This window comes from Copidosoma floridanum, unplaced genomic scaffold, assembly GCF_036245765.1.
Source record: "Copidosoma floridanum isolate Cflo_tuat_1 unplaced genomic scaffold, Cflo_Japanese_pri ptg000017l, whole genome shotgun sequence".
Taxonomy (NCBI): domain Eukaryota; kingdom Metazoa; phylum Arthropoda; class Insecta; order Hymenoptera; family Encyrtidae; genus Copidosoma; species Copidosoma floridanum.
In genome coordinates, this window is record NW_028321894.1 from 7,244,433 (window position 1) to 7,821,148 (window position 576,716).

Sequence of the window (576,716 nt, forward strand, 5' to 3'; positions counted from 1 at the left end):
CACTTGGCGGGTACTTCCCGGGAACTTCTGGGTACCTTCTCAGGCACTTGGCAGGTACTTTCCGGGCACTTTCTCAGGTACATCCCAGGCAATTGGCGTAAACTTCTCGGGCACTTTCTGGGCACTTCTCAAGCACTTTCTCGGGTACTTCCTGGGTCATTCCTCGGGTACTTGGCGGGTACATCCAGGCACTTGGTGGATACTTCCTCAGGTTCTTCCCGAGCACTTGTTGGGTACTCCTCGGGCACTTGCCGGGCACTTCCCGAGAACTTGCCGAGTACTTTCTCAAGTACTTCCTCGGGAACTTGGCAGGAACTTCCCATGCACTTGGCGGTTACTCCCCGGGCACCTGCTGGGCACTTAGCAGGTACTTTCCAGGCACTTCCAGGGTTATTCTCGGGTGATTGGCGGGTACTTTCTGGGCACTTGGCGGGTACTTCTCAGGCACTTAGCGAGTATTTTCCAGGCACTTGGTGGAGACTCAAATTTATTTTCTGTATGTTGTAAGCTATTTTTTATTCTTATTGTGTCAGTTTATAGTGATGGTCATGTTTTAACTAAATAAAGATTTACATAAAATAAACGTTTTTTTTACGTGACATTTTGAAATTATTGTTTAATGAACTGTAAAGTTTATGATTTTTCTTAAAAGATGTTCTATAATTTTTTTTGAAATTATTAGATAGTAGCATTTTTTTAAAGTATGTAATTTTGTATAGTAAATAAATAATCTTTATGAGCATCATTAACTGTAATATACTTAAATTATTGCAATTCATAAATAGATTCGTTCTTAATCGTGTACAGACGACATACCCAGAAACGTAAGCAAAACATATCTAACAATAATATATTTGACTAAGAGGTCGACCATTTTTGCAAAAATACTATCCTGTAGAGTGAAGAAATTTCTACTGATATAGCATTTTACTTTAATTTGAGGTAACATTGCTTAAGTATAAGAATTTAAAGATGTTTTTGTCCAACATGAAAGTTAGCGCGTGGAGAAACAACTGACAACATAAGGAGCAGACAAAATTTACCTTAAGAAAAAATTTTTACATCCAACCTTCAAGTTACCAGCAGTAACTGACGCTCTTGCGTGCGCACATGGATATAGTTCTCACTGCTTATCGACTAAGCTCCAATAACAATGTGGCAACGTTGCGAGCTCATGCGGGCGCGCTATAGCCTTCCAACCCTATTTAGGGGTAGTTTAGAACGTATTTTTAATCGGCTCCCATCTAAAAGCCATTTGCCCTAAAAAACTAATTCCAACGGGGCTCGCATCAGAAAAAATCGCTCTACATGTGGTTCTCGGGAAATGCCACCGTTACGTATTATACTGTTTATATATATATCTTCCTATATTATATAGTTGTAAGAGTTAGAGCGAGAATTTGCTTCCCCCCGCTCCCCCCGACTCCCTTTGCTCCCCCCCAGCTCTAACTCAAATAAGGTAGTTATTCTAATATTTTCTTGCATTTTTCGAGTAATCCTACTTTTTTGTAAGCTGCCCTCCCGCTTCCCCCCCCCCCCCCGCTACCCCCAGCTCCTTCCCATTTTTCCATATATAATGTAAATATATTAGTAAAGCCTTGTTTATCAACTAATACAAGTCGTCTAATTTTCACACATAATGTCATTTGACCATAACAAAAAGTTTTGTTACAATTATATTACTTACGATGTTTATTTTGATTACATACTCTTAATTGTCTTTTTTGGTTCTCTGCTCTTACATAACCTTTTCCGCAATTTTTAAAATATTTTTTTAACATTGTTTTTATGACTTTTCAAATGTCTCTGTGAGTGATGATTTCTTTTTAAACTTTTTTCGCATTTAATATTCTTAACACTTTTTTCAATGTTTTGGCATTTCTTTGTGTGACGCAAATAGGTTTTCTTGTCTAATATTAAATTGCTACACAGATCACATACAAAAAATTTTTTTTTATGAATTTTTTTGTGCGATGATAGATACTCTTGATTTGAAAATTTTGAGTGACATTTATCACACTGATAAAATTTTGCATCCATCATGGTGTATCTGAAAATATATAACAAAAAACGAATTGTTTATGATTACAGGAATCTTAGTACTAGACGGTACTGAAATTTGCTTTTTTGATGAAAGATAAAATTAGCAAGATAGTATAAAAAAAGTAATGAACTATAGAATAGTTTTTTTGTTACTCTGAAATTTCATTCCAAACAATATTTTTAATTTTAAATTTTTTTTCTGATTCAATTGAAATACAAATTTTTTTCTAGTTTTAGCATTTAGACAGTGCAATATATAATTACCCATTAGGAAATAATGGATTTCTAAAGTACAACCCTAAGGCATCAAAACTTTGACCTTCAGATTTATTGATAGCCATAGAAAGAGTTAAGATAAATAGAAATCGTTTTTGTGCAATATAAACGGTAGTGAAGAAGAATTGTTTGTATTGAGTGTTATACTTAGACTAAAGACTTAATTTCCTTTTTTTTCATCTGAGATCAGTCCAGCTCTGATGTTGTATTTAAATGATTTTGTTATTCATAATCTTGTACCATTGCAAAGTCCTTCAGATATGTTCAAGTTTCAAATTAACATAACAATAGCGTTGACTTTTATATCTAATTCGTGTGAAAAAAGACCTTTTTACTTCTATTTAAATATTTTGTAGAGAAATTAGTATAAATATTATCGTCTGATTTCTCTACTTCTTTGTGAGTTGCTTTATCAATACTACGTTACTAATATTCCTACCATATTATTTAAAATTTTTTTGTTCAAAAAGTATGTGTATTCATTGTAAGATGTTAATATAGCTTTACTTATGGAAGAATTTTCATCATTATTAAAAATTTAAGAACATATATCATTTGTCTTTAATGTCTAAGGAATTATGAAAGTTTTAATTTTGCCTTCTCCTATATCCAGTAGCAATGAAGACAATTTTTTATCAATTAAACGTATATAATTTTTTAAATTAAAAATATTAAATAAAGGCCGAAAACTAGAAAATTCATGGTTGCTAAAACAATAGTAATTTTCCTTTTGTTTCTTACTACTGGAAGAATTTGACGAAAGTCTTCACCTAAAATTAGTATTTTATTTCCAAATGGTTTTATACTACAGGATAAATCTTTTAAAGTCCTATCAACGATTTTTAACGATTTTTTCGGTACCATGGAAGCTTCATCTTAAATAATTACTTTTACATTACGTGCTTTTTGATTATCCGGCTCAAACTAGAAGAATGCACTTTTTATAGTGCTGTGAATTGAACCATGAATAAATGTTTTTGAATCTTTGATTTATTATTTCAAAACAGTTGTAAGCAATGTTTGCTAAAAACTTTGTGGAGTACAGTTTAGATTTAGAGATTCTAAATGTTCTTATGGGAGCAACTTTTGTTCTAACCATTTCAAAAATAGTGGATAGTTATTTTAATAAGGTTGACGTGTACGTACATATCTACATCCTTTTATATTATACAGCAAAATGTGTGGGGCCTTTTTCATAATCCAGTTATTGGCCTTTCACCATCCCCCAAAAGCCCCCTTACTCTTTTTCCACTGTCACTTCACAAATTCAGGATGAATTTTTGTTGTTTCTGCGTTATTTAAGCCAAATAAATATTGAGTCAAGCCTCCCACAGCTCATCCACTGTCCCTTCGGTGCCCCCCACTGCCCCTTCTCTGTCCCTCCACACAATTCTTCTTCCCTCCCTAACACCACCTACCACCTCCCTATTGCCCCCCACACAATTTATAATTGTTTTCGTGCACTTTTACTGTTTGTATTGAAGATGATGGTTATTTTCATGTGAAAACATTTTATACGTGGTTGGGATTTCCACTTGGGCAGTGAAAATTTTCAAAGTGTAACGCTATTTCTGTCACGCCTATATGGATGTACTTATACCGTTTCCTTTCTCTGTCTACTAAGTAGAGCTGAGTTAACGCTGCTGCCAGCCAAAATATATAGAAATACTATATCATATTCGTCAGCAAACAGTTTAGTATGCATGTGTCGCGCGCACACTCACACATGCTGTGCACCGCTGCTGGCCAACAAGTGACCAGTGCTGCATGTTAACGCTGCCACCTTCAAGAATATTGGTCTGTCTCATTCAGAGGTGAGGCGAGTGGTCTAAAAGCCACAGGGAGACACTGTGAGGTATCACAGTTGCCATCCATCTATGCAAGTGTTATAGTTTGCGTCCGTTAATTACAATTGTCACGCTTATAAACCTCCTTCCTAAGAACGTTGCTGTTTATATTTTACCAAATACTAACGTCGATTAAATCGTTCACTTTTTGTAGTTTTAATATGCTGTTATATTTAAATACTAGTTCAATTGCATTGCAAAAAAAGTTACAACTCTCTGCGTATGATTTTTTCTTGCAATTTTAGTGTTAATTTTAATAATAAAAGTTCAACTTTTATACTGTTTCTTCACGTTTTTTAACATTTAAATATTATTAATAATCGACATTTATCTACTACCATAGATAGTACGACTATAAACGACATTTTTTTGAGATTTTTAAAGAAAATTGCATCTACAACGTTTATTTCTTACTGTAGCTACTACAAACTAATGGTTACTATTGTACAGAGCGATAAAACAACACACTTTGCAATCAATAATCAAGTTGATATTTTTGAGTCTGTTTTTTTTTGGTATTTTTTCTACACTATTAATATTTTTTATAAATAAAAAATATGATGTGCGATTTCGCTATTTTTATTTACTGACAAAAGAACTACTATTTATAATGTCAACTTTTTCGAAATTTCAAAGCTAAAACTTTTTTGTGCTGAATGTTTCAGAACGCTGTTAAAATAAGCACTACATATCCATATCCAAGTTTTAATATCTTTCTAGGGTTAAATGCGATACCACGACTGGTTTTTATTTAAAAATTTTTAAGGGTTAAAATTAACAAACAGGGGGCCAGCCCCTAAAGCCCGCAAGGGTATGGAGCCCTACGAGAATAAATTTATTTTACTGCTGCGTACGCTTTTTTAGATGCATCATTATATCCATGCCACTTAACAGACTATAAGATAAGAGTGATATAATTGTCGTGAGAAATAAAACCATAATTAATTCGATGGCAATCGTTAAGCCATTTAAGCCAAGCCCTTAAAGTATTTGTAGGTTACTGTGTGTGACAGTCTTATTTTAATAAACATCTTAATTGCATTATTGTTTTGGAAATTATTATTAAAGGTGCCAGCATACTTAAGAAATTTACAACCAAGCAAACTTAAACAAAACAAATCATTTTGTCCAGACAGCCATTTTCTAAGTAGATTTATTTTTAAAGCCAAATAATTATTTTATGTCATAAAAGAGGTCACCAAGATGAAGTTCAGATGCATTTGTAAGATTAAACTTTAGCAGTACCGTTAAAAACATTGCACTATTCAAAGCTAGGGCTCTTGGTTTTACTCACGTCATAGTTAAAAAGAAAAAAAAGTCTGAATTCTTCTTTTCTTTTGTAAGCTTCATGTGCTTTAAATTTATATACTAAGCCACAAGATGCCCGTAATCTTTATATAATTATACATTGTTCTAAAACATTTTATTAAGGGATCTTATCGTGGAGGTCGAAAGAAACTTAAAGTCAATATGAGACTTATTTACATGCCTAGAGTCTGACTAGAAAAATTGTACGAAGCAGTACCCTGATTAATCTTAAATGTTAGTAAAATTAAAATTGCTCTACATTTTATAATTAAAACATATACAATTTTTTGGTTGCAAAGAAGGTTTCTATTGCCTCTAAATTCTTAGCAAGAGTGGCAGAACAATGTTCGATAGAAAATACTGCTCTTATAAAGACTGAACTTATTAAATCAAATATAACAAGTGTAGTAGTAATAAATTAACTATTCATTACCCTTTTGCTTGACCCTTTCACTAAATGACCGTGCACATTGGCTTCTAAGATCGTGTCTCTATAGTTAAGATAAATGTACAGAGGGTTTAATAATTTTAAGCGATATCAAAAAGCTAATATCTACGTTTAACCGTCAAATAGATAGTTTTCAAGTTCAGATTCGAGATAATGCCTTGACTTTAACTGTCATCATGAGTTATAAAGAAAATTTTATATGTGACGTGTTAATAACTCTACTCCAGGTTTCTTGGACTGTTACATCATCAAAACCGCTTATTAAAATATTTGGCTTCTGATGTTTAAGCTTAAGGAGCATGCAAAGAGACTTAAAAACAAGTGAGCACTATCAGTACTAATCTACTAAAGCTCTAATCATCGAATAAATACATTTTTGACTAAATAAATTATCAAAACTGGTAGATAAAAAGATATAATAGTAAACTTAAAATTCACTAGATGTCCACAATAATGAGAAACTATCTACGAAAATATGCCTATACCTTTTTTTTCTCGAGATTTGACTTGAACTTTTGTCCGATAAAGCCTTATGAATGTTAAGCAGAGACTGGCACATTCTCTTAAAAATATTTTAAAAGTACTAGGACTAAAAATATTTTAAAATATCTCTTTAACCTTTTGTTATATAGCCCTCTGTGAGAAACAAGATCCTTTGTTGACTCTTTTGATAATTTGATCGCACTTACTAATTAAACAATGCTGACTAATAACTAAACGTTAACATAAGCTTACTCTATTTGTCTGAGTATTTCTGCAGTACGTCAAATTGGTAAGATCCAAGGTTGAGTCCATTTTCAGAATGTTGTTTGTTTGTCAAGACGTCTCGATTTATGATACGTCTCGATGACATTCACAATGCTTGCTAATACACTCTTAGTTATGCAAAAGATATACAATATTTATTCTTAGATGTATAAGCTGGTAACCAAACCTCGTACACGAAAAAGAACGTGGTAGGCTTTCCTTTGGCACAGTGATAGCGCAGGCTTGTCCAACATTTACTTGTCCTGGCGCGGCAGCCCCTCCCTTCTATATTATAGATAATATTTTTACTACTTTTTTCAGTCTTTATTTGAATGAGCAATAAGCTTACTAAGAATTAATAATGTACACAGATCTCCTATACCCAGGCCACGTCTGAACGCTGACCAAGGGCTCTATGAATTTAACGCTCCCCTCAAATTCGTTAAAGCCTTGCAACAATATTATACATTATTTATATTATAACTTAATACACCATGGAAAAAACTACTTGTTGTATAGCGTCAGCAATCCAAATGATTTAGTAAACTGCCAAGCTGCTGTGGAATATTCCTGAGTTAGTTTTATATGTTTAATTAAGTTATAAGCTTGTTTAGTTAAACAAGTTTGGTGCTCATGTAATTCTATGAAATTATAAACATCATCCTTTCTGTGGAAAAACGTTAAAAAAATGTTTCAAGAGCCTATTACGAAAACTTGTCAGTAAAATAAGAAGTTCAACTCGAAAAATGTGAGACTGACTATTTTCATAAATCACAACGTAAGCTAAAGAAGGGTTGTTACCTTTCTTAGTGTTTTAATTGTGATTAACAGTGGCCGAACGACTTCAAAATTTTCTAAAACCATCATACATTAAGAACACTAAATAATAATCATAAATGATTGTCTTCAAACTATCAGTAGTAAAATAAAAGCAATTCTTATCGTCACCTGTTGCTACTAGTATCTTCTTATGGTTACTACAAAATTTATTTAAATTGTCGTTAACTGCTGCTATTAATGTTTATATATTTTACAATTACTAGTTTTATCTTGACCCTATTCATTGAAGTTACCATGGCAGTTGGTCATTTTGGTATAGAGTTAAACGTAACAAAGAAACGAAAAATAGTTACAAAGCATGATGAACTAATCCAGCTTAGTTAAAAATAACACTGAACTTAACCTTAAAATCTCTATATAGTTGCTATCACGCAGGTACAAGAACTTAGTACACTGAAAGTGAAGTAGTAGTAAAAATTTCTTATCTGGAAGATGGAGAGCAAACATAAAGAATGCCATGATAACATCATATATCGCGTGACTGGCAATCATAAGTGGACTCTAATGAAGGGAGCATGCGAGAGAAACCTAAATTAAGAACATCAGGTAGAAGCAACCTGAATCTTGGACAGCAAAAAACGTTGGCCTATAACAAGAAAAGAAGCTATGGCTAGTCCAAGCCATTGAAAGAAAGTGAAGTAGGCCCGCGACAAAAAGAGTTGACGCGAATGGTGTGTACCAAGGACAGTAAAGACGTATTTTGTGAAGGCATTTTCACTTTATAAACGAATAGTATATCTATTTGAGTGCCACAATGCTTTGTTTTAAAATAACACATGTGATGGTAAGAACCAAAGTGTTTAAAAAATGATGTAGATGTATATGTAAGAATGTATATGTAACAATTAATAAAACTAGTAATTGTAAAATATATAAACATTAATAGCAGCAGTTAACGACAATTTAAATAAATTTTGTAGTAACCATAATGAGATGATAGAAGCAACAGGTAACGATAAAAATTGCTTTTATTTTAATACTGATAGTTTAAAGACAATCATTTATGATTATTATTTAGTGTACTTAATGTATGATGGTTTTGGAAAATTTCGAAGTCGTTTGACCACTGTTAATCAAAATTGAAACACTAAGATAGGTAACAACCCTTCTTAAGCTTATGTTGTGATTTATGAAAATAGTCAGTCTGACATTTTTCGAGTTAGACTTCTTATTTTACTGACAAGTTTTCGTAATAGGCTCTTAAAACATTTTTTTAACGTTTTTCCACAGAAAGAATGATGTTTATAATTTCATAGAATTACATGAGCACCAAACTTGTTTAACTAAACAAGCTTATAACTTAATTAAACATATAAAACTAACTCAGGAATATTCCACAGCAGCTTGGCAGTTATTTAATCATTAGGATCGCTAACGCTATACAACAAGCAATTTTTTCCATTGTGTATTAAGTTATAATATAAATAATGTATAATATTGTTGCAAGGCTTCAACGAATTTAAGGGAAGCGTTAAATTTCATAGAGCCCTTGGTCAGCATCCAGACGTGGCCCGGCTATAGGAGATCTGTGTACATTATTGATTCTTAGTAAGCTTATTGCTCATTCAAATAAAGACTGGAAAAAGTATAAAAAATATTATTTATAATATAGGGAGAAGGGGCTGCTGCGCCAGGACAAGTAAATGTTGGACAAGCCTGAGCTATCACTGTGCCAAAGGAAAGCCTACCACGTTCTTTTTCGTGTACGAGGTTTGGTTACCAGCTTATATATCTAGGAATAAATATTGTATATCTTTTGCATAACTTAGAATGTATGAGCAAGCATTGTAAATGTCAAGATGATTCGAGACGTCTTGACAAACAAACAACCTTCTGAGAATGGACTTAACCTTGGATCCTACCAATTTGGCGTACTGCAGAAAGATAAATAGAGTAAGCTTATGTTAACGATTAGTTATCAGTCAGCATTGTTTAATTAGTAAGTGCGATCAAATTATCAAAAGAGTCAACGAAGGCTCTTGTTTCTCACAGAGGGCTATATAACAAAAGTTTAAAGAGATATTTCAAAAGATTCTAAGTCCTAGTACTTTCAAAATATTTTTAAGAAAACGTGCCAGTCTCTGCTAAACATTCATAAGGCTTTACCGGACAAAAGTTTAAGTCAAATCTCAAGGAAAAAGGGTATAGGCATATTTTTAAAGCTAGTTTCTCATTATAGTAAACATCCCGTTAATTTTAAGTTCACTATTATATCTTTAAATCTACTAGTTTTAATAATTTATTCAGTCAAAAATGTATTTATTCGATGATTAGAGCTTTAGTAGATTAGTGCTGATAGTGCTCACTTGTTTCCAAGTCTCTTCGCATGCTTCTTAAGCTTAAACATCAGAAGCCAAATATTTTAATAAGCGGTTTTGTTACTGTAACAGTCCAAGAAACCTGCAGTAGAGTTATTTACACGTCACATATACAATTTTCTTTATAACTCATGATGACAGTTGAAGTCAAGGCATTATCTCGAATTTAAACTTTAAAACTATCTATTTGACAGTTAAACGTAGAGATTAGCTTTTTAATATCGCTCAAAATTATTAAACCCTCTGTACATTTATCTTAACTATAGAGACACGATCTTAAAAGCCAATGTGCACGGTCATTTATTGAAAGGGTCAACCAAAAGGGTAATAAATAGTTAACCCATTACTACTACACTTGTTACATTTGATTTAATAATTATAGTCTTTATAAGAGCAGTATTTTCTATCGAACATTGTTCTGCCGCTCTTGCTAAGAATTTAAAGGCAATGGAAACCTTCTTTGCAATTAAAAAATTGTATATGTTTTAATTATAAAATAAAGAGCTATTTTAATTTGACTAACATTTAAGATTAATCAGGGTACTGCTTCGTACAACTTTTCTAGTCAGACTCTATGCATGTAAATAAGTCTCATATTGACTAAAAGTTTCTTTCGACCTCCACGATAAGATCCCTTGATGATATGGTTTAGAACAATGTATAATTATAAAGGGATTACGGGCATCTTGTGGCTTAGTATATGAAATTAAAGCACATAGAGCTTACAAAAGAAAAGAAGAATTCAGACTTTTTCTTTTTTTTAACTATGACGTGTGTAAAACCTAGAGCCCTGGCTTTGAAAAGGGCAATCTTTCTAACGGTACTGCTAAAGTTTAATTTTACGACTGCAGCTGTACTTTGTCTTGTTGACCATTTTTATGACATAAAATAATTATTTGGCTTTAAAAATAAATCTACTTAGAAAATTGCTGTCTGGACAAAATAATTTGTTTTGTTTAAGTTTGCTTGGTTGTAAAATTTTTTAAGCATGCTGACACCTTTAATAATGTTTTTCAAAACAATAACGCAATTAAGATTTTTATTAAAATAATACTGTCACACACAATAACCTAGAAATACTTTAAGAACTTGGCTTAAATAGGTTAACGATTGCCATCGAATTAATTATGTTTTTATTTCTCACTACAATTATATCACTCTTATCTTATAGTCTGTTAAGTGGCATGGATATATTGATGCATCTAAAAAAGCGTACGCAGCAGTAAAATAAATTTATTCTCGTAGGGCTCCATACCCTTGCGGGCTTTAGGGGCTGGCCCCCTGTTTGTTAATTTTAACCCTTAAAAATTTTTAAATAAAAACCAGTCGTGGTATCGCATTTAACCCTAGAAAGATATTAAAACTTGGATATGGATATGTAGTGCTTTTTTTACAGCGTTCTGAAACATTCAGCACAAAAAAGTTTTAGATTTGAAATTTCGAAAAAGTTGACATTATAAATAGTAGTTCTTTAGCAGTAAATAAAAATAGCGAAATTGCACATAATATTTTTTATTTATAAAAAATATTAATTGTGTAAAAAAAATAAAAAAAAAAAACAGACTCAAAAATATCAACTTGATTATTGATTGCAAAGTGTGTTGTTTCATCGCTCTGTACAATAGTAGCCATTGGTTTGTAGTAGCTATAGTAAGAAATAAATGTTGTAGATGCAATTTTCTTTAAAAATTAAAAAAAAAATGTCGTTTATAGTCGTAAAATCTATGGTATTAGATTGGTGTCGATTATTAATAATATTTAAATGTTAAAAAACGTGAAGAAAAAGTGTAAAAGGTGAACTTTTATTATTAAAATAAACACTAAAATTGCCAGAAAAAATCATACGCAGAGAGTTGTAATTTTTTTTGCAATGCAATTGAACCAGTATTTAAATATAACAGCATATTAAACCACAAAAAGGAAACAATTTAATCGATGTTAGTATTTGGTAAAATATAAACAGCAACGTTCTTAGGAAGGAGGTTTATAAGCGTGACAATTGTAATTAACGGACGCAAACTATAACACTTGCATGGATGGATGGCAACTGTAATACCTCTCAGTGTCTCCCTGTGGCTTTTAGACCACTCGCCTCACCTCTGAATGAGACAGACCAATATTCTTGAAGGTGGCAGCGTCAACATGCAGCACTGGTCACTTGTTGGCCAGCAGCGGTGCACAGCATGTGTGAGTGTGCGCGCGACGCATGCATACTAAACTGTTTGCTGACGAATATGATATAGTATTTCTATATATTTTGGCTGGCAGCAGCGTTAACTCAGCTCTACTTAGTAGACAGAGAAAGGAAACGGTATAAGTACATCCATATAGGCGTGACAGAAATAGCGTTACACTTTGAAAATTTTCACTGCCCAAGTGGAAATCCCAACCACGTATAAAATGTTTTCACATGAAAATAACCATCATCTTCAATACAAACAGTAAAAGTGCACGAAAACAATTATAAATTGTGTGGGGGGCAATAGGGAGGTGGTAGGTGGTGTTAGGGAGGGAAGAAGAATTGTGTGGAGGGACAGAGGAGGGGCAGTGGGGGGCACTGAAGGGACAGTGGATGAGCTGTGGGAGGCTTGACTCAATACTTATTTGGCTTAAATAACGCAGAAACAACAGAAATTCATCCTTAATTTGTGAAGTGACAGTGGAAAAAGAGTAAGGGGGCTTTTGGGGGATGGTGAAAGGCCAATAACTGGATTATGAAAAAGGCCCCACATATTTTGCTGTATAATATAGAAGGATGTACATATGTACGTACACGTCAACCTTATTAAAATAACTATCCACTATTTTTGAAATGGTTAGAACAAAAGTTGCTCCCATAAGAACATTTAGAATCTCTAAATCTAAACTGTACTCCACAAAGTTTTTAGCAAACATTGCTTACAACTGTATTGAAATAATAAATCAAAGATTCAAAAACATTTATTCATGGTTCAATTCACAGCACTATAAAAAGTGCATTCTTCTAGTTTGAGCCGGATAATCAAAAAGCACGTAATGTGAAAGTAATTATTTAAGATGAAGCTTCCATGGTACCGAAAAAATCGTTAAAAATCGTTGATAGGACTTCAAAAGATTTATCCTGTAGTATAAAACCATTTGGAAATAAAATACTAATATAAGGTGAAGACTTTCGTCAAATTCTTCCAGTTGTAAGAAACAAAAGGAAAATTACTATTGTTTCAGCAACCATGAATTTTCTAGTTTTCGGCCTTTATTTAATATTTTTAATTTAAAAAATTATATACGTTTAATTGATAAAAAATTGTCTTCATTGCTACTGGATATAGGAGAAGGCAAAATTAAAACTTTCATAATTCCTTAGACATTAAAGACAAATGATATTTGTTCTTAAATTTTTAATAATGATGATCATTCTTTAATAAGTAAAGCTATATTAACATTTCACAATGAATACACTTACTTTTTGAACAAAAAAATTTTAAATAATTTGGTAGGAATATTAGTAACGTAGTATTGATAAAGCAACTCACAAAGAAGTAGAGAAATCAGACGATAATATTAATACTTATTTCTCTACAAAATATTTAAATAGAAGTAAAAAGGTCGTTTTTCACACAAATAAGATATAAAAATCAACGCTATTGTTAAGTTAATATGAAACTTAAACATATCTGAAGGACTTTGCAATAATACAAGCTTATGAATTACAAAATCATATAAATACAACATCAAAGCTAGAATGATCTCAGGTAAAAAAAAAGGAAATGAAGTCTTTAGTCTAAGTATAACACTCAATACAAACAATTCTTCTTAACAACCATTTATATTGCACGAAGAACGACTTTCATTTATCTTAGCTCTCTCTTTGGCTATAAATAAATCTGAAATTTCAAGTTTTGATGCCTTAGGGTTGTACTTTAGAAAGCCATTATTTCCGAATGGGTAATTATATATTGCACCGTCTAAATGTTAAAACCAGAACAAAATTCTTATTATAATTGAATCAGAAAAAAAATTTGAAATTAAAAATATTGTTTGGAATAGAATTTTAGAGTAACAAAAAAACTATTCTATAGTTCATTACTATTTTTATACTCTCTTGCCAATTTTATCTTTCATCAAAAAAGCAAATTTCAGTACCGTCTAGGACCCAGATTTCTGTAATCACAAACAATTCGTTTTTTGTAATATGTTTTCAGATACACCATCATGGATGCAAAATTTTATCAGTGTGATAAATGTCACTCAAAATTTTTAAATTAAGAGTATCTATCATGGCACAAAAAAATTCATAAAAAAAAATTGTTTGTATGTGATCTGTGTAGCATTATAATATTAGACAAGAAAACCTATTTGCGTCACACAAAGGAATGCCAGAACATTGAAAAAAATTTTAAGAGTATTAAATGCGAAAAAAGTTTAAAAAGAAATCATCACTTACAGAGACATTTGAAAAGTCATAAAAAAAACGTTAAAAAAAATATTTTAAAAATTGTGGAAAAGGTTATGTAAGAGCAGAGAACCAGAAAAGACTATTAAGAGTATGTAATCAAAATAAACATCGTAAGTAAGATAATTGTAACAAAACTTTTTGTTATGGTCAAATGAAATTATGTGTGAAAATTAGACCACTTGTATTAGTTGATAAACAAGGCTTTACTAATATCTTTACATTATATATGGAAAAAATGGGAAGGAGCTGGGGGAAGCGGGGGGGGGGAAAGCGGGGGGGCAGCTTACAAAAAAGTAGGATTACTCGAAAAATGCAAGAAAATATTAGAATAACTACCTCATTTGAGTTAGAGCTGGGGGGGAGCAAAGGGAGTCGGGGGGAGCGGGGGGAAGCAAATTCTCGCTCTAACTCTTACAACTTTATTATATAGGAAGATATATATATAAATAGTATGATATGTAACGGTGGCATTTCCCGAGAACCACATGTAGAGCGATTTTTTCTGATGCGAGCCCCGTTGGAATTAGTTTTTTAGGGAAAATGGCTTTTAGATGGGAGCCGATTAAAAATACGTTCCAAACTACCCCTAAATAGGGTTGGAAGGCTATAGCGCACCCGCATGAGTTTGCAACGTTGCCACATTGTTATTGGAGCTTAGTCGATAAGCAGTGAGAACTATATCCATGTGCGCACGCAAGAGCGTCAGTTACTGCTGGTAACTTGAAGGTTGGATGTAAAAATTTTTACCTTAAGGTAAATATTGTCTGCTCCTTATGTTGTCAGTTGTTTATTCACGCGCTAACTGTCTTTCTTACTCTTATGTTGGAGAGAAACATCTTTAAATTTTTATGTTATACAGTAATGAATCCAAAGAAAATCTAGTTATAAAAAAATGTAAAAAATTTAAAAAAAGAAAAAGTAGAGAGTTTTAAGCGAACTATCACGCCTGCTGATACATCTGAACTGCAAATTGAACAGCAAAAACGCAGAAAAACTATGAAAACTTCCAGAAGCAAAAGGAGAGTTGTTATTCAGCAGCTACATTAACACTTGATACTAAATACACTTTTACTTTAAGACAGAGTTCAAGGTTTGCGTTAAATTCAAGAATTTATTGTCAATACTGATGAATCTTCATAACGTGTTGATTAAAATATTAAAAATCATATTTATTATTAAAATAAGTAGACTGATTTTCTCATTTAAAAATTTGATCAAATAAACACAATCAATCAAATCAACAAAAAGTATTAAAAGTACTTAGTAGTATTATTAAAAATTGTGATCAAAAAAATAATTAATATCTTATGTTAATTTATATTTTAATTAAAATAATTACTAAATTTTAAATTATATGTGAATGAATATTTACTAAAATTTAATTTTAAAAAATGCCATTTTTTCATTAATTTAACATGGTTAATTCATCGTTTTTTAAATTTTTTTTATAAAAATCGAACTTAAAAAATAAGAGCCCTTCTGTACTCAGTGTTCAGCTATATAAGCTGTATGCACGATTTCTGGACTAAGACCGTGTTACACCCGACCCATGGGGTGCCACAGTCTGTCCTCTCGTGAGGTTAAGCCTGGCACCTTTCAGCTTTTTCTTTACAATTTATTTTAATAAAAATTATATTTTGCTAAGAAACTGTATCCATTACTTAATTTTTTTTTTATAGGATAACGTATCCATTCCGATTTTTTTCCACTACTGTACTATTTTTTGTTTTATTGTAATTATCAATTAAACTTGAGGTGCCACGGCTGCCCCACTGTCCCCTACTTATTTTTATTACTATCAGTATAGTCATTCTAACAATAAATATAGTTATTACTAGTGGGGTCACCATTATTACTACTAACATTAACTTTATGATAAAAGATATTATTATCTACAATAATGACATTATTACTATCATTATTGTTATTAGTATCATTGTCAATATTATTATTACTATCGTAACCATAATAATCATCATCATTGCCATTATCGTTATATCTTTTCTCTTAACCATCATGAAACATTTTTTTCTTTATCACTATTATTAATATTATGATCGTCATTTTTATTATCATCATTATCATCGTCACTGTTATCAACATTATGACCAACAGTCTTACCATCATGGATATCGTCATTCTCACAATAAGGTATTTTCACTTGTGACGTCATTCCAAGATGGCGCGATCACTGGGTTTTTTTTTCAAATTTGCACCAAATGTGCAAAACCAGCTGTGAAATTCACGAGGATGTCCCAACTAATGATAATGCGTTTAAAAACTTCAGGTTTTAATAAGCTATCGAATGAACACTAAACTTTTTACATCTTCACTTGGTAAGCAATGCAAAAAAATGAATGAAATTATCGCGGGCATAAAGTTGATTAGAAAAACATTTTATTTTTTGTGCTTACCATGATCCAGTTATAACGAATTTGAAATATAGTCAATAGCGATTCCCGATGCATTAGAGGAAATTTTTCGTTTGTTTGCCAAAAGTGTAGTTTTAATGAAAATCAGTACAGAAAAAAAAGTACTGCAATCAGGTGGATTGTACCCGTCTAGTATACATATATATGGTTGCAAGCCTCCTCGCCTCCGCGATCATAACAAAGTCCCATAACCTCTGACGAGCTGTCAAAATTGAAGCAGTGTGTGGCAAAAACATGAATATAAGTTGTTGTGTAAGTGGTTGTCACGATAAATCTGCGAAATGTTGTTGTCTTTTCAATTTTGACAGCTCGTCAGAGGTTATGGGACTTTGTTATGATCGTGGAGGCGAGGAGACTTGCAACCATATATATGTATACTAGACGGGTACAATCCGCCTGATTGCAGTACTTTTTTTTCTGTACTGATTTTCATTAAAACTACACTTTTGGCGAACAAACGAAAAATTTCCTCTAATGCATCGGGAATCGCTATTGACTATATTTCAAATTCGTTATAACTGGATCATGGTAAGCACAAAAAATAAAATGTTTTTCTAATTAACTTTATGCCCGCGATAATTTCATTCATTTTTTTGCATTGCTTACCAAGTGAAGATGTAAAAAGTTTAGTGTTCATTCGATAGCTTATTAAAACCTGAAGTTTTTAAACGCATTATCATTAGTTGGGACATCCTCGTGAATTTCACAGCTGGTTTTGCACATTTGGTGCAAATTTGAAAAAAAAATCCAGTGATCGCGCCATCTTGGAATGACGTCACAAGTGAAAATACCTTATACTGAAGTCATAACAACAAGAAAACAAACAAAAATTAAAACAATAGGTAGAACTTTTACAGCGATAGCAATGATAATAAAAAAAGGTGATATTTATGCAGATGCTAGTAATAGTAACAACAAAAATGATGAAAAAATAATGACAATACTAATAAATAATCATATTTTAAAGATAACATTAATAAAATAAATAATGATAACAGTATTAACGATCATGACAAGATTTATAATTATAGAGATGATAATAATAGTGACACCGAAACTGTATTATAATAACGATGAAAATTATGATGACGTTATTGGTTATTATATAGGTTATTTTAATAATGCCAATGATAAAAGGAATAACAATACCGGTTCTGAAAATAGTCAATATAATAATGGTCATGATAAATACTATGAGAATTATCATCACCATTATTATCATTATTGTTATTATTATTATTATTATCGTAGTCATAGACTTTATTATAATGACAATAATAGTCATCATTATCATTATCGTACTATTATTATTATGATCGTGATAACACGAGATATTTTTTTATTTTTGTTTTTTTTATTAGAATTAACATTTTAATTATCATTGTCATTACAAATATCATAATCATAAGCATAATCGTTTTTTTTATTATCATTATCATTATTATAACCGTCATCATTATTATTATCATCATTTAAATTATTATTATCATTATTACTGTTATAATTATTATTGTCATTGTTATAATCACCAATGTCATTATCATTATCATAATTTATATCATCATCATTATCATCATCATTATTATCATCATAATTATTATTTATATTAACATTATCATTGACATCATTATTATAACTACGCTTATTACTATTATTTACGTACTCATTATCCTAATCATTCGTACTATTAGTATATGATTACTGTAACAGTCATCGACACTACTGCAATAAACATAATTATTTATACAAGTATAATTATTATTATTGTATTTAACTAGATCATTATAATTGACACACTCAATGCTATCTAAATTGACATCATACTTTTTAAAAATTTTATTATGGTTATCATTTAAAACATTATTATTACTGCTATTGTCAGGGACAACATGATTAGCATTGTTATTAATTTAATTACCATCAAGTTTATTCTTCTAATTGTCATAGTTGTTATTATCTTTATTTTCTTTGTTATTAAAATTATTGTTACTGTAATTTTGTTTAGTAAAATTACCATTGTTACTGTCATCGTTATTAAAATCTGAGCTATTATTTTTATAATTAGTACCATCATTATTGTTAGCAGTATAGGCTTATAAGTAGGCAATTAGGCGAATGTATGTACAACACTCTCATTTTTATTATTAAACACAGACACTTTTATAGTTACTGTCTTTAGTATGTACTATCGTTAGTCCTAACTATCTTAAGTACAGCAGCAAAACGAGAAGAAACGACAGGATCGAATAAAAGGTTATACGATGAGTAATAGTGCTTGTAGGAACAGACAGACTGACCGCGCAAGAGTGAGCAAACTGTAATTTTTTGACGCTAAAGTGCATCGTCATGGCGTCTTGTCTTCTTACTGTTGCGCATGCGTGATAATTCAGTTACAAGTGCCAAAAGTACATCTTACACTTCTTCCCGTTCATATCTGAATTCAATAAGACTATATAAAGTAAAAAGAAAAAACATATTCGAATATTAACACTGAGTATAAATGAATAAGTTATCAGCTGAAAAAGTGTAGCACGTCGGCTTCTTGATCACGCATTAACGTTGGTTGCGACGAGCTAGAACATATGCTAAGAGATACATTAATCGGCATGTCTACTATCATTTTCCGTCTATTATCAATTTATTAATTTAACTATCTCAAGTTCAAGTTTAGTTATCATGCAATTGACACTAATTAACATTCAAAATTTCTTTCGCTAGTCTTTCATGCGGTTCAAACGGTAGAGGTTTTGTAAAAATAACTGCTAGTTGTTCCTTGGATGAAATCCATTAACGATTACTTTTCCTCTGGATACACATTCGTTAATGTAGTAAGCCTTGATCTCGATCATGTGTCTCAGTCTTTTGCCACCATCTATCTTAGCACTTGCTCCAGCGGCTTTGTTGTCACACCAAACGTCCGCAAGTAACAGAGTATATGACAGTATTCAGCTGATTAAGTGTTTCAATCCTTTCAGCTCCTTACTTGCATTATACATCGCCACGTATTCTGCCTCGCAGGTTAAGATTTCAGCGTAATTCTATTTTCTCGTCTTACAAGCAACTGTATCGCCATACAATCTTATGAGGTATCCACCTGTCGTAATTGAGCCCTTACAGTCTGCCAAATTCGCATCTGAAAAGGCTTCCAGTCTATTTTTCTGGCCTCTGTAGGTTGATCCTAGAGTTCTGGTGTGTTGCAGATATCGAAAGACTTGTTTGACCATCCTCCAGTCATCTTCAGTTGAGCAGATTTAGTGTCTGCCTAATACATTTACAGAGTACAAGTTGTCTAATCTGACTGTGTTAGCTAGATACAGCAGGCTTTTAATTGTGTTTCTGTAAGGTACATTATCTTTAGTTTTAGTTTTGTTCAGTTCTCCAGTTCCTTCCGATTCTTCTCTGTTTTTTTCTTTGCCAATTTAGGGCTTGATTTGTCACCATTGGTGCTCTTTGTGGTTGTGAGTCAGTAAATCCAAACCTTTCCAGAACTTTGTCAATGTATGGTGTTTGTGTAAGTGAAATTGAATTATGTTTTCTATCTCTTTCCACTTTGATGCCTAGAAATGTGCCAACCTCGCCAAGGTTTGACATCTCAAACTCAGATTGCAGACGAGTCTGAATTTCGTTTATTATGTTTACACAATTGCTAGCTATCATTATATTATCCACGTATAAGATCAGGACCAAAAAATTATCTGCTTTTCTCTATGTATAGACACAAGGCTCGCTTGTATGTGACTGCAGTCCCCATTTAACGCAGTCTCGCAAAATCGCTCATTCTATCTTTTTGGGCTAATCTTAAGTCCATAAAGGGCTTTCTCTAATTTGCAAACCTTAGCTGTCTTAAAGCTGTCACCATCAAGCAGGCCTTCAGAAATCTCCATGTGTATCTCTTCTTTGATAGAAACGTTTAGAAAAGCTGTCTTAACATAAAGTTGGCAGGTCTCCAGATAATGTCTATTAATTATTGATTTCTCTTATCTTACAAGAGCTAGCCCAGATACCAGGACGTGGATTTCTTGCAGATCGTACTTGTTCCTATCTTTAAAACCACAAATTACCAACCTCGCTTTAAATTTCGTGTTAGCATCTTTGTATATCTTTCTCTTTGAAATCCATTTAGAGTCAATGATGTTTGACTTGCCTCCTTCAGCGTTCATAGTTGGTTTTTCTACAAGTTTCCACACTTAGTTCTTGCGCATTGATTCCAGTTCTCCGTCAATTTCTCTGAGCCATCAATCGTGATCTGAAGATATGTCAGCTTCTCTGTAGTTTGCGGGATCTTTGTTTAGTCCAGCAATCAAGGCATGTGTCATTTCGTCTTCGACTTCTGCAATTAAACAGTCAACATCGCTCTTTGATTAAAGCAGTTTATCATACTTGTTAGTGTCAATGGCTCCTGCAAAGCTCGTATTATTTATTCTAGTGGGTTGCTTGGGGTTTTCTTGAACAAGCTCTCTAACTTTTTTGGGCCAACGGCGCTTTCTCTTGACTACTGGTTCTCCCTCCGTTTCCAATGACTCTTTAGGACAAGTCTTATCAAACTTTACGAACCATTCATCTTGTTTAATATCTGTCTTGTGGTTCCCCCAGTTTGGTATTTTGTCTTTTTTCCAGATATCTCTGAATACGAGTCTTTCTTGGAATTTTACGTTTAAACTCTCACAGAATTTTCCATCTTCAGGTCCTAAGGAAGAGTAGCCAGTGGTGGTATAACCAACCAGCACGGCTCGTATCCCTTGTAGACCAAATTTGGTTTCAGTGTTTCTTTGTATCTTGATAAAAGCGACGCAGCCAAGTCTTCTGATTTGGGTTATGTCTATCTTCAGATTGGGCGAAAACTTTTTTAAGGGGGCTATCATATCGTTAGACCAGTGAGGTGTCCCATTGTAAGCATATACTGCACTGCCCAGAGCTACATTTCACATGTTCTCCCTGAGCCTGGAGTCGTACATGCAGGCTTGCACCCTGTTTTGTAAGGTACGATTAATTCGTTCTTAAACTTCATTGTGCTGAGGAGTGTCTGGACAGGCAACTGAAGTTCTGCTCTCAACCTCTAGAAAACTTTTACCGTTTGGCTTTCTGTAAACTCCGTGCCTTGATTGGTTCGAAGATAGCATATCTTTGCATCAAAACCCAGCAGGTTTCGTGCGCTTGCCACAAAGTTGTCCAAACAACGTCCTGCTTCACATTTTGATTTTTCTGGGTATGCCATAGTCAATCTTAAGTAGTCATCTGTGTAGACAGTAACAAATTTACATCCTTAAGGATAAGTGGCTGGACTGATTGGTCCCATTGCATTAGCATGAACTATCTTGAGTGGTTTGGTTGCCCTATCTCTTCTAGTACTAAAAGGCAATCTCTTGATTTAAGCAACTAGGCACACCTTGCATGTTGTAATGAAGCTGTCGAAGACGGCCTTATTTAAGTCTTCACTGTCCAGATACTTTCTTTGCAACGCCTTGAGATATTCTGCTGAGGCATGTCCAAATCTAACATGCCAGAGCAAAGCTCTGTTATTTCTTTCAAATGTTCTATATTTCACTGTAAACGGGCTTTGAGCTTCTGGAATCTCACGAATCATAAGGTCATCACAATTATTAATTGTTCTATGTTTAACAGTTATTTTAAGCTTACTTCAATGAGAGCTGCGTAGACTAGCTCTTTCCGATTCATTGTTTGAGATTCCAGGGTAGCTCCTATCATTAGTGCCGACTTGCTGAACCTTGTCGGTCTTTGCTTTTGGGTGATTTTCTACCATTAAACAGTCTATAATTTTTTTACATTTCTTATCGTCACTTGTGCTATGGCCATCTTGTAGTAGTTCTACTATCCAGTAAGGACTCTTATAGACATAAAAAATTAAAGTCTCATTAGAACGCAGATAAAATATATCTAGTTTTGTGTTATCAAGGCATATACTCATGTCCCTCCAAGCAAAATGGTGAACTGACAGCAAGTTTTCAGCAAGTGCCCTAGCGCATACAACTCTATTAAGGACTATCTTGGTTTGGTTATTTTTACCCGAAATACACTCTTCTCCCTCCACTCTCAAGTCTGTGGAGGAATCTTTGTTTACGCATTTAATAATTCTTTTTTTACAGTCATCAAAATTTTTGAAGTAGAGTTTGAAATTAGCAGAATGATTTGTAGCGCCTGAATCTGCTATGAACTCAACTTTATGGCAACCATTGTCTCGTGTTTTCTTCATGCGCGTAGAGAGCCAAGTTTTGGGGTTAACAGCAAACAAACCACTACATGCATTAGACCTAGGTTTTTCTACATTATTTTTACCTTCTTCGCATTGTTTTTTGTTATCGACCTTGGCTTTCTTGTTGTTATGATTTGTATGTTGTTCTTCAGGTTTCTATTCACGACAATCATTAATATTACTGTTATTCTCATTGTTACCACCACCAGTGCTGCGTTCAAAATCCTAATCGTTACTTTTGTTAGAATTACCCCTGCTTCTTTCTATGTGCTCTCGCAGGTTTTGCACGAACCGTTGGCAGGCACAGCACCGTATGAGGTTCTGCATTTTTTTTGGGCAGTTCCTCGAAGAGTGCCCATTGTTATTGAACTCGTAGCATAGGGTGCTAGTGGTGGCCGCGTTAGCAGCAGTTACGTTGGTAGCTGGTCGAAAGCCTGCCCCATCTTGGCTTGGCCCATCGCTGGTTTTACCTCGGTCCAGCATTTCTCCACCTTGGCTTCCACGGACACTCGTTGTTGGTAGTGGAAGTGATTTTTCTGCCTCCTGTTTCAGGATATATTGTCTCAGGTACTTAAAAGATAAGCCATCCTCGCTTCCAAACAGCCTGTTAAAATCAGCTTTTTTCACGTCCGGTACTCTATCGACAATTATAATAGACACTATCTCTTTTCTTATCTTCAGGAAAACTGTTGGTTTTACTATCTCGTTTAAAGTTTCTTACCAGTTTATCACAAAATTCACAAAATTTCGTAGCACTTTGCTTTTTGGGGTAGAATCTAACGGAATGAATTTTGTTTTGTATTTGATATGCACTCATTTTAGTGTCACTTTTTTTCATATCTTTAATTTTTGTATCATTATTGATGGATCAGTAATGTGATATACTTTGTTTTGGTAATCTAGGGACAACCTTCCTAGTACTACGTTTAGGGCCCGTTCTTTTTTTTTTTATTTTTTCTTAAGTAATGTTTATAGTGGCTTTCAATATTAAATTAATTGTGTGAAGCAATTTTTTACTTTTCAGTTCTGACCGTGATTGTTTTAAGAACAATTCTAGTGTAGTTGCATTAGTGAGGAAATAATTGAAGCAACCTAGGCTATCTTTATTGTCAACTTCTATCTTTAGACTATCATTAGGCACAGAGCATTCAAACATCAGCGAACTATCAATGGAGTTGGAGTTTAAGTTAATCAATTGCTTACATAATTTAGGTCTTGGAGTAAATGTGGTAAATAAATTTACCTTTTGTCTTTAGCTCCTGGCTAGTTCTCGCTCAAGAGCCTCCATTTTCTTTTGTTGAGCAGCTAAAAGCTGCTAAAACTTAGTTCGGATTGCCTCCTGGGCCCTCATATCTTCCTCCCTTTCTCTTTCCAAGGCCTTTTTGTGTTGGAAGGCAACAGCTTCAATCCTCATAGACATCCAGGAGATCTGCTGGTACCTATCTTGTTTCATAAATTTCTCGATTTTTTCAATATCTGCCTTTCAGGCTTCTAAAATTTTGTTTCGTGAGTTCACAAGGTTTTTAGACTAAGTATTTTGACCAGTTTATTTTATAAGTTTTTTCGTGAGTTTATGATTTGCATGTGCCATTTCTTTATGTAAACTATCTAGCTTTCTCTTTAGGTTATCTTTTCTGTTTTTCAAGTCTTTAAATTGGCTATAAAATGAATATAAATTTTCGCTTTTTAAATCTTTAGGCTTGTTGTGAATTGAGGTATCGATGAAATTTATCTTTCTATCTCTCAAATCTTTATTTTTGTCTTTCAATACAGTATCAGTCCAATTAATTTTTTCATCTTTCAAATTTTTTTTCTTATTTTTAGATGAGGTATCAATCAAATTTATTTTTTGATCTCTCGAATCTTTATTCTTGTCTTTAAATGAGGTATCAATTAAATTTATTTTTTTATCTCTCAAATCTTTATTCTTGTCTTTTGATGAGGTATCAACCAAATTTTTTCTTTTATCTTGAGGGCCTCTCCTTTGGATGTGCTATTGTTTAGGAACGAGTCGAATTTGACCAGCACATTTTTTTATTAAATCAAACAGGTCTAACATATTTTGATTGTGATGTTCATTTCCTCCCATGTATGCAACAGTCTTATTATTTATGGAAAAAAGGGCCAGGTTGTTTTTACGAGTTACGACCACCTTGTCTAGTTTTCTTAGATCGTCTTCAATATTTTTGTATGCATCATTTATCATATTCATAGCACTTTGACCTAAAAGTAGCGGGGAATGAATAGGCAAAAGTACTCTACTTTTATGTTTGCGTGCGCATAAGGCTACTGGTTTCTTTGTAGGAGTAATGCGGAGATCAAGCGTGAGTAAATCCAAAGGAAAATGGCGTCAGCATTGTATACGACAGGCATAGAGAGAGAGAGAGAAAAAGATGTCCGGTTAACAGCATTTATTCTTTTACGTGTTCCACCAACCGTAGCATCAGTAGACGTGCACGCTCAGTTTGTCTGAACGCAAGCCATAACTGAAATAAGCACCTTTCTTCCTTACCTCGAGGTATCTCCCTTGGCTGATTGATGATGGCTGACTGGTTTAGCGAAAAACGCGTCTCTTTTGTTACGATGCGGGACCATCCCTCACATAAACAAACGCGTTCCGGCTCTTGAATTCCACGAATCTCCCAACAAAGAAAGCCTTCTCATGAAAGAAAGCTTAATCATGCAATCTCAAGTGAACTGCCTTGTTCCATTTTAAGGCAATACACAAATGTTTTAAGGGGAACGATAAACGATCATGAGTAAAAACAACAACGCTTCACGTAAATACCTTGTCTTTAAGCCAGTATATATATCTAGTACTTACTGCTCCTCACTTTCTTCTACATAGCGTCCTTTCTTATTGCTCTACCCAGACAAAGAGCTCCCGGTTGCTTCTGCCATTATGATAAAACGTAATCGTAAAAAAAACACAGAGAACATGCGATGAGCTCGAGCATGGAGCGGAAAGAAGAGGGTGTGGAAAGCAAAACGCTAGATAAATCAAACAATTACGCACCCACACTACAAATTAGGGCCCATAATTAGTTAGCAGTATGGGTTTATGAGTAGGCAATTGGGCAAATAAATGTACAACACTCTCACTTTTACTGGTAAGCTCAGACACGTTTATTGTCACTATCTTTAGTATGTGCTACCTTTAGTCTTTAGTATCTTAAGTACAGCAGCAAAAGAAACAGAAATGGCAGGATCAAATAAAAGGTTATACGAAGACAGAAAGTGCGTGTACAAACAGACAGACTGACCGCGCGAGAGTGAGCAAACTGTCGTTATTTAACGCTAAAGTGCAGCGTCATGGCGTCTCGTCTTTTTGCTGTTGCGCATACGTGATAATTTAGTTACAAGTGCCAAAAAAACATCTTACAGTTATGGTGTAATCCATGATTATTATCAGTGTCACAGTCCGTGTTATCATCACTGTCACTAACGTTTTCATCATCATTGTAGTAATGATTATTTCAACATAATTGTTATGATTATTATTGTTGTTAACATTATTATCGTTATTATTATGATGATAATCATTAATATTACAATTTTTCTTGTTGAAGTTGTTATTATTTGCGTTTACTTTAGTATTACATTGATAATAACCGTTAAAAATATGATTATAATAATAGTGACTGTCATTGTCATCGCCATTACCACGTTTAAGATAATTATTATAATCAGTATCATAATAATTATAATATTTTTTATTATTGTTATTAGAGTCACTCTTAATAGGATTTATATCGTTGCCATTCTTACCATTGTCATTCTTAGGATAATTATTTTTTGCATTACGATCATTATTATTAACACAGTAAACAATATTCTCGTTGTAACTATGGTAATTATTATTACTGTTGTGATATTTCATCACATATACCTAATATTTATAACTTCAAAACACGGAGATTTATTTTTGAATTATAAAAAACCAAAAGCTCAGAGATCTCGAACTATCAAGTGGCTTACCTAATTCTGCAATCGCGTGACATATAACCTATTTCTTTTAAATCAAGTGTTCGTCGTAAAACTTAAACTACGCACGCAACCTTAAAAGATCGTATAAAACGCTAATCTTACAAAATCAATTCGCATCAGTACACCAAATGATGTGATTAATCAACAATTTTAAAATTTTTTACTGTGGATGTACTCAATAAACATCATACACAATTTTGACAGCAACTTGTTCTTAATGTAAGATCCGAGACATCAGCAGTTGAAACCATCAATTATTGTGAAATTATTGCACGATGACTGTGCTTGTGTCAGTCAAGGGTAATAAGGTTAAGCTCTGATGAGTCATTTGGATCCCCAACTTGACGTGTCCTTCGTAATCGCAAGAGTATAAAAATTTCTTACACATTACAATATTTGCCTTTTCTCTTTCATCGAGTGCTCCAAAGTAACTATAAAGCTCAAAAAGTAGTTCTGTTTTGTCTTTTAAGCGGATGTAAAACTTAGTTCAGTGATTAAGCTACGTGCTTAAACTCATGCATTTTAAGCAAACGTAAGACTCAGTTCGATGACTAAGCTGTGTAAGAAAAGCCTAAGCAAACTAAGCCACTGTAAACTTACCTAAAAAGTAAATCAAGAAGAAACAAAAAAGAAAAGGCTGTTGACTTAGGTTCTGACGTTAAAAGAAGAAGCCTAGTTATTGTCATCGCCACGAGTGCTCTCGTGTTGGATTAAGAACATCGTTGCTGTCAACCGTGTAAGATCTTGCGACTGCGTGTGAGCAAGCAGCGGCTAACAAACTATCGTAGAAGTAAGTTAAGTTAAGGAAACTATAAATTGTATGACATTGTCAATACGAATTCGAAGCTTTATTTTTTTTACTATTTGTGAAATGAACTATTGCTGGCTCTTCTAAGTTTATTAAATAATCAGATAAGATATAACTTGGTTGTTAATTGAATTAATTTTCTAAATCCAAAAACATTACAATTGCTAAAATATACGAAACATTTCTAGATCTAATAATTCTAATCGATTGACACATAATTTTTACCTAAATCAATAAATTGAATATCAACGAACAATAAAATACACACTGTATGACAAAGACCCTTACAGGGAAGTGAGATGAAAAAGCCAATAAGATACGCTACTACCATACGACATAGGACATAAACTCTCACTGTAAGCCAACGCTAGCTGAGCGTGCACCACTCCATACATATCGCTTGGTGAAACCTTACACCACAACGCCGAGTCAACGATTTCAAAGAAAATAATACTGTAATTAAAAGCAAACAAGGCTTTTGGGCTGATGTCTGGTTTCTGACGAATAAAAATTAAATTTATTCGTTCGTAGAACAAATCTACGAGTTTCGCCCTTCACTCATAGAAATTTGGACGTAACACTGTCATTATTTTAATTGTTATCGTTATTTTAATTTTGAGCCCCTTCAACGTTTGCATTATAAGCAGTAGCATTTCTATTACTATAATGAGTATTATCAAGAGTTTTATTATAATTAGCATGACCATCTCTGTATACATTAATAATATCTTCATAATCAACATTACGCATATTGGTGACATTCTAGTTTCTACTGTCTTCGTTTTTGTTATTATTGTCTTATTGACTGTGATACTTCAGAAGAAATTTATCGTTTTCCTTGTTATTGTCTTTGTTCTAACCTTTTTCGTCAATAATATTGCCATAATTACCAGTTTTGTTGTTGTTACACTGTCACTGTAATCGTCATTAGCATTATTCTGATTATTATGAGGATTTGGTTTCGTTCAATATCGTTATTGTTACCACTATTTTTGTAGTAGTCATAATTTTCACCAACATCACAATGGCATCATTTTTATTTTTGATGTTTTTTTTTTGTTTTTGTATTCATTACTATTGTTGCCATTAGTATTACTATCATTATTATCTTCTTTTGTTATTAACCTCATTCTTTTTATTGACAAATCTGTTTTCGTCTTTCGAATTTGATTTTCTTATCATCACAACTCTTATCTTCGTCATAATGTTAACCGTACTTATTCTGATTATTATTGCTATAATTGTCATTCTTATAAAAGTGATTTTAATTTTGTTGTTTTTTTTGTAGTAATTATTATTAAAATTGTCGTTTGTATTCTAATAATTATTATTGTTATTTTTTAAATTATGATTGTCATTATTTATAAAATTATTAAGACTATTATTTTTATGTTTTCTGTTGTTTAAATTAACGTTATTATGTACATTGATATCATTATTATTATTTATACAATTATTCAAGCTTTTTTGTCACTTTCATTATTTCCATAAATACAATTTTAATTATTACTATTTGTATTTTCATCACTATTAATATTCGTACAAGAGTAATAATCATTGACATGTTTTTATTACCATAATTATCGTTTCTGTTAATACTGTCAAATGCATTATTAACATAATAAATATAAATTTTGTAACTATCGTCATTTTTTTTGTTATCAACGACGTCAATATTGTTGTTGTCGTTATTTCTTTTTTTTTTACTATCATTTTCTACTATTATTTTCTACTATTATTATTCTTATCGTTATTATTAACGTGATTGCAGGTGTGTTTGTTGCTGTTATTTAGCTTACTTTATCTGTTAATAGAGTTGTATTAATTATTATAATTTACACTGCTTAAACTATCATTATCATAACCTTTATTATTATTTTTTAAACTTTTTTCACCATCATCACAACTGTTTAAATTATTACTATTTTTATTGTCATTATAGTATTATTTTAAAATTATCATCATCATTGTCATAATGATAATAGACGTCATTATTATCACAATTTTAATTATTACTTGTATCATTTATATTTAAATTATATCTATCATCATGATTATTGTCATTGACATAATTATTATCAGTATTATTCACATTATTATTATGACTATCTTTATTACCGTTTTTTTATTATTATTACTATCGCTGTCAATGTTATATCTATCGTTACAATTTTTTTCAGTGTCCTTAACATGATGATCTTTGCTTTTTGTTTTATTTTTAATATTATTCTCGTTAACGTTATCATTATCGTAAGCATGTAACATTATTACCGTTTTTATTTAAATTGGTTTCGTTGTTATTATTTTCATAGTTTTAATCATAAGCATTAGAGGTAAAAGCAATTTATTATCATAATTAACATGTAAGTCATGATAATAATCAGCTTGAACAACACCACTGTTATTTTTGACATCTTTATAACAAGCAATTCTTACATTTGCATGTTTTTAGTCATTACTGTCAATATCTTCGTTGTTGCCGTAATAATTTTCGATCAACTTTTTTATGACACTAACATCATTTTTGTCATTGTGATTGTCCTTGTCATTGCCGTTATTGACATCGATATTAAAGTTATTTTCAGCGTTATTGCATTTTAATTGCTATCGTTGTCACTATTATCGTTATCATCATGAATAACTTTTTTTTAAATTGTTTTAATCGTCACTAATACTGTCGTAGTTATCGTTTTTTTTTTCTGTCATCACAACGTTATAACATTCATATTCGTCGCTAGTCTCGTTATTGTTACATTAATTAATTTACTTGTAATCGTTGTCGACATATGTACTACCCTTTACGTTGTTATCTTTATTTTGATTATTAAAACAATGACCTTTTTTATCCTTAATATTATAATTTTTGTTTTCATCATCTTTACTGGTCTAAACATAATTTTTTTTGTATTTTTTGCTATCGTCATTGTCACAATTCTTACTTTGGTTTTAAATATAACGTTTACTATTATATTTATACTTAAAATAATCTTTATTTTCATTATTATAATTATTACTATTATTGTTATTATTACTGTTATTATTGTTATTATTGTTAATATTGTTGTTATTATGATTACTATTATTATTATTATCATGTTCTTATAACTTTTATTTTAATGGAGATTATTGTTTCTATTTTTATTATTGTAATCGTTATTGTTTTTATCATTTTTTTTTGTATTGCTTCAGTAGACATTATTATTGTTAATATCATTAGATCATTAGATTTAGTATGACTATTGTAATTTCCGATCAAATACTCTTTTTCCTTATTGTTATTATTACTTACATTTTTATCCTTATGTTATTAATAGTAGTGATAAGATCACCATCCGTGACTATATTCTTAATACCATTATAATTATTTAAATGAAGACTGTCTTGCATTTAACTGATTTGTAAAACATCGTTTAAGTAGCTATCGTCATTATTATTGTTAGTAACGACATAATGATCGTTATCATTACTTTTTCTGTCATCGTTATTTATATCATCAATAACGTTATTGCTTTTTTCATTTTTTCACAGCCATCGTTCTTACCATCAATGTTTTAGTGTTATTTGTGTTAATTTTATTATTTTAGTTATCACAATTTTAGTGATTTTCGTTTTTATTCATGGCACTGTTGCTATAATGTAATTGTTATCGTTGTTATTGACGCTATGATTTTCGTCTTTCATATTAATGTTAGTAGTTTTTTATTATTGCCAGTTTCGCTGTTACTATCATCATAATTAGTATCATAGTCTTGCTATCATTGTCAGTGTCCTTATTGTTGTCGTTGTCATCATTATGATCATTGTCGATATGGTTATCTGTATTATTCTTATGAAAATCGTTATTATTTCTATCTTTGTCGTGTTAAAGACCATTTAAATTTTCATTATAATAATCATTATTATCATTATTATAAACATCATTATTATTGTTATTATTATTATTATGATTAACACTATTGTCATAATTTTTCTCGTTGTTAGCGTAATTAATATAGTACTGATTGCAGTCGTCATGGTTATCGTTGCCTTTGTTATTATTATGGTAAGTATCATCATTAGTATAGACATTCTTATTGTTACTATTGCCATGATCGTTTCCATCTGTATCATAACTATCGATCTTCATTTTAATGTAACAAGAACTGTCAGAAATGTAATTCTTATCTTAATCGTTATCAACAACATTGTTTTCTTATAATTATTGTTTTTATTACTATTGTAAGATTTATAAGCATAATTGTCACTGTCCCCGTTACTATTGTTATTGTCAGCTTTATTGTTTTCATCGTTATTGTTATTATCATTATCACTATGATAAGAATTATTACGCTATTGTACGATTGAGGAAATCAGTAAATATGGTTTTGTTATTAGTATTGTCATTGGAACGAAATTCTCCCCCCTTAGCGGTGGCTAGATCGCGGCTTCGATGGCACTTAAGAAGCGTTTCTGGCTCTCTCGCCTTTGAGACTTTGACCTGTTAACATTGCTTGAGTGAATTGAGATCGTTGTATAAGTTAACTAATTGCTCGTTTTTTGATGTCGTTTTTCTAATAAAGTCCTTTGGAAAATTATAATCGTCTTGGTTGGCTTCTATATGATCATAGGTGTTTTATGTTGACTCTTATTTTTGTTCGTTCTCGCTCGCTGTACATAAGACAGTACTTATTCGTTTTTAGTTTTTACGAGTATCTATTGTTCATTGAATCTAAATTATATTTAAATTGCTCAGTAAATATTGTAAATAGCCGTTGATTCAATAAATATTCATTAACACTAAAACAATTTGCTTCCACTGCTGATTTCGTTTGATTATTAAATTTATTAGTTTAGTGCAACGTCTCAATGAATTTTTTGTCAACAAAAAATTGGTCAAGATGCCACTAAAATTTTGGTAGCAGAGCGTGGTTTGGTTGCACACATTGCACCTTATGTATTGTTGTTACATGTTATTTCTCTTAAATTCACGTTTCTGCCTCATTTTCGTACAATTTGCTTTTAGTATCAAGTGTTGCTCGAGGAAGGGAGAGGTAGCTGAAACCATCGAGAAGTTGGTGTTTACATCGCGAGCCACTGTCACGCAGCCTTGACAAAGCGGCTCCCACTCTCGACGCTCGGACGACGGTTTTGGACTTTTCTTCTGCCGCTTTCCTGCCGAGCGGAGAGGGGTGTGGAGTCATGTGTTGATAGCCTTTTCTTCGTTTTTTCACTGTAACGCACAGCTTGCGTTCATCAACAGCTAAAAAGCTGAGCGGGAGGTGAGAAGGAGGCTTACGACGGTGACTAAAAACCAGGTATACACAGTCTAAAGGTATCAGCTTATCTTTCTCGTTGAATCGTGGAACTTTGCAAGGTGATATTGGTATTTGTCTGGTTTGCCTTGATTTTTCTGTGACTGTTGAAATAATTTCGAAGAGAATGTCGGAAAAAAGGTACACTGATTAGGTCACGCTTGAAAAAAAGATAAAAAATGCCTTCGCAAATTTCAAAAAGAAAGGGAGAGCCAATATGACGTTGGGGCAAACTTGTGCACGCGTCACACAGTTAGATATGGATCTTGCCGATTTAAAAAAGAAACACGCAATTATAAAAGCAGATGAAAAAATCTTGCTTTCTCATGAGTGTTATGAAAATCAAGTAGCTGAACAAGTGTTTGAAGCATATACTGATGCGTTGGGTGAGTTCAATAAACACAGAATTGATTTAGAAAGTTTACCTCGTGTTAATCATAGATTGAGTAATACCCAAAAAGTAAGTTTTCCTCCTCTGTCGCTACCAACGTTTTCTGGTAAACACGTGGAGATGGAATCGTTTAAGCAGCTGTTAATCTCGCTCGTAATAAAACGCGAAACGCCCAAGGCTGTCAAATTGCAACACTTGTTATCAATAGTACAGGGCTCAGCGCAGCAAAGATTTAAAGGCATTGATATAACGGATTTAAATTTTGACATCGCATGAGAAAAATTAGTACGTAGATTCGACAATATTCAAATACGTAAATTAATTATCTTTAAAGTTTAATAAATTTACCTGTTGTTAAACCCGGAAATTTGCCTGATTTGATTCAAATTTTGGATGAAACTGAAGAATCAGTTCGTGCATTAAAAGATCTCGAATGTCCAGTTATTCATTACGATAATTGGATTTTAGATTGCGTAATTCGGAAGTTGGATCCATTGAGTCAAGAAGGTTAGGAGTTATCGCGTGAGAGCAGGGCTGCGAGCCCTACCTACGTGGAACTCATTGCTTTAATTGAGAGGCGCACTCAGTCTTTAGAACAGGCTCACGTATCGATTGACTGTGCTCTGGCTCGCAGGGGCAAAAAAAGTGTTCAACCTTCAAAAGGACAAAATAAACAAATATTGGCGGATAGATCTACTGAAAAGGTCGGAAAGTGTCAAAGCGAATCGAAAACAAAAAAACGATTGGTAGTATCGTGTGTTCTTTGTAAAGAGAGCCACTTATTGCATAAGTGTCCTCAATTTGAGAGACTGTCTCAGCCGGTAAGATTTAATGTCTGCAATAGGTCAAGATTATGTTTGAATGTTCTTTATGACTCACATTTTATTTAAAACTGTCCTTCTGAGAAAAGATGCTTGTCTTGTGGAGTGAAGCATAATACACTGCTGTTTTGGGAAAAATAAAACAAAACCAATAGGTGAATCGATGGTAGTGATTCGTCCAGTCACAACTAGAGCCTTTTTCGATGTTCGCATGCTAGTTATGAGGTCGCTAACTCGACACAGTCCTGGTAGATGTACTGTGCGAGCTGAGTGGCCACATGTAAAAGGGCTCGTGTTGGTGGATCCGTATTTTTATAAACAACAAAGGATAGATTGTATAATTGGGGCAGACATATATGCGTCAATAATGTTGAATGGATTGATAAAGGGACCTCGAGGTACACCACTAGCACAAAACACTATATTCGGTTGGATTTTGACCAGTGAATCATCGGGGCTGCTCTCTGTTAGCAAAGAAACTGTGCGCGTGCTAAACGTTTCAGTAGAGCACAGCCTGTCGAGTTTGTTATCCAAGTTTAAGGAGATCGAAGAGATTGACGCGCCTAAACCGTTGTCTCCTGAAAATCTTTACTGTGAGGAATTTTTTGTGTCTACTCACACTCGAAACATAGAGGGTCGATATATTGTTCGATTGCCTTTTTCGAAAAAACCAATTTCGTTGAACTCTCGTGATATTGCAATTGCGTGCTTGGCTTGATCCGAGGTCAGACGTGACAAAAATTCTTGTCTCGCGAAAGCATATCGCAAATTCATTGGCGAATACATTAGTTTAGGGCATATGGAGCCAGTTCCAAAGCATGATAGTAATAAATCGTCGTACTACATGCCACACCATGCCGTTTTTTGCTAAGGGAACCCGGATAAAATTCATGCAGTTTTTAACGCCTCACAGCGGGCATCTTCGGGTCAGTCTTTAAATGACTTTCTCTTGCCAGGGCCCAAGCTCCAATTGGATATAACAGTCGTCATCAGTAACTGGAGATTTTTTAAATGTGTTTTTGTTACTGATATAACAAAAATGTATTGTCAAATTTTAGTGCATCATGATGATATCGATTAGCAGCGAATTGTTTGGAGGCCAGATCGCTCTCAACCTATGTAAGACTACAGGGCAACAACCGTGACGTATGGCACCACTTCGGCACCGTATTTGGCTCTCAGAGTTCTCTAGCAGCTGGCTCATGACGAGGGTGGTGCATATCCGGAAGCGGCAATGATCCTGTGTCATCAGATGTGTGTCGACGATGCATTCGGTGGAGCTGACAACATGGGGTCTGCTCTACGCTGCAAGGATCAACTCATCGTGGTTTTGAAATTGGCTGGCATGTTGTTGAGTAAGTGGGCGGCAAACGATGCTGCGCTGTTGGGAGGCTTGGACTCACTGGCTGACACTGAAATTGCGTTCAAAGTCGAGGAGAGTGTATCTGCGCTGGGACTTTTGTGGCAGCCAAGGGATGACGTCTTTGGTTTAAGAATTGAATGGGAATCAGCTGGATCAGAGCTGACCAAAAGAGAAATTCTTTCAGATATTTCACGATTATTTGATCCTATGGGTTGGCTGGCCCCTGTATTGATTGCAGCGAAAATTGTGTTACAGAATGTTTGGCTTTTAGGGGTCAATTGGGACGAGCACGTGCCTGGAGAGCTGAGTAAAAAATGGTCTGGTTTTCGATAGTTGCTTGGAGATCTTACTAAGATCAAAATGCAGAGGTGGATTGGAGGGGCCGAAACAGATGGATGGACTTTGCATGGCTTTGTGGAAGCTTCCAAGCGTGCATATGCGGCAGCAATCTATGCTGTACTACCCGAATGCTCGTCTACTTTATTAATAGCAAAGACAAAGATTGCACCAGTCAAGGTGCAATCACTTCCAAGGCTTGAATTATGTGGTGCTCATCTGCTGGCTCGCTTAATTAGAGGTACCCTGGCCCGGTTGAGAAGGCCGCCGGATGAAGTTCACTTATGGACAGATTCAAGGGATCCGTCTCGCTGGCAGACATTTGTTGCCAACCATGATAGCGAGATAGTATCATCGCTTCCCCAGGCACAATGGCATCACGTCCGTTCTGCTCAGAATCCTGCAGACTGCGCTACTTGAGGAGTCATGCTGGCTCAGCTCTCAACGCATGATCTCTGGTGGAGGGGACCTGCTTGGTTAGTTCTATCAAGTTCAGAATGGCCAATGCTCAACGTCAGTGATCGTGCAAAATCGTTATTGGTGGAGCAGAGAGAGGCTGAAGTTGCTGTATGTGTGGCGCACTCCAATGAGGGGTTGAATGTGGTAACCAAGCTTGAGGAATATGCAAGTTTCTCATGAATACTTAGAATTTTGGGGTATTGTGAACGTTGGTTACATGCCGGGGGGAAAAGAGGCCTTGGTAAGCTAATAGCTGGGGTGTATACTTGGGCTCGTCTTGCTTGTTATCGCGCAATTCAATCGTACTAGTTTGCTTATGAGAAAAAAATTTTGTTGCGGAATCAGGTGCTTCCGAGATCGTTACCCTTGGCATGTCTGACACCCTTTGTATGTGATCAGGGCCTCATTAGAGTCAGGGGCAGGCTCCAGGAATCGTCACTATCATTTCAAGAGAAGCATCCAGTGATCTTGCCAGGCAGAAGTTTATTAGTGAGACGACTCATCGAAGAGGTCCACGCTCTTACACTTGATGGAGGCACTCAACTGATGTTGTCTCATATTGGCCGTTCACTGTGGATAATTCAGGGTTGACGGGTGGAATCCGGCGTTTTTCATCGCTGTGTGAGGTGTCTGCGGTTTTCTCAGCAACGCTCTCAGCAGCAGATGGCCCCTTTGCCAGCAACACGACTGGAGCCGCAGCGTCCTTTTGCATCTGCAGGCGCAGATTACGCAGGCCCTGTACTGGTGTTATTTTTGAGAGGTCGAGGAGCAAAAGCTACAAAGGGCTATATAGCAATTTTTGTTTGTCTTGTGACTAGAGCGGTCCACATCGAGATTGTGTCGGATCTATCAACGAAGGCATTTTTGGCAGCCTATTCAAGGTTCGTGGCTCGTAGAGGATGCTGTTCTGTGATCTACTCCGACAACGCTACGAATTTTCGAGGGGTGGCGGTGGAGCTCAATAGAATGTTTTCAGTTCCTTCAAAGTTCATCGGAGAAGTCGCAAGTCATCTGGCACTGAAAGGCACGTCATGGAAATTCATCCCTCCCCGCGCCCCGTATTTAGGGGGCTTGTGGGAAGCTGCAGTGCGCAGCTTCAAATTTTATCTTCGACGTGCAATGGGAAGTGCCACTTTGACCTTCGAGGAGCTATCAACGCTTGCGGCTCGTATAGAGGCGTGTTTGAATTCACGTCCTTTCTGTACTCTTAGTGAAGATGCTTTGCATCATCTGACGTTGACTCCTGGACATTTTTTGGTCGGATCTGCCTTGCTGTCGTATCCTGAGCCGTACGATGAGTCACATTGTTCCACTAGTTTGAATCATTGCTGGAAGCAGATTGTTAATATCCAAAACTCATTTTGGTCTTGTTGGCGAAAAGAGGTGTTGAATCAGCTTCAACAGCGCAATAAGTGGCTTAAACAGGCTCCAAACATCGAACAGGGGGACGTCGTGTTGGTTAAGGACGAGCTTGCTCCACCATCTCAGTGGCCGTTGGCACAAGTACTGCAGGTTCTTCCAGAAAAAGATGGTTTGGTACAAGTGGTTACCTTAAAGACATCAAAATCGGTTTTTGTGCGCCCCGTGGTCGAGCTTATTCGATTACCTACCGAGTCGCAGGCTGAAGAATGTTTAAGTAAAATTAGATCAGGACAAGGAGAGTGATGGTGAAGTGAATTGATGGATAAGGCATTATGGACTGTAAAATCAAGAACTGTAGTGACTCATATACTGCGAGTATTAGATTTATTGTTATGTTGTATATGGACCTATTTAGGATTGAATTATATGATAAGATTTTTATTAAAAATTTTAGTTAAGTCAAAAATGAAAATACATTGTTTTTATATTGCTCGTTTCGATTGTAATTGTGGCTCAGAGCAACTACCTGTTTGGTTTTGGTGTTTGATGAATTTATTTTTTTTTTTTTATAAATTTTGCTTACAAATTTCATTAATCAATTTGGATTGTTTCAAAAAAAAAAAAAAAAAAATGGGGATTTCAATCTAATTCAATGTGAATTTAAATAGAAATTCTGATGTAAAGGCTCTTAATGTAAAGCGAGTTTAAGTTAAAATTTTTGTAATAAAGCATTGTAATTTGCTGACTGAGAGACAGCAAGGTGGGCAGTATCTTTAGATTCGTGTTTGCCTTGTTAAAATTTTAATTGCGTGACATGTAGGCTGCTATTGTACAATTGAGAGAATAAGTACATATAGTTTTGTTATAAGTATTGTCATTGGAATGAAATTCTCCCCCCTTCGCCGTGGCAAGATCGTGGCTTCGATGGCACTTACAAAGCGTTGCTGGTTCTCTTGCCTTTGAGACTTCGACCTGTTAATATCGCTTGAGTAAATTGAGATCGTTGTATAAGTTAACTAATTGCTCGTTTTTCGATGTCGTTTTTCTAATAAAGTCCTTTGGAAAATTCTAATCGTCTTGGTTGGCTTCTATATGGTCACAGGTATTTTGTGTCAACTCTTATTTTTGTTCGTTCTCGCTCGCTTTACATAAGACAGAACTTATTCGTTTTTACTTTTCACGTTTATTTATTGTTTTTTAAATCTAAATTATATTTAAATTGCTCTGTAAATATTGTGAATAGCCATCGATTTAATAAATATTTGTTAACAGTAAAACAATTCGTTTTTACTGCTGATTTCATTTGATTATTTAATTTATTAGTTTAGTGCAAAGTCTTAATGACCTTTTTGTCAATAAAAAATTGGTCGAGATGCCACTAACACCATTATTATTACTGTTATAACAATTGACATTCTGATAACTATTATAATTGTTATATTTACAACGTATATCACGATTATTACCGTTATAACAGTTATATTTCCCATTGTTATCATAATAATCATCGACATTGCCGTTGTTATTGCCATTATTAGCATAGTTATTCATAATGTTATTGTTATTACTAATACGGGGATTATTACCTTAATTATAATTATTATAATAATGATTATTATATTTCTTATCATTATTTCAATTATCTTTATTTTTTTTTTTTTTTCGTGATTATTTTTATTATAATTATTATTGTTACTGTTTTTGTTTTTTTTAGCCAAAGTTTTCTAGAATGCGTTGATGTATGATAGAGTAAAATACGAGCTCAGTTTTCGTACTAAAATAGCAGTGAGTCTATCAATGTTTATTTAAAGTTTCGATGCTCTATGCCATATTAACTGAGTACCTTCTGAATTAGCAAGAGCTATCTCCCTGGACACCTAGCTAAAAATACTGCTGTTTTGCAAGAACATTGATATCGGTTGCTTTCCCTTGCTGATAACTCGAGTGAGTAAGTGCAGCTAAGGTCTGCAAGCTTTTTTAGGGCCTCTCTGAATGCTAGGCAGCTTGTACAATATGCTTGGTGTTTGGCAACTTCTGTTTTGCAAGCAAGTCATAAGGCCTTCTTCTTGCAATCTGTCTAGCAGTGATTGCAACTGCCACATTAGAAGCCTTACTTCGATTTGTCCTTTTTTGTTGCAGTTTTTGGTTATGTGCCCATACGCTAGTCTTTGATAGTATCTGAGGACTTCAACTCATCTTTTCACTCGGCATCTTGGGAAGCATATTAACAACCTCCTTGTTTTTTCTTTAGATCTTGCTTTAGTCTCTCCAGTGCTCACCAAAGCTACCCTCTGCCCTTTCTAATTTGCTTCTAGCAGCGCTACTGTTCTAATATGTAAGGAGCAACTTGAAATTGTACTCAATGCAAGTGTGACGTCAGATTTCTGGGTAATTGAATCTAGATTCCGGATTTCAAGCATTATCCTTTTCTCATCTGCTCTAACGGATCTTTGCCCATTAACAATCTTAGCTAGACAGCTCACTGGGGCTTTTTTGTTTTAAAACAAGTTTTTATCTTTTTTAAAGCTTTGGCAAAGCTCTGCCCTTTCACGACCTTAACGAAAATTTTTTCTTCCTTCTCACCAGCATTGCTTTGTCGGTGGCTGTCACTGCCATTGATTCCTATTTTGGAGATAAGATCTTGATTTTTCCGGGTCTTTTGTAAAGAAAAAACATTTCATACAAGGTTTGGACTCTCCCCTTAAGCAGTGAAAACTCTTAAAGCGTAACACTTTTACTGTCACGCCTATATAAATATACTAATACTGTTCTATCTCTCTCTACTGAGAAGTACTGAGTTTACGCTGCTGCCAGTCAGAATATATAGATGTAGTATATCATACTCATCTACAAGCAGCTAAATATACATGTGCACGCTCGCACGCACGCACGCACGCACACACACTTGCATGCTGCACACGACGCCTGTTAGTTAGGTAAAGACTATGGAGAGTGGGTAGCACGGCGTGTATATGCATATCAGTGCAGAGCAGAAGCAGCTGACTGCAGGATAATAGAGAAAAAGCAAGATTGTGTGTACGTGTGTGTATGTGCGTGCGTGTAGTGCAGTACAGCAGTCGACAGTCAACAGTGTTAAGACTCGACATATTGGTAAAAGTATAACAATAGATAGTGCTTCATGTTCGCCTTGATAGCATCAGCACTAGCGCCACCATCGGCCGGAAAAGTTAACATAGGTGCCAGTACAAAACGTAAAGAAGTATGAGGTAAACATAGTAAGATAATATTCTTTATTAAAATTTAATTGTGTAATAGAATCAATCGGTAAAAATATCCGATCGTATAAAGAAGGTGAATGTGTATACAAAGTATAGCACATACTTGAGTGTGGTATCGTAAATCAGAGCTTAAATACAACTGAATTTCTTGCTCTGTATTTTCAGTCCTCAGCCTTAACCATAGTATGCCACACAAAGCGAGAGTTGTCATTGTAAGAAACAAAAGGTCGTGTTATACAAAGTGTCACGGCTCTTGCGTTTCAGGTACTCTTGGAAAGTACAAGTATTGCATTGTGGTGTTATTGTTCATAACAAGGTTTAAATAATACAAGATTTGCAATTATTTTTGGTACAAATATTTAAATGCTGTAAGCTCACTTATTTTGTTATATGTAGTTACAACCTCGTCAATTGATGTTGAATAGACATTTTTTACTGATGTCAAAGAGCAGTAGAGACAATAAAAAAGTTTAGTTAAAAAAATGTAAAAACTAGTGCTTTAAATAAAAAATAACTGGCTGGTTATTATTTTTGTTATAATGTTTGTATTTAAGACATGTACGATTAATTAATACAGTTAGATAATCTAGTTTTTAGTCAAGATTTTCGTATGCCACATCCTTAACTTTCTTTTGAAGGTAGCAAAATTAGGAAATGGGCATTTACTTATGCATTTTATGAACTTTACATTTTTAAAATCTCTATTGCAGTTGGACATGAGTGCGAGATGCTTTTTTTATATCAATTTATGGGGCTTTAAATCCAAGTTACAGAAACGATAAAGTTAATTACATTAAAATACTTATTCCTAAGAAAATAGCTGATGCTTCCACTTTTCAAGAGTACCATTAAGACAAGAGCAGTGACACTTTATATCATACGACTTTTTATTCCTTACAATTACTACTCTAAATTTATGTGGCATACTCTGATTAAGGCTGAGGAGTGCAAGTACAGAGCAAAGAATTTAGTTGTATTTAGACTTTGCTTCACGATACCACACATCAGTATGTGCTTCACTTTCTTTATACGGTTAGATATTTATTCTAAATAATTATAGTTCATTATTAAATTTAATAAAAGATCGTGATCTTACTATGTCTACCTTATACTTGTTTACGTTTAGTACTGCAACCTGTGTTCACCCTTGTGGCTGGTGGTGCTATCACTGATGCTTCCAAGGCATATAGGTATAACCTTAAAATTTGTGTACTTGCTTGTTACATTTGCTACATAGTTAATATTGTGTTCAGCATGGATAAAAAAAATGGTAATAACTCCTTGAGTGAAATAACAGCCACAGCAGCGGTTAGAAGTACATCGCAAAGCAATAGTGAAAGATTATTGTGTCTTAAACATCTACTTAAAGTTAATATAATTATTAACGATTTACAAAATATCAGTACTGCATTGAGTATCTTTTTACATCTTAATATTTTCCAAGAGTTGCTTGCAACACTCCCAACTAATTTAATTTTTAGACTTTTTTCGAAGGGGTTCTTCAACTCCTGTTCCACTTGTCTGTCCGTATGCTTTTTATAAATATTGATATAATAAAGTGTGTGATTTCTTCTCTTTTATCTAATAAAAATATTTTTTCCATCAGATTATGATCGGCTTGTTGTAGAAAATTTTTCATTTTCTTTCTGGTTCCTTCGCAGCTATCCTCAAACTTGTACAAAAGGCTTAACTTGCACACCTTTTTTTACGGGCATTGCTGTTCTTATGAACTTTATTTCTGCTGCTTTCACTACATCTTTACCTATTTTTTTAAACTCTGTAAATACAAGATATTTTTTGTCTGAGGTTGTCGTCTGCGGTACTAAGTTCTCAATAGCGTCACCCGTTGTAGGTTTTATTCGTGAACCTACACAAGATTTCTTACAAGATGTTCTTCTTGGCACTTTGTTCCACGAGAACTATTTTATTTTGTTTTAACTATCCACTGGTACTAGTTTTAATTACCACAGCTATCCAGAAACATACACCTCTAGAATAACTCCTACATTTGTTACCTGGAGAAACACGCCCCATAGGCTGACTACCTTACCCTAGGAATAATCATCATGATTATTGTTATCATTATTATTATTATTATTATTATTATTTGTATTGTTATTATTGTTGTTTTTGTTGTTGTTGTTGTTGTTATTATTACTTCTATTCTTATTATTACTATCATAACTCATATTACTATCATTGTTATCAGTGTTCTTATTCTTATGTTTATACTAATTGTTGTTAGTATCACTTCTAAAATTATTACTACTATCATTCTTATGATTATTATCATTATTATTATTATTATTATTATTATCATCATTATTATTATGATTACTGTTAGCATTATAATTTTTATCACTATTTATATTATAATAATAATAATAATTATCGTTACTAATATTATTGTTATTATCATTTTTTACTTTTCACTTGGCGTCAACGTTATTATTACTGGTTGTTTTTTTGTCCTAATTGTCATTTTTTTTTTGTTATTATTATCTTATCTATCTTATCAAGAAAGCTACTTTTTTGTCTCCGAAAATAAAAACTTTACATAAGATGCCACTTTCTGCGATTAATAATTAAAACACACTTCTGCATTTTGTCCTTATTCCAATGATTGCAGTGTAAATCTGCAACAAAAAAAATTTGCAAGTGGAGAGCACATTATAAGCACTAATTGGAAAATTTAGATACTTATGACTTATAAAGTGTACACTAGAAATACAAGACTTTATGTTGCTGACCGTAAGTTTCAGTAATAGAATGTTGGAACTAAATAAAATATCATGAAAAATGTATATGTAATTGTTGAAGCTATAATTTGTTGTTTTATTTTTGTTCCTAAAGATTGCACACATTAAAAAATATAATAATAAATACGACGTCAATTTTTTCGTAAAAGTTCTGCCAGCAATTGTAAACAAACATATTATGACAATGCTTTATATTTCATATTGTTTAGCAGAAAGCTTGCAGAAATAGGTTCTTATTTTAATTAACAGTTTTTTAACATTATTAAAAGGAAACAATGAGAGAGCAAATATATTTATAATAGATTGACATAAAATTATTATTTAATGACTAGGCCATAGGCTTTTTTGTTAAGAAGATGGGTGGCATAGATGTTTAAAATCCTGCTGAGAAAAATTGATAAGTTAAACAAAATTGTAAGAAGCTCTCTCTTAGTCTTTTAGGTATACGTTTCTTAGAAACATATGTTGTCTTCAATATTTATTTTATAAGTCAATTTAAGTTAATTGGGATTGACGGTAAAATTATTGGTTTTTTTTAAATTTATTTTTGTTAAATTCATCATGGTAAGTTTATTATTGTCGTATTGACTAAGGTGTATTTAGGGGTAATAAGATCTACTCAGATAGTCATTTGCATAATCTGTTACAATTTTATTCACAATTTCAGAAGAAACAGGACTACTTATGGCTTTACCTTAAATTTACTGATAAAAAAAATCGTCACATGGAAAAAGATTTCTGGTCATTTTTATGGCAACAACTTTTTGTAGGTCTAGGAGTAGAATATTGCGAGATCTAACATTATTATTATATTTTATTTTAATAGCATTTTTTATAAGTTCAATTAGAGTTCTGCTGAGTAATAAGTAAGCATATAAGCTAATTGTAATAAAGGTATTGAGAATGTGTAACTTCTCTCTAAATTTGGTTTCTAGCTCCAGTTTATTAAAGTATTTTTCATAAAAAAATTTATCTGATTCATCGTAGAGTTTCAAGAATGATATTTTTTTAATCACATGGCTATTTTCAAATAATGATAAAGGAAAGACCTACAAACCATGTTAAATTGTCTTATTGTAAATGTTAAGAAAAAACAGCATGAAAAAAGTTATTTTTAAGAATAGTATATAATTAATCACTAATTTTTTTATATGTTATTTTCTAAAAACTCGTTTCCTACAAATGCAATGAGCAATCGCAGATCCGTACATATATTTATACTAACGTGGTTTTATCACTTTACATGCTGCGATGCTAGGAGTTTAATCTAAATATGAAAATTTATCAAGTATCTTTTGTTCAGTCATGTCAATTGTCTGCTTTTTGCCGTAAGGTGACAGAAGTAACTGTGATTTTAAATTTTTTTTTACAAATTTGAAACTTTAGTCTTGTGTTTTATACTTATGGTTATTGTTTTATTATTATGTGTTAAAATATTTAGCTTCTCACTGTATGATAAAAACAATGTAGTCTTTTTATAGATTAGTCATAAGTTTATGCTCTGCATACATGGTTTCTCTAATAACTGATATTATGCCTTATTGTTGTAAAATAGACCTAGTTTTATAAGGGTTCTGAGGATGGTACGTTATAAGTATTACCAAATACAAACTATATTGTCTCCTGCATATGTAGTAAGTTAAGTTAGATGCACATCAGCTGTTTCGTAATAGAGATCAATTTGTGAAAGTTCGTGTACATACATCTTTTCTTTGTGAATTAGTTCAGACACCAATCAAGGTAGAGAGAAGCCACTAGAACATTACTCATCTGTCACTATATTAAATATTGACTTGCGACTACCACCATAATGTTTTAACTAATGTCTTTTTTTAGTATTTTATTTTTACATTTCTTCTTACTTTTAAACAGTACTCTTATACTTTTATGAGTTATAAAATTGTATGAGCGAACAACCCCTTAGAGCTCTTAACTAACTAACACAACATTAAATACATGCTTGTTTCTAATGTTTTGGATAGGCACTTTCATTTCTCCATTAGTCCAAAAATGTTTGATAATTTATATGCAGTTATAGTGTAACGTCGATAAACTAAAATTACTAATAATTCTTTTTCACCCACTCGCTTCTTCGGAATTTTTCATGTTGACTTAAAAGTATTTTTGAACCAGGACCAACGTGCATTTGAAAAGAGATGAATCACCTTAAAACTCTATTCGTAGCTGCAGCACATCGACCAACTATGATTCATGCAAACGCACGTTGGCCCGTGCTGACTAGAAACGAAAAGCAAATAATGTAATAAAATACTTTCCAATACAGAGAAATGAAATAACTTTAAAAATGAAGAGAGGCGAAAGGTCCATCTGGTAACAGCTGAACTAGGGTGCAATACTAAATACTGGAACAACTTGATATGATGTTGAAAGTTAGGATAACGTAAAGATAATACGTATAGACAACTGATAATACATACTACACTCCTAGTAAAACAACATTATTCCCCTTTCGTTTGGTTTTTATAGGCGCACATCATGCCGAGCTACCCTTTTTCCTATTACATTACCGAATATTTTCATACACCTTTCGCAATAGGCTTAATTTTTTAATTCTTTTAACATGTAAAAAAGAACAGAAAAGCCAAGTTAATCATTAACAATAGCTCTTTTTCGTTTTCTTGACTCATATGTATTGGGAGAGAGTCCGTGTGGCTGCTTTAATATAAGTAACGGGATGTCCAAATCCCCAGAGCACCACGTGCCAACTCCCTCTTCAACAACTAGAAGCGAAAAACGTATAAACTTAAATTCTACCGAAATTCCGAATTATCTTTGCAATTAGTCAAAACTACCCACAAGTCTAATTATGTTAACTCGCAAATGGCAAGGTACTTCTATTGTTACCGCTACCCTTACTTTCATAATTAAAACTACTTTTATTATGATTACAATTATTATTATCATTATTGTTATTATTATTATACTATTACACTAATGTTTTCATTATAAGTTGTTATAACAACGGCCAACGGTATTTCTGTTAAAGTATTAGTTGATGCTCCGTAGCACACCGATCGTTTATTTACCCAAGCACTAATTAAAATATTAAGCGATCTTCTCCGCCTGTTCTTCAACAAGTTTAGTTGAATCACTCAACAGTGTCTAGTATTAGTCAATATTAACGATATTCTATCTTAACATTAATATTGAGTAAAGTTAAAGTTTTGTAAAATTTGGATATAAAGGAGAAAGGAAGAGCTTGAGTAACTGAATCACCTTTCCTTCTCTTTACGCATGAAGGAGAATAAGCCAGATGTAAGATGTGCCAATTTTTGAGTGGCTGAACAAGAGCATCTCTAGCCAACTAGATCTTTGGCTACTGTCTTTTCCCTTCAAGATTTTTCTGGCAAATTTTTCTGCGTCGTCTTGAACTAGCGCGTCGCAGAGGTCCGCTACTTCTTATAAGAGGCCTAGAAGCCTAGAGAAAGCAGCTCGACGATAGCCCTTCAAGGGAGACTGAGTAGTGAAAGTTTACCTCTGCTAGAACACAGTCTACCACAAAGAAAGAGAGAGAGATAGCTAATTTTTGACCCTTGAACGGTTGACTGGGTTGTTAGAGTCCACCTTTGCTACCATACAGTCCTCCATGAGTGTGGTTTTAACCTTCTTCATTTATCACCTCGAGCTGGTTCCTCGCATGTAAAATTTTTTTAAAAGTAAAACTAAAATATTTAACATTTAAAGTGAGTTACACAAAAGTAACTAAGTGTTTAACTGTGTCACTTCTTTTCTCTTCTTTTCTTCGCGAACGTGCTTCCAGAGCTAACATCATTTACTAAACACGGTATTCGATAAGCTCTACGCAAAGAAAATGTATAGTCGAGTTGTGTTGCACGTAAGCTCTAGAGTAATTACCTCTACTTGAAATGGTATTGGTGGCTCCTAGATGGAACGCAAATTTAAACCATAATTTATCCCCTGCGTAACCTCTAAAGTAACATCCTATACTTGGTGTGGTACTGGCAACCTCTATATCACGAACGGCAATAAATCCAGAATACGTCACGAATAAGTGCAACGGGAAATTGCACAACGATCGCTTCAAGTTATCTTAATCGGTTGTGTCGTTCGGTTGCAAATACTTATACCGCCCCCTAGTCCCCCGTTCCACCTTCTAGCCCAGCGTGATCCCGAGCTATTAAGCGAAAGCTTAGGCTCGAACAAATTATGGGGCTGACGTAACAATAAGAAGCTATGTCACTTCATACGTAAATACTCCAATAACCTTATGACAGGTTGTATCCATGTAAACAAGGATACAACCTATACTATAAATAGTAGTAGAGTGCTTGACGTTATAATGTACGACAGATTTTTCAAATTGCTACGCTTACGTGTCACTTACTTAAGGGCGCATTTATATCTTCTAATGATACTTATTAGCTCAGGCTCAGAATTAAGTCCTACAAATATTTGAAGGTTACGTTTTATTTGATACCCGTGATAGTATAAAAAGTGATGTAGTATTTTTGTTTTGACTAAAAAAAAGACAACTAAACAATTCAGAAGATTATTAAAAAACTCCTTTACTTATAAGGGTGGGATAAAATTACAAGTCACCACAATCTGTTTTAAACTGATACGTTAAATAGTTTTAGCAGTTTGGTAGCGTTTCGATCCCTTAGTATATTTTTCTAATAATTCTTTAAAAAATTTACTTTAACTAAATGCATTGAACGAGTTGATCTATTTTTTTATTAAAATAGTATTTAAAATTCGGTGTTTTATTTTTATTTTGTGGAATGAGGAATATCTATCTCTAAAAGGAATTTAAATGTTACAGGTATATTATACAAATATTTCAAGTCAGTTTAAAAGAGGGAAAATAGTGGTCCAAACCTGTGTAAAAGATTTCTTTACAATATTTTTAAGGCTAAGAAATAAAAATACTATACTCCGTCTTTAAACGCTAGATAGACGCCTTATTATGAGTTAAACTTTTAGCTTTAACACTTACAAAAAAAAAAACATATTTTTTTTTTCAATTATATTTCAGCCCTTAAATATTGATGTACGCAAAAAAAAACTATTACTTTTTTTTGGCAAATAACTTGGAGAGCATGCACTTTTCCGGCTTAAAAGTAATGTGAATTGATATAACGCAAAATAAAACATTTATTTTATGTATTATAAAACTATACAAATACTAACGCATGCAAGAGAAATGCATTTAAACTGAAAAAATAGATATTCTTCAAAAAAGGTCCTGCAGCTTAAAAATCGTAAATGCAAAGCTAAAAACTTTTTTCTATCTGGAAAACTGAAAATTCTTATTTAGTTTTTAATTTAAGTACATGTATGTTATGTCAAACATTTAAAATTTTGTATTATACAGTTCATGTCAGTGAGGCATAATAATGTCAATTTCTTTGTTACTTTATGCAACAAAATTCTTCGCTTTTGAAAAAACGCTCTCTCCTGCTGACATTTAATTTGTTTTTTTATTTATACTTTCTGTTTTGTATAATTATTTTGTACAAATTACTTTATCAAAAAAAAGTATGTATAAACGAAAACCATTCGTTATTCCACATATATGCTTATAAACATTCTGATCTGGAATTGCACGTGGGTCCTTAATACCCAGGCAAAAATTTAGCTTGTTTTGGTATACCATGTAACTGCATCCTTGTACTTTTGAATCATGCTCCTCTCATGAGTTTTCTATTTAGCTTTAGTATAAAAAGTTCTCTAAGAGGGTATGATACGTTGTACAGTGATCGTTGTTTAAGTAATAGAATTCTACTTGAAGCCAGGATTACTGACACTGTCTGTTACATCTGATATTTATCATGTCTATGTGTGCAGCAGCTTAAAAACTTACTTGAAGCCCATGTGATACGTATGTTTATTATACGTCTACCAGTTTATTAGCTAGCCATAGCTCTAATTGATAAAGTATTGTGTGAAACAATAGTCTAACTTTTTACCTTTTTACGTAAACGAGCCTTGTAACCCATTGTTATGTCTGTTGTGACTGTTATAATACATAGCCCTTTAACTATTTATTTTTAAGATTCTGAATGTGAAAGTAACCAAGAATCAAGAGATACATAAACCAAGTTTTTTGTGTTAATAAGTTTCTCTGATATTAAGTGGTAGTTAACTTGAGCTTGTTGCTGCACAAAAATTTTTCAAGTATATAACTTAAACAGTATTATTTATATTACTTCCACGTTTATTTGTTATACTGTGCATTACGACAGTTATATTATAGGAAGTCAGTTTTCTTTGCAAATGATGTACTTTTATGAGAATTGCAAGAAAAGAATACTAATATTGGGTGTAAGAAAAAAAAAATTAATAACTATATTAATTGTATACAGTGTCATGACTTAAAAAGGAAATGTATTTTTAACAACTGCAATTTGAAAAGATGCGTTTTTTTAAATGCTAGTATTGTTTGTGGAGAATAAAAGTGCAAGCAACAGTATGTTATTTTCATGCAACGTTTGTATAATAGTTTTAAAAGTAGTAACGATGTACTGACAATGTGCAAATTGAATGATTGAAATACAGTGAGTGCGTTATTGATGTTAATTCTTTGTAAACAGGTAATAAAGATAGATAGAATGTCTGAATTACTGTACTTTATATACTTTAATTATTAAAATAGTCCAAACAAACTTGGAATATAGTATAAAAATGACTTTATTTTAGCAGAACAACAGATTTTCTTAAAACCAATAGATTTTGTAAGATACAGTAAAAGAGAAATCAACTTTTTGCTACTTCCTCCAATAAAAAGTTGAAGTATGATACTCTAAAAATGGGACCAAAAAAGCCGTTGGAACTTGATATTAATTAAGACTAACTGAATAATCTTAGGAGTGCATTTAAATGCGTTAAAAAAAGTGAAATAAAACGTTCATACCAACTTAATCCAAATCGGGAACAAAATCTTTCACAAAAAAAACTGTGACAACTATAACGATGCGTCATTCTAAGAAGACAGGTATGAAATTTTACTACAGTGTAAATAAGCAAATTCCAAAGAGCTATATGCTCCACTATGTGACTGGACATGTTAATCCCCTGTATAACGCATCAGTAAAACTAATAATAGTTTTTTTCCTGTAGGTTATAATGATAAATGCACGTAAAAAAAAAAATTAATACATGGATCGCTTAAGTTGTCTCTATTTCTGGGCTGAAGTGTGAGCTATGGGCTTTTAATTTAAATACTTAATTGTAAGACCATAATACGCTGGAACAGGAAATACTTTCCTGTTAATAAGTACCAATGATTATTTCCTGGCCAAAACTGCATAAAGTTGCACAAAAGCACAATCTTTTTACCAAAGAAAGTGAAAGGTATTAGGTCCACGAACAAGAACTCTACATTCTGCCACCGTTGATACGTTACCCTCATGTACTTGATTCCCTAAAAGAAGAGGTGGTCATAATGTCTGTGAATGTCATCTCTCCTTTCTGCTTGCGCATGTTTTGTCTAAGTTCAACACATTGGTACTTTGAACAGACTATATAATGTAGAGCCACCTTCTAGTAGTGCTGCAACCCCAGTTGGAGTGCCAATTTGTATAACCTATTTTCCGTACCATATCTTAACTTGATTTCTCAGCAAGTTTTACAGAAATTGTTTCCTGTTCTAGCGCCCTAAGCTTTTAGAATCAAATATCATAAATAAAGCACATAGCTCATACTACAGCTCAGAAATAGAGACAACTTGAACGATTCATAAATTATTTTTTGGTTTTCACTTGCATTTATAAAAGCGTGTTTTTCTATTCTTTTTTAGTTTCTTGATTTATCTTAAACTTTCTGGTCTCTGATAATAAAATATTAAAAACATTTAAATATTTCTTTTAAGTAGGTAACTAAGCCCACATCCTCTCTATTTTTGCGAGTGAGTATGTATTGCATATTGTTTTATCCATTAGCTTAGAACAATCCAGTTCTTGAATCTGGGGACCGCTAAGTTATTTTTCTCTTCTTAGAATTAGATACGCCTGTCCAGCCGTGAAAGTACAGGACCCCAAGTATACCACTGCGTGGTTTACCGTATAGCTTTGCATCTTGTAAATGGTAGATTGATTTTTTGGCCTTTATTACGTGGCCTTTCTCACAAGTGCAAAAAACGACTATGTTACGATATTACCCTTTAAAATTCCTGTCCTTATCTTCCAGCTTTATTACCAGACCTTGAATTCTAATCGTCGTCAAAGTTTATTACAAGATTTTTCTAAGAAATCCAAAACAGTTATTATATGACCTCCCGTTATGGAGTTCCAGCTCGTTTCTTCTGGCTCCGTTACCAGATCAATTCTACAGGACCATAGTATTGAACTGTCATCAGAACTACATATAGCTGACAACTTTTATTTCGCTATGACCCGTGGGAAATGGTTAAATTGCTTATCTCAGATCTTATTACATAGTTAGTAATCTACCTGTTAACTAACTAAAAGCGTGTTGAAAAAAAAAGTTGATGTTTATATATGACAACAGAAGCTACTTAACATACTCAACTAAAAAAAGTTAAAATGCGCAGCTTGATTGTTAGCTTAAACGACCAGTAAGCCAGCTGATAAAATTCTGACAGCTAGATACTGCACAGAAACTCTTCCAGAGCCAAGTCGTACGACCATTTTGCTTCTACACTCATCGATAGGGCTTGAAAACCAAATCTTTGTAAGGAACAAATTTTAATATGTTGATGTATCTATACAGCACCTTAAATAGTAGTGCTCTGTAGTTTTCTTTGTAAGAGCCAACGATACAGATTATGAAATCAACACATCTTGCAGTAAATATTTTTTAAAATGTTTTACAAAATTTCCTAATACAGAGATCATGATACATAAAAAAAATTTTTCACCCTTAATTATAACATAAGAAGTATGAAATAGTTGTATAAGTAGGAGCTTACAGTAATACAATAAAAATAGTGCAAAAAATGCAAAATAAGAACGACAAACATTAATAATCATAGTTCTATCGTTAACAATCCTTTTATACTAAAAAAAACTCCTCACAAGAATCTTTACGTTCATACTACCTAGGTCTTAAAAAGTATAATACAAATTAAAAAAGTATGATCAGGAAAAAAAACTCATATAAAGACCAAAAATGTAAAAAACACTTGGCACTTTTAACAAGTACAGTACAGACATAACACCATCTGGTAAGTTAACTATGAATCTAAAAACAATCGACAAATATCACTGTATAACTAATAATGCACTTAAACAGGACTACCTAAGATGATTACTCTATAACTAAGGTAACTAACACAGTAAAATAATAACAGTTAAATCTATGTACATATAAATGTGAGAGAAAAAAAGAGAGAAAAATTGGAAAAAAGTACAATCGAAGTAAAAAAAAACTACATCTTATGCATGATAAATAAAGCTTATATCTAGAGCAATAATCGATATAAATTCGATGTGTTTTTTTGTATTAGTATTGAGATAAATATATAAAAATAAGTTCGCAAATTTTTTGTATCTTTTTACATTGTACTGGCCTCTAAACAAGTAAAGTGTTACCTGTGGAGAGTTTGTGTTGCAATTTTATTACTATTGCTGTTAATTGTATGCTCTGGTCACACAAAAAAAAAACTGATGAATAGATTAAAAAGCTGATAAATATAAAAACTATTTCATAAGACTTTGGGAAATATGTTACGGGGTTTAGTGGTAGATAAGCTTGACACGTGACTATTATTATTTAATTCTATTCAGAAGTTATTGTCAGCTTTATTTCGAAGATTTAATAATACAAAAGGAGAAGAGGCACACATGGCAGAGCTCAAGGCAAATATGCAACGAGAAAATAAACTTGCTATCAAATTTTTTACTAGAAAACGAATTAAGTACTCAATTAAAGATAATCACACAAAATTGATGTTAACTTCAAAAATTTTATTGAAAGTCACTTAAAGATATTATTATACAGGCAGAATCAGAAGCAAAGATAAATTTTATCACAAGAACTAATTCATTGCAAATAAACATACGTATGAAAAGGAAAAATTTGGGAAAAGGAGTAAAAATAACCAACGTGCTATGTATGAAGCAATACACACAACAATTTAACCGTCGCAAAACTCGTGTAAGGTAACTAAAAGCTTTGCACAGGTACCTTTTAAACTATTCAGTAACATAACAAATAGAAAGTATCTCGAAAGAAATTATTTTAGCGAATTGTAACACACCATTGTCTACGTATGGGAAACCCGAGCTCGTAAGACAATAGAGATTTTAACTAAATAAATCAAGTCTTCTAGGCGAAAAATGTTAAGAGAAAATACAAACGTCAAATAAAACTAGATATTGTAAAAGTCAATACAAATTAAAGTAGATTCTAGGGTCCTCAGCTAGCATAGGCAGACTTGGCAGTAAAAGCAGACAAAAACAAAGACTCAATTCTCGACTCTACAGATTTCGTGAAGAAAATGAGATCTGTTACCGGTATATAGATCGAAAATGAAAGTTAAAGGGATAGGAAGAATGATAAAGAGGCACAGGTTTACTCACAAGGTATATATTAGTAAAATAACGAAGAGTAACTGAGTATACTAAATACGATCAAATTTTTAACACCAACCCCAAAGAAATAGAAAGAGAGCAGACCATCTCAGAAAAGCTTTAGTAAATAAAAATAAGTAAGACAATGTATAAAAGCAAAAAAAAAAAAAAAAAAAAAAGTGCCAGGTATAAAAAAAGATTGCCGTAGTACTTAAACATTTAAAAGACGACTTCCAAGCAAAAGTTACACAAGATGTTAAGCACCCAAAGTTTTAAATGTAAGTTGAGCATTACAATATATGCTAAGGAACCTGATACTTACATAAATCGTCTAAGAAACAACCTGCCGCAAAGAACATAAAATGCTATAGATGTGTCTGGGCATCCTTTTAAAAAATGGGTAAGTTTGCAACAATCAAATGACTAATTAAGCTTGAAAAACACTGCGTGCATAACAGTAAGCGAAAAAAAGGATCTACTAATAATAAAAAATCTAAAAAATTAAATAAACACCCACTAATCATTTATATCTGTTTATTTACAGACAGTACTATATATAAGAGCGTTGCCATACGTAGCACACACAAAATTGCGTGAAGTCTTATGCAACCTTAGAGTTAACTAAGGAGCTCCCAGTAAAAATACAAGAAAACTTTCTGTTTTTTTTTTATTACGTTTTAGTTTCTCTGCAACTATTAGTTGTTACCACGTTAGCTCTGTAATCATTTACTATATTATAGGTCAAGAAGCCTGTATATTAACCTTTAGAAAGTGACAAAATATTTGAAGTCGAATAGGAAACGTGATAATGATAACGGTATGCTCTTATTTGCACCAATACTAAAAAAAACAAGATCATACTCTTACAAGGCACCGAAAGCAGATCAAAGTGTCAAAAGTAAATGGTTTGAAGTATTTATTTAAACATAATATCTGTACATACTTATTTTAGGAGTACACTTGTGCATTTAAGCTAAGCACCTTAAACCGCTGAACAAAATGATCTATGGCGACAAAATATTTTTGGATTAAATGACTCTTTATATGAAATTTAAAGTCGTAAAGCTGAAAGCAAGTGATTTATGAAAAAAAAAAAATTTAATTTATTGTTACTTATAATGTGTTTTGAAAAAATATTACATTGTATTAAGAACAGTATAATAAAATACTTTAAGTCTACAATTAAACTTTCAATGTCAAACTTAGCGTTCATACTAACAATTCGTGTTTTATAAGCCAAACGTTGTATGACGTAAAGTGTAAAGTTAAAAATATTAACTTACTACCTTACAACGAATTTTAAAGAGTTTTTTACGTGTTTATCTAAGTTGTCAAATGGAAAATTGTTAATATACGTTTATTATTACTATGTTATGTACAATGAAAGCTATTTAGAAGCGTGAGGATGGCTTATAACAATAGCCAAAAAAAGCATTTATTTTCTGAAAAGTTCAAACGAAAACTTTTTCTACTCTTGTATTTAATGTCACAGTGAAATATATTCACTTTTACGGGTAAAATATTTTGTCAACACTTAAATTCAACTCTAACGAAAATAAAAAAAAAAGACTTTTATGTTCCTTAGTATGCATTTTGTTTTAAAACAAAATTTCAATGTCACGCCTACAGCAACTTCGTAACTACAATCAAAAGTATACATAAACATTTAATGCGTTAATTGTACACCTCTTCTAAATGCAATTGAATCCTTTAAAACAAGTTTGATAATTTAAATGTAGCAGGTTTTCTTCTACATACGGTGTTAATTCTATTCGTTACCTTCTTAAGAAATTAAATAACAAAGTAACGGCTGAAACGTTAGCTATGACTTTCATCCCAAACTTAATGTCACTTACCTATGCTTTTTTCACAGAATATTAAAGGTTTTTTGTCCAAAGTGTGTATATATATACTATTGGGGCTAACGCTACCCTGCTCGTTCCGCGCACCAACCCCCCACTAACAGATTGAGTAGACAAAATAACGACATTACTCGTGTATTTATCAATGCAGGCTAAAAATTAGTTCACAACAGCAGAATAAGTGACTCACAAATCAGTTGATAAAACATGTGATTGACTTAACCTGATTAAATTAACATAAATATTAGTTTTCCAATAGTATTTTTAAATAACATTAGAAAGGGTCTTCCACCACACGAATTGAAATTAAAAATAAATGCTATAGTAGTGTCAATAAGAATTTGAAGTATATTAGATGGCCTCTGTAGAGGCACAAGATTAAAAATAACAAAATTATTTAAGTATAATATAGAAAAATAAATAATTATGTAAAAAAAAAGCAAAGCTTATATTCCTAGAATAACATTAAATTCTGGCACCTTATTATCATTACCTTTTGTCTTTTATAGAAAGCAGTCTCCCTTTCTATTAGCATGTTTTATATTTATTAACAAATCAGAAGAATAGAGTTTTGATTCTTTAGGATTATACATTAAAAAACCTTTATTCACTTACGGACAATTATACGTTGCTTTATTAAGATGTAAGAATCCAAAAAAAATTTTGATATAAATTGCATCCAAGAATAAATCAGAAATTAGAAATATTGTTTAGCTAGAAATTTTTCAGTAATTTAAAAATATGTAACTTTGAAGATCGTCACATTTAAGCAGATGTATGTTAATTCATAAAAACATGAAAAACAAATATGTAAAAAATGTGGAAAGGGTTTTAAAAGAACAAATGGGTTAAAACGACACATGAAATGTCACAACATTAAGCTAACAAAATAAATTATTGTTCAAAAAGCTTAATTGTGTTTGTCTATTTAATTATACCTCCTCCTGAATTCTGTATTTTTGTTAATAAAGTCCTTAGGTAATCAAGAATTTTATATAAGGGTAAAGTAAACATGGACCAGAAAGAGATTTGAAATGTAAAAGTTCAATCAAGTTAAATAAATAATGGTACTTCAGAGACATATAGTGAGTGAGGGGAAGCGAATGGACAAAGAAAGATCTATGATCAGTGACTTAAAAAACTCTAAAAACGAGGTATGACTTCGGTACTAAATTGCGTATTCTTTTTAACATTTATGATGGTAAAATATTTAATAAATAAGTATTTTATGGGGGGAGTTGGAGGGGGAGCTGGGGGAAGCGGGAAGGCTGAGACTTACTTTCGTCAATTCAACTATATATTATAGGGAGGAAATGACGTTAAAACGAGCAAATAACTACGTAAATTGAGGGGGAGCTAAGGGGGAGCGGGAGGGCTGAGACTCACTTTCGTCAATACAACTATATAATACATATATATATATATATATATATATATATATATATATATATATATATATATATATAAAACTACAGACGTAGCAAATGACACACTATACCCAATTCATATATTCATATGAATTATCGAAAACTACGAATAAGTTTTAACTGCGAACATTTTACTTCACAATCTGCTTCAAAAACATGGTCTTAGCCCAAATTTCTTAAGAACCCACTGATTAGCTTTGCAGTGCCACTTGATGAGCCACACTATAAGACCGATAGTCAATCGATGATTGCTTTTTTTGTACTTTCAAAACCCTAATCCTTAAATATTTTTTTTCTAGAAACGCACACACACGTACCCACTCACACATACAGACGCGTGTGCGCACAAACATACACACACACTATATTTTTTTTAGGAAAAAATAAATTGAGTACTTAGGTTTTGAAACTATAAAGAAACGATTCATTCAACGATTGTCTGCTTTTATCTAGACATACATATATACATACGAACGTACATACATACATGCGTACGAACGTACATACATACATACATACATACATTTGTACATACACACATGTATGCATTTATATATACATTGTCATGGACATGGTTTGCTTCAGTCAAGCCAGCGCCCACGTGTTGGCACACTGGCGTACAACTGACGACACAATAGGGTGCATCCAAGAGTGCAATTAATACAGCCGCTTATGGTGATGGTCGTGGCTGAGTGGTCATCGTAAAGTTTCACGAATCCTTAGTTGACGGGTTTGAGCCCCTGCTCCGCCTTTTTGGCGGAGCATTTCACTACAATATTTCGGACTCTTTAATCTATTTGATTAATAAATCGGAATAACCTGCTTCCCTTTTACACGAAAATCCTCAAAGCTTGTTCCGTAACGATTTATATATATATATATATATATATATATATATTCAAGGCTACTGTTTTTCCCTCTTGATACAGTTTTTATACCTTTTGTAGCATTCTCACATACACACACATTCGATAACACACATGCACACATACACAGAGAAAGAGAGAAAGTGCTTGGGTATCGAAGTAAGAATTATATTTCTATAAAACTATATGGCAGGTAATAAAATTATAAATACAAATATACCGTCGGTAAAACGATATTTTGTAAGAAGGTTATGCAACTATCGTTAGAATAAGTGAACCTACGGTAGTTGGGTGTGATTAAATGAATATTTTAATATTTAATAACAACAACTGTAAACAATATACAATTACTTTATACAATATAAACAATATAGAGGCTGGACAATACAAGGCTGTGCACTTTAATTAAGTCTTCCAGTGATATTAAAACAACTGACTACTGCCTACGATGATTACATCTCTAACGTCCCGTCACATGTGTAACAAACGCTTACACACTGGTTATTAGTCCATTTTAAAGGCCTTAATTAATTTTTGTATTTAAGAAATTAAGGCAAACCATGTTGTAGAACCACTTACTCAAAAAAGCATTGTAGTATTTGCCTGTAAACCTCCTTTTAGAAGGTTCATTACACATAGGTTATTTTTTGACTGATATGTTTCAAGCATTAAAAGTATACCAAAAATACCATAAGAAATATTTTTTTTTAATTGCAGATAGTTCAACTGTACGTTTTTTGACATGTTGAGTTTTAAAAATTTGTAATTTAACATGTATTCTTATAAAATAATCACTTGAAATTGCATTCCTGAGATCTGTGTATATCTCCTAATTATTGATCGTATGAAGCGTTGTTTCTACATGAACCTGTTTTATTTTTAAATAGATCTTAATTTTTTTTTTTAATAACACAAAAAAAAGTTAAGTATGCGTGGCAGCGTATATAAAAGTATATTCACATAAGCGAAAGAATTGCCATCGTTGCTACATATATTTGTAATCCTTTTTTTTTCTCTGCATTTTCTGCTACTAACAATGCGAAGATCATCCTTTCGCAAAAAAATCGCTTCAATCACAAGGAAAAAAAATTGTGAAAAAAAAAACTGCAATGGAAATTGATTATTGTATTCATACAGTACAAATATAATTTTTTTTTTTAATGTGAAAATTTTGAAAAATTAGGAAAAAATTTTAAATCAATTATATTGTTTCTTTTTTAAGTAACAAACTAACGATAAGTGAGTAAATTTTTATGTGTATATATGAAAGCTTCGCTGCTAGTACACAATAATTTCCGAATTTTTCACAAAATATGTACCAAAAAAATATATTTTAATAAATAAATAATTCATTTGTTTAATGTGTAATATAACTGAATACATTAATACAGTAACTGAAAGTTAACATTAAACATAAGTGACAAACTGTAAGACAAGATAAAATAATCAAGACTCCGTATAGGTACCTCTCCTAGCAAAGTGGGTGAAAGCATCGGCTAGTGTGCAAGAGATTTAAGGGGGTCAAAATCTATTCGGAAACTTTTTTATTTATTTATTTTTTTTTTTTTTCATGTAAATTAGTTGAAAAAAAAAGAAAAAGAATAAAAATGTGTGCTGTAGTCTGTTGTCAAAACGTTGTGTGGTATGGTGTACTGTGGTTGCATTGTGTGGTGTGCAGGGGATATAAATTACGTAAAGAAGGATGGAGAGTTAAGCAAAATCCTCTTCCACAACATTTTTTCACTCTGATTAACGTCACCAACCTGAAACCGTTGATCTACTTGTAGGACAAAGCGCGCCTGTATGAATAAAACTTGAAACATTATATTGGATGTATTTTTACCTCTCGTAGTACACACACACACGTAATATTTCAGTAAACTTGAGGTAGTAATTAATCTTTTAATATTTATTGTGATTGATGAGGCTTTTTTAGTTGTACTTGAGGAGAAAAGTTAACCTTTTACAAAGATAAAGAACAAATTCAAGAAAATTATGATGATACGACCGCGAATACTATTAAGACAATAAGTAAATCTAAGACAGTGACTTTGCAATATAGTTTAGAAGTTGATTCTGACTAAGGCTTAACATATTCATTTAAATAACTGTCCATTTTTACTTTTTTGTACTCAAGTTTTATTTAAAAATTAAATGATTCCATCAAATGTTAAATACTTGGAACTTGGATAACTCAATTACAATTTGTTTACCATTATATTTTCAAACATTATTAAAATGTTCGTGATACAGCACAATTTGAAAATTTTGAATTTGTTTTAGTAAATCTTTCTTGTATACTTATATAGTGGTCCTATTTAAGCTTTAATTCTTAAGCTATTTATTTTTAACTATTTTAAACAAAAACATTAGTTTATTTTAAATTCACTTTTTGTTAATACATAGATCTTCACATAAATGTATTAAGTAACTAAGGCAAATTCGCTGAAAATAGTTTTTAAAATGTAGTATTTTGGCCCTGTAGATTAGTTTTAACCACCCACCCTCCCTTGAAATAAAAAGTTCTGTATAACTTTTAATACTAGTGTTTTGTGGCGAATATATTTTTGGTCGTTGCTGAGGATATTTTAGTGAGCAATAAAAAGATATAAAAAATTAGAAAGTTTAACTTGATATAATATGTATAAAGTAGCAGCAGACTTACATACGTGTTGGTTCTTTGCACGTTAAGACATATCTGATTTAAATAATATGATCAGCAGACCATTATTTATAGTTTACTATGTGCAAACTTAAAAAGGCAATTATTATCAAAAATACTTATATTGTATCTATTTAAAAAATAATATTATAATAACATGATTGATAGTACACATCTTTTCTTCTAATTACTGCTTGTGTAAAGCATCTAAGATGGGTAAGGGTAGTATGGTTTATAATTTACACAAAAGTTAATGTAACTATTAGTATGTGAAAATATTTAATTCTTTCCAACAGACTATACATGTGTTAACTTTTTTTCAAACAAGCAAATCAATAAGGTTTACCATCCAAGGAAGATTGATTTTTTGAACACTTTAATGTTGGTTGTCGATCTACTTCTAGACTTAGAGTGTGCAAAATGATGTCATTCTTTGTGGACATTAAGGCCTCAACTGCTTCTTCGTGAGTAACATTTTCAAAATCTCTGTATCCCTGTAATAATAATATAAATGAATTTAGTTGGCGTATTCATGCTTAAAACAAATAAAACAAATTAATCATACAATTTAATAAAAAGGGATTTTCAAATTAACGTTCATAAAACGGAAGAAATAACCGTATTAAACAACTTTAAAATTGCATCGTAATTAGAAAATGTCAGTGTTTTTTATTCTGATTGTGATTCTAATCTTAACATCACTAACAAAATCAACGATTCTGAAGAGAATCATTAGCTCATTTATGTGTAGTATCCTGACATTAGCTTAGCTAACACTTATGTTACAAATAGTTTGTAAGTTAATAAACAATTCATCATTGAAAAGTACCATTTTAATTAACTAAAATGTACACTGAAAAAAAAGTTTGGTTTTTTCAAATAAAGTTCATTTGAATTAATTAAATTATTCAGAAGAATACGCTTGAAAACATGATATATTTTATTAAGTTAAATAAATATATTTATTTGGATTAAACAAAACTGTATTTGGGTCAAATCAATGTTTATTGAAAGTATATGCACTTGTGTTTCAAACTACTAAATATTTATTATCACATAGTAGATATTTGTTAAAATCTAAAAAAATTTTATTTTTTTTCTAAATTATATATAATGTTAGTGAAGAAATACTTATTAATTATAAGGAAAGAGTTTCAAGACCTTAACAAATATTCATTCAGTTTAAATAAATAGTTTAAAAATTAACAAGTACACTTTTTTGGATTAAACAAAACTTTGTTTTCGTTAAATAAATACATATTTCAATTAAAAGTGCTTGTGTTTAAAAGTATGAAATGTGTTTAACCCTTTAATAAATATTTCTTAAAGGTTAAAAACAATTATTTGTTTCGAGAGCAAATAAAATATGAATAGATTAATATTTATTTCTCCTGAAAAAAAATTTATTTAATTTCAAGAAATAATTATCACTATTAAATAAATATATTATAATGCTGAGAAATATATTTATATGGTTCACATATAACTGTATCTGTGATAAAGAAATATTTATTAAAAAAAAAAATCGGGTACTGTTGAAACTACTCAACATTTATAACTCTGTCATAAATATTTGTTACAGTTTAAAGAATATTTACTTGATTTGAAGCCATACTACAATTCAATCAATAAATATCTGATAATCCCAAATAAATAATAATTAAATTTGAATAAATGTTTGTTTATTTTAAACAAATAATCATAAAATTGAAAAGTATATTTATCAGAAGTAAATACATAGTTCACTGATATAGAATAAAACTTCAATTGTTTTAAATAAATAAATATTTAAATCCAATTGATTATAGATACAACACATAGTAAATATTTATTACTCTCTAATAAAAATTTCTTTAAGTTAATTAAATATTTTTTTAACCTAACACCAGCAGCACATAATTTAAGAAAAATTTATTTGTATGCTAATGAAGTGGATTTATTTAAAATTAGAAGATATTTTTATAATATGTACATATGTATACATATATATACATATTATGTTCGAATATTTTTCCACACATTTTCTATTAAGCGCATGTGTATAAGAATATGGACTATATTAAATGACATATTATTAGAAAGAGGAAATATTTTATTTGATTACCGCAGAATACGCATCTTATAAACTACTTTTTATTCGTTTTAAGTATATATATATATGTACGTGAGTATATATTTCTACTGATAGATCATACATATGTACGTGAGTATACTGTATATTACAATATGATATTATATAATATATTTAAGGAACATTTAATTTAATATTTATATTGTATACTCATTATAAGGAAACTAAAAATTCGATAAAAAACTCAGTGCACTCACCGGGGATCGAACCCCTGTCTCCCGCGTGAGTAGTGAGGGTACTATTTTTCCAGACCCTCTCATAGATATATGTCATACGGCTGGCGGCGAGAGTGGGGGCATGGCCAGGGTCCTATTTTGGCAGGCCACGAGATCCTGCGTGGGTATCCAGTATGCGCGGAAGAGGGCGCGTGGTAGCCCCGCGTAATTTAAACATTATTACTGACGCTGTTTGGCCGGTAACAATTTTTTTTATTTTTTTTTTTTATTTTATTTTTTTTTTTATTTTATTTTTTTTATTTATTTTTTATTTTTTTTTTATAATTTTTTTTATTTATTTATTTATTTTTTTATTTTTTTTTTTTAATTTTTTTTTTTTTTTTCTCTTTTTTGTTTTTTTTTTTGGAGGGGGGAAAATAAAGGCGTTTAAGTTCTAACTGTGCCGATTGGTAAGCCTCACAGGGTTTGATAGTTGCAAAATTTAAAAATTTGTTCTAATTCTTGACCGCTCTTCGTAAGGGTTAGTATAAGGAGCGGCTGGTGGGTGGGGTTTTTTAAATAAATTAAAAAATATATTTCATACATATATTATATTACATTGATACAACATTATTAATCCCATTTAATTTAATATTTTATGTCATTTAAAAAATCTCTAGCCAGTACGTTGTTAACTTTAATGAAAACTGCAACAAAAGCTCGAAACACTGACGATGTATATTATAGTGAAGTCTAACGACGATTTCTACGATACATGACGAGCTTACGAGGTTTGGTAAATCGTCCCTGTATCTCACGACACCCTTCTTCACATTCCTCGTCGTCACAATTTATTTCTTGAATAAATCCGTTTTGAAGACGGAAGTGGCGACTCCGTTTCTTTAATTCAAGTTCCCATGTTTGATGACCTACGTCCGATTCTAAATTAAATTTATAAGCGTATTGCTTACGTAGCAACAGCTCAAAAAATGCCACCATACCCATATGATCTGCAGGTACGTCGGCTTCTACAGCTTTTGTAGTGACGTGATATGCTGCACATAGTGGTCTTCTTATGGTCTTATGTTTCGAGCATATTGCTTCCGATCTATAACTCAAGTTATTACAATATCAATAATTACCATATCGATCTTCATACGGAAAATTCACTCTCACATCACACCTCTTTATCTCCTTGAACTTGAGCCACTTGAAAACAAAATTATTCCACTATGTTTTCCTTTCGATCACTTCGATTGACATTTCCAGGCAGCGACTATAATCCTGTACGTCCTAATACTCTAAATATTCCTTTATTTTTGCTTCGAAATATTTAGCTATATTAATCAACAACCAATTAAAATCATGTTGTATTGAATAAATAGCATAATCTATTGTCTCATGACAATAGAACACGATTTTTGCACCAAACGTAAAGTAAAGTAACACCAAATCAAAAAACATTTTGACCGATTGTTCGACCACTGGCTGATAGTTTTGAAAGTAGACAAAAACCGATAGTGTAGAGTAAGTAGGGTCAGAGAAATCCAAGAGCTATGGAATACTTATACATTTCGAGCAAATATTCATTACTCATAAGTCTACAGGGATTGGAAAAATTCGTCAGCTTAAAGTCGAACATCGGTTAAAGTCAAGGAAGTCTACTTGATGCTTACGTTTCTCAATAACATTTTGTGTGAAAATCTTAAAAATTAAAAATATAATTCGAAGTTATTCATTTTCATGAAAGTATATTGTAAAACAATTATTAGGAGTGGGTGGTTCGGCGGGTTTTTACAATAAAAACTATCTTAAAATGTATCATATACGTGTATTTTTTAAGAAACTCACATTATCGAATTAAGCTTACATATAAATTTTAATAATGTACTTTTCTATGGTTGCACTTAGATTTACTAGTTTGAGTACATGTATTGCTAACAATACGATTATTTCTATAATTTCTACGTCTAGTTATACGATTAAAAAAAGTTACAGCTATTTTATCATTTATAAGAGTATTTGTTGAAAAAAATGAACAAAACATTCCTAAAGAATAGTTGTTACACATAAAAAATAAAAAATCAATACAGTAATTCCCGCAAACGGTGGAAATAATATTTTAAAGCTGTTGTACATTCGAATGGTAAGTAATGCTGTTTGTTTTGAGTCTATCAATATGATAAGAGATCGTGGGTGGAAGACCATAGCTGTCAAAGTACACTCCATCACCTTTAATATCAACATATATAGCTACCCAATGCGAGCCAGGTTTGGAACTTTCGTCAGTATTAACTATGAGAGCGCACGGTCTCGTCCAAACAAAAGGTAACTGGTCAGCGGGGAATACGCCAACCGTCGCTGCAGGTATACTGCAAAGAGCTCTACGCAGTTTCAACGAGTCCATAATAACAGATGTATGAATTCTTATGAGTTGAAATCTACAACTACTTGACGATTTGAATCTATTTCCAATATGTTGTCAAATTCAGCATACAAAATGCAATTTATAGTTTTCGTGAGAGCTGTCTCGAAACGCGCCTCTATTCGTACTGTACCATTTTTTACTAAATTCCAATGACCTGCAAAATGTGATGAGAGATCAGGTGTAAGATCGAATGCAAACAGGCAATACCCATTGGGATAGTTTTTTCTGTGAATACTGCTTTCCTCGTTTATGTAGTAGATCCCGGTGCCCAAAAATAAAGTATGGTATGCTTCCACGTACATAGGTGTGTTACCTGTAAAAGTTGGTTGCAGCGGTTTACTAGGGACTTGTACACCATCAACGTATAACGACAAAAAATTGATAGAATAATTTTGAAAGTTGAATGGATTCATCTTTTGATCCCCGTTGAAGGCTTTGTTGTCAATAAAACCTAAAATGATTATTTTCGGAAGTTGTTCAAGGATAACGTTATCCAGACAGTCACCGCTTATACCACCATGTAAGGTAAAAGATTTAAATTCGACGCGCGTAATTGGATACTTTGCCGTAGTGTTAGCCAAAGTTTTTGCGTGTGCGATCAAAACTGTAGGGCTAACTTTCACTCGCCGAACGAGAAACGTATCCTCGGTAATGCTGATAGAATAATTTTTCGTTGAAGCATCCATGAGACAAAAAGCATCTTTTGAGCGTATTAGACGTAAACGAACTTTGACGCCGTTTAGTAATAATTTATCCTGATTGAATACGTCACAGTGTAAATGACCCATTAAGTCTATGGTCTTTTCGTCTTTTAAATATTCTTGACGTTTAGTAAGAGCTGAATTTTTTTTCGAGCCGGGTAATTCGTCCATTTTACCAGCGACATCTGTTTCCCAAAGATTTGTTGACAAATGTGATGATTTTGCTGCACGGCCGTAATTTAAAAGCGTTTCAATGTAGGCTCTGTAAGGGTAAGCATTATTTGGGGGAGTCACGAGTTTTTGATTAAAATATACGTCAACTTGGTTGAATATCGAGTGTAAAAAATTGTGTACTGGAGCTACAAGCGCATCCCCATCCTTGTCGTAAGGTGTTAATTTGACATTCTCTCTGAGCATCGTATGGGCCAAGTCGATGTTATCCTTGTTTTGAGAACTGATAACGAACTCTATTGGACTCTCGTCGCTTAACGACGAAACAGGTTTGTAATGCACCCATCGGTTAGCTTCTAATGCCGTCTGCGTGAGAGGAACGGAAAATAAGTCCAATTCGCTCTTCAAGCAAGGGTCTGTGTGACTATGCAGGAAAGACATGATTATCCAAAAATATCTACTGGTTTTGATTCTTTATTTTTTACTGCCTTTCTCTTAGTTTTGCGAACAACTCTTTTTTTTACCTTTCTGTTTGATTTTTTTCTCTTACTATTTTTTTTATTTTTCTTACGCGTACCTATTTTTTGCTTGACTTTTCTCGAACGACTTTTTTTCTTTTTTTCTGCAGCGTTTAACGAGTTGTTTACACTACCGCTTCTACGTCGAGACTGTGCTCTTTTCTTATATGGTAAAGCATTATATCCCGATCCTTCCATTAGCTTCACAATTTTTTTTGTAGCTTTACGTTTTAAATTTTTACCAGATTCGTTTATCCGATTCTTGAATGCGTGTTTAAATGGAATATTGCTTTCTCCTATATCGTCAATTATATTCACTTCCGCTCGTAAAGCTTATTTTCCAAGGGCACGAGCACCTCTGACTATGTAGGGCATAGCACTCCGAAATAGTCCAGTGAAAAAAGAGCCTAATCCATGTCCTCTCTGTCTATATGACCTCGCAAACACATGCTTGACTCCTCTTCCGCCCCCGTGCTGTGTGTGATACCCCTCGTAAAAAACCATTTTGTAATGATTCGCTTAAAAGAAAACTTTCCTGAAATGTAACACCACGGTCAGTGTCCCAAACTCAAATGATATTGGTGTACCAAATTGATCCCTTATATCTATATCAATTGTATAAAATCTATTATTGAGGAGGGGTACGTAGGCTGGTGAAGTATATCTCTTGACAATTGTGCTTCCGAAATTAATTTCTTGAGCGGCTAAATTTACTATTTTTAGCAGGGGTGCAAATGTATCACCAACTATACTTGATTCACGTATATTAGAATAGATGAAAAGTTAATCGGGTACCGCTCTTGATAAGCTTGCTGGTTGTTTACCGTGGAACAATAGCCTGTAATCCTCTCTTATTTCGGCACGGTCACGCTCAGTCTCGGTTAGTCCATCCTCAAACCCAATAACGCGTTTTACTACAGCTGATACAGCCGGAGTTTTTCCGCATGTTCTTGTACGTCCTGGTCCTATTATTGGAAATCCAATAAATACAAATCCACCTTAATGATCATAAATTAGCTGCTGACATTTCTTATCTTTATGATAGTATTCCAACCATTTTCTATTTATTCCCTCGCATAAACTATGTACAGAGTCGTAGGTGCCGTGCTGAATAAAACACTTTTTTCTTCACCAGGATAGTATTGTTCGGAAAATTATTCATACTACTATTGCTAGGTAGAGTTACAGTAAACTCGTTATGATGCATTGATTTTTAAATCGCTTGAATTTATCCACGAGTTAAATTTTTCAGGGTATCCTGCCCAACTAACAAAGTGTTGTTTGTTTTTCCCTTTTCCTCTTGTTTTCAAGATCTTGTCAATTTTATGGTCTTGCTCCGAGACACGCTTTTTGCAAACAAGGTTAAGTTATTGAGAGTAAAAAAATTCTTCAATTTTTTCATCATCTAAATCACTGAGCTCATATACATGTCAATTTTGTCTTTTCAAAATTCGAGTAATTTTAAATATCTCTTCACTCCATGTTTTTACTGCACCTTTTTCAAACACATTTTTATCACGACTTATGCGTATACAATCACCTACTTTATAATTATATTTACTTTGACTGTGCCATTGTTTTGTTCGAGGTTGTCTCGAATGGACTAAATTTTGTTGTGCTATATGTGCGTTATATATTGTTTAACTGCTTGGTGCTAACTTTGTTGTAGAGTGGGGGATATTATTGTAACCACTAATTAAATCTTGTAAAACGTCTACGTAACGGTATGTATTTTTGTATGTAAAATATCTGTACATACGCTCTTTAAACGTTTGAATGACGCGCTCTACTACGGCTGCTTTAACATCAGGATTTTTGGCAACTCGAAATTTTATAGCATTGTCTTTCAAAAAGCGTTAAAATTCACTGCCTAAAAATTCAGTTCCTCGATCCGTTTGTAATATAAAGGGCGAGCGAGATTTACTATTTTCAAGAATTTTTTTAAAACCTGCTGTTACATTACGGCAACTTTTATCTTTTAAAGGTTGCACCCATACAAATTTGCTTAATACATTAATTACAATTAAAATAAAAGACACTCCGTCGTTGTAGTTTTTTAATAACGTCAGTTGAATGAGATCTGCTTCCCACAATTCATCTCTAGCATTAACATCGTTAAACAACCGTGGAAACTTTCGCCGAATAGATTTATGTAAAGTATGAGCATTATGTTTTTGCAGCCACTCTTTGATTTTCTCGGGGGAGATTTTGTTTTTATTTACTCTTATCAAATTGCGGACCCCAGAAAATGCTGCTTCATGGTTAGGGGTAAAATATTGTTTCTCTAGCACATTCATTATTTATTAATATCGTAACCAGATTTTAACACCGCTTGATTTTGGTGTAGATGAACCGTGTACAGTTTTTTCCAAAGGTGATGAAAAAGTCTCGTGTTCAAACGTTTCTTCGTCTTCTTCGAGCGACTTTATATTACTGGTCCCATCCAACAGCAAGCTTGAACTGTCGCGATCTACGATTTTCAAGAGGTCTGTATTTCCCACGAGTTCTTGAGGAGTGTTTATCTCCCGAAGTACTTTAGCAAAAATGTTTCTCCCCACCGATTTAACATTTTTTCTTTGCCTTGCAGCATCATTAATTAAATCGATAATATTTGACCCATCAATTTTTTTACCTTTATAAATTACTGTACCTGTACTATCCCACTTAAAGTTATTTTTGTATCCTTTTAAATGATTTAAAAGCAGCATAGATTTTTGTTGATACACTTTAGGTACAGTACTAAAAATCGTTTCTTCGCTTATTCCATAATCATCTGTATTAGTAGTGATATTCTTAACTTCGTTTTCAGCAATCTGCATTGGCTCACGCTTTTCATCGATAAAGTATAAATACCTGTGTAAAACTCTCAAGTATTCCTTCAATTTATCGTATTCATTGCTATACGAATTTGAATCTAGAATTTTTTTCATCGAGTCGTCTAATCGACTCAAGTTATCTCTGGCTGTCTGTGTGGTTTGTAAAATAGAATGTGTGAAAAAATTATTTGCGGCTGTAGGAGTAGAAGGACCAGGGTTTCCTCCTACGGTAGTGCTTTCTCTTTTTGTTCTTTCAAATTGGTCTTTAGACAGCAAAATTATTTTTTTCTCTCTTTTCATTTTATTATTTTTACAATATTCTTGATAATATTTTAATTAGAATAGGTTGTAATATTAACGGTAAAAAACAGTTACCTTTTTGAACTACAATTTTCCTCTTTTTTTTCCACGAATTTTTACCTTGACTTTTCGCAATCAATTGTCTTAAAACACTTTTAAACTTTTTTAAATTTTTTTTTTGACTGTTTTTTCAGAGAAACAACACCTTTGAAAATGTTAAAAACACACTCGCACAAGCAGTCGATTAATTTTTTGTCTCCTTTTTTTAATAATGCAACTCTCTGTTCTCTATTGAGATGAGCGAGAGCTTCTAATATTGCAATGTACTTTCTTTCAAAAGGAGCTTTACGAGCCTCGTCTACACGACGAGGGGGTTGTTTGAAACGTCCGTTTTTCGGTGTCGATAGCTTCATTGTCAAAAGAAAACTGAGAGCTATGCGTTACTACAAACTATTTTATCTGTTAATTTAAGCCAAATGCGCGAAAGCACTCGTTGCATATTTTGGCAGGTAAACATATTGATACTCGTCGTCGGGGAATATACACGCACGAAATCTTAACTTATCCAAAGTGTCCTGTTTGCAATAAATCATAAGGTAACCATGACCTTTAGCCGTTGCATCTTGATAGGCCTCTTGCACAAATTTCGGATCTTCAGGATATATCTGTCTCGCTAAATGATGTATCTGCGCGCGATCGCGAGGATTTTTAAATACGACAATATACGATGCGTTCAGACTTATGTCTCGCGAATGAGTTGACTTGTGAAAAATATTTTGCGTTATAAACATTACACTAATATTTTTATGGTGACTCCTTTTTGTAAAAAGATTTACCACAATATGATTCGACGATTCGCGCATCAGATCGTCGATGATTAAAAGTTTTTTAAGATGAGGATCGTTTGAATGATCAGAAGGTTTTGGCAACCCCTCGTGAAATTTAATTTGTCGTCCGTTTTTCAAAAAATTCTCACTTTTATAGCCATCCTGATACTCTGCATAATAAAATAAAATACGGTCAAATATAATGCTTGCCATTTTTTCTATATTATTTAGAAATCTTTTAACAAAAACTGTTTTTCCACAACCAGTTCGACCGCAAATCATGCTTGTCCACGGATGTTGCCAACGGGTATCCATTATGACAATATTTTTTATACTAATTATATTTTGAAAAGCTAGTACGTTAAATACTTTACCGAAAAGCATACCTCCTTTGTGGTGGTGGGTGCAACAGTACGATTTTGTAGCTAATACTTAAGTGTATATATGTATATTCATATATATATATATATATATATATATATATATATATATATATATATATATATATATATATATATATATATGCATCTTACGCATGGGTCGGTTCGATGTGTGAGCGTCAGCTGATTTGTCTCTACGTACACATCAGACGCTACTCTCTTCTTCTCTCAACTACTCCCTTGGATAGATGGAAGGAGCATGCACCGGAAAAATATTACCTGCATTGGTATCTAACTACGCAAATGAACGACTCGTATACTTTTATTACTCACAGAGTAGTTGTAGTACCTTATTCTGATTTTGAAAGATGCAAGTCCTGAATAGCTCAGTTGGTTAATGGTTTCATCGACATGAAACCGTTGATTCAATTTGATCTCTTTAGGGCTTGCATATTATTTATTTTTTTTTTTTTTTTTTTGTATATTTTATTATACCTAATATTTATAAAGAATGGGATTTTTTAAAATAAAATTTTGGATGAGGTACCACTCTAAAAAAAGCTAAAATATTAGTTTGACGATTTTATTTTGCAATAACTTTTTTCAAAAACGTACAGTAACAAATAATTGCTTTATTTTTTATTATCACCGACGCAATCCACGACGTCAGGATATCCAGGGGATGGTCGTAGCGACCTTTGACGTTTAAGCTTCTCGAATACTATAACTATAATATGCATCACTATCCAACACTGATGCTTTTTTTAGAGATTCAGTCTTGATGATCCATTCTTTTAACATGCACGCTCTATACAATGCACAAAATGACTGCTTGTCTTCGAAATGTTTTTGCGCATGCGTTAGACAAATTGGTAAACCAATTTTTTTATTTTCATACATTTTGAATGAGGTATGAATTTGCGATAAGTCGTGAGCCTCACGTGATAGTATTAAACTTATAAACTCAGCTCCATCGTTACCATACATGTAAATTCTCTTGAAATTTTTAGTAAGCGTAATAAGACAATATTTTAAATAATTTATTGTGATATCTCCGTCAAACCACTCTATACCGTGAACTTCTAGCGGGCGGTGATTATTATACTTTTTTACATCGTAAGGTAAATCGTTGTATGGGCGGGGTGGTTTAATTAACCAATGACCGATGACATTTGCTTGTATCGACACAACGGCAACTTCTTTTGGTATAAAACGCCTGTCAGAGTCATAAAAACCTTGTATATCTACAACCAAATCCATGATGGTGAACTACTACACTCTCTTATAATATTTATTCTCTGGACAAGATTTTTGGTTGCTGGAGAATCGATCGGTCGTGAATTTTTTAACCGACGAAAATAACGATTTCTTTTTTTTCTCCTCGTTCTTTCTGGTAAGTAGAGGGGTCTTCTCTTCTATAGTACCCTTTTCCTTCTTACTACTTGCAGACATTATAAAATACTAAGTAAAAAACATATTATAACGTGCTCTTATAATATATTTTCTACAGAATGTAGCGACATCTTTTTTTTCTCTATCTCGCTCTCTCTCCTTTATCTTAACAAGCCCCTTTGAAAAATATCATAAAAATGATCATGCTATGAGTAAAAGAGATGAGTAAAATAGATGAAACAAGCAAGTGACTCACCTTTCGCAACTATAACCATCATCATTTTTCTTCCACAGCGTTAGTATATAATATATATTGAATATCAAAAGTTTATAAGAAAATATATGATCAGGGAAACATAAAAAAAGTTTTACATTCATGTTGGGAAGAACTCTATTTATTAAAAATTGAAAAAAAATCATTATTACAATATATTTTGTATTTGTGTTTTACAAGTGCATACCAACAGACGCACACCAATCATTTTGACAATTGTCATCTTGTATTGCTATTACGTCAATATCTGTTATTTTTTTTGTATTTGTTATAAATAAAATTTCAGCAATTTTAATGTTCTCAAATTTTTGAATATTGTCGTTCTTTTCTGTAGAGCCATGATAATTTATAATACTCGATGATTGAAAATAGCCTATAAATTTTACATAAAAATGATATCCCAAACTGTTTTCATGATGTACATTTTTTGATACAATTGTCTATAAGCGGATATCTGTTTTTTATTTTTTTAATCTATCAACGTATGGAATAATGAGTGCCACGATAAGCCTTGCAACGTCTGGCGAAAAGTTGGAAAACGAATACATTCAGGAAATTTACAAACATTTTCAAAACATGAACATTTCGATGAAGAGCAGTATGTTTGAATAGTACGCATGAGATCTATAACAAACAAATCAAAGTATCAAATTAGTTTAATCAAGTAATTTTCGTATACATAGAAACAATTTTAAGAATTCATTTTCCAATAATCTAAGTCTACGTCTATGTTTAACTACGTCAGTCTATCGGTTATAATATGTTTTTTTTATCAAATGACCATTGCAACATTTATAAATCACACCGTCATCACGTTGCTTTTCATCCAAACGTCTAACTTTATGAAAATGAATTCTTATAATTCAATTTGTATCGATTCGATGTAAGAGTTCTATTGTTCCAATATTTAAAAAAATATGCTCATCTAATAGTCTATTGTACGGTATAGTATTTAACTGATCGTTGAGTTCCAAATTTTCAACGGGTTTTTGAAGCCTCCATATGACGCTTGACTCGTTAAAATACCCCAACACTCTTACATATTCAAAGGTCATCTCAATAAAATCAAGCTTTAATAGATTTTCGTACATTGCGTGATACGCTTTACCTTCTCCATCTGCTTTGAGTTTAACAAGCGTATGTAAAAGGGAGTGCCATGCTAATCCTTTTAAAGAGGATTTATAGGGTGGATAATACTTGCACGTTGGCACACGACAACAGTACCGATGGCAATCACAATTTCCGTCAGCACAGACTTTTTTGATTGCGCGTACTGTATCTATAACAAAAATAATTTATTCATTTTATTTTATTTTTTCTGATAACCAAAAGGATACGATAAGGTTTCCGGAATAAACCGCCGCTTTTGTAAAACCATCGCACATGTTTTTTCTTTATTACGCGTTACCACTTTATGTATGTCGGACTTTCTAATCATCGTATTTTTAATTTTTATTGTGTTATCTGATTCGACATTATTTTCATTCCATCGATCCACCATAGTTACAATAGAATCGAAATTTATTTTTAATGAATTTTCGTAATTTAATTTAATACCCTTGACTTTGCTTACATCATAAAACCCCCCAGCAGCTGTACCCACACGGTACGCATAAAATTTAGGACCTCCTGAAACAAAGGTCTCTATATACGATTCCTCACCATACACCTCTAATTCATCTGTTAACTGTCCTAATAACGAACCGGTAGGTGGTTGATATTCACTGACATTTTCATTATTACTTGTAAATATTACTGAGTCTGTATCACAATACAAAACTCTTCTATCGAATTTTTTCAAGTATGAGTAAAGTTTTAAACGTGCTTGAGCTGTAGTATATGCAGCTACAGCAACGTTTGTACGTGGAGAGGAAAGCGCCACTTCCTCTTTATATCGCCACGTTACATACATAACACTATCATTCGCCGGTAGACAATTTTCTACATACTTCTCAGTATCGCATTATATCTTTAGTAACTCTTTATAATCATTAACTATACTAGTTTGAAGTAAATTTCCCCTCTGACCGAATTTCCCCCAAAACGAATTTAAACATAATTTTGCTACAGAACGCAGACCCGAATTTTTTTTAATGTTACAGATATTTAATTTAATACCTTCTTTATGTTCATAATTATTGATATATTCTAATTTATCTTCTTCCGTCTTAACCGTACTGGGCCACCCACTTGCTTCTTGCTTAGTTTTTAAAAAAGTGTCTATGTACTCTGTAAATAAATCACCACTTCCAGAAGTCTGATCGTATTTAGCAACTTCATATTGCCAAGTGACATTAATTTTTGATAATTTATACCCTAGTTCGAGAGCTTTCTTTATTTCGACGGATACCCATGTACCGGATAAAGCCCTATCTGACACTGAATCGTGTTTACATTCTTCCTGAGAGGATGTTACCATACACGTGCGACACAATCCAAAAAGTAAACGACTATTCATTTTTGTTGGAAGTATAGGGTGAAATAAATTTTGCAGCGGTAAAATTGTGCATTTTACTAAGCCTTCAACTTTTTCTTGAAAATTTTCAAAGTTTTTCCTGATAATTCTAAACAGTCATTCCCGGTATAAATTTTCGGATGTTTAAGTGAAAACGTGCCTGTCTTACAAATGTAAGGGTATAGTGAGCAAACGTCCGAATATTTTATCCTTTCATTATTTTTAATCGTATAATGTGTGACAATATTCCCTGTACGACCACCGTAAAAAGCATCTTGAGGGTTTATAGTGCAGATTTCCGCAATTGGGTGATTTTTTACATAGTCTAAAAACTCGTTCTTATTTTTTATAAATTTGTCAAAATCATGCTCCCACATCTTAATCACTTCGTAACCCTATTCTTTTATTTTAAAACTTGTTTTCATAGTATTTTCATATCGTTTGGTAAAAGTTTCATTATTGTTCAATTTTTGATATCAATCGTTAGGAAAACAGCGAATACAACCATGAAAATAACACCCATGAAACTGAAACATGGTTCCTTTCGGATTCATTGTTTCTACTTAAGGTTTTAAATAACCATCAACGAGAAGACCTGCTATTAAACGATATTCTCACGATCTACCTGTATGGATGATCTCTACATTCCTTACTTTTTCTTTCCACAAAAGCCAGTGGATGCATTTTTTAGAAAACTGCCCTGCGTGTGTAAACCCAGTTGCTCGAATAATCCCAATTGTATCTTTTTTTAAAAAGTTTTTTCTGTATAGTACGGAACACGCACTTGCTATTGTCACGCTTTCAACAAAGGGGTCTACTTTTCTGACTTGTATAAAAATTTTTCGAAAAGCCGTGCAAGCTTCACGTACTATTTTAACATCTTGCACACAATACTCAACAAGTTCTTTTTTAAAGTCAAACTGCGCGTTTACGTCTGAAGTTACTTTATAGTACCATTCTAAAAACTTTTCACGATCGCTGGTGTTCATAGAATCTGGCGCGTAGGAGCGAGAATCTGGATAAGGACCTTTATAATTTTTATCGCTCGTAACGAATAAATGTGGAAAATACCCTTTTTTTATATTTTCTGCAAGACTAAACGTTTTGGGTAAATCAGCTAATTTCATGGGTAAGTAATTTAAACTATCTATAAACTTAGTTTTTCCTAACGACATAAGAATAATATTACGCCCATTAAGAATAATTTCGGGAGTACCTTTTTTATTATCTACAATATATTTTAATATAAATTGACTATCAAAAGCCTTAGAGTTATGAGACATACAGATAAATGAAGCGAAAGTTTTACTTTCAAATCTTACTGCAAAATCAACAAAATTTTTTAGACACTCTTCACCCTCGAACATAATCTGTTTAATACCACAGAAGGGACAAATTGCATGAGGATTTTCTTCTATCTCGTCTATACACGCATCGCATCGTACTTGCAGCACGCAAAGAATCGGTATGTGTACACACGTGTTGGCTGTATCATGTAATTCTTTATCTTGTCGCGTTTCAAAGTCGTAAAAAATGAAACAATTTTTTTTAGCATTTAAATTATTCTTTAACGTAATAGGTTGCATACTACAAAGCGTGTTAAGCTTATGAACGCTTTTACACTCTTTGCAATATTTTTTTCCGCATTCATGCTTACCTTTAGCTAAGTTTATGAGCTTAGCACATGAATTACAAATTTTAACGACATCGCATATGCTTCTTGTCGCTCTTTTGTGATTTTTTGTACGCGCAAATGACCCTTTTATCTTATGATTATTATAACATTGATCTCCGTAAAATTTCCTCCTACAATCAGTGCAAGATTTTTTTAACGTATCGTAGGTGTTATTACAATTTGGCGACCCATTGCATGCAGGGCAAACCGATTACAAACATGCTCACCCACACGCTTGTAATTTTTATTGCATGTTGCACAAAAATACATTGATCTTACGGTTAATAAATTTTAAATTAAATTATAATGCCCTATGTCCTTATAATACATGATGTTTATAAATGATGTGCAATATACTGCTCCGTCATTAGCACCATTGTATATAAGAGCTGTGTCATCACCAAAAGACTCATATTCAAATATCCGAATACATATATTATGTTGTTCAAAATATCGCTGAAATTTCGAAAACTCTACATATCCATACCCTTGTTCGTTATTTATTTCAATGTCACACTCTTGCATTAATTTAATAGCTTCCAACTTTTGTTCATTTTCGGTTTTAATTTTTTTCCATTGTTGGGACCAATCTGACGAACAATTTTTCGCAGTCAAAACTTTACCAATTACAAGAGCCCTAGCTAAACATAGATCATCTCTATTATTCATCACTAAGACGCCTTTTTTTCTCAAACTATTTAAAATATCTTCCTATGCACCCCACCCTTGAGGGAGTTTGACGTATGTAACCTTAACTACTAAAGTTTTCGCAATGTCGATTATTCGTTTGCTTTGTTCAATTTTTTCGCATAGATCCCAGATGTCTTAAAAATTTATTTGATCAATAAGTTTGTAATAGATACCCGCCGATCCCTCAGTCAACGCGTCTGAGTGCAAATCTATCCCTACAAGATAATTACTAGAGTAATTTTTTTTAATAACAGTTATAAGTTCTTGAAAAGCGTTCTTGATCCAATCTAAAGTATTCTCTGCACCGGCAGGGTTGGTAATTTTAAATTTTATCGCGCGACAAGTGGTTTTAAAAGATTTTACAAATTTTTTTTATCGCTTTCCAAAGTAATATATTTTGTACCTATTGACGTGTCCGGTTCATCCTCTGTTTGCACGGCGACGCTTGCAACACCTCTTCCTTGTTGATGATAAGGGGGTTGCTCCTGTAATACTCCTATTAATTCGTTAACGGAGTATGTAGGTAGCACGTTACTAAACCACTTGTCAGTGTACACCTTACGCGCCTCTTCCGACACGATGGTCGCGTATCGCACACACGAACGGACAACCTCGAATAAAGCACTGACCATAGATGCTTCCATTTTTTTTTTTTTACTTTTTTATCAACGCAAAAAAACTAAGAAAAATTTCTGTAGCTAACCAAAAAAACTAAAGCAATGCCACAATAAAAACACACCATTACAAAAATTTAAACAAGTTTAAATAAATGCAAGAAATACACAGTATTTAAGTTTCAAGTCAATTGAGAAAGACCTCGAACGAATTGTAACTCAGAAAGTTATTGTAACGTATCAGCAAGATGTGATTCGGCTTAGAGTGTCGGATAAGGACTGATTTTCTTTTACGTTTTCTTCTCTTCCTTAGTTACTTCTATACTTGACCCTCTTTGGTGAAAATTTTAGCGAGATTATGATAAAAGTAAAATGTATACACAGTCAGATAGGTCTATCACTCAAGTCATAGCCTGGGAAACTCTACAGGTATGACGTTAAATATTACTACCGGGGGGACAATCACGCACTTTCACCTCTGTTTTTTATAGTTCTTCATGTTTTGAAAAAGATTAAAATTATTGTAGCTGAGGGACAATAAATATGTTGCAACTGAGGGACAATTGCATATTTTTCACCGTCGTCACTTCCTCTCTTTCATATTTTGAAAAAGAGTGAGGAAAAACCCTACATTTGTTCGCGAATATTTCTCAGATGACTTAAAGAAAGACAAAATATAGGTTTGAGCTCGCGTTCAAGCATGTTTAAGCAGGTTTTTCCGTAGCAGTGTACGTGATGAACATAAATGGTGTACTATTTATAGGACATCCGTATGAATCATGTATTGACAAAAAATTTGAGAGGGAGAGTGCAGCAGAAATGAAAAATTTTAGCATTAGAGTATTACCTTTCTATTAGACTGTCAGTCATCTTCACGGCATCGATAACGACGGTTGCATAGGTAACGTTCACCCTGTTCGCAAACGTGTATTTCTTCAAATTTTTAAGTGAAGTAAGACAACACGAGTGATTCAAATTTTACTACGTTACATCGATCTGTTAAATGGATCTATTTAAACAGAAACAAAAATATTTTTTAACGCGTGATAGTGACAAGCCAGGATCCGATTTCATAAATTTTGATGAAAATACAAGAGACAGTGAAAGTGCTATCATATCAACTGCAAAGGTATTACTGCATTCGTATCCACTTAACAAGACGGCTACGAAAAAAATCGTCGTTGGGCTTCACTATAATATACATCGTCAGTGTTTCGAGCCTTTGTTGCAGTTTTCAAAATGTCAGTTTACAGGAGGTGTAATTATAAATGCATATGTATGGAGCAAACTTAAAGATCATTTTGCTTTTATAAATGATTACTTTACTGATAAAAATACCTGTCAGAAGGATCGCATACAAATAGGGAATATCAAGTTGGTATTCACATCATCTTACGGAAAGAAATCAGTTATTTTTGATAAAAATAGATTCAGTGACGGAGAAGATGCTAATAGGAAAAAAAAACGTGCGATTCAACTATCGTTATGCAGCACTGTACATTGTTAGGACTCGCTCAATCTGTCATAAGTGTGGATGAAAGACTTCGCCAAATCGAAAGTGTAGCAACGTTAGTTACTAAGTGTAAGGAATTTATAGTGAACGAGTTAATTGTTTTATTAGACAGTATGACTAAAACGAATAAAACCACTGTATCAAATTTGAAAAAGCTGATAAGTGAACACTTTACATATTTACGAAAAAATGTCAAAGGAAATCTTTACTTTACGATCGATAATTTCTTTTAAGAAAATAATTTCGACATGGTATTTTTAGAGTTAACAACGTATTGTCTAGAGATTTTTTTAAATGACATAAATATTAAATTAAATAGGATAAATAATGTTGTATCATTGTAAAATAATATATGAATAAAATATATTTTTTAATTTATTTAAAAAACCCCACCCACCACCCGCTCCTTATACTAACCCTTACAAAGAGTGGTCAAGAATTTTGCAACTATCAAACCCCGTCACGCTTACCAATCGGCACAGTTGGAACTTGGACGCCTTAATTTTTCCTCTCCCAAAAAAAAAAAAAAATAAAAAAAACTAAAAAAAAAATAAAAAAAAAAAAAAATAACAATAAAGAAAAAAAAAAATTGTTACCGGCAAAGCAGAGTCGGTAATAATGTTTTAATTACGCGGGGCCACCTCGCGCCCTCTTCCACGCATACTGGCTACCCACGCAGGATCACGTGGCCTGTCAAAATAGGACCCCGGCCACGCCCCCGCTCTCGCCACCAGCCGTATGACACATATCTATGAGAGTGTCTGGAAAAATAGTACCCTTACTACTTGCGTGTTACGCTTATACGTAGACCGCTGACCTAAAACCTGTTATGCACCGCTCAAAAAAAGAAGTGATACAGTAGCTGTGGAAGTACGAGTGAAAGAACGAATAAAAGGTTATAATGGTATATACAGGCATACTTATAACCTCTATATATCTGTCGTTAATGTATGGAAGCCTGGTCACGTCATTTACTTTGATACAAGAATGCATGAAAGCAGACGAGTTTAAATTCAAGGTAGCAAGTTTAAAGTCAAGTTACACAAGTTGTGTTTGTATACACGACGTAACCAACACTTTTGTTAAACTTTTGTTTACATTAACCAGTATTTACACTGCATTGCAACAACAGCAGCTAAAAGGTAATTAATGTAATTATATTTACGCAGATAGTGTCCAATGGTAAAAAATAAGGTTTTCATTTATTTATAAACATAAAATACACTTTCTTACTCTTATAATTTTTAATAGACACAACAAATTTTACGGTCACTTATTTAACTAGGTACAATAATGACTGGTTTAAGCAGTGTGAGTTTAAATAAAATAAACTGATTCAAAAAAAAATTATTTTAACACATGTAAGATTTCCTATAATAAATAAATTTTTTTATTAATTCCAACATTTCGATATTTTTTTTAAGTACGACATTCTTTTTTTTTACATAACAGTATAACACAACCTTTCCTACATAACAGTACAACACAAGATGAAATATTTATCATCTAATACTTCTTTCATTTATTACAGTCTCATAAAATATTCTCCATTTAAAAATAACACTGTATTGATATCTATTTACTAATAAAGAGTGAGTTACTATGTTCTTTGCATTATTATGTTTTTAGCTTCAGAACTTTCATCAGTCTAAAAAATTTGAGTCCTAAAATAAGTTTATAACTTAAATATAGTGTTAACATAAGAATAAACTTCTTATTTGTTAATAGATATTACTGCAGTGTTATTTTATAATGTAAAGTACTAAAAAACACTGTAATAAATAGAGAAATTATTGAATGATCAGTATTTTATCTTGTGCTGTATCAAGTCAAAGAAAAAAATTTTAATCATTAAAAAAAAGTTCTAATGTTGAAATTTCATGAAAAATTTTATTTTTTATGAGAAATCTTACATGTGTTAAAATAATGTAAGAAATTGTTATATTTTGTTTAAACTCACACTACTTATATCAGTCATTAATTTACTTAGTTAAATAAGTCACCAGCCAATTTATTATGTTTAACAAAATTTAAACAAAAAATTTGGTTATGTCAAGTATACGAACACAACTTAAGTAATTCCACTTACAACTCAATTTTAAATTCGCTAAGAGATCATTTACAGTGAGCAGTCAGAGTTGCTGCTAGCCACCGTTGGCTGCAGCTAGCAGCAGCAAGCGTCAGCCAGCAGCGTTGGGTTGAGAGGATTCCCGTTGGAAAAGCGAATAAGCAGAGAAGGAGGGGGCATTCCAGAGGTTCTCATCAGTGCTCCCAAATGTGACTAGCAAACATGTAAGAAATACTACAAGTGCCTATCCCCGCCCAACCCAGGACGCTAACTGGTTATTGTGCTATTTGATAAAATTTATTAATTAATTCTGCAAGTACCAATTACCTCACAACCTAAAGCACTTGCTGGTCACTTTGTTGATTAACAAAATAACACAAGCTCCAATCCCAACACAATCCGGGGCCCTTACTGGTCCCTTTATTAACTTAAAATGAATAAAGTAATAAGACAAGCACCAATTCCCACACAACCCGGAGCGCTTACTGGTCCCTTTATTCATTTAAAGTAAATTAAATAATAACGCAAGCGACAATTCCCACACAACCCAGAGCGCTTACTGGTCGCTTTAGTTATTTATGATAAATATAATGATAAGACAAGCGCTAATCCCCACATAACCCGGTGCGCTTACTGGACCCCTGAATTATTGATAGTAATTAATATAGCACAAGTGCCAATCACCACACAACTCAGAGTGCTTACTGGTCGCCTTTTTCATTTATAATAATTAAAATAGCACAAGTGCCAATCACCACATAACCCAGAGCGATTACTGGTCGCTTAAGTTATTTATAATAAAAACAGTGTTAAGACAAGCGCTAATCCACACATAACCCGGTGCGCTTACTGGTCCCCTGAATTATTGATAATAATTAATATAGCACAAGTGCCAATCACCACACAACCCAGAGTGCTTACTGGTCACTTTATTTATTTATAATAATTAAAATAGCACAAGTGCGAATCACCACACAACCTGGAGTGCTTACTGGTTCCTTCATTTATTTATAATAGTTAAAATAGCACAAGCACCAATTGCTACACAACCCAGAGTGCTTACCGGTCCCTATATTTATTAATAATAATTAAAACAGCACAAGTGCCAATTCCCACACAACCCGGAGCACTAACTGGTCGCTTTTATTATTTATAATAAATATAATGATAAGACAAGCGCCAATCCTAACATAACCCAGAGTGCTTACTGGTCACTGTAATAATTCATAAAATTTATTAAGTAACAACGCAAGTGCTTACCACCTGATTATCCAGGATACTTACTGGTCACCACTGGTTGCGCTTAATTTGCGCTTGAACTATTATTTAATGCTTTTTTATAATAACTAATGCTACTAGTATGCACCCTGACTTATGTGGTGATTGTTTTTTGCCTTATTACTCTATTTATTGTAAAATAATCATGCGACCAGTAAGCACTCCGGGTTGTGTAGTGATTAGCGCTTGAGCTATTTTAATTATTTTAAACAAATGAAGGGACCAGTAAGCGCACCGGGTTGTGTGGTGATTGGCACTTGTGCTATTATTATTATTATAAATCAATAAAGGGACCAGTAAGGGTCCCGGGGTGTGTGGGGATTGTCGCTTGCGTAATCATTTAATATATTTTAAATAAATAAAGGGACAAGTAAGCGCTCCAGGTTGTGTGGTAATTGGCACTTGTCTTATCATTATATTTACTATAAATAATTAAAGTGACCAGTAAGCGCTTCAGATTGTGTGGTGATTGGCACTTGTCTTATCATTATTTTTACTATAAATAATTAAAGTGACTAGTAGGCGCTTCAGATTGTGTGGGGATTGGTGCTTGCGTTATTATTTGATTTATTTTAAATTACTAAAGGGACCAGTAAGCGTCCTGGGTTGTGTGGGGATTGGCGCTTGCGTAATCATTTAATATATTTTAAATAAATAAAGGGACAAGTAAGCACTTCAGGTTGTGTGGTAATTGGCACTTGTCTTATCATTATATTAACTATAAATAATTAAAGTGACCAGTAAGCGCTTCAGATTGTGTGGTGATTGGCACTTGTCTTATAATTTTTTTTACTATAAATAATTAAAGTGACCAGTAAGCGCTTCAGATTGTGTGGGGATTGGTGCTTGCGTTATTATTTAATTTATTTTAAATTACTAAAGGGACCAGTAAGCGTCCTGGGTTGTGTGGGGATTGGCGCTTGTCTTATTATTATGTTTATTATAAATAACTAAAGCGACCAGTATGCACTCTGCGTTGTGTGGTGATTGGTGCTTGTGCTATTTTAATTATTATGAATAAATAAAGGGACAAGTAAGCACTCCGGGTTGTGTGGTAATTGGTGCTTGTGCTATTTCAATTATTATTAATAAATAAAGGGACCAGTAAGCGCTACAGGTTGTGTGGGGATTGGCGCTTGTGTTATTTTGTTAATCAACAAAGTGATTAGCAAGTGCCTCAGGTTGTGTGGTGATTGGCACTTGCAGAATTAATTAATAAATTTTATCAAATAGCACAATGACGAGTAAGCGTCGCGGGTTGGGCGGGAATAGGCGCACGTGTTATTTCTTACATGTTTGCTAGTCACATTTGGGAGCACCAGTGAGAACCTCTGGAATGCCCCGTCCTTCTCAGCCCATTCGCTTCTCCAACACTCTATGGATTGGTATGTTTGTGACAGTAACTTTTATGTTACTGACCGTAATTTTCACTGCGGGAATCTTCTTAACCCAACGCTGTCAGCCAGTCACAGGAGGCAGTGGCTGCTAGCCGCAGTCTCAAGTATAGTTTGTGTATACAACTGACCTATAGATGAACTGTAGACTGAGCTGCAGCCAGCCCATGCCTCGTGTCTCCTGTGATTGGCTACCTCTAGCTGTTGCTGGTAGTAGCTAGCGACAGCTTCAACTGCTCATTATAACGTGCTTTAGTAGTCACCTGCGTCGAGCAACCTTCGCTTTCATCATTCGTTATTGAACGAGCAGTAGAAAGGGACGTATCGTGTTCCTTAAACAGTCGACACTGCTTTGTTTTTTTGTATGGCTCGCTTGTTTCTAACTAGAGGGCCAAATTGTCTCTAACTACTAGTTCATAGGAGCAAGTTTGTGTCTGCGGATCAATTTCTATCCTTGCTTAGCACCTATGAGAGATTAAAGTTTGCAGGAGAACGATAACATCTACGATTAACATCAAAGTGGCGGATGATTTTAACAAAATTTTAAGAGATCTGGGTTTGCATGATCTGGTCAAGATTTTCGAAGGTAAGTTCTCATATTCATATCTCTTAAAATATTGTTTCGTAAGAAACTCAGGTGTTATACGGTGCAGTCATGTGTAAATGATATAGTCTTTGTAATACAGCCGTACTTTTGTTACAGAGAAATAGGGTTCGTATGCATCGTGCCACTGTTGAAATTGCAATACACATTCCATCCAGAAAAAATATTAGTTAACCGATTAGACTCGTGTGACTTGTTAAGTTTAACTCGCTTAAGAAAGCGATAAAAAGGTCCGAGCCGAGGGTATTTTCCCTTTTGCATTCGTACAAGAGTCGCGCGAGTAAATAAGTGTCAAGAGGCAGGAAAGTCAGCACACACGTGCGTGTTTTCCGATATTGTCCACGCTTGCATGAAAATACGCATGATGTGCTTTCTACGAATGCCGCGTTTGCTGCTCATGTTCCGTTGCCTGCCTTTTTTGTTTTCTTTATGATTTGTATAGTTATAGCTCTATGGTTTTTTGTACGGTGGGTCGCTGTGGTCTGGCGCGCATTTTCGTTTTTTTAAAACGAGCTTGACTTGGTAGTGTATTTCGCATAATCTCAGAAAAAATATTTTCACGAAGCAACGTGCCCATACTCATACAATGACAATAATACGATGTGCAATAAGACACATGTGTACGTAGTTACTTGACAATTTACGAGAGTTGGTTTTGGTATTGTTGTTGTAAATACAAATGTAAATTATGGCTACCAGGAACAAGGAGAAGCTTCGCGATTATTTACTTCAAATACTGGGTAGCAAGAGAGCAGTCGTTCTCCGTTTGTCTCTTTTCAAATTTTTTCTCCCATTTTACTCATAATATAAGCGATGGCACTTAAAAAAAATAGAGGTTTGATAGCTGTTATATTTTAAAGTGAAACTTTTGTAGGCGCACTATATGTATATATACATACATGTGTTGATCTGTGAAACAAGTGAGCAAGCGAGTGAAGGCGATATGGACATACACTCGTACCACTGCTCCATATCTATAAATATAGACGGCTTCTGCTCAGTTTATCTTTACAGATAAGCGGCCACAGTGGCTCAGTCGGATATTCCGCGTCTCGGCTGAGTGACGCTCGTAAAGACATCAGCTAGGTTCGATTCCCGACAGTCCCAACACCTCTGTTTAACCATCACGTATTGTGCTTATGGCAACTGCGGATATAAGCTATTAAAATGCATGGCACTTTTTTACTTTATTATTAAAATAATACCGTTTCTTCGCAAATAAATGGAATTATAAATTTTTTCAGAAAACAATATAACTTCAACAACCCTTTCATGATTAAATAAAATTTTGTTATCTGAATTAATAACTAATTTTGGAAAAAGAGCAATTTTTTTACGTTACTGAAAAATGAACTGTAAAACTACAGATGATCGTCCTAAATCCAAGACAAGAGTAATTATTATTTATTAAAAAATTATTGTACATGTCAACGAATAAATTTCATAACATGATTTAATATTTTGTGTTATTTTCTACAACTTAGTTGACAAAGGTACTATGGAGCAGCCATTATCTGTAAATTTTGAATCAAATACTGCAAATGCAATAAGTACTGAAACAATAAGCTCTCATGCTTTTAAGGTCACTTTGAGACCGCTGGCAGAAGTACTTGATAGTAAGGAAGGGAAAACTATTCAGTTGATTTACAAAAAAGAGAACATTTTGCACTCTTATATTGAGTGATCTTGAAAATAGAGAGAAGAGGTAAAAACTAAGTTCTACATACCTTATTGACGTAAATATGATTAAAAAATTGACAAAAATATATATTTATGAAGTATTATAAACGTTGTACATAAAAAACAAAAACGTTTATAAATGTTTACAAAATTACAGTCTCAATAATCAATCTTTTGAGATAATTGCTACGATAATTGTGAAAATGTTTCCCACAGAAGTTACTACTCCTTTTTTTACACCAGCAATTAAAAAAAAAAATTCTTCCAAGAATAAATCTAAAAAAGCTCGTGAAAAGTTATTATCCATGTGAAAAAACAGAAGATCACGCATAAAAAATTTGAAAAGACAGTTGCTTTCTGAAAATCAAAAAAGTATTACTGCTGGTAAGTGAAGCTAAGATTCACGAAATTAACTTACGATTTCACTTACTTCTCAATCGACTAGTACTTGAATGAGTTATTTATAAAAAATATTTTTTTAGAGAATTTGAAGTGGATGAAAAAATTTAACGTAATATTAAGTGGCTAAAAAACAATCAACAACCATGGAGCCTAGTTACACCGCACTGGAAAATCACATCAGAGGCCAGAAAAATGTGAATCCACAATCTCGACGAAAGAACCATTTCTAAAATTTTTATCGAATAGCCACTTTAGCAACATCCACGAGAAATACACGGAACAATTATTCTTTTACAGACTCGTATTTTATGAATAGTATTATATCACTGTTACCCTTTTTTCTTCCAAAAAGGGTTCTGAAGTTATCAAAAAATGAGTCATATGAACCATCTATAGTTTCTGAAAAATCAAGTATATTCAAAGTTGTTACTGTAAGTTTAAAAGTATATTTAGTCAATCCTATTTTTTATTACTTGCTAGGCTAAAAAAGTCTCATCAAACAAAAAAAATTTTTTGTCCTAAATATATATTATTTATTATATTACGTAATGTTTTGTGTTGTATAATATGTTTCTGCATTCAATGTGTATTGCAATTTTAAGTGAATTTCATTTAATTTATTACAAGAAGTATATGTTCTGGGATTGGTTAAATTTCTTTTACAATATGAAGTTGCTGTTTATTCATCTATATCATTACAATATTATGTTTTTTTTTTTTTACTCTATGCATCATCATAATATTACTAACTGTTACTTAAATTTTAATTTTTAGAATTCTGGTAATATTAAACAACTTTTAATAGAAACTGCGGATGCAAAAAAAAACAAAGAAACTCAGTTCAACCACACGTGATCGTTGTTGAAGATGTACAACTCCCCAACGAAGGAAATTCATTGATTCCCGTACCTAACGTCAACCAAGCCAGTAAGAGGACCTTCGCAGAATTTTACGTATGCATCGATAACAAACTATACAAGACTACCAGTGCCTTACAAGCAATCGATATTTATTTTAAAAGTTTTTATGTATTTGAATTAGAATTGCCCGTTGATAGTAAACACATTTGGTTATTGCTGCAAAAAGGTCTATATACAAGAAGTACACAGCACGACAAAGTTATTTCTTCTATGGCAAATATTAATAATACAGTAGAAAAATTTTTTATAAATGGAAAAGGAAGTGAAAATTTGAATATTAATAATAGAAATAATGAGTCCAACCATAAGATTTAAAGGTAATTTGAATTTACTTCAATGTTCAATCTGAGGTGCTTTAAAAAAACTGTATTGCTAAGAATTTTAGAATAAAATGTTTACTATTTCGTGACAAGTTTTTTTGATAGCTAAATCTAATTTGGTTCCTTTCTGTGACTATAGATTAATATGATCGACGAATAATAATAAATAAGCAAATTATTATTGCAAAAAGATTTAGTACGCGTTAAAAATGATTTAACGATTTTTTTGTGTAATAATATTCCAATGATTAAAAGTATTGTGGCAACATATTAAATTAAAACACTCATCGTTCATGCAAAATGAAATCCAGTGTAAATTTTTAAACTATCGAAATGGATATAAAAATGTGTATGGATTAATAATTCATATCAAAAGAAAACATAAGTTCAAAGAAAATATTAACGTGGGGAATACTAGTGTAGTTAAAACCAATAGTAATAGAATATTAGAAACAAGTGAAAAAATAAACGACGATGTATTACGTTACAATTTGTATGTACAACCTGTACCAATTAATTTTCCACCTAACGAAACTACAAATGAGCTAACAATTTCTAAAGTTAGAGACTCTGTTTTTCGATATGCCTTGGGAGTTGTAACTAGTTTGTATGCAAAAGGTGAACTATGTAGAAAAACTGTGCACGCAATGTTAAGTATTTTTAACGAGCAGTATATTATAAAATATATTGGATTATTAGAAAATCAATTCGAAAACATTACAGATTTTTTTGAAATAGTAGACATTATAAAACAAGGCCTTGGTGTTTTTAAATCAGAGTACAAAACATTCCAGAATTTACAAGAAATTAATTGCTTGTTTTTGCCAAAAAAAGTTACTATACACTTCGTATTGACATCAGAAAAGCGTAAGCGACATGTTCAGTGTATATCATATAAAAAAAACTATAAGTATAGTTCCCATCAAAGCAGTTTTACAGAAATTTTTAGAAATGCTTGGAGTATTTAATTCTATCATTAAAAATATATGAAACAATATAATGTCAAAACACATTAGTTTTTTCAATAGCCATTACTGGAATGAAATTAAAAAATGTTATCGAAATAAAATCATTCTTCCAATAGTTGTTTATTTTGATAATGTAGAAACTACCAACCCCTTGGGATCTAGAAAAACAAAAATAAAGTTGCTGCCACATATTTGTATATCTTAGGTTTACCAGATATTTTTGCAAGTATGTTGGAATACATTTTTATTTTACAAATGCACAATTACGTTAATCACAAAATTCTAGGACATACGAAGATATTTTATCATGCCCTTAATAAATTACAAAATTGAATAAATAATGATGTAACGATTAACATAGGGGAAAATATTTCTACTAAATTTGATTTGCTGTATATAATTGAGGACAATTTAGGTATAAAAACAATTTTGGGATATGATATGAGTTTTACTTCTCATTATTGCTGTAAGATTTGTTTGATGGATGAAATAAATGTGCAAATAAGTATTAAAGAAGAAACAAATTTAATAACTCGAGACAATTACATTGAGAACTGCAAGAATAGATCCCATGGAATCAAAGAGAACTGCATATTTAATACAATTTCAGACTGCCACGTTGTTAATAATATTTCTTGTGATTCGATGCATGACCTTTTCGAAGTTATTTGCAGACAACATATGTGGAAGTTTTTAAATTATTTTGTCAAGGCGAAATACTTAACTTTAGATATTTTGAATCAGCGACTAAAATCTCTCTATGCGTCATCTAAGCAAAATGAGCCTACAATTCCCACAGATTTTTATAAAAATAATACTCTAACAATATCTTCCAGTAAAATGTTATTCTTAGTTTTAAATCTTAATTCACTTAATGGAGATCTGATTCCTAGTCGAGAAAAAATTTGGGCAATGTTTTTTAAATTACGAAAAATAGTTATAATAGTTTTGGATTTATTCATTACATCTGAAAAAATGGACGTTTTCGAAAAATTGGTACAACAATACTCGGAATCTTATAAAACATATTGTACCTCTTACCTCTTACTTTTAAGCATCATACGTTGTTACATAATGGCAAAATTATAAGACAATTCGGATCATTAAAAAATATGATATGTGTAAGGCCTGAAGCTAAGCACAAGGAGACATAAGAAATTGTTACAGTAACAACTTCTCAAAAGAATGTATCTTACACCATATGCTTAAGAAATCAATTGAAAATGTGCCGTAGATTTATTATAAACGAAAGATTTCAATCTAGAATTGAACATGGGCCAACTTTATTCCAGTTACAATTTTCCACTAATTTCACGGAATTTAAAGATGTCATACTATCAGATTCTTTCGATTGCGAATGTATTTCGTGAGTGTCCGTAAACGGTACAGTGTATAGTACCAATAGCGTTATGAATAGCGGTGAATATGAATCAGTTACTTTACAAATTATTGAGTACATTTTTCTTAGCAGGTCGGGTGACATACATTTTTTATGCAGAAACTTAATTCATACGTATAATAAACATTACGATGCGTTTTTGATAAAAAAAAAAAAAAGAAATTGAGGCATAGTAAAACAAAAAAAATTGATTCTGTATCAGTGTAATGACATACACATCCAATGTGATCGATCAATGTCCATTTTTTGTAACATAATTCCAAATCAAAAACTAAAATAAATTGATTTTTATTGGAAAATTATGTCTCCGTTAATAAATACTTTTTTAGCCATTTCCAATAATATTAACTTTATGAAATTAGTTAATACTCGCAAAATTATTGCCTTTCCGGTTATTACGCATCATAACACACTGTCAGTAATTATTATTGTTTTTTTTCTTAAATGTTTGTTGAACTAACAAATACAGTTTTTATCAGGATTTCATTGTTTAGAATTAAAAAAAAAATTTTTTTATAAGTGTAAATATTATTTCCTTTTCAATACCATTCAATTTAAATAAAATAAGTCATTTTTTTAAGTACACAGAAATAATTTATTCATTTAGAATAAATCATGTACTTCTTTGGATTCAAATAAAACGTTTATTTGTATGTACATAGTGTTTTAATAGAATTAATAAAATAACTTTAATTTATATCATTTATTTAGAAAAATAAATATATTTTTATAAATATTTATTTTCTCGCCAATCTTACTAATATATGAAGCAAATTTGCTAAAACCGTTGTAATCGCTAACCGCGAAAGCTACTGGACCGATTTTGCTGAAATTTTGCACACTGATTCATGATACTCCCTAGATGGTTTTAGTATAGTTTTTATCTCAAAAAATTTAATAACAATAGCAATAAATAAGCTCAAAGTTTTGCAAAAATACGCCAGCTTTTCACTTTAGTTCAGTAAAATCCGCTAGGTGGCGTCGACATAAAATCAAAGCTACCTGCAACATAATTAAATAAGTGTGGTTATAATGCGCCGGAGCGTCTCAACAGTGACGTAGTTGAGCTTCGGCAGTTCAACGAGCTGTATAGAGAATTCTGATGAAAGTCTTGCAGCTGGATATCTCGGTTACGAACGACACTCTTCTCTAAGGGGGAAGGGACCTAGGTGTCTATTCACCCTGAATCTCGACGAGTGCGATAAAAAAAAAAAATTAATTCCAACCGATGCCATCTCTGCCACAATACCAGGAGACATATCTAGCCATAGCACAATCTGTACCAACTCTTCAGAGTTGTGTGACAATCCCACCATCTCACCTGGTGCCGTTAGAGAATTTGTGGCTAAAAATGTAAGCAAGGGAAAACAGCTCTGAGAGGCACGGGCAGCCATAACGGCTCCCTTCTTGGTCGTCCGGTCCCCAACGCGCTTACCCACATGTTCCCAACGATGAGCGGTTGGTTATCCGGTGAACGACCCAAGACGAGATATTCTTTGGTCAGCTGCGTACCTTTCCCCATCACAGTCTTCGTATATCGAGACTCCCAGGGTAAGAATCAAGCAACCCGTAGCCAGCTCTTCATAATCAGGAATAATAATAAAGAAAAGCCTGGAAGTTCCACCACTGGCGCTTTTTAGGGCCATTATAAGTATTTACGCTCCCTACTTAACCATCAATTTCATCGGTTCTTTTTAGGGTCTACCTAAGTGTAAGCTACCTTGCCAACAAATACATTTTTATTACCATTTCCGGAAGCAATTCGTCGACTAAAAGACAATATTAACTAAAGACGGGCATTATTAAACCAAGTCAGCCATTCACTAGCAGACGTCACCTGTGGAATTGTTCTTCGCAAGGCTGGAAAACCCAGTGACTAACGACCCTATACTACCCTCTTGACTCTAAGCATTCAACCAGGAATCACTGATCCTCTTCAAGGTCTGCGTTGGGCAAACCTATAATAGCTATGAAGAAAAAAAACCTTGAGCTAATGGGACAGCCTCCACTGGACAAGTATCACTAACCAATCTCCCCATCTAAGATCACAAAAACAACTGAATCTGCAAATAAATAAGGTGCTTTCGACACCAACGTCTTCGATATTATACCAGGAGACGTTGGGAAAGAGCACTACAACTAGCCCCAAAGCTTCGGACTTTCTAATTTTTTTCCCAATCAGTCTGGGTCTTCAACAGCAAGCCAGAGAAGATCACCCTGAGGTATCCAGGCAGTCAAAATTGCTGTTAACTGCAGTCAAGAAAGAGTTAACTCAAGAAGCTTACCAGTCTTTTTTAGGGCCATCGGACGTTGAACTACCTTGCCAACAAATATATTAGAACTTAACAAAGTTGACAGAAAACAGCTTTTAGGGGTCACGAAAATTTTAAGCATGCAAAAAGTCTCAAGAGGGTGAATTGGAAGAAAAACTTCAAATGTATCTTATAAATACAATTTTATTTAGGCATCAAAAAACTGACGCAGAAAATTTATCGAGATTAAAACAGCAGCGTCAAAATCGACAACCAAAAAGTCCATTACGTGAGGGATCAGCTTTTCGTTATACCCTCACAGCAATCTTTGAAATCTTTAAAGATTTTACTTCAGATTAATTAATAAGTAGAAAATGTATTAGTGTTTTTGTGGCAATAAAAATGTAGGGTTTAAGGTCCAGGACTTTGTTGCTCTGGTAATAAAGTTGTGAGATATGAGAAAAAAAAATTTTTTTTTTAAATAAATTTTTTGGGGGTTTAAAATCTTAACAGCTTTAAAAAATAGCTGTTTTTGTGAATTACACGGGAGAAACTGTAAATCAACGGCTTCTTATGGCCACTGATTATTTTATGGCACAAAGAACGCACCGTACTTTCCAACATAATTATTTTTTTTAACTTTTACACCTTATTATTTGACCAAATAAATTATATGGATTCTGAAAAAATACGATTTTAATAAGAAGATTTTTGTTCTGAGATGTATCAGTAATATGTGTAAAATTTCTCACATTACACTAGTTCTTAGTCTCATTTCTTATATAAAAACCTCACTCATGTAAGACAAATAAAAAATTCTTTTAAATTAATTCTTATTTATGATAAAGTCGTTGCGAACGAATCATGTTATCCTCTAAAATGGGATAAATCGATGACTTGTCTTTAATGTGTCGCACTTAAATAAACGAAATTACATTAATAAATTCTGTTTACTGGACCAAATAAAAATTTATTAACTTTAAATAAATAACAACTTTTCCGGAAACGTGAGGTCCCTGAAATACCAAACATTTATTGGATTTAAATAAATATTAATTTGTTTCTACAATGTCTCTTACTCAAAACAAAAAAATTTCTGTTTTAAACATATTTTTAGATTTGATTTACATGTTTCGTTCAAATCATATCATCCTTTGAACTGAAATAAATTATTTACTTGGCTTTACTATAATTAATTTAAATTAATTAAATTATCTTAACAGGTATCATTTACCTGATAAAATAAGTATTTATTAATTTTTGATAAATATTTATTCTCCTGCAAAATTGAAGTCCCTGAAATACCAAACATTTATTGTATCGAATAAAAAATTTTTATATTCTAGAGCGTTTCTTACTTGAAACAAAAAAATCGTTTTTTCAAACCTATTCTCATAAATGATTTACTAGTTTTGAATCAATTACACAATCCCTTGAATTAGAATAAATCGTTTACTTGTTTTTAATATGTCTCACCCAAGTTAGCAAAATTATCTCAATAAATATCGTTTACTTAAAGAAATAAATTTTTATTATTTTCTGATGAATATTTATTTTCCTGCAAATATGAGGTCCCTGAAATACCAAACATTTATTGGATTCAAATAAATATTACTCTCTTTCTAGAACGTTTCTTACTTGAAATAAAAAAATCATTTTTTTAAACGTATTCTTATAAACGATTTACATGTTTCAAAGAAATCATATTATCCTTTAAATTTATATAAATTTTTTACTCGGCTTTAATATGTTTTACTCAAATGAACAAAATTATCTTTATAAATGTCGTTTACTTGATAAAATAAATTTGTATTAATTTTTTATAAATATTTGTTTTTCCGCAAATATGTAATACTTAAAATACCAAACATTTGTTGAATTTAAATAAACGTCACTTCCATTTTAGAACGTCTCTTAATTGAAACGAAAAAAAAAATTTTTTTGAACGTATTGTTTTAAATGCTTTATTTGTCGTGAATTAATCGTGTATGTCTTGTGTATTAATAAATATTTTGCATTTTCAATTTAATTTGTTTTTAATTGAAATATATCTGTGACTTAATATTTAATTTTACTAATTTAAGTAAATATTTAGTTTAATCAGCAAACGATTATGTTAATTTAAATAAGACAAATTCAAACAAATGCATTTATTTGAATTCAGAAATTTTTTTTTTCAGTGTAGCATGCCTACGTTGGTCAGCAATAATTGGTCATTTTCCTACAGAATGTGGCCAGAAATTTGGAAAAAATAATTTTGTCTAAATCAGAAGCTGATTTCGTAGATTCATTGAAAAATTTAAAAACAATTACTAACTTTTTATTTAGCTGTTTGCTTTTATCTCTGCATCTATGATGCATCGACAAATTTTACAACTATCAATCTTTTTGTCACAAAGTTTTCTAAACAATATAAACTCTTAAAGATTTATAAATTGTCGTTTGGAATACACTAATAACAACAAAAAGCAAACAAAAATTTTTGGTATCAAAAAACTCTTGATTGGTGTAGCAAAAGAACCATCATGTCAACTTGAAATGAACTGTCAGAAAACATAGATTCAACGTTTCGTTATAAGAAGCTGTTGTGTAAAATTACCAACACATGTACTATATTAAGACAAACATAACTTGCTACTGTGCACGAACCTAATATATTCTGAAAATTCTTATAGTAGTACATTTTAATAATATGTAACGGTATATATGTAGAAGACAAGGGTATGTTGCGATTCAAATAATATCAAGATATATTATAAACATACAAGAGACATAAGTTTTTTTTTTTTTGCCTTTTAACAAAAAAGATGCTTAAAAAAAACGAACCTTTATCAGGCATTTAAAAAAAAAAATAACCAATGACAGTCGTACTGTTTAAAGTGGGCAGAGTAAGAGAGGAGGACAGTAAAAGAGGTACATCGGGGTGGACTAGGGAGACCCCTTGTTTTTCGCTTTTCTACATGATACTTTGTAATTATTAAAACAGTTTTAATTTCATAAATCAGTTCTACAAATTTAACTGATTTCATGAATAGTGCATTTATAGATCAATTTTTGAAATCTGCACATTTGTCCTTCATTTAGAGAATTTCAAATTTTCTACTTCATTGGTTACACATTCCTATATCTTTAGAGTCTTAAGTTGAGTTAGTAAATTGTAAGATAAATAAATGAGCTATAGTTGTTAAAGGAATAATAAAAGAGTCATAAAAAGAGTTTTTCTTAAAGTCATAAGCTGCATATTTCTATCTTAACGTGAATTTAAAGGTGACATTGCTTTATACTTTTTAATATTGGAATAAAAATAACCATTCGCTTACTAACACAATAAAGCTACAATTTTTAAGTAAGAAACTCATGTGATGATATCTAAATTATTAATATAAAATGAATCAATAAATTTTTACAAGCAAGTTCCTATATTGTTTTTTTTCATCTTGTATATGTTTCAAGTAGCTTGGTAAGCATGAAATATTTAATAAAATTTCCTTGATCTTATAAAATTATAATAGTGACTTTGAAAAATCATAGCGTCACGTAACTAAACATGGAGAAGGACCATAGAGCAAAGGTCTGTGCTTTATTTTATATTCTACTATATTTTATCCCAGATATATGTATGCACATATTGGCCGAGTGCAAGTTGTTTGAGGGAACGGCTGATTTCAGAAACGGGGTAATTTCACTAGCAATGTATTATTATAACTATCCACTATTAAAATTAATATGCTCAGCATAGGTAACAGTGAGACCTATGCTCAGCATATCAATTTTATTAGCTGCATGATAAATACAATCAGCTATTAAAATTACAAGACAATGAAGATTTTACGTTCTGATAATGAAAATACGTACAATATCCCTCGAAAAAATCCGAGATAATAGTAATATTGCGCTCGGATGGTAGAAGTACAGTGATCCAAATAACACGAGATAGTAAAAGTTATATTTAGTCTTAAAGTTACATGCAGCTATTACTCTTGATGGGGTAAGGGAATCTCGCATTAACTACATTAGTAGGTAAACCATGGCGGTTCTGGAACCCCCCCAGCTACCCCCCTGAGGTAGTGGTGGGGGAAGAGGCTCTAGCTATAGCTGTGGGTGCAGAAGAGGCGGTGGAGTAGAGGCGGGGGTGGGGGGAGAGGCTGATCGGGTGGTAGAAGAGAGATGGTGGTGGGGGAGAGGCTGATTGGGTGGTGGAAGGAGGGGCACGGGCGGTATAGGTAGTAGGGGCGGTGGGTAGTGTGGACTCCTCGGATGGTAACGTCAGGGGAAGGGGGCCTCTTCCAGATGCTGTGACGTCGGATGGTACTGACAGCCCCCTTCCTTTCTGACCGCGAATCAAGCTCTGACGTCATCAGGATAGGTCCGAAAGATGTAGGTGACAAGCCCAACGTACAGCGCGAGAGAAAGATGATCAAGCATGAACGTGTATTTCTTATCAGTGGATGTAGTAGATCGCGTATCCCGTTTAGCTGCGACCAACGTTGGCTTACTTGACGCAGTACCTTGCCAAGTAATGGAGCTATTATTTCTTATCCATACTGATGTGTTAACCGTGGCCTATGACTTTTCGCTTCTTATTTAGGCGTATAATGTACCAGTGTAATATTTTTTCTTAGCAAGAGCGGGTGCAACGAGTCATGCTAGGATACACGGATGTGTAAGCCGTGGCCGATAACTCTTTGCTTCTTATTTTGGCGTATAATGTACAAGCATCATATTTTTTTCTCAAGGGCGGGCGTATCGAGTGATGCGTGTTGCCAGAGAACATGTATACTATTTCATAACCAGAAGCGTATCCCAACATTGCTTGGCTTACTTCTCTTCACCGCAGTACCTCGCCAACGAAAAGAGTCAGTTAATACGATAAAGTAATTTTAAGCGGCGCAGTAATAAGGGGGCGTAAAAGAAAAAGATCGACATAGATTTAAGAAGAACTAATTTATTGCATAAGTATTGTGTATCAGGTGTACATTGATTAAAATATATTGTTATGTCGTTGCTGCTCTTTTAAAATCCATTTTTTTAAAGCTGCAGCATTCTTCACAGCACAATGAGCTAAATTGAATTGGTGATTTATGCATTCGATATTGATGCATCCACACTAATTTTTTTTAAAGCTAGACATTGCTTAATACCATAAATGTACCTAAAAAAATAATTATATTGTGCAAATATTTAGTAAAGCGTATAATCATAGTAGGAGTAATGTACCTATTAAATAGCACACGGTGCAACCATTCGATTTTTTAAGACCTTTTACGTAAATAGCATCATCTTTTTTAATAATGGCTCGTAAGGTTGTAGCTAGATCCTTGTAGGGAACTTCTCCTGAGCTACAACGAAGACCATGGTAATAAAACTCCAACCATTGATTTTCTCATTTGTTCTTAGGTAAGAGCTGTGCCCAAGAATAGGGGGGCTTAAAGACAAAAACTGACGGTGTAGCATTTTCTTGTAGATGTATAATAGTGACCTCTTTAAAAAAAAATTTGTTGTGCATGATTTTAAAGCCTTGAACATCAACCACGTACTTCGTCATCTTAACGTTGTGACGATTATTAGTTAACTAACCCCTCTATCGATGTGTCATCGCTTTATATACAACTGCTAGTCAACGCTAGTTATCACTTGTATCGCTTTTGCAGGGGCAAATCAGTATAAAAGAAAAGTTCAAGCAGCTTGTCATTCATTTGAGAACGTTAACGCGAGCTGTGAGTATAATGGAGCAACTCTGCGACAATTTTGCTGACGATAACGCCATGGAGCGTTACGTGATTTTCTGTGAAATAGCGCGAATAGAATATCAACTGATAATATGACCAAGATACGAGATTGAATTGATAATAGTGAAAAAGTGCTTTAAAGTATTTCCGACTATAAGCTGTCTGTAAAATTGTCATTGCCAGTGGAAAATAAGTTGTTGAATATTGAGTGTCTTTTATTAACGTTTTTAGCAGCATTTTATAAAATTCTAGAAGTGCAATGGTCAGGGCTCAATGAAAAATTAGACAATCAAGATGATTATAATTTTGTGACATGGAAAGATCCTAATAGTGCTTTAAGAAATCGCATTAGAACAGCTGTGTTAACAAATAGTAGGCATTTAGATATAAAAAAATTTCTTAAGTCTGCGGAAAAAATATTTATTTTAAAAGTGCGAGAAATTCTCGACGAGCAAAATGCTTTAAAAATTAATACAGTATTAGCAGCAGAGTTTTTGACAGTAAAAAATGATACAGAGACTGTTGCAGTTAAATATTTTAATACTAAATCTGATTCCATTTTTAATATGACAAACCTACATGAATGGTTTAAAACAAATGTCCAGAAGCCTATTTCTACAGATATAGAAGAGTTATAGTAGCGCGATTCTAGCTGGACTTTACGCTCAATTTTAAATTTGGTAGTAAATGTAAATAAGAAAAACGCAATGAGTGATAGTTCTTACATAGAACTCCCTACTACTATCGAGAAAAAAAAAGCTTGCGTGAATCTCAGAACACAGATCAGCAATGCTTCAGATGGGCCATTTTGTCAGCTTTACATCCAGTGAATAAAAATGCACAACAAGTGTTAAATTATACTCAATACGAAAACAGTTATAGTTTCAAGGGGATCACCTTTCCAGTGCAGCCCAAGCAAGTCACAAAATTTGAAAAACAGAATGATGTGTCTATTAACGTGTATTTTTTGGAGAAAAGTAAAAATAGTTATCAAACTTTACCCCTTCACTTGACAGCAGAGAAAAAGGATAAACATATAAATTTGCTGATTGTACAAAATTATTACATTGACACGTATAGTGAGGGAAAATCAAAGGAACAAAAAAATATTGACGGAGAACGTGATGATTTCGTTAATGCTGAGGCAAGGGATGAAGATGAGGTAGAAGAAGATAGAGAAGGTTTTTTTAATGCTGAGGCAGTGGACGAAGATAAGGTAGAAGAAGATAGAGAAGAATATTTAGAAGAAATCCAAGATAGTGAAAATAGTGCTGATAATGATACAAAATCCGAGTACGTATATATTAAAGACTTATCTACGTTGGTTAGAAGTTCATTAAAAAATCATTAACATAAAATATATATTTGCGACCGCTGTCTTCATTACTTTACAACTGATGAAATGGTAAAAAACACATACGGTGGAGTGCGTTAAAGTAAATAAGTGTAAAATAAGCTTGCTGAGATATGATGATAAAATTTTAAAATTTAAAAATCACATAAATAAAAAATCGTATACCATTTATAGTATACGCAGAATTTGAGTGTTTATTAAGACCTGTGCATAATAGTGAGCGAGCAATACAACACCATGAAGCATTAAGTGTTAGATATTATGTAAAGTGCAGTTTTGAAAACGCGAAATCACGATACATTTTCTACAGAAAAAAACTGAAAGCAGTGAGAATCTAGCTACGTGGTCTGTAGAAGAAATGCAAGATCTTGCCTTAGATTTACATAGAATGTACAACAATCCAGTGCCAATGAGATCATTAACTGAAGAAGAGGACTTTGATTTTTTTAATGCTGATATATGACACATATGTAAGAAGTCTATTAAAAATGATGAAAAAGCTTACGATCATTGCCATTTTACTGGAGAGTAAGTATTTTATTTATGAGTTTGTAATTGAGAAAATTTTTTCCTTTAAACTAAAATTCACTTTTTTTTACTCAGATATCGAGGCCCAGCTCACAATGTATGTAATCTCAAGTATCAGGACTCGCGAGCAGTACCAATAGTTTTCTATAATCTCAGCAATTATGATGCCCACTTATTTATACAAGAACTTGTAACTTGCTTTCCCGGAAGAGTACAAGTTATCCCTCAAACTAAAGAAAAATACATTTCTTTCAAGAAGTATGTTAAAGGGACCCGCATAAACTTACGCTTCCTTGACTCGTATAGATTTTTGCCGTCGTTGCTTGATAAGTTGGAATCTTACTTAGAGCAGTATGATACTCTAGAAAAGGTTTTCAGTCGAGATAATAAATACTCTTTCGAGCAAATCAATATGCTATAGAGGAAGGGTGTATTTCCATACGATTATGTAGCATCATTCGAAAAACTTGAAGAAATCGGGCTCCCATCTAAAGATGATTTTTATAGTAAATTATATAAATCACATATAAGTAGTGAAGATTATTAACATGCTGAAACAGTATGAAAAACTTTTGATATTATAACTCTTGGACAGTATTCAGATCTTTATCTCAAAACTGATGTACTTCTGTTAACAGAAGTATTTGGAAACTTTAGAAATAATTGCCTCAAGGTTTATAAATTAGATTCTACTCACTATTTTACTACTCCAGGCTTCACTTGGGATGCCATTATGAAAAAAACGAAGGTCAGTATTATGTTTAAGAATATAATGTCAGTTGTGCTTTAGTTATTAATTGAGAATTTTTTTCAGATTTCACTAGAACTCATTACTGATATAGATATGTTTATGTTCATTGAAAAATACACACGAGGTGGAATAAGCTAGTAATGTAACAGATATGCAGAAGCTCATAATCACTATATGGAAAATTATAAAAAAGATTAAACTGAAAGATATATAGCATATTTTGACGTAAATAATTTTTATGGTTGGGCAATGACTCAAAAACTTCCTTACGGTGGATTTCAGTGGGTCGGAAATGTAAAGCAACAGCCTTATGATTTTTATAATATTGGAAATGGAAGTGCTTACGGATATATTTTAGAAGTGGATTTGGAGTATCCAGAGGAGCTCCACGATTCTCATAAAAATTTGCCATTTTGTTCTGAACACATTTCAGCACTAAGTTTGAAGCAACCTAAATTAATGACAACATTAAGTAACATGCATAAATATGTACTTTATTATAAAGCTTTCAAGCAAGCCACAAATCATGGATTACGACTGACAAAAATATATCGAGCCTCAAAATTCTGGCAATGTGCATGGCTTAAAGAATATATTGATCCTAATAGCATTGAGAGAAAAAAGGCTAAAAATGAGTTTAAAAAATGCTTTTCAAACTATTCAATAATGCTAATTTTGGAAAAACGATGAAAAATGAGAGAAAGCGTATCAATTTCAAACTTCTCGACCATTGGGATGGACGCTATGGTGCAACATCGTACATTGCAAAGCCAAATTTTCACAGCTGTGATACTTTTGATGAGAATTTCGTAGCCATACAGCTACAACATGCAGAAGTGATAATGAAAAGCCGATATACATTAGACTTTGTGTCTTAGATTTATCGAAGACACTTGTGTATCATTTTTACTACGATTATGTGCTCTTTAAACTCAAAAACGATCGTAAACTCTTATACACTGATACAGACAGTCTGATGTATGAGGTAACAAACCATGATATTTATAAAATGATGAAATTGGATATGAATGAATTTGACACATCAGATTATTCAGAAAATAATAAATTTACGATGCCGTTAAACAATAAAAAAATTGTTGGACTTATGAAAGATGAGTGCAATGGAAATATTATATTAAAATTTGTTGGGCTCAGAAGTAAGATGTATAGTATTCTTCTTGAAAATTAAAATGTGATTAAAAAAGCAAATGGTGTTAAGAGTAACGTCGTTAAAGCAACTATTAATTTCAACGACTATACTAAGTGCCTACGTGACCAAATTATAAACATTAATCAAGAGCAAATTAATATAAGATCACGTCATTATAAGCTCTACACTGAGAGGCAAAATAAAATTGCTCTTTGTTCCCGAGATGATAAACGATATATTCTGTCAAACACTAAAGATACGCTGCTTTGGGGCCATTATAGGATTAAAGTAATAGAAGTACAAAGAACTGGAGAGTGTGTAGGAAATCATAGCAGACCAGCAGCCAATGAAAAAGTGGCCAATGTAGAGGGAGAGATTTCTCCAGTAGTGGGAGAGTCCCTATATCATCGGCAGCATCAACCAGCAGAGCTCAGTCAAAGCTGTAGTGAGCAGATAAAAGTATCGACTGCTTCATTATCTAACGCAAGCAGCTCAGGTCAACAACAAGCTCTCAAAAGAACAGGTTTGGAGTTGAAAAATTTCTACAGAGATAAGCAGATCTGTTTGGTACAGCAAAGCTTAGAAATAAAGGTTTGTAACGTGTTTTATTATCCATATATTTTTCTTAAACTATTTATAAAACTCTTATGATTTTCTTATGTTTTCGATGGCTGATTTAGCAGCACTTAATCGGCTGGCCTGTGGAAGATTCCTTCCAACAAAGAAGATCAACGAAATGGTCAAGGGGCAAAGTCATGTAGTGTCGAAGCTGAGAAAAGCTAACACCAAATTTGGCACGAAAGCTATCGCTGAACTAGACGATTACTTTTAAATATTTTTACCTAATGAAGTATCTGAGTATCTTGTGAGTAACGAACTATCATTTAATAGTTTATTGGAATCTATTGATAGCAAGAAGCTGTCAGTTCGCTATAATGGTGATAGTGTTGAATTTTTTAACCAATAAATGTTTAATTATACAAATACAAGAAGAAGAAAGTTACTTTTGTAAAACAAGTTTAACGTGAAAAAAAATTAATGATACAATCAATGATGATACAATAAATTATATAAATATTACATGTTCAGAGTTTTGATTTAATTCAATAAATCTTATGTAAGATATAACATTACCATGTATGGTAAAAAAATTTCATTTGCACACATAACTGATAACATTAAAAGACCACAACAAGTTTTATACAAATTTTTTTACAACTTCTGAATTATAATAATTTTTTAAAGTACATATCACTTTTATTCTTTGTTATTATCAATCTAACTGTTATGGGTATTGTCAAAGCTCAACCACTAGACGAATATTTGATTTCCTCGTCGACGAAGAATTTTTTCAACAAGATAAGTATCAGGATACTTGGTTTTCTGCAGTTCCTGCTCGTAGAAGCCTTCAGAAATTGGCTGATTTTGGTAATCTTTCAAATGGTAAGTTGGTAGATTGCTTAGAGCTACTCGTGTTATAGTGAATACCTCAGTTGACCAGTTAGGTGTGTATCCTTTCTGAAATACTTATTTAGCATTACTTATTAGCACTTCACCTCCCACTTTAAATTTTGGTTGTTTTCTCATCCCCATTGTTCTTGATGAAATTTTTTTAAAAATTTTATTTTTACTAGCAGCTGACACATCCTTTGGTTTCATACCTATTGTCCGATGTTTCCGATTATTATAGGCCGTCAGTAACTTAGGTAAGATGTCAATCGACTTAAATCTGCCACAAAAGCTAAAATTTTTCCACATATCATGCTTTAGTGTACGATTAAATCGCTCACATATAGATGCTTTAAGGTTACTATAAGTCAAGTACAAGTTAATTTTGTTCTTTTGCATGAGACTTTGAAAATTCACATTGTAAAACTCTTTGGGATGACCTGTTTGCAAATTAGTTGGAACTCTTCCCTCTGTTAATATCGACTTCATAGCTGCAGTCACATCTTTACCGGTTTTATTCTTCATAGGCACAGCCCATGCATACTTGGAGAATACATCTGTAACTGTAAGCAAATACCTATAACCTTTTTTCTCATAAGCATAAGGTATCATCTTCACAAGATCAGCTTGCCATGTTTCATCCAATCCTTGAATATCAAACTTTTGGCGAAGGTAGTTGCATCTCACAGGTTTATGAAGCTCTTCCACTACTGCTTTCATTTCTCTTAACTGTCTTCTGGAGTTATACTAGATATACGTGCTACAATCTTCTAAAGTGTATTTATTTCACAATGCGAATTTAGTGTTGTTTCTGAGAATACATCACTTAAATTTCTCAATAGTAGATATATTTTCTCTTGTTCATCCAAAATAAAGCTTTTTTCTTTCCGTAAAGAAAAGAGATTTACAGCATCGTGAGGTTTTATAGCTGGTGCAACATTGCACAACCTTTTATTTTTCAAGTCAAATTGACCATCTGTAGTTAGATTATATCCAATTCCTCGAGGACCTTGACTACCACCTTTCGACTTAGCTGATCTACGTCCGAACACGTCAATGCTCATTTTTACACTGAAGTCGAATTGATAACGATGCTCAATACATGATATTAGCTTCACGAAGCTCCTCAACGATTGAATTTATTTCATAAGTGTGACTAGGATTACCGGCTGATTTTTCTGCCACTAGTAATCTTAGCCGATTGACCAGCTCGTTAGGATCGTCCCAGTAAACGTAGTCCATTTTCATGTTCAGCCTAGCAATTTTAAATGAAGGTATGGAGCAGCCTTTCTTCTTAATTTTAAAGAGATTAAATAATGGTGCAATAACATTATTAAATTAATTACTATTGTATGGACAAATCGTCTTATTTTTGTCAAATTTTCTTCTATGCGCACTTGACGTTTTCAAGATTTGTTTGTATTTAACTAAATTATCTGGTATCATATGATTTTTATCAGGATGCTTTTTTGTAAGTAACTCTAATAGTCCATCAGTCATTGGATATCTTAGATCCTTTATTTGAATTTAATTATTTTTGAAATATATAGGCAAATCACCAAGTATATGTTGTCCGTTTTTTTCCTTTCTTATCCCATAAATTCGATCCAGTTCTGACTCTTTTCTATCAAGCATTAGTAAGTATGGATTCATAGGTTCATTTTTATCGATGTCATGCGCTGAATTATCATCGTCACTTTTTTCTACAATGGTATCATAGTCTTTGATAGTATCATTTGACGAAAAAGTATCTTCTTCATCATCACTGTTACTATCAGCTGATTGGAACATTAATGCGTCGGTATTATGAATTTTTGACTTAAAAGGCTTGAAACGTTTTTAAAGTAAGGATTCTGAGCTGAGTGGCACGTTTTTAACTTTGTTTGCGTCAACGATAATTTTAAGAAGTGGATCAGTAATAGGCTTAAAAGTCTTTCCAATCTGCTTTTCAAAATTTTCTCTTCCTGACTTTAACAATCGATGCTTACGTCGAACAGCTTCTCTAGCTTTTTCAACTTGCCGAAAAACGTCTTTTTTCTCACGAAAAGTGTATATGTTGATTGCTTGATGGTTAACAAGAGACTAAGACGCACCTAATAAGCATGAGTAATATTTATAGCAAAATAATCAAATCCTCTCCTATATCTACCATTATCAACATCTCTTTCCTTGTCAATTACGACAAATCCATGTTTTCTAACTCTTCAATAGTTTACACATAATTTTTTAAATAAATTGTACGTCATATCAGTATTAACATAATTATTATAGATGTGCTTTAAATTCATGTCATCTTGTCGAAATATTACTAAAAGGTTTAAATTATCTCTGACTAAGTGCTTTGGAACTTGAGAATTGGATTGGCATAGATATAAGCAATCAACGCTTTTGTGATGTCCCATGCAGAAAAAGGCTTTCACATTATCTTGTTTTTCACAGGCAATGTCGTCAAATATCATTATGAAGTTGGGTAGTGCCTTATCCAGAGATATAACTGATTCATGATCACTATATAAAAAATACTTAACACCATCTATGGGCTTCAACAGTTGTTCTAGAAACGTATACTTTGGCTGATTCAGCGACTTTGAGTATAGATAAACAGTCTTAAATCTTAATCTGTTAGGGTAAGTAATTAAAGCCAGCAAGCTGTTTGTTTTTCCACAGTTTGACGGACCACAAAAAACAGCTCTTATCGTATCGGGTAGCAAATCACCAAGGCGTTGGATTTTCTTATCTTGCTTAACAATTCCATCGAAATTCACGACAGAAAGTTTTATATTCTGATCTACGAAGCTTATGTTTACTGTATACTGACTAAACTGAGACTGAAACATGATACTGTAAATGGTTTGTCTATTTATTCTGAAACTTATCTGTCATCGAATTTCCTAATCTTGCTTATCAGTTTGTTGAAATTTATAACAGGAAGTTAAATATTCTGTTTCTCGGAGCTCTTGGTAACTGCATGCTGAAATATAAAACTATAAATAGTGCTTTACATATATTTTTTAACTTATTAATCGTTAAGCACTTGAAAAGTAATGATTATTTATTATCGCAGAGGCTGTGGAATTATAAACACACTTATTAATAAACTGCCTATAGAGCTGCACGTACCAGAATATCAATATTGTGTACTGGGCACTAAACTAGCCAGAGATTAGCTCACGGAGATCCGGGTATCAATCCATTGGATCAGGCGTGCCAGCAACACGATATAGCCTATTCTCAGGATCGAAAAAATATTACAGCAAGAAACACCGCTGACAAAATTCTTGCTGAAAAGGCGTGGCAAAGATTCAAAGTCACAGACGCTAGTTTAGGGAAAAAAGCCGCTGCTTTTACTATTACCAGTGCCATGAAATTTAAATCCAAACTCGGCATGGGAGCAATCCCTAGTACGAATTTTAGTAAAGTGAGTAAGAACAAAATGAAGCCAAAAAAAACCACTTTAAAAGCTTGATTCAAAGTGCTTCAAAGTCCATGATTCCTAATCGTAGTGCTCGACAAGCTATAAGTTTGGCGTTAAAGGGAGCTCAGGATGCTGTGAAAAAAGCTGGTGGTAGGAAAAATTTTGTAATACCTTAAGTTTTGCCTATCCCGCAGAAAACTGGAGGATTCCTACCATACCTTATTCCTGCATTTGCTGGCCTAAGTGTTATAGGCACTATCACAAATGGTGTAACTGGAGTTGTCAAGGCTATCAATGTTGCTAAAGTTGCTCGAAAACAACAAGAGGAGAGTAAGAGGCATAATAAAGAAATGGAAGCACTCTTACTTGGAAAGGGGCTGTTTTTAAAACCGTATAAGAACGGCTAAGGTCTACATTTAAGGTTTGGAAAAGGCTTAAAAGATGGAAAAAAAAAATTTTTACGTAAAACTGCCTTATTGAGCTCTCACAGACTATGACCTCATAAAGTATGCAAAAGTTTTGAAAATACTGCATTTTCGTGGAGTTTTCATAAGAAATGCTTTGCCAGCCGATGGCCCACATTTTTCGAATCAGCAATAGTCAATCTCGATGATAAGGATGGTCCTGGTACTCACTGGGTTTCCTATAGAAAGCGAGGCAATAACGTGACGTACTTCAACAGTTTTGGTGCCCTACAGCCACAGATAAATCTACTGCTATATCTTGCTGTTAGATGTGTTAAATATAATTACGAAAGGTTCCAAGACTTTCGTTAATACAACTGCGGACATCTTTGCTTAAGCTTTCTTTGTAAAAAACTCCATTTTCAGCCAATATAAATGTATACTAATACTTGAGTAACATTAGTGATTAACAAACCGTCATGGAAGAATCAATGACATCAAGTTTATCAGGAACATCATCTAATCTTTAAGCACATTATTTTTCACCTATCGAGTTATCAACAGCACATAACTACGTTATTGGTCTAGTAGAACTCCTAACTCTCAATTTAATTTCAAATATCGATGAAGGTAATAATAAATTTTACGTAGGCGATCAAGTGGTTGTTTTTCCAACTGGCAGCTATGAAATTCAAGATATTAAGTCATTTCTGATCGACGTGTTACAACCCGACGATATAGCTATTAGCATCAAACCAAATAATAAAACTCTCAGCAGTGTGATAAAGTGTAGTCATACTATTGACTTCAGGCCAAAAGATTCTATAGGCCGTCTTTTAGGCTTTACTAAACGAATTCTTAGAGTATACCAGTACTTACATCTCAGATTTACTTGTTGCTATTTTTAAGGTTAAAACATTGAGAGTTGAGTGTAATATCACTACTGGAGCCTATATAAATGGAAAAAAAGTTGATACCATCCACGAGTTTTTCCCTGCTCTACCACCGGGATACAAGATTGTCGAAGTTCCATCGAAAACCATTTATTTACCTATTGCTGTTAAAATTGTAGATCATCTTCAAGTACGCATTGTTGATCAGGAAGGTAGCTTGATTAATTTTCGTGGAGAAGTTATAAATAGAAGACTACTCTTAAAGCAACTGAACTGAAATGGGCAAAGTGTACAACAATAATAAAGTTGGACGAGGCTATAAAAACAAATTAACGAGGGTGAGGACAAATTGTCATCCACGAGATAACAAAATTGGACAAAGCTATAAGACAAAGAATAAATAAAAATGGATGAGACGGAACAGTCGTCGACAAACGCTCAAAGCGTTAACAAGTCACAACGTGTAGTTCTTAAAAAACCTAGGCCTAAAAGTTAGAGCTTTTGGTGGCAAATAACTTATGCTTTTTTTTGTGCCTGTGAATGAGAAAAAGTTGTGATGGAAGAGATTCTTGAGATTCAGTCAGGTGTCATGTTCGACGAGTCGGTTGCACACTACGAAATTCATGCCCATTGACCCCACATTGCATCAGCATTTAATAGCAGTGATGAAATTCGCATCTTAATTTAACTTCAAGATTTATGTCTTTTACCCTCTCAAAGTTCCCTACGTATTTCTGGACGTATTACAACTGGAGATGATAAATCTCTTGAAAAAACAAAACTAGTTAATAACTAAAAACAACGTTACGATTTTACATCCCTTTCGTAATAGTCAGAGGAGATTTTTGTACCTGATGAGGGCCGAGACGTTGTCCAAACGGCCGAAACATCGTTTTGTTTTTTAATAAATTCAAAATATGACAATACCACCATTGGACGTTGTTTTTAATTATTTACCAACTGTCATTTAACGTTTTATTTGAATACTAGTTAATAACGCCATCTGCCATCTGTTTAAAGTAACACGATATGAACTAAATGGTATAGAAATTGATAGGTGTAAGAATAATGAATTGACAACTTTAATGAAAGGATGGATATCTTTCTCTCCCAGTCAGAGTTTAATGCTTGAAAATGCTGGTTGGATAGACATTGAAGAGAAAAAATCTATTATCAGTGATCATTCTTATTTTAAAGTGTCAATACCTTTGAGGATGATATTTGGTTTCGCTGAAGACTATCGCAAAGTTGTGGTTAATGCAAAACATGAATTAATTCTCACAAGATCAAGAGATGATGTTAGTGCCGTTATACATGTACCTGAAAATCAAATTTTCGAAAAGTATAAGCTTAAATTGACTCAGATTAAGTGGCTTGTGCCTTACATAACTGCATCAGACAGACGAAAAATTCGTTTGCTTGATGTTATTGCAAAAGACAAGCCTATTTCTATGAGTTTCCGCAATTGGGAGTTGTATGAGTATCCTCTTTTGCCAAAAACTTCTAGGCATGTGTGGACTGTCAAAACTTTCAATCAGTTGGAAAAGCCTCGTTTTGTTATTTTGAGCTTCCAGAATAAGCGAAAAAATGATCCTGGTTTTAGTGCCAGTCTCTTTGATAACTGTAATATCAGCAATTTGAAGCTTTTCTTAAACTCACAGTACTATCCTTATGGAAATTTTAATCTTGATATTAATAAAAATCAGTTTTTAACATTATATGATATGTATAAGAATTTTTTAGCCACCTATTATGAGAAAGAACCAGAACCTATGCTGAATAAAAAAGATTTCATCACACACATGCTTTTTATGGTAATTGACTGCTCTAAGCAGAACTAAGCTTGGAAAAGCACGCCAGTGGACGTGCGCTTGGGGTTTGAAGCACAAGAGAATTTCCCGGAAATTGTATCTGCTTACTGTCTTATTCTACACGATCGCATCGTAGAGTACAATCCCATTAATGGTGACGTAAGAAAACTTGTTTAAGCACGTATATAGAATAAAAAAAAAAAATACTAGCAGTAAAGTCAGTCTTTGTCATAATGAAGTACATAGTGGACATTCAGGGCTTTAAGAAGCCTGGCAACAATTATGTTCTTAGAGAGTTGGCGATTTTTCCACTCCATGGAGATGATGAGCCTCAAGTATTTCTCTTCAAGCTGCTATCTTCTTGGTGCAAACTAAATGATAAATACAAACGTAAAAATTTATGGCTTGAGATATCCTATCATGAATTAGATTGGCAATCAGGTGTTATTGACTACACAGAAATTGGTAATGTTCTTCAGGAGAATCTCAAAGATGCTAAGAAGATTTTTGTAATTGGAGAAGTGAAGGAAAGGTGGCTCAAAAAGTTTAATTTTCAAGTTAATGATATGGTTGATTATCCAGAGTTTAAACTCCCAACATTAGCTACTGCATGTCCTTACCCATAATGGTGCGTATAGATCTATGTGTGCCACCAACAATGTCAAACAAATGAAAAAATTCTACTCTTAAATGGAATAGGAGGATGTTACTGATTCTAAAGAAGATGTATAATAAAAAAAAAAAATTAAAACAAGAAACAAAAAAAAAATAAAACAAGAAATTAAAAACAAACCAGGGGGTATAAATAGGTCATGGGACCCACGGTAAGAACGAAGTTCTTTAAACATGACATGAGTATAAAAACACAATTTCTCAGGTAACAAGGGGGTCGCCAGACCCGTAGAAAGAACCAAGCTCTATAAACGTTAGTACTGCATTCATGTAGTTCACTAAACAAAAACTTGAAAAACGAATTAAAGAAAAAAATTTTAAAAATAGTTCAGTACTCACGATGGTTGAACTTCGTGAGAACGGCGTGCATAAATACAGTACTCACGAAGTTTAACCATCGTGAGTACTGAACTATTTTTTAAATTTTTTTCTTTAATTCGTTTTTCAAGTTTTTGTTTAGTGAACTACATGAATGCAGTACTAACGTTTATAGAGCTTGGTTCTTTCTACGGGTCTGGCGACCCCCTTGTTACCTGAGAAATTGTGTTTTTATACTCATGTCATGTTTAAAGAACTTCGTTCTTACCGTGGGTCCCATGACCTATTTATACCCCCTGGTTTGTTTTTAATTTCTTGTTTTATTTTATTTTTGTTTCTTGTTTTAATTTTTTTTTTTTATTTTTTGTTTTAATTTTTTTTGATATTTTATTTTAATACATTTTTCTTATTTTTTTGTATTTCCTTCATTTAATTCCTTTTTTTATTTTCATATTTAATCTTTTTTTTTCATTCCCTTTTTTATTTTTTTTTTTTTTTATTCCGTTGTATTTATTTATGTCTTTTGTTAATTTATTTCATTTTATTTTCATATTTCATTTCATTAATTTTTTTTGAAATTTTTTTTTTCACTTATTTTTTTGCGATTATATAGCTTATTAATGCAATTTTTATTTTATTTTCATATAATTACTCAATGACATTGTGCCATTATTTGTTAATCAAATTCAAAATAAGAACCCTTAAAAACCATGAAAATGATATAAAACTCGAATTATATTTATATAATAATCTTACATAATTCTTTTATAATTGATTCAATTTGAATTACTTTATTTATATAATTATGTGATAATGTAACATAATTTGTTTATCGAATTCGAAATAAGCGCCTTTAAAAACCATTGATACATTCTTCAACTCTATTCCACATGTTTTTTTTTTTTTTTTTTTTTTTTTTTTTTTTTTTTTTTTTTTTTTTTTTTAATCAAGTATTTAAAAAACAAATACAAATATAATTTATCATGATTCGAATGTATTATCAGTAAATGCATGTAAAAATGGAATGTTATAGTTACGAACCACACCATAAGTACAAGAAATCGAGTTTCCCCAGACGGCAGCGCTCGTAGCAGAGTAGGTAAGGTACTGGACTCACATGCAGAAGGTCGAGGGTTCAAAACTCTTTATTGGAAAATTTTTTTTTTTTTTTTTTTTTTTTTTCTTTTTTTCAAGAACTGTAAGAGAAAAAAAATTCAAAGTAAAATGAAAATTATGGTGAGAAAATAAAATTGGAAGTGTGAGGGGGAATGGTAGGCAAAGGTGTGTGGAAGAGTAACACGGCACGGTTGGCCGATATACATATATAGTGGGGAGAGGGAAAGTGTATAGAGAATAGTCGGTGAGGGGGACGGGGTAAGGGGGGGAAACTTGAGAGGAAAAGTAAACCACTTCCGTTTCAAAAAAAAAAATCTGTCGGTTTTAAAATTCCAGCCCCCCGAGTAACGCGACATAAAGAACTTCGTTCTAAAAACTTAATGAAACTGTATTTTTTTTTGAAATCATGTCATAAATAAATGTATTGAATTATATTGTTGTTATTATTTATGTCGCCTTTCCCTCAAAACTAGTTTAAGATTAAAATATTAAGAACCGATAATTTATTCTGATAAAACACACACTTGCGCAGTGCCTACACTAACGTGTATATAAACTAATTTTGGTGCAGAGTGCTGCTTAGTTCATCACGCAGCATCAAACGCGACGGATACGCGTTTATATCGCAGTTAGTACGACGATTTTGAGCTGCAAAAATAAAAATGAAGTTTTACGAGGATTGTGTTATTGAGATTATAGGTTTTCTGGACGCTTCTCGACAGTTTTTACTAAAAGAAGTGGCTGTGGTGTCGCTTATGAGACCATCGATTAGTCATTGGATTGTGCGGCCCCCGTGCAATTTTTCCACCTTACCTATGGATGTGCGCCAAAACAACGACTTTCAGTTGAAGCGAGTGCATGGACTTCGCTGGTTCGAGGGTGATTGTTCCATTAGGAAGTTACAGCTACATTTGTACACTGTAGCAAAAATTGCACATCGAATTTACGCTTATAAAGATAATACAGCCACTTATTTGGAATCGACCATAGGGTGTACTGTGATTAACATTTAGCAGTATATAATGCCATCGTGTCACATTCTTAATATGGGATATTTAACAAAGGCGTTAATGTGTGGTTCTCATGATGTACAAAAAAGTCTCCGTAGAAAGCAATATTGCGCACTTAGGTAGGCTCATGAAATAAAATTGTGGCTTTGCTCTTTAGTGAAAAGTAGCATTGAACCAGACTCAGAATGTTTTAAAAACGCGCTTAATAGTTATAAGAAGAAATTTTCTAAAACGCTTCCTAGTTGGGACACTGTTGATGGCATTAATGCTAATAATACTGATACTGATACTGATAGTGACTCTGAAACTGATACTAATGTTGGTGTCAAAAACGATGACTGTGTGTAGGCAGAAAAAAAAAGAGTAATGTAAGCATAAATTTTAAGATCAAAAAATTAAAGTACATCTGGCCGTGTGGTCGTACAAGGAAATTAGCGCCGTCTTGTAAGCTAATAAGAATTTGCGTATTGCTTCAGTTATCCTGTGACGATAGATCAGGCAACATCAACAACATGGGTCCGATTTTTAGCAAACTGAAATATAAGAGTCTCAGTAAGGAGAAGGAGGAGGAAAATAAAAATTGCTGAAAACCTCTTTTAGAAAAGCACGTTGAGGCATCTCAATAAAGAGTAAAGGGAAATGATTATTCCGAAAATATTCGCTCTTATTCACATGAAGATGGATATGATATATTGAAAAAAAAAATCAATAACCATGAAATTCTTGTGTATTTTTTTTTTGAAGCTACCAAAGATATGTGTGTATTAAATTTAAAGTTTTGTTCTTATTAAAGCCCATTTACATACTACCCTAAGAATCTAAAACTCAAATTCATAAGCTGGCTAAATTCCTTGGCAAGGCACTGCGTCGAGTAAGCCAACGTTGGTCGCAGCTAAACGGGATACGCGATCCGCTACATCCACTGATCAGAAATACACGTTCATGCTTGATCATCTCTCTCTCACATTGTACGTTGGGCTTGTCACCTACACCTTTCAGACCCATCCTGATGATGTTGGAGCTTGATTCGCGGTCAGTAAGGAAGGGAGCTGTCAGTACCATCCGACGTCACAGCATCTGGAAGAGGCCCCCTTTCCCTGACGTTACCATCTGAGTAGTCCACACCACCCTTCGCCCCTACTACCTATACCACCCGTGCCCCTATTCCTACTGCCCGATCAGACTCTCCCCCACCACTGCCTCTTCTCCACCGCCTCTCTTTCACCACAGGTATAGCTAGAGCCTCTCCCCCACTACTACCTCAGTAGGGAACTGGGGGGGGGGTGCCAGAACTGCCATGGCTTACCTGCTTACATTAATGTACATATATATTTCTACCTAATTTACGATTCGTGTTTCGCGCTTTCGCACTATAATCAATAATTGTGATAAGGATTAAAAGTAAATTTATCATCAGTGCTCTTACAAGTTCGTAATCAGTAAGTATTAGGAATATTGTATATATAGCGAAAGCATTCTGGAAAGCGAACACTTTTTAGGTTATGTATTATTTAATGACATCATGGGTGTACGCCTTAGTAGACTAATAGTTAAATATTTCGGATCTTTACAAATCATCACGTTTCTCACTTGTGCGTGAAGATGTGTCTGTAATGTAAAGAAATAATAACACAATCCTTTTAGTGAAAATGGAACTATAAACAGTACGGTAGTGCTTCTTATATCCAAGATATGACTTTTATGCTTGGGATAGTAAAATTACTACGCGATCGCAAAAAGTTTCTGAAGATTTCGGCTTTGCTGAAAATTACTATCTTGACATTTAATTTTACTATCCGGGAAAAATATATTACGGGTAGATAGTAAAATTACCACGCTAAGCATAGGTCTTTACTTTACCTATGCTGAGCATAGTGATGTTACTACAGCATTTTTTACAGTGTAGTCATTTTTATCCAGCTGTTTTATGGAAATGGGGAACTAAGTTCGCCTGTGGCACCCACCGAACTAATTTTTCCTCCATAAGAATTAACGTGGGCTTGAGGACCTAGGTGAGGACAGCACCTTACTTGCATCTGGCCAATACACATAAATACAAGCGCACTGTTTATTCCATATTAAAGTAGTTGCTGCCCATAATAGCTGTTATATTGTGATACGTTGTGTATATAGGTGAACGTGTATATATTTTGATTTTTATATTGCAATGTTAACACATGTGTAATAATATTAGATACGGAGAAAGACAGAGAGATAGATAGCTATTTACTAAGGACCTTTAATGTTCTCGTAGCTTGGCTACAATAGGGGCCATGTAACAATGTTTAATTATTCACAGCAGCAGCACATTATCGACAGAAAAGTATTAAGGAAGTTTAACTATTTTTGATCACCAACCCATTTTTCTTACCCATTAACAAAATTATATCTTATATTCTTAATCCTATCATGCTTTTATTATTTTATTTCATAGAAAATTAAGGATACAGTTCTAGTAAATCAAAAACCACTCAAATTAGTGTGAAAAATCAACTATGTCACAACATTATTCGTACGAACTGTCTAAGATATCATATTAAACAAACTTTTAATTCATTATTCAACGGGGTATGGTTAACAAAAATAGTGTTTACTTATTTAACATAAAAATTCAACATAACCATCAAAATTATTTGGGATACAAAAAAAAACTTAAGAAGAAAGTGTTATTAAGATTCATTCGATGTAATTGTTAGTCACAAGTTAATTATTTTAAAGAATTTTAAAACATGGGGTGAGTGCAGAAATCTTTATATACCTCTGTAGACATACATTAGAAGTCTAAGATATATGCAAAAATATTTTTTAAATGCAATATCTATAAAAAAAATATGATAGACCAGCTTTATGTACAACACTTACATGTTACCCTATATTAAAAAATTACTGTTAATTTTATTAAAATTTTCTAAGAATACAAGACCAAACGATTTGTTTAACAAATTTGTTAGAATATCTCACTTTAAATTATTACCAGTTGCTAATGGCATTGTTAAAAATGATATATTAAGTATTATATTAGCAAACGTCTGTATCATAGAATTCCTATAACGTCCTGGTTATCAAATTATTACACTTTAACGAATTACTGCAATTATATCCACTGACACTTTTTTTGGTAATACAAAACTTACTAAATTAATAATGAAACTTGTTTAACGGACCTTATGCTTAACAAAATTCTTGTATAATTGATCAAGAATGTAAAAAAAAACTTTCCAAAATATTTTACAAACGTAATTTTAATTTAAACAATTAATTACCACAAATGAAAAATATTTCTGCTTACTAACATACTTATAAACCTCAGAGGAAAGATAAAATTAAAGTTCATCATCTAATGGTTGTACCTTATATCTAATTTTTATTTAGATCATGTACATGTCTTATAAACTTTTAATTCCATGCATGTACAAGAAACAAAATATACTCATGACTACACAAAGTAAGGTATAGTGACAAAGTTAACACTAAAACAAAAGAATTAGCAGATCAAGACAAACCAATATTTGACAAAATAAATAGTGACGTTAATTATAGATATGTGGGTTCGATATAAAAAGCTCAAAGATTAAAAGAATTCCTAATTTGTAGTAGAAGTCATATAGTTGTAAATTTCACTATTTATCTTGCAAAGAAACAAAGAACTTTTATTGAGAAGACATACTATTGGTTGTGTTGAAAATCTACGAAACACAGTTAACAGCAAGGTTTTATTTAAAAAAACAAAGTGACTTTCTTAAATTTTTAGGTATGTGAGAATTTTAGATTACTTTATTTTTAATAATATTTGAATAAGACGTCCGATAACAGTTGATAAATAATTAAAAACAATGTTCAATTATGGTACTGTCATATTTGGTATTGATTTAATAATAAAACGACGTTTCCGCCGTCTAAACAATGTCCCAGCCCTCATCAGGTACAAAAATCTATGAGTAACAAGAATTCTTTACAATACAAGTTTTAGTGAAATGCAATAAACGTGAATTAAGTTAAGTTTATAACATACCTCTGACTCTCACGAAAGGGATGTAAAATCGTTATTTAATTAGAGTTTTAAGTTTCGTTGCTTTTATATCCTGCACATACACAAATGACATAGGGCACGCACGTAATACAATGAAATAAAAACGACAAGCAGCTCCAAGTGAGATGCTTATAAGCAGTTAATCTTTTCTTAATACTATGAATGAAAGGGTCCTGAAATCGTATACATTAAGTAAGTCCCCTTTCGTTATTGACTAACCAAGAGACTTATAACAACTTTCTTATTTCTCTGCATCCTGTTGTCTATTAATATTATTATTGAAGTAATGTGTATTTAACATTTTTAAAAAAATGCCCTTCTTATAATTTTTTTTCTGTTTCTAAAATTTTTATTTTATTAAAATTGAAGTTATGTGTAATTTCAATGCTATGTTGTGATAGTACAGATGGTTTTTTTTCTCTACGTCTATTTTGTGTTCTGCCATTCTTACTTTTACAGCTCTCTATAATTAATTGACAGAACAGAAGTTGCAATTCATACATGGTATGTGGTGAACGACATTATTTCAATCGAGTGGCTCAGTTACATCTTTTTCAAGTAAAAAGATGGAATTCAATTTATTGTTTAACTTGTATACAAGACCAATGTGAAGCTTCTTACAATAATATTTAATAGGACTGTGGAAGTACAGAATATACAGCATTGATAAAATTAGTTTATGATTATCATCATTGCTATTGCGATTGTTAATCATCGAACTAATTCTTTTATTAAAAAATTTATTAATAAACCATTGAGGATAGTTGTTAGCTAGTAAGAATTTATTGATCAATTTCAAATTATCATTATAAAATTGAGCGTTTGCTAATTTAATGAAAAAAATTACTAATAGACAAAGGACCTGCTTACAATTCTTATTTGATTGTACTACGTGCGTGTACTATGTCATTTGTGTATGTGCAGGGTATAATAGCAACTAAACCTGAAACTCTGACATTGCGATCTTACATTTCTTTCGTAAGAGTCGGAGGTACGTTATAAACTAAACTTAATTTGTGTTTATTGTATTTCACCAAAATTTGTATTGTAAAAAATTTTTTTTACTCATAGATTCTTGTACCTGATGAAGGCTAGGACATTGTTTAAACGGCCGAAACGTCGTTTTGTTGTTTTTTATTAAATACAAAATATAACAGTACCACTATTAGAGGTTGTTTTTTATTTCTCATTATATATATATTAAAAATCTAGAAAATAACAAAAAAAAGTATTAAAAAAACCCGTAATAGGTTGTTTTAACGTTGTATCCCTAAAAGATAATGAAAGATTCTTTTCATTTTGTTTTAAGTGAAGTAACCGATTTGGCATTGTTAAAAAATATTGGAGTGAATTAAAAAATAGTACATGAAACGTTTAAATGGATGCAATATCAATGAGCTTAATAGATAAGTGCAATAGCTTACATACACCAATAAAAAAGGAGATAAAACAATCATCTAGTTTAAGAAATAAGTTCCAGTCAAAAAAATTCAACTTAATTCATATTAGCTGAAATCATAATGAAAAAAAAAATTTAATCGTTTTCATTAAAAAAAATTATATTTTTTCTCTATAAATGGTCCAGAAGAGCAAAGAAAAACTAACTCCTACGAGACGTTCATTAATTATTTTTTTATCAAAATAACAAAGTTTTGTGAATGGTATGGACTAATTTAGCATTCATTTTGCTTTAAAAAAGAATGACAAGTCACAGAGCTTTCAGACTTCTTATAGATCTTCATAATATAGAAAGTGCCTTCTCTTAATTCTAGTACGTAAAAAAAAAGATAAGAAGTTAATTTAATTATTTAGGATAAGACTTTAATAGTCCTAAAAACAAAAATTTGGAAATAATAGACAGGACATTAAGAAATTTATGTTTTACTAAAAGACATTGTTACAATAAACTAATTGAAATTAATTATTTAAGAAGGTAATTCTCGTTAAACTCTCCCAACTCTCTCAGTAATATAAAATACTTACTTAAAAATTATAATGGAACATACTATTCGATCCTACTTGTTATAGAACTCAGTTTCAACTTCAATATAAAAAGTTGATGTTAGTTTGATTGATAAAGCATTTTTTAAATTATTATTTAAAATTATGAAAAAAACAACAAAAACTTTTAATATTTTTTAAAATAAGATATTAAATATTGCATGTTCTAAGATACTTTCTAACATCTTTAAGTTTTTGATAGTGTTCTACTTACATTACATAATAAGAACATTCGTCATTTATCTGATAGAACTATTAAAAAATAAGCTAAAGAAACTTGAATTCACTATAGTATGTATGTATATATATATATATATATATATATATATATATATATATATATATATATATATATATATATATATATTTAAATGAGGCAACTCATGAAGGAGTTGGTAAGTCAAGCGATAATATTTAAATACGTTTTCTGGTGTGAATGATGCACAACATTTGTAAACAGTAGCCACCTTATAAGCTAAACCTAGTAATTGGTACAATTGTGATGTAACTTAAGAATTTATGTATACTGGATAGACTGGGTAACAGAACGCGATTAAGAATAGTAGGTACAGTGTAATGAGGATTAGTATTATAAAAAAGAAAAAAAAACGATTATAGAAATAAGGAATAGGGTCTTTGATTAAAGTAACTATTAACACAGAAACTATCGTAACAATAATTTTCTTTATGTATTATTAGCAATTTTTGATGTGGCACTTGCAATAACAATACGTAAATCTCAACCTAAAAATTTCAATGATGTAGATTTTTTTCAGCTTAATCATAGGTGGTTTTAAAAAATTTTTATTCATTTTAGAAGAAAGAGAAAAAATAAAAAATTAGAGAATAATATTTGGAAAGAAATTTCTCCATGATAAATTGACTTTAGCTTATTATTCTATTAAACAAATTGACAAGATTTATGAAATTCAGTTAAAATTCATTGTATTTATGCATGTTTTATCCTTTCATTATAATACACGACATAATGTTTTTTTTTCTTAAAATGATATTTTTTTGTTAAAGAGTTCAATCATGAATTGAGAATTAGGATTGTGGAACTGAATTTCAATTAATCAATTCATAGGGTTAGTATACTTTAATAGTTGTGTCAAAACAAGTAGTCATCGAAGAAATAGGTAAGAGAGAGACAAGCTTTTTAAATAAGGACAGATATTTCATTCGTAACAAATTTTTTTTAATTATCAACTCACGATGTCAAATAGATTTTTTCTAATATTCTTAAATAAACAAATGCTTATTTTCCATTTTAATAATATCCACGAGTTCATGTGTTTGCCTCTTTGGCGGTGTGGAAAAATGGATGTAGAGAATAATCTTTTCAATGAAGTAAAAATTATTGGTACTTAGTATGTTCGGGGTTGGCAAGGGGGTTGCTGAAGTTGGTGGCTGTAAGAAGATGTAGAGATTTGCGCATTATCTATGCAATCGCCTATACGCCATCTGTATGCGATGTCGAAAGCACGCATCTTTTCACATAAAAGTTGCATGGATGCGAGCAAACAAGCTAGCATGCATGCACTGCAAGGTACTGCACTGCACAAGCTGTAAAGTCCAAAAACTATTATTGTTAGTCATGGCAAGTTAAAAAATAATAAGCTTGGACGTACTATAAACGTTAAATAATACTAAGTCTATTCTAATAATTTAATACGAATATAAACATTAATGAAGTAACTTTAAGGTTTCTAAAAGTCATCATAATTGACTAGGAGGTTACATTTACAATTAAAATACCAGGTTTCTCTGCCTTTTGCTGTCGTGTAATGAATAATTAAAAATTATTAAAAACAAAACAGAACAAAAATATTTTTTAATTTTACAGTTGGTGCAGTGCAGTACCTTGCCATGCATGCATGTTGTACTATCAAACTTGAAAACAATGTACTTAGTATTACTACAAACGTTAAGCACACTGGGTTAAGTATTGAATTAAGTACCAATATGAACTTTATTAAAGTAAATGTAAGGTTAGTACACGTAGTGATACTGACTTTATACGTTATTTTTAATGAAAATTAAGTAAAGACTATTGAAAAAAGCAAATGCAACATTTTATGTATAAACTTATTTTAGTACATTGACATTAATATGTATTTCTAGTTTTATATTCTCAAATGTTTTCTATTTTTTAAGCGCCAAGTTTCTTATTTGTACATATTTTACCAGAAAAAAAAATTTGTCTTTTTTTATAGTTTAATGATTTTGAATTATTTATTACACGACAGCAAAGGCAGAAAAACCTGATATTTTGATTTGAAACATAACCTTTTAGTCAATTATGATGACTTTTACAAACCTTAAAGTTACTTCATTAATGTTTATATTCGTATTAAATTATTTGAATAGACTAAGTATTATTTAGCGTTTATAGTACGTCCAAGTTTATTATTTTTTAACTTGCCATGACTAACAATAACAGTTTTTGGATTTTACAGCTTATGCAGTGCAGTATCTTGCAGTGCATGCATGCTAACTTGCTTACTAGCAACCATGCAACTTTTATGTGAAAAGATGCGTGCTTTCGACATCGCATACAGATGGCGTATAGGCGCTTCCGTAATTATCTTCTTACAAATAGCTATGTAATACGGGTGTATACATGTATGTAAATGTTTTTATAGATATATCAATACTCTGCATGTTTATTGATAAAAGTTATTAACGTAAATGATGATAATTTAAATAATACAATACGTTAATATTATAATTATGTTAATATTTATAGTATGCACGTGTACACACATAAACATATGTACGTATGTATGCATATGTTTGTATATATATATGTGTACAAACACTGGAAGGGCTTCCCTTTTCGGTGTTAAACATTTTTTAAATGTTACGTAATAGAGTCTTTCCTTGAAAAACATTTGACAATTATTTTTGGCCGATTTAAAGCAAATATTCCTTTTATCTAAAATATGTATCTTTTTGAGGAATTGTGAATGTGTTTTTGTCAAAAAACTTTTTGTCAAAAGTTATACAACTAATAATCTAACGACTCTTCAATTTTTTTGTACAACACATATAATATGTCGATAACGTTTTAATTTTATGATGATATTCGAAATATTACGTCGATAATATTGATGTAAACGTTTCTAATTATCAATTTTCAGTCCATCGTCATGACGAAAAATATAAATGCAAAGTTGACTCTCGAGGCAACGCTTCTTCCTGATAAATATAACCACACAACTTTTTAAATTAGTTGTTAAATGAAGATTTTGGCAGTCTATAAATTATTATCAAAAATATCTTACGTAAGGCTTTGTTGTAATGTGAGAGAATGGATGCGCATGTGAATGTCGACGAACATTATTCGTTTGACATATACATACACAGTATTTACGCATGGTGCTTCCACATTTGAACTCATACATATTTTTTCGTCATTTCTGACGGTAAAGTTTGTTGTTTACGTCTACTTAGTAAGACCTTAAGCAACAAATATACAGCCACGGGACTTCTTTACATCTGCTAAGCAAGGCGCTTCGAGGAGGTTCATGCTCTCAAATGCACTACGAATATCTATCTATACTGTATATGTGATTTTTAACGAATATATGCATCTATTTATATATGGTGGCCTAGTGTTGTTTTTTTTTGATCGCCAGGTGCATGTGCGCATCGTCTTTTCAGTGCCTTCGGCTGTTCACCTTCGTCGTTGTGTCAAGTCAATTCACGGATATGTAAACTATAAAGTTGCCTGGTTTTTCACATTATCTCACTTATCTTTCACCGTTTAATCTTTTTTTGTCTCTTGTATACTTGTACTTAAAATTATTACTACGTACTTTCTTTTATACACTTTCTTTCAAGCTCAGAGTTACTCGTAGGTAACGGTGATTAAATTTTTATGGCAATTGAAATGCTATCTTACAAATCTCGCGCTCTTTGAATAAAAACAGATATTTAATACATCGGCTGGAAAATCAAAAATAAAGCATCGTTTTATTAGAGGACTCTTTTAGCGTACTTTAAAAACTATTAAAAAAATTATGTATTTTTTTAGACTTCACTTTTCAACTATGGAAACGTTTTTTTTGTGGTCAAATAATCAGTCCAAATCCTGAAAAAAGTATATCAAAATTTACTATGTACATAGATGTACATGCTGCAAAAATTGGGACGACCGAAAGATCGATCACAAACAATTACCCATTATTAGGCACGTTCTATTATTCATCGCTCGTTTGTTCGCACTCCATTAGAACCAATGCATAAGGAACGAACGGTTTATCAAATAATTTTTACTTTCCTACTTGAACCTATATTAACGTATTCAATATAAAATTGAACAAACTTTTCTATATGGTATCGTGAAAAGTCATACACATCGCTCGGCCGTACGTAAGCCAATTTTTGGCCTTGTAAAGTAATATAGTTATAATATTAGAATATAATCACATCAGACCTCACGAATTCTGGAACTCTCTGGCCTTAGCTGTACACTATACATTACTTATTAGTACACCATTCAAATTGTAGAATATAAGAGTACATCAATAAACATATTAAAAAATAACTTACTTTTACCATTATAACTAATGAATAATAATTTTTGTCAGCAACTTGAAGTATATAAAGTAGAAAATGTAAATTTTAATCTTGCTTACAAATAACTGAAATTTACATTAACTTACTCCAAATTTATTCAGAATCGATAAACCTCCAAACTTTTTTAATGTATACTTTTCAAAAATTACAAAAACTTTTCAGTACAGAATCTTTTTAAATCACAATTTAATAATTTAGAAAATAAGTTATTAAAACTTGATGTTCACTAAACCTTTGAAATAATAAGACGACTGAAAAGATAAGTGTATGTAAATAGTTATTATATTTAATGTCTATACCTTAACTTTAATTAAATGACAATCCTTATAACTACTTTCATAGTTCCTATCGGTTAATAATAATAAAAGTTTTTTTATTCGTTTATCAACGTTTATCATGCCGTATTCATACAAAAATTGAACAATAAACTTTATTTGTTATGTCATAATATTAACAACAAAATGTTTGATGCAATGAGAACTTTATACGTATTTATAGATTAAATTGTTTTTTGCATTCCTGAAGTACTATTATCATTATATATGTTAGTACCAAAGAAGTCTCAACAATTGTATAGCATTTTTGTTTAAATAAGCATAATGCGTGTTTAAAAGTATACAAATCAAACTTCATCATTCAATATAAAGCCCATGTATTTTCCTCATGGGCAGCTTCGAAAAATAGATTTGAAAATTTCTTACTTTATAGTATGTTTTAGGAAATTTAGAGCCACAAATAATTATAAATAAATTTTAAACTTTAACGAATAATTATGTTTATTGCATAATATTAAGCTTTCAATATTATGTACTTAAATAAGGAGCTAACCTTAAGAGCACCATGGGTGGCACTGCTAACATAATCCACATATAACTAAATAAAACTAAAAAACTTAAAAAAAATAATCATCCGAAAAAACAGCTACTTGTTTTTGCTTCACTACTGTCTCTTTCAACTTACACATTCAGCAGTTAGGTGATTAGTCTAGTTTGTGACCTAATCTAGCTCCATAGTAGTCAACGCATTTTTACTAAGCTGTGTGTTTGTACAGTCAGCCTTATGTCATGCTTACGGCCCTCTCCTTACGTTAGCGTGTTTACCCTTTTCAAGTTTCGAAGTAGATCAGCGTACCGTGGTTTTTTTGGTATACGTTGTGAAAACTTTAACCCTGAGGATTTCAATAGGTATTAAAAATGCTAAAACAAGAAGAAAATGACTCTTTGTGTAAACTAAACAATAGTGACTATAATTTTTCTGTATGAAGAACTATATCTTAAATAGAATCTTTATGAGTTAGTTATCATTCTAGTATTATTTCTGCATTTATATTTTGTATAAGTGCTTCAGTTACTTTTTTATTTACTACCATTACTACAATTAAATGGTTTACTCAAATCAGAAGCGTACACAAAGCTTTTTAAAACCGTTAACACACGGACTACATTTAAAACAACGTTTGAAATAAATGGTTACCCACAACATATAAAAAATAAAATTGTGGTGGATATATAAACATGGTTGCACCTTATAATGAATTGATATAAAAAAAATACAATTTTTACGAAAATTAAATTTTGTGCGTTAATCTGAATCATATTATATTTTTATGACTATATTAATAGATTTATAGATTTTATAATAGAGCATTCACTTAAATTTAAAAATTAAAAGACAAAGTAACAAAAATATTAAAAAAAATAAGTTATAATTATGCTAGATATATGAATGAGTCTTCTAAAAGCATCTTGGGAGATACAAGAATTTTTAATTAGTGCTAAAAGCCATATCATTTGTAAATGTAGATTCTTATTTTAAAGACAAACAAATACTTTTATACAATAAAAATAGTTTTTATAATGGTATTTAACTATTTAACCTACCTGACAGCCTAAATGTGACTAAAAAAATATAATTATGTTGCAAAATAAATAAAGTAAGGGAACATTTTGAAAAGTATTATTTTTAATAAAAGACTTTAAATTTAGGAGAAGAAAGAAAATGTAACGAAGACACTGCAGTGGTCAGAAATAATAAAATGTTTTTAAGAGATCTTGAATTGTCTTTTTAACCCTTTTTTTATTGACTTTATGCTGTAATACCCTTTGTAAACATTAAAACATATTAAGAAATTGAATACCAGACGTTTAAAGATTAAGGTTTGTTAACTTTTTGGTTTTGTAATAAATTGAGACAATTGGTTGCGAGGTTATTAATTCTAAAAAATATTAAAGACAATAAAATACAAAAAATACAAAAAATGATACTAGGGAAGATTTTGTTATTAATAGAGATAATTGCAATATTTTACATACAAACCAAATATTAGAAATTAATAATAAAATAAAGCAGTTTTTTTAATACAACTTCTCTAAAGCAAATTAAGGATACACAATATCTTATGGATCAATTAATATCTTCTAATAACGAAACGATTGACTCATTAAATATAAGTCTGAACGATATTAAAAAGAAACACTTAATGCAATTTGCGTTAAAGAAATACATTTGTTATTTATGGTTCCTTAAATTTTGTTACTGATGGTTTCTGAAATTTAAGAAAAAATAAGATCATTAGTAATAATACGGTAATCATTGTATTTATCGAGGCAAAAGAACTTTTTAATTTTATGGACGGGCATAGCTTCAGTATTTCTCCTAAAATATATTACAACTCGTAGAAAATTCAGAGTTTTAATGGTTTAGTTCAACTGAAACAATATACAAAGAGTATTGTTTGAATCTTAAAATTATAAAAAAAAATTACGAGATAACAATAAGATAATTTTAAAAGGAGCTTAAATAATTCGAAAAATTCTCAGGAATAGTCAACAAAAATCTCAGAACTGTATTTTCAACGTCAACATGTCTTGTAAGCAAATTCATTATTCTAGACCCAAACTTATGCTGGATTCTCCTATTTTTAAGAAACAGTGTTAGAAGTATTATTATTTAAAAAACTATGAAATAATTACTTTTATTGATATTTGGAATTTTATGATTATAAATCTGGACTTCTTATAATAAAGAATGGATGTACAAAAATGTATGTTCTTACATATTTAGTAAATAAACTAGTTGTTTGGTAAATAGTGTTTTATTTACGTCACATGAGAAGTATAGTACAAGTTTATTCAATAAATAAATTTTTTTTAAATATACTAGAGAACCTAAGCATGTTACAGTAAAGTTAACACACCGTATAAAAGGGTTAGTTGGTCAGGCAACAATATTTAAATTATTTTTTAATGAGCACGTTCAAAAGTATGCGTTAAGGCTTAAAACCTTACGAACTAAGTTAACCATAAGTATCGTAGTGATGCTAATTAAGAAGTTGAGTGTATCAGACGGCTTAGGTATTAATACATTATAAGGAATTACTTAATCATTTAAATTCATTATAAAAAGGAAGTTATAACTAGAAAAAAAACTTAACAAATCGTTTTTATCTTCAGAATGACTTAAAAAACTGAAACACGTCTTCACTATTTTATATTATAAGCAATTTTTAATAGTTGCAGAGTTTGCTATGAGCATCAACAAATCTTGCCGTTAAAGTTAATTGTTATGGTTTACAATAAAATAATTCAGTATTTTCTTATGTTACTTCAATAAGTTGGAAAAATAAAATTAAAGAATTTAACAAAGCCTAAAGAAGATGATAGTTAGTCCAAAATATTGTTTGAAAAGAAATTTAAAAAAAAAAATCATGAATTATGACAAAAAATTTTAATACGCACATGCAGACACGACTTTTTCATTTACTTCAAAGTTCTTCCCTTGATCATCACTTAGTTACATCATAATAATACATGACAAAATGTACTTTTATTTTATACTAAGATATTTTGTTCAAAAAATTTCTTAAAACATTTCAGAGCATCTGTGTTTACTTAAACTTTTTAAACAAATTTCATTGTTAATATAAAAGCTGTGTATTGTGACAAACGTGGCTTGCTTTTGTCAAGCCACAGCCCATGTATTGGCACATTGGCCTTAAACTAACGACACAATAGAGTGCATCTAAAAGTGCAATTAATACAACAGCTTTCAGCAGCGGTCATGGCTAAGCAGTCAGCGTAAAGTTTCACAAATCTTTAATTGACGGGTTTGAGCCCCTGCTTCACCTTTTAGGTGACGCTATTTACTACAATATTTGAGACTTCTTAATTCATTTTCTTTAATTAATTAAGATTACCTGCTTCCTGTCTATACCAGAATTCCCGAAACTTGCTCCGTAGCAAGCCTAATTTGGTGCTAGAAGGTGGAATGCAGAATTGAAATATCGCCTAAAGTGGTCAAGTGGATAGTTTGTGAAAAAATCAACTCGGATGTATTATCTATTACTAGGACATCTATTACTGACTCAGAAGAAATCTGCATTACCTTCAGCGGCCAATAAAAAACAACGTCTCCTGGTCAGTTACCACAACAAAGATACAATAAAGTAAACGAAAAACTCTTGGACCATTTCAGTAAGCCACACAGCACGTGGTGAAGTCAATACAGAAAAAAGATCAAAGAGCAACAGAAAAAACATAACATAACCTTGGACTGTTGTAGTAAGCCACAAAGCACACAGTAAGGTTGACACAGGAAAAAGGTAAAGTTGCAAACAAAAGAAATACATAACAAAAACCTAGGGCACGGGCATAGTATCAAAAATGCCCATCATCGTTTCTGACAGTATTGGTAACTTCTAGAACTTGCAGTCCAATAAACAATTCTTCCAGACAAAAAATAAAGAGCAATTAACTTAACTTGTAACTGTATCCGTAGCTTCTAAGCCGGTTGCCAACTAAATCTCGAATTCTCCCTCATGTAAACTCTAGAACAATTATCTTTACTCGTGACGGTAAAGGTAGCTTCTAGATCGTGAACAGGACACCTTAGATACGCCTTTTAAAGTAGTATTGACAACTTCAAGGCATAATGTAAGTAAGTACATCGCAATATAGCACAACAACCGTTCCAAGACCTCACAACTTAATTCCCTTCACTCTAAAGCATTTGTACACCCTTTTCAAGTACCTTACCGCGTGTTCCAACTTATCTTTACCCCTGCATTCCACTGGTGTTTCGAGTGTAAGTTCTGGGTTGTTAAATGCATGCTTAGACTAAAATAATTTGTCGCATCGATGTAATACAAGTAGGCCAAGCACCGTGGGGATACGCTTATGGTGAAAAACTGGTATAATGATGACGTCCACTCTTACTATAAGAAAGTATTTTACTGGTATATTTGCCTACCTACATAAGAGGTATTTTATTATCAGTTACTTTTAATGCATGCATGTAATTGTAAAATGTTAGCTTCATTCATTTGTAAGGTATAGCGTTAAAAACTAGGTAATTCGGCACTAAAAATTGAAAAGAAGCATGCGATCTTTTTTTTGGTACTAAAATAGCATGTATCTTTTTTTTACATGTTGATAGACCACCTTATGAGATGAAAAAAGATATCGTCAGTATACTATTCACAGTAGTTATGAGAGAATGTGTCTTAAGAGGTGAAAACCAACACATGTGTGTGTGAGCTTACACACGCACGTATTCGTGTGTGACTAAGAAACTCTCGCTGTACTCAATGACAAGGTCCTTTGTTAAAGATGCGTTAATTGACGCTAATATACACTTTTAGTTTTGTATAGTACATGAGTGGTCTGAGGTAATTCCTATCAATCAGTGCTCCTATTCTGGAGAGACAAAGAATATTTTGCTGGTAAATTATGTGACTAAATAAAAAGTATTAAATAAGCATTCACAACTACTGCAAGTATGTAGAAAGAAATTGATAGTTATGTTTATTGGCATGGTAATACGTTAGGAACAAGTATGTTAGTGTTAAATGATTTTAAAAAATGTGAGATCTACTGGCCATGGCTAGCGCATTCTTTTTATAAGAAATGATAGCTTAATCATCTGGCAAGGTCTTGAGTAAATTGAAATAGTGTTGATCGTTTCAAGGGGATAAGTTACTCGCTTTTCGTAATAAAGAAGCATGTTATCTCTTTAAAAACTTGACATATCAACTTTTGAAAATAAAAGAAACAAATAACGTTTGGACTTTTAAAGATTTAGCAAAAGAGGGAACATTTTCGGATAAGAAATTCATCCTTATGTTCAATCATTTTTCTCTTGTCTTAAGCAGACCTCGTGGAAGTCATAGTTACGAGCATCGTGTAGGTTTTAACTTTTACACGTTGGCATCGTTAGCCCGCTCCATCTATGTAACCAAACCAATTTACAATCGCACTCTGCCTTTATGCATTACAAAACGACATACGTCAATATTATGTGCCCCTGGTAAAGCAGTTACCTCGAAGCGTCCAAGGACTCAATAGACGTCACTATGACTTCAGATTGTACTAGGATCTTTCTCTAGGAGGAAGCAAGACAGAATTCCCTACCTTTTATAGTAGTATATTCATTTTGCCACCTGAATTGACTCTCGGTTTCCAGTGCATGCATTCATCAGCAGATGCCCTCATTATTAACCAACGCTTTTACAGCACACTGCCTTCTAGAGGCTGACACAAAATAGGAGAGGGTATCAGAGCCCACTTGATAGGGCTTTTCTACACTAGCTGCTTATGTCAATTAGATTTTCCTAATCACCTAGGTGAGTTATGGTCACGAGCTTTTACAATGCATCGCTACTTCAGTACATCGCTGCGCTTTCAACCTTATGCAGCAGTACTTTACTCCCCATTTATCACCCAGTCTCACTGAGATTAAGTGGAAGAGCAAAGTTTTCAAAGGCAATGCTCCCAAAATACAAACATAACCCCACCAAGTGCTTTTTGCCTGCAGAATTTCTTTTCAGGTCCTCTGCATTTCCCGCTAATGTCACTCAACAGCAAACAGTCCCGACTAGGCAAGAGGATTTTTTACAGCTTATAGGCTGCACTTTATCTTCTCACCCTCCCCTGGATATGATACTGCGTGTGTATGCCCGGTCCACAACGCACGCTAGTACGATGTCTTCCCAATGCTTAAGCATAAGTTGCAATTCAAGATTATTGACAAGGTCCTGAGTAAATAAAGATAGTGTTGGTCATTTTAAGAAGATACGTTATTCGCTTTTCGTTATATAGAAGCATGCTGTCTCTTCAAAAACCTGACGCATCCACTCTCGGAAATAGAAAAAACAGATTACATTTTGACTTCTCAATAATAAGTAGAAGAGAAACCATTTGCTAATAAGAACTTCTCCCTTGTATTTGATCATGTTCCTTTTATTACAAGCAGACCTTAAGCGGTCCTAGAGCACGACTTATGCCCCTCCACTTACTGCACAAACTATTCTAGCACGAAAAATAAGTAGCCCCATTCTTCCAACTACCGCCTTTCCTTAATTTACCACCCAATCGTGCGTTAGTTTCAGCCTGTTCCTCCACCACCACACATCAACTTTCCCTCACTTATCACCAAATTGTGCTGCAGCTTAAATATCTCCTTCAACTACAACCTTTCCCCTATCTACGGTCCGATCAATCTCTTTACCTCTGCTACCTTAGTAGTGGAAGCGAGTCTGTCAGTCTGCAGACTGCTAGACTCCATATAATTTCACCCCAGCAGCAGTAGCAACAGCTATTTATATGTATACGCACGTCCCACTATAGCAGTATTGAAGAGAGTGGGGGAAGCATGTTGGTCGTTTTAAATCTGTCACTTTTTGCTAGCTCACTCCCAGCCCCAGAATGCCCAATAAGAAGTTTCGCTTTAAAAATGGACTTTAGATGACCTTATAGATTAAGAAGTAAGAATAACGCTGTGTCTATTCGCACCTTATATCCAGTGTTGGCTTCAAGATGGCGAAAAGTGGTCCCCCCACCACTCTCCCGTCTAAGAAAAAAGGTAGGGGGACTGCTTTTTGGTCGCGGCTGCTCGACAGCCAAAAGCGTCGTCTGTTACGACAGCGGTTCTCAAATACTAGTCACTAGTCATGTATGATGTAGCTATATATATACATGTGTGTATATAATATGGGCCAGCTGATTGTTGCGCTATATAGTGGTTAAGTGCACTGTTGTCTGTTCTGTCATTCCTGTCTCCTGTACCGGTGCTGATAACTGAGATACCAAGAGCCAAGCCAACGTTAATGCTGGTACTTATAACTACTGACCAATGGCTTGACCTTGACTTCTCTTCAACCAACTGTGGCCTTTTTCACCAAGTCAAACGATGAGGTGAGCAAAGATACTACTGTTAGTGCTAGCAGTTTGACAAGTAGCTGCTAAGCAGATCTGACAAGTAAACTGCATATTTCAGTTATAAGCCCAACAGTGTTTGGTGAGTTGCAGTGCTTGTTTTTTTATTCTCTTTTTGTATATTTTTTTGTCTCTCTTAAATTTGTATATAAATCAAGCAGGACTTTAACGTGGGATTGCTGACAAATGAGTAATTCCCACAAGTTTCCAATCATAAAGTTGTGATTTACTTTTCCTGCAATCAAATCAACCAAAACAAAAAAAAAACTTATCAAGAAGCAAGAGGTTAAAATTTGGTTTTATCCAGCACAATTTTGGAGGATAATAAGAAAAATCAAGGGCTGATGAAGTTTAACAAGAAAATGTACCTGAATCTCTGAAATCATCGAATGGCTGTGAATTCCAGTTGCTCCAGAGGCTGTAGTAAAGAGTTTTTTAATAATTATTGTTCACAATAGAGGTACAGAGAAAAGTCACTTAACGCTCTCATGAAAACTTGGTGCCATGTGATGCTAATCACACAGTTAATAATAAAAATGAAGTTCAGACTTGCTTAAACTTAACAAGTGCGCAGCTCATCATATTCCAAACATATAGTACAGTTGTGGCAGATGGTCTTTACAATTATTCAAATGAAGTAAATTATGAAGGTTAAGAAATTTCATGAAGCTGTAGATGTGACCTGGTCACCTCCAGTCCAGCAGCATACCAACTTTCCAATTTTGCTGGCTGCAGTAACAGTTGCTCAGCAGTTGGATATCAGTTTAAGTATCGTAATGCCAGTTTGGATTTGTATTCTCTCAACCTGGAGCAGCCAGGCTGTATGATACGTACATCAAGATCAGTGTGCCAAGTGATCGAAGGTTTTGTCCTTTTTTTTATTCATGTGTACCTAAAATATTCGTAGTGTTGAGAAATTTAGTATGATAATTATAATTACCATCAAGATATTACAAAATAATTTGGGGAGCTGGCGGAACGAATCCAGCTGGCATTATTGTGAGTTGCTATGATTGTGGAAAAATAATAATTCACTTTGCTGACAAGATGTTTAAGAACGACAGCAACTGTTTGATTAGCAGCCCGACAAACACAAAGGTCCTGTGAGAGCACTGGACTTTAATCCATTTCAGTCTCATTTTCTAGCTACTGGTGCGACAGATAGTGACATTTATACTTTGTATATTAATTGGACAAATGAGCCTATGTCTCCTAGTTCCAAAAAAATTTACCACCTGAGGATGTACTAGATAAATCATGGAATACACGAGGTACGTTACTTGGCAACATTTTTTTTACACATTCATAATTGACATTAGAGAATTTTGTTGTTTACAGTGCAACACATTCTTGCTTCAACATTTTCACAGCGTTGTGTCATTTGAAGAAGAATTAAGCCATGGTAATACTCACCGATGCCAATTCAAGAGCCTCTATAAGCATTATCATCAGGAATTTTAACATAATAATTCTTCATCATTATTGAAATATAAGTGAGATGGAAATCAGTACACTGACATCCTGATATATAGTCACACAGCTGTCTCTTGCTTCAGAAGAAGATTAAAATCCAATTATTGAACTGTGGGATTGGAGATTTGCAACCACACCGTAAAAACATTCCAAAACCATCGAAGGAAAGTAATATCAATTGCCTGGAATCCTTATTACTCTGATCTTCTCAGTTATGCAAAAGACAATAGAATTCTCTCTTGGAATCCTAATTTCGATATTCCAGTACGTAGCAGTTAAATTTTTCTCGCAACTCTGTTTTTTATTGTGTGATGCTTATTTTTTATTACAAATCTTATTCTAGGGTGGTGATATTGTTGGCTAATTGGCTCAAACAAATCATGGAAACTTAAATGTATCTTAGTGTCCTAGATGACCTTGCTTGGTTGTGAGTACTACTTCATATGGCCAGGCAATAGTATACTCTCTGTAAGGTGGAGCTGACCATTGATCTGCTGAAACGTTTAATAAAATGTTGATTTATTTCCTGGCATGGACCCATTCCCACAAGTCTCACCGATGATGCAAACAGAACTATATTATGAAAATAATGCTGTAGAGTCCCCAGTCTCTGGTTCAATGATAGCTAACTATGCGAATAATACCATAGTTAAAGTTATACCTTTTATTCAACTAACAATGAGAGTTGGAAACAAAAATAAATTAGTACCCGAACACAATAATATACCAATTAAGTCAGACTATACAGCTGAAATTGATGATCAAACTGCTCAATTCCAACCACTCCAATAATTGTAATTAAAACGCTTCCAACTAGTGTTCTCGTAATTTATGTAGCTCCACAAGCTTCCAAAGTAATATTTTGTAGCTTGCTATACATGCCAATATATTTAAAGTTCCAGCAATCAATACAGTTATTGCGCCAAAATTGTTAAATTACTTGAAAAAAGGAAACATTTGCAATTGACAAAATTGTTTAAAGAGATGCTACTTTTAAAAATTTAAGTATTAGTTACATTTCAACATTTTTACAAATTAAAGCTAATTTTTTTTTAGAAATAACAAATATTTTATTACACCTGGATCTGTCCTTATTTTTTTTTTCCATTATCCTTTTTTCACGATACTCTCTATTGGATTTAATTTTCCTTTGAGCTCATCAATAGAGAAAACATTAATCATACACAACGTTAAATATCAAAAGAAAATTGCAAAATTAACACCTATAGAAATGATGTTAAGACAAAGACAAGATTATTTAAAGAGTAAATAAAAAATAGAGAGGTAAATATAGAGATGAATAAGTCGGTAAGTCGAGTTATTAAATTGTATATTCGTTCATTTACCATAAATCAGTTATTAATCAATTTTTTTTAAATTTATTTTATTTTTTTTTTTTTTCTATTAAATGATTTTAATTTAGTAAACGATTTTTTTTTCGTCACATTTTTCACACTAAATCTTTCTTTGTTAAAATTGCACCTGATAATGAATATGCAAAAGTTGGACTCCACAATAGCTTAATAAAGAATCAGGTAACTGTTAAATGAATATTATGTATACACCGGGTAAGCCTTGCTGTTTCGGAGATTTTAACAGTAAGTAGAATAATTCTTATGTAAGCAAGCGGTGGTGATAACTAGCCCAGTCATTTATCAATTCATTTAATGAATAAATTATTCCTTCGGCGAGCAAGTGACGGCGATAAGTAGCTTTACCATTTATTAATTTACTTTATAAATATATTATTTCATTGGCAAGCAAGCGGTACCAACAATAAGTTTGGCGATTTATTAGTTTATTTGATAGATAAACTTTTTTTTTGACAAGCAAGTGACGACAACGAGTAGCTCAGCTTTTTGATAGATTATTGAGTTAATAAATTTATTCCTTGGTGAGCAAGTAGTGTCAATAAGTAAATTAGCTGTTAATTAGTTTATTTCATAAATTTATAACTTCTTTGGCGAGCAAGCAATGGCAGTTCATAGCTCAGCTATCCATCAGTTCAGTTACGAAATAAATTATTTATTTTTGGAGCGAGTGACGCCAATGAAAAGCCCAGCTTTTGATGAGTTTATTTGATAAATAATCTTTATTTTTGGCAAGAAAGTGATGGCAATGAGTAACTTATCCATTTATTAGTTTATTTCATAATCAAATTAATTTTTTGGTGAGCAAGTGACGGCAATGAGTAGCTCAGCTTTTTATTAGATTATTCAGTAAATAAATTCATTCCTCGGCGAGCAAGTGGTAGCAGTAAGTAGCTCAGATTTTTATTACATTATTTGATAAATGGATTATTTATTTGATGAGCAAGCGGTAAAACTAAGTAGCTTAGCTTTTTTATTAGTTGAATTGATTAATAAAAAATTTTTTTTGGTGACAAACCGATGGCAAGAAGTAACTTATCTATATCTTAAATTTATCAAACAGATACATAATTTCTTCAGCGAGCAAGTACCGGAAATAAGAAGTTTAGCTATTTGTTAATTTATTTAATGAGTAATACATTCGTTTGGCAAGCGAGCGATGGCCTTACATAAAATCATTCATACAATAGTTTATTTGTCAAATAAATTAATTTTATGGTGTGCAAGTGGCACCAATAAATAGCTGAACTATCTCTTAGTTTACTTGATAAATGATCTATTTTAGTAGCGAGCAAAAGACGCCCTAAAGTCATCTGCTATCTATTGATTCTTTTAATAAATATACTACTTTTATGTACGACCATGAAATGGCAATAATTTGGTTAGCTGTTAGTTACTTTTCTGCTATGTTTATTTCTTTTTCAGCCAGTAAGCGAATTTAACAAGTAAATTAGCAAATTATAAGTTTACTTAATAAATAAAATATTGTTTTGGTAAGCAAGCAACGGAAATAAGTATTTTAGCCCTTGACTAAAATGTTTGATTAATAAGATACTTTTTTGGCGAGGAACTGATGGCAAGGAGTAGCTTAGCTTCATTTTCAGTTTGTTTAAAAGTGAGATTTTTTTTTTAGGGAGCAAGTGGCGGCAATGAATAGCTGAGTTTTTTTTAATTTTATTTGATGCTCTTATTATGTATTTTGCGGGCAAGCCGTGGCAATAAGTAAATCCTATAATTAATTTATTTAATATGTAAAATATTTTTTTTGCCACAAAGTGCCGGCAATAAGAAGCTCAGCTATTTATAAGTTTATTCAACAATTAAAATTTTATTCTGATGAGAGCAAAGGACGGCGATGAGCAGCTCAACTTTTTATGAGTTTCTTTGATAAATAAACTTAATTTTTTGCAAGAAAGTAATGGCAATGAGTAGCTTAGTTATTTATATAAGCTTGAGAAACAAATTAATTCATGGGCGATCAAGCGGTTGCAAAAAGTAACTCAGCTCTTTATTAGTTTATTTCACAAATAAATTACTTTTTGGCGAGAAAAAACGATCTTATTTTTTGGCAATAAGTAAATTAGCTATTTAGTAGTTTAATAAATCAATTCATTCTTTGACAAACAAGAAACAGCAAAGAGAAGCTTAGCTATTTAATATTTTAATTCAAAAATAAATTATTTTTGGGGCGAACAAGTGATGTGCAAAGAGTGGCTTAGCTACTTATTAGTTTAATAAAAAAAATTAATTTTTTGGCAAGAAAGTGATGGAAATAAGGAGCTTAGCTATTTATTAGTGTAATAAATAAATTTATTCTTTGGTGAACAGGCAGTGGCCATAAGGCAATTATCTATTAATTAGTTCATTTAATAAATATGTAACTTCTTTGGCGAGAAAGCAATGGCAGTAAGTAGCTAAGCTATTAATCAGTTCAGTTAGTAAATAAATTATTTATTTTTGGAGCGAGTGACGCCAATAAAAAGCCCAGCTTTTGATGAGTTTATTTGATAAACAATATTTATTTTTGGCAAGAAAGTGATGACAATAAGTAACTTAGCTGTATATAAATTTATTTTATAAATAAACTATTCCTTTGGCGAGCAAACAGTGGCAATAAATAGTTCAGTTATTTATTAGTTTATATATTAACTAAGATGATTCTTCGGCAGGCAAGCGATGGCAAGAATGAGCTTAGCAATTATTAAGTTTATTTAATAGTTAAAATATTTATTTGATCAGCAAGAGACGGCAAGAAGTCACTCAGCTTTTTAATACATTATTTAATAAACGAAATATTTTTTGGTAATCAGCCGACAGAAATAAGTATTTCAGCTCTTTATTAGTTTGTTCGATTAATAAGATATTTTCTTGGCGAGAAACTGACAGCAAGGACCAGTTTCGCTTTTTTTCAGTTCATTCAATACTTAAATTATTTCTTCTGCGAGCAAGTGGTGGCAACGCGTTGCTTAGCTATTTTTTATTTTATTTGATAAATAAATTATTTTTTTGGCGAGCAAAAGCGGTGGCAATAAGTAAATTAGCTATTTATTAGTTTAATAAGTAAATATGATTCTCTGGTGAGCAAGTGGCATCAAAATGTAGCTTATCTATTAATCAGTTTAGTTCATAAATAAATTAATTATTTATTTAGGGCGCAAGAGGTGCCAATAATATTCTCAGCTGATTATTTGTTTAATAAATAATTTTTTTTGGTCGGCAAGCAAGTATTGGCAAGGAGTGACTCAGCTATTTAATTATTTATTTATTAAGTAAATTCTTCTTTTGGCGACCGAGTGATGGCAATGAATAGCCTAGCTATTTATAAGTTTATTTAAGAAATGAATCATTTCTTTAGTGAGCAAGCAGTGGCAATAAATAGCTCAGCTATTTATTTGTATATTCGATAATTGAATAATTTATTTGGCAATCAGGTAACGGCAATTAGTTAATCAGCTTTTTATTCATTTATTTAATAAATTAATTATCTCAATAGCTAACAAGGAACGGCAATAAGTAGCTCAGCTATTTATTAGTTCATACAACAAATCAATTTTTACTTTGCTGAGAGAGTAACGGCAAAAAGTTGCATAGCTGTTTTTCAGTTCCCATCATGGACAATCTATGCTATTTATCAGTTTATTTAATAAAGAACTTGTTTTTATGATGATTAGGTGACAGCAAAGATTACCTCACTTTTTTATTAGTTCATTAATTAAATAAGTTATTTGTTTTTGAGCATGCGTTGGAATTAAGTCAATCACCCACTTTTCATTCTATTTAAAAAAAATTTAACTGTTTTTCCTTGGCTCGGTGGTAATCGTGCTCGTTATGGATTTAATGCTGTTCTCGGGGTCTTGGGTTCAATTTCCTATGAATACAGATTTTTGGAGTAACTTTTTTGACTGGAAAAAGTTTCTATGAATTACGGTCTGTTTTAGGGAAGGTTTTTCCGTAAAATTTTATGTCAAAATAATTTTCTTGTTGAGTTTTTTCCTTGTTGAACGGGTCTTTGAGCCTGGATGAATGCGAAACAGTATTAGTGATACAGGTAGAGATTAGCCTGGATTCGATGCTTAGACTGTCGCGGTACTTAACCAGGTAAAACATAAAAGAAAGAAAAATTAATTATATCTCTGGCAAAGCAAGTATCAGCAAGCAGAATCTAATCGATTCTCAGTATTGTGAAAAACAAAGTGCCAGTAGGCAATCAAACATTGCTGCTAAACAACATTACAGTTTTGATATATTATTTATAGATAAAATAGTAACATAGGCACTTGCTCGCAAATGAAATAATTTAAGTATTGAATGAACTGAAAAAAAGCGAAACTGTTCCTTGCTGTCAGTTTCTCGCCAAGAAAATATCTTATTAATCGAACAAACAAATAAATAGCCGAGCTGCTCATTGTCACCACTTGCTCACAAAAAAAATAATTTATCCATTCAACAAACGAAAAGTAAGGTAAGCTACTAGTTGCTGACAGTTGCTCATCAAATAAATAATCCATTTATCAAATAATGTAATAAAAATCTGAGCTACTTACTGCTACCACTTTCTCGCCAAAGAATAAATTTATTTACTGAATAATCTAATAAAAAGCTGAGCTACTCGTTGCCGTCACTTGCTCACCAAAAAATTAATTTGATTATGAAATAAACTAATAAATAGATAAGTTACTCATTACCATCACTTTTTTGTCAAAAATTATTTATCAAATAAACTCATCAAAAGCTGGGCTTTTTATTGGCGTCACTCGCTCCAAAAATAAATAATTTATTTCGTAACTGAACTGATGAATAGCTGAGCTATGAACTGCCATTGCTTGCTCGCCAAAGAAGTTATAAATTTATGAAATAAACTAATTAACAGCTAATTTACTTATTGCCACTACTTGCTCACCAAGGAATAAATTTATTAACTCAATAATCTATCAAAAAGCTGAGCTACTCGTTGTCGTCACTTGCTTGTCAAAGAAAAAGTTTATCTATAGGCTAGCAGTAAAAAAGCATTATAAGCGTAGCGTTATTGGCTGACTCATGATTCCCTGGTCGAATACGCACCGGGTGAAACCCGATTTTTCTTAACAAATAAATTGCTGAATTTCTCATTACCGACACTTGCTTGCCATAAAAATAATTCATTTGACGAATAAACTATTATATAGCTAACTTACGTATTGCCACCGCTTTTACTCGCCTAAGAAATAATTTATTTAATGCATGAATTAATAAAAAGCTGGGCTATTTACCACCGACGATTGCTTACCAAAGAATAAGTTTAACAATAAAAGGAATTCATAAAAAGCTGAGCTATTTATTGCTACCGCTTGCTCGCCAAAGAAATATTATATTTATTAAATAATCCATTAAAAATCAGAGTTACTCATTGCCGTCGCTTTCTTGCAAAAAAAATGCTTTATTTAATAAATAAATTAATAAATAGCTAATCAAGTAGTTGCTGTCACTCACTCACCGAAGAACAAATGTAGTTTTCAAATAAAATAATGATAAGCTCAGCTTTTTGTTTGCAGCTGCTTGCTTGCTAGAAAAATGATTTATTGAATAAATAAATTAAAGAATAGCTGAGCTTCTCATTAACGTCGCATTCTCGCTATAGAGATATATCTATTTTTAGATTTTGTTTTATCTATTTAATAAATTAATAAGTAGCTAAGCTACTTTTTGCCGTTTCTTGCTGATCAAATAAATGTTTTATCTATTTAATGAACTTATAACTAATAAACAACTAATGAACATATCAACTAATAAATCGCTGAATTTCTTACTGCCGTGGTTTGCTTGCCAAAGAAATAATATATTCATTAAGTAAATTAATAAATAGTAGAGCTACTCATCGCCGTCGCTTACTCGCCGAAGAAAGAATTAATTCATTTAAAAAATTAATAAATAGCTGAGCTACTCCTTGCTGTCGCTTGCTCACTAAAAAGTTAATTAGTTTATTAAACTAATAAACAGCTGAGCTTCTTGTTGCCATCACTTGCTTGCTAAAGAAATTATATATTTATTAAACAAATTAATAAATAGCTGAGCTACTCTTTGCTTTTGCTTGCTCAGCAAAAAAATAATTTATTCATTAAACTGAGAAATAGCTGGGCTTGTTATTGGCATTTCTTGCTCCCCAACTAAATAATTTATTTCTTAACTGAACTGACGAATAGCTGAGCTATGAACTGCCATCGCTTGCTCGCCAAAGAAGTTATAAATTTATTAAATAAACTAATTAACAGCTAATTTACTTATTGCCACTACTTGCTCACCAAGGAATAAATTTATTAACTCAATAATCCATCAAAAAGCTGAGCTACTTGTTGTTGTCACTTGCTTGTCAAAAAAAAAGTTTATCTATCAAATAAACTAATAAATCGCCAAACTTATTGTTGGTACCGCTTGCTTGCCAATGAAATAATATATTTATTAAGTAAATTAATAAATGGTAGAGCTACTTATCGCCGTCACTAGCTCGCCGAAGGAATAATTTATTCATTAAATGGATTAATAAATGACTGGGCTAGTTATCACCACCGCTTGCTTACATAAGAATTATTCAACTTACTGTTAAAATCTCCGAAACATCAAGGCTTTTTTAACTGGCGCTTTCTTTCCCAGTAATTAATTTAATTATTATTTAGAATGTTCTTGTAATTTTAGATTAATATATTTATGTAAATCTTGAGCAAATCTTACCCGGTGTATACAGAATATTCATTTAAAAGTTACCTGATTTTTTATTAAGCTATTATTGAGTCCAACTTTTGCAAATTCATTACCAGGTGCAATTTTAATAGAGAAAGATTTACTGTGAAAAATGTGACGAAAAAAAAAAATTGTTTCCTAAATTAAAATCATTAAATAGAAGAAAAAAAAAAAAAAAAAAAAAAAAAATTGATTAATAACTGATTTATGGTAAATAAACGAATATACAATTTAATAACTCGACTAACCCTCTTATTCATCTCTACATTTACCTCTCTATTTTTTATTTACTCTTTAAATAATCTTGTCTTTGTCTTTACATCATTTCTATAGGTGTAGATTTTGCAATTTTCTTTTGATATTTAACGTCGTGTATGATTAATGTTTTCTCTATTGATGAGCTCAAAGAAAAATTTAATCCAATAGAGAGTATCGTGAAAAAAGGATAATGGAAAAAAAAAATAAGGACAGATCCAGGTGTAATAAAATGTTTGTTATTTCTGAAAAAAAATTAGCTTTAATTTGTAAAAATGTTCAAATGTAACTAATGCTTAAATTTTTAAAAGTAGCATCTCCTTAAACAATTTTGTCAATTGCAAATGTTTACTTTTTTCTAGTAGAGCTACATAAATTACGAGAACAGTAGTTGAAAGCGTTTTAATTACAATTATTGGAGTGGTTGGAATTGAGCAGTTTGATCATCAATTTCAGCTGTATAGTCTGACTTAATTTGTATATTATTGTGTTCGGGTACTAATTTATTTTTGTTTCCAACTCTCATTGTTAGTTGAATAAAAGGTATAACTTCAACTATGGTATTATTCGCATAGTTAGCTATCATTAAACCAGAGACTGGGGACTCTACAGCATTATTTTCATAATATAGTTCTGTTTGCATCATCGGTGAGACTTGTGGGAATGGGTCCATGCCAGGAAATAAATCAACATTTTATTCAACGTTTCAGCAGATCAATGGTCAGCTCCACCTTACAGAGAGTATACTATTGCCTGGCCATATGAAGTAGTACTCACAACCAAGCAAGCTCATCTAGGACACTAAGATACATTTAAGTTTCCATGATTTGTTTGAGCCAATTAGCCAACAATATCACCACCCTAGAATAAGATTTGTAATAAAAAATAAGCATCACACAATAAAAAACAGAGTTGCGAGAAAAATTTAACTGCTACGTACTGGAATATCGAAATTAGGATTCCAAGAGAGAATTCTATTGTCTTTTGCATAACTGAGAAGATCAGAGTAATAAGGATTCCAGGCAATTAATATTACTTTCCTTCGATGGTTTTGGAATGTTTTTGCGGTGTGGTTGCAAATCTCCAATCCCACAGTTCAATAATTGGATTTTAATCTTCTTCTGAAGCAAGAGACAGCTGTGTGACTATATATCAGGATGTCAGTGTACTGATTTCCATCTCACTTATATTTCAATAATGATGAAGAATTATTATGCTAAAATTCCTGATGATAATGCTTATAGAGGCTCTTGAATTGGCATCGGTGAGTATTACCATGGCTTAATTCTTCTTCAAATGACACAACGCTGTGTAAATATTGAAGCAAGAATGTGTTGCACTATAAACAACAAAATTCTCTAATGTCAATTATGAATGTGTAAAAAAAATGTTGCCAAGTAACGTACCTCGTGTATTCCATGATTTATCTAGTACATCCTCAGGTGGTAAATCTTTTTTGGAACTAGGAGACATAGGCTCATTTGTCCAATTAATATACAAAGTATAAATGTCACTATCTGTCGCACCAGTAGCTAGAAAATGAGACTGAAATGGATTAAAGTCCAGTGCTCTCACAGGACCTTTGTGATTGTCGGGACTGCTAATCAAACAGTTGCTGTCGTTCTCAAACATCTTGTCAGCAAAGTGAATTATTATTTTTCCACAATCATAGCAACTCACAATAATGCCAGCTGGATTCGTTCCACCAGCTCCCCAAATTATTTTGTAAAATCTTGATGGTAATTATAATTATCATACTAAATTTCTCAACACTACGAATATTTGAGGTACACATGAATAAAAAAAAGGACAAAACCTTCGATCACTTGGCACACTGATCTTGATGTACGTATCATACAGCCTGGCTGCTCCAGGTTGAGAGAATACAAATCCAAACTGGCATTACGATACTAAAACTAATATCCAACTGCTGAGCAACTGTTACTGTAGCCAGCAAAATTGGAAAGTTGGTGGGCTGCTGGACTGGAGGTGACCAGGTCACATCTACAGCTTCATGAAATTTTTCAACCTTTATAATTTACTTCATTTGAATAATTGTAAAGACCATCTACCACAACTGTACTATATGTTTGGAATATGATGAGCTGCGCACTTGTTAACTTTGAGCAAGTCTGAACTTCATTTTTATTATTAACTGTGTGATTAGCATCACATGGCACCAAGTTTTCATGAGAGCGTTGAGTGACTTTTCTCTGTACCTCTATTGTGAACAATAATTATTAAAAAACTCTTTACTACAGCCTCTGGAGCAACTGGAATTCACAGCCATTCGATGATTTCAGAGATTTAGGTACATTTTCTTGTCAAACTTCATCAGCCCTTGATTTTTCTTATTATCTTCCAAAATTGTGCCATGATAAAACCAATAATTGAAATTTTAACCTCTTGCCTCTTGATCAGGTTCTTTTTTCGTTTTGGTTGATTTGATTGCAGGAAAAGTAAATCACAACTTTATGATTGGAAACTTGTGGGAATCACTCATTTGTTAGTAATCCCACGTTAAAGTCCTGCTTGATTTATATACAAATTTAAGAGGGACAATCTACTATACAAAAAGAGAATAAAAAAACAAGCACTGCAACTCACCAAACACTGTTGGGCTTATAACTGAAATATGCAGTTTACTTGTCAGATCTGCTTAGCAGCTACTTGTTAAACTGCTAGCACTAACAGTAGTATCTTTGCTCACCTCATCGTTTGACTTGGTGAGAAAGGCCAGACTTGTCAGCTCGACCAAGATGTAAAAAAAAGGAGTCGAAGCTTCTTCGTTATCAGCACCGGCACAGGACAACACTGGGCACTTATGCAACGATCAGCTGACAAAATACGTCGGTCAAGTACCCGAGACTATAATATATGTATATGCATGCATTCGGCGACACAATATATATGTGCATACACATAATCGTGCAGAGCTGCAATTTGAGAACCGTTGTCGTAGCAGACGACGCTTTTGGCTGTCTCGCAGCCGCGACCAAAAAGCAGTCCCCCCACCACTCTTCTTAGACGGGAGAGTGGTGGGGGGACCACTTTTCGCCATCTTGAAGCCAACACTGCTTATATCCACGTACACGCATGCGCCTCACTCGTGTTGCTCGTTCGGAAAAAGAAAACTTAGACCCTATAAGTACTGGACAGTACAGTTGCCCACTGCGCATGCGTATCCTCTATATCCACGTGATAACGTAGATATACGGTGCGTTTTGGTGCGAATATACACTATGTAAAAATAAAATTTTATTTTTAATAAATTACTTTTCCCACTATTGAGGCATTAGTTATCTGGGACGTCCAGAGCCTAGATGTGCAAAAGCAAATCGTAAAGCCACTGATCAGTAGATGCTTGGATACCCAACTGTGAAGTTATACTTCTATGACAGACAATATATAAACAGAAATACCTTTTATTATTTAATGTTGTAGGTTAATTACTGCAATGTATTTAAGATGGTGCAGTTATCCTATAAATAATATGATTTGATGACTGGGTATAAATTTAACAAACGTTTAAATGATAAATAAATAAGCAATTATAAACAATATATACTTTGTTTACAAAAAAAGTTTAGAGTAAATTTTAGGCAAAACTTGATGCTAAGCTAGATACTGAAAGATTCTGTCTTTTTGTTTCATCATCCGATGACTTGGAAACTACTTTCTACTGCCGATGCTAAGTACATTCTTACCGTCAATACTTGGTAAACAGAAATGCACTTTAACCCAACAAATTACTTTATTTACTAATAAGAAATTGTAAGGAATAGAATTTTATAATAAAATAAGAACTGATTCATATAATCTATGTTAAAAGAGGTTAGCTTCGTTAAGAAAATTATTGAATTGGTGGATAATTTATTCACAGAGCAGATATAGTATATAATCAGACAAATTTTATCAGCTATCAATGAATAAATATTAAAATAAATGATAAGTAACGAACAACATTGAAAAAAGTAAGAGATTGATGTTGAGCAAGTCAGTTCATTGCAATGTGGGTAGAATACTAGGCTTACGTGCCGAAGGTCATCGGTTTGATTGTCATACGCAGATTTTTTTATTTTTTATTTTTTTTTGCTTATTTCTTCAGAGGTATAAGGTAAAAATTAGACATTATTTGTATAGTTAAGATGACAATTCGTTAGAATCACTTTCTTGAGCAAAGTCTAAAGGTGGCTCATTCCGAAATTGAACTACCTTAACGACTAAAACTTGGAGAATTCGTTCTTCGACATAAAATGAATCACTTCTCAAAATTGTAAATCACATTACTAGGCTAAATTTTGTAAACAAGTTGATAGAACATTAATGTTCAACATGCATGTGCATTAAGACCATTGAACTTTAATCAATTATGTTCTGACATCTTTCTAGTAATACCTTAACTCTTACTACCAAACAAAGTACAAATAGAATTAATTATAAGCTTTAGAATGACGCAAAAAATACTAGGGCTTATCAGGCAATATTATTTAATAACAACCAAGAAAATAACCGTGTTTGCGATGAACAAGAATGAATGGTCTGCCATAAACGAGCAGACGCTTGACACATGCGCACGAAATTCAAATGATGTGGTGGACATTAAATATGGACAGCAATAAGTTAATTAAGGTGTATCGAGACACTTTTGACAGTGTAAAATTATTATCCTCAGTTTTTCAAAAACTATACCACAATTATACGTAAAATCGTTTTTAACCATTAGCGCACATTTTTTTCTATCAATTAAAAAAAAAAGTATTGATTCGTTGCTGTATAAGTGCTTCGACATTAAATTTTTAAACTTATGTCTAATGTAGCAATAACGGCATACACTTAATTTGTATTAAGGTAATTCGGGACATTGACTAAGCTAATTCTGGACAAATGCCTAATTTCCAATTTAAATACATGTAATCCACTCTAAATTGCTGTTACAGTAATTTGTCCTAGATAAATCAACTATTTGTAGAGAAAATAATAAGAACTGAAGCTTATTTTAGCCTACAAACTGATAAAAGTTGTTTAAAATGAAAAAAGCGTATCCTCACTCACGTTATGTATTGTTACGTTCTGAATCAAAATTTTAGTGATAGGTAGTCGAAAAATGTGAGATTTAATTTTTTAAATAATTTTTATGTTACAAATCTATACTTTCTCTACTACTACATAGACGACAATCGTGCATGAAAGATTTTAGTTTATGATTTAAATTCTCCGTATGATAGATAACTTGTATTATAATTCTACCAAACTATAATGATTGTGATATCTCTAACTCCAGTAACATTAGAAAGAACGAGAAAACGTTAATATTTATAGAATTATTTAAAAAGTACCTGCTTAATTTTGTCCCACTAAAAATGAAGTAATTAGGCTTTCATAGTAAAGTGGGACACATATGATTTAATCACCACATAAGAATAATTAATGTTTATTCATTTAGTACTTTAACTAATAAAATATTTTGTTGTTTTTCTTATAAACGGTCTAGTAAAATGAAGAGAAATTTTTTTTTTTCAAATAATAATTTGTTAAACACTGTTTTCAACGCTGTCCCGAGTTACCTTGAGCATCTTTTATGTCTCAAATTACCTGAATTTACCAAATTTTTTTTCTTGATTACTTTTTTTTTTTTATCTACTAAATAAGTGTATGAATTGTCAAAAAAGGTATGTCGTATTTTATGAACAATGAAGGGTTTAAATAAAAATTGTTAGAAACATGAGTCATCAAAAACAGGAGTTCTGTAGAAACTTCAATAAATAAAAACTAAATTAAATCTAAAGGTTTGTTAAATATAAGCTACGGCTATGTCGGACACGTAACAAATAAATTAGTTTACCGACGTACCCAAACATATTGTTATGAACCAGATCCGAATACAGTCTGTGAGGATAGTAACGTATGTATAATTTTGAGTACTTTAAGCAAAGAAAAATTTGTTTATTTAACGAAATTCTACTGTCTTCTTTATTTTACCCTACATACACGACAACGTACTTAATGTTAAGAGCATCTTGACAAAAATTTAATCAAAAAATATCAATTCGATTCAGACCCCCAACAGGGCCCCTACTTAATACGGCACCATCGCGATGAGCCCCTTTAAGTTGGTATCAACTATAATTATCGAAAACCAATAGTTCTATATCTGATAATGAAATTTCGAAATGGCAAATTCAATATAGCTACAAACAAATACCGAAATTTTACAATCTTCCTCTTTGTTTAAGGTTTCTCAAAGTTTTTCTAAATTCTAATTACTTCTACAATTTTAAATTTTAAATAATTTTAATGCGATGTCCTAACCTTATACGTAAAAATTAATAAACAACCACATTTTTACTTCCGTTACTAATATTTCTATTTTTTTTCGTAAAGAAAAGTAAAATGCGTTTATGCACTTCGCATATACAGTGGTTGTGTGAGACTTACTCAATTCCTAGGTATGTGACTTTAATGCTTGTAGGTAAACTAAGAATTTAATACGACGAATAGGTAACCAAGCTAATGTTGATACATCTCAGTCATTGTATCCAAAGGCGTATATGTATAGATAGCGACACTTTTTAAACAAGCACTTGAAATTCTCCGTCCGTGCCCTTTTCCTTATACTAAAGATATATAATACTTAACAACATTATTTATTCTTCAAGCAATTTTCTTAAAAAGTAAATGAGAATGAGAAAAATATCCTTCCCAAGTGCGGATCTATTGAACTACCTCCTGTTTACTAGGAAGTAGCTCAACCATTTGAGCTTCCAAGGAGCCGTACACTTACTTACGCCGTGAGTTAAGATAAGTTCTAATTCTTAATTTTCTAAGCCGACTTCAACCTTGGCTCGATATAGTAGGTAAATGACTCTAATGCTTGTAGGCAACTTAGTAATTTAACATTACTTATAGGTGTACAAGTAAATGTTGATACATCTTTATCATTGTATCAAGAGTCACATATGTATAGATGGCAGCACTTTCTATACAATCACTTGGTTTTCTTCAGACATGCCCTTTATTTGATATCTAATATACTATAAAATAATAATTCTTAATCACATTGTTCTTTTTTTTTTTAGAAACTTTCTCAAGAAATAAATATAAAGTAGAAAAAAATTATCTCGGAGTCTGAAGCAAACACACAAAATTCTGTACACTAGACGGTTGCTTTAAAACTTGAGCTACTGAGAAACCGTACATTTACTTGTACCGTAAGTTTACATTAGTTTTTATCATTAATTTTCAAAGCTTATTTTAACCTAATTCCTATAAAGTACATATATAACTTTAATGCTTAAAGATAAGCTAGAAATTTAGTACGATCAACCATAGAGATATTATAAACAGAGGAGGCAAGTCAGCTTCAATAGCGTCCGCTCGGCAGAGAAAGAAAGAAAACTGTACAGGTCTTGCATCTCTCTCGTACCTCCCTTTTGATTAGCTCTAATGCACAGTCCCCACTTACACTGTTATGTATACAGAGTAAGAGTATATATAGACAGCTAGCAAAAGAGCAGGCAGTCAGGCAGACTCTTTTATGGTTTCACATAACCACAGTTATTTTTTTTTTTGTATATTTATTATTGTGTTTCATTGATAACACTAAATCTTATGAACGATTATAATCACTAGTGTAGCCTGCAAAAGGTTTTTAATATCTGGTGAAACCAATCTTAGTTGTCACAAGCAAGTGTGTATATACAAAATTGTATTTTGACAGCGAGAAACTTTTCTTTAATATTTTAATAAAGTATACTAAATTTTATAGCACGATGTGATTGCTTTCATGTATATTATTTAATATTGGTAAACAAATTTTAAAAAAGTATTAACACATTTATGACTATAATCAATAAAAAATGAGTAACAGCAATAAAATTGATGTATATTAAAGAAAGCTTATTTTTTTTTTTTATTTAACATTCATCGCATGACTTATCATACATAAAACGTTCAATTTATAACATACATTGCACGAAACTAGAGATAATGGTTTTTATCGAACATTTGACAACTAATAATTATAAATAGCGTTTATTTACTATTAAATGTTGTTATTTTATTGTTATGCATGCAGACCCTATGTTTTAAGTCACATAATTTTTCCCTTTCGTGCTTAAGGCGCTTATCTTAATAGTTCTGAATAACGAGGTAAATTAACTGTTGACGATCATCGTACAAGGGTTCCTGTTCAAAACTATGTTTATCGTTATTAAAAATGTTGAAAGGTAAAATTTGCAAAGTTTCAGACATAATTGTTAAAAAAGATTTTTGGATAATAAATCATTCTTAAAACGATGCAATATTTTTTCAGTTGCAGAACAGATTGTAAAAATGTCATTTGATGCATGGTGGAAGCTCCCTCTATTTTTTACAATTTTCAGACTTGATTGAATTGTGGCAGAGCCTTGCAATATATTTTTACATTCTGTGCAGTAAATTTGTTGTTTGATAGAATACGTTATAGCTCCAGCAGTATGCCAAATTATATCTTTTAAATATCTGGACTGTAATCACCTGCTTTCAGTTAAGTAGTCATGTTCTACCAAGACATGTTTTTTATTTAAAAATGATGCGACTGAAAAATCTTTACTTTTTGATGAACGTAAATGAGTAACTTTTGTACTTTCTTTTGTATTAAATGTACCATTTTCAGAAACTAAAGATTGTATAGAAGATGTGTCAGTTGTATTTGATATAATTAGAGTTGTATCCTATGGAGTACAATTGGCAGATGCGGGCACTTCAACATTTATATTATTTAGTAACAGTTTTTTAATGTCTGTTTTCTACTTTTTTGGAAGTACGGAAGTTCTTTTTCCTGGTTTTGTCCTGTTGCTTATCTCTACAAACTTTCTATCTGAGAAAACACTGCCATGCTTCATCTGATACGCAGTCAGCATGGCTGAAGTACTTGGTTTCAAATCAATCAATGAACCTTATTTTCTTTGTTACAACTTAATTCGATTTATTGTTACCAAGGAAACTTTTCCTAAAAGATTAACAGTAGTTTTATTTTTGAGCACTTTTTCTTTTAATTTCAATCGTATTACCTTTTCCTACTGTTGGAACCACCATCAGGATCAGTAAGCATCACCGATTTACATGAGTGGTCACTTTCGGTGGATTAACTGTTAGCACACTCAGTAACACCATCGATTAGTCGGGTGACATTTTGCAGTTCATTGGTAAACAAAGCTTACCAGATTATCTGCTGACATCAACACAGGACCTTTTGATTGGCAATTTTGTGTTGCTGCTGGTGCATTCTTAATTAGACTGGTAAAACCACCACTTTTTTTGTTTACTTGCGTTTCTCATAGCCATAGAGACTGCATCAGGTAATAAACGTTTTAAAAAAGTATATCCGTCTGTTTGGCGAAAATCATGATGATAAAAATGATCACTACATATCGTTGCACTCTTGTCACTGCTCATAGTTAAAGTGCTATAATCCATCTTTGTCTCAAGGTACAATTATTAGGAAACCTGCAACATTAATCATGCAGGGCCTGTTGTATGATTTTTATTGATTCTAATTATAAATATTTTTTTTTAAATCTGTTTATAAATATTAATAAAAAAATAAATATATATATATATGTGTGTGTGTGTGTGTGTGTGTGTGTGTGTGTGTGAAATCAAACATAATATTTAGATTAATTTCTCTGTGTTAACAATTTTTTACTAAAACATACGATTTTTCTTAAACTTATACTTACTTGTTCAAACTACGACTGTTGTCGCCAGCTATTGAAGACTTTTTGCAGACTGTACAAGTTCTCATGATTATAACATTAATTTTAATATAATCCACAAAATAAATATAAAAATGAAAAACAACTGTAGTTATGTGAGACCATCAAAGAGTCTGCCTGACTGCCTGCTCTTCTGCTACCCCTGTGGAAATGGTTTTCTTGACAAATTGTGCCATACTGTGCCAAACAGTGCCAAATTGTGCTGATGTGTACCAAGCTATAACCATTTCGAACATCTGGCACAGTTTGGCACAGTTTGACTCAGTTTGGCACAGTTCGACATAGTTGGGCACAGTTTTGTGGACAATTAGACGTAGACGTATTGATTATGTTAAGTATTGATTCTGGCAATTCAACACAGTTTAGTGCAGTTTGACGTAGTACGGCGCAGCTTAGCATAGTTTCTTTATGGAAAAAAGGCATGTATTTATTGTATGGTATTGTCATAAAAAATGTGGTTTTTTATGCCTTTACCATATGGGAAATCCATGGGATTTCTTTCTTATAGTTTTTCGCAATTCAATTCATATTGTGGTTTTAAAAACAAATTTAACAATTTTCAAATAATGAACAGTGGAATTAGAGTGTTTCAGCATATTTGAGGTGAGACATGACTACTAGCGCTGAGGATCTTGTACAAAAATAAATGAAGAGGCCAAAGTTAAAACTAAAGCCTGTCTTATTTGGCGTGTTCAAAAAAAACAGCGCCAATTTAGCGTCATTTCATAATATAAAAAAGCATTATACGGCAATAACTAATACTCAAATCTATCCTACGAGTCTTACTTCGAATACATGTATGAATAATAATTTTTGAAAGGTGTAGTTAAAGTAAAACACTACATGAAGTACTTTTGTCATATGTTTATTGACAAATAAGATTTTGTTGATTTCTTAATACTGATGTTACACTTTAAATATCAAAAGATGAAATAAATGAGAGACTCCACAATGATTTACAGCTTTTTTGGTTTTGATCACAGTTAAAGCTTAGTTTTAACGAAATATGACCTATGAGCTGAATTCAAATTAAATGCTAGATCTTTCTTTGAATCAATTTCTTAGTTTAATGTAATACATGTATAATTATTGTCTTTTAAAGAAGTATTAGTGTCTACATCTTCATCATTTTGAGTATCAATATTTGCATGTTATCTAATATGGCGTTTTCTTGCAGCAGATATTGCATTATGATGATAAGAATTACATTTACTCAATTTATCTGATATTCTTTGTGCTGTGAAACCTCTTAATTTCAAATACTTTACAAACTCATCTTCGATGACTTCTTTTTTTGTTGGAGACACGGGGGTACAGCTTGTTCTGTTTGTAGATTTGACGGTTCGATTCATGAGATCTTCCACACCAAAGACACCTATATCCATGGTTGTACGAAATTATTGACAAATCTTGGTTTTAAACGCATTTTTGTATCATAAAGAATTGCACATGACTCCTTTACTCAATTCTCGCAAATTAGGCTCAGCACTTCTCGAGTTTTCGTGCTCAGACGCCTCAAAGACTCGATTATAGATCTTAAGCTGCTCTTCTACAAGGTAAACAATAGTAAAAATTACTTACATACACAAATGTTCGTATAACTGCTGTAGCTTTAAATTAGATAAACACTTACCAGAATTATTTGAACTTCATTGGCAATCTCTACTTCTTTCAGCAAGTGACTTCCAGTACTCAAACTCTGTTTTTTTTTCTTTAGATTTATTTTCGAAACATTCTGCTTATTCCTTATAAGCACGATATTCCACTTTAAGTGACTTAAACAGTTTAATATACATGTGTTTATGGGTGTTTTAACAATTTTTTTCCTTATTATTAATCGGGTATCATAGCTCTAAACACGGGATTTTTAAGTGCATGATTGCAAAAAAAGCTAAAATTTTAACAAAACTTAGCTTTTATATTAATTACTATCAAACACTTACATGACGTGAATATGTGACTTATTTATTTCGAATACTTACTGCAATTTTTCTGTCTCGTTTGGTGACCGAAGACTCATGCATCCTCCGCGCATCGTTGTTAATGTCACTGGTGTCATTAAAGTTCTGAGCTGACTGTGAATTTTCTTTAGGAGAATTTGGAGTAGACATAACAGGCATTGATGACTGAAGGTGATTGTCAAGTTCGTCATTATTTTTCTGAAACAAAATGTTTATTAAGTATCAGATTCTCACACGTACGTGTAGTCAACACTGAATCATTGGAACTTACTTGATCAGCATTCATCAATTGGCTAATAATTATTTTAGGCGTATTACTCTTACTTTTTTTTTGGCAGCAGCTTGAATCTGTTAAAAAAATTTTCTTATAACGATTTTAGTTCATGCTATTATAGTTGAAAAATTCTTTTTTTTTACTTTTGCATCAGATTTTTCAGTTGCAATATCGTTTATAATGTCATTAGCGTTATTTAATTGATAATTGTCATTTTCTACATTTGAATTTGAAACACTTGACAAATTAAATTTTGGTATTCTCCTTGTAATTTCTAGATTTTAAGTCAAAAACAATTCAACTTCCTCTAGAGATTCTACAAATGGGGCAAAAATAGTTTATAAGTGATACTAAGAATAAGTTATAGAATATTTTAGGTGATCTTAACTACTCACATAATAATGAACTTAAATTACAGAATTTTTGACAAAATAATAATAATAAAATGTTGTATACCTTCTATATGAAAAATCGCACATATTTGAGAGCTCTTGCTACCCTCTTCTGTATACTTCATACATTTATTATGGTAAAATAAGGGATCTGAATAATGTTCTTAAATATTACATTTTTTTATGCATTTTGTAGGTACAATCTTTTTTAAAGGCTTTGCACCAACTCCTGATGGTGGTATATATATGTACGCATGGTAATCCGTCGTTTTTGCATAAAATACTCCAAGAATCACTTGTTTGTTTCTATATACCCACACTGCACAGACTTAACAAATGTAGATATTATCTTCTACACATTTCAACAGTTTTATAGTACTTTAACCTACGTTTCATCAATATTGTATGAATAGTAATGATTATGTTATATAAACAATGATATAAACGTAGTGATATCATAATACATGTTCTAATGTTTCTATATATATTATAAAGATGAATGATAAAGGTTCACAATACTAGAGTAAGGGTTGGCTTCAAACCATAGAGGGTGTCTATATAAATGCAACAGAGCTACACATTACCATCAGTTCTACATGGGACTGTCAGAGACTGTCGTGCCTATGTAAACAGCCTCACTTATTCATTCGGTTATGGCGGTCAAAGGGGTCCGAGCGTTCAAAGCAGTCGGAGAGCTCGGTCCACTCGGACCCACATGCGCACTCACTTATGATAGTCGAAGCGCTCTGACCGCCATAAGAAAATGAATCTAGTATTTTGGTTAAAAAAATACGTCTACGATGGACAAACAACAATAAGTGTGTTGTTACATCGTAAACTGTATGAAAACTCAGTTCAGTACGTATGTTTTTATTTTGTAGTCTGCTGGCCAGTCAATCGGTAGGGATGTTAGTTATACCTAAGTAAATATACATCGGTTGTCTTATACGTATAAATGACCACTCTGGGTATAACTGAATTATACCTAGGTACCTCGATATAACTGAATTACTATCATGACGCTGCCCATCGATTCCGTTTCATGTGCACGATGGACTATTCCTCCAGTGGAAACTTCACGGCGTCACTGGTAAAATGGTAGTAGAGAAACTCTCTTGTATTTCCACTATGACGTTCTGCTGGCTATTTCCAGCCTATGTAACATGCATTCACCGTTGCTGCTCTAGCAATTGTCGATGCATCGAATGATCAATGCATCAAATGGTTAGCCCTAGCTCAATCACATTATATATTGTTCGTGACATGAAGATCGGGAAAGTGTCATTAGGATACATCAAAGTCTTCACTTTTGAAACAAGAATAATATTTGTTAACAAATATTGTATATAACTGATCATCTCTTAAAGATAAACATTTTTGTAAGTTGCTATATTTTTGTGATTATATACAGATAGCAACATTGTAGAGCCTTTAAAGTGTCTCATAATAGTATTGTTTTTCTTAACTGAAATTTTATTTTTCAAGGGGAAATATTACTGTATTACATTAAATAAATGTTCGAGTCCCTTACAAACTGTATACGTACTGTTTTTGAGGTAAAACTGTACCTAGGAGCACTCTACGTACGAAAAGTAGAAGGGATTGCAATGTACTTCATTTCAAGACTAAACTGTACAGTTGTTCCCAATTATTAAGTACATTCTTTTTATTATATCAACTGTATAGTTATGAAAATACCTGTTATGACTGACAAATAAGGCAGATGAATACAAAACAATGTATGCAAATCACGATAACATGTATCTTTTTACTTGAAGTCAGAATATATTTGATCTTGACATTGAATAGCTCATTTTTAAAATGTTTTTAAGTATATTATAATGATCGACACTATTACTTTATGTTACATTTTTAGAATAATGCTATTGTTGTGTATAAGAAACTGAAGATGCCTACAACTAGCAACATTGTGAAGAATAATTTCTTACACATTCCTGCATAGGCTGGTGTCCATTGATATTTTCTAGATACTCCTAGTTGTCAAGTAAGTACTGTTATAAGTACTGGGGTGTTTGAACAAGCTCATTATTCAATTATAATGGTGTCTATCATATCTTAGATGCTTTTTTTTTATTGATTGTAATTTTATTCTGATGCAATCATTATGACGCAAAATATTGTTAATGTATGCAGGATTCACAAGAAGCAAGAGCCATAATGAATCATCAACTTGGAAAACGTGTGTGCAGTTGTTCTGATAGAAGCATTGCTGTAGTTTTAGTGATGTGTTTAAAGTTGGTCAAGAAGTATTCTTTGTCAAGATCAGCATTGGATATTTTTGATATGTCCAACATTATTTTCACGAACAATAATTTTCCGCGATCCAAGTACATGCTACATAAAATGTTGAATATTGACAAAAGTTCCGTGATATATCAAATTATTTGTAGTGCATGCCACACATACCTAGGACCTAAAGATACAAAAAACGCTACAATTGTTTGTAATTGTCGTAATGCAGTCAATTCTACATCTTTAGGCTCTTATTTTGTAGAACTTAGTAAAGAAGATCAGATAAATCTTTTTTTTTTAAATCAGCGTAACAAAGTGAATGATGATGGACTTGAAGATATTTACGATGGGCGCATGAATAAGCTGTTTAAGCGTGATGATCAATTATTGGGAAATAAATTTAACTTTTTCTACACTGTTAACACTAGTGGATGCCAAGCTGCAGATGCTTCTAAGATTATTGTGTGGCCAATACATATTATGATAAACGAGCTTCTACAGAATATTTGAAAAAACTTCCTGTTATTAGCTGGTTTGTGGGTGTCAAAAACCGAACCAGAAGTGAATATTTTCTTGCAACCCTTAATTGACCAAGCAAATAAACTCTCATCGTCAGGATTAAAGAAGACTTATAATAATAAACAGATGACAACGAAATCGTTTCCTTTGGGGTAACTGCATTTTCAGTTTTTTCATCCAATGAATAAGATCATTTTTGACGTATAATCATCGACATATTTGTAAACGTCTACTTCATAAAATACGTTATATCATGTAGTAATAAAATTGATAATTTTTATGTCTTAGTATTTGCGTGGATTCGGTGGCAAAGTGCGCTATGCTTCAAGGACTAATGCATCAATAGAAAATCAAATGGTTATTGCATATCAAAGTCCAGATCAAGACGTCAAAGGCGTCAAGGACCCATTATGCTTAATGAATTGATGGTATTTTGATTTAGTAAATGGTATAATCTTAGACTTTTGACACTGCTATTTGTTGGGTGTAGCGGAGTTATATACCAACAAAATTTGTACAGATGCGTCTGACGAGTATTATGTTGGCTCTCCAGCAAAAATCGCTATCATTAATAAAAGGTTATTATCTTTTAAGACTCCTTGTTTAGCAAAAATAAGTAGAAGTCGTAAATAAAGAAATTTGTAGGAAGGTTCTGAGTGGCTTGCGTGGATAGTATTTTATGCTCCATTGTGTTTACGAAATATACTGAAGAAATTGTATTACAATAATTTAGCAATGTTGTCGATAGCCATAGAAATATTATTAAAAGATTCAATAACTTCCACAAAGTTGGAAAAAGCTATCCAAATGCTCATAACTTTTTGTGTTGAATTTGAAAGTATATATGATAAAAAGTACACTCACAACAACGTTCACTTGCTCTTACACTTATGCCAAACAGTTAAAAACTGGGGGCCCCTGCATTCTGTCAACACATTTGCCTTCGGAAATAAAAATAAATATTTACTGTTAATAAAACGTAATAATCATAAGATTATTCAACAAATTGTTAACAGACTGTTCATATATCAGCAAATACCGTTCTTGGAAAGCTCTCGACTTGTACGTAATTATACAGAGAACTTTTGTAACAAATTCAAAAGAAATAATTAAAAATATTATGATAAAGTAAATGACTGTATCTTGATTGGTAACGAAAAAAAGCTTTGTTTTCTAATATCAAACATGAATGTGCGGGAAACGTTGTAGATGTACATAATACTAAAGATATTGAAAAATTCTCCAAAATCATATGTAACGACCTGAGCTATACAACTATATTGTACTTAAGGAATAAAAAAAAAATGATTCGATTATACAAACTACAGATGGCAGATTTGGTCTTATAAAAAGCATTTATGAAATCAGAGTTGATTACGATGAAAAGGTTTTAATATTTTTTTTTAATATTGGCATCAGCAAAAATCTTACTGTTGATAAAACGTATATGAAGTATATAAAATGCGTCAATATTCAGCAAAAACATAACTTATCTGTTATCAATTATTCTGATTTGTACAGGCCATGTATTTTAAGTAAAATAAAAAGTGAAATCTTTATTTCAGTAATCCCGTGAGGCGCATAAGGCTGGTAGTTTAATTAGTGTTAACAGCCACCTGTCTAAATATTCTTCATAAAAATGAATAAAAAAATGTTTTATAAGTACTGTTGTAACTATCAATAAAAGTTTTAATCATTTACATTCTAAAATGGACAAAAAAATTTTTTTAATGGTTAACTGTGTCATACAATGCCAAACTGTGCCGTACGATATCGAACTGTGCCCTAACGTGCCAAACTGTGCCCTAGCGGAACAAACTATGCCCTTACATGCCATACTGTGCCTTTACGTGCTAAACTAAGCCCTACAGTGCCATACTGTGCCAAACTGTGCTGAATGTTCGAAATAGCCATCGTTTGGCAAAATTTAGCACTTTTTGGCCCAGTTTAGCTCAATTTAACGCACTTTGCCACAGTTTGGAACAGTTTTTCTATATTTTAAATGTCTCTCTGCGATCAACATGTATACAAGTGAATGTCGATACTTCTTAACCTTGGTATTAAGAGGCGCGTATGTATAGATGGCACCACTCTTCATACAAGTACTCGGTAATCTCTATACATGCACATTCCTCATTATCTAATTTACTAAAGATTCATAACGCTAAATAACACAATTTTTTTTTTTTTAAATAAATAAGAATGGGATACATATACTTTCTGAGTGTGGATCAAACACAAAACTTTCTGTTCACTAGACAGTTGCTCTACCACTTGAGCTACCAAGAAGTTGTACATTCACTTGCACCGTAAGTTTGGATAAATCTTTTATTCCTAATTTCAAGAGCTGCCTTTCACCTAAGGTTGATAAAGTGTGTATATGAATCTCATGCTTGTAAGTTAACTAAAAATTTAATACCACTAATAGGTATACAAGCGAGTGTTAATACATCTTAGTCAGTATGTCAAGAGGTACATATTTACAGATGGTGGCACTTTTTATGCAAGCACTCTGTATCCTCTACACATGTGTTTTTTTTTATATCTAATATACTAAAGATTTTTAATACTTAGCTACATAATATATATTTTAAGAAACTTTCTGAAGAAATACATATGAATGGGAAAATTATCTTTCCTGGGTGCGTATCAAACACAAAACCTTTTGTTCACGAGATAGTTGCTCTCCTACTTAAGCTCCTAAGAAAAAAAATGTATGTGGCTTAGTATTCTGAATCGTTAGTATATTAGGTACTGAGAAAAGGGCATGTATAGGGGATACATAGTGCCTGTATGAAAAGTGCCGCCATCTATACATGTGCGCCTCTTGATACAATGGCTTAGATGTATCAACATTCGCTTGTTTACCTATTGGTCGTATTAAATTTCTAGTTTATCGACTAGCATTAGAGTTATATATCTTCCTCATTGACCTGAGGTAAAAGGCAGCTTAAAAAATTTAGAATGAGAATTTTTTTCAACTCACGGTGCGAGTGAATGTACGGCTCTTTGGTAGCTTAAGTGGTAAAGCAACTGTCTAGTAAACATTAAGTTGTGTGCTCGATCCACACCAGGAGAGAATATTTTTTAAATTTTTTAAAGAAACTTTCTTGTAAAAAAAATTATGTGGTTAAGTGTAATGAATCTTTAGTATATTGGATATTCAAAAAAGGGCATGTGTGGAGTTTATGAAGTGCTTGTATAAAAAGTGCTGCCATCTATATATATGCACTTCTTTACACAATGATTAAGATGTTTTTACATTCGCTCGTGTACCTATTGATCGTTTTAAATTTTTACTTAATTTTCTTTTATCGAACCACTTATATCCACTAAAACACCCCCTCATGCCACTTGGCTCTATTTTTCTTGAACTTTGTTATTATAACTTCAGGGTAGAGTTACCAGAAAGATCATCGTATCTCACACCATTAGTGAGCAATATTGCCAATAGTAGCTAGAAATGCCAATGCTCTTGAGTTCTGAAAGAAATTTGGAGCTTATGAGAACAATCATCTGTTTCTAGTATTCCGTTGTAAGCTACATTCTTCGCAAGCACCACTAAATGCTTCATGCTTTTCTTAGCTGATGAGTAGGTGTTCATAGCATGGCGTAAGTCTGCCCTCAACTGTTTTACATTTAGAAGCCTCACTATCTCACTTGCACTATGCGTTGATCGTCTTTTTGGCCTCTTCTAATGCTTGTTTAAAAACTAGGCAGCCTGCTGGCTTTGTATTTTATGTCCTATGTGTTGCAAAGAAATACCATGCTTTATTACTGCAATATTATTTGCAATGGCTTCAGCTCCTGCATCTTAAGTACAGCTTCAATTGGTACTCTTCTTTTGGATGTCCATATCGCAGATATTTAAATCACCTTGCTACCACAAGCTTATTCTAAATACGACATAAGACGAATTTAACGTTGGCCTAACCTGCATGTTCATCTTTTTTTTTGACTATTTTGTCCCGGGTTACTAACGACATTCTTCCTCTCTTAGCGTTTGCTTTGAGAAGTTGGACTTCTGTACCTTCTGCTTGCAAGAAGCTTTTTAAATGACTGCCTTATTCATGCTTTTTCGAGGATGCTGTTCGATTTGCAGACATTATGCATAACTTTTCGTGCAGTGGTGATTATGTTGTCCTGGCTAGCTACTAACTTTTCTATATTTTAACGGAAACTTACAATATCTTCTACTCCTTCGGCTTTTAAGAACAAATTTCTTTTCTTAGTAGTTCCGACATTTTTAGTAATTGCTTCCGTTTTATCTGTTTTAAAACTTGCTTCTATTGACTCAAGTACTCCAGCAAAAGTTTATCCCTTGGCTACCTGTATTAAAACTATCTTATTAGAATTTCTTTCAGGGTTGTTTCTGTAACTAGAAGGGACCTTGTGATGCTTGCTATAAGTTGTCTTTAGGTTTGTCAGGTCTTTAATGTTAAGCCTTTCCCAGGACTGTTAAGAGGGCTCCTCTTTTCCTCTAATCTGTCTATTCCCTTGAGGGCACAGAGCTGAGTTTTCCTCTAAACCTGTTGATAAAACATGTCTTTCTTTTGTTATCTGTAATGCAACGAGTCAAGAGCTCTTTTCGATCTTGTATACATAATCTTTTGACAGGAAAGAACTTAACCTTGTTGTTCTTCTGCTTTTCCGAAAAACTTTAAGGCGTTTTGGAGTCTATCTTTTATAACTCTCACCACATTATTGTGCTTGACCTTGAAAGCATTAAGCGTCTATTAAGTTTCTCTCTTGGAGTTGTTTATACTATAAACTTCCGGTATTTGCCTCTCCACAACCTCTTTCTTGAATCTGGCAAGAAAAAAGACGTATCTTATCCTTGATTTGCTGAATATACTTACATTGCTTCTTTCACTGATGTTGTTGTGCATAGCTGCACACCTTAATCTTCTGTAACTTGTAATGTATCGAGTTAGAGATCAAATAGTCCCAATGGTCTAACATAAGCGTCGTCGTGCCCCCATCCCTTGAAAGTTCGTGAGGCCTGTGACAGCTAGATGGGCTTTTACCAAGTTGGACCTGCCAGTGGACTCTTTCTGAAAGATAATCGCCTGGGAAACATGTTTTGCTTTATATTTATCACTGTTGAGTCTTTCTTGTGTTGTACTAACCAGCCATAGTCAGAAATACTCTTTTTTTTAAAAAAAAAATTAGGAAAGGGTTAAATCTTGCTTTTTTTGGCCCTCTTTGTTAACAAAGAATGGTGCTACATGCTTAGGATGGCTGAAAGCCACCACTTTCCCTCAAGCCCACCAGCGCAGACATTCCTGCCACTGTGTACAAAGAGTGAAAGTAGTGATTGTGTAAGGTAATTGCTTATGTTGGCAAACCACAAGTATTCCAGAAAGACAAGAAACAGGCATACAAACCCTTGACCTGAGCTGAAGACCCACAAAAGCGAGCTGCCGTAAGCACTGTACTTACAAGTCCCAGAATGTGGCCTTCTCAGTGGTAGTGAGCCCAGATTAGTCAGGCCATTAATTTTTTTTTGTTTACGAAGCGTGTAGCCATATCAGATTCGGTTACTCGGTATAAACTGAGCCTCATCGACCAGCTTTAAACATTGGTTTGCTAGTGTTTCTGTGTACGTGTGATGTTAGTGTAATGCCTGTATCTAAGAAGAATGTTATTACTGCTGCTTATTTCCGTATACGACAGGATACTAGTTTTTTTAGCCCGTTTGAAGAATTTGAATTTCCTAGGTTCCATCATATCTGAAAAACGTACTTCTATTCGTCAACTGGGAAGCGCCCAGTATGGGAAAACTAAAAAAATCCTTTCTAAGTGCAACAATAAGTGTCAAAATACTTTCTTTAGCACAGTATTGGATAAAACATTGATGGTTATTAGTTTGAATAATTACGAACATTCATTAATTTTTTCTTCGAATAGCGATTCTAGGAATTTTTTTCAAATTTAAATACTCGCACAATCTGACATTTAAAGTAGTTTTATACAATATCCTAAATGTACCTTCCGAAGAAAATATCTAATGTCTTGAACTTTTTTTGATGAATGCAGTTGCCAGAAAGTTTTCTAAATTTTAATTACTTATACATTTGTTAACTTTAAATAATTTGTCTGCGATATCGTAAGAGTACCGTTACAACCTGGGAATCAAATGGTAACTAAAAATGACTATATTATTTGTGTTACTAACAATAAAATTACTTTTCTGAGCACAAAATGAGACAGATCATTGGTGTTTTTTATTTAATAGAGTTGCCAGTAACCGCCCTGGGTCACTGAGTTATAGGCGCTTGTGTTATTTATTAATAATGTTTTATTTAACAGAGTAGCCAGTAATCGCCCTAGGTCATTGGGTGATCCACGCTTCTGTTATTTATTAATAATTATTTGTTTAACTGAGTAGCCAGTAAGCGCCCCTGGTCATTGGGTGGTTTAACTCTGTTAAATACATTGAAATTATGAATCAAATTTATTAGCTTAAATATTCTTAATACTGTTGTATGAAAATCTTGATTTAACCTTTAAGGGACCAATCCGATAATAATGTTTTGTATAAAAGGTGGCTTTTTTGTTGAGGCTTACGAGAAATTTTTTAAAATATTGGTATGTATGATTTGTATCTCCAAACTTAGTAAAAAAGCTAATAACATTTATTACTTTAATGATTTGAAAGTCTTTTATGAGAAAATAGATCTTTAAAAATAAGACAATATTTATGTAACGTACTTTTTAAGCGTAGAATACAGATATTTACGTAAAGAAAATCAATGAGTTGTTTAATGAAAACAATAAAAATTGTTATAGCAAAAACAAATAATAAACTATTTTTTTTTATATTGTTATTTTTTCTTGAATGTTACTTATACAGCGAAGAAAGGTGATCATGCTATTTTATTGTTCACTGCTTAAACATAAAGATTTAAATTATTGAATCATATTATTAAGCTATTCTCTTGTAATTTCCAAGAGCTCCTCATTTAGAAATTCTACTTTCTCCCGAATCACATGTCGTCTCATTTTTAAAGTGTACTTATAACCTGACAAGTTCAGAGACCATACATTTGTATCTTATTTTTGCTTTGCAGCCATTCATGTAAATAAAAAAATAGTTTTAATTTTAATTGTTCTATGACTTATTACAAAGAAATGATAATTTATGTATACTGAAACGATGTAAATAGTTTTCTTTGTCTTATTAGCAAATCATTGTAATTACTAGAAAACTTCTAATAAATCAAAGGTTTGTAAATATTAAGTATTATTTTGTTTCTGCTCGCTTTTTCTATACCATCATTAATAATTTTTCACATTTATTGCTCCGTAAAACTTTCTCTAAGAATTTTTACTATGTAAACATGAATTAAAACATGTGTCTGATGCACTGTTACACGTAGATAAATTAACATTTTTAAACTATAATTTGGTACAAAATTCCAGCAATTTACAAATAATCTTTAAACCGCCGTTTTTTATATATTTTTTTATGCAACAACACAACGACAGCCCTTACTAACTTAACCAATACTTATTTTCTATATATGCTTGAGTGTTTGTTACTTGCACTTGTGCCGTACATAACTAACAGCATGAAATTAGTACTATAGTATGTTAATTGATTTTCTTATGATTTTCAATAGTTCTAATTAATATTTAACAACAAAAATTTTTAACATTCATAAGGGTTTTAATTCAATGTGCAATTAGTTTGGCTGGAACAACATATTATATAAAAATTGAATTGTGACCTACAAAACCTTATTTAAGAACACTTATAATACAAGGTTTCAAATACTGCTTGATTGTAATCTTTTGTAAGTAAAAAAATTTTTACTCAGATTAGTATTCTATAATATAACTAAATGGTTTAAACTTACTGTGACAACTTTTTACGTATCAATAAGAAATACTTGCCTCAACTGCAATTCGGAAATAGCGACCCCCAGTTTACAAATGTAAAAATGTTTGGCGTAACTAGATAAGGACTGATCTCTATGCATATGCTTCTAAATATAGTTACCAGGTGACAAGCATAAAAAGCTGCTTTTCCACAAGCATATTTAAATCAATTTAGAGTGGTAATTCAAAGTGATCAGTGATCCGTTGGGGGCGAAATGTAAGAAAATAAATAAATACAAGAAAAGTGTATTTATATTTTCTGCGTTAATTTATTTATGCGCAACGTTTCACTGACAATATGCGTCAGCCTCATCAGGCTACAAAATTAAAATTAAAAACACACAATGAGTGATCTGGAAGGCTCAAACACAAAAATACAATAAATTTTTTATAAATTGTTACCGCAGGTACGCGAGAATTCGTAAGTTTGGTTGACTTACTCGTCACCTGTCGTGCTGTCGACTGACAATAAATTACAACCACAAGCCAGCGCTTATATAGGCGGAGCCGCAAAGGTAGACGGTAAAGGGCGATGAACTCGATCGGGACATTTAAACTTTCGTAGTAAAGGAAGGTATGCTCTATTAAAGGAAAGCACATCCTCCTTTCTATTGATGTTGTGTTTGTCGAGTATTATATAAAGCATTTCGGAAATAATTCTTTTTTTATAATTGACAATAATTTTATTGTTGTCAATAATTTAAAAAAAATATATTGACAATAATTTTGAAAAAATTTCAACCATGTTAAAACCCTACAATATTCACACTTACCCTCTTATTAACAATAAACTGCAGCATATCGTCCGCTTAGGAAAAGATACAACGAATAAACATAAACAGACAAATGTAGTATATAGGTTTTATTGTAAAAATTGTCCTGCGTCATATGTGGGTGAAACAAAGCGAGCGGCGGAGGTCCGCATCAGTGAACATATGAAAAGTAAAAACTCCGATTCCGTTGTTTGTGCACACCAAATCAATTTTGACCATGAATTCGATTGGGATAACTTTAAAATCCTTGACAAAGAATCCAATTATAAAAAAAGAATTATTTCCGAAATGCTTTATATAAAACTCGACAAACACAACATCAATAGAAAGGAGGATGTGCTTTCCTTTAATAGAGCATAACTTCCTTTACTACGAAAGTTTAAATGTCCCGATCGAGTTCATCGCCCTTTACCGTCTACCTTTGCGGCTCTGCCTATATAAGCGCTGGCTTGTGGTTGTAATTTATTGTCAGTCGACAGCACGACAGGTGACGAGTAAGTCAACCAAACTTACGAATTCTCGCGTACCTGCGGTAACAATTTATAAAAATTTTATTGTATTTTTGTGTTTGAGCCTTCCAGATCACTCATTGTGTGTTTTTAATTTTAATTTTGTAGCCTGATGAGGCTGACGCATATTGTCAGCGAAACGTTGCGCATCAATAAATTAACGCAGAGAATATAAATACACTTTTCTTGTATTTATTTATTTTCTTACATTTCGCCCCCAACGGATCACTGATCACTTTGAATTTCCAAATTCACCGGAGGGCACTGATATATACTAGCAAATCAATTTAGAGTGGTGTTTGTATGTAGTCTGAGTTACTGTTTGAAAGTAGCTTGATGGGGGTGCGCTGTTACTACTAATTACTAACTAAAATTACTAATTATCTGATATCATGACAGTAGATGTTGCAACACTTTGGCCAGTCAAAACAAACCCCCACCACACAGGTAGGGATCTGCTTTGACGAAGTCAAAGTGTTGCATGTAAGTATTTGTGAGGTGGGAGTATAAAAAACTGTCAAGTGGAGGGAAGAGCATGCGAAATCTAAACGTCGCAGGAAAAGAGAAAGAGAGAGACGCAGAAAGAGAGGGAGAGAAAGAGAGAGGGAGACATACAAAATCTTGGAGACGCGGAGAGCGACGCGGTGTAATAATATACGAGATATCCTATCACATGCGAAGAATGATAATATAAGATTATTGTACAGTGTGTATAAGGAGAGTGTGACCGAAGACGCTTTTTTTGGGGACTGCATGATTGATGGAAGTGGTAAAGAGGAAAACACAGATTTACTTACCACTGCTTGGATTGCAATTTTCCCAACTAGTCTTCGAAAATGGTGGAGCCAATCAGTGACTTTCGGACACTTCACCCACACTTTTCTTATGATCACTTTATTAATTAACGGAACCAGAGAACTACCTCTCCGTGACTTGTTACCACACCGTTAGGTAAGTTGCGCGTGGATCGCCAAAACAAATTGATCAAGCGTACGAGCCGCTTTTCTGTATATTACTTGTCCAAAACGATCGTGATGTCACGAGCGGTTTGCGGAGACTTAACTGCGGACGTTTAGTTGAATTATTGGATTATCTCAAGTCAGTACACTCTTGAAAATGTTACAATCGACTTGTAGCTGCGACAATGAAAATGCTGGGTATGAAAATAATCATACCTAGCAATATAGTACACTACAGATATGAGATTAGAGGTGGATTGCACGAGTAATTTGATCGTTTTTTAGCGAGCCACGCGTCAACATAGCACATCAATACTCTATGAACAAACGTCAGCACATTCCTGAAAGTCAGACGTCGAATACCCACTATGTAATATAAGGTAACGATAGTTTTATAACTGTTCTTCTCAAATTCTTGAGAAATCAAGGTGATGGATACTGTATACAAAATACTCAGCACATTCCTAAATAAATAAGGAGGCGATTAATTATTATGTGATATAGAATAACTTTTGTTTTATAATTATAAAAACGAAGTGATTTGTTTATTATATATAAGAGTCAGCACATCCCTTAAAGTAAAGTAACGACTCATGGGGGAAAAAGTCGACTAATCACAATTTCTTGCAAAAATATTAATAGCAGAAGGAAGACGCTCAGCCCTCAGTATCGTTTCTACGTTAACAATGAGGCCTATTACGAAACCTCATTTAATAAGCGTGATTAGATGTTTGCTACGCGTTGCACTCGTTCGTAAACTATACATTCGTACTATGTGTGGTAGCGCCTGGAGTAGTAATTTTCAATGATTATCGATCAATATATTACTCAAAACATTGTACTTTCTTGTCTTACATTGTTGAATAAAAACCGTAAGTGACATGTTTAAACGTGGTCTTTTTAACAATACAGCCGCTCACGAAACTGTTGTAAAAGCTATTCAAAAACTTGTCAATCGTAATCATCCATTGGCAGAAAACATCGTGTGCTGTTACCGTAAGTATACCTTAAAATTTTTGCTTTTGTTTACTTTCAGTCATTAAAAATTTAGATATACCTAGTGATAAGGCGAATGCATAATGATACACTTGGGAACGAATTACTTTTCAATGTTTATACAATCACGGAATGTACACTGACCACTATGAGTGGTAAGCAGACTGTATTAGTATATTAATTAATCAGGTATAATTCTTACATTTTTACTTGCAGAGAAGAGTCCACAACCATTGACTAGTGGTCTAAATCGACCCATATATGAAGATATTAGTGGTGTTGATGAAAAACATTCAAATACGGAAGAAGCAAGCGAAAAAGAAGATTGTAGTAGTAGTAGTAGTACTAGCAGCAGTAGTAGTAGTATCAGCAATAGTTGCGAGGATGATGGTAAATATTATGAGATGCAACTTTTTTACTTGTTATTTTTAAATATTCAAATTTTTTTTTTAAGAATTACCTTTGCAGAATGGTGAAGGGGATCGTCCACGTTTTATCATTGAAAACGTAACAACTATCGTCGATGTAATCATGAAGGACGAGAAATTCAAGGTAGATTGGCGAGACCACCCCTAAATGTTAATTTATACGCATGGCTTGAGGATCTTATGAATGATTTACATAATCATTCAGTCGAAAAAAGTAATCCTAAAAACTTTATAGGTGTCACTATAAATTCTCAAATGTTTTATCACGGGCCGTTGTGAATATCTTTTAGGCCTACTCGAAATTTTACTGTTATAGATTTATGGGATGTTTTGTTAAATGCCGTCCAGGGCTCAAGTGACTTTGAAATCGATGACAGTTTGTCAATTAATTGTGCCATTATAACTGGCATCAGCGGAAAAGGACGTGTAGCCTTGACTGAGAACAACGTACGGAAGAAATTAATATTAACCATTAATAACAATAATAATCATTGTTTACCACGAGCTCTAGCAGCAGCTTACGCTTTCGTTGTCTGGAGAAAAATACGCACAGATAGGCTACATAATTATTGGAACCTTATAAGACGCGATTACGGGCCCACTCAAAAGAGAGCTGCCAAAGAGCTTTTACGATTGACAAAAATTTGTGTGCCTAATACAGGGTTTGGCCTCACAGAAGTTCACGAGTTTCAAAATTCTTTTTCTCCTTACAAGACAGCAATTGTCGTTTATTCGTTTCGAAATTTGGGGCGTGATCATCGTCTCCTGTACGATGGTACTTGTTTAGTTTTAGAGACTCAAGGACAAATCGTTTATACGTTACGATTAATCTACTATGAAAACGCTGAGCATTACGAGCCTATACTGAATTTGATCGGTGCAAGCGGTAGTTGCGAATACTGTATACCATGCAAGAAGAGTTATTGGCGTATCGAGGATCACAGATGTTCCAACAAATGCTACAAGTGTATGCAATCCCCTCTTTGCGATGTTGCGGGTCCATGAAAAAAGTGTGATTCGTGCCACAAATTATTTTTTTACTTTACTTGTTTTGAAAATCATCAAAAAAAAAGTTCGTATAATAAATCTTCTACCGTTTGCAAAAAAATAAAAATTTGCCTGTTATGTTGCAAAACTGTGCGAATATCAAACAAAAAACATCAACATCAATGCGGTATTTCTTTTTTTTGGTAATTGTAAAGAGTATTTATCTGTAAATTATTAATGTTACATTTAACTGTTTAAGTTGAACAGCAAAAAACATAATTTTTTAATAATGTTCTACGGTTTTGAAACGCAACAGATGACACTTATCGTGGGTGATAAGGAAAAAAAATCCACGAAGTAAATCTGCGTATTGTTCAACAAGTTTGTAATGCTTGCAGCAACGAACAAGATATTTTGATAAGCTGCGATCATTGCGGGATTTGAGAATATATTTTTCAAACTCATTCAATCAAACAGTTGGTAGATCTTGCTTTGGATCATCAAAAATATTTTGACAAGATCATTTGCATAGCTCACAATGCACAAGGATTCGATGCTCAATTCCTTTTTAAGTATATTGTGAAAAAACACGGCAAGCGCGTAGCTCCATCCGTTATCATGAACGGATCAAAAATTATATTGATGGAATTTATGAAAATAAAGTTTATTAATAGTCTTAATTACTTTCATATGCCTTTAAGTGGCTCCCCCAAGTTGTAAGGTCTGTCGGAAATTGAAAAAGATATTTTTCCACATTTTTTCAACAAGCCCGAAAATCAACTGTATATAGGTCCTCTACCACCGTTTGATGTACATTCACCCGATAGCATGCATACGAAAGATCAAGATCAGTTTTTAAAATGTTACAATAAGCAAGTAGAAAATAATTATACTTTTGACTTTATAACTGAAATTATAAGATACTTTAGGCAAGACGTGAAAATTTTAAGATTAGCTCGCTTAGCTTCCCTAAAAATCTTTGAAAAATTCGAGGTGGACCCTTCAGGGGAATGAACAACGATCGCTTTGACCAGCATGCGTGGGTATAGAAAAAAGTTTCTAAAAAAAAATCAAATTGGTATAATACCACAAAAAGGTTACAGAATGGCTAACGATCAATCTTAAATAGCATTAAAATGGCTTTATTGGATGGAAAAACACGTTCTCCTGCGATTTATCAAACACGTTGGACACTGCCAAGAGATACGCTTACCAGACGGTGTCCTCGTCGATGGATACTGTACTTCTCTAGATGGTGTGCATGATCATCGTGTAATGGTATTACAATTCCAAGGTCGCTTTTTGCATGGCTGCATATGGTGTTACGAAAAACGGAAATACCATTTTGACGACCAGAGATACAATGTATGATAGATATGAGAAAACTTTCAGAATTAACGAAAAGATAAGAATGTCAAATTATGAGTTAATAGAAAAATTGGAATGCGATTTTAATTGAGAAATACGTGAAAATGAAGAACTTTCAAATTTTGTTCTAGAAAATAAAAATTATTGGAGTAGAAAACCATTGAATCCACGTGATGCATTTTTTGGTGGTTGAACAGTTAGAACTGTAAAAATGTACGATTGTCAGAATGGAGAAAAAATTAAATACGTTAACGTTTGCTCTTTGTATCCATATATCCATATAGTTGCAATTGATTTCTATTCCCCGTTGGTTATCCAACGTTTCACTCTAACGAAGGAGAGTGTAAAAAAATAATAGGTGACAATAACAATATTTCCCGAGTGAATGGATTAATTATGTGTGATGTGCTACCACCTACAAATTTTTATCATCTTGTATTACTGGTGAAAATGCACGATAAGCTTACTTTCCCTAGGTGCCGTACATGTTGTGAGAATACACTTCAAGAGCACTGTACCCACGGCAATGAAAGAGACCGTATTCTAAGAGGTACATGGGTATCCAAAAAAGTCAAGGTGGCTGCTTTCGTAGGTTACATCGTTAAAAATGTTTATGAAATATATCAATATCAGGTAACACAGTACAATCAAGAAACGGACAAAGGAGGATTATTTTCACATTATATTAACAAGTTTTTCAAACAAAGAATACTAGCTTCGGGTTACCCACTTATCCGTATATCTAATGAGCAAAAGCAGTTCCATATTGACGAGATCTGTAGAACTGAAGGAATGAATCTTGACAAAAATGAGGTAAATTTTAATGCTGTCTTAAGATCCATTGCAAAATTATTACTCAATTCTTTGTGGGGTAGATTTGGTTAACGTAAAAATTTGACAAAGACTGAGGTGGTGACGGTCCCAGGAAAATTAATGGAATAACTTATGAGTGCAGAAATCGCTGTAAATGGTGTTTCACCTGTCAACGATGATTTATTGTACGGTTACTGAAGTTATAAGACTGAGGGCTTAAAGTCAATACCGTCAAGTAACGTTGTGGTAGCCACTAGTGTGACAGCATAAGCATGCTTAGACTATACGATAATCTGTATTTTCTACGAGAACGTGCTTTATATTACGACACAGATTCCGTTTTTATTTTTTCTGAGAAAAACTTAACGATTTACCCATTGGCACGACATTAGGCAGTCCCACTGACGAGTTAGCCGATAATAGAGTTGACGCTTACATTTCTTCGTTTTTATTCGGTGGACCAAAGTTTTACGCGTACAAGATTAAAAAACCTGACGGTAGTGAAGATTATACTTACAAAGTGAAAGGTATCAAATTAAATTACAGCACTAGTCAAAAGATAAATTTTGATACGAATTGTGAGCTTGTTATGACCAATATTAAAAAATAAAATTGTCGAATTTTTCCATTCGTCGTATAATTTTTCACGATGTAGTGACTCAACCGGAAATAAAAACATGTCAACCAGTCTATAGTAAAAGATATTTCGACAGTATGACCACGAGTAATCTGTATATTTACCAACGTGATGTTACATGAGAAGGAATATAATACATCAGAGTAGGAGAAAACACTCAATTGGTCGAGGGACAACAAAGCTGTTGGTAGGTTTCTTTACCTTTTCACACCCGATGCATTAACAAGAAAACGACAAGATGCGTTCGAAACATAGCAAAGCAAACGCTACATTGACGAGCTTTAGGAACGATGATTAGAACACATAACTCATTTACACTAGGTAAAAATGTGATTGATTACCTGATACTCGTATCGGTGTTGTGTCAGATGTTTAATGAAATACGATACATATTCCAAAGAAGATGACCTCAGCCCATTCTTCACAATGAAACTTAAATTATGAATATAAAAATCATCCTTACGTACCGAAAAATGTATTTGATCACTTTGTACTCGCGTCAGCGCATTCTTGAAACCGCTGCGACGAATGTTTGATGAAACTTGATACATACTTCTAAAACTCTGACATCAGCACATTCTCTACCATGAATCTTTAACCTTGAAAAAAAAGAAATCAATTTGATGTCAGTTACTCGTGTGATTTCAACCTCAAAACTGCCACGAATAAGGAGGGAACTTTGTAATAAGGTAATCTTAATCATCCGTAATAGGTGCTCCAACCGCTACGACGTTACAAGCCGATTGGTCGCCATTCAAGAGCAAAGGTGGGGTGTGGCGGCGGCATTGGCGATGGCAGCGAAAAGAGCTTGATTGTCAGTTGACCCAAGGAAACGAGCTGATTGGTCGCAAAAGCCGCCTTTGCGCTAGCCTTCCAAAAGTGCTTGTGGTTTTGCGAGTGGTCTGCAAAGGCCCCTGCCGCGGTCAATCAGCTTTTCGACAGAGTTTAGTTGGGCAGTATGGATATGCGATGGCAACACTCAGTGACGTGTACACTGAATGGACCTACAGGTTGCGGTAAGACCGTGTTTGTCAGACGGTTTTAACAACACATTGACCGTTTGAGTGATACTTGATTCGAGCGGGTCATTTTTTACTACGGTGAGTGGCAGCCAGGTTACCACGATCTCATGAGTAATATTGCGTTTCACGAGAGATTACCACAAAACAGCGATTGGGTTGGTGATCATAGATCAAAACTGGTTATTATTGACAATTTGATGCGCGGATCATCCGGTAGTAGCAGTATCGTCTACTTATTTACTAAAGGTAGTCATCATAACAATTTGAGCGTAATTTTTATCACGCAAAATATATTTTATCTAGGTAAGGGTCAATGCGATGTATCGCTAAACTCGCAATACATTGTCATTTTTAGAAATTTACGAGATCGCGCGCAAATACAACATCTTTCGAAACAAGTGTGTCTAGTAAATCCTTGGTTTCTGCAAGAAGCTAATTGGGACATTACTTCCCGGCCATTTGGTTACATTTTCTTGGATCTCAAACAAAATACACCGGACCATTGTAATGGCACCAAAGTAACATTCCCCGTTTGGTCAAAAGCACGTCACTAGTTTGAAAGCTTTTTATAATCTCGTCATCGAACATCAGAAAGCTCTGTTGCGCAAAGTAGATAAGACGCTAATCAAGCACTTTTGCGAGTGTACACTGGATATTCTTAAAGAAAATGTTTTACTAACTGTGGCACACAAACAACGCTTGCGTAGACACGCCAGCGTCCTCAGAAAGCTCGCGAATGCAAAAATTCATCGGTTGTCAAAGAAAAAAATCATCGTACAACAGAGAGAAAGTTTCTTACCTGCTTTGTTGGGTCCGCTCCTCGGAATGGTGTTGTCGATGCTGTAGCAAACATGGAACAGGCAAAAAAAAATGATTCTTCTGCCTCAAGAAAGCGAGGATCGATTGCGAAGCACATTCCTAAAGGATAATCTGGAGTCTGTGCAAACGGTGGGCACAACAATGAGTCGGCTCAACGCAGAAATAAACGACATCTTGAATTTACCGTATACCGATGAGCGAAAAAAATGGAAGAAATACCAACAAGTTCTGCAACGATATTTGCACCTTAGGGAATTGGACAGCAAAGGAAAACGACATGCTGACACAATCACGGAGAACACCAAGTTATTGCAAGATAACGATCCCTCTGACGACGACGTCGACGAGGATCAAGAGAAGCGTAAAGAGGAGAAAAAGCAGGATAATGAAGTTATCAAAAGCATACCTAAAAAGTTTCGTCAAAAAGCTGCACTTATCATACGACAATTGCGCGCTACTGGTAACTTTGAGTGAAGCAATGAACATACCGTCATTGTAAGTGGCGTTCGCATACCACAGTCGAACATTGTCGATCTGGTGAACGATGCCTTGAGGAACAAGAAAAAACGCATACCGGTGGGCCATGATCAGTTTGCAGTGGCACTTTGTATGGCAAACATTCCGCAAGAGTGTGTCGGAAACGCTCAAGTATTAAAATGACTGATTGACGACGACAACGAGGACAACGACGACGATAAATCAGAATCGCCAAAAAAGAATCCGAGATCTACGTCGAATAGTGGAAGTTTTCTTGATAAAAGTGGTACTGAGTAGATGACGTCACTGAGAAATAAGAAAAAATTTTAAGAAGTTGTGCCTTCGTTGAATTAAGTACGAACATGGCGTCAATTTAGCGGAAAAGTTACCAAGGCGAAGAAATAGGAGTGAAGCTCGAGGAAAAGGAAAAAAATAGTACTTTTGACGCTTCAACTGACTTGCTACCGTTTGAGATGCATGAACCTGGATACAAATTTTGCGGTCCTGGAACGAAGCTATCGAAGCATATTGAGCACGGTGATGTGGGTATAAGTCCCATGGACGAAGCATGTCATCAGCATGATCTTGCCTACGCTACGGAGAAGAAGGATCAATGTCTAAAAGCCAATCGGGCGTTGGCTGAATTTGCTTTTTTGCGTATGCTTGCCGGAGATACACCGCCGGATTACCAAACAGTCACTTTATTGACAGCATGCTGCATGTGTATTAAGATTACATTTGATAAGTTTCCTTCGCGCATCAAGAGAGCCATTGGCTCTAAGACTAAAAAAAAGAAGGAGAAAAACAAAGAATAATGCATAAGACTTTGCAAACACTAAACTACGAAGGGGGGTGACCAACTGCATACGCTGGTGGTAACAAACTTGTAAGTGCTGTGAAAAATAAATTTTTGCGATCGAACGTTATTAGTTAGCTAGAGTGTCAAGATACCTATAATTTACATAGGCCTTTAAGAAATCACTTTCCCAGAAGAAGCTATAACGTGCGTAACTTTGACGACGTGTGGGAAGCTGATTTAATGGACTTGAGAACCTTAAAAATCTACAATGATGGCTACGCTTATGTTCTCGTTATCATCGATGTCATCAGCAAATATGCTTGGGTGGTACTTATTAAGGATAAAACATCGAAAAACGTTTCCAAAGCATTTCAACATATTTTATCAAGAAACGACGATCGTACATCAATGTGTATCCAAACGGATAAAGGCAAAGAATTTGTAGGTCATGAAATGCAATCCGTTTTACAAGAAAATAAAATTAAATATAGAGTAGCACGTAGTCCACAGATAAAGGCTGCAATAGCCGAACGTTTTATAAAAACTATTAAAAAAAGAATGTGGCGATACTTTACACACACAAAAAATCGACGCTTCGTAGACATTCTTACAAGTATAATAGAGTCATACAACCACTCGAAGCATTCGTCAACAAAGATAACACCAGCTGACGTGACTTTGCACAATGTTGCACGAAATCTAAAGTACAACGTTGGAGATTTAGTTCGTATCAGTAAGATGAGAAATGTCTTTGCCAAAGGTTACGAAAGCGGTTAGACTTAAGAGTTGTTTAGAATTGTGCGTATCTCCAGCACGCGACAACCTCCAGTTTATTTTCTCAGAGATTGGGCTGACGAAGACATTGACGGTTTATTTTACGAGGAAGAGTTAAGCAGAGTACAAAAGGAATTGGGCGAGAGCTTCTTCGAGGTTGACAAGATATTTAAAAGTCGAGGTAAAGGACGTTGTAAAGAATTTTTTGCCAGCTGAATGGGATATTTTGAAAAATTTAATTCTTGGGTGAAAGGTAATTATTTAAAAGATATAAAATGAAGGACGACTTTCACGTTGTGTTGCCAAGCAACAGTAGCATGCAGTCTTATCCTGATAATACAACTACGCCTTACATGACAAGATTACCTAAGCAAATTAGTTTGCAAGGTCAATGGAGTGTTGGTATGATAGAGATTTAATTACCATTGACGTTTCAACATGCGATAAAAAATAACAAACAAAAACTTGCCCTACAATATGTACCAAGACTACACAATAATGTACACACAGAACGTCCTGTGATTCATGTAGATAATTACATACGACTAGGTCTATACACAAATATCGAAGAAATAATACTAGGAATCAATAGTTTCGATACCACACGAGATCACGTGGTTTTCAGTTTGTAAGGGGGTGGTTACGTAGTGGCTATGTTAGTCTGTCCGGAAACAGCGCGCAGTGAATACATGAATCGCTATTTAATATTGTCCAAAAAATTACGTAAAATCTTGGGCTTTGAAAGTGCAACGGGTCTTTTCTTGGAAAATAATGAAATTAGTCAATGCTCATGATTTACAGCGACATCTGTGAACCATGCATTGTAGGAGACGTTCAATCGCATTTGTTGCGGGTGGTGTCTTTGGATTTTCAAGGTTACGTGTAGGATTGTGTTCCAAATAAAATTCTCTCACCATCTATATCCATACTATTATTGTTTAACTCCTTTCACAACATTGAAATCGATATAAGGGACACGATTGGTGCCCCCATACCATTCGACTTTGGGACGCCAATGGAAGCGTTTTACTGTAAACGAATTGATTTAAAATTATGGATCCTTACGAGAAATACTTTATTCCACAAAGTGGTGGTGGTGGTGGAAGTCTGACCACAATTTATGGAAACAGTGGAGGAGGTGTTGGATGCATTTACGTTGGGACCCCCTATCAACGAGGACACGGAGGTATTGGATCGTTTCTTGCTGGAGTATTTCGATGAGTTTTACCACTCATTAAACGAGTTGCCAAAGCTGTTGGCAAAGAAGCTGTTCGTGCAGGTATGAATATTATGTCTGACGTCACCGCTAAAAAAATACCTTCCAAAGAGACATTCTGCACTCGTGTGATGAAGTCTGGTAATACGCTGAAGAGAAAAGCCGAGGAAAAATTGGACAAGCTAATGGAAGGTTCGGAATATAAACTTGGACAAGTCGACGAACCATTTCAGTTGCAATTGCTTCATAGAGCTGTGCAGTCAAGGCGTGGTCAGCGTAAGAGTAAAAAGAAAAGAACTAAGAAAACGCGTAAGTAAGATAAAAAGAAGAAAAAGAGAAAAATAAAAAGAAAAAAGAACAAGGGACAAAGAACTGTAAGAGATATTTTTGAAAGTTAAATTTTAAAAAAATGGCTTTTTTACACAGTCACTCATGCGAGTGCTTAAAGTCTGAGCTTCTTTTGCTTGATACTCCATCGACTCAAACAACTGTAGAGCGAACGCACTGGATTTAATAGAAGCCTATATCATCGCTCATGGATGATTCACCGATTGAATTTGTCGTACCATGTAATGGTGACAAATACATCGATCTCGCGCACACGATGCTCAGTCTTCGTGTCAAGTTGGCCGTCAATAAAGATGAAGAATTAAATACTGACGAAGCATCTAAAATCTCAAAGACGGGACCAATCAATAGTTTTATGCATTCGTTGTTTAATCAAGTCGATGTAATTTTTAATTAGAAACCTGTATCACCTCCTATCAATGCGTACGTTTACGAAGCGTATTTGGAAACCTTATTGAATTATGGCCCTGCGGCAAAATCATCCCATTTAACGAGTGCATTACGGTGCGACGATACGGTGACAAATATGGACGATATTTTGGATGCCAACGCGGGCCTCGTCAAGCGACGTACACTACTACCATCAAAGAAATCGATTGATCTGAATGGTTATCTTCATTGCAATGTGTGCAATCAGGAAAAATTACTTATCAATGGCGTCGAGATGAGAATGTGATTAGTAAGATCTCGCGATGCATTTTGTCTCATAGACACTTCAAACTTGGTTTCTGTTCGTATCGAAGAAGCAAATCTTTTAGTGAGACGCGTTCAAATAAGCCCATCTGTTTTATTAACCCATACTAAAGCTCTGTCAAAGAGTCCAGCAAAATATCTGGTCATGCGTGTCGAAGTGAAAACTGTGACGATGCATAGTGGTATTCATGGCGAAACTTTAGACAATATTATTTTGTGCCAGTTACCTAAGGATAATCGTCGGTTGCGTAAAAAGTTAAGCTTATAATGGCGATCGTACTATGAATTCGTTTAATTTTTATCATTTCAATATAAATTTTCTTTGTTTGTACATTGACGGTGTTCAAGTTCCTTTTAAATCATTACAGCTAGACTTTAAACTGAATAATTTATACGTAGATGCTTATCATACCTGGTTTTCAGGCACGGGCGTTCACTTTCTAAATGAAGGAAACCACATTGATGGCGAATCTTATCCCAATGGTTACTGTCTCTTTGCTTTCGATTAAACACCGGATTCATCGGCCAACGAATGTTCTCATTGGAACCTAAGTAAACACGGCAGTGTTAGATTGGACGTTGGATTTGCCAACGCTCTAACTTCGACTGTTAATTGTATAGTTTATGCTGAGTACATGAATATTCTTAAAATCGATGCATCACGTCAAATCATTGTCGACTTTAGTGGTTAGATGGCGCCACTAACTGCATATATTCTACTTACACTTACTACTTGGACATGCCAATCGTCTCTCGGGTTAGTTGCTGCTGGTACGCTCAATCATACATAAATCGCAATAGAGCTCGTAGTCGACATTCAGTATTTCAAGGTGAAGAAAGACGAAATGGTGCCAAAAGAAGTTGCTATCGTTGCTTTGAACAATGACTTTTCCGCACATTGGGTAGTGACACCTCCTTGTCGTTTGCAACAATTGAGTAAGGAGGCGCAACGACAAAATATTTGGTTGTCCCGACGTTATCATGCACTTGATTTTTTTGAGGGTGAAGTACCTTTAAAAGCAATTTTTAAAATTTTGAATGATATTGGAAGAAGTGCGAGAAAAACTTGCATCAAAGGTTGCGAAAACTGGTGCGAATTACATAAAATAGCTCTTTGTCAAGTAATAAGTTTAGAATACGATACTGACTGTCCACCTTTAAAAGATTTATCATCGGTTGTGTATTGTATGCATCACGTATTAAAATCAAATCATGAAAAATATCGGTGTGCCTTAAATAACGCTCATAAACTAAAATCTTGGCTCTTTTAACGTAATGGACAGCCTACAGATACTGCAGATCCTGTCGCAAATCACAACGCATACCACTGGTGTGTTCCCAGCTGATCAGATCCCACGGGTGTGGACGAAACCAAAAGCACTCGTCATTAACACTGTCGATCACACAAAACCAGGTATGCATTGGGTTGCTATATACTTTGATGCACTTTTCAATGGTTTATATTTCGATAGCTATGGTATTTGACCTTATGTACCGCAGCACATTAATCGATTTCGTAAAAATTGTAAGAAACTGCGTTAAAATGTCAAACAGTTACAAAGCATATTTTCAATCGTATGTGGTCAGTTTTGTTTGATGTTTTTGTTTTACATGAGCAACAGCTTAGGTTTTCAAAAATCTCTCGACAATTTTTCCGCTGATTTAAAAAAGAATAATGAAATTGCCAGACGTCTTATGTCATTGAGAAGTAGCAAAAAAAATTTGAATGGCTTGGTGTCGGTCAGCAGCGGTTGTCTAGTAAAACGTTTACAAAAAAAATGCAGTGAAATGTCTTTAATATAAGTTTATCCATGAATATACTTGTAGTTTGCGCATTCTTGAACATCTAGTGACAGATGCTAATGTTACATTATTATGAATTCCAAAAGTAAATGATGTCAGCGTTTTGCGATCCTACCTCTAAATATTTATAGTTTGTAAAAAATTTCATATGCAGCGTTTTTTTGTTAGCACGCGATACGCGATCATACTTGCTTTAATTAACGTTATGCTGAATGTGCTGTCAACGCAATTTTTCACGCTGAAACGTGACTTACCACCTCTAAACGCTTCTTACACTGTCTCTTTCGAGCTTTAACTAGTATAAAAAGTCGGACTAGTCGTCAGTCTCTGCCTGCTCGTCATATCGTCAATACAATTAAACAGAAAAATGGAGTTCCAGAAAAAGAGGGTCGGGGCGTCGGTAGCAATCGATCCCTCAAGCGCAAAGCAGTTTCAACAGTCACCTCCACAGATTTTTTGCAAGCTTCATGGATTGAATAAATCATTTGGCAAAGAAGTCATAGTTGGTCTGGAATACAAGAAATTACTTTACGATTGAAAACCTGTAATTCGTCTATTAGGTACAGATTTCGGAAGGATTCTTTTCAAAATTTTGGATTGGAACGAATTTAAATTGGCGTTTACAGACATTGAGAAGTATTTTACCACTGACGACAGCAACTTGCAGGACATTTAAATTTATGGCTTTAACTGGTCTCTAAAGTTTACTGTAAGTTACAACGACAAGGCTATTGAGCTTGAAGAAGGACGAAAACAAGGTGTGAGTGGTAGTGTCGCGAAGCAACATCGTCGTAGCTTAGTTATAAAAAAGGTGACCTTTGATCATTTAAGCGATCTTATTGTCAAATGAATTGATTGTAATTTACGTGTATTGAGTGATTTGTCGGATTTGATGCCTACTGTTGTGCAGAAATTTGTGGATTATATTTCAGAAAAAGGTAGTAATACGTGTGAAGCGCAAATCAATTATTATAAATCCTATATTGTAAAAAAAATTGTGAGAGATATGAATAATTCAGACTTAGAGAGTGTGTATGACAAAGTCGTGTCTACAGATACGACGTAATGCGAATATTTAACAAAAAAATGTGTGTGCAATTTTATATACAATATTGTTTCATTTAATACAATTGCACTTGTAGAGGCTTTGAATTCCAAAATAAATTAATAAACCTATGTACCTTTGTTGTTACTTACCTAAAATTCACACCATATCTTTATAAATCATATTTTATTTTGATGTCATGAAAAAAACTTAAAAATATGTTGGAAAGGGCCCTAACTGTGGTGGGGTCATGTCCCCCACCCCGCATGCCTCATCTTTCTTCATCATAGAAAGCTCCTACGTAGGTGGTAGGAGTTTTTTGTGATGGGCCAAAGTGTTGCAACGACTACTTTCGTTGTTTTCCAAAAAATGCACGTTGCACTGTCAAAGCCAAAGATCTAACGTAATTTTTCGGATAATCGTAAGCGATACGTGTATTTACTGCGCGATGTTTCGGAACAGACCAATTCAGCCAGTACTTAACCACTTCTTTCCAAACTAGAATCCACGTGATCTCGCATAGTATAAAAACTTTGTGATTTCTTGTATCATTTGTTCAATATCTGTGTGCAGCCTGGGGTGTATATTATAATCTTAAGGATCACAGGACGCTCTCTGCGTACATTATTATGTAAACATGGTATACATTTTACAGTAATTTTTTTTCTTTATTTTTTATTGCATATTTGAACGTCAATGGTATTTAAATCTCTATTTTACCAGCACTCCATCGACCTTGCATACTTATTTGCTGAGGTAATCTTGTCACGTAGTGCGCAGTAGTTTTATCAGGGTAATACTGCATGCTGCTGTTACTACGCATCACAATGTAAACTTTGCCCTCTATCTATTATCTTTTAAATAATAACCCGTCACTCAGAAATAACTTTTTTTCAGGATACCCCTTCCAGCTATCGAAATATTTTTTGAAACGTCCTTTACCTCGACTTTTTAAATATTTCGTCAATCTTTAAAGAGCTCTCGTTCAATTTCTTTAGCAATCTGCTAAACTCTTCCTTGTAAAAAAACTGTCAATGTTTTCGTCAGCCAAATTTCTGAGGAAATATACTGGAGGTTGTCGCGTCCAAGAGATACGTTCAATTCTAAACAACTTTAAAGTCCAACCACTTTGGTAACCTTTGGCAAAAACACGTCTTGTCTTACTGATGCGAACTAAATTCTCAAAGTTGCACTTTTGATTCTTTTAAGTATGTCTGCATATCACAGTGAAGATCTTACAAGTTACAATGCATTATTTGTTCAGTTATTTTTTTTTTTAACTTAGATCTTATGACTCTTTTTGTACAAAAAAAACGTCTTGAATGTAATCTTACTACACATGTAGCATGCTGGTAATAAAGCGACTGTTCCCTTATCTGGTGGTGTCTCTTGGGTCAACATACGTGAAGATACAAATTTAGCTTACGCCCGATCGGCTATTAAAAGTTTTTTTTTCTTCTCCGTAGCATTGAGAAGTTCGTAATGATGATAAGCTTCGTCCAAGGTATTTCTACTCACATCACCGTGCTCAATGCGCTTCGATAGCATCGTACCAAGACCACAAAATTTAATTCCAGGTACATGCATCTTAGACGGTAGCAAGTCAATGAAAGCGTTGAGAGCTGCCTTTTTTCTCCTCCTTGATTTTTACTTCTGTAAGTTTGCCTTGGTTACTTTTCCACTTGACCAACGCCATGATTGCACTTGTTTTGACCAAGGCGCAACTTTAAAAATTTTTTTCCATTTTTCGGCGACCCCGTTGATTCAGTATCACTTTCATCAAGAAAACTCCCACTATTTGACGTAGATCTTAGATTCTTATTTGGCAGTCTTGATTTATCATCATCATCATCGTTGATAAGTAATCTTAATACTTAGGCGTTTTCGACACACTCTTGCAAGATGTTTGCCATACGAAGTGCCACTGCAAAGTTATGAACAATGTTTAACTGTGTTATGTGAACGCTACTAATAATGAGGGTATATGTTCATTGCTCCACTCAAATTCATCCGTAGCGCGCAATTGTCGTGTAACAACTGCAGTTTTTGACGAAACTTTTTTGGTAAGCTTTTAATAATTTTAGCATCCTGTTTTTCGTCCTCGCTAAGCTTTTCTTCGTCTTTATCCGTGTCATTGTCAGAGAAATCGTTATCTTTTAATGCGTTGGTATTCCCAAAGATTGAGTCAGCATGTCATTTTTTTTTCTGTCAAATTTCTTGAGGTGTAAATAGCGTTGCAAAGTTTATTGGTATCTCTTTCATTTTTCCCGCTTATCAGTATACGGTGAATTTAATATGTCGTTCATTTCTGCGTCAAGCCAGCTCATCATTGTCCCCAATATTTTTACAGATTTGAGAACATCGTCGAGGAATGTGCTTCACAATTGATCCACACTTTTTTAAGGCAGAAAAATAGTTTTTTTTGCGTGCACCATGTTTGCCACAGTATTGGCAACACGATGCCGAGAAGTGGACCCAACAAAGCAGGTAAGAAACTTCCTATCTGTTGTACGATGAGTTTTTTCTTCGACATTAGAAAAGTTTTTGCATTTGTGAGTGCAGCAGTAAGCAAAATGATTCCTTCAAGAATGGTCATAGCGCACTCCCAAATATACTGAATAAGCATTTAATCAGCTTTGGGCAACAGAGCCCTTTGTTGTTCAGTGTCGAGATAATAAACAGCTTTAAAAATGGTGACGTGTCTTTGATCAAATGGTTAGCGTGACTTTGATGATATTACAACGGTACGATTCGAACTCTTTTTTTCGTGTCGCTTCCTTTCGTCTATTTTTTAGCCAAGTATACGTAGAGATACTCGTCATCTAGAAAAATCCAAGTTCAAAATCGACAATTCTTTAAGTTATTTTGATTGAGATCCAAGAAAAGGTGACCAAACGGTTGGGAAGAAGCGTCTTAGTATGCTTCTTGCAAGAGCTAAGGATTTTCTGGTAACATGTATTAAAAGATGTTGTATTTGTACGCAATCTCGTCAATTTCTAAAGATAACAATGTATTGCGAGTTCAACAATGCATCATGCTGGCCCTTACTTTGATAAAATGTATTCCGCAAAAAAAATTACGCTTAAATTGCATAGAGATAATATAATAAAGGAAGCGAACAAGCCGTGACCGCATACAGATGGTAGACAGAGAAAGAAGATTGTGTTGGTCTTGCATCTCTCTCTGCTCTTATCCTGATTGGCGATTTTAAATGCCCTCTTCTGCCTCTAATTCAATATATATACCTACTTTTCTACTATAACAACTACTATATACACTGTCAAGCAGCAGCCAATCAATGCAGAGAGTAGAGAGAGATGCAAGACCAAAATAGTCGTCCTCCTCTGTCTACTGACCGTACGCTTCTACTTGCAGAAGAATATACAGTTCGCTTCCTCTATTATATTATCTCTATGTTAAATTGTAATGATGACTGGCTTAAGTAAAGAAGTCCACAATACTACCACTACCAGATAATTCAACCATAAAATCATCAATAATGCTTAGTTTCGTCTATGGTCGACCGCCTAATCGCTATTTTGTACTTATGCTTTGTGAAACTCAATGTCTGTCCCAAAGTCTCGGTAACCAGACTACCACTCACCGTGACAAAAAATGATTTACTCAAAACGAGTTTTACTTATACGGTCAATGTGTCGCGAAAATCGTCTGACAAACATGGTCTTGCCAAAACTAGTAGGTCCCCTTAGTGTGAACGTCCACGGATGGTGCCATTGAGTATCCATACTGTCAAACTATACTCCGTCATAAAGCTGATTAATCATGGTTGGGACTTCCGTGGACCACTGCTGGGACCGCAAGCGGTTTTGAAAAGATATCACAAAGGCAGCTTACGCGTCGAATCAGCTCGTTTTATCGAGCCAATAACCAATCGAGCTTTTTTTGCCCCCACCGATGCTCAGACTTACAGCTAAGATTATCTCCTGGATAAGTTTTTCTGAAAAGTTTGTAACTACAGTTACTCCACTTTAATGTTTATGCTGACGTTGAATATAAACCATCTACCGTAACGGATCCAAGAATTTTCAGACAGGTAGTAATTAAATAGATTCATTTAACTAAAATTGCAGGACATTCTAGCTTGAGATCTCCTTCTTTCAATTAGTCATGTATTGGCTCTGAAAAGGGCCGTTATTATTCTGTTACGTATTTTTTAAAAGTTTGTATCTTTTTTTTTTAATCGTGAAAAACATTTTTAAAATATATCATTCATTTTTTTTTTAATGATTTTTCTGAAAGTAAAATTCGACAGTCATCATCATTGCTTCTTAGATGAGTTGCAATAGAGCTTGATTCACTCTGTTATGAACCCATTTTATCGGTTGGTTGTTAAAACGTTCCCTGGTTCAAGGTAAATGATCTAGCCAAAGGCGCTGGTTGTACTTTGGATAAGATCGCATTTCCTTTTTTTACTTTATCCTTATATTGTTAATTAATCAGGTCATCACAGTGCAAAAATCATCTGTACATTTACGTCTCAATCGTGTGTTAGAATCGCATGGGTAACTTGCATCTCCAGTTACAAATCTCCATTTCCCGTATACTGGTTTGAAAGCTTTTGTTTCACGTTGAGTTATTAGGTTATAAAAAGTTTTTCACCGTATTGCATTATTTGACACGGTAATTTCTGATACATCCGATGTAATCAATTTTTGTAGTGTGTCAAAATTTATCTTTTGACTGTTTATACACTTTTATTGAATACCCTTCATCTTGCAAACGTTCTCTTAATCACCATTAGGCTTTTATTATTTAAACGCATAAGACCTTGGCCCACCGGATATAAACTATGTTATGTATGTACTAATACTTTTATTGAACAATTCGTCTGTAAGACAGCCAAGTGTTGCACCGAGAGATAAATCGGATTCTTCTCTTTAACTCACGTAATAATAGAATCCGTGTCATAGTATAGTGCATGTGGACTTAATAAGTGTAAGTAGTTGATCAATTTTAACCAAGCTTGAGTCGTAACAAAAGCAACTATAACTACGTTAGTTGACGCAGTTAGTGTTGAAGCCTCGATTTCATAGCTCCAGTTTATGTACAACGTGTCGTCGTTTACAGCCAAAATACCATTAACATCCATTTCTGTACTGGTGATTCTATCAACCTTCAGTGGTCGTTACGACTTCTTGTTTTTTTTAATTCTTGAGTTGGCCAAATTAACCCCACAGAGAATTTAGACACAGTTAAGTAACAGATCCTTATTCAGTTTTCAAATTCTTTTCACCTTTAACGAGGTCTTATTTTTCCTAAACAGTCGTGTTTCATAAAAACTTGGCAAAGAACCCAGAGGCCTGTTTTCTTTTGCGTTTAAAACTCGTCGATAAAACTCACGAGTAAGCCTTCTTCTTTAGTTTCTTGATTATATTGTGCCATTCTATACTGCCATATTTCATTAACACTTTTTACTACATTACCTACTTAAATAGCCATCTTGACTTCGTCAGTTATCCGTGTACCTTTCAAAATACTGTTATTCGGATATTCGTGCGCACAATTTTTTTTAATCGTAATTTTGCAACATGGACGACACATTGGAGAAAGTAAGTTGTTGTACATTTTTACTAGTGACACAGGATGGTATAAATTTAGCGATGGTATTCCATCACACATGATTAAACCGCTTACAAGGTATAAGTCATTTTTGTCTCCAATAATGCTTTGACACTGTATTAGTTCTACATGTATCAATTAGTAACCTATGAGAAAGTTACTGCGTGTGCATATATACGCTAGTAATTGCATGCCGTAATTTTTTCACTGATGGCACACGATCTTTCGTATCTTTCGAATATTGTTTTACCAGTTGGTAAAGAAATATGTCGGTTTATTATTAAAGATCGTGAACACCGATCACAAAAACGACTGTAAAACTCTAAAATGATACCATGATAATTATTCACACCAATTTTTAGAGCGTCATAGCCATCGACAACGATACCTTCTGATAATTGTTTCTCTTTGCATCGTCTAGCATGATCGAGAACACGCTTCTTTATCCAACACATCCACTCCAGCCCTACTTCAGACTGATTATTTACTAATTTGTAAGCTCTTAATGGTACCACACCGATTTCGGTTATGCTTAAGAATTTTTTCTTGTAGACACGCATAGACGTTGAGTATTAAACGATTTTCCGTTCAAAATTCAATACGTAATTGTTGGCTACTTGTTCGTTATACCTTTTCAAAAAATTCTTTTTTTTTTGTGCAGACATACTATCAGGTGATTATTTATCTAATGGTAGTAGAGGATCAACGTATTACTGATTTTGAGTGTGTTGAAAAAATGTGGGAAAAAACCTTTTGCAATATGAGTTAGACCACACGCTTTGGGTAGATAACTCAAAGGCGTATAAAAATAATTAAGACTATCAATAAATTTTGTCCTCGTGAATTCCAACAAAATAATTTTAGACCCATTTACAATGACGAACGGTGTCACTCGCCCACTGTGTATTTCAGCGAAATACTTAAAAATGCATGATGCGTTAAATGCTTCGGTATAGTAGGCAATTTTTTTACATCATCACCCAACACAGATACTGACTGTCTCGTTTCCAACTCAAAATACAGTACTATGAACGGTGATTTGTTATCAGATGTCTTAAAGGGCTGTATACAACAGAGATTACTAGTAGATTATCGTTTTTTTACGTATTGCAGAAAAAAACTCCACAAATGTGTATTTGTCTTTTGTTTGTTCACACGATTTGACACTATATTCGACAAAATTTTTCTTTCAGCAAACGGTGAACGACTTTTAAAATAACCCTTCATCCAAGTGATATTGAAAACAGTTGTTACTAATAAACCGTTGATTGCATGAGTCATATTTTTCAGAGTTATTTTGCACTGTGGTAATTAATAACATCTGTAACATTTATTAGAGCATCTATGATCTTCCTCGTGACAAAATGTTTTGTTACAAGATATACAGTAACCGATACTTTCACTTGCCCGTAATAAATTCAGAATCAGCTCAAAATGCTTTTGATCTTCGTAATACATTAATCCTAGTATGTTACTTATACTTCCGTATGTATCTACGACAATACGTATACCATTAAACAGGGGGGGATGACCGCAACCAAAATTTCGTAAGGACAATGCAACAATGACTGTCCCACGAGTGGCAAAAAATAATTAAAAATCATGAATTTCGTTAAGACTGCATCACGTTTCCGATATCCTGACCCATGCCTCTGTAACAAAATCATTAGCTGCTTTTTTTGCGTTGGTCCGTTATTGCGTCTGATAAGATTCCAAAATTCATGCAATCTACCTGTGCATCTGCGCTCAGTCGTACACAGCCACGCCTGCTAGTACCATCAACAACTGAGCATGTGATCAACAGTGTATCGTCAATTTCAAAGTAATTTGAAATTCGTACATCACCGAACAACTCTTTTCACAAATCTTTGACACGAAAATCGTGAACTTATCTGAACGACAACCATAAAGGTCCGTGATCGAAGATTTCTATATTTTTTTTTACACCACTTAAGTCGTTGGTTCCACTTTAAACAATGAGCTGTCTATAGAGATCATTCATATACTCTTCTAGTGAGGTATATACATTAACTTTTGGTGGTGTTCTTAACAAGCGTGCACACCCCTCTCGTCCTCCATAGTGAGAGCTACGATAACGATTACCAATCTCAGACTTGAAAATAAAGAGGAGACGCTCTCTTTCTCCGTATAGTAAATAGAAATGTTTAATAATGCTTACAAAAATAAATACAAGTAATAATAATACTTCATTTTTTGTAACGTACCAGTATCGTTACTGCTAATGGTGTCAGTGCTTCTGCTGCTACTAGGACTACTAGCGCTACTGCTATTGCTAGTACTAATTGTAAAATCATTACTATTCACTCAATCTAAGAAAAAAGTTTTTACATACGTTTTTAATGTAACATTCCACATACTTAACATTTAATATTATAAAACACAGAGTCTCGTTTTTGAATTACAAAAAGGCAAAGCTCAGTGATCTCGAAACGTCCAGTGATAGACCTGCTTCTAGAATCGCGTGACGTATAACTTACTTCTATTGAACCAGTGGACAGTAGGTTCTTGGGTACCCAAGTATGAAGTTACACTTCTATAAAATTATATGGCAAACAAGATAATTTTAAGTATAAAAATACCTTCTATAAAAGAATATTGTGTACTAAGGTGGTATTATCGTGGGAATGAATATACTTACATTGATTAGGTGTGATTTTAATTAATATTTAATGAGTTAACGATTATTAACTATATATTACGGTGATTTAATAACAATATTTAACTGCCTACGCTGATGACATCCATAACTTCACGCCTACATCTATCACGTGCAATCCCACACTTATTTCTCGTCCATATTTAATACCTGAAATATAATTGTATCTAGAAAATCAGGAAAAATCATCCTATAGTATAGTTTTCTACAATAGGGTTATACTACATTTCAGTGAATGTTCCTTGAGGACGTTCATTACAAATAGGTTTTTTGAGAGATATTATTTAAACGTCAATCGTATATTGAAATAGCATAAAAAATACCTAAGAACATTGCTGCTCGCTTAACAGTACCATTATTTGACACATAATACATTTAAAAAAATTGATATTTAACATGTAACCGTACGAAAAAATAAGATCAAATATCATTTATATGATTTGTAGGAATCTCCTAACTTTTGGGTACAAAAGATGTCTTTCAGAAAAACCTATCGAGTTTTTAAATAGATCCACAAGTTAAATTGTAAATCAATTAAGAAAAAGGGGATAAGGTGTGCGTGAAAGCACGTATGTGAGTACATTTACATAAGAAAAAGAATTGCTATCTTTACGGTACATATTATCGTTCCTGTCATTTTCTTTAAGTTTTTTTCCACGAACTATATGTAGAATAATATTATATGTTTATTAATGAATTGGAAGGGTGCTCTGCTAAAATATACTAGTTGCCGAGTTTTTTTTTAAAACTTTTTGTAAAAAATTATCTTATTTAGTAACTTGCTTATTTATTTTATTTAGAACTGAACTAAATAAATTAATGTACATTAAACAAAAATTTCTATGAAAAATAAGTTACAAGCTGTAAGATAATATGCCGTAATTGATTCTCTTACGTTGGGCCTCCTCATATGAGAGTAGGTAAGGGCTGTGGTCAGAAAGTAAAAGGTCAGGGGGCTCAAATCTCTTTGAAAACTGTTCGTTTTTTCTTTTTCTCAGAATTGTTTTAAAAAAAAATAAAATTTAAAATAGGTGTCATAGTGATGTGATGTGGCATCATATGGTGTACAGAAAACCGGAAGTACGTCACGAGAAGCGGGGCAAAGGAGGAAAATAAAGCAAAATCTTTTTCCGTCACAATTTTTCTCACGGTCAAAATCTGAAATCGTTAATGGACCCCTACTCATAATGCGACTATAGATATAAGACTTCAAAAAGCTACAGTCGTAAAACTCGAACTACGCATACAACCTCAAACAACCTGATAAAGGGCTCATCTTACAACATCAATTTGCAGTAGTACATATAAGAATGTGCATTATCAACAATTTTAATGTTCTTTACTGCGTATGTACACAAAAAAAATCATACATAATTTTGACAGTAACTTCTACTTCTTAAAAGATCAGCAGTTTTAACAATCAATTACTATAAAATTATTGCACTATGACTGTGCTTGTGTCAGTCAAGGCTGATTGGGTTAAGCTCTGATTGGTCATTCAGATCCCTGACTTAACTCGTCTTTCTTAAACGCATAAGTATACACACTCCTGGCACGTAACTATTTTTTCACTTTCTCTTTAATAAAGTGCTCCAAATTTTTCCTTAAGGCTGGAGAGTGAGTACTATGGCGTCTTTTAAGTGGATGTAAGACATAGTTCAGTGATTAAGCTACGTGTTAAAAGCCTGCATTTCAAGCAAATGTAAGACTTAGTTCATTGACTGAGCTGTGTGAGAAAAACTCGAGCAAACCAGATCACCATAGACTCGCCTTAAAAGTAAATTAAGAAGGAACAAGAAAGAAAAGACTGTCAACTTGGGTTTCAACGTTTAAAGCGGCAGCTTTATTATTGTTATCGCGACGAGTACTCTGGTGTAGGATTAGGATCATCAATGCAGTCAACCTTATAAGACCTTGTGACTGGGTGCGCGCAAGCAGTGGCTAACCAACGATGATAGAAGTAAGTTTAGTTAAGGAAACTATAGATTGTATAAACATTGTGAATACGAATCTAAAACTTTACTATTTATACTATTTGTACAATCAACTGTTTTCGGTTTTTTAAAATTTATTAAATCATCAGAGAAGACATAACTTGGTTGTTCATTAAATTTACTTTTTTAATTCAAGAACATTTGAATTACTCAATCATATAAAACATTTTAAAATTCAAAATTCTACTTAATAGAAACATTATTTTTACTTAATTGATAAATTAAACATTGATAAGAAATAAAGAAGACAATGTATGACAAAAACCTTCATAAGGAAATGGAATAAAAAGACGAACAAGATACGCTACTACCATATGACATAAGACACAAACTCAAACAGTTGGCCAACGCCTGCTTGGCGTCCACCACTCCGTACATATCGCTTGGTGAAATTTAACACAACAACGCTGAGCCAATTATTTAAAAGAAGAATATACTGCAAGAAATAGCAAATAAGTTATTCATGCCGACAGCTGGTTCTTGACGAACAAAAATTGAATTTACTTGTTTTTAGGACGAATATATAAGTTCTGCCTTTCACTTATAAAAGTTTGGACTTAACAGTTAGATGACAAAAATTAGGAATTTTGTTACTTTTGATTATATCTGACGTCTCTATGTGTAGTTTTGATGACTCTGCTCATCGATAGTTTTTGTATATCCACTCAAAACTAACCAGAGCTACAATCAATTTTTATTTAAATAAAATACATCATATATTCTGTTTACCTTCTTTTGTAACTTGTAGCTGCACTGACGCATTGCATTATACGCTCATCTCCAGATGTATCATCATATATACGTCTAAGATCTATAACAAGTACTTTTATGAAAACATAAAAACATAAAAAACGATTAATACGGGTAAAAATAAAAAGCTAGGACTTACTTTGTCTTTAATCTTTTGCCAGCGGATCCTTAATGTTGACTCTATGTTTCAGTGCTTTTAGAATTATTTTGAGAATCACTGTGTTATTAAAAAGTCCGCATTTGAACCCATTACTAAGGTAAAATGGGGTATAGTGGGACAATGCGGAAATTGCAGGGTATAGTGGGACAGGAGGAGAAAATCATAACTGGTAAATTCATTTGTCAAAAAATATCCTTGAAAAAATTTTCTAATATCCCCTTATCTTTTAGCTAGATAAAAATTTCAAAGTTAATTGTGGTAAACGTTCAAGGAAGAATAAAAAAAATATGTTATTAGGCTGTCCAAGCAGTCGTTTAATGAATACGTCTTTAACGAGGCATTTTTCTCATTTTAGATGTGACACTAAAGTTGACTATCAAGATGATATACCGAAAATAAAATTTTTTTCGTACATTCAAACTATTTATACGTAATAATATGACACTCAAAAACAAGTAATATTAATTAGATCTTAAAAATAATTACTTCGTCATAAAATATAGCCTGTCCTAGTATAACCTTATTTCCTGCAAACACCATGTAGAAGTGGGACGAGGCTTATCATTGCTGTCCCACTACGGCATCCTTTTTTTTTAAAACTAAGTAGTGGTGTAACAAGTACTTGACAAGACCAAATTCCATTTTTAATGCCTGTGATTTCATGCTTTTTACTATAGTAATCGTGCGAGTGCCATTAGTCTAATCTTTAATAGTAAAATTAAACTCATATATATTTATAGAATGAGTAATTAAGTGAATGAGAGCATTGTTACCTGGTAAATAGACATAATCTGAGACCTAACCTCAATGCAATTTGTATTAATCCATCCTACTCAATGTAAAAAAATCAACTTTGCAGAAAATGATATGGACATTCAATATTTAATTTTCATCATACTAATATTTTTTAAAAAACTGAACAAAATCATTACCTCTGAAAATTGTCATCAGAAAAATACAGGTATAAGTTTACTCACATTATATTTTCATTTGGTACTTTAGCCTTGAAAACTTGCTTCTTATCTTCATAGGAAAATATAATAATAATTCTCCTTTAAAAAATATATTTTCTGTAACCAATCTTAATTTTAAGATCAAGAAAGAAGCAGCTAAGGAAAAACGATCCGTGGCGGTTGTTAATAATTTGATTCATTACTTAAAAAAAAAGAAAAAAAAAAAAAACATTGAAAAAGCAGTATGTTTTAGTTAATAAACAGGAAAATGAAAAAACAAAAACGCTAAAAAGTACAAAAAAAATTGAAAAAACAAGTTTGAAGAGAGTAAAAAAACTGTTAGAAACAAAAAAAAAATTAACTTTAAAATTAAAAATTAAAAATAAACTTTTAAATAAGAAAACTGGAATGCGAATAATGACTCAATAAAAATAGTACAGGAAATAAAAAAATGCTTATCTTAACTAGAAGACAATAAAAAAGCATTAATTGCATGTGGAGTTCACTTATTGCAGAGCAAAATAAAATGAAAAAATGAAAAATCTTAAAACCTTAGAAACTTATGTTTATTTTAAACTTGTGTTTACTCTTATTATTTTCGTAGTTTGTATTATTAATAATGATATTATTTATTTTATGTTGTATTAGACAAAATTTTTTCCTTTATTATTAACGGACATAGTAAGCAGGGATTCTGTGATATCGTTGAAAAAAATATATACAAAACAGAAATCCCTATTAATCTATCATTTTTAATATTTATGTACTCTCAAAAGTGATAATTCACCTCTTATAAATAAAAAATTGTCTTCTTACATATGCAAATAACATTGTCAAATACTGTCCCACTACTACCACATACGTTGTACTAATACTGCCGTTATCCTCAAAGACTAAGTCTCACTACTGCAGATTTCACGACTTATATTTCCTAGATACAAGACCTATATTTTAAATTATTAAAAAAATTTAGGTGAATTAGCATAGGTGGAACTTCAAACGTAAGTGATACATATTTTTTGGTTAAAAAAGTGTCCCACAATACCCCATTTGACCTTATCGTTTTTATCTGAGAATGCATTTTAAGAAAGTACAACTTTTTAACTAATACATTTATTGATAAGTGTTCCAAATCGCAACTTTACTCACTACCGCACATCGTATGAATGTGTAATTCGTAAGCATTCTTAATACGTAACAAACGTCTTATAATGCTAATTAAATGCGTTTTGGTAATATCCTTCTCAACGATTAATATTATATGAGGAGAAAAAAATACTGCAGATTATTAGCTAACAGAGTATCATATTTACATCACGTCTGTATGACAAGTGGCATATCCACTGAGAATTGTTTTTTACATTTTATGTATGCGATGAAGAAAAAAAAGTGCGGATTTTGTATTCTATACGAATAATCAAATACCTCACATGGAAATTTTACACAGTATGTATTATAAACGCGCACACGCATAAACGTTTCACAAATGTTTATTATTCACAAGACCATACTTGCAGAAAATTGATCAGTGTAGTTAATGAATCTTAAAAAGGAGTCTTCGTCATAGTAAGGAATATACCTGATCGAAAAAAGGTTACGGCTGCCTTAGAGGAATATATGGCCCGTTTACACTAACCCTATAAAAATCGTCACGGACCGTATGGTTTGTGTTACCAGGCGCGTGTATGGACTCTTTATGGCTACCATATATTCCTGTTGTTATGAACGGCCCATACGCTGCCCATACAGAGCCCGTACATATAATAAATGTATTATATTAGCAAAATACAATCTAATCTAGTTTTGATGCCAAACTGCAATCCAAATTGTTGCTAAAGTCATTTATATTTAATTATAGACCGAACAACGCAAAGACAGTTGTATTATACAAAATATCAAATGACCTGTGTAAGAAAGAGGATAAAAAAACAAATAGAGAAAAAACCAGAAATCTGAAATCTAAGAATAATGAAAAAGAACTGTTGATTGAAAATAAAAGTGAGGGGATGAATGCGTTACATAATTTAAATAATTAAATGGAAGTTGAGATAAAAGAAACAGGAGAAAAAGATAAGTGTTCTATCTGGATTGATTCAGAGTGCAATTTTGAATATGAAATAATGAATGATAGTCATAATAATAAGTGTGAAACTAATTATTATGATAAAAATACTGATGAATCCTTTATTGCACAGATGTTAAGACGGTACGAAACAGAATGCAAGCCACTATCTGGACATATTAATTTTTATTACGTGAATCTAAAGAATTTGAAGGCAACCTACCTTTATCACATAAAACTCTACTTAAAAAAAGAACTAAAATACCAGGTTGACAAATTTAATCAAAATGATCCCACTGATGCAGCACAGTTTATATATTATGGTATTGCACAAGCTCTGCAATGTACAGTAAATTCCACTATACTCAAAGGAAAAATTTTGAGGATTCAGATTAACATCGATGGTGTATCACCGTTCGAATCTAGTACCCTTGAGTTCTGGCCAATACTTAGAAGAGTTAATACAAACTTTTGTGTGCACAAGCCTTTTGTCATTGCAGTATGTTGTGGCAAAGAAAAGCCAAAATCAATAGATTTATACTTGGAAAAGTTTATTTCAGAAATTAACACTGTGATAAAAAGTGGAGTTATCATTAAAGGACGTTTATTTGCAGTGGAGTTAATGTGCTTAAGCTGTGATAGGTCAGCCCAGTCTTTTATCAAGTGTATGAAAGGCCACACTGGCTATAGCAGTTGTGAAAGGTGCACAGATACTGGGTACAGAAAAAATAATAGAACTTTATTTTCTGCCAGTTTCACAAAAGAAACTAAAAGGACTGTTGCATCATTTCGACAAAAAAAAATCCTAAGCACCATATTGGAAATTCGCTTTTGTTTTTTTACAACCCCAAATTAATATGGTTAATTATTTTCCACTAGATGTCGTGCATCTTAGTTCTCTTGGTGTTATGAAAAAACTTATGGAGTATTGGACATCAATTACTGGTATGAAACTTGTTAATACTACTCAACTGCGGCTTTTAGTTAGATTGATGCATTTATCAAGTCAAGAGCCATGCGAGTTTCAAAGAGGAACTCGTTCTCTTGGTGACTTATCTCAATGGAAAGCTACAGAGTACAGATTTTCCTACTATACGCTGGACCTTTCGTATTAAATAATATATTGCCATCAGAGAAACTTCATCATTTAACTTTATTAAGTTTTGCTACGAGAATCTTATCAAGCTAGTAATTGTGTATTTAAAAAATTGTATTTAAAAAATTGTAAATACAATTAAATTATTTATTATTTTATAAGTTACATAAAATACAAAAACAAAATTATTTTTATTTACTTTAATTACTTTAGTGATAGTAAAAAGTATTTAAAAAATACTATTTTATACACACGATGAACTTTGCTTCAATGAGAGTAATTAATAATCATTTAAATACTACATATTTGTTTCAAAAACTGAAAGTATGATGTGCAGTGTTGTGTTCAACGTATTATGTACGATCAGGAGACAATACACTTGTGTGGTAACATGCATGGTAAGAAAACATTGTAACGTTAAACGATATGTAATTACCACAACACAATGCAAATAATAATGTAACAGGTACCTATTGCAGATAAAGCTATAGGGAGAAAAGCCGATCGGTACAGGTCACATTATCTTCAAAATTGAAAGATTTCAACTTTTGTCAAAAAATTTACACTAAAAAGATGGTAAGGCTTAACTACATGCCTAATTATTTTAAGTATATTGTTAAAGAAGCTCGCTTAAATTGTAATCATTACTACACCTTCATGTAACCATGCAGTTCTTAGTTTGCGAATATATCTATATATATAGGTGACAGTGGCTGATAACGATTATTTAGTATTAAATATTAAAGAATCCCAATTCCGAGAATTAACTAATACATATATTGTGGCACCAGTTTCTTACACAACATACGTTCCTAGGACTCAAGAATGTTTGGTAAGTCGTTAGAATCCACCCAATTCATCAGAGGATAAAATTTTAATATTGGATATTGTCAAAAACAGATTACCAGCTCTAGAGTCATGGAGTGTTCACAAATGTGTAGTTGTTGGACATATTAGAACGTAAAAAATTTTCTGCACTGATTAGTTGTTTGGTAATCAACTTAATACTTACCATGTTTTGTTTGGCAGGTTCTTTCCAAGACGCTTTCAATACTTTACGAATGATGGTAGATAGCCGACCAATTTTAAGGTCTCAAACAATCAATCAAAAAATATGTGATGTTTCGGAGCTAAGCACGCAAGTTAACACTGAAACTGTCAATGGTACTCCAAAAAGACAGGGTACAGATTAATTATGTTCATACTATATCATGAATACTGCTGCACTCTTAGATGCATATATCATTAATTTACAGGCAAGACTGATACACCGACGAACTCAATGATGGAAACATTACTTAATGGTGAGATGTGAACATGAACTTACTTTCTCATTCTCAATGTATTAATTACAATACTTTTCATTTTAGATACTATGCTCACCACTTATGCTCAAATGACTAATGGACCAATTTTGTATCCCAAAGTCATTAAACAAGCTTTGGGTAACATTAAAAATCATTGCAAGGATTGATCGGTGGTCGCGCTGAAAGAACTATCAATAAATTTTGAGTACAAAACGACACAAATGGGAATAAAGATAGTGATACATGATTGAAAGTAGCTAATAAGTTGATATTTATGTACTTTTTTCGATGTTTGTATTTATTTACTACATATTCTATTATTAATAAAGTTTACAACGAAGCAAATATTCGTAATACTTTCATTTACACTCAACGTTTTAACTATTTTTTTTAACAGTAATAGTCAAAAATAAATCGTTTTTAAATTGGCATTCACTTTGTTGAAGCTTACTTAATGATCAGAACACAGAATAAACAATACCTGCCAAGCAGATGAAATGTAACCAAATTCTGAAAAATGAGGTTAAATTTTAATCTTTATGGCCCAAGTATGGGCAGTGTACTCACCGTTATACTTTTTTTGCAGTTTATGGTTAAAGTATACTGCCCATATAATCGCCTGGTAGCACGTCTTAATGGCACCACGTTGCCATAGGAGGCCCGTATGTTGACATTATGGAAAAGTACATGGCCCATTGTTGTCTACGCCATTCAGTACCTTCCTGATCAGGTAATAGTGTACAAAGTTAACCATCGATATTTAGACAGTTAGATAAGGATGAAGGTACCAAACATTTCTTGTTTGTTTGTTAGTGTTGAAATTCAAAGCGAAAGCTAAAGTTTTGTAGAAAAAGTTGTTTAAAAATATAAATTTATCTACGATGAACAGTGCATCAGCCACATGGTATAATTCATGTCTACATGGTTAATATTCTTGAAAAAAGTCTTACTAAGTAACAAATGTTAAAAAAAAAAAGAAAAAACAAAGTTGGTATAAGAACATCCAAAACAAAATAAGACTCGAAATTAACAAAACTTTAATCTGTTCAAAGTTTTCTTGTTATTCTAATGTTTTGCTGAAAAGACCCAAAATTCTTCCTTATAATCTCAATACAATGAAGTTTTTTTTAACAATGCATGAAACAAGTTAGGTTATAATTTATGGTTTACTTATAAAAATGGCTGCCAAAAAACAAAAAGATAAGAACATGTTCGAACCTAGCTAATAAAAGATACGCTTTAAAAATGACATGACTTATTAGTTATAAGATTAAATCCTTAAATAAGGAGCTCTCAATAATAAGGTCAGAATGGCTCAGTAATATTAAATAAAATATTAGAAGTTTGATTTCAAAAATTTAATAATGAAATGATATGACCACTTTTTTTCTCTACGTAAGTTAAGTTATTGTAGTAAGGATAATCTCCAAACAATTTCTTTCTTATTTGTATTTGTATAAAAGATTTTCTTGTTGTAATAAAACAACTTCTAAACTATTTTTACTAATAAAACTACATCTTTTGCTAAAAAATACGATAGAATAACATTAGTTTATTTTCAGACATTTAATTAAGCATAAAAAACTGCTACGTAACTAAAGAAATATGATTTATTAGCAATTCTCACTTAATTTGTAGGTTAAAATAATAAATACCAATATTTTCTAAAATTTTTCATAAGCCTCAGTAAAAAAGCTTCATTTTAACAAGATTTTGTGGTTGATTTGGTTGTTTTTAAATTAGCATATTGTTTTAAAACAATAATATTAAAACTACTGAATCTGATAGACCTTATTTTTTATTGACATATACAAGAGAAAATTTACAAATTCATTTAAAAAAAAAAGATTATTAATATAAGTATCTGAACGTAGCCATAATGAATCTTTTATTGGAAAATATTATTATTATAGATATTTTCTTGTTTTGCTTCTTGTTTTAAAATTTAAGCTTATTATTACAAATTGTATGTACTAAACTGTGCTAAAAAAGTATTCTTAATATAAGTAAAACAAAAAATAAGGTCATTCGCTATTCACCTATTACTTTAAAGTTACGATGGTATTTTAAAAAACATTATGAAAACTGTTTAAAGTTTGAAATTGCAACAGTAATGAAAATTAAAAAAAAATCTTAGAAACCTTATCTTAACAAAGAAAGAAAGAGTTTTTTATAATTAAAATAAATAACCATAATCATTTTATCTAATACTTTTCTAAAGATACTTATTTTACTATGAGTAAAACTTTGTTAAAGTGAAAAATTGCAGAATTTAGATTTTTTCTGACAAATATCCTACATTCGCCTTTTCCAATTTTCATTACTGGATAAAAAACCATTTTTCCTTAAAATTTAAACAAACACCGATCAAAAATTTGTTTTCTTCTTTTTAAAAGATAGTGATTTTACTATAAGTAGAACAAAAAATAAAGTTTTTCATGATTTATTTCTAATTTTTAGGTTACGCTGGTATTTTTGAAATGACACGTAGAAATTATTAAAAACATAAGATTGTTCTGTAAAGTAAAATTTAAAAAAACTTGTAGAAAGTCTAGTTATAGAAAAAAAATCGAGATTTGAGATATTTAATGGCGGCTATCTTGAATTTGCCATTCAAAACCTCTATTTTTTTAATAATGAAACATATGTCTTTAATAATTTTAACTTATAGCTATCAATAGTTCATCTGATACTGTGCCAAAGATAGTGATTTTATTATTAGTAACGCAAGACATGAAGAAATTCGTAATAAGGGTCATTCACTGTCAGTCAGCAGTAGTGTGCCCATGTAAGAAAGTGCGCCAGTATTCAAAGTAAATTTTAAAACCACGCAACTATTGTGTTTATTATTTCTTAAAAGCCATAAGAATCTAGCTAATAAAAAAACAACAAAAAAAATACATGGAAAACTGATTAAAGCAACGTGTTGAAATACTACTTGTTAACTGAAATACTAACAAATATGTAAGTAACATACTACTGTTAAAGCGCAAGCTACAGACAACCAGCTTTTGCGAAAGTGAGCAGTTTGTAAAAAACAGCCTGTACTTCGAGTACACTTCGAGTTTACTGCAGTATTCTTAAGTGTTATAGTACAACAGTCTATAGACACTATTTTCTAAAAATTACGGGAACTCGTTGAAATTGTCTCAAAGCTATGAAACTTTCACGTTGGACTGCAAAATAGCACAGCCAAATCTAATGTCACCAATTTTTAATAAAAAATTACGTTGCTGCAATCTTATTAAGTATTTAAGGTGGCTCCAGTGCCTAGTGCCGTATCAAAATGGGGTGACTAAAAATTAATCATTATTTTCTTTAAAATATGGTATAAAATTATTGTAGAGACTGTTGTTAGCCATATTCTACATTTTATCTGTTACTTTAGTGAGTTAATATACAACAACAGAAAGGTTTTATGGTGCCCTAATTGATGAACTGTTACGGTACGCTCCTAAGTTGAAGAGTAGTTATACCTATATATATGTGTTCAGTTTTGTACCTGAATATTTGCCGACAAACCTTTTCTAAATTCAAATTGCGTCACGTTCGTTATTCTTATATTAAAGTTGAAGTAATTTTCCGATCATACGCCTTTATCATCGTGTACATTTGCAATGCCCAAGAGACCGTTTTACATTTACTCTTGTACCTTTATTTATTAATGTACTAGAATTTCTACTTTAACTTGTGTCTCTATAAATATTGCTCTGCGAGCATAGTATGTTAGTTAGCGCGCCGCGGCGGCAGAGAAAGCTTCTCTCCGCTTGCCCTTACTTGAGCACATTTTCATAATTTAAGCACTGTAAATATATTGTATATATTTTTATTGCACATTTGCGTTACATTTATTTTGCCGTAAACCACTTCCATCTCCACACGACTGAACTGGATTGGGAGCAGCATAAAACCCCTTCCCTCGTGAACATTTTTGGTAGCAGAGCGTAGTTCCAGGGAACGACGGTCAGTGCAGGAGTGGATATGTGATAGTGCTCAGTGAAGCCTTGAATTTTGCCTTGACCATTTGATGCCGTGTAGGTGAACGCGCTCTCGCGAAGCTACAGTAGTTAGTCATTCAAGGAATCAGAGTGTGTGCATGCTCTCCGTGCTTGAATTTGCCAAGGCGGGCGGTCGTTAGCTGCCAACACTCAGCCCTATTATCAAGCGCTTCATCGCGAAATCGACTGCGTCATGGCAGACGTCAAGGAACTCAAAATTTTACTTAAGCGTCAACAGGAGTTGTACAAAAGCATTAGCAATGCTTACGAAAACCTCAAGAAGCGCGGCAAGGATAAGTTCACTCGTGCAATCATCGAGAGCCGTATACAGCAACTACGAATAAACTGGGATGACTTCAAGGACACTCATCTCAGGATTCTCAACATTGCTCCAGACGATACTAAGGACATCGGCTATTTCAATGAAGACAGCTACGAAATCGCCGAAGAAGCTTACCTCGATTTGGCAGCTAATTTGGCTGAACAGCTCGGAAAACTTCCTGCATCGCCCGCATCAGACCCAGCTCCTGTTTCACCAGCTAACTCTCGCAACCTGCCGTCCATTGCTGTGCCCACATTTTCCGGACATTTTAACGACTGGCTCGAGTTTAAGGATCTGTTCTCTGCGATCATAGTCAACGATTCTCGACTTTCCAACGTCGAGAAGCTTCAGCACCTCAAGACGCATGTGCAAGCCGAGGCGGCTGAATTGTTGAGGACGATCTAGGTAATCGACGCCAACTTCGAGGCTGCATGAAAAAGGTTGGAGGATCATTATGCAAACAAGCGGCGCTTGGTTGCCGCGCTAACTCGCGATTTGCTAGCCGCGCCGGCTGTAAGCAACGAATCGCCGCTTGAACTCAAGGCATTGCTCAGTGGCACTGTAAATGCCTTGGCTGCACTTAAACAGCTTAAGCGTCCGACGGACCAGTGGGATGACTTGGTGGTCGCTGTTACAGCTCGGAAACTCGACGCTCGAACTTTCCGAGAATGGGAGTCATCGCTCAGCAGTACCCACGAGCCTCCTGCACTTAAAACGCTCGTGCGTTTCATTGAACAACGCATCTCGATGCTCGAGATCGTCGCGTCTTCTACAGAGAAGGCAACACGGAAGAAGGACAAGACGGCGTCTTTTACTTCGCACGCATATGCCGCCTTTACGGAGAAATGCCGCTTTTGCCAAGGTGAGCATTTCATACTACGCTGTGCCGATTTCAAAGCAAAATCGCCACACGAACGCAAACGGTTTGTTGAGGCCAAGAACATGTGCTATAATTGCCTTGGTGCTCACAAACTCGCAAGCAGCAAATCAAGCAAACGATGCCTAACTTGCAACGGGCATCACCATACGCTGCTGCACGAGAATTCTGCCACTACAGTGCATCTTGCATCTTCTGCATGGCCTGCTACACTCACGAAAGGGAGTCGCGTATCCTGTCATTGGATGGCATCGCCAGACTCTTCAAACACTACGCTGTTGCCTATTGCGCTCGTCCGAATTCAAGGCCCGGACGGACGCACACTCATCGCTCGTGCCATGCTCAACAACTGTTCTCAGCGATCCTTTGTTGCAAAGAGCCTGCTAAGTAAACTTCGCCAGGAATATGAAGAGGCCAGCATGGAGGTCATTGGCATCGGTGGCATCAAGACTCCGCGAGTTCATGGAAAAACTTACCTTACTCTCGCCTCCATGGTTAGCGACGGGAAGCTCACGTGCGAAGCTCTAGTGCTCTTGCTCATATCCAGCTACAGGTCAGGAAACTTCAAGCTTCCAGGCGACTGGAAGTATCTACAGGGTTTGGAGCTTGCATACGACTTTCGAGCTGATCTGACGAAAATCGAGTTGCTGCTAGGAGCTGATGTGCTTCCACGAGTTCTTCAAGAGGGCTTACGCATCGGACTACCTGGGACACCCATTACCCAGCGCACCATATTCGGCTGGACGCTTTCCGGTCCATTACATTATTGACATTTTCAAAATACAGACTCTAAGTTTGTTTTACATAAGTGCAGTGCTAATTGTTAATACTCCGTTTACCCCGAACCGTAGTATGGCGGGCGGTATGTTCAGTTTTTTACCTGAATATTTGCCGACAAACCTTTTCTAAATTCAAATTGCGTCACGTTCGTTATTCTTATATTAAAGTTGAAGTAATTTTCCGATCATACGCCTTTATCATCGCGTACATTTGCAATGCCCAAGAGACCGTTTTACCTTTACTCTTGTACCTTTATTTATCAATGTACTAGAATTTCTACTTTAACTTTTGTCTCTATAAATATTGCTCTGCGAGCATAGTATGTTAGTTAGCGCGCCGCGGCGGCAGAGAAAGCTTCTCTCCGCTTGCCTTTACTTGAGCACATTTTCATAATTTAAGCACTGTAAATATATTGTATGTATTTTTATTGCACATTTGCGTTACATTTATTTTGCCGTAAACCACTTTCACCTCCACACGACTGAACTGGATTGGGAGCAGCATAAAACCCCTTCCCTCGTGAACAATATGTACTCTGCAGAATGCAGACAGCTGAGAGCTGACTTGCACTCGCAACTGTATACTTAGTCTCCGATTATTTAAAGATTTTGTTCGATAACAAGACACTTTTCTCATGTCATCGAAAACTGCGTGATAATATACACAAGATAGTATATTTTTTACACCTTACGGGTTATTTATATAAGTGCAGCAGTAGGTTGTATATCGCGTAAGCTTGCATTTCCTATCCAACCCGTCTTAAAACTACGATTTTGTAAGCATGATTTCTTACAATTTTCATCGTCAACCTTAATTTTTTTTATACGAATAGAAAGATGGGAATTCAAAGAATATAATTTAATTTTATTAACCTCGGTTGGGTTATTTATAATTTTAACATTGAGGCCACTGGAGCCACCTTAAGAAGGCTTGAGCATTTGGTGTCGTATCAACTGAGGGGCCCCTGTGGGGTACTTATCATGTAAATGATTATTGGCATTTTCTTTTCACAATTATAGTTATCGTATTGTTGTTTTAACGAAATATCAATAATATGCGAAAAAGACACCGGGAGATAGATGTTAAAAAAACTATGAGTTTTAACGAGATACCGTGTGTAAAGATGACGTTCCTGCCACGATAAGACTGACAACACTGTACTCTTTTGCTGTTATCTGTTATTATATACCTATACTTATGTTGCACTAATTAAAATTATACGTACCAACTTGACTTCTGGGCCCACAGCTTTTTATTGCAGTAAGAAAGTCAATTTAATTTTAGATTCCATAAGGTGACGTGTTAAAATGACGAAATTTCACAAGCGATTTTCTCAAAAATAAATGTGTTGACCTACCTATTTTCTAAATATAAAAAAATCTAGCGTACTTTATTGACATAACCTCTGAATTTCAGAACTAGCCAGCATTTTATTTAAAATCGCCCTAGCCTCTTTAGTTTTTTAAAATATCACTTTCTGGTAAAACGTCTGTACATTAAAATTTTGTTATTATGTAAAAGGTAAAAAAATAAAAGAAAGGCGTTTAAAAAATAGTACTGTATCATTCGTTTTTCCCTAAAATGCAAAAAAACTAGAAAAAAATGCTTAAAAAAAAGCATGCAGCTAAAAAAGTCTATTATTTAACCAGTAGACAGTGGATGCTTGGATACCCAAGTATAAAGTTGTACTTCTATAAAATAATATTGCAAGTAATATAATTTTAAGTATAAAAATACCTTCTATGAAACAAAATTTTGTACTAAGGAGGTGCGATTATCGTGGGAATGAGTATACCTTCGTTGATTGAGTGTTATTTTCACTATTATCTAATAAGTTTACGATTATAAACAATATTCAACAGCACAATGTAATAAAAATAATGTATAGGCTGGCCAGTCCAAGGCTGTGAACTTTCATTGAATCTTCCGGTTATTTGAAAACAACATTTTACTGCCTACACTAATTCCATCTGTAACGTCACGCTCACATCTATCACGTACGATCCTACACTTATTTCTCTTTTACATTTATTACCCAGAATATAAATATGTATGGAAAATTAAGAAAACCCATCCTACAGTATAATTTTCTTCAATAAAATAGTGTTACATTTTAGTGAATGTCCCTTGAGGATGTTTATCGCAAATAGGTTGTTTTGACAGATATTACTTAAACGTCAAACGTATATTGAAATAGCATAGAAAATACCCACGAATGTTGTAGCTCGTTTGACTGTACCATTATCTTATGCATGATACATTAAAAAAGTGGATATAACTATATAACTATTTAAAAGAATGACATAAAATGTTATTTATACGATTTGTAGGAACCTTCTCATTTTTTGGGTACAAAAGATTACTTTTAGAAAAACCTATTAAATTCATAAATAGACCCATAAGTTAAATTTTAAATTAATTAAGAAAGAGAAGATGAGGTGTGCGTTAGATCATGTATGTAAGTACATCCACATAAGGAAAAGAATCGCTAGCTTTACTGTATACGCATTAGTGTTCCTCTCACTTCTCTGAACTTCTTCCCACAAAGCATGTGAAGAACGTTCATAAGTGAAAAAATAACTTTAATCATAAATGAAAAATATGAAAAGTATAAAATAAAATAAAAATTAATTATCTTATTTGTACATTACAAAAAAAAATATCTTGTAATTTTTAAAAATTTGAAATTGTATGAAAAATTATTTATTTAGTGTAAAAGTAACAAATTAAATACGTAGGAATAAACAGCCATTAATGGACTGTAAGAGTGCTCTGCTAAAATATACTAATTGCAAGGTTTTTTCTAGAAACATTTAAAAAAAAGTTATTTTATTAAGTAAATTGTTCATTCATTTAATTTATAACCGAACTAAATAAATTATCGTACATTAAATACAAATTTTTATTAAAAAAAAGTGACGAACATTAAGATAAAATGAAGTAATTGATTTTTTGGGCCTGCTTATAGCAGAGTAGGCAAAGGCAGTAGTCAGAAAGTCTGACGTCGGACATTGGGGGTTTGAATCCCTTTGGAAACTGTTTTTTTTTTTTTTTTTTTTTTTAGAATTGGTTAAAAAGAAATAAAATTCAAAATAAGTGGCATGGCGATGTGACGTGGCATCATGTTGTGTAGAGAAAACTGAAAGTACGTCACGAGAGGTGGGGCGACAGGGGAGAATCGAGCAAAGTCCACTTCCATCCCACTTTTTATTCAATAAAAAATCCAAAATCGTTGATTTACCCTCGTGCATAACGCGCCTATAGATGTATAACTTCCATAAATGTTAACAAAAATGTTTTTGAAGCTTAGGAAATCAATTAAGTAGATCCGATGGATTACCAATGTATTAGTTATCGTAATGAAGGAAAGAGCGATCATAGTTGTACCTAACACATTGATGAATCGGTTACCCTTGTGGACCATGAAGTAAAAGTGAGTAGTATAATAGAGGAAAAAGAAAAGTGTATGAATGAATTTAAGTATAATAATAGTGCAAATAGTAAATTCAAGAACAGATATCAGCAGAATTTACTTGAAAACCCTAGAACTGTTTATTTATTTGTTTATGATTCAGCCAACATCAATGAAGCGTTCGCTTTTATACTGGCCTAGAGAATTATAAGAAACTTCCGTTTGTACTTTTCAGTCTTGAATACATTGTTTTTTTGCTTAGTTATTTTTATGAAACAGAGCCAATCTTAGTTGTTTCAAGTAAGTTTTCTTAACTTACATTTTTTTAAGGCAAAACCAATTTTACTTGAAACTAGGCTTGTTATTGAAAACTTCTGAAAGAACGTAGTTGATATATTTTTAACGTTGGTCAAATTTATGAAGTTGCAGTGCTCAGTAACTTAGCAATGGCCTTTAAAAGAGTTGGTACGTTTCTTTACCTTACTAGATTTTTGGGATAATTTTTCTGGAACAAGATCTTTAACTGATGAGGCAGAAGTACTTGTTCAGAAGCCAAATGTACCTACATCTCATCAAAGCAGTTTTTCTTTGTATAAAAATGAAAAAAATAATGAGACTATTGTTACTGCTACTCTTAGTGGCTTGGTATCTTACATTCCATCTACCTATGGTGGCTCGACTAGTTATTGACAGATGATTAAAAAGTTCGATTCAATTTTAAAGTGTGATCCAGAAGATAGTATTAGAGCTGCTAAAGGCGAGACATCTAGGATATTTTGGTTGCGTATAGAATAAAGATAAACATTCCAATATTCTTCAAGAAGAAAAGTAAAATGTTACGCCAAACTGGGTCAGTGATAAGAAAATATTGAGTTAACGAGTTCATATTGTACATATCATTCAGTTAGGTCAAACGTATGAAGTATAACATGGCTTTTTAAGTAAATTTAAGATTTCTGTAGCGTATAATCTAACTTTTACATTGTTTCATGTCATGTAATTTGAGAAAAACTATTATTAGTCCTGAGGCCTAATTTTTGATACAGTTGCCATGCTCACAAATGATTTATGTCAAAAAAGTATATAGAAATTTTTTTCCGCCGTAGTAAAAGTATGTATACTCGTAATTCAAAACTGTACTTTAAAGATATTTAACAATAAGTAAAAACTTTTGGTTACTTATAGTAAAATAAACAACTTATTAACATCAATAATCTCTATACAAAAACTTACTTCAAAGTGCTGGTTCATAATGTTTGTTATTAAAATAACCTAATTTGACAACATATCAGAAATAAGATTATAATCTCTGTGAATTCTTATAACTTAAATTCCTTTGAATTTAAAATCAATAAGAAGATATCCTTTTTCTTTCATCTGTGTTTTAAAAATCCATCTTTATTATTATAATATATGTAGCTACTGAATCAGGAGTAATTTTACTATCGTGTTCATCGAACAAACATTTTACTTTAATAAAAACATAATCTGTGGTAATAACACCAGGTAAAGCAGCCAATAAAGGATACTGCTGTTATACTAAAAGTCTACACATTTGGCAATTTATTTTTGTATTTTTATCAAAAATTTTTATCGCATGTATTTCATATCTTTTCCCATGTTGAATAAATTCAATGGTAGGAAGATCTTTTACATTTATCAGTCTATTAACTAACATCTAATGATCATTTCTTTGACAAATATCACTAAAATTATAGCTTGTCCAGCATAGATTTCTATGAAACAGCCAGTTTTTATTACTTAACTGTCTATGTGTTACCATCTTAATTCAAATTATCGTTTCTCTACATTTATAAATCATATTTATGTTTAAAAACAATTTTTTACAGCATGCAGTTCTAATCGTCGTGATTATTGTATAGATCCCTTAAATTTGTGCACGGAAATAATTGTAACTCAGAAAAAGGTTATAATGAAATCCCACCCAAATTAATACAAGCATTTCTAAAGTAATCATAATACCTTTTTAAATTTCAGCTTTTCAGTGGACGAGAATCAAAGTTATTCAATTTCTTTTCCAGTTTTTCTGATTGAGATGGATTAAAGTTTTTTTGCCTTGATAGGGGATAAGGTATGTTTTCTTCGTTTTATAAAATGTTTGCAAGGTATCTGTTATGTTAGCCTGATTTTAAGAGATTTATTACTGACAAAATCTTCCATTCTTTTCAAGCAACACGAATGTGTTTACAGTATGCTGTGGTCCTATTATCCGCAGCATATTAACAATCAGTATCAGAAATGCACCTGTTTAGAGTTATCTTCATATTTACAGTGTGAATAACTAATTTTCTATTATCCAAAGCCACTTGTCCACGAACAAAAATGTCACATCTTAGCTTTGATTTCCTCAAGCTTAGAAAATATTTATCTTCATACAATTTTTTCCTTTGTTTTTAAAGTAGTTGTTTCCTAAATTAAAAGTATCTAAAATATACGGATGTGTTTATGTGCGTATAAGTATATGCAAAGGCATTCACATTTGTCTCTGATATTTTGAATATGGGATGATACATGAAAAAAACCTTAGTATTGTCTATCTATACGTATGGTTGACGTATGCATTGAAAAACAACTACCTTAACTGTAGCTTGAATAGACTATAAATATTCTTGATCAAAACTTGGATCAAGAGGCAATGAGAGCGATGTATTTAAATCTCTGTAAGTTTAGGTATCAGGTAAAACTAAGTTGTAATGATTTTTTTTCTATTACTAAGTTAAAAAATATTTTGTCATTATCATATAACCTACTAAAACCACAGGTATGAGCAATTTTTGTCAGGGGAGTTTCGCAAACTTTTGCACTAAAGCAGATTTTTTCTAGAGTTTTAGCTTTTCTTTATCTTAACTCACTAACCAGTTGCTTCAAATTTCGTTTTCCATTATAAATTTTTGATTTTAAATTTGTTTTTACAGTAAATAGTTGCCCAGCAGACTTTATTTATTAAAAACTGACCTTACTTCATATTCATTATAACGTATGTACTTTAAATTATAACGCACTTTTCTACATAGCCACACTACCGCCATCTGACGGTAGAATAACACTCATTATTTTTCAATTTTGAGATTAAGATGATACTTTTAAGATACTGTTCAAAAATTATTGGAAAGTTAAAATTGTACACTAAGTACAATCTAGAAATACTTCTAAAAAGTTTATATAATGGAAAATTTGAAAAATTCAAGATATTTGCTGACACACTATGAAAAGTAGTGTCAAGAAAAGTATTATAACTGTACTAAAAATTACTATACTTTTAGAAAAGTGGAGCTATACTTATCTGATGACGCCAAATTATTATGTTTGAAATAATTTTTATTATATTTTTAATAAATTTTATCATGCAGTAGGTCTACAAAAATAATTTCACTGCATAATAAAAATAACTATGTCTAACATAGTAGAAATTGCCATAATACAATTTTTGCTACACAACATAGTAAATTTTATTGAAATCTTTTCAAAACGTACCACAGTGTAAAGTAGAATTGGCTATGTGACATAGTTATATTTCTCATTCCACTGCATTGCTATTTAGTATAGTATAAATTACTATGTATGAAAGTAATTTCGTACGAAGTCTATAGGCATATACGCTTACTAAGTTTTAAATTTAAAGTTACATGAATGTAAATATCAAGAGAAACATATAATTTTATTTATCGTGGTAAAAAACTGATACGTGCTGACATTAAGTTTTGACTCGACTAATTATCCGTCATTGACACCTTGGTCTACAGGAAACCCATGGACTTTCAACTTTATTGTGTGTATGATAAACAGTACACGTGCCCACCTGTACTTTATTCGTACTAGCGTGGACATCATGTCCCGTGGTCTAATGGTTGTGGAGTATCTACGTACTATAAAAGAAAAAGATGTAGTTATTTTATTAATCTTCTGTTTAATGAATACCTTCTCTGGACAACATATATGAGTCTATATTTTTTTTGTCTTACTTACTAGTATAAAAATTCTTTCTGAGCAAAGTAAAAATTACTATGTTGAAATAGCAAATTTTAATATAAGCTGGTTTTACTATGAGGCATCGTAATTTTCAGAATATAGCAAGTATGTCTCAACTTTCATATAAAATATATTAATATTAATAATAGTTGCAGCACTTTTTTTAACATTACTTTTCTCAGAGCAGATATATTAAATTCACCATTCTGAAAATTTATTATTAGATACTAAACTATTCGTTTCTGATAATTTAAACTAAAACCATTTATGGTTCATCTGATACTGTGCTAAAGATACTAATTTTACTTTGAGTAACGCCAGAATTAGAGGAATTTTTGGTTAACCTGTAATTAATTGGTTAGGACGATACTTTTAAAATATTATTTTACGAATATTTAGAATTTAAAACTGCAGGAAAAAGAATAAGCCAGAAAAACTCTTAGAAACTCTACTTAAAGAAAAAAAGTAAAAAGTTTTTAATATTTTCTAGTGGTCACTTTAAATTTGTTACTTTATAATTCTAATTGTTAATAATTAACTAAATTTTTTCAATAGACAAAAGTAACTTTAAAAGTGAGACTGATAACTATCAATGCTTTTTCTAACACTAAGCTGGAAATAAGGATTTTACTTTGAATAACGTAACATATAAAGATACCGATGATAAATTTTTAAATTTAAGAATAGGACAATAATGTGAAGATGTAATATAAAAATTGTTTGAAACATAAAGTTGTATTAGTTAGTAAAATGTAGAAAAACCAAGGTAGTTATCTATTTGCTGGTAACTATATTAAATAACCTATACTTTAATTCTTTTATGAAATTATGAACAAGTCGTATCCAAGAATTTAAACTAATAATCACTCATAACTTATTAAATACTTTGCTACAGATAGTAATTCTACCATAAGTAAGTTAAGAAATATGAATAGTCGCAATTACTTTTTAGTTTGAGAATAAAGACGATAGTTTAAGAGTATTATATGAAGACTTCTTAAAGTTTAGGATTGTATAAGTAAGGGGGATCCAGAAAATTTTCTAGAAACTACATTTAATAAAAAAAATTTAAGAGTTTAGTTAATATCTAGTGGCTACCAGTTTAAAATTTAAGAATTAGATTTCATACTATGTGCTTTTGATAATTGAAAGCTATAACCACCAATAGTTAATCGAATACTGTGCTTAAGATAGTAATTTCAGTCTTAGCAGCACAAAAAATAAGTAAAGTTTTAATTAACCGCTAATTCAAAAATCAGAGCAATTTTTTTGAAATATCGTACTACAGTTATTTAAAATTCAAGATTGTATTAATAATCAGAAGACACGAGGACTTCCAGAAACTCCATATGTACATTAAAATTAAGAAATTTAGATATTTACTAGCAGCTATCGTAAAATTACCGTTTTACAATTATATGTTAAAATGGTGATCCTTATTCTTTTATTAATTAAAACTAAAAACTATTAATGGTGTACCTCATACTATGCTTGAAAAAATTATTTTACTATCAGTAATGCGAAAGATGAGGAAATGCGTGAATAACATTTAATTTTGAAGTGAAGACCGTAGTGACAAGTCAAAGTAAAATAAGTAATAAGTACATTTTAAAAATTATCTCAGTAGCTCAAATGTACAAAGACTCCTACAAATGCTATTCGATAAAAAAAAATAAAACTGTATTTGGTGGCAACCATCTTGAATTCAACATTTTAATATTTTACTACAAGATAGTTATCGTTTGTTTTTGATAATTTAAGCTAATTACCCTTAATAAATAATATAGTATATTTCTGATGACAGTGATTTTATACAAGTAAGGCAAGAAATGCAGAAATGCTTAGTTAATTATAATGTATGTTGTTATTAATTATTCATTTTGAGGTAAAGATAGTAGTCTCAAGATACTATATAAGAAATATTGGAAATTTTAGGTTGTATAAGTAATTAAAATTTTTAGAAATTCCAAGAAACTTCATTTAAAGAAAAAAATAAAAGAATTGAGATATTTTCTGGCAGCCGTGCATCTTCAATTCACCATTTCGAAAATCCATAGTTAGACATTCTAATATCTTACTTTGATGATTTAATCTGATAATTATCTATAGTGTATCTAATACTGTGTGAAGGATAGTAATTTAACTTTTGGTAACGCAATAAATAATAAAATTACTGGTTTTTCATAATTTTGAGGATAGGACGGTATTTTTAAGTTAGCACATAAGTATTTTTTATAATGTAAGATCATGTACATAAGTAATAAAAAGTCACAAAAACTCCTAGAAGGTTTATTCAAAGGGAAAACTAAAAGAAATAAGATTGATTATGGCCATCTTGAACCATTTTTTCATTTTATACTTGAATATTAAATTTATTTTTTTAATAGATAGAACTAATAACTATTAGTAGTTTATCTGGTATTCTACTGCAGATAAGGATTTTACTATAAGTAACGCAAGAAATAAAGAATTTCGTGACTTATTTCTAATTTTAAGGTCAGGACGGTACTTTTAAGATAGTATATATGAAATTTAAAAAAACTTAAGGTTATGTTAGTAAGTTAAATTAAAAAAACAAATTTAGAAACTTTATTCACAGTGACAAACTACACAACTCACATATTGGCTGTTAGCCAACTAGAAGTCTATACTTTAAAATTTTGGCATCTAATAGTAAACTATTTTTTTTTTATTTATTAATATACTTATCATCCATGACTTTTTCTGATACTGTACAATAAATAGTGTTTTTACTGTTTGTAACGCAAGTAATAAGAAAATTCGTGACTAATTTTCAATTTTTAGGTTAAGCTGGTGATATTCATACATCTCATGAAATATACTTTAAATTTAAAATTGTATAAGTAACTACATTGTACGCAAGCTCTTGAGAACTTCATTTTATGAGAAAAATAAGAGAAATAAGATATTTGTTTTCAGCCATCTTGAATTAAGCATTCTAAATTACTATTATTAGGTAACTACATGTTTTTTCTTATGATTAAAACTAATCACCATTAACGGCTTATCTCATACAGTGCTAAAATTAGTAATTGTACTATAAGAAACGACAGACATCAAGAAGTTCATAATGAATTTTTGATTTCAAGGTAAGAATGGTACTTGTAGCATATCGTATACAATTTATTCGAAATTTGAGATAATAAAAGTAATTAGAACTAAGAAAAACTTCTAGATGCTCTACTTAAAGAAAAAAATTTAAAATTCTTTTATTTTCTGACCGACATCTTAACTTTGCAGATTTAGTTTCTATTATTGGATTATTAGTTTTTTTTTTAACAACAATTTGTTTTTAATTATTGGAACCCAGAATCCACAAACGTTTATTCATAACTCTGCAAATAATAGCGATCCTTCTATTTGTAACGCAAAAATGAAGAAATTCGTCATCAAGCTTTAGTTTTTAAGGTAAGGCAGCATCTTATCACTTTTTAATAGTTTTATATTTATGGGCATATTAAATAAGCCTTAAAAAAAAAAAAAAAAAAAAAAAAAAAAAACTATGTTATCTAACCCACCATTCGGAAGATACATAATTTTGTAAGGATTTACCCATTTTAAAACACTGTGGGCATGGCTAGGCAGAGTAGGGTGTGGCATCGTAATATGGCTGGGTAAGATGGGATCGCATGAAGTATGATAGGGCAAGGGAAATGTTTAATAAAAAAACCTTTTCTGTTACACGTTTTTTGAAGGTCACAATTTTAAAATTGTTGACTTAGTTTGTACTACAATATGTGCTTGTACAAGTATAACTTAAAAAAAACGATGAATGATGACATCTTTTATGAGTTGTTAAAAGTTGTTTTATAAGAATTTTTATAAAGACAAAGTATAAGCTGTAACAATATGTGCCACAGCAAAAAGAAGCAAGGTTTTTCAAGATATGAAGCAAAAAAATGCTTCTGTTTAAAATGTTGGTTTAAGGTTATTTTTTCCATTGTGTTATTAATTATCACTCTGACATAAGTTTTAATAAATAATACACTTAAGTTAATTCATAAAACTTACTTGTGAATTTTCGATTGCTGTTACTTTAAATCCAACTTTCAATCGACCGTCTAACTCAGCAGCACCTCCATTCATTATTTTTGTAATATAAATGCCATTATCTCCTGGTGTGTGTTGATTACCTATTCCTCCAGCAATACTAAATCCAAAACTGTTCATTTTTCTCGATAATTCTATTTTACTCTTAAGAGCCAAATGTTTTCTTCGCCTTATACTCTGAAAAATACATTTTTTTGCAACTTCTTAATAAATGACCGTTTAAATGCCGTTAACTCTATCAATAACTCTATTGTACAATTAATTTTAAAGTGCAGGCTTGCAAAAATATACAAAGCAAACAAGATTTAATGAAAGTTTCTTTTAATTAAATAAAGAGGGAGCCTTAACACATGATGTGTTATTATTCAGTTCTCTTTTTTTTATTTAAGGTCTCTTTCTTTTTATTTAAAATTCATGTCATGTAAGATAAATTTTGCTTCGGTTAAAAAATTTTTTATAATTGCAGAACAGTTAACCTAAAAGTGAACGTCAAGAATTATTTAATTGAAACATGTAATATAATGATGGTTTTTTTACATTCATGTTAAATAAAGCATTTTAATAACATGCACTGCACAACCTCATTAGATCATTGTTTACTCAATTAAACCGGTTCAGACACTTTTTTTCATTAAAAACAAGAAACCTTTGATTTTCCCATTTCTTTTAAAATTGTGTTATTTTGACGTGTACCAGTAATATTTCGCAAGAAACTCTAATAATATACATAAATCATTGAATAGCATGTGTTATTTTTAATTTATAGTATTTTTTTATTCCTGGCTTAAGCAGTAAATTCAACCTATCAAAATTACTTTAAATTAAATTAAGAAATTCACTAATAATACCTTTTACGTAAAAAAAATATTTAAATTTTAAGAAATGTTTTAAGCAAGGTAAACAAGCAGGCAATGAATGCATGGCAGTTTGCTACGAATAATAATTCATAATGTAACATCCAACTATTTTTAAGACTTATAGAATTATATCTTGCTTTTATTTTTATCGAGTAAGATACTGACACTTAATTTATTTTATTTACTAGCCATTAAAAAATTTTTAACTTCTATCTAAAATATTTAACAAATGACTAATAAGCTTTTTTGTACCAATTTCCATTACCATCTTATAGGAGTACTAGCATAATTTCAATCCTTATTTCTGTAACTCTGTAAAAATAACAACTCTAAATTTGGTCTTTCTCTTAAATTTATCTTAGATTTACCTTTTGAACCAGAGCTTTAAGTTACCTTATTAAAATTAAGTAGAAGAGTGAGAATATAATCTAATAACACGCTTAGTGCCTATAACTTTTTTTTAAAACTCACATGAAGTCTTTTTAACATTTTAGCATGATACCAAAAACTTTCTTTAAGCATATTTTTTAAATAAGTTGGAGAATAAAAAGTATTTAAAAGTTATGGCAACTTTGGACCTTTAATGGCTTACTGAAGCCATGTTCTCTCCTGTTTTTATAGCATTGAATTTTAGACAGGGAAGCAGCAGCACCAAGATTATGGTTAAGAAAAGGGTACAGATTTTAGAGAATTCATAATCATAACACACTATATAAGGATTTTTAAGAGGGTTTTCTTTAGCTAACATACACTTATTGCGTAACTGTACTGGTATTAGTAGTATATATAAGTGTCCAGGATATTTTGATAAAAATTGGTAAATTATAGTAAGAAATTAAGGTTACACTTTCTTCATAATATAGTATTTTATAAGCTTTTTCTATCCTACATCTTTTTGTGGGAATTTACATGCCATGTTGAAATAACTTTTTATGTTTTAGGCTACACATACATTGATCCAATTTTCAGCATTTCCAAAAAAAGTTGATAGCTGCTTAAACAGGTCGTTTATATTAAAATATAAAAGGTAACGTACATGAATATTTAACCGCACTAAATGATTTCAGACACCATATATGATTATTCAATATATGAACATTAAACAAAAAAAAATAACAGCACTCGAATTATGAAAATAGTAAATTATATTAAGCACTCATTGACACTAAGTCAAATGACTTATTTTTTAGGCGGGAAAAAACACAACTTAACGTTGTTATCAATACTATCTCTTCATTTGACTTGTATGAAAGTTATTTTATTGTCTATATTGGCAAGTAAATTGTTTTTCGAGGAAGGACCGTTTTTAGAAATTTTAAGACGCCTATTCCGCATCTCAGTCTTTTAATTATTAAATCTAATACTTTGCAAAAAAATGTGTTTTAAAGTATAAGGGTCTTCTTTGCATTTAAACCTAACTGTGTTCACATTATTAAATCTATGTAATGCACAGTTCAAATTGGTATGCTGACTTCTGCTTTTAACTATTAATACAATTGTAATTAGACATACTTGCTTTTCTTGAGGTTTCGGACTAACGGAGGTTTATAGTTAAAGCCTGTATGTTTATTCAGTTCTTTGAATACGCCAAGTAAGATTGTAAACTTCTTCAATGAATATAATCAGATGAAGATATGTTGGTAAGAAAGTTAAGAAAAAGAGGGGCAGAGAGTTTGAAAAAATACATCTGTTTGTATAATGAGGTATTCCAGGGACCAAATATCTTTATCACAGCTTCTTATCAAAGACTTTGAATAATTCATTTAGAGTTTGTCAGTAACTTTCGATGAATTAATAAATTAAGGTGATCGCTGATTTTTTGGGGGTGAGATACAAGAAATAAATCTTCTTATGTTGAATTATTAATGCAAGATTTTGCTGACCCTTTTTGTCAGCCTTATCAGGCGCAGATATGCGAGAATATTTAAGTATATTGACATACTCGTCACAAGTTAAACAATGGAGTGACAATTTTAGTCTATAGTTCGAGCAGTGACGAGTAAGTCAATATACTTACGAATTCTTGCGTACCTGCGCCTGATGAGACAGACAGAAATGGTCAGCGAAATGTTGCATTAATAAACCAATGGAAGAAAATTCAAATACACCTTGTATTTATTTATTTCTTGTAACTCGCCGAACAGATCACTGATTATCTTAATTTCTAAGGACTTTAAATAATTATGGAAATGGTAAGTATGTTTTGATACCAAAAAAAATCTACTGTCATTTTGAAAATTGTTTTTTATGAATTGAAGATAAGCTTGAGTTCAAATGAGTATGCTTAATATTCCTACCTTTGTTTTAGTAAAGAAATATTCGATTCTACAGTGAGGACACTTATCACTGTAGTTTAACTGTAACTTTTATCTTACCTTATAGTTTTATTTTAAATTTCTTGAAGTTAATGTAAGTAACTATCTGAGTAGGGTGAGACTAAAAACCACAATTGATCAGGATAGATCTCAGCATTGATTCGTATAATGTAAAAAAGAACATCTGGGTCACCTCCCCACTAAGTATGACGTCATCGTGCAAGAATTTAAAGGAAAGCACTACTCCTGGGCACTAGATAGTACACTTTCTTATAAAAGTTTAGATACGTGTTTTGGTATACAACCAAGTATTTAAGAAAATCTGATGAAGACAAAGTGGTATTTAAGAGTCTTATTAAGTATTAGTCTTCTTCATTTCTTCTTTTATTCAAAACTGTGAGTGTACACTTGTCTGCAGGTAAATTCTAGACACTTTTGACTGAAAAAGTAAATAATAATTTTAATAACAATCAAGCTGTAGTCGTTTCCCGGTTTTAAAGGATACAAACACAACTTTTTTTATCCGCGAATCTTAAAAGAAGCTCTTAGTTATCAATAAGTTAGTTAAGGCCTGACGTATATAAAGCATTCAGAATAAGACTAAAGTAGAGACCTTTATGAAGTCTTATGTTAGCTCTCAATTTTTTATCCACACTAGAGTTTATTGGAATGTCGTATATAAGATTGTCAATAAAAGAAATAATCGATATAGTACTATCAAAACTGTTAGGTTTTTAAGCAGAATACCTACATTCACATTATAAAAGGCTGCTTAGATATCCAGAAAAATTGCAACTTTTAATTTTAATGTTGAAGGATCTTAGTATGTTTAACCTTATTCTCATCAGGTTATTTGAACATGAGTGTCCTTTTTGGATCCACTTTGGTAATTGGGCAACATTTCTTTTTTTTCGAAGCCACCATACCAATCTATTATTTTCTATATTTTCTATGACTTCTAGAGCAAATGACTTTATAGTAGTCAATTTGATAGTCGATCCTATTTATCCATGGTGATGAACCAAGCTTTGAGTTATCTAGAACATACAAAAGTTTACTATTTAAAAAGAGAGAGAATAGAGCATGTGCAGGATCTTTGATGAGCGGTCCAAAGTAAACAAGTCAAACGCATCGCTGGTAAATTTTTTGGGTAGTATTAGTTCATGGAGACAAGATACTTTTTTGTTTAAAGATTTTTTTTCTGGTCTCCTATAGTAGCCAATTATACTTAGAAGACCCAAGATAATGTCCACCCAAATGGCAACCACCTTAAATCCGGGCTCATGGACTGAAAAATCAGCACATCATATATTAGGCCACTCCTAACAAAAAAACGACTCCTTCACCTCTCTCTCTCTACTATTTATGTCCAATCTTATGTCATAACATTCTTTTATAATGAATTATTCGTTGTTGAAGCCAGGTGTCTACTACTATAACAACATCAAATTAAGTATATTATGATTGAGCTTGTTATTGATAGTTCTTGCATTTTCTGATAGTAGCTTGACGATGGCTGAAATCAGTTGTGCAGTACATCAAACAAATAAAAAAACAAAGATTTTCAAGTTAAACCTAATAAATCGTCAATTTAACAGATTTTAATTCGAGCAAATGTGACTTAAGGTTTTTCGTTAAGCTTCTTTTTTTTCTTAAAGATTATTTTTAAAATTATTCTTGATGTCACTAAGTCTAGTATTCTCTTGTATGAATAATGGTTAATAGTTTTATTGTAAGCTTACTTATTCTTGTTACAGTTCCTGTTGCTTATTTTTTTTGTTTTACTTTTGTCTAAGGTCTATTACTGGCTTCATCCACTTTGTTAGAATATTTAAATTTTGATTGTTGACTTATTTTTTCCTTCTTGTTTGTAGTGGGTGCTTGATTAGGCAGTCTGTTACATCACTTATAAGGCTTCATTATGCTTCTTATTTTTTTTCGTCTTTTTCTTTTAGTATAGAAAAGTCATTTGCATATAGTCTGAGCTCCCCAAATAGTTTATTGACTTGTCATCTGGCACAATCGTAGGGCAGATTGTCAAAGACTATGATGATCTCAATGGCCTTTGGATGTTTATACTCCCTGCAAACTCATACGCGTGTATATTTGTACGAGGCTTGGAAGTGTAGGCACGAACGGGTATTTCTGAAGCATGTCTAACTTTTATGTTCTTTTTATGACACTTTATGCAGGGTTCCTTGCCTCTACAATGTTAACTTGTCCTACGGTAACGCGAAGATATATAGCAGAGTAAAAGGTTCCTTACATGAGGGGTAATTTTTGTAAAAAAACAGGAAATTAGCACACTGTTTGGTAGAGATTAGCCTTTAAAGTAGATCTGAATAGTTTTGCTATGCACGTAACTGTCACTATCTTTTTTATTATACTTATATTAACTTGCTTATCTTATAACTTCTTGGACTTTTATTTAAATCAGAACAACTAACTAAATTAGGTCCTTACTTATATTAATTAGAAAGCCTGTGATAAGTCTCTTTCTTGTTTGTCTATTGACAGGAATAAGGGATTTTTAATGATGTTGTTCAAGCGTAGTATCAAATAGAAGATTATTTGCTTCTCTTCTGTCATGAAACAAAAAGTAAACTTATTGAACACTCTTGTTGTTTTTGTTAATAAGCTTTGTTCTAGTACTTATTGCAGAGAATACTATTTTTTTTTATTTATTCTGCACTGAACTGACAAAATGTCTACTTGTGACTTGAATCTAAGCGTGTTTTTTAGTTTTTTAAACTATTATTATTATTTTACACTTTTCAGCCTTATAGATTGTCAACGCTCCCAGAGGTACATGTAGGGAGGCAAGGCAAATCACAACAGGGTTTCACCCAGTGCCCTAAAGTGACGCTAGTGACATAATATTTTTATCACCCTCATACCATTCAGCCCTCAGCACGTATCCTACCTTGGCTAAGGTAGGATCTCATGGGCTTAAAGTCCAATTTCCATATTTCTCTCGTCAAACGTTGTTGATGATATCCATGATGTGATAATTTGGTAAGAAAATGGCATTTTGCATTACTTATAGCAAACTCTTCCATTTTATACCTAAATCTTAATAAGGCTGCATTTTGAATAGCCAATCCACCACCTTGGGACAGCCACTATATTGGATGTTGGTCACGTCATTTTTTTTCGTATTTACTCAGCAAACTCTTTCAGTTAATACCCATAGCATGGGGGTGCATTTAAAATAGCTAATCTACCACCTTAGATGTCCGCATTGTCGGATTCATGTCACGTGACTAATTTTTCGTATATCTGACAGCAAACCCGTTCATTTGATACCTATATCATGGGGATGAATTTCAAATAGTCTGTTTGCCATCTTGGCCGTCCTTAATATGGGATTTAAGTCACGTGACTATTTTTTTCATATTCCTGACAGCAAACCCTTTCATGTAATACCCATATCATGGAGGTAGATTTCAAATAGCCAGTCCACCATCTTGAGGAGGCCACAATGTTAGATTTTTAATAATGTTTCCTAGCTCGTCATGTATTGTTATCAGAACTCAGAGCAAGTGCAAAATTTCATTCTAATCGAAGACCTAGAAGAGGGTCACATTAATATTCCAAGATTTTCTTACATACGTAGTTAGTTACAAGTGAAGCTATTAAAAGAGTGTTAATAATATTTATGAAGCTTACAAAATCGTAATTAAGAGGGTTCTTGCCTTTTACTGTTGAGGTTTGTGCTACAAGATATTTATCGCTGTCTAACACAATCCAAGCATTTTTTAAGAACAGTTTTAATCTAGATTCTCTGCAGCTAGCACTCTTTTTTTTTGCTTTTGACGTTATTTGATAAAAAGAGTTCATTGCTGTAACCTTTGTAAAAAAAATATTATGGCTTACCTTATTTATTTTAAAACTTATTGTGAATTGGAGTGATTGAGCATGTTCGTGAAACAAGACAACAGACTAACAAAACTGATAAATATATAGGAGAGATGGAAAAGATACACACATGATACAATTAGTTTGCTATTGATCGTTTTAAAGTGTACATCTTTACAATAACTCATGTAAAATAATACCTTTTAATGTCGTTGCTTGTCTTACAGGTAAGCGTATAATGTTAAACGATGGAAATATGTGAATAAAGTAAAAAATAAATAAATTGTTTTACAGTGAAACTCAGTATGGTTATTATTTTCCTAGTATATTAAGATTAGAAAAACCAAACATATTATAAAATGACGTTAATTAAAGTTATTAAAACAGCACAATAAAAAAGTTGTGTTATAATCTTGAAGTGATAGAAAAACGAGAAGACTTAAAAACAAGCATTTATGCGATAACATTCATTACTACTCCAAACAATCAAACTTTTATCATAACTTACGAATTACAGCCTGTAGAAAATTACAAAGAGATTATGAAATGCAAGATTCTTAAAAAGTAAAAACATCTTTAAAAAAATTTATGAGAAAAAAAAGTTTGGGTTACTCTATTCAAAGGATGAAAAGAAACTTGCATTAACGAAGGTAATATTAAATTTAAGGAATTTTTTTTAGAAAAGGTTGAAGAAACTAAGGAAAATAAAAATACAGAAGAAAATTCGACAAAATTAACAAAAACATTAAAGAACAATGAAAAAGAAGACAGACAATAACATTACAATGGCTCAATGATTCTAAAATGGAATATTATAGGTTAGTTATAAGTACAGACATATATAAGATTAAAATAGTAAGATTGTTAATAGAAGACTCTGCCATAGACTGCTATAATTCTATGATGACAAGAAGTTCAATATATTCTGATTGGAGAATTTGGAAAACCAGTTTATTCAAAACGATTTAAAATAAAGGATGGTCGCCAGTTAGATATGCATTTAATTGCAGATACAAACAAGGATTGATACTGGAGTATGCTTTGGAGAAAGAAAGATTATGGCTAGAAATTAATAAATCTATGGATACACAACCATTTATTTACCTTATTATTTATATTATTTGCCAAAGAATTACGAAATCACATAGCAGATAAAATACATAGAGAAAAATTATAAAAAATAAGTGTTTTATTAAATAATATCAGAACTTTAAAACATTTAATAAGAAAAAGAAACCCAACGAAAAACTATAGTAATAACATTAATTCCAAAAACAACTATGAAAAAAACAAACAACAATTTTAAGTATGTAAAAAAGAGAACAAATGGTTAAGATTCCACGCTGAACATACATGTTGCTTTAAAGACAAACAAGAGATTACTCAACATGAAATGCATAACAACCTGATTGAAACAAAATGTATTGACATGGATCCAAAAAATTAGTTTTGCCGCCTCAATTCAATGTAATTATCAATAACTCATTAAAAGTTCTAAGAATCTATGATCTGGGTACAAATATATCAATAATTAACTCAAAGTCGTAACACTTAAAAGAAATTGAAAAAAATATGATAATAAGGTGGAGACGATTTATGGTGTAAAAGAAACTTTAGGCATTTATTATACGAAATGAAAATATTTAATAAAGAAAAGATAAGTAATATATTCGTTATAAGTGGAGAAAGATTCAAACACTATTCTTCAATAGGATTAGATTGTGTAAAACGATTTTAATAAAGACAATACAAAAACTTAGAGAGTACTCAAAAAATCGATCAAATAAATAAGGATACGTTTAAAAATTAAATTAAATTTCTTGATGATATAAATACAATGCCAAAGGGTATAAATAGAAACATTAATGAAAAAACTGAGATAAACTTTTATTAAAACATAAGACCTCAAAACTTTGATATTGTTTTCAAGCACTTAAATTTACAACAAAAAAACCAAATTCATAAACTAATAAAGAAATGTAAACATACTTTTGCAAAACACAAGTATGACGTAATACACTAAAAGACTGTTACGTCGGCGCAACGTATTATTCGAGCCTAAGCTTTCGCTCAATAGCTCGGGATTCACACTGGCTGCGTAGGTGGGACGCAGGGTTAAAGGGGTAATTTAGCTTAACGACGTGGTACTCGAAAAAGGGCTACGACTGCTTTCCCGTGACTAAGACTGACTGCTGTGCAATATTCCGATGCACTTGCTCGCGGCTTTCTTTTACCAAGAGCGGTGTATACCTCGTTCACGATCTAAAAACTGTTAACACCGTAACGAGTAAGGATATCGTACGTAATTTGACCTTAACACACTAATATCGTGTTGAGTATTTGCCTTAATCCGATCGTTCCTTGTTATTCTAATAGTATTATTACTGCGGAGAGCAACGGTGTGTGCGTGGCTAATTTGCTATTCCCGGTGACCGACGGGTGTCAATACTGGCATAGTAATGGCATTCGCGAAAAACGCTTTATATTTCCCGGTGATCCACAGGTACCAATACCATGGCGAGTAATGGCATTCGCGCAAAAACACTTTATGTTTCCCGGTGATCCGCGGGTACTAATACTATAGTAAGTAATGGCGTTCGCGTAAACAAAACACTTTATACCTCCCGGTGGTCCACGGGTACCAATACTATGGCGAGTAATGGCATTCGCGCAAACAGAACACTTTATGTTTCCCGGTGATCCGCGGGTACTAATATTATAGCAGGTAATGGCGTTCGCGCAAACAAAACACTTTATACTTCCCGGTGATCCACGGGTACTAATATGTCGTTCGCGCGAACAAAAACACTTTATACTCCCCGGTGATCCGCAGGTACTAATATGGCGTTTACGCAAACAAAAACACTTTATTCTTCCCGGTGATCCACGGGTACCAATACTATGGCGAGTAATGGCATTCACGCAAAAGGAAGCACTTGATAAGAAGAAAGAATCTTTAGAAATATGATACTTGGTCACTTACTGTTATTTAAAAGTGAAAGTTGCTACAGGCGTTGAACCAGCGTAGTCGGAAACCGCGCTTAAAGAAGATCAAGAGGCAGTAGAGACGGACTCTGGTAACCAGTTGATCGTTCGAGGGTGATAACAAAATTCGACTGTGTCCTCGCTTCGTAGTAGACTAGGTTGAAGCAGAGTTGGGCTCTCACTACTCAGTCTACTTTGGAGGGTATCGTCAAATTTCGCGTGCTGAACTGAATTGAACATACCTCGCCTCGCAGTAGACTGGGGTGTATCAGAGGTGGACTCTTACTACTCAGTCCACTTTAAAGGGCTATTGTCGAGCCGAGTCGAGTCGAGTCGAACTGCGAACTACGAACTGCGAACTGCGAACTGCCAACTGATTTTTCTCTGGGCCTACGGGCCTTTTTATTGCGAAAAGCGGACCTTGGTCACGCGCTGGCTTGAAAAACGCAGGAAAACTTGCCAGGGGAAAATTTTAAAAAAAAGACAATAGCTGAAAATCTAATTGGCTAGAACTGCTCTAGTTAAGCCACTCAGAAATTGGCACATCCCACATCCAGCTTGTTCTCCTCTGTGCGTCAAGAGAAGGAAAGGTGATTCACTTACTCATGCCCTTCCTTTCTCTTTTACATCAAAATTTGACAGAATTTCAATATATTTTAATCTCAACATTACGACCAGATATTTTTAATATTTACCAATGCTACACATCGGTTGTTCGTTCAGCTAAGCTCATTGCAAAAAGAGTGGTGAAAATCGCTTAACAACTTGGTTGATGCTAGGGTGAATAAACGATCGGTGAGTTGTTAGTTAATACTACTACTTAAGCACCAAAATGGTGGCTGTGGCTGTACTAACTTATAACTAGCGGTGGTATTTATAATAATAGTAATAACAATAATAATGATGATATTAATAATAATAATAATCATAATAATGATAATAAGAATAGCAGTTGTTAGAATACTAGTGCTTTGCTTGTTGTGAGTTAACATAATTTGTTTTATCAGTAGTTTGAATTTTCATAATGTTACGAAAATAATACGGAATTTTGGTATAATTTTGGTAAACATGTTTTTCTGCTGCTAGTAGTTGGAGAGAGAGTCGTGTCGTGGTACCCTGGGGAATCAGAACTCTGTTACCCCTATTGGAGGCAGGCATACGGACTCTCTCTCCGAGTCAAGAAAAAGGGAAGGGTTATTTTCCATTTTTTCTTCACATTCGGGAAAAAGTGTTAGCAATCAACTAGATTACAAATTAGATTATTGCAGTATGTTTATAAAATTATTAATTCGATGAAAAAAATGGTTACTCTGTAAATTATGAGTTTGCTAACTTGAATGGTAAAAATCGGATAGTTTTTTGAAGGTTACTAATGTTGTGTACCAAATTTGTTATAGTTAATATGTAATATAGTTGTTTGCTAGTGGTGTAGTACGTCCTGGTTGTTTGTGACGATTCTGGCTTGTAATAATATTTTCGCTTATTTCTATGTGTTACTTCTAAGCTATCCTAATTTTTAACCTTATGTTTATCTAACATTATATCTGTAGTTAATACTTCAGTTTAACTGTTCCCAGTTAAACTTTTGTATCTACGGTTGTAAAAAAATATTTTATTTTGCATTTCTGGTCAGCGTGGGCCAGCGTGCATGTATGTGAGTCATGCATGGTCGTAGTACCTTAGCTTTGAGCATTCTTGTAGGTGATTCACCTTTTAGCAGATGCACATTGGCCGCTGCGTTTTGTATTTTAAAATTGGCACGGAAAGTTTTGAAGCAAGGAAAAAAAAATTTATGTAGATACACCGATGTTACAAGACTATAAAGTTTAAATCGACTTAATAATCGATACATATTGTTACAAAAGTACATACAGATATACGATAGAAGATAGAAAAGGAATAGAATCGTAAATATCGATTTTATTAGAAAAAAAATAAACAGAAGAGTCTTATAGCCCGTTTGCTGCTCCAGTAACGTTAGCTTTTTATAAAGTTGATAATAAAAGATCAAGATTTTGTATAAACTTTTGCACTTTCGATTAAATAATAATCCCACAATTACAACCTTTTTCTAGAATTAAGGAATTCATAATCAAAACAAGAGGATGTCAATATTTTACAACATTAGATATAAATTTAGCATTCTGGTCAATACCACTTCAGACAGAATATAAAAGCAAAACAGCATTTGTAACAAAAGAACGGCATTATCAATGAATTTTTCTACCTTTTTGTTTAAAAACATTGCCTGCTACTTTCCAAATAATTTTCAGGAGTATTGTTAAAAAATGTGGACTAAATGATTTTACAGTAAACTATATCGATTATAAACTTATATTTTCTAAGCCATTCAAAGTACATTTTAGCCAGTCGAAGTCATTATTAAATGCAATACTATACGAAGGATTTGAATTAAAATTATCACAATGCAACTTTGCACAAGACTTAATTAAATATTAGGGTTATTGTATTAAACATTATTTAATCACGTTCTTAAAAGAGAATCTAATAGCAATAAGATATTTCCCGACACCAAAACACAAAAACAAATTAGAAAATTTATTGGAAAAGTCAACTTTTATAACAAACACACCCCTAACTTTCTTATGTAGGTTATAGTTATGTAACTTAAATACAACAAGCAGAAGCTCAGCAATCTCGAACATTGAGCAGTATATCTGCTTCTGCGATTGCGTGACATCTACCTTACTTCATTGAAAACAAGCTACGATCGCAAAACTCAAAGTATGCATGCAACCTTAACCAATCTTATAAAACGCTCATCTTACAAAGTTAATTTGCACAGTCAAGTACACCAAAAAATGTGATTAAACAACAATTTTAACATTTATTACTGAGTATACACACAAGAAACATTATTCACGATTTTGACAACAACTTGTACTTTCCAAGAGATCAACAGTTTTTACCATCAATTACTGTAAAATTATTGCACCACAACTGTGCTCGTGTCAGTCGAGGGTAATTAGATTGAGCTGTAATTGGTCGTTCTGATCCCTGACTTGACGCGTACTTTTTAAACACAAGATTATAAACACTCCTCACACATAACAACTATTGGCTTTTTTCTTCCATCAAGTGCTCTGAATTGACTATGAAAAATAAAGAGTAGGTTCTGTTGCGTTTTTTAAGCAGATGTAAAACTAAATTTAATGATTAAGCTACGAGTAGGGAGCGTATATTTTGAGTAAATGTAAGGCTTAGTTCAGTGCTCAAGATGTGTGAGAACAGCTCGAGAAAACCAGACAACTGTAGACTTGCCTTAAAAATCAATTAAGGAGAAACAAGAAAAAAAAAACTGTCGACTAAAATTCTGACGTTAAAAGCAGCAGCCTAACTATTGTCATCACTAAGAGAACTCTCAGGTAGGATTAGGATCATCGTTGCGGCAAACCTTGTAAGATCTTGTGACTGCGTGCACGCAAGCAGTAGTTAACTAACGATCAAAGAAGTAAGTTGAGATAAGAAAACTATAAATTTCAGAAACATTGTCAATGTGAATCTAAGACCTTATAATTAATATTATTTGTAAGATTAATTGTCTCCGACTTTTTAAAATTTGTTAAATCATCAGATAAGACATAATTTAGTTGTACATAAAATTTTTTTTCTTAACTTAAGAAAATTTTAATTACTAAATTATATGTAACATTTAAGGATATATAATTCTAATTAATGACGCATCACAATGTATGACAAAGATTTTACAAGGATGTGAGAATAAAAGATAAACAATATACACTACTACTGTATGACATAAAAGATAAGCTTTAACAGTAGGTCAATGTCACCCCAGCGTACAGTACTCCATACATATCGCTCGGTGAAAACTATCACCACAACGCTGAGTCAACGATTTAAAAGAAAAGTGTAGTTTTAATAAAAGCAAATAAGGCCTTTGGGCTGATGGCTGGCTTATAATTAAGAAGAACTAAATTTACTTATTCGTAAAACGAATTTACGCGCTCCTTTATTCACTTACAGAAGTTTGGACGTAACAAATTAGCGTAATTTGTGTGGAACTGAGGCTTTTTATTTTACTTAGAGTATGCTTCAACCAAATTAAAGTTTTTATTATTATTTTTCAAATCTTTCCATTTTGTTTTAATTCTTTACCCTTACCTATTTTTAACAATTTTTTTTTTTTTTTATAATGCATCAGATACTTAAGGACATCAAGCAATATAGCAGATGTAGCTACTAGAGTACAGTTACTCAAACAGTTCCACAAAGAAATGGACGCCAAAATATTACTTGAATTCCTTGAATTATTATTGAACCTATCCCGAAATAATTCAGCTTTACGTATAACTCAAGCGGCCTTACACACACCCACGTACAGAGGTCAGATCACACCACTTAGAAATTTCTTGCAAGATCTTGGAAATGGTTAATTTTATACCTTAAATGCAGCAGAACCTATGTTTTTACGAACATTCACTTCAAGGCTCAATGGTAGATCCAGAAGTTGCCTGGATGGATTAACAATATATACATTAAAGTATCGTATAAGCTATTCAAACGCATACTTTGCTCCATCTAAAACTTACGTTTAATGTATTACTGACATTATTGATTCCCAAATAAAATGGGTAGAAAATCTTCATGATAATTACGAGATAATCTCCCAACTCATTAATTAAGGCGCTAGAGCAGCAAAAATAGAGGCTACTTCTAACAACGTTTCTGAACAGCAACAAACTGTATTCAAGTTGTATTTAGAAATGGTTGGCCGTGAAGCATTTATTCAAGGCCTACCCGATGCATTTCAGGCCAATATGATGGCAATATGACGTTCCCAAAACGTAAGCTGGTACTATACAGGTAGCTTTAGAAGCTGAAGAAGTTAGAAAAATTGTATACACCATCACTTACGCTAACATGTATCATCAGAGCTTACATATGTACATTGCTCAGCAGTTACACCCAACAGCAAAACACAATCGATCAGTACACCAACAGAACAGACAAGAAAATTTGTCATATTTTTAGCCTAATTAAAACAATGTACAACAAGTTGACTATAATAATCGTAACATGTACACTCGCGATAATATATGTTATTATTACGACCCTTATGACGAAAAATTTTTCTTGACTACGTTTAATTTAGACGGAAAAATAGTATTACACACAGCTCTTCAATATTGGAGTTATGACTCCAATGATCAGTCTGTAAAATTGCTGCAAAAACCGAATAAAACGCTATCTTACCAGCCTGTGAACGACTCGTGGAATAATCATCGATATCTTGGCCCAACATAATCTGTACAACACCAAAATCAACTACTAGCCAATTAAAACTGTTTTTTTTTCTACACAAACTTACTGCAGTGTATTTTTAGTCACTTGTCTACTTTTTCGATGAGAAATTACTCCTGCACTTTCAAAAACGTTCAGATACCACAAAAATTGCGGAACAACACTAGCTTTTACTCAAGGTCGAATTCTTCCAATAATCAGCATAATTTCAGACCAAATTTTTCTAAACCGGGCCATCCTTTAAGCAAGAACGGTGTTCGTTGCTCAGATGCAAAGGCTAGCAAAGACGTAAATCAGCATCTACTGACTAACCAATTTGTACAATTGCCCGGGGGCTCGCTGCAAAAAACATTGGTAATGCACCGACAGTATAATTAAAAATTTTACAGTTAAATAAAAGCAAAAACGCTTCTATCATAGATACAGAAGCTAACGTCAATGCTATTGAAATATTTTTATTACTATCAAAGGTTCTTATAAATACGGATACAAAAATTATTCTTATTGAGTTAACTTCTTAAAATATCATAACATAAGAAACGTTAAACGTATTTGATAAAAATCATGTTTTTCACGTCTTATTACAAGAAGCACCTCTCAGTAAGACAGAAATATTATAAAACTTATTTCTAGCTTAAGAACGGGCCAGGATTTGTTGTAACATAAGATTCTTGAAATGAAAAAAAAGACCTATAAGTCTTATTTTACTTATAGTAAGAATTGCGAAAATAAGCGACAAAGAACAGAGACTTAAATTGCTTTACTTGATGACAAAATATATAAGTAAAGATAATAGTTTTCACTAAGTTATAGATAATAATAGCATGTATAAAGAAAACTTTAAACCTTGGCCAACTTCTCAACATTTTAAACCTACAGGAGTAACCTTTACTCAAAATCGTGTATACAAAATATCAGCTGGAATGAAAGTTTCCATGAAAATTTCTGTAACGCAAACTAACAGCCACGGACAAGCGTACCTGAGCTCAATAATAACTACTACTAGTATATTTATAGGCAAAGCAGAAGTATTATATTAAGCAATGAGATCTGTTGTCTCTCAATGGATGTGAACACTAGAGTAAAGATAACGCAAATTGTAATTCCCACGCAAAATCTTGTAACTTTTGTTTAGATAATTTAAAAAATGTTCTTGACTCAGATTTTAGTGATGATGTTTCCAACACAACAAAAAATAGAAGAATTAAATATATTATGGAAAAACTTGGCTGTCATTATTATGGTAACACAAGTTATAATAAGCAACTTTGCCAAATAGTAAAAGAGTATTCACATTTATTTTACATCAAAGGTGTTGCTTCTCCACGTACATCCTACGTACAACATAATATAGCAATAACTGACAATAAACCTGTTTTCACTCATCAATAAAGATATCCTCCTGCTCTACACAAGAAACTTAGATATCCAATCAATAAATTTTCACAAAAAAAAACCACTAGTCACTCTTCTAACATATACAGTAGTCCACTGTGGACTTTTTCTTGAAAGCTAGGACCCAATGGAGAAAAAAGGTATTGTTTCGTAATGGTTCACAGAAAATTAAATGCTCAAACTATCCCTGAGGCTTACCAGTTGTCTTAAATGACAGAAATAGTAAAGCAAGTTTGTGGGTCTACATTTTTTCCAGTATTTGATTTAGCTAACGGATTTTATCAAATTAAAGTATCTTCAGAAGATTGCCATACAATAGCTTTGACCACTTTGTACGGATAATACAAGTATGCAGGTATGCCGTTTGAATTATTCAATTTACCAGCTACATTTTAAAGACTCATAGATTCTGTCTTATTGGGATAACAAGGCACAGGACTATTCATATTTTAAAATGATATTATATTATGTGCCAAAACTTTAGAAGAAGATTAAATAACAGTAAGAAAACTATTTGAGAGACTATCAGATGTTGGTTCAAAATTACAGATAGATAACTGCAAATTTTTAAATTTTGAAGTGACATATTTAGGACATGATGAGGTAATATGGTTAGGCTGGTTATGAAGTAAAATTTGATCCCAAAAATCTTAAAGTAGTTTAAAATTTCCCAACACCAACAAATTTTACAAAAATTAAAAAATTTTGAGGACTCGTAGCATTCTATAGACCATTTATTGAAAATCATGCTGACATTGCAGAACCTTAAACCCTATTATTATGGAAAAAACAAAAACTCGATTGGACTAAGACACAGAAAAAGGGCTTTAAAAAATTAAAATCAGCCCTGAGTGAAGCCCTAGTACTTGCATGTGTCAATCTCAACAAACCATTTATTCTAACTACCGACACATTAAACTTATCTCATGGTGCTGTTTTAAGTAAAAAAAACCAGAAGAAGATCACGCTGTAGCCTACATGTCTCGCACTCTTAATACACTTGAAGAAATTTACTTCACTACTCAAAGAAGTGATTAGTAGTTATAGTGGCTGGACAACATTTTCGACACTATTTATATGGACAAAAATTTACAGTTTACAAAGAACAAGAGCCCTTGACATGACTTAAATCAATAAAAGAACACATGAGTCGCCTAAAATAATAAGGAGCGAGACTCTGTGGTACAAATACATCTATAAGTATAAATTCTAGTGATTCAATTTAAATGCTGATGCTTTATCACGTAACCCCACAGTTTCTCATAAAATGAATACTGCTAAGAATTTTAACATTCAGCAGTAATATTAGGATAAGTCGCTATAATAGCTCAAGCTTCGACAACGAGTTTAATAATTATAAATCTTTACCGTTTCGTATGCTTCCTTTAAAACCTACTCTTAAAATTTCCCGATAAACAAAAACATCTATTGTATATGCTCATATAACCAGTTATATACATTATTAAAGCTCAAATAAGCTCAAATCCACTACTACGGTGAAGTAGGCAACAACAGAAAAAAAAAGAACTCTAAAAATTCTCTTTCCATTATACCACAAGGAATAGAAGTAGAAAGGCTAGGAGATCTCACTGGACTATTGATAGCTCAAAGGTTACTTAAATGCCAAGCTCAAGAAAAACGAAGTTTACCTTCTTCTGACAGACCCACAACCACTTTAGACTCTGATGACTCAGACATTCTAGATACATCGGAAGATAATAAAAATCAGTAAGCACTGATACCTTAAAAAAATAAATTTCTCCTTCCAAGTCTCTTGAACACTAAAGCAGATTCATTTCTAATTTTAACCACAATTGATAATGAGTCACGACAAGAAGTTATTACTGGGGCCAGTGACTAACAAGAAGTATTTAACCCATCAGCACAACCATTAACTGCTAGGACTTTAACAAATAAAAAAATCGAAACTGCACCTCAAAAATAAGTAGGACTTAAGTTTGACAATGACTCATCAATTACATTGGAAGATAAAATGGTTGCTAGAATAAAACAAAATTCAAATCTGCAATTTACTGCTCGCAGCTTAACCCATGAAGATAATTCGGAAAACAGTCCCGATAAAAATAATAATAAAGGATATTCTTTAACGAATATTTTGTAAAATTCGAATCATGCTTATACATCCTTAAGTTGAAATAATTATATACCGCCAGAACCGGAGAATACAATAGTAAATAACAGACCAGAGTCTTTTTACTCTTAAGTCTCAAGAAAATTTTAAAATTTAAAAACGTCATCTAATGTTTGACTAGACTATTTCGATGACTCTGAAAGTTGTATAGAAAAAGAAAGCTTCCCAAAAAGTTTAAAATCACTTATGAGACGCTTTGAAGTTACATCTACAGTAATAGAAGACAGTGTCAACACTGTATGGATAAAGCCCAATGATTCTACTATTGAACACGAGGATAGTGAAGAAGCCAGAGAGAAAGAAAAGAGGCGAAGTTGTATGCCCAATACACCTTCTCGTTTAAGTGCTAAGCAGCAAGACACATTTGTGAAACAACATTACAACCCAAAGCAGAGTAACTTGATACTATCTTCTTGTTCTACAGCCACATTCGAAATGTTAGGACAGCAATAAAATGCTGACCACGATGACCCAGATAATCGTAAAGAAAGCACTATAATTAGACCTCTGATAACAGCAGAAATAGATCACCTCAAAATGTTGAGCACACTAGAATGTTTAACATATGCAAAAGACAACATTGCAACGTCTATTTTGGTTGACTTAAGACTTACTTCTACTAACAATAAATTATGATTAGGTTTTAATTACATTTTTGAATACGAATTAAATAAAATGCAACCATAAGTTGCTGACGCAATAACAACAACTTGCAAAAATAAATTAGTACTTTGCTTCACTGCACTCGTGTTTAGCAGGATCGCCAAAAGCAATACAAAACAAAAATATATAAATGTTAAGAATGTCCAGAAAGTGTGAAATAACCAATCTTATGCTCAGACGAATATTGCCTACGGCAATTCATAAACATTACAGTCATGTGAGCAGTGCATTCGATGTTACATTAAAATAACTGTATGTTTCGGCAAATGTGCTCATTGATCAAGCGGAATGAGACAAAAAAAAATTAGTAGAATACCACTACAGACTCTAGGGCGGGCATATGAGCATGACTACAACTTATAGAGAAAAACGAGATTTGTACTAATGGGAAGGTACGAGAAAGCACATTGAAAATTTTGTACGGAAATGCAGAATTAGCCATGAATAAAAACTAACACTGATAAGAACTAAGGAACCTATGATAATAAGTGATACTCCAGCTTAAGTTCTCTAAAAAAAAGCCATCAATAGTGTAGGACCGTTAACAACAACAACGTTTAGTAATAAACATATATTTACTATACATTGTTTGTTTTCAAAATACTGTGTAGCAGATTCTATACCCGACATCTGAGCTATCGCTGTTGCAGACACTCTGGCAAGACACTTCATAGCGTTGTATGGAGTGCCTAAAATAGTTCTCAGCGATAATGAAAAGAGCTCTCGAAATGGAATACTCACAAACTTAGCCCAAATTTTTAATTTTAACCTTAAGATAATATTTCATCATAAGCCTTGCTCATAATCAATTTCAAGATATTTTTTTTAAATTTTCATTAATTCGAAAATGAAAAAAGAAATTCGTCATCATTTTAAGTTAGATTTTCTTTGTAACTCTTACATTATATAATAAATTGTACGGTTCGATTTTTCCATACAACTTACAGGAGAAAAATAGAGAATTTCTAACTGTTCCTTGTCGAAACTAAAGAAAGTCGTTTTGTTTACGTTTATTGACCCACTGTCGATGTATAGTAAGTTTGTAGTAGTCTGCGATATTGCATCCAACATTTTAAACTTTTAAATTGTAACCATGGATTCGTAATCAGAGACCCCAATGACCCCCGAATGTAAATATTTGTCGGGATTCGGGAACTTAATAATATGTTAGTTCGCTATATTAGATCTGCCGTCTTAGATTTACTAATCATGATCCCCGATACGTTTCAGTGACCTCAAATACCCCTTAGTAGGAATCTTGGTTTAGATCTAAGCACTTGATCAGATTTTTGTCCGCCATTTTGTATCCGCCATCTTGAATTCAATTACAATGATAATGCATTGGTCATAAAATTTGTTAAAGTATGATATAGAATCATGATTGCCCAACTTCACTCCCTAAAGTGAGACTTATCCATTGAATTATTTGTGTTTTTTAGAAGTTTTTGCTCATTTTTAACATTTGAGGTTAGGCGAATCAAATTGGAAGTTGGAAGTTTGAAATTGGCCTTGACAGACATTTTGTTAATTGTTCCACCTTAAAAATAAATAAAAATTATTTTAATAGATTAAAAATTGTGGTCTCTAGATAATTTTGAACAAAAAAAGTCAGTTTGGGCTCACTGTAAAACAGTTTATCAGAACGTAGCCACGCCATGTTTGCAAGCTTCTTAAGAACAAAAGCTACAACAAAACAGGACTGGGACAACATATAACCTTTCCCTGCACATGAATATCATTAATCACCGCATACAGCTATTTAATTTACACTATGTAAGTTAGTGTACGGCAAAAAAGTACGTCCACCAAGTCCATATATAGCCAAGCATCAAATGTAGTCTTATAATACGTACACTTATCATATTGATTTGATTCGTTGTTCAAGAGACATGCATAAAAAGGTCTTAATAAGCTAACTAAATTTTAATATAGAAGTGAACAAAATTATAATAAACAGGCAAGACCTATGACGGGGTCATTTTTCATTTTGAGCCGAAAAATATCAAAACTCTACTCTATGTAAAATTTGATGTTTTAGGCTTGTAAAGAGAAGCGCGAGCAGGAAAAGCGAGAATACTAAGAAGAAATATGTAAGTAAAGGACTCTAAATAGTGTTAACGTTAATACTGTGTTCGCAGATATATCTACGTGTACATTGCAGTATGAATCTGTAAGTTAGTTGGAAAATAGATGGGTTGTCAATTTGTCGTGATTATTGTCATTATTAATTGAATTCTTACTATGTCTTTGGTAAAATTGTAATGCGCCGGGAATATACGGAGCGTGTATACATACATTAGTTAAGGGGAAAACGAGACGTGTGCGAGCTAAGCCGTATGAGAGAAGTAGAGAAAAGGAAGAGATAGAAGAGATTTACAGCAGTACGACGCAAGCAGCGAGACGAAGAAGACTGCTTGACGGGCCTTCGAGAGGGAAAAATGTAGAGCGTGTGCGCCATCGAGACATCGTCAAACCTACGTCCGTTACCAGCTCTTGGTGACCTATGGGAAGCATTATCTGCAGCCTGGCTAAAGACTACGCAATTACGAGAACCAGGATGGCAGTGGGCGACATCACGAGGACATGATGCCGGCATCTACCCTGGAGATGGTGGTCTAGAGGTATTTCGTGTAGTGCGTGGTAAGGTTAGCAACTAGTGGGGAAGTGAGGAAGAGGGACATAGTATGTGGCTCCAAGGTGAGTTTGTGCCAGTGTAGGATGTGTTGAGGATAAGAATAAAAAGTAGGCCTGTGGATGAGCGTGTATGGTTGCCAGTACTGTAGCTTTCGTCGTGGTTGAGGAGAAGATTGAGAAATATACGTGAGGAGGGGGGGCAAGGTTGCTAAATTAGTGAGAGAGCAAGAATTAGTTTGTTTGAGAGGAAGACGTTCGGGTCGGGAAAGAGAGCTTGGTGGGCATGATCGCTTGAATCGTGGGAAAGTAGATGCATTCGAGATTACGGCAAACTGTAGCACTGCGTGAGAGAGTATCTCTGTGTGTGTATCCAAAGTGAAGCGTTGTCCGAATCTTGGCAGTTGGCAAGGGGCCGGCTGACCGTTGTGATAAGACATCGTAGTGTGTGTGTGTGTGTGTGTGTGTGTGTGTGTGTGTGTGTGTGTGTAAGAGTTCGCACCGTTGTCTGAGACTCAGTAAACCAGCTGGTAAAGCTGCTGGTAGGACACTCTGTGGACCAAGAGAAGATATGTGGTGTGTATCCTCGTCATCGAGTTGATGCGTAAGGTAGCTCATGATCAAAGGCGTTTTGTTATGGCCAAGTGCTTTCATGATCGGACTGGGTTGTCGTGACCTTGGAGCGAGCCATTTTCTAGGTCCAGTGCGGGAATTTTTGGTGTATGCGTGTATGTGTAGGTGTAGGTTGCCATCAGCTGCTATGTTAAATACAGTGATGACAGGGAGTCGTACCTCGCCCATTTGAACAAGGTGCTTTGAAAACTAAAAGGAAAGCGCATGAGGGAGGAAGCGGAGATCCTTATAGAAACGGAAGACGCCCCTGCCTTCTCTGCTTAAAAGCTCAGATTTGCCGCAAAAGGTTTGAAAAATGGCAAGGCACCAGGGGCTGATTAGGTGGAGGTTCAAATTTTTAAACGAGCAACGAGACTCCTCCCAGATGAGTTTCTGAGGTTAATGAACACCTGCTTGGAAAAGAGTCACTTTCCACGAGAATGGAAAAAAGGACTGCTTACGGTTCTATTGAAAAATTTCGATAAAGACCTCGCAGACTCTGGCTCATACCGCCTTATAAATCTTCTTTCCGTCAACGGCAAACTCTTGGAAAAGCTCATAGTCAGTAAACTGAACAGCGAAATACTGAACTCCAGGGGCATATCATCTTACCAATTTGATTTTAGACCCCAGATGTCGACCGAAGTCGCCATTGTGAAACTAAGACGGATAGTGGATGAATCGACGTATTGATACACGTTTGGGGTCCTGTTCAATATAAAAGGCTCATTCGATAATGTGCAGCACTCTGCAGTCCTTTCAGTTTTAAAGGAAAGGGGGTGCCCTAAGAACATCTACCAGCTTATAAAAAGCTACTTTGAAAACCGACAAGTCTCCCTTGAATGGGCGGGCTGGTTTGCTTCCAAAGTCGTACCAAGAGGGGGCCCGCAGGGCTCAGTGCTTGGTCCCAGCTGTTGGAACCTCACATTTAACCGACTGCTGAAAAGACTGTAGGCTAGACCGGTCATTGAGTTCCTGGCATACGCTGACGATCTCATCGCAGTTGTGAGGGGAAGCTCTCAAAAATAAATTAAAATTAAAACCCAGGAAATCGTTGACGAGCTCATCAAGTGGAGCAAAAGCGTAAAACTTGAAATTTTAGATAAAAAAACCGAAGGCATATACCTTAAATCAATGAATTTTAAAATAATGGATCCAAGTTAAAACGCAGGCCTGATAGGCCTAGGAGATCAAGGAAAAAAAAGGCAGCTCTGATGCTATGGATGCCGATCATCAAGATCAAAGGCAAAAGTCTGATTGGCTAACAGCACTTGGGGAATGAAGTTCCCTACGTGCATGCGAATCCATCAAGGAGTGTTCGCCGCCACGGTCGCTTCGCAGCCGTGGCATGGACGGACAAGTGCTCAGTGGATGACATTCGAACGTTGTCAAGCGGACAGCATACGACTCTAGTAGCAGCTACTCAAGCGTACAAAACCGTCTCGACAGACGCGCTATATGTCCTTGCGGGCACACTTCCAGTTGATCTTCGTCTAGAAAGCAGAATCGCCCTGTACAACTTGAGGAAAGGAAAACTAGTTTCCTTTGGAAACCTTAGAAAAGTCAGGGCGGAAGAAGTTAGCGAAAAGGAGATGAAAAAAGAAGCCCTGAACGCATGGCAAAAAAGATGGGACAGCTCAAAGAATGGACGAGTGACATACTCGTTCATTAAGAACGTTAAAGACCGACTTGACACGAGGTGGATGGAGTTGAATCATGAAAACGTTCAGGTACTTACAGTTCATGGAAGTTTTAAGGGAAACCTGTACTGGCTTAGCTTAAAGGACAGTGATGCCTGCGTTTGTGGGGAGAAGAACACCTCTGACCAGAAACTTACGAGCTGCTCCAGAACGCATGAAAATTGAAAGCAATTCATGTGAAAGGTAGGACTTGAAAAGTGGCCAGAGAACAACGAATAGTTCATGTCAAGTCAAGAAATCTTTGCCGCTTCCTCGGAGCTTTGCAAGTCTATTGTGAAGGATGCGAACCCTGGGTGAGTGGAGAGAGAAAAACAATTATAAAGGAAAATATTGAAAGACAAGTATGGAGACCAAATAATAGTTGGACTTAAGGATTTGCGCCCCTGCTCGGCTCATAGCAAAAACTACGCGGCTCCAGGCGGGAGCTGGCAGGCACGCTGCCTCAAGGTGTCCCCGTGGATGTGGCCATCGTCAAAGCTGTCTGTGAATGGTTAGATCTGGAACGACTTATTAAGAGTCAGGGCAGCAGATGTCCATAACAAAAGTGTCTGTCCCGAACTCCAGCTGTATCGATCATAGAGATTTGATAAAGTTTACCTTCGGGTCTCCTTGGGGATACAACTGGTACAACCAACGGGCATATAGATTTTATTAAGTAAGACCTAAGGCGGGTTTCTGCACGATCGTAGATGGGTAATTTCAGATTCCCTGAGTACCTCTCAAGAGGCTATGAGCCCCGATTAGAGGCAACCAGCTGGAAAAAGGGAGCAGCACCAGCCAATTATTCGGAGAACATCGCTGTGCACTACTTCGTGCTTCGCTAATTCTTCTGTGAGTGTAGGTAGGTGTTCGAATGCGGGGTACGAGAGCAAAAGTGTGTGTGTACTGCGAATTGCGAGTTAGCGCTGGAGGTGGCGTCGATTCTTTAGAAGTGTTCATCTATGGTAAATGAAATAAAAATTAGTCTAAAGGTGAAATTCGTGTTAGTGTGTATATTTGTATGAGTTTGAAATATTCACATCCAGGTAATTTCCCTCGGGAACTGTCCGCATCTCGACGGGCAATCCATGGCGGGACCTCCTCTTAATTAGAAGTCTACATCGGGAGAGCAGAGCTAAGCCAAGCCAAGGCGTTCGAGACAGTATTGAGTCACAGAGCTTTGTTGTTTTAGGTGTCGTATGCGATCGAAGGTGTTTTAGTGCGCTGTATCGGGATGGCTTTGCGTTGACGTAAAAACGTTGATTCAGGGCCGAAAATGCAATGTTATGGACTTAAGAATTTACAAGTTAGTGAAAACGTTCATGCAATAAAAGAACCTCAGAAAAAAAATTAGATAAATACTGCAACGAAATTTTTGATACCATTAATATAAATAAAAATAATAATAACAAAACACTTAAAGCAGAGAATAAAGAAATAGTAATCAAACATTTAGATAAGATAAAGCACTGTTACGCATAATACTTCTTCAACAAAATTTACCTCAATTTTAGTACGCATAAGACAAAAAAAAAAAAATTTATCTTTTAATTTTTGCTATTGGCTATTTAAAATCAAACCTACTGCCAAGTCTAGACAATATTATTCACTAGTAGTTGTTTCTTCATTGTGATCTTTGTTAAAAATGTTTATTTGCTTATACGTTCATAACATATAAATATTTAAAAACTGAATTAACAATGAGATCTAATCATAACAATTTTGTTAGAAAATAGTCTCAGTAGTTACAATATACATAAACACATTTTTACCGATTGATTTCCAAAACTAAAATTCTTTCCTTAACAGTTTAATATAAAAAATGTCCGAGATTCATAACTAATAACATCTTTATTTCAGTCCCTAGAAAAAAAGAGGGGGGTCATTATAATCAAATAAAAATTCACGAAATTTTTTTTTGTAAATACGTATGCTACTGGTTTTAATTATACTGTGTTACGTACAACTCGTATACACATAATAAGTTATGCGTACGTGTGAAGCCATCAACGAAAAATTTTAACTTCGTAAGACGTATTTCCAACCACTAAATTCCAGCAACATTTAGTTTAACACCAGTACAGTGTAAAGTTGTGACGATAATCTACGGTAAGAGTAATGTCTTATAGTTTGCAAAAAGTTTTTTAAACATTCAAAACATCAATGACAATGAACCTTATAGTGTTATAACACAATTTTTCGCAGTGTAAAGAGCAACATCATAAAGGCGTGATAGCAACACTGCAGTACCTCCTTTCACTTCATTTAAATAAAGTATTACGGATCCCGCAGAAATGTCGCATAAAACATCAACACCATTAAAACACTTTGTGAAATGCAAAACACTCACGCCTACTGCATGACACTACCAATCAAAACTACAATAAAGTAACCGACAACTTCCTAGTGACTTCAATCAACACGCCCAGCGACCAATTAGTTGCAGTTAGCTCCAGATAAAATATACATGTCAATCTTATAATATACTGGAGTGACAATAAAGGCGTACCACTATAACTTGTAATACCTTAAGCAAAGAGAAAAAAAAAAAAAAGAGGTGACCAACAACTTCAAACCACCTTGCTCATAAATCACGATAGAGTACAGCACTAACAACATTCTAACTGAGCTCAGTAAAAGTGGTAACCATTAAGCTGCCATTTATAAATTGCAAACTGTACAATCATTTCTATAGTACTACATCACCTACAAAAAATTAAACATCGAAGACTTGCAACAGCAACACCTTAAAAAATAATAATTTATAAGATAAATTGTATTCATTAATATGTTAAGCATAGTTTTATTTTTTTTTAGTTTAATACTACATGTTACTAGGAATATTTACGGGTGGTTCTGCTATAACTCACTCAGATCAAGTCCAGTACTCATACTCACGTGCCGTAATAAAATCTAAAACTGTAAAAACGTTTAATAGTGTTAGATGTTGTTAATTTTACCTAAGATATTATCTTATACCAATACATCAATCCCTTTATTGAAATAATGGATCATTTGCAGTCAAATTTTCCATTCCAACCCATGTCCACATTTCAATTTAACTTATGAAAGCTTTCACTGGTAAACAATAAGGCTTATATGCCACTTGGGCGTGTAAGCATTATATACTCTAGCTGTTAGTGATCAGATTTGTACCTCAGTCACGCCAAAATTGATGAAGACAAGTGAGTTCTTACTGCATACATTCTGTCCCCATATTTGCACCATAATCGTGGTTTTAGCAAAAGTCAGTTGAAATTAATAGTAAACTATAGAGCAATTTTTTTTTTTATAAACATGTCTTGATTCCAGATTTCATTTAAGCCCAGCTAGAACACTCGGACTGGTGAAGGAACTTAGCTACACGTGTTACAATTTCTCGAAAATCGATGAAAAACTGACTTTCATAAAATTTCGTGTAACTTTTGACCAGCTAATTTTATAGTTGCATCCCTTAAGATATTTGTGACTTATATTATAAACAGTAGAAAAATACCACGAAAAAGAGTTTTTTTAACTAACTTCTTTTTAAAAAATTTGTGAAATTGATCTGAGCAAGTTACGGCAGAATCACCTATATAGAAGATGAATATATTGTACTTCGAGAACTTGACATGGGTTTGACTGTTTTCGCTCTTATGATTGCCAAGGGTGGAGATCAGCTAACAAGGCGGGCGTGTGGCATCCCATATCATATAGTCAATATTTTTTACTTCGAGACACAGAGTCTCATCTTTCAAATTATAAAAAGCCAAAGCTCAGCAATCACAAAATATCGAGCAGTAGATCTGCTTCTGCCATCGTGTGACATATAACTAACTTTTATTGAAACAAGCTACCGTCGGAAAACTCGAACTATGTGTACAAACTTCAACAATCTTATAGAACGCTCATCTTACGAAGTCAATTTGCACAAGTACACAAAAAAACGTGTAATGATTATTCAATAATTTCATCATTTACTACTTAGTATGTACACAAGAAACATTATACACGATTTCGAAAGCAACTTGTACTGTCCAAGAAATCAGCAGTTTTAACCATTTATTACTGTGAAATAAGTGCTCCACAACTGTGCTCGTGTCAGTCAACGATAATTTGGTTAGGCTCTAATTGGTTGTTCGGATCCCCATTTTGACATGCCCTCCGTAAACGCGAGAGTATAAAAACCCTTGCACAAAACAGTTTTTGCCTTTTCTCTTCAATAAAGTGCTTTAAAGTAAATACAAACGTTTGAGAGTAACTTTTGTTGCGTCTATTAAGCGGATGTAAGACTTGATTCGATTATTAGGCTACGTGCAAGAAGCGTGCATTTCAAGCAAATTTAAGACTTAGTTCAGTTACGAAGCTGTGTGAGAAAAGCTTGAGCAGTCCAGATCACTGTAAACTCACCCAGGGAATTAAGGAGGAACAAAAAAAAAAGAACGTCAACTTGGGTTCTGACGTTCAAAGCAGCTGCCTCATTATTGTCATGGCCACAAGAATTTTTGTGTAGGATTAGGATTATCGTTGCGGTCAACCTTGTAAGATCTTGTGACTGCGTGTTCGTAAGCAGTGGTTAACTAACGATCAAAGAAGTAAGTTAAGTTAAGAAAACTATAAATTGCATAAAAATTTTAAATGCAAATCTAAAACCTTATAGTTAATGGTATTTATAAAATCGATTGTTTTCGAGTTTTCTAAATTCATTAAATTATGAGATAAGACATAACTAGTTTGTTGATAAAATTAACTCTCTTATTTTAAAATTCTTCTAATTATTAAACTATATGAACCATTTTAAGAGTCAATATTTTAATTGATTGACACATAATTCTAACCTTGATAAATAAATTCAATGTCAAGTTTTGAAATAGACAATATATGACAAATACTTTTACAATAACGTAAAATAAAAAAAAACAATAAGATACACTACTACCGTATGACATAAGACATAAGCTTAAACAGTAGGTCAACGCCCTCTCGGTGTACATCACTTGATATATATTGCTCGGTGAAACCTAATACCACATCACCAAGTCAACGACTTAAATGAAAAGTATACTGTAAGTAAGAACAAATAAGGCCTCTGGTCTGACTGCTATTTCCAACAAAAATTAAATTTATTTGTTTGTAGAACGAATCTACGAGCTCAGCTCTTTATTAATAGAAGTTTGGACGTAATACAACGAAGACTTTTTGTGCTTTATGGATACCACACATAACGGTTTAATTGAATACCACACTCTGAAAATGTGACGTGATGGCATATGCTGCGTAACGTTTATCACAGTACACTCTATGGTAGAGTCCAAAATAAGTGGCCGCATTATTTGTATGAAACTTAATTTAGTGTACATTTTTTGCTACAGCTTACAAGTCCTACTGTAATCTTTTGAAGGAACAATTACTCTTGAACCAGCAAAGTCCATGCAATTTCTTTGTTTTATAATAGTTGTTTCAGTGCACACATATAGCTAAGGTAGAAGAATTGCACAGTGACTGCACAATCTAATGACTGATTGCTGGTATCATAAAAGATGTTACAGGTACTTTTTCTAGTAAAAACTGGTGAATAGCATCAAGAAAACTTTTAATCCTTATAACTTAATCCGTGTACGAATTTATTCTTATTTTTTATGTTTAAAGTGTTACATTTATTACAACGACTACTTTAATCTGTCATGTTTGATGCTTAATGGTAAACAAAGCAGCGCTCTGCGCTGAAATTCGTTTGTATACGTCCTTTATTGCGTAAGCATAGAGTTATGTTTTATAATAATCGATCATTGGTAAAACATTATCAGATTTTTTGCTAAATTAAAAAAAGGAAAAATAAAGTATAACAATACCATACATTTAAAACATCTATTTATTAGTATACATCTCTCCATTTACATCCATGAATTTCTTTGGTGTGTAAGTTTTTTTGTTTTTTTGAAGCAAAATATAATCCACATGAATCACATGTCCTACCTGAAATAGAAAAAAAATCGTATGATTTAGTGCTGGAAGATTATAATCACACTTAAGAATAATTGAGACTTGCCTTTCATGTCATCAACAACTGAAGGGCAGTAATAATAATATGGTACAGGAACACCAGTTGTCATCGAGGGTTTTAAACCAATACTTAGTCTGACAAACAAATCAGGGAAGCTATCTTTTTCTTTTGTATCGTCCAGGGTAAGGATTTCAAGTAAGTGAGTTAAAATCTTAATGACTTTAAGAGTTATAACAGGTAATATTAATACTTTAATACATTAATCATTGTATAAATTCGCACGTATGTATATGGCAGCCCTGTTTAAAACCATTAATGCCCCTTTCGATAACAAATATACCCAAAAACTTAAATTACAATACACTATCATTTTTTTGTTTTTCAAGCAAACTTTTCAGGAAATAAGGAAAAATTTAAAAATATCCTCCTCAGGTGTGGATCAAACTCACAACCTTTTTTTTACTACAGAGCTGCTTTACCACTTGAGCTATCAAAAAGCTACGCACTTACTCGCATCATCAGTTTAAGATAAGTTCCCATTCTTAATGTTATCGGCTGTTTGTTACCTTTTGCTTGATATATTGGAAAACGACTCCAACACTTAAAGGTAAGTTAGACATTTAATGACTCGAAGACTTACAACAAACAATATTGATACATTTATCGTCGTATCAATTGGTGGATATGCAGGTAGCATCACTTCTTATATAAGCACTCTTTTAAAACCGTCCGTGACCTTCTCGATCATGAATATATTTAAGACTCCAAATTAAATTTAACTTTTGTTTTCTATTTTTCAAGATAGTTTCTTACAAATTGGTTTAAGATCAAGGAATAAGAATAGGAGTTTATTCAAAACCTGCGATGTGAGTGAGTAGGCAGCTCTTTAGTAGCTAAAAATTCTCTTGAAAAATGAAAAATAACAGTGAATTTTACTTCCCATTTTTTTAATACATTTGTTATCAAAAAATCATGGATGGTTTTAAAAGATCGCTTAAATAAAAAGTGCTACCATCAACATTTCATATGCCAAGTAATACGATAAATAATGTATTGTTATTTACCGTTTTCATATTTATTAATAATAGTAAGTTAAAAATACCGTTTTTCAAAGTTTTACTACACATTATCTTCAGAATTACCAAAATATCCTTATCTTATGTCAAAACGGAATTTGTTTTTTTCTGTGACATTGTGTGTTGTGCACATCGATTGAGATGCAACATTTTCATAAGAATATGCTGTTGATAGTTTTGATTTCTTAAACCCTAGATAATTAAACATGTCTTTTACTTCAGAATTAAAACCCTTTGAGTTACTTTTTTTCCAATTCTCCAATAACAATAATGTTTTTAGCATCTTTAAGGTCTTCTTGTAGCACGTTATCAACTTCTGTATAGTAAATATTGCCAGATTCCCAATTTTATCCATGCTAGTAGACAGAAGCGTAAAAAATTAATGGCTCTAGGCATACACTTTTCTTTTTTTAAATTTGACTTAATCGGCATTACGAAATTGATGCCTTTCAATGAAGCACGTATGGTTTAACGCACTTATGTAACAATAGAACTACAAATTTCTTGAATTCATAATTATTGCCAGTTTTGTTGAAGCCTTGCATGTCCACTCCATACTTTATCATAGCAAAGCAAAAAGTGACTTGAATGACTGAGGCTGTTTCATTTTTATAAGCAAGCTTAGATTAGTTTTCTTACATCCCCACCCTCAAGATAATACTTCACTATACGATCACGCAAAATAAGACAATAAGCATCTGTTTCTTGTGGTAAATTATCTCTCAATTAAAGTTTTAAACGCTCATTAAACAGTGCGCTTTTGCAAGCTACATTTCCTTCAAGCGGTCAATATCGTTGACTTAAATGTATGTTATAAAATCAGTTTTACCAATTATAAGTTCTGTTTGTATACTTTAATAGATATTTTTAAAATTTAAATACATTTTGTCGAGTAAAAAAATTTGATTATGATCAGTTTTTAGATTAAGAAGGCCATTGGGTGAGTCAGTTGTATTAAGAGTTAAGTAATAACTTAACATTTCTTACAGAACAACGATCAAAGCAACTAGCATAAACAGAATTCTGACCTTTACGATTTGCTTAAGAACCTAGAACAGCTAAATGGAGCTTTACCGGTTACACTAATTTTTTTACGGTCCAAACATGTTTTATCGTTATTGGAAAAAGAGGATATTGATACAACTTCCAGTAGCAAAAACTTATAAAACTTGGCTTATCTTTCGCAATGACATTAATAACACGAATTTAAAGTCTGTCTGACGCAATTATGGAAGGATCTTATTTTATTTAAGTTGATGTAATTTTAAGGTCTTTGTAAACATTATCAGCGACTTTTTGTGCTTTATCCTGGATAGTGCGATATCTAATCTTTTAATAAAGCTGTTATACTGACATTTTTGTTTTTTTTCTATTTGAATGAAATAAAGATTATAGTGAGTTTTTTGAATAAATGACAAACAACATTATTAACTTACATTATTGGCGTTACTGCAGTTTTTTGTTTAATGTAAGACGTCCACCAGTATGTAAAGCACCTTGTGAAGGTAAAAGATATGAATCTTGATGTTAAATTAAGAAGTGAATCTTATTACTATTGTTGAATGCTGATGAAATGTAAGGCTAATATGCATGAGTTGTGAAGTGCGCCATGAGTTCATTAAAAGTGGCACCTGGAGGCTTATAGAGGCTAACAGTTAAGGTTATTACTTGAAAATCTTTGACAAAGATGACAACAATTATATGTATTAAATTCTGGACTTTTTTTGTAAGGGTACCTAATAATACTTACACTGAGATATATCATCAAATCCAGCAGTAGTGGTCAATTACCGAAACTGTCAAAATATATTACGTCATTAGTTTATTCTTTGTATGCAACCTAATGAGTACTAGGGCCACCTTCATCAGTTATATTTACAATAGTAAATTCATTCTCAAGTGGACCCCTAGATGGCATATCGTTTTTTGTGAATACTCCTCGAAAATGTGGCATCTTTAACATTTTTGCATATTCAATTATATCTTTATTTGTAAGAGCTTGATTAGGCAGTTTTCCATCGAACTCTTTTTCTATCCTTCTCCTGCTTTTAAAAATAAACCGTAACCTTTTTTAAGCAATTTTAGGTAGAGGCCTTTTACCAAATAAAAAAGCTTCCATTCTTTTACTGTTTATCACACTCTTTTGAACCTGTTTCTTGGGTTTGTTACCCTAATTTATTACTTTATATATCCCACTCACACTGTGAGAAATAGCTCCTACAGTACTAACACCTGCAAAATCGAGTACAATTTATGGTAAAAAATATCTAATCTTTTGATATATAGTGTGTGTAACATGCGTGGTGTTCTTATATTTTTTCTTACCACCAGCTTTTTTCGTTTCTGCTTGAGCTCCCCTTAAAGCAGAACTTACAACTTTGTGAGTACATTTACTCAAACCATAAAATGTTCAGTACTTTAAATCAAGTTTTTAAAATTTACTATCTTTCCAATTCTTTTTTTCTTACTATTTGAACTTTTTTTCTCTGACAAACCCATTTTTTATTTAAAAATCACTTTTTTAGCACTTCTTATCGAAAAGCGCTGGTTTGTTCACAAATACTTAAATCTCTAGCTTCCAAGCATCGCTGAGTCTTTTCTGGAAAAATCTTATCAGCCACATTTTAAGCCGTGAAGCCGTCAATGTTTAAAAACAAGCTATACCATGTTGTTTACAACCTTAATCATACAGATCGACCGCAGATCTCCATAAGCTAATCTCCTGACTAACAGCTGAGTAATATACTGATCACACTGTCACTTTTAGTCTCAATTTAGTCAGCATACAGTTAACATGATCTTCGTTCCACGGAATAATAAACTTTCCAGCGTTGATTTTGATGAAACCATTGAACAAGATAAGAAAATAAAAACTACGGTGGTTTGCTACTAGAAACTATAAGAGCTTTGTGGTCCCTGAAACTGTAAAAAAATACATGGCTTACTGTCTCTTAATAATCACATCAATGGATGACATTTTCAAATATTTACGTGTACTGCAAATCTTTGAATCAACTTAACTTTAAGTAAATAAAATAACTATCAGATCTAACAGGTGGCGTAAATTTTTTTATTGAGCGAGCATAAATTAGTCATATTATGGGACCAGGCACCATCCAACTCTAATATGACTTTCAGTGACATTGCCTGCCAAAAACAAGACAATGTGAGAGCCTTTTTCTGCATAGGACATCACAAAAATGTTAACTGCTTCTAACTTTGATAATCTGATCAACAAGTTTCAAAGAATTTAGTTCGTGATAATTTAAACCTGTATATAATACTTCGACTAAACGATATGAACTAAAATGGTAAGGAATGTTGGTACCATACCTAGAGTAAACTGTTATTAGGTCCGTAAACTATCACCACTTTTTGAAGATAAATTTTTCAATAAATATAGTTGTCTCGATAAAACCAAAAAACAAGATCAAGAAATTGTCAAAAAAGTACCGTAAAATTATAAGTGTACAAATTGTGTTTGTTAGGACAAGACAGATAAATATTTCATACTTTTTTTCTTAATGTTTTTAAGGTTGAGTCATCAACACTATATTTTTAAGAAATAAATAGATTTGTTTTTAAAAAATACACAAGAACTATGAATAATTTTTGAGGTGAATCAAAGATTTGCAAAGATAATGTCGATTTTAAGACCACTATCTATAAAAGTAGGTATTGAATTAGTAAATTTTTACTAGCGATTTTCAAAAATAATATGTCGTTGAACCCAGTATTCTCCTATCGCATATAAGTTTGGTATAATGTATTAACATAATTTCAAAATTCCCGAAGTCTTAATGAAGCCAACTAAAATCACCTAAGCCACCTTAAAAACCCATTTATAATAACTGTGTTATTACTGATATGGCCTATAATGATTTCATAAAACTACGTGTTATTTATTAGAGCAATGGTCAGTATAGATTTATTACAATTAAGAAATAAATAAATGTAAGTAAAGGACTGCAGATACAGAAAAAGAGTTGACTTCCTTCCGAAAAAAATTATTTATTTATATTAAGTAAACATCAACCTTCTGTTAACCATTACGTGGTAAACAAAGATATACAGGGCGTTCTGATTTTGAGCCCGGAAAACTATATCAAGTGATAAAGCTCATCAAAAGTTCTTAAAAAGATCTTTACAAAATTTGGATTCGATGGATGATCAATCAAATATTGTTGATTTAATAATCGATCAATTCCTCCAATCACAGAGCAGTTGGCCTCAGGAGGCAGGGCCTAAGCATTGTGGAGGGACGACTACGCGTAAACTCTTTAACGGGAAAGGTGGTAATAGGTATGCCAGGAGACAAGGTTACCGACTGCAGAGATTTGATCAGTTACCGTACCAGCGCAAAATTCTAATAGCAAGGCCAAAGTATCTTAACCAGAGATCTGATTTTTAAAAAATGATTACGCACGTCCTAGCTTATACAGTGCGTATCTTTTTCTCAGTAAATTTCACAGAATAAATATTCAATTAAAATTTTTTTGAACATGCATCGCCTGAAAGAAAAAACCATAATGTGAAAGGGTCTCATGCGTGAGGCTCGAATACTCAGTAAAACTCTTGATCTTCTAACGTTAAACTACTTGAAAATGAAATTTTAATTTTTTAAATACTGTAAAAAAAGCTCATTTCACGCATTTACTTAGTCAAATTTTTTTATTTCATTAAACTTTTTAGTATAATTTACGAAAATGAAAAAATAAATAACAATAAATAAAATTACGATTAAACGCGACAAGTGCGTTTATGCGGCAAACCTCTCTAGCGTGTAAGATTTTACTGAAAAAGGATCAGCATTTGATCCATACAAAGCTCTATCAATCCAAAAATTAAAAGTATTTTAAAAAAGCAAAACAATCTCACGCGTTGAGCGCGATGGCTCAGCGCGGATGATTATGCTTGTTTTTCAATCAGCATTTCGATAGGTCTTGAACCTCTTGGTCACTGTAGTACCACATGACAAATGGATGGGAAAAAAATTAAAAATACCGTGCGTCGAGCTTGTTTAATCATCGCAAAGCTCTTACGTTGATCGCATTATTATCTGAGATGACAACGTAATTATTCTAAGTTCCTCCAGCGTTCTCAGCATTAAAAAATAAAGTAGGCGGTAAGGTTCAGTATGGTAAGCGTGTTAGATAGGCAGAAGCCCTAATTTTTATTTTTGTTTACCTTTTTTTTTTAATCTTTAAAGCAACATCTACTAAATTTGGATACTGCTTTGAGATAAAAATAAAATTCTTAGAAAAGAGAAGCGCATCACATGCATTTACTTGGTGTAATTTATTTATCCCCTCAAACGTTACAGTCTTATTAAATTCAATAAATTAAAATTGACCAATAAAAACAAGATTAATCGCGTCAAGTGCGTTTATGCAGCAAACCTCTCTAACGTGTAAGATTTTACTAAAAAAAGATCAGCATTTGATCCATACAAAGCTCTATCAATCCAAAAATAAAAAGTATTTGAAAAAAGCAGGACAATCTCACGCGTTGAGCGCGATGGCTCAGCGTGGACGATTATGCTTGATTTTTAATCAGCGTTTCGAAAGGTCTTGAACCTCTTGGTCACTGTAGTACCACATGACGAATGAATAGGAAAAAATCAAAAATACCGTGCATCGAGCTTGTTTATTCATCGCGAAGCTCTTACGTTGATCGCATTATTATCTAAGATGACAACGTAATTATTTTAAATCCCTCCAACGTCCACAACAGTAACAGTTAAAGTAGGTGGTAAGGTTTAGCATAGTAAGCGTGTTAGATAGGCAGAAGCCCCAATTTTTATTTTTGTTTACCTTTTTTTTTTTAATCTCTAAAGCGACATCTTCTAAATTTTTATACTGCTTTTAGATAAAAATAAAATTTTTAAAAAAGAGAAGCGCATTTTATGCATTTACTTGGTCTAATTTATTTATCTCCTCAAACGTTATAGATTTATTAAAATTCAATAAATAAAAATTAACCAATAAAAACAAGATTAATCGCGTCAAGTGCGTTTATGCGGCACTCCTCTTTAACGTGTAACATTTTACTAAAAAAGGATCAGCATTCGATATATACAAAGCTCTATTAATCCAAAAATTAAAAGTATTTTAAAAAGCAAGAAAATCTTACGCGATGAGCGCGATTGCTTAGCGCGGATGATTATGCTTGTTTTTCAATCAGCGGTTCGATAGGTCTTGAACCTCTTGGTCACTGTAGTACCACATGACGAATGGATGGGAAAAAAACTAAAAATACCGTGCATCGAGCTTGTTTATTTATCGCAAAGCTCTTACGCTGATCGCATTATTATCTGAGATGACAACGTAATTAGTTTAAATCCCTCCAACGTCCACAACAGTAAAAGTTAAAGTAGGCGGTAAGGTTTAGCATGGTAAGCGTGTTAGAATGGCAGAAGCCCCAATTTTTATTTTTGTTTACCTTTTTTTTTAATCTTTAAAGCAACATCTACTAAATTTTTTTACTGGTTTAAGATAAAAATAAAATTTTTGGAAAAGAGAAGTGCATCTCATGCATTTACTTGGTCTAATTTATTTATTTTCTTAAACGTTATAGTTTTATTAAATTCAATAAATAAAAATTAATAAATACATACAAGATTAATCGCGTCAAGTGCGTTTATGCGGCACCTCTCTTTAACGTGTAACATTTAACTAAAAAAGCATCAGCATTTGATACATACAAAACTCTATTAACCAAAAAATTAAAAGATATTCTAGAAACGCAAGAAAATCTCACGCGTTGAGCGCGATTGCTCAGCGCGGATGATTATGCTTGTTTTTCAATCAGCGTATCGATAGGTCTTGAACCTCTATGTACCTGTTATTATTATAAGATTTTTTTTCTGTCACACTTTCTCCAGGCTTCGGACTGGCAGTATATTGTTTAATATTTCTGGCGTGTTTAAAAAAAAATTAATCCCATTGCTGGTCCTACAAGACTCTTCGACTGCCTTATTTTTTCTCTCATCGTAAAGCTGCAACAGGTCGTAAAAAATCATTTTAATGGTCTGCAAAATAGTTACAATAACATCTTTTATTTTCTCATACCTTTACAACAACTGTTCGATGTGTCCTCCGTTGTTTTCAAAAACCAAATTAGCTTTTCGAACGATATTGTTGACAGATCTTTGGGCCATTCCTCTCTCTCGCACCTCATCGAATGCCTGGACTATTCTCTTTCTGCAATCCTCAGCATCCACCAGTTCAGTTTTGTACACCGATTTTTTGATGCAGCCCCACAGAAAAAAGTCCAGCGGGTTCAGGTCGGGGGAACGGGCTGGCCACGCTATTGGACCTCCTCAACCTATCCATCTTTCCAGGAAGGTGTCGTCCAGGTACTTCGTGACATTGCGTGTAAAATGGGCAGGGGCTCCATCATGCTGGTAGATGAGCCGCAGTCGTGTTGCAAGTAGAACGTCCCCCAAAAGCTCAAACAACTGATTTTGTAGGAATTCGAGATACGCTGCACCGTTTAGCCGAGGAGGCAAAAACACGGGACCAATCTACAAATCAAGTAAATCGAAGAGTTGATTTTAAAATGTTAATTAGTCCTAATCAAATTTTTTTATTTTTAAAAAAATTAAGAAGTAAAATGGTAATAAGTACTTACGACGTTATTTCCTATGATTCCACCCTAAAAATTTATGCTCCATTGATACTGGAAACTCGTCGCCCACGTGAGGTGAGGATTTTTATGAGCCCAGAAATGATAATTATGTTGATTGAGCATGCCATTCCTAGTGAATGTACACTCATCAGCTCACAAGATCGTATTAATGAAATGAGCATCAGCACGTGCTTGGGCCAAAAAACCGCCACAAAAATTTACACGGCTCTGGTGATCACAAAGCAGCAACTCTTGCACGCGCCGATAGTGGTACGGGTGCTTCCCGGTATCCACTATAATAGCGTGGACTCTGCTAGGGGTAACATTCAGCTGGCGTCCGACAGCACGAACTGATGTTCGAGGGTCATTTTCGAACATGTCCTCAATCAACTCTTCCATTTCTGGCACTAAAACCTCACGTGGGCAACCAGCATCCCCGCAAAATGGTAAAACGTTGCCCGTTTCCATAAAACGACGGTGACAAGCACCAATCGTTTCTGGATTCGGATGACGACGAAGAGGCCAACGAGCACGGTATTGGCGAGCAGCTTCTTTAAGATTTCCTCCGGCAAGATAAAAAAAATAAACCATCTGCTTGTAGTTCTCGATTGCGTAGTTTTGCACAGCACGATTCATCACGACACTCACAAACGAACACAACAGACCAAGGCAACCATTTCACGCGAAATGATAAATAAGAGGACGATCGTTTTTTCACGAAAAACAATGTCCTAATAAGCCTAGCGGATTCTTAAAAAAGTTATTTTTTGTAAGCAAGTCAGTCTGACCTGCATGAACATTAACGCCCGCTTAGAGGATAATTCGAATGCAAGCACTTCGTGTACCGAATAAAAAAAATTGACATCCGACGGATTCGACCATGAGATATTGAAATCCAGAGATTTCGTCTTACCAATGTAGCTAAACCATGGTCTTCATTCGATTCCACAAAATACAACCATAACTAACTTCTCACTAACAAATTTGATGTAACAATTGATTTAAAACCTCCTCTTTCTTCGATAATAAAAGATCTTTTTTTTTTAAAGTAAAAAAAAAAATTAAGGTTTTTGCTTATCTAACACGCTTACCATACTGAAACTTACCGCCAACTTTATTTTTTAATGCTAAGGACGTTTAAAAAATTTAGAATAATTACGTTGTCATCTCAGATAATAATGCGATCAACGTCAGAGCTTTGCGATGAATAAACAAGCTCGATGCACGGTATTCTTAATTTTTTTTCCATTCATTCGTCATGTGGTACTACAGTGACCAAGAGGTTCAAGACCTATCGAAACGCTGATTGAAAAAGGAGCATAATCATCCGCGCTAAGCCATCGCGCTCAACGCGTGAGATTTTCTTGCTTTTTTAAAATACTTTTAATTTTTGGATTGATAGAGCTTTGTATGGATCCAATACTGATCCTTTTTCAGTAAAATAATACACGTTAAAGAGGAGTGCCGCATAAACGCACTTGACGCGATTAATCTTGTTATTATTGGTTAATTTTTATTTATTAAATTTAATAAGACTATAGCGTTTGAGGAGATAAATTAATTAGACCAAGTAAATGCATGAGATGCGCTTCTCTTTTCTAGAAATTATATTTTTATCTTAAAGCAGTATCAAAATTTAGTAGATGTTGCTTCAAAGATTAAAAAAAAAAGGTAAACAAAAATAAAAATTGGGGCTTCTGCCTATCTAACACGCTTACCATGCCTAACCTTACCGCCTACTTTAACTTTTACTGTTGTGGACGTTGGAGGGATTTAGAATAATTACGTTGTCATCTTAGATAATAATGCGATCAACGTCAGAGCTTTGCGATAAATAAACAAGCTCAATGCACGGTATTTCTAATTTTTTTCCTATCCATTTGTCATGTGGTACTACAGTGACCAAGAGTTTCAAGACCTATCGAAACGCTGATTGAAAAACAAGCATAATCATCTGCGCTGAGCCATCGTGCTCAACGCGTGAGATTGTCTTGCTTTTTTAAAATACTTTTAATTTTTGGATTAATAGAGCTTTGTATGGATAAAATGCTGATCCTTTTTCAGGAAAATTTTACACGTTAGAGAGGTTTGCCGCATAAACGCACTTGACGCGTTTCATCGTAATTTTATTTATTATTTTTAATTTTTTTATTTTAGTAAATCATACTAAAAAGTTTGATGAAATAAAAAAATTTGACCAAGTAAATGCGTGAAATAAGCTTTTTTTACAGTATTTAAAAAATTAAAATTTCATTTCCAAGTAGTTTAACTTTAAAAGATCAAGAGTATTCGAGCCTCACGCATGAGACCCTTTCACATTATGGTTTTTTTTATCAGGCGATGCATGTTCAAAAAAATTTTAATTGAATATTTATTCTGTGAAATTTACTGAGAAAAAAATACGCACAGTATAAGCTAGAACATGCGTAATCATTCTTCAAAAATCAGATCTCTGGTTAAGATACTTTGGCCTTGCTATTGGAATTTTGCGCTGGTACGGCAACTAATCAAATCTCTGCAGTCGGTAACCTTGTCTCCTGGCATACCTATTACCACCTTCCCCGTTAAAGAGTTCATGCGTAGTCGCCCCTCCATAATGCTTAGGCCCTGCCTTCTGAGGCTAACTGCTCTGTGATTGGAGGAATTGATCGATTATTAAATCAACAATATCCCGTTAATTATCCATCGAATCCAAATTTCGTAAAGAGCTTTTCAAGAGCTATTGATGAGCTTTATCTCGTGACATAGTTTTTTGGGCTCAAAATCAGAACGCCCTGTATTTTAAAATAATAAACACGTTCTACACTCAATAGAAAAAGCAAGAAAAGCTGTTTAACGTAATCAGAATTTATTAAAGCTAAGAAAAAGAATTTTTCAAACAAATTTAGTGAGACTTTGAAGGATGTTCGGTAGAGATAACGAGGGTGAGCCACTTGCGGGGCAAGGGGGAAGTAGCGATGAGTGAAGACTTGGCATCGCCGCACGGGTCTCTAATGTGTGAGTGCTCTCACATATACACGCACATCAGGTGGTAAGCACTCTGTAGTGTCTGCACTGTCTGCTGCGTCGGTTATGGCAGCGTATGTGTATATTTGTAATGTATTTTTGCTAAAGATGTCAGTATTTGATTCTTATTCGTTATAACAACGTAATAAAAATGAATAAATAGTTAAAAGACTAGTGACAAATGTATGTACATATAGCTATATTCGTAGTTCTCATTTGCAACAATGCCCAAAGCCAAACAGTATAACCTCCAAATACAGAAAAATGAGAAGGAATCGGAAGTAGTTAAATTCAAAGAAAAGTTTACGAAAAAATGTAAAGTTGAAAAGTCTCTCTGAGCAAAGTTGTTAAATCAGCTACAATAAAAAAAGAATCTTTAAATTATATAAAGTGATATGTTAAATATTAAGGACAGACTTTAGTCCTGGTGATTACTACAAGTATGTGATTTTTTTATCTTGTGTTGAAAGATTGTATTGTATAAAAATTACAAATTAAAAATTTTATTAAGAAGAATAAGTATGTGTCATTATAAATCATTGTTTTGTTATGGATACGGATAGAACCTATGTACATACTCTCACACACATATATAAGCTTATGTTTCATACAGAAATACATAAATATTTACCATAATATTTAAATATTTACTGATTTACGTTCTGAAACATTTTGAATTTTCCGTTTTATGCGACGTTGCCGTTGTGTTTTTGTCGAACTATCACTTTATTACTTTATTCATAAACTAATAAGACAATCGTCGGGAAACTTAGTTTACATATAGTAGATAACATTATTTGTGACATATAAAAAAATTGAAGATATTCATCACGCCAGTTTTTTTAAAACTGAGTTTTTATAAGTTTCCCTATAAGCGACCGTGTTGAAATAACTGAACTTTGAAATTCAATATCTCAGAAACAAAACAGACAAACCTTTTTAAATTTCAACAGCTGTATCGTAACAACAACAAAAACGTCTGGTTAAAATTTTAAAAACATTTATAACAGGGTTCTATCTCTACCGAACGTCCTTAAGCCTGAAACTGATCCGTTTTTTAAAATAATCTAGGAATTAAGTAAGAAAAACAATGCACTACAAAGATTTAAATTCTAATTCAAAAAGCCTTTAGAACATTTTAAGCCTTATAAAACAAAAAGCTATATCGACACATCAATGTTTCAGTCAGCTGATTTTAACAGTGATGTTAAAGAAGATACCTTATTAACTAATGATATTATCAAAGACTGTAGTACTAAAGTGAAAAAAGTTGTCATGATATTGATTTATACTTAAAAGTACTTGATAGAAATAAGTCAGAATAAAATAAAATTTATAAAATAAGGAGAGCACAAATGGATAGTACGTACTTAATATCTTACCTATTTGTTTTAAAAATACTAAATTTTTGATAAATCACCTAAGATACACAATAACTGATGGATTAATGGAGTCAATAATGAAAAATCATCTCAATAATTTATACATTACACTAGAAAAAATAAGTTTAGTGTTACAATTAATCCTACAGGTGGCGGTAACAATGGTGATTTCAAGAACACTGAAAATTTAGGTAGTTTGTCGAAAAAAAAAAAAAAATAGCGAGAATCTATAAAATAATACAGCTTATTTATGTTTCGAGCTGCAATAGAGACGAAGAATCACACGTCCGAAAACTTATAGAGTATAATCGATTTGTATTTGGCCTAGGTGGAGAACCACTAAAAGGATCTTATATATCTCCCACCAGTGCTAAGCGAACAGATGAAAAGAGAGATAAAGAAATTGCTCGAGCAAGGAGTCGTCGAGCCTTCGAAATTTCCATACAATTTTAACATGTGGATTGTACCCAAGCATGTGGGGCCGGACAGGGAGAAGCGTTGGCACGTGCTAACTAATTTTAGGCAGCTCAACGGAATTACTGTAGAAAGTTGCCATCCCTTACCATTCCAAAGAAAAATACTTGTGCATTAAGCGTCAGCTCGATACATTACAGTAGTCGATTTATAACAGGGGTTTTTTCAAATAGAAATTTACGAGGATGACGCAGACAAAACGGCATTTTCGGAGCCGAACGGTTATTATCGGTATAAGAATATACCAATAGGGTGTACGGACTTGCTCAATACATTTTTAAGAGCGATGTCACTTGCTTTGGTGGGTCTACAAGAACATGAAATCAAGGTGTATTGGAATGACATCATGGTGTTTTCTCCGAATCTTGAATAGCACGGGAGGCGTTTCATAAGACTTTCAAAGCAGCTTCTGAAAGCAAACTTGACAATTGAGTCGAAACAATTCCAATTTTTGAAACGCGAGGCAAAAGAATTGGGACACGTAGTAGGGAACGAGCGAAGAATAACAGATCCAAAAAAAATTGAAGCAGCAAAAAAATACCTGAGACCTACGAACGCGGAAAAATTCAAACAGTTTCTTGTATTTGTCGGATAATAAAAACGATTTATCCAGAATTATGCAAAAATTTTTCAGCCACTCTCCAAACTCCTTAGAAAAGGAACAGAGTTTAAATAGGAAGAGCAGCAAAAGCCAGCTTTTAAAGCACTAGTTGACGCATTATGTAGTGAGCCAGTACTCTTTGTATCTAATTTGGAGAAGCCCTTTATAGTAACAATAAATGCATCAGACTATGCAATAGGAGCAATATTAAGCCAAGAAGAATTGGGGAAAGATAAACCGTGTGAATATGCTTCCTGATGTCTTCAAGGGAGTGAATTGCGATACCCAACGTATAATAAGGAGCTGTTGGCTATAGTGTTTGCAGAAGAACAGTTTCGGCTGTACTCATTTGGGCGCAAATTCACAGTGGTCACAGATCATGAGCTACTAAAACATTATCATACGTCAAAGAAGCCTGATATGAGATTTAATAAGCTAAAAGCGGAACTACGGGGCTACAAGTTTGACGTAGTATATCGGCCAGGCATTTCAAAAAAAGTATCCGACGCACTTTCTCAAAATCCAGTAATAGGAGAGGGATAACTTAATACTGAGTGGCCACGCCAAGAACTGTATCAGCTGGCTGACGAATAAGAGAAAAGATAACTAGCCTATAGCGGTGAGCGCGCATTTTCAAGATACGGGCGACCCGTAAACAGCGTATTCAGGGAAATACTAAAAAAGGGAGAACTATTTACTCTGATTCAGAAGATTCAGATGAGAAAGTACAGAAGAAAAAACAAAATTTTGATGGACAGAAAGTAAATAAATGTGAAACAAAAATAGATGGTCGAGCTGATGGTGGGAAGATTCGTTATATGAGAAAAAAGTAGAAATAAACGAAAAATTAAGCAAAAAAATTAGGAAAACAGTGAGAAAAAAAAGTCGCCCAAAAAAGAATATTGTAGTTAGCAATTTAAAAACAGAAACAGACACGAAGGTAATGGATAAAATTATTTTACAGAAGCTGGTGAACGATAGTTTAGCCTATATACAAAGGGAGGACCGAATACGACATAGAGTAAATTCAACAAGCGTACTAGCGATAAAAAAATGAGGTCATACTAAAGGGACAGAAAACTCGCGAGCAAGCACCGTTTTTTATTACGGAATGCAACAAGAGTCTTTTAAAAGACATAATTATTGCAAATTTTGGAACACCAGTAGTAATAAACAATGAATCAGAACGTCACAGAACGGGACTCGATAATTGGGGCTGGCAGCTGATACAAGCAAGCTTGGTGGCTGAAAAGGCGTGGAGGGTGAAAGGTACCAGAAACTTAACGGAAGCAAACGAAGTAGCAGGAAGCATTGAGACATTTGGGAAAAGTGTTTTCGAAGGCAGAGATTTTGAAGCGTTGGAGAGAGCTGATCAAGCACGAGAAAGGTCGAAGAAAGAGAAGAGTAAAGGAAAGACATCACAGTACGAGCATTCAGCAAATGAGCCGCTCACTGATTGTACTTATGAATGTAATAAAAGGGTGCAAGAGAAAAAATAATTATATGAGGGACAGACTGGAAATAAGCTCAATGTGGAAATATAAGGCACAGTCCAGATACATAAGACGATAAAGTTAAAAAAATGACGAGACCCAAGGCTACGGCAGAGGATGATCCTATTACCCAAGGAAACGATGGACGGAAAATTAGTTTATACTATGGAAAAAACCAGGCTTTCAAAGGGAGGTTAAAACGACGAGTTCACCAGCAGCAGTACTCATCGAGAAGAGGAAACAAAGATTTCGCAAGAGACAACTGGATAAATTAAGGAGGCTTGGGCGATTTTGAATTAAATGCTTGCTAGGTCTGAAATTCAGAGATTATATAGATGAAGTTTGCTAGATAAAAAAAAAAAAACAAAATAGGTAGGTCAACACATTTATTTTCGAAAAAATCGCTTGTGAAAATTCGTTATTTTAACACGCAACCTTACGGAACCCGAAATTAAATAGACAACCGTACCGCAATAAAAAGCTATGGGCCCACACATTAAATTGGAACATGTACTTAAAAGTATAAAGAATCTATTATAAAAAAAAAAAAATAGGAGCAACACGTTAAATTTTGAGAAATTAGCGAGGAAAACATCGAACATGAGAATTGTTTTGTTCAGGTACTGGAAGTGCGCATGCGCTGTACATTTATAAACATACAAGCATGAAAATTTAAGTCTAACTCAAGTATAGGTATATAATAGCAGATGAGAGCAATAAAGTACAGTGTTGTCAGCTTTATCGTGGCAGTGGCATTTCCCAATGACTTTTCTGCGTATTATTGCTATTTTGTTCACACATGTGTATAATCAAAATGATTATAAAAAAATATTACAAAGAATCATTTGTATGATAAGTACCCCACAGGGTCTCCTTAATAGATACAACACCAAACGCCCAAGCCTTCTTAAACAGACATAAGCAAAATTTTTCGATTACGCCGACAAAAATGAGCCCTTTGAAGGAAATCGTGATAGCTAGTTGTGATACGCCACAAACGTCAAATAGTACAACGGCACAAAACGCGGAACAAGCAGAACGTCGGTCAGCGAAGCCCTTAGTGAGCGCAGAAGCAAACTTTGCTCCAACAATAGAAGTGGACAAGGAACTGGATACACACAATTTGTTGGAGGGAAGACCAGACGAAATGCGGGCGTAAGTTATGATCGACGTAAGAAGGCGAGATGTAGAGGAAAGGCGGGGAATGAGGATAGACGTGTGAGAGCCCAACAAAAAAATACCTGAGGAAAAAGCAGCACCAAAGGAAAGGAAAAAAACAAATCCAACGTTGCGTAAAATTTATAAGCGAGTCTAATTTGAAGAACCAGGCGATCAAACAGTAAAGGAATCCAACTTACCGTCAAACAAAATGGCACTGACAGATAAGTGACTGGCATATCATAACGATAATACACGAAGGGAAGTTAATAAATGCATTCAACCTCATCAATTACTTTTCAAAGTGCCAGGAATACTGCACGACCCGCCAGAAAATTATCTATTTTATAGCCTAACATTTTTATTCAATCTTCATCTTTTAACTGACGAGCTGAGAATGATATTAAAAAAATCAGAAGACCAACAAAAGTGTAGAGAGATACAAGAAACAGAAAATATACTAATATCACGTACAGAATATGGAAATAAGGAATGTATATACATATTTTCGCAAGAGTTCAAAAAGAACGTGTTTTTACACCTCAAGTTAAATCGGAAAAATTATATTTATTTGCACTATAGTGCAACGAAGAAAGAAGGGGTTGGCCACATGCATCTAGAAGGTAACTTTGAGAATGATTATTACATGCCCCTAGTACAAAATTCTATTACTGAGTCGAAAAATGATACATAAAACGATGACGGTAGTAGTTGTGAGAGATGGGAAGAACACGCGAGTGAGCCAGAAAAAGATGGAGGAACAAACCAATGGGAGTGGGAAAGGGATAACGAAAAACAATTAAGAATAGAGCCAAACCCCACTGGTGGAGAGACGAACACGAATATGCGTGTAGAAGAAGGGGAAGCAGACAACCCTCCCATTAACAGTGATGACGAAAGCTCTGAAAATAGAATGGAAGGAGAGGTAGGGCAAGTTACTGAATTAAAGAACTCATTACATAAAACAGAGAGGGAGAACGAAACTAACACAGTCACACACTCTCCATCGATGGAAAATTACACGGCGTGCAGAACACACCTGCCAAATATGAGACCACCATGGGTACCAAAAGGGGGGGAAGATCCACCTCTGTGCCAAAAACAAAGCAAAATTAGAAACCATTTCTTCAGGTATCTCGGAAATCTAGCGTTTGTGATGGTAACGGAAGTGGTACCTGTAGTGTATGTACTATATATATTTGTACGCTTCAATATATATAGCGTAGTTATGTATTAAAGAGATGATCCAATAAACTATGAGTCAGTCTATCCTGAACCTTGCTCGAGTGAATACCTTTATTTGCCTGTTCTCCCAAATAGCGCAGTGGCGACGAGGATAATAATAATAGTACACGAATCGCACAAAATGAAGTGGTAGGCACTACAACCACATCGTGGATACAAGATCTAACAAAAAGTGAACTTATCTTAGTATGTGAAGCGAATAATTTAGAAGTAGTAGAAAGTGAACTTCTAGAAGAGTTACGTGTAAAGTTAAGAACATTTGTGAAGGACGAAATTAAGGAAGGAAGAGGTGCAAGTATACGGACATTAGAAGACGTGCAAGTTAGTAAAGAAGAAGAGCAGGAAACTGTAGAAAAGGTCAGAACAATGAAAATTTCGGCAAACCTAGATTTCGACATCAAGAAAGACGATTGGGATAAATTTATAGACAGAATTGAACAGTATTTCTTGGTAAACGAGATTACCGACAAGAACAGGCAAACAAAGGTATTCGCTCGAGCAAGGTGCAGGATGGACTGACTCATAGTTTATTGGATCATCTCTTTAATACATAACTACGCTGTATATATTGAAGCGTACAAATATGTATAGCACATACACTACAGTACCCAATACGAAAGCGATAGATGCTTTACATGAAAGAGGGTATAAAAATCTGTCGTGCATGAATAATGAGGATGAAGTTGTAGGTGAAGCTAAAAGTACTAAAAAGAGATAAATAACGGTTATATACATGTACGTTAAAAAAACATTTTGAGGAAACGTCACTCAAATCTAATATTTTAAAGTGTGTTAAGGCTCTAGGAAACATAATAATTGCAAATAATATTAAGACAATTGGAATTGTCAAGGATCTAGCGATTCTTAATCTTACCCAATGGGGGTACTTTGCCGATACTTTCGAGAAAGTATTTAAATACACTAGATTACCTACGGTGCTCTACACCAACACATAATTAATTCTACCAACAAGTTAGAGACTGAAAATAATTAAAGAGTACCACGAAACAGCAATAGGCGGGCACAGAGGCATAAACAAGACACAAAGTAGAATCGCAAAGGACTTATATTAAAGAAACATGTGCCTAGATATAAGGCAAGTTATTTTGGAATGCCCTTCATGTCCGACGAAAAAACTTGTAAGGGTAAAAATAAAACAAACCTTGCTCATTACGGACACACCAAGCAGACCTTTTAAATAAAAAATGTAATAGACTACTACGGGCCCACTAGTAAGCCATCGACAAATAACTACACACATATTTTGTCCATGCAGAAATGGCTAACAAAGTTTATTGCTGTTGTACCAGTAAAGAGAGCAACAGTTAAGGAGACCGTGAGGGCTATAACCGACAAATGTATAGCATATTTCGGACCCCCAGAACATCTACTGTCTGACCAAGGGATCCATTTCATAAATAAAAGCATGAATGAATTGGCAAAATTATTTAAAATAGACAAAATGGGTAGTACAGCAGTACACCCTCAAACAAATAGGGCCATCGAACGAATGCATCATACGCTCACCGAATGTATAAAAACCTACGTGGAGAAAGAAGATCAATGGGACGAGCACTTACCATTGTGCATGCACTCATATAATACTACGGACTATGAGAGTACAGGATACTCACCGCATAAGCTTGTTTTCGGGCAAAGAGCGAGAACACCTACTAGCTTTAAAACATCATCTAATGGCCAGACGTCAAATAAACATTTTAATGAGCTGGTAACGACACTGACAGACATGAGAATCATCGCCACAGTGAATCAAGTGCAAGCGAAATATTGCTCAAAGTATTACTACGACCGCAAATTGAATACGAGATACAACCTGGAGAAAAAAATGGTTTATGTGTTAAAAAAGCCGTCGAAAGGGAAATTCGACGCCTAATATGAGGGCTCATACGAAATAACTGGCATTGATTATGCGAAAAAGAATGTCAAACTTCAAAGGAAGAACGAGGTGAGAATATCCTACGTAGATAAAATAAAAAAAGGTTGCGTAGTTAAGGCCCGGGTAACAAATGCGAAGACAAAAAAAAATATAAGAGTACACAATTAAACATAGCCTTTAAAGCTTCTCTTAAATTTTCGCGGCCCCGGACGCGCTGCGAAAATACAAAGAAAAATCGGGAACAAGAGAATGTTGTTTATCATTTTTTTTTAATTGCCTAAGCAAACACAAGTTGGGAACGCGGCGCTATTACATGTAATTATAAAAGTAATAATAAAAAATAAATTTAAAAAAAAAAAAAAATTTCCTAGATAGTAAGTCTTAAGTTCGTAAGCCTACAAAAAAATATATAACAGGAAGACGCGGGAGCATGCAGAAAGGTAAAACAATACTTGTGAGTCATTTATTTTACTCCTACTTTATTTTATTTTTGCATATGTAAATACATGTATTATTTTTTTAAAATGTTTTTTTCTTCTTCTCTATTTTTTTTGGGTCACCCCTTACGGACACTCCCTCTCGCGTTGTTGTCCTTCAAGCACCTCAACTTGAGATCCACGGGTGTGCCCAACAGAGGGCACTCTCCGGCAAATGACCAATAAGATGGACTGTTAGAGGAAGCGAATTAAATGGATGTATATATATATATATAGGTACATGAAAACTTACTAATAAAGAAAAAAAAAAAGAGTAAAGAGACAAAAAAAAAAAAGAAAAAAAAAGAAAGGCATAAAAAGGGATAATACTCACATGCGAGCAGCTGCAGCACCTCAGAAGCTCTTTCATCATAGAGATTTCAAGGATGGAGCATCTACTACCGTCAACCACCCCAAACCCAGTAACACGAGTGTCGTCATATGGTAGGTTTGCAAAATCACACAGCCAGCGCCCAAAATTAGCCGGATTCACGGAAAAAAAGCCATTTTTGCAGGGTATCACAAAAATAATAACGTAAAGAGAAAAGTAGAGAAAATAACGCCAAAACCAACACGTATTGAGGATACAAGGAAAAAGGCAAGAGTCACTGAAAACCGAGTAGAGAAGTTGACACTACAAAGTCAAAGTAAGCACTGACGAAATAAAAGCCAAACTATCCAACAATCCTTACTACCCGCTCCTCTTGAGAAAATAGAAAAGGGGGAAATTAGCGTGAAAAAAATAAAACGAGGAAACTTACAGAGAAAGCATGTGTGACAATTACCGATCCACAGTACCAGATGCGTCTTCCTGTTGTAAATGACTCACAGTACGAAACGTGCCAATAGATAGACAGAATACGATAATTTTCTCGCATATCGATAGGTTGTTATATATATACATATACATATATACACATAAATACACCTTTGTCAAACACTCCGTAAATATAAGTTGAGTGTAGAGAGTTAGATAATACATAAAAAAGAAAACATGCAATTAGACTATGTTCACTAAAAAACCCCTAACCGACTTGTTAATAGACTAAGATTGCTAGTGGCATAAAAATCAGCATGTTATGCTAGTCACACCAATGAAATAAATTTAATCCTTAAGATTGCTTTTATCCGTAAGACTGAGGTTATAAACAAAAACTGCTTATCAAATGAAGTTTTAGTTTTCACAAAACCATTGATATATGCAGACGTTGATCTTCTAAGTCTAAATGTGGTAGTCAAGGTTTTCCAGAAATTTTGTATAAGTGCACCTCAGATGGCCAATTTAATTTTGAATATAAGAGATTGTGCAATCTTACATGAGCTATTTGACTTGATTATGCTATAAATCTTACTACATTACAGAAAAAAAGGTTTGGTTTTGGATTAGCGAAAAGAAAAAATAAACCTACTACAAAACAATTTGAGTGATGTATTTACAGGAAAAACTTTAAATTTGCAGCGTGAAGTAAATGCGTCTAAGAAGACTTTGACCTTTAGTTAGAAGAAATGAAAGCAGTAGTAAAAGACCTTTGTAAACCTGGGAAACGTAACTACCTCTTCTAAAAATTTGGTGTTTGGGCTTGGATGAAACATGGCATGTGGATCTTGTTAAGATGATACCTTATACTCGTGAAAATGAAGGTTATATTAATAGAGAGAATCTTTTTTAATTTTAAAGAATGCAAGATACTGGTTTAAGAGAAATATCGATGGTTCATGCGAGAAATTTCTTCCAGTAAAAATAATATGTATGGTTTAAGGTTTTTATTCGACGATTTAATTATTTATTTTTCAACCTATCCTGTTTTCCATATTGATGAACATAATGGGTGGCGATCATTTTACATTGGTGGATATCACTGTTCTCAGTTTTAATCAAGTAAATTAGTATTTTAATGAGAAAAAAAATTTTATTATTTTATAAATGTGCATATATTAATGAATTTTTACTTTTTAAATTGAAATATAGTATTGGTTTGTAATAAAGTTTTAGTTCGTTTAGGTTTTATAGGTAGCAAACGAGCGTATAATGATATTTCTCCGTCTGAAAAACTATTTTTATCACTCTAGTTTTTATTCCATTCTATTGTATTTCATGATAAGGCGTCCGCATTTTTATTTAGTCTACCAGGTTTGTATTAATATCCTTGACAAAAATAGCATCGGTCATGACTAAGACACAAATATACCATACTTGCATAATTCAAACGATAAAAATTTAGGTAACATCCTATGGCTAAGGTGCTACTTCTGAGCGTAGGTGCAAAATTGTTACGGTAGATAGAAGAATAAAGGTTGAAAGCAACGTTTTGGAATAACGACAAAAAAACTGATATGATAGGGTATACCACCTATTCATGACAAGAATAAAAGTTATAAATCTGTATGATGACTACAATATTTAAAAAATGGCAAATCTGCAAATTAAAAAAAAAAAACTTATATTTAATCAGCAGCAATGCATGGTGAAGAACGGTTTCCAGCAATCGAGAAACTGCGGAAAAATGTATAAAATAACACTTGTATCCTTGAATTAGGGCAAAGTTTTAAGAAAACTGGAAACAAACGAATGGTAAGCTTTATAATTTTTACTGCTGAGCTGTTTTAAAAATGTGTTTCTGGCTCCAATATAGTTACAGTGAGAAAAACGTATCTTCAAGGTAAATGGTTTTTCCCACTGCTAGGAGTTTCTTAATAAGTAAAAATTATTCCAAGTTTAGTATAAAATTTTCTAACTGCTTAAGAAATCCTTTAATGGTAAACAAGTATCTGCAAGTGAGTAACTTAGCTTCCGTTATCGAGAACTTCCTATTGATAAACCGAGAACCCAAATAACGTTATAAGATTATTTGAAAGGGAAAAAAGTAACTTTTAGAACCCATCTAAAAAGTCAATTCAAAAAAAGTAACTATAAAGAAAAATTTTGTTTTAAACAACAGTGTTTAAAAAAATTATAGGTTCTTAATCGTTTTTTAAACAGCTAGTGTATTTGTTTGAATAAGAAAATTTTACAAACACACAGAAAAAATGGAAGCACTAACACGTTTTAAATACATGTTATTACAGGAATCTTGTGTTTATTTTAATTTACAAAGATTGTTAACTTAAATTTTATTCATGTTACTGATAATAGTATACGCTTATGTTTTAATAGGCATAAAAGGTAGGCAAAAGGTACAGTAATGACTGTTTAAAAAAATATAAAAACAATTTGTTAGTTTTTTTAAAAATAACTCACTTTCTACATTTAATGATTATTTTATCGTGTATTGTTAATATTAGACTAATTGTAAAAAAAACGATAAAAACAATTTTTCTGATTTCATCCTCTTCTTAAAGAATAAGTATCACGTGACTTCTGACAGAATACGTCGTGATCTGATTTTTTGTGAGTTATGAAAGGTAGTACATTCAAATGTACATACAAAGAAGATCAGGAATTATAAGATCAAGATATTAATTAGAATAGAATATTTAACGTCTGATCAATGTAGTTTGATTTTTTCTTACAATCTTCGCAGTACACACATACATATACGTAGTATGCTCAAAGTTATCATAGGCTCTCTTTCTACAGAGTACAGACGGCCATGGATAGGAGAGCTACACATGTTTGATCGAATGACCGAGTCCATCGATAATGCAATCAATTTCGAGATTTGACTGTCACGTGGTCGTTTACCATGAGCGTGAAGAGGACGGTAAGATCATGTTGTCTCTCTCGCACTAAATGATCACATGACCTCAACTGACAGTGCCCGTGCAGATACAGGTACAGCATCTCCATGGCAGTCAGCTTAGGCCATCAGTCAATTCAGAGTCTACCATGTACAGTTACAGTGTCTCTGCTGGATATACGTAGATAGGTGCACACTCACTTCACGGCAAGTCGATCTTTGCATAATTCCTGTAAAATCCTACGAATTTTGCAGTATCAGAGAAACCAAAGTTCAGAAAAGCATTGTGAGTACATTTTTCTTCTTTTACTGTTTATTATTTTTTTATCTGAACTGAATCAAATGCAGGTAAGCTAAAAAAATCAACCGTGTTTGTAACACTACTCTCCGTGCTTAAAAAACAGTGCAAGCTAACAAAAGGTGTTTGAACACAGTGTCCTCAATTTTAGGGATTCACGTGAGAAAATAAAAAGAAGGTGAGAGAAATCATACTGGCTTTTCTCTTGCACTCACGTATATTGCATCTCGAATACGCGTAGTAGTATCACAAACGCGATTACTTATTTTTTAGTTCAGGTGCGTTTAATATGAGTTGTATTGTTTCTTTAATACACGCAAGAATTTTTTAGTATCAGTGAGGATGGACGACAATGTCTAACTTTTTTTCTTCTAAAGATATTTACAATAAAATGATCGATGAGGATTAGACTACGTACGTATTGTTTTTAACTGACACCTTTAACACATTTTAACCTATACTTGGAAATTTTATTTGTTTTTTTTTTTTAATATGAATAAGATCATTAGATTTATTGATGATGTCAGTAGCAGTAAAGACGTTGGATCAAGTCATCAGTAAAAATTTATGAAGTTTGTTATAAACAACGATAGCGAAAAAAGAGTCGTGTGTTTGTAGTGAGAAAAAAAAGAAATTAACGAGTAAAAAAAAGATATCCAAATGAATAAGCTCCCAAACTGACATTTACTAAAGAAGTCTCAAAGCTTGTCCTGTTTGAGCATATCATACATGCCAATACCATGGTTGAGTTTATGAGATCGATGGCATCGGATGTAGATCCAGCAGTTTCACTATCTCTGGTTGATTTTTAATCCATAAAGTATGCTAAGGGTTTGATAAGTAAGCTCTTTTTCTTACAATAATCTCATTCTTTACAATTTTTTTATTTTACTGAACGTTTTTTCATTTTTTTTTTTTTTTCAACAGGTATCTAAGTTGTCAAAACAATGTTTTTGCCACTATCAAGCAGATATAGCAACTCAAGTTATGGATGAGGGCCAATCATTGCTGGCAAATTCAAAATAACTGACATTATCAATCTACACTCTGTTGGACTTGGAAAAAAGTGATCACATTTGTCTCAGCGTGAAGTTACAATTAATGGTGTGTTAATACGATGACACATTTATATGTACATATACGCACAAATATTTGTATGTTCAACACACGACGCGAATTAAATACACAAAATACTTTTTTTCGTATTTTGTGCACTTACATGCTATTATTAGCAAATAACTATTTTTTTTGTAGATGGACCTATTGAGTGCAATTATTCTAGCTGCATAGAAAGGGGCTAAAGTGCTTATAATATGCCAGTGTGTAAAGTTATTTAGGGGGTTTGAATGGTTTTAAGGGTGTTTCAATGCAATTTGGATAGTTGCTTATAAAGTTTGCCATTTTAGTTGAAGAAAAATAAGTTTCTTTAAAAATTACTTTTTTCATACTTTTTTATTTTATTTTTTATTTAAATGTTCCATATACTTAATTATTGATGAAGACCGTTCGTTCAAATGCATCACTTTTTATTAGAATAAATAAGTGTAGCTTAGCAATGTTACTCGTCTACTGTTATTGCGATACATCCCAGTCTTGTCTAGTGTATCTCATGCTTCTAATCATATCGATAATTTACAAAATCAAGTTATTAATGTTGTCTTATACATACGTTTGAGTTTTTTTTCATTGAGTCAATAGTTATTTATTTATTTAATCATAAAAAAAGATTTTCATATGCAAAAAAGTGGAACTTGGTACGTTAACTAATCTACAATTTTGACAGTGAAACATTTAATAAATGAGGAGCAAGAACTCTATCGAAGTCAAAGACTTGCAAAAAATATAGAAAGCAAACATAGATAACGTCAATATGCTCGTCAACTTTAAATCAATAATAATCGTATTACACTATCGCTTGAAATGCTTCATTTACATCAGACTTTGAAAGGTTATTTGGGACTACTAGATAAGTTGTGTTTACATTGTAAAGCACAACATTTAAATAATGAGCAGGTTTTAAGTAAAGGATAATCTTTTAGTAAATGTTGTGGACATTGTTTGGTAACATTCAACCACAACGAGAAGTTCCAAATGATCTTACATCTTTGTTTCAAGGAGAGCATCTCAATTTTAATGACTTTTTTAAATAGATTTGCCATGATATGCCATAACAACTCACTTTTTTGCGTCACTTAGCACTAATAGAGTTAGTATTCCGTCTGGACGAGAAGGGCCATTTTGTTTTAAAATACGAGGTCAAATATATTATTAAATTTACACTTCTTCGTACACTTGTCTTGATGAGTACCATCTTATGATCAACTGTTTATTGTAGATCAACAAGAAACTAAGAACTATCGTATATTGAAAAAACTTGCCATTGATTATCAATTCACTTTAATGTTCGAGCACATCATACGAAATAACAATATTTTAGCAAAATCTTATGGAATGATGTGAGAAGAAATACATTTACAGCAAGTTTTAGATAACAATGACCAACAGCCAGAATAACAATTATGATTAACAATTGCGAATAGCAAAGGAACAATAAAAAAAAGGGCTTTTTTCAAAGAAGTTTAAGTTTATATCTAGCATACAGCCCCAATGGTACCAAGGTATGCTTACAAGTAGTTGACAGACCGTTAAAAGATATTATTCAACATTTAATGTGGAGTTTAGACAACTGCTTCCAATTAAAGTACATGGAACTCGTAGTGAAATTTAAAATTTATCAATAGATTGAAGTTTTTTATGGCAATATTTTAGTAAAATAAAGTTGACAACAAATATAAAAGTATTACCACAAGAAGTTAAGTTTGTTGAATTTTTGTTAGACGTAGGTGACTCTACTATTAATAATAACAATGGTGATGTGACAGTTTCAAATTCTGTCGTACTAACAAATAATGAATGTTAAGTGAAACATATCTTCAGTACACTTATAAGAAAAAATCAATAAAATGAAATAAATAAACATGCCATATAATTAGCTAGAAATAATAATCTACCTAATATAAACAAACCAGTGACTAATTTATTGGACAAAATTACCGAGCATATAAATACTGGAACTGACACTTCTGATAATTTTGGCAATGCTGAATTTGATTGTGGTACTATTTAACCTAAATATCTTAATTCTCTCATTTTTTTAAACCTTCTTTCATGTAAATAACGTTTAAGATAAAATTGTATCATAATCTTAAAAAGAATTATAAGTATATGTAAAGATTTGTGTAATGGAACTTGATTACAAATCGTTGATTTCTCAAACTGTTAACTAAAATGTAAAATTTTAACTGGTGACAAAAAAAATTGTTTTTTTAAATTGTATCACTCCTTGTTGTAAAAAGGAGTATCTCTTAACTTGTAAAAAAAGACAGTTTCCCGTCAAAAAAACTTTTGCAATGACAAATAATATAGCCCAAGGGCAAACATTCGATAGGATTGGTATGTATCTTCATAAAGGTGTTCTTAACAATGGTCAACTTTAAGTCACTATGAACAGAGTTTAGGGGTAAAAATTATTGATAATTTACTTACGGCATTCCAGAGAGAGCACTACTTTAAAAAAATTATGAATATCATCGTAATTACAGATATATTGTTATGTCTGTATATACAGATAAAATGTTATTAATTTTTTTTTAATTGTTAAGACATAAATCTTATTTTCAATACCTTAATCACTATCGCAACGTATGAAACGTTGGTGTTAGCTTTATTCTTTGTTTGTTTGTTTTGAGGTACATTTGCTTATTAAGCTAATCATTTTTGGGAGAATATAAAAAGTTGTTTATTTTTTGATGCATTTCTAATTTTTATGTTCATCAACTAACCAATATTTCCTCGCAGTGATAAAGTATCAGTTTCGCTGGTTTCTGATGTTAAGCAGCGTTAGGCGCAGTTGGTACTTGGATGGGTCACTGTTTCAAAGTCTTAAGGTTTGCCCTCGTTCATCATTTTGTGAGTCAATTAACTGTCTCTCCTACACTTCGACAACGTACTTAGGAAGTATGCCAGAGAACTCCTGGTGTTCATAAGTAAACACCTAGTGAGGACTCCAGCAATAGTAATTAGTTGTAAGTTCTTCTCTTTCAGAAAAACCCAACGTGGTTTTTCTTGTGTTTCTAATCCATAAGGCTGAATACACAATGCCGTGTCAAAATAGCCATGTCTCAGTTTTCAAGCAATGATGGGCCAAAACAGAGGACTTACTTTTTTTTTGCTTCCTGCTGCTAAGTAAATACTGATAGGAAATTTTCTGTACATTAAATAAAATTCCCTTCCAATGATAAAAAAAATTTTACAATTTTTATAATCATAATAATAAATCTTTGCATCTATTTTATTTTACTAGTAATATGAAATGTAAAGTCAATGAATTTTAAAATTTAAAAATGTTACAAAAATAAAGTCAGCCACGCGCAAACTGCAGTTATAAAAGATCTGGTATTTTAAAACTTGCATAAAAACAAATCTGTATAATAAACTTTTACGTCACACTGATTTAAGTTGTATATAATTAGTTAGCTATAATTTACTTCACTAACTGCATGAAATATCGTTATTTAGCCTTATTATATCACACTAAGAAAAATAAGCCTTGAGTATTTCTAAAAAAAATTTTTTTTTTACAATATGTTTAGTAAAAACTATTTTTAAACAAAAGTCAGTTTAAAGTGCCACGACTATTATTTAGAATTTTTTCGCAACTAACATTACTTTATCTTTTGTATTATTTTGTCTTTTTTTTTTAATACTAACATGACTTTATACCTCGTAACTAAACACCAAAAGAAAAAAAAATGTTGAGCTTTAAGCTTACTATGTTTCTGAGTTCTACTAAAATAAAATTTTTGATTTTTTGCAATCGTAAAAAGTTAATGTACATACTTAAGGTATTAAAAAGTGGCATTATTTAAATTTTTTTTGCAAAACAACAAAAGAAATAAAAAAAATGACGAAATGAGGTTATACTACATAGCTAAGAAAAAACGTTAGTTCTTGGAGTTATACTTTTATAGGTGATTTATGCGCCAGGGTGAATCAACGATTTCAGATTTTGACCTTGAGAAAAAGTATGAGGAAAGTGGATTTTACTTGATTATCCTCGTTCACCTCCGTCCCTGTCACGTACTTACGGTTTTCTCTACGACACATCACGCCATATCACATCACCACGACACACACTCGAAATCTTATAAATTTTGTTTTTTTTCCTTCTAACTAGGTCTAAAAAAAGGAGAGGAAAAAAAAAGGTCTTTAAAGAGATTTAAACTCCAGACTTTCTGCACACTAGTTCAGACTCTTACCCACTCTGCATCGAATAGCCCTAATATATGAGGTTCGATTGCTGCATCTCATGGTGCAGTTCGTAACTTCTTTTCTTATGTTAATTCTCATTTAATGTAAGCTAGTTTGTTTTGTTCACTTATAAATAAAATAAATAGATAATTTTTAAATTAAGTATTTTGTTCAATAAATAAAATTAAAAATAATTTTTTTTAAATGTTTTTAGAAAACTTGTAAATTAGTACATTTTTGCATAGCACCTTTCCAATGTATCAATAAGTAGTTATTTCTATTTAGTAAAATTCTTACTTTTTAAGTAAATAAATAGTTGCTTAAAAAATTTTCCATACTTTTCCAAAATTTTCAAAAATTGAGAAAGAATTTTTTTGTACTAAACAAATAAGATTATTAATTTTTGTTGTGTCTTATACTTTTACAATTTTTTTATTTGTTATTAAAGTAATTTCTTGACTTAAGGACGTTCTTCACATAGTTATTGGGAAAAGGTTCAGAGAAATGAGAGGAACGCCAATGCGTGCAGTAAAGCTAGCAATTGTTTTACTCATGTGTTTGTACTCACATATGTGCTCTCACGCACACTTCATCCGCTCTTACAAAATTCGTTCAAAAACCAACTTATAGGTCTATTTTAAAGTTTGACATATTTATCTAAAAGTAATCTTTTGTACCTGAAAATTGAGAGATTCGCAAAAATCATATAATTACCATTAAACATGCTTTTTTATAAGGTTTCATGTTAACTTTTTTTTTTTTTAACGTAACGTATGTAAAATATTCGTACGATCAAGAACAATATTGAAGAATGATTTTAATCACATTTCAGGTATTGAATGTAGACTAGAAATGAGTGTGGGATCGTATGTGATGGATTTGAGCGTAATGTTACAGATCCTATCAGCGTAGGCAGTAGGACGTTATTCTGAAATTACCAGAAGATTTAATAAAAGTGCAAAGTCTTGTACCGGTCCACCTGTAAATTATTTTTATTGTATTGTGCCATGATGTATCGTTTATAATCGTTTATTTATTAAATAACATTTAAAACATTATTCAATAAACGTACGTTAACTAATTTTCACGATAATTGCACCCCCTTTAAACACAATATTGTTTTAAACAAGGTATTTTTATACTCAAAATAAAATTCTTTGACATCAAATTTTATAGAAGTATAACTTTATACTTAAGTGCATATGCACCCACTGTCTACTGTTATATTTTAAAATATTGCGGAATTTTGCTAAGAATCCAATGGAACATTCTTTCATGTTAATGGTAATTTTTTCTTATTCAGCCTTTTTTGCAATTAAAATGTTACTGAGAATATTTATTGGATAGTAAAAGGGACTAAATTAGCATACAAAAAGTTATTTTGCGGTAAATTCATAAGATCAGACAACGTTTCGTAATTTCTTTTAACAGTCTTTTAATACTTCATTGAAACCACGTTAGATAATTACTAAAAAATAAATTCGTAAGACTTTGTTAAATTAAGTATAAAGAATATTCCCTTTTTATTAAATACAACTTTATTGAATTTATGAAATAATAAATTCATGTACGACACAAAATTTCTTTAGTAATGCAGATAATGACCTTGACTGAAGATAATTTTTTTTTTTTTGATAATTAAAGTCATTATCTAAGGGTATACTACATAAAACTCATTCGTTAGATGATGCAATAATGTCTTGGATAAAATGGTGTTTTTCGCATCTAGCAGTATACTTGCAAATGGAAGGCACCAATAGAGATAATACGTATAGACACACAAGTTAAAACTATTTATATATGAGTGCACTGTTACACGTGAACGAGACGTTACACGCCATTTTCACTAAAGAACCGTCACAGCATCTTGTGGGTGAGTTTTACGCGATATTATAACCTCATGTAGGACTAAAAATGTCAATCACTTATTTTAATAAACATTTTTTAAACATTTTGATAACAATAAAAAGTTTATTACACTTCTTAAAAAATAATTCTTCAAATTGACAAAATTTTTAAACACAACTTGGAACCTTACTTGATTGACAAGGATTTCTGTACGTTGGAAAAAAACTAATTCCCTAAAAAAAATTTTATGTCTGTTAAAATAATTTTTTGATAATTTCCGAAAGCTTAGATTACAACTTGGGACTATGTTCCATTAGTAGGTAATTCGTAATAGTTTTAAAAACTCATTTTCTTGAACACACTTTTCACATGTAGTAACATTGTTTTGAATGTAAAAAAGACTTTTTTAAAGAACTGGAAATTATGCTTACTAAATGGAGAATACATGAATATTGAAAAGAAACTTAAATCGATAGTTACTTTCAGATCATGGAAAACAAGCAGTTTCCTTGGGTTAGTTCTTTTGTGTTAAGTTTTTGAATTTGAATTTGAAAAGTTTCAAATTCAATTCTAAAAATATTCTCAATCTTAAGAAAATTTCTGATAATGTAGCAAGCCTGATTTTTTTAAAGACACCATTTCCCGTTGAATCACTGTTTTAAACTTCAGAAAACTTTTGAACCTTATTTCAAATCATAGTTTATTGATGGAGAATTAGTGATTTGATCATCAGATCAAGTACAACTAATTTCCTCAAAGACTCCTTCTTTCCTTTGAATCATTTTTTGAAGCTTTCAGAAAAATTTGGAACGCAACTCAGTAACACGGTTTATTAATAGTAAGGTAAAGTACCCTCTATTTGGACACATAATTTTAGGTAATCCACTATTTCTAAATTCACAAAGAAATTAGCTGTTTTTGTGAAAAAGACGGTTGACATATAGATGATAAAGTAATTTTTCTGTCACTTAAAAAAAAAAAAAGTTCTTTGTGACTGTGTGATCATTGTTTAAAATAATCATAAAGATTCAGTCTCAAAACCCCTTTATTCGGACAATGCATTTCTAAATAGTCCGAATATAGGTCCCGTTACGACGAAGGGACCATAATCCGGACAGTCGTGAACATTGAGAAAATGAGGTTATGGAAGATCTTTATATACAGTTATATTTTACTTTAATGAATTTAATTTGTCAAACAAGTGCAAAAAACAAATGATTATTATATTTTACTACATAGTATAACCATTTCTTTGCACTTGTAAGCAAGTGAATTGCTGGATTTTGTGTGTCCGAATATGGGGTACAGTTTGAATCATAGTATCTGATTTCCGGACAGCAGCCAAACACAAAAAACCTCGATTTGAAAGAAAAAACATTTCTTTTAATGAATTATCAAATTAATTCGACGTATGTTGTAACTATCCTGAATCAATTTGATACTGTAGATTACAAATAAATTTTTTTATTCAGAAATTGTAAAAAAATTATGTAATTATCGCTGCTGTCCGGATATAGGTCCGAACAACACTTTTGTCCGAATACAGGGTACTTTACCTTAATGGATGGTCAGTGACGTATCGTCCTGCCTCCTGAGAGTTGGTGATTTGTGAAGACTTAAAGAACTGCTTGCAGGCTTTTATTTGTAATATAATAATCGGCGTAAAAAATTCTTGGTGTGAATCCATGGCAATGTACAGATGAATGAATTTGTGTAGGTCTTGTACCCCGTATAAATAGGCAGTCAAACAGCAACGCCAAAAAATTATAGTATTAGGAAAGGAGAAAATTCTGACTGCTACGATTTCTCTTCTAAAAATGTAAATAGCATCATACATGTAGAAATACATAAGAAGGGATGAACTGCGTTTTGCATCTATTGGATTGTTATTGAGCAGAAATTCATAAGTAGGGGAGAATTGTATTAGAAAAAAGTAAAATAATAAATATATCCAACACTCTTCTTCACATATGAACAGCATTTTTCATGTTAATATTTACGAGTAGAGGGAAACTGTGCTTTGCATCAATTGGACCATCCTTGTGTGAAAATTCATCAATAGGGGAAACTGCACTTCACATCTAAAATACCCCCACCTAATACATACATGTGCATGTTTGCAGGTTAGTCATGCACTTGATTTTCTTTAAGTGGAAAACTAAATTTGCTCACTTCTACAATAGCATTTCAGAAACCAAGAAGTCTGAAAAAAAACTGCCGATAAAGAGCTTAATTTCCCAAAGATGAAAGGAGTATTAACAGTATCCGAACCAGAGGTAGCAGGATAAGAAACAGTTCTCAAGTGGTCTATAAATTTGACGTACTAAAGGTAAGAAGACCGCTATCTTTAAATCATAAGAATCTTTTCTTTTATTCTCTTACACATTTGTCTGAATCGGTATTTCTAAGGTTATTTATACTTTTTCTCATACTTGCCTGACTATGATTTATCACGTCACTAGGGCACAAAGTCCGAACATAAGTTTCTAAAGGGCGCGATTATTGTATGTTGGTGCCCGAGTCGTATAATGTAGCCCAAGCATAATGTTTTTCTCATGGAGAGCGCAAACTGCAATTTTGCACCCATGGGCCCAATGTGCATCCGGTAAATTACTTTGGAACCTAGGGCAGAACAGTTCCTTGGACCCAGAAGGCACAAAAAACGTTTCTACTCGTGGGCCCAAAGTTATTTTAAAAACGCAGAGTGTGGCCCAACGGCGCAAAGTAACAGTTGCACTTAGGGCCCATGGTAAAAATAGTTGTTTTCATCGGATAAGTGCCATCGTCTCTGGGGCTATTTTGCGGCACAAGGGACCTGCGAAGCAGGGCCCGAGGGACTTAAGGTAGCCACGGAGTGATGGCGCTTATGTGGCAAATGCTATTTTTCCTACCGAGGGCACAACAGCCTCTCAAAAACGGCCGAGGAAGGAGAAAACTATTTTTTTGTCTTCGGGCGTTTTTAAGGGTTGGGTGTGCCCTTGGTAGGAATAATAGGATTTGCCTCATAAGTGACATTGCTTTGCAACTACCTTACGTCAAAATAGCCCCAGAGACGACAATACTTAGCCGACGAAAACTACTATTTCTGAAAAACTTTCCATTTGAAATTATTTCTACATTTTCTTATACTTGGTCGACTAAAACTATCTTTTTAAAAAACTTTTCACATCAAAATTATTTCTTACATTTTCGCCTAACACATTTTATTTTACCTACTTAAGTTTTTTTCAAACCAAAATTTTTTTCTTATAGTTTATAACAAATATCTATATACGTTTGATGCAAACTGTCTTTTATAAACTATTTTTACTTTTTCTCATACTGGCTCGATGAAAACCATCTATCCGGAAAATGTTTAGTAGTAAAAAAAACTTTTTTATTCGTGCCTTACATATTTTACCTCACCAACTAAAATTATAATTCACCAAGCTTAATTTTTTTTTTCAATATTTATTCTATTCGTTCGCGTACGTTTGATACAAACTGCCTTTCATAAATCATTTGTATTTTTCCGTACACACGCTAGACTAAAACTATCCTTCTTAAAAATTTGTCAAGAAAAAACATTTTTTCTTAGTACGCAAAGTCTTAAACCTGCAACAGTGGTTCGAAAGAAAATAAGTTGGGTTGTTGAGATATATAGCCACGACAATAAATAGTAGCGAGTAGTGTGCCATGAGGTTGTAAGAAGGTCTAGAGTATCCTACGAGACGTACACAGCAGCAAAGGTAATTTATCTGTACTACAATGATTGCTTTGACTTTCTCTTCCTAATGTAATGTCGGTAGACTAAGATAACAAACAAATTCTTTTCCCCTGCACATTTCCTAGAAATGTTGTATGTACATGCACGCTGGCCTATGCTGACTGGAAATGCAATATAAAAAATTTCTCTACGACTGTAGATAAAAAAGTTTAACTGTAAATACTACACTACTAGCAAATAACTACATTACATATTAACTATAACAGACTTGGTACACAACATTATTAACCTCCAAGAAATTATCCGATTTTTACCATTCAAGTCCGCAAGCTCATGATTTACAGAGTAACCCTTTTTGCATCGCATTACTAATTTTATAAGAATACTGCAATAGTCTCATTTGTAATCTAGTTGATTGTTAACACTCTTTCCCGAATGTAAAAGAAAACAGAAAGTAACCATTCCTTTTTCTTGACTTGAAGAGAGAGTCTGTACATCTGCCTCCAATAGGGGTAACAGAGTTTTTGATTCCCTAGGGTACCACGAGATGACTCCCTCTCCAACTACTAGCAGCAGAAAAACATGTTTACTCGAATTCTACTAAAATTCCGTATTATTTTCGTAACATTATAAACATTTAAACTACCGGTAAAACAAATTATGTTAACTCGCGGCAGGCAAAGCAAAAGTATTCTGACAACAGCTATTCTTATTATTATTTTTACGATTATTATTATTACTATTAAAATTATTAACATTTTTTTTTATTGTTATTATGAGTACCACCAGTAATATTATATTTATGAGTTATTACGGCAGTAGCTACCGTTTTGGTGTTCAAGTAGTAGTATTGATTAATAAATCACCAATCGTTTGTTCACCCGAGCATCAATCGAATTGTTAAGCGATCTCCCCCACTCTTTTTGCAACGAGTTTAGTTGAACAAACAACAGGTGTTTAGCATTAGTAAATACTAATAATATTCTATCATAATAATATAGTTAAATTATATTGAAATTCTGTCAACTTCGGATGTAAAAAGAAAAAGTAGGGCAGAAGCAAGTGAATCTCCTTCCCTTCTCTTAGCACAAAGAGGAGAGTGAACCAGATGTGGAAAGTGCCAATTTTTAAGTGGCTAAACTAAAGCAGTTCTAGCCAATGGGATTTTCGGCCATTGTCATTTTTGCAAGATTTTTTCCCAGCAAGCTCTCCTGCGTTGTTATCGAACCAGCGCGTGAGCAAGGTCTGCTACTCCTTATAAAAGGCCAGAAGACCATGGAAAAGCCATTTAATTTTTGGTTTTCACCCTTGAACGGTTGAATAAATAGTTGAAGTCCACCTCTGCTATTACCCTGTCCTTCACGAGCGCGTAGCAAAAATCTCTTTACTCTCCTTGGCTCGTACTGGTTCACCGTGTACTCCAGGTATATATAAATAAAAGTATGTGTGAAAGTTATAATTTTCTAGTATTTGCTCTTTTCGTTTGTAATCTTTTTCAGCCGGGTCCATAACTAAAGTTGTTTACGCGTGCACCAATATCTGCCACGGTATTGGTACCCGTGAACTCTTGATAATTAATAAGTTATTTTTCATGCACGCAACTATCCGCCACAGTAGTGGTACTATCGGAGCAAGAACTAACAGAATTAAAGCGAAAGTCGGTACTCGCGATGATAATAATACATCCAAGTTTGGTCGCGAGAAACAAAACACTTTTCCCGTAACGGTGTTGTTATCATCTAGATTGCGGACGAGATACCCTTCAGTTCACTGCTCTGAATAAAACTGACTAACTTAAGGCGCACCGCGCGCAAGTAAAAAGCATCGGGGTATTTCTTGCATACTGATCGCTTTAAGTTGTGTTAAAACAGTCATAGCCCTTTTGCAAATATCGCATCGTTAGATAGAACTGTTTCTTAAGCTTCGTGTCCTCTTAACGTGCCCAACATGTGTCCCGAGTTATTAAGCGAAAGCTTAAACTCGAATAGTACGTCGCGCCGACATAACACTTAAATATATGACAAAAAAATCTTTTTACATTCTGCTGTATCACCTAGTGTATATTTAATTATTTTTTAAGCAATTTATAGTGTACTTGCTTATCATTAATTACATACTATTCACTAACGTATTCCAATTGCTTTTTCTACAGCATTAAGATGGTGAAAAAGATATTAGAGAATCACTTTGAAAAATTTAGCCACTAAAAGAAAACTTGTCAAGGCTAACAAAATCAGTTAACAGAAGTTGTAGCAGTAAGAAAAAAAAAAAAAGTCTTAGAAAAATAATTTTTAGATACTTTATATAATGTTCTCTCAATTTTATTAAATTATGATGTAAAATCAATTTTTCACTCAACACAATTTTTTTACAAAGCAGATGCCAGGTTTATTTAAAGATATCTTCGATAAAGCCTGCCAAAATTTTATTTTAGTACCGTTACCAGTATTACCGTTGGAAAATGGTATTTTTCAAATAATTTTTAGTTTTCAAATTTAATAGCCTCAAGATGTAAAATAAATCTTAAACTTAAACATGTTATAACAGAGCAGATGCCAGGTTTATTTGAAAATGTTTTTGACAAAGTATGCAAGAATTTGATCCCAGTACCGTGACCACTATAATCATTTGAATCAGATAGTTCTTTATGGTGGATCTTTCTTAAAAAAAATATGAAGAGGAAGATAAATCAACTCATCAGAATCCAATTCGATTGAAGGAAGAATTAACAAAGGTAGTATTTGCACTGATAGAAACAGGATATCAACTCTAGCTTCAATAGAAGAATAAGAAGTAGGGAACGTATCCTTACCGTTACCTATGTCGTGGAGCAAGTGGATGGAGCTATATAAGTAACCACCACCACCTCCTCTATCGTCAACACCGCCGTTATTACAACCAGCCCTGACACTGCTGTCGTCATCATTATTGCGAGATCCTGACACTGCCATCACCGTTAAAAGAAAACGAACCCTAACATTTCAAGTAGAATCAGACTTGTCATCACCGTAGCAGCAGCCACTTTTGTTTATTCGACTGTTGCCGGAAAAGATTGAAGAATAGCCAGAAGAACATTAAAATAAATTAGTAAACAGAGTTTAAATTAAGCTTAAATAGGAGAAATTGTAGTTCAGAGCGTAAGAAATCGTTAAAATATGAAAGGCCCAATTAATTATTATTTTTAAAAATAGAGAATGATACCTGTAATTTTCCATAACTTAAGCGAAAATTATTCGCATTTGTTCATAAAAAAACTTGCTTCATGATTTCCCAGAAGAACTTGGTTTCTATCACAAACTAAAGAAAATTTCATTTTATTTACAGGATATGTAAAAGGAAGTAATGTTAATCATTAATTTATTAATTCTTTTAAGTTTATGACCTTATCTCTTGATGAACTATCATGTTATTGAAAGAAATTAGAAATATTAGAAACAGTCATTTGAAACGCTGATTATTATATTACGAATCTAATGAACTTAATGAAAAAGAGAGGTGGGTACCCTTTTCGTTATACGTCTTCTTTTGAAAACTTAAGAAATGCAGACTTCCATCAAAATAAAGCTTTTACAGCAGCTTAGTTGAGGCCTATATCAGTGATGAAGGATATAAACATGCTATAAATATTTGTAATACTTGCAACATACAAACGCTTGGGCAGTATTCTGAGTTATATTTGAAGACAGATGTATTGCTACTAGGTCAAATATTTAAATACTTTCGAAATAATTGTCTTGACGCATATCAATTAGATTCAGATAATTATTACACAACGCCTGGCATGAAACACACTTTTAGTATCTAAGTCGCACTGTTTATCTGCAGTAAGTTTGTATCTTATACTGGCGTTACCGCTACTTTGTTTACGTCCAAACACATCAACACTTATTGTGATACTGAAACAAACGACTTCTCACAACTGCTCACGTTAATATATATACCATGCCTACCGTAACTCTTTGATAATTGATATTATTTTATTGTCATGATTTGAATTTTCTGCCTATTTTTTAGCACTGAATAATCGTAAGTGATCCACAAGTTCATGAGAATTATGTGGGTGTACGTAATCTCCATGCTTTATTTTTTGAGCGATTTTGTACTGTAGTGATAATGATCCTTTCGTTTTATTTGAAACATTACTAAACATTAAAGCAATAGTTTAATAATATTTATTACTATAATGTTTCCTAGTAGATTTAATTTTTTTAAATCTTTTTCTATGAACACTCGAAGTTCTTAAAAGCAAGTTATAATTTTGCAAATCCTCGCACATTATAAGAGAATGTTTTTTTACTAGTAGCTCTGTTATTTTGTCATTCATTTGAAATTCAAATTTAACCAATATAATTTTCATATGATCAGAAGGTATTAGAGAACTTCCAAGTCTGTTTGTTCTATCATTTTTCGTACCCAATACATTAAATTCAATAACTTATTTTCATTAGTATTATCAAGCATTTACAAGTATGAATTCGTGGATAAGTTATCATCAATTTAAACATTTTTTGTCACATATTAAATTGTTTAATGTATTTCATCAGTATATTTATTCGTACTGTCATCACTTTTACTGACAACAGACTTATTCACCATATTATTACTATCGTTAGGTGATTCTACAGTTTCTTCTTTTATAACATTCTTATTTTTATTGTTATTTAAGTATTTATAGTTTCCTGGGTAATTTCTCTTATTTCTTTTTGTAATGGTAACGATTTCCTGGAAAGGACCTGTTATTGGGTAAGAAGTTTCACTTAGTACTTTTTTAACTTCATGCTTTCCAAAATTTAACTGCTTGTACTTTTTTTACGGCCTCCTTTGCTTTAACTAATTGATTAAGTAAGTCTCTTTCTTCCTCATTTAAAGTAATGCTTTAATATCTTTCTTTAGACGACAAGCTTTTGCTATGCGTATTCTGTATTTAAAGCATGATTATTAAAACCTTTTTTAATCAACTATTGTTTATTTGCAAATCCTTGTTTATAGCAACAAATTCATACCAATCATCATCCCAACAACTAGAGCAAACTATTTTAACTCAGTATAGGACATATCTAAATTTACATGATCAACACACACATATCTCAAGTTAACTTCATCCTGACAAAATAAAGCTAAAAAATAAACGTTTTTTCTTACAAGATGTTTTAGTACTCAAGATGTTTTAGTACATGATTGACAAAAATAAAAACAGTCTACATTTTTATGTCTCCCCATGCAGAAACAGGCTTTTATGTTATCTAGTTCTTCTTAAGCTGTATCACTAAAAATCATAATATTATTTGGTAATGCATAATCTAGAGAGATGTTTTATGTCCGTACTGTATGACGTAGTGGTTACAACTGAGCTAAGAGATAAAATGATATTGCACTATTTCTTCTTGCATTTTGATATTAAACCATAGCCTAATTGTAACTGATCTGATAACTATGAGAACAGAAAATTTACTTTTTAATACTCAGTCACAGTCAAACTTTTACAGAGAAATGACCATACAGTGTTAGTAAGGAAATGGTCTTGGAAAGAAAATCATAAACTCTTTAACTGTAGAAATTAACTTGTCAGGTTATCAGCACTGTGGTTCAGGTACTAAACTTATAAAACGCCTCGCTAGAGGTAATCTTAGAGTAAATCTTCTGGATATGACGTGTAAGAGAATGATATATACCTCACTCGAGAAATCGATACGATCTTGAGACTTGAAACAAGGCAAATAAAATTTTAGCTGCAAGAGCTTAGCTAAAAGTTAATGGTTCAGTTTCAAGTGTTGGTGAAAAAACCGCTGCTATTCTGGTAACAAGTGCAATAAACCTTAAGAATTAATTAGGTATGGGTTAGGAACAGAAAAAGAAGAGATTCAAAAAAAAGATCAGTATAAATAGAAATTTGAAAACTACCATAAACGAAGATATTAAGGCTGCCTCACATCAAATAAATCCTAAGAGCAAAAATGCTTGTAAAGTGATTAGTAGTGCTTTAGAAGGTGCTCGCAGTACAGTTAAAAAGTGTGGTGGTAAAAAAATTATTAAAATTCTTTGTATTTTACGCCTTCCTGCCCGAATCGATAGTGCTTTACCTCTGATTTCCTTATTTGCCAGCTTAAGTGCAACTGGCGCTTTGGCCAATGATATTTCAGGACTTATAAAGAGCGTAAGCATGGCTAAGTCAGTCTAAAAACAACTAGAAGAAAATCAAAGACACAATAAAACTACAGAAGTTTTGGCATTAGGAACAGGTCTCTATTTTAAGCTTCATAAAACTGGATGAAGAGTATATTTACAACCGTTTGGTAAAGGTCTCCAAAAAAAAAAAAAATGTCGTCAAACGTAAAATTACCTTAGTGAGCTTGAACGAATGTGGATTTAATAAAGTTTTCTAAGATATCATAAATTTTTTTAAAACGAAGTTCTTTATGTCGCGTTACTCGGGGGGCTGGAATTTTAAAACCGACAGATTTTTTTTTTTTGGAAACGAAAGTGGTTTCACCCAAAGTCTCTTCCTTTCAAGTTTCCCCCCTTACCCCGTTCCCCTCACCTGCTGTTCTCCATACACTTCCCCTCTCCCCACTATATATGTATATCTGCCAACCGTGCCGTGTTACTCTTCTGCACACCTTTACCCACCATTCCCCTTTTACACTCCCAAGCAATTAATTTTCAAACGAATTACAATCTTATTTTCCCACAATAACTTCTATTTCACTTCAAATTTTTTTCTTTTACAATTCTAAAAAAAAAAAAAAAAAAAAAAAAAAATTTTCCAATAAAGAGATTTGAACCCTCGACCTCTTGCATGTTAATCCAGTACCTTACCCACTCTGCTACGAGCGCTGCCGACTGTAGAAACTCGGTTTCTTGTACTTATGGTGTGGTTCGTAACTATAACATTCCATTTTTAAATGTATTCACTGATAATACATTCAATTATGTATTTGTTTTATAAATTGTGTAATTTTTTTCTAAATAATACATCATAAAAAAAAAAAAAAAAAAAAAAAAAAATTTAATTAGCATAAATATGGTTATGTAGATCAAACATCATAAGGCGCGTTATTACGCATTAAATATTTGTATTTTATGCATTTGATGCATAAAATACTGACCGATTTTTATTAAACCTGAGGTTTTTTTTAGCATTACAGTATTGCTACTAATTACTGTTATAAATATAATTATTTTATAAACAAATAAATTATTTAAATAAAGGAAATACAAAAGAATGAAAAAAAAAGTAATGAAATTAAATATGAAAAAAAAGAAATGATTTATGAAAAAAAAAGGAAATGGAAAAAAAAGATTAAATATGAAAATAAAAAAGAAATTAAATAAAGGAAATACGAAAAAATAGAAAAATGTAATAAAATGAAATATAAAAAAAAATAAAACAAGAAATAAAGAAAAAAATGAAAAAAAATGTAATAAAATAAAATATGAAAAAAAAAACAAGAAATATAAAAAAATAAAACAAGAAATAAAGAAAAAAAAAACAAAAAAAAAAAAACAAAAAAAAAACCAGGGGGGATAAATGGGTCATGGGACCCACGGTAAGAACGAAGTTCTTTAAACGTGAGATGAGTATGGACACAATTTCTTAGGTAAAAAGGGGGTCGCCAGACCCACAGGAAGAACGAAGCTCTGTAAACGTTAGTACTGCATTCATGTTGTTTACTAAAACAAAAACTTGAAAAACGAATAAAAAAAAAATACTTTACTACTTACGATGGTTGAACTTCGTGAGTACTGTATTTATGCACGACATTCTCACGAAGTTCAACCATCGTGAGTAGTAAAATGTTTTTTTTTTTTTTTTATATTCGTTTTTCAAGTTTTTGTTTTAGTAAACAACATGAATGCAGTACTAACGTTGACAGAGCTTCGTTCTTCCTGTGGGTCTGGCGACCTCCTTGTTACCTAAGAAATTGTGTCCATACTCATCTCACGTTTAAAGAACTTCGTTCTTACCGTGGGTCCCATGACCCATTTATCCCCCCTGGTTTGTTTTTTTTTTTTTTTTTTTTGTCGAATATTTATCCAAACTAACTTACAAAGTCATTGGCCATGGAATTGTCCAACTGCTATGGTAAATCTTAACGATAAGAATTGACCCGAAACTTATAGGGTAATGTATCAACAATTTGGCTGGAATATTGTTTATTACAGTTTATTATAACAGTTTTAAAGATTTGCAACCACATTTTGATTTAGTGTTATATTGAGGTGTTGATACAGTTGAGTATAATCACAAACGATATCAAAAATTTAACCCTTACAACGGTGGTCATTTGTGCTTAAAGTTTTAATTTAAACATACATAAGCACTTAAAACATTAAAAAAAGCATAGTTTTACATTGATGGTCATGGAAGAAGCATGAACACAAAGCTTGTCTGGTACTTCTTTTACCCAAGAGGTTCAATATTTTTTACCTTTTAAGTTATCACCAAAACACAAGCATGTTCTTGGATTAGTAGAACTCCTAACATTCAGTTTAATTCCTTATATTGCCGTAAATAACAGTAAATTCTAGGTAGGTGATCAAGTGATAATAATTCTAACTGGCATTATTAAATTTAGGATATAAAGTCATTCTTAGCCAATGTGTTACAACTAAGAGATATCAGTATCAGGATAAAGCAAAGTACTATTACACTTTGTAGTGTTATATAATGTAGTCATACTATCGATTTTAGAAAAAAAGACTTGACAGGGCGACTACTGGGTTTTATTGGAAAAGTACTGCAAAATAACTTGTCTTATGATTCTGACTTACCTAAGGTAAAGTAGCCAGTAGTTGGACAGAAATAAAAATAGCACTATTAGTTAGACAGTCTTATATAATTTATATTCTTGAGTAGAAGCCGTTTTTACATAGGAAAAAAAAATTCATTCATAATCTTTTAATGCATAATAACCATATTATATTCAGTAGTGATCAATAATTTTAGGTGTTTTTTACTGTCCAAGTACCAGGTATAGAAAAAATCTTATGTTATCGGATAAAAGCTTCTCTTGGACAGAGTTATTTATATTTTTTGATGTATTTCACTCTAATTAACATCAATAAGAATTATAATAATCCCCATTTTGAAACGTAACTTTAGTGAGAAAAAAACTTGAACGTTCTATGCCCAACTATGAAATATAATTATTAGCGATTTTTTCCGTGCCCAAGTACTAAGTATAGAAACACTTCTATTTTACTGAAGGGATCTATTACTAGACAGTAAGCTTGCATGCTTGGCATTTAAAACATATTTTTTAACTTAAAAATGAAAAAAACTTCTAAAGATAATTTCGTTTATTATGCATTATGCTACTGTTGAAAACTAAAGCGAAGTTGAATAATGACCAGAAACTATACCATGTAGTGAAAAAGATTATAATCATTAAGTAGTTAAGAGATGTGAGATAGCATTTTAGAATTAGATCCACCCTAACCTCCTTTCAATTTAATTAACATGGGGTATCCAACTACCGATCCCAAGTCTCATGTTGGTCCCAGTACCTGGATACTGTTGTCCAGACAATGAGTCTCGATGATTTTTCTTTGATAATAATTTTTTCTTTGTTTATTAAGCTGACATTATTAAATTTTTTTTTTAAGTAAATAAGAAAAAATCTAAAATAATTAATGCAATGTCTTTTTGAACATCATTTTTTGTTAGAATTTTATAAAATAGTAAAGTAAGTTTCGTCTGTCAAAAGTGTCTCACTACTGGGTACTTTACCTTATATCTATTTTAAAAATAAATGCATTACGAGGTGAGTGCAGTATCACTAGTGAAGCCTATGTAAATGGAAAAAAAGTTAATACAGTTCAAAAACTTTTTTCTGCGGTACCACCACGAAATAAAATTATTAAAGTTACATCATCAGTTATCTACTTACCTGTCATTGATAGAGTCGTAGATCACTTACAACTACGCGTAGTTAATCAAGATAATAATTTAATTAATTTTTACAAAAAGTCATAACGATAAGATTACAAATTCAACCTTTGTCGTACTATTTGCAATCAGAATAGTATAAAAATTGCTTAATACGTTTTATTCCGCTTAGTTAGCAGCAAGCTTGAAAATTTTCAAGACGTTAGAAAGGATAACGGAAGCGTTAAAAATTGACAACCCAAAACATACAGTTTCTTTAAACTCTTGGGTTAAAAATCAGAGGTAAGAACTAAGTTCCAAATTTTTAAGCTTCAAGTTAAATGACATTTTAAGCATTTAGTCTTCTGTTACGTTTGATGAGTCTATCTCGTACTATGAAACTCTTGCTTATTAATCACATGCATCATCAACATATAATAATAGTGATGAAATTCTTACATTAACTCAACATCAAGACCTAGGCCTGCTAACATCCCGCAGTTCTTTACTCACATATTTATGGAAGATAATTCAAAGCAGGTAAAAGTACAATTGTATTGCCTCGACTTTTTTTTCCTTATTTTAAATATTTTATAATAAATAAAATTTAGTATTATAATTCATCAGATCTAACTATCTGGTTAGGCCATTTTTTAATTATTTTGTATCTTTATTCATTGAGAAACTTTTAGTCCTTAATCTTAATCTTATGCGTTTTACTGTATTTAATTTTACTAATTGTTATTTTTTTTTTTAAGCCGAAGTAACGCTCTCTTTATAGAAGCAAGCCTCTAATATTTATATTCATTATTTTTTTGAATTTGGACTAGGCAATCCATGTTTGACGGACTGTGTCTCCACGCAACCGTTTAGTTGGTCAGATAACTTAGCGTACATGGCAAATTGCAGCTGAGTAAAAAATGGTGTCACTGGCACAGTTTTACTAAAATGATGACTATATACGGTAATGTGGACATATTTTTGTGTGACAATAATTCCATCATGCTGATGTTAGGAGATCATGGATACTTCATTTTTTTCAATCCCGCGCCTTTTTTCTATTAGCTACATTACACCATTTATGCTGAGTTTGCGGGCCGGAGGGACTTTAGTTGTGAGTATTCTTATCTTTACCTGCAGATACGAGTATGACAATAGGTTCATTTTTCTACCACGATGGTAAAGCAAAAATTTATGAGTGATGTTATTTAACTATATTGAATCGATACCATTAAATACATATGCTTACTCTGCTTCCGACTCGTATACGGTATTCAATTTGATGTAATGACCGATCATTTTATTACTTCTGGCAGCTCTGGGTTGTGGAGGCTTTTAAGATGCCAGAACTCAGTCACTTTAAAGCTCTTTTGACTCACTCCACACAGTACAGAAGCAGTAGTCAGACCCACAGCACCCATAGCTGTTTATATATTTGTACACAATTTGCTTTTATGGCAATAGAGTTCAGTGGGAGAAGCACATCTGTCTTTGAAAATTCATGTTTGTTTTTCAGGTCACTACTGGCCAATAAACGTTGTATTAAAAGCTTTGCTTTAGAAACCCTTTAAAAATTTTCATACATGCAGTATGTATGTATTTGCTTTGTAAACATTTCATAAGTGTTTTTGGCACAATCAACATTAAACAAATTTTTTAGGCTTCGTTCTCTCACAAATGTACTTTTCTAAGTTTAAGATATATTTTTCTATTTTTTTTGGTGTTAATTCTTCACTAAATCATGTTTGACATCCTGTCATATTTACTTAGAAAGAAATACTGCACCTGTACCTTTATTTCTATAAATCCATAGTGAAAAAACCTACCTTGAATGCCAGGCTTACAATAGGAATTAACCTTTATTTGAGACACACATAATAATTTATGCATTCAGTATGATTTATCTACAGTTCAATTTTGGATGAATAACATTAATACTTACTAATTTTACAATATTATAAGATTGTTTTAAAGTATTGGCTGCTGTTAAATGAGTTACATTGACAAGAGACGTCTCATTCACTTTCTCTATTATATCGTGTACTTGTAATTGGCCATCAAAAGCTGCTGCACCACCAAGAATAATTTTGGTAACATATATAAAGTTATCTTCAGGAAAGTGTTGATTATCGGTACCACCAGCTATACTAAAACCGAATCCTGTTTTTCCTCTAGCAAGAGTTATTTGCTTTTTTTCCCAGACATCTTTAACTTCTTCCTAAAATTATGATAATTTATATATTAGTGTAATTGAAATATATTAAATATTTTTTAATATTCAAAAGTAAAAACTAATAAGCTATACTTAAACTCCTAGTTTTATCCATATTAATTCTAAACTGTGTCTGTTAAGCATCATAGATTTATGAGCTTATTATTCGTATGATACTTGTAACCTACAAAAAGCTGGTCCTGCTTAGATATTTCTTTTATCAGCTATTTTCAATACACCTACAAATATAATGTGTTGCCTACTTGTTAACTGAATTTTTTAGAAAAAAAGATTATTGAATGACGATGAACATAAATAAAGGTATAACTTTTATTTATAATGAGGACGGTTTATTTTAAGAATCAATAAATATTTGACAGAAATAAGGATATTTATTTTATTAAATCAAGAAAAAAAAATGTTAGTAGTTCAAACGTTATCTTAGTACTTAATATAATCAGGAATAAAAGTTAATGCTCCTGGATGAAAGTAAATTTTGCTTACTTTTATACATTTTACTCCTCTTACTCAAGAAGATATTTGTGACCAATCTTTAATTAAGTCTAAATCATTTAAAACATGGTAAGTTAGTTTGCTTTGTGGTTTGAGCTAACGGCATACTGCAGTCTCTGGTTATCGCTCTGAGCAACAATCTTTTAGTGATGCGTATGTGATACTGTACTAAGGGAAAAAAATGCACAAGTTTCTTTATTGTTTTGCATTAACTCTCACTTTTAGGATTATTTAACGACTGCTTGAATAACATTTTCTACAACTGAAATCTTTTTTGATAGTTCCATAACCTTACACTGTAGTTGCATGTGCAGATCATAAGCAAATATTATAGCCTTATAATAACAAAAAACTTTAAACTGAGCTTATAAAAAGTGAAAACAATGGAGAACTAGGCAAATATTCCAGGGGAGCCCCTAAAATATACGGCACATCTGCAGTCAATCCACCATCCACGTTGTGTATGCTGAAGATCCAGTCTTATGTAAAATAATGCAGTTATCTGACAGCCTTTACCAAGAAGTAAAGATCGAAAAGAGTTTTGTATGGAGTGACATAACAAACTTTGTTAAAGACACGTTTAAAATTTTATAATGATCAGTACTTTGAATAACTTCTTTTTATAGAAAGTCAAAAGTTATCTGTAACTTTCAGCAGCTCCATCTTAATACTATGCTCATACCAAAAAGCAAACTACCAGTGTGTTATAAGTAAAGATTTCTCACGGTTCTTGCAGATTTTGCCAGTTATAGTGTGGTTTGAGACCTTAGCAAGGTAGAGTAAATTTACTATGTTTAAGTCTACTCTAGATGTACGCAAAAAACTAGGCCATTGCCATCCTTACCTGCATCTTATCCCCTGAAAAAAATACAAACTTAAGGTCACAGAGATATCACATTGCAGAGTTTCCCTTCATTTGATTAGAGTACATGTAGTATACGTATTAGAGACAACCTTAGCAGTTCTCTTGACTGTTGGTGTGGCTGTCTATATCCTGCAAACAGATAAATCTCTCCAGATCTGGGTGCCAATGAACAAAGCATAGTACGTTGTCAACACTTGATATGAAAGCTACGATAAATCCAAGGTACTATTAATACTTCCAGCTATTTTATTTGCAAGTTGTCAGTCTGTCTAAGAAGCAGTGAATTAGTTCTTGGAGTAATCCGCACATTATTTGACATCAGCAAACCAGCATTGATCCAACGAGTGACTAAGCTCGTTACTCATACAGCTGGTCGAGAAATTTCTGTGGTCGTAAGACATTGTAGCCCAATCCTTCCTGCTAAAGGTTTCATGTATGATTAATGTACTGCCATCTGATATACTAGACTCGTTGCTTCTTTCTACTTGTTTTTTTCAAATAATGTATTTCATTATTTTAAAACATATTCTTCCAGACACAGTGTCTGACTAACATCCTTTGTAATTGCATTTATCGACTCATTTTGTATAAATATATCTTCAAGACTTTTACAGCTTGATACCAAAACTTTGATCTAGTGATTTGTTGATTATCATGGAAAAAGCTAGAAGAACTGTTTTATACTTTTTTATACGTTGTCAAGTCCTGTTGCACAATCCATTAAGTATACTCAAGTTCCTTATCAACATAACTCTGGCGTTTACTGTAATATTGAAAATGTAGCTGTAATCTTTTATGTACATAATTTAAAGTTTCTATAGAAAAACTTACGCTGACATTTTCTTATCAGTGCCATCACTACCTTAATATTTTGCGTAATCTATGCTGTGATAAGTATATTCTTTTCTTTTAGTCAAACTCAAAATCTTTTCACTATTTGAAAAGTTGGATATAAGTTATTAGAACTATTTTGTACAGGCTATTCATACCATCTTTATAAATTTTTTTAAAAACATTATCAGTTTTCCATTTTAAGGGAATTTCCAAAGACTTTATTGTTCCGTTTCCAATGTCCATATACAATAACAAAAATTTTTCACCCGTACACGTCAAATTACTTTTCAATTTTATAATTCTACAGTGTTTTCATAGAAATAAATAAGTTTTACTAGACATAGAACTTTAACACTCATCAATTATTACTTTATCAAAAACCACCTGCTAAAATGAATACTTTCTCATCAAATAGAATATTATTATCACATAAGTATTAGAAAGTTTCAATTACTATTTCTAAAGCTTTTTAGGGATCATTTAAGCTTCGTCCCAAATATTTAAGTTTACTTCTCGTAATTTTTTTAAATCACCTTTGTATTTTAAGAAAAACACTAAATGTTATTTACATCTAATGGTTCTCAAAGGTAATAAAGTTAAAGCAATTCCGGTCGAAACAAAAATAAAAATTAATCTTTAGTATACAAATGTTTTTCCAGGATCTTCTGGACTATCGGTAAAATATAATTTTGCATCACTGTTAATACTTTCATTCAAATTTATTTTTTAATTACTTTTTGAATTAGCAAATATATCTTTCAAATTTGATTCTGAATCGATTATAGTTTTATTGTCCTTAATATTCTTGGATTTAACTGTTTTATTTTTTTTTTGTTATTTATGATCTTCACACAAATTTTCATCAAGTTTGAAGACTTTATTTAAATATAATAAAGCATCATTTTGGTAATCGTCTTTCAAATCACCAATAACATATTTTAGGAGTAATTCCCAAATTGACTTACCACAAACGTCTGCATATATTAAAAACCATGTAAAAAGTTTTCTTAGTTAATATGGCAGCATAACGTTACAAGCTTCTTTAGAAATTTTATTTATTTTAAGATCGTGTTTAACTTTAACTTAAACAATGGCAGTATATTTAAACGTACTGTAATAAATGTTATCAACTGTTTTAAATTTTTCGAAAGATTAGGCTCTACTTGCCCAATGAAAAATTAGTAAAAAAAAAAAAATGCTTAAAGTTTTTACGTGACACTTTATTTAGTCACCCTATTGTTATATTATGTCTAATTTTTTATTTTCTTACCCAAGTTTGTACTGTTAAATTGAAACAGTTATATTCTAAAATATTTACGTATCTAATTATCTTGTGAAACTATCTATTTAATTCAATGCAAACCAAGCGGATGAGGCTGTTTCAGAGTTTTTCATTACTTTAACCATATTACTTTGGTCAAAAACTATTTTTTGTATATTTTTAATATGTACGGAAAAAGAAGACGTAGAATAACTACGTTCACACAGAAGAAACTCTTGCAATCACCCTGCTGCTTTGATTAGGCTGGAATAGTGGCCGTACATACTTTAATATTTTGTCAAATATTTTTACACCGTCTTTTTTATCACTTGTACCTGTTTCCATTACTTTATGTTATATTTTATCTTCTCCTTCATAAACATAATAACAAATATAACTTATACTTTTAATAGATATACAATACTTAGCATTTACTTAGCAATAATATTTCGTTAATAAGAATGGATTTTATGGTAATACCATTGAGTTATCAACTAAAATTTTTTCATTGCTATTTTTGATTCTATTTATGTAATTATCACATCTATTGTCACTTCTTTTCTAATTTTAGTATCCACTTGTTGTAAAATCGGTATACTTAGTGAAATTTTTTGGAAATTTTTTTGTACTAATTTTTTAATAACTGGTAAGACACGGATTGTCTTTACTGTAAGGTCCATAAAGCATGTGTTTACTAACTAACTTTTGTATTTGTTAATCAAGTGAGATTCCCAGTGAACTATATCTTTCTAAGTATGTAGTTGTGAATAATTTATTGTTTCGATGCAATCTTACAATAATATAAGAATGAGGTAGCTTAATTTTAATGGTATAAACGTAAGTAATAACTGTTCCAAAAACATTATGTTTTGTTAAATCGTCTTCGTCTATAATAAATTTTAATTTTATACAAAATAATCCAACATTTATATTTGGTACACCATTGGGAATGGTACCTTTAAAAAAGTTCCTCAAAATTTGCTTTATTTATTTTCATTCAGGGTTGAATATAACGGTAAAAAAAAAATCAGTTCGTCTAAGTTTTCGGATTATGGCCATTCCATCTTTATAGTGTTTATGCATATACTTAGTACCACCGATGTATGTTAAAGGTGAAATAAAAATATTTCAAACTTTGTTGTTTTAAAAATTTTTAGAGTTATTTAAGGCACAACGCATTAAGTGATCTGACGATCCTTAACAACATTCCATCCTTAAAGTTTTTTGGTTATTGCGAAAAAATTAATTGTATTGCTTTCTATCACAATATATGTATGCGAAAAAAATTATTGCGTTAGTCCTCCAACATAGAGTATGGGACTAAAAATTTTACTATTGGGTCGATAAGAATTTCGATATTAGTAATATTGAAGCAACGTAAATTTTTGTCCAGCATTTGAACTTGATTCTACATCTTTTACTGGAAATAATAAAGAAAATGCTTCTGGATCGACATGCTGCATTTGGTATTCTGCAACGATATTGCAACTTATAAAGGTGTTAGTACATGAGATGATATTATTTACATGAATTTTCCCGTAGAAATATATAAATATATATGTATATATATATATATATATATATATATATATGTATATATATATATATATATATATATATATATCTCTGGCTGCCTAAACCACGTGACGTACAAATTTTCTTTAACAAAACTACTATAAATCTCGTGATGAGCCTTGCAGGGGTCAAGAAAGCAAAAAAGACGTTAACAGAATGTCTGAAGCTCTGCTATCAAAATAATTATGACAAAATTTTTTTTTTCTGCTATAAAATCTAAAATGGTGGCAATAACACGATACCAACAACTTTTTTCAAAGAAAACTATAGATTTTGCAACCTGAACCCTACAGGGGTCTAAAAAAGCTTGAATAAAGGGTCTTGAGCTCTTTTATCGAAAGACGTATGAACGAAATTTTTTGTCTGCCATAAAATCCAAAATGGCAGTCATATTACGTGCCCTACAGATTATTTTCAATAAAAAAACCATGAGTCTCGTGGCATAAGCTCTACATTTTTCTAAAAAGGCTTTTATTGAAAATTTTTAGCTCTTATATTAGAGCAAGTATGGAGAAAATTTTTTGTCTGTTATGAAACTCAAAATGGTGGCAAAAACACGTGCCATGCGTGTTTTCTTTACTAAAACTAGTAAGAAACTTACGGTATAAATCCTACAGGGATCTTAAAAGGCTTAAATGTTAAATCCTACGCTCCTCTATTAGGAGTATAAAGAAATTTTTTGTTTCCGGTACAATCCAAAATGTTGGCAGAAAGACGTGACCTACAGCTTTTTTACCATTAAGCTACTATATGTCTCGTGGCATAATCCCCACAGGTGTCTACAAATACGTAAACGGAAGGTGTTGAGCTCTTATATCAAAAGCTGTAGTTAGTATTTCTAGTTAGCTGAACAATCCAAAATGGTGGCAAAACACGTGATCCACACCAAATTTTTACTTAAACTATTATGAATGTGCTGCATTTACCTAACTGGGGTCTACAGAGATTTAAATGATAACTCGTAGTTTTATTCTCAGAAATCAGTCTGAAAAGATTCTTTTATCGCCTTTGAATTAGAAACGGCGTTAAAAACATGAGTCATATGCGTCTTTTTAAAAAATTTTAGGATAAACATTTTGTTTTGTTCTATTCAGGTTCTAATCAAGCTTCAATAATCATTATATGTATATCATAATAATGTTAACTTTAAAAATATATTATTGCTGTGGTTTCAAACTTGATATGTCGTTATCAGTTCTGCACTAATGTATTAATGCTATAACACGAACAAATAGATGTTTTCTCCGAGTACGGTATAGTTTTATGGTTGTATGTATTATTCATTGTCAATATGGTGGCAGTAACCACGTTATACAAGTATTTTTGGTACAAAACGCTTTCCAACAAACATTTTTTCAAGGTCTATTATAATGTATACTAGCAGGTGAGAGAAATACAATATTATTAAAAATGAAAAGTATCATTTCATAGTCTTTCGAACAAAATCGTGGCCAAATCAAGTTGTATTTTGAATTTCTTGACCAACCCAACCACTGTTATTAGATATTTGTATAATAATGAACGACAGAACTTATGTTTTGCATCAAAAAATTAGGAACAAATTGTAATTAATGATAAGTAAATTTTGCATTCTATGGCGGACAAAATAATTTCTTTTGTACATGTTTTGATAAAAGAGCTCAGGACTTTCTATTTAAGCCTTTTCAGACGGCTGTAGGGCTTATGCCACGAAACGTATAGTTGTTTTATTGAAAAAAATTTGTAGGTCACGTGCTTTTGTGGCCATTTTCAATTTTATAGCAGACAAAAAAATTTTTTTTATACATCTTTTGATAAAAGAGCTTAAGATTTTTTATATAAGCCTTTTCTACCCCTGCAGAGTCCATGCCACGAGATTTAAAGTAGTTTTATTAAGGAAAGTCTGAAGGTCACGACGTTTAGACAGCCATATTGTATTTGAAATGTTGACTCAATATATATGCTCCTTGGCATTAAAAACTAGATGCTTAGACCCTTCTTTTTACTACCTACAGAACCTTAATAAATTAAACCAATTTTAGAAAAGGGGGGTCATTTGTTTACAAAGAACTTCTTATATTTATTGTTATAATGGCAGTACTTTCTGCATTACCCCCCACCCCCCTGCTTATCCTTCGCCAACCCCAATTACCCCCTACAACTCCCTACAAGAATGAGGAAACATCCAGTTATTGTCAATAATGTTTTTGCCTAACAAAATAACAGATAAAGACCAACTGAGCCCTTCTGGTTTTTTCACAGCCCCCCTGTACAATTTTTAAAGCCCTTTCTTGATCTTTCTGCTGCTTCTTTGTAGCCCCCTCACAAAATAAGGGAAAAGTAGTTTTATTTAACCGTTACTTTGACCCATTAAAAATCGCCCTTATTTTATTCTAAGTTCCCTACGTCCACGTTCCCTGCACATTTTCAAGTGCCCCCCACCCCCTAGTCCAGCACTTTATTTTACTGATTCAGCACCCCTTAAAATATGGGGGATAATTCTACAGATTTGTAGCAGCTGAGTCTATAGTACATTCTAAAGAAAATTGAAAGAATCATTTTATATAAGAAAATCTTATTAAATTTGTATTGAATTTTAAAATAAGAACTCCGAAGAAACGATTACCTAATAGTTTCCGATATAAATATCCTCCTATCACCATTTGTTTAAACAGTAAGTGTTTGACAAAAATCTTCTCCTAAAATTATTAACTCATTTCTGAAATGTAAGCATGTACTACATATATCACGCAAAGTTCTGTTTACTATCCCTAAAGCTTTTTTTCGGAATCATAAAAGCCTTATATCAAATAATCGAATCAATATAACGTAATTTTTTTTTTCGACTGTATTTCAAGAAATGCAGTCTTACTATTGTTTAAACCCAAAAGAAGCGAAAAGTTCTATGACTGGTCTCATACCTATTGGTAGTATTACTAATGCAATGTCAGTCCATATGATTGTCAAAGTTCTTCTTCTTTGAGATATAAAGTAATAAATCAATGTTTTATACAAAAAGGTGTTTCCTGATTCTTCAAAAGCATCCATTCAATAAATCTTAACGTTCTTACATACAATTTAGACAATTTTTTTTTGTTTATTGTTTAGCAAAGCGTACATAGGATTAAATATATGATAAAAAATGCAACTTTATTTGCGACTGTACTGTTTTGTAACTTAATTTTAATCGGTACAGAAAAATTAAGGGATTTACATAATTTATCTTCCAGATCGAAAATTTCGTTAATGTGCAAAAAAGTAAGATTTTCTTTATTACGAATAAAATCTTGACAAAAATAGTTTCATTGTTATTCTAAATTTCATGACCTTGTATCTTCTGTTACGTACGATAGTATATAGCTATGCGTGCATGCTCCTCTGCTGGTTTGGGCCCGAAAGGTAGGGAAATAGGAAAGAGAGGTGATAAGAAAGGGAGAGCGAAGGAAGATAGTAAAGGGGAGATAAGCTAGAGACGTGACAGCGAAAGAACCAAGTCCACGAGACGAGAATACACACGCAACTTCTCTCAAACATAAGGAATTCTAATAAAGTATAAGTTAACTGCAAGTTGGCATATTATTTGTTTCCACACCGTTAAACCCACGTGACAGCTGTTGTCAGAAGTGAGATACAGACACAATTTTTTTACGGTCTGTCTTGTGCGTGGAAAGCATTTATCTCGCGGAACAAATTTTTTTTCCGGTTTATCAACGTAACAAAGTAAAACTAACAAAGAAAAAAAAATATTGCTCATCGAGAAAAAGTGTCATAAGTACCAGACGCCCAACTCAGAGTATCAAGCACCAAAAATATAAGAAAGCTTGAAAAATTGAAGGTGGAGAAAAAAGGAATAATTGCATATCAAGCCAGCAGAACTACATACCAGAACACAAGAGGCAACTATTAAACACCGAATCCAGGAAAATACTGACAGAAAGCAAACTTAGTACGCCAGGCCAGACTGGAGCTACAGACGAGACACGGGATACACTACACAAAAAAGAGGAACAACAAGGAACATTTTTTAATTTTTTTTCAATTTAATTTTTAAATAAAAAGAGTTTTTAACCAGACAGAAAAGAAGCTATTGACTTATTAAAGTGCGCATATCTATCAAGCGAACCCAAGGGACACAACAATGAATGTGTGCTACGATTAAATACAATATACGAATATACGAGTATAAAAAAAAAAAATACGAATGGACAAGACTAACTATGTACAAAAAAAAAAACAAAAAAAAACAAAAAAAACAAGAAACAGAATTAGTGTCGCAGAAGCGAACGATATATAAGACGTACACCAGTTAAGATGGGACGACATAGACGACGACAACGACGCAATACAAATCAGCTTAGAACATAACACAAAATCATGGGCACAGTGTCAGAAAACGAGTAAGAAAAAGAGGCTGTTTATGATAGAGATGATGAGAAAACTCACACTGATCTTAGTAAGACAGAAAAAGAATTCGAGAATCCAGGGAGCCCTCACGGACGTAGTACAGCAAAAAAATTTCTCCTACTGCAGAACATGGAGCAATACCCAAAATAGATTATACATTAGCCTAAAATGACAGAACTTGCACTATGAACGACTTGATAACGACGGCAACCCGCAAAAAAACACGTGCTGGATTAAATAATTTGGCACCACTCCCATTCACTCAAAACAATGATAGAACAAACAGGGATGGAAAATTTATAAGAAATCATGACGTATATAATACAACAGATACACATGATTTTGTAGAAACACATCATACACACCTAACAGATAACAGGTACAAACGTACGAAAAATTATTCTCTAGAGCTGACAGAGCATGCATTACAGCTAACTTGCATACGCTGGTTACAAAACTCCCTAGTCACATTGAGTAATCTTACCAACAACATACCAATATTGATGGTGACCCAGTAAAACTCCCATTGTTTGAACAAATGACTAGAACCGTAGCCCTTACAGTAGGATCGCTATATCAAAAATTTCTCATAGGAACACTACTAAACAGATAACGAAGCCGGCAAGCGAAATCGTTTTCCGATTAGCACAATTTTCAACAATAGATCAATTTTTGACAGAATTTAAAAACATATATACTTGCACTGTCAACTCCACCACCTTATTGGCAAAACTAAGACTCATGTCACAGCAAAAAAATGAGCCAGTATAATTGTACTGTGACTGAATCTAAGAAATAAACGGCCGAATAATAGATCTACATGACATGAGCTCAATTTATGCACCGACTCAAAAAATGTTGCTAAAAAAAGACGCAGAGAAAGAGTCAGTGAGACAATTTTAGTATGTGCTACAGACTCCCAACAACTACTAGGTAACTTACCGCAATTCACTGACACTAGGCGAAGCAATATTAATTGCACTGAAAATAGACAGTGAAATAAGCTTATGCTGCGATGTGTTAACGTGGCGCAATACGCGCATAAGGATAACACAAGTAAGGACATAAGAAACAGAGAAAAGTAAGTAAATTTACGAGGAAGTGAAAGTAGCAGACATGCCAAAATGGTTTCTGAAAGTGACGAACTATGACCCCTGTGCACTCTGCAACGGGTACGACCATGTAACAAAACAGTGCAAACTATTTAAGCTGAATACAAAAGCCAAAAAGACAGAAATTTTAGATAAAGGGGAACATGATACAGTGGCAAAAAAGAACACTCAAATTCAACTACTGCAAATAATAACGGAAACTCGATCCCAAGTTGTGCGTACTGTAAGTGGAAGGGACACAGCAAGCGTGATGCAGCACGTTAGTGAGAAATACCAAAAGAGGACAAGTAATATGGTGCAATTTGCGGGATCGATACAATAATTATAAGAGAGAAAAAAACTTTTACGAAGAACAAAACTTGCATGGCGGCAGTTAGCATTGTGAAAACGACAATGGGAGCCATGGTGGATTGGATAATAGTTATGATAACTGCAACAATGAGAATCCTAACGATAAATGTAATACATATTATTATTATACCTACAACGATAACAGATCTCATGACAGCTTTAATTAAAATAATTATAATAACTGCAACCACAACTGTCCTAGTGACGGCAATAATGGTAAGGAATACAAAAACTACAACAATAACAGGCCTAACGACAATTAAAATACAATTAGTTACAATAAGTATAATGATGACAGTAATAGAAATAATTATAAAAGTTGCTATGATTATAACCAAGGCATCCAAGGTTACAACGTGGGCAATGAAAGATTCGGCAACAATTATTATAATAATGACAACATAAATAACGACAAAAGGTTCAATAAGAGCAACCAAAACTATAACAGGAATGACGGAAGATTTGGTGGTGCTAGCTATAATAATTATAATAATAACGAGAATGACCAGAAAAATTGTTGCTACAATGGAAGTGACGAAAGATTCAACAGAAACAACTACAATAATAATAACAATTATAGAAACTACCGTAAAAATATTAATTATTAAAACAGTAGACCTCCGTACGAAGTAAATAGTCAGCCTACAAACAAAACACAAAAACCGCGTACAGAACATTCAAGCTTGCAGGACGCTCGCCGTGCTTCCCAAATGGCAATCGGGACACAACAGTAAGAAGTATGCCTGAAAAGAGGTGGAGACATCAGGTAGCAGTTAGAAATTGCCAGAAAAAACGCATGCTTAGCCACACGTAACGAACAACATAAACACAAGCGTAGAAGCGCATAGACATGACAGAAAGAGAGGGCAACGTAAACCCAACACTTATACTACGGGTGTACAAAATAACAGTAACTGTCTCGAGGACACATCGCTGACGCAAAGCGCTCAAAGAAAGGATAAAGAAGAAGCCGTTCGTAAAATAGAAATAGAAATATCAAGCGCAGGATGCACACCACTGTTAGTGCCTTAAAATAGCTCTAAACTACGAGTAAATAACGAAAAATTTCACGCGGATACCTGTGCCGAAATTTTGATTATAAAAAAAAGCTGTCTCATAGAAAACACGCTTATAGATGTAAATAGAAAAGATAAAGTCTCAATTACTGGCGTGACACACGGTGCCCGCTACACGTTAGGAACAATTGCAATACCTCTTAATGGTATCAGGTAACTCTGCATGAAGTCCCCAACAATTTCCTGATCCAAGCAAAAGGCATAATCGGCTGGGACACGTTTAAATTATATGATGGCCTTATAACCTCTGAAAGTGAAGTACTAATATTAAGTGGCACTGAGATTACGGTGAACAAATAAAAATAATTTGAAAGTCTTACAAAATATATAAGAGGAAATGCTGTTCAGAAACTTCATAGCAAAAAATAAAGAGGGCAAAGTGTATGCAGAAATGATAAATGTAACGAACAAAAAAGTAAATGTACCAATACTGGAAGAATATTTAATAGAATGTGAGACTGCCTCAAGGGTGGAGCCATTTGGCATCAAAGAGGATGGTGTTTGGGGAAAGAGATAACAGGACTTTTTAATTTTAGAATTAAGCGAAAATTAAAAAAAAATCAAGCAGGGGTAAATCACACTGAATTAGTAGACGTTCAAGAAAATGAACGTTAGGCGAAGGAAGAAGACAAAAAGAGTTATAGCGATAGGGGTGCACAGTATACTAGCCAAAGAGCAAGCATGCGAGCACAGGTCAAAGAAATAATAAAGCTTGTCGACACATCGCGCTGCAACAAAGAAAAAATAAGGCACGTGCGAGGACTAATAGAAACCTCTTGTATTAAGCCTAGAGGGCGAACCGCTTAAGGCAACAAATGTACTAAAACACAGGATACAAACGACGACAGATAAACTCTTTACTACAAAAAGGGCTGGATAGCCTGTAAAATTAAGGGAACAGATGCTAACGGAACTGGATAAATTATTGAAGGATGGTATAATCGAGCCACTAAAATAGCCATATAGCTCCAACACATGCATTGTGAAAAAAAACCCCGGCCCAAAGGGGGAAAAACGGTGGAGAGTTGTCACAGACTTTAGACTATTAAATGAGGTGACGGTAGGCTCCTGCTGCTCGTAAACTTAATTTTAAAAAATCTGGTGGCCGCGCGATGCATAACGGTAAAAGACTTAAAGAGCTGGTTTTTCTTAGTAGAAGTACAGAAGAATGACGCACACAAGATCGTATTCTCGGTCCTAAAAGAGGAATACCAATATAAAAAAATACCAATGGTATGCTGCAATGCACCAAATACCTTTATGCGAGTAATAACACAAGCACTCACAGGACTGCAGGGCCACAAAATTAAAATATATGTGGGTGATATTATGGTGTTTAGGAAAAACTTGAAACAGCACGGCAAATGGTTTAAATGATTTTCACAAAGACTAGTATATGCAAATTAAACAATAGAGCCAAAGAAATGCCAGTTTTTCAAACGTAAAGCAAAGGTACGGGGACACATTGATAGGAACAGAAAAATAAAGACAAACCCATTGAAAATTTTGGCTGTTAACGAATTCTTAAGACCAACAAATGCCAAGATAATGAAACAGTTTCTCGGGCTTTTCGGGTACTATAGACGGTTTATAAAGGACTATGCAAAAATATTTTCAACCACTTTTAAAACTAATAAGGAAGACAATTGAGTTCAAATGGAGAGAGACAGAAAAACAGGCACTTGTAAAACACGCTTTATGTTATAAACCAGTGTTCATTCCCCCAGACATCAGTAAACCATTTATAGTAAAAACCAGCTCATCTGACTACGTCATTGGAGCAATTTTAAGCCAAGGAGAAATAGGCTTAGATTGCCCTCGTGAATATGCTTCGTCGTAAATTTACAGTCGTAACGTACCATAAATTTCTCAAGCATTTTGACACATCAAAGAAGCTGGACCTAAGATTCACAAGGTAAAAAGCAAAACTTCGAGTATACGAGTTTAATGTTGTTTACAGACCTGGACTGATAAACAAGGCACCAGATGCCCTATTTTAAAACCCAATAATAAAAGAAAGAAAATAAAACTCAGAACTGTCACGCCGAGTGCTGTATGAGCTCGCGGAAAAACAGGAAAGAGACAATCATGAAAACGTAAACACACCACCAGTATGCATATATAAAACGGGCACCGAAGACAGAGAAATCTGATACGAAAGAATAAGAAAGTCAAAATGGAAACATCAGACTCCGATGATTTAAAAAAAAAGTTATTAAAAAGAAGCTTAGAAGACTAAGAGAAAGAGAGCACGTATCGAGCACCAGCAGTTACATTGATAGAGATACAGGAAAAGAACAAGAAATGATGAAAAAACCAAAAAATAAGACAGAAAAAGACAGCCTTACAGTGAAGAATGGACCTGTAAAGAGTGAATTTTGTCGCAAAAATCAGCAGACAGTAAACTTAGCATATATACCAAGAAAAAAACATGGAAAAAGGAGTGAAAACAACGAGCACATCGTTTACAAATAAGAGTATCGCAGAAAAAATACAACACAGAACTCGTAACCGTAAATTTAATACACTACATAGGAAAATTCCAGATTTTTCTTATACTGTTAAGCATTTTCACAACTCGAAAGAGATTATTATTGCGCATTATCATTTACTGACAGCAACGAAGAGGAAATCCAAGCCAGCAGAACATTGGAGATTTTAACTAGCGTGGAATAGTGAGGCAGCAGAAAAGGCAGAAGTAAAAGAAAGCGAAAAGCTAGAGAGGCTAAAGGAAAAACGGCAGCAATAGCAACACCTGATGGAGACAAAGAAGGTAACGAGATATCAGAATATGAAAGAGGGGTGCATAACAAGAGAGATAGTAGAGCAAAAGATGAACAGCAGGTAGACCAGCAGAGAATGAAAATGAGCAAATAAAGCCAAATGGCACCGAATGAACATGCGAGCCATCGACCGCAACATATACATAAGCTCGACGGCGTAAATAAAAATTACAATAACAAAAGAGGTATAATTACTATTTTTATATCAATACTTAACAAATCGAATAATAGAATTTGAGCAAAGGCCTCAATCAGCGTTAAAAAAAAGACATAAGGGGGAAAGAAGGCATAAAAATTGATGTATGGGAAAGCAATAATAAGCCGATCGTGATGAACGACGAAGAAGATGCGAAGACTCGAGTACCTTTGACCCAATACGCATAACCCTGCAAACGGCTAAGAATAATTGACGTCCCTAAGTATAAAAAGCGTCTGTTTTGTTGCCAAGTATTCCTATACAGATTGGCAGAATCAACGGACAAATTTAGGAAAGTACCACGTTAGTCAAAATGGATAAATAAATGTGAAGACCCAAAAGGAGCAAAAACAATACTCAATTTCAGCCATGGGTTTGGCGACGGGAAATGCTATTTTATATTTTTACAACAGTATAAAGCAAACGTATACGTACACCTGCAAAAGTCACCCAATAAAATAGTATACTTACTGTTTATAATGGTAAAAGACACAGAATCAAAGCATATTTATCTTGAAAGCCAACACTACTAGGCCCTCGTAGAGAAAACCAATAGTGACGCCTCACCTCAAAATAATAATGAAGATCAAGATGACGATCCAGATAATCGGGAACCTCGAAAAAACACACAAAAAAATCTTGAAGAAAAAAGCAACGACCAATTCGTAAACAAACAAGACGAAGAAAATGCTGAAAAGGACTTATGGGATATGAAAGGCGGCGAGCAAAGCAAGAGAGAAAAAGAAAGCAAGAAGGCTGATTAGGAGTGCATCATGCCCCTGCCTAAACCTCCACCACCACTAAATACCAACACGAAATGAGACTCTCTCTCTAACTGGTAAGCGACCGTGGCCTAAATAAAGCGTTAATAAAAAAAAGCGATGACAGCCTAGGTAAGGAGAGGTAAGTTTTTGACAAAGTGGGCACAATAAAGAAGTATAGAGTATGAAAGACGCGATTGCCACATGAAATACCTCCATGGGCCCCACACGCTATACAGACCCTACCCTGCTTTAAAAAATAAAAAAAGGTCACTCATTTATGTACATCCATATTCTAGCTTTCTTCGTCATAACAGACGATAATCTGGGCATAAAGACTATCGACGTGCTATGCGAGCAAGGCTTTTTAAATCTGGTAGTCTTAAATATCAAGACAAAGGCAGTTGATGACGTCATGCTATCCAAAATAAGGTAAGTGTGCATTATTCGGAATAACGCAAAAACTCACTTCGAGGATTCGGCTCTAAGATCTGACTTCAAAAAGTGCGTGACAGCCTTTAGGTTACTAGTCATAGTAAACAAATTAGGAAAAATAGGATGAGTAAGAGATTTAGCGATACGAAATCTTAACCAGTAGCCATACGTTGTCAAACAATTTAAGGAAACCTTTAAAAAAATAAAAACAAGTGCTACGTTATACACAAATACATTAAAAGTGCCACCAGTAAATGAAAGATATAAACTGATAAAAAAATGTTACAATTAGCAGTAGCAGGACACTAGGTTATTAATAAATCATATTGCAAAATAGCGAAAGACATTTATTGCCAAAATATGAGGCCAGACATAAAGCAGTACGTACTCGGCTGCTTGCCATGCCAAACAAAAAAGCTAGTGCGAGTAAAAACAAAGCAGTCCATGGTGATTACCGATACTTAGAGCAGACCATTTAAAAAGATATCGATTAATTTCGATTGACCAATAAACAAACAATCAGCTTACAGCAATACAAACATTTTATCAATACAAGATTGCCTCACTAAATATATAGAGCTGGCCCCCGTCCATAAAGTGGTAGCAAAGAAAACAGTAAGAGCCATAACAAACAAATTTATGTCATACTTTAAGGCCCCAGAAAAATTATTATCTATTAGGGTGACACACTTAATAAGCAGAACCATGGAGGACTTCGCCTAACTATTTAAAGTCAATAAAATCGGGAGCACAGCTTACCACCTAAAAAGCAACGGTGCAATCGAGCGTAAGCACCATGACCTGATAAAAAATTCAAAAGCATACATTAGCCACACCAAAAAATAGGATGAGGTACTACCACTAGCAGACAATACGTCAGAGCACGAGAGCACAGGCTACTTCCTATGTAAGCACGTATTTGGCTTACGTGCATGACTTCCGTCAAGCTTTAAACGTGGGCAGCAATGATTCAGACACAAAGTAAGTACAGATCAAAATACTATTACGACAGAAAACTGAAAACAAAGTTCTTCATGGAAGAAAAAATGGTATATATATTAAGAACCCTCCAAAGGGAAGTACGACAACCATTTCAAGGGGCCATATAAAATAACAGGCGTAGATTACAAAAGTCGCAACGTAAGATTACAAAGAGACAACGAAATACGTGTTGCACATGTTGACAAAATCACAAACACCTTTATATTAAAATCCCCCACACAGCATAATAAACTCGATACTTTTTTTGGTTCACGGCCCTCAGACGAGCTACGACAGAACAACTAATTATATAGAAAGGAAATATAAAATTATTAAAAAATTTGTAACCAACCCACATTAAGGCAATTAAGCATCCCTTCTTCCTAGGAAACAATATTAATAAAATACGGACAAAAAAAAAGTTTTTCTCTTCCACGACCCTCGGACAAAATGCACACGTGGCATCCTCTATCAAAATATGTAACAAAAAAAATTTATAATAAAAATAATAAACAAAAATTATGCTCATACTAACTATAATAGTAACAATAATAATAAAAGTAAGATAATTAACAAGTAGCGTTACTAAAACAAAAGCGAGGTACTACACTCAACGAAGAATTATAGAACACGTACAAACATGACAAAAAATAGGCTGTAAGCATTGAACATGCAGAGTTGAATAGACAAACAAAAAAAAAGTCAAAAAGCAGAAAGGACTTTGAAAAGAACATCAGTCAGATTTTAGGTAACGCAAACTTACTATCGTCATCGCCAGACACCGTGATCCCTTAAAGCAATCACATCTGCGGCGATTAAGGACTACTTTTTTCTTCCTTAAAGATAATCTGAAAGCACCCCACTATCTTAAAAAATTTAACAAAGATCCTTCCTTAGGCACGTACCCCGAGTAATCGAAAGCGATTCTCGTGATCCGACGGAGGCCCATGGGTTGCGCAATGAACTTCCTGATCTGACGCTTGTATCTGGGAAAAGATAAAATAAGCAACGCATTAAAATCCGAAATCTAAAAAAAAAACGAACGTAACAGAATACCTGGACGCTAGGGTGGCATTGGAAATATAACACCAATAACTTCTACTGAAATAAACTCACCTAACATATTAGGGCGTGAGACACACCAAAGATCTGGAGGTAGTACGGTAGCGGAAAACCACCAGGATAATGCAAAAAAAAAAAAAATGATTCAAAGGTGAAAAAAGAGGTTAAGTAGTCACCCAATAACCCACCTGCATAAGCAGTGGCTACGGCACGCAAAATAAAACGTATGAATCGACGAAAAGCTGCGATACAAGCTCGTCGAAAGGAAAAAAAGAATGTGGAAAATAATCATCGCAGTGAATGGGCACCGTGCGCCAGCGCCGTTAAATCATCGAAATCAACAAGACTTCTTTACAATTCTCTTTTAATGAATAACCCACAAAAACGGAAAAAAGGGAGTGAGAAAATTGGACAATCCGGAATTTGGACTAGACCATATAAGCCAATTAAACTTCTAACGTAGGATTGACAATCATTCCAGACACACCACTGTTAAAGTGTTATAGTAATTAAATATATTAAAGAATTGTATGTATTTAAATACTAAAGAAAATAAGAAAATATGATAAGAAAAAAAACAACAAATTGAAAAAAAAACAATAACGACAGTAAAAGAAAAAAGTAAGAACTAGGAAAGCAGCAACAAAGAAGCATAGCTATTGTAGGATAGCGAGAAATAGACATGTGAATACTGCATAGCGTATGCCACAACATAAGATAAGAAATAGACATATGTAAAGAGAGTGCCACACTTGCAGCTAAGGATAAGCACATGGTTCTTAATTAGTACAATGCATTGGATCACGTGATATTCGAGTAAACCACCTTTCAGGTACATATACGTGCATAATCGTAAATATATAAACGAAAAACTTAGATAGAAGGTAAATGAAGATGACGCATAGCCATACGGCCAATTGCTCTTTTTTTTCGCCCCTCACTCTCTCTACTATGGTTCTTAAAAGATTTCAAAAACAAAAATTTACCTGTGGAAAATGAGTAAGATAAACAACATAAAAAAACATTACGGTGGCGCGTATCACCCAACATAAGAATACGAGATAGTGCAAATAAAAGAAGAGCTCTCAGACTGGAAGGATCACGCGTGGACGATGGAAAAAATGTTACTAGGATCTGCTGCAGAATATTTCGGGTTTTTAAAAATAGGGAGGCCCTTTTACTTATGTTCTATAGATTATTTACAGATGATGACCAGCACAACAGAAAGTGGACTGTAGATGAGATAACATCAGAGAGCAACATCGCTGGGCGACCTATGAATTAACTTAAACGATTAATAGTAATAATGGAAAAGGAGAATAGCAATAATAATATAACAATAGCATAAGTAAGTGAAAAAAGTAACAATAAAAAAAAAAAAAAAAAAAATTTATAACCCGTAAATCTTTGACAGAAAACATAAAACAATTGTGGGTCATAATTGCTAATATTATTCTGTAATACAAATAGGCAGTAAACAATCAAAATTTTGGATTTTTTTGTGAAACAAAATATTGTGAAAAAATGTCAAGTGTAATTAAAATAACATTGAGAACTTTTGTAGTAATCATAAAATTGACAGTGGGATTAGTAGAAAACAAAAAAAAAAAAGAGAAAAACAGACATTAGTAACAATATTACAAATAAGTTGAGCAGTAAGCCTTCGATCCTTGACATTCTTGACCACAATTAATTCTAACACAAGTACAAATAAATTAAGCAATAATCCCTTGATTTTCGACATCCTTGACAACGAAACAAAAAAAGCTTAAAACTAACAGATATTTTAATTACTGTTTAATGTGAAAATGAGTTGTTATTATAAGCCATTGTATAGTGCATATGTTTATAAAATAAGAATCAAGAAAAATATAGTTCAGCAATCATGTAGAGTAAGTAATTAGGAGAATTTCAGTAAACAAAAATGTATACACATGAAATACAGTGAAATTAAACACCAGTAGAAAATAATGATAGAGCGCTTAAAACTACTCTCTTTCCTTTAATCAAAAATACTATACAACAAGAACAACATAACACAGACACTACTTTACCACAGACATACAGTTCAAGGAGAAAATCGCCGCTGAGGACGTTGGCATCACGGCCTCTGACGCATTACATACGATACCATACATCTAAACGTGCATGCGCCTCAGCTGGTTTGGGACCGAAAGGTAGGGCAATAGGAAAGAGAGGTGATAGGCAAGGGAAAGCGAAGGGAGAGAGTAAAGGGAGGATTAGCTAGAGATGCAAGAGCAAAAGGACCAAGTCCACGAGACGAGAATAGACACGCAACTTCTCTCGAACATAAGGAAATCTAATAAAGGATCAGTTAACTGCAAGTTAGCCTATTAATTATTCCCGCACCGTAAAACCCACGTCACAATTCTGTGGTATTTAAAACCATGTGATAAATTTTTTTTCTGATTTGAAAGCGTAACGGTACTAACTTTTTGGGAGTATCTTCAATCTGTGAATTATTCTCAATTAAACCCATGGCAATTGCTGTATCTTTGAATGTCTGATAATTTATATTTGTGTGTGTTTTTAAATCTTTAAACGACATTTCTTCCTTTTTATTATTTCATATCGATTTTACAAAGAATTTTTTATGATTTTGGTAATATATTATTAAATCTAACTACGGCAATATTTCTTATTTTTCTCGTTATTTTTACCCAAATTTTAAGTTGGTCAATAAAAAAAAAATCTTCTAGTATATTCACCGTAAAGATTTTGCAAAATAATAAATTTCATTGAACTAAAACCAAGCTGTTAGATGCGTCTGCGATTCCTTTATTATCTTTGTGACTTTACCTTCTTTTAAGATTAATTTGGGCTTATTCTTGAGGTGAACAGCAAGATTTACTACCACGTGACCTGTACCAAAAATTGTATATTCTCGTAATCTTTATGCTGCTTTTATGAGACTTTAATATGTACCATTATTGTAGATCTTTTATTTTATCCAAATTTTTCTCATCGGAATGACTTAAACTTTTAATGTTCATAAAAGCTCTTTTACCACCTTTATAAATGTAGTCGTATATGTTTTTTATGCTTTGAGTAGAAGCATAATATTTAACGTTTACGTGGCATGTATCATTAATTTAAGAAATTTCAGTATACGGTTAAACAATTGAATTGTCAACTAGTATTTTGTTTTATTTTTAGTCTTATACACATAAATCAAAAGCATTATTTTTATAGATATATTCTGGATAACCATTTTTTTAACGATGTTATATCAGCAAACGGTTCAAGAAAATTTTTTAACATTTGTAATTGGATATATTTAAACATGAGTTCTGTTTCGTATAAGAACCTTGAAGCATATTTCTAATAACAAATTTTGCAAGTTTCTTGTTGTTAAAAGGTATTTTAACTGATATAATCTAATGAATCTGTTCAGGTAAAATTATTTTATTGTTTGGATGCAGTGTAATGAGAAAATATGCATGAGGTAAGCCGCATTTTTGAAGTTCTATAGTATTAGCATAGGTCATTTCTTATCCAAAGAGATTATTTTGTGTAATATCATTCAAAATTAATTGCAATTTTGTATAAAATAATCTTACAGTATTATTAGAAATATTATAAGGAGTGGCATTTTTTATTAATTTAGTTAAAATTAATTTTATTTCTTTCCATTTTACATTGCATGTAATGTTTGTAAACGAATTTGGTGTACTACATTTCCTCATTATGGCCATTGCATCTTAGAAATGCTGTTGCATGGACTTGGAACTGCCAATGTATGTTGATCGTAGGATAAAAAGATTACCATTTTTTTCTTTCATTTTCAATTATGTTCTAAGCACAATTAATAATTTCACCTAATAATCCTTCATATCATTTAATTCTTAACTGTTTCTTGTTATTTCTTAAATAGTTTAAGCGGTTTGGTTCAATCATTGTGTAAGAATAGTAACAACATGTGTCAATCTTCCAGCATACAGCAAGGGTCTACAATAAAGTTCTTAAAGTCTTTATAATAGTCTATATGAATGATAATGTAGAAGAGTGAGCTTTTCTGTTTTGTTTAAAAACATTCTTTGGATAACTAGTGCTTTACCCTTAATCTCCTAAAGTAAACATTAATGGAAATACCATTGGATCAAAAAAATGCAACAATTTATTTAAATGTGCTTCTTTTGGATAACCATCTTGTAACTCTTTAGGATACATGCATAGATCAATTTTTCCGTAAACCTAAGTTTGAAATAATAATAGCACCATATAATGCTGTTAACGATTTATAATATCGGTGTTTTTGATATTCACTTTTATAATAAAAAAAAACATTTCTATAATTAGGAAACTTTTTTATGTTTGTCACTTGACGTAACGGCTTATAACTTTTAGCTATAAGCAATAAAGATTTTAAAATAAAATTTAGCTATTGAGGATTTAAAAAAAAACTAAATTCAAAATTTCTGTATGCTTCCTAAAAAATTTACCTGTCTTACAAGACATCATTCTTTGTTTAATTACTGACTAATCGTCATGTATATATCTACAACTAGTTATACTTTGGTGGTTTGCCTTGAGCTTATTATTAAGTATTAGGAGTCACCTGACAAATTTGGCCTTGAATTCTAATATTATGCACAGACCTTACTTTTTATTCTAGTTCATTACTCATACAAGATGCAAAATAAGAATTATTGTTATTATATATTATGAAAATTCTAAAACGTTTATGAGAATGTAAGAGTTTACTTAAATTTTTATCATATTGTCTTAAACGATTCAGACAAATTTTTGTATATAGACAGCAAGTCGACCATTTTTTTTCTCAAATTCTGCTGAGCAGTTCTGACATTTAAAACTTATTTTACCCTTATATGTAGGTTTTTTAACTAATTTCTCATTCTCTGTACGTTCAAAATATTATTGTATAATCATAATTTCAAAAAATAAGTCAATACATTCAGCTATGAGCATGTACGTATTGCTCAAAAATTTTAGCCAGTAAAAGGTTAGCGCATCAAATACAATATTTTTGTGCTCAACTATGATCTAATAATAAAGATACAGCGCACTCAGTGCGTAGGAGGGTTAAAAAAAGTATTGTTGTGTGATTTTAAATCTGCTTAGCTCACCATTTGTAAGCTCTTTTTTTTCTGGTTAAATTTAATAAAATTAAAATAGGTTTATTAACCTCTCAATAAATAAGTAGCAATGCAAGCACCTCTTACTAAGCAATTCACTGCTGATACTATATTTGTACTTTGTTGATGGGGGCTGGTGGGCAGAGCGCACATAGGGACAAGGCCCTGCTAGTGTGTGTGTGTGTGTGTGTGTGTGTTTATGTGTGTATGTGTGTAATAACATATATTTACTGTACAGTATTATAGTAGGGGCTGAGATTATATGTATATTTAACGTTTTTGAGACAACAATCAACAATTTTAGCCAAAGATAAAGAGAAATCTTATACATAGATTTTTGCTGCCTCATCAAACACTTCTAGTTACATGCAATGTCTAATTCTTAGAATCGTACAAGACAATGATGATCAAATTTCTACAAATCTAAGCTTTTTAGTTATCAGATCATTATCACTTGCCACAAATTCGGAAATACTGTCTTCATCATTGTATTACTTACAATTTACTTGAAAATCGGTAGAACTATAGTTATTTGTGTCACTTGTATTTGTAGTAAATATACTATATAAGACTTGATCTTTTCGTTTAAAATTTGTGCCCTCTCAAATTCTTCCATTTTAAGTTACCTTTTCTTTAACTCTTAAAACTCTCCTTCAACTTTCTTACTCATAATTCGCTCAGTTTATACATGAAGAAGGGAATGAACAAGCATATGCAAACAAAAGGTCATAATAAAAGTGCAAGAGCGCGCATGCACGCGCGTGTGTGCTTGTATATGTCCATGTATTTGTCACGTCTTGAGAGTGATTTACCTGTTTATTATTCTAACATTCGGGCCCAGACATGCCCTTTCGATACACTCCTTACAATGCTGGCCAGGCCCTCCCAGGATGCCTTGCAAGGGCCTGGTGTTAAGCTACGGCCATTTTGAGGTATTTTTTTGTCGGAATCATCTGCAGCTATTGTTTATTCTTACGAGTAACATGCCTATACCTATGCCATATGCACATACAGCGTATGCTCTGCACATAAGGTAAATATCCCTATCGATTGAGCGCCTCCCTATTCATGAAATATGAGAATTCATGTATTTGTTATGCATCATACTTGATAAAAAAAGTTGTGGTTAGTGTATTCATATATATATAAACTTACAAGGAAGGTTTTATCATACAAACGATAAATGACCAATTTTAGAGATAATTTTATTAATATGGACAAAGTTAAACATAACCTATCTTTAAAACTGTGCATACTATGGTACCAAACTTCAACGAGTAGCTTAAATAATTAAATAAATAGTAATAGACTATTGAGTTTTAAAATTATTTCTATTAAATACAATCGTAGTATACCAGGAAAGAGACTTTAGTTGTAACAAAATATCATACAAAATTCATGTTTTCAAAAAAGTTTCATTTATTGGAACATAAATTTCAAACAATAAGTACAGTGTGTCATAACTAAGTACATTTTCGTCTTATAATCTTCTTACAAGCAAAGTTATTTATCCATTGGGAACCTTAGAAAGATATTGGTAAATTTATAGCTTACCAGTAAACCCCAGAATTTCTATTCTAGAAACTTATAACTAAGAAAGAAAAAAGTAAAGAAGCAAGTATAATAAATTTGTGGTCATATAAAGAAGATTTACCCAACTGAATGTCTGCTATACAGATTCGCCACTGTGTATTACCTATCAGCTGTACATTTTTTAAATTTCCTTATTACTATTCACTATTGTATAGGAAACAATTTATAGTTACAAGTGTGACAATAAATTATTGGATGTCTGTCTAAAAAAAATGTGTTTGTGAGAGCGTGTGAGTGGGTGTGGGTATTGGTGCTTGCGTATGTTTTGGCACATAGATAAGTCTGGCGCTACAGACATCATTAGTACAATTTACGTCAGATAATGTTTCGCTGCCACATATATTAGGCAGCTTCGCTTCTGTCGGGGGTTCCAAGAGCCTTTACACTTGGTCTCTAATCATGACTATTATATTAGTTATAAGATGTGTTCTAAGACCTGTTTTGAAACTAGCTCTGGGAACTATTTTGATACCAGTTAAGAAACAATGTAAAAATTTTTTTGCTTTGAATGTATACATACAAAAATACTAACCAATGAACAATTGTTTATTTAAATCAGAGCTTTGTGGAAAATATTGTGTGTTAAGAACTTAACTGTATAAGCTATCAACACATATTTCCAATTAAAGCGTGTATATTACTCGGAACATCTTGTAATTCTATATTTACACATACACAATACATTTTTACACAATCAAAAATTCTTCACTTTCTAACAAACTCCAATCATGAATTTTTTTTTATTCAAAATGACATTTCTTGTATTTTTATAATTTTATTACAACAGGCTTATATGAATTTATATTTAAAGTAATTTAAATAAATTCAGAGTTCTAGAACAACAATCTTTTTCATTGAAATTTTTAAGAACAAACACAAATATTCACTAGTGAAAAATGTATTTTTTTAGATTCACTCATTTCAAGGAACAAAGCTTGTCTTGGCATTTAAAAAAAAATTAAATTTGTAAAACTTATATTTTGTGTGGCAAAATTCCGTTTTTTTACTATTGGAAGAATTAGTTCTTGTAAACTATTACTTTTAAAATAGTACATCGTGAAATTTTGTTATTTTCTTTTTTTAGACACCATAAGCAGAATATGACACTCTTATGTAAAGCGTTAACTGTCAGATGTACACTTTCTACCTCTAATTTTTATACTAAACTTTAGAGTGCAACATTAAGTTCATGCCTCTGGATGTAAATTAATATATATTATGGCATCGTCAAAGCCCTTCCTTACTTACTTGAACCATTTGGCAGACTTGTACCTTTTATTTTAAATGCTTACCTTTGGTCCAAGACCTCTTGCATATTCATCACTATTTAAATAAAATTATTGTAGAGGTTATATCCCAACGCCGTGAGCAGTTTTAGGGCGAGGGGAAGGTTGTTGAATCATGCGGATTTTTACGCTGGGGGGTACGCAATAAGTTGATGTGTGACAAAACACTCTTTTTTTTAAGCTGTTAGGATTTAAATAATATTCACCTAATTGTTGACAAACAAAAAATTTCTATTTCATTCGAAGTATTTTTTTTTAAGATCCCACTATGATTCATGTTTGTTAAGGCATTCTTCGACAACATTGCTGAATACGCTTATATTTATATTTATATTTTTTTTTCATATTATAGTGCTTTACGTCCAGCTCCTATAAAGGGCACTACTGAGGGCACTTAGCACTTGGGAAAAGGAAGGGAAGAGGGATAAGGGAGGCCTCCCGTTACTGGAAAGGGGGTAGGAGGAAATTAGGCAATTGTGCTGCGAGAAGGTCACCTAAGACCCTCCTCGACGAGCGTTGCGTGGTGAAAAAGCACATGTGAAAATCACAGAGGTACTTGCCCGAAAAAGTCGAACTATGGCCGGGAATCGAACCACGGTCTCCCGTGTGCCAATCCACAATCTAGCTGACTGAGCCACCACGCGCTCTATATTTATATTTATATCGACTAACGTTGCTTTGTTTGCTGTTACGAGTCGTTCTTAAAAATTATCATTGTAACAAAATAGAACTGAAGACATATTAATAATTAAGAATAGTTAATCAAAAGATTTATCAATCAAAATTTTTTATTGCAAATGTAAAAAAAAAGTTAGTCAACGTAATTTTGAGAAGGAGTGACGTAATCCTGATTGACACAAAGGTAACTTGGAAGAAGGGGGTTCAAAATTTAAAAAAATCATCTGTGGCATTTGGGTGTGGCCCCCTTTCTTCAATGGCTATAAGATGGACCAAATTCATTGACTAGCTTTAATCTACATGGAAGTTATTCCTGCTGCACAATATTTGCCACAGGGCTCATATGAGTTGTAGCTTTAGTTTTGTCTGATGTAAGTAAAAGGGCCGTATCTGCCATAGTTTGCTTCTGGATTTCAGACTTTTGTAACCTTGGACACCGCTATACTACTTTTACATACACAAAGCTGTTACTAAATTACAGCCATAAAACAAACTCTTTGACCTCAACTTCCATAAGCATTATGCATTAAAGTTTTAGAGCCACACTACCAATCACCAAGTTATTGTGACCCGATGCAGATAAGCTTTCACTTGCATTTGATGGTTGTCATGTGTTGTGCAAGCTCTATGTAGCTCTGGAGCGAAGCTCCTTAGCTGACTGTGTTTAGATAAACCCATAAATAACTATCCTGTTATGATAATATGGCGAATATTAATTAATATTTTGTACGTCTCCATTGTGAATTTTAACAATATTTTAGCTAACACCTGATTCTTTAATACTTTATCGACCTACTACATTAGAGTGAACCACCATATTTATAGCTTACATTCACTTAAGCCACAGCTCAACTTTGACAGATAAACTCTAGCTTTTAAAACTAGAAATCATATCGCCCAAGGACTTTTTATTGACTTTCCTAGCTTTTTACTTATAGTAAATAAAACCATACATATCGGTAAGTGGTCTCAAAACTTGTGACGGTCTAACAGAGATAAGCATCTTCGTAAGTGGATCGTATTGCCTTAAAAATTTCTTGATAAAAAAAAAAAAATTAAAATAGTATTGAACATGGAGTCTACAGTGATGCACATCTTTAAAAAACGCATCATAGAGTTGTGCATTAAATCTTACATATGTATTTTTATTGTAAATATAAGAATTGGAATAAGCTCCTCCGCTTGAATTATCCATTAATAATGTTTTTTCGAGAGAAAAACCCTTCCTATCGTTCCGTCGTATGCTTTACTCTATTAACGAGCAGATGTTACAAAAAGAAGCAGGTAAATTGACATTATTTACTTTTTGAACACGCTTTTATTACCTTAACTTGTAACCAACTATGTACGAAAGAGAATTTTAGAATCTTAATTCAACCCACTTCCTGGTCTTCGATAACGATGAAATTTTGCACACACTCCCAATTTTGATCACAATACATGACTCGTAAAGAAACGTTATTACAAATTCAATGTGGTGGTCTCGCTAAAATGGCGAGCTGGCTGCTTAAAATCAACCCCCATGATAGGGGTGTTAAATGAAAAGGTTTGCTGAACGCGATACGAAAAAAATAACCACTTGACCTAAATCTAACAAGGCAGCCATCCCAAGGTGACAAACTGGCTGTTTGAAATGCAGCCCTATCATTAAGGTATAAAAGGAAAGGGTTTGCGGAAAATAATGCGAAATGACATTTTCTTACCAAATTATCATGTCATGGGTATTCATCAATTAGGTTCAACGAGTGGAATATCAAGATTGGACTTTGAGTCTATAAGATCCCACCTAAGCCAAGGTAGAATACGCGCCGAGGGCTGAGTGGTATAAGGGAGGTAAAAAATATTATGTAACTAGCGTCACCTTAAGGCATCAAGCACAACCCTATTGTTATAAGCCTTGCCCCCCTACATGAACCTCTGGGGGATGACCATCTGTAAGACTCAGTATAAAATAAAAATAATAATTTAACAAACTAACAACACGCTAATAGCACGCACTAAAAATTATAAAATAATTAGGACATTGAGTTGAATGACTCAAGAGTTTGTGCTTTGCCAAATCTTAATTAGATTGCTGGTAAACATAAACAATTTGATGAACAATAAATGATTACCTGTGCGAAATTATTTTAAGTACGTTATCATCTTTTTTTAATTTAAACTATTATTTATTATAAAAGAAAGCGTGGAGCGTTTTTGTTTAGAAAGAGTAAAAATTACATAAATGCTCCACGCTTTCTTTCATAATAAATCATAGTAAATATTTAATAAAGACGATAACCTGCTTATTACCATATTGTATAGGTAATTATTTATCGTTTACCACGAACTAAAATTGTTTATGTTTACCTGCAATCAAATGAAGATTCGTCAAAGGAAAAACTCTTGAGTCATCAAACTAAATGTTTGAATTATTTTGTAATTTCTAGTGCGTGCTAAAAGCGTGTTTTTTTAGTTTTTTAAACTATTATTTTCATTACTGGTAGGATTGTAAGATACTTCATCAGTAATTATTGATGATAGCAAATGTGGAATTGTGGCTGGAAAGAGAAAAGTTGTCGAGTGGCAGCTGAGCGATAAGCTTTGTTTTCTTATATATGTCGAATTGTGGCTGGGTCTTTTCTTATCTACTATTAAATTGCGGCTGAGTAACGTTCCTATTACTAATTGATATATCACGAATTTTTTTCGTCACACTTTACCCAGGCTTCAAACTGGCAGTTCTTAAACTGGCATGTTTAAAAAATTTTTATTTTTGTGCAATGAATAAATAAGTGTGTCGTGGTTATCTCGGTCTTCTCAGCATAAATACAATCACAGAAGTAAAAATTTTTTGGATACAGTTTTGATAAAATTGAATAAGTGCTTACTCCTTGTTGATAACGTAACATTTCAAGTCTTAAGAAATTTTCTTTTTTTTGTGTTGTCTTTGATTTTACTCTACTACTTCGCATTTTTACGTACACTTCTAATTGAACGTTCTGAAGTAACGATACAAACGTACATAAGTTCGGGTATGCTGAAGGAAGCTCTTGATTAGACCAAACTCTTGGATTCTCTGCCACCAGCTTTGGCCCAAATGGAACCTACAGGCCCAGATGTTTGTATTTGGCAGACTGTTATTAATTGCACTGGAAATTTCTGTCTTAAAATCTGCGTGTATGATATTCGATTTGAACGACAGCCTTAGTTTCTTACATTCGTCATTTAATACATAAAAAACTTGGTCGTTTGAAGGAGTACTTTTGTCAGGAAGTATAAAAAAGTCTAATGGGACATAAAAATTATTTTGATGACCATAAGCGATAAATAATTGCTGAAACAATTTCGGAGTACTATAAAAGGTGCCATCCACAAAAATTACAGGCTGCATTGCTAAAAATTACAAATTTGTTTTCGTCGAAAACAACACAATGTTTATTCTCTTGTCGTCTAATGACACAAATTGCTCACCAGTGTGCGTCAACAATTGTAAATCTTCGAAAGCATTACGGAACTGCAAAACACTTTTAGGCAAAGAAAGCAGCACACTCCACCGAGTAGCACCAATATTTCGCCAAAGTGTATCTAAATCATGCACCATAAGCTAATACTTATCGTTGTTTATCTCACTGCAAACTAATTTCAACGGTCGAGTCAAAATATCGTCCAATGCTTTGCGTTTCATGTTATTGTTGATTTTTCGTCGATTGGCTATAGCCTCTTGGACAGGATTATGATTGTTTTCTTCTTCGTGTTCGATGAGGTCATTATGTGAATTAAGCTTTAAAAAACTTTTGAAAATTTTTTTGAATGCAAACCCAACGGAGTACTTTGTTGCACAAAACTGTTTTACATCTATAAGTGTATTCATTAATATATACAAGATTTCGTCCATTCTGTTTTATACAGAACTCTATTTTTCAAAAAACAACAGTTAAATGAAGAAAGAAATAATAAAAGACTGGTGAATATTTGCGTCTTCTTCCTGGCTCAGTGAACGCAAACTGACTGGCAATATTATTCTTAAGGTAGTTTGTACATACATCACTATTTGAAATTGACGTTGATGTAATATAAATAAATACGTAAATAATAACAGTTACCGCAATTTGACAGTAGATAAGAAAAGGACAGCCGCAATTGGACATACATTAGAAAACGAAGCTTATCGCTCAGCCGCAACTCGACACTGATTAAACGCTTACTTTCACTCGAGCCACAACTTGACATCAGCTGATGATAGTGCCACTCACCAAGCACAGTCGTCATGTCTCAGAATACACATTGTTAGTCGTGCAAAATTTCAGTTTGTTTTTTAAACAAACTTTCTTAACATTAATTGCAACTTCTCAAGATCTTTTTTGATCCCCGTCCAACTTCGTAATTTTGTGTAATATTTAGAAAAATAATCATATGCAATAAAAACATATTTTAAAAATCAGACACGAATGGGAATTAAATTATAACTTATAGTCTTACTTATGTAAGATATTTTATAAATGAAAGTCGTGTGTGCTGGGACTGTCAAAGAGTTCTAAAAAATGCTTATGTGAGTGCCGTAATAGAAACGACTGGAGATATTAATTTTACAGCACTAAAAAGCCCAGAAATACCCCCTTGTACGCATCCTTCTAACCATTGGGAAACTTTAGCTCAGATAAAGAGCTGCAACAGTCAGAACATGAAAAAACTAATGCAGATGCTGGCAGCCCTCACATTTTTCCCATCAGTGACGTCAAATATTACTATACTAGATTAAAAGTAGTGGCTGTACCAAAGATAAGTAATTTTTTAATACATATTAAAATAACATGTGTAGTTGGCAATTCTACCAATTTACAAAACGCAGCTGATAATCAATAAAATGCGTACATAAGCTTCAAGGCAAATATAAGCAATGTGTTAGAGGGCTCTACCACCGGTTTTACCTGTTGAGGAGAAAAAATGATACATTAAAAATGGGTTATAAAGCAGGATTATACAGGAATCGCTATCTTGCAGCTATTCCTGTAAAAAAAGTTCAACGCTGTCCCCCTTCCACCCAAAAAAAAAATCACCAACAACCAAAAAAAGTTTGCAGAATAAGTATTGCTTGAAATTATAAAAATTTCACACTTTTAAAGTTCTTAGGAGCAGTTGGCCACAATATTAGTTAGTAGAAGTGGTACAAAGTGAAATAAAAAAATTAAACATATTTATAGCGAATTCACAGATTTTTACTGCTAGTAGACATAATTTAAAGGACTTCCAGGCATTTAAGTTTAGGTTAGAAGGCTACTAAGCAAATGGATATTTAAGCAAGGGGGAGCTTGGTCAAATTTACTCTAAGGCATGTAGGCCATCACGTAGATGGATTTGTGGGCAAACAGATTCGGAAAATGGTTGGCAATGGTTTTAGTGACACTTCGTGGATGTGTGAATGTGCACATGCTCTTATCTTTTATTTAGTATAATAGGTGCACAGAGAAAACAACTGTAGGCTTGCAGTTAAAAAACAGCACCTCTTCTTAAACATTCGATTACATAAGTTTGATGCAAATGTTTTAAGCAGTACATTAATTTTTTTATCAAAATATGTTTATTTAGAACTAGTCCTATGTTGGGTGAGAGGCAAAACATGAAATACTAAGCTTCACAAAATTTTTCATAACAAATCTATTTCATAACTCTCTTTGCAATATATATATATATATATATATATATATATATATATATATATATATATATATATATATATATATATATATATATATATATATATATTATAGTGCTCTACGTCCGGCTCCTTTAATAAGGGCACTACTATAGGCACTTAGCACTTGGGAGAAGGAAGAGATGAGAGATGGGAGGCCTTCCATTACTGGGAGGAGGGTAGGGGGAAATTAGGCAATTTTGCTGCGAGGAGGTTGCCTAAACCCTCCTCGAGGAGCATTGCGTGGTGAAAAAGCACTTGTGAAAATACACAGAGGTACTTGCCCAAAAAAGTCGCACTGGCCGGGAATCGAGCCACGGTCTCTCGCGTCCCAATCCACGACTTAGCCGACTGAGCCACCACGCGCTCTTTGCAATATATATGTCCAACATTTCCATTGGCCTAAGGTACACAGCAAATTTAAGAAGTAAGAGGAGAAAAGTAAAAAATCTGAGCACATTTTTTTCTAGACTGTTAGCAGAACTTACCAGTGTGGCTGGGCATTGGTGTTAGTTAAAAGACAAAAATGTAAATACCTCAAATCTTGAGTAAGATACTAACTTGTAGCAAATAGACATATCACACAATATCTTGCACTGTTTATCCTGCCCTTTTTGCTATATCTTCCACATGTCAATGATATGTAAATGCATATCAAACACAAAAACTTCATCCAGTTGCAATAGTATTGGAGTCTTAAGAATATGGCTTAGATCATAAGCACAGCGACACTTATGAGTCTCTTTATCTGAGATAAGAGTTTAAAAAATCTCCTTTACTTTTTTGCTGCTTTTTAAGCTTGGCTGTGTATACTGGGCCAACGTTAATGCTGGATATATGCATTAAAAGTCTTTATAAAAGAGCTGTAATGAAAAAAAAAAAAATAAAAAATAAACAAATAAATGAAAAGTGTGTACCACACGTGACACACTGCAGAACCAAAAACTTTACGTACGGATCTTCACAATGAAAATCGTGTTTATGTATGTAAGATTGAGAAAAGCTAGATTATTTTACGCAACTCCTATGCTTCAAATGTTAAGAACGTGCTTTTACACGTTTGCGTCAAATAGAGTGTTAGGAGAAGAGATGCAACTGGGAAGTGCACGTTAAAAAAAATGGTTAAGGGCACGTGAGAGCATGTCGAATACTATTCGTAAAGGTATGGGTCAGTGACATGTGTATATGAAAGTGTAAGTGCACACACACGTGTGCATGTGTGTGGATGATCCGTACACTCTTTGTTTTTGCCAGATCTTTTGTCTTTCTCTAGGTAAAAAAGTGTATTACTGTCTGCAAGCACGCATATCGGCGTGTGTGTATAAAATGTATAAGCATGTGCATGTATTAAGACAATATTCTGCGTCTTCATACTCTGGATAATTAAAGCAGAGATAAGTAGGGAAATTGCCAGTGCTTTTTCTAAAGAGTGTGCCGATTTTTTGACGCTGATTTTAGCGCCAGTCCATGGTGACCAGCAAAAGAACCATGCACATGTTTTCTATTGGCTGGCATCTCGTAGGCTCAGCTCGCAGTAGAGGTACGGGAAGATGGATAAGTGAAACACGAAGAGTTCCAACGTGTGCGTCGATGAAAGAGAGGTAAAGGTATATGCATGCAACTGGCTACATATATACATCTATAGTTGTATACTCATATGCACAGAGAAGAGCTGCGCGTGTTAGTTTTCTCGCTTTCTCTTCCTGAAAGCTAAATAAAATTTTCAATTAAATTTAATAATTTATTTAACTGTAGAAACAAAAGAATAATTGTCAAGTTGTTGCAATTTTTTTTTTTTCCAAAAATGACGAGCCCAACATAATAAAATTACTATTTTGCTTAAGTAGTAAGCAAGTCCATGTACCCAATGGCCCAGTGCGCTCAATTTTTCTTCACTTTCATGACAAATGAAATTATGAAATAATCGATGAACACATTTACCACTACGGCACAGTACCCTCAAATCTTTTCTTTTTTCTTTTTTGTAATAAGTAATATTATTTAATAATATACAAACGCCTTTACCCAAACGTCCTAGTATAATGAAGTCTTTTATATTTTAAAAATGATCTATATTTGCTAACGATTAATACATAGTTCAACTTTAATAATACCATTAAGCCTAAATTTAATCTTATATTTTGGAACCTTACGATAAACATAAGTAACTTTTAATATTCTTGTGCCCCTTGCGTTGGTGACTTAGATAGCTAGCGCTTGAGCTCACACTTTTGTTTTTTGGCACTAAGTTGAAATCTCATTCAAAGCAATTTTTTTTCTTTATTTTAATAAATTAATTTATTTTAGTAAAAGAAATGTTTTGCATCGACTTTTTCATGATTATGGACGTATTATGTTTTACCAGTGACCTAATTTTTTTTTAATTTTCACTATATAAGTATAAAAAACAAAGATAACCATTTGAAATTATAAAAATTTATTTTAAAAGCATAAGTAAGCCTAGATTTATCTCTTATATTTACATAAACATTTTTTAAAAGCGCTTTTATAACATTTTGGGTAATTTACGAAGGAAATTCTATTCTATTTATGACCAAAAAAAGTCATTCGACACATTAAGCAAAAATATATTTTACGATGAATATGACATATAGTTATGCGTCAAACATTATCATTTTTTTTGTTTAAATGTTATTAAGGAACTTCAGAGAGGTCGTCGTGCCAAAAACATAAGTTACTGGGAGTAATTATAGCTAACTTGAATTTTTTTAATGCGTATAATGACAATGAAGTTTCTCATTATTGTGACATAAAACATTTCTTACACTTTATAAATAAAAAAGTACACGACCTCTTGAGATTCACACAAACTCACACAACGTATCTCTTTGTTGCGCATGGTACTATTTTATTTCCTAGTGAAAACAGTACATGTAAAACTTGAGAGATCCGCTTATTAGCGCCAATTTTAAAGAAAAAAATCGTTAGTGTTATACCACTCAAACTAGTTGATCATCGCTGAAAAATAATATTTTGCACGTTTTAAATCATACTTGTTTTTTTTAGAAGAATTGAATTACTCATTACATGATTATGTATGACCTAATACATGTATTGAAAAGTACATCAGAATTCTGTAAGTAATTATTATATTAGAGTATTCAACTTTTTCTTATTCCTGTATGTAATTAAAGTGTGTAGTAAATAAATTAGCATTATGAGACATTTCTTGTCGTTTTTTAAACCAGCGTACAAGACATATATATTAATATATATAAATATATATATATATATATTACTATATCATATAGTCGTAAGAGTTAGAGCGAGGTTTTGCTCCCTCCCAATCCCCCCAACCTCGACACCGCTTCCTCCCAGCTCCCCCCCAAATGAGGTAGTTTTTCTTTCATTTTCTTGCATTTTTCAAGTAATCCTACTTTTTTTAAAGCTCCCCCCTGCTCCCCCCACCTCCATCCCGCTCCCCCTCAGTTTCCCCCCAGCTTCCCCCCATTTTCTCCATACATAATGTAAATATATTAGTAAAGCCTTGTATATTAACCGTTACGAATGGTCTAATTTTCACATACAATTTTATTTAACCATAACAACAAATTTTGTTACAATTATCTTAATTACGATGTTTATTTTGATTACATACTCTCAAATGTCTTTTTAGGTGCTCTGTTTTTAGGGGTTAACACACCATCTACCGTACATCCGTGAATTCACTTTATTTTGTTACTATGATTGTAAGAAAGTTTGATACAAAATATTGACTCAGTAAATTTTAAATTGTTGTTTAGGATCTCAAGAAAGCACCAAAATTTTTTAAGGTGTTAGAACTTGTTAAAATGATTTTAAAATAAAAAAAAAATTAAGTTAACCCTACATAACCTTTTGCACAATTTTGACGAATATTTTTTTTAACGTTTTTGTCATGACTTCTCAAATGTCTCTGTGAGTGATGATTTCTTGTTAAACTTTTTCCGCATTTAATACTCTTAAATATTTTTTCAATGTTTTGGCATTCCTTTGTGTGACGCAATAGTTTTCCTTTTTTAATATTATAATGCTACACAGATCACATACAAAAAATATTTTTTTGTAAATTTTTTCGTGCAATGATAGACACTCTTGATTTAAAAATTTTGAGTTAAATTTATAACACTGATAATATTTTGCATCCATGATGGTGTATCTAAGAACATGTAACAAAAAATGGATTGTTTATGATTACATAAATCTAGGTACTAGATGATACTGAAATTTGCTTTTTTGATAAAAGATAAAATTTGCAAAAGAGTATAAAAATAGTAATGAACTATAGAATAGTATTTTTGTTACTCTAAAATTTCATTCTAAACAATATTTTTAATTTCAAATTTGTTTTCTGATTTAATTGGAATAAAATTTTTTTTTTGGTTTCAACATCTAGACAGTGCAACATATAATTGCCCATTAGAAAATAATGGTCTTCTAGAGTACAACCCTTAGGCATCAAAACTTTGACCTTAAGATTTATTGATAGCCATAGGAAGAGTTAAGATAAATGGAAATCGTTTTCTGTACAATATAAATGGTAGCAAAGAAGAATTGTTTGTGTTGAGTGTTATACTTAGACTAAAGACTTTATTTCCTTCTTTTTATCTGAGATTATTCTAGCTTCGATGTTGTATGTAAATAATTTTGGTATTCATAATCTTGTACCATTGCAAAGTCCTTCAGATATGTTTAAGTTTCGTATTAACATAACAATAGCATTCATTTTTAAATCTAATTCGTGTGAAAAAAGACTTCCTTGACTACTATTTAAATATTCTGTAGCGAAATTAGTGTAAATATTATTGTCTAATTTATCTACTCCTTTGTGATTTGCTTTATTGATACTATAGTACGTTACTAATATTTCTACCATATTATTTAAAATTTTTTTGTTAAAAAAGTGAGTGTATTTATTATGAGATGTTAATATAGCTTTACTTATAAAAGAATCATTATTATTAAAAATTAAAAAACACATATCATTTGTATTTAATGTCTGAGGAATTATAAAAGTTTTAATTTTGCCTTCTCCTATATCCAGTAGCAATGAAGATAATTTTTAATCAATTAAACGTTTATTATTTTTTTAATAAAAAATATTAAATAAAGGCCAAAAATTTTAAAATTTTATGGTTCCTTGAACAATAGTAATTTTGCTTCTGTTTTTTACTACAAGGAGAATTTGACGAAAGTCTCCACCTAAAATTATTATTTTATTCCCAAAAGGTTTATTACTAGTAGATAAATCTTCTATCAGTGATTTCCAACGCTTTTTTCGGTACCATAGAAGCTTTATCCCAAATAATACTTTTACATTACGTAATTTTTGTTTATCTGGCTCAAACTGGAAGAATGCACTTTCTATAGAGCTTAATTCCAAAGGAAGTCTGGAAGTTCAGTAAGTGGTCATTTCCTTTGGAAGCAGAATAGAAGCAATACCTGTCCAAGCCATTGTAAGAATTTTTTTTTAATTTATATGAAATAATAAATTAATCTTTTGTATAGAAAAGTTTTTCCAGATCCACCAGGACCATCGATAAAAAAAATTTGTTTCTCAAATCTTATTATTTCTTGAAAAATTCGACATTGATCATGATTGATGTGTAAAAACATTTCATGGAATTTATGTTTACAAAATATTCTCTCATCATTGTCAGTATCGATTTTTCTTTTCATCGTTTCTGTTGCTTCTGGTAAACTAAAATCTTTACAAGACATATTTTAAGAATTAAAAATTTTGTTTAAATGTAAAAGAGCCTTATTTTGATTATCTTTACAATTTTCAATGAAAAATTTTTTGTATTTGTTCCAAATAATATTACGAAAAAAATTTTTAGACATAATAAACCATGCGAAAAATTTTCGTAGTTAAAGAGGCAGCATAACGTTACATGCTTCTTCAAAAATTATATTGTTTTGAAAATCGTGTTCTACTAATCCCATAGAAATAGCTGTTATTAGTGAGGAAGAATAAAAAGTGATAATTAAAAATTCATGTAATTAATCATGATCAATATACATTTATTACACATATAAACTTTGAGTAACAATTAATATAATTCGGGTATTTTTCCATACTTCGTAAATCTAATTTGCAATTACGGGGGTTGGTGCGCAGAGCGCGCAGGTGGTATATATAGTTATAAGAGCTTAGAAATATCTATTGACACATACAGGATAGACAGCTCATCTAAAAAAGGGAGCCACTAGAAGAAATAATAAAGCTTACCAACAAAAATTCAAGGGCACATCTATCTGTCTATATAAACTTTAATACTTTTATTTGAAATTAGCAGCTTGTTCTTCATATTTCTCTAAAAACAGACCAGTAATCATACCCTAGCGTAGAAAATTTATTCCCAAGTATTCTCGAAAAATGCCATAGTCTTCCGAATTCTGCAAAATATACTTTAACATATTGTTTTTATACTAACAATTAATTTTATCATTTTTTAAGGCCTTAAAAAATATAAAAACAAACCTTATTTTAAAAAATTACACTTATAACACAATAAAAGGGGGGGTTTGCGCGTGGAGTGCGCAGGGGGGCGGAGCCCCACTAGTATATATATATATATATATACATGTTTGTATATTATCACGTTACTACTGGTTTACCCATAGCGCTATTGTTTTCTTCTCAACTGCGTCTGCTTTGTTTTGATCGCAGTGATCGACAAGGCTGTCGATGGCGCGAATCAGTCTTGCTTAAGGAGTATTCCAGCATCCATAATATATTTCATCCATCCATTATCGTCACACTTATTTTTAGTGAATAACATTTAGTGTTGGGCAGTTTTTGGCAAAGATCACCTCAAAACTTATTTATATTTCATCAAAGGAGGTTTATCCTAACAGGAGTAGTTTTTAATAAGATTATTCTCTGCGATTTATTATTTTTTTTTTTTCACGATGCCTGCGTCCATCACACCTTCTGTTTTCTTGCTGTATTTTTCGACTATGTAAAACTTTTTGGCCGTTGTATGTACACTGTTGTTACAGTTAAAACGAGTACAATAAAAAAATGGAAAACAAGAGCGTTTATGAGTGTTGCCAAAATCATGACTGCTACAAAGGCCCTCACAAAAGATATACGTTGCGTCGATTCCCTGCAGATGAAAAGTGACAATCCATTTGGATTACGAATTCAGGTATTTTATTATCTATCGGTGTAGCGTGCTTATATAAACTAAGTTAAATAATTTAACACTTACTCGTATGGATAGTGGTCATAAAATCAGCTATATCTTCAGAAATATTTTATCAATCACGAAATTTATAAATAGTTCTTGTGTATTTTTTTTGTACAGAATGCATTAAATTCTTAAAAATAAAGGGTCACCAAGTTATCGTGAGAAAAAATCAGGAGAAAAGTATGAAGTTATGATCTGGTTTGCCTTGCAACGTCTTCCAGTTTTGACAATTATAATTTCACAGTACTTTTCTGGCAATTTCTCAATCTTATACTTTAGTTTTATCGAAGTAACCATATTTATTTAAAAAATTCCGTCGAAAATCGTTTTTTTTTTAAAGGCCATTACAACACTCTACCCTAGCAACGGTGTCAACTGACAAAGCCACCTTAATTTGAAGGATCTATGCGACTGAAAAATTGAAAAAATTGAAGTTTGATATTTTAATTCGTTCTAGCGCAGATATTATTTCGATAAGAAACTTTATCTCTGTTTTCAGTATTAACGTGAATTTTTTAGAACGAAGTTCCTTATGTCGCGTTACTCGGGGAGCTGGAATTTTGAAACCGACAAATTTTTCTTTTTTTAAACGAAAGTCGTTTACCCAGAGTCTCTTCCTCTTGAGTTTCCCCCCTTACCCTGTCCCCCTCACCAACTGTTCTCCATACACTTTCCCTCTCCCCACTATATATGTATATCTGCCAACCATGCCGTGTTACTCTTCTACACACCTTTACCCACCATTCCCCCTCACACTCCCAAGCCATTTTTTAACAAATTTTAATTTTATTTTTCCACAATAATTTTTCTTTTACTTTGAATTTTTTTCTTTTACAATTCTAAAAAAAAAAAAAAAAAAAAAAACATTTTCCAATAACAAGATTTGAACCTCGACCTCCTGCATATGCGTGCAGTACCTTACCCACTCTGCTACGAGCGCTGCCGACTATCAAACTCAGTTTCTTGTACTTATGATGTGGTTCGTAACTATAACATTCCATTTTTAAATGTATTCACTGATAATACATTCAATTATGAATTTGTTTTATTAATTATGTATTTGTTTTCTTAATAATACATCTAAAAAAAAAAAAAAAATATTAATTCGCATAAATATGGTTATGTAGATTGAACATAATAAGGCGTGTTATTACGCATTCAATATTTGTATTTTATGCATTCAATGCATAAAATACCGACCGATTTTTATTAAACCTGAGGTTTTTTTTGGCAATAAAATAATGCTACTAATTACTGTTATTAATAAATTATTTTCTAAATACATCAATTATTAAAATAAAGAAAATACAAAAAAATAAAAAAAAAGGAATAAAATTAAATATAAAAAAAAAGGAATGATGTATGAAAAAAAAAGAAACGAAAAAAAAAATATTAAATATAATAATAAGAAAGAAATTAAATAAAGGAAATACAAAAAAATGAAAAAAAATGTAATCAAATAAAATATGAAAAAAAATAAAAAAAGAAATAAAAAAAAAGTGAAACAAGAAATAAAGAAAAAAAGAAAAAAAATGTAATAAAATAAAATATTAAAAAAAAACAAGAAATATAAAAAAATAGAACAAGAAATAAGGAAAAAAAAATAATTAAAAAAATTAAAAAAAAAAACCAGGGGGGATAAATGGGTCATGGGACCCACGGTAAGAACAAAGTTCTTTTAACATGAGATGAGTATAATCACAATTTCTTAGGTAACAGGGGGGTCGCCAGACCCACAGGAAGAACGAAGCTTTGTTAACTTCAGTACTGCATTTATGTTGATTACTAAAATAAAAACTTGAAAAACGAATAAAAAAAAAAAAAATATATTTTTCTACTCACGATGGTTGAACTTCGTGAGAACGTCTTGCATAAATTCAGTACTCACGAAGTTCAACCATCGTGAGTAGAAAAATATTTTTTTTTTTTTTTTTTATTCGTTTTTCAAGTTTTTATTTAGGTAATCAACATGAATGCAGTACTAACGTTAACAGAGCTTGGTTCATCCTGTGGGTCTGGCGACTCCCTTGTTACCTAAGAAATTGTGACTATACTCATCTCATGTTTAAAGAATTTTGTTCGTACCGTGGGTCCCATGACCCATTTATCCACCCTGGTTTTTTCTCTTAATTTTTAAAATTTTCATTTTTCCTTTATTTCTTGTTTTTTTTTTTATATTTCTTGTTTTTTATTCTCATATTTTATTGTGTTACATTTTTTTTAATTTTTTTGTTCATTTTTTGTTTTTTTTTTTTTTATTTGTTTTTTATTTTTTTTCATATTTCATTTCATTACATTTTTTTTCATTTTTTCGTATATTCTTTATTAAATTTTTTTCTTATTTTCATGTTTAATTTTTTTATTTTCTTTACCTTTTTTTTTTATATATTATTCCTTTTTCTTTATATTTAATTTTATTACTTTTTTTTTATTCTTATGTATTTCCTTTAATTTACAAATTTATGTATTTATAAAATAATTTATTTATAACAGTAATTAGTAGCATAATGGTAATGCCAAAAAAAACCTCAGGTTTAATAAAAATCGGTCGGTATTTTATGCATCAAATGCATAATTTTTTCCTTTGAAAGTTCTAGGTAGTAAATTTAAATACGGGTTAACAACCTTATAACTGAGCACTAAAATTTTTGACTGTGTTGAATTCATCAGTTTTGAATATTTTTTTAAGAAAATGAAGCAGTTTCACTTAATCTTTATCTGCAGCATCTTATGCCATTAAGACGATAAACGTTCTTCTGTTGTGTTAATTCCTTTTTTTTTAATAATTGTTTTAGTGCTGATAGAACTTGCTGGTATTACTGCGCACGGTTATAAAATAATCACCAGTCGCTGCGTCCCCAATTACTGCGTGGATATCACCCATAAGGTTTTCATGCTGAAGCCCCAGACCCAATTGCTGTGCACCTATTACTACGAACGACTACAAAGTTTTGGAGGTTAGATTCGCTTACAGTCACTTAGTTACACAATTATAAACGTCATGACATTAAGTATCATTTTAGATTAAACGTTATTAATGTCCGGACGTGGTACAATATCTAAGCACCCAAATTTTTTAGATACTTTTCCTTATTTTCTATCACTGTTGAGTGCGCAGTAGTTGGTACTTGCGTAGTAGTTGAGACATTTACATCTAAATCATGCGAATTCGTTGATTTTTTGTGAAATCATCAGAAAAAATTGCTGCCTCACAATGTTGTTACTTCCGATTTGAAAGTCACAATTATTGATATGTGATACGCCTTCAACTAATTTGTTAATCGATATCATGACTACGAAAAAGAGCTCCTTTTAAAGTATTTTTATCAATTTTAATAGGTTAATTTTTGATTAAGGATTATAAACCTTTTTTACTAATCAAATAAACTGAATTTCTTTAATACCAATAAATATCTTTTCAAGAAAAATTCTTTTTTTCAGTTAAAGGTAAAAATTCTCATAGCACATCATGAGTTTGAAAAAACAGACTCATGCGTAAGAATGGCATGGGTAAGGTAGATACATACATACTTCATAAAAATTCCAAGTGTAGCATTTTTCCGTTTATAATAAAGAATACTTAAAACTGTCAGATACTTTAACATTTTATGTGATTACTTACATAAATAATAGACGTCGTTCCATCAATCAAGAATGCTTCTTGATATTAAAACTAATTGTACCAGTCAGAAACATAGATTTTTTTTCATAACAGGCAACACTACAATGAAATATTGGGCACCGTCTTCCAAGCGATCTGTGGGAATTTGTGACAGATATTCTAATGATGCTGATTTAGTGAAAGAAAATACTAGCAAAATAAAGAATTTGAAACGAAACAGTATCCATATTCATTGGCAGGCTTCCGAAGCAAAAGATGTGTATGAAAATTATATGCGCAAATATCACGTAGCACACACACAGCAGCGATCTGAAGTAGAAAAAAGGGTACCTACAGAAACAACGGCTTTAGTTGGCAGTGCGTCTTCAACATTATTGAGTAATGCTGATGTCTTATCAGTTAATGCTGATGGGCCATCAGAATTTCTAAATGAATGTCGAAGCGTTTTAATTGATCCAATCGAAGAAACATCAGTTGATTCTCGTATTAAACAAAATTTAGCCGTAAATAGTGAACAAAGTTTGAGCGTCAATTAGTATAGGAAGTTCTGTTCAGTAAAAGATTATTTCTTGATATTAAAAATGTTGACAGTAAGAAAAAATTCCTAAGTTATGAAAAAGACAGTCAAATAAATGAGACTGAAAAGTTTCACAGTTGCATCAATAATGTTTCTTACGTTTGTAATGTACCAACGACAGATTTGAAAGTGCCTGATACAACTTCTTCAAAGATCAAATCAAAATCTCATTTTATCAAAGCTCGACAAATGATTGTTAGACTCCGAAAAAGAGTTGCAGATTTAGAAGACGACAAAGCCAAGTACCAGAGATTAGATCATGAAAAATTTAAAACAACAAGTTAAACGTAAGGAAAACTCCATTCAGAATATAACGATGACAGAAATTCGTACCATCACTAACGTCTTCGAAGGCAAAAGGTCTTTCTAAAGCTGCAACTACTTTAAATAAAATGCAATTAAAATGAGACAAAAAAGAGTATAAGGAAGAAGAAAGAGACTTTCGTAAAATTATTTATCATCATTCAGCAGCGTGTTACAGTCGGTTGTGGGAGTAAGATGGTGGGTTGCTGAGTACGACGTTTCACCAGGATTAAACAATGTAGGTTTGCAAATGATTGAAAATATGCTTAGGTCATTGCCCCCTAAAAAACACGTGTGTGCGCTAAAATTTAGTGAAATGTCTATAAAATCCAGTGAAGAGTAATCAAAAGCAGAAGATTTAATTGAAGGGCTTGTTAATATGGGTGAGAATCAAAGGAGATCAAAATTAGCTTATCACGCGTTATTATTCTGTTTGGATAGTAAAAATGCGAAAAGCCCTGGGTGCCAATTATTGTCTCATGGTTTTGATAAACATGGCGCATCATCTGAAGAATTGCATGATATTGTGTTGGAAATATTAAGGGCCTCATTTAAGATAAGTACGAATGTTGAGGTAATTGTTTGCGACCAGGGTTCTTACAATCAAAAACTTGCTTGAAAATTGCTAAATTTATTCGTAACAGATTTTTTTTATCTTGATGATCGTAAGATTTATGAAATTTTTGATTGGCCTTACTTTATTAAAATATTGCTTGTTTAATTGAGTTCTCATAAGTGAATATATGTAAATGATGAAAATTACGATATTTAAATCAAAGGCATTTTACCCCAAACAACTTGGAAATTATGAATGTTAAGTAAGCTTTGCAACTGTTAAGCCGTCGAATGGCTGCTGCAGTTCATACTGCTTCTTAGGATCCTCATGGATAAGTATCTAATACTGCGGCAAACTCTGTAAAATGTATCGAGACATTAGATGCATGCAACAGTTACTCTTTGCGCATAGTTGACAAACAGAAACTTCCTTTATCTAATGACAACCCAGAGATCCTGGAACGCTTAAATTCATTTATTGATTGGTCTGAAAAATGATATACTGTGGTTGTATCTAAAAGTAGTGCGGGTTAATTTGTCATTAGACACTTAAGACTGCCTTGTTTTACTGGTATACCTTAAACAGTAAGAGCTTTAACTTTACTTTATGAAGATTTATTATGATTTTCCTAATTTTTCGTTCACGACAGGTCTTTGCAACCAAGATAGTGTTGAATATGCTTATTTTAAATTTCGAGGAAGATACTGTTTTAATTTTAATCCTACCTGCTAAATGTATCGTTTAAGTTTTAAACGTATCTTATCAACTGATGACATTGGTACCAGTAAGCAAAGTAACGTTATTTTAAATGAAATTTACTAATCTGTTTCATTCAGTGCAAAAACTCTTAATACAAATAAAATAACATCGATAAATAGAGCTGATAATAGTAAACAATTAAATTTTGATCGTATTCTCAATCAACGTGAAGAAGAAAATACAATGTTGCCTGAATATAACTCTGCTAAAGTTAAGGAAATCAGTAAGCTTTTAAACAATGCTAAAATAATGCAATTATTTATACCCGTCGATTCCAAGACAGCGCCAGATTTTGAAGAAAAACACTTGTTTCAACAAAATTTAATAACATTTCTCAGTGGCTATGTATGTAAAGCGTTGCTAATAAAAAATAGGTGTTCTGTTTGTGAAAAAGTTATGTGTAAGTCTTTGACAAAACAATTAAATGACAGCAAAATATATTTGAAAAAAAGAAGTATCCTCCGAGGTACCCTCATTAAGATCTGAATTTGCCCAGCGTCAGTTATTTAACCAAAGTGAGTGACCATTTTGTTGAAATAAGTAGTTAACTGCATGCATTTAATGACCACCAAGCGAGTATTTAGCTTCCAAGAAAATTGCTAGTTACTTGGAAAGAAATAGTCGAAAAATACAGGAATCAGATTTCCTAAATGGTTTGATAAAACCAATAAACGTTAGAACCACAGATTGTTTGCGTTAAAACAGATGTTATTAGTCAAAATTTATCGAAAAGCAAGTAATCATAGTCATAGTAAAAGGCACGATTAAGATAATAAGTTTGTCACTAAAAATAAGAAATTGCAAATCGTTAAACATCGAAAATATATCTTTTATATGTATGTCAATATTTAGTTTCTTGTCATGAGTTACTTAAGAATTTTAGAAATATGGAAACATTAAATAACTCTGGCATTTTATTATTCAAATCATTTAACAAAATATTTAAGTTTCAATATCAGTTTGAATTGTTAAAAAATTGATAATTTACTTATTCCTTGTTTAATGCTGCAAGATAACGTTTGAATTACATATTGAGTACATACTGTTTGAATATTAAATAATTTTATTAAGTTACATAACTTTTAAGTTTTATTGTAAGTGCAAAATAACGTAATCATACTGCATTTTACCGTTGAAGAATCGTTTAGAAAAAATTTCATATTTTAGATTGTATCATTATTACTGACGTTAGCGAAATCTTAAATTTCTTAAAAGTATTTCAAATATAAGTCTTAAACTTCTCATCTTTTGCACATTAGAAATGTTTAATTATAACTTCTTAGAAAATTTTGTAAAAAAAAATAGCTTGTTTCTGTGCCAAAAACGTAGACTATTTTTGTGTTGGTTATAAAATTTATTACGGATTATTATTATTATCATTATTTTTATCATAATTATTAATATACTCATGATTGTTGTTATTATTCTTATTAACTCTAATAAAGTCTAATTATTGATCGCGTGCAATAGGATACACACGATAGGATGCCCTGATGTGTATGAGAAGCATGGATTCAAATTTTTATAAAAACTTTGTTCACTGTACGATATTTATTCTTGTTGGATATATGTATATTTGTGTGTATCACTAAGAATTGTATTATTGTCCTTAATTTGAGTCGTAAAGTAGTGTTCAAACAAATAATCGTAATGCTATTAAAAACAATAACCCTTACGAACAAATAAGTCGATTCATAACGTTCAAAGAATTCACATTTTTTTTAATCGTTAGATTATTTAATTATTGGATTGCATTATTTACCTTGTCTTAGAGTAGTGGTCTCAATAAATTCTCCTAACACTTAACAAATATTTAATAAAAAACGAAAAACGTGCGCGTAATGTGGCCTCATTTAATGTGATGGTCTCAAGCCCGAAAAAACTACAGAGAGAGCGTGCATTTTCCATAATAACTTGTTAATGATGTTACCACGAACAAATCTATGATGACCTTTTTTTTTATAATTACTTTTTAATTATAAGTTATCAAAAAAAGTGTTTAAACTGCGATGACTAAAATACACAAACATTGTTTGAAACGTGAGATATACCATTTTTCAGCGATAAACCACCAGTTTAAGTGGTATAACACAAATGATTTTTGTCTTTCAAACGGGCGCTAATAAACGTATCTCTTAAGTTTTACATAAATTGTTTTTAAAAGAAATTAAAAAGGTACCATGCGCAACAAATAAATACGTTGTGTGAGTTTGTGTAAATCTCAAGAGGTCGTGCCCTTTCCATTCATAAAGTGTAAGAAATGTTTTATTTCTCAATGATTAAAAATTACATTGTCATTAAAGACATAAAATAAAAAAAGGAGTTGGCCAAAAATTAGTCCCAGTAATTCATGTTTTGAGCACGATAGCCTCTCTAGAGTGACTAAATAACATTTTAACAGAAAAAAACAATAACGTTTAACGCATAACTAAAGGTTATATTTATCGTAAAACAGCTTCTTACTTAATGCGTCGAATAACTTTTTTTGGCCATAAGTAGAATAGGATTTTCTTCGTAAATTACCCAAAATGTTATGAAAGCGCTTTTAAAAAATTTTTATATGAATATAAGACATAAATGCAGGCTTACATATGCTTTAAAAATAAACTTTTATAATTTCAACCGGTTATCTTTGTTTTTTATACTAATATCGTGAAAATTAAAAAAAAAATTTGGTCACTGGTAAAACATAATATGTCCATAATCATGGAAAAGACAGTGCAAAACATTGGATAAAATGTTTTACTAAAAAAAATAAATTAAAAAAAACAAAGAAAAAGAGTTGCTTTGAATAAGATTCAAATTTGGTGCCCCAAAACAAAAGTGTGAACTCAAGCACTAGCCATCTAAGCTACCAACGCATAGGGCATAAGAATATTAAAAGTTACTTATGATTATCGTCCAGTTCTAAAATGTAAGATTTAATTTAGGCTTAATTGTATTATTACAGTTAAACTATGTATTAATGGTTAACAAAAATAAATCATTTTAAAAATAAAAAAGACTTTAGCGCACTCGGGCGTCTGGGTAAAGGCATTTGTGTATTTTTAAATAATATTGCTCATTACAAAAAAAAAAAAAAACTCAAGGGTACTGTGTCATAGTGGTAAATGCGTTCATTTATTATTTAATAATTTCTTTTGTCATAAAAAAAAAAACAATTGAGAACATTGGGGTATTGGGGTACAGGCACTCGCTTATTACTTAAGCAAAATTATAATTTAATTATTGTGAGCTCGTCGTTTTTGGAAAAATGAAAGAAAAAATTTAAATAACTTGACGTTTGTTTTTTAGTTTCTACAATCAAATGAATAATTAACTTTTTCTTTAAATCTTATTTTGCTTTTAGGAAGGAAAAGCGAGAAAAGTAATACGTGCAGCTTTTCTCCGTGCATATGAGCATATAATTACAGCTATAGATATGTAGCCAGTTGCATGCATCTTCCCCTCTCTATGACTGATGCACACATTGGAACTTTTTATGTTTTACTTACCCATCTCCTCGTGCCTCTCCCGCGTGCTGAGCCTACAAGCTGCCAGCTAATAGAAAACATGTGCATGGTTCCTCTGCTGGTCACCATGGATTGGCGCTCAAATAAGGGCCTCAAAATCGGCACGCTCTTTAGCATAAGCACTGGCATTCTCCCTACTTATCTCTGATTAAAGTCCTTTTATTTTTTGCGTGGGATTCTACTTTATTCAGATTCATGCTTAAGTGCGTATATATTGGGCACAGAGGCGCCGGGTACGCATCAAAAGAAAGTATTTGTAGTCGTACGTACTGAAGAATAGCTTTTGTGCAAGTGCAAACAATTTTGAAGACAAGGTGCTGCACTACGGCTCCAAGACTTAAGGTTGCTGTTGGATTTACAGTGGCTGTTCACAGCAGTGCCATTTTGACTTATGTCAGTGAGAGAGAGAGAGAGAGAGAAAGAGAAAGAGAGAGAAAGATGTCAAGTTAAGTAATATGATTTTAAGCCGTACATCAATCAATTTGGTTTCCTTTCAGCTAATTGTACAAACCTAATTTCTAATAAATAAGTTTTTGTTTAGATATTTGCCTTCCATCAACACTAAAACTGAGTACACAAAGGTCGATTTTCAAACTATGAAACATGCTTTAGCAGTTTAAATCAATTAAATAAATTATACCATGCAACATAGTCTTTTTAGTCAATTTTAATTTTTTTTTAGCCATTTAGGCTTTATCAAAACAAAATTTACACCAACATTAAGTCAGTTTAAGAGTTTAGCGCGCGGATCTGGGGCTATGATCAACAGGTTCTTAAAATATCAGCTAACATCTCATAATACGCTGATTTAAGCTTCGATAAAGAAACATTTGTTCATGTAAATGGAGTGGTCAAACACGAAGGTAGGAATCCTTAATTCTACAGCAAACAAATATTGTAACTTATCTGATAAGCTAACAATATTATTGGTTTGCATTATCAGTCGCATTATTAAATAATTATGAAATCAATTTATGTTTTTTAAGAAGTGTATTTTTCAGGGGCTCCAATTTTAATCACAGATTTCATTTAAATTCAGCTTGATCTAACTGTAGCTATTGTGCCAAAAATGCAACTTTTTCGAGAAGTAAGAACTTAAAAAAGGCATTTTTACGATAAGGCGTTTTTTTAAAAGTTGCATGTTATATTCGTAAAAACAGTTTCTTTATTAATTGTGTTATATAAGTGTTGAAGGTTTTTTTGTGAACTGACAAAATATTCTTCTATAAAATATTAAATATTTATATTTATCGTAACAAGTTTTTAGTCGTAAAATTAAGCAAGGCAGAATAATAAATGCCATTGTATACAGAGTAAAAAAAAATGGTACAATTTTTCACGCACAATGTTATTTACAGTATGTAGTTTTGTAGTATGTCGAGTGATGTTATATTCATAATTAATGATATGTTAATTAAACCCTAATTATAATAAGTTAGAAAAATTCTAATAACGTTTGAGAAAAAAAAGAAGAGTTCTTGGACATTTATTTATAAAACTCAATTTTAAGTATAAATTGTAAAAGTTCTCATTACATTAATGTATTAATATTTGTTTGATTTTGACTACATGATACATATTTATACGTAACACTAAATAAAACTTATACAATAATAATACTTTTTTGACAAGTTTAATAAATATATAATAATAAACGTATGAGAAATAAAAAAATATAACTATCTAGAGTAAAATTCTGCCAAACGAGTGAATAATATTATTAGCATTGAAAACTTATTTCTGTAATCATCGAGTTCTATAATTCTGTATTGGGTTTTCTATTTAAGAAATATTATAATGCATAAAAAATAATATGCACAACAAATAAAATTTTTCTTATGATATTTATGAAATGTAATAACGCATAAAAAAGGCGCACCACTAACAAAGTATTGAACTATTAAATAATATATGACTATAACCAAAAAAATTGGACTTTAACATTATTAATTTGTAATTCTATGATACATGTTACTATGTTTGGATTTTAAACAAAAACTTTTTTAAATAACTTTAATGTCAGATTAAAAAAAGTTTGAATAAATGTAAGTGATAAAAAGTTTTTTTTTTTGGCCAGTTCGAGTTTATTTAAATAAAATTGAAAGTTATTAAAAAATTATATTTTATATAAATACTGTGAATTCTCAATTTCTTACAATTTGTTAAGTTATTTTAAAACATTTTGTTAAAATTACACTTTTAATAATCAATCAACGGTTTTACTTATATGTAAAGCAAAGTCACTAAAACTGTTGAAAACGCTATTCAACAAAACTACTGAACTGATCTGGGGGAAACGGTGCATACTAATTCTTCACACTTCCTAGATGGCTTAAGCACAGTTTTCATCTTGAAATAATTGATAACAATGCAATAAATAAGCTTAAAGTTTTGTAAGATTTCATTCAATTTTTAATTTAGTTCAGTAGGATTTGTTGGTGGCATGGAAGTTCAATCAAAGCTACCTGCAATAGAATCTAGTAAGGCCCGTGAATATATCCCCCAGCAAAGAACAAAATACCACAGTTAATCATCGGCAGTCCAAAAAGCATAAGGCTGGGAGTCGTGCAGCTGGTTATTTCTACCACCGATAACACTGTTCTCTGATAAATAAGTGACTTACGTCAAACTTCATCTGGAACCACCAAGACCAATAAGTGCCACCAATAAAAAGGTGTTGTAAATGTTGACGTCTCTAGCGAAATACCACGAGGCTCGTCTAGCTGGAGCACAATCTGCTCTAGCATTTTGATATTACATGGCTGTTCGTTCAACCATCATGTGGCTACCACATCAGATTTTGCTACAGCATTAAGCCAGGGAAGATAACCCTGAGGAGTTTCAGCAGCCAGAACGGCCTCCTTTTCATTGGTTGTTTTAATGTCAACTCTACACAGAAGGTATTCTCAAGTCCATCTTTTCCGACATACGATGAGTTATTGGTTATCTGGAAAAAAATCTTCAAACGAAATATTTTTGGTCAGTGGCATACCTGCCTTCAGCAGGATCTTTATACCTAGAGACTCTGCGAGTAAGAGTCAAGGTACCCGCAGCTGACTCTTCATTTTTTTTGGCTATCTACCATTTAACTACCTTTCAAAAAATACGTTTTTACTGCCATCTTCGACAACGATTAATCAACTATATGACGATATAAAGCCAGCGACCATTAAACTAAGTCAGTCATTCACTAGCAGTCGTCACTAGTAAAGTTGTTTGTTGCAAGACTGGGAATCCTGGTGGCTAACAACCCTACAATCCCCTCTTAACTCTAATAATTCTACTAGAAATCACCGATCCTTTCAAAGGTCTGCACTGGGAAAACCGAACAGCTATGACGGAAAAATAAGCTTAAGCAAACTGGACAGTCCTCAACCAGCAAGTATCACGAACCAATCTCTTCACCATTGATCATCTGAAAAACTGAGCCTGCAAAAAATTATGGTACTTCAGACACCAACGTCTTCATCGTCGTACCAGAAGACGTTAAGAAAGGGCTATATAAGTAGCTCCAACGCTTAAGACGCTATAGTTCTCCTTTTGATTAGTCTGGATCTACAATAACAGGCCAGAGAAGATCACCCTAAAATAAAGAGGCAGTCCTGTTTGTTGGAAACCTTAGTCATCTAAGAGCTTACTCAAAAAGCTCACTGTTTCTTTTATAAGCCATCAGATGTTGAACTGCCTTGCCAACGATAATATTAGAACTTAATCAAGTTGACTTAACGCGATTTTAGGGCTCACAAAAATCTTAACCATGCCAAAAGTCGCCAGAGGGTAAATTGGAAGGAAAACTTTTTATACATATAATGTATACAATTTAAGGCGTCAAAAAACAAACCAGGAATATTAATTAAGATTAAAGTAGCAGCGTCAAAATCGATACATATTAATATAAAAAAAAAATTAGGTTAGAGGTCAGCTTTTCATTATAACTCTCACAGTTATCTCTCAAATTTTTTGGATTATAAAATAGGTTCAACATGTATTAGTACTTCAAAGTAATGAAGACAATAGAAATTAACCTTCAGGATTTTTGTTTTCATAATAAAGTTGTAGTATATAAATGGTATGGATTCCAAACAAAAATTTTTTAAATAAATTTTGAGTAGGTCTTGGGTAAAGCAGAGACAGGGTCCATGGTCGCTTGTCATTAATGATCAGTTTTAGAGATGTCTGAAGTACATTTACGCTTGCACACGCCTGCTCACACACACATATCTGCTTTGTTTTGCCATCCCTGTTTTTATTTCTGATTAACTAAGGTTGGATTAGTACACCTACGCTCGTGTGTTATATGTATGTTTCTAAATCTATTTAGCATTTGAGATCAAAGTCAACATTGATAGTGAGCTCGATTACTTTGAGTTTTGCATCACTGATTCACCCCGTTTTATATTGGTGATTGATTTTTCTGTGATAAGCTTATTTATTTCAATAAATTAGTCTACTTCTTAAAGTTTTCGTGATTTCTTTGTAAGGGCATTTGACAAAACTAAGGCCACTCAAAATTTTATCATTTATTTAGTTAGATACAATTATCGTTCTTCGTGTCAGTTACACAACATATTAAGAATCTTTCATCATGTTACGATTCTTTAGACAAAAAAAAGTTGATACCTCTCCGTAAGGCCTGTGTTATTTTAACTGTGTATTAAATATATATATAAGATAGCCATGTGACGTCTTGTAGTCTCACTAGCGGCTTCACTTTGAGGCTGTCAAAATTAAAAAAAAACTAAAAAAAGAAGGATCTGTATTTACTTTTCTTTGATAATTATGCTTGCACATAAAAATGCAGCAAAGAAGAGCAAAAATAGAGAAAATTCACGGAAAACTATACAAGAATTGCTTTCATCTAACTATTACTAATTTTTTCATTACAATCACATACGTGTCATTCTACCAAAAACGGCATATTTCATGTACCAGTCGACTACAACGTCGTTTATGGAAATATCGATTGTGCAAATTCGTACTTAATTAAGGCATGTTAACTGCTCAAAGTAGAACAGAATTCAAACTATCAAAAAACATTCCTTTGGTTTTAGATGCAAAAGGGGGCTAAATTTGTGTTACAAGCTCATATCTCATTCAAAAAGGCTATAGCGGGATAAAATAGTAAGAACTTTACTTTTCTGGGATTTATATGAGAGTTACTCATTAAAAAAAACTTAAATAGGTCTAAGTTTTTAGCCCTATAGAAGCTTATATAGACCTCCTTATCTAACACACGTGCTTTCTTGAAAAAAGTCATTTTTGCTCGATCTACTATCTCTAAAAAGTTGGAAAAATTATTAAGTGTGGAAATTCTGTAACAAATTACACTTATTTTCTATAAATTTTTTTGACTATAATAAAGCTTAAAAGAAATTTTTGAGTTTTTCAATAGTTCTTTAGGTTATGTAAGTATTTTTTGGCTTACCTTTGATCAATACTATTCTATTTACTGTCTCTTGTTTCTTTAAACTAGAATTATATTTTTAAAGGATCACACTGTAACTAAAAAAAACTGGTTTTCAAGTTTCTTCCCGTTTTTTGGTACATAAACAGCGAAAAAATAAGGAATCTTTATATACTACCTTCTACGTATACAGGAAGTCCAAGATACATGCAAGACATTATCAAGGTGCAATGGCTATTATGAAAAAATGTGGTAGACCAGACTTATTTATTACAGTGACATGTAATCCTAATTGGAAGGAATTAAAGTTTGAGTTATCTTAATTTTTAAAAAATCCATTACTTAATAACAACCTTAATATTACAGTTTGGTAATTTCACTAAAAATTACAATTAATGTTAGATGACACTATTAAAACAAATTTTTTGGTAAAGTATAAGCATATGCTTACACTATTGAATTTCAAAGACGTGGCTTACCACATCCACACTGATTAATAACATTACATCCAGATAAGAAAATTATAACACCTGAACAAATTGATAAATTTATTTTGGCTGAAATTTCATCGAATAACATAACACTTACAAAATTAGTGATTAAACACATGCTTCATGGCCCTCATACAGATCAAAGTTCATGTATTGATAATTCTTACAAAAAATGTACAAAAAATTTTTCAAAAACTTTTACAAACAAAACTACATTTAAAAATAACGGTTACACACAATATATAAGAAGAAATAATATGTCTGAAAAACATATTTACAAAAGTCTGAATGAAGATAAGACTTACGTTAATAATTCAATGGTTGTTCCATACAATAAATTATTGTTAACAAAGTACGAGAGTCATTTAAACGTTAAATATTGTGCATCAATACAAAGCATACAATATATTCATAACTACATACATAAAAGGTAGTGACAGGGCATACATTAAAATAGGAAAATCAAACAAACTGAATGAAGAAACATCAGATGAAATAAGTAGTTACGTAGATGCTAGATATATGAGTCTAATGATTGCAGCTTGGAGACTTCAAGAATATCCAATTTGTGGTAGAAGTCGTACATTTAAAAATGTAGCTGTTTATCTTAAAAATGAACAAAAACTCGTATTTAAAGAAAATAATATCAAAAACGTACTAAAAAATTATCAAACACTGCTTTTAGCTTAGTTTGAATTGAACAAAGCATTTTTTAAAAAATAAAATTAAAAGTAAATTAAATGGAGAAACTAGACCTTATTACAGCATTAATACTGCAATCAACAAAGGTGTTAATAAATCTGATGATAATATTTATATAAATTTTTCCAGAGAAATGTTAAACAGTAACTTGAATTAAAAGTAGATACAATAGTAATGGTAATTCGCGATTGAAGTATATCAGACAGACTATGTAACGGTACACGATTGTGAATTACTATATTATTAAAGTAGAACGTAAAAGGCGAAATAGTTACGGGAAAGGAAATAAATAATAAAGTTTTGATTCCAAAAATTACATTGAATACTTAAAATATCTAATTATGACGTTTTATTTAATATAGAAAACAATCCTCATCAGTTGTAGCATTTGCTATGACTATAAACAAGTCTAAAGGTCAAAACTTTGATAATGTGGGATTATACTCAGGAAAATCTTTATTTTCTCATTGTCAATTGTACGTGGCTTTATCGAGATGCAAAAATAAAAATGGAATTTTCATTGACTTGATAGAGAAAACAGTTTGGATATTAAAAATATAGTTTAGAAAGAACTTTTCGATTATAAGTTATAATCTATCTCATAATAGCAACCTGATTTTAAAATTTTTAGGTTTAAATATGTATGGACAAAATTTATGACTCAATAATATATTGCATGAATCTTTATGGTATTCAATTTCTACTGTACCAATTTCAACTAATTTTAAACAAAATAGGAGTAGACCTAAGTTTTCGTGGGTTCATAGGGCTTTATAAGTTGACTCATAAAATGGGTGATCTTAAGGCAAAACTTCTATGGTTTGTATTGATGATAAACTAAATGTAATTTAAATTTGTGTATGTACTGGTATTATCAAATCATATACAGAATAATATAATACACACACATAAGAGTTTTACGCATAGCTTATCAAAAATCCTAACAAATGACAAGCTTAGTGCAACAAGAACTTTATATTTACAAATAAATTAAAATATAATTAATATACATTGGTTTCTAGTCATACTTAGTTGTATAAATAAAATGGTTATGAAATATTCGTATGTATAAAGTCCATCCGATTGTCTCTGGGGTGGTGTGAAAAAATAGATAAAAAAAAGATTTATTGTGAGACAAGAAACATGTTCTTATTACTTAACATTTTTCACAAACGAATATTTTTAATCTCCAAAATTATAAATGATATTATTTTATTGATGATATTATGATGTTATTTTTATAATACATTATATTTTAATTTTATTGAAAGACTTTGAATATAACACAAATGAATAAATAATCTTTCATTAGACGGCATGATATGTGTCAGGCTCCTCAAATGTGGTGTGGGGGTGGTGGGGAGCGGCGGGGGGTGACAAAAAAGTGCATGGGGGGTCTGTGGGATCTGTGCAGGGTTTTGAAAAAACTTCGATGTGTCAAAATAAGAAAGAAATTGGCGGGTTTTCATCTAATTTTGTGAGGGGGCGTGGTGGGCTATGTGGCTAATAGAGGTATGTAAAGGGGCAGTAGAGGTTTGTGTGGAATTCCCCACCGAGATAACTATATAATATAGAAAAATATGTATAAATATAAAATAGGTAAGTATTTATGCTTCTACGCTACAATCAAACCAACAGGCTAACTCAAGCTGATTGAGGGACAAAAATTCAAACATACAATTGTAACAATTCTAGAAATAATAAGTCACGTTTTAAAGGCAAAGTTTCCTCTTGCATCCCCTAGACACAAATTGATGCTTTTCATTTTCTATCATGTCTTATAAGTTTGGTTATCACGGAATCAAAACCTATATTTTTATTATTAATTTTGCGATTTGCAGAAATTAGTTATAAGCACAAGTCAACTTTAGTATTAAATTGAAAATAGCCGTAGAAAACAAGTAAAATAAGAAATTAAAACTGTACACTGGGAAATAGCTATACGTTTTGTTTTCTTGATCCTAATTAGACAAAGTGGATTATTTTACTTTTGTGGTAGCCAAAATTAAAAAAAAAATTATTTTTTGTATAGAGTTCTTCCAACAAGAATTGAATAAACATATATGATGTTATATCATATACGTTATTTACAACTAAATATTTAAATAGTTACTACCTTTTTCCGGGCAGTTTGGTAAAAATTCTTGCTTTGTTTGGTGTTATATAACCAAAAATTAATACATGTTTATTTTTATTTCTGTACATTTAATGATGTTACTTAAAAAAAAAAAAACTTTTCCTTACTCAACAATTGTTTTTCGTTGTTTTAAATTATGTACTAAGTTTCCTTTGCTTCACTTGCATTGTTATGCTTCGTCCTACCTCTTGCACTGTTGCCCTGAAGATGAGGTAAGCATGACGTTGAAATATCAGCAGTTTTGTTAATTAGTGAAATAAAGTCATGCTCTAGTAACCATTTTGTGTACAGTTTCATTGTTGATTATACGACTATGCAGCAAGTGTGGATGGTTTACCTTTAAATAAATACATGTATTATTTCATATATTATAGCAACCATAGATGTACTTAAAATGCACAAATCACATAAAACACAAGTAAAACGTATGAGTAAAAGTATCTTCTGCACGTGCATGCTTGAATATGTAATAATAACAAAATTTTCACTATTTTAATAATAGATTCTTATAGACTGCCAAAAATAAAGTGTAATCTAGTTTCCCTAAAGTCTGTTACACCCAGTTCAATAACATTTGAGTTTATAGTTTAACTTTTGCTGGGGTTCCCTGACTCACACATTCTTCTTTTATTTTAGCTTACGATAAACTTACAAACTCAGTTGTTACAATTTAAATATAGCTAGTCTTTAAAAAGTTTTTGTTACCCGATAATTAAATCGTATTTGAAATCCACAGTTCTTAGCAATAGAAATCCTGAACATCAAGACTTTGTTTTAATTGTTAACATCATTTCACTTAATTGTCTAATTGACAGCTATAAATAAAAATTTCTGAATGAATATTTCTATTGAAAAAAGAAATGTACATCATTGACAAGTAGGTAAACTATGGCGGTTCTGGCACCCCCCCAGCTCCCCCCCTGAGGTAGTGGTGGGGGGAGAGGCTCTAGCTATAGCTGTGGGTAGAGAAGAGGCGGTGGAGGAGAGGTGGTGGTGGGAGCTGATCGGGCGGTAGAGGAGAGGCGGTGGTGGGGGCTAATCGGGCGGTGGGAGGAGGGGCACGGGCGGTAGGGGCGGTGGGTGGTGCGAACTACTCGGATGGTAACGTCAGGGGAAGGGGGCCTCTTCCGAATGCTGTGATGTCGGATGATATTGACAGCTCCCTTCCTTTCCGACCGCGAATCAAGCGCCGACGTCATCAGGATGGGTCCGAAAGGTGTAGGTGTGACAAGCCCAACGTACAGCGCGAGAGGAAGATGATCAAGCATGAACGTGTATCAGTGAATGTAGTGGATCGCGTATCCCGTTCAGCTGCGACCAACGTTGGCTTACTTAACGCAGTACCCTGCCAAGTAAACGGAGCTATTATTTCTTATCTATACGGATGTGTTAGCCGTGGCCGATGACTTCTTGCTTCTTATTTATAGGCGTATAATGTTCCAGTGTAATATTTTTGTTCTTAGCAAGAGCGGGCGCAACGAGTCATGCTAGGATACACGTATGTGTAAGCCGTGGCCGATAACTCTTCGCTTCTTATTTAGGCGTATAATGTACCAGCATCATATTTTTTTCTCAAGAGCGGGCGTATCGAGTGATGCGTGTTGCCAGAGAACATGTATACCATTTTATAACCGAAAGCGTATCCCAATATTGCTTGGCTTACTCCTCTTCACCGCAGTACCTCGCCAACGAATAAAGTCAGTTAATACGATAAAGTAATTTTAATCGGCGCAGTAATAAGGAGGCGTGAATGAAAAAAAATCGACATAGATTCATGAAGAACTAATTAATTGCATAAGTATTGTGTATCAGGTGTACATTGATTAAAAATATCGTTTTGTCGTTGCTGCTCTTTTAAAATCCATTTTTTTAAAGCTGTAGCATTCTTCACAGCACAATGAGCTAAATTAAATTGGTGATTTATGCATTCGATATCATCCATACTAATTTTTTTTAAAGCTGGACATTGCCTAACATCATGAATGTACCTATAAAAATAATTATATTATGCAAATATTTAGTAAAGCGTATAATCATACTATGAGTAATGTACCTAATAAATAGCACACGGCGCAACCATTCGATTTTTTCAAGACCTTTTACGTAAATAACATCATCTTCTTTAATAATGGCTCGGAAGGTTGTAGCTAGATCCTTGTAGGGAACTTCTCCTGAGCTCTAACAAAGACCGTGGTAATTAAACTCCAACTATTGATTTTTACATTTGTTCTTAGGTAAGAGCTGTACCCAAGAATATGGGGGCTTAAAGACAAAAACTGACGGTGTAGCATTTTTTTGTAGAGGTATAATAGCGACCTCTTTAAAAATAAATTCGTTGTGCATGGTTTTAAAGCCTTGAACATTAACCACGTACTTCGTCATCTTAACGTTGTGACGATTATTAGTTAACTAACCCCTCTATCGATGTGTCATCTTATTATATACAACTGCTAGTCACCGCTAGTTATCACTCGTATCGCTTTCGCAGAGGTAAATCAGTATAAAAGAAAAGTTCAAGCTGCTTGTCATTCATTTGAGTACGTTAACGCGAGCTGTAAATATAATGGAGCAACTCCGCGAGAATTTTGCTAACGCCAACGCCGTGGAGCGTTACGTGATTTTCTGTGAAATAGCGCGAATAGAACATCAACGCTTACTGCATAGTGATAATATGACCGAGATACGAGATTTTATTGATAATAGTGAAATAGTGATTAAAAGTATTTCTGACTATAAGCTGTCTGTAAAATTGTCATCGCCAGTGAAAAATAAGTTGTTGAATATTGAGTGTCTTTTATCAACGTTTTTAGCAGCATTTTATACAATTCTAGAAGTGCAAGGGTCAGGGCTCGATGAAAAATTAAACACTCAAGATGATTATAATTTTGTGACATGGAAAGATCTTAATAGTGCTTTTAAAAATCGCATAAGAACGGCTGTTATAACAAATAGTAGGCATTTAGATATAATAAAATTTCTTAAGTCTGCGGAAAAAATATTTATTTTAAAAGTTCAAGAAATTCTCGACAAGCAAAATGCTTTAAAAATTAATACAGTATTAGCAGCAGAGTCTTTGACAGTAAAAAATAATACAGAGACTGTTAAAGTTAAATATTTTAATACTAAATCTGATTCCATTTTTGATACGACAGACCTACATGCATGGTTTTAAACGAATGTCCAGAAGCCTATTTCTACAGATATAGAAGAGTTTCAGGAGCGTGATTCTGAATGGACTTTACGCTCAATTGTAAATTTAGTAGTAAATGTAAATAAGTACAATGCAATGATTGGTAGTTCTTACATAGAACTACCTACTACTATCGAGAAAAAAAAAGCTTGCGTGAATGTACAGAACGCAGATCAGCAATGCTTCAAATGGGCCATTTTGTCAGCTTTACATCCAGTGAATAAAAATGCACAACGAGTGTCAAATTATACTCAATACGAAAACAGTTATAGTTTCGAGGGGATCACCTTTCCAGTGCAGCCTAAGCAAGTTACAAAATTTGAAAAACAGAATAATGTGTCTATTAACGTGTATTTTTTGGAGAAAAGTAAAAATAGTTATAAAACTTTACCCCTTCACTTGACAGCAGAAAAAAAGGATAAACATATTAATTTGCTGCTGATACAAAATTATTATATTGACACGTATAGTGAGGGAAAATCAAAGAAACAAAAAAATATTGACGGAGAATGTGATGATTTCGTTAATGCTGAGGCAATGGATGAAGATGAGGTAGAAGAAGATAGAGAATAATATTTAGAAGGAATCCAAGATGGTGATAATAGTGCTGATAATGACATAAAATACCACTACGTATATATTAAAGACTTATCTAGGTTGGTTAGAAGTTCTTTAACAAAACATCAACATAAAATATATATTTGCGACCGCTGTCTTCATTACTTTACAACTGATGAAATGTTAAAAACACATACGGTGGAGTGCGTTAAAGTGAATAAGTGTAAAATAAGCTTGTTGAGGTATGATAATAAAATTTTAAAATTTGAAAATCACATAAATAAAAATGGTGTACCATTTATAGTATACGCAGACTTTGAGTGTTTATTAAAACCTGTGCATAATAGTGAGCGAGCAATACAACACCATGAAGCATTAAGTGTTGGATATTATGTAAAGTGCAGTTTTGATAACGCGAAATCACGATACATTTTCTACAGAAAAAAAACTGAAAGCAGTGAGAATCCAGCTACCTGGTTTGTGAAAGAAATGCAAGATCTTGCCTTAGATTTACATAGAATGTACAACAATCCAGTGCCAATGAGATCATTAACTGAAGAAGAGGACTTTAATTTTTTCAATGCTAATATATGTCACATATGTGGAAAGTCTATTAAAAATGATGAAAAAGTTTACGATTATTGCCATTTTACTGAAAAGTAAGTATTATATTTATGAGTTTGTAATTGAGAAAATTTTTTCCCTTTAAACTAAAATTCGCTTTTTTTTACTCAGATATCGAGGCCCAGCTCACAATGAATGTAATCTCAAGTATCAGGACTCGCGAGCAGTACCAATAGTTTTCCATAATCTCAGCAATTATGATGCCCACTTATTTATACAAGAACTTGTTACTTGCTTTCCCAGAAGAGTGCAAGTTATCCCTCAAACTAAAAAAAAATACATTTTTTTTACGAAGTACGTTAAAGGGACAAGCATAAACTTACGCTTCATTGACTCGTTTAGATTTTTGCCGTCGTCGCTTGATAAGTTGGGATCTTACTAAGAGCAGTATAATACTCTAGAAAAGGTTTTCAGTCAAGATGATAAATACTCTTTCGAGCAAATCAATATGCTGAAGAGGAAAGGTGTATTTCCATACGATCCTGTAGCATCATTCGAAAAACTTGAAGAAATCGGGCTCCCATCTAAAGATGATTTTTATAGTAAATTATATAATGCACATATAAGTAGTAAAGATTATATACATGCTGTAACAGTATAGAAAACTTTTGATATTATAACTCTTGGACAGTATTCAGATCTTTACCTCAAAACTGATGTACTTCTGTTAACAGAAGTATTTGAAAACTTTAGAAATAATTGGCTCAAGGTTTATAAATTAGATCCTGCTCACTATTTCACTACTCCAGGCTTTAGTTGGGATGCCATGTTAAAAAAAACGAAAGTAAGTATTACGTATAAGAATATAATGTCAATTGTGCTTTAGTTATTAATTGAGAATTTTTTTCAGATTTCACTAGAACTTATTACTGATATAGATGTGTTTATGTTCATTGAAAAAGGCACACGAGGTGGAATAAGCCAGTGCTGTAACAGATACGCAGAAGCTAATAATCACTATATGGAAGATTATAAAAAAAAAAAAGCTGAAAGATATATAGCATATTTTGTCGTTAATAATTTGTATGGTTGGGCAATGACTAAAAAACTTCCTTATGGTGGATTTCAGTGGGTCGAAAATGTTGAGCAACAGCCTCATGAATTTTATAATATTGGAAATGAAAGTGCTTACGGATATATTTTATAAGTGGATTTGGAGTATCCAGAGGAGCTCCACGATTCTCATAAAGATTTGCCATTTTGTTCCGAACACATTTCAGCACCAGGTTCGAAGCAGCCTAAATTAATGACAACATTAAGTAACAAGCATAAATATGTACTTCTTTATAAAGCCCTCAAGCAAGCCACAAATCATGGATTACGACTGACAAAAATATATCGAGCCTTAAAATTCTGGCAAAGTGCATAGCTTAAAGAATATATTGATCTTAATAGCATTGAGAGAAAAAAGGCTAAAAATGAGTTTGAAAAAATGCTTTTCAAACTATTCAATAATGCTATTTTTAGAAAAACGATGGAAAATAAGAGAAAGCGTATCGATGTCAAACTTCTCAACCATTGGGATGGACGCTATGGTACGGCATCGTACATTGCAAAGCCAAATTTTCACAGCTGTGATATTTTTGATGAGAATTTTGTAGCCATACAGCTACAACGTGCAGAGGTGATGATAAAAAAGCCAATATACATTGGGCTTAGTGTCTTAGATTTATCGAAGACACTTGTGTATCGTTTTCACTACGATTATATGCTCTCCAAACTCAAAAATAATTGTAAACTCTTATACACTGATACAGACAGTCTGATATATGAGGTAACAAACCATGATATTTATAAAATGATGAAATTGGATATTAATGAATTTGACACATCAGATTATCCAGAAAATAATAAATTTACGATGCCGTTACAAAATAAAAAAATTGTTGGGCTCATGAAAGATGAGTGCAATGGAAATATTATATTTAAATTTTTTGGGCTCAGAAGTAAGATGTATAGTATTCTTCTTGAAAATGAAAATGTGATTAAAAAAGCAAAGGGTGTTAAGAGTAACGTCGTAAAAGCAACTATCGATTTCAACGACTATACTGAGTGCCTACAAGACCAAATTATAAACATTCATCGAGAGCAAATTAATATAAGATCACGTCATCATAAGCTATACACTGAGAGGCAAAATAAAATTGCTCTTAGTTCCCGAGATGATAAACGATATATTTTATCAAACACTACAGATACGCTGCCTTGGGGCCATTATAGGATTAAATTAATAGAAGAACAAAGAACTGGAGAGTGTGTAAAAAATCATAGCAGACCAGCAGCCAATGAAAAAGCAGCCAATGTAGAGGGGGAGATTTCTTCAGTAGTGGGAGAGTCCCTATATCATCGGCAGCATCAACCAGCAGAGGTCAGTCAGAGCTGTAGTGAGCAGATAAAAGTATCGACCGCTTCATCATCCAACGCAAGCAGCTCAGGACAACAACAACAAGCTCTCAAAAGAACAGGTTTGGAGTTGAAAAATTTCTACAGAGATAAGCAGATCTGTTTGAAACAGCAAAGCTCAGAAATAAAGGTTTTTAACGTGTTTTCTTATTCATATATTTTTTTTTACTATCTATAAAACTCATATAATTTTCTTATGTTCCAGATGGCTGATTTAGCAGCACTTAATCGGCTGGCCTGTTGAAGATTCCTTCCAACAAAGAAGATCAACGAAATGGTCAAGTGGTAAAGTCATGTAGTGTCGAAGCTGAGAAAAGCTAACACTAAATTTGGCACGAAAGCTATCGCTGAACTAGACGATCACTTTCAAATATTTTTACCTAATCAAGTATCTGAGTATCTTGTGAGTAACGAACTATCATTTAATGGTTTGTTGGAATCTATTGATAGAAAGAAGCTGTCAGTTCGCTACAATGGTGATAGTGTTAAATTTTTTAACCAATAAATGTTTAATTATACAAATACAAGAAAAAGAAAGTTATTTTCGTGAAACTAGTTTAACGTGAGAAAAAATAAATAATACAATCTATTACATGTTTAGAGTTTTTATTTATCTCAATGAATCTTATGCAAGATATAACATTACCATGTATTGTAAAAAAATTTCATTTGCACACATAATTGATAACATTAAAAGACCACAACAAGTTTTATACAAATTTTTTTACAACTTCTGAATTTGAATAATTTTTAAAGTACATATCACTTTTATTCTTTGTTATTATCAATCCAACTGTTATGGGTATTGTCAAACCCCAACCACTTGACGAATATTTGATTTCCTCGTCGACGAAGAATTTTTTCAACAAGATAAGTATCAGGATACTTGGTTTTCTGCAGTTCCTGCTCGTAGAAGCCTCCAGAAATTGGCTGATTATGGTAATCTTTCAAATGGTAAGTTGGTAGATTGGTTAGAGCTACTCGTGTTATAGTGAATACCTTAGTCAACCAGCTAGGTGTGTATCCTTTTTTAAATACTTGCTTAGCATTACTTATTCGCACTTTGTCTCCCACTTTAAATTTCGGTAGTTTCCTCATCCCGATTGTTCTTGATTAAATTTTTTCTAAAATTTCAAGCAGCTGACAAATCCTTTGGTTTCATAGCTATTGTCCGATGTTTCCGATTATTATAGGCCGTCAGTAACTTAGGTAAGATGTCAATCCACTTATATCTGCCACGCAAGCAGAAATTTTTCCACATATCATGCTTTAGTGTACGATTAAATCGCTCACATATAGATGCTTTAAGGTTACTATAAGTCGAGTACAAGTTAATTTTGTTCTTTCGCATGAGACTTTGGAAATCCACATTGTAAAACTCTTTGCCATGATCTGTTTGCAAATTAGTTGGAACTCTTTCCTCTGTTAATATCGACTTCATAGCTGCAGTCACATCTTTACCGGTTTTATTCTTTACGGGCACAGCCCATGCATACTTGGAGAATACATCTATAACTGTAAGCAAATACCTATAACCTTTATTTTCATGAGCATAAGGTATCATCTCCACAAGATCAGCTTGCCATGTTTCATCCAAGCCTCGAATATCAAACTTTCGGCGAAGGTAGTTGCGTCTCGCAGGTTTATGAAGCTCTTCCACTACTGTTTTCATCTCTCTTAACTGTCTTCTGGAGTTATACTAGATATATGTGCTACAATCTCCTTCAGTGTATTTATTTCACGCTGCAAATTTAGTATTGTTTCTGAGAATACATCACTTAAATTGCTCAATAGTAGATTTGTTTTCTCTTGTTCATCCAAAATGAAACTTTTTTTTTTCTGTAAAGTAGTGAGATTTACAGCATCGTGAGGTTGAATAGCTGGTGCAACATTGCACAACCTTTTATTTTCCAAGTCAAATTGACCATCTGTGGTGAGATTATATCCAAATCCTCGAGGACCTCGACTACCGCCTTTCGACTTAACTGATCCACGTCCGAACACGTCGATGTTCATTTTTACACTAAAGTAGAATTGATAACGATTCTCAATATATGATATTCGCTTCACGAAGCTCCTCAATGATTGAATTCATTTCATTAGTGTGACTAGGATTACTGGCTGATTTTTCTGCCACTAGTAATCTTAGCCGATTGACCAGCTCGTTAGGATCGTCCCAGTAAACGTAGTCCATTTGCATGTTCAGCCTAGCAATTTTAAATGAAGGTATGGACCCGCCTTTCTTCTTAATTTAAGTGAGATTAAATAATAGGGCAATAACATTATTGAATTTATTACTATTGTATGGACAAATCGTGTCATTTTTGACAAATTTTCTTTTATGTGCACTTGACGTTTCCAAGATTTGTTTGTATTTAACTAAATTATCTGGTGTCATGTGCTTTTTATCAGGATGCTTTTTTATAAGTAACTCCATTAATCCATCAGTCATTGGATATCTTAGATCCTTTATTTGAATTTGATTATTTTTGAAATATATAGGTGAATCACCAAGTATATGCTGTCCGTTTTTTTCCTTTCTTATCCCATAAATTCGATCCAGTTCTGACTCTTTTCTATCAAGTATTTGTAAGTATGGGTTCATAGGTTCATTTTTATCGATGTCATGCGCTGAATCATTATCGTCACTTTTTTCAACAACGGTATCATAGTCTTTGATAGTATCATTCGACGAAAAAGTATCTTCTTCATCATCACTGTTACTATTAGCTGATTGGAATATTGATGCGTCGGTATTATTAATTTTTGACTTAAAAGGCTTGAAGCGTTTTTTAAGTAAAGATTCAGAGCTAAGTGGCACGTTTTTGACTTTCTTTGTGTCATCGATAATTTTAAGAAGTGGATCAGTAATAGGCTTGAAAGTCTCTCCAATCGGTTTTTCAAAATTTTCTCTTCCTGACTTTAACAATCGATGCTTACGTCAAACAGCTTCTCTAGCTTTTTCAACTTGCCGAAGAACGTCTTTTTCCTTACGAAAAGTGTCTATGTTGATCGCTTGATGGTTAACAAGAGACTAATACGCACTCAATAAGCATGAGTAATATTTATAGCAAAAGAATCAAATCCTCTCCTATATCTACCATTATCAACATCTCTTTCCTTGTCTATTACTACAAATTCATGTTTTCCAACTCTCCAACAGTTTACACATAATTTTTTAAATTTATTGTACGTCATATCAGTATTAACATGATCATTAAAGATGTGCTTTAAATTCATGTCATCTTGTCGAAATATGACTAAAAGGTTTAAATTATCTCTGACTAAGTGCTTTGGAACTTAAGCATAGGATTGGCATAGATAGAAGCAGTCAACACTTTTGTGACGTCCCATGCAGAAAAAGGCTTTTACATTATCTTGTTTTTTACAGGCAATGTCGTCAAATATCATTATGGAGTTGGGTAGTGCCTTATCAGAAGATATGACTGATTTATGATCGCTATATGAAAAATACTTCACATTATCTATGGGCTCCAACAGTTGTTCTAGAAACTTATACTTTGGCTGATCCAGCGACTTTGAGTATAGATAAACATTCCTAAATCTCAATCCGTTGGGGTGAGTAATTAAAGCTAGCAAGCTGTTTGTTTTTCCACAGTTTGACGGACCACAAAGAACAGCTCTTATCGTATAGGGTAGCAAATCACCATGGCGTTGGATTTTCTTATCTTGCTTAACGATTCCGTCGAAATTCACGACAGAAAGTTTTATATTCTGATCTATGAAGCTCATGTTTACTGTATGCTGACTCAACTGAGACTGAAACATGATACTGTAAATGGTTTGCCTATATATTTTGAAACTCATTTGTCATCGAATTTCCTAATCTTGCTTATCAGTTTGTTGAAATTTATGACAGGAAGTTAAATATTCTGTTCCTCGGAGCTCGTGGTTACTGCATGCTGAAATATGAAACTATAAATAGTGCTCTACATATATTTTCGAGCTCATTTATCGTTAAGCACTTGGAAAGTAATGATCATTCATCATCGCAAAGGCTGTGGAATTATAAACACACTTATCAATAAACTGCCTATAGAGCTGCACGTACCAGGATATCAATATTGTGGACCATGTACTAAACTAGCTAAGAGATTAGCTCGCGGAGATCCGGGTATCAATCCATTGGATCAGGCGTGCAAGCAACACGATATAGCCTTTTCGCAGGATCGAAAAAATATTACAGCAAGAAACACCGCTGACAAAATTCTCACTGAAAAGGCGTGGCAAAGATTCAAAGCCACAGACGCTGGTTTAGGGGAAAAAGCTGCTGCTTTTACTATTACCAGTGCCATGGTATTGAAATCCAAACTCGGCATGGGAGCATTCCCTAGTACGAATTCTAGTTAAGTGAGTAAAAACAAAATGAAGCCGAAGAAAACTACTTTGAAAAGCTTGATTCGAAGTGCTTCAAAGTCCATGATTCCTAATCGTAGTGCTCGAAAAGCTATAATTTCGGCGTTAAAGGGAGCTCAGGATACTGTGAAAAAAGCTGGTGGTAGAAAAAATATTGTAATACCTCAAGTATTGCCTATCCCGCAGAAAACTGGAGGATTCCTACCATACCTCATTCCTGCATTTGCTGGCCTTAGTGCTATAGGCACTATCACTAATGGTGTAACTGGAGTTGTCAAGGCTATTAATGATGCTAAAGTTGCTCGAAAACAGCTAGAGGAGAGTGAGAGGCATAATAAAGAAATGGAAGCACTCTTACTTGGAAAAGGGCTGTTTTTAAAACCATATAAGAACGGCTTAGGTCTTCATTTAAGGCTTGGAAAAGGCTTAAAAGATGAAAAAAAAAAAATTTCTACGTAAAACTGCCTTACCAAGCTCTCACAGACTATGACCTCATCAAGTTTGCAAAAATTTTGAAAATACCGAATTTCCGTGAAGTTTTCATGAGAAATGCTTTGCCAGCCGATGGCCCACGTTTTTTTGAATCAGCAATAGTCAATCTCGATGCTAAGGATGGTCCTGGTACTCACTGGGTTGCCTATCGAAAGCGAGGCAATAACGTGACGTATTTCGACAGTTTTGGTGACCTACAGCCACCGATTGATCTACTGCTATATCTTGGTGTTAGATGTGTCAAATATAATTATGAAAGGTTCCAAGATTTTGGTACATACAACTGCGGCCATCTTTGCTTATGCTTTCTTTGTAAAAAACTTAATTATCAGCCAATATAAATGTATCCCAATACGCAAGTAACATTAGTCATTGACAAACCGTCATGGAAGAATCATTGACATTAAGTTTATCAGGAACATCGTCTATTCTTGAAGCACAATATTTTCCACCTATCGAGTTGTCACCAGCACAAAACTACGTTATTGGTCTAGTAGAACTCCTAACTTTCAATTCAATTCCAAATATCGACGGAGGTAATAATAAATTTTACGTAGGCGATCAAGTAGTTGTTTTTCCAACTGGCAGCTACGAAATTCAAGATATTGAGTCATTTCTGATCGACGTGTTACAACCCGACGATATAGCTATTAGCATCAAACCAAATAATAATACTCTTCGCAGTGTGATAACGTGTAGTCATACTATTGACTTCAGGCCAAAAGATTCTATAGGCCGTCTTTTAGGCTTTACTGAACGAATTCTTAGGGATACCAGTACTCACATCTCAGATTTACCTGTTGCTATTCTCAAGGTTAACACATTAAGAGTTGAGTGTAATATCACTAGTGGAGCCTATATAAACGGAGAAAAAGTTCATACCATCCACGAGTTTTTCTCTGCTGTACCACCGGGATACAAGATTGTCGAAGTTCCATCGCAAATCATTTATTTACCCGTTGCTGTTAAAATTATAGATCATCTTCAAGTACGCATTGTTGATCAGGAAGGTTACTTGATTAATTTTCGTGGAGAAGTTATAAATACAAGACTACACTTCAAACAACTCAACTGAAATGGGCATAGTGTACAACAATAGTAAAGTTGGACGAGGCTATAAAAACAAGTAACGAGGGTGAGGACGAATAGTCATCCACGAGACAACTAAATTGGACGAAGCTATAAGAATAAACCAAAATGGATGAGACGGATCAGTCGTCGACGAACGCTCAAAGCGTTAACACGTCACAACGTCCAGTTCTTAAAAAACCTAGGCCTAAAAGTAAGAGCTCTTGGTGGCAAATAACTTGTGCTTTTTTTTGCTGCCTGTGAACGAGAAAAAGTTGTAATGGAAGAGATTCTTGGGATTTAGTCAGGTGTCGTGTTTAATGAGTCGGTTGCACACTACGAAATTCATGCCCATTGACCCCACATTGCATCAGCATTTAATAGCAGTGATGAAATTCGCATCTTAATTCAACATCAAGATTTATGTCTTTTACCCTCTCAAAGTTCCCTACGTATTTCTGGACGTATAACAACTGGAGATGATCAATCTCTTGAGAAAAAAAAACTAGTTAATAACGCCATCTGCCATCTGTTTAAAGAAATACGATATGAACTAAACGGTATTGAAATTGATAGGTGTAAGAATGTTGGATTGACAACTTTAATAAAAGGATGGATATCTTTCTCTCCCAGTCAGAGTTTAATGCTTGAAAATGCTGGTTGGATAGACATTGAAGAGAAAAAATCTATTATCAATGATCATTCTTATTTTGAAGTGTCAATACCTTTGAGTATGATATTTGGTTTCGCTGAAGACTATCGCAAAGTTGTGGTTAATGCAAAACATGAATTAATCCTTACAAGATCAAGAGATAATGTTAGTGCCGTTATACAAGTACCTGAAAATCAAATTTTCGAAAAGTATAAGCTTAAATTGACTCAGATTGAGTGGCTTGTGCCTTACATAACTGCATCAGACAGACAAAAAATTTGTTTGCTTGATGTTATTGCAAAAGACAAGCCTATTTCTATGAGTTTCCACAATTGGGAGTTGTATGAGTATCCTCTTTTGCCAAAAACTTCTAGACATGTGTGGACTGTCAAAACTTTCAATCAGTTGGAAAAGCCTCGTTTTGTTATTTTGGGCTTTCAGAATAAGCGAAAAAATGATCCTGCTTTTAATGCCAGTCTCTTTGATCACTGTAATATCAGCAATGTAAAGCTTTTCTTAAACTCACAGTACTATCCTTATGGAAATCTTAATCTTGATATTAATAAAAATCAGTTTTCAACTTTATATGATATGTATAAGTATTTTCAAGCCGCCTATTACAGGAAAGAACCCGAACCTATGCTGAATAAAAAAGATTTTATCACACACATGCCTCTTATTGTAATTGACTGCTCTAAGCAGAATGAAGCTTTAAAAAGCGCGCCAGTGGATATGCGCTTAGAGTTTGAAGCACGAGAGAATTTCCTGGAAAATGTATCTGCTTACTGTCTCATTCTACACGATCGCATCGTAGAGTACAATCCCATTAGTGGTGACGTGAGAAAACTTGTTTAAGCACGTATATAAAATTAAAAAAAAAAATACTAGCAGTGAAGTCAGTCTTTATCATGATGGAGTACATGGTGGACATGCAGGGCTTTAAGAAGCCTGGCAACGATTATGTGTTTAAAGAGTTGGCGATTCTTCCACTCCATGGAGATGATGAGCTTCAAGTATTCATCTTCAAGCCGCCATTTTCTTGGCGCAAACTAAATGATAAATACAAACATGAAAATTTATGGCTTGAGCTATCCTATCATGGATGAGATTGGCAATCAGGCGTTATCGACTACACAGAAATTGGTAATGTTCTTCAGGAGAATCTCAAAGATGCTAAGAAGATTTTTGTGATTGGAGAAGTAAAGAAAAGGTGGCTCGAAAGGTTTAATTTTCAAGTTAGTGATATGGTTGATTATCCAGAGTTTGAACTCCCAACATTAGCTACTGCATGTCCTCACCATAATGGTGCGTAAAGATCTATGTGTGCCACCCACAATGTCAAACAAATGAAAAAATTCTACTTTCATATGGAATGGGAAGATGTTACTGATTCTGAAGAAGATGTATAATAAAAAACTCAATGAAACTGTATTTTTTTTGAAATAATGTTATAAATAAATGTATTGAATTATATTGTTGTTATTATTTATGTAGCCTTTCCTTACAAACTAGTTTAAGATTAAAATATTAAGAACCGATGATTCATTCTGATAAAACACACACTTGCGCAGTGCCTACACTAACGTGTATATAAACTTATTTCGGTGCAGAGTGCTGCTTAGTTCATCACGCAGCATCAAACGCAACGGATACGCGTTTATATCGCAGTTAGTACGACGCTTTTGAGCTGCAAAATAAAAATGGATTTTTACGAGGATTATGTTCTTGAGATTAAAGGTTTTCTGGACGCTTCTCGACAGTTTTTACCAAAAGAAGTGGCTGTGGTGTCGCTTATGAGACCAGCGATCAGTCATTGGATTGTGCGGCCCCCGTGCAATTTTTTCACCTTACCTATGGATGTGCGCCAAAACAACGACTTTCAGTCGAAGCTAGTGCATGGACTTCGCTGGTTCGAGGGTGATTGTTCCATTAGAAAGTTACAGCAACATTTGTACACTGTAGCAAAAAATGCACATCGAATTTACGTTTATGAAGATAATACAGCCACTTATTTGGAATCGATCATAGGGTGTACTGTGATTAACATTCAGCAGTATATGGCGCCATCGCGTCACATTCTTAATATGGGATATTCAACAAAGGCGTTAATGTGTGGTACTCATGATGTACAAAAAAGTCTACGTAGAAAGCAATATTGCGCACTTAGTAAAGCTCATCAAATAAAATTGTGGCTTTGCTCTTTGGTGGAAAGTAGCATTGAACCAGACACAGAATGTTTTTTAGACGCGCTTAATAGTTATAAGAAGAAATTTTCTAAAACGCTTCCCAGTTGGGATACTTTTGATGGAATTAATGCTAATGATATTGATACTGATACTGATAGTGACTCTGAAACTGATACTAATGTTGGTGTCAAAAACGATGACTGTGTGTAGGCAAAAAAAAAAAAGAGTAAAGTAAGCATAAAATTTAAGATCAAAAAATTAAAGTACATCTTGCCGTGTGGTAGTACAAAGAAATTAGCGCCGTCTTATAAGCTGATGAGAATTTGCGTATTGCTTCAGTTATCCTGTGACGATAGATCAGGCAACATCAACAACATGGGTCTGATCTTTAGCAAACCAAAATATGAGAGCCTTAGTAAGAAGGAGGAGGAGGAAGATAAAAATAGCCGAAAACCTCTTTTAGAAGAGCACGTTGAGGCATCTCCACCAAAAGTGAAGGGAAATTATTATTCCGAAAATAGTCGCTCTTATCCAAATAAAGATGGATATGATATATTGAAAAAAAAAAATCAATAACCATGAAATTCTTGTGTATTTTTTTTTAAGCTCCCAAAAATATATGTGTATTAAATCTAAAGTTTGGTATTATTGAAACCCATTTACATACTATCCTAAAAATCTTAAACTTAAATCCATAAGCTGGCTGAATTCCTTGGCAAGGTACTGCGTCGAGTAAGCCAACGTTGGTCACAGCTAAACGGGATACGCGATCCGCTACATCCACATATGATGCTGGTACATTATACGCCTAAATAAAAAGCGAAGAGTTATCGGCCACGACTTACACATACGTGTATTCTAGCATGACTCGTTGCGCCCGCTCTTGCTAAGAACAAAAATATTACACTAGAACATTATACGCCTATAAATAAGAAGCGAGAAGTCATCGGCCACGGCTAACACATCCGTATGGATAAGAAATGATAGCTCTGCTTACTTGGCAGGGTACTGCGTTGAGTAAGCCAACGTTGGTCGCAGCTGAACGGGATACGCGATCCGCTACATCCACTGATACACGTTCATGCTTGATCATCTTCCTCTCGCGCTGTACGTTGGGCTTGTCACACCTACACCTTTCGGACCCATCCTGACGACGTCGGAACTTGATTCGCGGTCGGAAAGGAAGGGAGCTGTCAGTATCATCCGACATCACAGCATTCGGAAGAGGCCCCCTTCCCCTGACGTTACCATCCGAGTAGTCCACACCACCTACCGCCCCTACCGCCCGTGTTTCTCCTTTCACCGCCTGATTAGCCCCCACCACCGCCTCTCCTCTACCGCCCGATCAGCCCCCACCACCGCCTCTTCTCCACTGCCTCTTCTCCACCCACAGCTATAGCTAGAGCCTCTCCCCCCACCACTACCTCAGGGGGGGAGCTGGGCGGGTGCCAGAACCGCTATAGTTTACCTACTTTGACAATTTAAATTTATGCATAATTTTAACTGCTCACATAATTTTTTATTATGTTCATCTTTAGTATATTTAATATACTTCAGTAATCATCCAAACATATGATAGTTAAAAATGAAATTTTTTTAATTATCTATAAAATGAGCTCTTTTTTTTTAACCTTAAATGCACTTTCTGCATTTCCTGATTGTCCTGAGAATTACTTCAAGTAAGATATCCATGCTTGCATCATTTTTTAGATGCATTTGACAACTATCATAATTTTATTTTCTTTATCGTCTTTTAATAATAACTTAGTTAACTTGTCATTCCAGTGACCACAGCTGTTTTGTTTTAAAAAACAAGGTTAACTAAAATTTTCAAAGAATTATTAAAGTTGCTGCCATTTTTTTTAACAGCTGATGGAGGATCTCCTGATTAACATGTTACTTTTCGAAATAAAAATACGAAAATCTTACAGTGCATAGGTTGTACAGATCCTAACGTTGATCCTTGGATGCATCTTTCATTTTATTTTTATGGTTTACAAAGATTAAATCGCAATATAATGTGTAATGAAATTCAACAGCATATCACAAAAATGTTGTATATCCGATAACAAATGGCTGCTAGATGTGATGAATTTAATCCATTCATCATCGGTTGTACATAACGTTTTAATGAGTTGGTTCATTGTAATTTTTAAATAGAAAAAGATAGAATACATTTTGTCATGGATGAAAAAAAGTTTAGAGGAGATACATACAAATATTTACATGATTATGTAAAACTTTTCGCCAATAATGTAATTAGCCGTGTGGGTTAAGCTGTTATACTTCCCCTTTACATTTGTTGGTTCTCCCTGATGTATGCAGAAATGTTACTAAGATGATACGACACTTGTAAATAAAGCAGGAAAACTTTCTTTTTTTTACTATGACGTGGAATCCTGATTGGAACGAAATCCAAAATAATTTATTACCTGATTAATTAGTTTTATATAGACCAAATCTCGAAACACGTGTTTTTCATTTAAAAAAACACCGTTTACTCGACCTTAATGTAAATTATGTAAAAATAATTAATTTAAAATTAATTTTAAAAAGTTGCTGCTTACGCTTACGTCATTGAACGTCAGCCAAAATTTCTGATGAGAAAGTTAATATTAATTTCCATAAAATACTAATAATAAATATTATACATGGTGCATGTGCTGCTTGGTGTATCAACAATAATAAATGTACGAAAAATTTTTCCGAAGTAGCTTAGTAGTAAAACTATCGTTGGTGACAATGGGTATCTTCAATATCGCCGAAGAGATACTGGCATGACATATAAACATTCTGGTAGTTACAAAATGAACGATAGATGGGTAGTCTGGAATTGTTAAGAACATTTAACTGTCATATACATGCTAAAACCATTTCAAGTTTTCTAGCTGTAATGTACTTACACAAATACAAATATGTGTTTTTAATTTATACATCTAAAGGCCTTGATGCTTCTTCATTATTAATAGGAAAAGTACAAGAAGGTAAAACAATTGAATATGATGTAATCAAAGATTTAGTTGAAACTCGTTCTGATGGACCTGTAGAAGCATGTTATTGTATTGAAAGTTAACCACTGCAAAATAAAAGTTACCCTATTATTAGATTGCCATTGCAATTATCACATGAACAATGTGTCACAGCTCGAAAAAATGCTGACAATCTCATTATACTCAATACTTTGAGGATTTAACATAGCATGTTCCTAGATTTTTTCATATTTAATACTGACAATGAAAATACTTGACAGTTTTTATCCACCAAAATTCTTAATTTTTTTTGTACGAAAAAATTTTCATTGCATTGGTCGTATGTATTCTATTACTTAACCTTAAAAATAATTGTTCCAGTTGAAACTATAATAGTTGCATGGTTAAGGTGCTAAAAATTATAATGAAATTATAACGTCGGTAAACTAAAATTACTAATAATTCTTTTTCCCCGCTCGTTTCCTCGAAATTTTCCACGTCAACTTAAAAGTACTTTCAAACAAGGACCAATGTGCATTTGAAAAGAGATGAGTCACCTGCAAACTCTTTTCGTAGCTGCAGCACATCGACTAACTATGATTCATGCAAACGCACGTGGGCCTATGCTGACCGAAAACGAAAAGCAAATAAGACAATAAAATACTTTTTAATACAGAGAAATGAAAAAAACTTTAGAACCTAATAGAGGCAAAAAGTCTCACTGGGAACAGCTTAACTGGGGTGCAATACTGAATGTTGGCACAACTTGATGAGATGATAGAAGTTAGAATAACGTAGAGTTAATGCATGTAGTCAAATAATAGTACATTCTACAGTAAACCGAGCAGAGCGACATTGTTAACTCTTCGCTCGTTTTTAATGCATGAACTACCCTCTTACACCATATAATGTTTTTACAATAGCCTAATTTTTGTAATCCCGACAAATGTTGCTACTCTTTAGAATGTAAAGAAAAGCGGGAAAGTTAAGCCAATAATGGATCTCACTACTAACATTTCGAAATATATTCGCAGCTAACAATAAATTGAAATGACCGACTGGCTTAGTAAAGTTAGGAAACAATGGGTCACGACCAACGCTTGATTAGTATTTGGACCACAACTACAGCTACTTCAGAAATAAGTGGTTGGACCACTGTTAACAATTACTCTTTCTCGACTATTAACTTGTTCGATTAATGTATTCGGCAACGTTAGCAACTATTATAGTTATTTATGTATAAAAACTACCATCACTAAACCTGTTATTAATAAAGCAACACAATTAAAGATGATTCAATCAACACTTACGTAAAATATTGGGCGATTTTCACCGCTCTTGTAACAACAAAGTTGATTAAGTAAACAAAATGTGCTTAGTTTAAGTGAATTTTTGTGATATGTTATTCTAATGTTAATACTAAGTAATATGGATATTCTGTAAAATTTTGATGTAAAAGAGAAAGGAAGGGCACTAGTAAGTGAATCACCTTCCCCTCTCTTGACGCATGTAGAAAAGCTAGTCAAATGTGGGAAGTGCCAGTTTTGATTGGCTAAACTGGAACAACTTTAGCTAATTAGATCTTCGGGTATTGTCTTTTCCCCCAAAACTTTAGCCAGCAAGTTTTCCTACGTCGTTCTCCAACCTGCTCGTGGTTGAGGTCCGCTAGTCCTGATAAAAAGAGCCTGGATTTACAGGAAGGACACAGTACAGTTTAAATTTTACCCTCGAACGGTCGACTAAGTGGTTAGAGTCCGCCTCTGCTATTATACGGTCCTCCACGAGTGCGGTTGTGTGTGTGTCTGAAAAAAACAAAAAATTAAAAAAAAATAAATTAAACAAGAAACGAAGAAAAAAATAAAACAAGAAATTAAAAAAAAAAAAAAAAATATGAAAAAATTATAAAGGAAATTAAGACAACAAACCAGGGGGTATTAATTGGTCATGGGACCCACGGTAAGAACAAAGTTCTTTAAACATGAGATGAGTTTAGACACAATTTCTCAGGTAACAAGGGGGTCACCAGACCCACAGAAAAAATGAAGCTCTGTAAACGTCAGTACTGCATTCATGTTGTTTACTAAAACAAAAACTTAAAAAACGAATAAAAAAAAAAATAAATAAATAAAGTTTACTACTCATGATGGTTGAACTTCGAGAGAATGTCATGGATAAATACAATACTCACGAAGTTCAACCATCGTGAGTAGTAAACTGTTTTTTTTTTATTCGTTTTTCAAGTTTTTGTTTTAGTATACAACATGAATGCAGTACTGACGTTTACAGAGCTTCGTTTTTTCTGTGGGTCTAGCGACCCCCTTGTTACCTGAGAAATTGTGTCTATACTCATCACATGTTTAAAGAACTTCGTTCTTACCGTGGGTCCCATGACCCATTAGTACCCTCTGGTTTGTTGTTTTAATTTCCTTTTTAATTTTTCCCTTTTTTTTTTCAATTTCTTGTTTTATTTATTTCTTTGTTTCTTGTTTTATTTTTTTTTTATTCATTTCTTGTTTTGTTTTTTTTCATATTTTATTTTATTGCATTTTTTTTTTTTTTTTTTATTTCCTTTATTTAATATCTTTTTTTATTTTTATGTTTAATTTTTTTTTTAATCCCTTTTTTATTTAATTTTTTTTTATTCCATTGTATTTATTTATGTATTTTGTAATTTTATTTTATTTTATTTTCATATTTCATTTCATTAATTTTTTTTTTTCACTTTTTTTTGCGATTTTATAGCTCATTAATGCAATTTTTGTTTTATTTTTACATAATTACTTATTGACATTGTGCCATTATTTGTGTTTAAAATTTAAAATGAGTGCCCTTAAAAACCATTAAAATGATTTAAAACTCGGATTTAAACAATGTAATCTGGTCCTGTCAATTATATGATGCACCCAGAAAAGACCTACTCAAAGACCTAAAAAAAATGCACATGTATTGTCCATACAACATAGAAAGCATCATTTTTTATCCAAACAGCCTATCCACTAGAGCCGTTCTGAAATTCCTTAAAAAAATGTAAATTAAAAATTTAGTTAACTACAATGTACTGTAAAAAAAAAAAAAAAAAAAAAAAAAATAGCAATCCTCAAGTATTTACATATTTACAAAAAGCTCCAACTCAAATTTTAGTTTTATCAACGACTGAAGATTTTTCTGTAAATAAATAACACTTTTATGTATAGAACCTTTTCTATGTACAGAACTATATTGAATAAAGTGGTGTACATACCTCTCAAAGGTTAGTACACTGTAATATAAAAAAAAAAAAATATATTTATATAATGATCTTACATAATTCATTTATAATTCATTTATGGATTACTTTATTTATATAATTATGAGATAATGCAACATAATTTGTTTGTCGAATTCGAAATAAGCGCCTTAAAAAAACCATTGATACGTTCTTTAGTTAATACGTTCTTCAACTCTATTCTACATGTTTATTTTAATTTTTTTTTTTTTTTTTTTTTTTTTTTTTTTTCAGATGTATTATTTAGAAAACAAATTTAGATGTCTTATTAAACAAAGAAATACATAATTGAATGTATTATCAGTGAATACATTGAAAAATTAAATGTTATAGTTACGAACCACACCATAAGTACAAGAGACCGAGTTTCTATAGTCGGCAGCGCTCGTAGCAGAGTGGGTAAGGTACAGAACTTATATGCAGAAGGTCGAGGGTTCGAATCTCTTTATGTTTTTTTTTTTTTTTTTTTTTTTTTATTATAAAACGAAAAAATTGTAAGAGAAATAAAAATTATTATGGGAAAATGAAATTAAAATTTGTTTAAAAATTAATTGCTTAGGAGTGTGAGGGGAAATGGTGGGTAAAGGTGTGCAGAAGAGTAACACGGCACGGTTGGCAGATATACATATATAGTGGGGGGAGGGGAAGTGTATAGAGAACAGTTGGCGAGGAGAACGGGGTAAGGGGGGAAACTTAAGAGGAAGAGACTTCTGGTGAAATCACTTTCATTTCAAAAAAAAAAAAAATCTGTCGGTTTTAAAATTTCAGCCCCCCGAGTAACGCGACATAAAGAACTTCGTTCTAATAAAAGTAAGTTACACAAAAGTTACCAAGTGATTAACTTTGTCTTTTCTTTTTTCTTCTTGCCGTCGTGAACGTGCTCCTAAAGTTAACATCATTTACTTAATACGATATTTGATAAACTGTAGGCAAAAGATATAAATAGTCAAGTTGTATTTCACGTAAACTCTAGGGCAATCACATTTACTCTGGATGGTATTGGTGGCTCCTAGACTGGTCGCGAATTTAAACCATTTTGCCCCTTTGCGTAACCTCTAGAACGTAACTACCTTTACTCGATACGGTATTCGTAACCTCTTACTCCCAGATAGGGATACTATTTTGACACGTCATGCTGGGTATTCTTGACAAACCAGAAATACGCAGAAAACGAGTGCCTTCCACAACTGCTAGACAACCACTTCAATTTGATCAGAATAGTCGGGCTCCCCCCTTCCTCTTCTGAACGCCCAGCCTAGGAATTTTTTTACGTCGCACTGACGTAACAACATAAAACCAGTCAAAAATCTTTCTGTACAGCAGCATGCGTAGCTCTAAGACTTAAGATTATGATGAGTGAATTAAAGCAATGAATACTAATGCAACAAAGACTTAAACTTTTATTTGTTTAGGTATTGCTGCACTGTCAACTAATTCATCCTGATAAGTTGTGAAATAAATTGAATGATTCTATGTGTGAAGGTTATTCGCGATTAAATGATAAAGAAAACAATTATTAACTATCTCACTCTTGCATTAGCAGCTTATGAATGTATGAAAGACGACACTTTGTTGACCTTCCCACAACAGAGTAACCTGTAACTATTAGTGTTTTAAAAGACCGTGATGAGATTACAGTAGAACAAGCAGTAAAAACAGGTTATCCGTAATAAATTAAGTTAACAATTTTTCATTTTCGAAAACATAAGAGAATGTTCAATGACAAATATCAAAAGGAAATCAAAAGAAGGTTTATTTTTAAGAGACGTTCAGGTATTTATGCGGGATAAAGCACCAATGTCATCAAGGTATGCTTTAGAAATAGTCTACAGGATGTTGAAAAATATAATAAACAATGGCTTATCATTTGGAGGCAAAGTTAAAGTCTTATATAAAGACTTAAGGCAGCTTCTTTCATTTAAAGTTTATGGAACTCGTTACGAAGTATGAGACTTATCTCTTAAGTACAGCAATTTATGGTTACATTTTTAAAAATTTATATTAACAACAAATTTAGAAGTATTACCACAAGACGTTCAAATCACTTACTTTCCATTCGACATAGCTGACGGTAGTATTAACAACCAAAATTATACTATTAACCTTCCAAACGAGGTCATACTAAAAAACAATAAGTTCATCGAAAATTATGTTTTTCGCAACCTAATGGAAGAAAGAAAAACTATAAAATAAGTAAATGCACTGTACTCTCAGCAAGAAATGTTGATTTTAATGACATCAATGAAAAGTGTACTGATTTGTAAGATTAGACTACAGAGCATACGTACAGTGAGATTGACTGTACCAACGGTTGTGACATTGGTAAATTTTATTTGGGCTTTTTTTCTAGATTACCATAGTTCTCTCAACCCTTTAAGCTCACCTCCATACAAGTCACGTTTTAGAAAAAACATTATTATTATGATACTAAGAAACATAACTATTCATAAGTGCTTATGAAATGAAACACAATTATCAATAATTGATTTTTTTTACACCTATCGAAATGTAACACTTAAACTAGTGATAAACTTGATTTTACTATTTTTTAAATTCGTATTACTTTGTATTGTGGGAACGAATGTCCATTAACTTTAAAAAAAATGCTTTTTTCTGTTACGGTAGCTTTTGAAATGACTATTAATAAATTGCATGGACAATCGTTTAAAGAATAGATACAGATCTCCAGAGAAACGTGTTTAATCATGGTCAGCTTTACGTTGGTATGTCTAGAATACGATACAAGAAATACACTAAAAGTTTCTTTGGGGCATCAGTTAGAAGACATTACTTTGAAGAAATATGTTTCTGAAAAATTCTGCACATAAATGAAATTTTACTGTTGTGTATAAAAGTATAACTGATACAATTTTTGTTTGTGAATCTTTAAATAATAAGTGTGAAATTAATTAAATAACATTTTTCTTTGTAGTTAAATATTTCGTGCTACCTACGCTTCAAATTGAAGTAAGTAGATGCTTACGAGAGTGCCTTGAAAGCGTGCAGCATATTAAATAACTTGAGCAAGAGAAATAAAGGTATAGCAGATACATTATTGAGTTAACTAAGTGTCATATTTTAGAAACTTAAAAAATCGATTCAATTTTTTGCAACACACTTATCTTTTTGTCAAAACTAGCAAATAAAGTGATAAGTCTGTAACTATACAAAAAACGTGTATAGTGAGTAGTGAGTGCATTTATTAATTATATTCACTCAATGCACAACAGTTACTAATTTATTAGAAATTTATATACCAGAAAGTTAAATAATTTTTTTAATTTTTGAAAATTATTTATTTAAAATTCGTTCCATTTTTTATACTTTTGTCTGAAGCTTATAAATGCAAAACAAAATGCTACATGCGTAACGCGTAATTAAAACCTTGTTTGAAGTTGAAATGCCGCTTGTTGTATGGGGATAAAAATTTTAGTATAATTATTGAACGATACATTAGGTCCACAAAAATAGGATTATTCTAAAACTAACATTTTGTAGTATTATTAACTAGGTATAAAGAAAAATAACTTATTAAAGGCATGAAATTAATAGATTTTAGATTTTAATAATACACTTGTTTTCCAAGCGTTTGCTCTGAAATATTCAAAAACTCAGGTATGTGAATAAATATGAATAGATATATAAGTAAAGAAAGTAATTTAGTTAATACAAACTGACTTCAATGAATGATTCAGTTGTGTTTAATAGTATGGTTTGCAGGCACTTATTATGTTTCTAAAAATAACAGAAACAAGTAGAGTAAATTTAAAAAAGATGATATTCAAAGAACAATCTTTTTTCTATTTTAGAAAAGCTTGAATTTAAATTAAAACTATTGTTTTCAGAACCATTGAGATTACATTCTTAAATGTGCATTAAATGTTACTAACATTACTAGCATTTACCCAGGATTTTATTGACTAAACAAACTGCAAACTTTTTATTAACCTTTGAGAAATTCAGCCAATCCCGTGGCCTATTCCAGCTTGGTCTTCTATACTAAATCTAATCTAACATTAAAAAAACAATTATACAAATAGCAAATCAGGATGTAATAAAGGACAATTGTTTTTTGTCAACCCTTACTGAGCTTCTTTACTTACATTATCGATTGAACAGTGAAGTACATCTTTTACCTAAAAAACATGTGTATTTATCTTCAAAAGCAATAACTCAATCAATGTTTCTGTAAGTTCCAGTTTGATTTATTATTTTTTTTTATTAGAAATTTTTTTGTATTGTGTAAGAAAAAAGTCAAACTCATTGTAAGGCAAAATCACTTACGTTATACGGGGTTCTTGGTTCCGATGTATTATTGACACTTTCTGTTATGTCCTCTGATTCACTCGCATGTGGATGGCTTGCAGAAAAATTGACACATTCCTTAGTTCTTCCATCTAGTAAGGATATCGCGTAGAATTCTTGAATATCTGTGAATACATGAAAATAAGAAAAAAAAATATTTAATGAATGAGCTACAACTTTTTTATTGTAGAGTATTTAAAAGTGGTAAGACCCAGGATCAACGATTCTTTAAAATTCTTAACTTATTACTTCCACGTGATCATATTCCTTAACAAACTAAATTAAAAATAAAGTGGTGCAGGATAAAAATTCATTTAGTTAAGGTACAGTAAAAAGTAAAAGGACGAAAAAGACTGTATCACTCAAGCTTTTACAACTATAGAAAAGAATTCTTAGTAAGGACAGCGTGGTTTTTTAATATCCGTAAGTATTATAAGTAGTTTAAATTATTGTTTTTAAGCTAGTAAGAATTAAAATTATTTCATTTTTAAATGATTCTATCAAAACGTACAATGCCAGAACATAAAATAACTTTTAATTAAATCTTGAGTTTTTCGAGTAATTTTTTTTTAGAAGTAAAAAAACTTTAAAAAAAAGATCAATGTAAAAATATAAAAAATTAAAGTTCATTTTTGTTTATTACTTAATTTTTACTATCTTTTGTGTATACAGTATCATTTACGAGAAAAATTTTATACAACAATGCGTGCCGCTTAACCTAGATTTTGTACGCATATAGTACAGCACAGTATTGAACAATGGAAATTCGAGGGAGGGGACTGTCTGAGCTAAGACATTTGGACTCAGAGAGTCCAAACGCTTGAGTTCGTAGTTATCAATGTAAGATATACAGATATATGATGTTTTATTGTATACATCTATTCAACTATTTGATGCATACATGTACGTATGTGTAGCAAGTATACATGAACATGTGTGTCTTTTAATGCTAATGCTCTGATCTCCACTTGTATCGTTTATGTATGATTTTGCTTAAAGCTTCCAAATGGGCAGGTATGTAATTAATAAAAAAAAAAATTTCAAAAAGTTCACACTATTACAGCTGATCTTATCGATAAATTTGTTCTGAGCTCAACACTTGTTTAACTTTCTAATGCCTGACGGGAAGTTTCGCAAAAATTCGCATAACTATAGGTACTCTACTCACCATGTAGATGAAGTACAAGAGCTTATATAACTATGCTTGATACCATTCAAGTCATGCATATAGTTGATTTATACAAACGAGCCTATGCGGAGAGAGTGTGGTTAGGTCACGTTGATATTTAACATTTTACTTTTTTGAAAAACTTATCAACATACTTATTAGACCACCCAACATTACTTATTTTATTTGATCCTTGTAAAATTGTCTGGAACAAATGTGAAGGTGAATACAAGTCCAGCAGTTCACAACAACCCGAACAAACAGATCAACTGTGACAGTATTTGATGCCTTGCAAGATTTTAGAATCCGTCAATTTGCTTTGACTTGTTTTCATAAATGATGTAATTTTTTGAATCATCATTTTTACAAAGTTTCTCATAAACTTGTGTAAGTCTGTAAAACTTTTTTGTGTTTGCGTGAAAAAATTGTATTATTAAAAACAAATGGATGCTTATTCATGAGGTGTAATTTTTTATTAAATTTTGAAATATCTATTTTTGTGGCCAGTAATAATGTTTTTATCAATGTACTATTTAGCTTATTATTAAGTCTATAGTATCCGTAAAAATGTACCAGCAGAAACTACTTACAGGCTGTTTTCCTCCCCAGTAGTGTTATCCTGATAAATTCCTCCTATCCCTTGCACATCATTTGCAAAATCTTAAAATTGTAATCATCGTTGTTTTCTACTTTACTATGATGCTTAACATTTCTCTTATAAATGTATTGCAGCACACTCTTCTACATAACATCTTCAAGGTTTGCATGTGGTATCTTAGACACATGAATACTGAGTTAAGTTTAATAAACTAACGTGAAGGCCGTGATAAAGAAAAAGCTTCTCTTTAAAAAATATTAAAAACTAAAAAGTCACTTATTTCATTCGATGACCAAAAACAAGTTTCTGAAGATACTTTGTCTAGTAAGATAAAAAGGATTTCTCACTGTTTTTGTTTTCTACAAAAAAAAAAAAATAATAATAATAAAATAAAATAAAATAGTTAAACGTACGTTACCACAGGTGGTTCGGCAAGAACCGTAAAAATCTTACATGATTTTTATAAGAAAAAAAAATTGTGTAAGTACTTTTAAAATTATTAAGAAAAATATTTCCACTAACAGCTCATTGCCTGAAAAGTTGTACATCCCTAGTGTTGGATACATTTTTGCAAGAGGTGATTAGTTCTGTTTTTTTTCGAAATTTCAGATCTAATGTGATAGAAACTGAAACGTTTGAAGAAGTTCTATAAAAAATTTAAAAAAAGGTTTGATTTATGAAAAAAGTTCTTGTAATTTAAAAAAGTTTAAAGTAATACAGTTAATTTATTATGATAAATGTGTACAAATGTACAGTGCGTATTAAGTGCTGCTACATGGAAGCTTCTATAATAGACACAACTGAGTCTGTAAGTTTATTAACACTGTGGAAATGTTCAATTAAAAAAAGAAAAAATATTTTCAAACACTCAGGAATGCAAAAAATATTTAAAGTATACCCCTGTTTAGGTTTACCCGAAGGTTTTCAATTAATATTCATTCTTTTCAGACAACCGGTTTTTCAAACATTTTTCTTTTTAATAATGACATTCTGTGACAGCGAATACAAGACTATGAACAATTTTCTGTCACAAAAAAATACTATTTTTGGTTACTTGGAATAATTCAGCTTGTAATATAGTCAAAATTGCAGAAGAAAGCATAAAAAATAAGAATCTGCGGACATTTTGACACTTCAGTTAGTAAAGGTTTGTTATCTTTTTTCTTTGAATGTAATGTATGAGATCTTCTTATTCAATATTTCTAAAAAACATTGGCTCGTCACGTTTTAAATCTACTTTTGCAGATACATAATTGTTATTGTTACTTTGATCATTTATCCAGTTACCTATCAATGTTATTAGAGATATGCAGAGGGGAGGTACAACTAGGCAAGACATAACTAGATCTTTTTTCATACATCGGTAAAATTTAGGTTTCCAAATATTACTACCACTGATACAGTCTTTCATGAATATTCATTATGAAATGTGTTTAGATCAACTTGTATAGGATAAAAATGATAAAGAAAAAAAAAATTTTTAAGACAGCTCAGCTTAAGATTGAAAAAAAAAAAATTCAAATCTTACGGTGCAACGGTACAGCCATATGTTGTACGATATGGACCTTTACAAAGCCCAATTGCTATCTACTCAGTTATCTATAAAGGATATAAATATGAGTTACAGTCTTTGAGCAATGCCATTGGGGTGTTTTTTATATTACTTGAAGTACTATGCTCGAAAAGTGTAAAATATGACAAAAAAATTTATTAACTTGTTGATTCGTATATTTTGATCTTACTAGAAGATAGTCCATTTTTCTGCGTAGCTAAGTTAGTGGAAAGTTTCGATAATTATGATTTTTAATTAATGAAAAAAAAATACGGAGCAAGTAGGTTTAACTTGAAAGTGTAATCAGTTGAATAGCACTAACTGATTTTTTTTTTTCCAGAGTGATACATAGGCTTAAGATAAGATGTAATGTACTACCGTAAAAGGTATTAAAGTAAATTATCCTTTAATTGAATGTTTCTAGAAAAAAATATTTACTTTACATACATCACTAATAACTATATTATAAATTACTATTTTTAAAATGTCTTTATAATCAAATTTTATCGTTAAATCACTCAATTTTATTTGCAATTGTGGTTTTAATACCCCAAAAAATACTCCAAATAATCTTTAATTGAATTGATTGTTTGGATGAGCTTATTTCAAATGCTCGTATTTCCGTGATACCGAAAAAACTAGAGAAAAAATTTTCCAATACCTTAAAAAATCTTTGATGATAAATTTTTAGTAGTTTTGATAGTACATAAAATTTGTTTTCATAATTCTACTTATTCTAAACGTTTTTAAAAGTTTTAAAAGTAGTTTATTTTTATACAACTGGAAAGAGCATGAATCACTTTAGAATTACATCGAAAGGGAACAAAATCTCAATTAGTTTTAAAGAATGCAACATTTATTCTACTGCCCAAAATCCTAAAAAATTTGTTAGAATCATCAGGAGTGTTTGTTTATGATGAACGTTTACTTGGAAAGATTTTAACTATTCCAAGTACCGAACGTACACATCGAATGCAATACGAAGCAAATTATTCTTTGTTCGACTAAGAGATATATGTGTTGTATTGTCAATAAGAGGCTGGCTTTGAAATTTTTCCAACAAAGATCATTTTAAGTGTCGAAATAAAAACAATAATATATAAACTATTTGAAAAGTGCAATAACAACCTTTATTCTTAACTTTAGTAATACAGAGACGTAAGATAAATGTATGAAGAAAAATTATAAATGCTTAATTAATAGAAGCTTTACTTACAACATTGACGAGCAAAAAGAATACGTTGTCTTTAAGGAAATTGTGTTTTGAAATACAAAAAATTTCAAACTAACAAGATACTTCTAAACTTTATTTGAAGTGCAGGCAAAAATTATGACTTACGAGTTATGAGAACGGAAGGTGTTGGTTGAATGCAAGTTGAGTGTAGGCAATTGTAATGGCACTGGCAAGACGGCCCCAAACTTCTATTCAAACTATAATGTGCTGGCATGGCCTGACGAAAAAGTTGCAGCAAAGCAGAGCAAGCAGCGATGGCTACGCGGGAGCGTCCTGTTCGCTTGATCGACGAGGCTCGAGAGAGCTCCGCAGCTCCTAAAGTCTGCTCTATGTCTTTCGAAACCAACGAAAATCGGAGCGGGGAGACACTTAAACTGCAACAATGACTATTTATGAGTCAATACTAGTGTATACGCCTATTAATATTTCCAACGATTCACCGGTGTAAGTGTCTCCCACCAAACAATTAGTGCCACCGTCAATGCCCCGCCCCGCTTCCCCGCGGACATCTCACCCTAAGATCAAACCAGCACAACTTCAATTCACACTTACATATTATCTGCCTTGACGCATAAAAGTGTCAAAAAACAGAAGAAAGGCGTGGAAATAAGACCAAACCCGAAATACTTAACGCGAGACAGGAAAGTTTATTGGTTGGATAGATCTGTATCCTAAACTTTCAAAAATTGAAAAAGAATAATAAAAAAATAAAACAGAAAAATCCTTTTTTCTTTTGTTTCAACTTACCTGGGCGCGATAGCTTATTATTGTAAACTCGCTAGTAAAGTTATAACGAATATGAATGTATAAAATTCGTTAGATGTATCTTGACATTTTTTTCATTTACCTGCCTTGATGAGTCAGCACTCTCCTGATTCGTTGAGAAGCATCGGTCAATCTTACTATCAGTATGTAGCTTCATCAACTTGACGATGGGACGAGTAAAGATGGAATCAGTAGTCTTGATCGTGACTCCCCTGACGAGTCCATCAGAGCCTGGGTGTATATCAGTAATCAATTCTATGGGCCATTGCGTGGGTGTAGTCGAGTTGTCTCTTATTAACATGACGTCACGTTTTTGTAAATTATTTTATTTTGTACACTGAGCCATTTGTTACGTATTTAAAGCTAGTGAAAAACTTCCTCTTAACAGCAGGATTAAAATGAGTCTCTGAGACTGCTGAGTAGCCACCAACGATCAATATATCGTTTGGGCTCTTGTGATGCATCAAATGGCTCTGGATGTACAAGCAACGATGAACCCACGAGGAAGTGTTCTGGGGTGAGTGCTGCAGCATCTCTGGCATTGTTACTTAGTGTAAAGAGAGGTCTGAAGTTTAGGCAGGCTTCAATTCTTGCTGCCAAAGTGGTGAGTTCCTCGAAGCTTAAAGTCGTGTTTCCTAGGACTCGCAAAAAGTGGTGCTTAAAGTTACGCACAGCAGTCTCACAGATTCTCCCTTGGTGTGGAGCCCTTGGAGATATAAATGACCATTGTACGCCTTGATAAGCTAGTTGACTGGTAAGCGTATCGACGAACGGCAAAGATTGGGCAAACAGAACTTGCAGTTCCTTGGCGGCACCCTTGAACGTCGAAGCATCGTCCGAACAAACTGACCTGGGCACTCCTCGGCGTGCGCTGAACCGAGAAAAAGCTGCAAGAAAGGCATCAGTTGTTAAGCTTAAGACGATCTCAATATGAATCGCTCGTGTGACCATGCAGATAAATATAACAATGTAGCCTTTTGTAGTTTTGGTGCCTCTTTCACGAGAAAATAACACCGGTACCGGCCCTGCGTAGTCTAGCTCGGTTGATGAAAATGGACGAAACGGCGTCACTTGAACTGCTGGAAACGGGCCCATTTGCTGAACTGGACTTCAGGCATTAAATTTCGTACATGTGATGCATCGATTATAGACACCAGTAGCAACTGCCTTCACATGGTTGATCCAAACCGTTTGATATAAGTGCGACAGCATCAACTGAACTCCTTCATGTAGCAAAAGTAGTTGTAGCTCTGCTTTAAAATGGCGGAGTTGAATACATCTAAAAAGAAAATTACGAGCAGTAAACTACTCTTTGTGCCCGAAAAAGATTTAAGAGCTGTCATTGACATGATGTAACGAGCGTAATTTTCAGCGACTACAGTAAGCAAAAATGCGAAGTATTTTACTAAAAGTTGAATATTTCTGCAGAGTTGGTAAACAACAGTCTTTTAATACTTGCAGGTTCTTGGAGTCTCTGATTTTCCTGGCTACCAGAGCACGTATAGGCTCGTCCAAGGTCACTGTAAGTATTGATTGCAACGGCCATGCTGACTCACCTTCCAGTAGCCACGCTGGCCCGTGCCACCAAAGTGAAAGAGCAGCTAAATTGATTAGCGCGAGTCCTCGCGTAGTGCAGTCAGAGGCATTATTGCCTGATCGGACGTGTCTCCAAGTTGCCGTGGCCAACGAATAATCTCGCTTGTACGATTTGCCACAAACGTACGCCATCGTGACAGATGGCCTTGCAACCATTCCAGCACGACCTTGGAGTCAGATCAACAATGGATTTTGTTCGGTGGATGTTGAAGTTTAGAGAGCAAGTGTACGACCAATCGAGTAAGTAAAGTGGCAGCGCAAAGTTCTAGCTAGGGCAGTGATTGAACTTTCGTCAGAGCAATCTTGCTGTTTGCTAGCACGAGTGACGCTGATTGACTCGGCACCACGGCATAGACGGCTGCTGCATAGGCTCGTTGTAAGGCGTTGGCAAACCCATGAAGCTCCCATGAGCCCTTTTCGTCTGCATTAAACCATCGTGGGATGCTTAAAGTTGAGACACCGTCGAGCTCGTGTCAGAATTTCAACCACCGACTTTGCAAGTCCTCGGATACTGGGTCGTCCCATGCTATATTGCTTAACCATAGGTACTGCATTATGATCTTGGCGATGATAATGACAGGGGCAAGCCAACCTATAGGATCAAATAGTCAAACAATTTCACATAATATCGATCTCTTGGATACAGCCAAATTATTTTGCGTGGATGGCACTTTAAATATGAACGAATCATTACTTGGCCACCACTTGAGGGCCAGAGTAGATACTATATTATCAATATTGACCTCTACTTCAGAAGTAAAAGTTTCCACCAATCCATCAACCAAGTTTAAGTCGTTCGCAGCCCATTTGGCAAACGCCATGCCCGCACCTTGCAGCAGACTAATGAGCTGATCGCGACGCTGTATGGCTTTACCAAGAGTATCGGCGCCTCCAAATAAGTCATCCGCATATAGCTGATAATGCAGAATCGCTGAGGCTTCCGGGAACTTGTTGGCTCCGTCGAAGGCAATCTGCTTCATCACGTGAAGTGTTAAAAATGGTGCTAAGACACTCCCATAAGTTACTGTGGTGCATCAAAAGTCCTAAAGTGGCTGGGTAAAGTCCTCTCTCCACAGGATCCTTTGCCAGTCGGCGTAATCATGGTGCACTAAAATTTTTCTAAACCTTCAAAAGATCTGAGTCACGCAGAAGTCTACGCTCCGAGCGAGAGAGGCACGCAGCAGCGATTGGCCGCAAGGTCGCAAAGGAGCAAAAACTGTCCGTTTCGCAAAAGGCAAACAAACTATAAAACGACCTCTCTTGTCACGAGAGTACGTGCCTAAGAAGTAATTTTCGCAAAGCTCTTCCTCTGCTGTCATAAGAATTTTAATAGGTACCTCCTCCAATTCCCAAAACTTTGTAATCAATTCTGAAAGATTTGGTTACGTGTAAGTATAATAATCGTATGCAACCTTCAAGTAAATTCCCAGCGTTGGATGACGCCATGCTGGTAATGAGCCAACCGAATACCAAATTTTGCGAGACAGAAGCTCTGTCAAGGCCTTAAAATAGCCCTTCCAGAATCATAGGTAAATAAACGTCTGCCCCTATAATACAATCAACCTTATCAGGCTCAAAGAATTGAGGATCTGCAAGATCTAAGCCTTCTAAGTGCAACCAATTGCACCTAGAAAATTTTTTTCTAGGCAAGCAATGAGTAATCTCATTTAGAACTAATGCCGAGAATGGTTGTGCAAAGTCTCAATTCTTTGGCAATTTTAGAGTTGTGTGCGTAATTGCAGTAGCTTTTGTCCAAGTGTTAGTTTTGTGCTTGACATCGCCATGTAATTTTGTATGGTATTTTTCTTGGCAAGTGAAACATCTGTTTGTCGAAGGGCAGTTTTTTAAAAAGTGATTTTTTTGTAAACAGTTTAAGCATAGCTTTTCCTTTTTGCAAAATTCAAGGCGCTGAGCTTAAGCTAGCTCATTAAATTTAGAGCATCGCTGTAACCAATGAGTACCTCTACAAATGTCACAAAAGGGAACTGACTTTGATTAGGGAACAGACCTATCTAGCATCTGCGCATTATTGGCAGCAACGCGTCTAAAGTTATTGGCTTGAGGGTTAGCTTGGTTGGTAGGTTTAGCTGGAGATTCGTGAGAATCGACAGAAGTACGAGCCTGCTCTAGCGACTGAATGCGTCGCTCTAGAAATTTGACCAAATCAAAATAAGTTGAAAAACCTACCACATTTTCTTGAGACTCTTTCCATGCCTCCCAAGAGTTTAAATCAAGTTCGCGTTCGATGCAGTGTACATTCCAATCATCATACTGGCCAATTGGACATTGCAATTCGCGTAGTGCACGCACAGCTTCTTTGGCATGGTCAACAAGCTTATTTAAGTCTTGTACACTACGCGTTTTGACTGTTGGAAGTTGAATTGAATTTTCTAACGTGTTAAAAAGACGGATTCTTGTATTATTATAGTGATGGCGACGTAACAATTTCTCCGAAGCCACGTCAAAATTAGCATCAGTAACATCGAGCCCTTTAAGCTGTTGGCCTGCTTGACCTTGAACCGCGTTTAATAAGTGTTGAAGCTTGACGACACAAGGAATGTTAGCTTTAACTTTTATCACTGAACAAAACCTTTGCTTGAAGCTCTCCCACTCGTCTTGATTGCCGGTATAAATAGGCAACGCAATTCTCGGAAGTGAGAGATTGGGAACGTTTTGCGTAATATTTTGAACGATTTGAGAAAGCTGGGTAGGTGGACCAGAGCTACCAAATTTGACTTGTTTGTCTTGCAAACGAGATTCAGCACTAATATACTTAGTTTCAACTGAAGTATAGACATTATTTTTAAAATAATCATTATTCTTTAATTCATCATATTGTAACAAGTTATCATGACGCTCAACTAACCGTGCCTAGTAGGGGTTAAATAATTTCAATCGAATACTAAAGTGCGATTTTGTTAAAGCCTCTGCACCAACTTTGCTAGTCGAATTAGCGTAGAAATTTTTGATATTGGGTACCAGTACCAATTGTGCCTTTAACTCCGACTTTATTTTTACAGAAAAAAGTTATTGCGTATCAAAAGTAAGAATATTCACACGAAGAATACACAGTTATTCTTTCTAACGACTTACAGTAAGTCATTTAACTCGAGGTACGTGCGTTTGCCCATAAACAAATTAACAAGAGGCCAAGAGAGACAGAGAAAACAAAAGCAGCTTGGCTTACCTTTAGGTACACCTCTCCCCCACGTTATCATGCTCATCCAATTGCCGAACACCATGGGCCGTGAGCCGATGTAAGTGGAACGAAGATGAAGAAGTGTCGGAGTAGGTAGACTGCATCACTGTGTGCTTAGAAGATCCGCACCAAGAAGAATGGAGAATATCTTTTCTTGTTCTTCGCTTTGTCCTCTAGCCGACACTTGTTGATGTTTTGCTGGGTTGCAGTGATGTAAAACGTCACGAAGCCTTGAAATTTTCCAAAGTTCTGCTACCAATGTTTAAGATAAACGTTCACTTAGATATATTTTAACTATTCCAAGTAGCGAACGGACACATCGAAAGCAAAACGAAGCAAGTCATTCTTTGTTTGACTAAGAGACATATGCGTGTTGTTGTAAATGAGAGGCTGGCTTTGAAATTTTTCCAACAAAAATTATTATAAGTGACGAAGTAAAAACAATAATATATTAACTATTTGAAAAGTGCTACAAACAACCCATATTCTTAACTTTAGTAGTACAGAGACGTAAGATAAATGTATGAAAAAAAAGTATAAATGCTTAATTGATAGAAGCTTTACTTACAACGTTGACGAGCAAAAAAATACGTTGTCTTTAAGTAAATTGTGTTTTGAAGAACAAAAAATTTTAAACTAACAAGATGCTTCTAAACTTTATTTGAAGTGCAGGCGGAAATTATGACTTACGAGTTATGAGAACAGAAGGTGTTGGTTGAATGCAAGTTGAGTGTAGGCAATTGTAATGGCACTGAAAAGACAGCCCCAAACTTCTATTTGAACTATAATGTGCTGGCATGGCCTGACAAGTAAGTTGCAGCAAATCAGAGCAAGCAGTGATGGCTGCGTAGGAGCGTCCTGTTTGCTTGATGGACGAGGCTTAAGAGAGCTCTGCAGCTCCTAAAGTCTACTCTGTGTCTCCCAAAACTGCCAAAAAACGGAGCAGGGAGACACTTACACTGCAACAATAACTATTAATGAGTCAATACTAGGGTATACGCCTATTGATATTTTCTACGATTTACCGGTGTAAGTGTCTCCTAACAAACAATTAATGCCACCGTCGATGCCCCGCTTCCTCGCATACACCTCACCCCACAATCAAACCAATACAACTTTAGTTTACCCTTACACTATTCGTTAATATTAAAAAATACGTAAACTGTTTAAAAGCAAAAAAAAAACGTGGTTAGTCATAAAATTTTATGTGATTTGCAGAAAAAAAGTACTGCAGAGTTTGTTGCGAGACTTGTAATGCTGACAGTGAACTTTTGTTACCTTTAACATTTAATTTCAACGATTTTGAGCTAGAAAATACGTTAGCCCCTTACGCTAGTTGCCAGAAACTTGGTATTGGTTACACTGTAATTCAATTTCAACCTCCAGAATTTATTTTAAGACTGCAATATTCTTTTTGCTGTTTTTTTTGTTTTGATGATTGAAAGAAATTTGTTGATAAAGCTGTATTTTCATTACTTATTTAAGACCTAAATAGTTTGAGTACAATTGGTGCACTCATAAATCTTAATAATAACTCTCATAAAAAGTAATACTTCAAATGTGTCCTTGTTACATGGGCATTAACAAGAAAAGGTTTAATGTTCACTTGTATAAAAGGGCTTCTTAAAGAAGCTACAAAATGTATGTGCTCGCAATGACGGTCAAGACTTCTCTGCTTGCGCAGCAGCCTTGCATGATGAGCAGAGACGTAGGAGAAAGAAGGGTGGAGGACGGCTGAAGAGCCTACTTTTTTATCGATGGTTGTGCAGCAGGGTTGGGTCCCAACATCACCCCCCCCCCTTAAATAGAACAATTAAAAAAAACGAAAGGTTGCGGCCATAACAAACTGATACAAGTTATAAAAAGACAGAAATTAAATGCTGTCGCTGTAATACTGGGTATATGACGTAATTAAAAAAAAAAAAAAAAGAAAATATAGAAAAAATGTTTTAACGCAACTTGACAAAAACATTTCTGTTTAGTTAACGTTAGATACCATTCGTTTTAACGGAATGGAGTCCCTACACACTTTCCCCGAAGAAAGTGCAGAAGGGAGGATATATACAAAAGTAACAATTTACCAAGTGTGTGCAATTACGCTGTGGCCGCGCAGGTGTAGGCCATTATAATATTGTAAGACTCAACTGATGTTAAATATAATTACAAAATGTACTTAGACAATACTTGAAATGCATGTAGATATGACTGATGACAAATTAAACCTCAAACATTAACGTTGCTAGCGCAAGTTAAGAAGATATTTATATGAAGTTTTACAGATTGTTTTTAAAATTAACCTTGACTTAACAATAACGGTAATATTGAAAACTTTAAGTTCGCAGTTTCTGAGTTACAAATCAGCCAACGCAAGTATTCTCATGTGTCTCCTGTAGTCCTTAATAAAAGTTTGAGAATTCGCAAAAAAATTATCAGGAATAAAGAATTCAACAGGCAGGCTTAAGGTGGTACCGTATTATAACTCGGCAGGGCAGGCTCCTGTGTCAGTCTGGATTGCAGTGCAGAGGCCAAGCAAAACTGTGGGGAGAAGTTTAGGAACTCATTTATAATCATTGTGACACATGAGTGCGGCCTTATAATTGCGATGCCAGCTTTCGATGAGCCCGTTGGCAGCTGGATGGTAGGCAACAGTTTTTTTGCGCTGGCAGCTTATGAAGGAAAGGGAGGCGTTAAATATTGTGGATTTAAATTGTGATTCCTGATCTATGGTGAAAGATCTTGGGGCACCGAAGCGAGCGATCCAAGTTTCCTGGAAAGCACAAAGAACCGTGGAGGCTTGAATATCCTTGAGAGGGACGGCCTCCACTCAACGAAAGAAACCATCAATGATAGTTAAAAGATACAAGAAACCCTTACAGGTCTTGAGAGAACCAACAATGTTCATGTGGACATGACAAAATCTGTTGTCAGGAGCCATAAATTGACTGGGCTCGTTTTTGACGTGACAAAAAATCTTAGATTGTTGGCAATCGAGGCAGCCATGAGACCAAGATTTTATATCTCGATGCATGTTGGGCCAAACGTATCTTTGACGAATCAGTTGATCTGTTATCTTAGCGCAAGGATGAGAAAAACTATAAAAAAGATAAGAAATTCGTTTGCGTTAAGTTTTCGGAACGTAGGGACGAAGAATTTTGCCGGTGAGATTGCAGAAGAGACGAAGATGATCGAGACCTAGTTCGATGCTTTTAAGTTTTAATGAACAGTCTGAAGACTTAAGGAGTGACTTTAGCTCGCCGTCATGCTGCTAATGCTAAATAAGTTTAAGCATCTCGATATCAGTAGGTAGGCAAATCATGTTGACACGAGAAAGAGCGTCTGCTGTGACATTGTCTGTGCCAGGTGAATGTTCGATCTCTGTGGAAATTGGAGAGATGAAGCAAAGGTGTCAGCACTAACGAGAAGAGGCTTTGTCAGTCTTTTGCGCGAAAGCATAAGTCAGGTATTTATGGTCAGTGACAATTTTAAAGCACCTACCCTCAATAAACTATTTAAAGTACATTATCAACGTGTAAATGACAGTGAGTTCCTTGTCGTAAGTGGTGTATTTGAACTGACAATGAGTCAAAGTGAATTTTTAAGAGAAGAACGCTAAAGAGTGAAGAAGGCAATCGTTAATGAGACTACTTTTAGTGTTCTCAAAAGACTTGATGGATTCTTCCATCCAATAAATTAGCCGGTGGTCGTTTTTTTTTTGAGTCGTGCGTAAATGCAAGGAGAGGAGCCTGAACAGATGCGGCATTGGAAAGGCTGCGCTGATAAAAATTAACAAGGCCCAAAAACCTTCAGAGCTTGACGACCGTCTTGGGTTTGGAAAAGGCCTGAATCTTTTCTTTGCACGGCCTTGAGCCATTCTGGTCGATGAGGTGGCCAATAAAAACGATTTTCGACTTGTAAAACTCGAATTTGCTTAAGTTAAGGTGGAGACCGAATTTTTTAATACGTTCAAAAACCGTCTTGAGCTAAAAATCGTGTTCCTCAGGAGAGAGAGAGAAAACTAAAATATCGTTAAGATAAACAAAAATAAAGTTTAGATCACCCAAAACCTGATTAAACAAACCAAAACTGAACGGGGTCGTGACTGCAGTCTGAATAATATCCGTGGGTGCGATAGGGATCTAATAATAGGCTCTGTACAGATCAAGTTTTGAAAAAACATTTTTACCTTCCAAGAGAACAGAATAATCGTAAAGGTAGGGAATGGGGTACTTATCCGGAACCGTGCGATAGTTTAGACGGCGATCGTCCCCGCAAATTCTTCAAGAGCCATCCTTCTTGCGCACCTTGTAGATTGGGCTGGCCTAGGGGCTCTTGAAGTACCAGCACGTACCATTTCTAACAACCTACTCGAATTCTTCTTTGGCAATTTGGTATTTTTCAGGATTGAGACGATGCTTGCGTTCGGTAACCGGTGGACTGTGAGTCTCTATGTGGTGAAAAACGTCTTTAGCCTTAATAAACTGAGCAGGTTTTTTGTCTGTGATCTCTGAAAAGTTAGCAAGAATTTGAGAAATTTGAGAGCGAGAGGAAAAAAGACTGACTTTGGGAGAGGTGGCCTCACTGAGACAGCCAATTGAGTAGAAGTTCAAGTGAGGGTCAATGTGTCTGCAGCGCAAAACGTCAACAATTAGACTAAAAGAGTGCAGGAAGTCTGCCCCCTAAAAAGGGCTAGGAACATCGGCACGATGGGATTTCCAGAGAAGAAGGCGTTTGTAGCGCAGATTGAGAACCAGGTGTACCTCACTATAAGTGTAAATTACGGAATCATTGGCTGCGTACAGTTTATAGTCAGTGGCATAAGCTGAAGGATCGGTCTTAGGTAGCAAGGAGATTTCTGCTCCTGTGTCAATAGGAACAAGAAGACCAGACGGTATGGCGTGGATGTGGAAGCGTTTTGTTCCAGAGAAAGCCTCGCTCGCAGCTTCCACGCGAGGAGGAGAGTCTAGTTTTCCTGTGCCTTGGGCCAAGAGCAGTTGCTCTTACAGCGAAACGCCTTAGTGCCATACTTACGGTGGATGAAGCAAAGACCATTAGAATTGGGGCCGGGGCTTGAATTAGACTGGGTTGCCTTGTCATCATTGCGGTGAGAATGGTCGTTACGATCACAAGACTTTGAGTGGCCGCAGGAGGGGCCGATCCAATGACAACCCCCGAGGTGATCGACACTTTTTTTTTAAGTATTAATGTTGTTTGATAATTTTTCAAAAAGCTTAAAGGATGGAACATCTATGGACAAAATCTGAGGATTGGCTACAGAGTTAATAGGTAGAGTCGTGGCTTGGACACTAGTTCTGACAGCGGAGATATTCGAGTGTTCAGAGGCGAGGGAGTTGCAGTATCTGTCTGCTGCATCCGCTAAAGCTGTCAGAGATGTGATATTATGAATCGAAAGGGCTGCCCGACAACAGGGAGAAAGTTGCTCCAGGACCACGATCCTCAGAACCTTCTTCCCACAACCTGTCTCCAAGGCATGCATTGTGCTTAAAATCATCGACGGTTTGCCTTCCAGCAAAACCTGGTTGCGGAAAAGCTGACAGAGACGCTGTTCCAATGAGCCATCAAAAGACGTTTCTTAATTCGCTCGTAAAGATCTGCAGGCCTTGAATGCAAATTTAATAAATCAAAAATGGACATCATAGAATTCGCATCTAATTTTTCAGCAATATCATCCGCTTTGGTCGCGGAGGCCGTGATACCGCAATTTCTCAGTGTAATTTCGGCTTGAGCAAACGATGCCTGAGGATGGAAACGCATAAAGCTCGTTATTTTAGGTGCTCTCGCAGCAGCCACTTCTTGCGCTGTCAGATTTCCGCTATCATCACCTCTTGCGTAAAAATTGTTAGCTCTACCCTGCACCTGTGGTTCTATCTCTGCAATTTTGTCCATCACTAGCTTGAGCAACGCTTGTAGCTCTTTGGTGGACATGATCAAAAATTTTTTAATAGAACACTTAAACAAAAAATTTTAAACTCAAAATGCACGACGAAAGTGTAGTACTGCAAGAGTTTAAAAAAATAACGTGTTTTAATTAAAAAGAAAAATAATAATAATAAAAGTCTTAAAATACACGGAGTGACATGTTAAAAGAGTGGTAAGAAAAATATGAATAAATAAAAGTCAACATGTCTTTAGGCGGAAAACGAGGTACTTCCGAGGAAACGCAGCGAGTTGTGCAAGCGTGTGCGTGCCGAGACACGAAAAACAAAATGCAAGTTTACGTGGGCCCATGCAAAGGCTGCAATTGTAAACAACGCAAGTAAATGTATATAAATGTATATAAGCAAGCTGGTACGCAAAAAGAAAAAGAAAAGGAAACATGCAAACACTATTGAATCGCTTTAAATATAATTATAAATGTTCGGCGAAATCGCACTTCGCAAAGGCACACATGAGTACCTGGAGGAGCTGCAGCAAGACAGTGAGCTGAGTCACGGTGCAAGGCTGGAACGAGCGTGATGAGCAACATCGATGAAGGGCTTTTGCTGGGAAATGTCATTGGCCAGCGTGAACATGCAAAAATGCTACACTGTCAAGTGCGCTGTACTTAAAACTTTAGGGTGGCCTCAGATAAATCAGTGTTTTAGGCGTCAAGAGGCTGAGACGATGTATTTCGGGAGAATCATCGATGAGGTGTTAGCATGAGCACCAGGAAGGCTGGCTCTTAATAGGCAGCAATAATGGCTGCCACTACACAAACTTGCTGCTGCCACTGCCCGAAATCGCTGCTTACACTTTCTAAGAAGTAACAATAACTTCCTTCTTCCTTGAGACAGTCGGGGTCACCAATATGGGATATATGTGTTGCCTAAGAGTCGGCTTGACTGGCAGTCCCATGGCTGCCATGTCCAAAAGTTGTGGAAGGAGTTAAAATATTTAAACGCTTGTTAACATTAACAAGAAAAGGTTTAATGTTTACTTGTATGAAAGGGCTTCTTAAAGAAGCTACAAAATGTATGTGCTCGCAATAATGGTCGAGACTTCTCTGCTCACGCAGTGTCCTTGCATGACAAGCAGAGACGCGAAAGAAAGAGGAGTAGAGGACGGCTAAGGAGCCTACTCTTTTACCGATGGTTGCGCAGCAGGGTCGGGTCCGCACATTCTAACTAGCAGCAGAGCCATCTACTGCAAGGAAATGAAGCCTGCACTTGCAACGTAAGTGTCATTGCGATTAAAAGTAACCTTATTTACAGATGCAACTCACAGAAAAAACCTGTACGTAGGGTTAAGGTTCACATATAATTACTATTATTATTATTACTTTTTTTTTTGAGTTATTATTATTATTATATTTCTGGTCATGGTGTGCCCACAGTTTGTTTCACCGCTACTGCTGGACAGCTGCTTTTGTAAGTCATGTATGGAAAATAACTTTTTAGCATTAAATGAAGTCTTTAACTAATACTGCATCAAATACTTCTCGATTTTCTGTAATCCATAACCAATAAGCAGTATTCAATTAATGCTGTGTAGTCTTCTTATATACATTGATGTACGAGGTGTGATCAAAAAGTAAGGTGACTTTTTGAATTGCGCACGCTCTTTACACTCTAAGTTAAAAAATTTTTTTTTATTATGTTGGTACACTAGTCACGATCATATATTCATAGTTTTGACTATATAACATGTGTTGTTTTTATGTGAGAGACTTAAAGGTTAGACTCGTGCTTGCGTACTCGGCGATTTCTTTTTGTTAAAAGTAATAGAGCAACGAGTATGTATTAATTTTTGTGTAAAAAATGGTATTAAGTGCTCAAAAACTCTTGAAATTTTGACAGTGGCATACGGTGAGTCAATTATGAGTGAAAAAAATGTTTATAAGTGGTATTAGTTATTCCAAGAAGGCCAAGAAAATGTTAATGATGAACCTCGCTCCGGGTGATTCAGCACGTCAAACACCGACGAAAATGTTCAGAAAGTGAAAGAAATGGTGCTAAAAGATCGTTGAATCATGATTTGAGAAATAGCTGATGATCTTGAGATATTGTTTGGCTCATGCCAATTAATTTTGACGGATATTTTGGGTATGAGACGTGTATCCGCGAACACCATGATAATGCACCTGCGCACAAGTCGTTATTAGTTAGCAGTTTTTTGGCCAAAAACAGTACTTCCATCATGCCTCAGCCACCATATTCACCAAACTTGGCCCCCAGCGACTTTTTCCTCTTTCCAAAATTGAAAAAGCCCATGAAAGGACGAAGATTTGCCATGATTGAGGAGATTAGGGCTACATCGCTGGAGGAGCTCAAAGCAATACCCAAAATAGCCTTTCAGAAGTGTTTTGACGACTGGAAGGAGCGTTGGCACAAGTGCATTGTATCTGAGGGGTATTATTTTAAAGGAGATAAAATTGTTTTAAATGAATTAATAAATATTATTTTATAAAAATGAAAAGTCACCTTACTTTTTGATCACACCTCGTTCACTCACCTTGTGATTCATTTACTTTGATCAATCACGATGGACTGCTGCTCTTTGCATTTATCTTAAAAAAAAACGTGGTACTTGACGGAAATACCTCAAGAAAAACGTGATTTTTGTAAATATTTTTTTTATCGACATCTGGTTTCAATAGCGATGTTTTCTTTTATTACTAGTTGCGAGACAAGACCTTCTAATAATAGCAGGGTCAGCGAATCTTTAGCATTAGTTGAACCAATGAGTGTAACGTAAACCTTTCATTTTATGTGAGTTTAGATAAGGGTATTAATAATGATCGTCTACATCACAGGTTTTCATGATTATTTGGATGATGTTCTTGGATGATGGTAACAAGTAGTGCCCAATGGGCAAAAATCAAAATGTCATTTGATATGTGACATGCACTTCAATCATGACGGTATTGTAAAAGAATTGGAGCATATTACGCCTGATGGCAGTATACATCGTATACTTAAACATAAGCCATCAATGAAAAACGGAGCCATGCCATGCATTTTTTCAGATGTTCTACATCAAACTAAAGCAGGTAACAAATTAATTAATTAAAGTCTCTTTGGTATGTAATATCGATGAAGGCGTGCGTTATTTCAAATTTTCAGGTTTGTAATCCTCTACCTTTTTATAGTTATTCATTGTAGCATACAATAAACATAAGTAACACGAAAGTCAAAAGAAACTGGGTTTGAGGTGCCCTAAATAAACTTTGATTTACCGTCGAAGTGGTGAAGGATTTTTAAGTATTAACTTTGTTTAGTCTTTTTTACCACTTTTGGTATTTTTCTACATTTTTAAATGATACTTTATTTTATATTACTTGGATTTCAACAATATATTTCTTATAGAACTGTATAAGCTTCCTCAGCTTTTTGTTCTACAAAGGCTTCGAAGGCCAAAATCAAAATTTTTTAAGTGGCTTCTTTCGAACTAGTACAAATTGACTAGTAAGGTCATAATAATATTGAATCAACTGAATAATCTATCAACCCTTAAAAACTAGCTTAAGTGGTTTCACAAAGATATTAAAGTTAGAATTAAAACATCCTATCCTATTAAAATGAGGATTAAAAATGTGTCTGGCGGACAATGTTTTCTGTAACTCTTTTTATTTTTCAGGGGACCTATCCGAATTCATCTCCTTTGTGATAGTATCTTTTATCACTTACCCAATTCGTTTCTGAGTCAATAAAATGTTTTAAATCTTCTACCAAATTCGTCCCTGAGTTGATAAGGTGTTTTTTATCCTCTTTCAAATTCGTCGTGGCGAGAAACAGACAATTTATGACAAATGGTATAGATCCTTTTTTTGCATACTGAGGAAATAGTTGGCTTTTATTTTTAGTATTATATTTGCGTACTTACACTTGTGAGCTTGTATTCGTGTACTTGTATTTTTCCTGTTGTTGTGCACCTCATAAAGTACACATTAGTCATGTACCAGCCATGCCACTGAATGGTCGATTATAAACAGTTGCGTTCGTTAATTTTGCAACGATGGAATTTGGTTGCATGGAAAAAAGCAAAACTTATAGAAAGAAGATATAATAAGTATTATGCCACGTACCAAGGCTGTCCAAAAGTTCGGTAAATATATGTATTCAATAATTATATGATGAATGATTCGTCATACCAACCAATTATAAAGGCAAAATATTCCTTATCCCCATGTAGAGCAACAAACGGTTATCAGTCATTTCACTCTTACATCCACAGTATATTTAGGGCCCCTAATCTGATGCTCTTGATTTTGTTAAATTTAATAACAGACATACAAACAGAAATCAACATAATAATGAGAACTGTGGGCCAACAAGCAAAACAATTTAAAAATAACGAAACATTTTTACGAATAGAAATGCTGAGATATCATTGAGAGAAAGTCGATCGCTAAAATTTTTACCGGTGATTGAAATATAACAAAAAAGATATGTAACACAATATGTAGACATAAATCAAGAAAAAACGTACTTACTGTCTTACTAATTACTACCAAAAACGTATTTTTTTATGAACACCAGTTTTGTAAGTAAACCGCTAGTCCAAAGCCAGAGAATCAGTGCAAATTTTAAGATTTGAAATGGAAAGTGTGACCAAAAAAATATCACGTGAACGGAAAGGAATTGGAAAAAGAAGTGAAAAAAGAGTTTTAACGACTAGTGGATGAATTTGGTACCAGATAACAAAATCTTTAAAGATCTCGAAACAAATTACACCATACTTATTATTTTGGGGATAAATTCGGCAATTCTGTTTTCAGGCTATAGTTTATATTGCAAAGTACAACGAATAATTGTTAAATGGTTAATGATGAGAAAGCTTAATTTGGTAAATAACGACACTTAAATTTAGACAACTTTTGTTTGTAAAAATGAATAAATTAATCACCTTGTACAAAATGACCAATACAAGTAGTTTAATTGTTTTTTACCGTAATACAATTTTTGTTTAAGATCATTCGTTGTTTTAAATGGACCCAGCAGTTTGTTGGAAGACGTACTACTCGAAATAAATTCTGTAGAAGGTAACAAGTCTCTGAATTTGGTGACCAATAAAGAACGTCAGTTTTTCTATATTTGTAAATAGATTCCAAAAAATAACGTAATCTTTGAGTAGCCTCTGAACTGGATTCCTTAAGTTATCATGTCAGGTGCTTAATACATTATATAGACCCTTTGAAAAGATAAATATTCGGCGATCGAAAAAAAAGTGGTTATGTTTTCGGACATGACGCTTAATGCATGTGGTGATTACAGTTGTTGGCTGTGCTTCTTAATAAATTTCCATGTCCAAATAAATTACATGAGTAATATTATTAGGCATTGATTTTTGAGTATAGCTGGCATATTATTTATCATACGTTAAGTTTTACAGATATCCTTGGAGGAGAAATTAGTAGACACTGGCTTCAAAGCAGTAACTACCATGGATAAGATTAATTAACTCATTAAATACTTATCTACAAAAGTTATTTTGTGCTCATCCCTGGGGAACTACAGTAACAAGTACGATTTCTGCATAAGTAATACTTTTTATAATGGCTAATTAAATAAAATATTATTCATAACATACCTAACAAAGACAAATGTGAGATATGTATTAAAAAAGAGTGAGACAACACTTGGTTCCCAGGCACAAAGATGTGTATTATGAGCTGTGCAGAGAGACTTTATATTAAATGCAAAAATTATACAGCCATTAAACAAAATTTTAAGAGACGAAATCTGCGATTAAAAGAAAAAAGACCCTCTTGGTACTTTTTAAATAGTATCATTCATGTAGTCAATCTTGTAGTAACGCATTGCAAAGTAACGTACATCTTTTTCTCTTTAAGAATAATACACCTGAGGAAGAAATTGGACCACTTAAAGCAGAATACGCAAAAAGTAATGAGAAAATACTGTAGAGGCATTGCCAAAGTTTAGCAGAACCATAAAAATTATTCGTAAAAGCATGCTTTGATTCTTCGAAGGTAAAATATGCACGTGGAGTCTGATATACTAATTAGTGGATGTATAAGTGCCTACTTCTGCGAACTAAAAGTAAAAAAAACCTACAATCACTTAAGGACTCACAAGGTTCTAGCTTCACCATCTATAAAAACTTTAAATTCCTACATTTAAGTTACTAAAGACTCTGATAGTTTCCAACACAGGATGTTTAAACTTATTAAGGAGAAAACGAATAATATGGATAAGTCTGTTGTTTGAAGTATAAGCAGAACTTTTTGAACTGCAAGTTACTGTAGACAGTTAACTGCATAAACATAAAGAGCATAAGGAACTAAAAAACCAAACTTGCTAAGCTTAGGCTATCTCAATATTTTAATTAGTTTTGGTTGTTTTGCATTTGTTTTGGCTCAAATTTATTAAAGCTATACATAACTTATCAATTTTTATATACATAGGTAAATTTTTTTCCTCATTTTAGGTATTCTACTTCTAGATAAAATAAAGTTGAATAATATACTGCTATGTTTTAATAAGCAAAACTTGTGGGTTGAAGGTTTAACTGACCTAGGAAAGAATACTTTCTAAGATCAGAAAGAAAAAAAAAAGAAAATCATTTCCTCGTATTTATATTTTTAACATTTACGGGAGAATGTTCTCAGACATTATGATGTTTTCTTAGTAAAGGGAGTCCGTTGGGAATCGTGCTGCATCAAATAGTTATTAAAGCAATAACTTTGTGGGAAAAAGCAGGCCTTAAGATTAATGGAATTTTTAATGATAGAGTCTTCTTGAATAAGATGATGTGGTACTTGTTTGGAGTGAGCGAAAAAACTGTTAGTGTTCAACATATTGATGAAAACCGTCGTTTGTGGTTTTTTTCTCATTCTTCACACTTAGCCAACTGTCTGAGAAATTTCTTACTCAACGTAATAAGAAAAATTTAGTATGGGTAAGTATGATGTATATTTCTTACATTTTTTAGTAATTGCTATAAGTACAACAAGTAGTGCCAGCGGAAAGTGGTTGTATTTTTCTTTTTGGGAGGTTTTTTACGTAATAACGTATGTATGGCAATAATTTAAAAATATTATTTTAAAGTTAGCAATGTGTTTTCTCAACATACCAAGCTACACTTTTTTTACTATGTGTGCTTCGTTTAGTTTTTCATATTTATTTCAATTAAATTTCCGTAGCAAATACCAAAAAGCATAATTATAATAAGGTAGTGATAGTATAAAATATTTCGAAGGTACGAACACGAATCTATTCTTTATTATACTCTCAAAACGAATGTAACTCATTCCCATACGATAACACACAGTATTTTGTGTAGACACCAGATGGCTGTATTTCTTTGAAGCATTGGTATGCACTACTGGATACTGGAAATCTAAAATCTTTGAGATTGAAGGTCAATTATAAATAATGATTGGATCATATAAAACCAAAGTTTTACAAAAAAATTAATGTATCTTCTGCACTCCAAGTAAATTGGAAATTAAAATTTTATTGCTAGTCGGACAAAATGTATACGTTTCAAACTTTTAAGTAGAATATTTTGCAAATCGAGTACAGTATATTCGTCCAATTCTAGATTTCTTTCTTTACTAGAAAGCGTAATTTGTTACAGAACAGTAAAATATGATTACAAGCCTATGGGTCATGACTTTTTTTTTGTATACAGCCAGAAGTGAAAAAACCATTTGTGAACCTTCGAAAATATTTAGGTGATTTATTATTTTCAGCTATTTTTGAAAGATCAGGGTAAGAAATGAAAAACTACGATAAGCTGAAATATATGCAACAGCTTTTTACTTAAACTTCCTTTTCCGCAAAAGCCACAGTAATTCTTTGAAAAATAAGTAAAATTGCTTTTTTATAGGAACTTTTGAAAAAATTGAAGTGTCCATTCTTTCAAAAATTATGGTTAATTAAGGTTTAGGCCAAAAACGCCCACTTAATAAGATTTAAGTGTTTTTAAAGTAATTTGAAAAACCTTGTAACTTTTTCTAAGAGTTCTATAGTTAATATGGGACCTTTAAAAAAGTTAAGTGCTTTTTAGAATTACTTTGGAAACACTGAAATCTTATAAAATGGTCGTTTATTTACAAAACTTCTACTAGCCGTATCTTGTAAAAGGATAGATATTTTAGTTTCCTTGCGAAGCCCTAATGAGACTTATTAAATGCACCTTTATTAAAATATTTTTTTTAGTTGTTGTGAAAAACAATGTTTAAGTTTAAGAGTGTGCCATATATTACTACAGAATGCGAGTTTTTAAGTATTTCCTCGATTTGTCAATAAAAGCTTGAAAATAAGTTACTTAAGAATTTTTGTGTTGACGAATTTTTTTTTTTTTTTTGTACATAAAAAAGTAGAAACATGTCTTATAGGTATTCCTCTGATTTTTTTTTTATCAAAACAATTAGCTTTTTAATCAAGAAAAAAATACCATAGTTGTTTATAAGTTTAATTTAAAAAAAAACCAATTTAACATGTAACCTTAAAAAAAAATTATTTAAAATAGCATTAGTATGATCTGTAGAAATCTACAAATTTTTTGGGTACAAATAATTACTTTTAGATAAATCAATAAAGTTTTTAAATAGATTCACAAGTAAGTGCTTAACTAAGTTTGAAAATTAAGAAAAATGGCAGCAAGCATACTTAAAATCATGTATGTAAGTACATCGACATGAGAAAAACAATTTCTAGCTTTCTGCACACATTAGCGTTCCTCTGACTTCTTAACAATTACTTATTTACTGTAAAAGTAATAAATGAGCTATAAGGAAGTAAATATTTATTTATCAATAGGAAAACTGCACTGCATAAGCATTATACGTGTAAGCTTAAAAAAAAGCTTAAGTACAAAATTTAGTTCATTATATATATGAAGTAAGTTTGTTTGTTAAAGCTCATTCATGAGTTTAATGTAATTTTAAATTTACACTAAAAATTAGATACCAACCACATGATGAGATGCAGGAATCAAGTCCATGTGTCAGGGTCGCTCATAGTAGAGTGGGTAAGAGCCTTGTCTAGCAAGCATAACTTCAGGGGCTCAAATCTTTTTAAAAATGTTTTTTTTAATTTTTATTTAAGATTTAGTTAAAAGAAAAAAAAGTCTAGGAAATTCCCTTTTCGTTACACTTCTTCTCTAGGGCATCAATCACAAATAGTTGAGTAATCCTTACGTATAACGTGCCTAGATAATCTTATCTACAATATTTACGAGACTAAAAAGATACAGTTAAAAGAAGTAACAAAAAGCCAAAGCTTATAACTCATAAAACATTATGTAGTTTAAGGATGTCTCTCCAAGGTGTGCTAGATATATGTCAATTGTTTGTCGAAAAATGTAATTACAAGTACTTGACGACTACTTCATGAAACTAAGATAGTTTGGAGGGTAACATTTATTATTATAATGCAATATTTATCTACACATTTTCTTTATGAAAGTGTGCGTTCATTAAACTTTTTTCTGTTATCGTATCTTATAATTTTGTAGTGTTTTTTTGAGATGATGCAAAATGCATGCAGTTTAAAAGGCCATCCAGACTCAGCACTGTTTATAAAAATTTATAAACTTATTCCCAAGAACTCTTGGGTGAAATGTTTTAAAAGTTCCAACGTCTTAAATGACGATATGATAACAGTATTAATAAGTTCCAACGTCTTAAATGACGATATGATAACAGTATTAATAAGTATGAATAAAAGACAGGATTCTGTAAATAAAAGGAGTAGTGGACTGTGCAGTTAAATACGATACTTGATATGGGCTTGAAGGTTGAAAGTCTAAGCGATGCCGTTAGAATTTTGGAAAAAAATAATTACTTTTAAAAAACAATTTTTGATTACGTTTTAAAGTACGTTGCTAGATTTGTTGCTCGCAAAAGAAGTATGATGGCAAAATTAAAGGATCACAATTGATTTGTAACGTGTAAACTGGATTGGTCAAGCCTACACCAACCAGATAATAAAAAAATGATTAAGAAATACCAATTTTTCAAAGAAAAATCAAAGGGCTATCTTTCTAAGCCATCCGCACAATTTTTACAATGGATTACCACCTTGGAAAAGCTACTGTCAGTGTCATCAATCACAATTATAGTTATTCTGATACTCTGTTTGATATAACAACTGCAGTAGACATCATAGGATCCTCAACGTTCAATGTGAAAAGTATTTATACATAATTATGAAAATAATGATACCTTTTTTTATCCACACGTATGTTTTTTATGACAAAACAATTAAACAAAGACAAAAACATTTAAAAAAGGAAAGGTAAGAAGGAAAGGAAACTTTAAAAGTCAGCATCCATAGCTTTTAAGGAAAATGTTGAAATAGATGAAGCAAAAAAAATAAACGCAAAAATTAACTTTAGCATTGTCCAGTAAAAAGAATATTACTACAATATTCAATTTAAGCAGAAAAAAAGATACAAAAGTAGCTTGTCAAAGATTTTCTAATTGACCACTTGTAGAAAAACTTATGGAAGAAAGAGAAAGATTACAAAAATACCGGGAAACACTTAAAGTAAAAAGGAGAAATCTTATTTGAAAACCTAATTTTTTCCTATAATTATAAGACTGTATGAATAAATTATTTTTTTCAGACTGTTATTAATTAATAACTTTATTTGTTAACACAAGACAAAAATGAGTTATGGTTTTCTTCATTGTATCAATTTTTTTTATCGTTAAATTGCAACTAAGTACTGTAATTGTATTTTAAGTTGAAAAGCTGTTTTTTTTAAGCTCGGTAAGTCATTTACTTACGCATGCTATTTCTGCATTTAAAATCATAGGCTATATAAGGTTTGAATATTCATGTGCAGATAATGTAGTAGATGATTACGGTAATTGCTTGGAGAGAAATGCTTCATTACGCGATCTCTCATAATTACAATGTTTAATATAGGTTCATCTCTCACAATTAACTACTAAAGAAAAGGAAGAAAAATAACGGATGCAAGATTTAATCAATCGGGAATATGTGCCTGCAGTTGCCTTAGACTACTCGGCTACTGTGTTTATCACCAATTTCTGTATTTAAGTTGTATTTAAGTTTGTTACAGGGTGAGTTACGTTGTCTCAACATCTGGTAAATTTTGTGGTAGGGCTAGGTAGTTTAAGGTAATATATAATACGAGAATTTATTAGTTATGACAGATAACTTTAATGCTGGATGGGTGGGATTCTTCATATATGTATATAGTGATTTTAGAGAATTATGCCACACAACCTTCCTTCCACCCCCCTCAACACTTCTTAGCCCCCCTTAAAATAAAGTAAGATTCTTATTGTTTTAACGTTTTTAATATTAAGTTAAATTTTTTGCTTAGCCCTCCTCAGGCTCCAGCTCGATTTTGATGAGCCCCCCTCAGCCATTTATCTACCCTCTTTTAACCCTCCAATAAATAAAATAAGATTCTATTGATATATTTCTATTAAGTTAAATTTTTGTTTAATATAACCCCCCTTATTACATTATTATCTAATAACCAAATAATCCAACACAATTTCAGAGAATTATCTCCAGGTTTCCTTTAGCTTCACATCTAAAAAAGGTAAAATTAAGTGGGTTTTTATGTCTTTTCCAGTAATATAACTATTTGCACCTTCTGCCTCAGCTCTTTTCACAGTTTTTAAAAATCCTCTTATTTCGAGCACATTAGCACATTTCCACACCACCATTTAGGTTGTGCTATGGCGCGCTGGTGTTTTTTTTATTTTCTGAAAGCTTATTGATTCAATAATTTAATATGTATAAAAACATGACATTATATTTGTATACCTAATTAATAACAACGAAAAAGATTATAGATTCGTCAAACCGTAATCCAAGCTCATAGCCCCATTTTCTACGAAAGGATAAAAATTGTATTTATAAAAATATCTCAAAATAATGCGCATTACCATGAAACAAAATTATAATAGCAATTTTATTAATTAAATGCATTTACTAATTATTACAATAAATAGAGCAAGAATACCATGTATAATCTCATACTTCTGCTATCGTAAAGAAATTAAACACTTTTTTATCCACTTTAGATAATTTAACGTCAATAACTGCTTTCCAAACTGTAATGTCCGCAGCCGAATTCTCAGAAATTTTAATTTACCAGACACACCCACTTCTCTGCACCATCCTCGCTCTCTACAACTTTTATCCATCCGCACAAGAGGTGACAAACAACAAATGTTGTTTTAAGTCAAATTAAACGAAGCCACACACCTTGTTGGCCATTGGTGCCCTCCTTACTACCACACTGTAACAAGCAAACTTACACCACCACTACCGTGTACAATTAAACAGCCTTTTTTTCATGTCCTTCTCACTCTTAAGAATACTGCCACTACTGGAAATATAAATAAATAATATATCAATAGTTATTGACAATATTTTAACTTAGGTTTTTATTACTATTACGTTTATTGTTATGATCTTTATTATTATTTGTATTATGATTTTGCGATTACTCTTACTACTATTGCCTCTACTAAGAATATGAATAAACAACATCATAATAATTATTGACAAAATTTATACTTTGGTTTCTAATACTATGACGTTTATTGTTGTTCTGATTTCTGTGATTCGTATAATCATTTTTGCGATTACCACTACTATTGCCACTGCTGTAAGTATCGTTACTATATTAGCTTTTATTATTCTTAGTTTTATTATCACTGCTACTGCTGAACAATTATTGTTTTCATTGCTCGCTCTTTGCAATAATTAGTACTACCTTGGTAATAATATTAGTTATAAGAAATGCCTGATGTACGGAAAGACAGAAAAAGGAGAAATATTGTCTCCCCTCTCTCTAGTGTATTGAATTGGAAAGAGGATTTTCTAAACTTGCAAATCATCACGTTCTTGAAGCTGAGTGGCAGCCCCGAATGATGCAAAGGCGTAATCCAGAAATCAAGCTTTCCCATTCTATGATCGCTTTCCTGATTCGCACTCAGGACCTCTTCCCAATATTCCAACTATGCGTGTACGCAAGAGCGGCACCCCCGATTGGACCCATGTGACACCGTATAAAGGGCCCGAAGCCTCCTACACAAGCCAGTCTCAATCAATCAATCCTACCATCCTCAACTCTTATTTGGTCGAGGTCCTCTGCTTGACTCGTCTTGGTCAAGTTCCATATACTGCAGCTCTCAATTGGTGGCACTCTTTCAAATCATCATTGTTTCCTGCAGTAGAAATATCGGTCGATTGCTTCTAGTATTTGCAACCAAAAAAAAAAAAAAGTAAGCAAAATTTTAACATAAACTTATTATTTTAATTCCTACCTACGCACACATCCTTACAAGCAGCGTTCCTAAATCCCTTAGGGTGCTTGTCTTTGTGCGAAGGAGCAAACGAGTTGATCTGCTTACGGAACCTTTGCATCGTCTCGCGAGAGTGTCTAGCGTGGGATTGTACCTCCCTCACGTACCTTACTGCCTCGCATCGGGGCTTTCTTTCGTTCATCTGACCAGCCGAACAGGCGACTTAAGCATACGTTACGCCGACGTAACAAACAAAATTTCATATTTTTTAATTATTATCACGTTCTATATAACTATGAATTTTGATTTGATTATTGCATTTAAATAACTTGACCTACAATTGACTTTGCAAAAACACTGGTTTTTTAAAGTTATAATCCAGTATTATAAGAAATTCCACATTACGATTACTTGATAGTCGTTAAATACGCTAAGACTAAAGGAAGTTGTTTTTTGTATAAAATAAAAAATGATGATTATGGATGATCTGTAATAAAAGTTACTTTTTGTATACATATCCTCTCTTTCCAATTTTCTCTCGTGTTATAATTTTTGCTTGAATATTCTATTAGGGTATTTTGTTATTTGTAATCTTGTACGGTTAGTAAAGCCAAAAATCATACTTGAATCCCGTCTCAGCATAACAATTGCTCCAATTTATTAGTTAAGCTAATGCAGTAGTAAACCTGTACGAATATTGTTTAAAAACTAAATTGGAAAATTTATATGAATATCATTATCAAATTTATTGACAACCTTGCGAGAAGCATGGTCTTTGTTGTAATATGTTTTTGTTTTTCCTTTTACATGATTTATAGTTTTATCATCAAGAAAGTGAGAATGTTCGTTATAAGAAGTCAGGATTATGTTACTTGTCAAAAAATTAATGTCTCTACTAAAAATGTCAAAACAAACATCAGTTGTTTTCCATTTATTAGGTACATGAAATTTATTAATTCTTCCTTCTCTAATATCTTATAATTTTAAAAATTTTTTGTCAGTTGAGAAAATATCGCTCTCCTTTTCTGTTACTTCGTGGTTGCAGCTGACATTTATCTATTGAAACATATGATTCGAGACTTTTATACATTGTATTTAGAGTTATTGGGATGACTTAACTTAAAGTTACAGTTTGCATAACGTATTTTGGGTTTGAATGGAGATATTAAGCCCATAATAAATAAATGAAGTATGCCTAGAGAAAGCGTATATGAAATGTAAAAAAATATGGCAGTCAATACTGAGCCTAGTATTAATCTTCCATTAACGGTAGCCATAAAAGATGAATAAAACCAATGCAAAAGTTCTGCGTTCAGTGACAAAATAATTAATACATGTGTTTATGATGGTGTAATGTCGATAGACTAAGGTAACCAACAAGTTTTTTTTCCCCTGTTTATTTCTTAGGAACCTTTTTTTTAGAAGTACTTTGAGCAATGACCAGCGTGCATATCAAAAGAGGTAAAAAACCTGCAAGTTACTCGTACCTGCAGCACAATCATGATTTATGTACGTGTACGCTGGCCTATGCTGATTGAAATGAAAAAAAAAAATTCTTCAACAACCCCTTGATCCTAAAGTTTCACTGGAAACAGTTAAACTGGAGGGTCATATTAAATGTGAGCTTAATTTAAAATTAGAACTAATAAACCTTAAGTTAATCATTAGGATAGCTCAGGATTAATACATATAAATATGCAAAAATAATAGTAAAAGCAAGAATCGTCCCACATAGTTAGAAACAACAAGTTCACACTACACCACTAGCAAGCAATTACTTTACATATTAACTAGGACAAGCCTAGTAAACAACTTTATTATTTTATAAGGGATTACCCAATTTTTACAGTTCAAGCTATCAAGCTTATGATTCACCAAGTAACCCTTTTGCATCCCATTAATAATTTCATGATCATACTGCAATAGTCTAATTTGTAATTTACCACATTGCTAATACTTTTTCCAAATGTAAATAAAATTTAAAAGTTAACCCCTCCTCTTTTTCTTGACTCAGAGATGTCAAGAAAAAAAAAGTCGGTATGCCTACTTTAAAAAGGGATAACGAAATTTCTGAATTTCTACGGTACCACAAGACGACTTCCTCTCTAACGACTGATAGCGAAACATGTTGACTTAAATCCTACCAGAATTCCGTATTATTTTTTCAACAGTATTCATGTAAGTCATACATCAATATTCAAACCTACCATTAAATCAAACTATGTTAACTTGCGACAGGCAAAGTACTATTATTTTCATCTCTATCCTACTAACTTTGATTATTATTATCACTACTACAACTATTGTTATTACTATTACAATTATTATTATGATTATTGTTACTATCCTTAATATTATAATTTTTAGTATTATTATTGGCATTGTGATTTTTATTATTATTATGATAATTATAAGTATTATTATCATTACTATAACTACTACCACTAATATTGTAATTATAAGTTAATAGGGGAGCAGCCACTAATTTGGCGTTTGAGTAGTAGTATTAATTGATAAATTGTAACGGATTTATTGTTTATTAACGTGAGCATCGATCGAATTTTTAAGCAGTTTTTACCGCTCTTTTTGCAACTACTTTAGTTGAACAAACAAACAGTGCATCAGTAAATAATAATACTATTCTGTCCTAATTTTATTGTTAAGTCATATTAAAATCCTGTCAAATTTGTATGTAAAAGGGAAAGAGAAGGCATGAGCAAGTTAATCACCTCTTCTTCTCTTGACGTAAAAAGGAGAGAAGAACAGGATGTAGAAAGTGCCAATTTTTGAGTGCCTGACCTAGAGCAGTTCTAGCCAATTAAATTTTTGGCTATTGTCATTTTTGCAAGATTTTTCCCTGGCAAGCTTTTCTGCGTTGTTATCGAACCAGTGCTTGACCAAGGTCTGCCTCTACTATCACTTAGTCTTTCACGAGCTCGGTACATTCTAAGTTAGACGTCACTCGCCTCTTACGCACTGATTCGCCTTGTAGTTCTATTTTATACTTAAATAGAAGTCAGTGTGAAAGTTTATATAACAAATCTCTCTTTTTCCCTCTTATCCCATTTTTACTCTTTTTTGGCCTCGTCCATAACAAAACAAATATGAACACCATTACTCGTTACTATAGTAATATCCATGGAATACTGGTTAACAAATAAGTAAACGTCAACACCATTACTCATTACTGTAGTGTAACCTGTGGAGCTTCGGGTATTAAATAATCTTTTGAAATTGTGCATAAACTAGAACAAATACCATTACTCATGGTGTTATTGGTAGATTTTAGTCGAGCCGCGAGTTAAAACGTTATAAGCCCCCATATATGGTATCACGTATACGTGACCCCTAGAAACAATACCTTGGCTCGTAACGGTACTACTAGCTTTTAGGCCGTGAACAGCCACCCTTTCTATACGCCACTCCAGGTTATTATAACAAACCTTAGGCGTACCATAAGTGAGTGCGTAGGGATACTGCACAACAACCATGTCCCCTTTCACAAGCACCCCATATTGTTAATTAAACTCCCCTTTAGTCCCGCGTCCCACCTAAGTGTCCAGTGTGTGTCTTGAGTCATTAAGTGCAAGCTTAAATTAAAAAAAAAATTGTCATGCCGACGTAACACAAGAATTTTGGAGGCTCTGGAGGGATAACACTAGTCTTGTAGTGCAGCACATGTATTAGGATAGTAACTTATTTTTCTATGTTCCTCTATTTCCATTCTGTGTACACAGAACTGTACCCAGCCCTTTCTAGTGAAATACATGCGTCAGGGCGCCTTACAGTGTCCCTGAATCATATTATTTTATTAAGAGTCGATTGAATGGGCAGCTACCGAGTTCAGCAGTTATTTTCTATCAATCTATTTTCTAATCTCGGTCTACAAAAGCGTAAATAGGCCACTTTGGCAAAATACGTGCATCAAAAGCACGTCACAGCGCTCCTGTAAATGCATAGCTTGTTAAAGCTTGACCAAGTGGTCACATAACTGAGGATAACTTCTTATAAACCATTGGTTTTTTACTCTACTCGCTGTTCTCAGTGGCAGGGCATCGATCTGGGAAGGTTTAAGAACGCAAGAAGACAAGGGCTATTTAAAATAGATTAAATAATCCAAACAGCCTCGAACGACCTACCCAAGCAGTCTGATTTACACGAAGACCAGTGGTAATTGTCAACCAGCCACTGTTGATAGAACTTACGGGTGACCCAGAGCCCTTTAATATAGTCATCAGGGACAAAGCCATCACCTCAACCAATGAGCTCACCAGTTACCAGAAAGCGTTAGTAGAGCGTCAAAACCCTGCCCCCAGGAAACTCGTAGCTTCCATTTTAAGGAGCTGAGCGAAGTAGCTAATAATTTTATCTTCTCTTCGCGTTTTTTTCTTTTTTTTTACTAAGAAATAAAAATCTAACCCCTTGTTTTATTTTCTTCAGTAAATTATGGTAAACTACGAGAAGTCACGCATAGGTGGGTCTTCAAAGCAACGTTTGAGATTAGCAGGAATAAGTTAAATAATTACCGTAAGGTCTGGCGAAATGCAATGAACAGAGAACACCAAGCGAAACAAGATTACCAGTCATACTTTCGCAAGCTAATAGACAAACACTTGCCACGACGGGTATGGAATTATAACTGGTGCATGGCACCACAGCACGTATCTCCATTTTATCTTGGAGTTAAACTAGCTTTGGAAGAGACAAGAAGCCACTAAGCAAGCCTTGCATCATAAGCAACATTTGGCTACCCACCCCTGTGGCAGAAAAATCAGCAAAAGCCACTCCAACTGCATCGACTGCAGCTTCTACAACTCAGAGCAACTTTCCGTAACAGGGAAACTAGCAAACATTAGGTAAGAGTTGAAGGTTTTAAGGAAACAAAGGACCACTTTTTTGATAACCTGGAAGAATTTTAAAGGGGAGCCCTTACCCTCACAGTTGAGGGCCGTATCAAAGCTCCCTCTCACACCAGAAAAGTGGTGTAAGAGATTACCATCGCCATAGGACATTAAAAAACGGAAATCGGGACATGTAAAAACCTTGTTTTGATCTAGTTGCTTACCCCAGACATCTGCGCATCACACATCACTTACATGTTTTTTCTACAAACAACAAATTGTTTCACCAAAAAAAGAAGAAAAATATGAATAAATTAATAAATAAGTCGAAACCATAGAAATTGTATTCCACAGTGACTAATTATATGATTACTAACTTGTGACACGTAAAGCTTACCCAAATTTTTTTTTTATATTAAACAATTTTGTAAAAAATAACAAAAACAATTTTATATAAACACATATAAATAAAAAAAAAAACTTAGACAAAAATTTTTATTTTTCGAAGTATTGTTGTCAAAGGCTTAAGCACACGGCATTCCCAAAAGTGGCCCCCCGAAATTTAATAAGTTTGAAAAAGTCGTGCTGAATCATCACTTTGCGCCTGGAAGTCGAATTTCAAGGGCATGAGAAATACAAGGTAACAGTACTAAAAGATACTTCTATCATAGGGACTCCAATAAAACTGGAGAGTTAATCAATTTCCAAGGTCAAACGATACGGTATTCTGAACTCCATTGCGGCTGCATTACCCCGGTACCTTTGAAGCCATCCTTAAGGTTTTTAGTAGAGGGTTGAGAGCTGCAGCGTACAGCTTTAAGCTTATGTGGCCCTCTTCCAGACCACTTTCATTGGTAAAATCCCATGGCTACTACTTTAATTTAGAAGTACATACCTGATCAATACATACCCAACGTACCAAAAGTAATACTGCTAAACCTCTTTTCGTGGACTCGGCTAAAATACGAGAAGCAACTAAATAAATGTTATGTTATCGATATCAGAAAACAGTTTTCTTTTAATAAAGTCAGGAAATGTGTTGTGACCCTAGAACTGCGTTGGCAAGCCAAGCAGTAATACTCCCAAATATGCCAGTTGTAATGCCTTAATTGGATGACATCCATGAGGTCGAAATACACATAGAGCAAGTCGAAGGCAAAACGCGGCATAATTTAGCCACACAACGTTCATACACTATAACATTACCTAGAGTTCCCGTTAGATTCAATGCTTTAGGAAGTTAAGAAAACAAGTTGACAGGCTCGCAGCCTTACGAGGTCCAAGCACACCCCACGCACAATAAGAATGACTTAACTCTTTCTTATCATGATGTAATCTTCCAAGGACACCAATGAAAACCAAAGAAAACCAAGGAGATGGTGCTCAGAACGAAACAGTGAATTTGGCGGAGTACCTTTCTGACAACGAGCCACCCGTGAACAACTTCACCAAACCCGAAGATACAGCTGCAGCTGGTACAAAGAATACAATAAATACCACTAAAGAAAGAACTAATTGGCCAGAAGACCTACTTGAACCACACCAACCTAGGCCCTTTACCCCTAGTGCTAGTGACCTAAATCAAGATGGTACAGAAAATTAACTTTAGCGCAACTCGTCTGGTAACAAACCAGTAACAGTGGCGCAAGCAATCGCTTTAAAAGACACCCTTTCAGAGTGTAGTGGCAACAAAATACTGTTAAATATGTCTTTAGTAAGTTGCGTTTAATCAAAAAACATGGTAACCGCAGCTGATGAGGCCAATCTTACAAAACTGATCAGATGTTAATTAATAGGAGAAGCACGAATTGCCATAAGAAGAGTAACCTTCAGATAGATCGAAGAATTAAAAAATTACATCAAGGCCATTTACGCTCCCACCAAAACAATACGACAACTCTTTGGTAAGATACGTAATGAGTTTCAAAAACCCAAAAGAAGAGTGCCTAACTACACAAACAGAATATGCGATTTACAACAGCAAATACTGAAAGTGAAAAGGCTAAAGGATGATAAAGTAGTTCCAGTGACATACGTCACGTCTTTACAGTGTGGGGCGATAGAGTAATTCAAGAACAAAGTCAACCCAGAAATAGAAGTCAAATTAAGCACACTAGACAATGAAACCCTACATGACCTTATTAAAAGAGCCATTAAGGTATAAAAAGCACAACAAACGAGGCAGGCCTTAAGAGGCCAGGTAAGGGCAAATTTACAACCAGAAAAATGGTGCTACGCCCTATACTGCCGATTGTGCCAGTCTTATAATCATGTGGATGCTGATTGTGGATCTCCATTTCTCATTTGCCAGTTATGCAAGCACGAAGTTCACACCACTAATAAGTGCAAACCATCCACTACAACACTTAGTAGCAGTACTACCCCAAAACCTTCAGAGCAGCAGCTGAAAGAAACCCCTATTATTTGTCAAGTATGCAGGAAACGAGGCCACGTATCCAACAAGTGTTTTGAACACTTGGTTTAAAGAAATATTCGAGGAGCTGGTGTGGTACCAGTGACATGCCGGTTACTTAATACCATAGGCCACACTGCCTTAAGATGAGAAAAAATGAGCGAAAATCCAATAGTTTTCTCTATTTGCAAGTGACTGGACCATGTGACGATTAACCGCCCAATGAAAAAAATGTAATTTTGCTGGGCACGCAGCTATCAACTACAGAGAGCCCCAGCCACTACCTAACGCTTAACCACGTTGTACGCAATGCTAAAACAGAAGACACCTCGCAGCAGATTGTAAAACTTGTGCCTACTGTTCTATCTGTGACCACACCATATTAAAATGTAGAAAACGTTTGTATAACAAACGGATGATACAGGGAGACCCTTCTGGTGCCGAAGTAATGAGTGCAGCTTTAATCGCTCCTCAAGTATTAACACGCTTAGCGGATACAAATCAAATTCTCCAAGAATTAATTTTCTCAAGTTAAACCCCAAGCCGAAATATGTGCCGTATTTAGATTTTCTTTCAGGCACTAAGCCTATAAGTTTAATGATCGATTTGAGCTCCCATAAAAATTTGATAAAGTGCAAGAACGTTTCCACCAATGTCTGTACCGATACAAACGAAATATTGAGACCTTACGGCATAGGTGGCGATACGACTTTATCAACCGGGACAATAACACTAAAGTTGCTGAACTTCGCTGTTTCGTTTCTTGTTGTAGAGGAGCCATTTAACATCCCCTATTGGTATACTATGAATACGTTTTCTTTTAGAAACGAAGTGTGAAGTGACCTTCGAGCACCAACTACTGAAGTTCCTTGGTAACGTTATAAAATTTAAACGAAATCTATATATAGGCCCATGCGAAATTTATTGCTCTAACGTTAATGAGTCGCTCAAAAACCTTTCAAATTTTAATATACATAAGCCAACCAGGCAGCTTCTGATAGACACTGGCTCAGGAATAAGTATAATTAAGAACAGCCAATCTTTTAAATGGCACTGGATGAACACGAGCGATAAGAGAGTAATTAAAGGTTATGAAGCTAAAAGAATGGAAACGCTTAGAGGGACCGTCATCTGCTTAGGAACTTTAAAAACTACATTCTAAGTAATTTCAAACAACCCAAAATTACCCTTCAAAAGAGTCTTAGAATTCAAGTTCGTTACTTGCAATAAGGTTAGGATGAATTGTAGTCACAAATTATTAACCTTACAGGATGATAAGAACCCCCTTAGTGTAAGATAGAAAAAAGTGCAATAACCCGCTGACAGAGAAACAATCACAGACGATGCGATACCTGGAGAAGAAACTGACGGCCCCCTTAGTCGTGAAACCCTAGACGAAGAATTTTGCAGCTTTGGAGAACGAGAGACATTCCTCAAATCTCTTAACGAACTGTATGATATTTTATACATCCCGAACATGGATTATAGCAAAGCCCATATCTACCTTTTTCAATAAACCTCCAACAGCAATACCAATAGTCACCAGTCAAAGGTTGAACAGCTAGAAAGTCTAATAGATTTAAAATCGCTCGAAGCCGACGAAATGGTCCAAGCTAGAAGATTGATAGAACGATACTACTGAAATTTTCACCTCAAAGAAGACATACTGATGGCCACTAACATAGCAACTCATCGAATACTTACAATCGACGACATACTAGTTGTTACGTAGCAATATAGGCTACCTCACGCATTAAGGGCAGAAGTAGAGCGTCAAGTGCAAGAACTGTTAGAAAACGGCATAGTGCGACGATCTTAATCAGGTTATAGTACAGCTCTATGAATCGTACCGAACAAAGCACTGACGGTGCCCCTAAATAGAAACTAGTACTTTACTTTAGACCGTTTAGTAAAAGAACCATACTGATGAGCTTCCACCCTCCAACATAACAGATGTATTCGACCAAGTCGGAGACTCTAAATATTATACAGTTATTAATTGTAAGTCAGGCTTTCACTCAATCCTGCTGCACCCCAAAGACGCCCACAAAATGACGTTCTCGAGCCCCAATGGGCATAACGAGTTCGTTTAGATGCCCTTCGGCTTACGTAATGCAGCAGTGGAGTATCAAACCACTATGACAAGAACTCTTGACGGATTAATCAGCTAGGGTGCATGTGTATGTATGGAAAATATAGTCATTTACGTGAAAAACCTTAAAGACCACGAATGTCTCTTCAACCTAGTAATGGTAAGACTGAGCGATGCCAACTGGAAATTGGAACGCAGTAAACGCAAATTAATGCAAATGGAAGTAGTAGGCTTAGGACACATACTGAGCTAAAAAGGATTAAACCCCGACCCCATGAAAATAGAAGCAGTAAAGTCATACCCTTCCCCGAAAAATGTCAAGAACGTGAGGCAATTTTTAGGATTTACCAGATATTACAGACGCTTTATTCAAAATTTTGCGAGAAAAGCCAAGCCATCAAGCAAGCTTCACCAAAGAAATGTAAGCTTTCATTGGAATGAGAAAGAAGAAAACGCTTTCCAAGGACTCAAGGTCTCTTTTTGCACTGCCTTCCTTTTGCAATTGTCAGACTTAAATCAGCCCTTTATAAGAACATGTGATACGTCTGGCTACGCTATAAGTGGTATCTTTTCTCAAGGAAGACTCAGCAGTGATCTAACAATCGCCTTTACTTGACGTGTCTTATGAGGCCTTAAAATCTGGTATGGCACCTACAAACAAGAAGCTCTTGCGGTATTACATTTGGTGCAGACTTTCCGTCCCTATGTATATTGCCGCAGATTCATGATAGTAACAGATCATCAACCCTTAGTATGATTCCAAACTGCGTATCCAGATACAAGAGTGCAAAAGTAAAGGTTTAAACTCTCTGAGTAAGACTATGAAATAATCTATCGACCTGGTCGATTAAATGCACCTACAGACGCGTTATCAAGGAAGCTAGAGCTGTTAACGTTGTAACTCGGCGACAAGTGATTTAACAAGACGATAATAGCAGTCCCGTGACAGTCAATGACTTTAATCAACCAATAATACCATTCAATAAGGAAGAAGCATGCAGACAAATCCCATAGAAATAAGGGTGCCCTAAGAAAACCACAATCACTGAAAAACCGACTACCGAGCAAACAAAAGCGTCAGACCAACAAACAATAAAGCAAGATAAGGTAAAGAAGAAATAAGTACACCCCAAAAAGATCCCAACTTTTTCACAGTCTGACTTGAGTGATTCTTCATCTATCGATGAAACTCAGTCAGAAAATGGAGCTGACAATCCCTCACTCAATAGAAATGAAACTTTCTTGCAGAACAGGAACACTTACGCAAATTAGGAACCAAGCATTAGCTTACAACCTTGCTGTTTTGTCGAAACAAAAGAACTATTAGAATGTCGACATGATAATGTGGTGTACTTCTCAGACTCGCTGGTGAGCCTCTTGACAAAGGTGGTCGCAGGCTCATTAGAGCCGATAAAATAGCCGCTCTTCGTCCCACAGAGTTAGGAAGCATCAGTATGAGAAAAATAACTAACAACAGGTATTAAATCGCGCTCTGCCTCACGAAAGAGGCAAAGGAATCACAGTTAATAATTGAAAACAGACTTAAAACGCTATTTAAAATCCTTAGGACAAAACTGACTGAGAAACACACAAGCAAGGTCAGTAAAGCCAAGAGCCAGGCCACATGCAACTTGGATTGGTTGGAAGTGGTCAACTTATTAAAGGATAAGTTCTCAGACAGCAATGTTAAGTTAATAATTTGTAAAAATACCTTAGTGTACGCTGACAACAATGATAGAGACAAAATATTTTGTGAAGCCCACAAGTCCCCTATCGGAAGCCTCCGAGGTGTATCTAAGACATGCGGGGGTATACGGCAGGAATATTATTGGGAAGGACTAAAAAACAACCTTTAAAGACGCATCCAGTAGTGTTTAACATGTCAACTAAAAAAATTTGTACGGGTAAAGACTAAACAACTCATGCTAATAACTGATACACCTGGAAATGTATTCGATTAAGTAGCTCTTGACATTGTTGGCCAGTTACCCAAAACCAAAAACGGAAACAAATATATACTGACAATACAGGAACAACTTTCTAAGTTTCGCCTAGCAGTACCGTTAAAAGACGACACTTCAGCAACAATCGCCGATGCTTTTGTTAAACGTTTTATCTGCACTTTTAAAGCTCTTAAAATTATTCTCACAAACCAGGGGAGACATTTCTTAAGTTATCTGATGCCAAAAGTCGCCAAATGTTTCAAAGTAAAAAAGGTAAAAACTACAGCCTTTCACCCATAGTCTTATCGATTTCTGGAAAGTTCTCATCTCGCACTTGGTGAGTTTCTCAAGCAATATGCCGATAGCGATTGGAGGGTTATATTAAATGCAAATTTAATTTAAGATAAGATTTAAGTAACATAAAATTAAATTTCAGAATAGCTTAGAATTAATACATATAAATATGCAAAAACAATATAGTAAAAGCAAGAATCGTCTCACATAGTTAGAAACAATAAGCTCGCACTACATTACTTCCAAGCAACTGCAATACACATTAACTATGACAAGTGTAGTAAACAACTTTACAATTTTTAAGGGATTACCCGACTTTTACCGCTTAAGTTTTTGAACTCATGATTTACCAAGTAACAATTTTGCGTTGCATTATAATTTTATAAGCATACTGCAATAGTCTAATTTATAATTAAGTTCATCAATAACACTTTTTCTGAATATAAAGGAAAACGGAAAGTTAACCCTTTTCCTTTTTTTGCCTCGGTGATGTCGAAAGAGAGAGAGAGGGTCTGTATGCCTGCCTCCAATAGGGGTAACGGAATCTCAGATTCCGGAGGCTGCCACGAGACGACTTCCTCTTCAACGACTAGCAGCGAAAGACACTTTGACTGAAACTCTACCAAAATTTCGTATTATTTTTGCAACATTTTAATCATCCAAAACTACGGGTACATCTAATTATGTTAGCGTGTGATAGGCAAAGTGCCTTTTCTATTTTCTTTACGAAAAAAATCTTATATAGTAAAAATAGTACTTAATCAACGAAAAGTCTAGCAAAGTCAACGAGCTCCTTAGTAAGAAAAAGAGACTCATAATGGTTTTTTAAAGTAAGCACTTTCTTAGTGATAGGTGTAGCTTCAAGTAAGTATAATCTTGATTAAAACGTTAGAAGAAATACGAAAACATAAATAAATATTAAAATATCTTTAATTTAACAATATAAAATTTTTTAAAGTCTCCTCACTTTTAACTTTAATGGTTCTGAGAGCTTTTATTTTACAACTTTCGTGCTATCATAGATATTATTAGTAGTGATGTTTGGATGTCATACAGAAGCTATAGTATTGTACTAAAGTGTGAATTTATTAATTGCCTACAAAGCAAAAAGCCGTTAAATATTTAGGAAAAGCATGTCCTAATCTGTAGTGCCATAAAAATGCCTGATAATTTGTTCTATGTTAAATATTATAGTTTTATATAAGTATTGTCTACTTGTTTGATCTCTTTTAATAAATTATTCATATTTTTATTTTATCAATTAAACAGTTGCTCCAAAGTTCCAAGTATTACAGGTAGTTGATTTCACCACATTTTCATTAGGTCTATTTTTTCAATATTCTGTCAAAGCAAATGACAATCTACTTAGCAAAGTTTTTTTTACTATTTTGTATGAGTTTATTAACCTCTAAATTAGTCAACAAAAAAGGTTATTTGTTTACATTAGTTATAACATACGTCAGTTATTGCAGATTCAATGGACCTAAATCAATGAATTACTTTCATCATCTATATAAATGGCACATCTCATATCTACAAGTTGATGCTTGGGCAGAGAATTTTCAGCCAGATTTTTTAAACAACTTTCATCATTAAGAGCAATAGGTTAACTGTGATTTTTTGGATAAACGGGATATTTTCGGGATATTTTTTGGGTGAAAGATGCCTTATTAATTCCATAACAGAACTAATTAGACTATTGTTGGAGAATGAATTTACTCAGTTGATAAAGTATGTTGTTTAAAAATTACATTTTTTATTTTGTGTGAGTTCAAAGTCTGCCTAAGGCATCTTTTCGTAAAAAATCCTCTTTCGCATTGCCAATGAATATTTTTGTTGACAACTTTTTCATGCGTTAACTCGTACTTTTTCTAGTAATAAATTTTCTTGCTAATATTGGCACAGGTGTCACGTGAATAGATTTTCTACTATTCAGGTCAATAATACTTTTTTAAGTCCATCGATGTTTAGTATAGAGATATAATGACAGCGTCAAAATTAATTATAAATATTACTGAATTTCGAAAATTTCTTGCCAGTTAGTATTTTCACTTCTGGTTTATGTTCAAAATCTTTTACTATGAAAATATTTCTTAGCTTTATGCATCAGGATACAGCTACATATAATTGGCGATGAAAAAATAAAGGCTTCTTAAATATATTCCTTCAGAATCATGACTTGGTGTTCGTGATTGATTTAGTTATTCTTTCAGAAAAAAATAGAATTGATGAAAATTAATAACTGTTTTTTCTATACTAGGTAATCAAAATATATTTTTCTAAATTTGTAAGATTCGTTTATGACCTCTATCTTATGTTAAATTTTTTCTCCAAAATTGATGAAAATACTTTTTTATGTACTGTCAACTATAAGAAAAAATAATAACAGTTTTTATAAGTGATCCTAGGTATTAATACTTCTTGTCCTTTTTATTACCTGTAATAATTTAAGCATTATTATCAAGCTAAAATAATTTTATTATGCGTTAATAAGTTTCCTAACATTATCTATTAAGTTTATTTTAATTTTTTATTAAGATTACTACTTAATTAATTTTAAATTTTAGGATATAAGCTGGTAGGCCTTTATAAATTGCATTTTATACATCTTCTTAAAAAGTCAGCATTGTATGTTTGTTCGATTCAGACATTTCTTTTGCTGTTGCATAATTAGAACTGTAAAAGAATAAAACACTTTTTTTTATTCTGTGAAGTATTTTGTTGTTTATTACTGACGTGTATTTTTTAAGTAATGTTAAACAACTTGGTTTATAGAAAAAATATTTTGTGTATTAAGTATTTTACTGTTAGTATCATTCATTTTCTATTTATTTAGTATTGTAAACCGATAAATTTTACTTTTTCTTTATTTTATAAGAAGCAAAAAAAATTTTTTCCAATGATTTTTTATTTCATTGTTAATTAAAAATGTCAAAGTGTTATCGTAAATAAGAATATTATACTGTTTTTTCTAAACCAGCCGACCAAAATCTATTTCTCTTAACTTTTAAGATTCATCTAAGATCTCTACCTTATGTTATTGTTTTTCCTTCAAAAGGTCAAATACTATTACATTATTCGTTTAACGTTTCATATACTATTTTTCAAGCTTTTTTATATAGAATTATTAACGTCTCATGTTATTATATCTTCTTCCCTTGAATTTTTTTGTCATGTTCAAAAAAGAAGGATTCAAACTAAAATTTTAAAATGTCGATTTGCAGAAAATTCGGTTGAATATTAAGATCACAAAATTTGTTACAGTGCAGTATCATCAATAGAAACAACTAAATCTCAATATAAAATTTTTTAACACTAAAAAATCAAATTAATATAAGGCAGTTTCTTCGAAAAATAAATTTTTATGATCAATATATTCCGAACGTTACAAAAATTTTAGATTCTCTTCATTAACTATTTTTAAAAAATGAACCATTTATTGGGACTTAAGAATGCTAAAAAAATCGTAATAAATTAAAAAATCATTCAACTACTCAACTAATTCTAACGATATTTGATTAAAATTTACATATACATATCTATACAGACGCTAGCTTACACAGTGTTGGAGGTCTTTTGAAACAACAACAAATAGACGGTGAAGTAGAACCAGTGGCTTAGTTTTGAAGGAAACTAAACTAAGTTAAAAAAAGCAACATATCTGGAATGCCTCACTATTGAGGAAGCAATTAAATATTGGCAACATTGGCTTTTAGGAAAATCATTTATAGTTTTCTCACATCATTAGCCTCTAGAAAAGCTAAACATAAAATCACGAACTGATAAGAAATTAGGTGCTTTAATCTATTACTTATCGCAATATGACATTGAAATAAGATATAATTCAGGAAATAAAAATATTGAAGCGGACTGTTTAAGTAGAAATCCAGTGTTAAGCGCAGAAAATAAAAACGATGATAACAATACCAAAAAAATAAACTCATTTTAGAAAATAAAATATACGATAGAAATAAAAAAAAAATTATACTATCAGAAAATTTTAGCAAGAATTTGATAAGAAGAACACCTGAAAAAATTTTGTCACATAGGCACATACGAATCGAATTATAAACTTCAACCGTAAATTTCAAAAATTTAAAGAAAGATATTGTGGAAGTATGTAGAAACTATGAGACCTAAAAGAAAATAAGTCTAGAGGGCAAAATAAATATGGCCTAATGTCAAATTTTGGTCCAGCTCAACATTAATAGTTTCCATTGATACTATTGGGGGTTTTGGAGGCCAAAGATCCACAAAAAAATATTTGCGTGTTTTAGTGGATCACTTTCCTCGTTTTACGTATATATCAATTAAAAAAACACAAAATGCATACGATTTCATAAAAATAATACAATTGGTATAAGTAAATAACAAAATAGAAGTGATTCTAGCAGATCAATACCCCGAAATAAATTCTTGAGAATTTAAAAAGTTTTCGAATAAAAACAATAGACCACTAATATTTACAGAAAAAGATGCACCTTTTTTAAACAGCCTAAGCGAAAGATAAAATCAAACATTGGTAAACAAGATACGATAAAAAATGAGCCAAAAAAACAATAAGTAATAAGCTTGGACCTCAACGGCACCCGAATATATAAAAATGTTCAAAAATACAGTACATACAGTTACAAAGTTCACCTTAAATTATTTATTATCAGGGACAGATAACCCAATCATACCAGACGAACCTCAAAATAAAAAAATCAATGAAGATTTGAAGAAAGACAGGAGGATGTTAAAAAATTAACAAAAATAGTATTTTGTAAGGATCACAATTTTTTTAATTTTTGCTGATGTATTTATGTAGACACTTAGAAATTTTTTAATGTTAGTGATCCCTCTTACCATATGATTGTATGTGTTAAAGTGTAGAACGTGTTTTCTTGATTGATACAAGTTTCTAGAAGAATACTATGACGACAAACTACTTAATTAAAAGAAATTTAGGTTATTGTTTGTATATTCATACTGGATGAAAAAAAAACTTTTACCCATTTGGTAAAATTATCTGTCATGACAAGAAAAAATTTGATCTCTAACAAAAGTTAGAAATTAATTTAAAATGGTTATTTAAAGTCTTTCAAAAGGTTGTTCCAAGTTATGGATTTTCATTTCACTAATCTCTTTATAAGGTGGATGCTCTTTGCAAGACAAGTTTTATAAGTTTTTAATGTCCTTCCTGCAAGTGGCCTAGTAGGACCTCTCTCTCATTTTTTCCAGTGCCTTGTTAGCTTTAAAATGTCTTCCTATAGAAAAGTCGTAGGCTTCTGGTAGAACTGTATCTTTCTTCTTTCTTTGAATGAGTGATTGCAAAGTTTTGGTCTTCGAGCTCAATGAAATTAATTCTTTATATAAAATTCTATACTAAATAATGAATAGATCCCACTTACTATAGTATAATTTTATTAACCCGTCTTTTTATGCAATCAAATGCCAATCTAGTTGAGTGTCAGTATTCTTATTGTTTTTAATTATTTTATTGCCTTGTTTTCCATCTGATGTTGCTACCAACCTGATTTTGTGTCTTAAACAAAAATGATTAAGCCAATTATCTAATTCTCGGTTTTTTAACTTTTCTTCAACCTGATAGCAGTCCTTACAGGACTCATCTTAAAATAGTGGTCTGGATAATCCATCTTCATTCTCATAAATTTTTTCTCTCCTATAAGAAATCTTAAAGTTGTACTGAGCTAATAATCTAACTTATATAGCTCGATAGCCTACTCACTCTTTAAGTGATAACAATCAATTGATGGTGAAATTATCTGTCCTAATTAGAGATTTCTCTGTGTAACTGTAAAAAAAAGATGCATTACTGACCTAACAACTACTAATAGCTCCCTAGGAATTAGACAGTACTTTTTTTCCAACGAACTGTACACTAAACTGTTATCATGTAAAACTCTTTCTTCACTTTTTTCGATTCTAAGATAAATCTGAACTGTTGCCATGATCCGATGCTTCAACATTTTAAGAAAAGGTACGATCTTACTCAGGAAGAATGACAATGGAAAAAGATGTAAGAATGCTCTTCAATTTTGAAAACGTGTTCACACTTTTTGAAGACCACTTAAACCTTTTTCTTTTTAATGTCAAACTATGGAGAGGTCTAACAATATTTACAAAGTCTTTGATGAATCGCTTATAGTACGAGCCAAATCTTAAAAGCTGACGTAAGTTTTTTTTTTGTTTTTTGAATTAGCACTTTAAAAACAGTCTTAACTTTTTCTGAATCGGTCTACTTTTTTTTATTCTATACAATGTAATCAAGAAATTTAGTTTCTCGTTTGAAAATATTACACTTTTTTTCCTTTATTTAAGGATAAGCTGCTTTAAATTGAAAAAATACCTTTTCAAGATTTACTAACAATTTCTCCAATAAATCTACTGAAACTACAATGTCATCTAAACAAACCAAGCAGATTTTGTAAAACAATCCTTTAAGTACTTTTTCTTTAAGTTGTTTAAAAGTCACTGGTGCTTTACATATAAAAAAAAAAGCATGGCTGTAGATGGTTACAATTATTGTTCAAAACAAAAATCTGTGATTACTCCTTCTTAATTTTTGATCTTCACTTTCCAGTAACCCCTCTTAAAATTTAATGTAGAGAACCACGACTTTCCTCATAATTTAATAAATGTATTTTTGGATAGTTAGAAAAGACACGAATCTTTATTCATTGTTGCATTCACGTTTAATAAGTAAACACAAAATCTTGTATATGCACGTTTCTATTTTTTTAAGGTGACTGAAGAATACCAGGAACTTGATGATTTTTTAACAACTCATAGTTTCTTCATTTTTGTTATCAGAGTGCCAACTTGGTCTTGTCTGTAAATAGGTACTTTTCTAGGTGGCTGTCCGATTGGTCATGTTTTTTTCTTTAACTGTATCACAGCTAGATCAAATAATATTTTTCTCCAACCTTGTGATCTTCAAAAATAGCTGTGTATTTTACACGTACATCTACATATGTTGATTTCTCGTAATAATCAAGTTCTGAAGAATTTCGCTAAAAAATTCCCTCTAAATCAATTGGAACAATATTCTGTAGGCTCATAATCCGTCAAACAGGAGCATTATTTTTGTCTTACTAATCAATTTTTTAAAGTATCAAACTATTAATTTTTTCTGTTATCCCTATCTTATCGAAGAAATTACTACCTAGAATACAATTATTAACCATATTCCGTACATATACAAACATTGCAATCTCATATTTTTCTAAAATTTAAAATTCTCATGCAAACGTATTTCTAGTGAATTTAAAAATTTTGAATTTAAAAATGTTACGTTAGATCAAGATTCTTGTACAAAGTTACAAGTTTTGTTATTTAATAAACCTTTAAACAAAAATTTACTAAAATTGCTGTCAATATTTTTTTTATTTAGGAGTTACTTTTAAGGAGCAGGCTTGCTTAATTTTTAACTTACTTCTGGATACTAAACCCTTTTGATACTCGACGGTCTTTTTTCTTGACTTATTCCTGAATTAGAATTTGAGTGCACTGCTCTGTATGTTCCTGCAGTAACATTAGTCTCTTAAAGTCTTCTATTTTTTTTAAATTGCCCTTACCTTCGATGCCCGTTGAAGAGCAACTCTTAAAAAGTTTAATTCTTTTTAATAAAATCACTTTTTTTACAGTGTTATTAGCAATTCCAATAACACACTGTAAAGGAGCAGTTTTATCTTCCGTAGTAAACGGAAACAAGCTTTTTTAAATTAGACACTAAAATTAAAAATCTTTATTGAACGTCTGTTTCTTATTCTGTAGCTGAGAATAACACGTCACTGTTAAATATTTTTTCCCCACGAGCCTTAACTTCATAAGCCAAATCCAACAGTTCCTCTGACTCTCAAAAATTATAAAACACCAATCTCACCCTTCCACGTGACCAAAAAATTGGAGCAACCTTTTTTCTGTTATCATTCTAACCATTTTACTTGGCTATCAGACAAAACTGATTAAAGAAATTTTTAAACGAATTACTACCGTTATAATTGTACACCTAAACTTTAAAAGGTGAGGATGAGCCTGTCACTAAACCATTTGAAAGAGATTGAACAAAAAATGCATGTTGTGGCGGTAGGGGTTGAGTTGTCTTTGATGTCTGTTGTGGTTGTAAAAAATAATTTCAGCAGTACTTATTTGGTTTGTGGCATGGACTTTTAAACCTAAGAGGTCGTGCCTTTTTCCTGTCAAAACTATTTTTTGATCAAGGGAAGTCCCGTTCAGTTAAAGTTGTATTCCACTAAGTCTGTAAACCCACAATCACCTCGTAAATATCAGAAAGAGTTAACCTCAACCTCTGGACTATTCTGTTATGAATCTCCTGTTAATTGCATAGCGTGTCCTTCGTTTTCTGCCGTACATCGTTAAGCTGAACCTGAAAATCATCACAATTTTTCTGCAGCATATCAAGTTCACTTTTTAATTTTACTATTATTTTATTTCAAGTTTTAACTACTTGACTTGCCTTTTTAGCTGGTTTTCTAAATCTTGAAAATGCTGCTTAATTTCTTTTAGCTGTCGTTTCATTCTTTTAGTCTTATTCGGTGATGTGTTTGTAATACAGTAAAATTGTACCTTTTAAAATGTTTTAAAAGAAGCCTTACCCTTTTTTCTTATTTAGCTATACAAGCAACTGTCGTGACTCAATCTGCTTTGCCACATTTTTACATTATTGCCATTGCATATTGATAAGGTTGTTGCTAAAAAGTAGTATAAAGTGTAATGCCAAATGTAGACACTGCATTGTTGTGCATGGTACGATTACTTATATTAATACATATCATTTGTTATTGTTATAATTTCCTTATATTTTATCTAATTATAAAAACTGTCTTGTTTAGCTATTTTTCGGACCTACGTATCATAGATCTAGTTTTAAATTAAAAATTAAAAAATTTAAAAAAACATTTTACCATTAACTTAGGCAGATGTTTTACTAATTTTTTACTTGGTTGTTATAAATTCTGCTGATGTTAAGGCTGTATCCTTTGTGGGGTTTTTTCTTTGTATGGGATACGGGATACGATGGAACCAGGAGCACAATGTTTTTAAATAACAAAAATACGAATGGCTATAATTCAATTCCAAAGTATATTCAGAGCTCTTGTTTTATAAAATAGTTACAAACTTTGGTCTCGACGCAATGACTAATTTATCTATTTAATGAAAAAGGAAATGAGAACACAATAAAACATAACGCAGTTATTAAACACCATTCAACCCCAATTAATCGTGGATTTAAAATAAACTAAATAATATGCTTTTCTTGATTAGCACATTTCACTTTTTAGTATCTAAAGATTATATAACTTCTTGAATAAACTCTCTTCGTAGCAAGTTAACGCTACTTCTCCTATAACAGTAATATATTATTTGACTGACAAGAAAACGCCTTTTTTAAATGAGTCTTAAACCATATTCACGATTGACTTGGCTCTAATATCAATAAATCATAATTTTAATAAGTTTAATGACGCACTTCAGACTTTCGTTTTTATTTTTGGGTTAATCACCATTGAACGCAAAATAATAGTTGTAATTAATAATCGAAATCCCTTACACTCTTTACTCTGTTGGACTCAACAATATCTTGGATATAATATAATAAAAACATAAGGAGTACAATCGTGGGCTCCTCGCAGAATCAACGGGATATATCGGCTAGACAACACGGTAGCACGGTATATAAAAACAACAGAAGAAATGAACTTAAAAAAGAAGGAGGTAGGCAAGTTAGTCAGCAAAGAGAGATGAGTACGCCTACGAAGCCCCCGCAAGGGACTTATTGCTTCTGCGGTGAGGAATTATCGTAATGATAATTCGTGAACTCCTTCTAATTGCCTATTGAATAGCCCCCTTTTACTCACGCAGACCGGGAAAAGAAAACAGGCAGAGGCAAGGGGCTTGGAATGAAGAAGAACTTGTCCCCAGAAAGGACCAAGAGAAGAAAGTCAGCGGTTGCTGAGCGCCCTTCAACCGCTCGACCGATTAGGTCTGGTTCATGAGGAACTCTTCCTCTGAATGCCACTTCCGTCTTTTCTCTCTAGCCTCTCTCTAATTTTCCCTTTTTCTGTGGCAAGCCGCTGAAACCGATGCCTGTATTCAGGAATTTTCGCGTTTCCTCACCCCCGGTCTGGGCCCCACGCGTCTAGTCCATGCACCTTTTTTCTTAGTAACTTAGTACTTTATGTATTTGTACTCCTTTCATCATTTTGTATTAAAAAAGGAAAATATGTACTTAAACATTAAAATGTGCAAGAGAATTAAATCAAATAATAAACGTATCAATCGTTTTATTGTTAAAAATTTTTGTTGAATCTATATTGGTTTTTTTTTCGGTGAAAGATAAGTATCTTTCACTAAGTAGTGCCCTTGTGTTTTAATGACTTACGTTATTGTTTTTCATTTAATTTTCTTATATAGGTTTTATCTTTATTTACAGAATGGTAATAATTTATGTGTTGTATTTTCATAACTATTATTGTTTCAATATACATATGCATTTATTGTATATATAAAAATTTGTATATTTAAACAATTATAAGTATGCAAATGCAACCCACACACATAAACATATTTACTAGTAGGGCTCTGCCACCCTGCACGCTCCACATGCTAACCCCTAAAATTAGGATTCTAAACGACAAATTAAGTTCCTGTTGGATCTAATTTTTCAGCAATGCGATTGATTGATCATAAATACATGTATGGTTCATTTAATGAAAATCAAATAAGAAATTTGAAAACGACATGTGGAAGAAAAATAAAATTATCTTAATCGATGGTTTTGGTGGTTTAGATAAGGCCTTTTAATATAACAATTCAATAAATTTCTTTGTTTGTTTTGATGAAAAAATTTTATGAATAGTATGGACTGGTATCGCCTTGAACTCACTTACTAAGGGAATGACCAGTCATAAACTTTTCCGTGTACCTAGAGGTTTTATTATTGTTGAAAGTTAAGTTATCGAAATAGAATCAGTAAGAAAAAAAAATTAAAAGAAAAAGACTTAATAATTTGAGATAAGGCTTTAATTATCCCAAAAAATATCAAAAGCTATTGACAGAACTTAGCAGGATCTATGTAATACAGGTATACACTTAAGAAAATAACTCATAATTTCAGGTACAGATTTCCATTCAATTCTGCCTGTGTTAAAAAACAGTTATAGAAGTATGATTGTATCCAAAAGTATTAAATCATTGTTTCTTTGGTCACATATTTATATAATAAAATAAAATTTTATCATTTTTCATCACAACCCCGAATTTTCTAAATTATTGTTGGCAATCAGAGACATAAAAAAAAACTATTCGGAATTTATGATACGTTGAAAACTGATAATGTATTCCTGACAGTTTTCTTTAAAAACAAGAATTGTTAAATCTATGATGTTATTATTACTTCCCATACTGAGTTTACCCAATTTCATACAATAAAATTCTAAATCATTTACGACAAAAAATTAAAACTACTGTAGCATAGATCATGCAACTTATAAAGAATTTGATATGTCTGATAACGATGTTTACATAAACTTTTAAGTAAGAGTTTTAAATAATTTTCGTAAAGGTTTGCTGGCTTATGAGCTACATTTAAAAATTGAAGCAATAGTAATACTAATTAAAAATTTAAGTACTGCTGACGGTGTTTATAATGGCACAAGATTACAAACTAAATAATTATTTAATTTTATCGTTGGAGCTAAAACTATAACTGGTAAAAAAATCGGAGGAAAATTTTTTGTTCCAAAGATAACTTTGGATACTGAAAGTATATTTTCATCACCCATCATTCTATGCAGAAACATGTTTTCATTAGTTTTAATATTTTCAATGATTATTTAACATAAGCCTCAAGGCCAAGGTGTTTACAAAGTTTGTATACTCAAGAAAACAAATTTATTCTTGCATGATCAACTGTATTTTGCTTTATCATGATGCAAATTAAAAATGAGATATTTTTTTAAATTAATCATGATAATAAATAAGGGATTCGATTCTTAATTGAAAAATTTAGATTCATAATTCAGTAGTTTGTTTAAGTGCATGAGTTGCTTGTTAAAAACAAAGTAGTTTTTAGTAAATTATGTAAATTACTTTTTCGCGGAAAAAAAGGCTAAAGGCGAGAGCACTGATTTTAATATTTGTGTGGCTTATTGATTGTATATTAAATTAGTATAGTTACATGATGTTATAAAATTAAATTTCCTTTATAATAAATTTGATATTTTCATTGAAAAAAAAAAAAAAAATCAACACGCCATTGCCAATATCTTATAGGTGGTGTAGTAATTTGCTTGTCTTATCATGTGAGGTGCCTTTTGGATATATTTCAAAAAACTATCAGGGGGATGCTGAAAGATAGTTAAAAATTTCAGCCTTATTAATATAAAAAAAAAAGCACAACTAGTTATACTTTGTTTTAAGAGGGACCGATGTGGAGATTGTGAGGGAGGCTTTTAAATCATGATGGGGCTAAAGGGGGTTAGTAGGAAAGAATAAATAATTAGTCAAGATCAAATTATTAAAGAAAATAAGTGAATCATACTTTGATCAGTGGGGGGTTCATAATGGAAGTGTTAGGGGCCTGTGATAGCATTCAAAGTATGGTAGGTGTCTTACTCCTAAGTCCACCAAAATCACAGTATAATTTTGAAAGATATATATTCAAACAAAAGAAATGTATACTTTACACATACAATTTGCATTTTTGACGACGCACAGTGGGAGCTAAAGCGCTTTTTTTCCATAAATAAAATACCTCTATTTCTACCCAACCAATTAAACAAACTTTTTTTTTTCAATAAAGTTAAGAGCATACGGATTACTAAAAAATTCGTCTGAACTGTAGATGGCGCTGCTAGAATTTGTGTGTGGGGACCCGACCCTGCTGCGCAACCGTCGGTGAAAAAGTAGGCTCTTTAGCCTTCCTCCGCTTCTCTTTCTCCAGCGTCTCTGCTCGCCGTGCAGGCCGCTGCGCGAGCAGAGAAGTCTCGACCGTCATTGCGAGCACACATTTTGTAGCTTCTTTGAGAAGCCCTTTCTTATTAGTGAATATTAAACCTTTTCTTGTTAATGTTAACAAGCGTTTAATTACTTCACCTTCCTTCTCAACTTCTGGACACGGCAGCCATGGGACTGCCACCTCTAGCCGATTTATAGGCCACATATACATCATATCCCATGTATGAAAAATGGCTGAATCGACAAAAATTAAGAAAAATTTAATAACAGTTGAAGTGTAAGCACTTTAGACACAGTTATTCTCACCAAAATAAATAAAAAACTATGAACTATTTTGCCACGTAAAAATACAATGCATTGTAAGTCTACATGATATTGGTAAATTTAATATGGCCACCAATAAACGGTAAAAAGGTAATTAAAAGGTCCTTTTTTCCATAAATAAAACAACTCCAGCTCTACCCAACCGATATCGACAATTTTTTTTTCAAATGATTGTAAGAGCATACAGATTACTAGAAAATTAATCCAAACTGTATATGGTACTGCGAGCATTCGTAAAAAATGGCTGAATTCACAGAAATTAAAAAAACTTGCGTGATGATTGAAGTGTAAGCACTTTTGACGGACTTACTCATACCCAAATGGATGAAAAATTATTCACTAAATTACTAGTAATTATTACAAGTATTTTCAGTCCATGTGATATTTTTAAATTTAATATGGCAGTCAAGAAGACTAAGAACGTCTATAAAACGGAACTTTTTTTCCACAAATAAAGTAACTCTATTTCTACCTAACCAATTTAAACAAATTTTTTTTTTAAATAAAGGTAAGAGCATACGAATCACTGAAAAGTTAGTTTGAACTGTAGATGGCGCTGCCATAATTTATGAAAAAAGGCTGAATCGACCAAAATTAAGAAAATTTCAATAACAATTAAAGTTTAAACACTTTGGACACAGTGATTCCCACCAAAATAAATGAAAATTTATCAACTTAATTGCCACGTAAGAATACAATGCTTTGTAAGGGTGTATGATATTACTAAATTCAATATGGCTGCCAATGAATGGCAAGAAAGGTAATTAAAAGGTCCTTTTTTTCGATAAATAAACAACTTCAGTTCTACCCATCCGATTTCAACAATTTTTTTTTAAACGAAGGTAAGAGCATAAAAATCACTGAAAAATAAGTCTGAACTGTAGATGGCGCTGCGAGCATTCGTGAAAAGTTTCTGAATTGACAGAAATTAAAAAAACTTGCGTGAAGATTTAAGTGTTAATACTTTGGACACAGTTGTTCTCGCCAAAATGAATAAGAAACTATCAACTATATTGCCACGTAAGAGTACAATGCATTGTGAGTCCACATGATATTAGTAAATTTAATATGGCCGCCAATAAGCGGTAAAAAAGGAAATTTAAAGGTCTTTTTTTCCATAAATAAAACATCTTCAGTTCTACTCAACCGATTTCGACAATTTTTTTTTTTTAATAAAGGTAAGAGCATACGAATCACTGAAAAATTATTCCGAACTGTAGATGGCACTGCTAAAATTTACAAAAATGGCTGAATTGACAAACATTTATAAATATTGCACAACATTTAAGATTATCCTTTAAACAATATTATTATGTGCATGTATTATAAATTTTAATAAGAGTCAAAATGTAGCTGCATGCGATCTTTAGATGCGTTTGATATTACTTAACTTATATGATAGTACAGCAACCTATGCTCTTATGGGCAACTGATTAAAACTTTTATTTAATCTGATACAACGATGTCATTAAATAATTGTGTTAATAAAAAATTTGTATCAAACTACAATTGTTTATTAAATAATACTACTGAGTGACATGGTAATTAATTGACAACTCCGACATGAATACAAAGCTATCTTAAGATAAAGTTAATGTTAGTTTTTTAATTCTTTAGTTTATTATTATTATCAGAGGTTACTTTTTTAGTCTTAATAAAATAGTTAAATCTCTTTCTTCTACATATTTCACAGAGCAAGCAGATTTCTTAGGGTAAAAAAGCATAACTGCCCTATACTTTCTTTAAGGATTCGTGGTTTAAATTAAACATTTATTTACCACATAATAAAACATTTTCATGGAGAAGTAAATAGTAGCTCAACAAATCCTGAGTAAAACATATAGTCTTCTGAAATTTAACCTAGTCATTATAAAACAAAAGTAACAATGTTTAATTATGGATTTTTATTATACATTACTTTATTTTACATACTTCCAATGATTAACTTACAACAATATTAACCATCATCATTATCATTGATTTCAAAACTATCGTTGCCTGATGAATTAAATCTCTCTTCTGTTTCGAAATCATCTGTATCATGAATATTATCAATTTTGTCATCTAATATATCTTCGTTATCTTCATTGAGCTTTTCAGTTTCTCTAAAAGAATATAATTATGCTTTAATAAGTTCTATTAATTTTTTTAAGTATGTTTTGTTTTGTAAAAAAAAAAGAATTTTAATTATCAAAAACAGCGGTGCAAAAAAAGTTGATCAAAAAGAATTTCAGCAGAGTAGCTCAAACTTCTTAAAATTTTTATCTTTACAAGCTCATTTTGCACAAACATAAAGCAAACCATCTTCTCTCTTTTTTTATTCAACCGCTTTGTGATTTGAATGTAAAACCGATTAACATAAGCTGAATACAGGAGAGTAGGGTAACTTTTGAAAGCTTCTCGAGAAATTTCATTAACGATAATTGTACTATTTACGAAGTAGTTTCAGATTAATTTAAGTATTACAAAATAAAATATAAGACTGCCCCTCTATTATATGTTTTTTCTATATAATTAATTTAATGTGTGGCAAAATAAATTTGGTTGATATATAGTTATAACTTTGTGTGTATTATTACTCTGTCATCGTAATCTGACTTTGAAAAACCATTTTAATAATAAATAAAGAATCTAATTACAAATAAAATAAAACCGCTTTTCATAAGCAAATTAATTTTTATAATAGTAATCAACTTACCCCAGTTGAAGATATTTTTTTGCCTCTTCCAAGAGATCCATACGCTTGTGCTGCTTTAGCCGCTTTTCTAGGAATACCATCGAGAACTTTGGATCACTCATGTATATAGCTCGCACAAACGTATCTTCTAGTCTGGCTTCTTTTTGACTTTTTGGCGGACATATAAAATTTACTATTGTCACATGGAATTACGATGCTCTTTCTGATTACGGAGCAATTCAATGAATAATTGTTATTCCATTCATATAAGAATAAGTCCGTCGAAAGTGCTTACACTTTAATTATTACGCAAGTATTTTGAATTTCGGTCAATTAAGCCATTTTTTGTAAATTCTAGCAGCGCCATCTACAGTTTGAACTAATTTTTCAGTGATTCGTATGCTCTTACCTTTATTTAAAAAAAAATTGTCGATATCGGTTGGGTAGAACTGGAGTTGTTTTATTTATGGAAAAAAAGGACCTTTCAATTACCTTTTTTACCGTTTATTGGCGGCCATACTGAATTTACTAATATCATGTGGCCTCACAATGCATTGTATTCTTACGTGTCGATATAGCTGATAGTTTCTTACTCATGTTGGTAAGAATAACTGTGTCCAAAGTGTTTACACTACAATTTTTATGAAAGTTATCTTAACTTTGGTCGATTCAGCCATTTTTAATAAATTCTAGCAGCACCATTTACAGTTTGGACCAATTTTTCAGTCATCCGTATGCTCTTATCTTCATTTAAAAAAAAAGTTTTTTCAAATTGGTTAAGTAGAAATAGAGTTATTTTATTCATGAAAAAAAAAGTGTTTATCCCCCACTGTGTGACGTATGAAAGAAGAATACAGAGATTTCAGTTTTTTTGGGACAAGGAGTTTCACAGTTACTAACATTATTAATATTCTTATGCACCTCAGAGAACTAAGAGAAATCATATCTAAAACTAAGATGCTGTTAAAGGTTTGGGATCAAAATCCTAAGAACTTTATTTTTTAAGGGAAAAGGCTTTAAAAAATGCTTGCAATGTAATTTGAGCATTCTCATAGAGTCGTTTTGTACTCTACAAAGATCGATGATGTTGTCAGAATTTTTTTCCAAATGTGCCATTATTATAAGCAAGTGACAAATATGTACATTGAATTACCACAATATAAAAACTGAAAGCCTGAAATGCTAAAAAATGTTATTGTTCGATATGAAGTGAGCTGTGTGTGTAAAAAGGGGGCGCTAGAATAATAAATCATGGATCAGAATATGGGTAAGGTCATAAGAGACACTCAAGTGTTTAATACTGCAAAAAGCAAATTTTGATTGTTATAAGCAATAATACATAGGTTTAGAAATATGTCTAAGCCCCAGCATAGCAATGAGTTACGCAAGTACTGCAAATATACTTTATTAGTAAGTACAGTTAACAAAATGTGCAGAGCTAGTTATGCGTGGAGGAAATAATAATGTTAATAAAGCTGCCTCGCAAGGCAAATAAGCAAAGGTAGAATATTGATATTAGTTGTCTGAGTAATTCGTGTAATATAATGTAGAAGCAATCATAAGGGTACAATTACAATTAATAGTAAATTCCCGCAGACAAATGTTACCATCAAGCAAATAAAAGCTTAAAATTCCTTTTACTAAGAAAAAATGCGTATTTCCGTATCATCAGATTTTGCACGGTAATGTAGACTTGAAATTTAATTGTTACTATAGCTATAATAATACAGATTTTCATAAAAAGGCTTTGAACATTACAATGCAATTAAAATAAGATAAAATAAGACACTATGTAAAATTAAAATTTGTTTTATCCTGAAAAGTTATGCACTTTTTTAGAGCGTTTGATGATGGGCTTTTAGAACAACATTTATAGTTGCATTTGGACTGACGATATATATATAAACATTTGTCATGACACTCACAGGAATGTTCAGACCTGGTCGTAGAAGGTTAGCGGGTGGAGCGCTTGAGTTCCACTAGTCAATATACTAATAAATATCACGTGTATCTTGTATGTATATTAAACGCTGCAGTGCAAATTATAACATAAGAAAAAAAGAAGCTCTTGTTTATTTGTTCAACGAAAACAAAATAAAATGAATTGAAGACACCTGGATTATTTACTACATTAGTTTGGATCATAAGGCGTACAATATCTCCTATTTGTACCATTTTGACAACCTCATCTTGATGCAACGTACTTTAGTTTATATGCATGTCGGCAAATTTTTAAAACAGTATTTCTTTTAAGAGTAAAATAATTAAGCTGCATACTCGCAGTTATATAAAAATGCACACATGTACGCATGCTCAATTATATGGCAATGTCTAACTTTAAATATTAGCAAAGCAGCAAAAATGGCTGTCATACTACCCACACTAAGGCTGCCATGTGTAGCTCAACAGATGTGCACATGTTAAGCTGTTTACTTAAGCTAATATATGTTACTTGTGGTAATAAGTGAAACGCGCCAAGTCATACATACGAGGTGACGTAAGCACAACGCTACAGAACTTGCAAGAAACACCAATTTCTGAACTAAAATAATAATAATAGTAAAAGTGCTTTGTTAAATCACGTCTTGCTGTTGGATCTAGCCAGTTAGTGCCAAATTAGGATTAAATGTCAACCACCTCATCCAGATGACTATGTTTTGTCTCATGGCTTCTACTTTTTGTGGGCCTCTTTTTTTTATTTATTCAAACAAAGTATTTTTTCAGACGGATAAAATTTCTCAAATAAAAAAAAAGAGCTAAACTCTCGTTGCATAGGGGATTATAGTTGCAGGCCTAATACCAGTCAATTTTGTAGTTTTTTTAGCAGAGAAAATAGTTAAGCAAAAGTAAGGTAAATTTCCCAGTAGTTGGCCATCAAAAAACTGGTCTCAATACTTGGCCACTGTATGAAATACACAGATAAATCTGATGGCCAACTATAAGGCAATTCATGTGTCTTAATAGTTGGCCACCAGCTTTTGCATATACTTAACGTAGACGTGGCCAAGTACTGGGATACAACAGACTTAAGGTGGCCAACTACTGAGACATTTACCTTAAGAAATACAAAATTTTTTTTTTTAAAGAGAATTTGAAAACCTAATTGACATAACAATTTAAGATATTAGCATAGTATGTTGCGTGCATACTCTACAGCGTGCACATCAGCTCTGACTGCCTACGAGCTCAAGCGGATATCTGTATTATAAGGTGTTAGACGCATACTATGTAAAAATTCACAGATGTATACCACCTTAAGGATGAAATTCTTCGATTTTTTTTAAATTCTATGTAATTTATTTTTGCAATTATATAGACTTAGGCTGTAACATTTTCATTCCAACTGATGAACGTGATAGCCAAAAATTGGTAGGAGCAGAGGGAAAACGCACAAGAAAAAATTTCCTTTTTTGTAGTTTACACTTACATCACACTTTAATTATAAAAAACCAAAGTATCTGGCTAACCTTATACCGTTTTTGTTTACTTTCATTTGACTTTACTAAGTCTATGAACTAACTCCTTATTAAAGTAAAAATGTAAACACATTATTACATAAAATTTAAATTACGTATTTGCTTAAAAGGCAAACAAGAACTTCTTATTTTACGTATCTGAAATAATATGAGCCAGAAGAAGGTTAACCAATCCTAAGCAAAGGATACATACAAAAACATCAATACTTTTCTTTTACCCTTGATTCTTTTCTGTTCTTAATGATCTGCCACCTCTCTTGATAGAATCGTCTGATAAGAAATCTTCTAAAGTATGAGCAACTAGTCAAGCAATTACTCTGGTGATAGGGCCCTCTCATATGAGCGTAACAGTTTCGAAAAGTATCACTCTGCAGAGACAAACTTTTCCTGACTTATCTTAAAATATACAACGTATCAGCAAACATTATCAATCTTGAGATTCGGTCTTGGCTTTCAACAGTCATCTGTAACAAACAGGTAAGGTATTTCTGACTCCAACGTCTCAAGTCTTTGTCTCTGAAACTCTGCACAAGTTTCCATTTAGTGTATTGATTGTAGTTTTGCTTTTTTCTATCAGGATATAAAGGAGCCACCATTGGTGATCCGATAAGAAAGTGTCTTAAATCCAGTGGTGTAGGATGTTTCTTGTTTTTACCCAAAGTGTCTCTCAGCCTTAGCAAGTCTGTGCAGGCTACTTGAGAAGCTAATTGGCTTGTTCTTAAGCAAAGTTTGTGTCTTTGCTTTAACTGTTTTTTAACTAAATGAAAGGCTACAGGAAAATGTGATCAACAACTTTCTGTAAGGCTGACAACCAACCAAGCCCTCTCTTTAGTAAGGCATTGAGCGTTGGTCCTTAGATGAGCTGCGGAAGTCAGAATACGTATTATCATGTATAGCAATAAGAGCTTTTTGATCTACAGCTATCATTTATCTTGATCCCGTACAGACGTAACGTATGCAGCGTAAAAATATAGACGTTTCTTCTCCTACATAAGAGGTGCAGGGTAATACTAGTTTGAGTGGAGAAGCCAGCTTGGTACGTGCCACCAAAGTATAGATGTTAAAAGCTGGGCCGTCTTGAAACCTAAGTGATTTGATTAATTAGCACATGTCTGCAGACGGCCTTCAGCAAAAGCGTGTATTTCAACCACTCCAACACTACCTGAGAGTCTGACCTGCAATGCAGTGCCTTTGCCACTATTATGATGTTATTTTCTACGAATAAGATTAACTGTGCAAGTTAATTTAATTTATATACGTAGCTTAACAGAGCTCAACTTAAGGCTAGTTTAATACATAGTTTAAATCGACTTTAGTTTTGGTATTGAGCAGCTATAAGTAGCTCTTATCTTCCACTTAAGAAACAATTTATGCAAGATCTACGTAAGCTTTCTTTAAAGTGTCTCAAAAGCTGTGGAATTTAAATTAGGTATCAAAATACAAATATAATTATGTCATTACCAAAATTAAGCGAATTTATGGCAGGATCAGGCACAGTCATTTTAGCTCTCGCTTCATGAATGCTAAGAGAGGTTGATCTTAGTCTACTCCTTGTAACCATAAGTTCTTAAGCAGCAACTTAGCTTACGTGACAGATACAAATCAAGTGGCAACAAATGTAGCGACAATTTAACAGTCTCTGCTGATAAGAAATCGAAGCCACTTCTTACTTGGTTACGGTTGGATGCTGACGTTACCTATGACATTCTACTACTGGATAAAATCTGTATAAGTAAAGTGGCCTTTCAACAGAAATGGTGCTTGGGTCAGTTCCAAGAAAAAAGTTATTGGTGTAATAATAAAACTCAATGATTAGCGCTCTTTAAGTAAGATGCTCCTGTTATTTTGCCAACCAGCTAGAGCACACAAGTGTTGGCTGAGACGGAAGCTGACATCGTTTCATAAATGACTGTGTATAATCGATTTAAAATTACAGGTGTATCTGAACTTTCATGCCACACAATATGTTGTCAGTACTGGTCACTTATGACCACGAAAAATTATCTGAACATCTTAACGATGTCACTTGTTCTAGCAAACTTAATAAATCTCCAGCTCATTAAGACTAACCTTAGGTCTTTGAGCAGGTTAGGACTAATAAGCATAAACTGGTTTAATGTACATTCTTTGTAGTCCTAGTGTGACACATTAAATACGACGGTCATCTTTATGTAGAGACCATCACAAAGAACTAGATGATAAGAAATGAAAATGGCTGAGAAGACCTTAGCACACAACACTCTATTATGTCAAGATGGCGTCCAAGTTAGGACCATGACACTCAACGTTGAAATGTACAATATTTTTCGTATAATACAGTTACGGCACATTTGTGTTATAAAAAGTAAAGCACCTAGCTAACCGTTCACAGTTTTATTTATTTTGATAGCACGGCGATGCCATTTCTCAATAACAACATAAAGAAAACAATACATGAAAAACAACTACAGTAGCCAAATAATGTTTCACTTGCTCTGACGCTGCCCAGTAGCTAACTTTTACTTTGCACGAAGTCAAGAAGCTTCTTTCAAAATTCCTAGATCGACTGTTTTTAAGACTTATAGTAAGACGATTTAGAAGATGACATAGAAAGCTCGAACATGATTGTTACACTGAATTAGATGAAATTAGTATAATTTTTGTAAAATTTCTAGCCTGTCTAATGAATAAGATTGTCTTACGTAGGAAGCCCTTACAGCCATAATAAAATTAACTAAGTACCCAGAAATCATGGCAAATATATCAAAAATACATAGAAACCTTTTTCAAGATATGCTTCCATAGGCGCATTGTGCTAGAGGGTAAACTAACAATTTGAGATTTATTGGCATTAAAAAAGAGTTTGATGAAACCAGATTTTGCTTGATTTTCCCCCTTTTTTCTGACGCACTGTGACGTGCTTCCAGTGCCCTCTACAGCACATGATGCCACTACACCACATACTTTAAGTTTTCTGGACTGTTCTTTTTTCTTGACTGATTTACAAAGAAAAAAACATTATACGCAGTTTAAAAAAAAAGGTGAGCCACTGTCCTGTTGCACACTAGCCGAGGCCCTAAGCACTTCTGTTACGAACGGTCCCGACATTGAAAGTTGGATTACTGCATCTAATGTTTATTAAGACCATACTTAATTCATGCATGTAAACTCAATCTTACAATAATTGTGCTACCTTTGTGCACAATATTGCTTCATAGACGGTATTTTTATAGTCATAGTGTATTTTATAAAATTATATAGCAGCATAACTTAACACTTGGGTACCTAAGCACACACTGTCTACAGGTTTTTATTTTTTTTTGTATCGAAAATGATGAATATCATATAAAGTTAAGGGTTTCTATTGAATCGTCAAACAACTCCTAATAGTAAAATATAGAAATATCAGACAGGAGTTGTGGGTGTAGTTGAGCATAATTTTTGTTTTAACATACTCTTAAGAAAGTCTACAAAATTCAACTACCAAACTAGTAATAGAAATTGTGTGTTACGTTGCAAATTTACTAAAGTAATAAAGCAAGTACAGTGTAGCCCACGTAAACTAATTAGAAAAAGATATTAAAGACATTATTAAAAACTCTTACAATCATTTTCAAACAACAATCTGATTTGTAATTAGAAATAAAAATAACAAGAATAGTATGAAACAATTTACTGATTAATTAAGACAAAGAAATAGAAAAATAATTGTCATGAATCTTTTGGTTTTTCAAAATATTTAGGAGAAAGTGGAAGATTTTTTAGATAAAAAGATATCATTAAAAATGAGGACAGTAAATGTAACATAATAAGCTAAAAAGTTAAATATTTTAGAAAAAATTTTACAATTTTTAAACAATCTATCCGTTCTTCATTAAACAAAACATTTTTTTCAGATCCAAAACATTTTACTAAGCCAAAAAAATTGACACAAAGCAGGAAACATATATTATTAATCTTAACTATCGTTGTCAATTTTTTATTTATTTCACGCAACAATGCTTGACACTTATACAAAGTACAACTTTAATGTAAAATGAAATTAGGAATCATGCACCGTGACAACATAGAAAGGGTGTTTTTCAAGAAGGACGATACAAGACAAAAAGTAAAGTTAACTTTAAAAAAAGTATTAAGGCAAAAAAAAAGATCTAAGACAACACTTAGCTTTTTTAATGATATTCTTAGTGTTAAGCCCTTATAGGAAAGTGCAAATACCAAATAATAAATCAAATACTCGAGGAAAAAAAGTAGCTAAAAAATAGTTTATTAAAGAAAGTAGGTAAGCTTTCAGAACTCTTATCGAATGAAGATTTGATATCTTACAAAAGTTTTTGGCAACATCTCTACTACCTTTTACCCCTTTAATCTCTTCGCCTGTTTGGTGGACCCTGCTTAGCTGAGCTAAAAAAAAAACTAGTAATAATCTTACTAATATGTAAAGCACTGTTGCTAGAACTGTTGTTATCACTAACCGTAAAAACTACTTAACCACTCTTGCTAATAATTTTGCATACGTATTTCTTACACTTTCTAGATAGTTTTACTATAGTTATAATCCCAAAAAAATCAATAACAATAGCAATTTATGAACTTAAGTTTCTGTAAAAATACCCTAGCTTCTTACATCAGTTCAGTAGGATCCGCAAGAAGGCGTTGAAGTGAGGTTGAAGCAACCTACAATAGAATTAAGTAAGTCTAGTGACTTATATCCCTAAGAAATGAACCTAGCACTACAGTCAATCATTGGTAGTGCATAAAGCATAGAGATAAAACTCGTGCAGCTAAGTATCCTGGCTACTGACAACACTGTTCTCAAAAGGCTGAACAACTTAAGGTGAACTTCATCCTCAACCACTAAGATTATCGAGTGCCATAGATAAAAAACGTGTTTAAAATTCTAAGATCTCCAGCAAAATACTAGAAGATGTGTCGGGCCGAAGTAGAATCTGCTCTAGAACTTCCGGATTACATGGTCATTTTTTCAACTGTCCTGGGGCTACAAAAGCAGATTTTGCTACAACACCAAGTCATGGAAAACAACCCCAAGGAGTTCCAGCAACCGCAACGGCCTCCTTCTTACTGGTATCTCAACAGCATTCTCATAGAAAAGGTATTCTCTAGGCCCACTTTCCCACTTTCCCGGCTAACGATGAGTGGTTCGTTATCCGGAAAAAACGACCCGAAGACGAGATATTCTTTGGTCAGTGGCATACCTTCCTCCCACACGGTCTCCGTACACAGAGACTTCTAGGGTAAGAGCCGAGCTACCTGCAGTCAGCTCTCTATCATCAATACTTATAATACAGAATTACTGGAAGCTTTACCACTGGCCTTTTTAAGGGTCATTACAAGTATTTACCTTTTTTACTTAACTATCGATCTTATTGGTTCTTTTAAAGGCAATCTTATGTTGAAATACCTTGCCAACAAGTACGTTTTAACTATTATTTCCAGCAAAAATTTTTTGAATAAAAGATTACATAAGGCCAGCCACTATTAAACTAAGTCAGTCAGTCACTGTCAGAGTCTGGAGTAGAGATATTCATCGCAAGGCAGGGAATCTTGTTGACCAAAAACTTTGTAATAATTTCTGGACTTTAAGCATTCAACCAGAAATCACCAATTTTCTTGGACGTCTGCGCTGGGCGAATCTAACAGCTATGAAAAAAAATCAAATTGAGCCAACGGGACTATCTTCAAGGGGCAAGAATCACGAACCAATCTTCCCACCTTTGATTATCAAAATAAATGAGTCTGCAAAAAAAGGAGATCCTTTAGACACCAATGTCTTCGGCATTATACCAGGAAACGTTGGAAAATCGATCTACAACTAGTTTCAACGCTTTAGTCATTTTAGTTTTTCTTTAGATCAGTCTGGTGCTATAGTAACAGACCAGAGAAGATCACCCTGAAATAAAGAGGCAGTCCTGTTGGCTGGTAACCTTAGTCAACTAAGAGCTTACTGAAAAAGCTCACTATTTCTTTTAAAAGCCATCACATGTCGAACTCCCTTGCCAACAATTATTTTAAAACTTAATCAAGTTGACTTAACGCGATTTTAGGACTCACAAAAATCTTAACCATGCCAAAAGTTGCCAGAGGGTAAATTAGAAGGAAAACCCTCCATGCATCTAATGTATACAACTTTAGGCGTCAAAAAACGAACCAGGAATATTAATTAGGATTGAAGCAACAGCATAAAAACCGATGAATAAGAAATTTATTAAGTAAGGGATCAGCTTTTTATCATAACTCTCTCAGTAATTTCTTAAATATTTTTGATCTTTAATTGAAAAGAATATTTTTCGTATTTTTTTTGACATAAAAAATGTAGGGATTAAGCTGCAGGACTTAAGTGCTTTAGTAATTAAGTTGTGAGATAAGAAAAATAATTTTTCAGTCATACATTTTTCTAATAATAGCCCTTTTGCGTAGATCATATAAAAAAACCGCAAATCAATGTCTCTTTCATGCTGACAATTATTTTATGGCTTAAGAAACGTACGGTAATTTTCAGCATAATCTTTTTTTTACTTTTTACAGCTCATTATTTAATAATATAAACTGTGGGGATTCCAAAAAAATTTGTTTTTAATGAGAAATGTTTTTTTTTAAGAAGCGTTTGGAATAGATATAAAATTATTATTTAAAACCATTTTATATCGCCTGTCAACACTCAACGGTGTTTTATTAAGTGAGTCTCCGGTAAAGAAGAGACGAGTGGGCCGCTAGTCACAATGACATTGAGCTGGATTCTATATACAAAAAAACATAAAGAAGAAAAAAATATTGAAACTATTCCAATTACTTATATTTAGTGATAAATACTGTAGTAGAATGTTATTAGTAAGTATTCAAACTTTTTTATGTTTAAAGTTCCATAAAGCCTTAAATAGTAACGCAGATCTGCCTTACTATCAGTAGCATTGACTTACGAATGTGCATTATATACACTGTAAAATCCTTACCTTTCTTACCTATATACATATGTGTGCATTACTCTTACGAGAATGAGAGTAAGTGCTTAGCATCCAAGCAGATATTCTTCGCTTGGATTTAGTTAAAAGCACATTGGCAGTAGAAAAGACAGCAAGCTTTACTACACATGTATAAAAGATAATCTTTATGAAATTTCCCTGCCCCTCTCCCTTCAGAAGATGCTTCCAGTTTAATGATTTTTTTATGAATAAGCACTCTGTGGCTCACAGCTTCTTTACATAGAGGTTATGGTAATCCTCATCTTCTTTACTCGCATGCACATGTACACATTACTTTTAGCTAAGTCATACGAGGAGAAAAGTCAGTGCTGAGCACCTTAGCAGTCATTCTTCAGTGTTATAAATTTAAAAAGAAGAACTTTTTAGCCCTAAATTAGACTAGGTCCTTGGTTTCCAGGGTAGAAGTCAGGTACGTTATGAACTGCGCTACTAAGAAGTTAATATGTATGTTTACTTTTTGTTTAGAAGATGTTCTACCAACAAAGAGTGATACACAAAATGTCATAAGAATAAGTGAAAGATGACTTGAGCTTACTTTTACGTTGTCTTAAAAGTTACCAAAAAATAATTCAAAAATGACTTAAACATGTTTTAAAGTAATCGTCAAAACAACTTAAGAATGACTTAAGAATGTCTTTATTACTGTACATGTGGCGTCTCACATCTCTCGTTCTTCAGGCTCTACTTGCTAGGTGGCCAAGTGCCTAATAATTCTCTTCCATCAAGTGGCTGAATACTCGCTCAATTACTATATAAGCGCGATTGAGTCAGTCTAAGACCCCACCTCTCTCGTGTCTAAGGCAGGGAGTACTTCATTAGCATTACTGTTAAGTCCTGCCATGCTTTCGGGATAAAACAACTTTTGGTCTCTCTTGTAGATGACCTCTCGATCTCTACATAATATATACCTAAAAAGTGGTTTAACGAAATTTTATACATCAATTATGTTAATTTAGCAGCACGTTTGATAAAAATACCAACCGCACATTCGTACATGTAAAATACAACCATTTAGTCTTACACGCAAAAAGATTCGCACTGTGTAAGACAGTGCAGTCGACACCTTAATACCTTGTGCGCATTTGCCTCGTAAGATGGCGTGTACTGTACGGTATTTTTACGTGTAGGCACGTCTACATCCTGTGTATAGTACGTAGTCTGTAGAGCTGCACTCACACGCTTTTTTGACCTGTGTGCACAGCATTTTAGGGTGTAAGGAGAAGTAGTCGTCCTTGCGTTGAGCATATATACGTATAATAAATACGATGACTTTCAGATCAGTGTATGGTAATTAGGCAACTCAGAACTGTTATTGATAATTGTTTTATTAAATACAAATGAAAAGTCAAAAATATTGTTGATAGTAAATATACAATCAGTAAAAAATCACAATTCGTGTCTACTTATAACATATAAACCATCATCATAAAGACTGTTAGAATTCGAATGCAACTTAGTTTAAGGTTGCAGCCTTTTGAAAAATATAATAAAATGCGTGTATTCAAAGGCTTAGCTATAGCTGGTTCTGAAGTAAATATTTCGTTTCCTTTCGCGAGTAACAGGACTGAATTAAGTAAAATTACTAATAATAAATTCAATTATTTAAAAAATACGTAGATTGGAATTATAAGAATAAATTGGATTTAATTAGCATTTTTCAGCAGATTCTGTTTATTCGAAAAAAATAAGTGCGAATACATACATTACGATTCTTTAATTACTGTTACTCTATCCCTCATTAAAAAAAAAGATGATGGTTCATATCTTATAAGTAGACACGTATTAAGATTTTCGATAGTATTTTTTACTTTTTATTTGTATTTAAAAAAACAAGTATCAATAACAGTACTAAGTTACTTAATAACCATACACAGATCTGAAAGTCATCATATTTATTATACGTATATATGCTAAACGTAAGAACGACTACTTCTCCTTACACCCTGAAATTCCGTGCACGCAGGTCAAAAGAGCGTGTGAGTGCAGCTCTACTGACTGTGTAGTATGCACAGAAGGTAGACATGCCTACACATAAAAATATTGTACAGTACACGCCATCTTACGAAGCAAATGCGCACAAGGTATCAAGGTGTTGACTGCACTGTCCTACACAATGTGAGCCTTTTGGCGTATACATCTAGAAAACAAGCATGGCGAAAAAAAAAATAATAAATTTAGTTCTTCTATTAACTGCAACAACAAGTTGGTACGGTATACAATGACCTTATAAATAATCGAGCACTAAAAGCACTATTCACACCTATTCCATGGACTCAGACAGATCTAGGAGAAACTCTTTGTGTAGAGTAACGTTGAGGAATATACATTTAGCTTCGTAAGCTCCATTGAAATGCGGGCAATCAGGGTCTGGTTTCATTTTGTTAGTTAAAAAGTAGCCCACATTAGCAATATTATAAAAAATAGATTTAAATCTTTCTAACGATTGCTTCGTAAATGAGCCGAATACGTGCATTTTTCTAGCATTGTGTAGGTGTTTCAAAAAAATTATTCCTTAGCATAGTATGAAAAACTATCTGACTCTTAACCATATAAAAACATGGTTACGAACGTAAGTTTTCTCTTCTAGCTTCATCTATAAGTGGTTGCCACAGAACTGGCATTTTGAAAAAAAATACTATCGTTTCACTATGGGGGCAAAGTGGTAGTATTACCTAATTCTCAAAGCATAAGCTTACTTTTTTATAAATTTTTTTGTCTCCTGGTCAGTATATTTCATATACCTGTTACTAAAATTTTACACTCTTGGTACATACTATCGTTCTTTTTTTTCCCACTCCGTTTTCATCCCCTAGAAACAGAAAGACAAATTATGTTCGCAAAATTATGCGTTAATCTTAGTTGTAAGACTTCAAAATCAAACAAAGATGATTTATATTTTGATGATCTGCTGTTGTGATCTACAAATTGCTGTAAAAAAATATCACAACTTTTTTTTTTTATTAGATTTTAAGTATTTTTCTCACCAATGGCTCTTCCTTACGTCAATTTTTGAATTTTTTGCACTTTTCTCAACTTTGCTTGTTCTCTTGTTCTAATCTGCTTATATCATGCTGCTGCTGCTGCTAGTCTAAAAGTGGTCCATAACAATTGAAAGACGTATTGTGCTAAGAGAGCTAGGAATAAGCCCTTATAGTATTATCCCTACTACCACCATTTACCTTCATCACTACCAGAGATGAGTGGAGAGATTGCTAACGCCAATGCTACGATGCGAGACGATTTTTTGGCACAAATCGGAGCGCCCCACCGCGGCCAGCCGTCGAACCGGGCGCTCATCTCACTACTCGTATCGGACAGCGTGTGCCTATGAGAAGAGGAGTCGATTCGCGTGGAAATGGTCATATAGGCGCATATTTTGGAGAGACGTGAAAGAGGTGTACCGAATGTGTGTCTACCAGGAGAGGAGTAAAAATGTTGATTATGGCTATATATCTGAGCGCACAGCCAAAGCAAGCGACGACACGAGTTTTTCTCTTTTGACTGCAACCCAGTATATCATACATATGTTAAACTAATTTTTTCTCCTGATTTTTTTTCTTTTTCACCTACTTTTAATACTTATTTTAAAATTCAGTATTATTTTGAAAAAATGTTGAGCAATTTTTTTAAAATAGCAGTTCAGTTTTAATTACTAATTTATTATTTTTCCTAATAACTGTTGCGAACTGTAGGACAAGCTCTGAAGGTTATGAATGAATACAAGTGGCTTTTAGATAACTGGGGACCGAAGTTTCGGTAGCTAAGTTGCTTGATGCTTATGCCGCCGCTCGAATTGTTTTGCTATCACAGGATCGATTCTAACTTTTTGCAGTTTTTTTTTTTTTTTTGTAAGCCAGTTCATCATTTTGGCTAAATTTTTTATATTTATGTATTATTTAAGTTTATAAATAATGTTGCCAACTTTTTTTTTTTGATACGTTGAAATAAATATTTCTTTTATACTAAATTCATTAATTAATTTAGTAAGTTGATACTTATCGTTGGCAAGGCCATTTCGCAATTTCATCATAATAAAATAATTTTCTTTAGATGTAAGTATAATTGATACATTTTAAAACTCACAAGAAATTATAAACATCTAATATATTAAGAGAGAAAATATCTAAAGGTACAAGAAAACTTATACAAAACTGCCTGAGCATTTTGATTTGCGTCTTTTGTTGTACAATGTAAAAAATCACATGAGCACCCATCTACTGCAATTACTACAGGTTGAAATTTTATTCGGTAAAAACATGCAACTAACAAATCAAAGAACAAATCCAAAGGCACAAAAAAACTCACTTTAATTACAATAGCATCAAATTTAATTATCACCAGCAAAATTATTACGTTCTTCACAATTAATACCTTGTTGTATTAACTACTTGTTTTTAAAATAATTAATTTATAGCGAGTGTGTGTGTGTTTTTTAATAAAATGATTAAGCTGCTCCGATCGATAATATTTTATATGCATAATTTTGATGGTCATAATCGAATTTGATGCTATTATAGTAAAATTAGGTTTTCTTGTGCCTTCAGATTTGTTCTCTCATTTGTTAATTGCATGTTTTTACTGATTAAAATTTCAACCTGTAGTAATTGCAGTGGATGGGTGCTGATATGATTTTGTACATTGTACAACAAAAGACGCAAATCAAAATGTTCAGGCAGTTTTGTATAAGTTTTCTTGTACCTTCAGATATTTTCTTTCTTATTATATTTGATGTTTATAACTTCTTGTGAGTTTTAAAATGTATCAATTATACTTACATCTAAAGAAAATTATTCTATTATGATGAAATTGCGAAATGGCCTTGCCAACGATAAGTATCAACTTACTAAATTATTTAATGAATTTAGTATAAAAGAAATATTTATTTCAACGTATCAAAAAAAAAAAAGTTGGCAACATTATTTATGAACTTAAATAATACATAAATATAAGAAGTTTAGCCAAAATGATGAACTGGCTTACAAAAAAAAAAAAAACTGCAAAAAGTTAGAATTAATTCTGTGATAGCAAAACAATTCGAGCGGCGGCATAAGCATCAAGCAACTTAGCTACCGAAACTTTGGTCCCCAGTTATCTAAAAGCCACTTGTATTCATTATTAACCTTTGGAGCTTGTCCAAAAGTTCGTAGCAGTTATGAGGAAAAATAATAAATTAGTAATTAAAACTGAACTGCTATTTTAAAAAAATTGCTCAACATTTTTTCAAAATAATACTGAATTTCAAAATAAGTATTAAAAGTAGGTGAAAAAGAAAAAAGATCAGGAGCAAGAATTAGTTTAATATATGTATGATATACTCGGTTGCAGTCAAAAGAGAAAAACTCGTGTCGTCGCTTGCTTTGGCTGTGCGCTCAGATATATAGCCATAATAACATTTTTACTCCTCTCCTTGTAGACACACATTCGGTATACCCCTTCTATGTCTCTCAAAAATGTGCGCCTATATGACCATTTCCATGCGAATTGACTCCTCTTCTCATAGGCACACGCTGTCCGATACGAGTAGTAAGATGAGCGCCCGGTTCGACGGCTGGCCGCGGTGGGGCGCTCCGATTAGTGCCAAAAAATCGTCTCACATCGTAGCATTGGCGTTAGCAATCTCTTTACTCATCGCTGCCACTACTTAATATGAGATTCTTAATGTATGTCCTCATTGGACTGTATAGAACAATGTGATCTAGCAGAATTAGGCAGTAGACAAATGTGTTAATAAAAAAGTTATTGTGAGATGCATGTTACAAACGTACTTTAACTGAAGGATTTTTAATCAACTCATTTTTCTTATAATTATTAATGACAATAAAAAGTATATGAGATAGGAATTAGACTTTGCCTTACAGTTGAAGATGATCTTTATCACAATACGAGCTCTAAATATTGACATACATATCATAAAGCAATGCGAATTTATACTTTGCTATACTAAAATTGGAACCATAGTAGGGATAATATTGCGGATTCAAAGAAAGATTAACATTCCTTATGTTGCAATCACCAAACATACTAGCACTAACTTTTCTTTGAATCTAACGCTAGTAGTAAGGAAAAGCTGTTCCCAAGCTGTTTCAAAAATATATGTCATACGGCTAGCACCAGATGCGTGGTCTAGAACTAGTTTTTTACAGACGTCACGTTATGGAAGAGGCAGGGGATTCGAATCAATAACCAAATAACACTAAGAATTTTTATAGGATCACACTGGATTTCGTGCTTAAATTAAATATAATTACTGACATTGTTTGGCTGGTAAGAATATTTTTTTCAGACGTCACGTGACCAGCGAGCCAATATCTTGAAACTTGAAAGTGTAAAAGATTGATTGCTTAGTACAGGAAAGGTTATTTAAATAAAAACAATTTAAAATTTGTTAAATACATACATTGTTAAAAAACACACACTTGAAGTTGATATATGAGTGCACATAAGATTAAAAAATGAGCTATTCTATGGTTACACTTAGGCTTGTTAGTTTAAGTACATATGTTGCTCACAATGCAGTTATTTCTAGAGTTCTTACGTCTTGTAATAGGATTAAAAAAGCTTACAGCTATTTAGTCCTTGGTGAGAGTATCTGATGAAAAAAATTGACGAAGCATGCCTAAGGAATAGTCGTTGCTCATAAAAAATAGAAAATCAATACAGTCATTTCCGCAAACGCTGGAATTAATATTTTGGAGCTGTTGTACATTCATCTGATTAGTAACACAAGTACTTCTAAATCTATCGATGTGATGTGATACTATGGAAGGCAGACATAGCTGTCAAAGAACATTCTATGATCTTTTATATCAACATATATAGCCTGCCCAATTCCTGGTTTACAACTTTTATCGGTGTTGATTATGAGAGCACATGGACTTGCGCATACGAAAAGTAACTGATCCACGGAAAATACACTGGTCGTCTTTACAGGTATATTTCAAAGAGCTCCACGCAGTTGTGGTGAGTCCATGATAACAGATGTGTGAGTTCTTAGGAATTGAAATCTACAACTACTTTACGGTTTTAGTCTGTTTCCGGTATGTTTTCACGTTTATGTGTATATCTATGTAAATGTTGAACACAATATCAATTGGGATAGTCTTTCCTGTAGACACTATTTTCCTCATTCATGCAGTAGATTCTGATGATCGAAAATAAATTATGATATGCTTCCACGTATATAGGTGTGTTTCCTGTAAAAGTCGGTTGTAGCGGCCTACTAGAAGCTTGTACACAATCAACGTATAACGACAAAAAGTTGATAAAATAGTTTTAAACATTGAAAAGACTCATCTATCGGTCTTTAGTGAAGGATTTGTTGTCAACAAAATCTAAAATAATTATTTTAAAAAGTTGTCTAAGGGTAACATTATCTAAACAGTCGCCGTCTATACCACTATGTAGGGTGAAAGATTTGACCTCGATTCACGTAACTAGATATTTTCCCGTAGTGTTTGCCAGAGTTTTTGCGTGCGCAATGAAAACTATAGGGCTGACTTTTACTTGGTAAATGAAAAGCGTAGCTCCAGTTGTTTTGACAGAATAATTTTTTGCTGAATCATCCATTAGACAAAAAGCATCTTTTAAGCGGTCTCAACGTAAACGAACTTCGACACTTATTATTAATAGTTTGTTCTAATTAACTACGTCACAGTGTAAATGACCCATTGAGTCTATGGTCTGCCTGTTTTTTTAAATATTCTTGACACTTAGTAAGAGCTAAATTTTTTTTGATCCGGGTAATTCGTCCGTTTCACCAGCAACATCTGTTTCCCACATATTCAACAAATCCGATGATTTTGCAGCAGGGCCGTAATTTTAACGAGTTTTAATGTATGCTCTGTATGAGTAAGCATTACTTGGAGAAGTCACGAGTTTTTAATTAAAATAATCGTCAACCTGATTGAATATCCAGTGTAAAAAAATGTTCACTGGAGCTACAAGCTCATACCCATCCTTGTCTTTAGGTGTCAAGTTAACATTTACTCTGAGCATTATATAGACCAAGTCGATGTAATACTTGTTTTAAGAACTGATAATAAATTCTATGGGACTTTCGTCGCTTAACGACAAAATAAGTTTGTAATGCACCCACCGCTTCGTTTTAAATGTTGTCTGCATGAGAGAAACGGAAAATAAATATAACTCGCTCTTTAGGCAAGTGTCCGTATGACTATGTAAGAAAGACATGATTATCTAAATATATCTACAGGTAACTTAAATTTTTTTTTTTACCTTTTTCTTTGTCTTACGACCAACTTTTTTACTTTTCCGTTTGGTTTTATCTTCTTACTATTTTTCTTACGTGCACCTATTTTTCATTTGGCTCCTTCCAACCGTCTTTTTTGTCTTTTTTCGCGCTTTTTTAACAAGATGCTGACACCACCACTTCTACGTTGAGACTCTTCTTTTTTAAATATGATAAGGCATTATATCCTGATTATTCCATCAGCTTCACAATTTTTTCTGTAGCTTTACGTTTTAAATTCTTACCAAATTTGTTCATCTAATTCTTGAATGTGTGTTCAAATGGTATACTGCTCTTTCCAACATCGTTAATTATTTATATTCACTTCCACTCGTAGAGCTTTTTTTCAGCTTTATGAGCATCTCTGACTATGAAAGTCATAGCAGTCCCAAAAAGTCTAGTGAAAAAAGAGCCTACTTCATGCCCTCTCTATCTATACGACCCTGCAAATGTATGTTTCACTCCTCTTTCTACCCCATGATGTGTGTAATACCCCTCGAAAAAACCATTTTGTAATAATTCGCTTCCAAGAAAACTTTTCTTAAATGTAACACCACGGTCAGTGTCCCAAACTCAAATGATATTGGTTAACTAAATGAATTTCTTGTATCCATTTAATCATATAAAATCTATTATAAAAGAGAATCACCTAGGCTAGTGGAGTAAACCTCTTGACAAGTCTGCTTCCAAAATGAATTTCCTGAGCAGCTCAATTTACTATCTTCATCAAGGGTGCAAATGTATCACCAGCAGAGAGCTTCTAAAATTTCAACGAACTTCTCTCAAACATAGCTTCGCAAGACTTGCCTACGTAACGAGGGGCTTGTTAAAACACCCGTTTTTTAATGTAAGTGGCTTTATAGTTAAAAGAAAACTGAGAGCTGAGCATTACTACTAAATATTTTATCTGTTCATTTATCCTATATGTATGAACGCACTAGTAGCATATTTCGGTAGGTGAACGTACTGATACTCGTTGTTGGAAAGTATACTTGCACGGAGTCTTAACTCATCTAAAGTGTCTTGCTTGCAATTTATCATAAGATAACCATTACCTCAAGCCGTTCCGTCTTGATATGCCTCTTACACAAATTTCGGATCTTCAGAATACATCTGTCTCACCAAATGTATTTGCGCACGATCACGAGGGTTTTTAAGTATTACGATATATGACGCATTCAGACTTGTGTCTCGCAAATGAGTTGACTTGTGAAAAAAATTTTGTGATATAAACATTACCCTAATATTTTTATGGTGGCTCCGTTTCGTAAAAAAATCTATTATAACATGATTCAATGACTCACCCATCAGATTGTTGATGATTAAAAGTTTTTTAAGAAGAAGTTTGTTTGAATTTTTTTAAGGTATTGGTAACCCCTCAAAAAATTCAAATTTCTGTCCATTTTTCAAACAACTGTCACTCTTATAACCATCCTGACACTCTGCATAATAAAATAAAATACAGTCAAACGTAATGTCTGCCATTTATTCTAAATTATTAAAATATCTTTTAACGGAAACTACTTTTTCGCAGTTAGTTGGACCAAAAGTCATGCTTGTCTATGTCTGTTGCCAGCAGGTATCGATAATGGTAATATTTCACATACTTATTATATTTTGAAAAGCTTGTTAGTTAAATACTTTTTCGAAATGCATAACTACTGGGTGGTTGCCGCTGCAACGCTATGGTGTTGTAGCTAATTTTTATGCGTATATGTAGGTCTATGCATGAGTTGGCTCGATGAGTGAGCGTCAGCCGATTTGTCTCAGCGTACATGTCAAACATAACTTTTTCCTTTTCTTAACTACTCCCTAGAATAAAGGAAACAAGTATGCAGCAAAATCCGATATCTATCATGGTAACTAACGATGTACATGATGGACCAGTGTATTTCTATTACCTACAAGGTAGTCGTAGTATCTTATTGAAATTTTCGAAGATGCAAGCCCTGAATGGCTCAGTTAGTTAATAATTTTATTGGTATAAAACGTCGGTTTGATTGGAGCTCTTCTGGACTTGCATATTATAATTATTTTTTATTATTTTTATTTTATCATTTTTATTATTATTATACATGTTACTATTCATAATATTTGTAAGTATAGAATTTTTTAAAAATAAGTTTTCGTTAAGGGTACTACTTTGAAAAAAGCAATAATATCAGTTAAACGGTTTATTTTGCAATAACTTTTTTTTGATAACGTATAGCAGAGATAATTATTCGTTTTTTTTTATTTTTACTGATGCTATCCACAATGTCTGAACATCCTGAGAATGGCGGTAGTGGACTCTGACATTTAGGATTCTAAGAGGCGTTATAATATGCATGATTATTCTGTCATGATGCTCATTTCAAAGATAAAGTCTTGATGATCCATTCTTTCAACATGCTAAATTTGTACACGGCACAAAATGACTGCTTCTCTTCAAAATAGATTTGTGCATGCATAAGAGGAATTGGGACACCAATTTTTTTATTTTTATGCATTTTAAACGAGATTCAAGTTTGGAAAAAGTCATAAACCTCTCATGCTAGTATTAAACTTAAGAATTTGGTGCCATTTTTAACATTAGGTAAATTCTCTTAAGATTTTTCACAATTGTAACAAGATAATATTTTGGATAATTTATTATAGTTTTAGTGTAAAATCTCTGTCAGTATCGTAAAAACCTTTTCTTGTAATATGTATTCTCTAGACAAGATTTTTAGCTACTCGAAAAACAATTGGTCGTGAATTTTTTTTCCAACAAAAATAGCGATTTCTTTTTTTTCTTCTCGTCCTTCCTGTGAAGAAGGGGGGTCTTCTCTTCTATAGAACCCTTTTCCTTCTTACTACTTGTTGACATCATGGTATACTAAGTAAAAAACAGGTCGCAACATGCATTTATAATATTTTTTACACAATGTAGCACCATCTTACCAATATGTTTGATAATAACTTCAATACTAGGAAAATAAAATTAGCTACGTTAGAAAAATGTGTACGCAAAGTTTTTTTATAACACGATCTTTGTAATTTTGCACGGTCCTATTAAACTTAAATACTTTTGTAAGAACCTCCACATTGGTCTTGTATACAATTTAAACAATAAATTGAATTCGATCTTTTTACTTGGAATAATGTAACCGAGCCACTCGATACAAATAATGTCGTTCACCACATACTATGTGCAAATTGCAACTGCTGTAATGTCAGACAAACATCGAGAGCTTTGAAATAAAGAATGGTAGAACATAAAAGAGACATAGAAAAAAAAGATACATCTGTACTCTCACAACGTAGCATTGAATTTACACACAACTTTAATTTTGATAAAATAAAAGTTTTGGACATGGAACGAAATTATAAAAAGCGCCTGTTTTCCGAAATGTTAAATTTACATTATTTCAGTAATAATATTAATAGACAACAAGATACAGAAAAATTAAAGAATTGTTACAAGTCTCTCGTTACGTTAATTAAGAAAGGAGGCTAACTCGATGTACATGATTTGAGGGCTCCTTTCATTTACAGTATTAAGAAAACATGATCCATTCACGTATGTCTTACAAGGAACTGCTTGCGATTCTTATTCCATTGTATTGTGTGCGTATATTGTGTCATTTGTATATGTGCAGGGTATAAAAGCAACAAAACTTGAAACTCTGACTACATTACGATTTTACATCTTCTTCGTAAGAGGCAGAGGTATATTATACACTCTTTTTAATTTGCGTTTATTGTATTTATTAAAATTTGTATTGTAAAGAATTTTTATTACTCATAGATTTTTGTACCTGATAAGGGCTGGGACATTGTCCAAACGGCCGAAGCGTCGCGCGTCGTTTCGTTTCTTAATAAATACAAAATTTGACAGTACCACCATTGGATGTTATTTTAATAATTTATGACAGTTGTTTGCTTCTCTCTTTTAACCATTATCTCTCTCTCTCTCTCTCTCTCTTTTTCTCTCTCTCTGTCTTGTTCTCTCTCCTTCATCCTAATAAGCCCTTTTAAAAATACCATACAAATGATCATGCTGTAAGTAGAAAAGATAAAAGAAGCCAGTGACTCACTTTTTAAAACTATAACGATCTTTATGTATGTCTGACGTTCTAATCATCGTATTTTTAATTATTTTTGTGTTGTCTGATGATACATAATTTTTGTTCCATCGATTAACCGTATTTACAATGAAACTGAATTTTATCTTCAACGAATTTTCGTAATTTAGTTTAATACCTTTCACTTTGCACGCATCGTAAAACCCTCTAGTAGCTACTTGCACACGATACACATAAAATTTAGGACCTCCTGAAACAAAGGTCTCTACATATGATCCTTCACCATACATTTCTAATTCTTTAGCTTACTATCCTAAGAACGAGCCAGTGGGTGGTTGATATTCACTCGGATTTTTGTCATTACTAGTCAATATTATCGAATCTGTATCATAGAACAAAACTTTTCGATCAAGTGTTTCCAAGTATAAGTACAGTTTTAAGCACGCTTGAGCTGTCGTATATGCAGCTATAGAAGCGTTTGTACATGGATAAAAAAGTGACACTTCCTCTTTATATCACTACGTTACATACCTAACACTATTCTTCGCCAGTAGGCAATTTTCTACATACTTGTCACCATCGCATAATAATACCCTTACCAACTGCTTAGAGTCATAAACTACACTAATATGAGGTAACTTTACACTCTGGCTGAATTTTTCCCTAAACGAATTTTAACAGAATTGTGCTAAAAAACGTGAGCCTGGATTTGTTTTAATGTTGCCGATGTATATCTTAATATCTCTTATATGTTTATAATTATTTATGTGTTCTAATTTATCTACTTTAGTTTAAACTTTACTGGGCCAACCACTTGCTTCTTACTTAATTTCTGTACACTTTGTTAATAAACCACTGCTGAGTGAATGTATGCTTTGTTAATAAACCTCTGCCTTAGGAAACAGGATCGTTTTTAGCAACTTCATATCGCCAAATGATATCAATTTTAAATAATGTGTACCCTACTTCTAGAGCTTTTTTACTTTTATGGATACCCATTAACCGGATAAAGCCTTATCTGACACTTAATCGTGGATACATTTGTCTTGAAAAGATGTTGCCACCCACATGCAACATAACCCAAAAAGTAAACGACTATTTTGTTTTGTAAGGAGTATAGGGTAAAATAAATTTTGTGGTCGTAAAATCGTTTATTTTACTAAGCCTTTGACCTTTTCTTTGAAATTCTGAAATTTTTTTCTGATAATTTTGAACATTTACTTCCTGTATAAATTTTTAAATGGTTAGGTGAAAATGTCTCTGTTTTACAAACATAAGGGTATAGTGAGCAAAACGTGGAAATTTTTTATCTTTCTGCTCTCTTCAGCAGTGGAATGAGTAATAATATTCTCCTTATGACCGCCGTTAAAAGCATCTCGATTGTTTAAAGTGCAGATTTCAGCAATTCAGGAATTTTTTATACATTCTAAATACTAGTTCTTATTTTTGATAAACTTATCAAAATCATGCTACCACATCTTTATCAGTTCATAACCGAATTCTATTATTTTTCAACTTTTCTATTTAAAAAGTTTTTATAGTGTTCTTGTATTATTCAGTAAAAGTTTCGTTATTATTTAATTTTTAAAATCAATCGTAAGGAAAACAGTAGATGCAACCATGAAAATAGCACCCTTAAACCTAAAACATGGTTCCTTTCAAATTTCTTTTTCTACTTGAGATCTTAAGTTACCATCAACGATAGAGCCTTCTATTAAACGATATTTTCTCAATCTATCTCCATTAATTATTTCTACATTCCTTTCTTATTCCTTCCACAAAAGCCAATAGATGCATTTTTGAGACAATTGACCTTCGTACGTATACCTAGTTGCAGGAATAATACCGATTGTATCTTATTTTAATAAGTTTTTTCTACATAGAACGGAGCCCGCAGTATAGATACACTGTAACAGAATTTAAGCAAGTTTAAGCAATCACAAATATTACACTGTATAAAACTTTGAAGTTGATGAAAATGTGAAAGACTTCGAACGAAATGTAACACGTAAAGTTATAGCAGCATATTAGCAAGAAAATATGATTTGGCTGAGAGTGTCGGGTAACGACTGATTTTCTTTTACATTTCCTTCTTTTCTTTATCTACTTCTATACTTGTCCTCTTCCTTTCTGCCAAAATTTTGGCCAATGTATGATACACGTGAAAGGTGAACACAGTCAGATAGGTTCATTTTATGCAAAGTCTAAAAAGTTCTACAGTTACTGTACAGTAGTCAAATATTGGTCCTAAAAAGCCATTGTTCACTTTTACCGTGGCTACTCACTTTTCTTTATATTTTGAGGGACAGTTGCACACATCTGCTGTCGTAACTTTCCTTTCTCTACAGCCTTTTTTAGATATTTTCCGGGTAAGTAAACGAAAGATTTTTTCGGGCTTCAGCGTGTTTGACGAGTTTTTGCGCAGCATTTTATGTAATAAAATGAAGGGTATACTATCTCTTCTAATAAATCACATATTACCAAAAAATTTAAATGGGAGAGTACACCGGTTATAAAAACTTTTGAGAGAAGAGAGTGCAACAGATGTACAAGTTTTTGAATGCAAGGGTTACCGTTCTTATATTTAAAAAAAGTTTAAAATCATTGCAGCTAAGGGACAATTGCACACATCAGCTATAGTCACATACTTTTCTCTACAGCCGTTTCCAGATATTCTACCGGTGACTAAACAAGAGAATCTTTCAGGCTTGATCATGTTTAACAAGTTTTTCCACAGCATTTGATATGATAAAATAAAGGGTATACTATCTCTCCTTATGAATCACATCTTGCCAAAAAATTTTAATGGGAGAGTGCACAGGATATAAAAATTTTGAGTGAGGGGACTGCAACAGCTACACAAGTTTCACTAAAAGCGAAGGTTTAACTTCTCTATAGAACTGTTAGTCTTACCTACAGTTTAGATAATGACTGACTTAAATGATTTTCGCAGTCCCTGCAAAGTTTTGTCGGTAAAGTTATGTTTTATTTAAATTAAGTGTGTCGTATGAATCTGTAAAAAAATGGCTCGTGTTGAATCAAGACAAATCTATTATTTATTGCGTAATACCTCTAAACATCCATCAGATCTTATTAACTTTATGAAAAATCAAGAAGACAATGAAAGTGCCATAATATCCACTGCAAAGGTATTACTGCATTCGTATCTACTAAACAAGATGGCTACGCAGAAAATCGTCGTTGGACTTCACTATAATGTAAATCGTCAGAGTTTCCAGACGTTCTTGCAACTTTCCAAATATCAGTTTACAGGAGATGTAATTATGAACACACGTGTATGGAGCAAGCTTGAAAATTATTTTGCTTCTATAAATCATTACTTCGTTGACAAGAGCATCAGTTAAAAGGAACTCATACAAGAGGGTAATAGCAAGTTGATTATCACACCATCGTATGGAATCCAATCAGTAATCTTTAATAAAAATGAAATCAGCAAAGGACAGGATGGAAATAAGAAAAAAAAAAAAAGTACGGTCCAACCATTGTTATGCATCATTGTACCGTTTTAGGACTCACTAAGCTGTCACATGTGTATGTCAAAGACTTTGCCTTATCAAGTGTGCAGCAACGTTAGTGAAAAATTGCAAGGAATTCACAGTAAAGGAGGTAACTGTTTTATCAGAAACTTTTACTCTTGTGAATAAAATTAGTATATTAAATTTGGAAAAGCTGATTAAAGAACATTACGCAACTCTACGAAAAAATGTTAAAGTAAACCTTTATTCTGCAATTGATAACTTCTTTTCAAAACAAAATTTTGGCACGGTATTTTTAAAGTTGACTACGTGTTGGTAAAAAATGTTTTTAAATGACATCTTCGTCGATAACAAAAATTGAATTAAATGTTAGGAGTTGTATTAAGCTAAAACGTAGTCACCATACAGATGAAATTTGATAGGCAAAAAATATTGTGCTCCTTACACAGAAAAAGTACCAGATAGACTAAGTGTAAAAATTTTTTCCGTGACTGCTGAAGAGTAAATAAATGATTTCTTATTATGACATTACTTGATGTGTACTTTTTCACAATATGTTGGGTGGTAATTGCAATCACCAATGACAACAATTAATCAAGTATACGTCTTAATATTCTTATATAATTAAACTTAGCTTTGTCGTTACTTAACTATAGCATTAAATCTTAAATCTCATCGTACAGTTCAACAATAGCTGTTTTTTAATATCGTGGCCCATGAAGAAGTAAGTTATTTGGCATAACTACCTTACAAAAATTGGTAATTTAAAGCTTTTTTGCATATTTAACTCAATCAGTGTTTGTTAAAGATCGATAAGCAATTTCTATTTTATTTATTTTTTTTTTTTTTCAGCATATGGCTTCAAGTAGTCCCCTGTTCCAGTTTTCTGTGGTTAAATATAGGACCTTTTTTAAGTTTCATACCCTACGTAGTTTTAGTACGTCTTTCGCTTTCTTGCAGCTACTGTTCAGCAGCCTTACCTGAGTTTATACTTTGAAATATTGCAGTTGCACTAGAGGGGAGTGTACTGACTGCACTCAAGTTAGTGAATGTGGATATAAGAGGTTGTTTTACAATAGTCTGGAGCGGAGACATGTAAGATACGTAATACTTTTACTCTATTCTTACCACCTGCTTTTTTAACTGTACTACGTGACCCTTCAAAGCCAGAGTAACAAACTTGTGTGCATCCTTTTTTTGGATATTTTTTATGTAAAGCAGCCCTAATGACTGTACGTAAGAGAGTGCACGATCTCTTCTAACTTTTCACATTAATACCTCATTTTCTTTAAAACTACGTAGTACTCATATTAGTTAAAGCGTACGCTTTTCTCCTAACACTTGAATCTTAGGCTTTGACTCTTAGCCAAGCTTTTTTTGCTAAGACTCTATCTGCTGAATTTTGAACTTTAATGTTTTTTTAATTCTGAGATTAATCTCTGACAAGACGATTCATGATCTTACAACCTTAAACACAATTGTAATAGCCTGGCATGTTAAATTTCATGGGTTAAGTGTTTATAATTTGATTCAGAAGCTTACGTCCTCTTTATGCATGATCATTACTTTTTGGAGATTAGATCACGACGAAGCTCGAGAGAAGTACATTATCTTATTAATAGTCTGCTAGTCTTAAAATGTGCAACTATGAGAGTAAATAAACAGTGTTTTCATAGACTAGATGTCAGTCATAGTCTAACCATTCATTAGGGCTAATAGTGCTGATATAAAATTTAAAGAGCAATCTGTATAATAACTGGTTCCTAACTTTAATGCTGTTTTAAAATAACAGAATTGCGGTAGTTGACAAAGTGACTTACTATGTGACAGTATATAACCTTTTTTGCGGTATATCTAATTGTGGTGAGACAAACAGTTTATTATCACTTATAAGACACTCCAATGTTCTAAGGTTGAAAAATATTCGTGTGTATTTAAGGTAACCCAATAAACCAAAGCTTAAGTTTCTCAAAGAGCTTTTTGAGCCCATAGATGGCGTGTAATATTTTTTTTTATGAACATAAAGTAATAGTGTCTTTAGATGATGCTCTACAAAGCTTTTCTGTAATGTTTGATGATATTGCATGCAAAAACTAGGACTATGGGAAAGATTCTTACTGCATAAGAAGACATTAAAACATTAGGTGCTTTTATCTTAGTTATTATTATGGTATATAGGAGTTTTTCTGAATATATAAGTAGATTTTCTGAACTTGTTAACTTATGTTTATATAATTCTTTAATATAAAATGTTAATATAAGAAAATAACAATAATTATCAGCACTTACTACGTATTTTTCAAATTTTTCTTAATGAATAAACAGATTTGACTTACTAGTTTTTTAAGGTTTATTAAATACGCAAATATAAAATATTGATTTGTAAAAGAAATAATAATTACAGGCGTATTCTCTATAAGTATAAAATTATATGAGGTTAGTATAGCAGACCTTACATTGAAATTTATGGATGTAACTTGACTTGCAAGAATAACAAAAGAACTTACTTTTATGTGACTCTATCAACTGACGAAAGCTTTTGAACTTGACACAATTTTCTGACAGACCAAATGATTAGTAACAGCATTCGAGATAAATAAAGCAATTTAAATAAGATCATGCCTCTTTTAGTAGTACCTAGTCACAAGCTCATATTTTTACATGCATGCATAAAGAAACAGAAGTTTCCATATATAAATCAGTGTAAAACCTTACCCTCATGATTCTGGAAAGATCTTAAAATAAGGAAATAATCAACCATAACGATTATTTTTAATTATTTTATATTTGAGAGTCTGAAAATTTTTTCTTGCTAAAGACTTTGTTAACAAATCAGCCAACGGGTCTCCACTGCCGAGGTGTTGAATCCTCATAATCTGTCTTGCATGCTGTTGAATAAACTTTTTAGATATTTCTACAAGTGATATTTTTTTTTTCAGTGGCAGTATTTTAAATATAAACAGCTGTCTGACTGTCAGTACAGAGAATTGTAATCTGCCTTAAATCTTAATGGTTTAACTCAATATCAATTCTACGTATCGAATTTATTTCATTAAACGTTGATTATATTTTGCTTCTGCTGACGAAGTAGGCACCCACTTGTGTCCTTACGTTTACAAAATTAATGGACCATTACAAATTAAAACAACACCAGTAGTTAATCTTCCTTTATAGATCCTCTCCAAAATCAGAATTACTAAATGCAATTAATTTCTTGACACTATTAATAGAAGTTTCAATATCAACAGTGCCCTTAGGATACTAAAATCCTAATCTAAAGATAATCGTAATAAAAACCAATGTTTGCGCAAGATATGATAGACGAATATAAGAGATTGCCATCTGCTTGTGTGTATGATATTAATTTACTTAATGGTGTATTATTGACAAGGTTGTTTGTATCTGTTACTTCTCCTCACTCCATAGGTACATATACAAGATTCATATCAATATACTTGAACCATCGCAACATTTTTTCTGATATAATCTGACTAATTTATATACACGCAATACCATAAACATACTTGATTTGCATTCTGAGGTATACAACTGGATCACTTGTTATTGTCTGACGTGTAATGTTAAATTTTGAGTTTATCTTTTCCACAATTTCACTCATGACTTTAATATTTGGTCTCGCCATTAGACCGTTATCAATGTGTAATGCAATCATAATACTTGTGTTTTTATTATAGTTAACACATGAATCTTCGTCTATATCGTTAAAACCCAGTGGCTTCACAAAATTTATATATTTTTTTATTCCAGACTCTGGATAACTGTTTTAGATCACGAAGACGTTTCTTTAGTAGACAGATTTAATGTAACTTATCATTATATCCTTCTGGCTCATAAATAATAATTGTTACTATTAGAACACCACGTCGTAAAGAAGTCCTTACATCAAATGAGATAATTTTCATATTTTGGAAGGCAGCTATACTAAGGAATACCGAAATGGAGACATGTCAAGCTACATGACTAAATATCTTAAAACAGTTTCTTACTTTTTTTTTATTTCAAACTACTTACAACTCAACGTGCCTTATATCTTTTACCACTTTTCTTGAAAAAAATCAATCGACAGCTTAAAGGCTTCAGATTTTTAGATCTGTCTACTACAGTCCATGATTGTAAATGAGTTAGTAAATCAAACTCATTCACCATAGCTTGCTTTCAATGTACATCCTTACGTGTTTCAAACACGGGAATGTTTATTTCATCAAGAATACGGTACTTACACTCTTGCATTACCAGAGCTTTATCAACAAAGTCGTCCTCAAATTTCTTCGGTGGTTTTAAGGTTCAACGAATTTTTAACACTGTCGTCTGAGCTACTTTGTGTTTTTACAACCTTCAAAGCTACTAGTGTCCTTCCCAGTTTATAAGCGATGAAAATTATTAGTACCCCTAGACTTCTTAACATTGGACTCACTGTCTAATTTCTCTTCATCTTCAAAATTTTTAAAATTATTTTCCGACTCTGACTTACTATTAACTGCGTTTTGCTCTATTCCACTGACATCAATTTAAACTAGTGAAACTTTTAACTTGATCACTATCTTTAAATATCTCATTTCTTGAGCTGACTGCATCTTTATCTTCATAAACAAAAAGTCTATAACGTAGTGTAACAATGTTATAACCTACGAAAAAGCCTTTCCTTGACTTGTTATAAATTTTTCCTTTTTTCTCTTTCCTCTGCCCAAACTAAAAATAAGCTGGATTTTTATTTTTAACTGTACTAGTACCTCTTTAATTCAGTGTGAAAGCCACATGATTAAGTGCCTCTGTCCAGTGATGTACATCAAGATAATTTACATGAAAAACAGTTCGTACTGCCTCTACCACTGTTTTATTTTCGCGTTTCACATAACCATTTTTTTAAGGTGTGTAAGTACTTAAATAAGTCTAAATACACCAAGTTGTTTTAATAGTTCTTAAGTTAAGCTATTTATAATTTTTTTCAGTATTAACGTCATGGGGCGTGAATCAAGTGAGATTTTGCAAGCATGTTATTTAAGATATGTTGGATAAACAATCTGTATAGTCTTCAAACCATATTTTTGTCTTGACAATACATGTTTTTACACTTTTTACTTTTTTAATTAATTAATTGTCTTGCACACAAATACAATACAATTTACAACGAAGACCAATAAAATTAAGCATAATTTTACTATGACAATTATCCCTGATAAATCCAGTTACTGTCTTTTTTTTTTTTAAGGTAAGTAAGAAATTTATTGTCTACATAATCTTGTAGTAGTAATTTCGATACATCAAGTACACTGAGTCAAACGAAGGTAAGCTTTCTTATTGTGATATCTATTTAAAAAAGTTTTAAGGCCACAAGGTTTGCAGCAAATATTATACAATTATAATAATTATGTTAAGTACCCACAATAATTATGGTTAATTTATACCTCTTATATATACTATGTATGGGTAATAGATCAGATAGTGTACACGACTAACATCTAGTCCATGGAAACACTACTCATATGGTGTCGTGATTTCATATAATTAGACTTGGAGACTATAAATACGATGACTTTTTTCTCTAAAGCTCAGTTGTGATTTAATCTTTTAAGAGTGATGATAATACATAAAAAAGTGGCCTTTTAAATAAGATTATACACATTTTAATCGTTGGACTTCACATACCAGGCTGTTAGTACTATGATTCATGTACTAAGCTTGTGAAACGTCTAGCCACAGATGATCCAGGTATGAGTTCACTAGATAAATCGAGCAGAAAGCGCAATATAGCTTATTCTGAAAATCGTAAGAACATCAAAGCTAGAAACTTAGCAGATGGCAGTACAGTGTTAGGAAAAATGTATATGCTTTAGCTATTATAAATGTAATGGAGCTTAAAAAAAAATGAGGTATGGGTATAAAAAGTAAAAAGAGACCATGCACTGTTTTGTGTATAGTTATTTAGGCTGCATCGTAGAAAATTAATAACAAGTGCAAAGATGCACACAAGGTTACTACTTAAGTTTAAAAAGCCGTACGTAATGTAGTTGAAAAAGCAGATGGTCAAAAGAGTGTAAAAGTATAACGTATTTTATCTCTCCAAACTTAAACTGGCAGTGCACTTTCTCCAATACCCTTATTTTCTGGCCTAAGTGCAGCCAGTGCACTCGCTCATAGCATAGCTTGAATATTGGAAAATATAAGTGCAAGTGAGGCTTCTAAACAGCAGCTGCAAAAAAGCCAAAGACATAATAAAACCATAGAGGTTAATTATATTAGAAAAGGTATCAAACTTCGACCGTACAAAACTTGATTAGGTAACTACTGAAAGCTATATGATAAAAGAGGTAAAAGGTTACACTTAGTGATTTTCAAAAAACAATGGCACCCATATCTGAGACTTATCTGTAGCTACTTTCTAAATAAGCGCATTACGAGTTGAGTGCAACATCACAACTGAGACCTACAAAAACGGTAAAAAAGACCACAAAGTTTACGAATTCTAACTAGCAGTTTTACAGGTATACAAAACTGTTAAAGTTTCTTTACAGATAAATTTATTTACTAATCGTTGAATACTACAACGCTCAGTTGACAACGAGCATGCGAACCCTTAACACGGCAACTGAAAAGATAACTGAAATGTCAAATCTTAACGCATCAAAACATTTAATTTCTAAGAAGTCTAGGAATAAAAGTGAACGGCTCTGGTAAAAACTAATTAATATATTTATATTTTATTGCATTCAGCATACAAGGGATTTAAAGCATTTGATCTCTTGTTACCTTTTATGGGTCCATTGCACACTATAAGATCTATGCTTATCAACCATACGTATCTGTACTTTACAATGATACTGATGAAATTCGTATGGTTATATAACAGTAAGTCCTGTGTCTACTACCGTTATGTAGTTATTTTCACGTTTATGGGATATTATTGAAATCCAATAATAATACGGTAACAGCAAGAACTCAATAGGTGAACAGTGCCATCTGCCATATATTTAAATATATCATTTATGAGATGTATGCTTTCAAGGTCCATAAGAAAATAGAGATAATAGCTGTGAAGAAAGGTTAAACTACGGGTCTGATAAACGTCCAAAAAAATTTTTTCTTATTATGTCCCAAGTTAGATCTTATGACTTTAAATACATGTTGGTTGGAAATTTTAGATAAAACAATTCTTACTAATGTTACCAACTACTTTGATATCTTGATTCCTTCAAATGTGATATAAGATTTTGCTGAAGACTATGGCTAAGTTGTTGTTAAAGTAACTAATGACCTCATACTCACGAGATTAAGAACTTATTTAAATGAAGTCATGCGGTTATGGTAAGTAACGTATGGCAATGCTAATGCAGAACAAGTCAAGGGAAAGTTTAACATAAGCATACTAAGACTTGAATAACAAATGCCTTTTGTAGTGATGTTGGATTTTCATAAATTTTGGCTCCTCATTTTTTTACAGAAAGATATTCTCATACTTGCAGGTCTTCAAGATTAGTAGCTCTTATCATGTCAACTCTTGTCTACAATGTCAAAGTATATTTCGACAGTCAAAATTTATAATCACTTAAAAAAACGACGCTATCTATCTTCAGCCTTTCTGACAAGCCGTAATAGTTAAAGAGAAGGTGATGCTAGTATGTTTTGATATTACAACCTCAGAAATGTATAATTTTAATTGAATTGGCAATATTATCCTTTTTGTGCTTTTAATCTAAATATAGCAGAAAATCAGTTTTTACTGTTAAATGATACGTATGCTCAATTTCAGGATTGGTATAATTGTAAAGATTATGTCCCACTGTAAAACAAAGTTTAATTCCTATGGAATGTACCACTTATCGTCACTTATAGCTCTTAGCAGATTGAGTCACTGCAAAATGCTTTAGTTAATGTACGTTTGAAATGTAAACTTCACGATAATTCTTCCTATTGCTTGGTTCTGCACGATAAAATTATTCAATACAATTAGATGAGAGAAGATGTCAAGAAAATCATGTAAGGTAATGGTTAAGGTAGATAATGATAGTAAGGGTACGACTATAGAGGCTCATGCAAAGTTTACCTACTATTATTCAGTAGCAGCAGCAGTAGCAGCTGGAGCAGAGAAGAGAAAGAAAACAAGTGAAGTTAAAAACAGTTGACAAATTTAAAAAAAAGATGTTAGGAGATTGAACTAGGGCACAAAAAATCTGAAGACAAACCTATTAAAAAAAAATTAATTTTTGTTATATTACTTCAAAACCTATCTACACATTGCGCAAGCTAATAATAAGAAAATTTACTACTCCTGCATATAATTAAAAAATATTTTAAGTTACGACATATCTCTGCTTAAAATACTCATCTATTAATTAATAAGGTCCAAGCATGGAAAAAAAAGGATGATAGAAAATACAAAGGGTACAAGAGTTTATATACAGGTATATAAAATAAACTAAAGAGAAGAAGAAAAACAATCTAAAAAAAAGTAAGAAAAGTCTTTAATTCATAAATGGGGAAATCATTAAGTAACCAAAAAAAATAGTAAAAAGGAGTTATCCAAAAGTTCTTAGCACTTGTGAGTAATGAATTACATAGTTGAAATTCGAAGCTTCAAGTAACATGTTGATGGTTAAGATTTCAAGAAGTAAGCTATACTACCATTTTATTTTGATAGTAAACCTAAAGTTTTTCTTTTAAAAATCTGTTTCCATGGCAACGGCTCTCAGAAAAATCCAGAATTAGAATTTATGATCAGAACGCTATTTAAATGGTTTAATGTTGGAGTCAGGAAATTTTCTATTTAAAACCCTAAGGGAAATCCTTCTAAAACGCCTACAGAATCCTAAAAAATCGCTTATATTTGGCTTATTAAGAAAACAATGAATCGAAAGATTTAAAATTGTTAATCATTATATTACTGATTTGGGCTAACGTTTAACAGGTGAAATAAAACCAGCCACTATTTTTTTACATTACAATGGGACTTGCAAGGCTAACTGAGCGCATTACAACGTTAAACTGTACAAAAAGTTTTTTTTAAATTTTACGTGAGCCCATGGGATTGTCGTCAATAAGTTTTTAGTATTTAATCATTCATAAAGTCATTTTTTACTGTACGAACTTGATCTTGTTGTTAATAGGCGATTTAAGTAAATTGTGGTAATTTTTTTAAGCTACCCTTATTTTACAGAGGTAAGATTTAATAGTTATACTGTATAAATCAGAGTATTTTGTAGCAGTTTTTTTAAAGCGTGCTGCTAAGTTAACATAACTAATGAACAAAATTTTTCTAAGTCACTTTATGGGTATGCACAGTAGTAGAGACATTTATAAGCAATTCCAAACCCATTTTTAAGTTGATTTTAAGATATGTTAAAGACATTTATAAATTTTTTCAATTATCGTTAGGAATTTTTGTGTAATACTCTGTGTCGATAAGACATCTTCTAGACGTTGAAGTAAGGGTACATATCCAATAACCTACCTGGCTCAGGGTCAAATCCGATAAAAGACAAGAAAATTTTTATTTCTAAATTTATGACTACAAAGAGTAACTGCTCAGATGCTTAGTGCTGCCTTGTATCCTGGTATGACTAAAATGTCAGAAGTAATCATAGTTCATGTGACTTAGAAAGATTTCGACTACAAGAACCTCTCGCCATGGAGGCTACAAGCCCTAGAGCTTGTTCTTCGACGAGTTGTGGAACTGAAAGGATCTCCTTACGGAAAAGAAGAGTAAGAAAGCTCTAGAGATCATCCTCTGTGCATGCGTGGTAAAGTTTGGAGACTCTGCTGCTGTTAATGTGCTCTCAACTAACTTCAAACAGAGAATGACTACTCCAATACTCAGTGCTACCTTTTATCTTGTATGACTAAAACAGAAGTAGTGTGCACATCTGCATGCAAGTAAGTAAGGTGAGCATTACTAGAAACTCTATATAAGGAAGCTTCAAGCCACAAAGTGCTTATAAATCAACAAATGGTTTGACTTAGAGGGTCTCCTGAAAAAAAGAGTGGCGTAGGGAATCCGTGGAAATCATTCTCTGTATATATACTGTAAAGCTTAGTGTCTTTGCTGCTGCGGACGTGCTTTTGACTAAGTTTGAGCTAAAAATGGCTGCCTTAATGTCTAGCTTTGCCTTATTATCTCATACGTCTATTGTACGAATGCGCATGTGGGTAGATCTATGTTACCAGTATTGGCTTTATCAAAGTTTCTACTTGAAACTTGTTGAATACTCACAAATAACATACTTCTGTAATGTTTATATTTGATTCATAAGTTGTTGAATAGTTTTAGTTAATTGAACTTTTTTATTCTTATTTTAAATTAAATTCAATTTCGTTGAATTGATAAATGTTTTTTTTCTTTAACCTTGGCTCAGTAGGGTTTTAAAAAGTGGCAAAAGGATAGAAGGAATGATAGATAGTAAGAGTATGGCAGAAAATCCGTACATTGATTCTGATCCAGTAAGGACTTTTATCTAATAAGAAAAATGATTAAGTGAGGACACTATTCCAAATTGTAAATGAGAATTTTTTAATAAATTAGAATACTTATAGTACTTTTACTGGAGGAACTTTCCTGCTTGCTCAACATAGATTACACTATACATCTGGGTATTGTGTATGCAGTAACGATTCTCAGTACACATGAAGAGAGTCTTTTCGAAGATGACTACAGAGTAGTCAAATAAGTGTATAAATTTTAATAAGGAAAAAATTTGTGACACAGTTCTGATGTACGAGACTTTAACTGAAAAAGTATTTTCAGATATAAGCTTTGCCGATTTTAACGCTCTGTCATAGCTTCTGGCTTTGTTATGATGTTTTTTTTCGGCATTGTAACAATGATTTCGTACGTATAAAATTATGCTTATATATCCAGTTTCAGAGTTACGTAGTTGTTGGCAAGCCTATAAACAATTCTTATTCTCACGTAATTAGTATTATATTTCCGTTAGTTGTCTCCATTAAATAAAATTGAGTCTTAACGAAACCCGTCATTCCTATCGATGAAACAAAATCAATGTACAGATCATATATATATTTATATGTATATATAACTTGGATAATCAATACTTAGTGATGACTTTTTTAGTATTAATAGCTGCATTTAAATGGTAACTTCTGTGATTTCCTCATCTTTATTAATCATAGTCATATCATCACCAAGATAATTTATCATACTATTCTTTTAAATGATAAGTTTAAAAGGTACCAAATTTTTTGCCTCTCTGTAGTAAGCTGCAGTAAGAGTAACTGCTTTGCAGTATACTTCATCTAAATGTACGATCTGTAAATAAAATACATTTTTTAATCAATCATACTAAAAAGTCAATAAAAACTTACTCTTTTCATCATCACTTCATGTTGAAGCTTATTAATCAACTCCATCCCCTAAACTAAGCACATAATTCTCTTGCTACCATTAGTGAGAGCAAATATAAAGAGGTTGAATTTATTTGCTTGTCCGACAACTGTTGGGGCAATTATTTCATCAACATAGCCAATAACTTTACAATTAAAAGGATAATAATATTAAATTTCATGTGATTTGATAAGAACCAAGACATGGTCATAATCAAAAGTTTAACTTACACAGCATGATCTTCATCCTTCAGTTCATTAAACTCATCATCAGTTGTGAACTCAGAATCCATTCTTAGCACAGCTAACAGAAACTGATAATACCAAAAATATTAATTAAAATATACAGAATATAACCAAGATTATTTGAGATGCACTTTTACTTCAACAAAAGTCAGTTAGTGATCAAGCAAAGTATACTACAAATTTTTTCTGCAGATTGCATTGATTTCAAAAACAACTGACGATTTAGAAGAAGCAAGAGAGGAGGAAGTAAAAAAATCACTTGAAATCTACGAGCACTATAGGTACACATTTAGACCAGAACTTTCCTGGAGCATAAAGGTGTTAATACAAATAAAAATAGTCAATCGATTCAAATTTGCTTCTTTTATCGGTGGCACTCGGCTAATTTGATACTATTTAAAAGTTAAAAAAGAAGGTTACTAAAAAATTGTATAAGGATACACATATTCACTCGTGTATACAAAAGATATATAGCATCTTATTTTTATCTTGAAGACAACCTAAGACGCATTTAAGATTAGAATAAGTTTGTCCAAATTAATACAACAAGTTACGCACTATGTTTCTGGGACGGATCAGCTCAGGTTGAGTGTTGGTAACAATAGTCAAAAGAGTCAAAGATGTTAGGGTAATGATATATGCTGGGGCCGTAGTGTATAATTTTTATATTGATTTGGGCAAACTTATTCAATACCTACATATGTCTAAGGTTGTCTTCAAGATAAAAATTAGATAATACTTACCGTCGATAAAACTGATGCACTACAGCCCCAGCCCTGTTTTTACAGAGCAGAATTTCATTGACTTATGGAACGATTACAATCAAATATTCTTATAGGGACTGGGGTCTGATGGCGACTCTTCGATATCTTTCAAATCGCTGCAAGGCCTGCAAGTTGGCCGATAAATTCGTCACTTTATCAGTGGATAGACATTTAGCGGGTACTCAACATGCCTTAATACTTCTATATTTTATGCGAGTGCGTGCGCATCGTAACATACAGATATACGAAATACATGCGAATTCACAATATATGTGATGGCAAGCGCCCCTATCGGCAGAATAGCCTCCATAGAGCAGGGAAGGTACGGGAGTCTCATCCGTCTTATGTAAGTGGCAGTGTCCGCTGAAGTTGAGAGAAAAAAAGTTTTTTGTACCTAACTATCTCTCTCTGTATCTGCCCTGATTGATTGCAAAGCAGAGTATGCATACCTCTGCACGTCTACATGTACTATTAGGATTGGCCCCATAGTACTAGCGCCACTGCCTTAGGTTAATCTCCATGAAGTGGTGAGTCTCAATAATGGCGAGAGAAGGCTTGTCACTGTCAGTGCCACCACTATTTCTATCCTTACATATTGTGGCATGATTCCAAAGCTTCGATAGTAGGCTCTAAAGAGCCAATCCCAATGAACTCTGCTCACTTTTTAAAATAGAGGCCAGCAACTACAAAGAAATATCTATATAGCAGCTATAGCAGCATTATTGGTTGTAAACCTCTACATAAAAAAAAAATTACAATTAGTCGAGTTGAAAGTAAATAATAATTGGTATTATAGTATGTACCAGTATACTTTTTAGTTTATAATACTTTAACAACCTAACGTTATTTTTTTTTTTGCTAATTCAGTCAAAATGAGCAATATTAATTAATTCTATTGGTATGTAATTTCACCTAAAATGTATTACCTAAATACATTGGTACATTCAAATTGTTGAATTATTTTAAAAAATCGATTATAGTTTGAAATACTTTTTTTTTATTTACAGATGTGCACTAATAGTTCATGAATTATTAGAACAAATAAAAGATACTAATTATAATTCGTTCACTACATCTATATTCCAGATGCTTATTACTGTGCTGCTATAATTGCACCAAATCTACACACCAAAAGATCAAAGATAACGTTATACACTTTGATATCGTACGTACTACCACTATTTATTAAAAATCCATACAATCAATGAATAAAGCTAAATCTGGGGCAAAACTCTTTACATCGTGACTAAGATTGATGTGTAAGTTATATTGATGAAATCATGTATAATTTTCGATTCAATTATTTTATCACACATAATTAAAAGAATTTTTTTTTATCTTAAATATTTTGTAGTTCTGATGTATTTCAAGTACTAAGGCGAAAAATTTCAATATTTTTATAAAACTCACAATTTAACTTTGAATTTATTTCTTAATTTTTTAAAATCCATGTGAGAATCAAAAGATCTTAAATTATTATTTTTTGTGAAACAAAGAGGAGAATAGAGTGAATGAAAAAAATAAAAAATTTTTTTTTTGTTTAAGTTTCGATCAAGTTTAACATACTTAAACTAAGGTGACTCTGATTTTATGATATTTGTCATCAATAGACACAAAATACTGTTTTGTTTGGTAAAGAAAAAATGTATGATGCATTAATAAAGTGCAAGGTTAAGTAAGAATTTACATGATTACATTGATGTAGACAATATTTTTATGCTTGAACAAAAGACATAAATAACTTAACTAGCAAGTATTTATTGTGTCAAAGTTATGAGAAGGTAATAGTTTCTAAGCAATGTCTGTAATTTAAGATATTTTCACCAAGAAAACGTTAAATTAGCTTTTTTTGCAATTCATAAAGTTTTATAACCAAAGATCTGTTGTATAAGAAACTACTAAACTACTATTTTGACTAAAAAATGACTAGAGATTACGAAGAGTACCCTTCAATATTACACTGTCTTTCTAGGGTATACAGCATGATATGTTACATTGGCATTTCCTGAGAACCGCGTGTAGAGCGATTTTTTCTGACGCAAGCCCCGTTGGAATTCATTTTTCAAGGCAAATAGTTTTTAAATGGGAGCCGATTGAAAATACGTTCCAAACTACCCTTAAATAGGGTTGGAAAGCTATAGCACGCCCGCATGAACTCGCGACGTTGCCACATTGTTATTGGAGCTTAGTCGGTAAGCAGTAAGAACTGTATCCATGTGCGCACGCAAGAGCGTCAGCTACTGCTGGTAACTTGAAAGTTTGATGTAAAAATTTTGACCTTAAGGTAAATGTTGTCTGCTCCTTATGTTGTCAGTTGTTTATCCATCACGCGCTAACTGTCTTTTTTACTCTCATGTTGGACAAAAACATCTTTAAATTTTTATACTTAAGTAATGTTACCTCAAATGAAAGTAAAATTTCATTTCAGTAGGGATTTTTCCACTCTACACGATAGTATTTTTGCAAAAATAGTCGAGCTCTCGGTCAAAAATATTGTTGTAAGGTATGTCTTGCTTACGTTCCCAGGTATGTCGTCTGTACACGATTTAGAACGAGTCAATTCATAAATTGCAATAATCAAGTACCCGGGAAGTACCCACCAAGTGCCCGGGAAGTACCCGGCAAGTGCCCGGGAAGTACCCGCCAAGTGCCCGGGAAGTACCCACCAAATACCCGGGAAGTACCCAAGGAAGTACCCGGAAAGTACCCGGGAAGTACCCGAGGAAGTGCCCCGGAAGTCCCCGCCTAGTACAATACAGTCGGGTACTTCCCAGGTACTTAGCGGGCACTTCCTCGGGTACTTCCCGGGTACTTGGTGGGTCCTTCCCGGGCACTTGGCGGGTACTTCCCTGGCACTTCCTCGGGTACTTGGCGGTATTTCCCGAGCACTTCCCGGGTACTTGGTGGGTACTTCCCGGGCACTTCATTGGGTACTTCCTGGGTACTTGGCGGGTACTTCCCGGGCACTTGCCGGGTCCTTCCCGGGCACTTGGTGGGTACTTCCCGGGTACTTGATTATTGCAATTTATGAATAGACTCGTTCTAAATTGTGTACAGACGACATACCTGGGAACGTAAGCAAGACATACCTAACAACAATATTTTTGACCGAGAGCTCGACTATTTTTGCAAAAATACTATCGTGTAGAGTGGAAAAATCCCTACTGATGTGGTATTTTACTTTCATTCGAGGTAACATTACTTAAGTATACAAATTTAAAGAAGTTTTCGTCCAACATGAGAGTGAGAAAGACAGTAAGTGCGTGATTGATAAACAACTGACAACATAAGGAGCAGACAATATTTACCTTAAGGTGAAAATTTTTACATCAAACTTTCAAGTTACCAGCAGTAGCTGACGCTCTTGTGGGCGCACATGGATATAGTTCTCACTGCTTACCGACTAAGCTCCAATAACAATGTGGCAACGTTGCGAGCTCATGCGGTCGCGCTATAGCTTTCCAACTCCATTTAGGGGTAGTTTGGAATGTATTTTCAATCGGCTCCCATTGAAAAGCTATTTGCCCTAAAAAATTAATTCCAACGGGGTTCGTGTCAGAAAAAATCGCTCTACACGTGGTTCTCAGGAAATGCCACCGTTACATATCATGCTGTATAACATGTGGGTATCTATATTTCACCTACATCAAGGCCTCTAAAACTTTATATTATTAATTATATGTACGATTCATCGATAACCTCATCATTCAATTTGTTTTCAAAAATAACTTGGCCAACTAAAACTTCAGCCTTTTATTCTTATCAGAATCAGAGATCTAATGTATATTACCAATTAAGTTTTTCTCAGGAAGATAAAGTTCGATTGGTAATGTACATCAGATCTCTGGTTGTGTTACAGATAAATAGCTAATATTTTATTTGCCTTAATTACATTTGAAAACAATACAAGAAATAAAATTAGAGCACTATTATTGTTCCAGAAGCTGAGATATATATTGGAGGTAATATTCATTAATGACCCCCATTCTTTTCATCCCAGCTGCTTTAATACTGGCAGTGCTAAAAAATTTTTTTTGTATTTTTTTCAAACATAACTTGGCCAAATAAAATTCTAGCTGTATATTTCTAATGGAACAAGAGATCCAATGTGTATTACCAATTCAGCTTTTTCACAGAAAGATAAAGTTTGATTAGTAACATACATCAGATTTCTGCTTGTGTTGGACATAGACTACTGAAATTTTATTTGCCTCAGTTACTTTTGATAACAACACCAGAAATAAAATTTAAGTACTTTATGTGTTGTAGAAAATGATACATGAAATACAGATAAAATTTACAGATAACTCTTATTACTGTTTATCTCAGATTCTGTAACAATTATAGTGCTAAAATTTTATTTCTGGTATTGTTTTTATAAATAACTGAGGCAAGTGAGATTTAAGCTGTTCATTTAATGCAGAGATCTGATGTATGTAACCCATTAAACTTTATCTTAAACATATAAACTAAATTGGTAACGTATACTTTTGACACCTTATTTCAATGTGCACCTTTTTTTTGTGTGGAGTGCTAATAGACTAAGAGCTGGGTCTTCTTAGTGTAAAAAAAAATTATTACCAAAAATCTCACAAAACTTGGGAAACATCATGATTCGTGGAGATCCAAAGTATTCTCGTTTTCCATATTCGCTATACGCCTATGTCAGGTGGCGCCACCGAGGGAGAGAAATGATCTCTCACTGAGATCGCCAGAATGCACGGAGCCTTATGAGAAGTTTTTGTAATTGAATAAAATCAAATTATTGAGAGTGAATTGACCAAGTTAATCAGTGATTTGAGTGTACATTATGCTGTTGTACAGTAATAAACTTTGTTTGGTATTGTCACGTATCTTACGAGATGGGAAAAATAAACACATGGATTGCGACTATGTCAACACAACAAATATAAGTGAATATACATGCTTACACGTGTGTAAAGCTTGAAAGACACAAGTAATCCCATGGAAATGTAATATACATGTGTAAAAGTTAACCTAATCTGCCATTAATAGTTATATTTATTAAACACCATGTTGTGACATATGGACAAACGCAAGCTAAACTTGTAATTTTCAGGCTTCAAACAACTTGAAAAAACAAAAAGCGTATACCTGCACTTATAAAAGTTATGTTGACAGTCGCAATCTCTATTTTTTTATTTTTTCCCATCTCATAGGATACTTGGCAACACCAAACAAAATTTATTACTGTACACCAGCATAATATATACTTTAATCACTGATTTATTTGGTTAATTAGTTCTCAAAAATTTTGTTTTTAATTAATTACAAAAATCTCCTACAAGGCTCCGTGCACTCTGGTGATCTCAGTGAGAGACAATTTCTCTAACTTGACGTCGCCACCCAACAAGGGTGCATAGCGAATACTTGATCATTAATTATATTGTCATTTACAAAGTACCATATAGTCTAAACAAAATGATTACCACAAGCCAGCCCAAAGGACAGATAAAAAAGAGTTGTCACGGAGAAGTGTCATTTGCGATAGGATTCGAATACTTCTACTGTCCGAAAATGGATCGCTAAGAAAATGTCCCCCCCCCTTCCCACAAACAAAATGAGAACTGCAAATTTTGCAAACGGTTTTTGTGATAATGTTTATCTAAAATCTATAATGTGGTAATTTTCCGACTCTGGAAGGGGGGTAAATAACCTGTTTTAGTCGAAAATTGGAGGTGATCAGCATGGCGTTTTAAAATCGGAGAATACGGGTATAACCCTCAAATGTGTTTGAGAAGCCAATACAAAATTCAATGAAATTAAAGTTGACTGTTTTACTTTATTTATTGTATTTTATACACTATCAAACTCTTAAATTCAAATAGACATCAATCATTTCTATTGTTTATTGAACAGGATTATACATATAAATTCAATTATAATTTTAATTTTAACAATATAATTCACGATTAAGCATACATATCACGAAAATACTTGGGATCTCCACGAATCGTGATGTTTCTCAAGTTTTGTGAGATTTGCGGTAATCATTTTTTTTACGCTGAGGAGACCCAGCTCTTCGTCTATAATACTGCAAGTTTTACCAAAATGACTAACATTCTATACACCTGCTCGCACGCACGCGCGCGTGCGCGTGTGTGTGTGTCTCCCAAATGAAAATCATTTTTATCAATAAGTTATATTAATAAAAATTTATAAAGTCCAGATCTTAGACTCATGGTAAATTTAATTGGTGATATAATTAGTTATCATCAGTTATTTATAGAGACGCTGGTGTCGATTCAACGATAACTTGCACCTGGCTAAAGCACTGTTAAGTAATGAGTCTGAAAATTTGTACTAAGATAGTCCAAAATCATAGGATAAAGTTAACCATGTTCCTTTATACACTAAATAGACTGTAAATAAATCTAACTTAGCTGAGCTACATTTTCTGTGCAATGTACTGTCACCCACTAACATTAATATAATGCTATAACTATATCAGACTATTAAAAAATAATATAATTATTATGCTCAAGTTCATTTTTATTATGATTATCATTCACACGTTTCGCAACAGATTTAAATCTAATATTTAAGATAACATCATTATAGTTTTGATAATTCTATTTCATTTTTATGTTCGCTCACAATTAAATTAAAAATCAATATATCCTTCTCTTTAAGGTACTTCCATAACATTTTATTTATAAATACTTCAGTAGTTTATCAAAGTAACCAAAACAAGTTTATTCAACCATGTAAAAAAAATAATACTATTGAAATAAATATATTTTACAGTTATAGGTTTAACATTTTTGTTAAATCACTTTATTGAATCAAACCTATTACTTAAACTAATACCTGACTCCAACGAAAGCTGTATGAACCATTATCAATATTTTAACTGTTACCAAAACCTCAATTATGACAAAAATAACCATAACCAAAACCAAATCTCAACTTCAACTTTTGCCTTAACCAAAATTTTAATCAATATGATATGAATATATAATACGTAAGATTTACTTTTACTTTACTATAATCAGCATTTTGATACTAACCCATCGAGCTTTTTTTTATAAATAATAAGACTCAACTATTAGCGTCAATATTTCTACTTTTTTCGAAAAAAGAACGTATAACTGTTATAAGTAGAGCAGATAAACGTTTACAAAAAGCAGAAAATCAAAGTCAACGACCATAAGCTATTCGTCAAGTAAACGTTGATAATTATCGTGATCTACAAGTTGATAAAAAACAAGAAGATTTTTTGGGACAAATGAACGTTCTCTGTATGCATTGTAATGCAAAACATTTTGAAAGTGAAAAAGTCTCGCAAAAAAGATTATCTTTTAATGATTGTTGTGGTCATGGTTTTGTTGACCTAGATTCACTACCTGAATTTGCTCCAGAACTATTATCGTTATTTAAAAGTACACACCAAAAATCAGACAAATTTTATCAAAGTATACGAAGTTACATTAATTCTTTATCTTTTGCTTCATTCAATGCCAACTTGGTCAATTTTGGAAATCAATCAGAACCATTTTGTTTGAAAATTCACGGACAAAAATGTCATCAAATCAATACCCCTTTATATCCATCAAATGTGAAAATCCGTATTATAGTCAACATTTTATTATTGAGCAACAACAAGCTTTAAGCTATCGAATGATTCAAAACCCCGTTATAGATTATAAGCTTATAGCGTTAAAAGAAACCGTTAAACGTCATAATAATGTTTTTGCTCAATCCTATGAAATGATAAAACAGAAAATAAATGCACAATTAAGAAGCAATAATTGATCAGAACCAGAACTGCAATTAATTTTTTCGTTAAAACCAGGTCAAGATGTACGAAGGCTCAATTTTCAACGAGTTAATGAAGTTGCTACGATTTTTTCTTCAACAGCTGATGGAGAGATTCCTGAATCTTATGTTACGGTGAGAAATACAAAATTAAAAACCTTAGAATATGTTAGTTCTATGGATCCTAGTGTTGAACCATCGGTTTATCCACTGTTTAATCTCTACGGTACACAAGGATGGCATTGTAACTTGACCCGTACTCATGATTCACGTAGACGGATAACACGCATGGCGTATATTTGATTTAGAATGGCCATCAAAATTTAGTGAAATAACGATTATGGATTAAAATAGATATCCAAATTATCGTAGACACAATACTGGTAAGACAAATGAGCGAGTTCATAATTATATCGTTGATAATAAAATGGTTGTACCATATAGTCTGAAACGTATTGTAATATTTGATTGTCATATGAATGTGAAGGCAGTTTCAAGTATTTTCACTGTCAAATATTTGTATGAATATATCTATAAAGGACATGATGCTGCTACGGTAACGATAGGAGAATCACAAGAAGGCAATGCGATGGATTACGATGAAATCCAAAATTTTATAAAAACTGGATATGTTGGTCTTGTAGAAGCTTGCTCTCGTATTTTAAGTAAGCCATAACAAGATAAAAGTCGCTCTATAACAAGATTAATAATTCACTTACCAAATAAACAAAGTATTTTGATTCCAAAAAATCTTGATAACTCACAATTACAAAATAACTTAAATAATTTAAGTAGTATGTTCCTAGAGTTTTTTTAATTGACTACTTATTCTGAAGAAGCAAGGAAATATTTTTATGCCGAAATTCCAATCCATTTTACATACAAAAAAAAAATAATAATAATAATACAAGTACGTCTTTGTGGAATCCTAGAAAAAAACATTTTTACTGTATTGGTTGCATGTATTCAGTGAGTCCAGTAAAAACAGAATTGCATCATTTAAGATTGCTATTACTTCATGTTAAAGGTGCAAAAAGTGACAATGATTTGAGAACAGTTGATAGTGTTCTACATTCCTCCTATACAGCAGCATGCTTAGCATTAGGATTTATAGAAGATGATGAATAATGGGTTAAGGCAATGGCTAAAGCAACACATTGGATGATGCCTAAGAGATTTCGTCTTCTATTTGTTCGTATATTAATACATTATCAACCAGTCCATCCAGAGCTACTGTGAGAAAAGTTTAGAAATGCAATGTCTGAACATTTTTCGCGTACTATTAATAAAATTACCAATTACGAATGAGCATATTCTCGGATAAATGATTTATTAAACATGAAAGGTAAAAATATAGCTGGTTTTCCTACGATGGAACAATTCATATTAAAGAGACTCAATTATAATAATAATTTTTTAACTGCACAAATTTCTGAGATTAGTATTCGCCAATACAACCAACTGAACTTAGAACAAAAAGATATCGTAGACAAAATCCTCAGTGCTTCAAAAGAACTTAGTTATAGTGGCCCGTTTTGTTTCTACATGAAAAGACAAGGAAAATCTGGTAAAACTTCGGATTACACAACTATTCATAATAAACTTCCTTCAGAAAATGTTAAAATATGCTCAATGGCTTTTACTAGATTCGCTGCAACATTACTTCCTAATGGTAAAACGGTACGTAAAACATTTAGCTTTCCAATATTCCAATATTCCATGATTTATCATCTATCATTAAAGTGCGATCAAAATAAGGTAAGTTTCTAAAAGAAACAAAGGTATTTATTCGAGATGAAGCTTTCATGGCCCCACGGCATGCTTTAAAGATAGATGATATATGTTTAAGACTTATTATGAATAATGAATTACCTTTTGATCGTAAGATAATGGTATTAGGTGGAGATTTTAGGCAGCTTCTTTCAATAAAAGTTCATGGAACTCGTAATGAAATATTAAACTTATCAATTAAATGCAGCCCTTTGTGAAAAATATATACTAAATTTCAATTAACTGTTAATATGAGAGTCTTACCAGAAGAAGTTGAATTTGCAAAATTTTTGTTAGATGCAGGTAATAAAACGTTAAATGATATAGATGACAATATACAGCTTTCAGAAAAAGTATACTTTCTAAAAAATAAATGTATTGTTTAACATTTTTTCGAAAAATTAATAAATAAAAATAAATTTGAAGACATATGTAGATGTGCAATCCTATCCGCTAGAAATGTTGATGTTGACGATATTAATGAACAATTTACTGATTTATTAGATAAAATAAATGAATGGATCTACACTGGAATTGACAGTACGGAAAATTGTGATAATGGTAAGTTTAGTGATACAAGCACACTTTTACCAGAGTACCTGAATTCTTATAATCCACCCAGTTCACCTCCACACAAATTGCGCTTAAGAACTACCTGTATTGTAATGCTCATGAGAAATATTAGTATTAATGAAGGCTTGTATAATGAAACATGGCTACAAATAATTGACTTTTCAAATTATTTACTAAAATGCAGAATACTTACAGGTAATAAGCGTAACAATATTGTTTTCTTATATCGAATTACTGTTTATTGTGAAAATAAGTATCCATTTACATTTAAAAGAAGACAGTTTCCCATAAAATTAGCTTTTCCAATGACCATTAACAAATTTTAGGGACAGGCTTTTGATAAAATAGGCATTGATCTTCGGAAAGACGTATTCAACCATGGTCAACTTTATGTAGCAATGTCAAGAGTACGATCATGGAACTCATAACTATTTTATCGGGGGCATTATAAGAATGATACAAAAGTTAATAACTATGTATACAAAGAACTTTACTTTTAAACAATAAAAAATAGTATCATTTTTAAATGAAAATCTATCAATGTAAGACTAAATTTTTTATGTAATACCATAGATTTTCAAAACTTACTTTACTTACTTGTACAATATATTTTTATGACAAATATTTGAAAATATTCTTTCTCAAATTTGCATACTATATCAATGACTATTTTCAGTTCACTTTTATCACAATAGAAAATACATTAATAGAATCTTTGTAACAAAAGTATTATATATTTTTTAACAAAAGTTGTTATTAGAATATAATAGTCTTGAGAAGCTAGAAAAATTTGATGACATCAGCCTTTATATCGTAAGAAAGCATTTTTCGTTTATTTATTAATGGAATAAATGCACTGGATAACAATATTGTTCATCACAAGCAATTTTTGACATCAATTTCTTTTTCTTCCGTAAAAAAAATTTATCTTTTGTTGTCGATTTCATGAAGAAAAATTTCGTTCAGAATTATTTTTTTAATAAAATTGAATAGGACAGATCGAGATAAGATCGAGTTAAGAGTGCACGTAGTGAATAAAACTGGATTCAATATCAATGGATCAAATATTAATATCAAAGTGTTCAATTTTGTGTCAGTTATAAATTTGTATCAAAAACAGAAGATGTAGGTGATGTTAATTTACTTGTAAATTTTTATGTATTTATCAAAATTTTCTATGAGTAAAATAGCTTTATAACTAAGGTGATGAAGTCAACAATAATCATTCTATATCTTAAAATTTTCATGGCCCAAAAGTAAAACTTCCATAGCATTGGCTGAATTTAACACAAGGTCGACGTGTGATTGATTATCGTCTTAGAAGCACTATTTTTAACTTTAATTTCTAAACTTCATTTAATTTAATTTTTGTATTAATGATAAAATTAATTAAAACTATTATCGTTTCGAGTGGTTGCGCACACAGCACTCCGAGAGTGCTTTTGTCTTTTTTTTAATTGGTTAAAAAAGATAGAAAAATACTCTCAGAGTGCTCCGAGAATAGTCGCTTGAAACCGCTATAACAATGTAGTTCTTAAAGCGGAAAGATTCGGAAACAAAATTTAAAAAAAACAAATAATTGGACGATGGTTGAACTTCGTGAAAACGTCGTGCATAAATACAGTACTCACAAAGTTCAACCATCGTGAGTACTAAACTATTTTTTTTAATTTTTATTTTTTATTCGTTTTTCAAGTTTTTGTTTAGTGAACTACATAAATGCAGTACTAACGTTTATAGAGCTTCGTTCTTCCTACGGGTCTGGCGACCCCCTTGTTACCTGAGAAATTGTGCTTTACACTCATGTCATGTTTAAAGAACTTCGTTCTTACCGTGGGTCCCATGACCCATTTATCCCCCCTGGTTTGTTGTATTTTTTTTTTTTTTTCTTTATTTCTTGTTTTATTTATTTTTTTTTTATTTCTTGTTTTATTTTTTTTCATATTTCATTTTTTTACATTTTTTTATTTTTTTGTATTTTCTTTATTTCATTTCTTTCTTATTTTCATATTTAATCTTTTTTTTTTTTCATTCTTTTGTATTTCCTTTATTTCTTTTTTTCATATTTTTCTATTTATATTCATTCTTTTGTATTTCCTTTATTTTATTTCTTTTTTCATATTTCATTTCATTATTTTTTAATATATTATTTTATATGTTCAAATTTCATTTAATTACATTATTATTTTTTTTCATATTTCATTTTTTCATATTTCGTTTCTTTTTTTTTCATATTTAATTTCATTTTTTTTTTTTCATTTATAACAGTAATTATTAGCATTACTGTAATGCCAAAAAAACCTAAGGTTAAATGACAATTGGTCGGTATTTTATGCATCAAATGCATAAAATACAAATATTTAATGCGTAATAACGCGCCTTATTATATTTAATCTACATAACCATATTTATGTTAATTAAATTTTTTTTTTTTTTTTTTTTTTTTTTTTTTTTTATATATAGATGAATTATTTAGAAAACAAATACACAATTTATAAAACAAATTCATAATTAAATGTATTATCAGTGAATACATTTAAAAATGGAATGTTATAGTTACGAACCACACGATAAGTACAAGAAACCGAGTTTCTATAGCCGGCAGCGCTCGTAGCAGAGTGGGTAAGGTACAGGGCTCACATGCAGAAGGTCGAGGGTTCAAATCTCTTTATTGCAAATTTTTTTTTTTTTTTTTTTTTTTTTTTTTTTTTTTTTTTTTTTTTTTTTTTTTTAGAATTGTAAAAGAAAAAAAAATTCAAAGTAAAAGAACAATTACTGTGGAAAAATAAAATTAAAATTTGTTAAACAATTAATTGCTTGGGAGTGTGAGGGGGAATAGTGGGTAAAGGTGTGCAGATGAGTAACACAGCACGGTTGATAGATATACATATATAGTGACGAGAGGGGAAGTGTGTAGAGAACAGTTGGTGAGGGGGACGGGGTAAGGGGGGAAACTAATGAGGAAAAGTAAACCACTTTCGTTAAAAAAAAAAAAAATCTGTCGGTTTTTAAATTCCAGCCCCCCGAGTAACGCGACATAAAGAACTTCGTTCTAAAAATTCATTACAAAATTTGTAGAACTCTGAATTTTTGAAACAGTAAGTGCTGCTAACAACGTCAATAACATATAATAAGCTTATGCTTATATTTTCTCGATAAATAATAAAATTTTCTTACGCATCAAGTCATTCTTTTTCAAAGTATTTCATCACAAACATTACACAGTGCAGTACAAGTAATTATTAAAGTATTTTATGAATACACTTTAAGTAAAGCTTTTTTCAAAAAATTTTAAACCAGTCTGTTACAACATACATGTTTTAATTGTTTTGATTGATTTGATTGATAGAATGGTTAACCATTGGTATCTCATACTCTTAAACAGCAAAAATGACTGCCTTTTTTAACACAAAAATATTACACGATTACTTGAAGCCTTCAAGATCGACTACGTAGTCCATAGCCAGCAGAAACTTAGTCTTACTTTCTAGAGATTATCTTTTTCTTCAGAGATCAGCAGATGTTTCTAATAGCTTTGTTTGCTAACGAACAAGACTGAGGCTCCTCATGTTAACTATCAGAGCTTCCCAACTTTATTTAAGCTGTGCGCATTTCTCATTGACTTTCATAATATCTCCTCGTTGACTTAGCAGCAAATTATCTTCTAGGAGATCCTTCTAGTACTGTTGTCCACTCTCGACTGACGACTTAGTAAAAATATGGCTCGTTATGAAGCCTCTCAAATCTTTGCCTACTTAAACCGGTGTATGGGCATGTTACTCTCTCTTCTCTAACAAGAGCTATATGGGCATGTGGATCTTCAAAGAAGTCATTTATCGCTTTGAGTTGATGAGTTAATCAAGAGCACATCGGCAGCAGAGTCTACAAGAAGCAGTGTTAGCTTTAAGATGGCAAAAAAGGGGCTGCGTTCACAGTGGTAGATTTAGTATAAAACTAGTGTCAGGGCTGAGCGTGTAACTTGAGCCATGTCGTAAATATAATTGGCATCGGGTCAAATATTATATTTACGACGTTTCATAAGAAGCAAAATCTTAAATTTGGTGATTTAACGTCACATGTCCCATCGTTGCTGTGAAAAGGGTGTGTAGACGTGCAAAAAATACTTCGACACCGGCAAAAGGATTCGACTGGGGCCATTCGGGTGTAATATTAAATATTTGTTCAAAAGTATCTTACCACTAGGCATGCATTATCTTAAAACTCGGGCTGAATTTAAACTTGATTTGATTGTTAAGACACGTAACAGAAAAAAAAAATGTTAAAGTGTGCGATCTATTTCCTACTAGTTTGAGGGCATTCGGTGTAGGTATGCGTCTTACCTTACGGGCTCCACTAGTTAAGTGAATTGTAGCGCGCTCGCCAGGAATCGATATTAATGGCTTTTTGAGAGTTGATCGCGACCGGTGACCGGTCACAATACACTCAGAAACTCAGTAGTTCAATTGAGGAATCCGATAATCGTCGACTTCGACGAGATAAGTCAAAGTAACGTGGCGTCAACTTAACCTTTTATCCCATATTTAAAAAGTAAATGACGTAACAAGACCAATACACTTTCCGATTTATCGAATTCACCGATTGATCCCCTGTTGGGGGATCTGATCGCGATATTTCGATACAGCCTGATACTATTCTATAAATCTCGAAAATAGCGCTCTAATTGGTTAGTTCCAGTGATATTCGATGGAATACTTGGTTCAGAATAACTGACCAATCAAAGAGCTGCATCGAGTGATATCGGGCTGTACCGAAGTATCGTGATCAAAAGCACAGGGACGTAAGAAAAGCATTGGTTGATACGTATGTATGTGGGGAAGTATGAGGCACTACCGGCAGCCCAACTTTATTAATTAATAATGACGAAACTTCTTGGAGTAAAGCTATGAAAAAAATCTCATTTCAAATGCACAGTATTATAATCATGTATACTAAACATTGCCGTGTCAAACTGGTATTTGAAAATTCTTGTACGGCCATTTTTTTCGATTGACAATTGTAACCGCTACTTGTACTAAATTACTGTTATTATTATGTTCGTAATTTAGTTTTCTAGATGAATCAGCAAAAACCATTCAGGACAATCAATTCAAAATAATTTTTTTTATTGATTCCTTGTTAGTATTAGAGACATACAGGGTGACGGAGTGACCTAACCTCCACCGCATGCACCGTTTTCACACTATCTGTGAAAACGTAAGTGCATAGTGCTTGTGTATGCACGTGTATATAGATGTACTAAACAGTGCTATTCTTACGTCTTTGCATATCATGTATATGCCAATTTAAATTTGGAATCGTTATGTTGTGGTAGCCCCATAGATGCAGGGTAGAGCTGCAGGACATAATTTTCTCTATAAGCTGCTATGCTTAGTCTATCCTGGGGCTCTACAATAGTAAACGATGTATCGTCATATTGCAAAATTTGTCTCTAAAATTTCTTTAGTTTTCTCAATTTTCTTAAACCTTTTTTATTCGAAGACTTTCAAGAGAAGTTTGTGATATCGCGATATATCGTTTAAGTTGGTAGAGCCTCTTGTAACAAGTTTCGATATATCGAAAAAAATAGTTTTTTGCGATATCCCATAGACCACGCATGCGGCTTAACATAAAAAAACTAAAATCGCAAGCACAGTCTTAGGGAATATCGCACAATTTTTTAGTTTTTTCGATATATCGAAACGTGTGACAAGGCTCCTTGAGTGGTTTTGGGTATCTTAAATATATGATTTTAGCTCTGGTCTCAACTTCAACACAAAAACCTGACGTCGCGTTAACATTTAGATATCTGTTTGGACGTGACGTCAAGATTCATGGTTGGTGCTGCGACCGCAGCAAAACCCAGATACTTAAGGGTGCGTTCGATTCACATCGGGCGATCGCGTATTGATCTCTCATCGGTTAGTTACTCCCAAGTACAGTATATCTACAAATAATACTGGTACTTGTACATGAATATACCAGACTATATCCGATCAGCAATCGATACGTGACTGATACGCAACCGACTGATGTAAATCGAACGCAATCTTGGGTACCGCAATACCACCGTTACTACAGGATAGACCTTTTGCACAGCAGGATAGACCTCACACGGCAGCTTATGGAGAAATTCCATCCTGCATCACTCTATTGAGCATCATGTGACTGGGTTCGTATTCCGTAACTTGTCCAGCTTACATTTACGCTTACTACAGTAGACTCCAGTTAGCGCAAGTGTCAGCAACTAGCTAGCTATTGCATGAAGTTACCCCCGGGGTGGTATTTTGTAACGTGTCTAGCTTACATTTGCCCTAGCTAGACTAGACACACTAAACTTGACGTAATGTTACAATGCTAAAGTGAATGGTAACGTTCTATCAAAGCTAGCTAGTCTATAGTCTAGCGCTAGGCTAGCTGGTGCACGAAGTTACGGAATGCAGTCTTTGGACTTACACTGGACGTATTAGGTTATGCCACACAAGCTTATCCCCCAGATGGCGCGATCGTGCCTACGAGAATGTGGCGTCTTCAAGTGTAAGCATATATACAATGTCTACATGTATTCGTTTGTATTGGGATCGGGTTATTGAGTTATTTGGAACTCAAAATCCTAATATTGGAGTTTCAAATGCTTACCACAATGTACATGGATAGAAGGAGGCGTGGCGCTGACGTCGGAGAGCCTACTCTCGCGGAGTCTCGCAGATTCCAAAATTCAGCACCTCACGTAAAACTACATTGGTAATTGGCGCTTGAGCTTAGTTTAAATCACTATATATATATATATATATACACATGCGCACCCTATATGTATACACGTCTATTTGCGGTACACCGTACTTCCACGTGAGGTGATGCGTCGATGTCGCGCGATGCATTAACATGCGTTTTAAATGGGATTGCTTGACGTGACAATATGGATGGGCAAAATATGTATCGATGTACCGGAAGTACTGATATTTTTCCACCGATATATCTACACGTTTTGCCGTTTCATTTTTCCACCGATATATCGTAGATCGATAGATTTTCAACGGTATCAAAATGACATCACGAACAATATATTTTCGTCCATACAAACATTTAACTGTCAAGATTATTAAAAACAAGAAAAACGGTGGAAAAAATTACGCACTGCAAATATACACAGTGCGTTTTTTATCAGTTAATTATTTTTGTATGTGCTAATACTTGAAATTAAACCCAATTTCCGTGTGCATTTATATACACATCTATCGATGTATCGGAATATCGGTGTACTATTCCGATAACATCGATATGCTTCAGATATATCATTAATATATGGATATATTTTTTGAGTTTGCTCAAAGTAACTCATTGTACACTACACTTACACTGCCATCTATGCAACTCAACTACTCTATGTCTTTAAACGAATTTCGATACTTTCGACTGTATATGTGATAGTCTCCCAGTGTCCGGACACCGTTGAGACTATCATTTTTGTCAATACACTGACACTGCCATCTATGAATCTTGGGTGCTCCAACTATCTAAACAAATTTCGATACTATCGACTATGTACGCGATACTCTTGCAGTGCCGACCCATCATTGAGACTATTAATTGTGTCGAGTCACTGTTGCGTCGTGTCGCGATACTCTCGCAGTGTCGAGACACTATTGACACTATCGTTTTTGTCGAGTCACTGTTGCGTCGTGTCGCGATACTCTTGCAGTGTCGAGACACTATTGAGAATATCGTTTTTGTCGCGTAGCTGTTGAGTCGTGTCGCGGTACTCTCGCAGTGTCGAGACACTATTGACACTATCGTTTTTGTCGCGTAGCTGTTGAGTCGTGTCGCGACAATTCAACGTCGGTACCTTGGGCTACATGATGGCTCTAATAAAAATAAAAAAAAAACTAAGCACCTATATATATGTATACTTAAATACAAAGGTTAATGTTTACTAAATTCTCGAAGACGCTCCTAGCTGTCTAAATCACCAAATGCAGGAATGCCGAGAGTTCTTCTGTACCGACGTTGAATTGTCGCGACACGACTCAACAGCTACGCGACAAAAACGATAGTGTCAATAGTGTCTTGACACTGCGAAAGTATCGCGACACGACTCAACAGCTACGCGACAAAAACGATATTCTCAATAGTGTCTCGACACTGCAAGAGTATCGCGACACGACGCAACAGTGACTCGACAAAAACGATAGTGTCAATAGTGTCTCGACACTGCGAGAGTATCGCGACACGACGCAACAGTGACTCGACACAATTAATAGTCTCAATGATGGGTCGGCACTGCAAGAGTATCGCGTACATAGTCGATAGTATCGAAATTTGTTTAGATAGTTGGAGCACCCAAGATTCATAGATGGCAGTGTCAGTGTATTGACAAAAATGATAGTCTCAACGGTGTCCGGACACTGGGAGACTATCACATATACAGTCGAAAGTATCGAAATTCGTTTAAAGACATAGAGTAGTTGAGTTGCATAGATGGCAGTGTAAGTGTAGTGTACAATGAGTTACTTTGAGCAAACTCAAAAAATATATCCATATATTAATGATATATCTGAAGCATATCGATGTTATCGGAATAGTACACCGATATTCCGATACATCGATAGATGTGTATATAAATGCACACGGAAATTGGGTTTAATTTCAAGTATTAGCACATACAAAAATAATTAACTGATAAAAAACGCACTGTGTATATTTGCAGTGCGTAATTTTTTCCACCGTTTTTCTTGTTTTTAATAATCTTGACAGTTAAATGTTTGTATGGACGAAAATATATTGTTCGTGATGTCATTTTGATACCGTTGAAAATCTATCGATCTACGATATATCGGTGGAAAAATGAAACGGCAAAACGTGTAGATATATCGGTGGAAAAATATCAGTACTTCCGGTACATCGATACATATTTTGCCCATCCATATTGTCACGTCAAGCAATCCCATTTAAAACGCATGTTAATGCATCGCGCGACATCGACGCATCACCTCACGTGGAAGTACGGTGTACCGCAAATAGACGTGTATACATATAGGGTGCGCATGTGTATATATATATATATATATAGTGATTTAAACTAAGCTCAAGCGCCAATTACCAATGTAGTTTTACGTGAGGTGCTGAATTTTGGAATCTGCGAGACTCCGCGAGAGTAGGCTCTCCGACGTCAGCGCCACGCCTCCTTCTATCCATGTACATTGTGGTAAGCATTTGAAACTCCAATATTAGGATTTTGAGTTCCAAATAACTCAATAACCCGATCCCAATACAAACGAATACATGTAGACATTGTATATATGCTTACACTTGAAGACGCCACATTCTCGTAGGCACGATCGCGCCATCTGGGGGATAAGCTTGTGTGGCATAACCTAATACGTCCAGTGTAAGTCCAAAGACTGCATTCCGTAACTTCGTGCACCAGCTAGCCTAGCGCTAGACTATAGACTAGCTAGCTTTGATAGAACGTTACCATTCACTTTAGCATTGTAACATTACGTCAAGTTTAGTGTGTCTAGTCTAGCTAGGGCAAATGTAAGCTAGACACGTTACAAAATACCACCCCGGGGGTAACTTCATGCAATAGCTAGCTAGTTGCTGACACTTGCGCTAACTGGAGTCTACTGTAGTAAGCGTAAATGTAAGCTGGACAAGTTACGGAATACGAACCCAGTCACATGATGCTCAATAGAGTGATGCAGGATGGAATTTCTCCATAAGCTGCCGTGTGAGGTCTATCCTGCTGTGCAAAAGGTCTATCCTGTAGTAACGGTGGTATTGCGGTACCCAAGATTGCGTTCGATTTACATCAGTCGGTTGCGTATCAGTCACGTATCGATTGCTGATCGGATATAGTCTGGTATATTCATGTACAAGTACCAGTATTATTTGTAGATATACTGTACTTGGGAGTAACTAACCGATGAGAGATCAATACGCGATCGCCCGATGTGAATCGAACGCACCCTTAAGTATCTGGGTTTTGCTGCGGTCGCAGCACCAACCATGAATCTTGACGTCACGTCCAAACAGATATCTAAATGTTAACGCGACGTCAGGTTTTTGTGTTGAAGTTGAGACCAGAGCTAAAATCATATATTTAAGATACCCAAAACCACTCAAGGAGCCTTGTCACACGTTTCGATATATCGAAAAAACTAAAAAATTGTGCGATATTCCCTAAGACTGTGCTTGCGATTTTAGTTTTTTTATGTTAAGCCGCATGCGTGGTCTATGGGATATCGCAAAAAACTATTTTTTTCGATATATCGAAACTTGTTACAAGAGGCTCTACCAACTTAAACGATATATCGCGATATCACAAACTTCTCTTGAAAGTCTTCGAATAAAAAAGGTTTAAGAAAATTGAGAAAACTAAAGAAATTTTAGAGACAAATTTTGCAATATGACGATACATCGTTTACTATTGTAGAGCCCCAGGATAGACTAAGCATAGCAGCTTATAGAGAAAATTATGTCCTGCAGCTCTACCCTGCATCTATGGGGCTACCACAACATAACGATTCCAAATTTAAATTGGCATATACATGATATGCAAAGACGTAAGAATAGCACTGTTTAGTACATCTATATACACGTGCATACACAAGCACTATGCACTTACGTTTTCACAGATAGTGTGAAAACGGTGCATGCGGTGGAGGTTAGGTCACTCCGTCACCCTGTATGTCTCTAATACTAACAAGGAATCAATAAAAAAAATTATTTTGAATTGATTGTCCTGAATGGTTTTTGCTGATTCATCTAGAAAACTAAATTACGAACATAATAATAACAGTAATTTAGTACAAGTAGCGGTTACAATTGTCAATCGAAAAAAATGGCCGTACAAGAATTTTCAAATACCAGTTTGACACGGCAATGTTTAGTATACATGATTATAATACTGTGCATTTGAAATGAGATTTTTTTCATAGCTTTACTCCAAGAAGTTTCGTCATTATTAATTAATAAAGTTGGGCTGCCGGTAGTGCCTCATACTTCCCCACATACATACGTATCAACCAATGCTTTTCTTACGTCCCTGTGCTTTTGATCGCGATACTTCGGTACAGCCCGATATCACTCGATGCAGCTCTTTGATTGGTCAGTTATTCTGAACCAAGTATTCCATCGAATATCACTGGAACTAACCAATTAGAGCGCTATTTTCGAGATTTATAGAATAGTATCAGGCTGTATCGAAATATCGCGATCAGATCCCCCAACAGGGGATCAATCGGTGAATTCGATAAATCGGAAAGTGTATTGGTCTTGTTACGTCATTTACTTTTTAAATATGGGATAAAAGGTTAAGTTGACGCCACGTTACTTTGACTTATCTCGTCGAAGTCGACGATTATCGGATTCCTCAATTGAACTACTGAGTTTCTGAGTGTATTGTGACCGGTCACCGGTCGCGATCAACTCTCAAAAAGCCATTAATATCGATTCCTGGCGAGCGCGCTACAATTCACTTAACTAGTGGAGCCCGTAAGGTAAGACGCATACCTACACCGAATGCCCTCAAACTAGTAGGAAATAGATCGCACACTTTAACATTTTTTTTTTCTGTTACGTGTCTTAACAATCAAATCAAGTTTAAATTCAGCCCGAGTTTTAAGATAATGCATGCCTAGTGGTAAGATACTTTTGAACAAATATTTAATATTACACCCGAATGGCCCCAGTCGAATCCTTTTGCCGGTGTCGAAGTATTTTTTGCACGTCTACACACCCTTTTCACAGCAACGATGGGACATGTGACGTTAAATCACCAAATTTAAGATTTTTCTTCTTATGAAACGTCGTAAATATAATATTTGACCCGATGCCAATTATATTTACGACATGGCTCAAGTTACACGCTCAGCCCTGACACTAGTTTTATACTAAATCTACCACTGTGAACGCAGTCAGGGTCCCCCTGCCACTTTTGTTGTGCCCTAACACTTGCGTTGTTTGCCTTAGAGATGGTGTCAGCATTACGTCAAAATATTGACAGTTTTGTTAGTTATTAAAATAAAGTCATGCTTGAATTAACACTTCGTATACTATCTTGTTATTTATCATTTGTTTATTATAAAAGTGACGAATTAATAATAAGTAAATAATTGTTGATTATCTTACTAATATATGAAGCAAAGGCACTAAAACCGTTTTAATCACTAACCGTGAAAACTACCGAACCGATTTTGCTAAAATTTAGCATACTGATTCTTGATAATTACAAGATGGTTTTCGCACAGTGTTTTTCTTGAAAAATTTAATAACAATAGCAATAAATAAGGTCAAAATTTTGCTAACATAAGCTAGCTTTGTGCTTTAGTTCAGAAGGATCCGCTTCATGGCGTCGAGATAAAATTAAAGCCACCCGCAATAAACGATAGTGAAGAGTGGCTATACAATGCCCTCTAGAGATGACGATTATCGTAGTCGGTCATCGGCACTACATCAAGAACAGAATAGTCCGTAGTACAGCTGGCCATTTAGGCTACCAATGACACACTTTTTTATTGGAAAAGCAAAATAAACTGGGTTTTACCCCAGATAGCCAAAATAACCGAGTACCACGGAAAGAGTACCACCTAAGTTTAAATTACCTTGCCAACAAATATATTTTTACTACGATTTTAAAGTCAGTCATTTACTGGCAGACGTCAAGATCAGAGTTATTCGTCTCAAGGTTGGAAGTCTTGGTGACTGACGACCCTGTATTACCCTCTCAACTTCAAGCATTCAACCAGGAATCACCAATCCTCTCCAAGGTTTGCACTGGGAAAACCTAACAGCTATAAAGAAAAAATAATAAACGTGAACTAATGGGACAGTTTCTAATGGGCAAGCATCACGAACAATCCTCTTCACCTGAGATAACTAAAACAACTGAGTCTGCAAAAAAAGAAGGTGCCTTAGACACCATTGTCTTGGACGTGATACCAGGAAATATTGGGAAAGAACACTACAATTAGCTCCAACGCTCCAGACTTTAAAATTTTTCTTCTTATCAGTCTGGGGCTTCAACAGCAGGGCAGGGAAGACCACCCTTAGGTATCCAGGCAGTCAATTGCTGTAAAATTCAGTCAAGAGAGAGTATTCTTAAGAAACTCACTGATCTCTTTAGGGCCTTCGAATATCGAAATACCTTGCCAACAAATAAATTAGAACTAAACAAACTTGACAGAAAATAGCTTTTAAGGATCCTAAAAGTCTTAAGCATGCCAACAGTCGCAAGAGGGTAAATTGGAAAGAAAACTTTAAATGTATCTAATGAATACAATTTTAGGCGTTAAGAGACTGACGCACAAAATTTATCGAGATAAAAACAGCAGCGTCAAAATCGACGAATAAAGAATCCATTACGTAAGAGATCAGCATTTTATTGTACCCTTACAGTAATCTCTCCAATCATTCAGATTTTTAAACAAGTAGAAAATGTATTTGTATTTTTGTGGTGTTAAAAAATGTAGAGATAACGCTCCAGGACTTTGTTGCTCTGGTAATAAAGTTGTGACATAAGAAAAAAGTATTATTTTTTAATGTATATTTTTTGGGAGCTTAATTCTTAACAGATTTAAAAAATAGCTCTTTTTGGTAATAATATGGAAGAAACTACAAATCAATGGCTCCCTATGGTCAACGATTATTTTATGGCATAAGGAACGCACAGTACTTTTCAGCATAGTCATATTTTTTTTGATTCTCACAGCTTATTATTTGACAAAATAAGCTGTATGGAATTGGAACAAAAAGTTGTTAATAAGAAAATTGTTGTTCTGAGAAGTGTCTGGAATATATGTGAAATTTTTAACTGAAAACCTTTCACATTACATGCTCACACACTACTGTGTTCCATTTCGTAAGTCTCGGGCAAAGCTGAGACGGAGAGCTGCTAGTTACATAATATGTATGCTGCTCCGCTAATATGTACTTATTTCGAAGTTTTTACAGTATGTATCTAAATAATTAATTTTATTAAATAAACTTACTATTTATTTAATGTGTAATAAAACCAAAAAAGTTAATACACATTAAATAGGAATTTACATTAAATATAGTCGATGAACTGTACGGCAAAATAAAGTAATTAAGTATCTTATATCAGGCACGCTCATAGCAAAGTGGGTCAGGGCCTTGACCAGCTTGCAGAAAGTCAGGAGTTTGAATCTCGTCGGATTTTTTAAAGAATTGGTAAAAAAATAAATAGAGTTCATGAAATCCAAAATGTGTTGTGTAGTGACGTTATGTGGTGTAAAAAAAGCTGGAAGTACGTCATGATTGGCAAGGCACAGGGTAAGATTAAGCAAAATCCACTTCCGTCACACTTTTTTCTCAAGGTCAAATCTGAAATCGTTAATTGACCCTCACACATAACGCGCCTATAGAAGTATAACTTCAAAAACTGTAGGATTTGTCATACGTTTAGAAACCATAAAAAAGTCAAATCAGCGTTTTAAACTTAGATATTCTATTTTGCATTTGTGTGCCATTGGTCTTGAAACTAAATTTTCTTGATTATTTTAAAAAAACTGGGTAGATCTTAGGACAGCATATCATATTGTCCCTCAAGCATGTTATTGTTATTCCTGCAGATAGATTAAGCTTTAAAAGATGACTTTCTTCTTACATATTTTGAAATGTACAAATGAAGAACATAAAATAATTTTATAATTACCATATTCAAATCAATCATTTTTAGTGTAAAATAAAATTTCACGTCGTAGCAAGTTAAATTAAAATTTAGTTCTATTATAACTATATTTTGTTCCTATAAAGGCCTGATTTGGAAGTTTCTTTAATACATTTATTGTTAAATGTTGACCAATTTTCTGTATGTTCTGTAAATTGTCCAATGATTTACTTTCCTGGACTTCTTTGTCACAGAAAATAAATTTTTTTTTATAAAATGCAATAGCAGAAAGTAAGTAGAGACATATAAATGGCAATGAACACAGTAGAAATTGAAGCAATGCTCATGTCACTCTACGAACATTAACTGTGAAAGTGACAATATCCACAAGCATCTAATCAAAGTTCACTATGTAGATGAATTTTCATTGGGATAAATTACATCTTCTTTTACCCAATCCACGTTATCGTAAGTATACCCATACATTCTTACTTCATGCTTATACTATGAATAGGAAACTTACTTCTCTAAAATCTTAAATTATTGAAGGTACTAATTAGGTCTTCTGAATAAGCTATATATTTTAAATTTTTTGGAAATATGTCCATTTTTATTCATATACTTTTAAGTTACAGTACAAGTACATACGGACGAAAAATTTTGGATTCATCGTTAAGCAGTGTTAAATTGCTATAATTATTTATGAACAGTCAATAATTAGAACATGCTATTACACACTCATAATATTGGTTTTGTTGTACTTCACAAATATACTATAGTTACAATACAAAAGAGATTATTTATCTTTGTCACATAATTCTATTTTTTAAATTACTTATATTGTAAAGAAAGTTCAAAAAATTTTTGATAAAACTTTTTCTTATTTACTTCTTAGAAAAACTTTCTTGGAGAAAAATTATTGTGGTTTGATAATATGAGTCTTGAATATATTGGATATTGAGAAAAAGGGCATGCGTGAAAGATGAAGAGTGCTTGTATTAAAAAGTGCCACCATCTATGCATATGCACCTCTTGATACAATGATTTAGATGTATCAACATTCACTTATATACTATTAGTCGTATGAATTCCTAATGTACTGACAAGTATTAGAGTTACATAACTTTAAGTTGGATACCAATGGTCAAATGAATTTTTAATAAAATTGTTACATTCTGTGCACTATAGAAGTATTATTAGCCTCGTCTGTAACCCTGGTTCATTAAATAAACTTAGCGAAAAACTTGAGAAATTTTAAAGCCTTCATACTATGAATAGAGAAGTCAAAGGCTATTCAAATTTCGTTTTTCTATTGTTATTGACAACGTTTCAACTAAAAATATAGTAGTTCTTTTTACTTTACTAAAATACAATACTATATAATTGCAAATTGTAGGAAATTTATAGACGACAACAGATTTAATAAAAACTCTTTATAAATTTGCAAAGAAAAACGTCAAATGTATCAATAATACATAAATATAAGCAAAGTTTTATGCTCAAAGCAATCACAGCGATTGAATCACAGCAAAGCTCACGAAATTAAGATAAGGCCAAGCATGCGCACAATATAGATGCGCACACGCATGTGACAAAGAATGATATGGCAAGGAGGACAAACAAAATAGATGCGTACATCGTACGTTTTACAATGCTTTTGTATTATATGCATTATGATATGAACTTAATCGTACAACTATTGATTATTTCAAAAAATATTTAAAGTAATATTTAAAATTATTATTTAATTGTCATGTGTCTGTAATGGTATTGACTGTGTTTAATGTTGTTATAGAAACCATTTTAGAAATAAATGTTCTGCAAAGTGAAACTTCTTGGTCTAAAACCTTAACGGAACAGAAATTAAATTCGTGGTCGTTCTCTTTTACATGCATGTCAACAGCAGAAGATTCTTTTTTATTTTTACAATCATCTTCATATTCCTTAATACGTTTCTCTACTTTTTGACATGTTTGACCTACATAACATTTATCACAGTCGTTGCGACGAAACATACAATCTAAAAATAGTTTATCTGGAATTTTTATTTTGTCTTTTCTGAAATAATTTAAAGATTTTAATTGACAAATGGGTTAGGAACTAACATTGTAATTATATTTCTTAAAATGTTTTTTAAGAGTTTATTCACAACCAATGATATAAAGTACAACAAAATTATTAGGTGTATAATCTGATGCATTGATATTACTAGTAGATGCAAATTTAATCATTTTAAGTCTAGAATGGATATGTTTAAGAAAAAAATTAGATAAATAATTGTTAGCTAGTAGAATGGTACGAACTTTGTTAAGGTTGTGTTGATGGAATGATCGATCTAAAAGTTTAACCACCCGATCAACTAACGAATAGACTACTCCAACTTTTTGTGAAACCCGGCTATGGGAAAAAAAGTTTAGATAGATATTAGCATGTATTTGTTTTTGGTGTCAATTAGTTTTAATTGTACCATAGTTGTCTCAGTGAATTATTGCATCTGAAAATTAATCAAGTTGCCAATAGAATTTTTAATGTAAATTGAATGTGTTCATCTATAGTATTAAAAGTTTTTTTTTTCTTTTTTTAATATTTTACAGCCATTTTTTGAGATTTATGCCCTATAATGGCTACCAAACCATATGGCCACAGTTGGTAATACGCACTTGAGAAATAAGTTTCTCAGAGGTGCAAGCCAAGTGAGTAAAGGCCGAGTCTTAAACTCGTGAGCATGTGTTACCAAGCTCCCGAGCTACAAGAACTACAGCCTTTACCACTGTGCTACCATATAGTATTGAAATTTATCGAAATGTTATCCATATAACTATTGGGAATTCAGGCAATAATGTCATCAACATAAATTTTTAAATATTTTATTGGAATCTGCCAGGTGTTAAAAAAAAAAGTTATTAAATCCTACATAACTAAGTCAGCTAAAATAAGACTGCACGGACTGTCCATAGCAGAGCCCAGTCTCTGTCTGTAATATTTATTATTATATACAAAGTAACTGTGGTCCAAAATAAATTTAATTACTTCTAAGAATTAGTTTAATAATAAATTGATTTTCAAAATTACAGTATGCCATTTTTCAATCGCACGTTTGACAGCCTCGAAAAAAATATTATTAAACAAAAAAGTCAAAGCAATGCTCCCAAGACAGAAACCTTTTGATATCTTTAAATTAGAAATTTTATTTACAAACTCAAAACTATTTTTATATTATATTTGGTAACCGGCACATAAGCTTTAAGAAATATTGCAACCCACTTAGAAATAAGTTAAGTAGGCGATGCTATAGAAGAAACTATTTAGTCGTAGAAGTTTGTCAGGCTTGTGTACCTTGATAATACCGTAGCATCATGCTTAATTACATTCGCCTTTAATACTTTTAAATAACTTCTAATCATCTCCAAAAAGGTTTTTATCATTCAATTTTTTAAGCAGAATATCCAATTTACCAATTTTACGTGAAATATGATTTATTAGATTTTTTTCAACTAATTTATATAGTTCTTGAACATTTAGACAATTCTTTATTCTATCAATATAATCCTGCTTAGGAATTAATACTAAGACTTTACCTTTATTGGCCCTTGTAATAAAAAAATTCTTGTGCATAATTAAAAACTTTTTACATTTACTAATTTCATTGTTAACTATATTATGAATTCGATTAATGATTTTCCTGTTATATAAAAAGTTTTTTTTTATAGTATTTAAAATATTGTTTTTCAATATATTACATTTTTTTATACTTTTACGAGACTGTACTCAACTTTTCTTATATTTATGTACTATTGATCTTTTTGCCATTGCTCTTCGCAAATCTGTAAGTAGTTGTTATTTAATCTGTTGTCGTCTATAAATTTTTTATAATTTGTTATTATATAATATTGTATTTGAGTGACTTGAAAAGGACTACCTAAAGTAGTTAAAACGTTGTCAACAACAATAAAAGAATTTGAACAGTATAGCCTTTGATTTCTTTATTTATACTATTCATTGGATTCATCGCTGTTCTAAAAAGTTCATAAACACTTTTTCATCATACCCTGACGGGAAGTCCACATTTCTGTCCTGATTTTACGCAGGGAAGTTATACATTTCTGACCAGAACAAGAATGAAAATGTTGCGCACTAACGTACTGCACAGCTCTTTCCTAGTTACTTTCTTAAAACAGCTGCTTATATACACACACCAACACACACACATAAACACACAAACATGCGCACAGCTATAATAAATGGTATTGTAAAGTGCAGCTGACAAAAATCAAAACATTTAAATGACAATTAAAAATTCATGTATATTTTATAACGTTTAATTTATTTTAAATATAAATAATTTACTATAAATCGTTAGAACTAAGAAATTATTAACAAAAAATGTCTGTATATTAACAGTCTTACACAGATTTCTTACTTTGACAAATTACATCGTTAATTTGTATAATAAATATAAGAAATTTCTTTACATGGATTGAGTTTTTTTAATACAAGTATGTTTACATGAATAATCATTAATATTAACAGTGAAATTCTGACAATTACTTAAATTAAAAAATCTATAATAATTATCTTCCTTTTCTGTACTGAGTTCTGAAGGTACAAGTTTTTGTTTTTTTGTTCGAACATTTGGATCTATTTAATCACTTTTTGAAGAATCTGAAGTAACGGTAGACCCACGATTCTGAATATCTTTCAATTGCTGTTCTTTTGTGACCACAGAATTTTCAATATACTGTTGACATACAGCATCAGATTTCCATCCACCAAATTTCCTTACTCGTTGTAAAAGTGCACCTGAATTAAATAGCAAAGTTGCACTAGTATGACGATAAGAGTGTCCAGTATACAGTTTTACAGTCGCTAAATTTCAAAAACATGCAATCGTCTTAGGTCTTTCAGCTTCTTTGTGTTTTCCTATTACTTGTCTTGAACACTTGCCATTTGCATATTGAACAAGAAATCTGTCTTCTGTGAAAGTAACTGGCCTTAATGAACGATATTTTTGGACAATATCATAGTAAGATGACGCAATTATAAAATATCTTGGGTAGTCATTTTTGGTGTCCGTGATATACACTTTTAAATGTGTACTAACATCTTCAACGTCATTCATTCAGATTTTAGCTAACTCTATACTCCGTAACGTACCACAGATTTCAAAAATCAACATCACTAGACAGTATTTATAAATTGTCAATACTTTAAAAATTATTATAAACAATGAATGATTATACTAAAAATACCTTTAAAGCCAGATAGATCCTGTCATCAGCACTTTCTAAAAATTTATTTACCTCTTTACTTGTAAAAGCTTAAGATTTCTTTGTCTTGTAACTTTTAAAGAATCTTTTCAACATTTATCTCAATCTGTCAAAATCACCAATCTGAACACTCTTTCTAACTGATAACGTTGTACGCAACATAGACCATCGGACCCAAACCATTGATGGTTCATACACTTTTGTTAGTTCGTCAGAAAACACAAGTAGAACATCGTCTGTGGTTGATTCCTTCTTATTAATCTCATACCAATTGATCAAAGTTCCATAAGTCTTTTTATACCTGGCAACAGATTTCTTGGGCAACAAATTGGAGGAAATTAATTTTGCCTTTTCCTCAAAGTTTCTAATAGAGATTTCTTGCTCCTCTTTATCAAATTTGGACGAACTCTCTGAATCTGACATTTTGCCTACAAAATACAAATCTATTTCACAAATACTTTAAGAAGTAAAAGAATTATAACCTCACAAGGTTATCATAAATACAGACACAAAAAAAGCTGCATTTAGACGTAGCTACAATTTATTTAGATTTGAAGTAAGCTTTAAAATAATTGTATGCACAAACCTAATTAAAATTCAATTTAATTGATATACTATGATAAACTTTTTCAAGATAGCCAGGATCTAGGATAAGTAGAATAAATCTATAATTTACGGCAATGACAGCATGTTGTTATGTTCATTCTCTCTCTTTTATTTTATACCTAGAAAGAACTAGATCAAAGTACGCATGCGCGTTCAAGACGATCAACTGAAGGACTACAGCCGACAACACAGCAACAAACTCTTATAATTTTTATTAAATGTTCGTTAATATACAAAATAAAGAACTTTTTAAGGGTGGTGAACTTCCCGCTGGGTATAAAGAAAAATCGTATACGCCACTCGGCTGGGAAGTGGCACCTCCTCGTCCACGTATTCACCACCCGAGGCGAAGCCAAGGTAATATACTATTAGTCTACATAGTATTTACTAATAACGACAGTGAAATTTGGTCTTCAAAATTTCATTCTGTAGCTATCACACAGGCACGTTATCTCTCTTGTTTATTTAAATCAACATTTTATTTTTTATTTTTTTTTATTTACGTCATGCTATGAAGTAAATTATTTGTAGTGCATGGTAAGAACAAATGAAGTATCACAAATTTTTTAACCTATAGAACACTAACAGTTTATTGGCAAGTTCAATTATTTACAAAAAAGAAAATGATTGTCATAAAATATTTAACTACTTGTTGATATATTTATGTTTTTCAAGGATAAGTTAGTATGCAAATATTACTGATTGCTTATAGGTTGTCCTGTTTGATCGTACAAGTTTTGTTGAGGTATGCTTACTACTTGCCGTTGCTAAGCATTATACCGAATCCCAGCCAAAGGCTGTCTTTCTCTAAGACTTTGGACTAAAACAATGCCCTTTACTTGCACCTGGTCGAGAACGTTGCCCTCTTTTTAAGTTTGAACGAAAACTATGCTCTTTTCGTACAAAAAATACTTTAAAAAATCAATAAATAATAAATAAATACGTTCCCAGCTCCAAAACTCGTGTATTAAAAACTTTTGACGTAGTACACATCTGTTATGTTAACATTTATATAGAGTTAATAAAAAATCTGTTCATTCATACAACAAAATTTTTTACACTGTTGAAGTGAAAAATTATTATGTATTATTGATGCATTTTTTATTTGTATAAAATACTTTACTATTTAGTTTAAAACAAAAAAATTATCATCTACTGTTCGAAATTGAACTCAGTAACATACTGGACTGTATAATTTATATCGCACGCCAGATTTAGAAGAGCGTGAAAAGGATGTAAGAAAAAGTACACAATAATAAATGCACAACACACTTTAAACACTTTAGCCATTTATTAAAAGAAAGCAATCTCTATCTAATTTAACTTTAACAAGTCATAATACTTGCTTACTCGCAAGATAAACAAAGGAACGACTAATTTGTGAGTCGGACGGAGAATTTACGTGTCAATTTAAAATGTGAATTGTTTTTCGTTACAGAAATCTTACATAAAAACGATTCACGTGAAAGTTATAAACACGAGCACAAAGCGACTTACCGAAAAGGGCGTTTGAGGCTGACTAACAATAACCGCAGCAGCAGCAAGCTGCTGAACAAAGGTAAGTACAAACAGAGTTTATTGGTGTATTAATAGACGCGTGCATGCTTATGATTGGCCCTTATAGGTGAGAGAATATCCTAAAGCGCGATATTTTAAATCTCATAAGCTAAATTTTCTATTAACATCAGTACAATGTTACTGATGTTGCACATAGTCCCATGGTTGATAGACAGAAGTGTAACGAATGTATATCAATAACAAGTCTTAGAAGAACAAAAGGGTATCTCGCATTCCACTAACACAAATTCTAAATAATGAAAGTTTTGTTTTTGTTAATATAATGATATTCAGCCGGTAACTGTCAGTAATACTGATGTTTTACATAGTCCCAAGGTTGATGGACAGGAGTAAAACCAAATGTGCATCAAAAGAAATAATATACAACTAAGTACCGTGTGAATAAAGCAGTGGAACGCTTTCCATGTACAATAGCAAATGATTCAAAAACAAAAAAAAACATAATAAACAAACTACTGATAATTTTATATATATTTTTGCAAGGCTTGTGACTTTTGGATATGAGATTTAATAATCATAATAGTAAATGAAATGGAAATAAGTTGATCTAAATAAGACTAATTATTATTGCGTCCTGACTCAAGTTCAGATACGGTACGCAATAATATTAGTTTGTGTATTGGTCGTTCACAACTAGATGAAACGGTTCTATTCTTGGCGACTCTGACAAGAGACTTGGCATCCTTATAGACTGCAACAACCATGCCTAAAGGCCATTTACCAGGTGGAGAAGACTCGTTTTTTATGAGCACGAGATCACCAGGCTTAACCGAGCGTTAATGATTCAACCACGTGCAATGACCTTGTAAAGTGGAAAGGTATTGAAGTGACCACCCTTTCCAGAAGACTTGAAGAGATTGTGTAACTACCTTCTAGCGTTTAAGTGGCGATACCTTTTCAGAAGAAATATCGGGCTCTGGCACAAGAAATGAAGACCTCATGATCAAGAAATGAGCAGGAGTGAGAGGATCAAGCTCAGAGGAATCATCATTAAGGCGAGCCAAGGGCCGAGAGTTGAGGCATGCCTTTATTCTACACAATAAAGTAGAAAATTCGACTACTGTCAAAATCTGATCGCCATCTACACGCTTCAAATGATATTTAGCGGATCTGACTGCTGATTACCACAAACCTACAAAATGTGGAGCAGAAGCAGGAATGAAGTGCCACTGTGTACCTGATTTACCTAATGCATAGGCAAAATTAGGGTCACAACTACGTTCTACCAACATTCTTTTCAACTTAGTATCAGCACCGATGAAATTCGTGCCATGATCACTGAATAAATCAGTGCAGTGGCCACGTCTAGAAATGAATCTGTGAAAGGCAGCTATAAAGGCCTCCTTTGTATAATCCTCCACAACTTCAAGATGTACTGCACGAGTTGACATGCAGATAAAAACTGCAATGTAACCCTTAAAAGTTCCTTCACCCTTGTGTTTTGACAAGCGTATTGGAAAGGGTCCATTATAATCGATCCCTGATTTTTGAAAAAGAGGACTCAGAGTAACACGAGAACAAGGGAGGTCTCCCATTAAATGAGTTTGTGATTTAGACTTATATCTTTTACAAGTAATGCAACGAGTAAGCTCAGCTCTTACAGACCGTCTACCACTTACAATCCAGTACGTTTGACGGAGTGTAATAATCGTCAACTGCACTCCACCATGTGAAGTTAATCTGTAATAATAGTCAATAAGCATAAATGTCAACTGATCTCTATCTGTTCGTATCAAGGGATGTTTGGCATCATAATCAAGTAAGGCTCTACTCAATCTACCCTTAACTCTTATTAATCCGCAGTTTATAAACGGCGTAAAATTAAGCGAACGGCTAGATCGAAGTAGTGGTAAGCTATCTTCTAAACTACGATCTTGATTTTGAGTTAGTACCTTGAACTCAGCGGAAAGGTGACATTGTTCATGCTGATAAACTAGACACAGTCTAGCACAATCAATTTCTGATGTTAAAAGGTGAATCGAGTCAATTTTAATAAAAGAATACAAGTCAATAAACTGCAAACTAGCCTGTAAAGGGGGCTTCAGATTTCCAGTTATAAGTAAATATAAATTCTTTTGTTTAACTTTCTGTTAACAACGGTATGTAAAACGAAGGCAATATGCTGTTACTCTTAGCAACCGTTCCCACTTGGAACAACGAGTTAATAGAGTCATTTAAAAAGACTCAGATTTATTTACGGGACTATTTACAGAAGGCATTGAACTATTCACATTTATAGAGGTTGGGGCAATGATTTCTACTCCAAACTCTGGATAGTTAGGGTGCAATTTATGAAGAATCTTAGGGCCCTGAAACCATAATATTTGATTTAGCAATTGGCCCAGAAGAACACCTCTAGAAGCTACATCAGCTGGATTTTGCTTTGACGTGATATAATGCCACTTAGCATATGGAGTCAAACCATGAATTTTTGAACACCTATTAGCTATGAAAACTGGCCATTTGGAAGGAAGTCCATTAAGCCAATATAGTACATTCCTAGAATTGGACCACATGTGAACTGGTACTTCTTTTAATGAATTAACATCAACGAAATGACTAACTACTGTGGATAACAATTCTGCAACACGTAGCTCTAGTCTTGGAATACTTGGCGTTTTAATCGAAGCTTCTTTCGTTTTTGCTAATTAGAAATGTACAAAAATCTCATCCTCGCGTACAACGCGTGAATAAACAGCCGCTGCATAGGCGTTTTTAGGAGCGTCCACAAAACCATGAAGCTCGGAAGATTCACGACCTAGTAAAAAATGATTCCATCTACGTATTCGAACTTCGTTCAACAAAGGTGTTTCGCAAAACCACTGAGCTTACTCATTAAGCTTAGTTTCCTCAACATTAACCATAACTAGTGATTTTAGTGACAAGTTGGATCCTAAACCAAAAGGCATCTGACCCGATAACAACCAACCAATTTGCCATGCAGAGGCAATTGGGTAGTCAGGGGCTAATTTGCGAACTTCTCGACCGATAATAATTGCATGGACAGATGCATCTAACAAAATATCAATTTTATCTGAACTGTAAAATCCTGAATCTGCTAGAATTACATCCTTCCCATAATCTGATTTTGCCAAACGACTACCTAGAGGTGGTTCATAGGAAGAAATTTTTGGCACGACTAACGCATCTACAAAGTGCTCAAAACCAGACTCAAAATGAGGCCTAAATTTGAAAGCAACTGACTTACTAGCGTCCATGAAAATCAGTCCACCCACTTCTGACAGAGTGGTACTAACTGATCTCGGTTTCAAATGCAGCATATCACAAAGAGATTTAGTGATAAGACAACTCTGTGAGCACTAATCAATGAGAGCTTGTACCAATATGCGAGATCCATCAGTGGCATACACGAAAACACGAGCAGTAGCTAGAAGCACCTTATGTAAGACGATTTTATTACTACTACATGACTGTACATTAACACTAAACTCGGAAAAAATCTGAGTTTAGTTTTGTTCAGTTAAAAAAATCGTCAAGTTATTTACAGATTTTGTTTGCTCATTTTTAGCAGAGACAGATGTAGAGCTGGACTTATCCCCTCGGTGCATAATGATGTGATGCTTTTAGTTGCAGTGTGAACACTTGTTATTAACACAGCACTCCTGACTAACGTGAGGACCAAAACAATTAACACAGAGACGATGAGACTTCAGAAATTTTTATTTATCGCTCCATCCCTGTGATTTAAATGAATCACAAGAGACAAGATGATGTTTTTGATTACAAAATTGGCAAACAATAAAATCTGAAACAACTGTCTGATGTGCAGTAACACCAGATATAGGCTTACTACTAGAAGATCCCATATTTTTAATAGGAGTAGTTGTGCGAATATTTACAATCTTATTTACAGGCTTACAAGGTAACGATTCCATTCTAATGATTTGTGCCGATATGAAGTCTCGTAGTTGACCTAAAGTAGGAGGATCACTTCTCTTACCTAATTTTTTTTGCCAATTCTTGTTCGTTTGAAAATCAAATCTACTAACTACAAGAGCGATAAATATCTCAGCATCTCCTACTGTTCTCTCTAAAGATATGAAGGAATCAACAGAACTTATCATCTCTTTAGATATGCGCTTTATTTCAGAGCAAAAACTGCCTATCATAGCTTGACAACTAAAAATAGTAGTTGTATACGTATTAATAAGACGACGTTTATCATCATAATACCGGGTTATGGTATTTCAGGCCTGTATATAATTTTCTTCAGACAAGGGTATATTTAATGAGGTCTGAAGCTTCACCCTTTAGATGTGCCCTAAGATGTTGATATTTGATAATAGCTGGTAATTCTTGCTTCCTATGGACAATATCCTATAAATATCGCAAAAATTCTCCTAACAAGCAAAATTACCATTGAAGGATGGCAAGTCTATTGAAGGTATTAAAGAGTAACTCTGAAACGAACTAACATTACCATCGGCAGGAGGTAACGTGCTTGTTGGATTCGAATGATCATTAAGCGAATTGAAACAATCGTTAAAATCACCCTGAACTAAATAAAAAGTATGCTCCACCACTTAATAGCACTCATTTTTAAAATAATTATGAGTTGTGGGTAAAGGTTTTTTATTCATGATATCATCATGAGTAGATTTAGACTGTTTAAAAGTATCTCTGAGTTGTTTAAGCCTAGAGTCAGCCTGACCCCTCGTCATTTTTACCTGGCCAAGTTTCTTAAAGTTTACAAAGGAATCTTTAATATTGTTAAAAAGTTTAACTTGTACCTCATAAAGGTTATCCAGTTTGATAAGGTAAATTTCAATTTAAGTAATAAATATGCAATACATAAATACAAACAGCCCACCGTAGCCAAACTTGAGTCAGACAAAAGCTAACTAATTTAACAATAACGCTAAACGACGGTAGTGTTCCTAATTCTTACAAGTGCTTACATGAAGTTAAGTTCGTAAAAATATATTCAAGTCAACTAGTAAGCAAAAAAACGAAGAACTATAAAGAACTGATATTACATACCACAAAATATACAATTTTACAAACCGTGCAAATAGGACCGTATTCGAAGTTATGTTAAGTTCGAAAGACCTGCTGGAGTTGACAGCAGCGGTGATGACTCAATAGCCCGTATAAGTTGGCAGCAATAAGCGCTGAAGAAGAAAGGACCCGTGGAGCAAGCAGCAGCAGCGGTGTTGTCTCAATAGCCTGCAGAGGCAGGCAGCAGCACACGCTGACGACGACCAAAGTATGAGCAGCAGCAGCGGTGTTGTCTCAATAGCCTGCAGAGGTAGGCAGCAGCACACGCTGACGACGAAAGGACCCGTGGAGCCAGCAGCAGCAGCGGTGTTGTCTCAACACCCTGCAGAGGCAGGCAGCAGCACACACTGACGACCAAAGGACCCGTGGAGCCAGCAGCAGCAGCGAGCAGCAGTAAGTCCCCTAATAAACAATGGACTCGCTTGCACCTGATGACAAACGAACAAAGAAAAGAGAGAAAGAGATATGGCTATATGTCAGTAAGATATTGGACTGTATAGTTTATATCGCACGCAGGATTTGGGGAAGCGTGAAAAGGATGTTAAAAAAAGGACATAATAATAAATGCACAACACACTTTTAAACACCTTAGCCGTTTATTATAAGAAAACAATCTCTCTTTTTAATTTTACTTTAACAAGTCATAATACTTGCTTACTCGTAAGATAAAAAAAGGAAGAACTAATTTTTGAGTCAGACGGAGAAATTACGTGTCAATCGAAAATATGAATCATTTTTTGTTACAGAAATCTTACATAAAAACGATCACGTGAAAATTATAAACACGAGTGCAAAGCGACGTACCGAAAAGGGCGTTTGAGGCTGACTGACGATAACCACAGCAGCAGCAAGCTGCTGGACAAAGGTAAGTATAAACAGAGTCTATTGGTGTATTAATAGACGCGTGCACGCTTATGATTGGCCTTTATAGGTAAGAGAATATCCTAAAGCGCGAGATTTTAAATCTCATAAACTAAATTTTCTATTTACATCAGTACAATGTCATTTATGTTGCACATCTATACTTTGATGCAAAAATAATTGTTCTTGTCCATGCTAGAAATAAGCATAGTTTTAGCCTTGATTTGGAAAAAAGTGCGTAGTCTTTAACCAGACCTTAGAAAGGGGTAACTACGTTTGGACTCTAAAAAAAAGTGAAGTTTTCGTATGGATTCAAAAAAATTATGCCATGGTTGCAATTAACTTCTGCAAGGACTTCCTCATAACCTTTTTTTTTGTATAACATTATTATGCAGATAATATAAGATATCGTTATGATTTATTATGTTAATGTCAGTGTTTTCTCCATATTTTCTATTTACATACATTTTTATTAAATAGGCAACTGTTGTAACACTCCTCATAATTGCTTTCTCACATTGCAACTTTTTTATTACTGCTTGCAATTTCAAAAACACTGTTGATAAGCAAATAATAGGACTTCAAATTACTACTACTAGAGTAATTATTCAGTTGCACAGCTAATTTTTCGCCTACATAAAAAGCAGTCTATAAATAAAAAAAGGAGAGTATAAATTTACGCAACAACTCTGTACTTAAGAATTTTAAATTTTATAATTTATTGGGCTTAAGTTCTGTATGTATTGATAACCAATGTTACATTCTAAAAAAAAAATTCCCTGATGACCATTCCTAGCTTAAGATAAACATAGGAGTACAATCCGTGAAAATAATTATGGTATTAGACTGATAAACTAATAAATCATGGTATGAACATTAGTTGGAAGGGAGTAATTTATAAGTATAAGTATTTTTAATACTATTTTACTAAATGTGCAAATTATGAAGCATTGCATTGTATTTAAAACTATGAATGCATAGTTAGTACTTTTATTGCTCGCATAATAATTGTCTATATATTTTAAAATAAAACAAAACTTGTACACAATTTTATATTTGTCAATGAAACATAACGCTAAGGTTTTTTATTTTATTATTCAATGATTTTGTTTTGAATAATAAGAGTAAACTATTAAATACATAAATTAATCAGTAAGTTGGCAAGAAAATACGAATGCACGCAGTATAAATTTAACGTGGGAACAACGCAGAATCAACGATGTAATAAACAACTGATTTTATAATTAATATTTTTGGTAGAATAGGTTTCAACAGATTTAAAGTGCTATTGTAAGCATTTTCTAAAGTAATCAATACATATCGTAGTATTAAAACACTAGTAGCTTACAGTTTAATAGCTCACAAAAAAATTGATTTTTACATTTTTGACACTGTCAATGTATTTAACTTATTCAGGTTCTGCTTTCAAGTGCTTACAATTGAAGTTTAGTTAAATTTATGTAAGGTCAATGTCCCATCTTCCACCAAGCTGGACTCTTTTTGAATACAAAGATTATAAATCTGATTACGCATAAGGTAAAAATATGTGAGTTTACTAGACCCTACTGAGTACCATCCAGTACACTACTAAGCAGAGCCAAGTATGAGTGCATACCATTCAGAAACATACTTACACATTGTACAAAGAAATGGCCAGCTCACAACATACTCTAAAAGAACATCGGAAATACATAATAGAGCACCTCCAGAAATCAGCACCTCTAACTGAGTAATTTCACTATTATGAGATACCACCTGTTCTTTAGCAATCATCTGAATTCCATCTTTATGTTTGACATCAACTTGGAGACCCTTTCCCTTTATAGCACATTGGTCAGATGCATAGTGCGATATGCTTTCCAAATGATCAGGACAACATCTTAATCGCACAAGCAGCGATAATTACAGAAGGAGCCACCTCATTAATAAGGCCATGCATTGCATATCATGAATCAGTGGAAGAACTTTTGTTAGATCTCGCCATGCAATATGTTAATTCTGGGGCTGCCAGAAGCTTTAAAACACAAATCAAGACAGTTCGTTAAAATCGAAAAAAATCAGTTACTGATTATGGATACAGGGTGCAAATAATTTTTAATTGGCTGATTTCTATTTACGACGACGCTATAGACCTAAGCCGAGCTACGAAAATATACTAAAGGTCACGGTAGAAAAATCCGCCTTACAACACTTTATGTTGGGGCTGACAGCATCACTGGACACGTAAGTTTAATGCAAGAGACCGTCGAACCTCAGAGAAACTGTGTAAGGCTAGCTAAAGAGTGTAAAGTAAGACTACTTACGCATCAACATATGGCATTAACCGCCTTAATGCATAGTGCAGTAGACACGAATTTTACACCTGCTCAGGCGTCAGGCCCTCACTACTTACACCTTGGATCCCCGACCCTTGAAATTTCATCAAATCCAGGTCAGCAAAGTATTTATTCAGCCAGCATTTTTGCTAAAGACACGCGTATATGCTTCAACTCCAGAAACACAGGTTACTAACAAACATACTGCAGGAAATTCCGAGTCAGCACCACAAAAGCAGTAGAGATCAGCAATAACCTTACGCAAGACTCACTATCGTGTTGCAGTTACTGCAGAATAAGATTTTATGTGACATAAAAGTGCAGGAAGTTGGAATATGATTTAAAGTCTAAAAGACTTAAAAGAACGAAAGAATTAATGAATAACGAGCATGGAATAATAAACACAATTAATAGTGAGAGGTTACGTACCAGCCAAGATCTGAAAAAGAAAAACAAACATTTACACAAAAAAGGTGTTCCTCTCAGTGCGCAGATGCTGGGGAACTAGTTAAAACAAAACAGGTGACCAAAAACTGCATATCGTTCCTACGGAGTTCTCAATTAGCAGAGATGGACTTATATGACACATTAGATAGGCAAAGAGAAGAAATTATTACGAAAAACAAGTGTGTCCATCAACAGAACTTAGCTCTTAAAACAACAAGAAGTACGTTTTAAAACTCTTGCACGCTCCAAACTAGTAAAATACACAATGATGATGAATTCCGAAAAAGAATTAAGAGAAAGGCATTCATTTTGGAAATTTAGTAGCAAAGCGTTACAGTGACAGCACCTATGGCGTATACAGTTACACATCCTACTCCACGGTCAGCATAAGAGTATCTGAGGTGGCATTCTTGGATTACAAAATTAATTAAAGTCCTGAGCTTTAAACAGCCAATTTTAATGACAAAGTTAAACAAGAAAAAGAAGGCAATAAGGCAAATAAAAATATTGCCTACGGTAATAAAAAGGTAATGAATTTAAAAAAAAAAAAAAAAAAAAAGTTAATAAGATTGTGGCCCTCATGGACACAGATGGGTGTAATGATAAGAAAACTGCGCAAGTTTAGAAACTAGTTAATCACAATTTGTATATATTTATATAAGCTACTGTTTTAGTTAGTAATAGAAGTATTCTAGTATATTGTGTGTAAGAGAAGAAAAACATTTGGTTTATAAAGGTGTTCTTTTTGTTTCAGTTCGATTTAATGTCATTCATTTAAGAAGAGGTATAATAGAATCTATAAAAAACGAAGTGTTTGTAAAGGAAATGGCAGAGATAAGCCATAAGAAGTTTTTGCCCATATATCTTTGATGGAACGGCATAGTACGTTTTGGGAATGAGTAACTAAGAAGAAATAAAAGTCGGATGATCATGTCAATTGCAGTTATATATATAGAAAGAAAGTTGTTTCTCAAACGGGACAAAGATCTGCTCAAAGTTCTATAAGTCGTACACAATATTATATGCATGCAAACTATAGTTAGGTTAGTAGGATTTCCTTTACCGCCTGGCTTTTATCCAAACTTTACAATAGCGGACCAATATGGCAGCTGCAATTAGTCGAAATCACTCTCAGATAATAGTTTTACCTCATTTAAAATAATTTAAGACCTTTAAAAAGAAGAATTAAAAACTTATCAGATACATATTTTATTGCTCATTACAAATCTATGTTTATTTTTAATCTAGCACATCAATAAACCTTCCTAAACTCAAAAAACTTTAAAAAAATGTGATTTTGCGTAGTTTCTTAACGATAACACGTCGAAAAATTCTTAATAAATAATCATCAAGTGTATTTTTCATACCCAATTTTAAATTACCACTGTTTTTAAGTCTAACGTATCGCTGAGTATTATTAACCTCAAAAAACTTCGAAATAAATCAGTTCTGCATAGTTTTTGATCGTTTTGCAGGTCAACAAATTATTAAAAAATATCTATCCTGTGTATTTTTCATACTAAAACATAAATAAATACATCATTTTAGTCTAACATACCGCTCAATCTTTCTAACCTCAAGAAATTTTAGATAAATCAGTTTTCCGTAGTATTTGGTCGTATTATGCGTCAAGAAATTCTTTAAAAAAATAACCATCATAAATTTTTTATAAGATGATAGAAAATATTGATTACTTTTTACTGTGCTAATAACTGATTTGTCCTTAGCTTGAAAAATTTTAAAATGAAGCAATTATGCTTTATTTTGTGTTGGTTAGAATGTTAAACAAATTAGCAGAAATCGCAAACTTTTTTATTTTTACTGCTAAATTATAAGACATATGAATATTTTACAGGTAATATCGCTATTTGTCACGAACCCTTAAACACTTTTTAATTTAGACATTATACTTGCTTTCAAACCATTTTTGACCATTCTATTATAATAGAACTATAATAATTATAATAATTATCCGTACCCCATAAAAGAAAATCCAACGTACTGATGTATATCTATTTAAAGAACAAAAAAAATATTATTTGAGAAATATATTTATTATGTTGAAAAAATAATTATAATGTAACAAAAGTTTATGATGTAAACATAAAATAAAAGGACAAAAATTTTATATTAAGAAGGTTTTTGCCAATTATTTGACAGTAGTTTTTGTTTTTTTAGTAATATTTAGTTGTTGAAAGTACTTCAGTTGCACTTAAGTACCTAAATACGGTCATGGTCTTCTTAGATGAGACCGTGAAAGCATGAGCTTTAGAAATTTGTGGTGCTGAAGAAAATCTCTTTGACAGTTTCCTAGATGTTTTATCGTAGTCTGGTTTAGTGTAGTAAAAAAATGTGATGTTGGGAAATTTGTTCTTTGCCCAGTTTAGAAGTTGATTAGAATTTAGAATAATTTTATTTTCTTTATTTTGTACGCTAGCACGTGTTGCTTGACTTTTCAATGTTGCCCCTACTCTGTCACAAGCTCCCTTGCCATGTGCTGTAGCATTAAATTGCCATCCTGCCTCCAAAAAAAACTTCATGATGGTGTACTATGTTAACCATTTGGTACTGGTTTAAAAATGCTGCACTGCTTCATCTGACACACAAAAAAGTTTCAATATTTTTGGGCATTTTTTTCGGATAGCTGGAACCAAATACGACTGCAATAGATACACAGCTGTTGTATCATGAGTTGTGCAGTCAGAAAGTAATTCAAAGCTGTTGTATTTCAACTTTTGAGCTTCCATGTAATAGAGAACAGTAACAAGTATTCTACACTGGTCATTGTTGTAGTAAAATTGCTGAGCAGCGTTCTGTGCAACGTATGCGTAATTCTCTGAATACTCTATCTGCAAGAGATCCTCATTGGGTTTTAAGTTTTTTTTAGGTCTTTTATAAATTGTAATTAATTCTTAGAAATAAAATGGTGTTAAATTAAATTTTTAAGGCTTCGAGATAGTTCCAGTACAAAGTCATTTTTATTTAGGTACTCGTTTTTAAGTGCTCTTATTAGTTGACCGCCAAACGCTGTAAACAATATGATTGAGTAGCACAGATCTTATGAACTCCTGGAAATCTGAGAATCTTGTGTATTTTTGACGTATCTCTAAGTAACAATTCAGCTTGGGATTTATACAAAGAAAAAACTTAATGCAGTCAGCATAATTTTGCAGTGGATAGTGCGGTTTTTTTGTTAGTTTAATCAAATTGCACGCATCAAACATAGACATACAATTTTCGGGTATTACACACACGCACACACTGTGTATACCTCTTGTCCTAGCTAAAACACACTATAAGGGGCCTTAACTCTGCAAACTTACTGAAACTGATAGAAAATTGAAAGCATTCTTCGGTAAAATTCTTAAATAAAATCTTCACATCTAACAAAAGCAATCTTTTTGGCATATATTTAATGGTATAACCTTCTTTAATTTTCAATACATCCTTTTTATTTGGCGTTATGTGACTGTTTCTATTACTGTCATAGTAGTTCACAACCTTATTGACAGTTGTGTCTGGTAATGTCTTACCCTTTTGACTAGGAGTTGCTAAAATACCATTTTTACGTTTTGAATCCCGTGTCTTCTTAGTCATTCTCAAAGAAACATTAAGCTCCTTCATAATATATTGTAATGTCCAACAGTCAGGTAAAATTGTCAGAATATTGACTCATAATGGATTGTTCTGTGACAAAGAAAAAAAATTTTCTTTTCGTCGATCCATTAATTGCTCCAATTAATCTTCTCTTAATAAACAGATTTATTCACCTGACTGACCTCCTTCATAATCTGGTGGTCTAGAGATCTCTGTATTTATAAAATTATTAGATAAATTTACAGTATTTAATTAACTTTCCTTTCTGCATTTTGTACAAATGGGAGATTTCTTAAAATTATAAGGATGCTCAGATAAAAATGATTTGGAAACTTGTCGCAGCTGTTTTCCTTGATGCCCTTTCTTACCAAAAGCATCACAACATCTGTTTTGATGAACTGCTTGAAAAGACTATGACATAGCTAATGCATTAATATTGAAGACACAACATTTATTTTGAAACAAAAAATTACTGATTATACTACTAAATTTAATTATCTAAAAGAAACATCATTAAATGTAACATTTATATGGAAAAACCTATTTTTATTCAATATTCTTGTACCTCATGAAATAGGTAACATAACACTATAAATTAACCGAATAAGCTATAAGGTTCTCTAAGAGATATAAAGCACTCAGAAACACTCACTTACGTTACAAGCATATGCTGATTTTGGACTATAGTAATTCATAAGATTCTACTAGCGTGGTGGTAGCTTAGGTACGTGGTTGTTAGTAAAAAAAACTTTTTCTCTGTAAATGTTGTTTAGTACATTGGTATGCCCTGATCTATGTGCATTAAGGAATTAATGAAGAAACAATTCATAGGGCTTTCTTAAAATGCATCAAACAAATTGATGAAAAAAATTTTTTTTTTACTAACAACTACGTACCTAAACTACTACCACGCTAATAGAATCTTATGACATACTGAAGTCCAAAATCAGCATATACTTGTAACGCAAGTGAGTACTACTACGTGATTAAAATTTCTTATACAACCTTAAGTCTTTTTTGTTAAATTAATGAATATACGTTACCCCTTTGATGAGGTAAAAAACGATAAAAAAAAAAGGTTTTCTACATCATTATTATATGTAATAATGTTTCTATAGCTCACGCTATCATGGTCTTATCCAAGAATACCCTGACTGCATTCAGGTGCTCGAGTGCAACTAAAGTACTATCGACAACCAAATATTGCTAAGAAAACAAAAACCGCTGTCAATTAATTGGGAAAAACCTTTTTGATATTATATTTTAGTCCTTCTTTTTTTTAAAAAAATCATAAGCTTTTGTTATTTTATTATTATTTCTTCAACATAATAGATATATTTCTTAAATAATATTTCTTCTGTTTTTCTAATAGATATGTATCGGTACATTAAATTTTTCTTTATATTATACGAATCATAGAATGGTCCAAAATGGTTAACAACAAAGTAAAATATCTGAACCAAAAAGTGTTTGAAGAATACTTACAAACAACAATATTACCTATAAGATCTACGTATGTATAATAATTAAGCAGTAAAAATAAAAAAATTTGCGATTTCTGCTAAATTGTTTTACATTCTAACCAATTAAAAACGAAGCATAGTTGCTTTATTTTCAAATTTTTCGAGCTGAGGACAAATCAGTTATCAGCACAGTAAAAATTAATAAACATTTTCTATCATCGTATAAAAAATTTATGATGGTTATTTTTTAAAAAAACTTCTTGATGTATAATACGATCAAAAACTACGGAAAACTGATTTATCTCAAGTTTCTTGAGGTTAGGAACATTCAGCGATATGTTAGACTAGAGAGAGTATTGACTCATGTTTGCATTTATAAAATACAGAGAAAAATTATATTTAATAATTTTTTGACCTGCAGAACGTTCGATAACTACGCAAAACTGATTTGTTTCGAAGTTTTTTGAGGTTAGGCAGATTTATCGATGTATTACATTTAAATACAGTGTCACTTTGTGATTTTATATAAAAAATACACTAGATCATCATTTTTTAAGAATTTTTTGACGCGCAAAACGTTGAGAAACTATGCAAAACTACATTTTTTAAAGAGTTTTCTAAGGTAAGGACGGATTAGTGATGTGCCTGAACAAAAATAAGCATAGATTTGTGATCAGCGATGTAAAATATATCTTATTAAGCTTCAATTTAAATTTTTTAAGGTCCAAAATCATTTTAAATAAGGTAAAACCACTACCTTAGACTAATTTTGACTCACTGCAGCCACCATGTTAATCCGCCATTCTGAATTTCAGAAAATAGCCTACGGCAAAAGAAAGCCTACTTACTAAGCTACTATTTGCACTCATAAAACATTGTTTACGGCTTATTAAATTTTGGGCAGCTTGTTGCGTTTGACAAAGAACGTCCCATGTATATTTTTTTTTTTATTTTTTTATTTTTAGTGGAATGTTTTTGTATGCCAAAATTTTATCGAGGCAACTTGAGGCAATATCAAGATATAATGATTAAGTAATATTAGTACAATATTGGGCTGAGTAGTTGAGTCATGATGTCGTAGGTAGGAAATGATATTTTTGGGTTATGACGTCTATTTTAAGAGGTAGAACAAGTAGCTTAAATTGCCATTTGCTGGTTGAAGATGGTTCCAAATATGAGGGTTAAGTATATTTAATAGTTATGTTGTAAGTAACAATTTTATATTGTGTAATAAAATGATTATTTATAAATATAGAATTTTTTTTGTCTTAGGTTCAAAGGGAAAAATGTTCGAAAACGTTTTGCGAAGGAGTCTATGAACGTTTGCTCATGGCAGAACTGGCTAAGGTTGGTCAACATCAAAGGTAGGATGCATACAATTTTTACTCATTATTTACTTGCACTATGGTCATACTTGATACATTTCCATAAATTGAAATATTGGCTCATTATGCTACTTTTAAATTAAATATCTAGTGGGGAATTGCTATCTGACTAAGGAGATGAAAGAATAGAAAACGAAAAAGAAAATTAAAATAAATAATGTTTTTAATTAAATATGTATGTTAAAAAATTACAAGATTCCTTTTTTTTTGTATCAATAATTTGAAGATTAGATATCGGCTTTTTTTTTAACCACCCAACTTTCTAATGACTTATAGTTAAATATATGGTAGAAATAATGAAGTATAATATTTTTATGCGTTATTAAACGTGCTCAAACGCAGTCAATTACACGCATCTGTAAAAAAGTACTTACTGCCGTACAGCTTTTGCTGTATTGCGCAAAATCACTATGTATTTACTAACAGCGGCTGCCTTTTACTGCACATCAAGTAAATGTACATGTGTGTGGAACCCAATAGGGGTTTCAGTATTTTTCACTAGTTTTTTTTTTTTTTTTTGCGTGAAGAGAAATGGCCAGAGTACTGTAATATTCTGCTGCATCGTAAGATGCGTGTATGCACAGACAGCTAAATGTATTCGTGCAATTGTACGCACGTGCTGCCAAACTGTGTCACATCAATATGTTTATGTATACAGAGGTCGTTCTCACTACCTATAAGGTGATATATATATATATATATGTTTATAAATAGTAACTTATGTGGGCTTTACGTGCTTCTAACATATATATTAATGACATGGTAAAATTATGCGGACGTCCACATAATTCCACTTTTGTCCTTGTAATAACCCTTACATACGTGTGATTGTCTGCATAAGTCACCTCTTGATAAACACACACACACACACACACACACACACACGTATATATATATATATATATATATATATATATATATATATATATATATATATATGGCATGGTAAAAAGGATATAAGAAAAGGAAGAAGAGAAGGTGAGTTAACACGAAAAAGAGCATAATAATATTATAAGTATATGATAACACTAGTACATGCCTGGTGTGGGTAACTTGATATTGTTTTTAAGAGAGTACTGTTCTGCTTCCTGTTATATAAGCACAAATGGTATTTATGCTCTCAAAAAAGCACTTTCTTTTAGTAGGTATAGGTTTGATGATGGTTGACCCTGCCTCGGTAGTGCCCCTTGTTGAACAGCAGAAACTGCCTTAGTGGCTGCTAGTTCCCTGGCTTTGCTAGGCCAGAAAGGTAGCCTTTGGTGTGTCAAACTTGCTGATGGCCCTGAGAAGGGCTGATTGTTAATGGGGAGCGTCAGGCTACGGCCAAATGACGGTCCCACGGAAAATCGTAAGAAGTCTCGCAAGCAGCTTCCGTTTCACTTGGTGGAGTCTCTGAGTACCCCTTAGTTCGGGCAACTGTGTCCTGGGTAACCTTGGTCTACCTTGAGAGGTCTTGGCATGTGGATTACGCACAGGAGGAGGGTGCAGTATAGGTCGAGTTGGCTTTCTCCTCCCTATTGGCTTCTCAAAATCTTGGGGGACTTTCCCTAAACGAATACGCGCACCCAAGGACGACGCCATGGAGGTCCTGTTTGAACTAAGGGCTTCCCGGGTGGGGTGTTCTCTCTGGTGGTGTTCTCAAAGGTGAGTATTGGTGGATGTAAAAACCACGTCGCTGTGTGGACGTAGGGGTAGCTTAACCTGTCGCCTCCTGATATTATGCCAGGTTTGCTGCCTTTCCGAACGCTTCATTTTCCATGGTAAGATCACAGTGAACTTAGCATGAAGCTCTCTGGAGGCTTTCTCCGGTGTGCTGGAGTAGAGCAATCTTAACAGGGTTTCAGCGTCAAGATTCTAAGTAGCCTCTAGAGACTTAAAAAGGGTCTTGATGTCGAGATCCTGAGTTGCTACTAACTCCACCAGTGTGATATACAAGGTTCCACCAAGAAGAATGGAGATGCCGAGGTAAATAAGAAAAAGTCGTGTTTAGTAAATGACTATAGTCGTTTATTTCTCAAATGTTTTTAGTCAGATTGCTCCCAAATATCGCTCGTTAAGAAGTGAGGGTCAGATCGTTAGCCGGTAGGTCCTGCTGACCGATGGTGACCGTGCGCCGCAGTGGTTTGGAACCGACTGCCGCAATACGCAGAAGCACCTCCTTATATCGATTTGGCTCCGGCTTTGGTGGAGAGAGAAGTGCATCTGCACGAAGGAGGGGGTTACCAAGTGCAAGAGCAAGTGCATCCCTTTCAGGGCTTCTCAGGTTGCATTTGTGGTCCTGCTGAGATTGCAAGAATGTTAGGTTCTTTGACTGGTTGTCTTATGTTTATGAATATTGGATAATCCATAGTGTGAGTTCTTTGGTTTCTGATTTTATGTGACTAATTTGACACACTTGATAAATTATAAGTATTACAATAATAATAATAAAGTTTTCTCTAAATGCTGTATTAAGGTAAGTTTTTGATAAAAAATTCCTTTTTTTAGTTTGCAATTTCTCTTTGTTTTCCTTTAATATCTCGTAGTGATAGGGCGTTATTTGATTCAGACCATTTCGTAACTATTATTCGTCCTTCTTCCTTTTAATCGAACACATTGTTCATAATGCGAGAAAGTACATTTTGTGATAATAATATGGATAAATTTAGGGTTAAATCAGGTTTGTATGTGTTGGGGTGATTTGATTTTATTAAGTTTATGCCATTATAGGGTGACATTCCAAGAAATTTCTGTGCACTGTACACTTCATGTGAGAACTCCGGTGCCTTAAGTGTCAGTTTTTGGCTATGATCATAATCATAAATTAGACAAAGTGTGAAAGGATCTCAAGTAGATTAAAGCTTTTCCTGAGTGTATTTTAATTGCGTCCAATACGGTGTTTCCAAAATATAACATAATTTAATACTTTATTATGGTTTCTTTTGTGGGTTTTTGTAATAAGCAAAAATTCACAAAAAGCATCGTCTATTTCTCCTACTATTGAATAGCAAGGTTATCATATTAGTAATCGACCAAAGGATAAATATTTATTTACGTAGTCTTTATTAGCTAGAAAGTAGCTTTCTTGTTAGTGGATTGTAAATACAAAGTCTGTTTTTGGCTTGATACTGACATAACTTTGTCAGTTTTGATATATATTTTTTGGCATAGGTAGTTGATACATTCTATAAGTACTATATTTTTCGTTCCCGATTAAAGGAAATGTCATTAACTGCTAATCATCCGTCATTCATCACAGCTGGTGTACGTGAAAAGCTATGTAATTAAGCAATGGTAATTCATGATAAATCTATAAGTAAAGAAGGTTTGTTATTAAATAAGTCGACTTCTCTTACTATTTAACATAATTGTTCGAATAAAAGTAGAAAGGGGTAGAAAAGACCGTTAGCAGTAATCTGGACTGCGTTAGTTAATGTTTCATAGGATTCTAGTATGTGATACAGGGTTTTCTAAAAATGTAAAACACATATGCTTGTGAATAGTAAGATTGTATCAATGTTCTCCTGTTCTGATAAATACGTAAAATTTATGATTGACTCTCGTTATTGTTGTGTAAGTTTTGGATTATGATTTTTTTGTTTGTTCCATTTTATTGTAAAGCATTTCTAAAATTAATAAAACCATATGCGTTTGGTAAGCAATGAGAAAAATATTTTTCGTTTCTAAATAGATGTTGAATAGATGTAAGCGCCACTTTTCTTTACACTATAATATTAAGTTACTGACGAGTTAAAGACTTCAATGGTAGATAAAGAAAATTATTGTATCTCGAATTGTTATACGTTGACGTTCTTAAGTAATTGTTTTAAGTGTGATAAAGGTATTAAACTTTCGCATTGGTTCGTCATGAGCTGTCTACGGCAGTGGTTAGACAAATGATACATTTAAGAACTTTGCTCTTCGTTATAATTTGTAAGGTTTTTACAGTTAAAAAGTACGGTTATTGTTTATTGTATGTGAATAAGACAAGCTTTATTCTGGTACTTATAATAATTTCTTGAATTGTTAGATATTTGTTGATTTTTATCAAACCTGTTTTAAGCAGAGTGGTTCCTTAAATATGCTAAAACTCCTTTTGTAATAACAAATCCTATTATAAGTAGGCTAAGAATCACCTTGTTACGTTGTATAGGATCCTAAAACATAAGGGAGATCTCTTTCGTAAAAGGATCTCACTTTATCTAAATAATTGATAATTACTTTGACATTTTCTGATCTAAGTGTTATGTAATTATTATTTTCATTTATATTTATGATTTTGAAAATTCAGTTAAAGAAATTATCTTTTTTTTTGAGGTTCTTTTATTGCGTAGATATTTATACTAACTTCTCGATTCTGAGGTCTAGTGTGTTTACTAAATATTTGTTTACTCTCATGTTGAGATTTAATGAGCTCATTATAAGCTTTTTTATGCATGTCTCTTAAACAACAGATCAAATTCATATGATAATGATTATCAGACAGCATTTGACTTTCGGTTAATTATAAATTTAGTGAGTGAGCTGTTTTGATGTATACTAATTCGTATGGTGTAAACTTAGTGGCTGTATGCAGTGATGTATGGTATTTATGCACAGCAAAGAGTAGAATTTTATCCTAGTTCTGTTGAGTTGTTGCTTATGTTCTTAAAAATCTTGCAAACACGGCATGGCTACGTTCTAATAAACCGTTAAATTGGGGATGGTAAGGAGTAAGGGTTTCAAGGTTTGAATCGAAAATTTGAACTGAATTTTTTAAAATACTATCTCGGAAACACTTTCCAGTATTGCCAAATACTAATTAAGGTAATTAACACAAAGCGATGGAGTGTCTTGCTAGAGCGTCTGTCGTTGTGATAGCTCGAATGTCGGGTTTAGCTACTAAAACACAGTATTTGAAAGATGAACATTGTAAAGTTTTGTATGTTTATTACCAGGCATTGTTGTTGTTAACATTCCTTCTGTATCGATGGCTATTTTTGAGAGAACTCTAGCTAATGTATCAGTTATCATCACAAGTTTTTTTTGTTTTTATCCATGTTTGTCTTTGTTCTTGGCAAATATTGCATTTCAACACAAAATTTTCAAAATCGTTTCTAATACCTTTCCAGTAATACAATTCTCGCATTCTTGTTTGAGGTTTATTAATGCATCTATGCCTACTGAAGTGACTGTTGTGGCTTTGTATTAATTTTAGTTGTCTCAATTCGTTTCATAACGAAGCAGATTTACCGAAAAATACAGTTATCTTAATGTTTACTCTACTGAGTTCTTCATAACTTGCTTCGGGCGAAATTTTTCTGAGCCAATCGTCAGTTATTTCACCATTTTAGGATATTTTTAATGTTCCTCAATTTTTTTTTCTATTGCTCTTGCTAAGCCCGCTTAACAAGAGAAAATATTTTGGAGTAATATCTCATATTTTTCTATTTCTTCAACAATTAAGCAGAATACTTATGTATTTTTATGAGTGATTGTTACAACGTCGCATATTTATAATAACCTTTTATCAAATTCGTATTAAAGCGTATAATTTAAATAGAGTAATAATTTAGTGTAAGTAGAATTAAGTATCAAGTTTGCTAAAATTAACGTTGCAACGTTATCTTCTGCATATGTTAAATATTTTCGTGTCCATAATATTCCAAGGCAGTCTATTCATGGTTTTATCAAAGGTCTATAGGTAGTGCTTTTCTTACAAGTGACTTAGTTGACGCCTTCAGCATTCCGTTGCTGTTCTAACATCTTGAATGCGGCTGTAGGCCGTGTAGACAGTATCAAATTACTCTGCTTCGTCGCGTGATGTTGTTTTGTAAAAGTATCTTACTCCTCAGAGCTATACGCAAAAGGTTTATTGGGTTTACTACCATGCGTCTTTCCATTCTTTCTGGATTCTTCGCTATGCCCTTATTAAATAGCAGTAACCTAAGTCTCATTTCATACAGTGTCGAAATCGTCTCCTATTACCAAAGATGCTGCTTTAGAGCCACTTAAAAGTAATTTAAATCTTACTAAAATGCGTCTTTCTTTTACAGAACTTTGAAAGTCATTAGAATAGTCTAGTAAAACATAAGATGAAGTTTTTAAATTTGAAAAATTTGCTTTGGTTGACATTGGTCCATTACTTTTTATTGTTTTTATCAGTTGTTACGGTATGTAACAACTCAAATTTAAAGATAGCAGAGCATGACATGTAATTTGCACACCATTAGTTGGAGGATATTTTTGACCACCATTTTCATCGAGACTGCTTTCCGAAGCATCCTGCGTTGATCTGCGAGCTGTGGCTTATAAATTTTGCAGAATCCTACTGATTTTCTAGGCTTAGTTGCAATTGTTTAATATGTAAAGTCCTTGCAAGTTATGGTTGTGCTGATAGGTTAAATACTTCTTCTTAATCTCTAGCTTTAGTAATAGCTTCTTGGTACGACTTATCATCAGTATGGTTTATATTGATAACAAATCTAGTTTAGTGTTTAATAGGCTAGGAAGTAAAGATTTGTCACTATAAAGTATCAATGCTTGCTGCTTTTCTCTATCTTTTGATGTATCTAGAATTTTTGAGTCATCAAAATCTGAAGTGATTGAGGGTTAATCAGGAGGAGTTAAACCTCGCTTTTTTAAGCTTAGCGCTTCAGGACCCTTCGAGTTACGAAAAGTTCAGTAAAATCTTCTTGCCCTTCTTTTATTTTCAATGGTATAATGGAAGAAAGGTTCTTAAAGCCTTTTTTATTTCTATTGATACCTGCTCAACTAATTAAGTGGATTTGAGCATATTTAAGCTACGAATATATAAACCATTAGCTCTTTTAGCACGTGCAATAAATATTTTTGTTTGTTGGAAATTTTTGTAAGAAATTTCCAAAGGTATTGTAAACGACTAAGATGTTATATAATTATTTAACTTACTGTCAGAGCTCGGGCTGTTAGAGCAACGAATTTTCTTGTTACTTCTGAATGATTGAATTATTCTAACAATTTAACACATTTACTTAAAATCTATGACATGTTCCACCGTAGTTATTTTATAAAAATCTTCGGGCTAACGCAAAAAAGGGTAAGTATTTAAATTAAATCGTCTGCGTTTGTATTTATAGGTGTAGATGGATCCACGGAGACTATCTCTCTCTCGACTCAGGTGTCTTATGGGGCCTTATATTATTTTAATTCATGTTTAAGTTTTGTGTTCTTTGCAAACTGAAAATTTTTATTTGTTTAAATTGTGTTAAAACGGTCGTACGGCGGCTACTACTGCTTAACGCTTGTTTTCAGTAGTAGAGTGATTTCTCTCGCGTTTATTTAAAGTGTGAGCCGTGTAAACTACAGAATAATCTTCTTGTTTTCCTAAACTTTCAATAGCAACTAATAGCTAAATGAGATGTATTGGAACTTATAATGAAAAATTTGTCAAGATAACAACGTGCAAGTACCAGGGCCTCAAACAGCGTTGATTTTTTACTATCAAAGCTCCCTTGCTAAATAGTAGTTTAATTAAATTACTGACTTTGCTGTAAAAATAGAGGTATAGGCTCTGTACTTTGGGCATTATTTTTTAAAATTTGTCTAAAATATTTTATGAGTTTTCAAAATTCCCGAATCATCTTACAATTGGTTCATGTTGTAGAATTTTTCACTGCTTCTTGTTTCTTGGGATCGGGTTTTACTTTAGAATTACTTGTTTTATGTCCTACTTATTCATTTCTAAAAATAAAAGCTCACATTAATTTAGCTGTTATTTTTAACCAGCATCTGACAGTCTTTTAAATAAATTTTTATCTTTCATCATATGTTGTTCTCAAGTTCTCGCATTTATTATAATATCATCTAAAAACATTAATAGATCTGTCTCTTTTTATTTACATAAGACATAATCTAAAGGCCTTTAAAATGTATTTGATCTGTTGCTGATCTAAATGGCATCTCTGTTAACTGGTCATGTTTATATGAAGTGCTAAAAGCTGTTTTATGGCGATCTCATGGTTGCATTCAAATCTAATGAGTTCCGTTTGCTAGATCTAATACTTAAAAAATATTGGCTTACCAAATTGCTCCAATATTTTTGTATTATCAGACAATGGGTAATTATCAGGGATAGTTAAAGCGTTTGATTTTTTTGTAATCCATTCTGAGACGATGACTCTTTTCTTCGTTGGGTCCTGGCTTTTGAGAGACAAGTCACAGTTGATTATGGTATGGTCTAAGAGAGTGGATTATGGTTTTTTCTTGTAATAATTTATTGACCTTACCTATAAATTTCTTGTGTCCAGCGAAAGGATATCTGTATTTATTAATAAAAATAAGTTTATCGTCAGATGTCGGTATATTATGTTGTACATACGATGAACATAGAGCAGCATCGCCTTTGACATAAAATAAATGTTAATACGTTTTTACTATTCGGTAAAGTTGCTTGTAACTTGTCTCATAATAATAATATCAGCAAGGTTTTTTGAAATATATTTAATTGCTTCCTCTGTTGTTATGTTGGGTACATCGTTACAAAAACATAAGTCTAAAACATTTTTTAAATCATCTAAATCAAAAGTTACAAGATTTTGCGAGGAGATATAAATTTCAACTGGCTCTCCTCTTGTGCTTACACCCATCATAAAATACCAGTTTTTGTCGTAGAATATTGCTGCGTTGCCTATAAATATACCACAAGAAGTTTTAGTAAAGCTTAGGTATGCTTGACTATGGCTATTAAATTGCGTTTTAGAAATTTCTACGGAAGCTTCTATTCTGGCTCGTATTTTGTATACACGATTTTGACCAAACCTGACTTCTGTAAGCTCAAAATACTTAGTAGTTGGCAGAGATTCTGACTCTTTCTTAGTTATGCTAATAATATTTATAATGTCGTAAAAACTGTTTTTTTAACATTATATATTTTGTCGTTGCATCAAGCAACTTGAGTCCACGTTCTCCGTCGCTTATTGATAACATCTTTTCTTCCAATATAATGGCACTTTCTAGGTCTTCTGGTAAGTATTCAGGTTCTTATGTCATAAAAAAGCCTGGCCTATTCTTTAACTAGAAATAAATTTTCTAATACTCGTGCCTCAGTCTGGAGTGTTTCTTGAGATAAGATGTAAAAAACATGATTTCAATTGAATATGTTTAGCGTTTCTGTTAGTAATGTTATGATATATTAAAAAGTTTATTGAATAAGAGCAATTTTGTATCAGCAGTTATTATAACGTTTGATTAAAATCATTAAATTTCTTTATCATTGACGTCAGCTTCTTTATCTATGATAAAAGTGTCTTTACTTTTATTTAAATGTTTAATTTTAAGTCTTATTGTCAGTGCATTGCCAATGTTTCTTGCAATGGACACTTGGATGCAAACTGGTTCGTCAGTGGAAGCTAATTCAGGTCTTTGATTAATACTGCATCTAGGCAACAAGCACCGTTCTCGTTTACAGGATGGCCTAGTTTAGGAGAATTTGGTCTGAAATTTTGCTGATTATTAAAAGACTATTTGACTTTGAGCAAAAACTAGTGTCGTTTAGCAATTTTCGTAGTATCTGAACGTTTTTGCAAGTGCAGGGGTAATTTATTATTGGAAAGGTAAACGAGACACTAAATTCATTCTGCAGTAGGATAGTGTAAAAGGAGCAATTAAAATCAGCTAGTAGTTGATTTTGGTGTTGAATTGGTTGTGTGGGGCCATGATATCGATGATTTCTTCACGAGTCTTTTAAAGGCTGGTAAGATTTCGTTTGGTTTAATTTTTTCAGCAATTAAACAGATTTATTATTGGAGTCGTTATTTCGATATTCTAGAGCTAAGCGTAAAACTGTATTTTCGTCAGAATTAAACGTAGTCGAAAAAATTTTTGTGTCGTTAGGGTTCGTATGATAAGATATATTATCGTTTTTTCATATGTTAGGATCAATATCGTCAACTTGTTGTACATTGTATTCGTTTAGCTAAATATATTTAAAGCTTCTTTTCCAGTCTTTTAGTGTACTGATAGATTTTGTCTTGATGTAGGGTGTAACTGCTAAGCAAGGTACATATGTTAATTCTAATGGTACATGGTGGCGTAACTGTTAGAATATAATATTTTTTCACTTTCTTCAGCTTTTAAAGCTACCTGTGAAGCAGCAGCAAACATTCTTAGAACGTTCTACGTCATGTTGGCCTTGAATCCATTAGGTTGTCCTTGCAACATTGCTTGACGGCCAAACATTTTTAGTTATAACTTGAAATCAGGCTGTTAGTGTTAAAGAATCCTTATAAAAGGGGCCTCTATTTTTGCTGCTTTAGTGCCTTCACTAATGAGTTGGGAGTTTCTCTCGTGAAAATTGCGAACAGTTTCTTTCTGTTTTAATTAAGAATTGTTGACATCGGTGTAGTATTAAGTGTCAGTCTCAGATGGAGCAAAGTGCGCGCTTAAATATTTGATAAGTTTATCTAATGTATTTCTTCTTAATCCGTCTAGCCATTTCTTCGCTCTACCCTCCAGCCTGAAAATGACTGTTCTTAAGAACATATGTTTTTCGCATTTAAGTCACTTCTTTGATCAATGGTTAACTGTGGCTTGCACGCTTGCAGTCACAAGATCTAACAAGGTTGATTGCAACGATGAACATTATTTTATACCAAAGTGCTTGTAGCAATAATAATAGTAAGGCGGCTGCTTTAAACGTTGGAAACGGAGTCAACGGTCCTTTTTTTCTTGTTTCTTCTCGATTCACTATCAAGGTATAAGTCTACAATAATCTTGCGAGCTTCAGCTTTTTTTACACATCTTAGTCACCAAGCAAAGTCCTACATTAGCATAAAATTGACGCTTCTCACACGTAGCTTGAGCCCGTAACTTAGTCTTACATCTGCTTGAAAGACGCAACAAAACTAACTTTTCAATCTTTATAGTTACTTTGGAGCACTTTGTGCAAGAGAAAAGTTGAATATTGTTATATGCGAGAAGTTTTTATTCTCTTCCGTTTAAGGAGGACATGTCAGGTTGGGGATCGGAACGACCAATTCAAGCGTAACTTAATTACTCTTGATTAACACGAGTACAGTCGTGGTGCGACATTTACCCAGTAATTGATGATTAAAACTGCTGATCTCTTAGATTTTTCATTAAGCACAAGTTGCTGTTAAAATTGTGTATGATATTTTTCGTAGAGATACGCAATAAAGAATGTTAAAATTTTTAATTATTTACATTTTGGATGTACCACAGTGAACTGATGTCGTAAAATAAGCACTTTATAAGATTGTTGGATGTTGCACGCCCAGTTCGAGTTTTTGCGACGGAAGCTTGTTTTAAAAAAAATAAGTCATATCTCACGTGATTGCAGAAGTAGGTGTATTGCTTGATGATCTGAAATTGCTGAGCTTCGGCTCTTTATGAGTTAAAAACGAAACTCTGTGTTTCGAAGTCATAAATATTTAGTATGAGACATGGGATGTCACACTACCATTAATAATTTAGTTTCAGTAAAATCACAGAAATTATTTTACTAATTTAATAAAAAACATGCATGTCTTGAATTACTATACTTTCAATAATAAGGTCTGGATTTGGAACAAAAAGAAACGTTAAGAAATTAGCATTAGCAATATTAGATAAAACATTTTCTTAAGATTATAGCCAATTTTCTAAAGTTAATCTTAAAGAACAATCATTAAAAAACATTGTTGAATAATTAAAAAATGTATAATAATGTCAATTACAGCTCGCTAAAGAATACTGCAATCGCTATGAGTCTTATTATTTATAACGCTTGAATCGATAAAGTTTTTTAAACATTCTGCACAGTTAAATTTTTTTCCATGTCTGACATTTTTTGCGTTGTCCTTTTCGCCTTTAGTACATTTAAGGAAATTATGCATAATGAAATTACAAAATTGTTCTACAAAAGACTTTACTTGTATTTAAAAACACATGTTCTTTGCACATAAACTAAATTTCGTAATCTCATGATAAATCATACTTATCATTTGCCTTACATATTCGAAAAAAACTAACTATAACTAAGATGATAATACTATAGATGTTGCAATTCTATGATAAACAATTAACTTGGTATTTCTTTAGTAAAAGAATAATTAGAAGAATATCTTTCAAATAACTTGTAAGCGAAATAACAGAATTTTATTCGATGATGGTCCAAGAGAATCTGAAAAAATTTTTTTTTTAAACTTCAGTCATGTACTTTACTCTCTCGAGAAAGCATGACTTTATAAACTGCTTGAGCTGGTAATTTACTAGTTCTGATTTAAATAAAATGATGTGTCATAGAAATTTTAGTATATCTTGATACCTGAACAATCTATAATGTATATTTTTAAATACAAATTCCAAAAAAGTAAGGCTAAGTTAGTCTTGTAATTTAAAGTATAGCCTCTATAGTTAAAAATAGCTTTGAAAATAAAAGACAAAACTTTTATTCATCTATACAAAACAATCATGCATACATATTGAGAACTTCCAGTTGTTAAACAGTGCTGTAAGAATAGCAATAGCTGAGACTACATAAGCATTATTCTTATGAAAATCTTTGCACAGCTCGTAATTAACTATAAATATTTATTTAATGAATTAATGCTGTTCTTAACTCACAAACGGTACCAGAGATAAAAAAAAAAAAAAAATGTTTCAAATTTTCCACAATAAAAAACTAGTAATGTAAAATGAAAGTTCAATTGTTAAAGTCATATTTCCTTGTCGTGATCAACGCCATTTTTTTAAGTAACACAACTTTGTATAAATTTGATAGAAGTACATCCACTTACTACAATATAAAACGTGATACTAAAAAGGATGATGGTATTCCTAATATCAACATTTACGAAGTTTTCCTTGTACCTCCACCAGAAGACGAAGTTGCTTCCCTGATTTCAGGGATAAAAGCCCAACATTTCTTGTAGGCAAAAGCTTCAAATCTTTACTTACTTAAGTCTCAGGAGGCAATTTTGATGTAGATTCCGCCAGAATACTCTTCTATTCGGCAAAGGATGCAAAATTTAACAGGATGATTATAATGTACCCTCTTTTTGGATATCGAGGAAGATACGTTAAACTTTAACAAAAATTGCTGAAAAATTGTTTACAGTACTCCATCCCTTGTAACGTTATTTTCTATTCCTAATTAAAATCTCAAAAATTATAATAAAGACGTAAGATAAAAAGACAAACACGAAATGCTACTACCGTATGACATAAGACATAAACTTAAACAGTAGTCCAACGCCACCTTGGCTTTAACACTTAATACATATCGCTTGGTGAAATCTATCACCACAACGCTGAGTCAAAGATTAAAAAAAAAAGATACTGTAAATAAAAGTAGATAAGGTCATTGGGCTGACAATTAGTTCCTTACAAATAAAAATCAAATTGTCCTCATGGCAGAACGAATCTACAATTCCCACATTTTACTTACAGGAGGTTACACGTAAGAAATTGGCTTGTGAAAAATAAGAACATTTGTTCTAATACAAATTTAGTATAAGCGGAAAACAATTTTTGGTTTTTCTTGGTTTAATCAATTAATTTTGTTTTAATTTTTTTCTAAATTTCTGTATCATCTTTATTTATCTATTGACATCAATTTTGCTGTATGATGGATCAGACCCTTAAAAATAGTAGCAAGAAAGCAGCCGTATTAACAAAGATACAGTAACTCAAACAATACCATAGGGCAGGGCAAGCCGAGAAATCACTTGGAATCCTCAAAATGTACCGCAAGGTAGTCCTGAATAATTAAACTTTAAGAATAATTAAAGCTGCCTTACACATTCTCTTATCTAGAGGATAAGATACCCCATTTAAATTTTCCTTGCGAGATGTTTAACATAATAGATCCTTCATCTTAAGTGCAAAAAACAAATGTTCTTAAGAAAAGTCATTTCCAGGCTAAAGGGTAGAGCAAAAAAATGGCTAGACAGATTAAAAAAAAACATTAGATAAACTTATAAAATATTTAAGCGCGCACTTTGCTCCATCTAAGACTGACACTTAATACAACACCGATATCAACAATTCTCAAATGAAACAGGAAGAAACTGTTCGCAATTTTCACGAGAGAAACTCCCAACTCATTAGTGAAGGCACTAAAGCAGCAAAATAGAGGCCCCTTTTATTAGTATTCTTCAACACTCACAGCCTGATTTCAAGTTATAACTAAGAATGTTTGGCCGTCAAGCATTGTTGCAAGGACAACCTAATGAATTAAAGGCAAACATGACGTAAAACGTTCTAAAAACGTTTGCTGCTGCTTCACAGGTAGCTTTAAAAGCTGAAGAAGTTTAAAAAATATTATATTCTAACAGTTACGCCACCATGTACCATTAGAATTAACATATGTACCTTGCTTAGCAGTTACACCCTACATCAAGACAAAATCTATTAGTACACTAAAAGACTGGGAAAGAACCTTTTAATATATTCAGCTGAACGAATACAATATACAACAAGTTGACGATATTGATCCTAACATATGAAATAACGATAATATATATTATCATACGAACCCTAACGACACAAAAATTTCCTCGACTACGTTTAATTCTGACGAAAATACAGTTTTACGCTCAGCTCTAGAATATTGAAATAACGACTCTAATAATTAATCTGTTTAATTGCTGAAAAAATTAAATCAAACGTACTCTTACCAGCCTTTAAATGACTTGTGGGAAAATCATCGATATCTAAGCCCTACACAATCAATACAACACCTAAATCAACTACTAGCTGATTTTAATTGCTCCTTTTACACTATTCTACTGCAAAGTAAATTGAGTGACTCGTTTACCTTTCCAATAACAAATTACTCTTGCACTTGCGAAAACGTTCAGACACTACCAAAATTGCTAAACGACACTAGTTTTTGCTTAAAGTCAAATAGTCTTTTGATAATTAGCAAAATTTCAGACCAAATTCTCCGAAACTAGGCCATCCTGTAAACGAGAACGGTGCTTGTTGCCCAGATGCAGTATTAAGCAAAGACCTGAATAAGCTTACACTGACGAACCAGTTTGCGCCCAAGTGTCCGTTGCAAGAAACATTGGCAATGCACTGACAGTAAGACTTGAAATTAAACATTCAAATAAAAGTGAAGACACTTTTATCATAGATAAAGAAGCTGACGTCAACGATAAAGAAATTTAATCATTTTGATCAAACGTTATAATAACTACTGATACCAAATTTGCTCTTATTCAATAATCTTTTTAATATATCATAACATTACTAACAGCAACGCTAAACATATTTAATTGAAATCATGTTTTTTACATCTTATCTCAAGAAACACTCCAGACTGAGGCACGAGTATTAGAAAATTTATTTCTAGTTAAAGAATAGGCCAGGCTTTGTTATAAAATAAGAACCTTCATACTTACCAGAAGACCTATAAGTGCCATTTTATTAGAAGAGAAAATGTTATCCATAAGCGACGGAGAACGTGGACTCAAGTTGCTTAATGCAACGACAGAATATATAATGTAAAAAAATAGCTTTTATGTTATTTTAAATATTATTAGCATAAATAGAAAAGAGTCAGAATCTCTGCCAACTACTAAGTATTTTGAGCCTACAGGTATCACCTTCGGTCAAAATCGTGTATACGAAATACGAGCCAGAATATAAGCATCCGTAGAAATTTCTAAAACGCAATTCAATAGTTATGGTCAAGCATACCTAAGCTTTACAAAAACTTCTTGTGGTATATTTATAGTTGACGCAGCAATATTATACGACAAAGGCTGGTGTTTTACGATGGGTGTAAGCACAAGAGAAGAGCCAGATAAAATTTATATCTCCTCGCAAAGTCATGTAACTTTTGATTTAGATGATTCAGAAAATGTTTGAGACTTATATTTTCGTAACGATGTACCCAACATAACAACAGAGAAAGCAATTAAATAATTACGAAAAAACCTTGCTAATGTTATTATTATGAGACAAGTTACAAACAACTTCACCTAATAGTAAAATAGTCTTAACATTTATTTCATGTCAAAGGCAATGCTGCTCTATGTTCATCGTATGTACAACATAATATACCGACATCTGACAATAAACTTTTTTTTATTAATAAAGACGGATATCCTTTCACTGTACACAAGGAATTTAAAGGTAAAATCAATAAATTATTACAAGAAAAAACCATGAGCTACTCTCTTAGACCATACCAAAATCAACTGTAAATTGTCTCTCAAAAGCCAGGACCCAACGAAGAAAGGAATCATCGTCTCAGAATAGATTACAAAAAAATCAAATGCTACAACTATCCCTGATGCTTACCCATTGTCTGATAGTACGAAAATATTGGAGCAATTTGGTAGGTCAATATTTTTTAAGTATTAGATCCAGAAAACGGAACTCATCACGTTTGAATGCAACCAGGAGATCGCCATAAAACAGCTCTTAGCACTCCGTATGAACATGACCAGTTAACAGAGATGCCATTCAGATCAGCAACATATTAAATACATTTTGAAGGTCCATAGATTATGTATAATTTGGATAAGAAGAGACAGATCTATTTTTGTTTTTAGATGATATCATAATAAATGCAAGAACTTGAGAACAACATATGATAATAGAAAAAAAATTATTTGAAAAACTTTCAGATGCTGGTTTAAAATTTTAGCGAAATAAATAAAAGCTCTTATTTTTAGAAATATATCAGTAGGACATAAAATAGGTGATTCTGGAGTAAAACCTGATCCCAAGAAACAAGAAGCAGTTAAAAATTCTACAACACGAACAAATTGTAAGATAATTCAGGAATTTTGAGAACTCATGGAATATTTTAGACAAATTATCAAAAATATGTACAGTAAAGTACAGAGCCTTATTCTCTATTTTTACAAAAAAGTTAGTAATTTAATTAGACAAATATTTAGCAAGGGAGCTTTAATAATATAAAATCAACGCTGTGTGAGGCACTGGTACTTGCACGTGCCTATTTTGACAAATTATTCATTATAAGTTCTAATACATCTGATTTAGCTATTAGTTGCTATTGAAAGTTTAAGAGAACAAAAAGATTATCCTGTAGTTTACACGGCTCAAAGTTTAAATAAACGCGAGAGAAGTCACTCTACTACTGAAAAAAAGCGTTAAGCAGTAGTAGCCGCCGTACAACCGTTTTAACACAATTTATACGGATGAAAATTTACAGTTTGCAAATACCACAAAACTTGAACATAAATTAAATCAATATAAGGCCCTATAAGTCACCTAAGTCGATAGAGAGAAAGACTTTGTGGGTACATCTACACCTATAAGTTGAAACGCAGACGATTAAATTTAAATACTTACCCTTTTTTGCGTTAGCCCGAAGATCTTTATGAAATGACTACCGTGGAAAATGTCATATATTTTAAGTAAATGTGTTTAATTGTTGGAAAAATTTAAACATTTAGCAGTAACAAGAAAATTCGTTGCTCTAACAGCTTGAGCTCTGACAGTAAGTAAAATAATTATATAACATCTTAGTCGTATACAATATCTTTGGAACTTTCTTACAAAAATTTCCAACAAACAAAAATATTTATTGCACGTGCTAGAAGAGCCAATCGTATGTATATTTGTAGTTAAAATATGCTCGAATTCACTAAAACAGTGGAGCAGGTAACAATAGAAATAAAAAAGGCTCTAAGATCTTTTCTTCCATTAAACCATTGAAATTAAAAGAAGGGCAAGAAGATTTTACTGAACTTTTCATAGCTCAAAGGGTCCTTAAGCGCTGAGCTTAAAAAAGCGAGGTTTACCTTTTCCTGATTAACCCCCAATCACTTTAGACTTTGATGACTCCAAAATTCTAGATACATCAAAAGATAGAGAAAAACATCAAGCATTGATACCTTAAAGAGACAAATCTTTACTTTCTAGCCTATTGAACACTAAACTAGATTTGTCATCAATATGAACCACATTTGATGATAAGTCGTAACAAGAAGCTATTTCTAAAGCTAGAGATTAAGAAGAAGTATTTAACCTTGCAGCACAACCATAACTTGCTGGGACTTCACAAAATAAAAAATTTCAACTAAGCCTAGAAAATCAGTAGGATTCTGCAAAATTTGTAAGCCACAGCTCGCAGAACAACGCAGGATGCTTCAGAAAGCAGTCCCGATTAAAATAGTGGTCAAAAGTATCCTTGAACTATTAGTTAGCAAAATACATGTCACGCTGTTCTATCTTTAATTTGAAATCGTTACATACCACCACAGCCGATAAATACAATAGAAAGTAAAGGGCCAATGTCAACCAAAGCAAATTTTTCAAATTTAAAAACTTTATCTTATATTTTACTAGACTATTCAGATGACTTCAAAAGTTCAGTATAAGAAAGACGCATTTTAATAAGATCATAATAACTCTTAAGCTGCTCCAAAGCTGCATCTCTGGTAATAGGAGACGATTTCGACACTGTATGAAATGAGACTAAGGTTACTGCTATTTAATAAGGGTATAGCAAAGAAGCTAGAAAGAATGAAAAGACGCATGGTAGTAAACCAAATATTTCTTCTGCTTTAAGTGCTTAGGATTAGGATTCATTTAGAAAACAACATCACGCAACCAAGAAAAGTAGTTTGATACCGTCTACTTGGCCTACACACCGAAAGAATCGTGGAACTGTGTGTCTCCCAAAAATGGTGGGTATGCATCGTATTAAAACGTGGCCGTAATAACGTCGCATCGTGAGACTTGCGCGCCACCACAGGTAAATAGTCGTACGTACTATAGTACAAGGTATCAAACTCTGACTTTGCATGACCGAATTAAGACCATAGGTGGGTGCGCGCAGCAATCATAAGGCTGCATCTACAATAGACTTCATGCGTGGCCGTCAATGTATACGTCTATGCAGATACATGAGATATATATAGTAACTGTAAGTGGCTTTAACTAAGACTTAGATAATGGAGCAGGATAAATTGAGAATAAAAAATGCAGATGATAAAGTTAATGCTTTGATTTTGAAAATAATAGAAAAGTGTCAATCTAAAATTCTGAAATACATAAAAGTTATGAGTAAGACATTAAAAAAAGTAATATTTTTTAATGTTGATGTAAATAGCGTTAACTAACCTTTTTTTGGTATGTTAGAAGAGATTTATTAAATATGTAACAATTTGTATACACTCGCATCTCTGTACAACGTTGATAACTATGGTGGTCATTTGTATGCATATGAAGTTTCAGAACTGTTGGATGATGAAGATAAATAGCAAAAAATGTTGATACACAGATAAAATACCAAGAATAGCTCTATTACTATTTTGCAAAAAACATTTCAAGTATTGTGTAATGCCCAATCATAATTTATAAGTTTTGTGTTTTTTTTATGTTCCTAAGGTTAATAGCTTTTGCAAGAATTGGATAAAAAATGTTGATTAATAAAAATTTGTGTTTAAATGCATAATTTTGTATACATTCACTATGGATAATTACTTAAGATAACAAGATATTTATTACAGACAGACATAATGCAATTCAAAAAAAATTAATACTCTCTAATTTAACTGGTTAAGAAAATCTAGTCAAATCAAATGTACATACACCCCACACATACTTACACACCCACACACACACACATTCTACGTATGTAGACTACAGCTGCGTCTAACTGTAGTTGTAAGTTTAAATATAGACAGTGAAGGCCAATGAATTCGATGAGCGGAAACTATAAAATTTACCAACAAAAGATTTTATACGACTGAATTAACCAATAGAAATTTAATACATAAATTTTCCGCTCAACGAATAAAATGGCCTCCACTGTACACTTATAACACTGCAAGTCTTGCGACACTATAGACGATTACTTACGGCTGCTGTGCGCGTCCACCTATGGTCTTGATTCGGTCCCACGGAGTCGGGGTTTGATACCTTGGACGATGGCACGTACGACTAGCCACCTGTGGTAGGGCACGTCTCATGATGTGACTTTATTGTGACCACGTTTGAATAGGATGCATACCTCCCCATTTTTGGCATTAACACTTTTCCATAATCGTGTGACTGGTACAGTGCACTATGCGTGGGACTGCTCAACTGTTCGTGAGCTTCGATTGATATGATACAAAGTTGGTAGCTGCATAGGCCCATAACTTTTTCATTGCAGCTACATTTGACATGTTAGAACAGCAATGAAATGCTGAACACGTCGATCAAGTCACTCGTAGAAAAAGCCCTACATATAGACCCTTGATAAGAGCAGGAATGAATCACTTCGAGATATTGAGCACACGAAAATATTTAACATATGCAAATAGATAACATTGCCACGTTTATTTTAGCCAACTCTATATTCAATTCTACTTACATTTAATGATCAATAAATTTAATTTATATTCCAAAATACGATATAAATATAATGCAACCATAAATAGTCGACGTAATAACAACTACTTATAAAAATACATAAGTATTCTGCTTCGTTGTTATAGAAAGAGAAAAAGGTAAAGAATTGCTTTAAGTTTTTTACTCGTATTAGATGGGCTTAGCAATAGCAATAGAAAACAAAAATATAGAGACATTGAGAACATTCTGGAAGGGTAAAATAACTGACGGTTTGCTCAGAAGAATTCTGCCCAAAGCAATTGATGAAGAACTCAGTCGTGTAAACATTAAAATAACTGTGTGTTATGTGAATCTGCTTATTTATGAAACGAATTGAGATATCTAAAACTAATACAAAGCCACAACAGCAACTTTAGTGAACATTCATGCATGGATGAGCTTTATAGGAAAAAGCGAGAATTGTATTACTGGAAAGGTATAAAAAAAGATTTCGAAAGTTTTGTATCGAAATGCAATATTTGCCAAAAACAAAAACAAACACTGACAAAAATAAAAAAACCTATGATAATAATTGATACACCATCTAGAGTTTCCTCAAAAATAGCCAACGATTCTGAAGAATCGTTAACAACACTAATGTCTGCTGATACACGTTTATTAATTACACAGTGTTTATTTTAATAAAAACTGTTTAGCAGTAGCTTTACCCAACATCGGAGCAATTACAGTCGCAGACGCTCTAGAAAGACAGTTCATACCGTTGTATATGGTATAATTTGCCTTAAACAGTACTCAGCAAGAATGGAAGGAGTTTTTGAATTAATATATTTACAAGCTTAGGCCAAAGTTCTGGTTTTAAACTTTAGACCATTACACGTTACCATTTCCAATCTAACGAATCATTAGAATGTAGCCATGCCATGCTTGCAAAATTTTTAAGAACAAAAGCTACAACTTAACAGGATTAGGACAAAATTTTACATTTTGCTACACATAAATACAATACATCACTGCATACAGCTACTAAATTTAAACCATATAAATTAGTATACGGCAGCAAAGCACGCTCACTAAATCCATGCTCAACCGAAAATCAAATGCAGTCTTATAATAATTATCTTATTGATTTAATCTGTTGCTTAAGAAAAATACTTCAAAAAGCTGATGGTGAGCTTATCCAATTAAAACATAAAGTTAATTAAATTGTGATAAACACGTTAGACCGCAGAATTTAGAAGTTAGTATAAAAGTTTAGGCAATAAAAGAACCTCGAAAAGAAAAATTAAATAAATACTATAACGGAATTCTCGAAATAATTAATATAAATAGAAAAAATAACAACATAACACTTAGATAAAAAAATGTCACAGTAATTACTCCATTAATTTAACATTCATTAAACATGTAATATTTAATTAAATATTTAGATGTAGTAAAATGCTGTTACGAATGAGATCTTTTATATGTTTCGGGAATCTAAACAACGTAACAAGATGATTCTTAGCCTTCTTATAATATGATTTATTACAACAAAAGGAGTTCTAGCATATTTAAGGAATCACTCTTTTTAAAACAGCTTTTATAAAAATCAAGAAACATCCAACAATCCAGAAATTTATAATAAGTACCAGAATGAAGCTTGTCTTGTCCGTACACAATGAACAATAACCGTCCTTTTAGACTGTAAGAACCTGATAAACTGTAACGAAGAAGTTTGTTTTTAAATGTATGATTCACTTAATCACTGCCATAAATAGCTTAATACGAACCAATGCAAAAGATTCATACCTCCTTCACACTTAAAACAATGATTCATAAACATCAAGTTACTACAATTTGAGATACAACAATTATTTACCTACCATTGCAGTCTTTGATTTGTCAACAACCAAATGTTGTAGTATGAAGAAAAGGTGCACCCATATCTATTTAACATTCATTTAAAACAGAAAATATTTTTGTTCTCTTTACAAACCAAAAGCATTTCGATTGATCAAATTAAGAAACGCTCCACAAAAAAATAGGACAAAAAAAATTAATATATATTTAAATTTACACGACGAATACGGGAGTTAATCATAAATCTTACGTATTTGTTTGTACAGAAGAACATTAATACAATGTATGGATCCATTAGCATATGGGTTTCACATGTCCAGAAAATCTTATATTACATACTGCAATCCTATAAAACAATTATTAACGCAATCGAGACTACTGCCAAAGGTCATTTCCACCCTTTTCTACTTTTATCCAATTTATTATGTCAAATAGTAAAAGACATTGACTCATTTAATAACAAACATTCTCTACCAATAGATCGATCAAGAGTCACTATTGCTAAATTGCATAGTTTTTCACGTACAACAGCTGTGACAAATGACGGATGATAAGCAGTTGCAATAACATTTTCTTTAATCGGAAACGACAAATATAGTACTTAAAGATTGCATCAACTACCTTTTCTACAAAATATAAATCAAAACTTGTATAATTCGGAAAAATCATATGGGACTGCCTTAAAGTACACTAACAAATGGCTTAATTCTACTAGAGATCCTCTTATACTTCGTCTAATTTGTGATTATGATTATCACCAAGAATTATCACTTAAGGGCACCAGAGTTCTAACCCGAAGTGGACAGTGACAGAAAAATGGAACTGACGCTAGAAAATATGTACATGTTTAAACAATTTACATCTAGATTGAGCTTATTTCTAGTACAACGTTAACGCTGGGTATTGAGAATTTTTTTTACACATGTCACCACCCTAGGTTGAAAAGTCGCTAACATATACCAAATTTAAGGTTGAAAATTGAATTTTGTACGTATATATGATTCATAATATCATAAGGGACAAAGCATCAGTGTTATAAAAAGCTTTACTATTTATTGATTGTACATGAAGAGATGTGTTCAGTCCAAATAAACTCTTTAAAAATCAACAAATAATTAAAGGTGTTTGTTTTTGCTAAAGTCTCTGAATCCTTAAAATTTATGGCCAAAATGTGATAGTTAAATAAGCTAATGTCCTAATAAATGTAGCTTTTTCATAAAATTTTGAAATCAAAAGCCTATGTACTACTAATAGTTTAAGATTTTTTGAGGCCTCTACTTAAATCAGCTAATCAGCTAAAGATGAAAAAAAAGTTATTTAAATTTAAGAAAGAAATGACAACAAATAATGATTATTTATAAACTTTGTAATTCTGACTTGGAATAATCTTATGCCTGTTAATGTAACAAACGCTTTTCTTATGGAAGCCTTAATGTAGTTTATGTCAGACTACAAAAGTGCTGCGCTTTTTAACCAGGATATACGTTCTACTTGCAACCATCACTTAATCATCAGGCATCACTGCCCTGACTTAATCAGTCACTCCCAATCCAGCTGTTTGGAGACATCTACCAGAATGTTCACATCCATGGGGACTACGAGGAGGCATGCCGGCCAGTTACCACCTACCATTGCATCGTAGCTCTGGTATAAGATATGTATGCTAATCTGCTAATCTCTGATGGCTGAGCTTTGAATTATGGTACCGAATGCCCTTGCACAGGTTGCACTGGTTTTAAGAGTGGCTGTTCAGTCTATTGCCTTGAGACAAAAAAAAATCAAGAAGTCTTATGTTCTTTAGTTAAAAAAAAAAGTTATTGTTTTTTTACAGAATTTTTCTACAAATGAGAAAAAAATAGTTTTGTCTAAATCAGGAATAGAGTTTATTTATTTATTTAACAATTAAGAAACAACTGCCTATTGCTGTGCAGTTTTTGCTTTTGTTCATACTGCTTTTGCTTAAAAAGAAATTTTATGACAGAAAATGTTTGCATTATCAAGTTTTTTACACAATACACACTTTCAAAAACCTATCATTTATTGTTTATAATACGATCATGGCAATATAATGCAGGAAAGAAACATTGATACCAAAATCTTTGGATCTAGCGTATAAAATAGTTACCATGTTTGTTTTAACGCAACCATTAAATAAGATACAACTAACTCTACATAATAAAGATCTATTTGTGAAATTACAAAGGATGAACAAGATTTCTGTAGATCAATTTTTTAAAGTCAATACTTAAAGTGGCATTACAAACTTAACTATTAATTAACAATTATAATTATAAAGAAGCAAAGTCTTTATTTATATTGCAAGAGCCAATTACCATGTAATTAGGAGACGTAGTGACTTCATAAACTATTTAAAAACAATCGATGACTTAAGAGCCAATAACCAGCTAAGTTAAGTGCTTACTGAACACTAAATAAGTAATAGGAGAAAAGAAAATAGTTTCTTACTAACATATGAAGCAAAGTTGCTAAAACCGTTGTAATCGCTTACCGTGAAAACTACTCAACCGATTTGCTCAAATTTTGCATACTGATTCTTGACACTTCCTAGATAATTTCAGTTTAGTTTTTAACTTAAAAAATTAAATAACAATAGCAATAAATAAGCTTAAGGTTTTGAAAAAATACGCCAGCTTTTCACGTTAGTTTAGTAGGATCCACTAGGTGGCGCTGACATAAAATCGAAACTACCTGCAACAGAATAAAATAAGTGTAGTTTTAATAGGCTGAAACGTCTCGGAATTTTCTGCCGTCATCTACTGGCAGGTCACTAAGCTACATCGAGAATGTAGGTGATAGTCGTGCAGCTGGGTATCCAGGTTACCAATGACACTCTTCTCGAATGGGCAAATGACCTAGATCTACTTTCACCCTGAACTTTCAGGATTGATCAGTACCACCAATAAAAAATTTATTCTAACTGATACCGACTCTGGCGGAATACCAGAGCACTACCTGCTCCAACACTTTAGAATAATATGGCCATATAGTTTAGGCGCCAGGTAGGGTCCCGTGGCCTTTTCAATTAGAACGGACCCACCAAAGTTTTTTTAATGTATTTTTGCCTGCTGAACACGATTATTGATGGTGGGTCGCGATCCGGATGGACAATTTTTTTTTATTAACAAATTTTATAAACAAATAAAAATTATTCATTTTTTTGGAAAAAAAAATTTTTTTCCTATTCCTTAGCTCATTTTGAACAAAAAAGTTTAAATAAACTATATTCCTAAACCCAATACTTTTCCCGTAAAAAATTCGACAACTTTCAAAAAATGCGTTTTTTGCTATTTTCAATAGCTTGCTACTTAAAGCCCGATTAATATTTTTCAACTCAACACCTCTCAAATTGCGAGCCAAACATAGTTTTTTAAGAATACGTAAAGACCAATTGATTTTATTTGGTTTTTCTTATCCAGCGAGCTTGACGATCTGTGCCTTTTTAATGTGACCGTACGGCCTCGGCGCAATACAATATATTCTGGCATTAAATGTTTGTTATCTGGACAGCCATACATAGATTGTTTTTCATGTATTTTTGCCTGCTGAACATGATTATTGATGGTGGGTCGTAATATCGAAGGTGATCAATGTTTTTTTATTAACAAATTTTATAAACAAATTGCAAAAATGTAATTTTTTCTTAAAATAAAGTTTTTCTGCTTCTCGAGCTTATTTGAAACAAAAAGTTTTGTATAATGTACATCTGTTAAGCCCATACTATTTCCGCAAAAAAACGTGAACTGTAAAAAATTCACTTTTTCTGTTTTTCACACAGCTGCAACGTGGGGCTTTTATTATAATTTTTTACTAAAAAGTTTTTAATTCTCCAGTTCATGCAGGGGTTTAAGAATGTCTTATAGTTAATTAATTTTATTTGTTTGTTATTTTTGTTCAGTGAACTTAGCAGCTTCATGCTTTTTAACTCTGAGTAGAAAAATTCAAGACAACCCAACGTCTTCAATACTATCCCCTTCTTTTGTCTAACTTTTTGTCTTACAAAAATCGTTCGAAAACAATCTATTTGTGTTACGTATACAATCAATTAGTAAAGTAAATTGATCAATGTGTCCCTTGACTCGATAGCAAAGTAAAATTTTAATTGCAATGCAATTTTTGAGACATTAAAATTTTGAATTTTCGTTGTTTTCCCGCGAAACGATGGGAAGTCCCTGTAGCGTTTCAGACTTGTTTGAACTTGTATTTAAACAAGTGAGCGCGAGTATTTCTGCATGCAGTTCAGAGTGCAGTTCGATGCGTTCTTGTGAGCTCTCTGATAGTGTATTTTCTAGTAATGGCAAATACCAGTACCACCCCCCCCAAAAAAAAACATGTTAATATATCTAAAAACATCCGAAGATAGAGCTTATCGATTTTCATGAAAATTTTGACTATATTCTAATGATAACAGTATGCGGTGTTATTTTTATATTACTATACTTTTCAGATTACTCTGAGTCAAATTTGAATGAAAGTATCACCAAGGCTAAAGAGTATTTGGTATGTGTTGTTAATAAAAATTCAAAATGCAATAGCTTTGATGAATTGCGTGTATGGTCTTATCATCATCAAAAACAGTGCTTAATTGAAGATCTACCTCCGACCTCTAATTCTATCAATTTGCACATTTTAAGAGCATATTTCGTAGTATATTATCAAATTAAATGTTTGAATGTTGATGTTAAACAATTAGATCCGAAAGAGTTTGGTTACAAAGAGTGTGACGATCTCCTTATGCCACAAAAAATTAAAACTTTAATTTCACCTTACGAAGAATTATTACAACCTTGTTCTTGTAAAGTATGCAGTAGAAAAATCTGCTTATGTGTTGCAGAACAAATACCGTGCTGCACTTTTGTAATTGTAAAAAAGAAAATACATGTAAAAATAAGTACAGTGGAAAATAAAATAACAAAAATTGTGGTAACTTCGTAAGATATGTATATATGTACAAGATGCAGTATACTATAAAATAGATTCTAAACAAAGAAATGTATCGTACCTTAATAAACTACGTATTATCACGGTATTATACTTTGGGGTAGTCCTGTTATATTTTTTTAAATTTTATTTTGCACACATTGATAAGATCAAAAACTTTTGATTACTGGCTTATGCTAATTTGTTGACAACAAGAAACTGACTACATAGCTAAATATATACTACCATAAGCCCCTATATAAACTGGAGAATTAAAAACTTTTTAGTAAAAAAATATAATAAAAGCAAAAAAAAACATTATTTTTAGAAAAAATTACATTTTTGCAATTTGTTTATAAAATTTAATACCACAATCTGGCCTGGTGCCGTCAGATAACTTTTTACTACAAATGTACGCCAGGGAAGACAGCCCGTAGAGAATGGGCAGCCACAACGGCCAACTTCTTAGTAGTCGTTCCAATGGTATATCTACAGAGAAGGTACTCTCCAGGCCCACTTTCCCCACCAACTATGAGCGGTTGGTTATACGGGGAACGACCTAAAGACGAGATATTCTTTGGTCAGCGGCGTACCTCCCTCAAGTACGGTCTCCGTACACAGAGACTCTGGGGTAAGAGTCAAGTTACCCGCAGTTGGTTCTTCGTCATCGAGAAAAATAATAAGGAGTAACTGAAAATTTCACCGCTGGCCAATTTCAGGGCCAATATAAGTATTTACGTTCCCTACTCAACCATCAATTTCATCGATTCTTTTAAGGGCCCCCTAAGCTTAAACTACCTTGTCAACAAGTATATTTTTACTACCATTTTCAGAAACGTTACTCGTCAGCTAAAAGACTATGTAAAGCCAGCCACTATGAAGCAAAGTCAGTCACTCACTGGTAGACGTCACGAGCAAAGTTGTTTGTCGTAAGGCTAGGAATTCCAGCCATCGAGGACCCTGTATTATCATCTAAGCTCTCAGCATGTATCCAGGAATTACCGATCCTCTCCAAGGTCTGCAGTAGGTGAGCCTAACGGCTATGGAAGAAAAAAAAAATTAAGTTAATGGGAGTCTCCAACGGGCAAGCTACACGAACCAATCCCTCCACCTTAGATTATCAAAACAATTGAGTCTGTTAAAGAAAGGTGCTTTAGACACCAACGTCTTTGACGTTACACCAGGAGACGTTGGGAAAGAGCACTACAACTAGCTATGAAGCGTCGGACTTTGTTATTTTTCTCTCGATCAGTCTGGGCTTCAACAGCAGGTTAGAGAAAATCACCCTGAGGTATCTGGGCAGTCACAGTGGCTGTAAACATCAGTCAAGAAAGATTTTACTCCAGAAGCTTATCGGTCTTTTTTAAGGTAATCGGACGTTGAACTACCTTGCCAACAAACATATTAGAACTTAAAAAAGTTGACAGGAAACAGCTTTTAGGGGTCACAAAAGTTGTAAACATGCTAATAGTCGCAAGAGGGTAAATTGGAAGGGAAATTTTAAATATATCTAATAAATTTAACTTTAGGCGTTAAGAAGCTGACGCGAAATTTATTAAGATTTAAACAGCAGCGTCGAAATCGACAAATAAAGAATCCATTATGTGAGGGATTAGCTTTTCATTGTACCCTCACAGTTATCTCTTAAATTATTAAAGATCTAAGTTCAGATTTTTAAATAAGTAGAAAATATATCTTTATTTTTGTGGTAGTAAAAAATGTAGAAATTAAACTGCAGGACTTTGTGGCTCTGGTCATAAAGTTGTGACATAAGAGAAAAAAAATTTTTTTTTTTATATATTTTTTCGGAGTTTAAAATCTTAACAGCTTCAAAAATAGCCCTTTTCGTAAATTATACAAGAGAAACTGCAAATTAACGGCTCCTTATAGCCAACGATTGTTTTATGGCACAATAAACTCACGGTACATTACAGCATAATAATATTTTTGAAAATTTTACTGCTTATTATTTGATCAAGTAAACTGTATGGATTGCGAACAAATATGTTTTTAATAAAAAGATTTTTATTCTAAGAAGTGTCAGGAATAGATGTCAAAATTCTAACTGAAAACGTTTCACATTACATGTCAATACACTACGGTGTTCCATTCAGTAAGTCTTGGAGGAAGCAGTAACAGGGAGATGCTAGTCTATGTATAAGTCACTAATTATCTTCAAGTGACTTTTAAAAGATTACTTTAACAAACGTTATCGTTAAGGCATTAGTTAATAACACAACCATTGAGCGTCTTAAGTAATGTGGTGGTTGGCATTTAGGGTATTGATTGTTTTTTTGCCAACGTATTACGTAGCCAGTAACTGATTTACTTGGTAATCAGGCTTACATTATAAATGAATCCATTATTTATTAACTAAGTTGTCATGAAGCACCTTACATAAACTGATAAGTAAAGCTGATGTTTCTTATTGCTTTTTATTTATTTATTAAGCGGTCAGCAATCACCTCGAGTTACCTGGTGCTTAGGGCTTGTGATATTTATTGTTCTTTTAACAATTTATTAAGTGATGAGTTAGTGCCCTAATAAGCTAGTGATTAGATGTAACGTTATTTATTGTTTTTTAACAATTTATTGAACGGTTACTATGTGCCTCAAATCACTTGGTAATTAGCGATTATGTTATCTATTGTTTTTTTAATCATTTATTTTGTAGCTAGTTAGCAGTCTTAGTGACCTGGTAATTGGTTCCTATATTGTGCATTGTTTATTTTTTATTAATTGATTAACTGGCTAGTAAGCATCCTAAATAATCTGGTGATTAACGTAGATGTTGTTTATTATTTTTCATCTACTTGTTAAGTAGCCAGTAGGTGCTCCAGTAACGGAGTAATTGGCACTTGTTATATTAATGAATGCCATTTTAATAAAATAAGCGGTTTAGAATATATAAGGTTTTGTGTTAGAAGGTTATGTATATATAATATCCTTAAGAACTGCTAGTTTTGAAATCTTAGGGTTATCCAATTGTTGCATCAAAGAGCTTAAGTTAAAGTGTATTTTTTACTATTCTAGAAGTCTGGAACCATTTTTTAGTTTCATCCTAATCAAACTGAACTGTGCTGCTAGTACGAGTGTCGACTTGAAATTGCACTCATTCCGTACAGCTTAAACATCGTTAATAACTCGATGTGATGCTCTGGTGTACACAAACTTAGCATATACCTAAAACTCTGACTTATTTTGTCAATTTACTTTTAATAATATGTGAATTCTTTTAAAACAAAATATTTCTATAGGTTATTTAATCTACTTTATACATGATAAAAATATTTTATAATAAATTTTTTAATTTAAGTCTTTCATTTTCAGATTTTATTCTACACATTAAAACTGTACATAACCAACTTTTATCAAAAAGTTAATAAAAGGGCTCTAGTATCTACGAGGCTTTTTAGTTTTAAGATTCTAGAGTAACAGGATTATGGCACTCAAGACCTTGGGCGAAAGTAAATTATTCATTTTCCCGGGGGGCCTAAAACCACCTTTAAATTCTGTTTTAATTGTGCTGAGCTGTGCTGCTAGTAGAAAGGTAACCTATCAATAGCACTAATACAGTACGATTGGAATATCAGGAACAATTTTTTATGATGTTTCGCTTCACGCGAACCTTGTAAATACTAAAATCACTGATTTATTCAGTTAATTTACTTTTAATAATACGCTATTTTTTGACTGAAAAATTATCTTTGGAGTATTGCTTTTTATTTCATGTATTATCTGTTAATGTAAAATTAAATTTTTAGTTGAAGTCTATATTACCTTTACATATTTTATCGTTTTCATTGTGGTTACATACAGCACATGTCCACCAAAAAGTTAATGGAACTTCATTTTAACCTGGGGTCCCTAGACCCCTTACAGCTGATTTTTCAAATTTATACAATATTTATCTTTAACTAACATTATTTTACTATTAGCTGTAAAAGCTAGCTACTACTTCTATCAAGCCGTCTGTTTACCTGAACCAATGCCCTGTCTTCATGTTTTTTTCTTAATTTTTTCACGAATCTATGAACTAATGTCTTTAAATTTAAATGGTGCCAATACGCAAATACTTTAACTAGTATCCTAGACGAAATAATGCTCAAGTCTTGTCTTTCTATCCTTCTGAGGCAAATCTGAGAGTTGAAAGCCGACTTACTCCATGCTTTCTTTAGTTTACAGTTGCCCCAACGGTTGAAATGTCTCGGCTCCTTTCTCTTTTAATGATCTTCTTCTTTATGTCTTTTTTTCTGGCATAGAACAAAAATTTTTTTTTATTGGCTTTGTCCTAATCTTCCTACTCTGATACAACTGGCACATCAATGACCAGAGTAACTCTCTACATAGTTTCAACGAAGTCTTACTTTCAAAGACGTTTTTCTGTCTTGTATCACAGCTCAATATACCTAGATCTGTCTAATTTTTTTCCTGTAAATTTAACCACAGCCTTACGCCTTTTGATTAGCATTTTATGCATCCTAAAACAGTCGCTAAATTTAATTCAAGTTTCCAAATTTTGACAACCAGCTCTACAATAACGCTTCTTGTCACGTCCTCTTTCTGTTCCTGATCACATGGAAAGATAATTTACTTTCATCTTCATCATTATGACATAGTCTTTACTAGAAAGAAAACTGGTCATTGTTTTTAGCTACCCATGCTGACCTACCCACACGAGAGGACTCTTTCACAGCGTTTTTGTCACGATACGCATTTTCACACCGCTTTCTCCCATCTTTCATTAATCTGTCTTGACTCCTTTATCATACACTCTTAATCTTTTAGGGTATACTTGCACTTCACCTTCTTATTTCCCAATTATTAAGTGACCTTGAATCCCTGCACTAATAATATATTTGAAAGGGCTTCCAGCGTCCCTGTTGTTTTAAGCAGTGGTTTTCATCTTATTAATGGTATTCTGGGCCCACCATTATTTATGTTTGCACTGAAGAACCTATTTATACAATCATGTGGCAGGTAAAGCATCTCTCGTCAAGCTTTTGTCACTTGCTTATTAAGACTTTTTTAAGAACTGAAGGTCACTCTCCTAAACGTTAATTGGTTTAACATTCCAGACAATAGTATGACTTCAAAAGCCCATTGTCATTGTTGTGGCTTAAGTGGAGCCTTATTTAGAAACTCACACTTGTCCTCTGATTTTTTTCAAACTTAAGCATGCAAGCAGCCTTTAACAAAGAATTTGAGTCATTGGTATTACTTTTTTTCTAAGAATTTGAGAGCTAAAATTCTCCTTTCTACAATTTCAAACTTACAACTGGAGTCTACTACCGTCTTACTTTGCTTCGGAAAAGTTTTAACATTAATTGTAGTGTACATACCTGCATTTGTCAGCAGGTTGCAGATCCCTATATAGTTTACAACCTAATCAATGAAAGATTGCAACTAAATCTCAGCTATTACCATTAGTACTAAGTCGTTAGCAAATGCTAGGACACTTAGCTTTTCTCCATTTCTTGCAACTCCAAACTCAGGTAATATCTTTTAGAGAAGTTCATCAAAGATAAAGTTGAAAAACGTTGGAAAATGCAGATCTTAACATTTGGAATGTATTTTATCAGATGTCTAATAACCATACTTGATAATAGTAGTACAATATGTATAGTACTATATAATCTATTGCATTATCGCATATGGTACTTCTTATGCCATTCTTAATAATATTGCAAGGCTCTGTCTAAAAGCACAATCTTATCTTACTCGAGAAGTCACGATCTAGCTGCTTAAGTCTTATGAAAGATATGGAAGAGCTCTGACAAGATTTGAATCAACCTGTAGCCACCATGTCTCTGTTGATTTTCTTCCGAAATTAACACTGTCTTTACTTCATACAGCGTCGATGAAAGCTTCCCACACCACACGAAAAAATTAAACAGTCCCACCAGCTTTTTCATAGATCTTTTTCTGACCAGTAGGACCAGCAGCAGAACTTGGATAATAAATGCTTTTTTTACATCCCTTACACTTACGACACTCCACAATTATCTTTTTATCACCTCACACATGCAAGGATACTTTCTCAAAAGATCCTACACTTTTGCGTATGCAGCCCTTTCTCTAGTAATTATACTTTTTTCTTTTCACTTAAAACACTGTATAATTTTTTTTTCTGAGCTGCTCACACATGCTAAAATTATTTCTTGAAAGGTCCTGCACCTTTGCATATGCAGCCCTTTTTTTAGTAATTCTACTACCAGTTCAGCAAGTATCTCTTGATTCACCTTACACTGACTTAGGAATCCTTGAGGATTAAGTAGAGGTCTAGACGCACAATGGGGCAGAATCTTAATAAGCTGGCCAAAATTTAAAAAGTGTAGTAAATGATAACAAATCCTTGACTTTCACTCAAGAGGTTAAGGGGTTGCTGAATACGAGTCTGTTATCAGAATTGCGATTTTTAAAATGGCAGACACAAAATGGCGGACATAATCTAACAATTAGGTTAAAAAATTTAGTAAAAAATACCCCAACGTACTTCTTCAAAAGTATTAGAGTTGCTGATTAGAAATTTGTTATTGAAATAACAATTTTTAAAGTGGTAGACGCGATATATGGACGATTATGCTAAGATTTTCTGTTTTTTCAATATATTGAAATAAAAAATATTTTAAATAATTATGATCTAATAATCAAAAAAATCTAGAGTAGTGATTTCCGTTATTGAAAATTTTTGAAGTAAAAAATTTGTAAAAATTGGCAGCTATTTAATTTCATGTTATTTTATATATAATAGTCACACAAAATTTTGTAATCATACAAATAATAATTATTTATTGTTTCATGAATTACTTATAAAAAAATCGTTCTCAGCTAAAATGTAGAATGTATTTGTATCTCTTAATGACAATCACTTGGAGCTTGAATTATCACCTGCTAAAAATTTTTTAGTAATGTCTATATTTGGAGGTTATAGCAACGTAAGAACTTTTGACATAGCTTAAGTAAATTCCATGGGTAATTTTCGACAAGTCGATATGGACGGGTGAGACTTTACCAAGAATCTTCAAAATACATCGTGTATTATTTTGGATTGACACGATTTCCGTGTAAAGATTTTATAAAATTATTTTAATTATTTGGTACAAGATTCTTAAACATCTATGGACTTCTGACCGATCAGTAATAGCAAGTGTTCTATGATTGTAGGACCATAAATCAACAGCTCATAAGCTATTCTTAGCATATAATACCAGCTGTAAAGCTGCACAAACTGTTTTGCTGTATCCAATCAATGTTGATGGAATATTTTATCTTAAATATTAAGACCACATAATACGGCTTTAAATATAACATAGACTCCAGGTGCGTCAATATTAAAATTGTGTCTCACAGCTTCATGCAATTTTTTTTTTTTTGTATACCTTTAGCAACAGGACATCTATAGTCGAAACATTTTTATATTCAATTATTATTTTATAGTTTACTAATAAATACGAATCTTCTACCAAATACTTACGCATCAACTTTTGTACTTAGATTTAGTGTTAATTTTAGGTTTAATTCAACTGGTTTTACATGAATGTATACTTTGTATTCTAACAGACACGTGCATACAATCACGCACAAGCATGTATACATATATACGTATGTACACACTAACATAAATAAATAACCATACATTAGCACATATATGTATAAATACGTTCTTCATTTCTATTTTGACTTTCTCAAGTAAAGTTTAGTTTGACCATACTAATAAAGTAGTATAAGCTGTATACACGTGTATATGTATGTATACATGTATACGCATCCACAAGCAAACGACAATAAACACGTGTTACACATTAATACATGTTTTATAGATTCGATTACCACTAAGCAACACGAGGTCTCTTTAAATTGCTGATTAAGGTAGTTTTTGGACAATCATAGTGGTGTTCTTAAAAAATTGGTTTAAATGTCCAGGGACAGGTTGGGGGAGTCAATTTTTAACAAATAAAACATAGCACCTTTACCTAAATTATCCAGCAGATTTTTTTACTGGTCAGAGCTTGGCAATATTACTTTTTGTTCAAAACATATCACATTTTTACAGTTTGTTTTTAATGAAAACTATAAGGATGTGCTACTTTATTAATACTGTATACTTTCTTCTTTAGTACTTTAGTAAATATTAAAACACTCTACAATTCTTTTTTTTTTACTCAGCTAATTCCATTTTTCCTACTGTGATCACTTGTAAATTAATTTTTTTGTGTAGCCAGAGATATATGAAGCCATTTAAAAAAATTTAAATGTCTTACAAGAAACGAGTAAAAGTAAAGTTCCAATACAAGCCACGAAAGAAAATCGATTATTTGTGACTGATTTCTTACTAGTAGAAGTATTCTCAAACCAATCTTGGAAAAAAAACCTATTAGAAAAAATTTTTTTTTAATTTTGGCCAGATTTTTGGGATCATGTCCCACTGTAGGACGGTAGTGACGCAGACGACCTCATCAGCAGCAAGGTTGACCGAAATGACGCATCTCTGTAGCCAAGAGATAATTGATTGAAGAAAAGCAGGTTCTACTACGATGACACAATTGATCTGGAAATTAGTAGTGTGTACGCTAGCATCTATTAAGGATTTCTTTAATATTTGCAAGGGCTACAGAAAATTTCTTATAGGTAAAGCTTAGCAGGCCGATAATCCAGTAAAAATGGTGCATTATGGATTACCAGCATGTAAGCAGTTGGCGTTGTCACTTCAAAGTTCTGTCATTTGGCCACGTCTCACATATAATCTTGTGAGGGCTTCTAGGAAGGTCTCAGCTGCTCATAACTATGTACTTTATTTGTATTTATAATAGACCCTAATATTTAGTGAAGAGATCAGTCATACAAAATTTTAAATTTTAACTGCAAGTTTAAACATAGTCTCTGCATGCTTGATAGGTGACGCATAGATCATTTTATATTTTAAGTAAATGTATGGAAAGATGCATTAGTGTACAAAGCACTTAAAATATCAAAGAAATATAGAGTATTTTGTAGTAAGTAGAGTATTGTATGAACTGAAAAGTATTTGTAACATCTCCAGTGTATTGTATCTTGCAGGAAACTATAAAAACAGTTTATCTTAACAGTTAACATTAAAAATATTTTATGATGATTTCAGTAAGTGTGAATGTACACTTTTCCAGAATGAGGTAGGCATGATTATACATAAAGGTTTAATTGCTAATTGTAATAGCACGAGATCTAAATTTTTCAAGATTTATTAATTTTTTTTAACGATGATGGTATTTTTTTCAGATTGCTTACCCATATAGCTTTGTTACGTATTGCTCACACTTGATACACGTTTTTTGCAGCTTACAAGAATGATATGTTAAGAAATTGTAGTTACATTTTTAAAGCCATCAAAAGATGCAAAATTAAAAAAACATCCAGTAAATTAAGTTGTTTAAACTTTATTGTTTTGAGTTAAGGAAAATCTACAACAAATTCTATTGTATATATAATTATATAGCGTGTAACGTAAATTGGATCCTTAGTTACTCTTTATAGTATTCAATTAACTAAATGCAGATCTTTGATGGTTCATGCGTGTGTTTTATCGTTCAGTATATTTATTAAATATGTAACGTTGGTAAGGAGAATAAGAATCATGTTGCTGAGAAAAAAGCAATAGACATTTTGGCTTGCTTTCTCGTATCTCATGTGAGTTACAGAGGTCTGTCACATTAGTTATTAATTATGTCAGACGATATCTGCACCAGTTGTCGTATCAGTAGAAGTGAATTTAAATCATTAAAAGTTAAGGGTGCACAAATAAGAAAAGATTTTTCTAAAACTACGGCCTTGCTTGAGAAAAACATTGGCCTCGAGAGAAAACATTGGTAATATTAAGCCATTTGTTAAAAAAAATATCATTGTTATCTATGGATTAAAAAGTTACAAATATACTTCAATGCCAATGGAGTAAAAGTTTCAAGAAAAGTAGCTTTATTCTTACCACGTTTAAAAAAAAAAAGCTGTTTGTTGCTGCAGAATTTATTCGCCCTGGTCAAACTGTCAGTGAGAAACTATAAAACATTAGTAAAGGTTACGAAAATGCATCTGCAGCCCGTTCCTAGTAAAGTAACAAAATACTTTTAATTAAAGATGTGCATACAAAGGAACGGTGAGAGCACGAGTATATTTTGTTTAATATTAAAGCACGTGGCTATAGATTGTAATTTTGCAAATAAACTTGTTTCAATATGGGCCATGCCTGGGATAAGATATCACAAGAAAAAGAACGAAGCCATTACATAGCAATACAAACTGTTAAGAGTTAACAGAGTAGGAGCACAGCGTGACGAAGCTCAAGACCTTTCGTTTTTCGCTGGTGCTGTTGCGCCAACACGTCACAGTAACAGACTGGCCATCATGATCCTGACCACATGTTGTGCACTCTGTGGTTACGCTTACGCAGCAGAACTTGACAGTATTTTGCGTGATAAATTCGTGTAGAAAGTTTGCTCTGATAATACGAAGAAGTTACTACCACGCAAAGAGAATTTAACAAATAATACGTCAGTAAAGAGAGCCCTGGCCATGTTATCAGCAACAAGATATGTGGCAGACATGCTCCCAAGAGAGAGAATCGTGATACATCCTGTCAAAGGCAAGAATCACATGGTGAAGAATGTAAACAGCTCATGGAGAGGTTTGAAGAATGTCGAAAGTAAAGCTTGTTTTTGTTGTAGATGTGTGAACCACATACTAAAAAATTGTAGGTACAGAGACGATGTATGTAAAGTACGTTATAAGAAAGAGCATTAAGCACGTCTACGTAATGAATCTTTGGATAGTAACCAAGGTAACAGTGTAAAATTACGTAAGTATTATAACAAAGGCAAGAATCATTTTGTAAATGGTAGGTCCAATGCATATAGTGTCATCAGCGACATTGGTACTGGTCAAAGTATGATACTTTTGGGAATTATGCGTGCTTTTAAGAGCAATAAGAATTGTGTATAAAATCTTAAGCTATTTGTTAAACCAGGAAAAAGTGCTCCCAGCATAGGTAAAGATTGATTATTGCATTAAGGCGTCATTAAGCGTGATGCAAATTAAGGGAGCAAATGTATTAAAAAAAATTGTTGTAGTTGTTCTGAAGGAATATTCTCCAATTTTTTTTACGAATAATGGAGGCTTTTGTAACGTTAAAAAATTTGTAGTGTATTTAAATGAGTATGGTGATCTGGTTTGTAAAAAATCAAGGTCAGTTTTATGTGCATTAAGGGCTTAGTTAAAAATGAATAAAACAAATTGGTAAAGTAAGGTGTTCTTATTTTAGTCAGGAACAGTGTATGGGCGACACCCATCGTGCCAAATTTAAAAAAGTAATCAAGTCGAAATCTGTGGCAGTTTTAAAGTCACATAAAATCCCTCCATGAAAGTTTATAGATATCTGAATTTTTGCATCAAAGATGTTCTGGCTACGTTAAAATGTCGTGGAGTTCAATTTAAGACCGAACACTAGATTAGCAAACGGTATGTCTTTAGTGCCAGGTTAGTTTTAATGAACAATGGACGAATTGTTATCGAAAATTGAAGGAGTTTGTGTTTAAAAAAAAAAAAAATATTTATGTAGGTGGTCTAAATCAAGAAAATCATGATAATCGCTTCAAACAAGTTGTAATGTAACTAAAAATTACAAAAGACATGAATAAATACAACGGAATAAAAAAAAATAAAATAAAAAAGGGAATGAAAAAAAAAGATTAAATATGAAAATAAAAAAAGGAATTAAATAAAGGAAATACAAAAAAATGAAAAATGTATTAAAATGAAATATCAAAAAAAATTAAAACAAGAAAAAAAAAAAAAAATTAAAACAAGAAACAAAAAAAAAATAAAACAAGAAATTAAAAACAAACCAGGGGGTATAAATGGGTCATGGGACCCACGGTAAGAACGAAGTTCTTTAAACATGACATGAGTATAAAAACACAATTTCTCAGGTAACAAAGGGGTCGCCAGACCCGTAGAAAGAACGAAGCTCTATAAACGTTAGTACTGCATTTATGTAGTTCACTAAACAAAAACTTGAAAAACGAATTATAGAAAAAAATTTAAAAAATAGTTCAGTACTCACGATGGTTAAACTTCGTGAGTACTGTATTTATGCACGCCGTTCTGACGAAGTTCAACCATCGTGAGTACTGAACTATTTTTTAAATTTTTTTCTTTAATTCGTTTTTCAAGTTTTTGTTTAGTGAACTACATAAATGCAGTACTAACGTTTATAGAGCTTCGTTCTTTCTACGGGTCTGGCGACCCCTTTGTTACCTGAGAAATTGTGTTTTTATACTCATGTCATGTTTAAAGAACTTCGTTCTTACCGTGGGTCCCATGACCCATTTTTACCCCCTGGTTTGTTTTTAATTTCTTGTTTTACTTTTTTTCTGTTTCTTGTTTTAATTTTTTTTTTTTATTTCTTGTTTTAATTTTTTTTGATATTTCATTTTAATACATTTTTTTCATTTTTTTGTATTTCCTTCATTTAATTCCTTTTTTATTTTCATATTTAATCTTTTTTTTTCATTCCCTTTTTTATTTTGTTTTTTTTTATTCTGTTGTATCTATTCATGTCTTTTGTAATTTTATTTCATTTTATTTTCATATTTCATTTCATTAATTTATTTTGAAATTTTTTTTTTCACTTATTTTTTTGCGATTTTATAGCTTATTAATGCAATTTTTATTTTATTTTTATATAATTACTCAATGACATTGTGCCATTATTTGTTTATCAAATTCAAAATAAGTACCCTTAAAAACCATAAAAATGATATGAAACTCAAATTATATTTATATAATGATCTTACATAATTCATTTATAATTGATTTACTTTGAATTACTTTATTTATATAATTGTGTGATAATGTAACATAATTTGTTTATCGAATTCGAAATAAGCGCCTCTAAAAACCATTGATACATTCTTCAACTCTATTCCACATTTTTTTTTTTTTTTTTTTTTTTTTAATCAAGTATTTAGAAAACAAATACAAATATAATTTATCATGATTCGAATGTATTACCTGTGAATGCATGTAAAAATGGAATGTTATAGTTACGAACCACACCATAAGTACAAGAAATCGAGTTTCTATAGACGGCAGCGCTCGTAGCAGAGTGGGTAAGGTACTGGACTCACATGCAGGAGGTCGAGGGTTCAAATTTCTTTATTGGAAAATGTTTTTTTTTTTTTTTTAAGAATTGTAAAAGAAAAAAAATTCAAAGTGAAATAAAAATTATTGTGAGAAAATAAAATTGGGAGTGTGAGGGAGAATGGTGGGCAAAGGTGTGTGGAAGAGTAACACGGCACGGTTGGCCGATATACATATATAGTGGGGAGAGGGCAAGTGTATAGAGAATAGTCGGTGAGGGGGACGGGGTAAGGGGGGGAAACTTGAGAGGAAAAGTAAACCACTTTCGTTTCAAAAAAAAAAAATCTGTCGGTTTTAAAATTCCAGCCACCCGAGTAACGCGACATAAAGAACTTCGTTCTAAAAAGGTAGAATTAACCTTCAGCATAAGTAAATGTGATGTATCTGAATCAAAAATACAGTTTTTAGTGTACAGAATTGATTTAAGTAAGATACATGTACTTACTAAAAATAGCAGCAATTACGCAAACTTTGAGACCGAATAATGTTAAAGATTCACAGACTTATTTTAGGAATGATAAATTTTTATTCAAAATTTATTTGTTATCATGCAGTAATTGTTAGTCCACTCCTGAAATAAGTGAGAAACCGTAAGCATTGTGTTTTTTCTGGGAAATGTGAGAATGCTTTTATTTTAGGTACACTGAAGTTAATCTTATAGGAGACTCTTCTACATTTTAATCTAAAACTATTGATTTAGTTTACTTGCGATGTATCCCATACTAGCGTAGTTACAGTTTTGTCTGACGTGATACTTGGGTCTGAATTTGTATTGAAAACAGATCCTAAGCCACTGACCTATATTTTTGCGCATCATCAGCAGGGACACCTGCTGATCTAAGTTGAGACACTCTTTCTCAACACCACAGCCACTGGAAGGGACAGGACCCTGATGACAGTGTCCTACTGATATCATTTTTAGTACCTGGCTTACAAAAAGGGCCTAGAGGATACGTTGGCAAGTAGATTACAACTTTGTGCCGTGATTTTGTCGGGCTACAATTATAAAATAATTTATAATAATAGCAAAAATAATAGTCATGCTGACTGTCTGTCAAAGTTAGCTTATGCTAATAAATAAAATGATTCATAAAGTTAGAAATTATAATAGTAGTTAAAACTTCGCAACTGAAACTTAAGATTTTTCCTTAATCGCAGGATTTCCTCCAAGGAACTTACCAGAGTCCTGTTTTGAAAAATTGCGTCTTTACATAAAGAAAAATTGACCCTCTAAGACCACACAGGATTTAATAGTTTATGGACATAAAAACTCAGAATTAGTTTTGAAAAGTAGTTGTTTACTATGGGGTTACTGGCTAACTATTTCGGAATTGTTGAGAGAACGCATCCTCAAGGAACTGCATTAGGGCCATATGGGCATTGTAAAAATGGACATGCTAGCCAGATTGTATATATGGTGAATAAATATTCATAACAATATAAAAACCATAGTAAGAAAGCGAGAACTTTGTTTGCTTCTCGGTCATGACCCACCTATTGCAGCACTCCATGTATGTGTTCTTAATTATTACTGATGATTTCTCTAAACGGGTTGATGTAAAAGTTATTAAAAACTTAGATGCAATTTTGAGTGATAATGCATTAAGAACTATTTTTCAAATTCAAGCTTACTGGTACAGGTTTTAACAGATAACGGTCTAGCTTTTATATCCGTGGCATTTTGTAATTTTAAAAAAATTTAATTTTAACCACTGTTTTACGTCTCCGTACGATCCTGCAAGCAATGGGGTAGCCAAAAATACAGTGAAGACGTTTAAATAAAAATTTAAGTAGTATATGTTAGGAGAAATAGATACATGTAAAGCTGTTGCAAAGTATTTGTTAAATTACCGTTAAACGCCTCACGTTGTAACAAGAGTCTCACCAGCTGATCAACAAGTAGACAGAGAATTTTAAAATAAATTGAATTTACTCAAACACAATGTTTTTAATTTCGTTAGCAAAAAGCAGAACAAACAGCATTTTTATTTTTGAGAGAATAAAATGATTGAGTTTGGTAAGGATTATTCAGAAGTCGCTAAGAGTTTTAGAAATAATTGTTGCAAAAAAGCAAAAAAATTTCGATAAGACAGATCCTATGTCAAATGATATTGTTATCAAAGATAGTGAAGTTTGGAATCGGCATTAGGATCATTTAAAATCTCTCTCATTACAGCAACCACCAAGCTTAAAAATTTTGGCCGTAAATAACAATAGTTCTTCTCAAAACACAAATATGAAGCTTACGCATAACAGCAATATAATTAGTCCAGATAAAATACTAGATATTGTTTAAACACAGCCAATCGTTTTCCAGAGTAAACTCACTTCATACAAAGAACCAAAAGGTCAATCTAAAAATAAGGATAATTCTATTGTTAAACTTAAAGCACTGCAAACATTCGTAACGGTTTTACTAAGACGCTTTGAACGCTCGTGATAATCTCGTGACATTCTTAAATATTAAGGCCGTTTTACATTTTTTTTTAAGGGAAAGAATTCTTGTGTATGTATACATCAGGTCCCCAGTAACTCTGTATAGTATGTACTTTACTTAATGCATATCTTCAATAATAAACGCATGTTTTATTATATGCTATTTAGCAGGGAAATCATTTTGTGTACACTGATAACTGTTAATTTGAGAGCCTTAGGAATTTTATGGTACTGATTTTCAGTTAAGGGTACAATGAACATATTAAAATGGTGAATGAGTAAACAATAAAACTCGGTAAATTACAAGCATCTTGTTAAACATACGTACATATGCTTTGTGCTCGAAGAACTCATCCCTTATACATACGATATTTGGAGTAATGTTTCATGGCAGAAGTATGTTGAAAGTGACCTATCAGGGAGAATGGCTTTGAACAGTGAAAAGAAGTCTGGGTGGGCGAGAATCCTTTCTGAGGATGTCGAATTGACCGTAGAGATAAATTAATGGTGAGAACGCTTGATTAGAGGTTCTAGACGTAGTGAAGCACTGCTTCTGCTGAATTCTTATGCTACGGGAGCTGGTGCCACTAATGGGTGGTTTTGCAGTGACTCACGGCAGTCGAGAAGAGCCCATTGCCAGCATATTTGTCTGATTCTCTCAGCCGTTACGTTAGGTAATAGCGCCAAGAGATGTAGAGATAATGGTTGGCCAAAAAAGGTTAATAGAGCTGCAAGACACTGAGCTTTATGTGGTAGTGAACATCGATGTTTTGAAAACATTAATTAGCTCTCCAGCAACTGCCGTAGCGTAGATTACATTAAACTTTTAATTAAATGTTTGTTTTATTATTCTATAAAATGAAGAGCTTTAACAACTATGGAGTTCTGGGTATTTAGTATTACAATTTCCTGAATTATTTTTAACGTGAAGTAATCGGAAGAGCTAACTAACTTAAGAACTATACTTAAACACATATAACACAATAAAGACTTAGAAAATAAGCATACAATATATTCTTCATAAAAATAGAACGCATATACTACTTTAAGATGTTAAATCTGTCTCGACCCAGATTTCTTCATGTTTTAAAGAATGGCTTTTATGTTTAAAAGTCTTGTTTGAATTCTGGTGTAATATCGTATAATTAATAATTTTATCCATCACGTAGCTTGTAAGTAGAAATTTGTTTTTCAAGCTCTTATGAATTCCAAATATTTTTAAAGATTATTCTACTGATTAAACCAGATCTTACATTCATAAGAAGATCTTGGTTCTTTCGCCAGTATTGACTTTATTCAATGAATACACTTATACATGCACGAACACATACTTATATAATTGTAAATATAATCTTTTATTGCATACTTTTACTGTAAGGTTTTTTAGTAAACCCATTTATAAGAAGTTAAAAATTTTTTCAAGAAACATGTGTTTTGACTTGACAAATTTATTTCATTCGTTTTACTTTATGTTAAAATATTTCGTTACTCTCTGAAAATTTAGTTGTTATATTTAATATTTAATAACTTTTTAAGTCATGCAGAGATAAATTCTTCACTTAAAATTGATAAAAATGATACCTTCCTTAAGCATCAGACTAAATTGAATCAATTTTGTCAGCTATTTTCCTCAATTTGAGATGATATATACCGCTTTTTGAAGAACGTCATAATAATTAAAAATTGATACTTACATTAATTATTTGCCTAATTTAATGATAGTTTTTTGATATACACACAAAATTGGTTAAATGAATGCAGCTATAGAACCACAACCTGGCCAAAAATTCAGAAAAGTTTACATTGAGCACATTGGACAGTAAAACTTTTAGTAAAATAAAAATAGCGTAGTTATGTATAAAATTAAGTATTTTTAATCAAATTGGGTTGTTACGTCGATTCTCAGAAGATGTACCAGAGTTTTCTACCTATCTTTTTTGAATTATTAAGGATTTTACGCGGGAGTTTGACGAGGTGAGTCTGAGGCAGCAGACAAAGCCTCAGTGACCGCGTTACTACTTACTTTATATTTGCATTTTTAGTTTTTTGAACACCGAAAAATAAGTATTTTTACTAGCACACTCAATATACTTTGATTTAAATTAGTCTTTTTAATCCTACTTGTTAGATTTCTTGAAAAATATAGGTCAAAAAGCCGTTAGAACAAAAAAAACGAGATATGTGCATCTCAAAATACTCAGAAGAAGATTTTTTTTTCAGGCTTATTCTCCAAGAAATGGTATCATCGTTAAGTTAGCTGCCAGATTAATTTTTCCTGTTTATCGTTGAGACAGGCGTCTTCTTAAAATCAAGCACAGTTGCTTACAATGTGATATTAGCTACAGGTACTTCTTAATGTTACAGTAGATAGCACGCAGAGTTGGAGGTTCTCAGTGGCTAAGATAGTAGAGCGCTCACGTCCCACCTAGAGGGCTTAGGTTCAAGACTTCATTCTGTCACTTTCTCTCAGCTAACTATGTGGTGTTTAAAATATGGCCTAATCACAAGGATATGATACAAATAGGCTACTGGTATACATAACTTTGCCATGGCATGCAGATATATAGTAAATAGTAAAAAGAAGCGATGCTTGAGTACAGGGGGTAGCGAATACGACTCTCTTATTCGCCTTATTTGGTGTGCCTAGCAAAACATAGTGGTCAAGTATGACACTGAGATAACCAGGTGATTGAAATGAAATTATTATTACAAACGACTTCAATGTTACGTAAAGACAAAATAAAAGGCTTTGACAGGACAGAAAAAAGTGCTTTTAAGTGCTTGAGTTTACAATAACAATGTGGAGTCAGTTTTTTCTATTGTCTCATGATCATATTTAATGAAAACAACGAATAAACCTGCACTCATTAAGTTATGTTTTTATAAACAGTGGCGTCAGAAATGATTACTGACACTCACTGACCGTCTTAAAGAGCTGCAGCTCTGAATGTTTAAGAAAACATAACCTAACGAGTGCAGGTTTATTCGTTGTTTTCTGTTAGTATGATCATGAGACAACTGAAAAAACTTACTTTAGACTTAAGTTTTTATGAACACCTTTTTCTCTCCTGTCAAAGCCTTTTATTATGTCTTTTTGTTATTATAAAGTGGTTTGTAATGATGATTCCATCCCAATCACCTGATTATCTCAGTACCATACTTGTTTACCACGTGTCACTGGGCACATCTAACAAGGTAAATAGTATAATCGTCTCCTAAATAAGTAATAGTACAAATCATAACACATGCGTGGCAAATTAAACTTAAATATGTGTATGTGAACTTTTAAGCATGTAACATCTACCTTGCCCTTTTAACAACGACATACAAGAAATGATTTTGCTAAGGTAGGATACCTACTTGGCAGTAAATTTTAAATATGAATGGAAGTTTTTATATCTAGAATACTTTAATATCCTATTATCCTAACCTGGATTCCGTGTGCCTTAAGTTAAAGCACCTTTATATTAAAACGTTAATTAAAGTTTGTAATGAGCAACTTGATTACCCGCAGTAGATTTTATTGCTTTTTTGTTTAGTATATTAAGCTATTTAAAATAAACTGTGTAACACTGCTGCAACAGTATCAACATAATCTGATCAATTAAACAGGAAATCATAATTCTTTTCCAGAGTGCCCAGAATAATAAGCTGTAAACCTTAGCCTCATGTCACTCAGCGATTTAGGTAATTATTAATCATACATAATTAATCAATTTTTTCAGTAGAACTAAAATAAGAAATCAGTTAATAAAAACTACTGTTTTAGTGCCTTTTATGCCACTTTTACGATTTTCGTAAGTATTTTACTAATAAATAATTTTTAATTGTAAGGATTCCTTTGATATTAAACTACTGTTATAAGACAATAATATTTGGATTTTGTCAATACACGAACAACACATAATGATAAAAGCTAGTTATATAAATGAAAATTTTTTAATTTTTTAAGTGTATTATCATAAAATAATTTATCCAAAAATTTTGTAAGATGGAGTTATTAAATCTATGTAGTAAGCTTAAAGAAAATTTGCTAAGAATTATATGATAAAAGTTTTTAATAAAAGAAAGGAAAAAAAAGCATCTTAGAAAAAAACCCTGAATCTTTATTTTTCAGTATAATTTATATCACTTGGTGTATTTTTAAACTATTTGTACAAATCAACCTCTGCACTTATTTATATATTTAAAACAGTTTTTAATACGCAATTTTAACTAGAAGTTTAGTGGGATCGTTGTAGATCACCACAGCTATGTTGTACAGACTTTGTTTCTATCCAGTACTTTCTAATATGAGTGATATCTATTGTCATTAAGATTTTTTAAATAAATATTTAGAAGTGGTATTTTTATACATAGTTGTAATGTTGCTTTAATAATAGCTTCTAACAAAACTAGAATGTTTGGTAAGTTAAATGTGTTAAGTTCATATTTTGTAAGGAATTTCTGAGCCTTTCTACACAATGGTAAACGAATGGAGTCGGCTCTACTGAATGTGTAGCCTTTAAAAAGTCTGAAATTAAAGTATCAAAACGGTAAGGGTCTTTTTTTTGGTGCAGCATACATTTTCTATGACATTCGTAGTATAATATTGCTTAATACATTTACTTTGACAAAATCAATCTAAGTAATTTTGACTACTGACTGGTACTCCATGCAAACCTCACATCAATTACATTAAGGCTTTTTTGTGCAGAACGTTTTTATACTTTTAATTCAGATCTTCTTAAGGCTACAGATTCATTAGAAAAAATACTTCTTATTTTTAGTGTGTTTGAAGGCTCAGAAATTTTTTACCGAATATGAGCCTAACACACCAAACTTACCTAACATTTCAGTTTTGTTAAAAGCTATTCTTAAAAGGTTTATCTTACTTCAGCTAATAGGAACAACGGGGGATGTTAAGAAGATAGCTGTGAGACGGCTGTTAATTTTTCCAAATTAAATTTTTATTTAAAGAATACACTTTTAGTCTAAATAGTCAGAATTAAAGGTAAAAATAGAAATATCTTGAAGCTACTATTATAAAAATAGAGAAAGCTTAAAACTAATGTTTAAGAATTGCAGTTTTAAAAACTTTTTTTTAAGTGTAAAAACGTGAAATTGCCTTAATGAAAGAAGAAAATAACCAAAATCCATATTTTTAAAACAGTAAACATAGATTTTCTCTTTTAAAAATAGTGAAAACGTAAAATTACTTTTTTTTAAATAGGAAAAAGGCGAAACCTCTATTTTGCAAGCGGGAAACCTTGAGTTCCTGTATAAAATAGAGTGAAAACATATAATAACTATTATGAATAGAGAAAAAAGCCAAGTTACTACTTTTTAAAAAAGAGAGCCTGAATTTCGTGTATCTAAAAGAGTAAAAGTGAAAGTTCTCAATTTTTGAAAGAGCAACAGCCTTTTTTCATAATAGTAAGTCTACGTTCTGACTCTTTTCAAAAGATGAATTCCAAGTTTCCTGTTCTTAAAGTAGGGATTTTAGGTTATTATTATTTTAAAAAAGGAAAATTTTACGTTTTTACCGTTTTCAGAAGAGGAAATCTTAGTTTTTACATCTGAAATTAGGGATTTCAGCTTTTCTTAATTATGAAAAAAGTAGTTAAATGTTTGTACAACTTTAAAAATAAGAATTTCGAGTTTTTTCTTTCCTAAATAGGAATTTAGGTTTTCTTTTCTTTTAAAAAGACTAATCTTTTAAAAATACTATTCTTAAATAGTAATTTTATGATTCTCCTATTTTCAGAATAGTAGTTTCAAGATATTCCTAGTTCTACCTCTAATCTTGACTATTTAGACTTAAGGGTGTACAACTTATTTCATAAGGGATTTTGTAGTAAAGCTGTACTGGGATTATAGAAAAGCTTAAAATAAGCAACGTTTTTCTGAAACACTTTAGAATCACAGGATCCGACACCTGAATTTCTGAAGTGATCAGAAGCTGATAGAATCATGGTCCTAGTAATTCACCCCTAACTGGATTCTTTTGGGCTTTTTTATTTCTATTTTAATGCTCTCTCACGCATTTAAAAAAACTTATTTATGCAGGCCAAAAAGAAATTGAGAATATTCTAGAGGTGATTTAAAACAGTCTAGGTGCAGAAGATAGTATCACACCTAGTGACGTTTACCGACTTTCAGTAACAAATACCGTCTGGTATTCGTCACCTCGCTACCACACCCATAAATCGATACCAACGCACGCTCAGTCAATTACGTGCTCACCAGCCATTCCTGCTTCCTAACTTCAACCCCGCAAAATTCAACATCTGGCTAACGCCTGCAGCTGCACCTTTTTTTCAAGAATATGTTATACAAATTTACCTCCACTCCTTGACTTACCACCAGTCCTATACCCGATCATCGATTTGATTAAGGATTTAAATAGAACCGCACCCTGCAAGTTTATTACTCGTAAAGGTACTGGTAAATTACTTTTGATACTTTTACTTCGTTACAAGCACTGCTGATTACAAATGAATTTGCTGTCCCCACGCTGCACGCTGCATTAAAATTCTTGTGCACTAAAGTAACGTCTAAAAGCCACAACGTAACAATTGGGGGCTTGTCCAAAAAGACCACTACCTTTTACATATTAACAATGGACATCCACAACGCTGACATTTTTAAAATTCTACTCACTCACGTTAGCAAAATTTAACCTACTATTACTGCAAAAAAACAACAGACTGTATCAGATTGTTTGATTTATCAACAAATGAGACTAAAAGACTGACCCGACAGTATAAATCTCGCAAACGCTCCAAAAATTAAGAAATAAGTGGCATCCTTATCAGAAATAAGAGACACAGAAATTGTCACAAGTGTTTGTCAAGGCAAATTAATGATTGATATTTTAAAATATTTGCTTACTCAAAATATAAGTCCCTTTGAAATTGTAACTGCCATTTAGCAAAACGAGCTTTAACAAATGACGTAGGAATCACTGAACATCCTTCAAAATTAGATCTCAATACCCCAGTTAATCCGTACATGAGAGACTCCCAAATTTGTAAAAAACAAGGGCACTTAGCGGGCAATCGCTTGTATCGCTTTAATACTAGTAAAGCCGACACTCGACAAGCCACGCCTATGAACAATGCCTCACCATCCACCACCAAGCGTTGTCCTAGCCACTTCCCTATACCGTTATATACACTCAGTCCCAAAAAAAGGGCGTGTCATGAAGTCAACTATTACATAATAATCCTGCACCTACGTATTAATCTAACAGTTACATACGAAACCAATACACGCAGCAACAAACTTTGAACTCAATTAATAATGATAGAAACAATTTAAAAACGTGCAACTATTGCAAAAAATAAGATCACTGGAATAGCTAATGTAAAAAAAGCCTACAATGATAAAATTAAGCAAAAGGCATCAGGAAACGACTCAGATTTTTTCTAGAGCGTAAGCTTGAAAGAAACCAGCAATGTAACACTAACATCTTCTTAAAATAGGCAATAGTTAAAAAACCTTATCTTATTGAATATCAAAACCCAAACACCTCCCGTAACAATTAAATTCAGTGAAATCAATTGACCCTTGTCGTTTATTCTCGACACTAGAGCAGAAGCATCACTTACTAAAGAATCTGTCATTCAACCCAACTTCATAATTTTTCATGATACCATTCTGCACTTCAAACGCATAATGAACGAAAAAATTAGAACCCAAGGCTACATTATTTTAAGCTTTCATGAATGTTTCTTTAAATTTCACATTATTACAGATGAATTCTCCATAGAAGCGTACAGCCTAATATAAAACGAGATATTTTGTACTTATCAAGTACAAATTAATTTCTATGAAAATTATTGAAAAATATAAAATTAACTAACGAAACCAGAACAAATAACACAAAGCATTCCCAAAAAAAGCGTCAAAGTTTCATTACACACACAAGTATTCCATACAACTTTTCACGCGTTAAAGAAATAGAACACGCTTACTTAGAACCTTCAAAAACCACGCAATCTAAGCTCACAAGTATTTAAGAAACAAGAAATCCTAAATCATCAACAATCTCTGAGATCTAGAATTGTGAAATAAAAAACAAAATTTTAAAAGCCAAAATTCAGAATCATGAAATAAAAAATGCCAAAACCCGGAATCATGAAATAAAAGCTAACATCACAAACACCGAAATCCGAAATAAAAAAATGAAAAGTAATGCCACAATCACCGAAGTCCAAAATCAAAGTACAAAAAAATCTGTAATAAAATCCAAAATCCAAAATCTGAGAAATCAGACCACTATCAACCACGACGAAAAAAAACCAAAACTTTAAACTTGACAAAAATTAGGTATCCATATGCAAAAGTCAAAAAAACTTCTAATCCCGTAAGAAGTTATTATGAAACTGCTGACAATCGCAAAAGCACCAAAGTTCAAAGTCATAACGACAATTTATACGCCTAACATCGTGATACGAACGAAAGTGACATAGAAAATGAACTCCTCGAAAGCCTCAAAATCTTAGAAAAATCACTTATTTACGAAAATAAAGGCTGCAACTTCAGGCAATATTCAAACCTACCTCAAAAATATCTAAGCACAAGTTACCAAGAAGAACTGCAAAATATTGCAAAAACAGATAGGCAAAAATTAAAAAAAAACAAAACCCTCCGAAAATCATTCAAACGAAAGAACGCGCTAATAATTACATCAAAAACCTCAAATTACAATTAAAAGGAAGATGTGCTCTAAGCATTAAAAATAAAAAAATTTTAAACACATCATTTAGCACGAGCGTAACTCTACGCGAGCAAAAGGTTTTAAATTTATTACGTTTCGCGCACATCGAGCACAGCAAACTAACAACTATAAAAAAGATAATAGTAGACTATGCCAACAGGTTTTACCTCGAAGGTGAAAGTTTACTTGCTACAGACCTAATGGAGCTATACATACCAACAATAACTAGTACCGCCATTACAATTTAACCTTTCCAGCAACCTCCCATCTTGCAGAAAGAAATAAACAGACAAGTCAAAGAAATGCTTAAGAACTAAGTCATTGAGCCCTTCATAAGCCCTTACGGAGCACCTGTTTTCTGCGTACCAAAAAAGCTGGAACCTGACGGACAAAAAAGATACAGAGTCGTGATGGACTTTAAAAAACTCAATGACGTAATACCCGACTATAATCATCCCGTACCCAACAAAATGGATATTCTAGACAAAATAGACGCATCTCAATATTGAACAGTCTTCGATTTGAAAGCTGGCTTTCACCAAACGAAGATAAGAAAAGAAGACATACATAACACTACCTTTGTGTGATCTAGGACTTTTTGACTTTAAAAATTGCCATTTTGAATTGAAAATAAGTACACCAATATTTTTAGCACTCATAGCTGCCCTTATTTTAAACATCAAAGGGGCAGTTTTTTCTTTGACAATGTATGTATTCACTCCAAAGAATTTGATAAGCACTGTTAAATTGTTGGTCGCACCTTGTCCAAAAGTGAAAGCAACTACTTTACACTCTCTAAAGATCCCTGGCTCTCATATATTGCATAGAGCAATTAAGAGTATACCTGTATGAAAGGAAGTTCATACTAGTGACCAATCATCGACTTCTTGTAGGGCTTAATTTGATAAAATCCTTATGCTCCCAGGTCAAACGCTGGTTACTGAAACTTGCTGATTTTCAATTTAATATAATATGAAAACCAGGCTTCCAGAACGTCAACGAAGATGCATGATCTAGAAATCCAATTGACGCTCAAATACTTTCACTCATCTGCACAAAAAAGGAGCCGCAACAGCTGCCAAATACCATATCAGAAGAAACCTAGCAATACGAAATAATGAAACGCCAAAAGGCAGGTAAAAGTATCAGCTCCTGCTACAAAAGATCCTTATCAGTTTTAGTTCCTAAGCAACGAAGACTTGACAGCAATGAGAATCAAGACCATGCAACTGGCTCAGCTACTTTTGAGCAAGAGTAGGCAGTCTCTTTCATAGAAGTGAGACAAACCGAAAAAAACTCGCCAAGCACCCATTATAAAACTAATAAAAGTCAGCAGCGCAACCCTCATAATGGTGAAGAAACTTTTTTTTATACCCTACCCTTATGCAAATCATCTATTCTAGGAAAGCACGAAAAAAAAAATATGCAGAATAGTAATAGTTACAACAATAATAGCCCACCTACCCTAATAACACAAAAAAATAAAATAATTTTTTCAAGGAAAAGGATCAATATAAGAAAAGACAATTATGTTTACTTCACCGACATTCTCGGCCAACCATAAGATGACAGAGCACAAGATATCGGTACGATGAACAAATTACCCTGCTGAAAGACATTTACAAATAGCAGACCTAAATAAATTAAATACAATACCAATTTTCACATAGTTTCACCCATAAGAGGTCAAGACAAAGAAAGCATAATAAACATAACAACAGTGCTAAATAAGTTACTTACTAACTTAAATAACATATTAATGGACAAAAATATATCAACAGCCAGTATTGCTAGAACTGCAAAATTAGAAGATATCAAGTTCCGAAAAATATTACATATGCTATAAAAACATATCACAGAAACCAAAAAAATTATTCGCCTGGGAATAATACAGCATCCACTGCCCCAGGAAAAATGTAACATTATTAAGGAAATGCATAACTCCACTACAGGAGGGCATGAAAGTGTTAATAAAACTTACTGCAAACAAAAACACAAATATTTTTGGAAACATCAAAAGGAAAACATCTAATCGTTCATACAAAAATGCCTTGAATGTCAACGAAAAAAACTAGTACGTGTTAAAACCAAACAAAAATTAATTATCACCAACACACCTACCCAACCTTTTGCGAAACTTCCTCTAGACCTAGGGTGTCCGTTACGAGCAACTCAGCAAATTAATGAGTATATTCTAACGATGCAGTGCTTATTCTCGAAATACGCTATATCAGTCCCATTAAAAGATCAAACTGCTATGTCAACAGTAGACGCTTTCGTTCAGAGATTTATTTATATTTATGGAACTCCAGCAGCTATACCAACGGATCAAGGTACTAACTTTCTAAGTGAATTAATTAAGATGGTAGCTAGTCGATTCACAATCAAGTAATTTACAATAAGAGCGATCCGTACCTAGTACAATGGTTCCCTTGAAAGATCACATTACACCTTTACTGAATACCTTAAAATATTTATTACAAAAGAACAACAGTAAAATAAATGGGTAGAACTAGCGACTTTTAATTTAAATACTAATAAACATAAAAGCGTACAGCACAAACCTTTCGAATGAGTTTTTGGAAAAATGGCCTGGCTACCTAGTAGCGAACCCCTCGCTGCAGATGATTTATTACCCACATACTTACAAGACATGAAAGATCTTGTCACTTAACTAAACACCCTATATGAGATCGCTCAAGAAAAATTAATTATGGCTAAAAACAGAGCATAAAAGATATACGATATGAAAACAAATTCTAAATTAGTTAAAAAGGAGACAATGTATGGCTCCTACAAGGACTCAAAGATTTTTTGCTTGCTAAGCGCTTCTGTGTATTGTCGTTATCATTTTTGTTTGATGTGCCGTCAAGACCACGCTAAAGCATGATTTAATAATATTTATTACAAAAAACAAATAAAAAATTACCCATTTTACAGATGAAGATAATCCTCTGGCTATTCATCTTTTACCAAATCGTTAACTGAGCCACAGCAGCTATTGGATATGACTGTGGCTAATCTTTCACTAATTTTACAACTTTCTATCTAGTCAATAAAGGAGAATGTGGCATCTCTGAACTGGTCATAAATTCAACTAGAGTACATGTGTCACTTATCCAGTTAAACGACTATCCTTTCACACGTGTTATATATTGCATAACCAAGCTGAAGAAAACAATACAATATTGTGGAATGTAGTCATAATTCAGTAATAAAAATGAGGAAACAGAATACCTCAAAGGAATAACATGAGACAAATGCAATAGAATTCATTTACACAGAAGTATAACTCTATATGACAACATAATACAAGACATTCCTATCAACAACACGTAGCCTTTTTCGTAAAAATAGCAGGCTTCGCAGGTGCATTGACAGCGTTTACGGATACGAGTTTCGGAACGTGATTCCTATTGACTCATGCAACCGTAATTGCTACACAAATCTTTTTACAGGGTACGTAAAAAGGGTACTCAAAAGAAAAAATCAGTTCAAATCGCTGTATGTACTCGAATGAGATCATGTGTCACACGCATTCAAACACATGGGCACTGCAAACACATGCTCTTTTGCGCTTATTGAAATAGAACACCCAAAAGTATTTTTACTGACTGACCCCGAAAAGCAGAATATTCCAGCAGAAAAAAATATTGATATTAACAACAAACATATGTTTACATACGAAAATTCTAAATTTGTCTTTATAGAAAAACACTTCAGAAAACGAATGAAGAAGCTTTACATAGACGAACTGTTTAAACGATGGAAATTAGAGACAAGAGGAATAGGAAATGCATTGAATATTGCCACCATGTCACCAGATAACTTCACTTATCTTATGTCTGGCTCAGGTTACATCAGCTCTTTGGTAGCGTATATTATTAAGTATATACAAGTAGAGGTGCGCATAAGAGAAACTGATGCACGAATCATACTACAAAGAGCTGGCAGTATTTTGTAATAAAAAATCGTATTTTTCGGCACCACTCACATACATTCTTAAAAAACACAGTACAAAAACAGGATACAATACAGTAATTCCCGTAATGTTTAATTTTGGATCCCGATGGTACAAAATGTAACCACAAATTACAACCCAAGATGATCCACAGTTACTAAGGCCAGACATCAAACAAACTTGAAAATACTCCAGTCCCCTCGACTTAGCACATAGCAGTATTTGTTCTTACAACGACCTGGATAAAATTAAAAACCTATATCATGTCTCCTTCTGAGCGCTCAGTGGTACTTAGTCAAGTAGCAGCAAGTATAAGATATATAATGTATATCATTATATTATAATGATAATTTTTCGGACCATAAAGTTTAATTTAGACACAATTATTCACGGTTACGCTCTACACAGCATCAACAGATGGTCAATTTGCATTTTAGGAGCAATCTAAAATTCACTCACGAACCTGCTGCTATATCTGGCAAGATCGCTGCTCAACGGTAAAAACTAAGGCAACGGAGAAAATGCCATTGCACAAAACCTACCAAGTAATTAGCAAATACCAGTGAAGCAACTCACCGGAACAATATTCATTGACTCTATAGCAGCCACCACACCTTTAAAAACTGACACCCACTTTTAACCTATTGTGCTACATCAGTAACATTGTGCTGATGTAAATAGAAACTTTAGTTTATGAGATTTAAAATCTCGCGCTTTAGGATATTCTCTTACCTATAAGGGCCAATCATAAGCGTGCGCGTATCTATTAATACACCAATAGACTCTGTATATACTTACCTTTGTCCAGCAGCTTGCTG

The 576,716-nt window shown here is 32.9% G+C and overlaps 4 protein-coding genes across 4 annotated transcripts; 2 read left to right on the forward strand and 2 right to left on the reverse strand.

The window, feature by feature from the left end:
- The first annotated feature begins 35,926 nt into the window (after nt 1–35,926).
- LOC149374629 (uncharacterized) lies at nt 35,927–36,322 on the forward strand. The gene has a single exon (XM_089592454.1). It carries the CDS (start codon nt 35,927–35,929, stop codon nt 36,320–36,322), a length of 396 nt encoding a protein of 131 aa, XP_089448580.1.
- A 202-nt stretch (nt 36,323–36,524) lies between these two features.
- On the forward strand, nt 36,525–38,026 carry LOC149374630 (uncharacterized). Its single transcript, XM_089592455.1, has 4 exons — nt 36,525–36,602; nt 36,707–36,896; nt 36,947–37,121; nt 37,180–38,026. Exons 1-4 carry the CDS (start codon nt 36,525–36,527, stop codon nt 38,024–38,026), a joined length of 1,290 nt encoding a protein of 429 aa, XP_089448581.1.
- Nucleotides 38,027–61,360: 23,334 nt separating this feature from the next.
- LOC106640615 (discs large homolog 1-like protein) lies at nt 61,361–378,541 on the reverse strand. Its single transcript, XM_089592456.1, has 5 exons — nt 378,538–378,541; nt 377,786–377,931; nt 293,653–293,928; nt 216,112–216,327; nt 61,361–61,546 (listed from the first exon to the last, which is right to left on the reverse strand). The coding sequence occupies exons 1-5, from the start codon at nt 378,539–378,541 to the stop codon at nt 61,385–61,387; spliced, it is 804 nt and encodes a 267-aa protein (XP_089448582.1). The 3' UTR covers nt 61,361–61,384.
- A 4,975-nt stretch (nt 378,542–383,516) lies between these two features.
- LOC149374631 (uncharacterized) lies at nt 383,517–384,218 on the reverse strand. The gene has a single exon (XM_089592457.1). It carries the CDS (start codon nt 384,216–384,218, stop codon nt 383,517–383,519), a length of 702 nt encoding a protein of 233 aa, XP_089448583.1.
- Nucleotides 384,219–576,716: the final 192,498 nt, after the last annotated feature.

What these genes read in the sequence shown, in the direction of transcription:
- LOC106640615 (XM_089592456.1), bottom strand. An exon ending in CTTATAATATTGTAAAATTA is followed by an intron (nt 216,328 to 293,652) that starts GTAAGTATTAAT and finishes TGTATTTTTCAG; the next exon opens with AGTATAAGGCGAAGAAAACA. An exon ending in CAGCAATCGAAAATTCACAA is followed by an intron (nt 61,547 to 216,111) that starts GTAAGTTTTATG and finishes TTATTATTACAG; the next exon opens with GGATACAGAGATTTTGAAAA.
- LOC149374629 (XM_089592454.1), top strand. Translation starts at nt 35,927, where the DNA reads ATGCAGAGGTGGATTGGAGGGGCCGAAACAGATGGATGGACTTTGCAT.
- LOC149374631 (XM_089592457.1), bottom strand. Translation starts at nt 384,218, where the DNA reads ATGGGCCCGTTTCCAGCAGTTCAAGTGACGCCGTTTCGTCCATTTTCA.
- LOC149374630 (XM_089592455.1), top strand. Translation starts at nt 36,525, where the DNA reads ATGCAAGTTTCTCATGAATACTTAGAATTTTGGGGTATTGTGAACGTT. An exon ending in CGGGGGGAAAAGAGGCCTTG is followed by an intron (nt 36,603 to 36,706) that starts GTAAGCTAATAG and finishes TTGCGGAATCAG; the next exon opens with GTGCTTCCGAGATCGTTACC. An exon ending in CGCTCTTACACTTGATGGAG is followed by an intron (nt 36,897 to 36,946) that starts GCACTCAACTGA and finishes TGGATAATTCAG; the next exon opens with GGTTGACGGGTGGAATCCGG.